General features: G+C 43.2%; 4 protein-coding genes and 1 long non-coding RNA gene across 8 annotated transcripts; 3 read left to right on the top strand and 2 right to left on the bottom strand.

Moving 5' to 3' along the window:
• Positions 1-195944: 195944 nt before the first annotated feature.
• WDR36 (WD repeat domain 36) lies at positions 195945-218046 on the top strand. The gene is made up of 23 exons (XM_063456729.1): positions 195945-196254; positions 197493-197520; positions 198229-198329; positions 199407-199524; positions 199752-199884; positions 201787-201841; positions 202217-202349; positions 203468-203643; positions 204816-204936; positions 205242-205307; positions 205870-205953; positions 206139-206293; positions 208376-208490; positions 209326-209491; positions 209939-210047; positions 210153-210232; positions 210864-210971; positions 211177-211277; positions 212897-213042; positions 213316-213432; positions 214311-214392; positions 215828-216015; positions 217597-218046. Exons 1-23 carry the CDS (start codon positions 196096-196098, stop codon positions 217744-217746), a joined length of 2691 nt encoding a protein of 896 aa, XP_063312799.1. The 5' UTR covers positions 195945-196095; the 3' UTR covers positions 217747-218046.
• Positions 218047-238458: 20412 nt separating this feature from the next.
• On the bottom strand, positions 238459-239421 carry LOC134610607 (uncharacterized). The gene is made up of 3 exons (XR_010090863.1): positions 239374-239421; positions 239297-239337; positions 238459-238631 (listed from the first exon to the last, which is right to left on the bottom strand). It is a non-coding gene; the product is annotated as an uncharacterized LOC134610607 (long non-coding RNA).
• On the top strand, positions 239272-442644 carry CAMK4 (calcium/calmodulin dependent protein kinase IV). Of its 4 annotated transcripts, XM_063453633.1 has the most exons (12): positions 239272-240069; positions 241793-241882; positions 370196-370274; positions 381414-381476; positions 398384-398466; positions 405636-405708; positions 416028-416118; positions 425097-425171; positions 431395-431470; positions 436986-437112; positions 439856-440008; positions 441712-442644. In XM_063453633.1, the coding sequence occupies exons 1-12, from the start codon at positions 240041-240043 to the stop codon at positions 441874-441876; spliced, it is 1104 nt and encodes a 367-aa protein (XP_063309703.1). In that variant the 5' UTR covers positions 239272-240040; the 3' UTR covers positions 441877-442644. The 4 variants fall into 4 exon arrangements, with proteins under 4 accessions (XP_063309703.1, XP_063309704.1, XP_063309702.1 ...); XM_063453634.1 differs by lacking the exon at positions 239272-240069 and having other exon boundaries at positions 241382-241882; positions 436986-437122; positions 439865-440008; positions 441712-441802; XM_063453632.1 differs by lacking the exon at positions 239272-240069 and having other exon boundaries at positions 241404-241882.
• A 16270-nt stretch (positions 442645-458914) lies between these two features.
• On the bottom strand, positions 458915-475128 carry STARD4 (StAR related lipid transfer domain containing 4). Its single transcript, XM_063456728.1, has 6 exons — positions 474693-475128; positions 471267-471379; positions 464543-464592; positions 463793-463919; positions 461801-461915; positions 458915-460081 (listed from the first exon to the last, which is right to left on the bottom strand). The coding sequence occupies exons 2-6, from the start codon at positions 471369-471371 to the stop codon at positions 459855-459857; spliced, it is 624 nt and encodes a 207-aa protein (XP_063312798.1). The 5' UTR covers positions 471372-471379; positions 474693-475128; the 3' UTR covers positions 458915-459854.
• A 69400-nt stretch (positions 475129-544528) lies between these two features.
• LOC134611992 (protein kinase C delta type-like) lies at positions 544529-552449 on the top strand. The gene is made up of 12 exons (XM_063456372.1): positions 544529-544655; positions 545889-545974; positions 546409-546579; positions 546696-546787; positions 547899-547961; positions 548106-548241; positions 550048-550206; positions 550530-550658; positions 550867-551268; positions 551502-551690; positions 551924-552112; positions 552345-552449. The coding sequence occupies exons 1-12, from the start codon at positions 544529-544531 to the stop codon at positions 552447-552449; spliced, it is 1848 nt and encodes a 615-aa protein (XP_063312442.1).
• Positions 552450-576716: the final 24267 nt, after the last annotated feature.

Below are 576716 nucleotides of genomic sequence, written 5' to 3'. Positions count from 1 at the left end.
ATATATATTGATTTATTAACAATCTGTGGCCCCCAAATTAAAAACTCTTACAAGAGATATATGTGGTTCTTGTCTCCAAGTCCCACACAACAGCTTGTCTGTTTTAGCCCAGCGTCTCTTTAAAACACGTTACCGATCCCAGTCGTCTTCAGTTGATGTTTAAAGTCCCGTGCACTCGGACAAGTTGTTTATCAATGCAGGTAAATGCTGGATCTCGGTTTAAATGTTCGGCTTACTGGTGTCTTTAGTAAGTTGATTTCATCAATTTCATCTACGCGTTACGCCTGCTAGAACCCAGGCTTTTTCAAGATGTAAAGTTGAATGAGACTTTCCTTCCTTATGAACCAGTTCAGTTAGCCACTCCCGGACAGTCAATTAAGGAAGGGAGTTTCTCTTAATTTATGAATACACAGTATACATTCCCAATAGTAGCAATTTAACATGTTATTTGTTGCTAAGTCGTTTTACAGATACAAATGTTGTACATACAGCGGGAATATTGGGTGGTATCCAGAAGATGATGAAAAAAAAACATTAAAAATGGTGATGTAAAATAAAATACAAAATGTATAAAAATTGCATAAAACAATAATAAAAATACACGACACTACATAAGTTTAAACATGCAACAATTCCAGTACATTTTTATATATACATTGCAACTAGAGTAACAGTTTATATACAATGTATATAGCTAAACATTTAGTAGAAAAACCATTATTAGATCTCGGAAATGTTACTGCAATATACGACTATATTCGTATGATTGTGTCTAGAACTGCCAAAATGTTTACCTACTTATAGAATAGGGGCCAATTCTAGTTCTGCATTTAAGCCTGAAGGGGCAAGTGTTTTCAAGTTAAAGATCCAAAACATTTCTCTATATGTTAAAATTTTGACTAAATCTCCCCCCTCCAAGGAATAGTGATTTTTTGAATACCACAACATTTTAATAAAGTCGGATCTCCCCCATGATGTAGCTTAAAATGATAGGATACTGAATGATTTTCGAATTGCCTCTTGATGTTATATACATGTTCCCTTAGTCTGGTTTTTAATAAACGTTTCGTTTGACCAATATATTGAAGTCCACATGGACAGGATAACATGTATATAACTTGCTTTGTATTGCATGTGATGCACTCTTTAATTTGAAAATCCTGCTTAGTTATGAAGGATTGAATAGAGCTAACTTTTCCGTGATTCATTTTAGTTGTTTTACATATATTACAATCACCACATCTAAAGAAGCCCGTCTCCTGATTAAGAAAATGATTTCTCTTTGAATTGTTTCTATAACTCTGCACCAATTTATTTTTAATAGTTGGAGCTCCTCGAAAGATGAATTTAGGAGTAGAAGGTAAGAAAGGAGCTAAAATAGGATCTTGTAGTAATAAGTGCCAATGGCGTTTGATACTTCTCTTTAAATTTGCTGTTTGGGCACTATAATTAAAAATTAGAGGTTGAGTAGATAATGCATTGGTGTTATCTTTGTTCTGTTTCAATTTTTCCACTAGGAGTGAGTTTCTGTCTACTTTTTTCGTTTTCTCTAATGCTTGTGATAATAACGAAGGGTCATATTCTTTATCCTTAAATTGCTGAATGACTTTATTCATCTGCTGGTGACATGTGGCTTCATCTGAACAGTTCTTTTTTACCCTTAAAAGTTGACCATAGTCACAAGCTGTTGGGGCGTGACAAGTTGTATGTAATTATCTGCACTTCAAAAATAAAGAATTAAAAAAAAAAAAAAAAAAAGTTGACCATAGGGTACATTCGTCAACCATGGTGAATGGTGACAACTTGACATCCAAATGAAGCTATTAACGTCCACGCTTTTAAAGAACGTTTTGGACTTTAGTGTATTCTGCTCCACATAAAATGTCAAATCCAAAAATTCTATATTTTCAGTACTGTACTGATAAGTAAATGATAGATTATAATCATTGGAATTGATGTATGCTAGAAACTTCAATAGCTCTTCCTCACTGCCCTTCCATACGAAGAAGCAGTCGTCGATAAAGCGTTTATAGAGGACCAGGTTTGCTCCCCAGGGATGACCTTGCCAAATATGGATATTTTCCCAATAGGTCATAAAGATATTAGCATAACTAGGAGCAAACCTGGTCCCCATGGCTGTTCCTGTGGTTTGGAGGTATATATGTTCTCCATACCAAAAAAAATTATTTACCAAAATGAAATGCATACATTCAATAAGGAATTCTATTTGTTCCATATGCATCTTAGAACTTTTATATAAAATACTCCGAACGGCCTGTAGGCCCTGATCATGCTTAATTACAGTGTACAGAGATGTAACGTCACATGTCACCAACAGGTAATTGTCATTCCATTCCAAATTCTCAAGCAATCTTAGTAAACTGGTGCTGTCTTTAAGGTATGATTTTGATTCTTTAACATAAGGTTGGAGGGTAACATCAATGTACTGAGATTAATAAGATATTAGTGTCTACTAGCCCCCAAAACAATTAGCGGTGAGTGTTGACATTTCTACTCCCCACAATTGATGTCACCCTCCCCCCCCACCCACACACACACTTACACACACTTACCCCGGTAGTTAGGTAGCCCCTAGTACCCTCCCAAATAAAAAAATAAAAACTGCATTGCACTAATAATAATAATGAGGGAGCCCATAAAATCTAAAACCTCCCTATTGTCACAGCTCTCTGATTGAACTTGTATAGCGTGGGAAAGACCTTATCCCCATCGGTGCCAGGGATTGAGCTCTGGGTTAGACATTAGGACAACTCAAATGTTGACGTGGAATGTTAGGCTGCTAGGCTTAAGTTGATGTTTATTATTAATGTTAGGCAATTCCTCTGACAAGTCTTTATATCTTTCTATTGTTCTCTGTATTGGTTCTGCGTTTGCATTAACCTGACAATAATCACATATTCGTAAGCTTTTTAAAATGCTCATTTAGAATTAATATGCAGGTTCGTTACTGTAGAATAAAATTTGTATTCACTAATTTTACAGTATATTGTAAATGTTACCCGTTCTTACACTTTCATTAGGACCACACACATTTGCAAATGCAAATTGAGCATTATGTAACATACCTCTAAGTCATTACCATTGTGTCAATTGAATATAATTTTTGCTCCATATAGTACGGTTTACCATTAAAAGGACACTATAGTCACCAGAACAACTACAGCTTATTGTATTTGTTCTGGTTAATAGAACCATTCCCTTCAGACTTTTTGCAGTAAACACTGTATTTTCAGAAAAAAATACTTCTACTGTCCACTCCTCAAATGGCTGCTACAGGTGCTTCCTGGGACAGTGTTGCACAGTGTGACTGACATTCAGTGTTTCCACCCTCTGCATGCAGACACTGAACTTTCCTCATAGAGATGCATTGATTCAATGTATTTCTATGAAGAGATGCTGATTGGCCAGGGCTGTGTTTGACTTGTGCTGGGTCTGCCCCTGATCCGCCTTATTGACAGTCCCAGCCAATCCTATGGGGAAGCATTGTGATTGGCTAAGACCACCACTTCTGATGATGTCAGCAGACAAGAGGCAAACAGGGGCAGAGGCAGCAGCTGCAGGCTTGAATAAAAGTAAGATTTTACTATATTTTGGGAGGCAAGCAGGGTCAGGGGGGCTAGAGGGTGATGTTAACATAATAGGGTCAGGAATACATGTTTGTTTTCCTGACCATATAGTATTTCTTTAACTAAATGGTCACTTCAGTCTGCTATTGTTAATACCTAGATATTATGAGAAATAAAAAGGAATCTAGAAAGTGATCTTACACTTCAGTTATGTTTGTCTACCTGGATTAATAGTAGACACAGCATTATTACATAAATAATAATGTTATAAAACTAAATAAAAACCTCTTAAATCTCAAGTTCTACTAAGCCACTCAGTAATTGGGTAGAGCTGTTCCTTATTCTATCCTATCCTCTGTATAAGGAAGGATTATGTTAAATATAAGCAGGGCAAGGATGATGCCCACTTGTTCCCCTATCTACACACATAACATATATATATATATATATATATATATATAATACACAAGATCCAGCACACTCACCTATCCAGTAAACAGCAACTTCACTGTTGACAGATTTTATTAGTTTTTTTAAAAACACCTAATCTAGGCAAAAATAATAGGGGTTTAGTTACAACATATGATCATACATTGCATAAGCCTGCCACAACGTCATTGTACCCCATCTTTGGCAGGTCCTACTCTAAAAGCCTAATGTCACAAGCAATTTACACCCTAAATGGTAGTGAACTAGGGATAACCACACATGAGAAGGATTTGGGAATTGTTATAGACAACAAATTAGGCAGCAATATGCAATGTCAATCTGCAGTTGCTAAGGCCAGTAAGATTTTGTCATCTATAAATAGGGGCATAAATTCTCGGGATGAAAATATAATTTTGCCTCTTTATAAATCGCTGGTAAGACCACACCTTGAATATTCTGTGCAATTGTGGGCACCTGTTCTAAAGAAAAATATCAAGGCACTAGAAAAAGTGCAGAGACGAGCTACAAAATTGATAAAAGGAATGGAGCATTTTAGTTATGAAGAAAGGTTAAACATTTTTAATCTGTTTAGTTTGGAAAAACGGCGCCTGAGAGGGGATATGATAACATTTTACAAATATATTCGGGGACAGTACAAACCTTTATCTGGAAATCTATGTATAAACAGTGCTATACATAGGACACAATGTCACACATTTACGCTGGAAGAAAGGAGATGTCATCTAAGGCAAAGAAAAGGTTTTTTTTTACAGTAAGAGCAATAAGGATATGGAATTCTCTGCCCGAAGAGGTGGTTTTGTCAGAGTCTATACAGATGTTTAAACTGCAGTTGGTTAAATACTTGCAAAAACAAAACATACAGGGATATAATTTCTAATTAGTGGGGTAATAGCTGCTTGATCCAAGGAGACATCTGACTACTATTTTGGGGTCAAGAAGGAATTTTTTCCTAGTTTGTTGCAAAATTGGAAGCGCTTCAGACTGGGGTTTTTGCCTTCTTTTGGATCAACAGCAAAAACATATGTGAGGAAGGCTTAACTTGATGGACACAAGTCTCTTTTCAGCTATGTAACTATGTAACTATGCTCTTATGAGATTAACCCACTCACTTGGGAAATCATTTCTCCTGGAACTCTCTGAGGTTAAAAGGGGCTCTGGAATGAGGAACCTGTGACAGAGAGGTCCCAAACATCAAGGTGTATTTAGTCCTTTCGTCCAAACTTCAATCATCGTAGAAGTCCATACTGCCATTTGGTCTCTTTAAAAGATAGGAGACGACACCTTTACAGTACCACAAGTGCTACACACTAGAGCCAAGTGTGTTTTCTGGCTCTTGAGTTTCCCTTAATTTTATCTGCGTCTGTTCTTCACTGTTACATACCTCTCTTTGTAATTCCATTATTCTTTCTTTCGATCACCCTTCATTATTCAATTTACCCCGCTGTCTCCTCACTCCTCATTTTCCTTCTCCAGTGAAATAAGAAATAGAAAATAGGAGTGTGACTTTGTCGCTACTTGTGACTGTGCACTGACAGCTAACAGTTTGCCAAGCTCCAAGACCAATAACACTGCTGCATGCTGTACGTGTTTAATACTGTTGACGTGGCAGTCTCCATGCTTTCGTGTGAGGCATGATGGTTATTAGTGGAAATTAAAATGGTGCCATTTTACTCACAGATTAGTTGAACTTAATTTATTTTTGCGACTGCTTCTATTTAAATGAACCAGTGTAAACATATCTAGTGACTTTTAAAGTCTTCTTGTGACCTTTAACCCCTTAACGCCTGTGGCGAAACCAGCTTCGCCACTGTGAACTGGAGAGGCCTGGCTGCTAGCCTCCTGCCTTTGGACTATGGCCCTGGGAGATTGGGCCCTTTACAAACAGTATTCGGCCCTAACAGAGTGCATGTCACTCATTCTGGCCCTTTAAATACAGTGGGGCCATTCGGTACTTGCCCTGTGTGAGCAGTGATACCCCCCAGATAGCTATGCCATGGAGCCTATTCATATAATGAAAGACTATGGGAAAGACTTTGGCTCCATGGCAATTAAACTGTATTTGTGTGGTCTGTGTGCCATTCACCTAATAATGTGCACGCAGACCTGAGCTATCTGGGGATATGTTAAATGTCTGTGTTTAATGTATAAAATGTGACTTTATGTATTTTAAAGAGTTTTATGTTGTTTTGCAACCATGTGGTTAATGGAGTCTGCCTCTAGTCCTGGATAATTAGATTTCTTCTCCAATTATCTCCAGGGCAGAAGGGAGGAAGCCAGGATGCATTGTGGGGATGTTTTACTTTTACTGTTTGAGCCAGGGGGAATAAAAGATAGTTTTACTAACTGTTGAACCCCTGGTCTGATTCATGCCATTTTTTAATATGTTGTTCCCCTGAATGGATTGATTGTGGATATGTATTTTTATGTGAATGTGATGTATGGTTTTAAAGTTATGAAAGTTGTGTAAAAGTATATTTTACTCTGTATGCATAATGGGATTATGTGTCACACTAAGGGGAGGGGATGTGTGGGAGGTAACATCTATGTCATTGGTTCTTTTATGCCTCCCCCTGGGTGTGGCCTGTATGTGTGAGTTGGAAATAAAAGCCAGACTGGGTGTCCCAGTCTTGAGTTCTGCTTAACCCTCAAAGCGATGTGTCGTCTCGGTCTTTGGGGGAATGGGATGGTATGCTGACTGCCAAGAGTGTAAGCCGATGTCTGCTTTTCTTGTTCAGCTGTTCCAGTGTTCGTGTGGTTCCAGTTCGGAGTGTTATTTCGTATCCAGATCGGGAGTGTGGTGTTCTGCAGTAGCTGTGCCTGTATCCAGAAAAGGGGATTATCGCCTAAACGGATTGTTCCCCTTTCATGCTGAAACGGTCCGTTACAATTGGTGGCAAGCGGCGGGATCGTTCCTACAACCAGAGGGACAGCTACAGACAACACCATTTCTGGATTACAAATTGAGGGCAACGCTAGTATCCGTACAGCGACCCTATCTACAAAGGAACTCAGAAAATGGAGGAGAAGTTGCAGGCTAGATTGTACGGTTCCATATTCCGGAGGTCTAGAGCAATGTCAGAAGAGGACAGGTTGATGTACAGAGAGACTGTCAGAGCCGAATTGTGGGACGAAGCCCTAGAGGAAGTACAGTATTCACGAGGGGATCAACGCCGCAGCAGAAGGCAGCGAATTCTGGCTAGAATGGCAGAGCGGATGCCCCTCCTGAGAAAACAGACCACAGAAAAGTGGGTGACTAGACTCGAGATTCTAGTATACGCAGAACTGGTGCTCGACGACGCATACCAGGCGCTACAGTGGTACGCGGCTCAGTGTGTCCCCAGGATGGCAGAGTATGAGTTCCCAGAAGGCGGAGATTACACTGGCCCCGGTCTATTTTGGAATAATAGTGGTGACGAGGACTTTGGGGAAGATACCGACTATCGTTTTTGGGACCTGTACGGCATCCGAGAGAACATGCTGGGTCTCTTTGGCGCTATTGACCTCGAGGCAGACCTACGATATTTAGTTACCCAGGAATGGAACCTGGAGGGGGATTACCGGCGACTCATCAATGAGGCCTGGGAAGAGACAACCGGTCCTCCCGCCCAACAGCAACCAGCAGTACCCGAGGTAGCAGAGTTCCTAGACTGGTCCTGTGAGCAACCCCAGGGAGATGAAGGTGTCGTCCTTCCTCCCCAGCGGCAGTGTGTAACCCAGGGAGCCGAAGGTGCAGTCCTTCCTCCCCAGCGGCAGGCTGTGTTACAGGGGGCAGAGGTTGTTGTTCCTGCCCCCCAGCAGCAAAGTGATGTGCCAAGAAGGCAGTGTGAAGTGAAGGGAGAGGAGAGCAGCGTCCTCCCTCCCCAGCGGCAATGTGTGCCCCAGGGAGCTGATGGTGTCGTCCATCCTCCCCAGCAGCCGTGTGTGTCCAAAGGAGCCGAAGGTGCAGTCCTTCCTCCCCAGCGGCAGGCTGAGTTACATGGGGCAGAGGTTGTTGTTCCTGCCCCCCAGCAGCAAAATGATATGCCAAGAAGGCAGTGTGAAGGGAAGGGAGAGGAGAGCAGCGTCCTCCCTCCCCAGCGGCAATGTGTGCCCCAGGGAGCTGATGGTGTCGTCCATCCTCCCCAGCAGCCGTGTGTGTCCAAGGGAGCCGAAGGTGCAGTCCTTCCTCCCCAGCGGCAGGCTGAGTTACAGGGGGCAGAGGTTGTTGTTCCTGCCCCCCAGCAGCAAAGTGAGATGCCAGGACGGCAGTGTGAAGCGAAGGGAGAGGAGAGCAGCGTCCTCCCTCCCCAGCGGCAGTGTGTGCCCCAGGGAGCTGATGGTGTCGTCCATCCTCCCCAGCGGCAGTGTGTCCTGCAGGGAGCAGAGACAATCAGTCTCGCACCCCAGCAGCCGGACAAGAGAATGAAAGGGGAGACAGCTGGTCCCCCTTTCCACCAGCAGAGAGAGTGGCAGGGAGAGGAGCCTGCTAACCCCCCTCCCCAGCGGCAGTTTACCGTCCAGAGAGAGGAGCTTGTTACACCCTCTCTCCAGCGGCAGCCTAACTCACCAAGGGGAGACGTTAAGCCCCACAACTGTGCAGATGGGACCGTAGTCTCTGCACTTACAGCACAAGGGATAGGGACGGTCGGTCCTGTTCCCCAGCCTCAGTGTGATGGATCCAAAGGGGAGACGGTCGGTCTCCCCCTCCGGCAGTCGAGCTGTGCACCTAAAGGGGAGACAGCCAGTCTCCAGCAACCAGGCGCCCACCAGACTACTCCCGTGGTAGTGCTGGCAACAGGACAGAGTACCGCTGGTCTCTGCCCCCTCAGCAACCCACCAAGGCAGCCTACCCGTCTCCCACCCAGCAGTGGTGAAACACCAGAACTTGGACAAAATCCTTCCTCACCCAGATGTAGTAACCGGTTAGTGTGGGTGGGCTGCTCTGTTATTTCTGTTTCGTGGGTGGGTTGCTGGACTAACCAGGGCACTGACCGGCAGAAAGTCAGGTACCCTGTTAGTCTAATTGGCAAAGGGGAGAAATGTGGCGAAACCAGCTTCGCCACTGTGAACTGGAGAGGCCTGGCTGCTAGCCTCCTGCCTTTGGACTATGGCCCTGGGAGATTGGGCCCTTTACAAACAGTATTCGGCCCTAACAGAGTGCATGTCACTCATTCTGGCACTTTAAATACAGTGGGGCCATTCGGTACTTGCCCTGTGTGAGCAGTGATACCCCCCAGATAGCTATGCCATGGAGCCTATTCATATAATGAAAGACTATGGGAAAGACTTTGGCTCCATGGCAATTAAACTGTATTTGTGTGGTCTGTGTGCCATTCACCTAATAATGTGCACGCAGACCTGAGCTATCTGGGGATATGTTAAATGTCTGTGTTTAATGTATAAAATGTGACTTTATGTGTTTTAAAGAGTTTTATGTTGTTTTGCAACCATGTGGTTAATGGAGTCTGCCTCTAGTCCTGGATAATTAGATTTCTTCTCCAATTATCTCCAGGGCAGAAGGGAGGAAGCCAGGATGCATTGTGGGGATGTTTTACTTTTACTGTTTGAGCCAGGGGGAATAAAAGATAGTTTTACTAACTGTTGAACCCCTGGTCTGATTCATGCCATTTTTTAATATGTTGTTCCCCTGAATGGATTGATTGTGGATATGTATTTTTATGTGAATGTGATGTATGGTTTTAAAGTTATGAAAGTTGTGTAAAAGTATATTTTACTCTGTATGCATAATGGGATTATGTGTCACACTAAGGGGAGGGGATGTGTGGGAGGTAACATCTATGTCATTGGTTCTTTTATGCCTCCCCCTGGGTGTGGCCTGTATGTGTGAGTTGGAAATAAAAGCCAGACTGGGTGTCCCAGTCTTGAGTTCTGCTTAACCCTCAAAGCGATGTGTCGTCTCGGTCTTTGGGGGAATGGGATGGTATGCTGACTGCCAAGAGTGTAAGCCGATGTCTGCTTTTCTTGTTCAGCTGTTCCAGTGTTCGTGTGGTTCCAGTTCGGAGTGTTATTTCGTATCCAGATCGGGAGTGTGGTGTTCTGCAGTAGCTGTGCCTGTATCCAGAAAAGGGGATTATCGCCTAAACGGATTGTTCCCCTTTCATGCTGAAACGGTCCGTTACAACGCCGTTACGGCGTTCTATGCCGCCGCGGCTTTAAAGGGCTTTAAAGCCGTTGCGGCGGCATAGAATGCCGTAACGGCTTGCAGCCCCTGGAGGTCCGGCGTACTCACCTCCGCCGCGATCCTCTTCTGGGGGGCTGCCTGAGAGCCCAGGCAGCCCCCCTCCGGCAAATGAGGCCACCAGGGGCCATGTGATTGCTCTCAAAGAGCGATCACATGGCCCCCTATAGCTGGCTATGGATTTGCCAGCAGGGGGGTGTCTAAAATATTAGACAGTCCCCCTGCTGGCAGGTAGTGTAAAAAAAAAAAATAACATGTTATAAAATAAATTAAATGCCTTTTTATATATATAATATATGTATATATATGTATATATATATAATATATATACATATTATATATGTACTGTCATACGTAATGTATTTTAATATTAATATTAGTATATATATTAGTATTAAAATACACTTAGAATGATGTTACATATATATAATATGTATATTTATTATATATATAATAGATCTACATATATATATTATATATATACGTATAATTACAATAATAAATAAATACAATAATTAAATAAATAAAATATTGAAACAAAATTTAAAATAAATTATATATTCATATGTAATTTCATTCTAACTGTATTTTGTTATTAATATATATATATTGGAAACAGAATACACTTAGAATGACATTCTATATATATCTATCTATATATAAAATACAAATAACCGCAAATATATATATAGAGATAAATACATATAATTACATAAAAGATTACATTAGTATACACGTAGAATTTATATACCTATAAATGCATATATATTAAAATTCTACGTGTATATTTAAGTAATTTTTTAACATAATTATGTCATTTGATTAATTAAAATTTGATTGACATGCCTGACAACACAGGGAGAAAGTGCAGAGAATTTAATTCGCAAGCACTATATTTGACCCTGTAACTCTCCAAGACACCATAAAACCTGTATATAGGGGGTACTGTTTTACTCGGGAGACTTCGCTGAACTCAAATATTAGTGTTTAAAACTGGTAAATTGTATTACAACGATGATATTTTCAGTAAAAGTGAAATTTTTTGCATTTTTTTACAAACAAACTGCACTTTTATGGACTATATTATTGTTGTTATATGTTTTACTGTTTTAAAACACTAATATTTGTGTTTAGTGAAATCTCCCGAGAATAACAGTACCCCCCATGTACAGGTTTTATGGTGTTTTGGAAAGTTAGAGAGTCACATATAAGGCTTGCATTTCATTTTTTTGACATTGAAATTTGCCAGATTAGTTATGTTGCCTTTGAGAGCGTATGGTAGCCCAGGAATAAGAAATACCCCCACGAAATCTCCGGAAGATTCATTAGTAGCACTAATGGAAGAAAATGATAATTTTTCTAATATCTCTAATTTCAAGTTAAATGTTTCAAAATCTACTGCTCTAACCATCAATTTATCTTCGACTCAGGTGGAAAGGCTATCCCAAAAGTATCAATTTATTTGGACTGATACAGAAATTAATTATCTGGGTCTCAGTTTCCCTGCTAATGCCTCCCACACCATAGAGAGGAATGTTATGCATTTAATGAAAGATATGAATCAAAACTTAAAAAAATGGAAAAACTTAGAAACTCTATGGACAGGTAGAATAAATATTATAAACTTGTATATTCTACCAAAATGGTTATATTTATTTTCAATGGTCCCTCTTAAAATCCCGAAGGAGTGGCTATTGATGATTCAATCTGCCATTAATAAATTTATATGGAAAAATAAAAAGCCTAGAATAAGTCAAAAAAATATCTCTAAAAAATTGTCCCAAGGAGGACTAAACTTTCCAAGTATTATCAACTTATATTATAATTCTATACGACATATATACACTCTACAAGAACCACAATTTTTTTCTGAACCTTGGTATAATTTGGAATCTGAAGCTTTACATGCTTCTAGTCTCTATTCTTATATATGGTCAGATCCTGGGAAGCTCCCGACGGACTTGCCGAATTGTTTAATATCGTTGGCTCAGTCTTTGGAAATTTGGGCCGAAATTAAGAAAATTCTGGGCATAACCAAACTAATTCCTAGAACATGTAAATTAAATATATTAGAAAATAACATAGAGGATTTATCATTGAGGCACTGGCCCAACAAAGATATACTAACTCTGTCGGATATCATGCAGGGTGATAATATTCTACCCTTTCAACAGATTGTGGATAGGTTACATATACCATCTAAAGAACTTTTTACTTACTTCCGTATCAAACATTATATTCAGAAACATGTTATCCAATCTTCTTTCCCTTGGGCTAAGGAGTTGCAAATATTATTCTCTTTTCAAACTGTACCCAAGGTGATTTCGGTTGCTAATTTGCTTTTTAAAGGCGTAGATACATTTCCTTATAAACTGGTCAAATTATGGGAAAATTAACTTAATTTAGTGATTTCCCCCAATGATTGGTTTTCCTCTATAATTCTTGTAAACAAATCTGTCCATGGTCTAAACTTGACTGAGTGCCACTTTAAGTTACTCCACAGATGGTACTACACTCCGACAAGATTGGCTAAAATGTATACTTCCCAAGATCCTACTTGCTGGAGATGCGGTACTTATTCTGGTACATGTATTCATACATGGTGGTCTTGTCCATCTCTTAAGCCACTATGGACCTGGACTTTTAATATTTTCTCTGAAATATCTCTGAATGAGGTATCATTTAAAGATACAAATAAAAATCCAGCCTTGGCCCTTCTCCACTTGAACTGGCCTTTTAAATCAAGTAAACATATCTGTTTAGCTATTCACTGCTTTATCGCAACTAAAATTATCATAGCGAGACAGTGGAAATCTTCTGATCCTTTTCAAAAAATCTCCTTAATCAATCAAATTAAATTCCAACTGACAATGGAAAATGACATCGTTAAAAATTGGTCAGTGGTCTCAAAAAAAAGAGATTGGTATTCAATTTGGTTAAAAAACTGTTCTATACTTTATGGTAATTCATAAATTACACTGGGGAAGGGGTTACGGAAGTTGTAATTTTATTTGGTTCCTGATATCTATCCCATGGACTACATGTATCTAAATTTGTGTTAACTTCCACTGAAATACACCCTATTATTTTCTTACAGATTTCTGTCCATGATATACTAATGACTTCCTGTTTTATGTTATCTTTCTTTTTTTTTTTTTTATATCCGGTTGACTGATTGTTATATTTCAATGAATTTATTCTTCTTATACAGAATTACTTATTTATATCAATCGGATGTATTGTGTATGATTGTATGCATGTATTCTCTGAATTGTTTTGTAATTTAAAAACAAAAATTTCTGAATAAAAAGTATTTAAAAAAAAAAAAAAAAAGAATTACCCCCATGATGGCATACCATTTGCAAAAGTAGACAACCCAAGGTATTGCAAATGGGGTATGTCCAGTCATTTTTAGTAGCCACTTAGTCACAAACACTGGCCAAATATTAGTTTTTTGCTTTTTTCACACAAAAACAAATATGAACGCTAACTTTGGCCAGTGTTTGTGACTAAGTGGCTACTAAAAAAGACAAAACATACCCCACGTTCAATACCTTGGGTTGTCTACTTTTTCAAATGGTATGCCATTATGGGGGTAATTCTCATTCCTGGGCTACCACACCGTCTCAAAGGTAACATTACTAATCTGGCAAATTTCAATTTGAAAATGGAACGTTCTATATTTGACCCTGTAACTGTCCAAAACACCATAAAACCTGTTAATGGGGGGGTACTGTTGTACTCGTGAGACATCGCTGATTACAAATATGTGCATTTTGTTGCAGTAAAACCTAGCAGTATTATGACATTTACAGCTAAAATATGAGGCGGAACTACAAATGTAAAAAAAAAAAAATTCTCACAGTTTTTTTATTTTATTCATAATAAATTATTTCATATATAAATATTTTATATGAAATGAAAGCCCTGTTTCTCCTGAACAAAATGATATATAATAAGTGTGGGTGCATTTAATATGAAAGAGGTGAATTACGGTTGAACAGACATATAGCGCAAATTCCAGTTTTTGTTTACGTTTTGTTTTGATCAGAACGTGTACTATTGACTCCGTCCTGAAGTGGTTAATACTGGGTCATGCTATTAATTTTGTATTTCCTATTCGGCATAGTTAAATGGATAAGTGATCACATAATACATTATTATTACAGAGAGCAGAAACAGGCCATTACATTCAGGTAGAATAAGATTAGATTTAAAAAATTGGCCTTTGATAACAGGGCAAGTGGGTGGCGGTTCAGCTGGCAAGGATCTCGCCACCTTCTCATTGTTCAATCATGCATTGCTTAATCAGTAAATGTTCTGTGATTCACTGATTGACCAGTGCTGTAATGTTAGATTGTAAGCTAATATACGTGGGTGGCAGGTTTACGGGAATAGAATCAACTGTGAAATGCAGCTTGTTAAATAAAGAGAGTAATATTCATTAAAATATTAGTGAAATGGGGGGATATGTAACTAGTTGGGCAGTCAGATAATGGGAATTTGCAATGGGATATAATGGGATATAATTGGCAGTCAGATAATGGGAATGGTTGCAATTTTACTACACTATACAGGACAATTATATTTACTATGCATAAAACATCAGAATAACAATGGAGAGAGCAAAAAAAACAAGGTAACAGCTCGAAGATGAGCTAAAACCAGCTGGAGATCTGAGCGGGGACCTACCGAAGCGCAAGCTTATTGAGCTGTTGTTCATTCTGAGTACTCTTTTTTTTCTCTTGTACCTTGTTTTCTTGCTCTCTCCATCATTATTCTAATGTTTTATAATGTAGTAAGCCTGCCACCCAGGTATTTTATTTTACTGTGGCGGAACCAACCTCGCCACTGAGAACTGGAGAAGCCTGGTTGCTAGCCTCCTACCCAGTGATTATGGTCCCTGGGAGATATTGCCCTTTAAGGGACTGCATTGGGGCTTATGGACTGCTACCATAATGTACTGACCCGTTAAGAACTACTTTTGGGCATGTGAATTGTATAATACTGTCCTAGCCCTTTAAATACTTTGGGGAAAGATTGGTACTTTTTTATATGGCACTTCGGACACAGTCGAAGTTGTCGAAGTGCCGAAGTTACCGAAGTTACCGAAGTTGTCGAAGTCGTCGAAGTGGCCGGCATCGGACAAAGGACCACGTGGCGGCGGCCATTTTAACTTCGAACACCGCCGACCCTTAACATCAACTCCACTTCGACACTTCGACTAAAGTCGAAGTACCGGCCACACTTCGAATGGGACTTAGCCGTTTTTATGCCAGTAATTGACCGACCGCACAGCCCAAATCCATGGAACTGTTTTGGGCAGGAAAATGTGCTTGCGGTCGGTCATAAAGGGACCTCCAGCTAACTATTGATCTACTGGAGGGATTGGGATGATTTTTGAGAGTGTTACTAATTGAAGTCTGCTGATTAAGAAAATGTATATTTTATGTTTGTGACACGAATATTGTAGAAGTTATAGATATTGTGTAAAAGTTATGTTTTAAACTGTATAATAAGTGGATTATCTCTCAGGCTAAGGGGAGGGGATGTGTGGGTTGTACCATATATCTGATTGGTTATTTTAGGCCTCCCCCTGGGTGTGGCCTGTATGTGTGAGATGGAAATAAAAGCCAGGCTGGATGTGCCAGTCCAGAGTTCCTGTTTAACCCTCAAAGTGAAGTGTTGTCTCATTATTGGGGGAGGATTTATTGCATGCTGTTCCAGTTTGACTGCTAGGAGTGCAAACCTATTCGTATGGTTCCTATTCAACTGTCTACAGCATTCAGAGGCTTGAGAGGATTCATATGCTTCTCTGATATGGTGATTGTGGTGTCTGCCAGAGTGCTTGGAATCCTCAGGAAACGCTAGGAGCATCCTTTAACGGAGGTACCCAGTCGGGGTGCCAGGCGATCCATTACATTTACAATCTAATCTTACAGCAGTGATCATTAAGTGAATCACAGAACATTTACTGGATAAGCTCTGCATGAACAATGAGAAGGTGGCGATATCCTTGCCAGCTGAACAGGTATATATTTCTAAAAACAGCTTTGCAAAAGCTGCAGATCATAGGCGTGCGCAGCCTGTTGCATTAGGGTGTGCACCCTAAAGCACAAACACACACGCCGCGTGTATATGTATTTTTATATACACATACATATACATACATACATACACACACACACACATATATATACATATATATATATATACAAATATAGGTGCAGTGTGTGTGTGATTGTGAGCAGTGCAGTGTGTGTGTGATTGTGAGCGGTGCAGCGTGTAAGGGGTGCAGTGTGTGTGATTGCGAGGGGTACAGTGTGGTGTAATTGTGAAGGGTGCAGTATGTGTGATTGTGAGGGGTACAGTGTATGTAATTGTAAGGGGTACAGTTTGAGTAATTGTGAGGGATTCAGTGTGTGTGGGGTACAGTGTAATGGTTGTGAGGGGTGCACTGTGTGGGCGACGGTTAGGAGGGTGGAGGGGCAGCGACAGGGGTTGGGGGGTAGAGGGACAGGAGGTAGGGGGGTGGAGGGGCAGTGACAGGGGTTAGGGGGTAGAGGGGTAGTAACGGGTTAGGGGGATAGAGGGGTAGTAACGGGTTAGGGGGATAGAGGGGTAGTGAGGGGTAGTGACAGGGGTTAGGGTGGTAGTGACAGGGGTTAGGGGGTAGTGATAGGGGTTAGAGGGGTAGTGACAGGGGTTAGGGGGGTTGTGACAGGGGTTAGGGGGGGTAGTGACAGTGTTAGGGTGGTAGAGGGGCAGTGACAGGAGGTGGGGGGAGTGGAGAGGCAGTGACAGGGGTTGGGGTGGGGAGGCAGTGACATGGGTTAGGGGGTAGAGGGGCAGTGACAGGGGTTGGGGTAGAGGGGTAGTGACAGGGGCTGGGGTAGTGACAGGGGTTAGGGGGGCAGTGATAGGAGTTAGGGGGTAGTGACAGGGGTTAGGGGTAGTGACAGGGGTTAGAGGGGTAGTGACAGGGGTTTGGGGGGGTAGAGGGGTAGTGACAGGGGTTAGGGGGTAGTGACAGGGGTAGGGGTTAGAGGGGTAGTGACAGGGGTTAGAGGGGTAGTGACAGGGGTTAGAGGGGTAGTGACAGGGGTTAGGGTGGTAGAGGGGTAGTGACAGGGGTTAGAGGGGTAGTGACAGGGGTTAGGGGGTAGTGACAGGGGTTAGGGGGTAGTGACAGGGGTTAGAGGGGTAGTGACAAGGGTTAGGGGGTTAGAGGGGTAGTGACAGGGGTTAGGGGGTTAGAGGGGTAGTGACAGGGGTTAGGGGGGTAGTGACAGGGGTTAGGGGGTAGTGACAGGGGTTAGAGGGGTAGTGACAGGGGTTAGGGGGGTAGTGACAGGGGTTAGAGGGGTAGTGACAGGGGTTACGGGGGTAGTGACAGGGGTTAGGGGGTAGATGGGTAGTGACACGGGTTAGAGGGCTAGGGACAGGGGTTAGGGGGGGTATGGGGGCAGAGGCAGGGTGGGGGGGCAGTGAGTGACAGGAGGCAGAGGGGGTTAAAATACCTGCCCTGGTGGTCCAGTGGGCGCCCTCTCTATTCAGTCTGCAGCTCCGCCGGGAGTGAGCTGCAGACCACATGGTGAGTCTCGCGATCTCCAGTCAGGGCGTTGCCGCGGCAACGCTCTGACAGGCTGGAGATTGCGAGACAACTCAGTCTGCAGCTCACTCCCGGCGGAGCTGCAGACTGAGGCTGGATCTCCATCAGGGCAGATGGACAGGAGGGGTCTTTAACCCGGCGGCATTGTGGGCAAGCCGCCGGGCCCCCTCCTGTGTCGGGTCCTCGGTCATAGACCGAGGACCCGACATGTCAGTCTGCCCAGAGGTAGTGCAGCACGGAGGTGTGATTAGGGTGTGCCCAGGCACACCCGGCACACCCCGTGCGCACGCCTATGCTGCAGATCTCTTGTCTGCCGTTTTTTAAACCCTCCCATTCTAACCCTGTCAGACTTTCTGTGGCCTTCGAATCACAGTTTTTCCAATCAAGTTCAATGAGAAGTCCTCACAAGGTAGGTGTTCTGGGCAATTTCCTTTCTCTTCACTTTAGCTCCAGTGAGCTAAACAAACAAGATAACAGTTAAAACTAAACTTTACCTCTGCTAGGAGGTAGTATGTGATACAGTAAAGTGCCTCAGTGATAAGCAGCTCAACATTCAATGTGGGATACCCTTTTATCCACAATAAATTAAACAGCCAAAATATGGTATAAAATACCTGTTAGTGGAGCGCTATAAAAGTCTGACCTGTGTAGGGGTTCCTTTAACTTACCTCACACATACAGTATTAAAATGTACTTAATACAACCAATTGTAGAACAAAAACTGGAACCACTCACATGTTCTGGAGCCTATATGATATTCGCTCCGTAAGGTAAACCTTTTTGCTCTAAGGGCAGCAACACACCACTTTTACGATAACATCTCCCCTGAAGGGGATATAAGAAGAGAAGCGACCAATGTGTAATATTATAAATTTATAAACTTAAAACCATATGGTAAATATTAAGCTCACCTTTTTTAGAGCCTCCAATTCCTGGCTCTAAGGGTAATAAGAAGAGTGCCAATATTCTGGAGATGGCACTACCCCAAGGAAAATTCTCTGAGGCTTCAAAGGACTTAATTGAAATAGCATATAAAAATGTATTGTTTACAATTAAAAACATATTGTCAGGATCCAAACCTTATTTTTGGTATTTCATTCCTTTCATTCAAGTAACTATGTTTTACCACTTGTGGCCTCCCTAACCACTAGGTCTAAACTTCTTTCTCTCATCCTCATCTGCCTGTACTAATTACTGAAGCTGTAAAAGGCCACACCCTGCTAAAGGAAGTTGCCTTTATGTTAGGCAGAAGATAGCCCAGCCTGCTATGCTGTCCTACGGTAGATGAGCTTAAACATTGTACATTCTCCACTTTTAGAACACAACCTCACTTTTCTTTCTTTCTTTCTTTTTTTTTTTTTTTTTTTTTTTTAGTGTTTTGTATTAAATTAAACATGGAAACAAAACAAAAAAAATGGGCAGACTAGATGGGCTGAATGGTTCTTATCTGCCATCGCATTCTATGTTTCTATGTTTCTATGATTGAGGTTGTGGTTCTGGATGTGACATGACTTCTGTTCCTGGCTCATACTGAGAAACCTGCTCAACTCCAAATACTTTTGGACCATCTTGATGTATTCAACCAACCTGCTTGTTTCCAGACTGCTCTTTTCTAAGAAGCTTGATAACAAATCCTGATTTCCAAATCCAACCTGCTTTATTTCATATTGAACTTTATTATCTTACCTTGTTTGCATACCAACTTTACAACTACTGGAGTCAGCTCAACCAACTTACTTTATTCATACTGGACTTTATTATCTTTTTACTTTGTTGCAAACTCCTTTTACTCCAACCGAATTCAACACAACATACCTGGATAGTGTTGTCGCAAACACAAAATTTTCGGTTCGCGAACAGCGAACGCGAACTTCCGCAAATGTTCGCGAACCGCGCGAACCGCCATTGACTTCAATGGGCAGGCGAATTTTAAAACCAACAGGGACTCTTTCTGGCCACAAAAGTGATGGAAAAGTTGTTTCAAGGGGACTAACACCTGGACTGTGGCATGCCGGAGGGGGATCCATGGCAAAACTCCCATGGAAAATTGCACAGTTGATGCAGAGTCTGCTTTTAATCCATAAAGGGCAGAAATCACCTAACATTGACACCTGACCTCAAAGCCCTGCCCTGATACACACTGACACAGAGCAGAATAGAGACTGTTCCCCGTCCTCAGAGACCATGATACACACTGACACAGAGCAGAATAGAGACTGTTACCCCTACATAGGGTCACTTGGCAGATATGGCGGGGTCGTGGGAGGGGGAGGATGACTTTCACCTCTTCCCCTGTTAGATTCCCGTTGTGCTGTGACATCACCCTTATACGCTGTGTAAAGCATACTATTTAATTTGATCAGCATGGCCACTTGAGTTTTTATAGTTTTCACGCTGCTTGTAGTTTATATATGGTTCACAAAAATCAAACAAACGATAAAGTAAACGTGTAAGGATTCAGAATATTCTTTCAAACCCTTACACATTGTGTGTACGTATTTTTTGTCTTAAGTTTGTGGCTTTAAAGAGGTTTACGCTGTTTCTATGATGTGCATAACATGTTCTTGTAAATGTTTGTTAAATTTTTCCTGGAATTGTAATTTTTAAATCTGAATAAAGATAGTCAAATCCCTGATACACACTGACACAGAGCAGAATAGGGACTGTTCCCCCTACATAGGGTCACTTGGCAGATATGGATTGACACCTATCCTAATGATCCCTGATACACACTGACACAGAGCAGAATAGAGACTGTTCCCCCTACATAGGGTCACTTGGCAGATATGGATTGACACCTGTCCTCAAAACCCCTGATACACACTGACACAGAGCAGAATAGAGACTGTTCCCTGTCCACAGAGACCATGATACACACTGACACAGAGCAGAATAGAGACTGTTCACCGTCCACAGAGACCATGATACACACTGACACAGAGCAGAATAGGGACTGTTCCCCCTACATAGGGTCACTTGGCAGATATGGATTGACACCTGTCCTCAAAATCCCTGATACACACTGACACAGAGCAGAATAGAGACTGTTCCCTGTCCACAGAGACCATGATACACACTGACACAGAGCAGAATAGGGACTGTTCCCCCTACATAGGGTCACTTGGCAGATATGGATTGACACCTGTCCTCAAAACCCCTGATACACACTGACACAGAGCAGAATAGGGACTGTTCCCCCTACATAGGGTCACTTGGCAGATATGGATTGACACCTGTCCTCAAAACCCCTGATACACACTGACACAGAGCAGAATAGAGACTGTTCCCTGTCCACAGAGACCATGATACACACTGACACAGAGCAGAATAGGGACTGTTCCCCCTACATAGGGTCACTTGGCAGATATGGATTGACACCTGTCCTCAAAACCCCGATACACACTGACACAGAGCAGAATAGAGACTGTTCCCTGTCCACAGAGACCATGATACACACTGACACAGAGCAGAATAGAGACTGTTCACCGTGCACAGAGACCATGATACACACTGACACAGAGCAGAATAGAGACTGTTCCCCGTTCACAGAGACCATGATACACACTGACACAGAGCAGAATAGAGACTGTCCCCCCTACATAGGGTCACTTGGCAGGTATGGATTGACACCTGTCCTCAAAGCCCCTGATACACACTGACACAGAGCAGAATAGGGACTGTTCCTCCTACATAGGGTCACTTGGCAGATATGGATTGACACCTGTCCTCAAAACCCCTGATACACACTGACACAGAGCAGAATAGGGACTGTTCCCCCTACATAGGGTCACTCGGCAGATATGGATTGACACCTGTCCTCAAAACCCCTGATACACACTGACACAGAGCAGAATAGAGACTGTTCCCTGTCCACAGAGACCATGATACACACTGACACAGAGCAGAATTGAGACTGTTCACCGTCCACAGAGACCATGATACACACTGACACAGAGCAGAATAGAGACTGTTCCCCGTCCACAGAGACCATGATACACACTGACACAGAGCAGAATAGAGACTGTCCCCCCTACATAGGGTCACTTGGCAGGTATGGATTGACACCTGTCCTCAAAGCCCCTGATACACACTGACACAGAGCAGAATAGGGACTGTTCCTCCTACATAGGGTCACTTGGCAGATATGGATTGACACCTGTCCTCAAAACCCCTGATACACACTGACACAGAGCAGAATAGGGACTGTTCCCCCTACATAGGGTCACTTGGCAGATATGGATTGACACCTGTCCTCAAAACCCCTGATACACACTGACACAGAGCAGAATAAGGACTGTTCCCCCTACATAGGGTCACTTGGCAGATATGGATTGACACCTGTCCTCAAAACCCTTGATACACACTGACACAGAGCAGAATAGAGACTGTTCCCCGTCCACAGAGACCATGATACACACTGACACAGAGCAGAATAGGGACTGTTACCCCTACATAGGGTCACTTGGCAGGTATGGATTGACACCTGTCCTCAAAGCCCATGATACACACTCTGGGGAGCTACTGTCCTCCCCAACCCCTGCGCGGTGGGTGGGGGCCATAAATCACAATGGGGGGACCTACTGTCCTCCCCCCCTCGGCCCCCACCCCTGCGCGGTGGGTGGGGGCCATAAATCACAATGGGGGGGCCTACTTTCCTCCCCCCCGCCCCCATCCCTGCGCGGTGGGTGGGGGGCATAAATCACAATGGGACGGACCTACTGATAGGAGTGGAGTATTGTTCATATCAGTTTAATACCTTCCGCGTCTACTATCAGTGGACGTGTAAATGGCAGAGATTTTTAATTGTTGAATCACCTCCCCTTTTTAGGCCAAGGTGGGAAGATGCATAGACCACTGGTATATTGGTGCCATCTTGGAGGATTGTTTTTTGGTTTGGTTTTTGAAGCCACAGTGCTGCACCAGTGGGCCTAAAAATTAGGCATGTACACATGCCTGAAAAATTTGGTATTGTTGCAGCCGCTGCTGTAGCAGCGGCCAGAAAAATTGATGTTTGTTTCACAGGCAGAAAGTGCCCTAAAACAGTGGTCGTTCTCCTTCAGCCTTTTTATACGAGGGTCCCACAACAGGCAGGACAGCATGAAAGACCCCATTTGCACAAGGTTGGATGCCGAGCTACTCATTTCCCGTTCCTCCTCCTCACTGATGTCATTGAAGGTATGTTCTTCCCCCCAGCCACGTACAACACCACGGGTACCAGATAGGTGACAACGAGCACCCTGGGATGCCTGTTGTGTTTGGTCTTGCTCCTCCTCCTCCTCCTCCTCAAAGCTACAATCCTCCTCTGACTCCTCTTCCTCACAATCCTCTTCCAGCGTTGCCGCAGGTCCAGCAAGCGATGCTGATAAGGCTGTTTCTGGTGGTGATGGTGACCACAACTCTTCCTCTTCCTCTTCACGCTCATCTACAGCCTGATCCAGCACTCTTCGCAGGGCACGCTCCAGGAAGAAAACAAATGGTATGATGTCGCTGATGGTGCCTTCGTTGCGACTGACTAGGTTTGTCACCTCCTCAAAAGGACGCATGAGCCTACAGGCATTGCGCATGAGCGTCCAGTAATGTGGCAAAAAAATTCCCAGCTCCCCAGAGGCTGTCCTAGCACCCCAGTCATACAAATATTCATTAACAGCTTTTTCTTGTTGGAGCAGGCGGTCGAACATTAGGAGTGTTGAATTCCAACGTGTAGGGCTGTCGCAAATCAAGCGCCTCACTGGCATGTTGTTTCGCCGCTGGATATCGGCAAAGTGAGCCATGGCCATGTAGGAACGCCTGAAATGGCCACACACCTTCCTGGCCTGCTTCAGGACGTCCTGTAAGCCTGTGTACTTATGCACAAAGCATTGTACGATCAGATTACACACATGTGCCATGCACGGCACATGTGTCAACTTGCCCAACTTCAATGCCGCTATCAAATTTTTTCCGTTGTCACACACCACTTTGCCGATATCCAGTTGCTGCGGAGTCAGCCACTTTTCCACCTGTGCGTTCAGGGCGGACAGGAGTGCTTGTCCGGTGTGACTCTCTGCTTTCAAGCAAGTCAAACCCAAGACGGCGTGACACTGCCGTATCCGGGATGTGGAATAGTACCTGGGGAGCTGGGGGGTGCCGTTGATGTGGAGCAAGAAGCAGCGGCACAAGAGGACTCAGCCGAGGAGGTTATGGAAGAGGATGGAGTAGGAGGAGTAGAGGAGGTGGCAGCAGGACTGCCTGCAATTCGTGGCGGTGTCACCAACTCCTCTGCAATGCCACGCATTCCTTGCTTGTCAGCCGTCAGCAGGTTTACCCAATGCGCAGTGTAGGTGATATACCTGCCCTGACCATGCTTTGCAGACCAGGTATCAGTGGTCAGATGGACCCTTGCCCCAACACTGTGTGCCAGACATGCCATGACTTCCTTTTGCACAATTGAGTACAAGTTGGGGATTGCCTTTTGTGAAAAGAAATTCCGGCCGGGTACCTTCCACTGCGGTGTCCCAATAGCTACAAATTTTTTGAACGCCTCAGACTCAACCAGATTGTATGGTAAAAGCTGGCGGGCTAATAGTTCGGACAAGCCAGCTGTCAGACGCTGGGCAAGGGGGTGACTTGGTGACATTGGCTTCTTACGCTCAAACATGTCCTTGACAGACACATGACTGTGGGCAGATGAGCGGGAACTGCTCAAGGCGGGAGACGGAGTGGCGGATGGTTGAGAGGGGGCAAGAAGGACAGCAGTGGTTGACGTGGCTGAAGATGCTGGACCAGGAGGAGGATGGCGGCTTAGAGTAGGCGTGCTGCTTGTACTCATGTGTTGATCCCATAGGCGTTTGTGATGTGAGATCATGTGCCTACGCAAAGCAGTTGTACCTAGGTGGGTGTTGGACCTCCCACGACTCAGTTTCCTTTGGCACAGGTTGCAAATGGCATCGCTGTTGTCAGAGGCAGACACACAAAAAAAATGCCACACTGCTGAGCTCTGCAATGACGGCATTCTGGTGGTGGACACAGCATGCGTTGATTGGCGTGCTGTCGGGCTGACCCCGGGTGCCGATGCATGCTGTCTGACTGTGCCACTAGCTCCTTGCGACGACCCCCCCCTGCTTCCAACTCGTCTCCTCCTCCTCTCTGTCTCCCCATCTGAACTTTCGCCCTGTTCTTCTTCTTGCCGAGCGGGCACCCACGTGACATCCATGGACGCATCGTCATCATCAACCGCTTCGCTTGTATCTGACAACTCAGAAAAGGAAGCAGCAGTGGGTACAACATCATCATCATCACACCGTACCTCCATGTGTTTAATGCTGCCTGCCTGAGACATATCCCTGTTATCTACATCCTCTAGCAATAATGGTTGCGCATCACTCATTTCTTCAAACGGGTTTGTGAATAACTCCTCTGACATACCAAGTAAAGCGGCTGTGGTGCTAGTTTTGGTGGTGGCGGCAGGCGGGTGAGTGGTATCTTGAGAGGTGCCTGAAGCTAAGCTGGAGGAGGATGGTGCGTCAAGGTTCCGAGCGGAGGCTGTACAAGATTGGATGTCCTGTGTTAGCCAGTCAACTATGTCCTCAGAACTTTTCAAGTTCAGGGTACGTGGCTTCTGAAAACTGGGCATTATTCTAGGGCAAAAGGGAATCACAGCACCACGACCACGACGGCCCCTGCGGGGTGGCCTGCCTCTGCCTGTCATTTTTTGGGGGATTAGTGGTACTATGCGTGCAAGCTACTGTGAGACCAGATATGATTGGCAATGTGAACTGTAACAGTTCTGCAGAGCACACACTGTAGGCCTGACACACCCGCTTGAAGACAAGTAACTGCTATTCAATCTATAACAGTGAAAAATAAATTTTGGTTTTAAAAGCACGCTATAGAGACACCAGAAATGATTGGCAATGTGCACTGGAACAGTTCTGCAGAGCACACGCTGAAGGAAGGACTGACACACCCGCTTGAAGACAAGTAACTGCTATTCAATCTATAACAGTGAAAAATAAATTTTGGTTTTAAAAGCACACTATAGAGACACCAGATATGATTGGCAATGTGCACTGGAACAGTTCTGCAGAGCACACACTGTAGGCCTGACAGAGCCGCTTGAAGACAAGTAACTGCTATTCAATCTATAACAGTGAAAAATAAATTTTGGTTTTAAAAGCACGCTATAGAGACACCAGATATGATTGGCAATGTGCACTGGAACAGTTCTGCAGAGCACACACTGTAGGCCTGACAGAGCCGCTTGAAGACAAGTAACTGCTATTCAATCTATAACAGTGAAAAATAAATTTTGGTTTTAAAAGCACGCTATAGAGACACCAGATATGATTGGCAATGTGCACTGGAACAGTTCTGCAGAGCACACGCTGAAGGAAGGCCTGACAGAGCCGCTTGAAGACAAGTAACTGCTATTCAATCTATAACAGTGAAAAATAAATGTTGGTTTTAAAAGCACGCTATAGAGACACCAGATAAGTGGCAACTGTCAAAGTATGCTGGCAGGGTTGTGCAGGGCACACGCTGAAGGAAGGCCTGACAGAGCCGCTTGAAGGACACTGACTGGCTGCTATTAGCTTACACTGGAAACCTTTTTTCTTTGTAAAAGCACGCTAAAGAGACACCAGATATGATTGGCAACTGTCAAAGCACGCTGGCACAGGTCTGCAGAGCACACGCTGAAGTAGGCCTGACACCCAGACGCTTGCAGACAACTAACTGATCTTCTATTACAGTGAAAAAAAATGATTTCTTTAAAATCTAAAGCTTAAGCTATTGTTAAAACAGATATGAGTGGTGGCACTGACTGTGCAAATGGGCAAGGTATCCAACCTGACACAGAAGCTGGCAGGCAGGCAACTGCTCTTCTATTACAGTGAAAAAAAATGATTTCTTTAAAATCTAAAGCTTATCTATTGTTAAAACAGATATGAGTGGTGGCACTGACTGTGCAAATGGGCAAGGCATCCAACCTGACACAGAAGCTGGCAGGCAGGCAACTGCTCTTCTATTACAGTGAAAAAAAATGATTTATTTAAAATCTAAAGCTTAAGCTATTGTTAAAACAGATATGAGTGGTGGCACTGGGCAAGTAGGCACAGTATCCAATGTGAACCTCACACAGAAGCTGGCAGGCAGGCAACTGCTCTTCTATTACAATGAAAAAAAATGATTTCTTTAAAATCTAAAGCTTATCTATTGTTAAAACAGATATGAGTGGTGGCACTGACTGTGCAAATGGGCAAGGCATCCAACCTGACACAGAAGCTGGCAGGCAGGCAACTGCTCTTCTATTACAGTGAAAAAAAATGATTTCTTTAAAATCTAATGCTTAAGCTATTGTTAAAACAGATATGAGTGGTGGCACTGACTGTGCAAATGGGCAAGGCATCCAAATTGACACAGAAGCTGGCAGGCAGGCAACTGCTCTTCTATTACAGTGAAAAAAATGATTTCTTTAAAATCTAAAGCTTAAGCTATTGTTAAAACAGATATGAGTGGTGGCACTGGGCAAGTAGGCACAGTATCCAATGTGAACCTCACACAGAAGCTGGCAGGCAGGCAACTGCTCTTCTATTACAATGAAAACAAATTATTTATTTAAAATCTAAAGCTTAACCAATTGTTAAAACAGATATGAGTGGTGGCACTGACTGTGCAAATGGGCAAGGCATCCAACCTGACACAGAAGCTGGCAGGCAGGCAACTGCTCTTCTATTACAGTGAAAAAAAATGATTTCTTTAAAATCTAAAGCTTAAGCTATTGTTAAAACAGATATGAGTGGTGGCACTGGGCAAGTAGGCACAGTATCCAATGTGAACCTCACACAGAAGCTGGCAGGCAGGCAACTGCTCTTCTATTACAGTGGAAACAAAATTTTGGTTGTAAAAGCACGCTATAGAGACACCAGATATGAGTGGCAACTGTCAAAGTACGCTGGCAGGGTTGTGCAGGGCACACGCTGAAGGAAGGCCTGACAGAGCCGCTTGAAGGACACTGACTGGCTGCTATTAGCTTACACTGGAAACCTTTTTTCTTTGTAAAAGCACGCTAAAGAGACACCAGATATGATTGGCAACTGTCAAAGCACGCTGGCACAGGTCTGCAGAGCACACGCTGAAGTAGGCCTGACACCCAGACGCTTGCAGACAACTAACTGGTCTTCTATTACAGTGAAAAAAAATGATTTCTTTAAAATCTAAAGCTTAAGCTATTGTTAAAACAGATATGAGTGGTGGCACTGGGCAAGTAGGCACAGTATCCAATGTGAACCTCACACAGAAGCTGGCAGGCAGGCAACTGCTCTTCTATTACAATGAAAACAAATTATTTATTTAAAATCTAAAGCTTAACCAATTGTTAAAACAGATATGAGTGGTGGCACTGACTGTGCAAATGGGCAAGGCATCCAACCTGACACAGAAGCTGGCAGGCAGGCAACTGCTCTTCTATTACAGTGAAAAAAAATGATTTCTTTAAAATCTAAAGCTTAAGCTATTGTTAAAACAGATATGAGTGGTGGCACTGGGCAAGTAGGCACAGTATCCAATGTGAACCTCACACAGAAGCTGGCAGGCAGGCAACTGCTCTTCTATTACAGTGGAAACAAAATTTTGGTTGTAAAAGCACGCTATAGAGACACCAGATATGAGTGGCAACTGTCAAAGTACGCTGGCAGGGTTGTGCAGGGCACACGCTGAAGGAAGGCCTGACAGAGCCGCTTGAAGGACACTGACTGGCTGCTATTAGCTTACACTGGAAACCTTTTTTCTTTGTAAAAGCACGCTAAAGAGACACCAGATATGATTGGCAACTGTCAAAGCACGCTGGCACAGGTCTGCAGAGCACACGCTGAAGTAGGCCTGACACCCAGACGCTTGCAGACAACTAACTGGTCTTCTATTACAGTGAAAAAAAATGATTTCTTTAAAATCTAAAGCTTAAGCTATTGTTAAAACAGATATGAGTGGTGGCACTGACTGTGCAAATGGGCAAGGCATCCAACCTGACATAGAAGCTGGCAGGCAGGCAACTGCTCTTCTATTACAGTGAAAACAAATTATTTATTTAAAATCTAAAGCTTAACCAATTGTTAAAACAGATATGAGTGGTGTCACTGACTGTGCAAATGGGCAAGGCATCCAACCTGACACAGAAGCTGGCAGGCAGGCAACTGCTCTTCTATTACAGTGAAAACAAATTATTTATTTTAAATGTAAAGCTTAACCAATTTTTAAAACAGATATGAGTGGTGGCACTGGGCAAGTGGGCACAGTATCCAATGTGAACCTCACACAGAAGCTGGCAGGCAGGCACCTGCAATTACATTACACAGGGGAAAAAAAAAAAAAAGCAGCCTGATGTTATAGCCCTAAAAATGGCTTTTTGGGGTGCTGTCCTTACAGCAGAGATCAGATGAGTCCTTCAGGATTGTAGTGGACACTGAATACCCTAGCCTAGCTATCAATTTCCCTATCTAATCAGCAGCAGCTAAACTTTCCCTCCTCTCACTAAGCATGCAGCTTCAGAATGAATCGAAAATGGATGCTGGGGGGGAGGTTGGAGGGTGTGGAAGGGAGGGAGTGCTGCTGATTGGCTGGAATGTGTCTGCTGACCGAGAGGCACAGGGTCAAAGTTTGCCCAATGATGACAAATAGGGGGCGGATCGAACTGCGCATGTGTCCGCCCGCCGCGGCGAACGCGAACACGCTAAGTTCGCCGGGAACTGTGGACAGTTCGGTACATCACTACCTCTGTGTCACTATACCCCACTCCCTCTAGAATGTAAGCTCATGGAGCAGGGCCCTACACCCCTCTGTTCCTGTACGTCCAGTTGTCTGGTTACAATTAAATGTATGTTAGTGCACCCATTGTACAGCGCTACGGAATTTGATGGCGCTATATAAATAATAAAATAATAATATTAATACCTACAGCTAGGTTCCTGAGTGGCTATTACGTAGTTCCCAGAGAGTAGGGAGACACATGTGTGTTTGGAAGGAAATAGCTAGAATTCCCCCAGCTTTAACACCGACCGCAACTGGATGACTAAAGAAACTCACATAGAATGTTTTTACCTGTGCCAGATGTAAACTGATTGAACATGTCCTGTGATGTTACCCATGAACTTTCCCTTTTTTCTTTCTGTACCTCCATTATCTTATGTTTTCCTAACACAATAAAAACACTTATATTAAAAAAAAAAAACTACTCAGATGAACAAAAACGACACGAAAATAGACCCATCAGTTTACTGCAAAATATATAGATAAATATATATAAAAACAAATCAACATTTACTGGCTGTCCCCTAACCATCAATCATCCCATTTTTTTTTGACACTACAGAGACGGAACTCTGATTTACAAAAAAAAAAAAAAAACAAGACTGTTCATCCATTGTCCCTTTAATTAGGTTGTTTTTGTGATTTATCCAAATAGTGTTTCAGAGTTACAATATTTGGAAGAACCGCCAATCGCCCAAAACTTGGACAGCTTGCAATTTGTTGGAACCGAAGTCTAACAATAACATTGATTGAAATAATTAATAATACAAAAATTAGGTCATTCTCCTCATTTGGACATAACATGGGTCCATTCATAAAGTATTTATAAAGAAACACATTTCACAAGAAAGAGGCACGTCATTTAATTTCTATGTAGCTTTCAGGAGATCTAATTGTTGTTCCATCCTTGCGATGTTCTCAGTAGTATTTAAACATGTGAGAACACGCAAAGAAACACAACATTTCAGATTTGTTTTATCTTTCAGATACCCTCTAGATATATCTGCAGTCTTACGCAAATTGATTTCCACATATAAATGATAGCCTACATAATTTAAGGAATTAGGAGTTAGGAATACAAAGAAGCAACATATTGCCCAACAGGAAATGTATTTAAATTTGCCAATGTAACCACAACCTTCACTGATTTATTATATAATAGCATAAATGGATTGTGGTCCTCTTTACTTCATTTTCTATTTCTACATTTAGAAACTGCGTTTTTGCATTGTGATCACTGTTTCAGCCTAGTAAATTCTAGTTTTTTTTTTTTTTTTTTTAAATCTTTACAATTCTGTTAGTTTCACTCACAAAAGAAGGGTAAACATCTTTATCTGCAGATGGTATTGTAAATGTATCTGTTTAAACCTGGACCACAAGAATACTATAATATCATTACAACATATGTATACATGTATGTAGAAAATAATTAAAGGAACACTATAGTCACCTAAATTACTTTAGCTAAATAAAGCAGTTTTAGTGTATAGATCATTCCCCTGCAGTTTCACTGCTCAATTCACTGTCATTTAGGAGTTAAATCACTTTGTTTCTGTTTATGCAGCCCTAGCCACACCTCCCCTGGCTATGATTGACAGAGCCTGCATGAAAAAAAAACTGGTTTCACTTTCAAACAGATGTAATTTACCTTAAATAATTGTATCTCAGTCTCTAAATTGAGCTTTAATCACATACAGGAGGCTCTTGCATGGTCTAGCAAGCTATTAACATAGCAGGGGATAAGAAAATCTTAATTAAACAGAACTTGCAATAAAGAAAGCCTAAATAGGGCTCTCTTTACAGGAAGTGTTTATGGAAGGCTGTGCAAGTCACATACAGGGAGGTGTGACTAGGGTTCATAAACAAAGGGATTTAACTCGTAAATGGCAGAGGAGAAAGCCCGGCTAAGCGGGCGAAACGCGTTGAAGTGCTATCGGATGCAGAGGTCTGATGTTTGCAGCCGGCTCAGAATCGACCACACGCTGATGCTCGTATCCTGCAGGCTAGAACCCACCGTATCAGCGCTGAGATCGGGCGGGAATTTTGAATACTGCTGAGCGGCGGACGGTAAACGGCTTCACAGCCTCTGACTATTCAAAGTGATTTTTGTGATATCTTGGAAACGAGTGTCACTACTTGCTAACGTATTATCCAGGGGGAAAAAGCTACAGTGTATTTCCTACTACAATACAAGATTAATCCCTTCAATACAAGATTAACCCCTCCAAGACTCTCTTATAAGACTGTATGGACTATATGGACTCTAGCTGCTGAAATTTATATCATCATATTCTTATTGTATTTTATTTTATCCACATTTATATTTACTAGTGCGCTCTCCTATTTGTAAATTTAGTCAAATTTTAAAACCCACAGGGACTCTTTCTGGCCACAATAGTGATGGAAAAGTTGTTTCAAGGGGACTAACACCTGGACTGTGGCATGCCAGAGGGGGATCCATGGCAAAACTCCCATGGAAAATCACATAGTTAAAGCAGAGTCTGGTTTTAATCCATAAAGGGCATAAATCACCTAACATTACTAAATTGTTTGGAATAACGTGCTTTAAAACATCAGGTATGATGTTGTATTGATCAGGTAGTGTAAGGGTTACGCCCGCTTCACAGTGACAGACCAGATAGGAGTGGTGTGTTAAGTAGTCCCCCTCATCAGGCCTTTTTTATTCAAATGTATCGCCCACTGTCAGTCCCTTTGGGATCCATCCCTCATTTATCTTAATAAAGGTGAGGTAATCTAGACTTTTTTGACCTAGGCGACTTCTCTTCTCAGTGACAATACCTCCTGCTGCACTGAAGATCCTTTCTGAAAGGACACTTGAAGCGGGGCAGGCCAGAAGTTCTATCACAAATTGGGATAGCTCAGGCCACAGGTCAAGCCTGCACACCCAGTAGTCAAGGGGTTCATCGCTCCTCAGAGTGTCGATATCTGCAGTTAAGGCGAGGTAGTCTGCTACCTATCGGTCGAGTCGTTCTCTGAGGGTGGATCCCAAAGGGCTGTGGCGATGCGTAGGACTTAAAAAGCTCTGCATGTCCTCCATCAACAACACGTCTGTAAAGCATCCTGTCCTTGCCGGCGTGGTCGTGGGAGGAGGTGGATTACTTTCACCTTTTCCCCTGTTAGATTCCCGTTGTGCTGTGACATCACCCTTATACGCTGTGTAAAGCATACTTTTTAATTTATTTTGGAACTGCTGCATCCTTTCCGACATGCCGTAATTCGGCTACATTTCAGGCACTTTCTGCTTATACCGGGGGTCTAGTAGCGTGGACACCCAGTACAGGTCGTTCTCCTTCAGCCTTTTTATACGAGGGTCCTTCAACAGGCACGACAGCATGATAGACCCCATTTGCACAAGGTTGGATGCCGAGCTACTCATGTCCTGTTCCTCGTCCTCAGTGATCTCTCTGAAGGTATGTTCTTCCCCCCAGCCACGTACAACACCACGGGTACCAGATAGGTGACAACAAGCACCCTGGGATGCCTGTTGTGGTTGGTCTTTCTCCTCCTCCTCAAAGCCACATTCCTCCTCTGACTCCTCTTCCTCACAATCCTCTTCCAGCATTGCCGCAGGTCCAGCAAGCGATGCTGATAAGGCTGTTTCTGGTGGTGATGGTGACCACAACTCTTCCTCTTCACGCTCATCTACGGCCTGATCCAGCACTCTTCGCAGGGCACGCTCCAGGAAGAAAACAAATGGTATGATGTCGCTGATGGTGCCTTCGGTGCGACTGACTAGCTTTGTCACCTCCTCAAAAGGACGCATGAGCCTACAGGCATTGCGCATGAGCGTCCAGTAACGTGGCAAAAAAATTCCGAGCTCCGCAGTGGCTATCCTAGCACCCCGGTCATACAAATACTCGTTAACGGCTTTTTCTTGTTGGAGCAGGCGGTCGAACATTAGGAGTGTTGAAATCCAACGTGTCGGGCTGTCGCAAATCAAGCGCCTCACTGGCATGTTGTTTCGCCGCTGGATATCGGAAAAGTGCGCCATGGCCGTGTAGGAACGCCTGAAATGGCCACACACCTTCCTGGCCTGCTTAAGGACATCCTGTAAGCCTGGGTACTTATGCACAAAGCGTTGTACGATCAGATTACACACATGTGCCATGCACAGCACATGTGTCAACTTGCCCAAATGCAATGCCGCCAACAAATTTCTTCCGTTGTCACAAACCACTTTGCCGATCTCCAGTTGGTGCGGAGTCAGCCACTGATCCACCTGTGCGTTCAGGGCGGACAGGAGTGCTGGTCCGGCGTGACTCTCTGCTTTCAGGCAAGTCAACCCCAAGACGGCGTGACACTGCCGTATCCGGGATGTGGAACAGTACCTGGGGAGAAGAGGGGGTGCCGTTGATGTGGAGCAAGACCCAGCAGCAGAAGAGGACTCAGCCGAGGAGAATGGAGTAGGAGGAGTAGAGGAGGTGGCAGCAGGCCTGCCTGCAAGTCGTGGCCGTGTCACCAACTCCTCTGCAGAGCCACACATTCCATGCTTGGCAGCCATCTGCAGGTTTACCAAATGCGCAGTGTAGGTGATATACCTGCCCTGACCATGCTTTGCAGACCAGGTATCAGTGGTCAGATGGACCCTTGCCCCAACACTGTGTGCCAGACATGCCATTACTTCCTTTTGCACAATTGAGTACAGGTTGGGGATTGCCTTTTATGCAAAGAAATTTTGGCCGGGTACCTTCCACTGTGGTGTCGCAATAGCTACAAATTTTTTGAACGCCTCAGACTCCACCAGCTTGTATGGTAAAAGCTGGCGGGCTAAGAGTTCAGTCAAGCCAGCTGTCAGACGCCGGGCAAGGGAGTGACTTTGTGACATTGGCTTCTTACGCTCAAACATGTCCTTGACAGACACCTGACTGAGGGCAGATGAGCAGAAACTGCTCAAAGCGAGAGACGGAGGGGCGGATGGTTGAGAGGGGGCAAGGAGGACAGCAGTGGTTAACGTGGCGGAAGATGCTGGACCAGGAGGAGGATGGCGGCTTTGAGTTTGTGTGCTGCTTGTACTCATGTGTTGATCCCATAGGCGTTTGTGATGTGTGATCATGTGCCTTCGCAAAGCAGTTGTACCTAGGTGGGTGTTGGACTTCCCACGACTCAGTTTCTTTTGGCACAGGTTGCAAATGCATCGCTGTTGTCAGAGGCAGACATACAAAAAAAATGCCACACTGCTGAGCTCTGCAATGACGGCATTCTGATGGTGGCAACAGCATGCGTTGATTGGCGTGCTCTCTGGCTGGCCCCGGGTGCCGATGCATGCGGTCTGACTGTGCCACTAGCTCCTTGCGACGACCTCCCCCTGCTTCCAACTCGTCTTCTCCTCCTCCTCCTCTCTGTCTCCCCATCTGAACTTTCCCACTGTTCTTCTTCTCTTCTAGCGGGCACCCACGTGACATCCACGGACGCATCGTCATCATCAACCGCTTCACTTGTATCTGACAAGTCAGCAAAGGAAGCAGCAGCGGGTACAACATCATCATCATCACACCGCACGTGTGTAATGCTGCCTGACTGAGACATATCCCTGTTATCTACATCCTCTGGCAATAATGGTTGCGCATCACTCATTTCTTCCAACTGATGTGTAAATAACTCCTCTGACAGATCAAGTGAAGCGGCTGTGGTGCTAGTGTTGGTGGTGGCGGCAGGCGGGCGAGTGGTAACTTGAGAGGTGCCCAAAGCTAAGCTGGAGGAGGATGGTGCGTCAAGGTTCCGAGCGGAAGCTGTAGAAGATTGGGTGTCCTGTGTTAGCCAGTCAACTATGTCCTCAGAACTTTTCAAGTTCAGGGTACGTGGCCTCTGAACACTGGGCATTATTCTAGGGCCAAAGGGAATCACAGCACCATGACCACGACGGCCCCTGCGGGGTGGCCTGCCTCTGCCTGTCATTTTTTTTTCGATTAGTGGTACTATGCGTGCAAGCTACTGTGAAAACAGATATGAGTGGCACTAGTGTGACACTGTGCCCTGGCAGGCCCTGAAACGCACACTCGTGAAGGAAACTGACTGCTATTATATTACAGTCCAAAAAGTTTAGTTTTTTTTAAATGCAAGCTATTGGGACACCAGATATGAGTGAGTGGTGGCACTGGGCAGGCCCTGAAATGCACACTAGTGAAGGAAACAGACTGCTATTATATTACAGTCCAAAAAGTTTAGTTTTTTTAAAATGCAAGCTATTGGGACACCAGTGAGTGAGTGGTGGCACTGGGCAAGTGGGCACAGTATATGTTGTGAGCCTGACACACAGGCTGGCAGGCAGGCAACTGCAATTACATTAAACAGAAAAAAAAAAGCAGACTGATGTTCTAGCCCTGAAAAGGGCTTTTTGGGGTGCTGTCCTTACAGCAGAGATCAGATGAGTCCTTCAGGACTGTAGTGGACACTGAATACACTGGCCTAGCTATCAATTTCCCTATCAAATCAGCAGCAGCTACACTGTCCCTACTCTCACTAAGAATGCAGCTTCACAATGAATGTAAAATGGATGCTGTGCAGGAGGTGGGAGGGTGGGTCTGCTGCTTATTGGCTGGAATGTGTCTGCTGACTGTGAGGTACAGGCAGGGTCAAAGTTTACTCAATGATGACGAATAGGGGGCGGACAGAACAGCGCATGTGTTCGCCATCCATGGCGAACGCGAACAAACGATGTTCGCCAGGAACTATTCGCCAGCGAACAGTTCGGGACATCACTATCCATCAAGCAATTATGTCTATATATCCCTCCCCATAAGCTAGAACTGTGGAATATGGTAATATAGCAGATTGGTTTATGAAAGATATTCAAGCATACAGTAAAGTTTCAAAATACAAAATAAATGTAGAATATGTGATTATTCTTTCCCTACAGATCAAGAACAAAAAAATCTTATTAAAGCATAATTTCACAATTTCACATATTTGGGTATTGAAATTACAAAGAATCTAAATTGATCAATGGAAGTGGAGTGGAGGAAAGTGGAGCTTTCCTGGTGTGACTGTGTTAATTTGACTAACTCCTACAATCTCACTAGATAGTCATATATGGTCCAAATGATACCTCTTTCAATCCCTAATTCATGGCTTACGATGATGTAATCGTGTTTTACACATTTTATTTGGAAAGAGAAAACTCTAAGAATAAGCCAGTGAATTTAAAAAATAAAAGATGTTTAGAATTTCCACATATAAGAAAAATATATAAATCTAGTATATTGACTCATGTCTATCGATTACAAATATACTCCCCTGAATTAGGAGGATGGCAAGAGATAGAAAAAATGCATTAGGACACAGAGACTAATCTTCAATTACATGGAACACAAGAGAAAAACAGTTGATCACTGTGACAAATGCTCTTTTCTACGGACGTTTGCCACCGGAGGAGTGTTGAAGCTGGCCTCCTGCCTATCGACTATAGTCCAGGTCGGAGACAGTGTTTGGGAGTTACTCTGCCCAGCCACTATTAGCAGCTTTCCCTCAGTGCCCCTATTTCGGCACTTTCCCTTCATTTGAATGGGACCGAATGCTAGCTTCCTGGCCGATGTTTGCATGAACAAATCCATGAACGGTTCTCAGCAGTACTTAGCCTCGACCGTTATGGAACTAATTTTGGCATTAGGACTTAGTGATTCCCAGTCACCTCAGCGGTACTTAGCCGCGAATGCTGAAGAACTGTTTTCAGCATGAGGAGACCTTGAGTTACCTGGACAACTTGGTTAAGGGTTTTGAACCACTTTGCAACCTACCAGGAGAGTGCTTTTTGGAGGGAAGGTATCTGAGGCTAAGGGGAACAAATGCTCCATGAGAGCCAGGTGGAGCACCCCATATTTCGGCTGCAGGAGCTCCTGAAAATTGACCAGCAAAAGCACCAAACCCTCTGGAACTATTTGGAGCTAGGACCTCGTGTTCGGCCGGTTAGACGTTTACCACGGTGGCGTTTCCCCTACACTGCAAGCATCTGAGCACTATTTGGACAACTTGAGCATTCACATCAGGGCTATTTATGGATGTAAGACATGTGGGGTAATTGTATGCTTTTATTATGTTTTGCGGTACTTTTATGTATTTATGATTTTCTGTTTGGCTCTCTGTTCCTGGGAGATGATTAACTTACCGGTCTCTAACTCAATTATCTCCCAGGCACAGAGATTCCTGGGAGGGGCTTGTATTGTATTGTTTGAAGACCCCCTGCTTGGGTCTGTGTATAAAAGGCAGAGTTTGGCTCATTAAAATCAGTTTTACTCCCAGAACTATGTGTCGTCTAGTTACAGGGAGGGGAAAGGGATATTCACTACTCAGCATCTGGATCCAACTTGTGGAGGATTCAGCGGGGAAAGTTCTTGTAAGGACTGCAATTCCCAGGACTGTGTGTCGTGCAGTCCCTGGGAGGAAATTGTCACGTATTCATCCGCACATAAAAATGTGGTTAATGGCATTTACTGTCCTGACAGGAAAAGTTGTGCTGAGCAACATTACTGTCCTGACAGGAAAAGTTGTGCAGAAAAGCAATCAAATCCACAGGAGGGTTTGTGCTGAGCAGCAATCATGCAAATGGAAACCTGGTAACTGCCTTTGGGGTCAAAGGCCGGTTACAGCCAATAAGATCCACAGGAGGGGTATTTAGGCCCAGTTCTCCTCTTGCTCAGTGCCCTGTCATTGTTTCATGCATATGGTTATCCGAGAGTGCGTTCCTGATCTTGATTTTCTGGTATTTGACTTTGGCTTTGTTTTGACTTCCCTGATATCTGGTATCCTTGACTTTTGGCTTTCCCTCATCTTTGTGTCTGATTCTGTGTCCCTGACCATGGCTAGTATTTTGACTATTCTTGGAGACGTTAAGTCCGACCATTCTAAGGTCTGGTTATACGTTATCCTTAGTCCTAGGTGTGACACAGTACTGCGTGCTGGATCAACTTGTAATCCTGACAGAAATAGAGCTAGTTCATTCCCTTCCCTATCCTGCTCCAGGATGGAGAAGCTCCAGGAGGACCCCAGTCAAGCCAAATTCGTCAAATCTGGGTGCATTTGGCAGCTCAACGCACTGCAAGGTGAGGTCTACATAACCTCAAAATAAGAGAGAAGAGGAAAGAATAATGCTCTCTGTATATTCAGACTAAAAAAGAACGCTTTACCAAAAATTACTCTCACTACATAGAGCATAAACAAATCTCCATGATATAGGCATAGGTGGCTCTTTCCTCACCAAGGATTCTTTACCTGGTCCACTTGCAGGGGTTCTGTTTCTTTTATCACTTTGTCCTCTGCTCCCTCGCATTCGCCCAGGCATGTAAAGGGTTAAAAACAACAAAGAAAAAGTAATAGGCGCTCACTGCAATATAATACAAAGTGAAAGTGGGCTGCAGTAACTAATACAAGGATTCCCAAACCTTGTGAGTAATAATACGTAGAAAAAAAGGAAGGAAAGAAACTGCGTGCAGAGAATATGTACAAAACCTAATACGTACACAGGTATTATGGAGTTTTATACGCATTTGACCTTAAAAAAAGAGCAGAGAAAACAATAATGGTGCAATACAGTATATGCAATCAGTGAGTGACGTGTGATCTTATGTGATTACACTCACATTTAATTGGGCTATCTAAGAGCTCAGCTGTTTCAACGCATGGACGGAACAATCCCCGTCTAAGGATATATGGTGATATAGGTATCCAAATGGCTCAGATCGAGTGCAGTGTGCAGTACATGTATAGGAGTAAATAACAGGAAAAAATGCTCCAATGGTGAAATAAATATTTGTGAATATGAAGTAAGATAAATAGTATAGCGCACTCACATTTACCAGAGCAGAACTTGCTCTGGCATATACAACGTTGGTGGTATAATCCCCACCCAGGAATATGATGGTACCAGGAAGTATAGAATGGAAAAATAAAAGTGTAAATATAAATATAAAATACACTATTTATTAACCAAACAAAAAGCAATAAGAACAATAAAAATATGCTCAAGGAGTCCCACTTAACGAATTTCGTCTCTTCAAAGGCTTCTTCAGAAGTGTGGTATCATCCTCATAAAGTTCTGTTTTTATAGACAGTCTGTAAGTGAAAATAACTTCATGGTGTGATAATTGGCATTTCCTGTAACCATGGTGGAACACACGCATCATACCAGTAGTGACGCTGCGTATATCCATCATGGAGATTTCCTGTGTTCCAGCTTGGAACGCATACATGCCGAAATGGCATTGTTGCAGTTCCATCTGTATAATAGTTATCCTTCCTGTGAAGGGAGAGTGAAGAGTGAAGTATAAGTAATAATCTTAACAGCATAAAAGCTGTTTGGACGTAAGGTGCATAGAGAAAAGTCCGAAATGGGTGCAACGTCATAGAGGAAGTGACATGACGTCCCATTCGTTGGGGCAACATGTGGGAAAGGAGAGAGAAGGGTATATCAGGCATACAATAGTATGAGAATAACAATGAAGTTGTATGTAGATATAGTAATATACAGTAATAGAATCTATAGTGCATACATATAATTAAAAAAAGAGATAAAAGTTAGCAGAATAGTTCCACATTCCACTTAAGTAATAGATTGAGCATAAAGGAAACTGGTAATTAGGAATAAGAATGGGTATAGTAGTGGTTATAATGTGTAACACAAAATATAAAATGTTACACAAAAATGCTTTAAAAATTATATAAATAATAAAAAGAATACTTTTTCTTTATAAAAAAATGAATAAATCAAATTCTAGGTTTAAACCATTTGGGTGTAATGTATTCATGTAGTAAACCCATTTCATTTCTTTTTTCCAAATTTCCTTAATAAAGTCTCCTCCTCTCGAATGGTTTCTTACAATGTTAATTCCAGTGAAAGTGAGATATTTAGAATTTCTTTCATGTAGGCAGAAATGTGCTGAGACAGAGTGATTTTTGTATCCCGTGTCTATGTTTCTGCAATGCTCTGCTATTCTTATTTTTAGTGGTCTAATCATACGTCCAATGTATTGGAGGCCACAAAGGCACTCCAATAAATAGATTACGTTTTTGCTGTTGCATGTAATAATATCCTTAATGTGATATGTTTTACCAGTAATATTCGATTTAAAGGTAGTTCTTAATTTATTTGTATTAGGGTTGGTTCTTTTACAAGCCAGGCACCAGTTGCATTTATAAAAGCCTTTTTTTTCAGTTATGATTTCAAATCCGCAATTTCATGAAATAAAAATGCTTTTATAAATGCAACTGCTGCCTGGCATAATAAGTTTCATTGGACGTACGATTACACCACTAAAAATAAAACAGGTATTGCAAATGGGGTATGTCCAGTCCTTTTTTATTAGCCACTTAGTCACAAACACTGGCCAAAGTTAGCGTTGATATTTGTTTGTGTGTGAAAAATGCAAAAAACGAATTTGAACGCCAATTTTAGCCAGTGTTTGTGACAAAGTGGCTACTAAAAAAGACTGGACCCATTTGCAATACCTTTGGTTGTCTACTATTGCAAATGGCATGCCACCATGGGGGTAATTCTCATTCCTGGGCTACCATACGGTCTCAAAGGCAACGTAACCATGACATGCATGCACCATGACATTCCGGCATATGCCGACCCAAAAACCGACCCAAAACCCAAGGATACTCAGACAACTTATGTTTTGGGAAAATTATCACAGCTTTATTAATAAATAAAATATATATAAATTATTAAGGGTCATTGTCAACATATTTTACATAACATCTGAGCCCCATTCTTTTAACAATTCAACCCTGACAATGACCCCCATAAGCAAACAATATTAATATATATTAACATAAATAACATCTAACCACTTAAACCATTGCCACCGAGAGCATGATTTACCATGTTCCACCTTGTAGGGGTATACCAAGATACATCCTACACACACCAGGTTCAGATCTACCGACGAGCTCGAACCAACCAAAATCTAACCATTCTTAGCGAACTAAACTTATGTTATATCTGGACAAACAACCTACACCCCAACTTGTTTATCCATGCCCCGCCACAGCTCAGAGCTCCACACCTCGAACTACCTGAGTGCCCCCACCAAAAACAATGCCCATTGCAGACCTTCCTGAAACTCCAACAACAAAAAGTCAACACCCACATCAGATAGGTGCTCTCCATCATGCTTATAATACCCTGCAAGCTGCTTCTTCAAGTCCCTATGCAAGATCACAACACCCCCGTCTAACAAATCGTCTAACATAAGCTGCCTTCAGCTTATTTACCTTCCCCCTACTCTTAGCCACTGCCCCGGGGTCCTTAACCGCGGCACCATCTTAGATCAAACGACAACTACGTCAGTGACCAACTGCCTAAACCTCTCCAAATCCATTTTCATCCCGCTAATTAAGTCTCTCTGAGATACTAACCGCAAATCATTCCCACCTGCATGAATTAAAATCACATTTGGCATCTGACCTTCACCAAGCAATCTGAACAGCTGAGAACAGAACCCCTGCCCACCAGCCCCCCTTAAACCAAACCACTTAAGTTGCACCATTGAGCGCGGAAAGCCCAGTTGCGCGCCGTGATGATCAACTGCAGCCCCCTGGTATGCCCAATACACTTAAGAGTGTCCCAGCAACCACGCGGTCCAACCTAGGGAAGAAAAACATGTTAAAAGGGAAGAAAACAACAACCCCCCTCCACCCAACCAAAATTTAAATTAAATGGTTGGGCCTCACATAAGACCTGAATCTTACATATTCCCATCTCCCGATCTTCTTGACCAAATCATTACCCAAACCCAGCCTAGAAGCCTCCATCGCAGCACCGATCCAGAAAGAGTGCGTACCAAACTGCGCCGGACTCAGCCCCAGGTGCCCCAACGCCAACTGAAAGACCCAGAGGAACTGATACTTTGATAGTAAAGAACCATCCGCATGTAACAACAAGGAACCGCTGACCCTGGCACGAACCGCCTTGAAGCTAAACCAACAAGCCACCGGGCATGCTGCCAACCCAGGCACTGTAAATAATGTAACAGCTGAGCCTTTCCCAAAAACGTAAGTCTTGGACCGACTTAGATGAATCACCACCCGATTGTCCTAGAGTTCCACCTCCAACCGTTGGAGACCTCCGGCACCCGAACAGTTGCTGCTGACCAACTCACCAATTCTGAATGCCCCAAAGAAAGCCCAGCTAAATGCCACCAAGAACAACAAAACCTCATAATCTGAGAAACAAAAGCCCGAGAGGGTACCCAACAATCCTTGCAGAATTTCGAATTAAGACAGCCGGCGCAAATCCCCTTGATAGCTTTCCTCACCAGAAAATGCTTAATTAAATCCTCCCAACCACTGAGTTTAAACAGGAAGGCCAACGCCGTCATATTGTGCCCCACCGCCGACAGGTATGCCCCCTCAGCAAACAACCAGCAGAGGAACCACAACAAAGTGTTGAAACGCTCCGCCCCCGATAGCTGACCCCCAGGACACCCCACAGCAGTGTCCCAGTCATTCCAAAACTTTACGTAGGCCGCCCCAGGTGGACGGTGCCAGCGACCCCTTTATGAGTGCCCCAAGCAAGAGGTCCCGAGCCATCACACATCCTCCAGACACCGCATACCTTCCTCCTCTGCACCCGGAGCTGCCTCCCGGAATATGTCCCACTGAAATCGAGAAAGCGAATCAGCCACCACATTCAGCGACCCCGGTACGTGCCTCGTGCGAAATACAGTATTAAACTGCCTGCAAACCAACACATAGGGGCGAAGCAGTTGAATGACAGGAATAGAGGAAGCCAACAACCCATTAACTGCCTCCACCACTGACATATTTTCAGTGAAGAAGATAACTTTTTTGTTGCTCAACAGGTGACCCCACAACGCTAACGCCACCACCAAGGGGATGGCCAGTTCCCGAAAGTACAAACTACCATTAAAATCACGAAGAAAAAATGGCCAGACATCCAAATAGGCCTTCATGGAGGCTGACAACCACACAAAATGATGGGGGGGAGCAACCCTGCTAGTAGCTTTAGACAGGGACCTGTTAAAGTAATACAGTGACTAGGTGAGACCAAACACATAAAATAGTAAGATACTATCACTGCAGGGTCTTGGACAGTAAATAATAGCTGCTAGATATCTGTAATAAAACATAAAATACAGATCATAGACGTAACGGCATTCCGTGGAGCGTCAGAATACAAATGACGGAAATGATGTCACATGACCCCGCAAACCCGGAAGTAAGATCAAAATACACACGGGAAAAATAATGAATCCAGATATAAAAAGAAGATTGGAACAAACTGAAATTACGCACTTGAAAAAGACTGAATAGTCGAAACGCATTGTGCTGATAATATTCTGATTTACTTTTAGTATATTTTATATTTGCTGTGATACCTCCTGCACTGTATGCCCAATAAATGTTTTGCACTTACCTAAGTCTGGAAGTTATATCCTTGAGAGAAAGCAGAACCAGGGATCAGTAATCCGGATGTTTCATACATTGAAGAGCCTTAAAAGTCTGAGCCTGCTAGTAATAGGCTCAGCACCATGTGAGTTTGACCAGTTTATTTTTTTAATTTTGAATTTCTAAATATATTGCACTATGATCTGTATTGTATGTTTTATTACAGATATCTAGCAGCTATTATTTACTGTTCAAGATCTTGCAGTGGTAGTATATTACGATTTTATGTGTTTGCTCTCACCTATTCACTTTATTATTTTGGTTATCTATGAGTGTTGTTGGGTGACATAACACTGGTGATAGTAGCAACACTGTATTACTTTATTCCGTTACTGTATTTTATTCTGTTTCTAGGAACCTGTTAAAAACATGCCCCACGGGCATAATGGGTGGGGTGGATGGGCAACAGCCGAAAGGCCGCCTCCAAGTCGGCCTTGGCCAGCAAAGCCCCTTTTCCTGAGTGCCGAACCAACTTGACTGCTTGGTCGAAGGATGCATACGACACTGAGCAAAGGGACTTGTCAATATCATCATTCACTGACGATTCATGCGGATACGATAGATGATGGATAAGCCGGTGCTTACCGGGTTTCTTCTTTAGATCACACAATGGGGGCTCCCGAAACAGCTCCGCCATCCTCCCCAACTACACTTCCTTAAGAAGCTTGTCCCGCACCACATCTGGAAATTCCCCCACCGACTTAAAGTTGCGGAGGTGACGAACGACCACCCGATCCCGGAATTGAATAACGAACCCCTGTGTGAATCCAACCCATAGAAGTGCCACATCCTCTCGATTACCGTAGTTGTTTAGCCACGGTAACATTGAGCCTACCTTCACCAGTGACGACCCCAGTGGTAGAGGATGACCCAGCTGCTCCCGGTGCACCCTCTGTGGCAGCCGCCTTACCTCGCTTGAAACAACGACTGAGTCCATGCGCGCCTCCGCACCCAGAACATTCATGCTTGTAATGGCATGCAGCCCCCCATTTGCACTGGCTATCGTTGAACAACCAGCAGTATCCCTTCTTGTGAACGACCGACGAGGGGGAAGCCGTACCCGCGCCCGCCGTGGACTGAAAGGGTGACGCCTTCTGCGCCATCATGAGCTTCATCCACAGCGGCAGGTCAATTTGGTCCCACCACATCCCTGGGTAAACCGACAACCGCTGCCTTAATTGCTGCCTTAATTGCTCGGTGTACCGCCACCATGCCAATCCTCGTATGTGCGATACGCTTCCCAAACCCCGTCCAGGTAACAAAGGAGTTGCAAGCATCAACCGGGGTGTTTTTCCCCATGACACTGGCCAGGATGCAAAACGCCCGCAACTAGGTTTTGGGAATTTTGAGGTAGTGCCGTCGCTTCTCCTCCACCTCTTTTTAACATCTTTCTAATCCTCCTCCTTCATATCTAGATACTCATCAAGAGGGAGAAGAGAAAAGATTTCGAGGAAGTCCCCCTTCCAAATCCGCTCCTTCACCTCAGCCTTGAGTTGACAACCCAGGGGCCCCGTGAAGAAAACATGAACATTTTTCCGGGCTGCATCCTGAATCCCCCCAACAAGCTCTTCCCTGTCATCCTCCAACACAGACGTCACCCCCACTGGCACCGCGGGATCCGTCACTTCCAGTCTGCCACCCGCCGGGGCCAACCCCGGACACGCACCCTCCTGCCCTTTGGCCCACACCTGACCAAAACTAACACTCCTGCCTGATCCCCCACTCCATGACTCCAGAAAATACTTTAGACCCTCCAAAAGATCCCCAGAATGAGTAACAGTCGACAACTCACCATCCAAACCTCTGGCCGTTGTAAGCCGCAAGGCTGCATCTCTTCGTCTGGTGTCCAAGCCCGGGCGCGACGGTGCCTCCAGCTGTAAGTCCCCTTCCCGATGTCTCACCTGCACCGGGGGCGACCGCCTTGGTGACCTGGAATGAGAAAGAACCATGGGTAGGCCGTGCGACAGCATCCTGATCTGTCTACTCCCATGCCGGGACCTTTTTGATCCTTCCCCAGCTCACCAGTCGTCCTGACCCATGGGGCCCGGGCCGCTTCTTTCTGCCTGCGGAGCACCCTCAAGAAATCCCGCAAGAGGAAACTGAGCAGCTCCGCCCACCTCCCGTCGTCCTAAAAGTGGACCGTCGCCGCCTATGAACCCTGGATGAGCCCCTGCTGTAACTGTGTCGCTGTGACCGCTCCTCTACTGGGACCTGTGCCTGCCAGCGCCTCGTGCCTGTCCTGAGTGCGGCACTGAGAGCCCACCCATGCGGGAGAGAAGCTCGACCGCCTGTCCTGCACCTTGGGGGGTGTGGACGCCCTCCTGCCCTCATCCTAGCTCTGGTCCCTCGTCCTCGCTGCCACCCGCTGGCTAATCCTACTCTGCCCCAGTGGCCCTGACCGTGACTTGGGAGGCGACTCTGGGGACATGCTCCGCTCCCGTGACCTGCCGAGGGGAAGGAAGTCCCGCCTAGCCGCAGCATGGAACCCGGGCCTGGGCAACTAACGCAAGGGCACCTTCTGCCCGCCAGCTGCCCCAAGACTTTGCACCGTCCGGTATGGGGGACGACTCACCAAGCCTGAGATCAGCAGCCGCTCCTCCGTGACCTACTGCCCTCCCAGCGCCTTTCCTGCCTGCTGCCATGCCAGTGGAACTCCTGTTCGCCCGAGACGTCCTGCATACATGGCCCTTCCTGACAGCCGTATGCGCCAACCTAGATTCGCTGGCCGAACCGGCACCCACATCCGTACCATCCAGTTTGCAGCCCGTGTGGTCCCTCCAAGCCTGCCCCGAACGTTCAACAGCTTTAAGTTGTACCTCTGAGCAGCCATCCCGTTCGTTGGAACCGGCATTCACCTGGTCATGGCCCGAATGTTCTGCACTTTCGTCATTCACCTGTTTGGGGCCTGACCGTTCACCACTTCCAGCTGACACCTGTTGGCGTCCCAAAGGGCCTCTTGCTCCCGAACATGGTCTTTTGCGGCATGAACGTTCGCTCGCTCCCAAACGTTCGCCAATTTCCCCAGGCTCCTGTTTACCACTGTCTGCCGATGCCTGTTCACGGCCCAAACATCCAGGTCCTTCGCGGCCCGAACAGCAACGCCGGCCATGAACTCCGGAACTCCCAGGCTCCCAGATGGGACCTGGGCCTCTCCTAAGCATCCCTGGAGCCATGTGACCCCCCCTCTGCTGGACCGCAGCTCGCACACCAACCAGCCAATCTTCCATTCTTCAAGACAGCAGCACCTGAAAGACAGAAAAACAAGACACCACACAGACCTGCCACAAAACAGATAAGTGAGGATTAATTAAGATGGTCCTTAATCTAAAATGGCTGTTATATATACTCCCATAATCTTAAAACTCCACCCCCACTTTCTATAGTCAACCCTCCCCCCCCCCCCCCCACATTAACACCTCCTATGCCTGTCTCCTAGCCATGTCAAGGCCCATTCCACTTAGGCTGTGCTGCTCCAAGGGCTACAATCTGGCGAATTTCAATGTAAAAAAATGAAAAATGTAAAATGCTATATTTGACCCTGTAACTTTCCAAAACACCATAAAACCTGTACATAGGGGGTACTGTTTTACACGTGAGATATCGCTAAATACAAATATGTGTATTTTATTGTAGTAAAAGCAAACAGTATTATGACTTTCACAGTTAAAATGGCATGCAGAACTAAAGAAAATAACAGAATTTCTTAATTTCTCACATTTCTTTTATATTTTATTCTTATTAAATTATGTTTCATAGCTAAATATTTGATGTTAAATGAAAGCCCTATTTCTCCTGATTAAAATTTATATAATAAGTGTGAGTGCACACTTGGTGAATTACGGTTGAACAGACATATAGTCAAATTCCAAGTTTTGTTTACGTTTTATTTTGATCAGAACATGTACATTTGGCTCAGTCCTTAAGGGGTTAAACACAGACTGTTTATCCCTGTAACTGCAGGCCGCCTGGCTTTGAATAACTCTTTCCTTCCTGGAGTACTCCATTTCATTCTGTAAGACGTTGCTGCTATCAATTAGGACCTATAAAGTTAAAAGGGGAGAGACAGAACTAACAGGAAACAATGTCAGTTTATTATTAATGGAGAGAAGGAAGTAGTGCGTGTTTATAACCTGGAGGTAATTTTAAGTGCGTGTTTATAACCTGGAGGTAATTTTAAGTGCGTGTTTATAACCTGGAGGTAATTTTAAGTGGAGTGGCCTGATCAAGATGGGGCAAGAGAGATCTGAATATACCTCTGACAACCAAGCCAATCTGTATGTTTATTTGTAAAATGCATATTTTATTATTTGCCACATATGCTAATATATTTTTCTGTTGGCTAGAGTTTGCATCCACTTAATGTCTCTAGCCGTCTCCTACCCACCCTGGACCTACGACAAGGCTCGAGGTTCCAGTGGGTGAACCCCTCTTCCTTCAGAGAGCGTAGCAGAAACAGCTCTTACAAGAGCTAGTGATTATCCAAGGGAGTATGATGATCATAGCAATCCCTTGTAGTGATATAGCAATCCCCCCCAATAAGAGACAAGACTCTAGATTGAGGGTGAAGTAGAACTGAAAGCTTAATGGTAAATGCTGGCTTTATATACAATTCCTCAGGCCAGAGGCACACCCCTGTGTGGACCTGATTGAGCACCGCATTACAAACTGTACAGACCAATAAAAACAATGTAACAATGAACGACACTCCCACATACAGTGAACAATCCCTCCCCTCTTCCTGTGATATAATTAAGGTAGTTAATGCATTAACTTAATTATCCCCAGGCAGAAAAAACACACATTTTTATAAAGTACCATAAGTACCACAAAACACAACATATCCCCATAAATGATCACAACATATCCAAAAATCACCCAGATCAGATCAGGGGTTGAGAAATGTTATGGAAGTCATATTTATGCCCAGGCGAACCCAGAATTTCATGCCCAAAACAGTTCCATAGATTCACGGCTAAGTGCCGTTGGAGGGCCGAGAAGGAACCGCGAGGTTTTCATGCCGAAAATAGTTCCAGGGCATTCGCGGCTAAGTCCCCCTGAAGTCTATTCGCGGCTAAGTCCCCCTGAAGTCTATTCGCGGTTTTAGTCCATGTGAACAGGATGGCTGCAACCACATGTTCGAATGGCGAGTGGCGGCCACTTCGACTGTTCGGGAGTTCGAAGAACCATTGTCTAAAGTCCCAATAGCCACAAATAGGATCTCTCAGCCAAAACAAATTAAAGGGGCCATAGTCACAGGGCAAAAGGTTGGCAAGAAGTCCTCTCCAAAAACCAGTGGCAAGGTCACTTTCGCCACAGTGTCCCTTTAAATACCCAGACTGGAAACAATGACAAAGTAAAAAATGTTGCCCTGTCCAACAGAAATTCCACGGCCTCCCTTCCCCCCTGGGGTGACTATGCCATGGACTCTCCTGGCTGGCAGTACATGTTTAGGCCTATAAGATATAGTTAATATTTAGAAAATAATGTCAAAAGAAAATTGTAAAAATGGAAAACAAATACTTGAAATCAAAGAATAAAAAAACCTCTATCCAGCATTAGTTTAATAAGTTGTTTTATCAAATTATAACTCCCAACATTTTGAGGTATTGGATTGTGACGGGCATAGGCGTGCGCAGCCTATTGCATTAGGGTGTGCACCCTAAAGCACAAACACACACGCCGTGTATATATGTGTGTGTATATATATATATACACACACACACACACACACACACATATAGCTATATATATATATATACACTGCTGTGTGTGTGTGAGGGTGCTGTTAGTGTGTGTGTCTGTGCTGCCATGCCTGATCCCTAGTGTGAGTGAACTCTAGTCTGCAGGCAACGCTCCGACCTCGCGAGAGGAACCCAGCGAAACTGCTGGCTAGAGGAGTTGCAAGGGGTGGCATTGTGTGTATGCCTTACGGTGTTGTGCACATGTGTGTATTGGTGTGGTAATAATAGGGGGTGTAGTGTGTGTTTAGGGGAGTTGTGTGTGCATAAGGGTACAGTTGGTGCACAGGTGTATATCGGCATAGTATGAATGCAGTGGTAGGGTGTTTATAGGGGTATAGAATGTGTAGTGCTTTTGTATGTGTGTATGTGGGGGGTGTAATACATGTGTTTATAGGGAATATAGATTGTGTGTAGTGATTGAGTGCAGTGTATAGGGGGTATAGAGTGTGTGTGAGTGCAGAGGGTGTAGTGTGTGTATATAGGGGTATAGTGTGTGGGTGCAGGGGGTATAGTGTGTGGGTGCAGGGGGTATAGTGTGTAGGTATAGGGGGTATAGTGTGTGGGTGCAGGGGGTATAGTGTGTGGGTGCAGGGGGGTATAGTGTGTGGGTGCAGGGGGTATAGTGTGTGGGTGCAGGGGGGGTATAGTGTGTGGGTGCAGGGGGGGTATAGTGTGTGGGTGCAGGGGGGGTATAGTGTGTGGGTGCAGGGGGGGTATAGTGTGTGGGTGCAGGGGGGGTATAGTGTGTGGGTGCAGGGGGTTATAGTGTGTGGGTGCAGGGGGGTATAGTGTGTGGGTGCAGGGGGGGTATAGTGTGTGGGTGCAGGGGGGTATAGTGTGTGGGTGCAGGGGGGTATAGTGTGTGTGGTGTGTAGGTGCAGGGTGTATATAGGGTATAGTTTATTAGTAAAGAAGGGCTGGATAGTGTTAAATCATACATTTTGATTGTTTCATTATTTAAATAAAATAACCCTACACATTTACTCCCCTTTCCCCTTGTTACCTTATTATTTTGCAGGGGGGATAGGGAGCATGCTGCTGATCATCCCTGGTGATCCAGTGGGATAGTGACGTGGTCTGCACCTCCGCAGGGTACAGACAATACCTTCCTCTCGCGAGAGCTGGAGTTTCAGAGCGTTGCCGTGGGTTACCACGGCAACGCTCTGAAAATATCTGAGATCGCGAGAGGGCTGCCCTGCGTGCAGCCTGGAGGCCGTTTGCTCCGAATCCAAACGGAACGGAGTTCTTCAGAGCCTCTCTCGGGGCTAATTGGTAAGCTTGAGCCGGCAGGGGAGATTTTTTGATCTTCCCTGCCGGCCTCGATACATGTGCGGCGCGCGGGGATTAGGGTGTGCCCAGGCACACCCGGCACACCCCGTGCGCACGCCTATGGTGACGGGATGCGTGGGGCGCTGTGGGGTGTCACTGATGGCACTCATAATAGGGAGGTTCATTCTATTTCCCCCTCCCTATCTTATTAAGCTTATTTATCTCTATTTTTTTTAAAACATAACCTCTGGTGCCCCTAACAGCATTGGTGCATTCAAATCTGGCAGGTTGAAGCCTTCCCTTTTTAAACCGGCAAATTAAATCTAAAAATGAAAAATCAGTCTGGACCTAATCAAATCCCAGCAATGCTGTTGAAGCTCAGTGCGCCGGCAATTGCTAAACCTGTCTCAGCCCTAATTAACGAATCCTTGGTGTCTGGATACATACCCAAACTTTGGAAGACTGTGAGAGTAGTGCCTACCCATAAAAGTGGTGACACTACTTTGGTTTCTAACTATCGCCCAATATCATTGCTCCTAGTATTGTCAAAAATCTTAGAAAAATATGTCCATACGCAACTATGTGACTATTACCAACAATCAAACTATCTGACCCCTAATCAATCAGGTTTTGCCAGAATCACTCCACTACAACTGCCCTCTTAAAAGTTTGCAATGACATCTAAACTGGCATGGAACAAGGAGACCTAACTGGAGCTATTTTCCTTGATTTTGCTAAGGCCTTTGACACAGTAGACCACGACATTATACTGCACAAACTCAAAAACTCAGGTATTGGTGATTGTCCGCTAACCTGGTTTCGATCATATGTATCGGATCGCTCGCAATATGTGTCCGTTTCTGACAGCAACTCCCTCCCTCTCACAGTCACGTGTGGTGTTCCCCAAGGTTCCATTCTCGGCCCCCTACTATTTACATTATTTATAAATGATCTGCCTAATGTCTGCAAATCCTCAAATGTACACATGTACGCTGACGACACAATAATTTATGCAAGCAAATCCGATTTACCGCAGCTTGAGGCTATGCTCCAAGACCAGTTTACAGAGGTAGAAAAGTGGATCACAAAAAACAAACTCTTCCTAAACACTGACAAAACGATCACAATGATCTTTGGAACAGTACCTAAATTACACAAATTACACAATTCCCACCTATGCGTCAAAACTAATTCAAATAGCACACTGACCGCAGTCCACTCTTTCAAGTACTGTGAGACCCCAATATATCTTTTGGCCTCCACATAGAAAAACTATAATTAAGGCAGATAATGCATTAACTTACTTAGCTCCAGGCAGAAAAAACACAAATTTTTACAAAGTCCAATAAGTACCCCAAAATATAACATATCCTCATAATACAGTCACATCACCTGATAGCCCTGATCTGGGTGAACAACATATCCAAAAATCACCCAGATCAGTTCAGGGGTTCAGGAATTTCCTGGAGGTCATAGTTTTGACCCACCGTGCACATGGTCTCATGCCCAAAACAGTTCCAGAGAATTAAGCCTAACGGTCGGTCTCTCTGTCTGTAGTACAAAAGTACATACTTCACATGAACAGAGCCTTTTAAAGTGCATTGGGCAAGGTATATTGCGGGGCCCTTAGTCCTGAGGCAAGAGGCTGGCCAGCAGGCCCCTTCAAAAACCAGTGCCGAGGTTACTTTCGTCACAGTCCCCAATCTCCTAGCCAACACGAGAAGAAAATATAATGAAAAATGTGCCGCAATAAACATTAATCCAACTGCACTCATGAAGTGCTCCCTGCAGACTAAACACTGAGAGCGGGACAAACATTATGTTTAAATCATTATATTTATAAGATTTCCCACACTATGCAATATAAGTAAGAGCACTCTGATTGCCTGGCTAGTAAGCCACTAGTAAGCTCACTTCTCTCGATGGCGGAGCTCAGTCTAGCTCAAATCTTGGCCAAATATAGTCTTGGTTTTGCCGTCTGAATGGCCCCATTCAGCAACGAATGGTTTTGCCCCTTTTGCTAGGAGACATTCAAACATTAATGAATTAACTTATTAATATCTAGAGAGAATGGATAAACACAGCACATTGCAGGTTAGATTGCTCTGCAGAAAATACAATCTCAGCATCAAAGATACCTAGAACCGGTATTTCAAGAAGAAAAACTACAACAACAAGAGGACTTAGTCTTAAATAGGGACAAAGGTTTAAAAATAATATCAGGAAGTATTATTTTACTGAGAGGGTAGTGAATGCATGGAATAGACTTCCAGCTGAAGTGGTAGAGGTTTACAAAGTGAAGGAGTTTAAGCATGCGTGGGATAGGCATAAGGCTATCCTAACTATAAGATAATGCCAGGGACTAATGAAAGTATTTAGAAAATTGGGCAGACTAGATGGGCCGAATGGTTCTTATCTGCCGTCACATTCTATGTTTCTATGTTCTGTCTAGACTCTACCTTTACATTTCTACACCACATTTTATTCTCTTCTTCATTCAGAGGAATGCTTCACTTCAGTCAAACCTCTAAAAATACCGGAGAGACATGAGATAATTGCTATTTTACTTGCTGATTTACAAGTCTTCTAGTGCACTATTCTACTATTGCATCAACCCCAGGGCTTGGAATAGAAAGGAATGTGATAAATATACTTAATTTCAGTGTCTTGGTATCACTCAGGAATGAACTGTCTGGGGATGTCTAGTCTTTTAATGGAATTCCTGAAAAGCTACCGGTAATCTCTTTAACTTTTCTGGGATGAAAATAATAATATATATTGTAGAAAGCAATTACGAATATCAAGCAAGAAATATATATATTTATTAACATGTGCATAGTTACTGGACTTGTGTACAGCAGGTTCGGCTGAATACATTTTCTCTGAAATTTAACTTTTTGTTTGGGATAGCCAACACTCGATCATGTGACAATTTAGTATGGCCAAATATTGTCTATGGAAAAATATGCAGGGAAAATAGGAAAAGGGGCAAAAATGGGCCAATCAATGTACTGCAAAATATATACCTAAGGGGGCGGGGCCTGACTGCCATGGTGAGAAGACGTGCCTTGTGGCGAAACCGACCTCGCCACGTGTCCTTGGAGGGGGCTGATTGCCCGCCTGCTGCCTTTGGACTATGGCCCTGGGAGATTGGGCCCTTTACAAACAGTATTCGGCCCTAACAGAGTGCATGTCACTCATTCTGGCCCTTTAAATACAGTGGGGCCATTCGGTACTTGCCCTGTGTGAGCAGTGATACCCCCCAGATAGCTATGCCATGGAGCCTATTCATATAATGAAAGACTATGGGAAAGACTTTGGCTCCATGGCAATTAAACTGTATTTGTGTGGTCTGCGTGCCATTCACCTAATAATGTGCACGCAGACCTGAGCTATCTGGGGATATGTTAAATGTCTGTGTTTAATGTATAAAATGTGACTTTATGTATTTTAAAGTGTTTTATGTCGTTTTGCAACCATGTGGTTAATGGAGTCTGCCTTTAGTCCTGGGTAATTGGATTACTTCTCCAATTAACTCCAGGGCAGAAGGGAGGAAACCAGGGTGCATTGTGGGGATGTTTTTCTGCCAGCCAGAAAGGAACAAAAGATACTTTTAGTAACTTTTGAAGCCCTGGTCGGATTCATGCCATTTTTTAATATGTTGTTCCCCTGAATGGATTGATTGTGGATATGTATTTTTATGTGAATGTGATGTATGGTTTTAAAGTTATGAAAGTTGTGTAAAAGTATATTTTACACTGTATGCATAATGGGATTATGTGTCACACTAAGGGGAGGGGATGTGTGGGAGGTAACATCTATGTCATTGGTTCTTTTATGCCTCCCCCTGGGTGTGGCCTGTATGTGTGAGTTGGAAATAAAAGCCAGGCTGGATGAGCCAGTCCAGAGTTCCTGTTTTACCCTCAAAGTGATGTGTCGTCTCATTATTGGGGGAAGGATTTATTGCATGCTGTTCCAGTTGACTGCTAGGAGTACAAGCCTATTTGTATGGTTCCTATTCAATGGTCTACAGCATTCATATGCTTGGGAGAATTTAAAGGTTTCTCGGATTCGGTGATTTTGGTGTCTGCCAGAGTGCTTGGAGTCCTCAGGAAGCACTAGGAGCATCCATTAACGGAGGTACCAAGTCGGGGTGCCAGGCGATCCGTTACATGCCTAACTGAAGCTCCTGACTAAGATAAGAAAAGAAGGCTACGATGGCACCTCCAAACCACATGAAACGACATATAGTGACCTCAAGCGAAGTCCTGACATCCAGTCCACACGGTGAACCGGTGATGCGGACCGTATACGGACGACAGTCGACAGGCCATGCCCGCGGAGGCATGCGGCCGGGTGCGCAGTGGCGGGGAGCAGTGGCCGAGTTCCCAGCCTGGAGTGACCCGAGAGCTGAGTGCCACACGCGTGTAAACCGCAACCCGCCCCTAGGGACCAGGGGGTGATCCCGGTCCACTACTGGGAGTCCTCCCAGCCACAGCAGGCTCACAGAAACTTACCGATGGGCCGAGAGACTCACTAAAGATGGCGGCGACCACGCGACTTGTCAGCAACCAGGACGAACAGGGCTATGCGGCCAGGCTGGAGAGCATTTTTAAAGATTTTTGGCGTAAACTACAAGACAAGATGCTCCATCCAGCCCAGACCTACTCGGCTGCCGAACCGCCACGGAAGCGACTATCAGACCCACGACTCATGCACCCTAAGCCCGTTCAACACCAGGCTCCAATAAGGCGGCAAAGCACATCACACCTGCACGGACAAGCAGGAACGAGGGACACTAGTCGCACTTACCCGCGGCCTACCTCACAACCGCTAGCCACGGCAACAGGCATCATCCACAGGATCCCGGCAAGGCCCAGTGACCTACCTCCGGACCCAAAGGTGTCCCCACAGCGGCAGAAGTGTGGTACTCGCAAGCTACGACGGACCACCCAGAATCTCTACTACCTCACTGGGGTGAACATCATCGGCCGCACACATAACGCCTTCCCAGGCCGAAGACCACATGGAGTATACCTCCAAGGCACCGACCACATCGCCGGAGGAGCACCCGTCGCGGGCGGCGGCAGGACACCCGAGCTCCCCATGGCGCCCGACAAAGGGATGACCCGGCCTCACCGAGAAACCGAGTCAGTGGTACACAAGTGCAGGCCTTCCCACCGACCTGGGGCTGGAGAGTGACCGACACCCATCTGCACCTTGCTGCTCCCATGGGGAACCTCCAGAGAAGCGGTGCAAACACCCAGGCGACCAGAGGCAAACCCGGGGCAGACATGGATCTGCCAAGCCGAGGTATTGGCTGATCGTGCTACTTACCCTCGAGCAAGGTACCCATGTCCCCTTAAGGACGTGCAGTGCAACCCCAACCTGCCAGTACATAAATAGCGGCCAAAATAATCTATCGTATTGCTGTACATTACTTTAGTCCCTTAATCATACCGACCTAGCTTAACAATTTGCCTGATATCAATGTTTGTACATAAATCTGTTTCTGTTCCCCCACTGCATCATAATCACAGGCCTCCAGCCTTTATGTTAACCGCCCAGCGGACCTCTACTCCTAAAGGTGGCCAACCTATGTTATGCAGCCATGAGACATGTGTCCTAGAGTGTACTTAGGTGACTATATTAAGCGTCCATGACATGCCAATATCGATTCCTAACCAGCTTGCTGGTGCTTCTTGTTACACACAATTGCCTCACGGGAAAAAATAGCTTTTGTATATGACTAAGTTTGAGACATTTTCCCTTAGGCGACCTATAAAACATAAAAATGAGGCACCAGGAGGCTGGCAATGTACTTGACAATGCTATTACTGTGATAGCCTATGCTGCACCACTCATGCATTCCCCACACTTTCTCTTGTAATATATTTGAACAGGCATACCAGCTCGATGGTACAAACCTGATAACCTAATGCACCTCACCGCTTTAGACACAAAAACTCAGCCTGTATATCACCTAGTTGCTTAACACCTAGCTTAACTAAGCTGTTATATTGTGCACACGACAAATACTGTTTGAGCAATCATTAACTATTACTCGCAGACACACTGCATGACCCATGCGTGACTCCTTGAACTTCACTTCAACTTGTTAACAATCCGTTACTGTTCATCGACATAAAAATATAAAATGAGGCATTAATGTTCTGGAAATGTATACGACCACTGTTAGCACTGTTTTTACCCTACTATGTAAAACATATATGCATCTCCCACTCTTTATTCTGTACCCCTCAAATATGCCTCAATAAAAGAAAGATTGACAAAAAAAAAAAATATATACCTAAATATTACCTGAAATAACCAATAAAGTGTGGGAGAAGCAATATTCAAATAGTATATAAAGTGTCAAAACTGTCCTTTGGTTTGTCTGTCTGGGATCTGAACCACTGTCTTCTATAGTCTGCAACACAGGACAAAATCTAACTCTGTGTTTAAGTGTTTTATTTTCTTTAACATTTCAGCAAGTAAAAATAAACATAATCTAACTATACACAGAATTCTCTTTCTACAAAGTTGTTTTCCTGGCACTATAGCTTCCTATTTTGCCCATTATCTCAAGGCAACCCTCACCCTCCCATGTAGTGCAGAAGGAGTTAAAAAACCCTTATGACCTGAGTCAAGTCCCGATGTCCCTTGCTCAGGCTCTGCCTCTTTTCCTCCGCTGCCAACGTCAGCCAGCTTGGGGGACCTAATGCGCATGTGTGGCAATGTCCGCGCTCGCATTAATACTTACCCCTTATTACCACTTATTATACAATGCTCTCCTATAAGATTTCAGGTGATGCTGGATGCCTTGATGCATAGCGTGGAGATGTCCAGAGTTAAGCAACCAAAAATTGTCTAATGAGCCAGAAGTCCTTCTAGTGGATGTCTGGTAGACAACCACTAGAGGTGGAGTTAACCCTCAAAGGTTATTATTGCAGTTTATTAAACACTGCGATAATTACCTTTCCAGGGTTAGGGGACCTTGGACACTGCACCCAAACCACTTCAAAGAGCTGCAGTAGTCTGGGTGCCTATAGTGTCCCTTTCAAAATATAATATACAAATAAAGGTTTTTATATCGCTATTACTTTTTTCCCCGATTAGTAATTTCTCTCTCGATCTTTGAATAAAAGCAACATTCGGTGCCTGTCCCGTAACCATCAATAATCCTTTTTTCCATCAAGCATTTCTTTAAATTTGCACCATGAGTAGAATTCCAAATACCAGATCATTTAAACATGTAAAAATGTACGTGTTTAGTTTCCTTATTGTAACTTTAAGTCAGTCTACATAATAAATTTAGACCTATGCAGTTCCAAACCTTAGAACAGCCACCCCTATAATATCAGGAGATTTTGTAAGCCACACAGCAGGGCAGACAGGTGATGCTGGTTGCTAATCATCTTACGCTTATCAGAGACGTGCAAATCCCTTTTAGTCATGGGGAATCCTTGTGAAAATGTGTTTAAAGTGGAATTAGTCACAAATGCAGTCAGAAGGATTTTCCAAGTCGTGGGAGGAACAGTAACACTCTGGAGAAAACTGTCAGTCAGAGGAACAGATCGAATTTCCATACGCAAATGATGCAAAAATTTGTTTACTCAAATGATTTACATACCATTCATTTTTTGTAACACAAGGTCAGACTTGCTTCTAGCGAAAGATGGATGTGAGACCAGTCTATACAGTAATACAGCAATTGACAAAATAATGCACGGATAAAATACGTTAACCTATTAACAATCTATAACAGCCAAGAAGGTAACATTGTTAAAGGAACACTGACTCCACCCAGACCACTTTATCGCAATGTGTTGTGCGTGCAATGCCCCTTTTCTTTTAACCTTGTGATGTAAAACATTGCAGATTTTTGAAACTATAATGTTTACATTGCAGGGTTAATTCCACCTCTAATGGCTCTCATACTGACATCCACTAGGGATACTTCTGCGATACTTCTGCGACAATGGGCGAGCAAAACTCTTGGATGCATGCTGTGCAAGCTGTGCATCCGTATCGGGTCCCCTATGCTCCGCTGAGAGGACCAATGATAGGGAAGTAAAATTACATCACAGGAGGTAAGCAGTGCAGAAGGAGCCTTGGTGCTGAAAAAAGCTACGCCATTTATTGTAATATTTTTATCACACACAAATATAGTGCACAGGGATCTATATACATAGGAACAAAAACACCAAAGCATTAGCAAATTACATTTTTTTACTTGATATATTTAATTTTAAGTAAACTTGAAATGCGCATTTTGTATATGCTGGATCCTTACCTGTGTGCTTTTATTTTCTGTTAAAATTAACAGTGGGTCAGAAAGTATGCTATGTCATCTCTTGTTAATGTAGTAGGTCCCAGGCCGATCCTCAAGGCACCCGAAGATGGGGGCACCCACAGGAGCCATTTTACACGGAGGCCAGTAGGTGGCCTTCTGGCCACCTCAGGGCGCCCCCAAAGCTGTGCTAGGTTAGCAGAGCAGGCACCTGCTTACCTTGATGGCAGGTGCCTGCTCTGCCAACAAATGCCGGTGACCGGAGGAGAGGGGTAAGGAGAAGCCAGAAGTCAAGGGAGGCTGTTCTTGCAGCCTCTCACTTCCCACTCGCACGCCCTCTGTGATGCCAGGAGCCGGAATATGACGTCATTCCGGCCCCGGCATACTAAACTGCACGCTGGAGGAGTGAGGAGCTGCCCCACACTGTACCCAAGGGAGGTAGGGAAGCTGGATGGGCCTCAAAAAATAAAATTGTGTGAGTCTGTGTTTCAGTGAGTGTGTGAGTGTTTGACTGTCAGACACACACACACACACACAAACTCACTATCAAGTAAGTGTATATATGTCAGTGAGTGTCTACCTGTGTGTGTGTGTCTGTCAGTGTGTGTGTGTGTGTGTGTCTGTCTGTCAGTGAGTGAGTGTATTTGAGTGTGTGTGTGTGTGTGTGTGTGTGTGTGTGTGCGTGTGTTTGTCTGTCTGTCTGTCTGTCAGTGAGTGTGTTTGTGTGTGTGTGTGTGTATCAGTGAGTGAGTGTATATATGTCAGTGAGTGTCTCTGTGTGTGTGTTTGTCATTGAGTGTCTGCCTGTGTGTGTGTGTGTGTGTGTGTGTCTGTTAGAGAGTGAGTATGTGTGTTTGTCTGTCAGTGAGTGTTTGTGTGTGTTTGTCTGTCTGTCAGTGAGTGTCTGTGATGTGTGTGTGTGTTTGTCTCTGTCAGTGAGTGAGTTTATATCTATCAGTGAGTGTGTCTGTGTGAGTCTGTCAGTGAGTGAGTGTATATATGTCAGTGAGTGTCTTTGTGTGTGTGTGTGTGTCTGTCAGTGAGTGAGTGCATGTATGTCAGTGAGTGTCTGAGTGTGTGTGTGTGTGTCTGTCTGTTAGTGAGTGATTGAGTGTGTGTGTGTTTGTCTTTGAGTGAGTGTGTGTGTGTGTTGTCTGTCAGTGAGTGTTTGTGTGTGGTGTGTGTGTGTGTTTGTGTCTGTCAGTGAGTGAGTTAGTATCTATCAGTGAATGTGTGTGTGTGTGTGTCTGTCTGTCTGTCTATCAGTGAGTTTCTGTGTGTCTGTCAGTAAGTGTGGGTGTCTGCTAGTGTGTGTCTGTCAGCAAGTGAGTGATATGGGGGCAACAAAATGGATCTTGGCCTAGGGCGGCAGAAATCCTTGCACTGGCCCTGTGTATTACCCACAATTTTTGTCCAAAGCAATTTGATAGATTGGTATTAATACAGCTATTAATGAGTATGCTAATAAATATATATAACATTAAAATGGGATTGTTTTAATACAGCATGGAGATGAGAAGGAAATGGTAGCAAATGTTAGGGGATGATGTATGTATGAGCTATGAGTTTCGATGCGATAAGGAGAGGGGGTGGGAGGGTAATGGCAAGGGCTGAAATACTGTATCTCCATCATTCCTCCAAACTATCTGACCAGGGCCGGACTGGGGAAAAAATTCAGCCCGGGCATTTTTTATTCACAGCGGCCCACTGAAAAGGGGGCGGGGCCAGATAGCGTGTGTTTTGTCATCCCCAATGACAAGCACGCCCCATCTCAAAGTGAGCATGTTGGTTCAATGCTCTTCCAGGGCATGAGAAAAGGGCCCTGTATTTGTACTGCACAGCGCAAGCAAATTTAATAACATGCTTGCGTTGTGTTTGCTTGAAACTTGTCTCAGGGGTTTCCATAATTGGGATACTCACGGTATCCCATTTATGGAGACACTATGTGTTTCCTTAAATGGAATCTAGTGTGTGCATAGGGTATCCAGAGTGTGTATGTCAGAAATGTAGTTTGTGTGTAGGTGGTGCAGCGTCTGTGTGTAGGGGATCTAGTGTGTGTGTGAAGGAGTGCGTATAGGAGATCTAGTGAGTGTGCGTGTGAGTGGTGCAGCGTGTTTGGGGGCTGCTGTGTGTGTGAGGGGTGTAGTGTGCATTTGTGAGGAGTATAGTGTGTGTGGGAAGGTGCTGTGTGTGTGGGAGGGTGCAGTATGTGTGTGTGGGTGCTATGTGTTAGGGTGCTGTGCAAAGGTGATGTGTGTGTGTTAGGGTGCTGTGTGAGGGTTCTGTGTGTGTTAGGGTGCTATGTGAGTGAGGGTGCTGTGTGACTGTTAGGGTGCTGTTTGAGCTAGGGAGCTGTTTGAGCTAGGGTGAGTACGTTAGGGTGCTGGGTGAGTACGTTAGGGTGCTTGTGAGTACGTTAGGGTGCTGGTGAGTACGTTAGGGTGTGGGGTGAGTGTTAGGGTGCTGGGTGAGTATGTTAGGGTGCTGGGTGAGTATGTTAGGGTGCTGTGTGAGTATGTTAGGGTGATGGGTGAATGTTAGGGTGCTGTGTGAGTGTTAGGGTGCTGAGTGAGTATGTTAGGGTGCTGTGTGAGTATGTTAGGGTGATGGGTGAATGTTAGGGTGCTGTGTGAGTGTTAGGGTGCTGTGTGAGTATGTTAGGGTGCTGTGTGAGTATGTTAGGGTGCTGTGTGAGTATGTTAGGGTGATGGGTGAATGTTAGGGTGATGGGTGAATGTTAGGGTGCTGTGTGAGTATGCTAGGGTGCTGTGTGATTGCTAGGGTGCTGTGTGAGTGTTAGGGTGCTGTGTGAGTATGTTAGGGTGCTGTGTGAGTGTTAGGGTGCTGTTTGAGCTAGGGTGCTGTTTGAGCTAGGGTGAGTACGTTAGGGTGCTGGATGAGTACGTTAGGGTGCTGGTGAGTACGTTAGGGTGCTGGTGAGTACATTAGGGTGCTGGGTGAGTGTTAGGGTGCTGGGTGAGTACGTTAGGGTGCTGGGTGAGTGTTAGGGTGCTGGGTGAGTATGTTAGGGTGCTGTGTGAGTATGTTAGGGTGCTGTGTGAGTATGTTAGGGTGCTGTGTGAGTATGTTAGGGTGATGGGTGAATGTTAAGGTGCTGTGTAAATGTTAAGGTGCTGTGTGAGTATGTTAGGGTGCTGTGTGAGTATGTTAGGGTGCTGTGTGAGTATGTTAGGGTGATGGGTGAATGTTAGGGTGATGGGTGAATGTTAGGGTGCTGTGTGAGTATGTTAGGGTGCTGTGTGAGTATTTGCCCGGTTTGCCCGATGGCCAGTCCGGGCCTGCTGCTATGCCAGGCTGGTACTTTGCCATCCCATGTGTGGAAACAGAGATAGGTCCCATGTTATCCACTTTCCCAGCCCAGTACGCAGTGTATCCACTTTCCTATTCCAATTTCCTGGCATTGCTCTAAGTGTATACATTTTCCCAGCCTAGTTCTCAGCCTAGTTCTCAGTGATTCAACTTTCTCAGCCCAGTATCCGGTGTATCCACTATTCCAGCCCAGTTCTCATTGTATAAACTTTACAACTTCTCCTTTATTCTTGTCCTACAATGTCATTCCTTGATCTCATTCCCTCACACCTTTTTAATCTCTCTCATCTGCAAATGTTCCATCTGTGAATAAAATCTTCAAACTCTCTCTTTCCTCTGCCATTTCCCCTTGTCCTTTAATCATGCTGTGGTCATGCTCACACTCTTGAACCTGATGATTTGCCTAGCTACCGTCTTATCGCTTCCGTTCCTTTTGCCTCCAAGTTCTTTGAAAGACTTGCTCAAACTCGACTTTCAAACTATCTGAACTCCAATTCCTTACACAACCCACTACTGTCTGGTTTCCGTTCCCAACATTTCACTGAAACAGTCCTGAACAAAGTGACTAATAATTTCGTAACAGCCAAATGCAAATCCAGTTATTATTTAATAGTTATTGTTCTTGATTTTTCAGCCACTTTTGACACTGTTGACCACTAGTGATGTCGCGAACACGAAATTTTCGGTGAACCGCCATTGACTTCAATGGGCAGGCGAATTTTAAAACCCACAGGGACTCTTTCTGGCCACAAAAGTGATGGAAAAGTTGTTTCAAGGGGACCAACACCTGGACTGTGGCATGCCGGAGGGGGATCCATGGCAAAACTCCCATGGAAAATTACATAGTTGATGCAGAGTCTGGTTTTAATCCATAAAGGGCAGAAATCACCTAACATTCCTAAATCACAATGGATATGGATTGACACCTTGACATATGGATTGACACCTGTCCTCAGAGCCCCTGATACACACTGACACAGAGCAGAATAGGGACTGTTCCCCCTATATAGGGTCACTTGGCAGGTATGGTGTAACGGACCGTTTCACACACAAGAGGATAAAACCCAGTTTAGGCGATAATCCCCTTTCCAGATGCACAGGCAGCTACTGCAAACACCATTCTCCCGACTGGAACCACACGAACACTGGAACAGCTGAACAAGAAAAGCAGACATCGGCTTACACTCTTGGCAGTCAGCATACAGTCCCCTTCCCCCAAAGACCGAGACGACACATCGCTTTGAGGGTTAAGCAAGAACTCTGGACTGGGACACCCAGTCTGGCTTTTATTTCCAACTCACACATACAGGCCACACCCAGGGGGAGGCATAAAAGAACCAATGACATAGATGTTACCTCCCACACATCCCCTCCCCTTAGTGTGACACATAATCCCATTATGCATACAGAGTAAAATATACTTTTACACAACTTTCATAACTTTAAAACCATACATCACATTCACATAAAAATACATATCCACAATCAATCCATTCAGGGGAACAACATATTAAAAAATGGCATGAATCCGACCAGGGGTTTAAAAGTTACTAAAAGTATCTTTTGGGCCCTGGCTTGCAGCATGGCACAATCTGGCCCAAACAGAAGTAAAACATCCCCCACAATGCATCCCGGCTTCCTCCCTTCTGCCCTGGAGATAATTGGAGAAGTAATCCAATTATCTAGGACTAGAGTCAGACTCCATTAACCACATGGTTGCAAAAAGACAGTAAAAGACATAAAATTACATACTGATACATTTAACACATAAAACACACATTTCTACATATCCCCAGTTTAACTGAACACATAAATACCTACATAATATTTAAGACCGTATTACTGTGATATGTTACAAAGTCTTAAAGGGACATTAGTCCCAAAAGTCCCAATATGTCCATCGCTGATTTTAAAGGGCCAGTAGCAGCAATATAAATTATTACATGCCCAAATATAGTGTTTATAGAGCAATATGTCCATGGGCCGTAGTCGCAGGGCAGGAGGCTAGCAGCCAGGCCTCTCCAGTTCACAGTGGCGAAGCTGGTTTCACCACATTTCTCCCCTTTGCCAATTAGACTAACAGGGTACCTGACTTTCTGCCGGTCAGTGCCCTGGTTAGTCCAGCAACCCACCCACGAAACAGAAATAACAGAGCAGCCCACCCACACTAACCGGTTACTACATCTGGGTGAGGAAGGATTTTGTCCAAGTTCTGGTGTTTCACCACTGCTGGGTGGGAGACGGGTAGGCTGTCTTGGTGGGTTGCTGAGGGGGCAGAGACCAGCGGTACTCTGTCCTGTTGCCAGCACTACCACGGGAGTAGTCTGGTGGGCGCCTGGTTGCTGGAGACTGGCTGTCTCCCCTTTAGGTGCACAGCTCGACTGCCGGAGGGGGAGACCGACTGTCTCCCCTTTGGATACATCACACTGAGGCTGGGGAACAGGACCGACCGTCCCTATCCCTTGTGCTGTAAGTGCAGAGACTACGGTCCCATCTGCACAGCTGTGGGGCTTAACAGCTCCCCTTGGTGGGTTAGGTTGCCGTGGGAGAGAGGGTGTAACAAGCTCCTCTCTCTGGATGGCAAACTGCCGCTGGGGAGAAAGGATGGCACCTTCTGCTCCCTGGGGTACCCACTGCCGCTGGGGAGGAAGGATGACACCTTCATCTCCCTGGGGTACACACTGCCGCTGGGGAGGGAGGACGCTGCTCTCCTCTCCCTTCGCTTCACACTGCCTTCCTGGCACATCACTTTGCTGCAGGGGAGGAAGGACGAAACCTTCATCTACCTGGGGTACACACTGCCGCTGGGGAGGGAGGACGCTGCTCTCCTCTCCCTTCACTTCACACTGCCTTCCTGGCACATCACTTTGCTGCTGGGGGGCAGGAACAACAACCTCTGCCCCCTGTAACTCAGCCTGCCGCTGGGGAGGATGGACGACACCATCAGCTCCCGGAGACACACACTGCCGCTGGGGAGGGAGGACGCTGCTCTCCTCTCCCTTTACTTCACACTGCCTTCCTGGCATATCACTTTTCTGCTGGGGGGCAGGAACAACAACCTCTGCCCCCTGTAACTCAGCCTGCCGCTGGGGAGGAAGGACGACACCTTCATCTCCCTGGGACACACACTGCCGCTGGGGAGGAAGGACGGCACCTTCAGCTCCCTGAGATACAATCTGCCGCTGGGGAGGAAGGACGACACCTTCAGCTCCCTGTGATACAATCTGCCGCTGGGGAGGAAGGACGACACCTTTAGCTCCCTGGGACTTACTCTGCCGCTGGGGAGGATGGACGACACCATCAGCTCCCTGGGTTACACACTGCCGCTGGGGATCTGGGCCGACTGCCCAGCATCCCTGTAGGGCTGGTAGAGAGACCTCGGTCCCATCTCCACCTGCCTGTTGTGGTTCCTCACAGGACCAATCTATGAGGACCCCTACTTCGGGTTCTTCCTGCCGCCTCAGGGGGGGGCGGCTAACCTCCTCGGATGCAGCCTCTACTCTGCTGCTGTACCACTCTTCCTGCTCATCATACTCTTCGTCCATCTTTGAGTTTTGCTCAGCCATGACCTGGTTCCAGATCCCCTGGAATGTGTCCATGGATATATAACCCCCATACTGGGCCACTTGCTGCCTCACCTTGGCCATAAAATCATCTTCAGCGTCAGAGCCTTCCATACTTGTCTGCTCCAAGTCGCTGGATACCTCTGCTGCCAGGGGCGCTGCACGAATGCTAACGTTGCCCTCAATTTGTAACTCCAAGGAATTGGTGTTCTGTAGCTGTCCTTCTGGCTGTGGGAACAATCCCGCAGTTTGTTGGTTCCTCTGCGTCGTTCGCAGCATGAGGTACGCCTGTACATCGTTGTAGACCCGGTCTGCCATCCGCTCCGCTCGGGCTGGTGAGAATAGAGCCATCCTGCTCCTATATTCCCTGGCAAACTCGGATTCCTCCTCCTCCCTCGGAGGTGCTGCAGCAGCTGCGACTCTGTCTCCTTCCATTTTCCTGATTTCCTTTGTAGATAGGGTCGCTGTACGGATACTAGCGTTGCCCTCAATTTGTAATCCAGAAATGGTGTTGTCTGTAGCTGTCCCTCTGGTTGTAGGAACGATCCCGCCGCTTGCCACCAATTGTAACGGACCGTTTCACACACAAGAGGATAAAACCCAGTTTAGGCGATAATCCCCTTTCCAGATGCACAGGCAGCTACTGCAAACACCATTCTCCCGACTGGAACCACACGAACACTGGAACAGCTGAACAAGAAAAGCAGACATCGGCTTACACTCTTGGCAGTCAGCATACAGTCCCCTTCCCCCAAAGACCGAGACGACACATCGCTTTGAGGGTTAAGCAAGAACTCTGGACTGGGACACCCAGTCTGGCTTTTATTTCCAACTCACACATACAGGCCACACCCAGGGGGAGGCATAAAAGAACCAATGACATAGATGTTACCTCCCACACATCCCCTCCCCTTAGTGTGACACATAATCCCATTATGCATACAGAGTAAAATATACTTTTACACAACTTTCATAACTTTAAAACCATACATCACATTCACATAAAAATACATATCCACAATCAATCCATTCAGGGGAACAACATATTAAAAAATGGCATGAATCCGACCAGGGGTTTAAAAGTTACTAAAAGTATCTTTTGGGCCCTGGCTTGCAGCATGGCACAATCTGGCCCAAACAGAAGTAAAACATCCCCCACAATGCATCCCGGCTTCCTCCCTTCTGCCCTGGAGATAATTGGAGAAGTAATCCAATTATCTAGGACTAGAGTCAGACTCCATTAACCACATGGTTGCAAAAAGACAGTAAAAGACATAAAATTACATACTGATACATTTAACACATAAAACACACATTTCTACATATCCCCAGTTTAACTGAACACATAAATACCTACATAATATTTAAGACCGTATTACTGTGATATGTTACAAAGTCTTAAAGGGACATTAGTCCCAAAAGTCCCAATATGTCCATCGCTGATTTTAAAGGGCCAGTAGCAGTAATATAAATTATTACATGCCCAAATATAGTGTTTATAGAGCAATATGTCCATGGGCCGTAGTCGCAGGGCAGGAGGCTAGCAGCCAGGCCTCTCCAGTTCACAGTGGCGAAGCTGGTTTCGCCACATATGGATTGACACCTATCCTAAGGATCCATGATACACACTGACACAGAGCAGAATAGGGACTGTTCCCCCTACATAGGGTCACTTGGCAGATATGGATTGACACCTGTCCTCAGAGACCAGGATACACACTGACACAGAGCAGAATAGAGACTGTTCCCCCTACATAGGGTCACTTGGCAGATATGGATTGACTCCTGTCCTCAGAGACCATGATACACACTGACACAGAGCAAAATAGAGACTGTTCCCCCTACATAGGGTCACTTGGCAGATATGGATTGACACCTGTCCTCAGAGACCATGATACACACTGACACAGAGCATAATAGGGACTGTTCCCCCTACATAGGGTCACTTGGCAGATATGGATTGACACCTGTCCTCAGAGACCATGATACACACTGACACAGAGCAGAATAGAGACTGTTCCCCCTACATAGGGTCACTTGGCAGATATGGATTGACACCTGTCCTCAGAGACCATGATACACACTGACACAGAGCAGAATAGGGACTGTTCCCCCTACATAGGGTCACTTGGCAGATATGGATTGTCACCTGTCCTCAGAGACCATGATACACACTGACACAGAGCAGAATAGAGACTGTTCCCCCTACATAGGGTCGCTTGGCAGATATGGATTGACACCTGTCCTCAGAGACCATGATACACACTGACACAGAGCAGAATAGAGACTGTTCCCCCTACATAGGGTCACTTGGCAGATATGGCTTGACACCTGTCCTCAAAGACCATGATACACACTGACAAAGAGCAGAATAGAGACTGTTCCCCCTACATAGGGTCACTTGGCAGATATGGATTGGCACCTGTCCTCAGAGACCATGATACACACTGACACAGAGCAGAATAGAGACTGTTCCCCCTACATAGGGTCACTTGGCAGATATAGAATGACACCTGTCCTCAGAGCCCCTGATACACACTGACACAGAGCAGAATAGGGACTGTTCCCCCTACATAGGGTCACTTGGCAGATATGGATTGACACCTGTCCTCAGAGACCTAATTGTGTAATAATGGTAATACTATTACCTATTATATAATATTGTCAGGGGCAAGGAAATTCCCTCTAAATAGATGGGTATAGGCAGAGAGTATGGAGACCGGAGTGATAAAGTGTCAAAAAGGTGATCTAAAGTTAAATGTATCACAGACACACAGACACCCTTTCTCTTAGCTAGTTTCCAGAAATGCTGGATAGGTAGAAGGGCTATGAAGACTCAGATAGCTCTAAGAAGAATCCTCTAAACTAGCCCTAAACACCTTCAAGGGTGTTCTAAGCTAAAGCTCAATCTAAACATTTAGATGGCTGCCTGATTTCCCATCACAGATGCTGGCTAGGAATAAGAGTGTGCAAGACAAAGAGTGGGTCTAAGTGCCCATAGTGCAGTAAAGTGTCCCTAGTGAAGTGAAAAGAGAATAACGAGCTGGCGCCCAAGAGAATAACGAGCTGGCGCCCTATCAGGGGGACGTGTATATGACATCAATTTTAGGAACCGGGAGATGGAAAAAGATGCTTGGTCGGTCCTCCTACTTCAAATTTGGGGCACTGCACGTGCAATCTAATGTGCCACCAGATAGGAGTGGTGTGTTAAGTAGTACTATTCCTATCAGTTTAATCCCTGTTATGTGCCTTTTTTTGGTTTGGTTTTTGAAGCCACAGTGCAGCACCAGAGGGCCGAAAAATTAGGCATGTACACATGCCTGAAAAATTAGGTATTGTTGCAGCTGCTGCTGTAGCAGCGGCCATAAAAATTGATGTTTGTTTCCCAGGCAGAAAGTGCCCTAAAACATTGCGGCTTGAACCCTAGTTGGTGGCGGATAAGTCAGGCCTTTTTTAGTCGAATGTATCGCCCACTGTCAGTCCCTTCGGGATCCATCCCTCATTCATCTTAATAAAGGTGAGGTAATCTAGACTTTTTTGACCTAGGCGACTTCTCTTCTCAGTGACAATACCTCCTGCTGCACTGAAGGTCCTTTCTGACAGGCCACTTGAAGCGGGGCAGGCCAGAAGTTCTACCGCAAATTGGGATAGCTCAGGCCACAGGTCAAGCCTGCACACCCAGTAGTCAAGGGGTTCATCGCTCCTCAGAGTGTCGATATCTGCAGTTAAGGCGAGGTAGTCTGCTACCTGTCGGTCGAGTCGTTCTCTGAGGGTGGACCCCGAAGGGCTGTGGCAATGCGTAGGACTTAAAAAGCTCTGAATGTCCTCCATCAACAACACGTCTTTAAAGCGTCCTGTCCTTGCCGGCGTGGTCGTGGGAGGAGGAGGAGGATGACTTTCACCTATTCCCCTGTTAGATTCCCATTGTGCTGTGACATCACCCTTATACACTGTGTAAAGCATACTTTTTTATTTATTTGGCAAATGCTGCATCCTTTCTGACTTGTTGTAATTTGGTAACATTTCCGCCACTTTTTGCTTATACCGGGAGTCTAGTAGCATGGCCACCCAGTACAGGTCGTTCTCCTTCAGCCTTTTTATGCGAGGGTCCCTAAACAGGCACGACAGCATGAAAGACCCCATTTGCACAAGGTTGGATGCCGAGCTACTCATTTCCCGTTCCTCCTTCTCAGTGATCTCAATGAAGGTATGTTCTTCCCCCCCAGCCACGTACAACACCATGGGTACCAGATAGGTGACAACGAGCACCAAGGGATGCTTGTTGTGGTTGGTCTTCCTCCTCCTCATCAAAGCCATATTCCTCCTCTGACTCCTCTTCCTCACAATCCTCTTCCAGCGTTGCCGCAGGTCCAGCAAGCGATGTTGATAAGGCTGTTTCTGGTGGTGATGGTGACCACAACTCTTCCTCTTCCTCTTCATGCTCATCTACAGCCTGATCCAGCACTCTTCGCAGGGCACGCTCCAGGAAGAAAACAAATGGTATGATGTCGCTGATGGTGCCTTTGGTGCGACTGAGTAGGTTTGTCAACTCCTCAAAAGGACGCATGACCCTACAGGCATTGCGCATGAGCGTCCAGTAACGTGGCAAAAAAATTCCCAGCTCCCCAGAGGCTGTCCTAGCACCCCGGTCATACAAATATTCATTAACGGCTTTTTCTTGTTGGAGCAGGCGGTCGAACATTAGAAGTGTTGAATTCCAACGTGTCGGGCTGTCGCAAATCAAGCGCCTCACTGGCATGTTGTTTCGCCGCTGGATATCGGAAAAGTGTGCCATGGCCGTGTAGGAATGCCTGAAATGGCCACACACCTTCCTGGCTAGCTTCAGGACGTCCTGTAAGCCTGTGTACTTATGCACAAAGTGTTGTATGATCAGATTACACACATGTGCCATGCACGGCACATGTGTCAACTTGCCCAACTTCAATGCCGCCAACAAATTTGTTCCGTTGTCACAAACCACTTTGCCGATCTCCAGTTGGTGCGGAGTCAGCCACTTTTCAATCTGTGCGTTCAGGGCGGACAGGAGAGCTGGTCCGGTGGGACTCTCTGCTTTCAAGCAAGTCAAACCCAAGACGGCGTGACACTGCCGTATCCGGGATATGGAATAGTACCTGGGGAGCTGCCGTTGATGCGGAGCAAGACACAGCAGCAGAAGAAGACTCAGCTGAGGAGGTTATGGAAGAGGATGGAGTAGGAGGAGTAGAGGAGGTGGCAGCAGGCCTGCCTGCAATTCGTGTCGCGTGTCACCAACTCCTCTGCAGAGCCACGCATTCCATGCTTGTCAGCTGTCAGCAGGTTTACCCAATGCGCAGTGTAGGTGATATACCTGCCCTTACCATGCTTTGCAGACCAGGTATCAGTGGTCAGATGGACCCTTGCCCAAACACTGTGTGCCAGACATGCCATTACTTCCTTTTGCACAATCGAGTACAGGTTGGGGATTGCCTTTTGTGAAAATAAATTTCGTCCGGGTACCTTCCACTGCAGTATGGTAAAAGCTGGTGGGCTAATAGTTCAGACAAGCCAGCTGTCAGACGCCGGGCAAGGAGGTGACTTTCTGATATTGGCTTCTTACGCTCAAACATGTCCTTGACAGCCACCTCACTGTGGACAGATGAGCGGGAACTGCTCAAGGCGAGAGACGGAGTGGCGGATGGTTGAGAGGGGGCAGGGAGGACAGCAGTGGTTGACGTGGCTGAAGATGCTGGACCAGGATGAGGATGGCGGCTTTGATTTTTTTGTGCTGCTTGTACTCATGTGTTGCTCCCATAGGCGTTTGTGATGTGCGATCATGTGCCTACGCAAAGCAGTTGTACCTAGGTGGGTGTTGGACTTCCCACGACTCAGTTTCTTTTGGCACAGGTTGCAAATGGCAGAGGCAGACACAAAAAAAATGCCACACTGCTGAGCTCTGCAATGACGGCATTCTGGTGGTGGCAACAGCATGCGTTGATTGGCGTGCTGTCTGGCTGACCCCGGGTGCTGATGCATGCTGTCTGACTGTGCCACTAGCTCCTTGCGACGACCTCCCCCTGCTTCCAACTCGTCTCCTCCTCCTCCTCTCTGTCTCACCATCTGAACTTTCGCCCTGTTCTTCTTCTTGCCGAGCGGGCACCCACGTGACACTCAGGGACGCATCGTCATCATCAACCGCTTCACTTGTATCTGACAACTCAGCAAAGGAAGCAGCAGTGGGTACAACATCATCATCATCACACCGTATGTCCATGTGTGTAATGCTACCTGACTGAGACATATCCCTGTTATCTACATCCTCTGGCAATAATGGTTGCGCATTACTCATTTCTTCAAACGGATGTGTAAATAACTCCTCTGACAGATAAAGTGAAGCAGCTGTGGTGCTAGTGTTGGTGGTGGCGGCAGGCGGGTGAGTGGTAACTTGAGAGGTGCCCGAAGCTAAGCTGGAGGAGGATGGTGCATCAAGGTTCCGAGCGGAAGCTGTAGAAGATTGGGTGTCCTGTGCTAGCCAGTGAACTATGTCCTCAGAACTTTTCAAGTTCACGTGGCCTGTGAAAACTGGGCATTATTCTAGGGCAAAAGGGAATCACAGCACCACGACCACGACGGCCCCTGCGGGGTGGCCTGCCTCTGCCTGTCATTTTTGGGGGGATTAGTGGTACTATGCGTGCAAGCTACTGTGACACCAGATATGAGTGGCAAAGTGCAGTGGCAGAGGTTGGCAGAGTACACGCTGAAGGCCTGACACTCGCTTGAAGGACACTGACTGCTATTATCTTACAGTGAAAAACTTTTTTCTTTTTAACCCCTTAAGGACACATGACATGTGTGACATGTCATGATTCCCTTTTATTACAGGAGTTTGGTCCTTAAGGCGTTATAGGCACGCTATTGTGACACCAGATATGAGTGGCAAAGTGCACTTGCAGAGGTTGGCAGAGTACACGCTGAAGGCCTGACACCCGCTTTAAGGACACTGACTGCTATTAGCTTACAGTGAAAAACTTTTTTTCTTTTTAAAGGCACGCTATTGTGACACCAGATATGAGTGGCAAAGTGGACTGGCAGAGGTTGGCAGAGTACACGCTGAAGGCCTGACACTCGCTTGAAGGACACTGACTGCTATTAGCTTACAGTGAAAAACTGTTTTTCTTTTTAAAGGCACGCTATTGTCACACCAGATATGAGTGGCAAAGTGGACTGGCAGAAGTTGGCAGAGTACACGCTGAAGTCCTGACACCCAGACGCTTGCAGACAACTAACTGCTATTCAATCTATTACAGTGAAAACATTTTTTTTGTTTTTAAATGCAAGCTTAAGCTATTGTGACACCAGATATGAGCCTGACACAGAAGCTGGCAGGCAGGCAACTGCAATTACATTACACAGAAAAAAAAAAGAAAAAAAAAAGCAGACTGATGTTCTAGCCCTAAAAAGGGCTTTTTGGGGTGCTGTCTTTACAGCAGAAATCAGATGAGTCCTTCAGGACTGTAGTGGACACTGAATACCCTAGCCTAGCTATCAATTTCCCTATCAAATGAGCAGCAGCTACACTTTCCCTCCTCTGTCTAAGAATGCAGCTTCAGAATGAATCTAAAATGGATGCTGTACAGGAGGTGGGAGAGTCTGGAAGGGAGGGTCTGCTGCTAATTTGCTGGAATGTGTCTGCTGACCGTGAGGCACAGGGTCAAAGTTTACTCAATGATGACGAATAGGGGGCGGACGCGAACACGCTATGTTTGCCAGGAACTATTCGCCAGCGAACCGTTCGGTACATCACTATTGACCACTGTCCAATCATGGTCACCCTTGGCATCCTTGGTCTCAGGGACCCTGCTCTTCCCTGGTTTTCTTCCAACCTCTCTGAATGACTGGAAAGTCCCCACATTACCCCTCTGTAGTCTACAGTGAGCACCTTTTCCAGACACATCTACCTTACATCCAGCGACTCTCACACTTCTATCAGTTTCTACAATTGCTTCCTGTTTCCTTAAGGCTCCATGCCAACCTCTCCACTTCACCTGTTACTGCCCTGTTCTGGCAACAAAAATAAACAGACTCTCACTTGCAGGACTTCTCCTCAGTTGTCCGCTCCTAATAGAATGCCCTCCTGCTCAGGCACAGATCTGGGGGGCACATTATTGACACACAGGTATCAATAATGCCGTGAAAGATACCTGTATTATATTTATTTCACCCCTGTGGGAGAAAGCTCTATACTGGTCATTTCTTGATTGCTTCTGCTGAAGTGACATGTGATTTTGCAGAAACTACAACACGAGCCATTGGGGCATTGATGTCACCAAAGCACAACTACATGCAGTCGCCCTGACCTCCACGATTGCACCAAGAAAGCTCAGGAAAGCGAGACGGTATCTACTCTCCAGTAGATGGTAACATGCAGGAAATATTTAGGGGTCCTCCTCTGGCAAGAGAGTGCCGAAAAGATAGATGCCCATCTGTGCTACCCATACTTGCAGGGATGTTTTTATGAGCAGTGTTAGTGCATTTGACTGAAAGCATGTTTTTGTATAGAGTATGTGTGTGCATGTAGGGGTGTGTTTGTATGTACTGTTACCATTGGAATGGAGTAGTATACTTGTGTGTAGTGTATGAATGCAGGGGTGTGTTTGAATGTAGTGTTGGCTTTTAAATGCAGATGTATATTTGTGTGTAGTGTTGGTGTTTCAGTGAAGGTGTGTGTTTGCACATAATTGTGGAGTTTAAATTCAGGGGTGTGTTTGGATGTAATGCTTGTTTATGCTGGGGTGTGTTTGTATATTTTGTTGGTGTTTGATTGTTGGGATGTATGCACATACAAACAGTCTTACATAGATATATGTACATATTAACACACAGATACACACATATAAACACACTGACACATATAGACACGAGACATACCTTGACACATGCACACACCTGGATATACAGATACACACACTGCCACATACACACAATACACACACTGACACACTGATACACACATGTTGTCATTTTCATAATTGTTGCCACCCTCCTGTTAGCATACTTCCTTGGGTACTGCTGGCTGGGGCTGATGTGTATGGGGTCTGCAGCAGCTCAGTCCAGCAGCTGCTGCCTGCATCTCCTCCCTGCCACACGGGCTCTCTATTTGAGCTGGGAGGAAGTGACTGCCTCTCACTTCCTCCCGATAAAACAGAGGCCCAGTCGCACTGTTAAAGGACCACTATAGTGCCAGGAAAACATACTCGTTTTCCTGGCACTATAGTGCCCTGAGGGTGCCCCCACCCTCAAGGACCCCCTCCCACCGGGCTCTGGAGAGAGGAAAGGGGTTAAAACTTACCTTTCTCCAGCACTGGGCAGGGAGCTCTTCTCCTCCGATCCTCCTCCTCTCCTCCCATTCGTATGAATGCGCACGCGCGGCAAGAGCTGTGCGCGCATTCAGCCGGTCTCATAGGAAAGCATTTACAATGCTTTCCTATGGACGCTTGCGTGCTCTCACTGTGATTTTCACAGTGAGAATCACGCAAGCGCCCCTAGCGGCTGTCAGTGAGACAGCCACTAGAGGATTTGAGGGCTGGATTAACCCTATTATAAACATAGCAGTTTCTCTGAAACTGCTATGTTTATAAAAAAAAATGGGTTAACCCTAGCTGGACCTGGCACCCAGACCACTTCATTAAGCTGAAGTGGTCTGGGTGCCTAGAGTGGTCCTTTAAAGGTCTGTGGTGCCCGACCGTGCAATACCCAGTGTACCACACTGGCTGCACCGGTGGTACTTCTGCCACTGCTACTCTCCCAATGCACACTCCTGCCAAACTGGCTAATGTTGTCTCTTGGCCACCTTGAATTTCCTTCCTGCATGGTAAGAATCTTAATTGGCCACCTCGTTCCTATTTTCAGAACGGGTTGAGGTACATAACTTTACAAATGTATATGTGCTTGTCTGTATATAAATAACTATGTGTATGTCTAGCACAATATATCTATTCATTGTTTATGTAGCCTCTAAATGATGAAAACCCTACTAACCTTTTGGTTTATGCATCTGATTACTTTTTGCTATAGCATTTTCACTACGTCAACAGGAACATACGTAAAAATAAATGGTTGTTACTGAGTGACCGAACTTACAAAGTCTGGCTTGTTAACTGAGATTTAAAAGATGTGTAGAAAATAAAGTGTAAGATTGATTGAAGCCAGAAGTTTTAAGCTAAAATAATCCATACTTCTACCATGGTATTTTTTTGTTTAATTTGTTTTTTATTCAGGTCTCACAAATCACATAAATTTCAAAACGTTTCAGCGTAACAATTCAATGGGAAAGCGTATGTGGGTAATACATCTATCAATGCATGGAACATTTATAAGTACATTCAATAATGTTATTGAGTTGCCAACATACTGAATAAAAAACGAGCATTAGTGTAATCCATAGGGTAACAAACAGAAACGTAAATGACTACTTCGGCCACAATGCTCACAGTAACCTTTACAGGCCATAATCTATTAGTATCAGTGATGTTTGATATAGTAACAAATTGTAGCAACACATTGGGTTGGGTTTAAGGTATAATTTTAATCTGTTTGATTCAACATTGAACAGGTTACAGTAATGGCTGTCCATGATCCACCAGACCTTAGGAGATGGATCGTGCAGGGCCAATGATGGAGCAACCGTGCATCGGCATGTAAGTGGGGGAAATGGGCTATTCGTCTTTATATCTATGGGCTAGTATCAATGTCTCCTTATTGTCTAACTACTTCTACCATAGTATTATAATAGTCTTCGTTTATGAAAAATAGTGATGTAAGTTGACTCAGATCCTCACTGGTCTGCAGTTGCTCTTGAAGACAAAAAATATATAAATGTAGTCAAGTAAGTGACACTTCAGCAAATATATGCAAATGATGTTCAAATACAACATCTACATCCCACATAACATTTACTGAGCTAAAATGTTTATTTCCAAAATTCATTAAAAAAAAAAAAATTGCAGTGATTCATATTCAAAAATTAACTATCCCCCAAAGTTTGCAAACCTGCCTCAAGATTTCCATGAAACCCTTTAGGATTTTGATTCAGTCTCATAGCTGCCTCTTAATACTTATTAACAATACACATACCCATAGTAGTCGATATCCTACGTTTTAGGGCTTAACCTCCCATGCCCCTCTTCCCCGGCCATTGTTTGTGTGTGAGTGCAATCTACTTATCTTCTGTCCGTACTCCCACCTCTGATGATCGACTTCATGAAGCTGCTCACTTCACTCCTCCGTTAGATGCTCACCCAGTCTCCACTCCTTCAAAAAAAGCAACTTCTTCATAAAAGCTTATCAATTAAACTGTTAATAGCTCCCGACTGATTCCTCTCTTGCAACTGTCACTAGTCTAATACTACCCTTACCTTTTGTGTCATTTTACCTCACTCACTCTAGCATGTAAGCTCATTGAGCAGGGCCCTCAACCCCTCTGTTCCTGTGTGTCCAGCTTGTCTGGTTACAACTACATGTCTGTTCGTCCACCTACTGTAAAGCGCTGCAGAATTTGTTGGCGCTATATAAATAACATAATAATAATACTAAAATTATCTGTTAAAAAGAGTTCTTTGTAATAACACTGTGTGCAGTACGTATTAAATAATAGATATAGCAAATGATAAGTAACAATGTTCACCTTTCTTTTAATCAAATATTGTATTAATAAATGATCATATTACATTTTGCTAAGCTGTTATGGATCTATGAACTAGAAATTAACACATTGGTATAATTATTCTGTTGAGAAAACAAGTGAAAGCTCATCAATACAGGTTGCATAAGGTAAGCAGACCTCGAGCATTAAACTAGGCACACCGGGTTCAATCACGGTCATACAGAAGATTGGAGCAGACAACAATAAGGAAATGGCATTACTGACTGCCAGAGACAATAACTTGCTAAGAAACACAAAAGAAGGATGAAGTACAATATCTGTTACAGGACACTGTGTTAATCAGGTACGATCCTTCTCCCAGAACTTTCTGATCTCAACGAGTAAAGGACTATATTGATACTTTCTGAAGACCACTTGCTGATTAAATACTCATAGGGCTAGTGAGGGTACATACATCAGGTATATAGATGTATGAGATGTATGATCATAAGATCATTACGTTGGCCGGTGTGAATAACTACATATTTGCAGAGTCAATCTCCTTTAAACTCTGTGTCATTCCTATTATAGGAGAATTATACTGCATAAACAATTTATTACTGCCCCTTTTTATCTATTTTTCTATTTTCTTGCTTGTTCTGCAGTTTCATCTTGCAAACTCCAGCAAACCAAACCAAGTCTAACTACCCTATCCAGCAGACATAGCACTTTAACCCCTTAAGGACACATGACGTGTGTGACATGTCATGATTCCCTTTTATTCCAGAAGTTTGGTCCTTAAGGGGTTAAGCTCACGTTTTCACACATTTATCATATTTTACTCAACACTTATTCTTGAAACTATTATTTTGTATTTCGTATAATTCTTCCCAGAGGTATATTAATAATTATTTGTGGAGGCAGTTATGGCTGATGGCAGGGAATGGGACCATTCTATTGCAGATTATTGAAGATTCGGAACACCAGTAAGTTTGGAATGTTTAATACAACAAGCTAGCGATTTGTACCAATGGCAAATATCTGAAACTCTCCCTCTGCCTTCTATGTCCAGGGGGAATGAGGAGCATTTCACCAGGAACCCTGGGGCTTGGGGCTAAGTGTTAAAATTATACATTCTCAAGGCATTGGTGTTTTTCCCTCAGATCTCTTGAGAAACCCATATACAGGCACATATCTTTACCTGTCTCACCTCCATCTGTAATTCACCTTGACAAGCAGGGCCTTAAAACTCCACAATCTTGAAATGCATGTGTGTGCTATATATATATATATATATAGAAATCGAGGTAAAGCTCCCCTTCTCCTTTTAGGGATTTTAAGATGTCTGATAAAAAAAAAATATGTACAAGACAAATAGGACATTATCATACTGCCTTACTAATAGTTAATGTTTGCTAATGGATTAATCAGAGGCAAGACAAGGCGGTTAGAATTCTATGTAAATTGTTAAAAAGCAGACTCATTGTAATAGAACACACAATAACAAAAGCCATGTGTAATATTCTACGGAAATTCTTGGGCTCCGTAGGACATCATGCAAAGAAATGTTTACAGTAAAACAATATGCTGTACACCGTTAACACACATTTAAACAGAAGAGAAGAATAAAAAATATGTTGGGATATTTGTAAATATATATTTTTTTTTTTCATGATGTGAGTACATACACAGGGAAATACAGGGCTTCATAGTACCGAAATGGTAAATATTTGCTAAACATGGAATTATAGTAAATTAAAGATTAAATTGAAATATTTGGCAACAATCGCTGACTTGGAAAAAAAAGAAATCTTGATTCAGCTGTGTTTATGATTACAGCTGCAAATTTCGTCTTCGGTCGATGTGTCAATCAGGTTTACTGAACTTTGTTAAATCTGCATTGTCACCAACTAAAATCTAAGAATGATGTGCTAAGGAATGTAATAACATGTCAACTGCTTATAATATACCATTTACGTGTAATAAATATCTTCAAAAAAGGATTAAACACTTTTGTTGTCTCCATACATACGTCTAGTGGGTATATCAGGCGTATAGATTTATATTCCAATTTTTGATAAATGTTCTGTTATGTTTTTATTAAATAATAATATAAGATAATTTTATCTTTTTTTCAGTTTTCCTTTTGTTTTTTAAATGTTTCTAAAATAAAGATACTTCAATTTATCATGCTGAGAAAAATCAGGGGTAATTAAATGTTGCATAAGTACAACAACAAATCATATCTCCAATAGAGGGTTATAATTCAGCACAGTAAAACTACTAATTACATTTAACAATCACTGTTAGCAATTGGAAAGAATTAGTATTTTATTTGTATTTTACCTGTACCATTGGTAGTACGATGGCGTCAGTATGAACTAGATCCTGTCACTTAGTCAACATAAACTACCTTATTCTAAATATAGATTTTCATACCAAATCTGTGTCTGAGACTATTCATTCTGTTTTGAAAGATTATTATCTTACTTGCTTCATGTCAACACGTCACAGCTCCCTGGAGCAAAACACAACTCAAGCCTAGATGACTCTAACTGCTTTCTCCAATATTGATAAGAAAGAGTACAAGTAATAGTGATGGAAAAATAATCTATAACGGTGAACCATATATTATGGCAAAATAATGCCAGTAAGGGGTTCTAGAGTCATAATAACAAACGACTATCGAGTGGTTTATGAATTTCTCAAAATACCAGAGATGGCATTATTTTACAATACAAAATGCTTCATTGTAAACTTGTTCTACTGTCCAAACTGTTTAATTAGAAGTAAACTTATTGCTCAGGATAGAGTTAGGAATGTAATTAAGAAACACACGCACACCCGTGTCCACAAATTAAAGGACAATCGCACTTGGTTGTTTTTTTAGGACAGTAACAGGACATGCATTCTTGGCCTGCCCCAGACTGATGAACGCAGCCAGCAGGAATATATATTGACTCCTAAACATATGTAAGCTGATGTCATGTTTAAGAAAAAAAAAGAAAAAAAAAGGAAAAAGGCCTCGATTTAGATGCAGTTAGTGTTAACCTAATTCTTCATCCAAATCCTATTTTAATCTACAAGGGCCTGGATCACATGAGTCCGGTGACAATCAGAGCAGCTCAGTAATAAATAAATTATCCCTAGAGATCTCTCAGCCACATAGAAACACTCTACAAAAGGACTCGAGCTGTGCCTGCGTCTACCAAAATATAGCTGCAATAATTTGTATCAAAACAGCATTTAGAGAACTAAACTTTGTGACCCTGTATCTATGGTCCTAATGTGCTAATCTGCAATGATGATTGCTGTCTTTTATATTTCAATTGCTAACCTAGCTGAACCTCATGGGAGTTGTAGTCCACAACAGCTGAAGTACAGTAAGTTATTCATCACTGTCTCAAGCACCTCCAGAAATTGGGGCAAATCGAAAATCTGGTTATTTCAAACACAGGATGGATAGCCAACTTTTTGATTACAGATTACTGGTTGACATTTTGGAGATCTGTAGAAAGTATCCTCGATCTTGCAGTACTAAGTTCTGTCTGATTTAGAAGAATTAGAATAAGATAAATATCTATGTTCTCATAAAAGTAAATATAAGTACCAACCTTGCTGCCCACCTGGAAACATACCTACGGATGCTGGACGCCCCTGATTCCTGGAACATTTAAGATTCAATGAGAATTGTTATTAAAATGTACATTCTGCAAAACAGCCCATCAACATTTTCTGTAATTATTATTATTATTGGTATTTGTGGCAGGACCACTGACTATTTTCCCCTGTATTGTGTTGTATTTGTGTCTTTTACCTGCTCGCCGTTCGGGAGGGCTCAATGGACGGGTTCCGTTCACCTCCTGAACGGGGACCACCAAGAAACCTCGTTTAGAATGTTATCTTAGAACATTCACACCTCATAACGAGGTGTGAAAACCACAAACCGCAAGGGAAGCCTCAGTGCGTGCTGACCCTGGGTGGCAGCCTGTTCATTAGACAAATGCCATTTAGCAGGAGCATTCGTGGATTGCTCCCCACCCCATTTGGTTCCAGAATGGGGACCTCCCCAGTGCTCTTGGAGTGTTCACACCAATCAATTAAAATGTAGTCAACTTGCAACATAAGTTTGAAACCGCAAGGGAAGTAATTAATGAGTGCTTGACGGCGGCCAGGGGGAGCATTCGTGTCCCGAACGAAGACGCTTCCCTTGCCTAGTTTCACCCAGGGACCCCACGAATGGAGGCAGTTACCGTTCGGGGTGTCCCTGAGATTGGTGGGGACACTCTCTTGGGAACAATGGCAGTTTGGCTGACTTTCTGTGGCTGGGCGTCACAGAGACGGGAAGCTTTCCTGTGCTCGGACTCCTAAGTACAGAGGCTCATGGGATGAAGACCCTCTGGCCACCGGAGATTGGAAACCCTGAGAATAAGTGGTGGGAACAAGGGGACCACTGGGAGTTTTTGTCAGGGGACCCCTGGGAGTGCGAGGGCCCTGGGAGGGTACACTGAGTGGAGGGAACAGGGGACAAAGGGACTAAGGTTTGGGTTCTGTTATACGACCCCCGGGCGGGGGAGGACCCTAGGAGGGTACATTGTCTTCATGTGTGTTCCACCCCTTGCATGGGGAATGTTTAAAGCCGGATGTGGCCAATAAAGTTGTGGTTGCACATCTCGAACTGTGTGTCGTCCAGTTACTGGGAGGGAGATGGGCCAGTTCTTTCATTAATAGCGGCGGTAGCCAGCCTGGTTGCCCAGGGTCCACTACAGTATTTATATAGCGCCAGCAAATTCCGTAGAGCTCTACACTATTATAAGAGGGGGGATTTAACTATAAATAGGACAATTTAAAAAAACTTACAGGAACGATAGATTGATTGCTACAAACGAGATTACAGTCTATGGGAGGTGGGGTATAAAACACAATAGGACAGAAGATAGCAATCAAACAAGGTGGAGTGAAGCAGAGCTGGAGGAGAGAGTAGAGTGCTGCCCTTTAGGAGAGAGTAAGAGACAGGTATGTGTGGTAGAGTTTGCTCTGGGAGTCCATAAGCTTTCCTAAAGATATGGGTTTTAAGGCAAGACTAGGGGAGAGTCTGATGGCAGTAGGCAGGCTATTCCATAGGAAGGGAGCCACCCGCGAGACGTCCTGCGAGCATGAGTTGGCTATATGGTTGCGAGCAGCGGGTACAAGGAGGTCATGGGCAGAGCGGAGAGACCGAAAATCGGTATACCTACAGATCAGTAATCATCTATATTAAACAAACATCACAATATATCAACATTTTCTGTAATCATCTAATGATAAACATACATCTCCCAAAAGTTTGAGGTGGTTTAGTACATACATCAGGGGTGCCCAAAAGGTAGATTCCCGGATGTTGTAGAACTACAACTCCCATGATACTTTGCATACTTTTAGAATGTCTTTAGAATGGCAAAGCATAATGGAAGCTGTAGTTTTAAAACATCTGGGGATCTAACTATTGGGCACCCCTGAAATATATATTCACTGTCACAGAACACTTGATAAAAAAAAAAAAAAAAGCTCAGTTCACATCTCTATTATACAACTTGCAGAAGAGGTAAATAAAAATACAATATATAAAGTAAAGAAAAATTCTGTTATCATTCAATCTAAAAAGCTATAATCAATAATTCTGCACACAAAACCAAACCTCCCCATGTTCATCAGATCCCAGGCTATTGTTTGCAGGCAGTGGTTACTAAAGGTGTTTTGCAGAATTCCGTTTATTATATATTACACGACAGTTGAGGTATGGGCCGCTGAGATAATTGTCAAACTGATCAATGGTTAAAAATATATATATTTTACCATCACCACTGTACAACAGGGTTATATAGGCCGTACATACAAAAATAAAATAAAAATAAACTGTACAACCTTTTTTTGATGTTCATTAGCACAGGTCACTTTTTTTTTTCATTAAGATTTCATTAAAGGACCACTATAGCGCCAGGAAAACAAACTCGTTCTATAGTGGTCCTTTAATAAGGTACAAGGGAAATCAGTGGCGTGCCATGTCATTCAAGTCATATAAGTGCTTTGCTGAGCCTTGGATCAACAATCAAATTCTATTAAAATATTAAGAACATCTGAAAGACTATATTTCACAGGAATTTTTTAAGAAAACATGATGTGGTGGGTTTCTCAACCTTCTAGAATGCTTGAACATCTAAAATGTTTCAGCTCACTTGCCTGGTTATGAAAAGCATGTCTGCTTCTGTATTCTGGAATGCTAGGATACCTCTGGAATATTAGAATCCAACTGAAATATTGCAGTGCTTCTGGGTGGCCAGATTTTTTTTTACAGGATTCTGCATTCATTAGAGAATTCTAGGTTTCATCTCGAATGTTAGAATTCCTCTTGAAACCATCTTTAGAAATGTAAAGCTTCTGTAGAAGGTCATTGTGCCTTTCGAGTGCTATGTCCACCTTGGAATGTTTGTTATCTTCTAAAAGGTGAGACCCCGTGAGAAATTCTAGAATCTTATTTGAATGTTTAAGGAACTCTCTGAATGTGTATGTTTTTAATTATAGCTCTGCTTAGCAAGTGGCAGTCCACATCAGAATTGGTGCCAGACAATAATCTCTAAAGTTTATTACATGGTGCAGGGTAAAAAAAAATCAGTTTGTCTGAACCAGAATCAAATTAGGTTTTGGGGGATTAGGGTTCGTCCGTGTGGCAGTTTGGACAAATTTCATCCATGCAATAATTTTCTGAAAAAAAGACGATGATCACTGGTCACTTAATCTGTGAATAAAATAAACATTTAGTGACTGTCCCCTAATCATCAATCAACTTTTCCAGTTGGCTTTTGTTTGGCACCATGGATGGAAGTGCAAATAATAAAGCAAAGAAGACGGCGCATTCATTCCTCCATCATTTATTTCGTGATTCGGTCATTTGGCAATTTGGAGTTACAGAATTGGGACAAATTGCCGATCTCTCAAAATTTAGACAAATTACAATTTGTCTGGAACCAAATGCACAAGTCTACTGTTTATAATTATAATAAATCACTTCGCCACTTTAAGCAATACTAAATGAAAAAATATATGTATAAAAAAAAAAACGTCACTTCGTCACATCTTCTTTCTGTAGAATGCGAGCAATATTCCCAAGAATGCGAGCAATTTCATCACAAATAAATGTAGGGAGAATATCAGCACTTTTAACTTCTTTTGCACATAATGTATACGATCTTATACGCTTTTTTTATATATAAAGTATCACCAGTCAAAGGATGCCATGTAAGCCTTTAGCACATATTACACCCTTCTCCTTCCCACTGACATTGTGCACTCTGTGGGTTAGCTGTAAGTGTGGTAAGGTGTGTGGGTGGATTAAACTGCTCCCAGGAAGAAATGCATAAATAAAAAATATTCTATGTATTAAAAAGTAATGCAATTGTTTTATTAAAAAAGTTACAATGTATAACAGTTACAGCTCTGACTGCATACAGGAAAGAAGTCTCTAAACTGTGCTTTACAAGCCAAGTGGTGAAGTAACTGGTGATGTAACTGAATCAGCGCTTCTCAGTGCTATGAAGTAATAGCTTCACCTTCACAACCGAAAGAATGATCCAATTCTAGCAGGGCTTACCCCAGTGACATACATTGCAGATTTGCAGAGTAAGGCTCTGGGTAGCTCTGTCTGACGCGGTCACTGCTCCCTCTAGAGGATATTCTTGTTAGCTACACTGTTCGCAGTGCACGACTCAATAAGTGTATTAAATCATATTTTTGTTGAATATAATGTGCCTTATATAATATATATTTTGCAAACAGTATATTTTGTATACACTATATTATATATTAAACATAGTTGCTATATTGAACATTGTATGTACATTACATAAAAGTTGATTTTGCATATAGTATAATTTGTGCACAGTCTTATTGTGTATAGTATATTTTGCATATAGAATATGATATCTATAGCATGTTTTGAAAATATTTCTATATGGTATATTATGTGTATAGTATAATGTGTACATATAATATTTTATATATATAGTATATTTTGTATATAGAATATTCTATAAATAGCATATTTTGTGCATAAATATATTATAAAATAAACTATTATATATATATTGAAACATGGCCCTCATTCACTGAGCTGGAAACCTGCACTATTGTGAAAATATAATATATATATATATATATATATATATACAATGTAACAAAATATTCTATATATAAAACATTCTGTATACAAGATATACTAGATATATTCTCTATACAAGATATACTATATGCCGTATATCTAGTATATCTTGTCTTATCTACAGAACATGTGTATATATATATATATATATATATATATATAATATTTTGTTACATTGTGTATATATATATATATATATAATATTTTGTTACATTGTATATATATATATATATATATATATATATATATATATATATATATTTATATATATATATATATATATATATATACACACATACAGGATATTTTGTTACATTGTATATATATATATATACAACATTTTGTTACATTATATATATATATATATATATATATATATATATATATATATATATATATATATATATATTTATATATATACACAATGTAACAAAATATCATATATATATATATATATATACAATGTAAAAATATATATATATATGGAATATTTTCTCAGTAGTGCAGGTTTCCAGCTCAGTGAATGAGGACCATGTTTCGATGCAGTTTGACATAGTTTTGATAAATGTGTAGTCATCAATTCTCGAGAAGTTAAGTACTGCTCATCACCTGTAAATGTCAAGCTAAGAATGTGCTGTAATTTGGAGCTAACTCATCGAGGTGGCTAGCCAAGCTTTGTAAGACTAGCTGTTATAAAGTGTACTGTTCACCTGGGTGTGCTTGCACAAATAGTGATAAGTGATGGTGTACTGCACTCCTACTAGTGATTCCCCATTAGCAGAACTTGCTCATATCACCCTAATAGCAATTCCACGTTTATCTAATTCAATGAAATTAAGAAAGAGATTTATCAAGACGAACTGGGCTTCTCTTGAGCAACATGCTGAGGGTTTAGTGACATTCTTCAGTTTCTATGGTGATTCCTCCTGTTGTACACTGTATCACAGCATTCCACCTACTTTCCCCATATTACATTATTGCAGAATCATTGCAATCATCGAAACTGATCTATATACTAGCCAGCAATTTGGGGGAGCAATGACAATCTGCCACAGTAGTGCAGGGGTGAATGGAAGTACATTACCCAAACTGAACAAGATCGACAAGTCACAAGATAAAGGCTAAACCTGCCTTCATGCTGGCTAAGACTCATAGGGGTTGCAGTTCTGCCACAGAATATGAATGAATCTAGCCCCAATCCCTGTGCTTGCGAAGAGAACTCAAAAATTATATTTAAAACAGGCAGAACTGGGAAAATGAAATACCAGCTCTGCACAATGTTAGATAATTCAATATTCCTACTTGACTCCCTTTGGCCTAATGTCTGCATGGCTTGTGAAACCTTCTCCCAGCTCTTTCTTAAGTGAATACACCCCTATTTATTTATTTTTAAATTGAGCCAACAAACTCACTCTCTTAAGGTGAACTGTCTGGTGAAAATGAACTTAGTTTGTGAACACTTTCATTAGCAATTCACCTGCTTCAAAACATCCTTATAATATCATTTGGTACCATTAACAACAGAAACCATCTTATTGTAGGTGTCTATATATTATAAAGTAATAATAATAATAATAATAATAATAATAATAATAATAATAATAATAATAATATTAATATTTACTTTATCTAAAGAATTTAGTTTTTGTGTTCTGGAAGATCAGTAAATTCTGAAAACATCAAATCCTTGCATGTTTGTTTTTTTTTTTTTTTTAAAAGATAAACACAATGTGCACAACTTTTTTTTTTAATTATTATTATTAATTATATTTCTCCACATATATGTGTATGTATAAAAATATATATTTCTGATGTCTAAGTGTAATTCTAGTGTATTCCCAAGTCAGTATTCCAGAGAAACATGTTTCAATAAACTAGCTGATATCAATTTATCGATGACACATTGCAATTATGATTAATGCTGAGACATATGCAGAATCTCTGTCCCGTAGGCGGACAGGTGTATAAATGTACCGTAGTTTAGGAGAATGGCATTAAGAATTACCTAGAGCACCTTAAACCATGGGTATGAGAAATTTGACTTTCTAACACAGTTAGTTTACCTGAGACTCCATCATGAGATACTAGCTAGCCCTCTGATCCCAATAACTCTGTGTCTTATCGTTTGTAGACTCTCTCATTGTCCTCATCTCATTCTTGGGATTCTCTACATTGACACTAGCAAGTGGGTTCCCTTACTCCAACTGCAACATTTACAGCATCAACAGGGAGCAAATGAAAATGAAGTATCATGATCTGGTTAATGACACAGTAAGTATCATTCTTAATGATGTTATCAGCAAGGCTGAGGTCTTAGTGATTAGTATTGGGAGGTGAGTTTAAATGTGTAACTGTATCTAGTTATGTGTATCTAACACATGGTCCACTTGTAACATGCTTGCTGTAGACTTGATATGTTGTCTTTATATGTGGTACCCTAAATGTGTGTATAAATATATGAAAAGCATAATTATGATGAAGTGTTGTTTGGTTTTAGATTCAAAGAAAATGTTCCAATTACAACTTCGATCATGTACAAATCAGACTTGGCAATGAGGTGGGTTCAAACTGAATTAATTGGATTTATTATTAATTTCTATTATTTATTAATCCTACAATATTATAATATTATTAATCTCTATTATTTATTAATCTTACAATATTATAATATTATGAATCTCTATTATTTATTAATCTTACAATATTATAATATTATGAATCTATATTAATTATCAATGTTACAATATTATAATATTATTAATCTCTATGTATTAATCTTACAATATTTTAATATGATTAATCTCTATTATTTATTAATCTTACAATATTATAATATTATGAATCTCTATTATTTACCAATCTTACAATATTATGATATGATTAATTTCTCTTATTTATTAATCTTGCAATATTATAATATTATTAATCTCTATTATTTATCAATCTTACAATATTATAATATGATTAATCTCTATGTATTAATCTTACAATATTATAATATTATTAATCTCTATTATTTACCAATCTTACAATATTATAATATGATTAATCTCTATTATTTATTAATCTTACAATATTATATTAGTATTTTTTAATAATATTATCTCTATTTGTATCAAAAACTGTATATTTATTTTGTACTATATATTAATATACATAATGTAAAGAACTAAACTACTAAGAAAATATAAATAAATCTGACTTTCCAATTTTGTAAATTGATCACACAAGCAATTCTATAAGGAATATGTAGTACAATATAATATAATATAATGTAATATAATAACATAATGTAATATAATATAGCATTATATGTTACACTTCAATTTAAAGGACTTTATGGCTACACTATATCTAACCACCTCTTCTCCTCTGCATTCTAGATTATGAATTATACCATAACCAGAAAGCCAAAATGCAATCATGCAAGTTGCACAGTAAGTATATTTCAATCGACTTATTATTGTTATTGAATGTTGTATAGTGCCATCCTATGCCCTAGGCTGCTACAATCCAATCTATCTGTAACGATATGTGTTTTTATTTATGTCAGTATATATCGATGTTTAAATAATTAAGGCTGCAAATGATCACATGGGCTGTTAGACCATCAGGAGTTATATTACAGTATCTATTTGGCTGTGATAAAACACAGACGATCAGTTAATGGGAAAAAAATCCACATTAAAATATGATAATGGGTGTATCAATCTCTCAATATAACTGATGACTGGGTTAACAAAGAAACTGTATAAAAATAGAATCCAGGTCAGCTCCCCTCTGGCATCACTCCCAAGTGAGGGAAAAAGGAAGTATTTATTTATTTATTTATTATAAAATATTTTACCAGGATGTATACATTAAGATTTCTCTCTTGTTTTCAAGTATGTCCTGGGTCTTTGTCCACAAAACATTGCATTGATACAATAGGATACAATATTACAAAAATACATATAATTATATAATATATATTTATATTTAATTTTTCTAATATATATATATATATATATATATATATATATTTAGGTTAATGAGCAATGATACATGGTACAAGCGAGTTTGAAAGGTAAGAGAATTCTAATTTATGTTTTATCTTTACAGAAACTGAATGTATTGTTGAGAATACACCAAACATCCAAGGTCGACTGTGGGCCTTTCCGGAATTTTACACGCATCGCATTCAAATTATCTTGCATAAGGCTCCACAATAGTGCATCCAAGAGTCATTCGGTAGGTTGCATTCGTTTTGGTGGTTTTCTGAAATATATTTAAATATAACTCGGTTATTTTACACGGTTTGAAGTCAGGTAGTCAGGATGTTTTAAGATGACATACATTATGATTTACAATGCAACGAATGACCTGTGATACCGTGGGGTTCTGAAATTTTTCCCCAATAATTATAGTTATTATCTCTCTGGTTTTAGGGTCAGTACAGTTGTCGAGGCTTGTGATGATATATGGAAATTATATACACGTCATCCTACTGGGTGCATCGATGTGTGTATTGCACATTATAGATCCAAAAAGACAAAATTAATAAAGTCTCAAGTTCAATACTTTCCAATTCAGCATTGTATGCCTGTAATATACAATTTCATTGTCCATTCTCCACAATGTGTAGTTTAGTAAACCATTGAATGTTATCTTAGTGAATAAATGATAAATTTATGCCATTAATTTATCCCATAAAATATCTCTTATCTTCATTTTTGGTCTAGAATTGTTTAGACAATTGAGAAATGAAATACTGAGCTAATATGTATTCTATTCACTTATAAAAACGCTATGCAAGGGGACTTAAAACTCTAGACACTCATCTCTTCTCCCAAAGAGTTAAAAAAAAATATATATATATATTCATAATTTCTAACAATCAGTAAGAGGGGTGGAATGAAAACCAATCAGAACACAGATTAATTTTTAGGTTTTGTAGCATACTATATGCATTTTTGTTTTTTTTAACGAGAAGTCTTTTTTCACAATTTCTAATAAAGTTGCATTGACACAAATGCCATTATGGATAACCAAAATTGGTTTTGGAATTCAAGTGTCTTTGAATTCATACAATTCCCACTTCAGTGATTACCCTGTAAGCCTTAAACTGTAGGCTATATTCTAGCCCTCGATAAGAGGTTACTTCAATAAACTGGGAAAAATAGAGAATTGACAAGCTAATTGCAAATTGTAGACTAAATGAGCTTGGAAAAGAGATTTTTTCTAATGGGCCAATTTTGGCCCAAACGTAGCCATTTAAATTGCAATAATGTTAACATCTGTGTTTCGTTTTTCTTTTAGCATGTTAAAGATGCTCCTGAATGTGACAATCTTGACGAAGAAACATGCAATCAGCTGGTAGAACACAGGGAACTGTGGAGAATGTTGAAGTTAAATTCTTTAGCTTAGAGTCGTTGCCATTCTAGTCTACTAATGTAGAATGGAAAATATTTATTTTACACTAGAATACATTTTATTTTTTTATTTTTATTTTTACTAAAGATTATATTATATGTACTGTACAATCACTAATTATTGTACTATCTTGTGTGTTACAAGTTTATTAATACTTTTTGTAGAAATTATGAAAAATTGCAAACTGCTGTGGCAGGGTAAATAAGTTTAAGCATGGGTGGCATAGGCATAAGGCTATCCTAGCTATAAGATAAGGCCAGGGACTAATGAGAAGATTTATAAAATTGGGAAGACTAGATGGGGCGAATGGTTCTTATCTGCCGTCACATTCGTTGTAAACCATTTGCGTTCGCTACAATTACAAATAGAGGGTAAACATTTCTTCTTCCAGTGACGCACATTTTGATACAATAATTTGGTGATGTTTTGTATTCTCTTATTTTGATTATTATATTGAATTAGATTTGATATATTCTATAATTAAATTAAGGTGGCGAAAATGATCATCTTATCAAGTCCCTGCTACCTATTCCATTTTATAAATGACGACTTTATTTATTAATGAAAAATTCAAATCATACATGAAATGATAATATATTGTTCGATTTTTGTATGTGGCCTGTCAGCAGTGTGAGGAAGGCTGTGGGGTTCATTCACTAAACACAGAACTACAGTGAATTGAAATCTGAATTGATTCAGCTATGATAAATAGGTGATTATGAAAAATCATCACTTTAGCTTTCTTATGTTATTTTTTTAAAATATTGCAATTAAATGTTAAGGACACTGTTTAGTGAATATTCCCCTAAATTGAATAACTAAACTGAAAATTATGGGGAATTGAAAAGGGAACATAAAATATGGGAACATAAAATATGTTTGCAATCTAGGGGAAAAGTATATGTGATTTAATTTATAGCAACTCCTAAAAATGTTTAAAGAGTTTTTTTTAATTCTTAAAGAACCCATACCAAACAATGTTGTCATCACAATTTTGTTCTTAAAACCCCCAGCCAGGTAGCATAAAATATCCTAAATATATACTATATACAGACCTGTTGGGGCTAAATAGGTACAATATTACCAGTCTAAGGTCCAGATTGTGTTGACAAGATCTGTCGTTGATAGGTAAAAGTTTAAAATTTAGGCTAAGTTACAAAAAAATAATGAAACATTTCTTACAGTATATAACAGTCCAAATACATGTGTGTGTGTGTGTGTGTAGGGGTGTGCGTGTGTGTGTGCATGTGTGTGTGTGTGTGCATGTGTTTGTGTATACTGTATATGACTGAGGCAGTATTTAAATATATATATATATTTTTTTTTTAGTAAGGAGGTCACTCCATTCTGATGTACTGACATTAAAGCCAGTATGTCAGTGTGATTGTCACAGGGGAGGTGTGAGCTGCTTAAAGCACAACACTCTAGCGTTAGGAATACGCTAATGCTATAGTGTTCTACTTACGATTTAGTCAATGCATACCTTAGAAAAGGTAGCATTTACACTGCTCCGCCTGTAGGGACAGGCCGTTTGCCCCAAAACCACTACATTAAGCTGCAGTGGTTCTGGTGCGTACAGTGTCTCTTTAAGCAAGTGTGCCTAAGCAGGGTCCATTGCATGGGGGGAGTAAAAGAGATTGGGGGATGAATGTTACAATGGTGAGCAGGAGATATTCCCAGATGGGGAATAGATGAAATCTGATTTTCTATAATTTATGGTTGAGTTATATTTCCATATTTCCTTTAATGATCTGTATCCAATCAGACACTTCTCACAGAGAAGCATTGAGAACACGTGGTAGTCGTCACGTTCCACCAATCCTGTGCTTCACTCTGAGAAGCATTGAATCCAGTGTGTTCTCGGGGAGAAGCATTGAGAACATGTGGTATGCAAGGCAGTTGCCACGTTCCACAAATCCTGTGCTTCACTCTGAGAAGCATTGAATCGAGTGTGTTCTCGGGGAGAAGCATTGGATTCACAGAGAATCTTACAACAGCGAACTTTGCACTTTGCATGCCAATACCACGCATCAAATAGATTGAATAATTAAATCTGTTTCAGTCTGGAGTTGGCGGCACCAGGGACGTGGGGGATTAAAAACGTTTTTCATTTTCAAGGCGTCTATGCCCCAAAATTACTTTATTAAGATGAAGTTTTTTTGGTGCTTAAACTGTCTAACTAAAGCTAACCCATCATAATGGGTTCACATCAACACCAGCATTTTTTTTTAGTAGTCAGTCGCCTACATATTATGGTTAGACACACTAGCCAGTGGGAGTAGTAAACAATTTTGTATTTCACAGAAGCAATAATGCAAACATAAACTTTTAGGATTGTTGTTGTTGTTGTTGTTGTTTTTAATTGATTGTGTTTGAATATGTGGCATTAAAGATTGCACTGAAAAGACGACATGAACTGTACTGAGTAAGCTATGTTTGTACTGTATTTGTGGATTGTTAGCTTTTAAGTTGTTTAGTTTTACTTTGTTAAACATAACTTTTTATCTTTTTGATAAAGAATAAATAAATTATTTTAAACATTTGGGCCTTTTTAAGTTGTCTTTATTTATATATTTTAAGTTGTCTTTATTTACATATTTTAAGTTTTCTTTATTTACTTAGCAGGTTAGTAATTCTTTAATTTATCCCTTAAGGAACACTCCAAGCACTAAAACCACTAAACATCTCACAAAGAACATATAAGGGTTATGCGGGGCCGAATGTACATGTCAGATGCAACTCCCCCCAAATTCCCCCCCCCCCCCCAAAAAAAAAGAGAGGGCAGATACATTTAGTGACTGGACATTACAGGTATAAAACCATCTTTGACACCATGTCACTTAAATCATGTATACAGTGCGCACTCCACTTGTGCTCCCATGCTATTGCTTCCGCAATATACTGCACTAGTGTTGTCGCGAACCCGGAATTTTCGGTTCGCGAACGGCGAACGCGAACTTCCGCAAATGTTCGCGAACCGGCGAACCGCGCGAACCGCCATTGACTTCAATGGGCAGGCGAATTTTAAAAACAACAGGGACTCTTTCTGGCCACAATAGTGATGGAAAAGTTGTTTCAAGGGGACTGTGGCATGCCAGAGGGGGATCCATGGCAAAACTCCCATGGAAAATTGCACAGTTGATGCAGAGTCTGCTTTTAATCCATAAAGGGCAGACATCACCTAACATTGACACCTGTCCCCAAAGCCCAGCCCTGATACACACTGACACAGAGCAGAATAGAGACTGTTCCCCCTACATAGGGTCACTTGGCAGATATGGATTGACACCTGTCCTCAAAACCCCTGATACACACTGACACAGAGCAGAATAGAGACTGTTCCCCCTACATAGGGTCACTTGGCAGATATGGATTGACACCTGTCCTCAAAACCCCTGATACACACTGACACAGAGCAGAATAGAGACTGTTCCTTGTCCACAGAGACCATGATACACACTGACACAGAGCAGAATATGGACTGTTCCCCCTACATAGGGTCACTTGGCAGATATGGATTGACACCTATCCTAATGATCCCTGATACACACTGACACAGAGCAGAATAGAGACTGTTCCCCCTACATAGGGTCACTTGGCAGATATGGATTGACACCTATCCTAATGATCCCTGATACACACTGACACAGAGCAGAATAGGGACTGTTCCTCCTACATAGGGTCACTTGGCAGATATGGATTGACACCTATCCTAATGATCCCTGATACACACTGACACAGAGCAGAATAGAGACTGTTCCCCCTACATAGGGTCACTTGGCAGATATGGATTGACACCTATCCTAATGATCCCTGATACACACTGACACAGAGCAGAATAGGGACTGTTCCTCCTACATAGGGTCACTTGGCAGATATGGATTGACACCTGTCCTAATGATCCCTGATACACACTGACACAGAGCAGAATAGAGACTGTTCCTCCTACATAGGGTCACTTGGCAGATATGGATTGACACCTGTCCTAATGATCCCTGATACACACTGACACAGAGCAGAATAGAGACTGTTCCTCCTACATAGGGTCACTTGGCAGATATGGATTGACACCTGTCCTAATGATCCCTGATACACACTGACACAGAGCAGAATAGAGACTGTTCCCCCTACATAGGGTCACTTGGCAGATATGGATTGACACCTGTCCTCAAAACCCCTGATACACACTGACACAGAGCAGAATAGAGACTGTCCCCCCTACATAGGGTCACTTGGCAGATATGGATTGACACCTGTCCTCAAAACCCCTGATACACACTGACACAGAGCAGAATAGAGACTGTTCCTTGTCCACAGAGACCATGATACACACTGACACAGAGCAGAATAGGGACTGTTCCCCCTACATAGGGTCACTTGGCAGATATGGATTGACACCTGTCCTAATGATCCCTGATACACACTGACACAGAGCAGAATAGGGACTGTTCCTCCTACATAGGGTCACTTGGCAGATATGGATTGACACCTGTCCGAATGATCCCTGATACACACTGACACAGAGCAGAATAGAGACTGTTCCTCCTACATAGGGTCACTTGGCAGATATGGATTGACACCTGTCCTAATGATCCCTGATACACACTGACACAGAGCAGAATAGAGACTGTTCCCCCTACATAGGGTCACTTGGCAGATATGGATTGACAAATCCCTGACAAACAGCTACCACATGCAAGGAAGGCAGCAGGGGCGCAAATGACCCACTCCCGACGCGGGAAGATAGTGACGACAAATAACAATACAGGACTCTTTAGAGGCCCTGTGATTGTAATCAGTCCACTTGAAATCCTTTAACTTTGATCAATTGGAGGGAAGTCTGGTGCAGAGCCACTGACCCATGCGCAGGGCCAGCCTTAGGCCTTTGGGCGCCCTGTGCAAGAAATCTTCCCGACGCGGGAAGGTAGTGACGACAAATAACAATGCAGGACTCTTTAGAGGCCCTGTGATTGTAATCAGTCCACTTGAAATCCTTTAACTTTGATCAATTGGAGGGAAGTCTGGTGCAGAGCCACTGACCCATGCGCAGGGCCAGCCTTAGGCCTTTGGGCGCCCTGTGCAAGAAATCTTCCCGACGCGGGAAGGTAGTGACGACAAATAACAATACAGGACTCTTTAGAGGCCCTGTGATTGTAATCAGTCCACTTGAAATCCTTTAACTTTGATCAATTGGAGGGAAGTCTGGTGCAGAGCCACTGACCCATGCGCAGGGCCAGCCTTAGGCCTTTGGGCGCCCTGTGCAAGAAATCTTCCCGACGCGGGAAGGTAGTGACGACAAATAACAATACAGGACTCTTTAGAGGCCCTGTGATTGTAATCAGTCCACTTGAAATCCTTTAACTTTGATCAATTGGAGGGAAGTCTGGTGCAGAGCCACTGACCCATGCACAGGGCCAGCCTTAGGCCTTTGGGCGCCCTGTGCAAGAAATCTTCCCGACGCGGGAAGGTAGTGACGACAAATAACAATACAGGACTCTTTAGATTTTCCAGACCCTGGGGTTGACATTAGTCCAGATTTACATCTTGTGACCCATGAGGATGTTCCAGGCACTACTTGTGAAATAAAGACAGATAATAAAGTGAATGATCCTTCTCCTTGGGACTTGCACCCTGTCGTTGAAGGTGGAGTAGGCAATGGCAAGAGCATGCTGTGGGTAGTCAGTGCAAACACTCTCTTCCCGGTGAATAATGAGGAGACTAACTATGATGACGTTATTTGCGTTGAAAGTAATGATGCCAGAGATCTTTTGAAACCATATGGAAGGAACGAATTGGTTAAAAGAAAGGCAAGAGACCACCTGCATATAGACAAGAATACGCATAAGAGAAAGAAGAGAACAGGTGAAAAAGAGAAGCTGCAGACTGCCTATCTGCAAATAGTTGAGTTATGTCCTGAAGATGTCCGTGTTACCACAGTGCAGACTCTGTTTGATACACTACTGAGGAGAGTCAGAGAAACCCCAAATCTTCACGTATTGGATGAGTCGGTGCGTGGAGTTGCAGAGAACGTAGAACAAGAAATATTTAAACTTTTCCTGTGTACTGACAGCAGATATACATAGGGTCACTTGGCAGATATGGATTGACACCTGTCCTCAAAACCCCTGATACACACTGACACAGAGCAGAATAGAGACTGTTCCTTGTCCACAGAGACCATGATACACACTGACACAGAGCAGAATAGGGACTGTTACCCCTACATAGGGTCACTTGGCAGATATGGATTGACAAATCCCTGACAAACAGCTACCACATACAAGGAAGGCAGCAGGGGCGCAAATGACCCACTACCGACGCGGGAAGGTAGTGACGACAAATAACAATACAGGACTCTTTAGAGGCCCTGTAATTGTAATCAGTCCACTTGCACCAGTGGGCCTAAAAATTAGGCATGTACACATGCCTGAAAAATTTGGTATTGTTGCAGCCGCTGCTGTAGCAGCGTCCAGAAAAATTGATGTTTTTTTCACAGGCAGAAAGTGCCCTAAAACATGGCGGCTTGAACCCTAGTTGGTGGCAGATAAGTCACGCAAGTCAAACGTCATTCAGAGCTAAAATACAGCAGCGTGTGGACCATTTTTAGCCCAAGGCAGCTCATCTCATCAGGCCTTTTTTAATCGAATGTATCGCCCAGTGTCAGTCCCTTCGGGATCCATCCCTCATTCATCTTAATAAAGGTGAGGTAATCTAGACTTTTTTGACCTAGGCGACTTCTCTTCTCAGTGACAATACCTCCTCAGAGTGTCGATATCTGCAGTTAAGGCGAGGTAGTCTGCTACCTGTCGGTCGAGTCGCTCTCTGAGGGTGGATCCCGAAGGGCTGTGGCGATGCATAGGACTTAAAAAGGTCCGCATGTCCTCCATCAACAACACGTCTTTAAAGCGTCCTGTCCTTGCCGGCGTGGTCGTGGGAGGAGGAGGAGGAGGAGGAGGATGACTTCCACCTCTCCCCCTGTTAGATTCCCGTTGTGCTGTGACATCACCCTTATACGCTGTGTAAAGCATACTTTTTAATTTATTTTGCAAATGCTGCATCCTTTCCGACCTGTTGTAATTGGGTAACATTTCCGCCACTTTCTGCTTATACCGGGGGTCTAGTAGCGTGGACACCCAGTACAGGTCGTTCTCCTTCAGCCTTTTTATACGAGGGTCCCTCAACAGGCAGGACAGCATGAAAGACCCCATTTGTACAAGGTTGGATGCCGAGCTACTCATTTCCCGTTCCTCCTCCTCACTGATGTCATTGAAGGTATGTTCTTCCCCCCAGCCACGTACAACACCACGGGTACCAGATAGGTGACAACGAGCACCCTGGGATGCCTGTTGTGTTTGGTCTTGCTCCTCCTCCTCCTCCTCAAAGCTACAATCCTCCTCTGACTCCTCTTCCTCACAATCCTCTTCCAGCGTTGCCGCAGGTCCAGCAAGCGATGCTGATAAGGCTGTTTCTGGTGGTGATGGTGACCACAACTCTTCCTCTTCCTCTTCACGCTCATCTACAGCCTGATCCAGCACTCTTCGCAGGGCACGCTCCATGAAGAAAACAAATGGTATGATGTCGCTGATGGTGCCTTCGGTGCGACTGACTAGGTTTGTCACCTCCTCAAAAGGACGCATGAGCCTACAGGCATTGCGCATGAGCGTCCAGTAACGTGGCAAAAAAATTCCCAGCTCCCCAGAGGCTGTCCTAGCACCCCGGTCATACAAATATTCATTAACAGCTTTTTCTTGTTGGAGCAGGCGGTCGAACATTAGGAGTGTTGAATTCCAACGTGTAGGGCTGTCGCAAATCAAGCGCCTCACTGGCATGTTGTTTCGCCGCTGGATATCGGCAAAGTGAGCCATGGCCGTGTAGGAACGCCTGAAATGGCCACACACCTTCCTGGCCTGCTTCAGGACGTCCTGTAAGCCTGTGTACTTATGCACAAAGTGTTGTACGATCAGATTACACACATGTGCCATGCACGGCACATGTGTCAACTTGCCCAACTTCAATGCCGCTATCAAATTTTTTCCGTTGTCACACACCACTTTGCCGATATCCAGTTGCTGCGGAGTCAGCCACTTTTCCACCTGTGCGTTCAGGGCGGACAGGAGTGCTTGTCCGGTGTGACTCTCTGCTTTCAAGCAAGTCAAACCCAAGACGGCGTGACACTGCCGTATCCAGGATGTGGAATAGTACCTGGGGAGCTGGGGGGGTGCCGTTGATGTGGAGCAAGAAGCAGCGGCACAAGAGGACTCAGCCGAGGAGGTTATGGAAGAGGATGGAGTAGGAGGAGTAGAGGAGGTGGCAGCAGGACTGCCTGCAATTTGTGGCGGTGTCACCAACTCCTCTGCAATGCCACGCATTCCTTGCTTGTCAGCCGTCAGCAGGTTTACCCAATGCGCAGTGTAGGTGATATACCTGCCCTGACCATGCTTTGCAGACCAGGTATCAGTGGTCAGATGGACCCTTGCCCCAACACTGTGTGCCAGACATGCCATGACTTCCTTTTGCACAATCGAGTACAAGTTGGGGATTGCCTTTTGTTAAAAGAAATTCCGGCCGGGTACCTTCCACTGCGGTGTCCCAATAGCTACAAATTTTTTGAACGCCTCAGACTCAACCAGATTGTATGGTAAAAGCTGGCGGGCTAATAGTTCGGACAAGCCAGCTGTCAGACGCTGGGCAAGGGGGTGACTTGGTGACATTGGCTTCTTACGCTCAAACATGTCCTTGACAGACACATGACTGTGGGCAGATGAACGGGAACTGCTCAAGGCGGGAGACGGAGTGGCGGATGGTTGAGAGGGGGCAAGAAGGACAGTAGTGGTTGACGTGGCTGAAGATGCTGGACCAGGAGGAGGATGGCGTCTTAGAGTAGGCGTGCTGCTTGTACTCATGTGTTGATCCCATAGGCGTTTGTGATGTGAGATCATGTGCCTACGCAAAGCAGTTGTACCTAGGTGGGTGTTGGACCTCCCACGACTCAGTTTCCTTTGGCACAGGTTGCAAATGACATCGCTGTTGTCAGAGGCAGACACACAAAAAAAATGCCACACTGCTGAGCTCTGCAATGACGGCATTCTGGTGGTGGACACAGCATGCGTTGATTGGCGTGCTGTCGGGCTGACCCCGGGTGCCGATGCATGCTGTCTGACTGTGCCACTAGCTCCTTGTGACGACCCCCCCCTGCTTCCAACTGGTCTCCTCCTCCTCCTCTCTGTCTCCCCATCTGAACTTTCGCCCTGTTCTTCTTCTCTTCTAGCGGGCACCCACGTGACATCCATGGACGCATCGTCATCATCAACCGCTTCGCTTGTATCTGACAATTCAGAAAAGGAAGCAGCAGCGGGTACAACATCATCATCATCACACCGTACCTCCATGTGTTTAATGCTGCCTGCCTGAGACATATCCCTGTTATCTACATCCTCTAGCAATAATGGTTGCGCATCACTCATTTCTTCAAACGGGTGTGTGAATAACTCCTCTGACATACCAAGTAAAGCGGCTGTGGTGCTAGTTTTGGTGGTGGCGGCAGGCGGGTGAGTGCTATCTTGAGAGGTGCCTGAAGCTAAGCTGGAGGAGGATGGTGCGTCAAGGTTCCGAGCGGAGGCTGTACAACATTGGGTGTCCTGTGTTAGCCAGTCAACTATGTCCTCAGAACTTTTCAAGTTCAGGGTACGTGGCTTCTGAAAACTGGGCATTATTCTAGGGCAAAAGGGAATCACAGCACCACGACCAGGACGGCCCCTGCGGGGTGGCCTGCCCCTGCCTGTCATTTTTTTGGGGATTAGTGGTACTATGCGTGCAAGCTACTGTGAGACCAGATATGATTGGCAATGTGAACTGTAACAGTTCTGCAGAGCACACACTGTAGGCCTGAGACACCCGCTTGAAGACAAGTAACTGCTATTCAATCTATAACAGTGAAAAACAAATTTTGGTTGTAAAAGCACGCTATAGAGACACAAGATATGAGTGGCAACTGTCAAAGCACGCTGGCACAGGTCTGCAGAGCACACGCTGAAGTAGGCCTGAGACACCCGCTTGAAGACAAGTAACTGCTATTCAATCTATAACAGTGAAAAACAAATTTTGTTTTTAAAAGTACGCTATAGAGACACCAGATATGATTGGCAATGTGCACTGGAACAGTGCTGCAGAGCACACGCTGAAGTAGGCCTGAGACACCCGCTTGAAGACAAGTAACTGCTATTCAATCGATAACAGTGAAAAACTAATTTTGGTTGTAAAAGCACGCTATAGAGACACAAGATATGAGTGGCAACTGTCAAAGCACACTGGCACAGGTCTGCAGAGCACACGCTGAAGTAGGCCTGACACCCAGACGCTTGCAGACAACTAACTGCTCTTCTATTACAGTGAAAAAAATTATTTATTTTAAATCTAAAGCTTAAGCTATTGTAAAAACAGATATGAGGGGTGGCACTGGGCAAGAGGGCACAGTATCCACTGTGAAACTCACACAGAAGCTGGCAGGCAGGCAACTGCTCTTCTATTACAGTGGAAACAAAGTTTTGGTTTTAAAAGCACGCTATAGAGACACCAGATATGAGTGGCAACTGTCAAAGTACGCTGGCAGGGTTGTGCAGGGCACACGCTGAAGGAAGGCCTGACAGAGCCGCTTGAAGGACACTGATTGGCTGCTATTAGCTTACACTGGAAACCTTTTTTCTTCGTAAAAGCACGCTATAGAGACACCAGATATGATTGGCAACTGTCAAAGCACGCTGGCAGGGTTGTGCAGGGCACACGCTGATGGAAGGCCTGACAGAGTCGCTTGAAGGACACTGACTGGCTGCTATTAGCTTACACTGGAAACCTTTTTTCTTTGTAAAAGCACGCTAAAGAGACACCAGATATGATTGGCAACTGTCAAAGCACGCTGGCAGGGTTGTGCAGGGCACACGCTGAAGGAAGGCCTGACAGAGCCGCTTGAAGGACACTGACTGGCTGCTATTAGCTTACACTGGAAACCTTTTTTCTTTGTAAAAGCACGCTAAAGAGACACCAGATATGATTGGCAACTGTCAAAGCACGCTGGCAGGGTTGTGCAGGGCACACGCTGAAGGAAGGCCTGACAGAGCCGCTTGAAGGACACTGACTGGCTGCTATTAGCTTACACTGGAAACCTTTTTTCTTTGTAAAAGCACGCTAAAGAGACACCAGATATGATTGGCAACTGTCAAAGCACGCTGGCAGGGTTGTGCAGGGCACACGCTGAAGGAAGGCCTGACAGAGCCGCTTGAAGGACACTGACTGGCTGCTATTAGCTTACACTGGAAACCTTTTTTCTTTGTAAAAGCACGCTATAGAGACACCAGATATGATTGGCAACTGTCAAAGCACGCTGGCAGGGTTGTGCAGGGCACACGCTGAAGGAAGGCCTGACAGAGCCGCTTGAAGGACACTGACTGGCTGCTATTAGCTTACACTGGAAACCTTTTTTCTTTGTAAAAGCACGCTAAAGAGACACCAGATATGATTGGCAACTGTCAAAGCACGCTGGCAGGGTTGTGCAGGGCACACGCTGATGGAAGGCCTGACAGAGCCGCTTGAAGGACACTGACTGGCTGCTATTAGCTTACACTGGAAACCTTTTTTCTTTGTAAAAGCACGCTAAAGAGACACCAGATATGATTGGCAACTGTCAAAGCACGCTGGCAGGGTTGTGCAGGGCACACACTGATGGAAGGCCTGACAGAGCCGCTTGAAGGACACTGACTGGCTGCTATTAGCTTACACTGGAAACCTTTTTTCTTTGTAAAAGCACGCTAAAGAGACACCAGATATGATTGGCAACTGTCAAAGCACGCTGGCAGTGTTGTGCAGGGCACACGCTGAAGGAAGGCCTGACAGAGCCGCTTGAAGGACACTGACTGGCTGCTATTAGCTTACACTGGAAACCTTTTTTCTTTGTAAAAGCACGCTATAGAGACACCAGATATGATTGGCAACTGTCAAAGTACGCTGGCAGGGTTGTGCAGGGCACACGCTGAAGGAAGGCCTGACAGAGCCGCTTGAAGGACACTGACTGGCTGCTATTAGCTTACACTGGAAACCTTTTTTCTTTGTAAAAGCACGCTAAAGAGACACCAGATATGATTGGCAACTGTCAAAGCACGCTGGCAGGGTTGTGCAGGGCACACGCTGATGGAAGGCCTGACAGAGCCGCTTGAAGGACACTGACTGGCTGCTATTAGCTTACACTGGAAACCTTTTTTCTTTGTAAAAGCACGCTAAAGAGACACCAGATATGATTGGCAACTGTCAAAGCACGCTGGCAGTGTTGTGCAGGGCACACGCTGAAGGAAGGCCTGACAGAGCCGCTTGAAGGACACTGACTGGCTGCTATTAGCTTACACTGGAAACCTTTTTTCTTTGTAAAAGCACGCTATAGAGACACCAGATATGATTGGCAACTGTCAAAGTACGCTGGCAGGGTTGTGCAGGGCACACGCTGAAGGAAGGCCTGACAGAGCCGCTTGAAGGACACTGACTGGCTGCTATTAGCTTACACTGGAAACCTTTTTCTTTGTAAAAGCACGCTAAAGAGACAGCAGATATGATTGGCAACTGTCAAAGCACGCTGGCAGGGTTGTGCAGGGCACACGCTGAAGGAAGGCCTGACAGAGCCGCTTGAAGGACACTGACTGGCTGCTATTAGCTTACACTGGAAACCTTTTTTCTTTGTAAAAGCACGCTAAAGAGACACCAGATATGATTGGCAACTGTCAAAGCACGCTGGCAGGGTTGTGCAGGGCACACGCTGATGGAAGGCCTGACAGAGCCGCTTGAAGGACACTGACTGGCTGTTATTAGCTTACACTGGAAACCTTTTTTCTTTGTAAAAGCACGCTAAAGAGACACCAGATATGATTGGCAACTGTCAAAGCACGCTGGCAGTGTTGTGCAGGGCACACGCTGAAGAAAGGCCTGACAGAGCCGCTTGAAGGACACTGACTGGCTGCTATTAGCTTACACTGGAAACCTTTTTTCTTTGTAAAAGCACGCTATAGAGACAGCAGATATGAATGGCAACTGTCAAAGTACGCTGGCAGGGTTGTGCAGGGCACACGCTGAAGGAAGGCCTGACAGAGCCGCTTGAAGGACACTGACTGGCTGCTATTAGCTTACACTGGAAACCTTTTTTCTTTGTAAAAGCACGCTAAAGAGACAGCAGATATGATTGGCAACTGTCAAAGCACGCTGGCAGGGTTGTGCAGGGCACACGCTGAAGGAAGGCCTGACAGAGCCGCTTGAAGGACACTGACTGGCTGCTATTAGCTTACACTGGAAACCTTTTTTCTTTGTAAAAGCACGCTAAAGAGACACCAGATATGATTGGCAACTGTCAAAGCACGCTGGCAGGGTTGTGCAGGGCACACGCTGAAGGAAGGCCTGACAGAGCCGCTTGAAGGACACTGACTGGCTGCTATTAGCTTACACTGGAAACCTTTTTTCTTTGTAAAAGCACGCTAAAGAGACACCAGATATGATTGGCAACTGTCAAAGCACGCTGGCAGGGTTGTGCAGGGCACACGCTGATGGAAGGCCTGACAGAGCCGCTTGAAGGACACTGACTGGCTGCTATTAGCTTACACTGGAAACCTTTTTTCTTTGTAAAAGCACGCTAAAGAGACACCAGATATGATTGGCAACTGTCAAAGCACGCTGGCAGTGTTGTGCAGGGCACACGCTGAAGGAAGGCCTGACAGAGCCGCTTGAAGGACACTGACTGGCTGCTATTAGCTTACACTGGAAACCTTTTTTCTTTGTAAAAGCACGCTATAGAGACACCAGATATGATTGGCAACTGTCAAAGTACGCTGGCAGGGTTGTGCAGGGCACACGCTGAAGGAAGGCCTGACAGAGCCGCTTGAAGGACACTGACTGGCTGCTATTAGCTTACACTGGAAACCTTTTTCTTTGTAAAAGCACGCTAAAGAGACAGCAGATATGATTGGCAACTGTCAAAGCACGCTGGCAGGGTTGTGCAGGGCACACGCTGAAGGAAGGCCTGACAGAGCCGCTTGAAGGACACTGACTGGCTGCTATTAGCTTACACTGGAAACCTTTTTTCTTTGTAAAAGCACGCTAAAGAGACACCAGATATGATTGGCAACTGTCAAAGCACGCTGGCAGGGTTGTGCAGGGCACACGCTGATGGAAGGCCTGACAGAGCCGCTTGAAGGACACTGACTGGCTGCTATTAGCTTACACTGGAAACCTTTTTTCTTTGTAAAAGCACGCTAAAGAGACACCAGATATGATTGGCAACTGTCAAAGCACGCTGGCAGGGTTGTGCAGGGCACACGCTGAAGGAAGGCCTGACAGAGCCGCTTGAAGGACACTGACTGGCTGCTATTAGCTTACACTGGAAACCTTTTTTCTTTGTAAAAGCACGCTATAGAGACACCAGATATGATTGGCAACTGTCAAAGTACGCTGGCAGGGTTGTGCAGGGCACACGCTGAAGGAAGGCCTGACAGAGCCGCTTGAAGGACACTGACTGGCTGCTATTAGCTTACACTGGAAACCTTTTTTCTTTGTAAAAGCACGCTAAAGAGACACCAGATATGATTGGCAACTGTCAAAGCACGCTGGCAGGGTTGTGCAGGGCACACGCTGAAGGAAGGCCTGACAGAGCCGCTTGAAGGACACTGACTGGCTGCTATTAGCTTACACTGGAAACCTTTTTTCTTTGTAAAAGCACGCTAAAGAGACACCAGATATGATTGGCAACTGTCAAAGCACGCTGGCAGGGTTGTGCAGGGCACACGCTGAAGGAAGGCCTGACAGAGCCGCTTGAAGGACACTGACTGGCTGCTATTAGCTTACACTGGAAACCTTTTTTCTTTGTAAAAGCACGCTAAAGAGACACCAGATATGATTGGCAACTGTCAAAGCACGCTGGCAGGGTTGTGCAGGGCACACGCTGAAGGAAGGCCTGACAGAGCCGCTTGAAGGACACTGACTGGCTGCTATTAGCTTACACTGGAAACCTTTTTTCTTTGTAAAAGCACGCTAAAGAGACACCAGATATGATTGGCAACTGTCAAAGCACGCTGGCAGGGTTGTGCAGGGCACACGCTGAAGGAAGGCCTGACAGAGCCGCTTGAAGGACACTGACTGGCTGCTATTAGCTTACACTGGAAACCTTTTTTATTTGTAAAAGCACGCTAAAGAGACACCAGATATGATTGGCAACTGTCAAAGCACGCTGGCAGGGTTGTGCAGGGCACACGCTGAAGGAAGGCCTGACAGAGCCGCTTGAAGGACACTGACTGGCTGCTATTAGCTTACACTGGAAACCTTTTTTCTTTGTAAAAGCACGCTAAAGAGACACCAGATATGATTGGCAACTGTCAAAGCACGCTGGCAGGGTTGTGCAGGGCACACGCTGAAGGAAGGCCTGACAGAGCCGCTTGAAGGACACTGACTGGCTGCTATTAGCTTACACTGGAAACCTTTTTTCTTTGTAAAAGCACGCTAAAAAGACACCAGATATGATTGGCAACTGTCAAAGCACGCTGGCAGTGTTGTGCAGGGCACACGCTGAAGGAAGGCCTGACAGAGCCGCTTGAAGGACACTGACTGGCTGCTATTAGCTTACACTGGAAACCTTTTTTCTTTGTAAAAGCACGCTATAGAGACACCAGATATGATTGGCAACTGTCAAAGTACGCTGGCAGGGTTGTGCAGGGCACACGCTGAAGGAAGGCCTGACAGAGCCGCTTGAAGGACACTGACTGGTTGCTATTAGCTTACACTGGAAACCTTTTTTCTTTGTAAAAGCACGCTAAAGAGACAGCAGATATGATTGGCAACTGTCAAAGCACGCTGGCAGGGTTGTGCAGGGCACACGCTGAAGTAGGCCTGACACCCAGCTGCTTGCAGACAACTAACTGCTCTTCTATTACAGTGAAAAAAAAATATTTATTTTAAATGTAAAGCTTAACCGATTGTTAAAACAGATATGAGTGGTGGCACTGGGCAAGTGGGCACAGTATATGCTGTGAGCCTGACACACAGGCTGGCAGGCAGGCACCTGCAATTACATTACACAGGGAAAAAAAAAAAAAAAAAAGCAGCCTGATGTTCTAGCCCTAAAAAGGGCTTTTTGGGGTGCTGTCCTTACAGCAGAGATCAGATGAGTCCTTCAGGATTGTAGTGGACACTGAATACCCTAGCCTAGCTATCAATTTCCCTATGTAATCAGCAGCAGCTAAACTTTCCCTCCTCTCACTAAGCATGCATCTTCCGAATGAATCGAAAATGGATGCTGGGAGGGAGGTTGGAGGGTGTGGAAGGGAGGGAGTGCTGCTGATTGGCTGTAATGTGTCTGCTGACCGAGAGGCACAGGGTCAAAGTTTGCCCAATGATGACGAATAGGGGGCGGATCGAACTGCGCATGTGTCCGCCCGCCGCGGCGAACGCGAACAAGCTAATTTCGCCGGGAACTGTCCGCCGGCGGACAGTTCGGTACATCACTATTAGTGAGAGTGTTAGTGAGAGTGTTAGTGTGTGTGTTAGTGAGTGTGTTAGTGAGAGTGTTAGTGTGTGTGTGTTAGTGAGTGTGTGTTAGTGAGTGTGTTAGTGAGTGTGTTAGTGAGAGTGTTAGTGAGAGTGTTAGTGAGTGTGTTAGTGAGTGTGTTAGTGAGTGAGTGTGTTAGTGTGAGTGTGTTAGTGTGAGTGTGTTAGTGAGTGTGTGAGTGTGTTAGTGAGTGTGTTAGTGTGAGTGATTGTGTTAGTGAGTGTGTTAGTGTGAGTGAGTGTGTTAGTGAGTGTGTTAGTGTTAGTGAGTGTGTTAGTGAGTGTGTTAGTGTTAGTGAGTGTGTTAGTGAGTGTGTTAGTGTTGGTGAGTGTGTTAGTGTTAGTGAGTGTTAGTGTGTGTTAGTGAGTGTGTTAGTGTGTGTTAGTGTTAGTGTTAGTGGGTGTGTGTGTGTTAGTGAGTGTGTGTGTGTGAGTGTGTGTGTGTTAGTGAGTGTGTTAGTGTTAGAGTGTGTTAGTGTTAGTGTGTGTGTTAGTGTGTGTGTCTGTTACTGAGTATGTTTGTGTGCGTCTGTCACTGAGTGTGTGTCTGTCAGTAAATGTGTGCGTCTGTTCATGAGAGAGTGTGTGTGTGTGTCTAAAGCACTTACCTTTCTCCAGCGCCGGGCTCCCTTGGCGCTGGGGATCTCTCCGTCCTGATCCGCCTCTCAGCTCCGAATGCACATGCGTGACAAGAGCCACGCGCGCATTCAAACCGTCCATAGGAAAGCATTACTCAATGCTTTCCTATGGACGTTCAGCGTCTTCTCACTGTGATTTTCACTGTGAGAATCGCAGAAAATCCTCTAGCGGCTGTCAATGAGACAGCCACTAGAGGCTGGATTAACCCTCAGTGAAACATAGCAGTTTCTCTGAAACTGCTATGTTTTCAGCTGCAGGGTTAAAACTAGAGAGACCTGGCACCCAGACCACTTCATTGAGCTGATTTGATCTGGGTGTCTGCAGTGGTCCTTTAAGTGTATGTGTTTATGCATGCACTGGCGTACATACCGCGGTTGCACGGGTCGCAGCCCTGCGACCAGGTGCCCGCCGCCATCTTTGCGGCCCCAGCCCGCGCAGAGTAAGCGCGGGGGGGGGGCCCACAGATCAGTTTTCGCACTGGGGCCCCATGGGTTGTGTGTACGCCACTGGGGGAGAGCCATTTTTCTGTTAAGGCTAGTAAATCTAGGGAACGAGAGATGAAGAGGTTGTGGACAGCAGTGGATTTTTTGATATTCAAACAGAGCGTGCATTCCAGATGGCAGTATTGAAGGAGGATTTAGAGGAAGAGTAACATGAGATGGGTATGAGATTGGTGTGGTTCCTTGAGTTAGTACTTGGGGAGTTTGCCGAGATGGGACCGGGGTTTGGAGAGACATCACCAGCAGCTAGGAGCAAAAGGATAGAAAGGAAGTGAAGGTGGGAGTAGGATTTGAAAGTTTTGTAGGAAGGTATGTATATAGAGGATTTGGGAGGAGTTGGCGGAAATAGGCTTGAAAGGTATGTGTAGAGTGCATGGGATGAATAGAGAGGGGAGGGGAGTAAAGTGGAAGTAATGAAGATGGTGTTGCCAGGGACAGGTGAGCAGAAGGATAGAGATATTTTCGTAATAGAAGTCAATGTGAAAGTGGAAAATAGAAGGGAGAACATTATTAAGAGGAAATGTGTTTTATTATATAGATATGAAAATTATACATATGCACGTATATAATCATAGACATATATATACATATACCTATGAGTGTTTAAACCATGGTTAAGGATGCAGTTTGTTAATAGAGGGATTCAGGTGAGGAGAGGTTTAGTGACTTGATTGGTGTGTTTTGAAAACCTGTTGATCTGCATTATCTATAAGTAAGGTAATGACCATAGGGTGGGATGGCGGGCAGCTTTCCAGACAGGGCCGGACTGGGGATACAAAGCAGCCCTGGAAAAAATATATATGCCAGCCCCATAAGTCAATGCGCCATATATTGTCGCATGTAATATGTAAGGCTATGTCTTGCCACCCCAGATGATTGAGTAAAAAAAAAAAAAAAAATATATATATATATATATATATATATAGCTTTTTCTAATATAAAATATTGGTCCTTTCATAGTAAAACGTTTAATTATACAGTAAGCATACTCACATGCAGACACAGACAATGTCACTGACACACACAAGTTCATTGATACACAGCCTCATAGACAAACAATCTCACTGATATACATAAGCTCATTGACATAAAAACACAAGCTCACTCAGTAGCAGACACACACACACATGCAAGCAAGCAAGCTCACTAGCAGGTGCGCGCACACACACACACACACACACACACACACACACACAGCTTAATGTAGTGGTTCTGGTGTCTATAGCCTGTTCCTGCAGGCTTTTCAATGTAAACACTGACTTTTCAGAGAAAAGGCAGTGTTTACATTGCTTCCAAGTGACACCTCCTAGTGACATCATGACACACAGACACACACCCACCCACCATGACACAGACACATACCATGACACACACACACCATGACACAGACAGACACATACCATGACACACACACACACTGACAGCATAACACATATTACCTGTGGGTGACCGGCCAGGGGGGTCATGCAGGGCAGAGAGCTGGGTGAGATGGCGGCCACTGGAGGAGCAGGGATGCAGTGGCGGATCCAGAGCCTGACCTCGGGAGGGGCACTTGCAGATTATTTAGAGAAATAATCCAGACACAATACCCACTACAGCTCAGTGTAGTGGTTATGGTGCCAGTACCCCCTCCCAGAGTAAGTAGTCAAACCTTTTAAGAACAGTTTGACAACTTACCTGAGGTCTGCTTGGAAATGGGGCTGTAGTAGGGCATAGGAGCAGGGGTGCAGTGTGTGTGTGTGTTTTGTAAGAAGGACTGTGTGAGCAGTGTGTGTGTGTGTGTGTGAAAGTTGCAGTGTGTACGTGAGGACGGCAGTGTGTGTTAGGGGGGGCAGTGTGTGTGTGTGCGTGGCAGTGTGAGTGGGGGGCAATGTGTGTATGGGGGGGAAGCTTGTGTGTATGGGGGGAAGTTTGTGTGTATGAAGCAGTGTATGTGTGTGGGGGGCCAATGTGTGTGTAGGGTGTGTGTGTGTGTATTGGGGGCAGTGTATGTGGGCAATGTGTGTGTATGGGGGAAGTGTATATGTGTGGGATCAGTAGTATGTGTGTATGGGGGCAGTGTATGTATGTGGGGCAATGTGTGTGTATGGGGGCAGTCTATGTAGTTGGGGGACAATGTGTGTGAGTGGGGGCAGTGTATGTGTGTGTTTGTAGGGTATGTGTGTGATAAGGATGTGGGGCTTTTTTTCAATGTTTTTTTTTTTTATTTGATAAAATGTGTGTTTTTTTTTTAAATATAAATAATGTCCCCCCTCCCTTCTTACCTTTGTTTAGGGAGGAGGGGGGACATTTCTCAATCCCTGGTGGTCCGGTGGGGAATCCCTGGTGGTCCATGTGGTGAGAGTGAACTCTAGCCCCGGTCTCCAGGGCTAGAGTTCACTCTCGCGAGATCCAAAGCGTTGCCGTGGCAACGCTCCGTGCTCGCGAGAGAAGGACCTGGAGGAGCTGCAGACTGAGCTCCCCCGGGTCCTCTCTCTCTCCCTCCCCTGCCGGCGGCCAGCAAACAGTGCCCGCGGACCGGAGAGGGAGATCTCTGATCTCCCCTCCGGTCCATGAAGGCACATTGCAGGGCTGGCACTTGGACAGGCCAGCCCTGCATTAGCCGACAGGGGAGAGGGAGAACTTCGGATTCTCGGGGGGGCACTTGCCCACCCTCCCCCCCCCCTGGATCCGCCAGTGCAGGGATGGCGGCCGCAGAAGAAACTGTGCTGGCGGCCGCTGGAGGAACTTCTCTGGCGGCCGCAGGGGAAGCTATGCTGTGTCTGCTCCCCCGCCCTCACGCGCTACTGAATGAGACCGGGGCCGGAATATGATGTCATATTCCGGCCCCGGTCTCATTCAGTAGCGTGCTGGAGAGCAGACACAGCACAGCTTCCCCTGCGGCCGCCAGAAAAGTTCCTCCAGCGGCCGCCAGCAGACCCACATGTCTGCCCGGCCCCAGGTGCCGACGGCCCACCGGGAAATTTCCCGGTATCCCGGTGGGCCAGTCCGGCCCTGTTTCCAGAGATTATACCTCTGCTTAGGCGATTCTACAGGGCTCGGTTTCTTGTGGGTACTGGGTGTTGATAATCAATGCTGTTATTAGGGGCCCAGTCTCTGCTTAGGCGATTCTGCAGGGCTCGGTTTCTTGTGAGTACTGGGTGTTGATAATCAATGCTGTTATTAGGGGCCCAGTCTCTGCTTAGGCTTTCATGCAGGGCTTGGTTGCTTGTGAGTACTGGGTGTTGCTAATCAATGCTGTTATTAGGGGCCCAGTCTCTGCTTAGGCGATTCTGCAGGGCTCGGTTTCTTGTGAGTACTGGGTGTTGATAATCAATGCTGTTATTAGGGGCCCAGTCTCTGCTTAGGCTTTCATGCAGGGCTTGGTTGCTTGTGAGTACTGGGTGTTGCTAATCAATGCTGTTATTAGGGGCCCAGTCTCTGCTTAGGCGATTCTGCAGGGCTCGGTTTCTTGTGAGTACTGGGTGTTGATAATCAATGCTGTTATTAGGGGCCCAGTCTCTGCTTAGGCTTTCATGCAGGGCTTGGTTGCTTGTGGGTACTGGGTGTTGCTAATCAATGCTGTTATTAGGGGCCCAGTCTCTGCTTAGACTTTCATGCAGGGCTCGGTTTCTTGTGGGTACTGGGTGTTGATAATCAATGCTGTTATTAGGGGCCCAGTCTCTGCTTAGGCTTTCATGCAGGGCTCGGTTTCTTGTGAGTACTGGGTGTTGATAATCAATGCTGTTATTAGGGGCCCAGTCTCTGCTTAGGCTTTCATGCAGGGCTTGGTTGCTTGTGGGTACTGGGTGTTGCTAATCAATGCTGTTATTAGGGGCCCAGTCTCTGCTTAGACTTTCATGCAGGGCTCGGTTTCTTGTGGGTACTGGGTGTTGATAATCAATGCTGTTATTAGGGGCCCAGTCTCTGCTTAGGCTTTCATGCAGGGCTTGGTTGCTTGTGAGTACTGGGTGTTGCTAATCAATGCTGTTATTAGGGGCCCAGTCTCTGCTTAGGCTTTCATGCAGAGCTTGGTTGCTTGTGGGTACTGGGTGTTGATAATCAATGCTGTTATTAGGGGCCCAGTAAATGAGGTCTATGTAGTAGAAGACTTACAGTATGTTCACCAAGAACATTTAAAGACGCCTTAATACATGCAACGACCCACACATACCTGACGGTTTATTCCCTTTTTTATTCCACTTGGCCTACTATTTCACACTTAGCATTGGACTATTTATGGTTAGAATACTGTCTGACTCTGCCTATAATATAAACTTACTGACCACATGTAAAAATACAGAAAATCTATCTAAAATTAAATTATTGTGAATATAGTGAATAGAAATGTCCATGATAAAATCATAAAATAGCATATTAACAAAATATATTACCATCATATCTAATGAGATCAGACAATGTACTAAAATTTATATTTTTGTATTTTTATTTTTGCAGTGTGACAGTGGAGCTAAGTGTCCTCTAGTCACTAAACTTAGAATTTTAGAGAATTAAGTGAACTGCAAATTTTAGGTCAACGTGATTTGATTCCTGGTTTGCTATTTTAGCCTTACATTTGCGTAAGTCTATTATCCGTTTCAGGGAATACAATTCATTACTCCCAGTCTATTAAATAATATATTTAATTATGATCACCTCACAGACTGTCATTCTGGGTGGAATATAACTCAATGCACTAACTTGTCGGAAAACACTACAGATATTCAAAGCAGCGGCAGGTATGCATGATATTTCCCCCCTCTGCACAATGCTTTGGATTCTTTCCACGAATGCTAATAATTCGACAGCAGAAGATCACACAAGTAACAATGAGGTTGTTGTCTCTCCTATCAGTGAAATCAGTAATGTTGTTCAGGGAAACCCTTTAATAGCAAGTATTTACAAGTGCTATGGAGATGATGTAAACACTCGGCGATTGCATTAAATTATAATTTTTTTCTTGTGATGATAACCATTGTAAACATTAGAAATATGGAAATTAACGTGAGTAACCGTGGCTCTCCATACAGTTTACAAATACTAAGTTTACAAAGGGTTTCCCTGATTATAATAATAGCTTTTACAATATTGATTCGAAAAACCAACAGAACCATTGTAGTTTGCTGGCGAATAGTTCCTGGCGAACATAGCGTGTTCGCGGTCGCCACGGCGGGCGAACACATGCGCGGTTCGATCCGCCCCCTATTCGTCATCATTGACTAAACTTTGACCCTGTGCCTCACAGTCAGCAGACACATTCCAGCCAATCAGCAGCAGACCCTCCCTTCCAGACCCTCCCACCTCCTGTACAGCATCCATTTTAGATTCATTCTGAAGCTGCACTCTTAGATAGAGGAGGGAAAGTGTAGCTGCTGCTCATTAGATAGGGAAATTGATAGCTAGGCTAGGGTATTCAGTGTCCACTACAGTCCTGAAGGACTCATCTGATCTCTGCTGTAAGAACAGCACCCCAAAAAGCCCTTTTTAGGGCTAGAACATCAGTCTGCTTTTTTTTTTTTTGTGTAATCTAATTGCAGTTGCCTGCCTGCCTGCCAGCTTCTGTGTCAGGCTCACAGTGGGTACTGTGCCCACTTGCCCAGTGCCATATCTGGTGTCACAATAGCTTGCATTTAAAAACAAAACTTTTTTTTCACTGTAATAGATTAATTAGCAGTTAGTTGTCTGCAAGCGTTTGTGTGTCAGGCCAACAGCGTGTACTCTGCCAGTGTGCACAGTGCCACTCATATCTGATGGCACAATAGCGTGCATTTAAAAACCCACAAACATTTTTTTCACTGTAATAGATTGAATAGCAGTTAGTTGTCTGCAAGCGTCTGTGTGTCAAGCTCACAGTGGATACTGTGCCCACTTGTCCAGTGCCACCACTCATATCTGGTGTCACAATAGCTTGCATTTAAAAAATGTTTTTTCACTGCACTAGATTAATTAGCAGTTAGTTGTCTGCAAGCGTCTGTGTGTCAGGCCAACAGCGTGTACTCTGCCAGTGCACAGTGCCACTTATATCTGGTGTCAAAATAGCGTGCATTTAAAAACAAAACACTTTTTCCACTGTTATAGATTGAATCGCAGTTAGTTGTCTTCAAGCGGGTTTGTCAGGCCTATAGCGTGTACTCTGCCAACCTCTGCCACTGCACAGTGCCACTCATACCTGGTCTCACAGTAGCTTGCACGCATAGTACCACTAATACCAAAAAAAATGACAGGCAGAGGCAGGCCACCCCGCAGGGGCCATCGTGGTCGTGGTGCTGTGATTCCCTTTTGCCCTAGAATAATGCCCAGTTTTCAGAGGCCACGTACCCTGAACTTAAAAGGTTCTGAGGACATAGTTGACTGGCTAACACAGGACACCCAATCTTCTACAGCTTCCGCTCGGTACCTTGACGCACCATCCTCCATCAGCTTAGCTTCGGGCACCTCTCAAGATACCACTCACCTGCCTGCCGCCACCACCAACACTAGCACCATAGCCGCTTCACTTGGTATGTCAGAGGAGTTATTTACACATCCGTTTGAAGAAATGAGTGATGCGCAACCATTATTGCCAGAGGATGTAGATAACAGGGATATGTCTCAGGCAGGCAGCATTACACATATGGACGTACGGTGTGATGATGATGATGATGATGTTGTACCCGCTGCTGCTTCCTTTGCTGAGTTGTCAGATACAAGTGAAGCGGTTGATGATGACGATGCGTCCATGGATGTCGCGTGGGTGCCCGCTCGGCAAGAAGAAGAACAGGGCAAAAGTTCAGATGGGGAGACAGAGAGGAGGAGGAGGAGACGAGTTGGAAGCAGGGGGAGGTCATCGCAAGGAGCTAGTGGCACAGTCAGACAGCATGCATCGGCACCCGGGGTCAGCCGACAGCACGCCAATCAACGCATGCTGTGTCTACCACCAGAATGCCGTCATTGCAGAACTCAGCAGTGTGGCTTTTTTTTTTTGTGTGTCTGCCTCTGACAACAGCGATGCCATTTGCAACCTGTGCCAAAAGAAACTGAGTCGTGGGAAGTCCAACACCCACCTAGGTACAACTGCTTTGCGTAGGCACATGATCGCACATCACAAACGCCTATGGGATCAACACATGAGTACAAGCAGCACACAAACTCAAATCCGCCATCCTCCTCCTGGTCCAGCATCTTCAGCCACGTCAACCACTGCTGTCCTCCATGTCCTCCCCTCTCAACCATCCGACACTCCGTCTCTCGCTTTGAGCAGTTCCCGCTCATCTGCCCACAGTCAGGTGTCTGTCAAGGACATGTTTGAGCATAAGAAGCCAATGTCAGAAAGTCACCCCCTTGCCCAGCATCTGACAGCTGGCTTGTCCGAACTATTAGCCCGACAGCTTTTTTTTTTTTTTTTTTTTAATTCTTTATTTTTGCAGTGCAAAAAATCATAACTGCCGACGTGTTGTGCCCCAATAGCATTCCTCACACTGATCATCAACATTTTTAACAATGGGGTTTTCATAAATCCGTGCACATTTTTTAGTTAATTATGTCGAGATTGTCCACGTTTACACATTACACTGAGTATACAATTAAAATGTGGTCCTAGTTTAGCTGAGCAGGTCTAACGAAACCTTGGCGGCACAATGCGTTATAAACTTTATGGAGCATTCAATCTAGGCACTGGCTTATCTAACTGATCTAGGACACTTGAATACAAATGTAACATCGCTAACTATAGTATAAAATAGTCAAAGATCTTGTTACCCTGACTAGGCACAAGAAAAGCATTGAAAAGTAGTTAGTTAACAGCTGACTGATGATTAGTATAGTAGTACCGGTACCTAGTTGGAATAATACTTATAAAAGTTAAACTATGTGTACACAGCTAGGGGGAGTCATACAGCAGTTAGCATTGCTAATTGTGCATAGGGAAATCACAGCTGGCTTTCAATACCATAACAGCTAGGAAAAGCATTTTTCGTTGATATGCATTTTTATTTCTTCTTAGATAACAAAAAAATTCTGAGACTACATTGGCAGGGCTATTCACTTGTGTGATCTGTCATGAATTGTAATTTGAACTGTGGGGCACAAGAACTTGAATAGAAAACATCTTTAAGCCAACTATGTTTTCACTAAGCTTAGTGAATAACTAACATTAACGAGTCGGATTAAACGCACTCTGCACTCGAGGTATGATCTGTTTAAATGACCCCACTCTGGGCCCTAAATGGTAAAACGTTTCACATGGGCATACGAAAGGTACACATGGCAATTAAAATCAGAAAATATGTAAAACATTTTTAGATATACTGGAAATTAGTACACCAATACGATTAAGCACGTTGATTAATAAAATAAAGAAATGTTAATCTATCAAAGCGGCTTGAGAAAATAAATGTTTCAAAAGATACAAAAATATCAAAATCTGCTTATAAAAAAGAAATACTGCCTTAAAATTCAAAATGCAAGTATGAATATTAGCACACACAAGCTATATACCAAATGTGAAAACTATTATTTAGCTTTTCTGGCAACTAAAAGTAACATACTACAGAGGTTACTATATTCAGTGCAATATCTAAAGGAAGTACTGGCTAAAAAATTCAACGCAAAACTAGCAAAGTTGTAAAAAAAACTGTAAGTTTGTCGGTTGTTTTCTTTTTATCTGGTGAATAAAATGTTTCTACAATATATCACAAAGCTATTTGTCGTCTTCAAAAAATTCTTCTTGTGGTTTTGTCTTTCTGTACTTTCAGGGTTCATGTTTGCACGTTTTTCTTCAGAATTGCCAGGAATCTATTTTTGAAGTTGTTCCCCTCCTCTTGACACGATCAATGACCTGAGAGTCTCCGTAAGCAGGGTTGACCTGTTAGTCCTGTTTTCCATTCAAGTTGCGGATGATGTCCCGGCTAGGTTTCTAGGGACAAATGTTGGAGCCTCGGCGTTGCCCCAATATGAAGGGAGCGTGGAGTTTGTTGGAGGCTTCGATGTGAGTAGCGAGTCCGGGGGAAGACCCAGTTGCCCCAGGATTCCCTCTGCCTCCTGCATGTTGCGTACGGTATGCCTGGCGTCATCCTTGGTAACCTGCAGAGTATGCGCTGGGCCCCAGCGGTACCTGATTTTCTGCATGCGCAGGAGGGAGGTGAACTGTTGCCAGGTTAACATACATGGGTTAACATACAAGCTGGTGGAGTCTGAGGCGTTCAAAAAATTTGTGGCTATTGGTATACCGCAGTGGAAGGTACCCGGACGAAATTTCTTTGCACAAAAGGCAATCCCCAACCTGTACTCGATTGTGCAAAAGGAAGTAATGGCATGTCTGGCACACAGTGTTGGGGCAAGGGTCCACCTGACCACTGATACCTGGTCTGCAAAGCATGGTCAGGGCAGGTATATCACCTACACTGCGCATTGGCTAAACCTGCTGACGGCTGCCAAGCATGGAATGCGTGGCTCTGCAGAGGAGTTGGTGACACCGCCACGACTTGCAGGCAGGCCTGCTGCCACCTCCTCTACTCCTCCTACTCCATCCTCTTCCATAACCTCCTCGGCTGAGTCCTCTTCTGCTGCTGCGATTTGCTCCACATCAACGGCACCCCCCCCCCCAGCTCCCCAGGTACTATTCCACATCCCGGATACAGCAGTGTCACGCCGTCTTGGGTTTGACTTGCTTGAAAGCAGAAAGTCACACCGGACAAGCACTCCTGTCCGCCCTGAACGCACAGGTGGAAAAGTGGCTGACTCCGCAGCAACTGGATATCGGCAAAGGGGTTTGTGACAACGGAAGAAATTTGTTGGCGGCATTGAAGTTGGGCAAGTTGACACATGTGCCATGCATGGCACATGTGTGTAATCTGATCGTACAATGCTTTGTGCATAAGTACACAGGCTTACAGGACATCCTGAAGCAGGCCAGGAAGGTGTGTGGCCATTTCAGGCGTTCCTACACGGCCATGGCGCACTTTGCAGATATCCAGCGGTGAAACAACATGCCAGTGAGGCGCTTGATTTGCGACAGCCCGACACGTTGGAATTCAACACTCCTAATGTTCGACCGCCTGCTCCAACAAGAAAAAGCCGTTAATGAATATTTGTATGACCGGGGTGCTAGGACAGACTCTGGGGAGCTGGGAATTTTTTTGCCACGTTACTGGACGCTCATGCACAATGCCTGTAGGCTCATGCGTCCTTTTGAGGAGGTGACAAACCTAGTCAGTCGCACCGAAGGCACCATCCGTGACATCATACCATTTGTTTTCTTCCTAGAGCGTGCCCTGCGAAGAGTGCTGCATCAGGCCGTAGATGAGCGTGAAAAGGAAGAGTTGTGGTCACCATCACCACCAGAAACAGCCTTATCAGCATCGCTTGCTGGACCTGCGGCAATGCTGGAAGAGGATTGTGAGGAAGAGGAGTCAGAGGAGGAATGTGGCTTTGAGGAGGAGGAGGAGGAAGACCAACCACAACAGGCATCCCAGGGTGCTCGTTGTCACCTATCTGGTACCTGTGGTGTTGTACGTGGCTGGGGGGAAGAACATACCTTCATTGACATTACTGAGGAGGAGGAACGGGAAATGAGTACCTCGGCATCCAACCTTGTGCAAATGGGGTCTTTCATGCTGTCGTGCCTGTTGAGGGACCCTCGTATAAAAAGGCTGAAGGAGAACGACCTGTACTGGGTGTCCACGCTACTAGACCCCCGGTATAAGCAGAAAGTGCCTGAAATGTTACCGAATTACAACAAGTCGGAAAAGATGCAGCATTTGCAAAATAAATTAAAAGGTATGCTTTATATCACCTTATTGACACTTTATCACTCCGGTCTCTATACTCTCTGCCTATACCCATCTATTTAGAGGGAATTTCTTTGCCCCTGCCAATATTATATAATCCATATCTGCCAAGTGGATGGATTATATCAATCCATATCTGCCAAGTGACCCTATGTAGGGGGAACGGTCTCTATTCTGCTCTGTGTCAGTGTGTATCAGGGTCTCTGAGGACAGGTGTCAATCCATATCTGCTAAGTGACCCTATGTAGGGGGAACAGTCCCTATTCTGCTCTGTGTCAGTGTGTATCAGGGATCCTTAGGACAGGTGTCAATCCATATCTGCCAAGTGACCCTATGTAGGGGGAACAGTCTCTATTCTGCTCTGTGTCAGTGTGTATCATGGTCTCTGAGGACAGGTGTCAATCCATATCTGCCAAGTGACCCTATGTAGGGGGAACAGTCCCTATTCTGCTCTGTGTCAGTGTGTATCAGGGATCATTAGGATAGGTGTCATTCCGTGTAACGGATCGCCTGGCACCCCGACTTGGTACCTCCGTTAATGGATGCTCCTAGTGCTTCCTGAGGACTCCAAGCACTCTGGCAGGCACCACAATCACCGAATCAGAGAAGCCTTTAAATTCTCCCAAGCATATGAATGCTGTAGACCATTGAATAGGAACCATACGAATAGGTTTGCACTCCTAGCAGTCAACTGGAACAGCATGCAATAAATCCTTCCCCCAATAATGAGACGACACATCACTTTGAGGGTAAAACAGGAACTGAGGACTGGCTCATCCAGCCTGGCTTTTATTTCCAACTCACACATACAGGCCACACCCAGGGGGAGGCATACAAGAACCAATGACATAGATGTTACCTCCCACACATCCCCTCCCCTTAGTGTGACACATAATCCCATTATGCATACCGTTTAAAATATACTTTTACACAACTTTCCTAACTCTAAAACCATACATCACATTCACATAAAAATACATATCCACAATCAATCCATTCAGGGGAACAACATATTAAAAAATGGCATGGATCAGACCAGGGGTTCAAAAGTTAGTAAAGTATCTTTTAAAAACCCTAGCTTCCCAGCTCAGACTGTTTTTTACAGAGCCTTCTCTGTGCTGGAGAAGTAATCTAATTAGACATAAAACACTTTAAAATACAGAAAGTTACTTTTTAACCATAACACACAGACATTTCACATATCCCCAGATAGCTGGGATCTGAGCGCACAAAACTACCGAATAGCGCGCAGATCCTATTCACACAGTACAATTGCCATGGAGCTAAAGTCTTTCCCATAGTCTTTCATTATGAATAGGCTCCATGGTATAGCTATCTGGGGTATCACATTCCCATAAAGTCTGGTCCATAGTCCAAAGGCAAGAGGCGGGCAATCGGCCCCCTCCAAGGACACGTGGCGAGGTCGGTTTCGCCACAATCCCAAAAAGTCCCAATATGTCCATCAATGATTTTAAAAGGGCCAGTTGCAGCAATATAAAGTACAATATGCCCCAAATAACCCAGGGGCCATAGTCAGCAGGTAGGAGGCTAGCAAACAGGCTTCTCCAGGGCCCAGTGGCGAGGTTGGTTTTGCCACATTTCTCCCCTTTTCCAAACACACTAACAGGGTACCTGACCTCTTGCCGGTCAGTGCCCTTGTTAGTCCAGCAGCCCACCCACAAGACAGAAACAGCAGTACAGCCCACCCGCAATAAATGGATACTACACCTGGGTAAGGGAGAATCTTGTCCATGTCCAGGTGCCTTACCACGGCTGTGTGGGGGACTGGTAGGCTGCCTTGGTGGGTTCCTGAGGGGGCAGAGACCAGCGGTACTCTGTCCTGGTGCCAGCACTACCACGGGAGTAGTCTGGTTGGAGCCTGGTTGCTGGAGACTGACTGTCTCCTCTTTAGCTGCACAGCTCTGCTGCTGGAGACCGACTGTCTCCCCTTTGGATACATAGCTCCGCTGTTGGAGGGGGAGACCGACTGTCTCCCCTTTGGCTAAGCAGCCGTGTTGCTGGGGGACAGGACTGACTGTCCTTACCCCCTGTGCTGTAGGTGCAGAGACCACAGTCCCATCTGCACAGTTGTGGGGCTTACAGTCTCCCCCTGGTACATTAAGCTGCCACTGGGGAGAGGTGGTAACCAGCTCCTCTCCCATTAGAACACTCTGCCACTGGGGAGAGGTGGTAACAATCTCCTCTCCCATGCATACTTTCAGTCTTTGTGGAGGGAGACCGACTGTCTCTCCTCCCAATGCAGTTTCCTGCTGCTGGAGAAAAGAGACTGGGCTCTCTATTCCCTGCTGGACACTCTGCAGCTGGGGAAAGGAGACTGGGCTCCCAATTCCCAACAAATCACACTGCCGCTGGGGAGGGAGGACGGCCCCTTCAGCTCCCTTTAACTTGGGCGCAGAGACCACGGTCCCATCTGCGCTGGTGTGGGGCTTACTGTCTCCCCTTGGTGCGCTAAGCTGCCGCTGGGGAGAGGGGGTAACAAACTCCACTCCCTTACACACTTTCAGCCGCTGGGGAGCAGGGCTGACCCTCTGTACTCCCTGTAGGCAGGGCGCAGAGACCACGGTCCCATCTGCGCTGGTGAGGGGCTTACTGTCTCCCCTTGGTGAGCTGCGCTGCCGCTGGGGAGAGGGAATAACAAACTCCTCTCCCTTACACACCTTCAGCCGCTGGGGAGAGGGGATAACAGGCTCCTCTCCCTGCACCGTAGACTGCCGCTGGGGAGCAAGAACGGCACCTTCAGCTCCCTGTAACGCACACTGCCGCTGGGGATCTGGGCCGACTGCCCAGCATCCCTGTAGGGCCGGTAGAGAGACCGCAGTCCCATCTCCACCTGCCATCTGTGGGTCTTCCCAGGACCAATCCGTGAGGCCCCTCAACATTTGTGAGTAAGGGCCACCTGCTTCCCCACATGGCAACTCTGGCTGCTGCTGGGGATCTGGGCCGGCTGCCCAGCATCCCGGTGGGCCCGGTGGAGAGACCTTGGTCCCATCTCTACCTGCCAGTTGTGGTTCCTCACAGGACCAGTCTATGAGGACCCCCACTTCGGGTTCCTCCCGCCGCCTCAGGGAAAGACGGCTAACCTCCTCGGATGCAGCCTCTACTCGGCTGCTGTAACGCTCCTGCTGCTGAGCATACTTCCTCTCTTTTGCCAACCGGAATTCTCGGTCCAGCCTTGTGTTTCGCTCGGCCATGACCTGGTTCCAGATCACCCGGCGTGTCTCCATGGGTATATCATCCCCATACTCGGCCACTCGCTGCCTCACCTCGGCCAGCCAATCATCTCCAGAGCCAGAACCTTCCATACTTGTCTGCTCCCAGGGGCGCTGCACGACTGCTAGCGTTGCCCTCAATTTGTAAATCCAAACAGTGTCTCTGAGCTGCTTTACCTCACACTAGGACGCCATCCCACCGCTTGCCACCAATGTAACGGATCGCCTGGCACCCCGACTTGGTACCTCCGTTAATGGATGCTCCTAGTGCTTCCTGAGGACTCCAAGCACTCTGGCAGGCACCACAATCACCGAATCAGAGAAGCCTTTAAATTCTCCCAAGCATATGAATGCTGTGTAGACCATTGAATAGGAACCATACGAATAGGCTTGTACTCCTAGCAGTCAACTGGAACAGCATGCAATAAATCCTTCCCCCAATAATGAGACGACACATCACTTTGAGGGTAAAACAGGAACTGAGGACTGGCTCATCCAGCCTGGCTTTTATTTCCAACTCACACATACAGGCCACACGCAGGGGGAGGCATAAAAGAACCAATGACATAGATGTTACCTCCCACACATCCCCTCCCCTTAGTGTGACACATAATCCCATTATGCATACCGTTTAAAATATACTTTTACACAACTTTCCTAACTCTAAAACCATACATCACATTCACATAAAATACATATCCACAATCAATCCATTCAGGGGAACAACATATTAAAAAATGGCATGGATCAGACCAGGGATTCAAAAGTTAGTAAAGTATCTTTTAAAACCCCTAGCTTCCCAGCTCAGACTGTTTTTTACAGAGCCTTCTCTGTGCTGGAGAAGTAATCTAATTAGACATAAAACACTTTAAAATACAGAAAGTTACTTTTTAACCATAACACACAGACATTTCACATATCCCCAGATAGCTGGGATCTGAGCGCACAAAACTACTGAATAGCGCGCAGATCCTATTCACACAGTACAATTGCCATGGAGCTAAAGTCTTTCCCATAGTCTTTCATTATGAATAGGCTCCATGGTATAGCTATCTGGGGTATCACATTCCCATAAAGTCTGGTCCATAGTCCAAAGGCAAGAGGCGGGCAATTGGCCCCCTCCAAGGACACGTGGCGAGGTCGGTTTCGCCACAATCCCAAAAAGTCCCAATATGTCCATCAATGATTTTAAAAGGGCCAGTTGCAGCAATATAAAGTACAATATGCCCCAAATAACCCAGGGGCCATAGTCAGCAGGTAGAAGGCTAGCAAACAGGCTTCACCAGGGCCCAGTGGCGAGGTTGGTTTCGCCACAATCCATATCTGCCAAGTGACCCTATGTAGGGGGAACAGCCCTATTCTGCTCTGTGTCAGTGTGTATCAGGGATCCTTAGGATAGGTGTCAATCCATATCTGCCAAGTGACCCTATGTAGGGGGAACAGTCCCTATTCTGCTCTGTGTCAGTGTGTATCAGGGTCTCTGAGGACAGGTGTCAATCCATATGTCAAGGTGTCAATATGTCATATGTCAGGTGTCAATCCATATCCATTGTGATTTAGGAATGTTAGGTGATTTATGCCCTTTATGGATTAAAACCAGACTCTGCATCAACTGTGTAATTTTCCATGGGAGTTTTGCCATGGATCCCCCTCCAGCATGCCCCAGTCCATGTGTTAGTCCCCTTGAAACAACTTTTCCATCACTTTTGTGGCCAGAAAGAGTCCCTGTGGGTTTTAAAATTCGTCTTGCCATTGAAGTCAATGGCGGTTTGCCGGTTCGCGAACGTTTGCGGAAGTTCCCGTTCGCCGTTCGCGAACCGAAAATTTCATGTTCGCGGCATCACTACAGGTAAGTAGTGTGACGGTACAATCCGTTCCTCCGTCAAGTATTCCCTTCTTCCCATAAAAGAAAATCACCCAATATTCCACGAGTAGAAATATCCCTGGAATCGCCGAATAATCCACACATGAGCCAAAGCTTAATGCTGGAACAAGACTGATTTACTGGCACACAGAACTCACAATTTATGCAACATAAAACTCCTCCTCTGGACCAGGCTAGAATACATAAAGGGAATCAACACAGTAAAGGAGGAGACTATATTTAAAAGAAGAAAAACTACCACAACAAGAGGACATAGTCTTAAATTAGAGGGGCAAAGGTTTAAAAATAATATCAGGAAGTATTACTTTACTGAGAGGGTAGTGGATGCATGGAATAGCCTTCCAGCTGAAGTGGTAGAGGTTAACACAGTAAAGGAGTTTAAGCATGCGTGGGATAGGCATAAGGCTATCCTAGCTATAAGATAAGGCCAGGGACTAATGAAAGTATTTAGAAAACTGGGCAGACTAGATGGGCCGAATGGTTCTTATCTGCCGTCACATTCTATAATTGAGTTCTTACAATACACACAGCTCAATTATCTGCTGGCCAGAACATTTACAGTTTTTTAACAATTTCAGAAAAGTACTTTTTATACAACATACAAACATAACATCCCTGGGTAGCTGAGGATACTGGTGGCCATATATCCAAGTTTCACGAATTTCCGTTTGGTAGTTTCTGTGTCGCATCTTGTGGAAGTTTGACCGGCTTGCCATGTGGAGGTATCCGATCTAGAGTTCCATAGAATCAGTAGCAAGAGCCGGTCTCCGTTCGCATCTAACTACACGAAAACCACAGTTCGTATGGTGTAGCTGGTTACATGTGAATGTTCCCCTCATTCGGTAGATTTTATCTACCGAACGCCAGTTTGATTCGTGGAGGGGAACGTATTCATCCAGGACTTCCGTGGGGACCGGGCATTTGCATGGTTGCCGTACCGAAATTAGTTCCAGGCAATCCCTGCATAAGTCCCGCTGACCGCGTTTGTGAGTTCTAAGATGGCCGCCATCCTTTGTTCTCGCCACGTGTTCGTATGCTGAATGGCGACCACCTAGTAGCAGTTAAGTTGCGGTTTCTCTGTTCTAATGTTGATTGTTACCGAACAGAGACCACACACCCTGGGTAAACGAATACATTTCTTTCATACATTTTAAACCGAACAGATACAGGTATTAAAACAGCAGGGAGAGGGTTTAACTGAGGGCCCACAGGTAAGTACATGGAAAATCCTTCACAAGTAGATTCCAGTATAATGTAATACAGGTTGCTTACAGGATCATGCAGTGTTGCAGCAGTTTAAGCAGTTAAGTATCTTCAATATGATACTGACTTCAATGTAAAGGCCATGTGAAGAGTTGGGTGTGGCCTTTTATGGCAGACTTGGAAGATCATATGAGGCAGGTGAGAGCAACTGAGGATTGACTAGTGGCTAGGGAAGCCACTAGAGGCGAGAAACAGGTATTGCAGCAATAAAATAAAACAATATCTTGGTTGTCAGGATAGGATCCTGACAGGGGGACTCTCTGGGCTCAGTCCAGAGATTCCCCTCTAAGAAGCAGACTGATCACCGGCGGGGGAAAAGCTGCAATCGGTAAGTACATTGGGGGGAGAGGGAGGGAGGGGGTAGGGGTTAATTTTTTTTTTTTTTTTTTTATTTACATTTTATTATTTCTGAGTGCCTCAACCCCTTGAGGCATTCAGTAAGGTAAGAGCATCAGAAGCCTGCTAAAGGCTTCCGATGCTCTTACCTAAACTACCGGGCGCCACGTGCGGCAAACCCGGAAGTGATCGCTACGGGGGGAGCGATCACAAGGGTGCCTGGCAGTGTAGGGGGGTATTCCACTCTGCCTCGATGCCTTGATGCCTTAGGACCCACGATCGCTTCTAGCGCTCATTTTGGCCGCGGACGTACAGGGAACATCAGGGGTCACTAACGACTGGTTTTTTTTTTGCTTACGTACCCTGTACGTCCGAGGTCACTAAGGGGTTGAATAGATGCCCTACCTGTCTGTCCAAATGTAGAATGTGCCAGTTTTTGTGTATAATGTCATGTATTTGAGGAGAAAAAGTAAAATGGGTACTTACGAAAGCTATTCTGTCTTACGCCTGTTTGGAAAGTAAATCCTTTCATTTCATAGAGTGTGCTTTGTGTCTGGCAGCTCGTAGTGTACGACAATCATAACCCTTCTCAATGAATTTCTGAGACATTTGAGATAAACGAGTATCAACCAATGTGTCATCGCTCACGATACGCCTTGAGGAATTGGCTGTATGGAATGGAACAGATTTGGTTAGCAGGATGAAAACTGCAAATCAGTGTTAAGGCAATAGTCCCCTTTCTTCATCAATACATCCAGGAAGCTGACCTCTTTTGTCTCAATATTACAAGTAAATTTAATATCAGGGTGACAATGGTTCAAAGAGTCTACAAAGACATCCAGGTCTCCCTTGGTGCCTCTCCAGACCATGAAGCAGTCATCTATGTAGCAAAACCAGGTGCACACGTGAGTAAGGAATGTCTCATGGGTGTATAGGAAGTTGTCCTCAAAGTCCATCATAAACAGGTTGGCATACGAGGGTGCCATATTTGCGCCCATCGCATTGCCTTTGACCTGCTCATAAAATATGGATTGATACCCCCAAAAATTGTTCTTTTTGAGTACATCCTCCAATAAAGTGACCACTAAAACACACAGTTTCTTATCATGGAGTACAGTGGATAGTCTCCTTTGTGCCACCAAAATGCCATCTTGATGTGGAATAGAAGTGTACAAACTGGAGACATCCTGTGTGACCAGGAGATCAGTTTACTCAATATGTATACTGTTGATCTTATTAAGAAAGTCCTTTGTGTCCATCACATATGGCCATATCCCTAGAGACTGCAGGAACTGATCCACAAACACAGCTAAAGGCTGGAAAATGGAATCAGTTCCCGCAACCATAGGGCAGCCTGGGGAATGTGTAGAATCTTTATGCACCTTCCTGCAAGGTATGCAGGGCAGTGTGTGAATGTGTGGTGAGGGTAAGAGGGCTTTTTTAAAAAAAAAAAGTTTTTAATAAAAATAAATAAATGTCCCTTTTTACCTTGAAATATATGGGGGGAGAACTATAGCGTAGACCAGGAAAGGGAATATGCTATCACCAAGAGTGTACCTCACTCACTCAAATACAGGCATATCTCCACTACTGGGTGGAACAGGTGGTAAATGACGTCTATTGCAGTAGAAGGAAAAATCTGACTGATGATAGATTTTGACAGATGACAGATTTTTCCTTCTACTGCAATAGACGTCATTTACCACCTGTTCCACCCAGTAGTGGAGATATGCCTGCTGATTGTGACTTTGATGTAAGTGCAATCTGTGCAATAAATTTGTATTTCTTTTAACAATATTACTCTATGTATGATTTTCTCTTTTTATCCTTTTGAGGATCTCAATTTTGAGAAGATTTTGCCTATCTACATAAGGAGACCCCCACAGGGGTGATATACGCAGGCCATCATATACCTCTTGTAAGTTCTCTACCTCCTGGATGCATTTCTCCAGTTTTTTTTCGTACTTCATTATGTATATTTTTATTGTCATTTAGATTCACCTGAGATTACGTTATATGCTACAGGCTGTATCTTGTGACCTTATATCCTCTATTGTGTGTGCTATCCCATCTTTTAGCTTTTGATTCTTTTTGTAAGTTTCATTAGCTTATCTGGTTTCTACTCCCTTTTTACCTTTACTGGGGGAGGAGGAGGGACACTTTTAATCCCTGGTGGTCGCAGTGGTGAGAGTGAACTTTTGTCCACAGCTCCAGGGCTAAAGTTCACTCTTGCGAGATCCGGAGCGTTGCTGTGGTAACCGCGGCAAAGCTACGTGCTCGCGAGAGAAGGACTCGGAGGAGCTGCAGGCTGAGCTCCCAGGACCTCTCTCTCTCTCTCCTGCTTGCTGCCAGCACGGTGCCTGCAGACTGGGGAGGGAGATCTCTGAAGGCACATTGCAGGACTGGCGCTTGGACAGTGCCAGCCCTGCATTAGCCGGCAGGGGAGAGCCACGTGGGGGGGGGGGCAATTGCCCCCCCGGATCCGCCATTTCACTTTCCGATGGACCAACACTTTCAAAGGATAACACAATAACATATTGGGCAAATAGAATTTTGGGCAAATATAAATAAGGCAATCAGATGGCATAATAGTGTATATTAAGGTTAATACAAATGAAGAAAAATAATAATTGCAAGGTAGAATTTTATAAGGAGTTTCCTAAGCTTTTACTATTTTGAGAATGTAAGGGCTATAATGGGCAGACCTGAGATATAAGCAATTATCTTTATTATTTAGTTTAATTCTGTAGTGCTCACTAGTGTTGTCGCGAACCCGAAATTTTCGGTTTCCCGAACGGCGAACGCGAACTTCCGCAAATGTTCGCGAACGGGCGAACCGGGCGAACCGGGCGAACCGCCATAGACTTCAATGGACAGGCGAATTTTAAAACACACAGGGACTCTTTCTGGCCACAATAGTGATGGAAAAGTTGTTTCAAGGGGACTAACACCTGGACTGTGGCATGCCGGAGGGGGATCCATGGCAAAACTCCCATGGAAAATTACATAGTTTATGCAGAGTCTGGTTTTAATCCATAAAGGGCATAAATCACCTAACATTCCTAAATTGTTTGGAATAACGTGCTTTAAAACATCAGGTATGATGTTGTATCGATCAGGTAGTGTAAGGGTTACGCCCGCTTCACAGTGACAGACCAAACTCCCCGTTTAACGCACCGCAAACAGTCCTCTATATACAGAGTAAACATGGCTCCCTCTATATACAGAGTAACATGGCTCCCTCTGTATACTGTGTAAACATGGCTCCCCTCTATATACAGTGTAAACATGGCTCCCTCTATATACAGAGTAACATGGCTCCCTCTATATACAGTGTAAACATGGCTCCCTCTATATACAGAGTAACATGGCTCCCTCTATATACAGTGTAACATGGCTCCCCTCTATATACAGAGTAACATGGCTCCCCTCTATATACAGTGTAAACATGGCTCCCCTCTATATACAGAGTAACATGGCTCCCCTCTATATACAGTGTAAACATGGCTCCTCTCTATATACAGAGTAACATTGCTCCCCTCTATAAACAGTGTAAACATGGCTCCTCTCTATATACAGAGTAACATGGCTCCCCTCTATATACAGAGTAACATGGCTCCCCTCTATATACAGTGTAAACATGGTTCCCTCTATATACAGTGTAAACATGGCTCCTCTCTATATACAGAGTAACATGGCTTCCCTCTATATACCGTGTAAACATGGCTCCCTCTATATACAGAATAACATGGCTTCCCTCTATATACCGTGTAAACATGGCTCCCCTCTGTATATAGAGGGAGCCATGTTACTCTGTATATAGAGGGAGCCATGTTTCCACTGTATATAGTGTAACATGGCTCCCCTCTATATACAGAGTAACATGGCTCCCCTCTATATACAGTGTAAACATGGCTCCTCTCTATATACAGAGTAACATGGCTCCCCTCTATACAGGGGCGTACCTGGAGCATTTGGCACCCGGGGCGGATCCTTTATTTGGCACCCCCCTCCCCAACTTTGAAATGTAAAAAACAGCTGCAATTTTTTTTTAAATGTATGTTTATGCAGTGTGTGTATAGTGTGTAAAGTGTGTGTATATTGTGTGTATAGTGAGTGTGTATAGTGTGTACAGTGTGTGTATATTGTGTGTATAGTGAGTGTGTATAGTGTGTGCAGTGTGTGTATAGAGTGTGTATAGTGTGTGTATGCAGTGTGTGCAGTGTGTGCATAGTGTGTACAGTGTGTGTGTATATTGTGTGTAGTGTGTATAGTGTGTGCATAGTGTGTGTAGTGTGTGTATATTGTGTGTAGTGTGTATGCAGTGTGTGTATAGTGTGTATGCAGTGTGTGTATAGTGTATGCAGTGTGTGTAGAGTGTGTATAGTGTATGCAGTGTGTGTAGAGTGTGTGCAGTGTGTATGCAGTGTGTGTAGTGTGTGTATGCAGTGTGTGTAGTGTGTGTGTGCATAGTGTGTACAGTGTGTGTATAGTGTGTACAGTGTGTGTGTGTATATTGTGTGTATAGTGTGTGTATATTGTGTATAGTGTGTGTATAGTGTGTATGCAGTGTGTGTCCCCAAGCCCCTAGTCACACAACCAAATAAAAAAGCCCCTACCTACCCCCCTCACCCTAAAAAATAGTGAAGGGGGAATAAAATTACTACCCTGTAAAGTAAAATTCAACTTACTATTCAACGTCTTCTTCTTCTAAAATCTTCATTTTTTTAGCCCCAAAAAAGGCCAAAAAAAAGCCATCATACCCGTCGAACTTAAAAATAAAATAAAAAACCCGAGCACAAAAAAAAATTAATCCATCTTCACCCATGGAGGGCTCCGTGTCAGTGTTTATCAGGGATCCTTAGGATAGGTGTCAATCCATATCTGCCAAGTGACCCTATGTAGGGGGAACAGTCCCTATTCTGCTCTGTGTCAGTGTCTGGAGGGAGTATCTGCAGTAACACAGAGTGTCTGGAGGGAGTATCTGCAGTAACACAGAGTGTCTGGGGGGAGTATCTGCAGTAACACAGGGTGTCTGGAGGGAGTATCTGCAGTAACACAGAGTGTCTGGGGGTAGTATCTACTTGTAACATTTATATGCACTAAAAAAAAAAAATAATAAATTGAAAAAAAAATAAAAAATGGTTGCAGCTTCCGAATTAATCTAAAATGGATGCTGTCCAGTAGGTGGGAGGGTCTGCTAGGGAGGGTGTGCTGCTGATTGGCTGTAATGTGTCTGCTGACTGTGAGGTACAGGGTCAAAGTTTACTCAATGATGACGAATAGGGGGTGGACCGAACACCGCATGTGTTCGCCCGCGGTGGCGGACGCGAACATGCTATGTTCGCCGGGAACTATTCGCCGGCGAACAGTTCGGTACATCACTAGTGCTCACCTAGCTAGAGGAGAAACAGTTGAAGGCAGTGGAAAAAGATAAAGAATTATCAGAGATTAGTGCTCTTTGGATGGTGATGAAATCATTGGTCGGTATGTTAGAGAAGTTTTAATAGAGGATTGAAGGAAAATTGACCATCTAGTTTACACTAGTTATTCAATACACATACAGGAGAAAGGTAGAAGAGAGATGCAAATGCAGTTGGATTGGGAGTTTACACCAGGTATAGGCTTTTTTTTAAAGCTAAGAGTAGGAAATAAACCAGAAGAAAGAGTGAGACTGAAAAGTTTAAGAAGTAAAAACAATTTGCGTCCTCCATCTTGCTCCACCGCTTCCTAAAATATTCACTATCACTAAGATTCTAAGGGAAATGCATAGTGAGATTGAAGATGTGCGGAGATTTTTTTCCAGGTGAAAATGAGGTTGACTAGGGCCAGTTTAGCTACCAGGGCATAGCTTAGCTATGGTGGTGTAAACATCAAGCACAGGCAGTCAGAGACTTCCTACAGTGATGTTCAGCTATACTAGTGTGCATTTAGAAACACGAGATTGATTTGGTTTCCAAAGGCTGGCTGGCGTATTAGCCATCAGAAGGAAGAAATTGTTATTGGCATTATGGCATTACCTGCCTTCTCTGCTTGTTCAAAGGATGGAGTTACATGGGAAGGTTGCTGAGTTGGGACAAGGGATTTGTGAGTTTGGAGAGAGGAGGGACTGGGGATCACTATAGAGTTGTTGTGCTATTTGGTACAGTATAATTTATAATATTCAGAGAACAATATGGATGCTGGTAGACTTGCCTGGACATTACTTAACACTGCTTTAGCTACACTGAACAAACATCAAACTGGCCTTTTGTTTACTGACTCTGAGAAGTAAACAGGAGAAATTCTCATCTGCAGTTTCATTCCTGAGGGATATTTGTAGAGACTCAGAACAAGAGTAAATGATAATCTAAATCTCCAGCTGGACTTTACAATCTGAGTTCCTCAAACCCACAGACTTCAAAATGGACTGAACAATGCAGTTGTTTGGATGTAGACATTCAGGCTAACGTTTCGCAGCCTGCAAAGGACTAAAGTCTAAGGTATCACAGAAAACTTACTTCCATTGTAAAATAGTTAGATAAGAACAAAATATCAAGGAATTAAACTGGATTCAAATATACTGAAACCATGCATGATCTACATATGCACCCTTAAATGTGTGATTGCTATTGTAATATGTAAACGTAATCACATATATATATGTGATTATATATACTTATTCTAATCTTATTCTAAAAGTCCTGACTGCTAACGGTCACTGAGCATTCCAAAATGATCCACTATCTATGTGACCATACAAGAAGTAGAGGAACATGGAAGGTTAGCTAGTTAGTTCACGTTAGTTAGAAGCTAGACCCAGATACAGTTTGTGTGTGAAGTGTCACACCTCATATGGTTGGATGCCAGAGTTTCACATTTTTCAAACAGCAGTCCCATGGGCCTCCATGTCCTTGAAATCCACAGGGACAGAGTCCAGTAAAACAATAAATATATGTAAACAATAAATACCCTACGCTTTTTGTCTGATATGTACAGACATCATCAGTGGACAAAATACCAGAAAAAAACAGACAACAATGACTAAATAAGCATATGTAATACTTCCACCACCCCCATCCTCCTTATAAATTCTCTCATTTGCATCGATATTTTCAATTCTCCAATCCAAGCTTTGGTATCTCTATGTATGTTTGGCTTGTTTTATGTCTGAAGGACACTTTATTTTTTGATAAAATGCACAGAGAGCTTTTATTTTTACTTACATACTCCTCCTTATCGCACTTTAACACTCATTGAACCAACTAACCCCTAGAGTGAGCTACGTTTAAATACGATCTTGGTGTTCTGAGCTTTGCACACCGTTAAGAAACGTATCTCTTTAATCCTATAATTGGTCAGACCCAGCATGCATTGTATCTAAGACAAGTTGTCCAGACGGTTGGGATATCCCTTTAACAGATTCAATCCAGATCTGGCTGATGAGGTAACATTTGTTTGCTTTTAACGAATACAAACTATTTAAATTGGAACATATCCAATCACAGGATTGGAATTCGGAAGCAAAACATCAGAAAATGAAAATAGTATTGTGTACAGTGCTTTCCATCCTAGCATAGCCTTTAAATAACTATGATGTTGAGCTGTGGAGAAAACCCTTAGGTAACGTTGTGAAGTGAGATTCTATTCGACCTATTGTGGAATTACAAGAATCTAGGCAGCTGTTGACTCATCTCTTTATTCTATCACACCTGTGAAGGCTTCTTGTGCCCTCTAGTGGCATGAAGAATAAACTCAACTGAAAAACATCACAGGCTTGTCGATTTTAATCTGAATAAAATGGAAATGGAATCATGGGCGTAGGAACCCCAAAAAATCTGGGGGGATAGCATTTTTACTCGCCGGGTATATTCTTATTCCGTAAACTAGGAGTTGTTTATCCCATTGTACAGCGCTACGGAATTTGCAGTCGCTATATAAATGATTAAATAATAACATTAAAGGGTCACTACAGACACATACCACAGTGCAAGAAACCATTTTGCTTTTGTGTCCAACTTGTTAGAACATTATTAGGGATCTCTCTGTCTAAAAAACGTTTAAAATCTTTTTCACCCAAAAACTCTTTGATTTCATCTTCTTGTTTCAAAATGTGCCAATTTTTGTTTACAATCTTCTTAATAATACCCGCATTGCTTGAATAATTAAAAATGAATGGGATTTGAAAAAAAGAAAAAAAAAAAGGGTCACTACAGGGAAGGGGTTTAACTTACCCGGATACAGCGCCGGGATCCTCCTGATGCCGCGCCCCCTATTTCGTCAAAATGACAAAATAGGAGGGTGCAAGCAGGGGGCAATAAAACACTTCTATTCAGAAGCGTTATTGCTCTCTGGTGCGCATGCGCAGCTTTGCCGCACATGCGCAGATACTTCATAGGGCGGCATTCATGTCTCGACTAGGAAGCACCTCTAGTGGCCATCTGTGTGTCCACTAGAGGTATTCCTCAGCAGTAATGTAAATACTGCCTTTTTACGAACCGGCAGTGCTTACATTAAAAAGCCTGCAAAGACATGCTATAGACACCAGAACTACTACGTTTAGCTGTTGTGGTTCTGGTGACTATAGTGTCCCTTGAATATAGAGAGGAAAAAAGAATCATCACAAATGTAAGAAATAAAATGTCTATCATTATTCTAAAAATTATTTTAACAAAATTAAAAAATATGCACATTCCTAGCTTAATTTTTAGCACGACATATGACACAAACATTTTGTACTTTGCAGATTGTTTTTTATATTTTTTTATACATATACAGATTGTGTAATACTGCCCCTGACTTAGGGTGACCACATTTCCTAACTGCCATTCAGTGACACTGTCAGAAATGCATTCCATCATTTTACTAACCGTCTCTACCCCTTCCATTTATATTAGAACCCCACCTACCCCATCCATGAATATTAGAACCACCCCTACCCCTCCCATGAATATTAGAGCCACCCCTACCCCTTCCATGCACAAAAGAACCCCACCTACCCCTTCCACGCATATTAACACCCCTACCCCTTCCATTCATATTAGTACTCCCCTAACCCCTTCCAATAATTTTTCTACCTCCCCCTCCTCCCATCCATATTAGTAGCCCCCCTAACCCCTTCCAATAATTTTTCTACCTCCCCCCTCCTCCCATCCATATTAGTAGCCCCCCCCAAAGCTGCGCATGCGCACCAGAGAGCAATAACGCTTCTGAATAGAAGCGTTTTATTGCCCCCTGCTCGCACCCTCCTATTTCGTCATTTTGACGAAATAGGGGGCGCGGCATCAGGAGGCTCCCGGCGCTGTATCCGGGTAAGTAAAACCCCTTCCCTGTAGTGACCCTTTAATGTTATTATTTAATCATTTATATAGCGACAGCAAATTCCGTAGCGCTGTACAATGGGATAAACAACTCCTAGTTTACGGAATAAGAATATACCCGGCGAGTAAAAATGCTATCCCCCCAGATTTTTGGGGGTCTCTACGCCCATGCCCAGGCGGTGTGCCCTCATGGACGCACCAGCCCGGGCAAAGCTGCAGCCGCCTGAGGCTCTCTACAGAGCGCTCGGGCGGCTGCAGCATGAAGGGAGCCGGCGGAGCTGGGGGGGATTTCTCCATAACCTGCCCCCCCCGCATGATTTGCTGGGGGGGATGCGTCCTCCCCATCCCCCCCCCCCCCCCCGGTTCCTACACCCATGAATGGAATGGATTTTTAACCTAGACACAATAACCCCCAATGGATTAAATATAGAGTTTGAAATTATCCCTCTTATATGATATATATTTTTTATATAATATATATATAGTGTTTTTACATAATATTCATTTTATTTAATTTATAAGAATTCTCCACCATAATTGATTCTCTATTAATTCCTGACATTTCCTTTATATTCTTAATCTAAAACTGTTCAAAACTTAATTTCTATGTATGTAATTTTTATACTGTATCTAATCATTGTTTTTAGTTTTCCTTATTAACTTATATGGACCTATGTACTAAATGAACATTAATTAAGGACATTAAGAACAAAACTCAGAGATATTCCCAATCTAAACATGGAGCTGTCTCCGCCATGGACACAAGTGCGTCATCGTATGATGACGTCAGACGCTGCGGCATTCCGCCGAGTGTCGTAATACAGATGGTTGAAGAATACAGTTGAAGAAAAACACGCGTGATGGAAAGAAGAAAACGGCGAGAAAAGAGATATATATAAGTGAAATGAACATATTTTATGCACTTGATAAAGACTGACCTAACAGTCGAAACGCATTGTGCTATACCTCCATGCTGATAAAATCAATATGCTTTTTATTTTTTAACCTCTGTTAAATTACCAATAAATAGTTTAGAAGTCTGGACCAGTATCTTTGAGATGAAGCAGAATCTGGGAGCAGTAATCTGGAGGTTAATCTTGCTGAAATGTGCTAAAAGTCTGAGCCTGCTACTAATAGACTCAGCAGCATGTGAGTGTGACCAGTTGGCTTACATTTTATTAATATTGTTTTAATATACGACACCAGGGGTCAGCAACCTACGGCACGTGTGCCAAGCATGGTACTCGAAGTGCCTCTGAACGGCACTCAAGGCTTGGTGGGACTTCAGATATCTGCTAGTGCAAAAAAATTGTGATAATCCTCAATTTAATAATCCTCAATTTACCATTCCAGCACTTGTGAACAGGAATCCATACTGGAGTACAGAAGCCCCCACCAACTATCGCAGCTCCTGCCTTGTACCTGGCCAACCTGGTCCCCACTGAATCCCAAGGAAGTCACACACTAGATATACACAGAACTACAGAATGAGCCTCCACGTCATACAAATAATACTGACCACCCACAAACACACACACAGTCCCCAGAAACCTCACATGTAATACCACAAGCAGCCCCACATATACACACACCAACAAACACATCGTGACATTTCATCCACACATACACACACAATTAGTGTTGAATCAATGCATCTCTATAAGAAAAGTTCAGTGCGTGGAAACGATGAAAGTCAGCAGCACTGCCACAGGAAGCACCTACAGTGGCCATCTGAGGATTGACCACTGGAGGTGTCCCTAGGCTTTTAATGTAAACACTAACTTTTCTCTAAAAATACAGTGTTTGCATGAAAATGCCTGCAGGATACACGACCACACTGCTTTGATTTGATTTTGGGGTAGTCAACTAAATTGTATTTATGTATTTATGTATTTAAGTCTTAACTTTTTTGCAATTCTATACTTTCAGATATAGAAAATATATGTTGCTACAATTAGGGCAACTCCCTCAACTCAAACTCTGGTGTTCTTCCTGATTAGCTAGTTTAGACTTACATTTGCAATGTCCTTGTTAGTTATACATTTCAGGGAACACACTTCAATAGTTCCAGTATATTAATGTATTGTATTGATTTATGATCACATCACGGACTGTCATTCTTGGTGGAATAAAACTCAATGCACTAACCTGTTGGAAAACACTACAGATATTCAAAGCAGCGGCAGGTATGCATGATATTTCCCACCTCTGCACAATGCTTTGGATTCTTTCCACGAATGCTGATAGTTCGACAGCAGACGATCACACAAGTGACAATGAGGCTGTTGTCTCTCCTATCAGTGAAATCAGTAATGTTGTTCAGGGAAACCCTTTACTCGCAAGTATTTACAAGTGCTATGGAGATGATATCAACATTTGGCGATTGAATGAAAAACATTTTTTTTCTTGTGATGATAACCATAGTAAACAGTAGAAATATGCAAATTAACGTGAGTAACCGTGGCTCTCCGTACAGTTTCCAAATACCTTGTGTACAAAAGGTTTCCCTGATTATAATGATAGCTTTTACAATATTGATTAGAAAAACCAACAGAACCATTATTGTGCTCTTGTATTATCTGTTTGACACAGTACCATTAACAGGTGAGATGATATAATTCTCTTCGGTTTAGCTCAGCAGTGCAAATAAAGTTTGTATTCGAAGCAGAAAGGAAAGACCACAAGCAGATTGATATCCTACATAAATCATCTTCCTTTCCATTATTGAATCTATCTATGACTTAAAGGGATAACGTCACTTTCCATAACCTTTAATATCATTTTTTATTTATCCATGTATTTAATAAATATTTGTTCGTAATGTCTACGCGTAGAAGTTAAAACTTCTTTATTCTGCAACTCAGCAACTCCATCTTTGCCCTCTGTCTGTCTGTCATGTTTCTCTTTGTTCTGACCCTGTATATATTTGTAAAATGCTATCATATCACTTCTAAAGGTGCTTCTGGTACAATTCTCGGAAGAAAAAGAATCTTGAAACATTAAAAACAGTGGTATGTGTCACAGTTCTCACTGTGACATCTAGACGTGGTAACCAGGGCCGGATTAACATAGGGGCTGATGGAGCTGCAGCTCCAGGCCCAGGCCCATGGAATAGGCCCATTTAAAAAAAAAAAAACTTTTTTTTTTTTTTTTTTTTTACACACTACTCTTAGGTTTGCCACCTGACTGGTATTTTACTGGCACAGCCGGTATTTGAGTGTGCCTGTCCGTGCCGGTATTGCAGTAATACCGGCAATACAAATGCAGGTATTTTTCTCAGAATAAATGGAGATTACTCTGCAATACCAGCACTGGCCAGTAGGGGTCACTGTGTGTGGAGAGAGGCAGGGATAGGAAGTTACAGCATATCCCTGCCTCTCTCTACTACTCACTGATCCATGGGGGAGCAGCAACACGGCACAGAGTCCAGACAGCAGCTCTACAGTAAGTGAGGGATGAGGGGGGGGGGGGAAAGGCAGCAGGGACACTGAGACACTAGGGGACACTGAGACACTAGGGGACACTGAGACACTAGGGGACACAGACATATGGGGACACAGACATATGGGGACACAGACACTAGGGGACACAGACACTAGGGGACACTGAGACACTAGGACACATTGGGACACAGACACTGGGAGACCTGGGAACACAGACACTTGGGGACACTGGAAAACATGGGGACGCTGAGACACATGGGGACGCTGAGACACATGGAGACACTGTGAGACATAGGGACATTGGGAGACACTGAGACATTGGGACATGGAGACACTATGTCCCCATTTCTCCCAGTGTTCCCATGTCCCCCAGCCAGTGTCCCTAGTGTCTCAGTGTCCCCAAGTCTCCCAGTGTCTGTGTCCCCATGTCTCCCAGTGTCCCTATATGTCCCAGTGTCCCCATGTCTATGTCCACAACTGTCCCCATGTCTTCCAGTGTCCCCAAGTGTCTGTCTCCCAGCCAGTGTCCCCTAGACTCCAAGTGTCCCTAGTGTCTTAGTGTCCCCAAATGTTTCAGTGTCCCCATGTCTCTCAGTGTCTGTGTCCCTAGTGTCTCAGTGTCCCCATTTCTCCCAGTTTCCCTAAATGTCTGTGTCCCCATGTCTCCCAGTGTCCCCATGTCTGTGTGTTCCCGGGTCTCTCAGTGTCCCCATGTCTCTGTGTCCCCGGGTCTCACTGTGTCCCCAGTATCCTAGTGACATGGGGACACACTGAGACATTGGGACACTCGGCAACATGGGGACACTGAGGGACTGGGCGACATGGGGACACTGACACTGTGATACATAGGGACACTGAGACACTGGGTGACTTGCGAGACTGAGACACTGGGAGACATTGGGAGCAATCCATCTATACAGCAGAACCAAACTGTGAGTAGTTTGTTGGTGATTTTACAGAATTTTCTCTGATGTCACTCCTTGTGATTATACAAATGATTAAGGCTGGTATTTTTTCCCAAGAAAGGTGGGAACCCTAACTACTCTTCACATACTCTTGCTTAAAGGAGCACTATAGGGTCAGGAACACAATCATGTATTTCTGACCCTATTATGTTAAAACCACCACCCTGGCCCCTTCTTGCCTCCCTAAGTATAGTAAAATATAACTTGTATTCAAGTCTGCAGCTGCTGGCTCTGCCTCTGAACTGACTGTCTGCTAGCATCATCAGAAGTGGTGGTCTGAGCAAATTACAATACTTGCCCATAGGATTGGCTGAGACTGTCAACTAGGCAGATCAGGGGCAGAGCCATCACAAGTCCAACATAGCCCTGGCCAATCCGCATCTCCTCATAAAGATAAATTGAATCAATGCATCTCTATGAGGAAAGTTCAGTGTCTGCATGCAGAGGGTGGAGACACTGAATAGCAGTGGTGCACAATAGGCAGTACTGTCGCAGGAAGCACCTCTAGCAGCCATCTAAGGAGCGGCCAGTGGAGTTATTTTCTCTGAAAAGACAGTGTTTACTGCAAAAGGCCTGAATGGAATGATTCCACTTACCAGAACAAATACAATAAGCTGTAGTTGTTCTGGTGACTATAGTGTCCCTTTAAGTTTGGAAGCTTAAGAGGGATGTATGGGAACAAAACTTGTGTGGACTGGCTGACAATAAATTAGTTTAGGTAATCCAGACATTGGTCTCTCTAACACTGTGGCATGTCCCCTTTCTTCTACACTTACTACATACACCTTTTCTCTGTCTCAGACTATATACCAGGAACTTCTGCCTGCTAGTAAGAAGGTAAGGAGACAAGTGGACCAGCGAGTGCTATGGGACAGTCCTTAGAAAGCATGGAGTGAGCGCAGCATTAGATGCATTTATGTCAAGCTCAGGGTGCTGTCTGCATAGTATGCCCTTAGTTGGACAGCCTGCATGATTGGCAGGCAGCCTGACATGCATTCATGCCAGGCTGACCTTCCAATTCTTTAGACGCATTTATGTCAAGCTCAGGGTGCTGCCTGCGTAGTATGCCTGCATGATTGGCGGGCAGCCTGACATGCATTCATGCCAGGCTGTCCTTCAAATTCTTTGGACAGGCATGCCCCCTTTTTGGGCATGTTCTCCCCTTTTGGCAGGTCTGGTCACGTGATTCGCAAGGGTGTCCCACCCTTTTACCCTGCCCATTGACTTCCTGCTTCACTGGACACTGCTGTTAGGGGTTATGGATTTACTTGAAAGATGAAAGCATAAATTAGAGAGAGATTAGCATAGAGTTTGTGTTTTCTTATAGCTGCATCCTATGAGTTTCCCTCCAGCACCATCTCCATCAGATACATGACGCTTGGGAGGTATGACTGTTTTAGTGTTTTTGGTCGATAAGATTCCGTAATTAGGCCCATCATAATTGTCAGCACCAGGCCCACTGTGCTCTTAATCCGGCCCTGGTGGTCACCATAGAAGTGCCCAACAGGGGATTTGAACTGTGGACTCTTTCTGCCTTAGTTCTGTTGTCTTGACTCTGGGCCACACTTCATTTCTTGTTTCACCCTAATGTTTACCCTTGTCTTGTCTCCAGCACTGGGGGCTGGACTTTACCTGTGGCTGCTCCTGTATATCTAGCCCACCTGAAGCAGATCATTTATTAGCTGGTATATAAGCACTGCCTCACCCTGGGAACGTTGTCAGTTCATTGACTCTGGTTCCTGTATTTATGTTCTTGATCCAGTGTTCTCTAGACGGCTCCTGACCTTGGTTTATCCTCGTTAATCCTGACCTCTGGCATCCTCTGGCCTAGGCTTACCCTTGTTCATCCTGACCTCTGGCATCCTCTGACTTTGGCTTATCCTCGACAATCCTCCTGCTTGTGTCCTTGCCTGTACTGTGACTTGGAGCTATATCCAGCACAGCACCAGTGCACAGACTCACAGCCCAGGTGGCTTCTTATCTTGTCACCTTGGTCTGTGTTTATCTGCAAGGGTGAGCACACATCTCTGCCTACTGGACTCCCACCTCAGGTAAGACCCTGACATAATGAACTGACCATCATGGAGTCCGCAGAGATATGCAAACTGCTTACCCAGCAAGTGTCCAGCCTGGCCCAGACTGTTTCGGAGCTGCAGCGAGAAGTTAAATTTCTTAAAGGCACAGTACGCCCAGCCCCGGAACCTGTTTATTCTGAACCATATGTTGTGATGCCTGAGAGATTTGATGGTAGCTGCATGTCCTTCCAGTCCTTTTTTTTTTAAAAAAAAAAGAAGAATGGGGGAAAAAAACAAGAGAGAGCAAAAGGTGTGGACATTGGTACATCTTAATTTTGCTACATGAGATAATTGAGTGTCCACTCAAAGTCTGTACAACAACGTACAATAGAAATGATCGATATTTGAGAGGAATTGTCTAAATAGGCCAAATTGTGTGTTCTCGACCAAGCAAGTATCAGGTTAGAGAGAAAAAAACATATATGGAGAATTGGAGTCAAAGGAAGGAATAAGGAAAAAAGTTGGTTCTGTGAATTATGGTAAGCATAGGAGAGCTGATTTTTATAAGGAGTTTCCTAAGCACCTTCAAATAAGAAGAGTGTTTTGAGTGTAAAGGCTATATTGGGCAGAGCTAAGATAAAAACTATCATTATTATTTTTGTTTAATTCTACAACATTCACAGCATTAAAGGCAGTAGAAAAAGATCAAGAATCAACAGATAAGAGGGCAATTGTTTCAACTGCCACGGGGCGCCAGCGGGTCCAGGCCGGGAGATAGCTGCTTTTTCCCTTCCGAGGTCCACAATCGGTTTGTAGGTCATGGAGTGAAGTCGAACTGCAAATAATTAAGCGGTGCTCCAAACTCACCATAGAATCTCGACTATAGTCAAGAATAAGTATATATGCACTGGGATGGTTTCAGTGGGCATAATCCCACTGCAAGATTAAAATTTTAAGAATTTGTGTGAGGAACACATAATCTGCATGTCGGGCAGCCATGTTGGTCAGGCCCCTCCCCCAGTTGTTGTTTTTTTAACCTGTGTAATTAGGGCTAGTACATTGTCCCAATAATACTAAAAGTAACATATGTGACTCTTCCTGCAAATTAGATAAACCTGACAAAACGATGAAACACAGTAAGTGCTAATAAATAGTGATGTCGCGAACATAAAATTTTCGGTTCGCAAACGGCGAACGCAAACTACCGCAAACGTTCGCGAACCGGTGAACAGGGCGGACCGCCATAGACTTAAATGGGCAGGCAAATTTTAAAACCCACAGGGACTCTTTCTGGCCACAATAGTGATGGAAAAGTTGCTTCAAGGGGACTAACACCTGGACTGTGGCATGCTGGAGGGGGATCCATGGCAAAACTCCCATGGAAAATTACAAAGTTGATGCAGAGTCTGGTTTTAATCCATAAAGGGCATAAATCACCTAACATTCCTAAATCACAATGGATATGGATTGACACCTGACATATTACATATTGACACCTTGACATATGGATTGACACCTGTCCTCAGAGACCCTGATACACACTGACACAGAGCAGAATAGGGACTATTCCCCCTACATAAGGTCACTTGGCAGATATGGATTGACACCTATCCTAAGGATCCCTGATACACACTGACAGAGAGCAGAATAGGGACTGTTCCACCTACATAGGGTCACTTGGCAGATATGGATTGACACCTGTCCTCAGGGACCCTGATACATACTGACACAGAGCAGAATAGGGACTGTTCCCCCTACATAGGGTCACTTGGCAGATATGGATTGACACCTGTCCTCAGGGACCCTGATACACACTGACACAGAGCAGAACAGGGACTGTTCCTCCTACATAGGGTCACTTGGCAGATATGGATTGACACCTGTCCTCAGAGACCCTGACTGCTCAAGGCGAGAGACGGAGTGGCGGATGGTTGAGAGGGGGCAAGGAGGACAGCAGTGGTTTACGTGGCTGAAGATGCTGGACCAGGAGGAGGATGGCGGCTTTCAGTTTGTGTGCTGCTTGTACTCATGTGTTGATCCCATAGGCGTTTGTGATGTGCGATCATGTGCCTACGCAAAGCAGTTCTACCTAGGTGGGTGTTGGACTTACCACGACTCAATTTCTTTTGGCACAGGTAGCAAATGGCATCGCTGTTGTCAGAGGCAGACACACAAAAAAAATGCCACATTGTTGAGCTCTGCTGTCTGACTGCATGCTGTCTGACTGTGCCACTAGCTCCTTGCGACGACCTCCCCCTGCTTCCAACTCGTCTCCTCCTCCTCTCTGTCTCCCCATCTGAACTTTCGCCCTGTTCTTCTTCTTGCCGAGCGGGCACCCACGTGACATCCATGGACGCATCGTCATCATCAACCGCTTCACTTGTATCTGACAACTCAGCAAAGGAAGCAGCAGCGGGTACAACATCATCATCATCACACCGTACGTCCATGTGTGTAATGCTGCCTGACTGAGACATATCCCTGTTATCTACATCCTCTGGCAATAATGGTTGTCCATCACTCATTTCTTCAAACGGATGTGTAAATAACTCCTCTGACAGATAAAGTGAAGCGGCTGGGGTGCTAGTGTTGGTGGTGGCGGCAGGCGGGTGAGTGGTATCTTGAGAGGTGCCCAAAGCTAAGTTGGAGGAGGATGGTGCGTCAAGGTTCCGAGCGGAAGCTGTAGAAGATTGGGTGTCCTGTGTTAGCCAGTCAACTATGTCCTCAGAACTTTTCAAGTTCAGGGTACATGGCCTCTGAAAATTGGGCATTATTCCAGGGCAAAAGGGAATCACAGCACCACGACTACGACGGCCCCTGCGGGGTGGCCTGCCTCTGCCTGTCATTTTTTTTGTTGATTAGTGGTAATATGCGTGCAAGCTACTGTGAGACCAGATATTGGTTGGCAGAGTACACGCTGTAGGCCTGACACCCGCTTGAAGACAACTAACTGCTATTCAATCTATAACAGTAAAAAAAGTTTTTTGTTTTTTAAATACAATCTATTGCGACACCAGATATGAGTGGCAATGTGCACTGGCAGAGGTTGGCAGAGTACACGCTGTAGGCCTGACACCCGCTTGAAGACAACTAACTGCTATTCAATCTATAACAGTGAAAAAAGTTTTTGGGTTTTAAATGCATGCTATTGTGACACCAGATATGAGTGGCAATGTGCACTGGCAGAGGTTGGCAGAGTACACGCTGTAGGCCTGACACCCGCTTGAAGACAACTGCTATTCAATCTATAACAGTGAAAAAAGTTTTTTGGTTTTAAATGCACGCTATTGTAACACCAGATATGAGTGGCAATGTGCACTGGCAGAGGTTGACAGAGTACACGCTGTTGGCCTGACACCCGCTTGAAGACAACTAACTGCTATTCAATCTATAACAGTGAAAAAAATGTTTTTGGGTTTTTAAATGCACGCTATTGTGACACCAGATATGAGTGGCACTATGCACTGGCAGAGGTTCGCAGAGTACACGCTGTAGGCCTGACACCCGCTTGCAGACAACTAACTGCTATTCAATCTATTACAGTGAAAAAAATTTTTTTGTTTTTAAATGCAAGCTATTGTGAAACCAGATATGAGTGGTGGCACTGGGCAAGTTTGCACAGTATCCACTGTGAGCCTGACACAGAAGCTGGCAGGCAGGCAACTGCAATTAGATTACACAGGAAAAAAAGCAGACTGATGTTCTAGCCCTAAAAAGGGCTTTTTGGGGTGCTGTCCTTACAGCAGAGATCAGATTAGTCCTTCAGGACTGTAGTGGACACTGAATACACTAGCTATACATTTCCCTATCAAATGAGCAGCAGCTACACTTTCCCTCCTCTATCTAAGAATGCAGCTTCAGAATGAATCTAAAATGGATGCTGTACAGGAGGTGGGAGGGTCTGGAAGGGAGGGTCTGCTGCTGATTGGCTGGAATGTGTCTGCTGACTGTGAGGTACAGGGTCAAAGTTTACTCAATGATGACGAATAGGGGGCGGATCAAACCGCGCATGTGTTCGCCCGCCGTGGCGAACGCGAACACGCTATGTTCGCCGGGAACTAGTCGCCAGCGAACAGTTCGGTACATCACTACTAATAAATACTTGGAAAATACTTCACACCACTTAATGACCACATTACACCCTATGCCTCTGCCTTTACACAAAAACAGTTAAATATAAAAAGGACAAATTAACAGAAATCCTAATTACTGACTTAGAAGTTAAAGTAACAGTCTTTTGTCTGAGGAGGGTGTCCGGCATAGAAGATGGCGTCTTACTCAAAATTAGTAATCACATTAGTCATTTGCATCGCATCAGATTTATATGTACTGCATTCATGTCAAGTTTCCAAGACAACCCAACCCAGAGGTGGTCTAGGTGGAGGGAAGGCGTAGCAGTAGGAACCGTAACTGACCTCCCTTTATCTTTTATTTTCTGTTCTGTGCCTGCTACAGCAATAATTCTTACATCTAGGACTTTGTTGCAATTGACCAAATACATGGACCTGTCCGTATGACCAAATTTCACCAAAAGGCTCCGTACATTACTTCTAGATTCCCAGAAGGCTATTCAGAGAGCTCGCAGCATTATACAAAACATTCAGGATTCTCCAAATACTTGTGTGCACAGTTTATGTCCTCATAAACATCTCAACATCCTTGGCCGGCATGGGGTTTGGCCAAACAAGCACAATTTCAACTTCATTTAGAGTTACCCGGAAGAGATTGGAGATAACCAGCTCCCGAGGATCAGGAAGCACAAACATTCTTGGTCGGTAACTACAACACACAAACAGAAGCCTCAGTACCACAAAAATTATTTCTACAATGATATGTTTACCAATATTAATTAACACATTACTAGGTTAAAAGCCCAGTCAAAACCCAATTTAGACCCCTAGATAGTGTATCATGGACTTATTTCAGCTTGGTTTTTTACTGCATGCAATTTGTTTATTGCAACATTTTACATCCCTAAGTGTGCTTTCTTACAGATGAGAGAAGCGTTCACTCTACATAAATGTTTGAATAGACAAGATTAGGCAGGTGGTAATATAATGCACATTATAATGGTAATAATAAGTTAAAATCAAGCAAATATCTTATATCTTAAGTTGCATGCAGATATTAATGAATTATGTAATTGTGTTATGATGTTATTCTGTTATTCATTCATTTGTTATTGAAATAAAATGCCTACTTAAGAGAGTTAACTAACAGACTAAATCTTTAAATAATGTAACACATTGATATAGGGATAATTCTCAATAAAACTCTGTTCCCAGAATCAGACCTTGATTTGATAATCCCAAATAATGCATGACATAGGCACTGTCGTTATTCGTCAGGTGTTAGTTTGAATTACCTTCAATAAGACTCGGACACCAGTTATTCTGTTGGAGTATAACGTCCACAGCTTTTATTAAATCTTAAACAAATTAACAAATTTAGGGTCATTGTCATTTCTGACATTTCGTTACTATCCCCCCATACAATACCCCTGACAATGACCCTAGCACTTAAACAATAAATAACATTTCAATAACATTTAACTTATAACACACGGCCTACCAAAGAGGCCCCAACCAAACGTTACTGTAGGGGTGTACCCAGACACCCCTACCCCCTAGGTTCGTAGCCACCGAAGAGCTTGAACCTACCAACACTCTTATCCACCTGGCCTACTCCGGCCTAGGCCTTGGCCTATCCACTTCCAATTCCAGCCAACTTCCGACTTTACCATGCCCTGTTCCGCCATAGCACATGTCTTGACCCCTTAAGGACATGCGCGACCCCCACTACACAAAAACAGGGCCCTATCAATACCTTCTTGAAAGCCCAGGTTCAGTATGTCAATCCCTACATCTGACAAATGAACCCCGTCCCTCCTGAAATAACCGGGCAACATGCCCTCCAACTCCTTGTGCCGGACAACTACACCCCCCAAACGCCTAATAAATGATGACATCGCCCTATTCACCTCGCCCCTGCAGCGGGCTACCGCAGCCAGGTCCCTAGCGTGCCTCCACGCAAATGGGGGAACCATCTCCGACCACACCACTACAATGCCAGGGACCAGCCCCACCAGCCGATCCATGTCCCTCTTCATCCGCCTCACTAACTCCCTCTGAGGGACGAGCCCTAAATCGTTCCCCCCGCCATGCAACACTACCACATCAGGCTTTGCTCCCCCATACAATTTCCTGAACAAAACACTGCTCAAACCTTGCCAGTTAAATCCCCTAAAACCAAACCATGAGATCACCACCCGCTCCCGAGGAAAGCCCAGCTGTGTTCCGCTCCTTCTAGCTGCAGCTCTCTTCTGTGCCCAATACACAAACGAATGGCCGATCACCCACACTGTCCAACCTGAAACGAAACAAAAGTTAGTACCTCGTCCTCCAACTCACAGTCCCGTTACCAACCCCTCACCACTCAGTTTATTTTCATGCACTTTTTTCTTTTTTTTTTTCTTTTTTCTTTTTTAAGTTTCATTTCACACCAACCTGTCGGGTCTCACATACGATCGGAAACGCAAGGATTCCCATCTACCAATCCTTTTAATCCTATCGTCACCCAAACCCAACCTCGCCGCCTCCGTTGCGGCCCCAATACGAAACGAATGAGTACCGAACTGCATGGGCTCCAGGCCCAACCTCCCCAGACCTATCCGGAAGACCCTGGTAAACTGGAAACGTGACAACGCCGACCCGTCAGCGTGTATGAAAAAACAGCCCTTACCCTCTGGTCGGAGCGCCAAATAACTCGCTCCCCGTAGCACCGGGCACACCTTGGACCCTGGCAACCCATACAGGACCACCGTGCAACCCTTTCCAAAAACGTCCGTTTTTGACCTGCACAGTCTGATACTCACCCTGTCAGTGTAGATCACCACGTCTTCTTGTTGCAGACCCCCAACCCCTGCCTTGTTCCCACTCACCAGTTCACTGACCCGAAAAGCCCCCAAAAAGGCCCACACAAATGCACCTGCGAATAATCCAACCTCAAATGGCGAGCGGCATATCGAGGGCAGCAGCTCCACCAAACCTTGAAGTATCCCAAAGGACACCGGCCGCCTCGAGTCAGCCGTTTTCTTCCCTCTCCTGAAGCCCTTGATAGCCTGCCGAACCAAGAAATGTTTAGTAACATCTTCCCATCCATTGAACTTAAATAAAAACGCCAGGGCCGACATGTGTCTGTCGACCATGGCCGGAGAGGCCTGCTTAACGAATAACTGGCAAAGAATCCACAACAAAACATCCAGTCTCCGCTCCACAGAAAGCTCCCCCCCTACCTGATTCACCGTCTCCTCCCACACCTTCCAGACCTTAACATACGCCGACCAGGTGCTTGGCGCCAGCGACTTCCTTATGCACTCCCCAAGCAGGCCATCCCGAGTTGCCACATTTCGACTGGGCACGCCCGCCCCACCTTCGTTGCACCAGGAGCCGCTTCCCAAAAACGTTCCCACTGCAAACGAGATAGAGCGTCAGCCACCACATTCTTACACCCTGGAATGTGCCTAGCCTTGAACACAATGTTAGATGACATACAAAGCAAAACCAACCGCCGCAACAAACGCACCACCGGTGGCGAGCTAGCAGACAGGCTATTAATCGCCTGCACTACTGACATGTTGTCTGAATGAAAGGTGACCCTTTTGTTGGCCAGTTCCCCTCCCCAGAGCGATACCGCGACCACCACGGGAAACAGTTCCAGAAACGCCAGGTTTCTGATAAGTGGGGATGACAACCACACGTCTGGCCACCCCTCCGCGCACCATTCCCCGGCCAAATAAGCACCAAAACCAATACTGCCCGACGCGTCAGTAAACAACCCTATAGCCTCAGACGACACAGACGGCTCCCTAAAAAACACTGTCCCATTAAAGTTGCACAAGAAATGTTCCCACACCTCTAGGTCCTCTCTCATGTCGGCAGACACCCTAATATAGTGAGACGGCCGCCGCGCCCCACTTGTTGCCTGAGCTAACCTCCTACAGAATATCCTCCCCATAGGAATGACCCTGCATGCAAAGTTAAGGCTCCCTAGAAGTGATTGCAGACCCCGCAACGTAACCTTCCTTGCCCCTGCGGCCGTGCCTACCACGTGTCGCAAAGTCTGCAGCTTATCTACCGGCAACCTGCACTCCCCGGCACACGAATTTCCAGACCCAAAAAACAAATGCACGTAGTGGGGCCCACTGTCTTATCCGCAGCTAAAGGCACCCCGAAGGAGTGCGCCACCCACTGCAGAATCCCCAACAGCTGACCGCACCTACCCGAATTTCGAGGGCCGACACACAAAAAATCATCAAGATAGTGCACCACTGATCCCCCCGCCGACTCTTTGCGCACCACCCATTCCAAGAACGTGCTAAACTTCTCGAAATAGGCACATGACACAGAGCAACCCATAGGCAAGCACAAATCTACAAAGAACTCGCCCTCGAAATGACAACCTAAGAGGTGATGACACTCCGGATGAATGGGGAGCAGCCGAAACGCTGCCTCGACATCCACCTTCGCCATTAACGCCCCCCGACCTGCTCTCCGTACCAGCTCGACGGCTTTGTCGAATGATGTATAGGAGACCGAGCACAGGTCCTCGTCAATGTCATCATTTACCGAGCCCCCTTTTGGGTGCGACAAATGATGAATCATACGGAATTTACCCGGTTCTTTCTTGGGAACCACACCCAAAGGGGATATCCGCAGATCCGCCAATGGCGGGGCCGCAAACGGACCCGCCATCCTTCCCAAGGAGACTTCCTTCAACAACTTTTCCACCACCACCCCCGGGTGTTCCTGTACTGACTTAAGATTTGCGCTTACCCCACTCGGACCTTTAGCTTTGAAGGGGATCCTGAAGCCCTCGGTGAAACCGTTCCACAAAAACTCTGCATCGTGCTGACTATCGTATTGCCTTAGCCATGGCAACATCGCGCCGACTTTCACTGGGGACCGCCCCAGCGGTAGTCGCTGTAGCAGCTGATCCTGACGTACCTCCACCTGTGCTACTCTTTCCTTTCTTAAAGCATCGATTGACCCCGTGGCTCCCGACGCAACCCGAACACTCGTGTCTAAACCTACACGAAGCCCCCCACTTACACTGGCCTTCGTTATACGCCCAGCAAAAACCTTTTTTCGGACCCGCCGACACAGCGCTTCCAGAGGCCGTGCCGGCTGTCCCTGGAAAGGGAGCAGATTTCTGCGCCATCATCAGCCGCATCCATAGCGGCAAGTCCATCTGGTCCCACCGCATGGAAGCATTCGCTGCCAGCCTCTGACGAAACTGCTCGTCGTACTTCCACCACGCCAGCCCCCCATAAGTCCGGTACGCATCCCCTATCCCATCGAGATATCAAAATAGCTGAGAGCAGCGATCCGGACGCTTTTGCCTATAACGCTGGCCAAAATGCAAAATGCCCTCAGCCAATTCCCAAAAGTTTTTGGGATCTTCCTATACTTACGCCTCTTTTCTTCCTCCTCCTTCTTGGCGTCTTTTTTGTCCTCTTCCTTGAGGTCTAAGAACTCCTCCAGGGGGAGCAGGGAAAAGATTTCTACGAACTCACCCTTCCATATCTTTTCTTTCACCTCCACTTTCAAATGACAACCCAGGGGCCCCGTGAAGGACACGTGCACGTTTTGCCGTGCCGCCTCCGAAATGTCCCCGAACCCCGCTGCCTGCTCCGACACCCCTTCGGTCGATTCTATAAGCGGAGGCGCGTCACCCGCGTCACCACTAACAACCCCTCCCGATATCGAACCCCTACTAGCAATTACCTTACCTTGGTCCCCGTCTGCAGCCCATACTCTACCAAACTGCTGAGACTCCCTACCTTCTTCCCACGTGTCCAATAAAGATTTCAAACAGCCTATGAGTGTTCCTGGGTGTAATGCAGAGTTCAACTCACCGCTGTTGCCCCCGGCCGCCTCAGGCCCAGGGGATGCCGTCCTTCCTCCAGCCTTGTCAGGCCCTGGAGCTTCCGTGAATCGCTGACTCCTGATCTCCTGGTCTCTCCTCGGAACCGCAGGCGTGTGACTCCGCGACCTGTAAGGAGAAGACAACCTGGGCAGTCTGCTCGATCGGTCCCCTGCCCGCCTATTCTCCCTACGCCCTTCTCCATTGTCCCAATCCCGGCTCTTCCTCGCCGCCCTACTGTCCCCGCTGACAGATCTCCGCCTCCGTTCCCGGCCACTCCTGTCAGAAGAACCGGATGCACTCAGCCGACTACTCCCCCTCCAATTCTTGGAAACTGACCTCCGCTGCCTAACTCCGCAACCGGACCTGGAGTCGCTACGCCTGTCCCGCGACGGGCTCCTCCCTCTGCTCATCCGACCTCTGTCCATACACCTGCTCCTGCTGTGCCTGGCGCTAACGCTGCGCCGCTCTTCACTCCTTCCCCTCCAAGCGCTAGCCCTTCTATTCGCACCCCCCTGGGAGCTGCCTGACAGGCCCTCCCGCTCCTCTCCGCCTTGCCTGCTTCCGCCCGCCGCCGTGGTCCCTCGCCCTTCCCCGCCCGGCCGGCCACTACACGTCGTCTCCTGTCCTCTGCTGACCACCACCGACTGACTACCAGTAGCATCCCTGGCTGTTGCCGCATTTTTCAAATTATGGCTGACCGCGCTGCGCCCCTTCTCTCCTCCCTCCGCCATGCTCCCCGACCTGGCCCTCGGTAAGGCCGCCCTCTGTATACCGCTGTCCAGATCCCCCTGGTCCTGTGGCGGGACCGCTAGATAAGAGCCAGCAGCAAGACTCTCGCCCTGACTCCCCGAGCCCCCCCTGGTGCTCGACTCACCGAATCCAGACAATCCGGCCTCCCTGGCCTCCTGGCCGCTTCCCGACCAAATCATTTGCACCGCTGTCCTGGACATCGGCTCCGCTCCCGCCTTCCTGCCAGCCGCAGATCCGCGGGGCGCCATCTTCCCACGTGCTCCTTTACTTGCGGCCTTCCTCGCCTGGCCAGCCATCCCAGTGACCGGCGCCGCCCTCCCCGACAAACCGCTGCCGGAACCAGTCGCCCTCACCCTGTCATCGACCGATGGGCTCCTCCTCCGACGAGTTGCGGGTGCCAAACCCGGGCTTAGGCGCTGAGGCGGCCTTGTCCTCCGTGTAGGCCTCCGCTCCGACTCCTGGGATGTTGCAGCAGCGCCGAGCTGCTGATGAAGCAACGCCATGCCTCGGTCTCTGACAGCCGCTCGGACTCCCTCCAGGATCTCTTCCAACGACGCCATACCTGCAGAAACGAGAAAAAAGAAGAATCCCACAGACCTGACAAAGAACAGGTGAGTGAAATTCTGTTAAAATGGCTCCTCTCTAAGATGGCCGCTATTTAACTTGCTCCTAGACCACCCCCACGCTGCATTACCCTAAGCCCACCCCCAAATCTTTACCCTGCCCACCCTCTGGCCCTGTCAAGGCCCACTCCCCCTCTGCGTTGCTCCGTGGGCTTCAACACTCTTGGATAAACTTCCAAAATTATTTCTTCTCAAAACATTCATAAAAATCACCTTAAACGTTCATAAAAAAAATTACCAAATTAGGCCTTAATTGCTAGAACCATCAGTGCTGGGTTCTGCACCTATTAACAAGTTCCTACTACAAAAGCCTACACTATAGCACTTGCTCATGAATGGACATTGATAGGGCGATATTGCCTAAATAGCACAAATCCCTCCTTGTTAATTGAATTTATTTTTATTTAATTCTACCCCGTTTTGGATCATTTTGCTGAAATATCTTCAAATAAGGTCTTCCAGCAAAAAGCTTTTAATTAAACAGTACAAGTATAAGGATGTTATTTGATCATGATCAATAGGGTACGCTAAATGAACCTTTGTTGGCTCTGCAGGCCAAGGCATTATATTGTGGATAACACTGCTCATCAATCACCACCCCACCCCTTTTTTTAAATTTATTTTTTTAAACAATTCCAATGATTATGTCACTTCCAGAAAGAGTATTAATCATTCATGGAATTTGGAACATAACCAAAGACCCAACAGCGATTGCTCTTATTAGACAGTTTATACAAATCTGTGGCTGAATAATAAAATCATTATCTATCTCCCAAAAGATTAAAGCTGTAAAGTAATCAGTTCTTTGTGCCACAAATTATAGAGGCAATTAGATAAATAAAAATCACAGAATTTGCAAAAACTATTGGGATAATTAATGAGATCATCATGATATCCAGTATTAGCAATTCAGCACTAAGAATTATAAACAATGAACAGTCTTGTGCAAAACTAATACTCCCCTTATAAGAATCTTGCACAAAGGTAGGTTACTTTCTAGGCCATTCGCTCAGATTCCAGTATAAGGTCACTTTCAGGACCAGTCACTTTGCGATGAGAAACTTAGATCCATGATTTGATTTTAGCAATAGGAACAGGTATGTTGGTAATTAACAGTATTCAGAGGGGCCCCTTCCACCAAGGTTTTAATAAGTGCTTTTCTTGCATAGTCTCTTATCATTATATCATTCCAGAAGCGGTGGCATGCAATAGGTGGTTCTCTCTTGCCGGCTGTACAGCTCTTGACCTGTTTAGAAAATACTAAAGGCTTTTCGTTAGCGACATGCAAATTGTCTTTTCTTTGTCATAGAACATATTCATAGGAATCACTAGATGTCTAACTACACACTAGGGCACAAATCCAAGTATCTAGAAATTACCATTAAAGGGACACTATAGTCACCAGAACAACTACAGCTTATTGAATTTTATCTGGTGAGTAGAATCATTCCCTTCAGTCTTTTTGCTGTAAACACTGTCTTTTCAGAGAAAATGCAGTGTTTACATTACAGCCTAGGGATAACTTCACTGGCCACTCCTCAGATGGCTGCTAGAGATCCTTCCTGGGTCATGGCTGCCTAAAATGCATCCAAACATTCAGTATCTCCTCCCTCTGCATGCAGACACTGAACTTTCCTCATAGAGATTCATTGATTCAATTCATCTCTATGAGGAGATGCTGATTGGCCAGGGCTGTGTTTGAATTGAGCTGGCTCTGCCCCTGATCTGCCTTTATGTCACTCTCAGTCAATCCTATGGGGATGCATTGTGATTGGATCAGGCTTCCACTTCTGATGATGTCAGCAGACTGCTTGTTTTTCTGAGGCAAACAGCATGCAGATCTACAGATTCAGGCTTGAATACAGTAAGATTTTGCTATATTTATGGAGGCATGAGGGGCCCAGGGGGGCTAGATGGTGGTTTTAACACTATAGGGTCAGGAATACATGTTTGTGTTGCTGACCCTATAATGATCCTTTAAGGATCAAAAAATACCACTCGACTTATTTCCTTTTATATCAATATGTAAACAAATATCCAGGAGCTTTTCAAAGGAAGTGGATGTGGTCATAAAACTTAGTTTGAAAATACACACTAAAGTTTAGTGGATATAAAATACGAAATACACACAGATCTCTTAGGTGTTCGATATGAGAAATTATATGTATGGCATAAGAATCCTTAAACCTGGAAGGAAGGAATATCCCAGGGCACATTTGACCCCTTGCCAAATGTTCTACTTTTATAAATATAAAGGAAGTAGCAAAAATAAATAAAATTATTATATCTATACCAATTAACAGGAAACAAATCAATGTATGTTATAATCTTAGCAGATTCAATGTATGTTATAATCTATTAATTTTAAAATACAGTGGCCCAGGGGGGCCGAAGAGGAAGGAGGGTGACTCCCTGGGCTCCCAGGTGAGTCTCCACACCGCGATCGCCAGCGACCAGGTAAGTACATAGGACGGCTTGGGCTGTTAGCCCCTTCCTTGCCAGTTGGGCACTCAAACCCATACTGACGTATCTGAGAGAGGTTTTAACCATGGTAGTTGAGGGACTTTAACCCACACTGGCCACCAGGGTGACCTGAATCACATCTTAAAATCTGCTATTTACCTTAAAGGGACACTCCAGGCACCCAGACCACTTCTGCCCATTGGAGTGGTCTGGCTGCCAACTCCCACTACCCTTAACCCTGCAAGTGTAATTATTGCAGTTTTTTTATAAACTGCAATAATTACATTGCAGGGTTAACTCCACCTCTAGTGGCTGTCTACTAGACAGCCAATAGAGGGCACCTCCTGGTTTATAGCACAGGAAACCTGTGCTAGAGCGTCGCTGGACGTCCTCACGCTGTGTGAGGACCTCCAGCGTCGCTCATTTCCCCATAGGAAATGCCCATGCTAAAAACACATTGGATAGCCTCGTCAGCTGAAACACACTCCAATTAAAAATTCCTCTGATGGAATTAAAGCCCCACCTGATGGATTTACAACAACCACAACAGATTGGATTCCAACCTGAGAGAAGTTAATTAGCCTTGAGGAAAAAATGTTTTGCTCTTATTTGAAAGTAAAAACCCTTCCTGAAGACATAGGAGGTATATGGCATAATATCTACTTCTTCCTATCATTTTAGAGAAAAAAAGAAAATTAAATGGGCAACTGCCTGATGGTATAACAGGTTGTTTTTTTTGTCATTTTTTTTTTAAATAAAGCAATGCACAGCCTAATTTTTTGTGTTTCAAAGTTGGTTACATAAACGCGTCAGGTTACAGGTTACATAAACACGTCTAAAATACAGAGTGCGATCGGTTAAAAGCAACGTAGAATGATAATATATTATACAGATAATATACTGATTGCAAGTAACTAGTAAAGATGGCTCTCTGATCATGGGTATATTCAATCAAATATTTAACAAGCCAATACTTTGACAGGCTTAGAAACTAGAATAGTACCCCTGGGTACTATATACATGAAAAGGAAAAAAAAATACTGGTCAAGACCCTCTGCACTACTGCATGGTAGGAGCTAGGGACGTGTGAAGTGTCCACCAGTCTTTGGTAAGTTGATGCCACACTCGCCTTCCCCAAGCTCTGTAGAGGAAGCCAGTGTACATACATGTTGGGACCATTGCCCAATAGCTTTCCTCCACCTCTGGTCTAGGCTATGATGAGGGATGATGTCCTTCGCCCAGGGAACTGCTTACTCAAGGTGGAGGTATCTCAGGCCCGCAGGAGCTCACTGATATGGTGAGACCGCTGAGTAGGTGGAAGGTGGGAGGGACTCCTAGTGGGCCCCCAGTCAACAAGAGGTAGGTTGGGCTGGTACAATATCTGGAGCTTGCGGTGTATCTAAAAGGGTAAAGGCATGAGGTCGTCTGCTTATTTGGCTCCAGAACTTTTGGCATACCGCATTGAATTTTGGCTCAAAACATCTCCTCCAGCCCCAGCTTCCTGAGCCTGGTGGATCCAGCATAGGGTATTTAAGATACACCACACGGTCTCTGGGTCATCAAGCTGCAAGACCTGTACTGCTTGAAGGTACGTTTCCCCAGCAGGAACCAGGATATCCCCCACCGGTCCAATGTGGGATGGGGAGGTCAATTCTTTCAACTGCCACTGGCGCCAGTGGGTCCAGTCCAGGCCAGGAAATAGCTGCTTCTCCCTTCCGAGTGCCACAACCAGTTTGTAGGCCATAGAGTGAAGTTGAGCTGCAAATAATGAAACGGTGCTCCAGACTCACCTAAAGAGTGTCGACTATAGTCAAGAATAGGTATATAGGCACTGGGGTAGTTTCTGTGGGTATAACCCAATGCAAGATTAAAATTCACAGGATTTGTGAGAGGAGCACATACTCTGCATGTCGGGCAGCCATGCTGGTCAGGCCTGGCTTCATTTTTTATTTCTTTTTTACCTGTGTAATTAGGGCTAGGATACCTTCCCATATGTATTAAAAGTAACCTATGCGCCTCTTTCTGCAAATTAAATAAATCTGACCAAAACATGAAACATTGTAAATGCTAATAAATACTTGGTAAATACTTTAACCCCTTAATGAACACATGACACCCGTTACACCAAAATAGTTAAAAATAAAAATGAGAAATTAACAGAAATCCTAATTACTCATTTAGATGTTAAAGTAACAGTTCTTCTGTCTAAGGAGGGGTTCGGCAAGGAAAGATGGTGTCTTACTCAAACTTACTCTAGCATCTCATCAGATTTAAATGTGCTGCAGTCATCTCACATTTCCAACCCAGAGGTGGTCTCGGCGGAGAGAAGGTGTACCAATAGAACCTCTAAGTGACCTCCACCGTGTGTTTGAGGCAAACGCCAATCTAGGTGGACAATTTATCTTTTATTTTCTGTTCTGTGCCTGCTACAACAATAATTCTTACATCTAGGAATTTGTTGCAATTGATCAAATACATGGACCTGTGACTACATCTGACCAAATACAACATACTTCACCGCTTCTTCAAAACAGCTTATGTTGCTGTAGAATATTACATATTCTATGTTCATATTCATATTAGGTATGGAAGTCTAATGGATTAAAAAGAGCAGATGGTAATTTACTATTCGGTACCATGAGAAGTCTGAAATGTATGTGTATAATAAGAGGTTTTAGGGTCTTCACATGTGTCCTTATACTGCTAGAGTTTTAGCTAAAAATTCTGATGTCATTTTTGTCAGGTGTATAGTAGAACACTAACACTGGTCTTGAAAAAGTCTCAGTTAAGAGACGAAACGCGTAGGTTTAAGGTCTCTTAATTTTAATTCCCACATTTGCTACACATTTTTATTGTGCTATCTCTTTTTGATAACCGCAGCCTTTTTTGAAGTTACCTGGTTATATACAGGATCCCAGATTGGTGAGCTCCCCTTTTGCCTTGTGGCATCTGCACCTCTTGCTCATGCGGATACACAAGTTATTTCAGCTGGTCTCTGGTGCTCACTACCGCCGACAAGGGTTGATTTCTCTGGACGGACCTGGATTTGGTCCAGCACAGCATCAGCGTGTGAGCATCTTTACAGCCTACTCCTTTCATCATCAGAATTCGTGGTGGAGCCCCCCACAGTCAGGTACATTAGGTTGGATTGATATCGCTTATGTAGATTAATGGACAATTTTATATACATTTTTCTGCTAGTTTATTCATGTACTTTTCAGAATCTGCTTTATGTTTATAGTGGTCTTTCAAACTTGAATCTGTTTAGTTTTTATATCTTATATTAAGTCGCTCGTTATATATTGTGACGCAGCCCAATTTGTTGTTCCTACCCTGTGAGGGATAATTTTTACCACACCCATGAATTACAATGGAATTTTTCTATAGTAGAACACTAGACAAAGTACCACGTTCTGATCCACTGACTTTCTGGACTAGGGTGCTTACGTTCCAGCAATGTTAATCTGTACCATCTGTTAAGGAACACTATAGTCACCTAAATTACTTTAGCTAAATAAAGCAGTTTTAGTGTACAGATCATTCCCCTGCAATTTCACTGCTCAATTCACTGACATTTAGGAGTTAAATCACTTTGTTTCTGTTTATGCAGCCCTAGCCACACCTCCCCTGGCTATGATTGACAGAGCCTGCATGAAAAAAAAAAACTGGTTTCACTTTCAAACAGATGTAATTTACCTTAGAGGACCACTCTAGGCACCCAGACCACTTCAGCTTAATGAGGTGGTCTGGGTGCCAGGTCCTTCTAGGGTTAACCCATTTTTTCATAAACATAGCAGTTTCAGAGAAACTGCTATGTTTATGAATGGGTTAAGCCTTCCCCCTATGTCCTCTAGTGGCTCTCATTGACAGCCGCTAGAGGCGCTTGCGTGCTTCTCACTGTGATTTTCACAGTGAGAGCACGCCAGCGTCCATAGGAAAGCATTATGAATGCTTTCCTATGTGACCGGCTGAATGCGCGCGCAGCTCTTGCCGCGTGTGCGCATTCAGCCGACGGGGAGGAGAAGAGGCGGATCGGAGGAGGAGAGCTCTCCGCCCAGCGCTGGAAAAAGGTAAGATTTAACCCCTTTCCCCTTTCCAGAGCCGGGCGGGAGGGGGTCCCTGAGGGTGGGGGCACCCTCAGGGCACTCTAGTGCCAGGAAAACGAGTATGTTTTCCTGGCACTAGAGTGGTCCTTTAAATAATTGTATCTCAATCTCTAAATTGAACTTTAATCACATACAGGAGGCTCTTGCAGGGTCTAGCAAGCTATTAACATAGCAGGGGATAAGAAAATCTTAATTAAACAGAACTTGCAATAAAGAAAGCCTAAATAGGGCTCTGTTTACAGGAAGTGTTTATGGAAGGCTGTGCAAGTCACATGCAGGGAGGTGTGACTAGGGTTCATAAACAACGGGATTTAAAGGACCACTCTAGGCACCCAGACCACTTCAGCTTAATGAAGTGGTCTGGGTGCCAGGTCCAGCTAGGGTTAACTAATTGTTTTATAAACATAGCAGTTTCAGAGAAACTGCTATGTTTATCAATTAGTTAAGCCTTCCCCTATTTCCTCTAGTGGCTGTCTCACTGACAGCCGCTAGAGGCGCTTGCGTGATTCTCACTGTGAAAATCACAGTGAGAGCACGCAAGCGTCCATAGGAAAGCATTATGAATGCTTTCCTATGTGACCGGCTGAATGCGCGCGCAGCTCTTGCCGCGCGTGCGCATTCAGCCGACGGGGAGGAGGAGGAGAGCTCCCCGCCCAGCGCTGGAAAAAGGTAAGTTTTACCCCTTTTCCCCTTTCCAGAGCCGGGCGGGAGGGGGACCCTGAGGGTGGGGGCACCCTCAGGGCACTATAGTGCCAGGAAAACGAGTATGTTTTCCTGGCACTAGAGTGGTCCTTTAACTCCTAAATGGCAGAGGATTGAGCAGTAAGGCTGCAGGGGCATGTTCTATACACCAAAACTGCTTCATTAAGCTAAAGTTGTTCAGGTGACTATAGTGTCCCTTTAAGTATTTTTACATATGTACTGCTGTTTACATTATAAGTAGAATACTTGGATATATTTTATAAAGAATATCAGAATGTATATTAATATTTTTGGAGATATAGAAGGATATTATGGTAAGCCATTTATATAAGAAAATATATACATAAAAAGACTTATCCCAATCATCCTCAACGTATACATATCTATTACAGTTGCACTAGCCATATTTAGACTCTTTTTGCTTTCACCATTCTGAATATGTACAAGAATAGACATGGTTATTGATCTCTAGAATATTACTAATGTTTTTTTGCATATGAATCAGTGGCAGACAAGACTCGGTCACTGAGCATTTCACAATGATCCACTCCACTTTCTATGAGGAAATACAGGAAATGAAGGCAAATAGAAGGCTAGCCAGTTAGTTTATATAGAAGCTAGACCCAGGGGAAGTTTGTGTTTGAAGTTTCACACCTCGCAGAGAAGTATCAGAGTTTCCAAGGTTTCATGATGCAACTCTTCTGACATCTAGAACATTCTGACACAACCAAATGAACCCTTATCATACTGCAATCAGCCATGCCATGTCTACTAGGTGATAGATTCATGTATCTGTGGTGGAATCTCGGTAAAAATAAATTTAGTAGGCCAAGATTACCACGTGGCATGTGTACGTGCATATGCTGACGTATCGATCAGTTAGTTGCACGTGGCAAGATACGATCAGTAGTGTACAGAGCATGTGCGAGAATACAGGATGTAGTATTCCCCTCCTCCATTGTGCTGGACAAGCCATGCGGTCAAGCAGGAAGTTAATTCTTATTTGTATTGATTGGTCAAGAGAATGTGCGGGTGGAGCTTAATATGGGAGGAGTTATATGCCTATATAAGGAGCCTGCACTATTGTCCGGGGCTCAGAACTTGCTGTATTTTGGTGACATTAGTCCCTCTGAGTCCCGATCGGTGAACCGAATAAAGAATCTCTTCCTTCCTGAAGAAACCTGTGTCCATCTCTCTGTGCTTGGCTTCCGTCAGTTTCTCCGGTATCATTTGGTGCATTGGCCGGGAAGCTCATCGTTCAACGGTAGCTGAGAAGCAGAGGCGTGAGACGGTCTATCTTTGCCCACGTTCTCTACGGCTGCACCCCTGAACTTCTGCGTGGACCTCCCTTCGTCTCGGCGCCACTGGTCTGTTGTCCAGGAGATCATCGGCCTCTACGTAGTAAGTGCTGGGGTGTCCCCGTCGATGAGTGTGAACTCAGGTTCAGGAACGAGGAGGTAAGACGACCGCTGTTTTAGACGGCGGACCCACTAGGGGTATACCGATTGTGCGGTAGGCCCATAAGGGGTTAAATCTGTGTATGGAATCTGCCCCCTCTGTCGGAGGGAAGGAGCGAAGGCGCACCGCTCAATCGAACGCTCTTTAGTAAGACCGTTTGATTTGGTTTGGAGTCAGGCGGGGTTCTGTGTAAATAGCCCTAGCCGGACACCGGTGTCTTGTCTAGACTAGCGTTCTAGGGTGTACAATATTGTTCGCTAGGTCGGAGGGACCGGGAGACTAAGCGGCGTCTGTGTAAATTCGGTCCGCTAGCTCTCAACCTATCTTGGCTAAGTGGGAAGGCGTGTAAATTTGGAACCCACTAGACTATTGATAGAGTAGAAAGACTAAAAGGGTTCTGTTGTAAATTCCGCCCTCTAGTTCGCTATATGTGGTGCTTGGGCAGTGTGGCTAACCAAAACGGATGTAGATAGTTTTAGGTAGTCCATCAAGGTACTGGCCAATAGTTTAGTTGGGATTGTATATGTGTTAAAGATTGTTAGTAACGTGTATATCTTGTTAGATAGCGCAAGCTCAGCCGTCTAGCGAGAGTGTTAATAGTGTGTTGCTGTATTATAGTGCACGGTACCATAACCCTGTATATTTACTGACACTGTATATAAGTACTAATAATTGTCGTCTATTGCATGTTTAACACCATAACCACTAATAATTGTATTGTGACCTTAAATTGTACTTTGACCTGTGCTAACCGTACTGTTATTTGTTATAACTGCTATTTGTAAAAGACGATGTTACTGGGGTGTGTTATAGACGGGTAATTCATATATAGAGAATTATAGCGTGGGTGACGGTATAGTTTCGCCAAAGGGCATAATTTCGATTACTCAGTGACTGGTGTAACAGCTGTGTGTGTATGGGAATTCCCTGAGTGTTTTTATTGTGTTACTGTGTACGTTTCACTTGGTAACTGTACCACGTGGTGCTGTTGCCGAAGGAAACGGGTGTGACTGTTGCATAGAGTGTGTGTATAGCATTCGTTGTCAACTACGCTCCATTAATAAGTATGGGCGCGTCGGAGTCGACGATTTTGGATCCCTTAGGTTGTATGGTAAAGAATTTTAAAAAGGGATTTAAAGTATGTGATTTTGGGGTTAAAATGTCTCCTGCACGTTTGGTCACTTTGTGCACTAGGGAGTGGCCTACTTTGGTTGCGGCATGGCCGCCACGTGGCAGTTTGGATCCAAATCTGGTACAGCGTGTACACGTGGCTGTATCAGGTAGGCCTGAACTTTACGGACAGTTTCCATACATTGATTGTTGGAGGCAGGCCGTAAACGACTCGCCAAGATGGATCCGAATATGCCACGAGGAGCAATGTCGCCTCATGGTGGCCAGGACTTGTTTGTCCACTAGGACCATGGTTAGGCCCATTTTGGACACGCCCCCTGAGTCCGAGATCCCTATGCCGCCCCCTTATTTCCCTGTAGGGGGAGGTGATACAAGTATAGGAAGTTCCACACCCACTCGCCCGTTGTCCCCATCCTCCTCCAGTTCAGAATCCACCCCTCGTCATAAGCAACCTCCCCTTCCGGCACCAGTTCAGTCCATCTATCCTGATGTGGCGCCACTTCAAGCTTCCGGTCAGGCTTCCTCTAGCCCGGCTCGGAACATTCTATTCACCGGCCTTCCCCACAATAAAGCCTCTACATCCCCACGACTTACTACCCCCCGACCGGAACCTCTAACCGACGCCCCTCCACGTAGCCCTATACTAACCCGACAACTGACCGGTACTAAACAACCCAAACATTATCAGATGCCTCTTCGCTTGAATCCTGGGTCAGCCTACCTTGATGCTTTAGGTCAGATGGTGTATGCTGACCCAGTCTTCGTATATGTCCCGTTCACGACTACCGATCTCTTGAATTGGAAGACCCACAATTCCTCGTATACTGAGAAACCACAAGCCATGACCGACCTGTTCACCTCGATAGTCCAGACACATAATCCCACTTGGGCTGACTGCCAGCAATTATTAATGACATTATTTAACAATGAGGAGAGGACTAGGATAAATCAAGCGGCTATTAAAGCACTGGAGGAAGAAGCCCGTACTTTAAATCAAGCAAATCCAGCAGCATGGGCCGCAACTCATTATCCTAATACTGATCCCGACTGGGATGTTAATGGTGCAGATATGGTTCATCTAAAAGCCTACAGAGACGCTATAATTGCTGGCATGAAAGCCGGAGGGAAGAAAGCCATAAATATGTCAAAGACAGTTGAGGTGATTCAGAAAAGTGATGAAGCGCCCAGTGTCTTTTATGACCGATTATTGGAGGCATACCGCCTGTATACCCCCTTTAATCCGGAAGACACAGAGAATTCTCGAATGGTAAACTCTGCCTTTGTCAGCCAAGCCTACGGAGATATTAAGCGCAAGCTACAGAAGTTAGAAGGGTTTGCAGGAATGTCTATCACCCAACTAATGGAGGTAGCAAATAAGGTATATATGAATAGGGAATCAGAAAGTAAGAAAGAGGAAGAGCGCAAGATGCGTAAAAAGGCGGATATGCTAACGGTAGCGATCGCAGGCGTACATAGACGGGGCCCAGATAGAGGCGATAGTAGGTGGAATAGGGAGCCCCTGAGTAGGAATCAGTGCGCGTATTGCAGAGAAGAAGGGCATTGGAGAAGCGAGTGTCCGAAAAGAGAGCAGTACGAGAGAGACCCACCCAGGGCAGGTTATGGAAACTTTAGAGGCAGGGCGAGAGGTAGAGGAGGTCCCGGAGGGAGTAATGGTAATAGAGGAAGTGTAAGAGAGGATAGATACTATCCCACAGCGCAAAGGTCCCGCGATAGAGAAGGTAGGGACTTTGTAGGATTGGCTGACACGGTCATGGATGACTATTGATACCGACCGGGCTCCATCCCCCTTGGTCGAGCGGAGCCTATGGTCGATGTATCAATAGGTGGAAAAAGGAGTGCATTCATGATCGACACTGGTGCTGAACATTCGGTGGTGACTAACCTAGTTGCTCCTCCTTCTGGAAGAACTATTACCGTAATAGGAGCAACTGGAAGAAGTGCTGCAAAACCGGTTCTTAAAAGTCGACTCTGTACATTGGGAGGCCACGTAGTAAAACATCAATTCCTTTACATGCCTGAATGTCCAGTCCAATTGTTGGGACGTGATTTGCTATCCAAATTACAAGCGCAGATTACGTTCCTACCAAACGGAACAACATCCTTAAAGTTTAATGGACCTTCAGGTATTATGACATTATCCGTACCAAAGGAAGAAGAGTGGCGACTTTATACAGCGTTGACTAGCCAAAACCCTAGGAGTGATGAATCCTTATTCAACATACCAGGAGTTTGGGCAGAGAACAACCCACCAGGACTGGCCCGCAATATTCCACCTATTAAAATCGAACTAAAACTTGGGGTTTATCCAGTGAGCCTACGACAATATCATATCCCGCAGAAGGCTAAGAAAAACATTCAATCTTATCTGGATAAGTTCATACTGTATGGTATCTTAAAATTCTGTACTTCCCCCTGGAACACCCCATTGCTGCCTGTTCAAAAGCCCGGTACAGATGAGTATCGCCCTGTGCAGGACTTGAGAGCAGTCAATGATGCGGTTGTTAGTATACATCCAGTTGTGCCCAATCCGTATAACCTGCTTGCTTTAATTCCGGGCGGGGCTACCTATTTTACAGTCTTAGACCTCAAAGATGCCTTCTTTTGCCTCCGAATTGCCGCAGAAAGCCAATGTATCTTTGCTTTTCAATGGGAAAATGCTGTAACGGGCTCAAAACGCCAAATGACTTGGACAAGACTGCCCCAAGGGTTTAAAAATTCACCTACCCTGTTTGGTTCAGCTCTAAGTCAAGATCTACTGGATTTCGAGTCCATCCCAGGAGAGTGTGTATTATTACAATATGTAGATGACTTGTTGATAGCCGCAGTCACAAGGGAAATATGTCAGCAAGCAACGCACGATCTACTACACATTCTCTGGAAGGCAGGATACAAGGTGTCTAGGAAGAAGGCTCAGTTGTGTCTGCCAACTGTCAAATATCTGGGATTCCATATCTCTGAAGGTCAAAGGATAATGGGGCCAGAGAGGAAAGAAGCTGTGTGCCAAATACAAACACCCAAGAATAGAAGACAAGTGCGAGAGTTCTTGGGGGCAGCAGGCTTCTGTAGGATATGCCTCTGTATGCAGCTATTAAGGGTACAGAACACGACCCCTTCTTATGGACTCAAGAACAGCAAACGGCATTTGAAGATGTGAAGAAGGCTTTGATGAGTGCCCCAGCATTAGGTCTACCTGATCACACACGACCATTCTACCTGTATGTACACGAGCAAAGAAGAATGGCTGTGGGAGTATTGACACAGTACTTGGGATCATGGCAAAGACCTGTTGCCTATATGTCTAAGCAATTGGATGCAGTGGCCAGCGGACTTCCAGCTTGTCTAAGAGCCGTAGCTGCAGCCGCCCTGCTGGTAGCTGAAGCCGATAAACTCACTCTGGGTCAAGAACTTTATGTACGAGTCCCACATGCAGTACAGACGTTGTTGGATTACAAAGGAAATCATTGGTTTAGTGACAGCCGTATGACCAAGTATCAAGCAATGTTGTGTGAAAACCCAAGAGTGCATTTAGAGACTGTAAATACCTTAAACCCAGCGACCCTTCTGCCACAACCTACTGAAAGTCAACATGATTGTTTGGAGGTAATGGATGAAGTATTCTCAAGTAGACCAGATCTTCGTGATTTTCCCATCCAGAACCCTGACGTTCAATATTACACAGACGGCAGTAGTTATGTGAAAGAAGGGATCCGCTATGCAGGATATGCAGTAACAACGATAGACAAGGTGATAGAAGCTCGGCCACTGGCAAAAGGAACATCAGCACAAAAGGCAGAATTGATAGCACTGACACGAGCATTACAATTGGCTGAAGGTTTAAGGGTGAACATCTATCCGGACTCTAAGTATGCGTTTTTAACCACTCATGCCCAAGGAGCTTTGTATAAAGAAAGAGGACTATTGAATTCAGAGGGCAAAGAAATCAAGTACGCAGCTGAAATATTACAACTATTGGAAGCAGTGTGGGAACCGAAAGAAGTCGGTATTATACATTGTCGAGCGCATCTGAGAGGAGATGGTGATGTAACCAAAGGAAACCCGATGGCAGATAATGCAGCTAAGCGTGCCGCTGAATCAGGAAGACAGGAATATGTGGAACATATAGCTGCTCTTATACCAACCCCACTGTCTCAATGGACTCCAGTTTATACAGCTCAAGAAGAAGAGTGGTTAAAGACTGAACCTGGAAAGTATTTGGAGAACAAATGGTATCAGTTAGAAGATGGGAGAATAGTTATTCCAGCATCACTAGCGGTAGAAATTGTCCAAAACTATCATAACGGGACACATTCTGGGAGAGATAGTACAGAAGAATCTCTCAGAAAACATTTCTACATACCAAGATTGTCCAACCTAACTCAAGCCATTGTACAAAGATGTGTGACGTGTGCTAAAAATAATGCAAGGCAAGGACCAGTAAAGCCACCAGGAGTTCAGTTTATGGGGGGACTCCCTATGTCCGATCTACAAATTGACTATACAGTAATGCCTAAATCTGGTGGACATCGCTACCTACTAGTAGTTGTGTGCACCTATTCAGGCTGGGTAGAAGCATGTCCTACTCGTACAGAGAAAGCAGGAGAAGTTGTGAGATTTCTGCTATGAGAAATAATACCCCTATATGGACTACCATGCTATATAGGATCGGACAATGGTCCAGCTTTTGTTCATCAATGCCTACAACAACTGACTCATATGCTTGGTATAAAGTGGAGACTTCATACGGCATACAGACCTCAGAGTTCTGGTAAGGTAGAGAGAATGAATAGAACTATTAAGAACCAGTTGGCAAAAATGTGTCAGGAAACCCAACTTAAGTGGAACGTTCTTTTGCCCATAGCTCTGTTACGAATCCGCAGTACACCTACCAGAAGGATGGGTCTCTCTCCTTTTGAAATCATGTATGGGCGACCACCTCCCGTACTTGGTAACTTAAGGGGGGATTTGAGTCAGTTGGGAGAAGGAATTACTCGGCAGCAGGTTGTAGAGTTGGGTAAGACTATGGAGGAGGTACAGAAATGGGTACAAGATAGATTACCTGTGAATATTTATCCCCCTGTTCATAGTTACCACCCAGGAGACCAAGTGTGGATTAAAGAGTGGAATAATGTACCGTTAGGGCCCAAGTGGAGAGGTCCTTATGTTGTTCTTTTGTCTACCCCTACAGCGATAAAAGTGGCCGAAGTGACTCCGTGGATACATCACTCCAGGGTTAAACCAGCAGCGGTAGATTCTTGGCAAGCTACAATAGATCCAGAGAATCCCTGCAAGATCCGGTTAAAGCGCACGACTCAGTCGGAGTGACGAGGAACCTTGTGGATTACAAATTTTATTGTTTCAGAGATTGATAAGTGAGTGAGAAGGCCATAATAAAGCCTGTCCGCTCACCGACGTGTAGTTTAAAAGTCAGGGAAGTCTCAAAGGGACCCCTGTGAAGACGAGCAGAACTCCATTCCCTGCAGCCCTTACATCCTGGAAGCTGAGGTGCCATTGCACGGACGAAGACTGAGGATGCCGACGAAAGATGTGCTTATGATAATGTTTATTTATATGTATTTTTATATTCAGGAAGGTAGAGGTACCGACACTCCTAGCTGTGAGGTATGCATTAAGACTACAAGAACAGGTAATCATATTTCCCAGACCCTAATTTGGCATTCGCAATATGAGTGTAAAGGTGATGTGTCTAGGTGTAGATACTTAAATGTAGAGTATAGTGTATGCCATTTAGGAGTAGGAGAACCTAAGTGCTTCAATCCAGAGTATCAACCCCGTACAATTTGGTTGACTCTCAGGAATGGAGATCCTCAGGGGACCCTAATAAATAAAACGATATTAGAATCCGTACATTCTTCGGGTGTTCTGCTATTTGATGCATGTAAAGCAAATTCAAGTGGTAGAAAGCCGTGGAATGTATGTGGGGATCTTAGATGGGAGAGAACGTATGGGTCTAATGATAAATATATTTGTCCCAGTAGTAAAAATAAGTATGTGAGTCCTAGATGCCCAAATAAAGAATATAATTTTTGCCCATATTGGTCTTGTGTGGGGTGGGCAACTTGGGGACAGACAGCAGACAAGGATATGATTGTGACTAAGTTGCCTACCTATCCATACTGTAAGTCTATGGAATGCAATCCAGTCCATATTCTTATAAACAATCCTGACCAGTTATTAGATAGATATGGTAATTTATTTGGGTTTCAAATATACGGGACGGGTTTAGACCCTGGGACAGTATTGTTTATAGGGATAGAGACCGATACGGTAACCTCCCAAACTCATCAGGTATACCATTCCTTTTATGAAGAGATGAGTATAGATAATAAGATCCCCCATAACGCTAAAAACCTGTTCATTGATTTAGCTGAAAGTATTGCCGGTAGTCTTAATGTTACCAACTGCTATGTGTGTGGAGGTACTAACATGGGAGACCAATGGCCTTGGGAAGCAAAGGAGGTAATGTCCGGTTCTGAGGCAGTTGAACAATTAATATCTTCACAAGCCGATTATCAGATGAGTGTTAGAGGTAAATCTGAGTGGAGATTAAAGACCTCCATCATAGGTTACGTTTGCATAGCAAGGAAAGGAATGATGTATAATACTTCTGTAGGAGAGTTAACTTGTCTAGGGCAAAAAGCTTATGATGATGATACAAAGAATACAACTTGGTGGTCGGCTTCAAATGTCTCAGAACCATCTAACCCGTTTGCAAGATATGCCGATTTAAAGGACGTGTGGTTTGATTTATCCATCACATCTAGTTGGAGAGCCCCAGCAAATTTGTACTGGATCTGTGGTAAGAAGGCCTATTCGGAGTTGCCACAGGACTGGGAAGGGGCATGTGTGTTGGGTATGCTCAAACCATCCTTCTTCTTGTTACCTATTGAAACAGGTGAGACTTTGGGTGTTAAAGTGTATGATGTGAATCATAGGAAGAAAAGGGGACCCATAGAGATAGGCGCTTGGGAAGATGATGAATGGCCTCCCCAGCGTATTATAGATTATTATGGGCCTGCCACATGGGCAGAGGATGGTACGTTTGGTTATAGAACCCCAATTTATATGCTCAACCGTATTATAAGGTTACAGGCAGTGGTTGAGATTATTACTAATGAGCCCTCACAAGCGCTCAATCTTCTAGCGAAGCATAATACCAGGATGAGGAAAGCAGTATACCAAAATAGATTAGCCTTGGATTACCTATTGGCAGTAGAGGGAGGTGTATGTGGGAAGTTTAACCTGAGCAATTGCTGTCTTCAAATAGATGACGAAGGGCAAGCAATAGCTGAGCTTACTAGCCATATGGTTAAACTAGCGCATGTGCCTACTCAGGTATGGAAAGGGTACAATCCAAGTAGTTGGTTTGGTAGCTGGAATGAGCAGTTTGGAGGGCTTCAGGCTTTGGTAGGCGGAGTCCTACTGATTTTAATGTTGTGTCTACTCCTGCCATGTCTTATCCCCTTAGTAGTTAGGTCTGTGCAAAGCCTGATAGAAAATATAGCAGAAAGGAAGGCTGCAGCACAGATAATGGCTATATATAAATATGAGGCTCTAGATCAGGGAGAACCAATGCAGGAAGAGGAGTGTTGAGGGATTCACATCATAGGAAAAGTCTGGTCTGGTTCATGATAGCCTGAGGTATATGCAAACTAAGGTTAAGTGATGCCTCAAGTAATTGTGAAATATCAAGAGGCATCAAAGGGGGGAATGTGGTGGAATCTCGGTAAAAATAAATTTAGTAGGCCGAGATTACCACGTGGCATGTGTACGTGCATATGCTGACGTATCGATCAGTTAGTTGCACGTGGCAAGATACGATCAGTAGTGTACGGAGCATGTGCGAGAATACAGGATGTAGTATTCCCCTCCTCCATTGTGCTGGACAAGCCATGCAGTCAAGCAGGAAGTTAATTCTTATTTGTATTGATTGGTCAAGAGAATGTGCGGGTGGAGCTTAATATGGGAGGAGTTATATGCCTATATAAGGAGCCTGCACTATTGTCCGGGGCTCAGAACTTGCTGTATTTTGGTGACATTAGTCCCTCTGAGTCCCGATCGGTGAACCGAATAAAGAATCTCTTCCTTCCTGAAGAAACCTGTGTCCATCTCTCTGTGCTTGGCTTCCGTCAGTTTCTCCGGTATCATATCCTCTTTCCACATCACATTTAATAGTAATGTTTCTATAGAGGGACAATGAATTATCTGTGTCCTTCACATCTTACAGAATGTATAACATCAAATCATTGTATCGCCGTCACTGACAAACAGCCGTCTCATGTTCCTCCATGTTCTTTAAATCCACAGGGACAGAGTCCAGTAAAACAAAAAATGGTCAGTAAACCATAAAAACCCTATGCTTTTTGTCTGTTATGCACAGACCTCGTCAGTGGACAAAATACAAGAAAGAAGACAACAATAATTAAATAAGCAAATGCAATACTTCCCCCCACCCCCATCATCCTCAGAAATTCCCTCTTTTGCACCTACATTTTCAATTCTCCAACCCAAGCCCTGCTCTCTGGTATCTCTACATGAGATAGGATTCCATGTTTGAAGGCCAATTTATTTTTTGATAAAATGCAGCTTTTATTTTTACTTACATACCCCCTCCTTATCACACTTTAACACTCTGTGGACAAATATGAGAAGCTTCGGATTAAACCAACTACTCTCTAGATTCAGCTAATCTCAAATCTGATCTTGGTGTGTTAAGTTTTGCACACAATTAAGAAACGTATCTCTTTAATCTTATAATTGGTCAGATCAAGCATGCATTGTATCTAAGACAAGTTGTCCAGACGGTTGGGATATCCCTTTAACAGATTCAATCCAGACCTGGCTGATGAGGTAACATTTGTTTGCTTTTAACGAATACAAACTATTTAAATTGGAACATATCCAATCACAGGATTGGAATTCGGAAGCAAAACACCAGAAAATGAAAATAGTATTGTGTACAGTGCTTGCATCCTAGAATAGCCTCTAAACTATGATGTTGAGCTGTAGAGAAAACCGTTAGGTAAAGTTGTGAAGTGAGATTCTGTTCTACCTATTGTGGAATTAGAAGAATCTAGGCAGCTGTTGACTCATCTCTTTATTATATCACACCTGTGAAGGCTTCCTGTGCCCTCTAGTGGCATAAAGAATACACTCAATTGAAAAACATCACATTTTTTACTTAAAGGAGAACTGTTATTTTGGATTGACAAGGAAATACTCATAGTGGGAGCAACATTCTCGAAATGTTTGCTAATGGAAATCAGGGTGTGTATATGAGTTTGTGTGAGTATTGTTTTTCCAAATTCTGAAGTCTCCACTTGCCCTTTCTATTAATAACTAGATATAAGGATGAGAGTGAAGAGTAGAAAAGAATCTTCATTAAAAAAAAAAAAAAATGGTTTTCATTGGTTACTTGGGCTTGCTATATATCCCCTTAATATGAATATTTAGTATTGATCGTGGCTCATGGTGTAAGTACCACTAAATGTTTCACTAGTTTTCTGTTTGTTGCTGATCTGTCGCACAGAGTAGCACAATTATTTCCGATCCAGAAAGGCACTAGCGGCCTGTAACCATATCCCAACTAAAAGCTCACTCTCTCAGTGTAATATTTGACACTGCCCACTCTTTGATGGACTTTATTGTGTCCTTATTGCTACACTACAATCTATAACAGGGGCAGCCAAACTTCAACACCTCGGATGTTGGCGACTAAAATTAGGACAGGGACATTGCACTCAGACCACTTCATTGAGATGAAGGGGTCTTGGTGACTATAGTGTCCCTTTAATTCAATCCTTATAATGGAATTCTGCATTCACTAATTATATTAATCTCCTACATAGCTCTCGATAACTGTATAACAAGCGATATATTGTATCTAATTAGTACGTTCACCTTTTCTTGGTAACTCTAATCTGCCAGTGATCTTTTATCTCTGTTGAAACCTCCAATTCAAACTAAATTTATTTAAGCCTGCACCATTCATTTGGAATAATTAACCCATCACACCGTACAGTCTCCAGTACTTTAAAATAATCTCTTTGAGAAATGTATATCAACTTATCATTTGAGTTTTTACAGATTTTTTTGTGTCTCAGTTTTATCATTGGGAAATAATTCACAAAGGTTTTAAGTTTTTAAAACTTTGGCAAGATACACTGAACAAATTTATTTATTTTTTGCCCCCATTTTTCATGACCTGAACTCAAAGATCTAAGACTTATTCTAGGTACACAAAAGGCCTATTTCTCTCAAATATTGTTCACAAATCTAACTAAATCTGTGTTAGTGAGCACTTCTCCTTTGCCGAGATAATCCATCCACCTCACAAGTGTGGCCTATCATGATGCTGATTAGACAGCCTGATTATTGCACAGGTGTGCCTTAGGCTGACCACAATAAAAGGACACTCTAAAATGTGCAGTTTTACTGTATTGGCAGGGTCTGGGGGGGGGGGGGGGGCTGAAAACCAGTCAGTATCTGGTGTGACCACTATCTGCCCAACACAGCTCCTTCGCATAGAGTTGATCAGGTTGTTGATTGTGGCCTGTGAAATGTTGGTCAAACAGATGTAATTTACCTTAAATAATTGTATCTCAATCTCTAAATTGAACTCTAATCACATACAGGAGGCTCTTGCAGGGTCTAGCAAACTATTAACATAGCAGGGGATAAGAAAATCTTAATTAAACAGAACTTGCAATAAAGAAAGCCTAAATAGGGCTCTCTTTACAGGAAGTGTTTATGGAAGACTGTGCAAGTCACATGCAGGGAGGTGTGACTAGGGTTTATAAACAAAGGGATTTAACTCCTAAATGGCAGAGGATTGAGCAGTTGTTGCGGTTACCGGCCCGCCGAGCCTCACGGCCGTGCCCGACCGGCACGGCCACGCCGACAACACGAGCTTACCTGCTCGTCGGCGAGCCGGGAACCGCTCCTTCCGTTCTTCCGGGCATCACGCCCGAATCAAACATGGCGCCGACCACATGGTCGCGCCTAAGAGTAGCTCCGCCCCCGAAAATTATACTAACGTGTGCGTGACGTCACGACGTCAACGCACACGCACGTTTTGGGGTCAGAGGTCGCCCTCTGACCAATCATAGCCTAGAGAGGGGTATTTAAACCCCTAGCTTTCTCCATTACTTTGCCATGTCGTGGTTTCAGTTTCCTGGTTTCCTGAAAGTGCTTATTCTGTGTTTCTGATTTCCTGGTATCCTGATCCTTGGCGTTTCCCTGGTTATTCTGATCTCTGGTTTCCCTGACTTGGCTTGTTTAATCGGTATTGAGTATTTTCTGGCTTCCTTGACCTCGGCTTTCCCTTTGACCATTCTCTGTCTCTAGCGTATTAGTCCGGCCATTCTAAGGTCCGGTTTACGCTCTATCCTATTATTTTCCTTTTCTTACTTATGTATATGTTTACATAGTTTCTGCGTGCTGGACCACATTACTAGTCGTGACATTACGACATGGCCATGGATCCTGCAGAACTATGCAAGCATATGATCGCATGTGAGAGTAGGGTGGAGGATATGGACCACAGGTTAGACCAATTTGCCCAGGCATTTCAGACCTTGCTCCAGAGGACTGCCTATTTAGAGGTCCCTCCGGTACCACCTGTGGTTCCGCCACCTGTAGTGGTTCCCGTACCACATAAACCACCGTCCATAACCTTGTCACCGCCCCCTCGCTATGGAGGTGATTCTAAGGAATTCAGAGGTTTTTTAAACCAAATTGAATACCACTTTGAGGCCTCCCCAGGTTCATTCCCAACAGATAGATCAAAAATAGGCTATCTGATGAACCAATTAACTGGAAAAGCTTTGACCTGGGCTAACCCCTTATGGGAAAGTGGTGACGCAGTAGCCCGTGATTACAATACTTTTCTTACGGCCTTTAAGGCTACGTTTGAACCTAAAGGCAGGGAGAAGAACGCTGCCAAAGCCCTTATGAGAATCAAGCAAGGCAGTCGTTCTGTAGCCGATTATGCAATAGAGTTCAGGACATTAGCGTCTGAGGTTGATTGGACCAATAGTGGTCTGGTGGCTGCTTTCTCTGAGGGTCTAGCTGAGAGTATACAAGATGAGACTGCAGCTAGAGACCTTCCGGTTAATCTTAATGAGTTTATTGCATACATGATAGACATTGATAACCGGCTCAGAGAGAGAGAGAAAAACAAACAACGTAACAGACGTTCTAATTTGTCCATAGCCCCTCGTTTCTCTAACCCAGTGGTGAGTAGCCAAACGCCTCTTCCAGAACCTGAACCCATGCAATTGGGTAGCGCTAAACTCACTGAGGCAAAGAGACAACACAGACGTAACGAGGGGTTATGTATGTATTGTGGCAAGAAGGGACATCTAAGATCGTCATGCCCGGTTCGGCCGGAAAACTTGCACACCTAAGGCACGTACGGGGACCGACCTTAGGTGTGATGTATATGTCCCCTAAATTGACTAAGAACCGTTTCCTTGTCAAAGTAACCTTATCTTTCAAGAACACTACTGTTCAGTGTGAGGCTATGATTGACTCTGGGGCAGCGGAGAATTTCCTAGACAAAGAATTCTCTGCAAAACATCTCCTGCCCTTAAGACATAAAGAGAAACCGATAGCAGTCGAGGCCATTGATGGAAGGCCTCTTACCCAGCCTTTCATCACACACGAAACTCTGCCAATCACTGTTTCAGTGGATATTCTCCACTCTGAAGAAATGACCTTTCAAATCATATCTTCACCTACAGTTCCGATAATACTCGGTTTCCCTTGGCTCCTGAAACACAATCCACGTTTGGATTGGATTGAAGGAGAGATTGTGAGTTGGGGTGAGAGATGCAAAGGTGTTTGCTTTAAGCAAATCCCACAACCTATTGGTACCATTAATGTTCCTGTTGCACCTCCCTTGACCACACAAATTCCACCGCAGTATATGGATTTGAAAGAGGTATTTAACAAGGTCCAGTCAGAAGGATTACCTCCTCATAGACCTTATGACTGCACCATAAACTTATTACCAGGGACTATGCCTCCCAAGGGAGGAGTCTATGCCTTGTCCCCCCAGGAAAATCTTTGTTTGGAGGAATATATTAAAGATGCTCTCAGAAAGGGTCATATCCGTAGGTCCTCCTCACCAGCCGGGGCTGGATTCTTCTTTGTCTCTAAAAAAGAAGGAGACCTACGCCCTTGTATTGATTTTAGGGGTTTGAATAGGATTACCATAAAAAATGCCTACCCTATTCCCCTTATATCAGAGCTGTTTGACAGATTGAGGGGAGCTCGAGTCTTTACCAAGCTCGATCTCCGAAGCGCATACAATCTAGTCAGGATTAAGGACGGTCACGAATGGATGACCGCATTTAACACCAGAATGGGACATTACGAATACCTGGTTATGCCGTTTGGATTATGTAACGCTCCAGCGGTATTCCAGGATTTTATTAACGATGTCCTAAGAGAGTACCTTCACATGTTCGTTCTAGTGTACTTGGACGACATTCTCATCTATTCCCCAGACCTAGAGACACATCACGAACATGTGAGAATTGTACTGAAAACCCTGTTACAGAACGGCCTTTACTGTAAACTGGAAAAATGCCAGTTTGACCAAACGGAGATACAATTCCTTGGATACGTTATATCTCCGTCTGGTTTCCAGATGGATCCCCGTAAACTGGAGGCAGTCTTACAGTGGCCATTACCCAAGGGCCTTAAAGCCACTCAACGCTTTATAGGTTTTGCGAATTACTACCGCAAATTCATAAAGGGTTTTTCCTCCGTGATTTCCCCTATAACCAATTTAACCAAAAAAGGAGCAAATTGTACATCTTGGCCCAAAGAAGCAAGAGAGGCATTTGAATTGTTAAAATCTTTATTTTCCTCAGCACCTGTCCTGACCCATCCTGATCCAACCAAACCATTTATCCTAGAGGTGGATGCATCAGAGACAGGAGTTGGAGCCATTCTGTCTCAAAGAGAAAGTCCTGATACACCTTTACATCCTTGTGGATTTTACTCTCGCAAACTCACACCTGCAGAGAAGAATTATGACATAGGGAATAGGGAACTTTTGGCCATTGTACTTGCCCTTAAGGAATGGAGGCATCTCTTGGAAGGTTCCAAAGAGCCACTTTTGATCTTTACGGATCATAAGAATTTGGCTTATATCGGGGACGCTAAGAGACTGTCCTCTCGTCAGGCTAGATGGTCATTGTTCCTCTCCCGATTCAATTTCATAATTACGTACAGGCCTGGTACTAAAAACACCAAGGCAGATGCACTTTCTAGGCAGTTTGAGACAGATGAAGCTCCGGAACAGGTGATATATCCTATTGTACCTCCTGAATGCCTCATTGCCACTACAGTTACCGAAGTGTCTTCTCCACTCTTCTGTGCCATAATAGCGGATCAAACTCAGGCACCTGTGGGAAAACCTCCGGACAAACTGTATGTGTCACCTCAGTTTAGAAAGAAGGTACTAGATTTGTTCCATGACAACCTCACAGCAGGCCATCCTGGAGTTCACAAGACCCTCTCTGCCATCTCCCGGAGGTTTTGGTGGCCTGCTCTTAGAAATGATATCAAAGAATATGTTGGGGCATGTCAAATATGTGCCGTTTCTAAAGTTCCTCCTAGATCGCCTCCTGGACTCTTACAACCACTGCCCATACCCAGTGCTCCTTGGAACCACTTAGCCATGGATTTCATTGTGGATCTACCCAGTTCAAACGGGTTTAATACAGTCCTTATGATTATCGATAGGTTCACAAAGATGGCACATTTTGTCCCCCTTAAAAAATTACCATCTGCTCAAGATCTAGTTCAAATATTCTTGAGAGAGATCTTTCGGTTGCACGGTGTACCTAAAAGCATAGTATCTGACAGAGGTACCCAGTTTGTTTCTAGGTTTTGGCGTTCCTTTTGTAAGCAATTAGGCATTGAACTCTCCTTTTCGTCGGCATATCACCCTCAAACTAATGGAGCAGCAGAGAGGGCGAATCAGTCTCTAGAAGCCTATTTACGTTGCTTTATAAATGCCAATCAATCTAACTGGTATGAGCTCTTACCCATGGCTGAGTTCGCCAGGAACAACGCCACTCATGAATCTTCTAATCACAGTCCATTCTTTGTAAATCAGAGTTATCACCCCGCTGTTTTTCCTTCTGAATTCTCAGACACGGAAATTCCTGCCTTGAACACCCGTTTGGAATCTATTCATGACACCTGGGATTCCGTCCATTCAGCTCTGCAGAAAGCTTCATTACGAGCAAAGGCCCAAGCTGACAAAAAACGGGGCGCTAATCCTGTATATCTTCCAGGTGACAGGGTGTGGCTCTCCACAAAACATATCAAGCTTAAGGTCCCGTCCATGAAATTTGCCCCTCGGTACATAGGTCCCTTTCGAGTTACCCAACGTATTAATCCAGTGACCTATTCTTTGGCACTTCCGGCTCATATGAGAATTGCAAATACTTTCCATGTGTCTCTGCTCAAGCCTCTTACTTGCAATCGCTACACCAGGTTAGCCACTCCTCCTCCGCCCTTGGTGGTGGGTGATCAAGAAGAATACGAAGTCCATTCTATCATGGACTCCAAATTATCCAGAGGTGTCTTGTCCTATCTCGTTGACTGGAAGGGTTATGGTCCAGAGGAACGTTGTTGGGTTCCTGCTGACCGGGTCCATGCGCCCCGTCTTATCCGGTCGTTTCACAACCGCTTTCCTCTTAAGCCGGGTGTTGCGGTCACCGGCCCGCCGAGCCTCACGGTCGTGCCCGACCGGCACGACCGCTCCGACTACACGAGCTTACCTGCTCGTCGGCGAGCCGGGAACCGCTCCTTCCGTTCTTCCGGGCATCGCGCCCGAATCAAACATGGCGCCGACCACGTGGTCGCGCCTAAGAGTAGCTCCGCCCCCGAAAATTATACTAACGTGTGCGTGACGTCACGACGTCAACGCACACGCACGTTTTGGGGTCAGAGGTCGCCCTCTGACCAATCATAGCCTAGAGAGGGGTATTTAAACCCCTAGCTTTCCCCATTACTTTGCCATGTCGTGGTTTCAGTTTCCTGGTTTCCTGAAAGTGCTAGTTTCGTGTTTCTGATTTCCTGGTATCCTGATCCTTGGCGTTTCCCTGGTTATTCTGATCTCTGGTTTCCCTGACTTGGCTTGTCTTATCGGTATTGAGTATTTTCTGGCTTCCTTGACCTCGGCTTTCCCTTTGACCATTCTCTGTCTCTAGCGTATTAGTCCGGCCATTCTAAGGTCCGGTTTACGCTCTGTCCTGTTATTTTTCCTTTTCTGACTTATGTATATGTTTACATAGATTCTGCGTGCTGGACCACATTACTAGTCGTGACATTACGACATGGCCATGGATCCTGCAGAACTATGCAAACATATGATCGCCTGTGAAAATAGGGTGGAGGATATGGACCACAGGTTAGACCAATTTGCCCAGGCATTTCAGACCTTGCTCCAGAGGACTGCCTATTTAGAGGTCCCTCCTGTACCACCTGTGGTTCCGCCACCTGTAGTGGTTCCCGTACCACATAAACCACCGTCCATAACCTTGTCACCGCCCCCTCGTTATGGAGGTGATTTTAAGGAATTCAGAGGTTTTTTAAACCAAATAGAATACCACTTTGAGGCCTCCCCAGGTTCATTCCCAACAGATAGATCTAAAATAGGCTATCTGATGAACCAATTAACTGGAAAAGCCTTGACTTGGGCTAACCCCTTATGGGAAAGTGGTGACGCAGTAGCCCGTGATTACAGTACCTTTCTTACGGCCTTTAAAGCTACATTTGAACCTAAAGGCAGGGAGAAGAACGCTGCCAAAGCCCTTATGCGAATCAAGCAAGGCAGTCGTTCTGTAGCCGATTATGCAATAGAGTTCAGGACATTAGCGTCTGAGGTTGATTGGACCAATAGCGGTCTGGTGGCTGCTTTCTCTGAAGGTTTAGCTGAGAATATACAAGATGAGACTGCAGCTAGAGACCTTCCGGTTAATCTTAACGAGTTTATTGCCTACATGATAGACATTGATAACCGGCTCAGAGAGAGAGAGAAAAACAAACAACGTAACAGACGTTCTGATTTGTCCATAGCTCCTCGTTTCTCTAACCCAGTCGTGAGTAGCCAAACACCTCTTCCAGAACCTGAACCCATGCAATTGGGTAGTGCTAAACTCACTAAGGCAGAGAGACAACACAGACGTAACGAGGGGTTATGTATGTATTGTGGCAAAAAGGGACATCTAAGATCATCATGCCCGGTTCGGCCGGAAAACTTGCACACCTAAGGCACGTACGGGGACCGACCTTAGGTGTGATGTATATGTCCCCTAAATTGACCACGAACCGTTTCCTTATCAAAGTATCCTTATCCTTCGAGAACACTGCTGTTCAATGTGAGGCTATGATTGACTCTGGGGCAGCGGAGAGTTTCCTAGACAAAGAATTCTCTGCAAAACATCTCCTGCCCTTAAGACATAAAGAGAAACCTATAGCAGTCGAGGCCATTGATGGAAGGCCTCTTACCCAACCTTTCATCACACACGAAACTCTGCCAATCACTGTTTCAGTGGGTATTCTCCACTCTGAAGAAATGACCTTTCAAATTATATCTTCACCTACAGTGCCGATAATACTCGGTTTTCCTTGGCTCCTGAAACACAATCCACGTTTGGATTGGATTGAAGGAGAGATTGTGAGTTGGGGTGAGAGATGCAAAGGTGTGTGCTTGAAGCAAATCCCACAACCTATTGGCACCATTAATGTCCCTGTTACACCTCCCTTGACCACACAAATTCCACAGCAGTATATGGATTTGAAAGAGGTATTTAACAAGATCCAGTCAGAAGGGTTACCTCCTCATAGACCTTATGACTGTACTATAAACTTATTACCAGGGACTATGCCTCCCAAGGGAGGAATCTATGCCTTGTCCCCCCAGGAAAATCTTTGTTTGGAGGAATATATTAAGGATGCTCTCAGAAAGGGTCATATCCGTAGGTCCTCCTCACCAGCCGGGGCTGGATTCTTCTTTGTCTCTAAAAAAGAAGGAGACCTACGCCCTTGTATTGATTATAGGGGTTTGAATAGGATTACCATTAAAAACGCCTACCCTATTCCCCTTATATCAGAGCTATTTGACAGATTGAAGGGAGCTCGAGTCTTTACCAAGCTCGATCTCCGAAGTGCATACAATCTAGTCAGGATTAAGGACGGTCACGAATGGAAGACCGCATTTAACACCAGAATGGGACATTACGAATACCTGGTTATGCCCTTTGGATTATGTAACGCTCCAGCGGTATTCCAGGATTTTATTAACGATGTCCTAAGAGAGTACCTTCACATGTTCGTTCTAGTGTATTTGGACGACATCCTCATCTATTCCCCAGACCTAGAGACACATCACGATCATGTGAGGATTGTACTGAAAACCCTGTTACAGAACGGCCTTTACTGTAAACTGGAGAAATGCCAGTTTGACCAAACGGAGATACAATTCCTTGGATACGTTATATCTCCGTCTGGTTTCCAGATGGATCCTCGCAAACTGGAGGCAGTCTTACAGTGGCCATTACCCAAGGGCCTTAAAGCTACTCAACGCTTTATAGGTTTTGCAAATTACTACCGCAAATTCATAAGGGGATTTTCCTCCGTGATTTCCCCTATAACCAATTTAACAAAAAAAGGAGCGAATTGTATATCTTGGCCCAAAGAAGCAAAAGAGGCATTTGAACAATTAAAATTTTTATTCTCCTCAGCACCTGTCCTGACCCATCCTGATCCATCCAAACCATTTATCCTAGAGGTGGATGCATCAGAGACAGGAGTTGGAGCCATTCTGTCTCAAAGAGAAAGTCCTGATACGCCTTTACATCCCTGTGGATTTTACTCTCGCAAACTCACACCTGCAGAGAGGAATTACGACATAGGGAATAGGGAACTTTTGGCCATTGTACTTGCCCTTAAGGAATGGAGGCATCTCTTGGAAGGTTCCAAAGAGCCACTTTTGATCTTTACTGATCATAAGAATTTGGCTTATATTGGGGACGCTAAGAGACTGTCCTCTCGTCAGGCTAGGTGGTCATTGTTCCTCTCCCGATTCAATTTCGTAATTACGTACAGGCCTGGTACTAAAAACACCAAGGCAGATGCACTTTCTCGGCAGTTTGAGACAGATGAAGTTCCAGAACAGGTGATATATCCTATTGTACCTCCTGAATGCCTCATTGCCACTACTGTTTCCGAAGTGTCTTCTCCACTCTTCTGTGCCATAATAGCAGTTCAAACTCAGGCACCTGTGGGAAAACCTCCGGACAAACTGTATGTGCCACCTCAGTTTCGAAAGAAGGTACTAGAATTGTTCCATGACAACCTTACAGCGGGCCATCCTGGAGTCCATAAAACTCTCTCAGCCGTCTCCAGGAGATTTTGGTGGCCTGCTCTTAGAAACGATATCAAAGATTATGTTGGGGCATGTCAAATATGTGCCGTTGCTAAAGTACCTCCTAGGTCGCCTCCTGGACTGTTACAACCACTGCCCATACCTAGTGCTCCATGGACCCACTTGGCCATGGATTTCATTGTGGATCTACCCAGTTCAAACGGGTTTAATACAGTCCTTATGGTTATTGATAGATTCACGAAGATGGCACATTTCGTCCCACTTAAAAAATTACCATCTGCTCAAGATCTAGTTCAAATATTCTTGAGAGAGATCTTTCGGTTGCACGGTGTACCCAAAAACATAGTATCTGACAGAGGTACCCAGTTTGTTTCTAGGTTTTGGCGTTCCTTTTGCAAACAATTGGGCGTCGAACTCTCCTTTTCGTCAGCATATCACCCTCAAACAAATGGAGCAGCAGAGAGGGCGAATCAGTCTTTAGAAGCCTATTTACGTTGCTTTGTAAATGCCAATCAATCTAACTGGTATGAGCTCTTACCCATGGCTGAGTTCGCCAGAAACAACGCCACTCATGAATCTTCTAATCACAGTCCATTCTTTGTTAATCAGGGTTATCACCCCACTGTTTTACCTTCTGCATTCTCAGACACAGAAATCCCCGCTTTGAACACCCGTTTAGAATCGATTCATGATACCTGGGATTCCGTCCATTCAGCTCTGCAAAAAGCCTCATTACGAGCAAAGGTCCAAGCTGACAAGAAACGGGGCGCTAATCCTGTCTATCTTCCAGGTGACAGGGTGTGGCTCTCCACAAGACATATCAAGCTTAAGGTCCCGTCCATGAAATTTGCCCCTCGGTACATTGGTCCCTTTCGAGTTACCCAGCGTATTAATCCAGTGACCTATACTTTAGCACTACCGGCTCATATGAGAATAGCGAATACTTTCCATGTATCTCTGCTCAAGCCCCTTACTTGCAATCGCTACACCAGGGTATCCACTCCTCCTCCGCCCTTGGTAGTGGGTGATCAAGAAGAATACGAAGTCCATTCTATCATGGACTCCAAATTATCCAGAGGTGTCTTGTCCTATCTCGTTGACTGGAAGGGTTATGGTCCCGAGGAACGTTGTTGGGTTCCTGCTGACCGGGTCCATGCGCCCCGTCTTATCCGGTCATTTCACAACCGCTTTCCTCTTAAGCCGGGTCCTTCCCGCCCGGTGCGCGGTCTTCGAGTGGGGGGTACTGTTGCGGTCACCGGCCCGCCGAGCCTCACGGTCGTGCCCGACCGGCACGACCGCTCCGACTACACGAGCTTACCTGCTCGTCGGCGAGCCGGGAACGGCTCCTTCCGTTCTTCCGGGCATCGCGCCCGAATCAAACATGGCGCCGACCACGTGGTCGCGCCTAAGAGTAGCTCCGCCCCCGAAAATTATACTAACGTGTGCGTGACGTCACGACGTCAACGCACACGCACGTTTTGGGGTCAGAGGTCGCCCTCTGACCAATCATAGCCTAGAGAGGGGTATTTAAACCCCTAGCTTTCCCCATTACTTTGCCATGTCGTGGTTTCAGTTTCCTGGTTTCCTGAAAGTGCTAGTTTCGTGTTTCTGATTTCCTGGTATCCTGATCCTTGGCGTTTCCCTGGTTATTCTGATCTCTGGTTTCCCTGACTTGGCTTGTCTTATCGGTATTGAGTATTTTCTGGCTTCCTTGACCTCGGCTTTCCCTTTGACCATTCTCTGTCTCTAGCGTATTAGTCCGGCCATTCTAAGGTCCGGTTTACGCTCTGTCCTGTTATTTTTCCTTTTCTGACTTATGTATATGTTTACATAGATTCTGCGTGCTGGACCACATTACTAGTCGTGACACCGGGTCCTTCCCGCCCGGTGCGCGGTCTTCGAGTGGGGGGTACTGTTGCGGTTACCGGCCCGCCGAGCCTCACGGCCGTGCCCGACCGGCACAGCCACGCCGACAACACGAGCTTACCTGCTCGTCGGCGAGCCGGGAAACGCTCCTTCCGTTCTTCCGGGCATCACGCCCGAATCAAACATGGCGCCGACCACATGGTCGCGCCTAAGAGTAGCTCCGCCCCCGAAAATTATACTAACGTGTGCGTGACGTCACGACGTCAACGCACACGCACGTTTTGGGGTCAGAGGTCGCCCTCTGACCAATCATAGCCTAGAGAGGGGTATTTAAACCCCTAGCTTTCTCCATTACTTTGCCATGTCGTGGTTTCAGTTTCCTGGTTTCCTGAAAGTGCTAATTCTGTGTTTCTGATTTCCTGGTATCCTGATCCTTGGCGTTTCCCTGGTTATTCTGATCTCTGGTTTCCCTGACTTGGCTTGTTTAATCGGTATTGAGTATTTTCTGGCTTCCTTGACCTCGGCTTTCCCTTTGACCATTCTCTGTCTCTAGCGTATTAGTCCGGCCATTCTAAGGTCCGGTTTACGCTCTATCCTATTATTTTCCTTTTCTTACTTATGTATATGTTTACATAGTTTCTGCGTGCTGGACCACATTACTAGTCGTGACAGCAGTGAGGCTGCAGGGGCATGTTCTATACACCAAAACTGCTTCATTAAGCTAAAGTTGTTCAGGTGACTATAGTGTCCCTTTAAGTATTTTTACATATGTACTGCTGTTTACATTATAAGTAGAATACTTGGATATATTTTATAAAGAATATCAGAATGTATATTAATATTTTTAGAGATATAGAAGGATATTATGGCGAGCCATTTATATAAGAAAATATATACATAAAAAGACTTATCCCAATCATCCTCAACGTATACATATCTATGACAGTTGCACTAGCCATATTTAGACTCTTTTTGCTTTCACCATTCTGAATATGTACAAGAATAGACATGGTTATTAATCTCTAGATTATTACTAATGTTTTTTTGCATATGAATCAGTGGCAGACAAGACTCGGTCACTGAGCATTTCACAATGATCCACTCCACTTTCTATGAGGAAATACAGGAAATGAAGGCAAATAGAAGGCTAGCCAGTTAGTTTATATAGAAGCTAGACCCAGGGGAAGTTTGTGTGTGAAGTTTCACACCTCGCAGAGAAGTATCAGAGTTTCCCAGGTTTCATGATGCAACTCTTCTGACATCTAGAACATTCTGACACAACCAAATGAACCCTTATCATACTGCAATCAGCCATGCCATGTCTACTAGGTGATAGATTCATGTATCCTCTTTGCACATCACATTTAATAGTAATGTTTCTATAGAGGGACAATGAATTATCTGTGTCCTTCACATCTTACAGAATGTATAACATCAAATCATTGTATCTCCGTTACTGACAAACAGCCGTCTCATGTTCTTTAAATCCACAGGGACAGAGTCCAGTAAAACAAAAAATGGTAGTAAACCATAAAAACCCTATGCTTTTTGTCTGTTATGCACAGACCTCGTCAGTGGACAAAATACAGGAAAGAAGACAACAATAATTAAATAAGCAAAAGCAATACTTCCTCCCACCCCCATCATCCTCAGAAATTCCCTCTTTTGCACCTACATTTTCAATTCTCCAACCCAAGCCCTGCTCTCTGGTATCTCTACATGAGATAGGATTCCATGTTTGAAGGCCACTTTAGTTTTTTAAAAATGCAGCTTTTATTTTTACTTACATACCCCCTCCTTATCGCACTTTAACACTCTGTGGACAAATATGAGAAGCTTCGGATTAAACCAACTACTCTCTAGATTCAGTTAATCTCAAATCTGATCTTGGTGTGTTAAGTTTTGCACACAATTAAGAAACATATCTCTTTAATCCTATAATTGGTCAGACCCAGCATGCATTGTATCTAAGACAAGTTGTCCAGACGGTTGGGATATCCCTTTAACAGATTCAATCCAGATCTGGCTGATGAGGTAACATTTGTTTGCTTTTAACGAATACAAACTATTTAAATTGGAACATATCCAATCACAATCTAGGTACACAAAAGGCCTATTTCTCTCAAATATTGTTCACAAATCTGTCTAAATCTGTGTTAGTGAGCATTTCTCCTTTGCCGAGATAATCCATCCACCTCACAGGTGTGGCATATCAAGATGCTGATTAGACAGCATGATTATTGCACAGGTGTGCCTTAGGCTGGCCACAATAAAAGGACACTCTAAAATGTGCAGTTTTACTGTATTGGCAGGGTCTGGGGGGGGGGGGTCTGAAAACCAGTCAGTATCTGGTGTGACCACCATCTGCCCAACACAGCTCCTTCGCATAGAGTTGATCAGGTTGTTGATTGTGGCCTGTGAAATGTTGGTCCACTTCTCTTTAATGGCTGTGCGAAGTTGCTGGATATTGGCAGGACCTGGAACACACTGTCATATACGCCGATCCAGAGCATCCCAAACATGCTTAATGGGTGACATGTCCCGTGAGTATGTTGGCCATGCAAGAACTGGGATGTTTTCAGCTTTCAGGAATTGTGTACAGATCCTTACAATACGGGGCCGTGCATTACCATGCTGTAACATGAGGAGACGGTCGTGGATGAATGGCACAACAATGGGCCTCAGGATCTCATCACAGTATCTCTTTGCATTCAAAATGTCATTAATAAAATGCACCTGTGTTCATTGTCCAAAAGATACGAGTGACCATATCATAACCCCACCTCCACCATGGGCCACTCGATCCACAATGTTGACATCAGAAAACCGCTCACTCACACAACGCCATACATGCTGTCTGCCACCTGCCCTGTACAGTGAAAACTGGGATTCATCCGTGAAAAGAACACCTCTCCAAAATGCCAAATGCCATCAAATGTAAGCATTTGCCCACTCAAGTCGGTTACGACGAACTGCAGTCAGGTCGAGACCCCAATGAGGACGACAAGCATGCAGATGAGCTTCCCTGAGACGGTTTCTGACAGTTTGTGCAGAAATTATTTGGTTATGCAAACCGATTGTTGCAGCGGCTGTCCAGGTGGCTGGTCTCAGACGATCTTGGAGGTGAAGATGCTGGATGTGGAGGTCCTGGGCTGATGTGGTTACACATGGTCTGCTTTTGTGAGGCCAGTTGGATGTACTGCCAAATTCTCTGAAACACCTTTGGAGATGGCTTATGGTAGAGAAATGAACATTCAATTCACGGGCAATAGCTCTGGTGGACATTCCTGCAGTCAGCATGCCAATTACATGGTCCCTTAAAACTTGCAATATCTGTGGCTTTGTGCTGTGTGATAAAACTGCACATTTTAGAGTGGCCTTTTATTGTGGCCAGCCTAAGGCACAACTGTGCAATAATCATGCAGTGTAATCAGCATCTTGATATACCACACCTGTGAGGTGGATGGATTATCTCGGCAAAGGAGAAGTGCTCACTAACACAGATTTAGACAGATTTGTGAACAATATTTGAGAGAAATGGGCCTTTTGTGTGCATAGAAAAAGCTTTAGATCTTTGAGTTCAGCTCATGAAAAATGGGGGCAAAAATAAAAATGTTGTGTTTATAATTCTGTTCAGTGTCTTAAGGACAATCCTCTTTACCTTCACCAGGTCTCCTCAAAAGTCCTACAACAGGCATTAAGCCAATGGAAAACTATTCAAAAAGATTTCAGATTTACAAATAAAGTTTATAGTGGCGCACATATCATTTTGGAGACAGTAATTCCTGACCTTAGCCTTTCCAATTGGACGGGCTCAAGCTTTTGCTATAGGTGACTTGTGCAGTAACAATATTTGACCATTTAGTTCGTTATCCTCAAAACTAGATATATCTAAATCGAGAAATGTTTTGTTACGTACGAATTAAAAGTTTTCTGAAAGTTCATTTGTTAAATTAAATGATATTGTGAAAGGTATTATTGGAAACGTTTTTAGCGGCAGGACTGTAAAAAAAGGTTTATTCTTGCACTAAGTCACTTCTGACTACGAAGATTTCACTCATCCCATCCCCCACCCCCAAAAAAACGGGAGACTGATTTAAACATAACAAGTCCTTTTACAGAATGGTGTGCCTATCTGATTAAAATTAAAATGGTTACTCATTGGTTTTTTTTTTGTAAATATCATTTTTATTGATTGTTGTTTTTTTTTTTTAGGTTACTTATTGTTTAAACAATCTTGAAACAAGTGTTAAGATCTTACAAAGATGGTACATATTCCCCAAGAAATTATCAAAAATGTTGCCACTAAATTCTCCACCATGTTGGGGCTGTGAGAAATCGAAGGGTTCCTTAGTAAGTATCTGGTGGAGTTGCCCCAATTTTGAAAAGAGGTATACTATACTATAAGGTTGTTGGGGGTATCACTCTACCTAGTAAACTGGAGGTTGCCATATTACACCAGAATTGGGGTGATAAAAGCTTGAAAACCAAAACTGTGATTATGCATTGCTTAATGGCCACCAACGTGGTGATTGCCAGACATTGGAGGATGAGTTTGGTCCCTCAGTATCTTTATTTTAAAATAAATTATCTTACCAACTAGAAATGGAAAAAGGCGCTAACTATAACATTGATAATGATAAAGAAGTTAGATTATGTTAACACCCTAGGACACTAAATATAATATTTAAATGGTTTCTACAATGGATGGTCCATATGTAAGTGTGTCAATAGTATGTGATTAACTTTATAAAATGTAAACAGACATTCTTATTTATTCAATGTCTGTGTATTGGTTTGTTTGTCGTACTAAACTTTTCTGTGAAAAATGTTTACAATAAAGATTATTTAAATGAAAAAAGAAAAATACATATTCTGTCAACTAGATACTCTCATAATTGTGCACAAAATGTTCCTCTTTCTAAAAGTTAGAGTGCTACAATGCTATACTAATCAACAATTGTCACGGTCCCTAGCGCCGATACTGTCTCTGCGCACAAGTCCCTGGTCGGCAGAGCAGAGTGGTTGCGCCGTAAAGGGGAATAATTTACCTAGATGGCGGCGGATACCCGCTCGATCCTCGTCCCTGACGGTTCCCAGTTGGTGCGGTGTTCTTAGGGTCACCGCCCGCTGTGGTCCCGATATTCATACTGAATGTCTTACTGCCCTTAACAAAAATGGCGCCTTCGTGCACGTGACATCACATCATCGACACACACGCATGTTTTGGGGTCAAAAGTCAAGTTTTAACCAATTAAAACACAGAGAGGCATATTTAAACCCTGAATAGCCTTTTCCTAGTGCCCTGTCGTGGTTTCCACTTGTTGGTTGTCTGAGAGTGCGTTCCCATTGATTTGACTTTTCTGGTATTTGCCTTTGGCTTATTCGACTTTCTCTACTTCTGGCATCCTGACTTTTGGTTAGTTCTACGTTTATTGTCTATTTCTGTATCCTTGACTTTGGATTGTTTATTGACTATTCTCTTGCGTTAAGTCTGGCCATTCTAAGGCTCGGTAAACGTATTTTGTGTTTACATAGTTCTGCGTGTTGGGTCATATAGCAGTCGTGACAACAATGCTATGTAAAGCAATACTTCTCTTACAAAAACAATACTATGAGTAAACAAGCTAACAATATTATATCTCGGGACCTGGAAAGCAATCTAGTCACTAAAGCTATTGTACAGGAAGAATACATAACAGAAATATTGTTTTCTATGTCCTCAGCCTCACAATCTTTGATTTATTTATTTTATTTGGCATACTGAAAGGGCCTCCCATGCAAAATGTAGGTCCATAGCTACTGCATTTACAAAGTTAACGTAACGGAACTCAGAGCTCCAACAGCTGATCCAATGCCACCTGCAAAAGCCCGAGTTAAAAGTTATCGAGCCTCCGAACTGATCAGAACTCATACTTTTGATGATGCAGCATTTAGAATACCTGGCGAATAATTGAATTTGTGGACTCCCTAACAAATTGAAAATACAGTTTGCTTACATGTTTCATGGGTGTTTTAACTGTTACTGAGCTTAACTCTGTTTTCATTATCTATTTATGTGAATAATATGATTTTAAAAATCGCTACTATGAGGGGGGGTTCAATGTACCCCCACATCTAGATTGCATAATCAATATCCCTTTGATACATTATCGAACTTAGTAAGTATATCAATATAAATTCCTACATACTAAGCCAGTACTGAAAAATCCAGGAGAACATACAAGGATTTCACCATTTATTAATATTTATTTTATTTATTTATTATTGCCATTTATATAGCGCCAACAGATTCCGTAGCGCTTTACAATATTATGAGAGGGGGATTTAACTATAAATAGGACAATTACAAATAAACTTACAGGAACAATAGGTTGAAGAGGACCCTGCTCAAACGAGCTTACATTCTATAGGAGGTGGGGTGTAAAACACATTAGGACAGGAATTAATAGAAATACTAAGATATTTGTTTCCCTTATAATATGGACGCATCAAATCCTCACATCCTTTGGAAGCTTTTCTTTATACATCGTTGGGCTTTTTAGATCCCTCTTGTTGATACCTTCAACCAGGATCTTGTTAGCTCAATATTTCGGTGCTCTTGTTCGCAAAGGATCAGTTGCTTTTTTTTAGCTGCAATAGTAATACAGCTTAAGGACTTTAGAGTTAGTGTTAGATTTGTCACTGCGTACCCCGGTCTATATGGCAGCCATATTTTTTTTTATGTACAGCATGTATTGTGGAATCAGTATTTGTGGTTTATACAACTTAGTATAGCAACCATGCAAAATATGGCAGCTACATGGGGTGTTTGTGGTGATTAATTTTTCATGTTAGTGGCATTGTAATTCAGAAATCGCTTTGGACCCGGTGGGTATATGGTAACTGTACCTGATGTGCACTTGACATATGGGCCTGGAGGCTTGCAGCCTTACTATGGTCACTAGATTGTACAATCACCCACTCTCCTACCAAAGAACTATACACATGGTAATAAACTAAAGAGATTTCCAGTGCAAGCAGTGAATAACTTAAAAAACACGTTTCAATGCCACATTGTGCACCTTTTTCAGGGCAAAAGAGATTGGCATGTGCCTTAATCAGTAGCAGGGTTTGAAGGTCCCCAAATAGATCCTATTGTTCAGGCAGCCAATTGGGTAACGCGGTTGTTCAAACCAATTGGAATAACAAGGTAGTATGAAGAAAAACTGTGGAGATGGCCAGAGAAATAAACTTGGAGCAACATTGGTATTATAAGACATGATTGGCTAGGAGTAGGCAGAAAGAGCTCCGCTGCAATCACCCACTTATTAGAGAATAGTATGACATATAGGACTAGATTTTTAAAGCTGTACTGTCATGCCGAACTTACCTTGCCTCAATCTCTTCATCTTCTCCCCCTCTCTCAGGATCTGTTCTTCTTTTCTTCCTGTCTTCTTTAGTTTTCTTTAAAATCATAAGACAAAGACAAAGCTTGACCAGCTTTGACCAGCGGAGGAGCAAAGTGTGCTTCATTTCTGCTGGTCAGAGCAATTTTCCCATAATTCTTACCTTTCCTCTGTGATCTCGCGATGTTTCCTGTCATTTTAGACTAAAATGCCGAATTGCGTTCTAACTGAATGAGAACAGTATGTTCGTTTCTTTTAGAACTCAATTCGGCACTTTGTTCGTATCGGAATTTCATTCGAATGAATGAAACTCCGATTCAATTTGTGCCGCGGCTGCATCTTGCAGCCGATTAGTAGATGACGCCCTAATTCCCACGGTATTAGGGCGCTATCTTCCAAAAGGCTGAAAGACCTAAATTGGTCACCTAAATTGATCTTTCAGCCACAGGCACTTCATCTACCCACACAAAGAAAACACATAACTTTTATAATTTGAGATTTTTTTTTCCTCCTTCATCTATCAAATTTAAGTTGATACTACCACCTAGAGGTCAGTCTATTCAGTTACAATTGCTACTTTGTATAAAATATTGGAAGTAAGATTGTATCTTTCCAATATAAACATGAGTGTAGCAATTTATCAAAAGCATTTGAAATAGACTCATTGTATAGATTTACATCAAATGCCTCCGTTATAAGTGTTTAGAATGTATTGACACATTCTCTATTTTTTTTGAGTGTTGATTTTTTGGGGGATTTGACTTATCAACAGGGGACTCTGTAATCAATTGACATTGTAACCCAATTTTAAGTTATGTCACAATATAAGCCTGCACTTACCTTCCCTGCTGCGCCTGCAAAGTCCTTGGGGGTCTCTGGCACTGGCGGCTATGTCACGCTGCACTCCTACTGCTGCTTATCTGGCTCTCCTCTCTGCTGCCCACTGCCAGGTTCCGCATGGGTACTGCCGCTATGGTAAGATCGGGGGTCACACTGATGCTAGTGCAGCATGCAGGAGGTATCAGAGATGGCTGGTGGGAGGGCGGTGTGGACAGGCAGAGGACAGGGACTTGGGAATAGCCAAATTGGTACACAGTCGCTTCCCCTTCTTTATTTGCACTTAGGCTAAGCCTACAGGGAGGTCACGGCTGGTCACATGATCAGGTCTTCCTATAAATAGGCAAACACTGAACTTAGTCTGTGCTTGATTGTTCTGCTACTTGCTCCCAGTCTTACTTACATACATACTTCTCGGCTTCTAAACCTTGGCTTTGACCCTGACCACATCTCTTGTCTACAACCCTTGGTTTTTGACATCCTGCTCTCTAATCGTGGATCTCCTGACCTTTGACTCTCTTGACTTCGCTTGTTTGCTGCCAGCCCTGATCATCGGACCGCCTGACTCTGCTTCCTGCCTCCTCCTTTCTGGCTTCTTTGCTTCCTCTGTAAATAAAGGCACCCATGCTCTCATAGATCTCCCAGGTTCCCATTTGCAAGGGGTTGCCATTCTGTTCCTCTCCAAAAAAGACAACCAAACTCCGCACAACGCCATATTGTCTCGATTGACGTATAACCTTATCCCTCTCCCCTCCCCCCTCTTGTTTTCCCTCTTGATATTCCACCTACTTCTTATATACTCTTTTCTACTTTCTGACTCCTTTCTCATTCTACAACAATATAAGCCAGATTAGACTAAATGAAGAAATACACCAACTGCTATCGTATGGTGAGCTGACTGTTAACAACAAACTAGCGAATTGAATAATGGAAATTAGAACTCATCCTCTTAAACGGGGGTGCAGAATACAGGGAACATACGGAGACAAAGGTATCCCGCCACGAAACACACCCCTACTGCACCATAAAAAGAGAGTAAGTATGAAGGACGAAATGAGCTCTCAGAACGTATGCTATGTTTATGATTTTAAGTTACAAAAATCCTTGACAAGTAGCCGAATAAGCCTAATGTGCTTGTTTTGATATATATTGTATAGGCAACTGTATAACTATATTCAAATATGTTGTAAAATAGTGGGCTTTTGCACACAAATTCTTATATTTTACATGCTACTCTTGTCAAGTAAAAAGAAAAAAAAAAAAGACAACCGGTAGGGTTGTTCACTCACCTACCTGACCTACCTGAATGATTATGTTAAAGTATGCACTGCAATCGCCTTACTATCAGGTCAACTGCAAACATGGGCTCACCAACTACTTAGTATCAACAGTCCTCAACTGGCTTAATTGAAAGCCTTAATCTCTACTCTGTTTATCCCTTTAGAGCTTTGACTTTATACACAACCATGCGGTTCCTGCGACAAGGACTAGACTAGGCATACCGCCCTCTCTGAAATAATTGATCCTGCTTGTTACCCAAGTTAGACAAACTCTTCCGCAAAAGAAGGCCTGAAAGATTATAAGTGCATGCTTCACCCCAACTTCCTGCTGCAACCACTACTTCTTTCCTCTTACAGATCCCTGAGGACCCTATGCAACTAGGGGTAAATTGCCACCCTATTTCATGAGGAACGTACAAAATGCCGTTCACAAGGAATTTGTCTCTACTGTGGAAAAGCGGACCATTTATTAGGAAACTGCCCTGTTTGTCCAAGGTATGGCTGTCCACACAGAATCTACATTTGTCCTATCCCTCAAAGAAACTAGGACCTACATTACATAGGGTCATTTAAGATAACTAAGGTTACAGTACATTTGGACCTTCCAGCCTAGTATCAGGTCCATCCGGTGTTCTATGTATCGCTTCTCAAGCATTGGAAAACTTTCCATCGTAGACAACCCAAGTTCTTACCCTGAGGTCACGCCTTCAGGGGGGGCTCAGATACAATATAAGCCTGCACTAACCTTCCCCGTGGCACCCACGAAGTCCTTGGGCGTCTCAGATGATGGCGGCTCTATCCCACTACTGTTCCTCCGGCTCTCCTGCCGAGAATATGTTTTTAATAGACCAGCTCCCTTTCTTTTGAAACCAATTAGTATTCTTGGTGATTCTCCTCACTTTTTCAGATTATATTTAAGGGTCAACCCCTTGGTACAGTAGGGAGAATTTGGAATTCGAACCCTAATCAACCGTACTCTGCTGGGGACAGACTCTGTATTTTTTTTTTCTGGTTTTGCCTCTGAACAGGATACACTTTTTACTGTATATGCTAAAAAAGACAACATTTTAATTTGATCTTTAAAAAGGTAGACATGAACAGCAATATGAAAAGGCTCTGAAAACTCCGAATGACAGAATTTAGGCTAAATTCAACAGCCATTAGGCAGTCATTAGCCAATATTTTTAATATGGAAATCAATTTCTCTACAAATCGTCAGCCAAATTGCTAAATTTACAGGGTTATTCCCTAACGTGAGACTTCAAAGAGAAGTTCAAATTTAAGGTAAAAAAAAAAGTCAGCTACACTTCCAGTTCTGCAATGTTGGCCTAAAAATGTTATTTATTAATATTTTTATCTATTATTCATTTTGATTTGATTTATTATATTTGAGTTGGAGAGTTAGTTTTTCTGGTACAGCATTTTGACATTTCTATTATTTATAATTCACTCCAATTTGGAGTTCAGTTAATGAACCCCAATGTTTTCCTTATTTTTTATGGTATTCCCAACGTTTCACCAATCATTGAAGCTGGCTGTGGGCTTTATTTCACTCTATGGAGCAGTGAGGAAGGTAAACATTGGGATTACACACACACTCTCTCTCTCTCGTAGAGGGCAGATGCGGAACGGAAGTGCTGAGGTCGAGGTTCCCGGCGGACAGATTCAGGCGCTGCACGTTCGCGCATGCGCAGTGTCGCGGTGAGGCTGCCTGCTGGTACCCACGTGGTTGCAGTTGCACCGGGCTCGTTGCTGCGGTTACCGGAGTTCTATCGGTATGGCGGCAGAGAAGGGGCGCAGGGGCAGCGCGTTGTTCAGCGGGTACCGGTCCCTGGGGGTGTACAGCAATCACATCCCCCATGTGGTGAGATATCACATGAGACACAAGGAGTTCAACCTGGTCACCTCGGTGGGCAACAGCTTCCTCACCTACAACGTGAGTATATACTGCCAGAGAGAGACACTCAATAACATCAATAATAACATCAATAACACTCAATGACATCAATAATATCACCTCGGTGGGCAACAGCTTCCTCACCTACAACGTGAGTATATACTGCCAGAGAGAGACACTCAGTGACATCAATAATAACATCAATGAAATCAATAATAACATCAATAACACCAATAATATCACCTCGGTGGGGAGCAGCTTCCTCACCTACAACGTGAGTATTTACTGACCGAGAGAGAGACTGAGACACTCAGTGACATCAATAATAACATCAATAATAACACTCAATGACACCAATAATATCACCTCGGTGGGCAACAGCTTCCTCACCTACAACGTGAGTATATACTGCCAGAGAGAGACACTCAGTGACATCAATAATAACATCAATGAAATCAATAATAACATCAATAACACCAATAATATCACCTCGGTGGGGAGCAGCTTCCTCACCTACAACGTGAGTATTTACTGACCGAGAGAGAGACTGAGACACTCAGTGACATCAATAATAACATCAATAATAACACTCAATGACACCAATAATATCACCTCGGTGGGGAGCAGCTTCCTCGCCTACAACGTGAGTATTTACTGAGAGAGACAGAGACACTCAGTGACATCAATAATATCAATAATACCAATGATATCACCTCGGTGGGCAGCAGCTTCCTCACCTACAACGTGAGTATTTATTGACAGACAGAGACACTCGGTGACACCAATAACACGCTGGGATCAATAATAACACTCAATGACTTTAATAACACCAATAATATCACCTCTGTGGGGAGCATCTTCCTCACCTACAATGTGAGTATTTACTGAGAAAGAGACTCAATAACATCACTGGACCAGCCAGCCTGAATAGACTGCAGCTCGCTGAAGTGGTTATGGTGCCAGTGCCGAATAGGCTGCTTTTCAACGCTTGCATAAATTCTAGCATTTTACAATTCGGATTCCAACTCGCTGCTGTTCTGACTTAAGTACAATCACAGGATACTCCATAGACATCCGTTTAGTTCTCTTGCGCATGCAGGAGATTGCAGCCCAGTTGAAGTGCCAGGAGCTGAAGCTAGAATGGCACCTTTAGCAAGGCACGCGGTTTTCAATTTGTTTATTCTTGTGTCTGTTGTTGGCATATAATTCATTATTTCTTTTCTTAAAGAGGTGGAACCTAATTTTTTTCCTTTTTTTTTTTTTTTTTAAATTTACAGGTGAATAAGCTTGGACAGATTGCTGTCAGTAAGTACTTGGGGAAAAATTATTTACAATTGTGAAAAGTAAGAAATCTGTGTTTTTAAGGAGATGTAGCCTGTAAATATAAGTTATAAATAAACAAAATATACTAGCTGTAAGAGGAAGAAAAGTATTAAAATGAAAATATATCTAAATATTGAATATCACTCTCAATAAAGTGGGCTGCTTCACAACAAGTATGAGCAACTAGAGGAATGAAATATCAAAGATGTAAAGTAGTGTAAGCGCTCCAATCACATAGATAACATAATAAAACCAACTGCTCCAGCAATGAAAGGGTTAATTAGATGTATGTAGTAAACCTGATACCTTCAATCTAATGGAAAATATTTGTAAATCAAGCCCCTGCTAGAAGGTGCCACAATACATATACCAACACAATCCGTTGAACTGAATAAGGCAACTCATAAGATGCCTTTTATTAAAAAGAAAACCTGAAACAATGTATAACACTTTATAAAAAGTAGCTAAAAATGAACCTGCACGCTACAATATCATAAAGTAGCCTCCTAAGCAGAGACATCAATAGCCAAAAAATGAATAACAACAGTAATACATCAAATAATATAAACAATAATTCAATATTATGTCTGCTTGAGTTGAAGTTGGCAGACACCAAACTGCCAGAGTTTGTGCTAGGACCTTCCCACCTCTAAATATATTAATGTACTCTGCATTTCTTACTGTTTGTAGGCAATGCACTTCCAGAAAGTATCAACTGCCTGGCAGCAGACAGAATGCTTGTGTTTGCATCATATGGGAACATTCTCACAGCATTTGCAAGGAACAAAGAGGTCTGTATATACCTATCTGTTTAGAAAAACACTTTTGATTATATGAAATACCTCAAAACATCTCAGCATTTACCTTCAGAAAAATAATGAAAATGTCACCTGTTTTTGTTTGTTTCTGTTCTTCTCACTCATATTATCCCTGATTTATATAAAAAGTGGTTGTTTTTTATTTTTCCTCATTTATCAATTTATTATTCACCATGACATTTTAGTGTAACTCTTGTAGTTAGTTTAAAGGAACACTATAGTCCCCTAAATTACTTTAGCTAAATAAAGCAGTTTTAGTGTATAGATCATTCCCCTGCAATTTCACTGCTCAATTCACTGTCATTTAGGAGTTAAATCACTTTGTTTCTGTTTATGCAGCCCTAGCCACACCTCCCCTGGCTATGATTGACAGAGCCTGCATGAAAAAAAACTGGTTTCACTTTCAAACAGATGTAATTTACCTTAAATAATTGTATAAAAAATATCTCTAAATTGAACTTTAATCACATACAGGAGGCTCTTGTAGGGTCTAGCAAGCTATTAATATAGCAGGGGATAAGAAAATCTTAATTAAACAGAACTTGCAATAAAGAAAGCCTAAATAGGGCTCTCTTTACAGGAAGTGTTTATGGAAGGCTGTGCAAGTCACATGCAGGGAGGTGTGACTAGGGTTCATAAACAAAGGGATTTAACTCCTAAATGGCAGAGGATTGAGCAGTGAGGCTGCTGGGGCATGTTCTATACACCAAAACTGCTTCATTAAGCTAAAGTTGTTCAGGTGACTATAGTGTCCCTTTAAGTTTACACCAATAATGTATATGTACAGATCATAGGCTTCAAGGGACTATTAGCATTCTCTAATCCACTTTATTTTAACATCATCACCACGGATTCTGTTAAAGTAACACAGCATGCATTTAAGGTTTTTATTTTACTTGTAATCCATGTGTAATCCCCAAGAGCTGTCTGGCAATCCAATATCCCTCCATCTATTTCTGGCTGATTCAAATGCAATTATATTAACAGAAAATACTGTTCCATTTGTTAGCACGTATGGGTTTTTATTTATTTTAACAATGCTTCTTTCAGGTGGTTCACACCTACAAGGGCCATGAAGCTGAAATTCACCTGGTGCAGCCCTTCGGCGATCATGTGATCTCGATTGACGCAAATAATGTTATAATAATCTGGGACGTCAAAACAGAAGGTATGGAACACACACTGTATGACTGTTTTGTGTTTTAAGGACCCTCAATACCACAAACATCTTATATTTTTATTCTGTTTAGTTTTCCTTTCTTCTAACTTTCTCCGTCCCCCTGTATTTTCAGACTAGCCTGTGTAGTGGCGGTATGCTCTGCTTATGCTGATTCAGTATTCTATTTATTCCGTTCTATCATGAGTGACAAGTATTTATATGTTTTATTCTGATAGAGGAATATCTCCAGTTGTCCTTCGATAAGAGTAATTTTACCGTTTCTGCGATAATGCATCCAAGCACATACTTGAATAAAATTCTTCTCGGCAGCCAGCAAGGGAGTCTTCAGCTGTGGAACGTCAAAACCAAGTAAGCAAAATGCAGAGTTGTAACAGATTGAATTTTAAATATGTATCACAGATGCAAAGCTTGCAGAATATTTAAAAATGTATTTTTTCATTTATTAACAATTGCTGTTGTGTAGAATGAACAGAGTTACATTGCAGAAGACTGTGGTCATTGCGGTGGTGGTGATGTCTTGGCTATAGTTCTTCATTTATATTCCCGTTAGGATAGAGCGAATTAAGTCAATAATTGAACCCCGGGATTTAAATTTCATCCATTTTTATGCACAGTTGTAATTTACAGTCTGTTGTAATAGTCTATATTAGTCATTCTTTAATGTTTTCGCCAAATAGGTAAAACAGCACTGTTAATCTCCCCCCCACTGACTATTTCAGAACGATAACATTTTTATGAAATACTCACATTGACGGTGTTTGGATTTTACTGAAATTCCAACGTAGTTAAAAGATATGCGAAGATGAACTAGGGAATACCTTTTCTTAGTATTTTTTCTTATGCTTGATGAAAGGTACTATTGACAAGTCTTGTCCTTTTGTCACTAGTGATGATTGTAGGGAAAATGACTCTTTCTATGGAGAATCCTGCAGTCTTGTGGGATCCTCCATAGACCTCGGTGTTTCATTCTTGCACATGAACGAGTTTACAACACTGACGTGGGCTCCTGGCAGATGGCGTCAGGACTAAAGAGGACTGTCAGGAAGAGGGACAAGTTCAGGTTAGTATAACTCCCCTTCCCCTGCGGCCAACTGACACCCAGCAGAGCAGTGACTGTCGGTGTTCTTTGCGTATTATGCATGGACCCATGACTGTGACAGACCCACTTTAAAGGCACACTCTAACCACTAAAACCACTACATTTCATGAGTTGGTTGTGGTACACAGATGATGTCCTTTTTCTCCTTCAGTGTAAAACATTGCCAAATCTGACAAACAGCAATGTTTACATTTGGCTGAGAACATGCTTCTAGGAACTGTCAGAGAGCCAATGCCTCCCTAAGTCCTTTATTTATTTTTTTTGAAGGTCTTCACAGCTGAACTTGGCTAATGATTCTCCTAGAGAAACATTGCATCTGCAGGATGTAGTAATTGCCCCATAGTTTTTTCAGAGATCATCATGATTGATCTCATCGTATGCAGCACACTTCCTTGATGTTGGCTAACCGGTATAACTGCTTTTATTTATCCCCTTTTCACTTTCTTCCTTTCCTCCTCCTCTCCCCACTAAAGTTCTAAGTGTCTCTGTCCATTTAATCCAGGTGGTGTATCCGAAAGTAAAAAAATGCTGTGATGTATACACAAATGTATCCAATAGGCGCCAGTGCTTGGCCATGTATCTTTGTATTTTCCTCCATATACTTTAATTTACAGATTAAATAAGTTCTAAGCAAATCATGAAATAATAATCTGTAAGTATCTGTTGTTTTTGCTTTGTTAATTGAGATTTAATCACCCATGGGGTGTTGCTGGCAATTAACAGCGCAAGGGATAAAAAAAAAATCAAAATTAAACACTCTGCAGTAAGGGATGCAAAAAGTTACACTCCTTTTCAGTGAGGTGCGGTGTGATTAGGGCTGCATAAACGAAGTGGTTTAATGCCTAAAAGGCAGAGAATTAAGAAGTGGGGACTGCAGGGGTGTGATGTACACACCAACACCATCTCCTTCAGCTAAAGTTCTTTTGGTGCTAAGTCAACCTTTTAAAGAAAGATGTAATTTTCTTAAATGTACATAGACCTGATAAATAGATGTTGGGTGAAGATGTTGTTTGTTTTTCTTTTTCAAGATACTGAAAAACTCACATGGGAACTACTGTCCTAGAAATGATCTGCTTTAACCATGTAATCAGAATGTTTAGTTGCCACGTTCTCTTCAGACGACCAATGCTTATTTATTTTGTTTCTTGTAGCAAACTCCTGTTTTCATTTCCAGGATGGGAGTCTGGTGTTACCGTCCTTCAACAAGTACGTAAATCACATAATTTCTTCGTTTTAATGGAAGTCACTTTTTTTTTGTATGAAAAAACAAATCTAAAATTAATCCGTGAATTTAACATTTGAAATATATTTCCTATTTTTATAATTCCAACTAAATTACATTTTAATTACCGGTAATTGCAAAATGAATGAAGTTGCTTCTGTTTAATATACACATCATTTTGTTAAAGATTATTTAGCAGGAGGAGGATAGGGAGGGAGCTAGTTTTGGAGCATAGAATATGACATAAGCACACAATGTATATCCAATTAATGTACCTTTATATACAGTTACTAGGCTTATGATATGGGGGGGAAAAAAGTCATATAGTAATTACAAGCTTTTCTTCTGTGATTTGATAGGCACCAGCGCTGGATGTGGTGGCAATCGGTCTAACGTCTGGAAAAATCTTTTTACATAACATAAAATTTGATGAAACATTAATGACATTTCAGCAAGACTGGGGTCCAATCACATCTATATCGTTTCGCACAGGTGAGATTTCTTTTTTTTCTTTCCTTGAAATATATATATATAATTTTATTTTTTATTTTTTTTAAGGGTTGAAACATTTTTTTTATTTCCTTTACACTGGTCCTTTCCAGAAAATGAATTAAGAACTGCACTCAATCACATCATTCTGTGCCAGGGTGCAACTAAACCTGGACCCAGCACCAGGTCCCAGATACCATATACAGAAAACAGAGGTTCAGGCACTCCAAGGTTCAAGTAAGCAATTTATTCAAACCCAATGTCACACCCCAACTTTTCGACCTACAAGTTCTTTGTCAAAGTTCGAAACGTTGCGGTGTGACATAGAGTTTGAATAAAGTGCCTTCTTGAACCTTGGAAGGCCTGGACCTCTCTGTGTATTAGTTCCTTTTTCCAGCAGTAAATATGTTCAGAGTGGTCTCTCTGCATGCCACTTTACATATCGCAACTCTGTTCTTGACGCTGCTCGACTGTTTTCCTGTTGACGTGAACTGAAGATAGTGGTGTTTGCACCTGGACTAGCCTTTCCCTTATGTCTGACTCCACATCTACTTAGCAAACATTCTAGATGATATTTATAGTATCATTTGGGAACAATAAAGGAGCACTCCAATAACTATAACCACTACAGCCTACTGTAATGCTTATGGTACTGGGAATGCCCTGGAGCCCACCCACTATAAATAGTCAAATTGTGAACAGTGTGACAACTTACCAGTCACAGCCTCTTCAGCAGAATAAAGCTTCTGCTAGGAGCTTCCATTACATCCACTGAGCCAATCCCTGCCATGTTTAGGCTTGGTAAAGTGCTGTAGCTTCCGGCTGCATAAGTGGCTGTGATCAACAGTGCCTGACGGACACCGGGTAAATTGTCAACTTTTTCATGAACCGTTTGATTGCTTATCCTGGGAGAGAGTCAGGCCATTCCTCAATCCATAGCCACCACAGTGGGGTCAAGGTATCATTTTATCTACACCACATTCAGGGTGCTATCATTTTAATTAGGGAAAACGTAGCCATAGCACACAAATTCAAAGTTGTTTGGATACACTAGTGCTTTATATATTAGATAAAACAAAATCTCGTTTTTTAAATCTTTATTTCCATTTACTGTTCTTTAGACGGACATCCGATCATGGCAGCTGGAAGCCCTGTTGGCCACATAGGACTGTGGGATCTCGAAGAAAAAAAGCTGATGAATCAAATGAGAGATGCTCATGCAACAGCCATTGCTGGCCTGACCTTTGTACATGGAGAACCTCTACTCGTAACCAACGGAGCTGATAATGCTATCCGGGTAATAACTTTACACTCTGCATATTATTTAAATAGTTACATTTTCTTTTTGTTGCATTTGACATGAATTGGTTGTATGTGGCTTATTTTGCAACACTTTCTAACTGAGTGACATAGGAAGATAGAAACATGTGTAGACCAAATCTGAGACCCCCCAAGAGAGCAGTACTTTTAGTGTATAATATGCTGTGTGTACATACACACACACACACACTACCTGTTGTCCTAGTGAATCCAAGTATATGATGTGTTTGATATGACTGCCCTGACCAGTGGATACTCTGCAGTCATTGTCAGGTAATGCTCTGAGCTGCAAGTGACGTGTTCACTGCGATCACACACACACACACACACACTGGGTTAAACTTTTTCTTTAGTCCATTTTACATGAAGAGAAAGTCCACTTTCACGTTCTGTTTTGTGTAGTGTTCCTCCATATCTATAACTTGTTTTATCGTGCTGTATCTGGGTTCTTCATATAAGTCAGGTAAGGCAACCATCGGCACTCCAGATGTTGTAGACTACATCTCCCATAATGCTCTTACAGCCATAATACTGGCTAATCATCAAGGGAGTTGCAGTCCACAACATTTGGAGCGTTAAAGCTTTGCCTACCCCTGATGCAAGTTATCGTGTGACCTAGATCACGGGGAGCATGTATTCTCTATTTTTTTTGGAAGAAAACTGCTTTGTACATTCCTTTTAGTAACCATATAGTTACATTGTTATCTAAGATGTATCAGTCATTGAAGGGACTGTTCTGGCTCCAACTCATTCGCTGCAATTTGTAAGTCAGATTGTTGGTGAGTTGTTAAAAAAACAAATCCTCTTGTTCAGTTATTCCTCCTTTCCTTCCATCTTGCTGTGTATTCTTTGTTTTAAAAAAAAAACTGCTATTCATTATTTCTGGGAGGTGCAGAAAGCTTTAGTTTTTATTTTTTCTTAGTTTGTGTTATTTATTATTCTTGCATATATTTCTTAATGCATTATGTAGTGCTTTAAAAATGGGTCAAATCCAGTTTATTTGAACAGAATAGTATGTGTTCCAACAGATTCTCAAGGGCTATTTTCTTTGAACCATAACTGAATAATCAATGAATCTTTGCCATGTCCGGGATGGCCTTAGCTTACAATGATCAGTTCTATAATAATGCTTTATTTAATATTCCATAGGTTTGGATATTTGATGGCCCTGGGGGACAAGGGCGGCTGCTGCGGTTCCGCCTGGGTCACAGCGCTCCACCAACATTCATTAGACACCATGGCCAAGACGGGAAGCAGATCCTGAGCGCAGGTAACCGATTGTGAAGTGTTTTTGCAATATTATTTTCACTTGAATGAGAAAAATTATATTGTTGTTTATTCGCCAAAATTGCAATTGTGGAGGATTGGCAAAAGTTAGATCAAAAGAGCCAAGCAGGAATAATAATAATATCCTCCTCACACACACATCTTATACCTTGGCCTGAAGTATCCAGTCCTTTTGTCAAATCTCAACATCTGCTGGTTTAGTGAGTGAATCCCTTTCTGCTTTATAGGAAAAAGATCACATAAGCGTACCGAGGATTGTCCACCATTGTCATTTTCTTCATTTTGCAGGGCAAGACGGCACATTGCATTCTTTTTCCACTGTTCATGACCGCCTCAGTAAGAGCTTAGGACATGGTGAGTAATTATTGTGTGTATCCCCAGATTTTACTCTCAGCTTTGGAGAGAACTCTTTCATTAAAGGGACTCTAGACATCAGGACCACTTTAGCTCAATGAAGTGTTGTGGGTGCCAAGTCCACCCCTTCCCTCCCCCCTGTTCTAGCCATTGCAGGGTTATCCTGTCTCTAGTGGCTGTCATACCGTTATATCACCCAGGGAAGGCTCTCACTTCACTGCTGGAAAATTAAACTGAAACTGTTTCTCAGATATTTGAACATTAGGCTTTCCTTGAACTATTGCTTGCACTAGTCTTGCTGATACCGTTTTTTTTTCTTTCTACACAATTACATTAATAGTCCAGCGGTATTTCTAAAACAATTAGTGAAAGACTGTGTTTAAACCCGCTAGGTGTAGTTGTAGGGTGTGATTTTCTTATTTATTGATTTTATTTAATGTAGTGTAATCATTATTAAAGTAGTTAATTCAGTAAAGCATTCCAGATCATTTAGCAGTTTTTTTGTTTTTTTATTGTGCTGTAATTCTCCCTTGTAACATGTCACGTGGTTAATTGTTCCCAGGATCTATAAATAAAGCTAAAGCCAAAAAGATGGGGCTTCGTTGTCTGTCCCTGAGATTGCCTCCGATTGTATCATTTGCATCCGGTATGTATAGAACTCCTGGGTAGGTTTATTAAATTCAGATTTCGGGGCGTTTTTCCTACATATAATTTTTCCTTTATATTTATTTCATTACTTTTGTAAGGTTCAATAATTGTTAAACTATTGAAATGTCTGACGGCACCCTAGCTTTAGGACATTTGATCTGATCAGTTTATGTATTTTCACAGAGTTGGCACGGCAGAATGAATGGGACGGCATCATTGCTTGCCATCAAAATTACCTTTCGTGCACAACCTGGAATTATGTCAGGACCACTATGGGAGCTCACAAGCTGAAGCCACCAGGCCTCAAAAATAGTACTGCACTTGGAATCCATGCAACTGTAAGTGTACTGGGTACTGTCTAATAGAATTGTATAGTTAATATACAAGCTGTGTATAAAACTCCAAAATGACTGCCAGTTTTATGAAAGATCCCATGTGGATAACAGTAACCCTGCCAGCAGCTCTAAATAAAGCAGAAAGTTATATGTAAGATTTGAGCTTATATTTTTAATATATCTTTATCATATACAGTTTGAGTTTCTATATAGTTTTAAAATTGTACATTTTGAGCAGCTAGCTATTATTTAAAGGATCACTATAGGGTCAGGAACACAAACATGTATTCCTGACCCTATAGTGTTAAAACCACCATCTGGCCCCTCATGCCTCCATAAATAAATCAAAATCTTACTGTATTCAAGCCAGAAGCTGTAGATCTGCATGCTGTTTGCCTCAAAAAAAAAAAACAAGCAGTCTGCTGACATCATCAGAAGTGGGTAGCCTGATCCAATCACAATGCTTCCCCATAGGATTGGCTGAGACTGACAAAGAGTCAGATCAGGGGCAGAGCCAGCATGATTCAAACACAGCCCTGGCCAATCAGCATCTCCTCATAGAGATGAATTGAATCAATGAATCTCTATGAGGAAAGTTCAGTGTCTGCATGCAGCGGGAGGAGATACTGAATGTTTGGATGCATTTTAGGCAGCCATGACCCAGGAAGGATCTCTAGCAGCCATCTGAGGAGTGGCAAGTGAAGTTATCACTAGGCAGTAATGTAAACACTGCATTTTCTCTGAAAATACAGTGTTTACAGCAAAAAGCCTGAAGGGAATGATTCTACTCACCAGAACAAATTCAATAAGCTGTAGTTGTTCTGGTGATTATAGGGTCCCTTTAACATTACAAATTGTTCAATGCAAACATCAACCAACATAACTGTAAGCTAATCCCACATATTGCAGCTAACTTGTGAAAGCTTGGAGTGTGATAATATATTCTAATGACCCTCCATTTTAACCAAATTTCTTTTTCATTATTATATTAACTTTTTTTTTTTTACATTATTTTCTTAAAGGGACACTGTAAGCACCAAGGACACTACATCTTAATGTAAATGTTTTGGAGCAGAGTCTCTGTCTCTGCAGCCTCCTAAATGTGAACATGGCTGTTTATGAGAAATGAGTTTTTACATTTCTCAGTCAATATGCCTCTAGTGGCTGCTGGTCAGTGAGCAATTAGTCATTCAAACAGCCGTCGAGGCACCTTCCCAGTAAAGGCTTTCAATAAGTCTTCATATTTCTCATAGAAGCATCTAATGGGAATGTACAGCAATCACTACATCCAGCCAAATAGGTCTCTAATGCAACTGACAGACAGATGATATCACTGAGGGAGGAGCAATTGAATGGCCAGCGTTGTGTGCCTAAAGTACATCAGTGTGCTGGCATGCTTTAAGTGTGAGGAGTGTGTCCTTTGTCAATAGAAATTGAAACGGTGTGCAGATTTCAATATAAATGAACCTTGTTTCATCCCTTAACTGTCAATCAGACAACTAACTGGTCCTGTTACTTCCTGGTTGTTTAGCTTAGTTGAACTAAACTCATGAAGCAGCAATTGCTCAGAGCACCTGTCTTGCAAAGACTTCTCATTGAGCTGCATTGGGAAGCATGTGATTGGACAGCCACAGAAAGTCTGGGCGGGGTTAGAAGGGGAGGGCTTGCAAAGACTGCAGACAAGATTTGCAGGTTTTGCAAACTGTTTTCAGAAATAACTCCTATGGGAAAATGCATAATTATCGCCTAAACAGCGGTTTTCAATGAATTTGGGCTGTGAAGTGTCCCTTTATTATTATTTATTCACAGTGCAGGGAGGGCCATGTATCCGAAGTAAGGAACACTCCACTCTAATACTGTATAAATATAAAACATATTTAAGTTCCAATTCATTATCTTTTCTTTGTACATTTATTTTGTCGTGCTCTATTTACTGATGATTGCAAGTTGGTGACACAGCACCATTTTAGGGAAGAACCATTATAGCCGTATTAATATGTTGCTCACTTTATGGAATAATTCTAATACTTTCATTCGGATAAAAGCAAACAGCAGGCTGCTCACCTCTTTCCTTTTTGATTGCAGGCTGTTGCATTGACCAGTTGTGGTAATTTTGCCTTGGTCGGTCTTTCGCGTGGTGAAGTTGATATGTATAATATTCAGTCTGGGATTCACAGAGGGCACTATGGCAAAGAAAGAGGTATGCATTTTTAAACATCTTAATTGTCAGGTTTTTTTTGTGTGTTTTTTTTTTTTTAAAGGGTCACTAAGAACTGAAACATGTGCGTGATTGCTAAGGTTAGGATGCACAGAATAGCCTGCTTCCTTCTTTCTCCCCAGAGTGACTTATACCTGCAGCAATGTGTAGAACTGTAAGACTACCACTCGAAATAGTGACTTCAAAGCAGGAAATATACTTCCTCTTTTGCCGTCCAACTTTTCTCCAACGTGCGCTGGTAGCACTTAGTTAAATGTTGTTGGTGTCTGGAAGCATTGCTGACTTGGAGAATTTTTCCTGTTGGTCTATTTTGACCTTAAATTTGAAATTCTATTTGAAATCACTGAGAATTCCTGTGATTCCTAGTTTAGTGAATAACCCTGTTTTTTTTTTTTTTGTTTTTTTTTTACGTTAAAGTGATCATGGGATAAAAGGCAGTTTGCTCAAGAGGGAAAGATACGTTTTGCTTACGTGCAACATACTTAGAATGAATTACTTAAAGGTTTTCATTAGTGCATTAAATTAGCGCTCCTGTCATACAGGTTTTGGATCTCCTAATTTTAGTTTACATTTATAAACTATTTAATTTATATTACTTTCCCTTTATTATCGGAGCTGAAAATGCCATTAGTTTGTGAATAATTAAACAAGAACATGTAAGAGTAAATTATTGCAGCTTCTTTGAGCGGACTTACTCTTTCCCTCCTTTACTGATAACTTTCTGTTTTATTCTTTATTCTGATTTAACCCGTTGACCCTGAATAACCAAATTGAATTCTTCTTTTTTTTTTTTTCCACTTCATGCCTGTGGTTATAGCACATGAAGGCTCAGTCAGGGGAGTTGTTGTGGATGGGATAAATCAAATGACCATCACCGCTGGCAGTGACAAACTAATAAAGTTTTGGAAGTTTAAGACAAAAGAACTAATTCAGACTGTAACCCTCAGCGCCCCACCGACTGGTATCCTGCTCCACAGAGAAAGGTAAGAAACAGAACATTACAATGGCTTTATCTAACCAGCAGGCAGGTATTTAATCTGTTTACCTTCCAAAGAAAAGGTTATCGCATTATTTAGCCATTTTCATTCATTTCAGCGTATCATAAAGCGTGCAGTTACGTGGGCATCCTATGCTGACCAATAATTTACAAAGTTTACCTTTTGTGTGGTTTTAACCCACTTCATTTTGAACGTAAGATTGGTTAAGCAATGCTATTACAAACCGTAGGTGATGGGGAGAATTTTCTGACCACCTTAGAAGAAGACATGGTCCCTGAAATCACGTTGTAATGACCCCAAATTCTACTTTGTTGCGGTTCTCTGAGGTTTTTCCTGGGTTCTAGCAATTTGAAAGCTGATATCACCGCCGTTTGCTCATTTAACTTGTTTGTTTCCACAAATTAAACAGTTTATCCTTTTCCGTTTCCACAGTGGTATGCTGGCCGTCGGGCTGGACGATTTTGGTCTAAATGTTTTAGATATTGAAACAAGAAGAATTGTAAGAAAGTTTTCTGGCCACAATGGAAAGATAAATGACATGGTAATTTTCTTGATTTTTAAAGTTTCATGACTGGTAAACCATTGCACATACACTGATGGCTGAACTTAATATCTGCATTTTTACAATTTTTATTTTTTTTAAAAGACCTTTAGCCCTGATGGCCGGTGGTTGTTAACCGCATCAATGGACTGTACTGTTAAAGTGTGGGACCTTCCATCCGGATGGTAAGTTCGCCTGGTAAATCACAAAACAGGCTACCTGTCCATTTACAGCAATGCGAAAACAAAGTAACTAGAATCTGATGCAGTTAGATTATGGAGTGAGCAGACAATTGGTTTATTGCTACCATTGATTACTAGTACTCTATTTATGGTTCATTATAGCAAAAATAATAACTGCCTTTTGTGTAAAAAAAAAAAAAATGGCAAGCTCCCATTCTTTTACTGCCTGAATGTTGTATTTTGACATTTTGTTTAGCATCGTACCTATTTTCTTTAAAAAGCCGAGTCACATTGTGGGACTTTTTAAAGTCACCATAACTATTTATTCTAGCTCACTGTAGTGTTTGTGGTGCTATGTAAAATCTTGGGTTATTTTTGTGTAGACTGAGAGTCCTGGGGCTGTGTTACTGTAATAATCTGAAGTGGTTATGGTAGAGTAATCATGATGAGATGGTTAACCCCTTAAGGACACAACTTCTGAAATAAAAGGGAATCATGACGGAATATTTCCGTTATGTGTCCTTTAAGGGGTTAAAGTTGCATATCAATAGCAGCTGAAGGGTTTAGGAGGATTCCTGACACGGGGCAAGAGCACAAAGGTAGTTGTTGCTTACTTTATGTTTATATTCCACAGCCTCATAGACTGTTTTCTGTTGGATTCTGCGGTGGTGAGTCTCTCCATGTCCCCTACAGGAGATTTCCTGTCCACGGCTCATGTAGATGACTTGGGAATTTATCTCTGGTAAGTGGAACGATTGTGAAAGGAAGTGGTGTGTGTTCCTGCAGCGCTGATAGTGTTAAATATGTGCTGCTGGACACGTATTCCAATTAAGGTTAACATCTTGTATTGTCTACACTGTGTGAGGCTGGTAAATGATATTGGTAACCCAACAACGAACCATTTGTACTTTTCAGAATGTTAAATATTGTATATGTTTCAATTTCAGGTCAAATAAATCTTTGTTCTCTATGATATCCTTGCGTCCACTTCCTGCCAACTATGAGCCTGCTGTAGTTATGCTCCCTGGTATGACCGATGAAGTGGAAGGTAAGCTGTGTGAAAAATGCTACCTGGGCCATCATCAAGACATTAACCCCTTCACTACCAATCGGTTTGCAGAAAAACCATCCCCAGAATCAAAGTATTTTGGGTGTCCCGGAAGTAATATCGTGAACGGGTTAAAGCCCACACTGGACCTGGGGATTTATGGAGCACCAGATCCTGCTTGGATCTTTTTAAAAGATAAAAAACCGAACCAAGTCCCTCAATATAATAGAGCAGTTTTACTGCTATCTTGTGCAACAGCTGTAGAACTGGGAGAATGTGGTTATGTATCACTTCATCTCCGCACTCAACAGAGACATGTCGGAAGAGGGAGTTATCTCCCATTGGATCCCAGGGAAGCCACCCCCAGAACACACAATTCATGTGTGCCTGGCAGTGTGCGGCTGTGTGCCTGGCAGTGTGCGGCTGTGTGCCTGGCAGTGTGCGGCTGTGTGCCTGGCAGTGTGCGGCTGTGTGCCTGGCAGTGTGCGGCTGTGTGCCTGGCAGTGTACGGCTGTGTGCCTGGCAGTGTACGGCTGTGTGCCTGGCAGTGTACGGCTGTGTGCCTGGCCGTGTACGGCTGTGTGCCTGGCCGTGTACGGCCGTGTGCCTGGCCGTGTGTACGGCCGTGTGCCTGGCCGTGAGTACGGCCGTGTGCCTGGCCGTGTGTACGGCCGTGTGCCTGGCCGTGTGTACGGCCGTGTGCCTGGCCGTGTGTACGGCCGTGTGCCTGGCCGTGTGTACGGCCGTGTGCCTGGCCGTGTGTACGGCCGTGTGCCTGGCCGTGTGTACGGCCGTGTGCCTGGCCGTGTGTACGGCCGTGTGCCTGGCCGTGTGTACGGCCGTGTGCCTGGCCGTGTGTACGGCCGTGTGCCTGGCCGTGTGTACGGCCGTGTGCCTGGCCGTGTGCCTGGCCGTGTGCCTGGCCGTGTGTACGGCCGTGTGCCTGGCCGTGTGTACGGCCGTGTGCCTGGCCGTGTGTACGGCCGTGTGCCTGGCCGTGTGTATGGCCGTGTGTACGGCCGTGTGCCTGGCCGTGTGTACGGCCGTGTGCCTGGCAGTCCTTCTTTACCTCTAATATTTGGCCTTGGGGGTACTTCTTTACCTGTACATATGATTATAATAAAGTTGCAGTTTTCTCACACTTACGTTATTTGCTGTTGTCACTTGAGTAACTTTAAAACCATCATTTTTTTTCTTCTCAAATAACTTTAAAAGAAGTAACACAAATTGTTTGCTTTTCATGTGATTCTATTAATCCCTAAATCAAGATTTCTTCTTTCTCCACATCAGAAATTTCACTTTATTGATTTTGACACAATATTTTTTACGTGCATTATTTGGTGCGTCCTCCAACTAATTTAGTTCTTCTTTGAAATGTTCATATCTGCAATTTTAGATTTTTCCAACACTTTTTTTTTTTCCCCTTCTATCGTTATCTACAAATGCTGAGTTCTGTGAATTATTAGCTCAAATTAGAGTTCTTAGAGAATTCCCAGCAGTCTCCCGCTGTGGCCTTTTTTTTTGTTTTTGTTTTTTCTCTTGTTGATGCCTAGAAGATCACATTGATAAAATCCATTGGCGTTATTTTCATGTAACTCGGCAGAATATTTTGTTTACAGATGAGGACACAACGGCCGACCTGGAAGATGGTCAAGATGACGTAATGGAGTATGAGTCTCCCGAACAGCTGGGAGAACGGCTTGTGACATTATCACTGTTGCCAGAGTCCAGGTGGAAGAATCTCTTAAATCTTGATGTTATCAAGGTATTAAATCCACCTTAATAGAAATGGTCATGTAGTCTATCAACAGAAGAATAAAACGCCTGAAAATTGGACTAATTTTAGAGGGGAAAAAACTTGTAATCACTGTCCATTTAAAAGAAAACTCTTGCGGTTTGTGCATTTGATTTTTAATCTTGCTTGTTGGTCACTTAAAATTATTCAAGGCATATTTTCATTTCAAAGCGTGCACATCATAGACATGTAAAAGTACATTAAAATTTAACATATACATTGCTTTTCTTTTTTCACCTTCAGAGACGAAACAAGCCAAAAGAGCCTCCAAAATTGCCCAAATCTGCTCCCTTTTTCATCCCTACTCTACCTGGGCTTGTTCCTCGCTTTGCAGTGACTGGACAGGAAGAAGCAGCACCGGTACGTGGCCATCTCTGTAATTCACAGTTCCTTGTTATATAACAGTTATTTCCTCAATAGGCAACAGAGGTGACATATCAAAAATAACTATATATATAATATATATGTACAATATTCCTATATATAGCTCTAGTTTTAGAACCTTGCCCTTCATATAAACCTCGTAGAATGTTTCTACCGATTGTTCTAGTTTTAGAACCTTGCCCTTTGTATAGAACCGGTATAATGTTCCTACAGATCACTCCAATTTTTAGAACCTAACAATTCATATATTACCAGTCATATATGAATGATAAGGTTCTAAAAACTGGACCATTGTGTAGGAACATTCTACCCCTTTATGTAAAGATTCCTTTATTTGTTAACATTGCCCTTTATATATAACTAGGTGAATGTTCCTATGGATTACTCCAGTTTTAGAACCTTGCCCTTTATCTTTAACTGATTGAAAATAAAATGATGAATACTCGGCTCTGATACTGTAGCCTTTATCCGCTTAAAGGGCTTTCCCAACATCATAACTACTAGAGCCCGCTGTAGTAGTAATGATGCCTGGCGCCATTCTCCGTTAACCTGTGTCCTGGCTTGGTGCCAAGCTTCCTGAATTGTCCAATTATGCACATCCGACTTCGTGTCATTTGGGCTCTCTCAGCCAATTAATGACTCTCTGTGAATAACATTTGCACAGAATTAACATTAGCCAGCACAGAACACTTGTGACGCAGCCAGGGTGGAGTTACAGCAGCATTATTAAGTATCCCTGTATGTGCAGCGTTTCATACTGAAATGCTGTACAAACAAACTCCAAGCACCGTAACATCCTCAGATTACTTAAGTGCACCAAGTCTCTAACCTGTCTGTCATGTTTTGCATTTTAGTCTAAAATCGTAAATCTTGGAGTTCTCGAACAGAAATCTGCATTTTACATCCAGCTGGGAAAAGCTTTTGAAAGTCAAAACTGTAAGTTAAATTTTAGATTTCTAGTGCCTATTCTTAACCCATAAATATACAAAGTCAGCCAATAAATTGAAGTGAAATGTGTGGGCGGGGGGGGAATTTGCGTCTTCCAGCTTCCTGATTTTGGTATTTCTTCAGCCTTCCTCTATCATTGAAATTACTTAGAATTTGTCTCCTGAAATAAACTTTCTACATCAGAATTGGCCATCACTTATTTAAACATTTCACAACTAATCATTTGTATTTCTATATGAGGAGCCTACATGAAGCTACTTTCTGTTAATCAGCAAACACCTTTTTAGACATTTTTGTAGTGAGGATTAAAACCCTAAAAGTAAATAATTCGGGCATCAAAACATCCAATTAAACCTGGGAGTTCACTAGAGTTGTTCACTAATGCATTTCAGCGGGTAAGAATGATTCAAATTCTTTTGAATCTATGTCCAAATAAATCAATCACGGAATAAGACTCCTCCGGTAAAACCCAGACGGATTGATTTATTTGGGTGTAGATTAAAAGGAATTTGACTCGTTTGTTCCAACTTCCAACTGAAACAAATGTTTGCTCAAGTCTAGAGTTCAATCACAGTGTGCAAACGTTTCCTTTTCTGACTAATATTTTTGGATGGCCTGTTTGCTGAATATCAGCTTAACAGATTTATAAAAGAATGCGCAAGTTTCATAAAGCCAGAATGTAGATAAGTTCACACTGTCAAATGACCTCTGATTGCTTGCTCCACTCCAAGTGCCTACATAACTAATATAATGTGTACATTTGGTTATTCCTTAGTTGTTTTGGGTTTGTTCTAAAAATTTAGTAATGCTTTCTGTAAATTCGTCCTTCTGTGCCTCACACCAAATGGCCATTCCCACCATGTGCTGATCAAAACACAACTTGCATTTTATTACGTCTCTCAATTGATACAATATTGGTGCATTAGCATTTCAGTATATTTTTGCTTGAAAACATGTTTTTTGTTTTTTTCTTCAGTATTATCTGCAATTTTTGTTTCTGTATTAAAGAATTTCTATACACAGATACTATTTATTATACGTGTATTTGTATGTGCTGGTAATCAATGTGATCATGTATAAGTGGGGAAAAAAAAACATCTGAATCCTAAGTGCTTTTTTTAGTGTAAGAAACAAAACAAAACACCAAAACTGTTACACACTCTCTTAGAACACTGGGATAAGTATACATTATTTTTTGGTTTTGCTTTTGGTTTTATTTATATTTTACTTTGAATCGTTGCTAGTTAACCTCTTTAGTGTCTAATTGCAAAACTATGAAATAATATGGAGAAACTGTTAGGTAGAAGGACCACATATGGTAAGGTGATAGAAGAATGGCTTGCAAATTAATTTCTCAGAAATCCTGTGGGGAGAATATATTAACATTGTGCTGTGTGTAAATTGAATATTTTCTTTATTGCAGACAACATTCCGATAGGGACAATAAAAGAAATGGGACCTTCAGCTGTGGATATAGAGTTAAGAAATCTGGCCCCAGAGGGTGGAGGGTCTGTAGAGGTGATGCAGAGCTTCCTAAAAATGATTGGAAGCATGTTGGATACCAGAAGAGATTTTGATCTGGCTCAAGCATACCTTGCTTTGTTCTTAAAGGTAAAATATTATTACGTATTTATTTTTTACTACAGATGTTGTTGTTTTTTTGTATATGCACACATATCTAGCTGTAAATATGGAATACAATAGCAATTTGGCGTATAGATTAATGTCCTGGAATATGCAAAGTTGCAAAATGTTAATTGGCATTTTATACATAAATCTTGGGGATAAAATGTTTGCGATTGCATGACCAGGTTTATAATAGTCACGGTTATTGGCATAATTACTGAAAAATTATACAAAATTGAATGATGCTTTTTGTCGTAGTAGTGAGATCAAATACAGGTTAAGTAACAGCGCTCACAAAAAATAAAATTTTCAATTTTCCAAAGCTCATTAAAATCACCGATCTTGGCACACAAATATGAGCATTCAGTTTCACCATTTAGCCATACCACTACGTCACAGTACCTCAATATCGGTGGGTCCTACGCTCATTTTAATGTGATACACATTAAAAAAAATGCTAAGGCAAATGACCTAAAGGGTATTGAATTACTCGGTTGTAGGAGCATTGTGAATATATATATATATATATATATATATATATATATATATATATATATATATATATATATATATATATATAATGCAAAATGAATGTGGTAAAAATACATTGTCAAAACTAAACCTTTAGTAAGTGATAGTGCTTTCATGTATATACTCAGAGTGCAGACCATATATCTGCTCTAAGATATGCATTGTGAGTATAAACCTCAAAGCACTGTCGGTTTGATTGTCATTTAACAGGTTGATATAGTTTTTATTAGCACAGGTCAGTGTATGAACACATATACAAATGTCTCTTACTAAAGGCTCACCACTAATAGTAATGAATAGTAGGTAAATCACTTGTAAAATGTGTTAATTGTAAAATGCTAATTGTTTAAGATGCATTCATCTCAAATGCAAAGTTAAAGGGAAGTATCAAAACAACTTTAGCTTAATGAAGCTGTTTTGTGTTTAAATCATGCCACTGTGGTCTCACTGCTCAATCCTCTGCCTTATCTTGGAGTTAAATCATTTTTGTTTGTTTTTGCAGTCCTAGCCGCACCTCCTCTGTCTGTGATTTACACAGCCTGCATGAAAAAAATGGTATCACTTTTAATCAGATGGTAACTTGCTTTAGACATTTTTATCTTGTGCTATTTTTATCCTATATTACACAGGAGGCTCCTGCAAGGTGTTAGAATGCTATTAACAGGGCAGGAGATAAGAAATTCTAAATTAAACAGAATGTGCAATAAAGGAAATATAAATATTTGATCTCTCTTTACAGGAAGTGTTTGGGAAGGCTTTGCTTATACAGCCTTAGCCAGACCTTCCATGGCACTCAGACAGGGGAGGTGTGGTTATGGCTGTAGAAAGTCAGCGATATAACTGTTAAATGGCAAAGAATTGAGCAGTGAGACTGCAGGAGCATGATCTATACAGCAAAGTTGCTTTATTGAGCTATAGTTGCTTTGTTGCCTATAGTGTCCTGTTAACCACTAGAATAAACCAGGACACAATTATTTCAAACATACACACTGTGTATTGATTTCCATATATTAATACCTCTCCCTTGCCTTCCAGCTGCATCTGAGGTTTATTTCTTCTGAACCAAAGCTACTTGAAGAAATCTCCTCTTTGTCAGGACGTCTTGATGAATCCTGGCTTGATCTGCAATCCCTTTTTAATCAGAGCTTGTGTGTGTTAAATTATATGAAAAGTGCTTTATTATAAAACCTTTCCATTTCATTTTCTACAACTTTTTTTTTTATTATTCTCCCTGTGCTTGGTTTACCATACAGACAGTCTTCTTAATTAGTGTTGTTTGAGTCCCTTCTTCACAATTAAGTTGACTTTTTAAAAAACGCAGATCCACTTGTATTCTTTAATCTTAAGACACTCTGGACAGAACAGCAATTCCTGGTCATTTGCTGCACACAAATATTGGAATTGGCCAAGTACAGGGAATCATGGGACATCTGAAATTTGCATTGACTGCCAGTCTGTGCCAGAGTAGCCTCACGTTTAACTGCCAATTTAAAAACAAACAAACAAACAAAAAAAACAGCTATTTGAATGTTTCATTATTTTAGAAGTGGTCTGCCAAATTTCCTTTTATCATAAAATCATACCATGTCCTCTCATTATACCATTCCATACATGGTATTATATTATATTATTCATTGAGCTTGGATGTAAATAAACCATGTGTCTAGCGATACAGATATTCTATCAGATCGTTTGATCAATGTTTGGATTAAGATTCTTGAATCAATATTTGATTCTCTGTAGAGACCAGAAGTGGAAACGGATTAAAAATGTAAAAAAAAAGCAACATTTTCATTTAAAAATTGTTTATGTATATAATATAATTTTTTTTTTTTATGTTTTAAGAATTTACCAAGTTAGATTTCATAATACAGTTTTGAGAATGTTTAACAAACATGGTCGTGTCAGTTTCCTAAAATCTTCCCCTATTTTTATTTTTTTCCATTGTTTTGTATTGTTAATGTTAATAATTGACGGGGGGAAAAATACCAAGTTTGGTAAAAGGTACTTTGATACCACAGTTCTGCAATGGTGACAGTGGAAATAGTAAAGATTGTTCCCAGCTATGTCCGTTGATGAATTTGTCTATTTAGGAAGACTGAAGGAGGAGGTCATAGAGAGGAGTAAGTAGGGATTTGAGCTGTTAGAATGTTGATTGTTTTACTAAAGCCTCCAAGGATAACAAGAACGGCTAGACCAGTGGTAGTCAACCTTTTTCTACCTACCGCCCACTAATGCATCTTTTTGGTTGAAAAAATGTCCTTACTGCCCACCAGTTTTCGCGCAAATGCGGAATATTTTTAAGAAAGGAGGGTGTTTTAAAAAAATAAAAATGTACGTACATTTATCTTTGTATTTCTACTTAATGCAGGTTTATAAGGTTTTTAACTTTATAAAGTTTAATGAGAAAACAAAGTAAATTGAAATTACCTTTACTAGTGATTAATGAGATCCTTGAGGTTGATGCTGCGAGACTAAATATTTGATATCTGGTTCGATTTTCGTAAGGAACAAACAAAGGTCTCTTTCAGTGATATTCAGACGACTTCTCTGTTTGCGCATAATATGATTTCTCATTTGTGCGTCAGCTCATCTCCTCTCCCTCCTCAATTCCCCTCCCCACCTTTTTTTCCCCTTTTTTCTATTTTTTAACCTTCTTTATAGCAATGCCCAGTAGGAAGGCTGAGCTAGGTAGCCCACTTACTACAGTCCACTATAACAGACAGGCACACATACAAGACACACATACACACACACGACACACGACACACACACGACACATATGACACACACACATACAAGACACACACACACATACAAGACACACACACACATACAAGACACACACACACACATACAAGACACACACACACACACACATACAAGACACACACACACACACACATACATGACACACACACACAAGACACACGTACAGACACATACAGACACACATACACACACAAAGACACAGACAGGCACACATACACACACACACACACAAGACACATACATACAAACAGACACACACAGACATGCGCACACACACAAGACACACACATACACACATATGACACACACACATACAAGACACACACACACACAAGACACACATAGGACACATACAGACACAGACAGGCACATATACACACATACAGACACACAAGACACACATACATACACACACACACACACGAAGACACAGACAGGCACACATACACACACACAAGGCACATACATACAAACAGACAGGCACACATACAAAACACAGACATGCACACACACATGCAGACACACATATAAGACATACATAGACACACACACATGCAGACACACAAGACACACATACAATGACACATACATACAAAGACAAGACACACATATATACAGACAGACACATACACACACACAAGACATACATACAAAGACACATACAGACAGACACACACACAAGACATACAAAGACACACACACAAGACATACCTACAAAGACACACACACACACAAACAAACACACATTATATTTAAGTCACCCTCCTGTTTCCTACCTTTAAGGTGCAGGAGGGTGACTTTTCCTGGGGTCCAGTGGTGGCTCAGGTTGATGGGAGTCAGAGTTCCCACTCTGACTCCCTCTGCTTCCTCCCGCGCGGCTCTCAGTTTTAGCTGGGAGGAGTGACCGGGGAATCACTTCCTCCCAGCTCTGTGATGTCATCACAGGGGGCCCGGTCACGCTGTTAAAGCGCCCAGCGCTGACCGGGCCCCCTTACAATCCGCATCCATCGGGTGGCCCTGACAGCATGGGCCACCCGATGGACACTTTGGAAGGCGGCCCCGGCGGTTTACCGCGCGGGCCGGAGCCGCAAATGGTCACAGCGGTACCCAGTCGCACGGGTACCGCCGGCTCGCACCCGCCCGCACTATCAACCTGGAAATCCCTACCGCCCACCTGGAATCCTGAAACGCCCACTAGTGGGCGGTAGGGACCAGGTTGACGAACCATGGGCTAGACGAAAGAAAGGGAGGCAGGATTAAAAAGTCTTTAAGGAACAGGCTAGGATGACCAAGTGGGCGATAAACCCACTTCTTAAAGGCCTAGGCTTCGTGGGTAGTGTGAACTTCAACAGAAGGAAACAATGGGGTTGGTGGAAAGTAGGGTGCCTATTGACCTCCTTTATGGGGGTGTGTGGAAGAACTGCAGCCCCAGCAAACAGAGGAGGAGTATAGCCACGGGGGACAGCCAAATCTCACGAGAATCATAGGGTAAGAGTTTGAAATGAAGGGGTCGTGTGGCTGTAGATTTCAGTTTGCTGAAGAATGATCTGGCGCTCCACAATGACCACTGGACATGGGGTAGTTGACGAATTTCAGGGTATTTGGATGAAGTTGCTGGGATTTCTAGGTGGATTAGTGGGGAATAGGAGTGGAAGGATCCTGGTTTGGAAAAATTATCCTCAGATGCTAGGACCAGAAGTAAAGACAATGTTACAAGTGTATTTAATAAAAAAAAATGAATACAATCAGAAATACCCGGGGTCAAAAATGTTCCTCTCCATGACTACTGCAATAGGAAGAATCTTAGGAAGCATGATCCAGAATGCATTCGGTTCTCTCTGCCTCAGGTAATTTACTAGTAATCTACGCATCATGCTTTTAAAATATCGGTATTGTTTGATAAATTAAAGATATGCACACCCTTTCTCTCTGTTGGCTGTCTCAAAAAATCCAGCAGCTCTGCCACAAAAATGTTTGCATCCCATAATTACTAGCATGGTGGCATTTGGAGTTAATCAGCCGCAATAAGGCGAAGGTTGAATTAAAGAGGGAGGAATAACACTAGGTCATCTTTCATGACAGGTGCACAATGTATTCCCCTACCTAACTAGGAGTCCATTGCCCCCTTGCATGGGTTACATGGGAAGGTATGACCTGCCTTTCATCGTGCAGCGCTAAAGCTTCGAGACACTAGTGCAAATGCTGCACTTTGAGAAGCTCTAAATGAGTGATCTGATCTGTTGTGTTTCGGAAGTGCCTGAAGACAGCCACTAGACGTGTGGTAACCCTGCAATGTTCCTTAACCGGAGCCTAAGTCTAATGGCAGCCTTGCTTCACTGCTTCCTGGTATTTGGGATCAGCTACAGAGTTGTAAGAGTAAGTGGGCAGAGGGAGCGATTCCTGACTGTGATGACGGAATGGGCAAAGGGAGCTATTCCTGCCTCAGTGGAAGGAATGGGACGGCTCAATTTCTCCTTGAAAGATGGTTGGGGTCCCTGATGCCAAAGAAAAATAGACGGACAATATGGAGGGGCAGGTCACCCATCCTGTTCCCGTTACACGAATATATAGTTTTTGTATCTTTAATCCTGCTTTTGAGTTTGAAGTTTATGTATAAATCAATGTCCGTGTATTTTATTGGTCTTTCCCAAAATAGCAGTTTTTTTTGTTTTTGTTTTTTTTAAATCAACCTCACGAACCCCCCTCCTTCCCCCCAAAATGTACTTTATAAATGTCTTGCCTATTCCTGTTCTGCATTATTGTTGGGGTTTTTTTATTTGATGGGATATGCAGATGTCCTTAGGGGGAATAATTAAGCTAAAAATTATATTATTACAAATAATGAAATCCACTATTAATTACGTTTGCAACATGATGCTTTTCTTCCATAAGTCAGTATGACCTATTTATTTGATATAAGGGACATCTGGTATGTAAACGAAAAATACATTTGGGTTCCGTGTAAGGTAAAATTGACTTGTCAGTAACTCTCTTAAGACTAATGCTGACAAATCCTATCACTTTCTGGGTGTGATTGTTTTCAGAGGTGACAGATTCATGTATTCTCGAAACAAGGTCATAGAATGGTTTGAGAGATCTCCCCGCCAAGTAGTCAGAATTGAATGATAACGATTCAGTATTTCCTGCTAGAATAAATTGTGAAAACGCAAGGTCAAGGCATCAAATTTATTCATTCACTGGCAATACTATGTCATCTGAAAAGCAAGCACATCACCTGTGTTAATAAGGAAGGTTCTACAGGAATCAGGACAAATTAGTCTCTCGCCACATTCGTCCTTGCCTTCTTTACAAATGTCCTTGTTATGTGAATTTAGTCCCAGTTTTTCATGTTACATGCTGTCCTCTGGAGAGAAAATGTGACTACATCCACATGTTCAGGAACTATTCGATCAGGTTTTAATATTCCCAACAGCTCCAAAGGTAACGGGAGCAAGTGATGTATCAAAGTGAGAGCAAGGGGAATTCTGAAAATTTGCAATAACACTTTACCCTCATCCAAATGCACCAAAACTCATTGAAAGGTGCGGATTAGCTCGTAGGATGATAATGATTTCAAGTTCACTGCGATATCAATCGCAAAGGGTTAGTCACTAAAGGGAAAAGCATCATATTTGTTCTGGTGAGTAGAATCATTCCCATCAGGCTTTTTGCAGTAAACACTGTCTATTCAGAGAAAATGCAGTGTTTACATTACAGCCTAGGGATACCTCCACTGGCCGCTCCTCAGATGGCTGCTAAAGATGCTTCCTGGGGCAGTGCTGCACAGTGTGACTGACATTCGGTGTCTCCTCTTTCTGCATGCAGACACTGAACTTTCCTCATAGAGATGCATTGATTCAATTCATCTCTATGAGGAGATGCTGATTGGCCAGGGCTGTGTTTGGCTTGTGCTGGCTCTGCCTCTGATCTGCCCCCCCGCCCCGAGAATCCGAGGTTCTCCCTCTCCCCAGCCCTGCAATGTGCCTTCATGGACCGGAGGGGAGATCAGAGATCTCCCTCTCCGGTTTGCTGGCCGACGGCAGAGGAAGGAGAGAGAGAGGACCCGGGGGAGCTCAGTCTGCAGCTCCTCCAGGTCCTTCTCTTGCGAGCATGGAGCGTTGCCATGGCAACGTTCCGGATCTTGCGAGAGTGAACTCTAGCCCTGGAGACCGGGGCTAGAGTTCACTCTCACCACATGGACCACCAGGGATCGAGAAATGTCCCCTCTCCTCCCTAAACAAAGGTAAGAAGGGAGGGGGGACATTATCTATATTTTAAATTTAAAAAAAAATAATTTTATAAAAAAAAAACATTAAAAAAAGCCCCCCATCCTTATAACACACACACATACACTGCCCCCACACACACACACACACATTGCCCCCACATACATAGACTGCCCACATACACACACACACTGCACCCATACACACACATTGCCCCCACATACATACACTGCCCCCACACACACACACACACACACACTGCCCCCACACACATACACTGCCCCATACACATACACTGCCCGCACACCAGGGCCGTCTTTAACGCGGGGCAAACGGGGCAGCTGCCCGGGCCCAGTTGCTCCTGGGGGGCCCAGAGCAGCTGCTCCGTGGGTCCCGCGATTTGTGCAGCCCCTATGGACGTCACTTCCTCCCACCGGAGATAATAGCCGCGCGGGAGGAGAAAGGCAGGGAGGGGAGTTCCAGAGGAGAACTCCCATCTGCCTCAGCCAGCCACTGGACCAGGGAAACCACCCTCTAGGAAAAGGTAAGAACCTGGAGGGTGGCTAAATGTATGTCAGTAGGTCTGTCTGTGTGTGTGTGTGTGTGTGTGTCAGTATGTCTATGTGTGTGTGTGTCAGTACATCTGTCAGTGTGTGTGTATGTGTTTGTTAGTAGGCCTGTGTGTGTCAGTATGTCTGTGTTTATGTATGTCTGTGTGTGTGTCAGTATGCCTGCCAGGATATATTTGTGTGTCAGTATGTATCTGTGAATGTTTTAATGTCTGTCTGTGTGTATGTCAGTATGCCTGTGTGTGTGTGTGTGTGTGTGTCAGTGTATCTGTCAGCGTATGTATGTGTGTGTGTCAGTATGTCTGCCAGTATATATTTGTGTGTCAGTGACTGTGTGTATCAGTATGTATCTGTGAATATTTTAATGTCTGTGTGTGTATATGCCAGTACGTCTGTCAGTGTGATTGCAGGTTGGGGGATGAGGTGGTGGGAGGGGCAGGGCCCTGGGGGCCCAAGAAAATGCATAGCCCAGGGTCCTAATCATATTATAGACGGCCCTGTCCATACTAGGGGGTGGTGCCGCACGAGAGAAGTCCTGCAGTCTAGTGGGAAGACTTGATAATAGTAGATTCAAGGAACAGGACATTGTTAGATCTTATGCGATGGGCTGGAGTATATTTGTTGATTAATGAGAATTTAGAATTTAGTAATACTTTGAATAGAAAGCCAGTGAATAGACTCACAGAAAGGGGCAGCAGATACAGAGTGACGAGGAAGGTGGATTAGCCTGTCAGTGGCATTCAGGATGGACTGAAGGGGGAGCTGGGAGAGAAGGAGCTTAGTTAGTAGGTTTTTACAGTAGTCAATATCAGAAAAATGAATACATTATCAATGGAGGTTCATTTGTCATTCTTTCAGGGACATTTCAACGTTAAAATAAGAAAATACACAGTAAAATGTCTCTACATCACCAGGGAAGCCACAGAAATAGTTCTGTAGCTGTAATAAGTTCATAGAGGACAATGTATTGATTGACATGGTGTGCGTCTATGTGTGTCGCTCGTTGTAGAAAGGCAAACCACAAGAGATGGACATCAAGCCAGAGACAAAAGGAGTGAATGTCCCCTTATAAAACAGTCTCAATATAGAATACAAGGGGAACGCAGCTGATTATATCTACAAAAAATACATAATAACATAGTGTAATTCAGTTAAAATAAACTAGAAATGCAGTCACAAAATTGGTGGTCGTTAAATCGCCTCTGGGTGCCTCACATTAAATCTGGGGGAGCAATCTAAGGATCTCCTCCTCCTTCTGTTCCCTTTTAATGTTTCCACATCAGGGATAGTTTTCTCAAACTTTAGTTAGGTATTCAAAAATGTTTTACTTTATTTAATCAAATCAATTATAAACTGGAAAAGCTACAATTTCTGGGGAAATTGTGTGAAGTGTTCTTGCCTCCACCAGTAGTCTGCAACTGGAGTGGGCGGAGTAACTGGGTGGAGTGGCTTGAGTAACTGTTGTGTGGTTGGAGTGGCTGGAGTAACTGTGGAAAGGTTGGAGTGTGGTTCACTCACTCTACAGCAAGGGCAGAGAAGAGCTTTCAAATCTTTCAAATCCCTCAAACATTCCACCAACTGCCAACAGGAACTAATAGATTTCAAACAGGGCAGAGAAGAGCTTTCAAATCTTTCAAATCCCTCAAACATTCCACCAACTGCCATCAGGAACTAATAGATTTCAAACAGGGCAGAGAAGAGCTTTCAAATCCCTCGAACATTCCACCAACTGCCAACAGGAACTAATAGATTTCAAACAGGGCAGAGAAGAGCTTTCAAATCCCTCGAACATTCCAAATGTTCAGGTATCCCTGCTGCCACGGTGATGTTTTGTACAAATCAGTCAATAATTCCTGTATAACAAAGTACTCACTTTATTAATACATATATAACAGCATCTTCATATTGCAGCCTTGTTACATAGGGTTTCAAATCCCTCGAACATTCCACCAACTGCCAACAGGAACTAATGGATTTCAAATAGGGCAGAGAAGAGCGGTTAAAAACAAACTGCTCCAAATTGCTCACTTCACTGGCAGTTGCCATCTTCAAACGGTCGTATTTTAAAAACTATATATCCTACAGCGAACAGCTTTAGATTGTGAATCACAAGACCCAGACCTACATTTTGATGTACAGTATTCTCTGAAATATCAAACATTAAGGCACAGTCGCAGTTTAGATATTGCCCTTCAAATTTGAGGTGGCTAGAGTGGAGTTTCAATGAATGTCAATGGATGTTTAATGACAGCAGTGATAGCTGAACGTTTTGATATAAGATTTGTGTAGGTGGGCCTGAAAATGAGGGAGTGGTGTCAGTTTAGAAATCATGTCCTGATTTTTCAGCTTTTGCCAGCTCCCACTCTAGTTTTGAACATTTCGCCATTCATTTCTATGGGACCAATTTCACCACAAAATTGACGATATTCCGTGAACCATTCGGCGAAACGTTCCACAAAGTAATAGCACACCAATCGGGAACAATCCGCACGTTTTGGTAGATTACTGTCTATGTAGTGTAAAAACTGTGGGAGGAGTTAGGGTGGTAAATTTGGCTATAATAATAATAATAATAAAATATATGTGAGATAATATTAAGTGGTCTTGCTATGCAAGAAAACTTAAATAAATGTGAAGAAACAGGTCCAACATGTTTCGTCCCAACATGGGACTTCCTCATGGACCAAAAATAAAACAGGATAAATCACAAAACAAAATACAATAAAAATATATAAAAAAAGATAAAATACAATATAAAGATTCCCTAACGGAATAGCAGCATATCTTTTCTCCCCCAAAGTCCAACTATATATAAGGTCAATTCCCAATTCATTTGTGGTTCCACGGGTTTAGCCCGATTCGGAGCTGATTATAATTCTTTTTTCTATTCCCAGGCGACTTCCAAGCAGCTGAGGTCCATTTACGTTAGTCTGTAACGTCACTACAAAAGGAGTGAAGGCTGATCTACAAATCTGTCCACAACGGTGTGAGAACGTGGAACGCTGAGTGTTTTTTTTTTAAGGGTTATTATTTAATCTTACTAATGAAAAGCCTTTAGATATATATTTTACTCTACAAGATAAGTTCGAAACTTCAGCAATACCTATAAGTATAAACTATTTCTAAGTCCCAAAAACAACAATGACCAGAGATGACAAAAAATGCAAAAAGCATTTTGACTTGTGAAAACTATTTCACTTGTGATTTCCAAGTTTTCATTTAGTTTTGCAGCACCCCTTTTCTCCTAGATTGTGTCCCTCTGATTGGAACCTAAGAGCATTATTAGATTATATTCTAATAATTATTTATAGACATATTCTGGAGTATTGTATAATGATCTGATGATTGCACTCAGTCTCTCCAGATCCGTATCAATGATCATTTTCTTTGAGTGACACAGTAACGATTGCGTTATCATTGAATTTTTGATGAAGAAGCTCATTTTAACTAGAGATTAAATGATGGAACTCAGGGTATCCCTTTCTTCTAACTTTCCAGATAACGGTTTATTTCAGAAAGCCAAGGCATTTTAAAAATGATCATTTAGAACTTTGGCTTAAAAACTTTCAATCAAAGGGATAAATAATAAAAATTTGTTCTCATCACATTGGCGGATCCAGGGGGGGGGGGGCAACGGGGCAATTGCCCCCCCCCGAGATTCTCCCCTGCCGGCTGGTGCAGGGCTGACATTGTCCGCAGGCACATTACTGACAGCCGACCGGCAGGGGAGGGAGAGAGGACCCGGGAGCTGTTACCTGCAGCTCCTCCGGGTCCTCCTCTCGCGAGATTTGGAGCGTTGCCGCGGTTACCACGGCAACGCTCCAAATCTCGCGAGAGTGAACTCTAGCCCTGGAGCGCGGGCTAGAGTTCACTGGAACCACTGGACCACCAGGGATCCAGAAATGTCCCCCCTCCTCCTCAATAAAGGTAAGAAGGGAGGGGGGACATAATATATTTTATTAAATACATTTTTTTTTTTTTAATTAAAAAGCCTCCCTTCCCTCCTCCCCTCCCCCATACACACTGCCCCCATACACACTGCCCAACATACACTGCCCCCATACACACTGCCCCCATACACACACTGACCCCATACACACACTACACACACTGACCCCATACACACACTACACACACTGTCCCCATACACACACTACACACACTGTCCCCATACACACACTGTCCCCATACACACACTGTCCCCATATAAACACTGACCCCATACACACACTACACACACTACACACACTGACCCCATACACACACTACACACACTGACCCCATACACACACTGACCCCATACACACACCATACACACACTACACACACTGACCCCATACACACACTACACACACTGACCCCATACATACACACACTGCCCCCATACACACAAACACTGCCCCCATACACACAAACACTGCCCCCATACACACAAACACTGCCCCCATACACACAAACACTGCCCCCATACACACAAACACTGCCCCATACACACAAACACTGCCCCCATACACACAAACACTGCCCCCATACACACACTGTCCCCATACACACACTGTCCCCATACACACACTGTCCCCATACACACACTGTCCCTATATACACACTGTCCCCATATACACACTGTCCCCATACACACTACACACACTGACCCCATACACACACTGACCCCATACACACACTACACACATTGACCCCATACACACACTGACCCCATACACACACTGACGCCATACACACACTGACCCCATACACACACTGACCCCATACACACACTACACACACTGACCCCATACACACACTACACACACTGACCCCACACACACTGCCCCCATACACACACACACTGCCCCCATACACACACACACACTGCCCCCATACACACAAACACTGCCCCCATACACACAAACACTGCCCCCATACACACAAACACTGCCCCACAAACACTGCCCCATACACACACTTCCCCCTTACACACACTGACCCCATACACACACTGACCCACAAACACTACACACACTGACCCCATACACACACTGCCCCCACAAACACTGCCTCCATACACACACTGCCCCACAAACACTGTCCCCATACAACACTGTCCCACAAACACTGTCCCCATACACACTGCCCCACAAACACTGCCCCATACACATACTGCCCCGCACACACTGCACACCTATACACACACAGTGCCCTACACACCCTGCTGCCCCCCATACACACATTGCCCCAAACACACACACACGACCCCCCCATACACACAGTGCCCCCCATACACACACTGCCCCACACAGACATACAGTGCCCCCCCATACACACACTGCCCCACACAGACATACAGTGCCCCCATACACACACTGCCCCCTAACACACACACTGCCACCCTTACGCACTCACACTCACTTCACCGCTCACACACACACTGCACCTTTCACACACACTTCACCCCTAACACACACCACTTCTCCTATGCCCTATATCCCAGCAGACCCCAGGTAAGTTGTCAAACTGTTCTTAAACGGTATGACTACTTACTCCGGGGTGGGATCCTGGCACTACTGGCACCATAACTACTACACTGAGCTGTAGTGGTTATTGTGCTAGGATTATTTTTTTTAAATAATCTACAAGTGCCCCTCCCGAGATCAGGCTCTGGATCCGCCACTGTCTCATCAGCCACATTTAGCTGCCAAAAACCTTGTGCAAGACAATGCGAAAGCTGCTGTAGATTCGGTTGCACAGTAAAATATTGAGATTATTTATGAAGAGCATTTCCTGGGAATGGGATGTTCATTGAAGGAAATCTAACATAGCAGATCCATCAGTTCAAGGATCTCGGAAGGTTCCATTAACTGCTCTCATTTTAATGCGGAGACTATATATAAAATATTGGAATTAGCTACACCAGCTCAGGTGGGCGAACATTGCAGAACTAGCTATTACTGACTGTGAATAGGAGCTCTGCTCCCCCTCTCCCCATCCTTCTTTAATGTAGTTGTTAATTATCTTTCCTTTTTACCTGCAAAACTGTTTAGTGCTGTTTTCACCAACTTTTGCAATGTTTTGTTTGGACCATTGAAGTATAGACCTATAGTGGAAGTTGATAAACTCACTTTAAAGTTGATATTGTAGTTTGAAAGATGTTTTCCTCAATGTAAAAAGTCAAAGCCTTCATGCGATTTCTTACCTTTATTATTAAAAATCAATAACATCCAAACTGAAAAAATAAGAGAAAAAAAAAAAAAGAGTATTTCTGAGATACGTTCCAAAGGAGCAGAACTCAAGTGGAACCTTCAATTGGTGTCCTAGGTGATTTCGTCACAGTTTGACCATATACCGTATATACTCGAGTATAAGCCGAGTTTTTCAGCCCATGTTTTGGGCTGAAAAACCCCAACTCGGCTTATACTCGAGTCAGAGTCTGTATTATGGCAATTTGCATTGCCATAATACAGACTGGGGGGAGAGGGGGGCTGGCAGAGCTGTACTTACCTTTCCTGCAGCTCCTGTCAGCTCTCTCCTCCTCTGCGCCGTCCGTTCAGCACCTCGGTCAGCTCCCAGTGTAAGTCTCGCGAGAGCCGCGGCTCTCGCGAGACTTACACTGTGAGCTGACAGAGTGAGCTGCACAGACCGCGCGGAGGAGGAGAGAGCTGACAGGAGCTGCAGGAAAGGTAAGTACAGCTCTGCCAGCACCCCTCTCCCCCCCACTGAACTGCCACTGGACCACCAGGGAAGGAGAGCCCCCCTCCCTGCCATATATCAAGCAGGGAGGGGGGACGAAAAAAAAAAATATAAAAAAAAAAATAAATAAATTAATAATAATAAAAAAAGGGGTATAAGGACCACTATGGGAGGGGGGGGGTGTATAAGGACCACTATGGGAGGGAGGGGGGTATAAGGACCGCTATGGGAGGGAGGGGGGGGTAAGGACCACTATGGGAGGGAGGGGGGGGGGTATAAGGACCACTATGGGAGGGAGGGGGGGATAAGGACCACTATGGGAGGGAGGGGGGGGTAAGGACCACTATGGGAGGGAGGGGGGGTATAAGGACCACTATGGGAGGGAGGGGGGGATAAGGACCACTATGGGAGGGAGGGGGGGTATAAGGACCACTATGGGAGGGAGGGGGGTATAAGGACCACTATGGGAGGGAGGGGGGTATAAGGACCACTATGGGAGGGAGGGGGGGATAAGGACCACTATGGGAGGGAGGGGGGTATAAGGACCACTATGGGAGGGAGGGGGGGATAAGGACCACTATGGGAGGGAGGGGGGGATAAGGACCACTATTGGAGGGAGGGGGGTATAAGGACCACTATGGGAGGGAGGGGGGTTTAAGGACCACTATGGGAGGGGGTGGGATAAGGACCACTATGGGAGGGAGGGGGGGTATAAGGACCATTATGGGAGGGAGGGGGGGGGGTATATGGACCACTATGGGAGGGATGGGGGGGGATAAGGAACACTATGGGAGGGAGAAGGGGGATAAGGACCACTATGAGAGGGAGGGGGTGGGATAAGGACCACTATGGGAGGGGAGGGGGAAGTAAGGACCACTAGGGGAGGGGAGGGTAAGGACCACTAGGGGAGGGGTGAGTCAGGACCACTGGGGGGGGGGAGTGAAGGAACACGGGGGTGGGGAGGTAAGGACCACTGAGGGAGGAGGAGGGGAAGTCAAGACATATGGGGGGGGGGAGGGGGCGGCAAAAATTTTTTTGCCTACGGCGGCAAATATCCTTGCACCGGCCCTGCACACACTGCATTCACACACTGCATTCATGCACACACACACTGCATTCATGCACACACACACTGCACTCATACACACACGCTGCACTCATACACACACACATACGCACACACTGCATTCATTATACACACACTGTAAATAAATATTCAATTAATATATTTTTTTTAGGATCTAATTTTATTTAGAAATTTACCAGTAGCTGCTGCATTTCCCACCCTAGTCTTATACTCGAGTCAATAAGTTTTCCCAGTTTTTTGGGATAAAATTAGGGGCCTCGGCTTATATTCGGGTCGGCTTATACTCGAGTATATACGGTAATTATTATTTTTAGAATGCGCCCCGTATTTGTCCCAACAGGTATTGTGTTCTTGTCATTTAATGAGAATGAAACCAGATGCAAAAACACTGGAATAAAGGACCAACGCTCATTGCAGTGTTTGTGGCTGCATATATTATGTCAAAATGGCAGATCTGATTTCAGATGAACAAACTGAAAAATGACCTAATGAATAAATCATTAAGGACCATTTACTAAATTGTGAAGTCATCAAAAAAAAATCACATTTCAGGTGAAATGAGTGAAAATCTAAATTCTCCAACAGCTGCTTTGCTTGCCGGTCAGCTTTTGGCTGAATGTCCATTTATCTGGTGAATCCTCCCCCCCTCCCCCCCCCCAATTCCTTATTTGGTGAATAAACCTGGAGTTACTGATTTTAAAACCAAATTGAACGATTTGACAAAAGCATCAGCAATATCTCCACCTCTTCTATTTGAGCCTAAACTTTGCAATTTAGTTTTCAATTAATTTCAAATCCTAACTCTGATTTCAGATCAGCTGAAATGTTTCCACTATCAAAAATGTTTCAAATAGAAATAATTTCTGTTCTGTAAGTACTGTAAAAATCAAAGTCACTTCCATGCGCTTAGAAGCTGACACTTATATCTTGGATCTCTAGACTGACGAATGTCTAGTAAAACGTATTCTAATATATGGAAGTATTTTACAGTCCAGTTCTTGAAGGTTGTTATTGTCTTGGTTAATGTGTTCCTTTTGCTGTTTACAGAGAGCACTGTCACTTCTGAGAATATTTCATACTGTATGTTCTCATTCCTTATATTTAACAAACGTGTGTGGAGTCTGCAAGAATAATATTAAATGTAGAAGTCCACATTACTGCATTTAACTGAGTGCCTCCATTTTGTATCCCTCTTAATCCTCTCATTGAAGTAGTTATAATTTCTGAAGTCCCCTGTTGCTGTCCTGCCACTCAATGCTAAACTGGTTTTAATGGTTTAATACCAAACGAAAGTCCAGAGCAGCCTGTCTAAGCTGCTTGGGATAATGATAAAGCAATGGTTGGCTGTGATTGGCTGAAAGTGTTTGCTGACTGCTTTCAGCCTATCACAGTGCCTGTTGCTGGCATGTACTAGTAAAAGTAGGAAGTGTGTAATCTCAGCACTAGTCACACCTCCAGTGGGGGCGGTGCTATGGGAAGTCTGGGACGTTCATCTAGTGTTAAACTGCTCAAAAAGGGACTAACACTAAATGTAGGGACAGAGACAGGGGACTCTAGGCACTATAATCAATTCAATGAGATTAAATGGTTATAGTGCCTAAAGCATCCCTTCAACATACACTGGGGGAAAAAAAGAAATAAAATTGAAAAAACAGAGTCTCACATAAAAAAGTTAACATAAATCATAGATGGTGGGTTGGTTTTTGTATTTTTTATTTAATGCTGGAATTGCAATAAAAACGATGGTTTGCCCCATTATAATATGTAGGTGTTTGCTGTACATCAAGGATAGCTACTCAGCTCTCCGCCTGTTCTGGAACAAGAACTCAGATCACCCAGAAGCTCTGCGATAGTGAATTAATGATGAAGTAAATGCCCCATTTGTGGCATTGCTTGGGAGCTAGTCTGGAAGCAGTCAGTTTGTGCTTTTATAGGGTCAAATTTGATGAATCTATTGTTTTTGTTTGTAAGCACATATTAATATACTAGAGTGTGTCCCCAGTTATGTATGATCCTTACGTTTTACAGTTTGGGGACCAATGATGGACTTATTATGTCTCAAAAACTCAACCTTTAAATATCCTGTGTCAAGATGGAATGCCCCATTCAGTAAACATTGTACCAAGATGGAATGTCCCATTTATTAAACATTGTATCGGGATGGAATGTCACATTCATTAAACAGTGTATCGAGATGGAATGTCACATTTATTAAATATTGTATCAAGATGGAATGTCCCGTTCATTAAACAGTGTATCGAGATGGAATGTCCCGTTCATTAAACAGTGTATCCTGATGGAATGTCCCGTTCATTAAACAGCATATCGATATGGAATGTCCCATTTTATTAAATATTGTATTGAGATGGAATTTCCCATTCATTAAACAGTGTATCGATATGGAATTTCCCATTCATTAAACAGTGTATCGAGATGGAATGTCCCGTTCATTAAATCGTGCATCGAGATGGAATGTCCCGTTCATTAAATAGCGTATCGAGATGGAATGTCCCATTCATTAAACAGTGTATCCTGATGGAATGTCCCATTCATTAAACAGTGTATCGAGATGGAATGTCCCGTTCATTAAATCGTGTATCGAGATGGAATGTCCCGTTCATTAAATAGCGTATCGAGATGGAATGTCCCGTTCATTAAACAGTGTATCGAGATGGAATGTCCCGTTCATTAAACAGTGTACGAGATGGAATGTCCCATCCATTAAACAGTGTATCGAGATGGAATGTCCCATTCATTACACAGTGTATCGAGATAGAATGTCGCGTTCATTAAACAGTGTATCGAGATGGAATGTCCCATCCATTAAACAGTGTATCGAGATGGAATACCCCATTTATTAAACAGTGTATCGAGATGGAATGTCCCATTCATTAAACAGTGTATCGAGATGGAATGTCCCATTCATTAAACAGTGTATCGAGATGGAATGTCCCGTTCATTAAACAGTGTATCGAGATGGAATGTCCCGTTCATTAAACAGTATATCGAGATGGAATGTCCTGTTCATTAAACAGTGTATCGAGATGGAATGTCCCATTCATTAAACAGTGTATCGAGATGGAATGTCCCATTCATGAAACCGTGTATCAATATGAAATGCCCCATTTATTAAACAGCGTATTGAGATGGAATGTCCCGTTCATTAAACAGTGTATCGAGATGGAATGTCCCATTCATGAAACCGTGTATCAATATGAAATGCCCCATTCATTACACAGTGTATCGAGATGGAATGTCCCGTTCATTAAACAGTGTACGAAATGGAATGTCCCGTTCATTAAACAGTGTATCGAGATGGAATACCCCATTTATTAAACAGTGTATCGAGATGGAATGTCCCATTCATTAAACAGTGTATCGAGATGGAATGTCCCATTCATGAAACCATGTATCAATATGAAATGCTGCATTCATTACACAGTGTATCGAGATGGAATGTCCCATTCATTAAACAGTGTATCAAGATGGAATGTCCCATTCATAAAACAGTGTATTGAGATTAAATGTCCCATTCATTAAACATTGTATCGAGAAGAAATGTCCCGTTCATTAAACAATGTACGAGATGGAGTGTCCCATTCATTAACCATTACTGAATTCACTAAGTAAGCAGAACTTTTCCTCTGTGCACTGAGTGTGACAACGTAATAAAATTATAACTTGTCCATAAAGCAGATCTGACACCTTCCTGGGTCTTTGCACCACCATCTTCATTCAGAATTTCCTCTTTAGCTATTGGCCAGGAGCTGACATGAACACTTTATGTTTTTGAACTTGCAAGAGTACAACACTGATCCTATGGAGGATCCTGTGAGATGGCTTTTTCCCGTTCAGTGTTCATTTTGGCACCACATTTCAATTTAGTTTTAGTCATAGTCTTCTGACTAAAAATACCATTTTAGTTTTAGTCATATTTTAGTAATTTGAGTCTAGTCTTAGTCAACTAAATCTAAAAAAATTTAGTTGACTTAAATTTTACTAAAATTATTAGTCGACAAAATTAACACTGTTCCCGTCACTAGTGACAGGCGAGGGATTGGCAAAGCTTGACAAAGAGTAACTCTGCCTGTTGTCAAACTTCTCAAGCATCGAAAAAAAAAAAGAAGATAAAATAGTCCCTACTTTGGGTTATATTTTGTGACTGGGTTTAAATTTCAGTGATATTCCAATATAGTCTTCATGATTATTTTATAACGATTGTATCTTTATGAAATGGAATTTTTTTGAGGAGGCGATGGTGTGTGACAGAGAGATTGTCTGTGGGATGGGGCACGGGGGGAACTATTTTACATCCCCAGTGCCCCTGGTGGTGGGTTACATTTTGCAGGACTAGTTCCTGCAATGCTGTTAGACATAGGAAGCAACGCAGTTAACTCACTGGATAGTAAATACAGCACAGAAAACAATACAGAATAATAATCTACACGTGAAAAAGCACCTTATACTTACAGGATCCTGCCTTAAGTTTCCATTGTACATTAACCACATTCTATATCTAAGTTCACATTGTAGGGGCTAGACATTCCAAATGTAACCCTTCAGCCATGGCTTCAGGTGATGGGCACAGGGAACCCAAACTGGGCACCCCATGTTAAACTAATCCCCCATCTCACCTCAACTAATATTTGAGGGGCATAAAAGGAAACCTGTACACCCAATTTGGGGAAAGATTTGGGGGGAAAGGGACTCTGCTCCCGACACTGGTATTATTATAGAAAGATGAACCGTTATAATTAGATAAATCCATGAATGAACAAATTGCATGGACTAATTCTCGTCCAACAAGCGATTCATTTTCCGCTTATTCCGTTATAATGCAATTCATTCATTTTGGATTTCTATGAAAGAATGAATTGCCCGAAATTCTGACGAATTCGCACTTGTCCGAAAACGAATGCACAAGCCTAGTTGACACTAGAAATGCTAAATGTGATCACTCTCTTTTTGCAGTTAAAGGGAAACTCCAGTGCCAGAAAAATGATCAGTTTTTCTGGCACTGGAGGGTCCCTCTCCCTCCCACCGCCCAATCCCCGGTTACTGAAGGGGACTTATTAAGTCACTTCACACCTGTCTCTGTCAGTGAGTAATGCTGACAGTCTCAGATCCAAACCTTGTAGTTGATATCTGTTTTGCATCTCACTCGTTTGTCCTGTATACCCTGTCCTATGTCACACGGAATCTTTCTACGACGCCGACTTTAGAGTGGTAAAATGGCCGACGTTGCCATTGCAGTGCTGGTTAAGATGTCACTGTTACCCGCCAGGAACAGGCGCTGTTTGTAGGCGATTCAGTTATGGACCAGGGTTGGGGCTCACTGGTTGGATTGGGCAATTCAGATGCTGTGGACTACAGCTCCCATACTCTGTATTCAAACCACTGAGCTGGAAAAGTGCTCAAAGTCCATATTTTCCAGGTTCTATTATTTAGATTTAAATTTTGTAATTCCCTACTCAATCCTCCAGTTTAGCAGATTATCCCCATCACCAGCAGATATTATTTTACTAACGGTATTAATTAAGGGTGGTCAAATTGTAGAACCCCAGCTGTTGCAGGACCACAAATCCTATGAGGCTAATCCTGTCAAAGCATCATGGGAGTTGTAGATCTACAATAGCTGGGGGTGTACCTCCTGGCCACCCCTGTAGTAAAACATTGCGCATGCACTCACTCAGTAGCAGATTACTGTTTTTTCACTCAGTCCCATGCTCTGATTCTACTTCTTACAGCCACTAGCTGTGTGACCCACTGTCTATGTCAGTCTCTGGCTGTGTGTTCTGCTGTCTATGTCAGTGACTGACTGTGTGACCTGCTGTCTATGTCAGTCTTTGGCTTTATGACCTGCTGTCTATGTCAGTCTCTGGCTGTGTGACCCACTGTCTATGTCAGTCTCTGGATGTGTGTTCTGCTGTCTATGTCAGTGACTGACTGTGTGACCTGCTGTCTATGTCAGTCTCTGGCTGTGTGACATGCTGTCTATGTGAGTCTCTGGCTCTGTGACCCACTGTCTATGTCAGTCTCTGGCTGTGTGTTCAGCTGTCTATGTGAGTGACTGACTGTGTGACCTGCTGTCTATGTCAGTCTCTGGCTGTGTGACCTGCTGTGTATGTCAGTCTCTGGCTGTGTGACCCACTGTCTATGTTAGTCTCTGGCTATGTGACCCGTTGTCTATGTCAGTCTCTGGTTTTGTGACCTGCTGTCAATGTTAGTCTCTGGCTGTGTGACCTGCTGTCTATGTCAGTGGCTGGCTATGTGACATGCTGTCTATGTCAGTGTCTGGCTGTGTGACCTGCTGTCTATGTCAGTCTTTGGCTGTGTGACCTGCTGTCTATGTCAGTGGCTGGCTGTGTGACCTGCTGTCTATGTCAGTCTCTGGCTGTGTGACCTGCTGTCTATGTCAGTCTCTGGCTGTGTGACCTGCTGTCTGTCAGTGATAGCCTTGATTTTATACAATATAAGAGTGCTGAGGGTTCCAATCATAGGACATATTCCTGCACTTGGTCTGTCTCATGGGTTCACAGCAGCTGATCACCATCTCAAGTCTCTCTTTCTGCCTCATGTCTCTCATTCCCATAGAGCTCCACCAGAGTCCAATGCACTCACACAGTCAGAGATCTCTCCCACACAGGCAGAAGGCAGGAGCTGTAATAATATCAGAGCTCTGACCGACCCATTACTCACAGCAACAGCACCAACAGCAACAGCAGCAGTACCCTCTACCTACAGCAGGACCCTCTACTACAGCAGAACCTCTACCTACAGCAGCACCCTCTACTACAGCAGCACCTCTACTACAGCAGCACCCTCTACCTACAGCAGCACCCTCTACTACAGCAGCACCTCTATAAAAGCAGCACCTCTACTACAGCAGAACCCTCTACCTACAGCAGAACCTCTACCTACAGCAGCACCCTCTACTACAGCAGCACCTCTATAAAAGCAGCACCTCTACTACAGCAGCACCCTCTACCTACAGCAGGACCCTCTACTACAGCAGCACCTTCTCCTACAGCAGCACCCTCTATTACAGCAGCACATTTACTACAGTAGCACCCTCTACTACAGCAGCACCCTCTAATACTGCAGCACCCTCTCCTACAGCAGCACCATCTACTACAGCAGCACCCTCTCCTACAGCAACACCCTCTATAACAGCAGCACCCTCTACCTACAGCAGCACCTCTACTACAGCAGCACCCTCTCCTACAGCAGCACCCTCTACCTACAGCAGCGCCCTCTACTACAGCAGCACCCTCTCCTACAGCAACACCCTCTATAACAGCAGCACCCTCTACCTACAGCAGCACCTCTACTACAGCAGCACCCTCTCCTACAGCAGCACCCTCTACCTACAGCAGCGCCCTCTACTACAGAAGCACCTCTATAACAGCAGCACCTCTACTACAGCAGCACCCTCTACCTACAGCAACACCCTCTCCTACAGCAGCACCTCTACTACAGCAGCACCCTCTACTACAGCAGCACCCTCTCCTACAGCAGCACCCACTACCTACAGCAGCACCCTCTCCTACAGCAGCACCCTCTACTACAGCACCAACAGCATCACCCTCTTCAACAACAGCACCCACACTAGCAGCACTATCCACAGAACGGAGTATACAGCAGGCAGTGGCACCATACAGCACTGAGTATACAGCAGGCAGTGGCACCATACAGCACTGAGTATACAGCAGGCAGCATACAGCACTGAGTATACAGCAGGCATCATACAGCACTGAGTATACAGCAGGCAGCATACAGCACTGAGTATACAGCAGGCAGCATACAGCACTGAGTATACAGCAGGCAGCATACAGCACGGAGTATACAGCAGGCAGTGGCACCATACAGCACTGAGTATACAGCAGGCAGTGGCACCATACAGCACTGAGTATACAGCAGGCAGCATACAGCACTGAGTATACAGCAGGCAGCATACAGCACTGAGTATACAGCAGGCAGCATACAGCACTGAGTATACAGCAGGCATCATACAGCACAGGGTTGCGATGGCAGCACATGAACTAAACAAACTCCAAGTCTGCCTATAAATACCCGCTTTCCTGCTGCCCAGCTGCACAACGTGAACCCTCCAAGCTGAGCTGAGAGAGAGATTGCTGGGGATGGACAGATCATCTGTGATTTCCTTTATGTAAGCAGTTTCTCTAAAGCTGCCCCTGTGCCCCTTCTCTGAGACTGCCCCTGTGCCCCTTGTCTGAGACTGCTCCTGTGCCCCCTTCTCTGAGACTGCCCCTGTGCTCCTTCTCTGAGACTGCTCCTGTGCCCCCTTCTCTGAGACTGCCCCTGTGCCCCTTGTCTGAGACTGTTCCTGTGCCCCTTCTCTGAGACTGCCCCTGTGCCCCTTCTCTGAGACTGCTCCTGTGCCACCCTTCTCTGAGACTGCCCCTGTGCCCCTTGTCTGAGACTGCTCCTGTGCCCCCTTCTCTGAGACTGCTCCTGTGCCCCTTCTCTGAGACTGCCCCTTCTCTGAGACTGCCCCTGTGCCCCTTCTCTGAGACTGCCCGTGTGCCCCCTTTTCTGAGACTGCCCCTGTTCCCCCTTCTCTGAGACTGCCCATGTGCCCCATTCTCTGAGACTGCCCCTGTGCCCCCTTCTCTTAGACTGCTCCTGTGCCCCTTCTCTGAGACTGCCCCTATGCCCCCTTCTCTAAGACTGCTCCTGTGCCCCTTCTCTGAGGCTGCCCCTGTGCCCCCTTCTCTGAGACTACCTCTGTGCCCCATTCTCTGAGACTGCCCCTGTGCCCCCTTCTCTGAGACTGCTCCTGTGCCCCCTTCTCTGAGACAGCTCCTGTGCCCCTTCTCTGAGACTGCCCCTTTCTCTGAGACTGCCCCTGTGCCCCCTTCTCTTAGACTGCTCCTGTGCCCCTTCTCTGAGACTGCTCCTGTGCCCCTTTCTCTGAGACTGCTCCTGTGCCTCCTTCTCCGAGACTGTCCCTGTGCCCCCTTCTCTGAGACTGCCCCTCTGCCCCCTTCTCTGACTGTCCCTGTGCTAGATTTTCTGAGACTGCCCCTGTGCCCCCTTCTCTGAGACTGCGCTTGTGCCCCATTCTCTGAGATTGCTCCTGTGCCCCATTCTCTGAGACTGCCCCTGTGCCCTCTTCTCTGAGACTGCTCCTGTGCCCATTTCTCTGAGACTGCTCCTGTGCCCCATTCTCTGAGACTGCTCCTGTGCCCCCTTCTCTGAGACTGCTCCTGTGCCCCATTCTCTGAGACTGCCCCTGTGCCCCATTCTCTGAGACTGCCCCTGTGCCCTCTTCTCTGAGCGTGCTCCTGTGCCCCATTCTCTGAGACTGCCCCTGTGCCCCTTCTCCGAGACTGCTCCTGTGCCCTCTCCCTGAGGCTCCCCCTGTGCCCCTTCTCCGAGACTGCTCCTGTGCCCTCTCCCTGAGGCTCCCCCTGTGCCCCTTCTCTGAGACTGCTCCTGTGCCTCCTTCTCCGAGACTGCTCCTGTGCCCCATTCTCTGAGACTGCTCCTGTGCCCCCTTCTTTGAGACTGCTCCTGTGCCCTCTCCCTGAGGCTCCCCCTGTGCCCCTTCTCTGAGACTGCCCCTGTGCCCCTTCTGTGAATGGAGTAGGGGCAGGCTTGCCATTCTCTGGGCTCTGCGCTCTCTCCAGCTGGGTTTTGGAGGGACCCTGGCAGCCTCACACACAGCCAGCCTCCTCCCATCCGGGCTGCTCTATTGGCTGGATCTGGGCTCTACCGACTGAGGGACCTGTGCCTCCTGCCATTCCTGCTGCTGGCAGCCCAGCACTGCACTACCTCCCCGACATGCTGAAAGTCACTCTGCCCAAATCCACCTCTTCTTCCTCCTCTTCTTCCACCGCATCTTCCTCCACCTCCTCCTCTTCCTCCAGGTCTGGGAGCTCAGCGCCGGATTACTGGATCGATGGCTCCAACAAGGACACCTTGGCCCGTCACTACGATCTGGAGTCTGAGCTGGGACGGTAAGATGAGCTTTGCCCCCCTCAAGCTATCAGCTGTGGCTGGGGGCCCTCTGCAGAATGCACCCCTCCCTCTCCCCTTGCCCCCAGCAATGTAGTGCCATTTCATTGTAAAACTTACTCCCTGCTCCCTTACCCCCTGCTAGCTTAGGGACCACATCACGTGCAATGCCCCCCCACCCAGCCTCTGCAATAACCCTCCATTCTGTGCAATGCCCCCCCCCCCCCCCCCCACCATGTGCAATACCCCCCATCCTGTGCAATAACCCTCCATTCTGTGCAATGTCCCCCCCCCCACCATGTGCAATACCCCCATCCTGTGCAATAACCCTCCATTCTGTGCAATGCCTCCCACCCTGTGCAATAACCCTCCATTCTGTGCAATGCCCCCCACCCTGTGCAATAACCCTCCATTCTGTACAATGCCCCCCATCCTGTGCAATAACCCTCCATTCTGTGCAATGCCCCCCATCCAGTGCAATATCCCCCCCCCCCACCATGTGCAATGCCCCCATCCTGTGCAATAACACCCCCCCCATCCTGTGCAGTGCCCCCCCATGTGCAATACATCCCCCCCACCTGTGCAATGCCCCCCATCCTGTGCAATATCCCCCCCCCACCCTGTGCAATGCCCCCCATGCTGTGCAATATCCCCCCCACCCTGTGCAATGCCCCCCCCCCCCATCCAGTGCAATGTTCTCTCCCCCATCCTATGCAGTGTCCCCCCCATCCACCCACACAGCTAGGAAGGGAGAGAAGGCTCTGATCATCGTGTGTAACACTGTATCTGATCTCCAGCATTCTTTAACCCTTTCATGGCCAGGGAGGGGTGTATCACTGTAGCCCAAGTCAAGCTGCTCCATGATATGCTAAGCCCTCCATTCACATTCATGGCACATCCCACGTCCAGGGCTGTAATATACCTGTTAGGATGCCTTTGGAAGGAGAAGATGTTACAATGTATCACATTATGGAATGATCTGATTCTCCCCCCCAGGGGTCCCTGCTGCTCTCCTCCTGTCACTGTATCCCATTGCTGACCTAATATCACTCAGTATGGAGGTGGATCACACACGTTTAGGCTTGTTGCCCCTTGTGGAAATCAGATTAGATGTGTCCCCACCCCCAAGTATGTATTTACACTTTACCTGCTGTTAAACAATAGATGCCTCTTAGTTGTGGATGTATTCTATTCTTTCTTTTGTTACAATAATAATAACAGTTGTATTTCTCTCTTGTATAAACCCACCTTGAAATCACAATTGGGAGATGTACAGCTGGCTGATTCTTGCTTGTGATAATGGCTTCTCTCAGTTTATTAGATGATTCTTGTGATTAATTAAAAATAGACCAAATTAATGTTCTTGCATGACACCTACCTTCAGCTATGTCTACATCTGGGATAATGAGATTTTATTTGAAGATAATAATCGTGTAGATCAGGTGAAGCTGCCATGATGTCTCTGATCTATCACAGTGTTTGGAGAGAGAGAAAGGTCTGACTAATAAATGCATTGTTCCTGGAAAGAGTAAGGTGTCCTTAGAACTTGGAAATAGAAATGTGTTCAGGGTTTGAGATTGAAGCTGTATTTGCATTTATCAGCTCAGATTCCCAGCACATTGCAGTGGGTAAGACTGGGTCACATGATTTCGTGTGCTGGATATTCCTAAACCCAGCAGTGTGACAATGTGGGACGTATTCACTAAACAGCGAATTATAGTGCGTTGGGCAATGAATGGCAAATTATGGACCAAAAATATATGATATGGTAACATTTCCCAGAATTCTGTGTTTCATGAATAAACCCCAGGTTTTTTTTATTTATATATTTATTTTTTTAATATAAAATATTTGGCTATGAACACAAATCCACCATTCTAATAGGATGGTTCTGGGGTTGGCATAAACAAGGCATGTGAAGGGGATGGATTGCAAGCAGAATTGCCTTGACAATCATTTTTTTATGGATGTTTACATTTTTATCTGTGGAGAATTTAGTTTTTAAAATATTTCTATTATTATTAATTGCTTAATAATGAGCATAAAAACCTGCTGAATGGAACGCTTCAAACACACTAAAAACTGAAACCCGCTGTAGCAGTTATGGTGCCAGGATTTTCTGATACCCTCCCACAGTAAGCAGTTAAACCATTTAGGACTGATTTAACAATTTAACTTGGGACCAAAGGGCACCCACTGCAGCCTCCTTTGCCCCAGAATATCTTGTGGTCCACGAAGGCACACATTGGCTGAGGTCACTCAGTTGACGCACTCCGCCAATGAGCCGTGCCTGCGCGGCCTGGCTTCGCTCAGTGGAGCTGAACATCTGAGGAGGTGGCATGGGCGTTTTACATACCCCAGGTCATTTGTCAAGCCTTTCTTAAATGGGCTGTAGAAGTTATGGTGCTTGGAGTGTTCCTTTATGTCTAGACGTTAACATTTATGAAAACATTACATTAAAACTAATACAAATATTGGAACGGAGAGGAAAGAGGGATCGGAGGCAGATAAATGTTAATACCTTCACAAGACTAGAAAGCAACCCAAAGATAAGTAATTAATAAAACATAACCTTTAATAAATATAACGTAACATTAATTATAGAGTATACATCTCGTAATTAATCATAGAATGCTGGCCTACACCAGGCTAATTAAACCATCAAATAATGCGAGAAAAAAACGAAAATAGAAACCAAATAATAAATCAAAATAAATGAAATAAAAAACGACCAAGCAAGCCGAAGCAGAAATTAAGAGTGTACTGCTTCGGTAGGTAAGAAACACTAACAGCTAGTGGAAACAAATGTAACAGATGTAGAAACAAATAAATAAATAAGTATCTATCAGGATGGGACTCCTAAGAAATAGAGCATATCGAGGGGAGAGAGGTAAACCGTAACGTAGGGAAAGGATAACCTACAGCTCTAAGTAGTTCCCTAACGTGACTTCATGGGCAGCTCTTATTTTCTAAACCGTACCCGCTCCACAGCTAAGGACTTTGTGGGCACCCCTTAAGAAATACTAAACCCTACCCGCTCCCCAGCTAAGGACTTCATGGGCACCCCTTAAGAAATACTAAACCCTACCCGCTCCCCAGCTAAGGACTTTGTGGGCATCCCTTAAGAAATACTAAACCCTACCCGCTCCCCAGCTAAGGACTTCGTGGGCACCCCTTAAGAAATACTAAAACCTACCCGCTCCCCAGCTAAGGACTTCGTGGGCACCCCTTAAGAAATACTAAAACCTACCCGCTCCCCAGCTAAGGACTTCGTGGGCACCCCTTAAGAAATACTAAACCCTAACCGCTCCCCAGCTAAGGACTTCGTGGGCACCCCTTAAGAAATACTAAACCCTACCCGCTCCCCAGCTAAGGACTTCATGGGCACCCCTTAAGAAATACTAAACCCTAACCGCTCCCCAGCTAAGGACTTTGTGGGCATCCCTTAAGAAATACTAAACCCTACCCGCTCCCCAGCTAAGGACTTCGTGGGCACCCCTTAAGAAATACTAAACCCTACCCGCTCCCCAGCTAAGGACTTCGTGGGCACCCCTTAAGAAATACTAAACCCTAACCGCTCCCCAGCTAAGGACTTCGTGGGCACCCCTTAAGAAATACTAAACCCTACCCGCTCCACAGCTAAGGACTTCGTGGGCACCCCTTAAGAAATACTAAACCCTACCCACTCCCCAGCTAAGGACTTCATGGGCACCCCTTAAGAAATACTAAACCCTACCCGCTCCCCAGCTAAAGACTTTGTGGGCATCCCTTAAGAAATACTAAACCCTACCTGCTCCCCAGCTAAGGACTTTGTGGGCACCCCTTAAGAAATACTAAACCCTACCCGCTCCCCAGCTAAGGACTTCGTGGGCACCCCTTAAGAAATACTAAACCCTACCCGCTCCCCAGCTAAGGACTTTGTGGGCACCCCTTAAGAAATACTAAACCCTAACCGCTCCCCAGCTAAGGACTTCGTGGGCACCCGTTAAGAAATACTGAACCCTACCCGCTCCACAGCTAAGGACTTCGTGGGCACCCCTTAAGAAATACTAAACCCTACCCGCTCCCCAGCTAAGGACTTCGTGGGCACCCCTTAAGAAATACTAAACCCTACCCGCTCCCCAGCTAAGGACTTGGTGGGCACCCCTTAAGAAATACTAAACCCTACCCGCTCCCCAGCTAAGGACTTCATGGGCACCCCTTAAGAAATACTAAACCCTACCCGCTCCCCAGCTAAGGACTTCGTGGGCACCCCTTAAGAAATACTAAACCCTACCCGCTCCACAGCTAAGGACTAGAAGCGCCTTTAATTACGAAGTAAGAGTACTCTCGCCATATACACATAAAGTAAATAAATTGCAGGTATAGTAAAACCATAGAGTGGTGGCTTATTTATAGAGTCATAATATGCTGCAGCATTATCCCTAATCTAGCCGCCAACCACTACACTTAGCTGTCCCAGTGTGGGACTTCTAAGAAATAAGCTGAAGTAGTCTCGGTGCCTATAGTGTCCCTTTAACGGGCACGGCAAGGGTTAATGGTTGTACTTTAACTGTCAACTTTGTACTGTAAAACGCTGACAGCTAGCTATAACTCTCGGAAACTTTTATCGCAAATCTTCGGCAAAAAGGGAGACTGCAGGTTAAGAAGGAAGGACAGAAATGGTGGTCTTATGGAAAAAAATATTATAAGAAAAAAAGAATTTTATTAGAAAAATGCAGCAGAATTAATGTAACCTAAATGACTCTACACATTACACCTAACACACATACTCATTAATACCTGTTATGTCACTAAACAGGTGTGTTCTGCCACTAACTTCACATATTATTTCCAAGCTGTAGAATCCTTCGAGTTAAACGTTCGTGCATTCTGCCAGAACATTGGACATGACACTAAATAACAGGATGCTTGTTACATTCCTTCATTAAACAGTGAGAGCAATTTAATGGCTGGAATGACGTGGATGCCATTCATTCCCTAACATTGGCCAAGAATGGCCACGCTTTTCATCGGAAGTATTTTCATTATCTTCCAAACACCCATTCTTTCGCTCTCGGTGTCTGGACTGTTACCTTATTTATGGCTTTCCTTTTAATAGAGACACTGAAAGGAGGGATGTAGTAAAACCATTAGGACCTTGTTCTAAGTTCTGATGAATCAATAGACATCTTCCTAATTGACTAGGAAATACCATTAAGGTTACTATGGATAAGCTACATGTGTTGGTCATAAGGAGAAAATATAAAAAAATTATACCTTTTCCCATTGGGAGAGCACTTCCAATAAAAAATATTTTTTTTGGAGGCTTGTTGCAGAGATTGTGTATACGTCCATGGCAGCCAGTTGGTACGAGATTTCAATGCTTATTTCTGTAAATACTCATTTGAGGTTATCCTCTAAACTGCGATTTTTTAAGAATTGACAAGAATTTGTAAGTATTAGTTTAAAATAACAATACTCGAAAAATAATCCAATTTATTCAAATGTACCTATTTTGACCTAAACCTTGCAATTCTCTGGTTAAATCTTCACGATTTCCAGCTAAACCCATAACTATCTAGTAATTTTGGACACAGTGAAGTTGCTGTAAGTAGCCAATAAGGGTATTAACCGTTTCTGTTCTGGAGTCAGCCATTGCATTTTCTGGGTTAATATACCGACAGATTTAGAGTCATCTAATGTTTGTAAATTTCTCCTTTCAGCTGACCTCACATATAACAAAGTATTAATGCAGACAGTGTGTGCTTCTGACATTAGACAATGTTACAGCTTTAAATGTTGCTCGAGTTTAATAGAGTCGGGTCATTGTGTATATGGCAATGTTTGCCAACAGATTGATGATGGGTACACAGTTTGATTCTTGTGTTAACAGTAACAGCACACAGAGTATGTGTCCATTCATCAGCACTGTGTTAACACAAACCAATCTAGTATGAACTAAGGTCTAAGTAAGCTCTGTCACGCAGTCACTACAATGTTTGGGAAACGGTATGTGACTATATGTAGTAACCTCTTTGTAGTACAAGTTTGCTCAGTTAAGTGTTTGTTCTGGGCAGGTTATGGGTCTTGTTTCTTTTTTGTTTTGTTTTTCATTGAATAGCTTCTACAAACGACTTGTTTAAGTTCTGTGTTGTGAATCGTATCAGTCATATCATATCTCATTTCACATACTGATAGATATAGGACAACTGACGGTTTTTGTAGATGGCTACATACGGTTGCTAATAGCATTATTACTTATAGGCGTATGTTGAGCATTATCTCTCGTGGTTAATGATAACACTGCATTACTCGGCAGCTTTGCAAATTCCACACCCAGAGCTCAACTGCCATTTATCTCTCAGATATAAATATTATTTCACACCTTCTAAATGTACCTATTTAGGAGGAACAGCCCCTGATTTGGACCCAAATCCATCTGTCTCTCTTTTCTATCCAATGTCCCTCCTTTCTAGAAGCTTTATATTGTTCGTGTGTCTGAGTGTACAGTGAGGGAAAAAAGTATTTGATCCCCTGCTGATTTTAAACGGTTTCCCACTGACAAAGAAATGATCAGTCTATAATGTTAATGGTAAGTGTATTTTAACAGTAAGAGACAAAATAACAAAACAAAATCAATAAAAACACATGTCAACAATGTTATAAATTGATTTGCATGTCAATGAGTGAAATAAGTATTTGACCCCTTCGACTTGGTGGCAAATCCCTTGTTGGCAGTCACAGAGGTCAGACGTTTCTTGTAGTTGCACACATCTCAGGAGGCATTTTGTCCCACTCCTCTTTTCAGATCCTCTCCAAGTCATTAAGGTTTCGAGGCTGACGTTTGGCACCTCGAACCTTCAGTTCCCTCCACAGATTTTCTATGGGCTAGGCCACTCCAGGACCTTAATGTGCTTCTTCTCAAGTCACTCCTTTGTTGCCTTGGCTGTGTGTTTTAGGTCATTGTCATGCTGGAATACCCATCCATGACCCCTTTTCAATGTCCTGGCTGAGGGAAGGAGGTTCTCACCCAAGATTTGACGGTACATGGCCCCGTCCATCGTCCCTTTGATGCAGTGCAGTTGTCCTGTCTCCTTATCAGAATAACACCCCCAAAGCATAATGTTTCCACCTCCATGTTTGATGGTGGGGATGGTGTTTTTGGGGTCATAGTCAGCATTCCTCCTCCTCCAAACACGGCGAGTTGATGTCAAAGAGCTCGATTTTGGTCTCATCTGACCACAACACTTTCACCCAGTTCTCCTCTGAATCATTCAGATGTTCATCGGCAAACTTCAGAAGGACTTGTACATGTGCTTTCTTGAGCAGGGGGACCTTGCGGATTCTGCAGGATTTCAGTCCTCCACGGCGTAGTGTGTTACTCATTGTTTTCTTGGTGACTATGGTTCCAGCTGCCTTGAGATCATTATCAAGATCCTCTTGTGTAGTTCTGGGCTGATTTCTCACCATTCTCATGATCATTGAAACTGCACAAGGTGAGATATTGCATGGAGCACCAGACCGAGGGAGACTGACAGTTATTTTGTGTTTCTTCCATTTGCGAGTAATCTCACCAACTGTTGTCACTTTCTCACCAAGCTGCTTAGCAATGGTCTTGTAGCCCATTCCAGCCTTATGTAGGTCTACAATCTTGACCCTGACATCCTTGGCCAGCTCTTTGGTCTTGACCATGGTGGAGAGTTTGACATTTTATTGATTGCTTCTGTGGACAGGTGTCTTTTATACAGGTAACAAGCTGAGAGTGAGTTCTCCTAATTTGAGCTTGTTACCTGTATAAAAGGCACGTGGGAGTCAGAAATCTTGCTGATTGATAGGGGATCAAATACTTATTTCACTCATTAACATGCAAATCAATGTATAGCTTTTTTGACATGTGTTTTTCGATATTCTGTCTCTCACTGTTAAAATGCACCTACCATTAAAATTATAGACTGATCATTTCTTTGTCAGTGGACAAACGTTCAAAATCAGCAGAGGATCAAATACTTTTCCCCTCGTTGTATAACAGAGCTCCACAGCAATAATACTCTCAGTAATGTATTTAATACAAATGTGTTTAGGAATCAGTTTGAGTAAAACTTATACAATGTTTTTGTTCTTAATTACATTCTAGTTGCATGAATTGTTCTTAATAAATCACTTAAAAATTTTCAAAACAGCCCTGCCCCTGTCCACACTCCCCCCCACTCGCACCCCTAACATTGAAGTGTCCCTCTTTGCCCATTGTAATGTTCAAAGGTATGCTATTCTGTGTTTTAAATATTTAACATCTGACTCTGATATGTTATATCATGCGTAGAAATTGACTACTGGGTTGTCGTCTCTTGGAGATATTCTCTGAAGGGGCAAATACTAATCAGCCACAACTAAAAAATTATAATTGTGTGTGACAGGGTATGAAAAAAAAAACTAAAAAAAATTATATTCTGTTGAATTTTCCTTGTCTGCACTTTGAGTTGGAAAATCTATATAGTGGATAAAATTGCACTACTGTGATAAACAGTGAATACAATGTGCCCATAAATCGTGTATTTAAAGTGCATTCTGCTAACATGCTAAAATAATTCGAACTTACTGTTTGAGTAGTAAACAGGTGTTACACTGAAGAGTGCTATATACAGTGATTGTTTAAGCCATTTTCTTGCAATTTATTGGTACACGTCTCTCTAATGTGGTAGTTGTACATGAGATACATAATATATTACATGATGTAAAATATTGAGTTACACTGACCTTAGCTCCGTTCCATTTCCTGAGCTTTGTAGGAGCAAGGGGCGGACCGGAGGGTGGATGTTACACAAAAAGTAACACCCACCCTCCGGTCCGCCCCTTGCTCCTACTGATCTTGTCTTTAATTCACCCTGCTTGGGGACGTTTCCTTAGGCAGGACAAACCTCCACTGTGATGACAGCATTCCGAAGTCCGACAACATTCTGTCCCGATACTCCCTAGCCAGCGCAAGCAGCATCAGCCAGGGAGTTACCATAGCAACTGCAGCGCATCCGCTATGGCTGCACCCTGTGGAGAGCAGAAGTACTGCCTGTGAGCCATTTCTTCTCTCCCAGTTACTCAGTTCTTTAGCACAGAGTCTATGTTGAAGACCAGATTGACAAATGGAAGAAATGGACCATTTTTAAATAGGTTTCTCTCCCAGTCCAAACATTTGCTAGCAATGCATTCATGTAATTTTATACTCTTTAAAAAGAGTACAAGTTGTACGGAGGATGTCGGGTACCCTATAATAAGTTACGTTCATCCAATAGGTTAGCATTATTTTTGAATGCATGCTGGAGCATACTTGCTCGTTTGACCAGGGCCCTCTTCACCACTTGTATCACCACTTGTCAGCTTTATATTGTACATCAATACTTGTATTATATCCTTAATAAATAATTGCAATGAGCTGCAGAATATGTTGGAACTTTATAAGTACTAATAATAATACATTTGCCGTAGTGAAATGTAATATATGGTCTAGCACATTTTAATACTAAATACAAAAATAATAATAATCGATGTTTAGTAGCTATACCCCATATGAAAACATGCATGCATTTAATTCTGCATTTTTAATTGGGTGGATCTATAAACTTGCAAAAGCTGCAGATCTCTTGTCTGCAGCTTTCGCAAACCCTCCCCTTCTAACTCCACCCATAGTTCCTGTGGCTGTCCAATCACAGACTTCCCAATGCAGCTCAATGAGAAGTCTTTGCAAAGCAGGTGCTTTGAGCAGTTGCTGCCTCTTGAGTTAAACTCCACTGAGCTAAACAACCAGGAAGTAACAGGACCGTCTGATTGACAGCCAATGAGGGTGTAGCTAGGTTATTTACTTTGTTTTAATAAAACAAATCGATTTACTCCAGTGCCTGTTCTGCAATTATGAAACTATGCAAAATAGCATTATTATGTTTACCTTTTATTCATGGCAAGCATATTTCATCGTGCTTTACAGTTTCCAATAGGTTTATAAAACAGGAAATAGGTGATACATTTATGTTAAAAGAAATAAAAGTAGGCAAAAAAATCATAATGCAAAATTTAGGCAAAAAAAAGCCAAGATGTGGCTATTAAACTGAAATTGATTTCCAAATACCACTTTAGTAGTAGTTACTTGGAGTATCAGTGTACAATGTATTGTCTATTTTGTCTAGATTGCCAAATTGCCATATTGTTATATTCTTTACATTTAAGTGCACAGCAATTTATAAATATTTTGCCACTATGTTGTATTTGTTGCCATTTTTGTAGTAGAGTATGCCATGTATTAAAGAGAGACTTTAGGTACTACAACCATTTTACATCATTGAACTGATTATAGTGCCTGGAGTCCACTTGTACTGTCTATGAATTGATTAGTAAACAGTTTTTATGCAATTTACCGTCCCTGGCCCTCCACAGCCCAGCCTCTTCTGAAGGTGCAGCTTAGGCAGAGATTATACATTTCCTTATAGCTGAGCTCAATAATACATGCAGTGAGTGCTGTGATAGGCTGAAAGAGGTCAGTTGAGACTTTCAGCCAATCACAGCCAGCCATTGCCACTTGGGCTAATGTTTCCTCATTAGTTCCTGATTGATAGCACAGTGGAATTTCACATTTAAAATTCTGTCCATAGGATTGTGTTTTGAGACCAAAAAAAACAAAACAGCGATCTTTAAAACCTTTATAAGACTCCTGACATTAAAATAATCATCAGGAAAAATGAACAATTCGAACACTCAATATATTCCTGACATTTCAATACAAACTGCAGACACGATCATCTCTTTTATGGAGATTCGGATCAATATTAGTTCTTGTTAACTACATTTTCTCCATGCGAAATAGGACTATAAATTGCTCTCTTTGTGCTAAAGTATATAATATGGGCAACAAAGACAATTACTTAAATAATGAATATCAGTAATATATGTAATATAATAAGTAATATATAACTTATATACAAAGTAATATATGTTTTTGACTATTTATCAGAGGGTGTTTGCTAAGATGAGGGTTTATAATTAATATATGGACTTGTGCATTCATTTTTGACTGAATATAAAGTTACCCGAATTTCGATCGATCGGCGGGTCACCCCAATTCTGTAACTCTGAAGTGCCATATGGATGTAAAACCGAACAAAACACTTGTGCAATGGACCAGCATGTTCGTTTGTTTTGTGATGGTCCTTGGTGCCAAAACCAGAGTTGATTGATGGAAAAAACAAGATGACTTATGGCTAGGGGACAGCCACTATAAGTTCATTTTATTCACAAATCAAGTGAGATGCGACCAATAGAGGAAAAAGGATTATCAGTAAAAAAAATAAAATCTTCATTGATATAATTAATAAATAGAAGATATATCAATATATATATATACATATTTTTCTGCTACTCCTCTTTTTCCCTTTATTGGTTTCTTTTTCTCAAATTGATCTGTGAATCGAATGAAAGGGAAAGTGTGCCTATCAGTGTACTGCAAAATATACACCGAATATTTATTAGGTATATATTTTGCGGTACACTGATAATATACACAGAATATTTATTAGGTATATATTTTGCGGTACACTGATAATATACACAGAATATTTATTGGGTATATATTTTGCGGTACACTGATAATATACACAGAATATTTATTGGGTATATATTTTGCGGTACACTGATAATATACACAGACTATTTATTAGGTATATATTTTGCGGTACACTGATCATATACACAGAATATTTATTGGGTATATATTTTGCGGTACACTGATAATATACACCGAATATTTATTAGGTATATATTTTGCGGTACACTGATCATATACACAGAATATTTATTAGGTATATATTTTGCGGTACACTGATAATATACACCGAATATTTATTGGGTATATATTTTGCGGTACACTGATAATATACACAGAATATTTATTGGGTATATATTTTGCTGTACACTGATTGGCCTACCTTAGCAACTTTTTGGTTTGTCCGAATCGTTTCCCTAAATATTTGAATGGATGATATTCGGATGAGCCAAACCACCACAAGTGAAAAAGTAGAGAAAGGAAGTTCCCTACTGGCCTAATAGAGGAATAATAAAACTTAACTTTTATCACAAAATAATATACTAAAATTAGGTGATATTTATCAAAGTGTAGGCTACTAAAAAATCCTTTATTTTTAATAGAATAGAGTTAAATAGCCACAAATATCAGCCCAAAAATATGCAAATGAAACATAATCATATAAACATTGTATCCACCATGAACAAGGCAAACAGCGGATTGTGACAGTAACGCTAATGGAGATTAGCAAACCATTCAACGGATACCGAGTAGCCTCTCTGATGTATCAAATTTTAGATATTGTAGGTCTACAAAATCAATAGACTTTGTGAGTCAGGTAGAATGGTAAATCTATTTAGAGGGCAGTGTAATAATAAGGACAGTACTTGGATATTATAACAGCTGTTATGTGGTCAAACAGATGATGCTAGGTGGCATATGAATGTTAATACGGACAGAAATTTCTGACTACTAAACTAATTCCCAGCACATCCCAGGAGGCACCAATTTATGGTACAGTAGATTCCTGAAAGCTCTCCATTACAATAACAGGAGGCGGATGCAAGTAAAATAGCGCGATAATCCAATTAGATGCAGAGCAAGAGGGAATCGATCTATTTGGGGACTAAGTGATTTGGTTGCACCGAATGTTTCCACAGTGAACTAGTCTTTTAGAATATTGTCAGTTTGTTTCTATTTTTTATACTCTGCCTGATGTCAGTGGTGTTGGTGTTTTGGTGGAGCCAGTCTCCGTATTAAAGTGTTACTCCAATCACTAGGATCACTTTGTGGTCATTGTGGTAGGAATCTGAATGTGTTTCTAGTAGCACCCTCAGCACATGTGACTTAGCAGCCCAGAACTCTGGCTGCTTAAATATAGCCTATAGTCATCAAAACAACTTCATCTTATTGAAACAGTTTTGGTGTATAGATCAAGACACTGCAGTGTTACTGCTCAATTCACTGCCATTTAGGAGTTAAACCACTTTTTTTCTGTTTTTTCAGCCCAAGCCACACATCCTCTAGCTGTGACTCACACAGTCTGCATGAAAAAAACAAACTGGATTAATTTTCAATCTGATGTTACCTTACTTTAGGTATTTTATCTCCTGCTCTGTAAACTGAACTTTAATCATACACATGAGGCTCCCTGCAAGGTCTAGCAAACTATTAACAGAGCCAGAGATCAGAAAGTAAAAAAAAAACCATAATGTGCAATAAAGGAAGTGTAAACATTAGATCTCACTTTACAGGAAGTGTTTAGGAAGGCTGTGTAAGTCACATACAGGAAGGTGTGACTAGGGCTGTATAAAAAAAGTTATTGAACAGCGCGACTGCAGGGGCATGATCTATACACAAAAAAATGATTCATTAAGATAAAGTCATTTTGGTGACTATAGTGTTGCTTTAATGTCAATTCTGTATAAAAATTGTGCCTGGCATCTGTGATATATTTTATAATCGACTTCAACCTTTGAAGCAGCCCTGGGAGTGTGCCTGCAAGGGGAAGCATCAATGTCCCCTCTCTGCCTTCCTTATTTCAGCCCTCCTTACCTACCCCACCTTCCTGGTTTGTCCATTTTTCCATTTCTTCTCTCATTCCTCTCCCCAGCTTAGAACACAGGCATGTGCTCTGACCCAGTGGGAACCGTCCAATCAAATGCTTCACTGTCAGGTTCATTTACTAAGCTCAGAATTATCAGGAATTCAAAGTGAATTCAAAATTTATTTCAAACTTAAAGAAACACTATAGGGTCAGGAACACAAACATGTATTCCTGATCCTATAGTGTTAAAACCCCCATCTAGCCCCCCTGAACCCATTTGCCCCCATAAATATAGTAAAATCTTACTTATATTCAAATCTGCAGCTACTGCCCCTGACCTGCCGGCCTGGCTGACATCATCAGGAGTGAGCCAATCACAAAGCTTCCCCATAGGATTGACTGAGGCAGTCAAGGAGGCAGATCATGGGCAAAGCTAACACAAGTCAAACACAGCCAATCAGCATCTCCTCATAGAGAAACATTGAATCAATGCAACTCTATGAGGAAAGTTCAGTGTCTCCATGCAGAGGGTGGAGACACTGCATGGCAATGCTGCTCACTGTGCAGCACTGCCCCAGGAAGCACCTCTAGTGGCCAGTGAAGGTATCCCTAGGCTGTAATGTAAATACTGCATTTTGAAAACACAGTGTTTATAGCAAAAAGCCTGAAGGGACTGCTGATCCACTTCAACCACCTTTGCCTTAAATTTGAAAGCCACTTTGGATTCATTTTGAATTAGCAACAATTCTTATTTTAGTGAATGACCTTGCATGAGAAGCATTTGATTGGACCTCCACAGGGAAGCAGTGTTGTCGGACAGGGGTGGAAACCAGCGAGGGGAGCTTCACCCTGTGGTTGATCCAAGATGAGTTTAAAGCTTAATTTATAGGTTTATAGCATGGGAAGAGCGAGGAGAACTAATTATTAACAGGGCATTCTAATTGTTTTGTTTTTTTAACTTCATAAAAAAGGTTGAAGGAATCCTTTAACTCCTTCATTACCGAACACTTTGCAAAAATGGACCATCATTGGGGTGTAAAGTTACTAGGGTCAATCAATTAAACATATGGAATAGAAACACTGCACATGAAATAAAATAAAAAACATAATTTTGTGGTTAAATTAAGACACATTAAAGACAAGGTTGTCTGAATGCAGTTTCTTGGGGAAACACGTTTAATTACCAGCACGGTAGGTTGGGCAGTTATTTGAATACAGTTGGGTAATAATAAAAACCTTTTACCCCAAGATATTCTTTAAAAATATAAATGTATCTTTGCTGGTTGAACCAGAATTAAATATGTTTAAAGTATCCACTGATTCAAGAAATGCAACTGTTGATCATATGATGTCATTGTCTCAAAATCTGAAACCAGATTGCTAACAGCTTAAAAACATCAGCAGCAGGTTCATTAGCATAAATAACTACCATCAGCACTTTTTGGTCGGACGGCAGATAGTGTCATCTCACCTTGTGAATTTCGACGGTAATGCTATTGCTGAACACCTAATGAAGATGAAATATTGTGGTGTAATATTAAAGTAACATAGGTCTCACAATATACTGTTTGATAGTCACTGACGTGTTATCAAGCTCCAAGGAGACATTAATGATGTTATAAAATCACATTTACACCTTTCTCATAATTTTAGAAACACTTTTGCCACCATAAGTTCGTCAAAAAAATTGTACATACCTTGTGTTGCGCAGTCAAGCTTTAAGGACAACTCGGCAAAATTTCACTTCTCATTTTTTTATTAGTTCGTTACATTTAATGAAACTTTATTGTATATTGATTTTAATGATGTATATTTATTTTCTGAATCAGTTTCACTTTTTTTTTTTCTGGTTGAGCGGCCATGTTGGGCCAGACTGTACTGTTATCTGACCAACTGCTCCCCTGCTGCTGTGATAGCTCTGTGTTAACCTGCTGCAGCAGGCAAGTTAGGGTGAGCAGCAGTTGGTCAGAAAACAGTAGAATACTTTAATAAAACCATTTATCAAATTCAACAGTCGCCAAAAGGGCTTGATAAATCACTCATAACACTTTTACATAGTGTAGTGGAGCTCCCTTTACCCCGGCTGGGTACCTCCGCCAAAGGACTGCTTCCTAGCTGGAACAGGGGACAAACCGCAGCACTTTCGCCCACAGTCGCTGTGGCTTGACTGGGGCCCTGGAACCGCTCCTTCCTGGAGCCAAATGGGGAATTAGCTCTAGTCCTTACAAGGACTTTTCCCGTTGAATCCCCTGCAAGCTGGAACAGCAGACACAGGAGCAAATCTTCTTTCCCTCCAATAACTGGACAACACACAGTTTTGGAGTGTAAGCAGGAATTTCAGCTTTAATGGTTCAGGTTGGCTTTTATACAATTCCTCAGGTATGGGGAACACCCCCAGGACCTGATGGAGCACCGAATTACAAGATGTACAAACCAATAAAAACAATGTACAGTGTCTGACATTCCCACATACAGCAAACAATCCATCCCCTCTACCTGTGATATAATTAAAGCAGTTAATACAATAACCTAATTATCCACAGGCAGAAAAACACACATTTTCCCCAAAGTACAGAAAACACCCCAAAACATAACATATCCCCATAAATATTACATCCCCTAATAGCCCTGATCTGGGTGAACAACATGTCCAAAAATTAAATCACCCAGATCAGAGCAGGGGTTCAGGAAATTCCTGGAAGTCTCTTTTGACCGACCGCACGCATGATTTCATGCCCAAAACAGTTCCAAACAAACAAACAAACTACCGAACGGAGTCAATAGTCTTACCCTGGAGCTTGTTCCCTTCATCCAGACGAATGTTCTCACCGAACAGTGCCCTTCTAAGCTGAATAGAAATGAATGCAGGCGATGATGGAAGTTCAGCGGTGTTCGTGAGTTACTGTATCTGATTTCAGTTCCATGAGATTCATGCCCAAACACCGGTGCCTGCATTCATACGAACAAGATGGCCGCCACCTCGTGGTTGTTCATAGGAATCACGGCCACCCAGACGAATAATTAGAACACTGTGGTGAGAAACGTTCCAAGTTGTTAACAGGTGTTAACAAGCTCCAGGGTGGTCTCTGTTCGTACGGTTGTTCGGTAAACGAACCATATAGTCCCAATTGCACAAACAGAGCCTGTATAACCCCTTAAGGACCAAACTTCTGAAATCAAATGGAATCATGACATCATCACAAATGTCATGTGTCCTTAAGGGGTTAAAGTATATTAACCAATTCTGGTGCAGGGGCCATAGTCACAGGGTAAAAGGCTGGCAAGTAGTCCCCTCCAAAAACTTGTTGCCAAATTCAGCTAAAAGGGGGAGTTTGCCACACATAGCTATTTTTAAATACTGATACCATTACAATGAACAAATAGATTTGCTCATGATAAGGATAAACACTGCAAACCCGTCCCTTGAACTGGTGACATCACCAAAATTATACCACGGTTTCCAAGTTGATGAGTTAATACAAATAAAGTCAAATTAAAAAGTGTTACTATTAGCTACAATAATCTTTAAAAGGGTCAATCTAGGATCAATCTATGCACCATCACACTTTGGATATTTGTCACCTTTGACTCCAAGGAGAGAGAGCAGAGATGTGGACTGCACATGGATAGGCAAACTGTAGCAGTACCAGTTGGTGTACGTAGGCTAGGTGTAAACTTACTGACACCATGTTACAAAGCCTTCTAGTATAAGGTCAGCTTACTCTCAACAGCATAGTATTCCGGTGGCCAGAGTCCCAGTGGCCAGAGTCCCGCTCATGATGCCTCAATTAAGTCGGAGCGGTTTTTTTTCCAGAAAGAAAAGAGGTAGTCAATTTAGAAACTTTAACCCATCATCCACCTATTGGGGATTTTAATGTCTTCTTAAATACTAACTTCTATCCTTGCCACCACTCCTAAAGGAATGAATTCTAGACAATAGCAATCTCTCAACACCTCTATCCAGAAACAATGATGGTAATCTCATGAGTCACAATGAAATTTGTCAAACATTAAATCCTGTTTGAGATTATTTCTTCAGTCACCAATTCTTGTTGTAGGCTAGACAGGTCTTTAATAAAGCACACAAGTGGGACAGTTTACTACAATCTTAGGGGCAAAGGGAGGGATAAAGGAACTGTAACTGCATCTTCTTCCATGCCACCAAGTTTAACTTCTAACCAGTGGTGTATCCTGGTTTTGTGCTGCCCTAGGCATGACAAAACTCAGGCGCCCCCTACCCCCGCGCCACCCCAGCCTGCCCCGCCTTCTAAATACACACACACATTCACCGACAGACATGCACAGACTAGCTAACAGACATACACACTCACTAACAGACACATACAGTCATTAGCAGACACACACATTCACTAACAGACACACATACACTCTCACTAACAGACACACACATAGTAACACACTCCCTAACAGACACACTCACTAACAGACACACACTCACACACTAACAGACACACACACTAACACATACACACACTAACACACTAACAGACACACACTCACACACTAACAGACACACACACACCAACACATACACACACTAACACACTAACAGACACACACTAACAAACACTCACTGACACACACACTAACACACACACACTCACTAATAGACACACACTAACACACTAACACACACACTAACACACACTCACATTAACACAATCACTTTTTTTTTTAATTCAACCCCCCAACCTCCTTACCTTTGGGAATGCTAGGGGGGGGGGGGGAAGGTTCCCTTTCCCTGGGGTCCAGTGGTTGCTGGGCTGCTGTGCGGGCGGCGCTGGCTAGGAAGCACTGATTAGTGAACTCTCTGCTCAGCTCCCTCGCGCGCCGTAGAGTGATGCCGGGAGCCGGCATATGATGTCATATTCCGGCTCCCGGCATTACTATGTGGCGCGCGAGGGAGCTGAGCAGAGAGCTCAGGGGAAAGTGCTCCCTCGCCAGCGCCGCCCACCCAGCAGCCCATCCGGATTTTTAGTCAGCCGCAAGGCTAACAAGACATTTGCCCTGGGCCACCGCCCCCTGGAAAATGCCTTGTTTGCCTCGCAGCTAATACGTCCCTGCTTCTAACCCCTATTCTAATGAAGACATGAAGCCTGTGCCTGGTTTGGTGCCTTCCTTATCTACATCTACATTGTGTAATAATAATATCAAAGTATGTAACCAGGAAAGGTACATTCAGATTACTCTGGTTTTCAAGTACGTCCTGAGGATGTTAGCATAGCCCAACATCCAGGGGTTGTTACTCCCTCCTTATTTATAATTCCAGTTATTGGATGCACACAAATAGATGCTTTGTAGCTTCTAATGAACGCTGTACAGCCAAGCCTCAACTATTTTATTCCAAATTTGACCATAGACCCTAGGAGGTGGCTGGAGTGCCAAAGGTTGCCTATCCCTGGTATAGTTGATAGACTATATCTTCCTTTGAGAAAACAAGTGCAATACCAATGATCTCAAGCAGATATTCAGAATGACCAATTTTATTGTGCATTATAACATAGTATAAAACATACATTCTAACTTTAAAAATAAATCAATTATACGTTTAATGTGTTCCTTAGTAGGTTTAAATTATTGGCCTCCCCTTTGTTAAAAAAAAACAATCAAATAAATATTGAATTAATCCATTGTCGAGACGGAGTGCTGCCCGATACGTCTTCTGTGAGATCGTCGTCAAATATGATGACTTCTGTCCAATCAGAGGGGAGAACACAGGACGTATGGTGCACTGCAACTGCTGTGATCCACATGTCCAATGCTTCTTTTATGGAAGTCTTTAGCCGAATTTTGACATCATCATAAAATTACAGAACGGGATATGTCTATTGAAACAACAGGAAGATACGGTAATATTTATGCTGAAGGTTCTGATTATAAGTATTTTATAAACAAACATAGTTCTATAATGCATTATAAGCCAATATCTATATTTTATTAAAATGGGACTCGGCTTTATTCTGTAGTGTCCCTTTAAATGGTTGCTTTAATGATTACAATACAAAGGCTGTTTATTTTCTATGCTGACTTCAGGCTATTTCGCGTTAGGAATCCATTAAACACAATTCCTCTTGGTATACAGTGGGAGTTAGGATTGCAGTAGGTAATAAACGTTTGCCAAAACAAAATATATCACACTCGTATTTTAAACACACATTTTGCATTTAGTTATGCATAGTATATAAGCAAAGCAATTCATTTACACGTGTGCATTAAATTTTCATTTAATGAAAAAAGCAAAGAGTTTTAGTTAACAATTGATGAGCATTCATAATGCAGAGCAGCTCGGGGATGTAAAATGGTCCCAAATGTTGGCTCAGTTTGCTAGTTTTATCAACTCAGCACTCTATGACTGATCCCCCCAAACATTCTCGCTGATTAAAATTCCAAACTAATCATGAAATGTGACAGCTTTGGGACCAAAAGCAATTTTACACAATAAACGCAAGATCAACAGCTATGATATAAACATTTGTCAGTTTGTTCTAAAAGGTAGTTTGAAGCAATTTAGATCACATAAAACAATTTTCACTAATATATTTAATGAACAAGAACACACTTCACTCCTGTCTTGACCACAACACTCCTGAGTAACATGAGGGCCTGCGCTCAAACTCCCGTTACTCCTGGGTGGCGGCATTAAATATAGTACTCACCAGCCCCAAAATATATATAAAAAAACAAAACAAGTTATTTTCGCACTATCCCAAATCCACTGTAATGTAAGAACCCAACAATAGCTAATAGCCTTTTTATTTAATTTTTATTTAATGGAGAATTTGCTACTTTATAGTATGTGTCTGTTAAAGAATTCCTGAAAGTTGAAGCAGCAGCATCAGTACTTAATAGAATCCAGAAGGTGGAGCTGTACCAACTGTATAGAGTTGAATATAATACACAGCGCAATTTTTTTTCTGATTAATATTCTTACAATAAGTGAACAGTTAGTGTCAGGACTGCCCCACCTAAATAGTAATACTTGGGAGGTATGTTGTTTTACTCTACACATGATGTTGTGAAGGGGTTGGGAGCAACTTCAGTATGTGTTACAACAAATCGTGAGTGTGTTTGCTCACTTTGACAGTAGATATAGGTGCAGCATCATGAATAGATAGCTGAATAGATTGAATAATTTATCATGCTAGATTTTGATGTCTGTTCACATAATTTTTCAATCATTATCATTTTAGAACACACTATAAAAAAATAAAATAAAAGAGCTATCTTACAAGCAGAAAAATCTCATAATAGGAATTCTTTTCTATGTTCTCAAAATAAATTTCTCCACAACGTCCTATGGAGTAAATAAACATCACTGTGCAATATCGGCATTAACGTTGCCGAACTACATATCTGAAGAGCAATCTGTTGGTTGACATTGAGTTAACATTAAGAAAATAAAAATAAAATAAAAAAAACCTTTAAAAAAGAGAAAGAAAATTCCATAGGAACATCTAAAAATTGTGATCCAATAAAAGCACATTTTGTTCTTGTCTTCTCACTTTGCATGCTTACTAATCATGGACCCAATGTGTACATTTTCTCTATCTATAACCCACGATTTGATCTCATTATATAGTTTTGCTTCTGCTCAGCTTTCAAAAACTAGGTCACCAAGGAAGACGCACTGCTAATGTCTCTATGAAGGATCACTGATTAGAGCTAAATCCTTGTATTGTTTACAGCAGTGAAGTTATGCTCAATTTTGATAACATTTCTCAGCAATACGAAACAGCAGAATAGATCTAAGCAGAATAAAAATACATTCCTGAGTTATACTTTATATATGAGTTATGTTTTATAATCTGATACATTTGATGTTTTATAACACTCTCAAGTCAGTGTCCTCGTATCATCTGATCTCTACATTCTCTATGTGCATTCACATCCGGTTATCACAGGAAAATCCCCCCCCCCAAAAACTAAATTAAGAAAAAACATGTTCTTCTACTTTGTACTAAGCTTGAGATTTAGGTTTGTACCTCTGACAGTCGTTGTCCATGGATTTTGTGAGTAAAGGTAACACATAACGTTTATGGGTCATTTAATTGGAGTGCGTCACCTCAACAATGAGATGAGTTATGTTATGTGCTACATCTCTTCCTCACGTTTTGTTTAATAATTTTGAACAGTTGTAGTTGACCAGGGTTGGCCACAGTTCCCTTGCAATGTAGAACCCTTGATGTTCTACAATGAAGGTCTATCATATGGATGGTCGACCTAGGTGGTCCATGTGTGACCTAGTTATGGCCAAGATACATAAATTAGACCAACGACACTATCAAACTGAAAGACGATAGACAGGCAGAACCCACTATCAGAGTTCTGGAACAAAACATGAAAGCACGTGCTGTACTGCGTACATGTTTACAGAACATCTTCTACATTTCAGCTGGAGAAATAAATTACACTCCGCACTCCTGACATTTGCAAAGTTTGTCTGACATTATTAAAGTATGAAAACTATAAGGGTGCGTTAACACGTTAAAGCAGTAACAATGGATTCTTACACATATGTTAAATATTTAATCAGAATATGCATATATATAGCATAATTATAAACAAGCGTATATAACAATTATACATGTGCTTTTCAGAAGACATATTGTTACATTTAATTATCTATGTACTTAAATAGAAACTATACTTGAAATAAAGAATTAGTCTTGAAGATCATGTTCTTTTGACTTATAAAAGTTGTTTTTTATCTAAAGATGTGCTAGAAATTCGAGATTGTATTAAAGGACCTCTATAGCGTTAGGAATACAAACCTGTATTCCAAGTACTATAATATTGTCCTCTTTATTTAGATTAAAGGTATTTCTCCTAATTCTAAATAAAAATTGGGAGAAAAATTGTATTGCTTACCTTTCTCCCAGTGCTGAGATCCAGTCCCTGAAGCCACTTGTCCTGCCTCCCATGCCGTCACACTGTCAGATTGTCACACCCACTTGGGGTCTTTACGGTGGTTAATCAACCCAATTACAGCGGAACAGCACTCCCTTACAATCACAACCCTCAGGAGCACCTGGAAGTGGGTACAGGGTCCTGAAGGGTCTATGGTGGCACGGAGGCCTTTAATGGGTAGAAGCCAGTCGAGGTATCCAGGAAGGGAGGAAACAGGAGGCACAGTCAAACAATCCAGACTTGGGTCAGGCAGCAGGCAAGAGTAGCCGATATGGGCAAATCTTTCTTTTGCCTAGGGCGTCAAAAATCCTTGCACGGGCCCTGGGAACCAGGAAGTCAATCAGGAATACAAGATAGTCAGCTAGGATAAGGGAGCAAGGAAAATAACCAAGCACTGACTGAGGGGCGTGCAGGGTTTACCTCCCAGTAGGCGGAGAAAGCAGGGTCCATAAAAGGAGGTTGGGGACTCAGCGCCATTTTGATCTTCATCGCAGTCCCTGACCTGCCTCCCCCCATCAAATCCCCAACTTCTCTACCCTCCTCTGTCAAGAATGAAGAGTCCGCGAGGCGGCCACCATCTTGCCGCAATGGCACGCTCGCTGCGGACTTCGGCGGCAAGAGGGAGAGAGGGAGCCGCTGCAGACCTGGGAGAGGAGGCCTGGAGAGAGTCGACTGCTGCTTCTCCGCCACGAGGACGCCACGGGTGCCCAAGAGCGGGTGAGTAACCGGCTATGCCATGACACACATCTAACAGTCCAATACAATGGTCTTCTAAAAGGAGCATTAGAGACTAAATGAGCGTGCGCTACAATGCAGCATTCCTACGGGGGCTAGCTGTGATAACCGATTTCGATTCAGTTCTCATAGTGGAAGTGCTTCTAGTGACAATCAGATAGACAGCCAGTAGGATGCATTTAACCCTGCAATCTAAGCTTTGCTGTATTTACTTAACGCCAATACTTTACATCGCAGGGTTAAATCTTAAGGACTACTTAGTGGCCCTTTAAACATTAGTATATGCTTGAGTAAACTATGTTACGTTACAGAGGAATTTTCACTCAAGAGTTTTTAATAAAGATACATCCTTTATGTGATATTACCATTTAGTTGTGCCATAAACCTCACTTGGACCGATAGCCCCTTATTTTATTGTGTGCTTGTTGAATCATTATGAATAGAGTCATTCCTATTGTCTTCTATTTCTTTCCTTCTCTTATCTCTAACTAGTCTTTATTCTTTGTATGCCCCTCGATTTAATCTGGTTTTCTCAATGTGATATTTTTGGCTATGATTTAATGTATTTTCTTTGTACCCAAGTTTAATATTAAAGTTTATTAAAAGAAGCAAAAATGATTTAATTATGTTTCACATGCTTAATACCAAGCAGAGACTATTTTGTGCTACGTATAAACCTTTTATCTTAGACACTGGCTGAGTTAATATTGCTTACAAGCCCTCCTAATTGTCAGCTGTCAATCATTGAATTTTGACATCACACATTGCACAGTGAAATGATCATGAAAATTCAGTGAGGATATGTTATGTAACGGAATGCAGTATAATAAGGCACGATATCCGTTGGTATCTTCAGGAAATCCACAGTCGGAGTAGAAAGCAAGGCAATATCCCCAATCCTCCCAATAACCGGACGAAACACAGTTTGGGAGTCAACTAACTCGGTTTATTCACAAGCAGCATATTTAAGCAGTTCCCCATGCAAGGGGTTTCCACACAGATAATCCAGGGGATTTCTCCCAACATGCATTGTGACTTTCCCAACAGGCATTGCTGCACGAGAAGGATACTCCCACTAAAATGGACGATTAAGTGGATTATCCCCTCGTGCAGCAAAACCGACAATTGACTTTAAAATACATAATTCACACAATATTCGGTACTTTGGAATAACCGAACGTTCGGTAGATAGCTGGGGTCGGAGCGCACACTTTGAGAGAATACCGCTCTGATCCCAGCTGAATTGACCGAACGCCGCACAGAATACAGTTAAACATGGAAGTTGGTCTAAAAGTACCGAATAAGTACGGGACACATAATGTACCGAACGCGGAACTCCCGAACGCTCTGGAAGTCCAGCGGTGTTCGGATCATTGAGTAGCCGTTTTCAGTTCCAGGCTCTCGACGACCGAACACCGCTGCAGAGACAAAGGATCCAAGATGGCCGACCGCCGCATGGTCGGTAGCCGAACGACGGCCACCTAGGAGAGCCCTTAATTACCGATTGCAACAATGTTGCAATCGGTTAATTGGTGCCACACGACTGGTGAGTGGGTGGTCTACCTGGGGAGCCCCTCATTCGTATGGCGAACGGCCTGGATAGCCGGGTTTCGTCAACCGAGAGGGATGTGTATGCTGGCAGCGTACGGCTGCCAGCATGCGAACGGCCACAATACGGTACATACACAGGTTAACATACACAGTACATATTCAGCCTACAGACAACCTTTAATAACTACAGTCCAGAAGTGGCTAGGTTTGCCACAATGCTCCCCCAGAACCAAGCCGGCATACACAGTCTGATCCCAACGGATCGGCTTGGGGATGTCCGGGAGAGTACTCACAGATCACTTCTCGAGTTCAGTCTGTCTGGATAACCCGTCAGCGTTACCGTTTTGCTTTCCGGGCCGATAATGAATGGTAAAGTCAAAGGGCTGCAGCGCCAAACTCCAGCGCAGTAGCCGGGCATTGTCTCCAGATACACGGTTTAGCCACACCAACGGGTTGTGATCTGTGAGTAAGGAAAAAGGTTGTCCGTACAAATATGGCTGTAACTTTTTGAGGGCCCACACCACGGCCAGGCATTCTTTCTCAATGGCAGCGTAGCTCACTTCACGCGGCAGCAACTTGCGGCTTAAGTAGGCTACGGGGTGTTCTCCGCCATCGGCTCCCACTTGGCTCAGTACTGCCCCCAATCCAAACATTGAAGCGTCTGTGTGAACAAGAAATCTTTTAGTTGGATCAGGAGCAGTTAACACAGGAGCATTGGTTAGAGCCGTTTTGAGTTGCTGGAATGCCTGCTCACACTCTGGGGCCCAGACAACCTGTCGGGGTAGGTTCTTTTTAGTCAAGTCCGTTAGGGGTTTGGCTAGGGTGCTATAGTCTGGAACAAACTTCCGGTAGTAGCCGGCCGTCCCTAAAAACGCCAGCACCTGAGTCTTAGTCCTGGGGGTAGGCCACTTTGCTACGGCCTCAATCTTGGCTGGCTCGGGTCTCTGCTGCCCACACCCTACTCGGTGTCCCAGATACTGCACCTCAGCCATACCTATGTGGCACTTGCTAGGCTTTAACGTTAACCCAGCCTCCCCAATACGATCTAGGATCGCCCCTATATGGTGTAGGTGTTCTTCCCAGGTCTGGCTAAAGATGGCTATGTAATCTAGATAGGCACAGGCATACTCCTGGAAACCGTCCAGTAGCCGATCTACCATCCGCTGAAAGGTAGCCGGAGCGTTTTTCATTCCGAAAGGCATGACCTTGAACTGGTACAGGCCAAACGGAGTGACAAACGCCGACTTGGGGATGGCGTCATCGGCTAGCGGAATTTGCCAGTACCCCTTACACAAGTCAATGGTAGTGAGATACTGGCCCCGTGCCATCTTATCTAACAGCTCGTCTATCCGGGGCATCGGGTAGGCATCAGACACCGTTTTGTCATTTAGCCTCCGGTAGTCGACACAGAACCTGGTGGTGCCATCCTTTTTAGGTACCAGGACTACCGGCGATGCCCAGGGGCTATCGGAGGGTTCGATAACCCCTAGCTGTAACATTTCATCTAGCTCGGCTTTCATATGGGTACGGACTGATTCCGGAACCCTATATGGAGCCTGCCTCATAGGCAGCTGTCCCAGGGTGTCTACCCGGTGGGTGGCTAGCGGAGTGTAACCAGGTAAATTGGAGAAGGTAGCTCCTTTGGCTTCAATCAGCGCTTGTACCTGGGCACGCTCCTGGGGGCTGAGCCGCTCCCCCAGCTGAACTCCCCGGGAGGGCTCTATCGGTGCCTCGGGTTCTAGTAGGTCAGGTAAGGGTAGGTTCTCCTGATCCTCTAAGGGGGAGGCACATATTGCCGTCACATCCTCGATCCTCTCATGGTAGGGTTTGAGCATGTTCACGTGGAGCATGCGTCTCTTCCCTACCCCTGAGCAGGGGCCGATCACATAGGTAGTGTCGCATCGCTGCTCCACTACCTGGTATGGGCCTTGCCAGATGGCCTGCAGCTTGTCTGTGCGGACGGGTTTTAAAATTAAAACCTTCTGTCCCACCTGAAAGCTGCGGTCTCGGGCTCCTCTATCGTACCAGCGTCGCTGTCGTTGCTGGGCCGCCTGGAGGTTGGTGTGTACAGCCTGAGTGAGCGCCTCCAGACGGTCCCTGAACTCCAGTACGTAGGATATGATAGGGGTTTCGTTGGTAGTACTCTCTCCCTCCCAATGTTCCCTAATCAAGTTCAAGGGTCCCCGCACCCTTCTCCCAAATAGTAACTCAAACGGGGAGAACCCTGTCGACTCCTGGGGAACCTCTCTATAAGCAAAGAGCAGGTGAGGCAGAAACCTCTCCCAGTCTTTGTGGGTCTCCCCGAACGTCCGAAGCATCTGCTTCAGCGTCCCGTTGAACCTCTCACATAGCCCATTGGACTGGGGGTCGTAGGCGGAATTAACTATTGGCTTAATGCCACATACCTTCCACATATGTTGGGTAACTTCGGCCGTAAATTGGGTACCTCGGTCCGAGATTATCTCTTGGGGAAACCCTACCCGGGAAAACACTTTCATTAACGCTTCCGCTACGGTCTCAGCATGGATATTAGTGAGGGCCACAGCTTCGGGGTACCTGGTGGCGTAATCCACTACAGTTAAAATATATCTTTTTCCAGAGGGACTGGGTTTTGGCAGGGGCCCTACGATATCCACCGCTACTCTGCTGAAGGGTTCTGCGATAATGGGTAGGGGACATAGCTTGGCCTTGTGGCGATCCCCTCGTTTACCTACTCGCTGGCAGACGTCGCAAGAGGTGCAATACTGGCGCACATCCTGAGAGATCCCGGGCCAGAAGAAGGCATGTGTTAAGCGGTATCGGGTACGGGTCATCCCTAGGTGTCCTGACAAGGGGATATCATGAGCAATTCTAAGCAGCTCCTGCCTATACTTTTGCGGTACCACTAGCTGTTTGTTAGTCAAGGTGACAGACCCCCCCACATCTTTCGTCGTGACACGGTATAACAACTCTTTCTCCCAGATGTACCGCTCCCCCTCTAGCCCTGCTTGGTCTGTTTGTGCCCGGTCCCTATATACTTGGAGGGTGGGATCGGTCTGGACTTCGGTCGAAAAGGTAGTCGGGGTATCCCAGGGTATGGGGGTCGGTTGGGGAACATGGTCTCTTACCTGAGCCTCAGAGTGTATCGGTGTAGCCGTGGTGCGAGCCTGTTGCCGGGTGGTTACGGGGTGTGCCTCCTGGTATGGAGCCTGGGGAATAAAAGCGGAAGTCATCTGGCCTAAGTCATTCCCCAGCACAACATCTGCAGGTAAATTCTGCATAAGCCCCACTTCCACAGTCCCCTCTCCCACACCCCAATCCAAGTGTACTTTGGCAGTAGGTAGCCGGTATACTGCTCCCCCGGCCACCCGTACTGCCACTGAGCCGCCAGTGTGGGTTGCGCCTGGTACCAAATGTGGTGCGACCAAAGTTAAAGTGGCTCCCGAATCCCGGAGCCCTTGTACCTCCTTCCCCTCTAGGGTTACTAGCTGCCGATGATGTTGTCGGTTGTCGGTGGCTCGGACCGACATTACTTCGTGGAGCACCCCTATAGGCTCCTCAATTTGAGCGCTCAGCAATTCTTGGGTGGCGGGTGCTACCTGGTAATGGTGCGCAGCAGCCCTTGGTGCCAAATTTTGTCGCACCTGATTCCAAGCTTGCCGGCTCCGGTTTTGGGTGCACTCTCGAGAAATGTGCCCCCACTGCTTGCAGGTGTGACACTGAATGTTAGCTCGGCCGTTGTATCGGGAGGGGGGTGGTGGAGTATTCAGTGCTGGCCTGTGCAGGGGTACGGTGGGGCCGGTAAGAGTAAAATTATTGGGTGGCCCTGTAATCCGAGGGAGAGTCTTATTCTGTGATCCGTGATGCCTCCTGGCATCAAAATGCTGATCCGCCAATCTAGCGGCTTCGGGTAGGGTGAGTGGTTTACGATCTCTCACCCATTCTTGTGCTTCTGGGGACAAACCATTAAAAAATTGTTCCAGCAGCATTAGCTGTCGCAACTCCTCCATATTAGTAGCATTGCTGGCCTGTATCCAGCCTAGTGATGCTTGATCCAGCTTGTGCGCCCACTCTGCATGAGAATCTTTCTCAGGTTTGCGCAAGCCCCGGAATTTGCGCCGGTACGCCTCTGGGGTAATAGCATACCTCTCCAAGATCGCCCTCTTTACTTTAGGGTAATCCTTGCTGTCCTCTCGGGGTACAGCACGGTAGGCTTCAGCTGCCCTACCCGATAACTTGCCTGCCAGCAGCGGCACCCATACTGCGGGTTCCAAATCGTGCAAATCGCACAGCCGCTCAAAATCCTGTAAATACCCATCAATTTCGTCCTTTTCTTCACAAAACGCTTTAAATGCGTGATGTGGGACTTTGGGCTTTACCTGTCCGTAGGTGGAGGCAGTAACAGACTCTGCCCTAGGCGGTGTCGCTGGTGGGTTGGTTGCCATCAGATAATCCTGTACATCCGATACCATCACGGTCAATATTTCCAACGGTACTGGTTGCGGCAGAAACGCCAACCTGGTTCGTAGCTCTTTCTGGAATGGGGTCTCTTCCATGGCTGGTGGAGGTGTAGCGCTGCGGGCTCCGTCTCCCTCCATCAGTTCTGCGATCAGCACAGCCTTAGATTTGTTGCTGGCTATCTTACCCCTGGCTTCCAGTAGCTCCTTTAAAGTCTGTCGTTTCAGTATGGTATAATCAATCTCCATACGAATTGCCCTTGCTTTCCTTGTTCGGTAGTTCCAGTTTACACGAACGCTGCTTTCGGCTGTAAGGTTCGGATCCCGTCGCTTGCCACCAATTGTAACGGAATGCAGTATAATAAGGCACGATATCCGTTGGTATCTTCAGGAAATCCACAGTCGGAGTAGAAAGCAAGGCAATATCCCCAATCCTCCCAATAACCGGACGAAACACAGTTTGGGAGTCAACTAACTCGGTTTATTCACAAGCAGCATATTTAAGCAGTTCCCCATGCAAGGGGTTTCCACACAGATAATCCAGGGGATTTCTCCCAACATGCATTGTGACTTTCCCAACAGGCATTGCTGCACGAGAAGGATACTCCCACTAAAATGGACGATTAAGTGGATTATCCCCTCGTGCAGCAAAACCGACAATTGACTTTAGAATACATAATTCACACAATATTCGGTACTTTGGAATAACCGAACGTTCGGTAGATAGCTGGGGTCGGAGCGCACACTTTGAGAGAATACCGCTCTGATCCCAGTTGAATTGACCGAACGCCGCACAGAATACAGTTAAACATGGAAGTTGGTCTAAAAGTACCGAATAAGTACGGGACACATAATGTACCGAACGCGGAACTCCCGAACGCTCTGGAAGTCCAGCGGTGTTCGGATCATTGAGTAGCCGTTTTCAGTTCCAGGCTCTCGACGACCGAACACCGCTGCAGAGACAAAGGATCCAAGATGGCCGACCGCCGCATGGTCGGTAGCCGAACGACGGCCACCTAGGAGAGCCCTTAATTACCGATTGCAACAATGTTGCAATCGGTTAATTGGTGCCACACGACTGGTGAGTGGGTGGTCTACCTGGGGAGCCCCTCATTCGTATGGCGAACGGCCTGGATAGCCGGGTTTCGTCAACCGAGAGGGATGTGTATGCTGGCAGCGTACGGCTGTCAGCATGCGAACGGCCACAATACGGTACATACACAGGTTAACATACACAGTACATATTCAGCCTACAGACAACCTTTAATAACTACAGTCCAGAAGTGGCTAGGTTTGCCACATGTTAGCCCATTCATGTGTTCTTTTTTGGATAGAGCCACCTGGTGCACACAACATGCAGAGACCTGAACCTCTGTCATAGAGCCTCCCTAGGTTGTTTATGAAGTGGAGGATTAAATACAAAATACTTGTAATTAAGAAAGTTGAATCATTTGAAGTGCCTTTTTTACTGTCTGTGGTATTTGCATATATTGCATATTTTTGCGGTGGCCACACGGTGAGTAAAGGTGAGTTTTACTTACCTGAACATGTCCCTAGTGGCTGCCACCATTTTATTCGGTCAGGCCTCTTTGGCTCCTGGTGCTTCATCTATCGGAGCCCATGTCAGTGCTGTAACTCTTTAGACTGCATCGGAATGTAAGTGGAATTCAAACACAGTCAGCATGAGCATTTTATTATTATGAAATACTTATTGAAGGAGGAAGGGGGGTGACGTGGCTGTTTTTAGGGATTTCATTCTAACACACAAAACATCTTTTAATATGTTTTGGTTTACCCAGCTACGTTTCCATAATGATTCAAAAGAACCCATATCCGTATTGTGCGAACGTGACATTATGTGATAAACATTGCTCTTGCCGGAATTTTAACCTTTCTCCAAATGCAGGAAACATAAAGAATATTGGCCATTATGTTTCTATGTTTCTTTGTTTCTATTATGATATTGTCTACATTACACCAATTCATTTTAGTAAATAAACTCAATCAATTACGGTAGTTTAGAAGACAAAAACAGGGTTATTCAAAGTGAATTTCAAATTTAAGGTCCAAATAGCTGAAAGTGAAAAATTCAAATTTCTTTCAAATTGGCTATTCTGACCTTTATTGTGAGATTGTCTTCGAATTCACTTTGAAATCTCACTTTCGTAAATAAAACTGTTCCGTGTTAGTACGGTTAGCTGTGTTCCAAGATACTGCCCTATATATGTATAATAAACTCATTTAATAGTTATTGTTAGATTGTTCTATATTTCGTAACGCTGGAGTCTGTGTTATACGATGTAAAATCTGAATGGCAAAATGACAGCGGGTAGCAGGTATCCTGCCTTGCCTGGCAATTGAAATCAAATTATCCATAATGCTCCTGATTTGATTGTGCTATATATTTATTTTTTCCAAGCAGGTAGCGTTTATGATAGAACAGTTTTTTTTTATTAAAATATAAATGAGGTCTGAATTCTAATAACGGAGTTTCTTTTAATGAGTAGGTTTTTAATATGCTTACTTATCCCCTACATTTAAAGGGACACTATAGTCACCTGAACAACTTTAGCTTAATGAAGCAGTTTTGGTGTAAGAAACATGCCCCCTGCAGCCTCACTGCTCAATCCTCTGCCATTTAGGAGTTAAATCCCTTTGTTTATGAACCCTAGTCACACCTCCCTGCATGTGACTTGCACAGCCTTCCATAAACACTTCCTGTAAAGAGAGCCCTATTTAGGCTTTCTTTATTGCAAGTTCTGTTTAATTAAGATTTTCTTATCCCCTGCTATGTTAATAGCTTGCTAGACCCTGCAAGAGCCTCCTGTATGTGATTAAAGTTCAATTTAGAGATTGAGATACAATTATTTAAGGTTAATTACATCTGTTTGAAAGTGAAACCAGTTTTTTTTTCATGCAGGTTCTGTCAATCATAGCCAGGGGAGGTGTGGCTAGGGCTGCATAAACAGAAACAAAGTGATTTAACTCCTAAATGACAGTGAATTGAGCAGTGAAATTGCAAGGGAATGATCTATACACTAAAACTGCTTTATTTAGCTAAAGTAATTTAGGTGACTATAGTGTTCCTTTAACATTTGTGTGTTTTTAAGGTCTGAAAAACAAAAGTATATGTAGAAATCCGCTCCTCTGTATTCACCTCTATCTTGGAGCAGAGCACCTACATCTTCAGTCATTGTTATCAGTTGCCACCCTTTCTATTGTTGAGCATCGTACAATGTGTCTCTTTCTCCTCTAATTTAAAGGGAAACTATAGTGCCAGGAAAAAAAGTTTTTTTTCTTGGCACTTAAGATCCCTATAGTTCGCCCTATGATTTTCAATGTTTAATTAGATCGTATAGTTTCCACACAAAAAAAAGAGACAGTTCCCCTTTAAATCTTCCATTGAGCAGAAGTTTTAGAATTCTTGGCAAATATTTATTTATTTATTTTTTTAAACTTTTTTTATGTTACATAAAAACATAAAAAAAACATGCCGGGTGTTGGGGTTACATAACTGAATACCCTAGCAAATATTTGCATGGAGAAAAGAATAAGAAATAAAATGAATCGACAAACTAAACAATATTTATATTAATGAGGCAAGGTTTGTTTCAAATACAATCAGTTAGATTAAACTGAAAGTCTCCCACAATAATTTGCAAAGAATACCAATTAGAATATTGGAATTTTTTGCAAATATGAGCCTTAAGAAAATGGATGCAAGGCTCTCATTTCTCTACATTGGGGAACTCAAACCAGTCCAGCTTAAAAGAACACTTCACTGCATAGATAAAAAAAATAAAAATCACTATTTATTATATATACCCTCTCCCCTCCCCCATGAAAACATGGAATCATTTTTTTGGGGTATATTTTAAAAACAGATTGCAATAGCTGCAGATCTCTTCTCTTCAGCATTTACAAGCCCTCCCCTTCTAGCCCCTCCCAAACTTTATGTAGTTGTCCAATCACAAACCCCAATGCAGCTCAATGAGAAGTCTTTGCAAGGCAGGTGCTCTGGGCAGTTGCTGCCTCTTGAGTTTAGCTCCACTGAGCTAAACAACCAGGAAGTAACAAAATGCACTTTTTGTACAATAAAAAAAGTCACACTCTTCACACATGAATCCCTTTAGCAAGTTAAAGTAATCTAGGTGTCTGAAGTAAAAACATAAAAAAAAAAACCAATATAGATTGACAAAATGCTAAGACAGGTTTATCAGGAGAAATTAAGCTATGATGGATGTTTTTCTGGTAGCTTGCAAAACCATTTGTATAGATATTGATTGTTTGGGAGTAAAATGACATAAAATGAACAGCTCCCTGGATCGTGGTACTGTAAAATGTAAAAGGGACTCAACTTTCTTTTTCTGCCCATGATGAACCTATCTTCCATTCCTTTTGTCTAATTTTATCATGTGGTCTTCCAGTAATCAATATGTGCATTTCAAAACTGGGAGTAAATGAACTTGGTTTTCTCCACTATGCCATCTGTTTTATCGATCTAGATTTAAATGGGATTCATTGATCTTCAGCTGGTTGTGCAGGTCTGGAAACTCTGGGACGATTGAGATGAATGCTCTATATATCCATTTAAACTTGAACAGGCTGTTAAATGTCCTGTGTGCCAAGGACACAGCCGTCTGCAAACATACATTTGTGTTCATTTGGAAAGTAAATTGATTTTTTTTAGGATATAATGAGCTGGATGATAGACCCCTGAGAAGTCCGTTACCAAATTAGACACATGCATCGTCCTGCAGATATGTATGTATGTATATGTGTTTGTTTTATTGTTTTGTGATGTGTGTGATGTGTGAGCATATTGCTACTTTGTATGGTATGACTAGTTTTATGTGTGTGTGTGTGTGTGCATGTGCGTGCATGTATTTAATTAGGTCTGTGTGCGGGAGGGTAAGTGGTGTGAAAGTATGGCTAATTTAAAATGCGTGTATTACATGCAAATAGATAATGGGCATAAATTATATTCCACATTTCATACACACATTTACACATCTACATGTGTATTTTTTCATCTCATTGTACATATCTGAAGATATTGTGGATTTGTGAGGGTGAGATGCAGTGATTATCATGGAGTACATATAGAACATAGAAACATAGAAACATAGAATGTGACGGCAGATAAGAACCATTCGGCCCATCTAGTCTGCCCAGTTTTCTAAATACTTTCATTAGTCCCTGACCTTATGCATATCCCACGCATGGGAACGTACCTGTACTGCCCAGTTCTGTGGAGTGCAGAGTAAATGGCAACTGGATGATAATGTTTCTGTACAAATTAATGATCAGATTTCTTATAGTGATGGATGAGTACCTGTAGACATAGGAGGTGTTGTAACGTACTTGCCTGCTCCTGGCACCCGCGCAGCTCCGCTCGTTTAGCCGCACAAGTCGAAAGCTTCATGCGGCTGCACTCTTCTCCTCCTCAGGATGCGTGGCCCGAACACTTCACATGGCCGCTCTGCCTGAACAGGGAATACTTACCATTCGGCCTGTCGAACAGCTCACTCTGTTGGTTCGCTTTTGCCAAAATCCTCTTAAAGTTTTTCTTACCTGCACAATATAAGAATCTACTTGTTTCAATGGGGCGTATTTTATAAATTCTAATTTTGTGACATCACACCCACCCTTAAAGTAACCACGTCATCCAGGCGACCCCATTATCAAACATTTTGGAGTTGCAGAACTGACGTGGACCAATCAGAAACATTGTTAGCCTATATAATGCTAATTTGGACCCTTATTGTGGTTTTTGTCTTGATAAGTGCTTATAGCAGACACTGATACAAGTGCTTATAGCAGACTCTCTTGATATTGTGATATTGACCTCGACTTGTATTTGAATTTGTGTATTTCTGGTGTCCCGGCTTGTTATTCTGTTAATCAGTATTTCTATATCCCTGACCTTGGCTATTCCTAACCTTGTCTCTATCTTTATTAACGTTAAATCCGGCAACTCAAAGGCCCTGTAATACGTCTATCTCATACAGGGGTGCCCAAAACGTAGATCGCCAGGTGTTGTAGAACCATGATGCTTTGTCATTCTAAAGCATTCTAAAGGCAATCAACGCATCATGGGAGTTGTATTTGTACACCATATGGGGAGTTACCTTTTGGGCACCCCTGATCTAGTACCTCACTGTTTGTGGGGTTCACCATTCCTGTAAGTTGGGGTATGACCCCTATGACTGATGTATACTCCCAAAGGTGTTGGCTTACTGGAGGTGTAATCCAATAAAGCCTACAAGACCAATGTGATCAGTTATCTAGTATGATAGAAAGTTATGTTTCATAAAAGCTTTAATAAAATTATAGCCTCCCTGCATGGTGCAGTTTAGACGCGTGCATTTGTATTCACGTGAATTGCAATTCACCCAAATTTAGACCGCTTGGTGGATTGTCCAAATTTCAAAACTTTGTAGCAGCGTATGGATGCTTAACTGAGCAAACAACTCGTACTATGGACAAGCATGTATGTTTCATCCGTGATTCACAGTTTTGTCCAGGGTTCCAAAAAAAGAGATGATTGATGGGGAAAACAAGGTGACTGATGGCTAGAGGGACCGTCACTAAATGTTGATTTTATTTACAGATCAATTGGGGATAAAAGGAAGAGCATAAAAAAAACTAATCAATATTTAAATATACATTTATTAAATATATAAATATAGATATTTTACTGCTCCCACTCTTTTCCCCTCTCTTGGTGTATTCTTTTCACTTGATCTGTGAATAAAATGGTGAGAGAATGCATAATATTTATATTATCTCTACATTTTGCTGTAGACTGATTGACCATTTTTCACACCCCAGGAATACTTTTGCATAAACAGTATTGAGAGAAGGCGATCCGCCGCAAGAGTGACTATTGGGCTACCTGAACTAAATGTTATTTTCAGACAAATCAGATTTTGCAGCTGGGCACTAGTGCTATGCATTTTTTTATTAGAGGAAAACCGAGCGACCTTAAAAGGTTGTTCAACTGGGTAAATATGTTATATTTATATATGTCAAAGTGTTTTTTATTGCATAATTTTGACAGCATTCCTTTATGTCTTCCTGCTATGAAGATCTCAATAATAATGTTTTCCCATCTTCTATTTACTGCTCCATTGAGACCTAAGAAAAGGAGGGGGTCATGCAGTATATGACCGGATACTAAAAGCAAACGTCTTTTCATTTAACAAAGTCATCCTTAGTCTTCTAATTATAAGATAATTGGTAAGGACTTTAAAAGAGAACTCAAAACATCATAAGCTCTACAGTCTGCTGCCGTGACTATGGTGCCGCAACTGCCCTGGTGGCGTAGTATCAATGCAATTTATCAAACCACTTTAAAACCGCTAGACAACTTACCTGGGTCGCACTGTGCACCTGTAACCACATACCTTGCTACTAGGCTGTGAGCATCAGGTGAGCATTGTCAGTCACTAAGCACGGCCCTGTATCCTATTTGTTATGGGAATAGCGCCATCTAGTTTCTGCAGAAGACCAGATGGGGAGCAGGTACCCAGAGGACCCAGGTAAGTTGTCAAACCATTCTGAAATGGTTTGTCAAATTGGACGGAAATGATGACATTGCAATCCGGGCACAATAACCAGTACAACAGGCTGCCGCAGTTATTGTGTTTGACCAGTACAACAGGCTCCTGCAGTTATTGTGATTGACCAGTACAACAGGCTGCCACAGTTATTGTGTTTGTCCAGTACAACAGGCTGCCGCAGTTATTGTGTTTGACCAGTATTACAGGCTGCCACAGTTATTGTGTTTGACCAGTACAACAGGCTGCCGCAGTTATTGTGATTGACCAGTACAACAGGCTGCCGCAGTTATTGTGTTTGACCAGTACAACAGGCTGCCGCAGTTATTGTGATTGACCAGTACAACAGGCTGCCGCAGTTATTGCGATTGACCAGTACAACAGGCTGCCACAGTTATTGTGTTTGACCAGTACAACAGGCTGCCGCAGTTATTATGATTGACCAGTACAACAGGCTGCCGCAGTTATTGTGTTTGACCAGTACAACAGGCTGCCGCAGTTATTGTGTTTAACCAGTACAACAGGCTGCCGCAGTTATTGCGATTGACCAGTACAACAGGCTGCCGCAGTTATTGTGTTTGACCAGTACAACAGGCTGCCGCAGTTATTGTGTTTGACCAGTACAACAGGCTGCCGCAGTTATTGTGATTGACCAGTACAACAGGCTGCCGCAGTTATTGTGTTTGAAGTTTTCCTGTAATACCTGCCAAAAGCTATTGATTTTTCAATATGATGCTTAGTGAGTGAACCCCACAGCGTGTTCTTAATGGCCTGCCTTCGTTTTCACAAAGGGTGTTATATTGAACTATATTTGTGTAACCGCTAATGAAGGTCCTATTTTCTCAGCAGACAATGAGCGTTTAACAGATACAGAATAACTATACCAGCGTTCCAAATTCTTATCTGTGTTCCCATTTTCTGATAGCAGCCGTCTAAATATAGCTTTCTTCACTCGCCACTGCCATTAGTTAACTTTCATTCCAGAATGTTATTTCAAACATTTCAGTCTTTCAGTTTTGAAATGTATTTTTTCTTAAATATTTTAATACTTTGTCAATACTTAACAATACATAACACTGGTGTTTGTGCAGCATACAATCATGTTAACCTTTCCAGAAACAGCTACTTCCTTAATAAATATCAGTGTCTTGTTTAATTAAAGCAGACTCTTGGTGATACTCATTAAATATTTATTCTAGCTTATCGTTTTTATTTTATTAATCTATTTTACTTTTATGTGGTTTTGTAAAATGCGTTTCCTTTGGCTTCAAGACCTAATTACATGTTTCATCGATCAATGAGGCTTTGAGCATTTTAGAATGAAAAGCTTTCACCCATCTGGACAGTTCCCCAGTTTGGGGTGTGTGTGTGTTCATTCTGCCAATTATTATTAGTGGCACTGTGTTAGAGAAAGATTTGCTGATTGCCCATCAAGCAAAGTGACCAGTTTAGTTTAGAGGGATTAACTCTCCCAAAAGTTGGGTCACTAACCTAACTATAATAGTTGTGGTTCTCTATAAAGTGCCTGTCTTGAACCAAGGAGTGCCTGGGCCCCTATTATTTTACTAATGTTTGGAAATCTGGTGTTTCATTCCGGCTCAGCAAACACCCTGGCTCAGATTTGTGGGAGTGAGTGCAGTTCCACATATACTATTCAACATTAACCTTACTATGACACCAAAAGGACAACAGATTGCTTAAATGCTAGGGGGCACATCATTTTTTTGTTTTTTAAACTTCACTTTTCATACATTATATATATTTTTTATTATCTTTTTTTTTTTTTTTACTTTGTATTATCACAAGTGCGATTTAATTCCTATATCCAATTTATAATGTAAACGTGCAGCGTTGGATGGATATGGTATGGATGCATTGACGCTGTAATAATTGGTTTAATGGAATCTATCATCCTGAAATCATGGACTGGGATTCACCTTTACTTTGGTATAGAGTCAATGTATAAATTGTGTTGGCACAGCCACCAGCAGGTGTATACATTGCAATCATTTCTTGCCTATGGATCGATTTCTTATTCTACTGCCTGTTAGGAGCTGTAGGTTAGTTTGATGACACATAAAGGATACGTTGCGAGCTGAGTGCGTTGGCCAGTGGATTCCATAGCGACAGTCTTTACTGCTGTATCAATAGCGTATTGGTAAAAATTAATGTGCAATAGTTTCGAGAAATCGACTGAATTCAGGTTTGAATTTGCAACAATTTTGTAATTTTTAAAAAATATGCAGAACTAACTCAGACAGTTCTTCAAGTTTTGCATTACATTTTAGTGTTGCTGATGTCCATATACTTAAAGAAATTCACTTTACAAATGTCCACTTAAAGACCATAAATTGATTTTGACCTGGCATACAGACAGAGTTCCTCCTATTCCAATGCTTCTTGAATGAATTCTCCAGGCACGATTACCTGCTGAAAGTGGTTATGGTGCCAGGAGGTCCCTAGCACCTTTCCAAAGTAGGCAGTCAAGCCATTTAAGAATTGTTTTGCAACTTACCTTGGTCCTACAGGGTAACCACCACCATCTCTATTAATGCTGGAGCTCCTGCAAGCAGCTCCCAGTTAGCTCCACCGAGCTAAGCCCTGACATGCAGTGCAGTGTGACCCGTGCTGTCTCAGCAAAGAGCGCGGCCCTGCACAGCCTGACTTAGCTCAGTGACAGGATTTCTGACTACAAGGAGGCCGCGGCGGGGGGATCCAGCTCATTTTTCAAACCATTCTTAAACAGTTAAACTACTTGCTCTGGGAGAATGCCTGGGGGCTCCTGGCACCATAAACACTACCGCGGGCTTAAGCGGTTATGGTGCTTGGAGTATTCCTTTATGGTTAATAATAAGGAGAAGGTTGCTGCACGGACGCTCCATTACCCACCCATGTCATATCCAACTTTTCATATGATACTACAGTCTACTTCTTGTTGCATATGTTGAAATAAAGAATAAACTGTTCCCTAATCAGGATACAGTGTAGCAGTATAGCTTGAGGCAAAGTAAAGGAAACGTGGATCTTATTCCTGAAGAGGGAAACATCCGAAGAGCCAAACATTTATTGAAGGCGATGATTCATTTTTGTTCACTTCTTGTTGGTGTTCTTAGTCCTGTAAAACATCTAATGGACTGCTGTATCCTGGGACCTGACTGATAATCCACTTGGAGTTTAACCAGCATCCCGGCTGATATTTTCAGCTTACAATGAACCTATCATTCCTGAATCGTATGGATGGTAAGTTACCTCCAGATAGGTACTCACTGAGTCACCATATAGGCAACGCTCTCTACATTTACAGAATAGCGAAGTATTAAGGTTTATGTCAGCACGATATAATTTTAATTAGAGATTTCCTGAATCTTATATTTATTTTTGTTGTTTTAAGGAGATTATCTCCTGCAGAAGAAAAGAAACATGACTGTGTAAGCCTGGATTTAAAAAAAAAAAAAAAGAGTCTACAGATTAAAGACGAGTTAAATATAAGGACGCAATATGCCATCGATGTGAAGGAAATACTTTTTTATGGTGGCTGGTTAGCCATGACCTATTTTATGGCATAATGTCTGGGATTGTCTGTGGCAGTGTACATTTTCAGTATTCAATTAGGAAACGTATATCTGGTTTTGTGCATTTATCTAATGATCAGCATAGTCAAGAAAAAGTATTTTGTTTTTTGTTTTTTTATATTATGCTATTATTTTTATTGCTTTGTTACCCTCAACCTGTGCCCCTATAACTATTGGGACCCCAGCCTTCATTAGTTTATTGCCCTCCACCTCATTGTAGAAAGCCAGTTATGTTAATACCCTACACCCCACTGCATACAGGATGGAAGAAATGGTCAGAGGTGTGTGCCCCATTAAGTCTCCCTTCCATTGCCTGGATGAAGGAAGAAGGTAGACCTCCCCTAAACTATTTTCTTCTTTATTTCTCTCTCTCTGTCTTTTTCAATAAAGCAGAACAATTTGACATTTCAGCGTTACAGAAGAGAGCAAGCATCACGCTGTTGTCTGCTGTCACATTTAAAGAGTTAATTTCATTTTAGCACGCCTGCTCCATCACACAATACAGGGCACGGCATAAAACAGGCTTTTTCCACACGCAAAATTGCATCAGCACCTATAAAATATGAAACAGTATTGCCGTTTCGATTGTTTCCTGTGGAGCATATTCACCGCAGTCGGAAGCCACCAGTGTCATGATCTGCTGTGCTCTGTGGAGATGTCTGGCCTTGGCTTCTAGTATCCAGTACTCTTGTTACAATTCATGTTTAGTTTTTCTTGGTTTTTGGTTTTCTATTCTATGTCTGGTTTTCTTTATGCTGGGATTTCTGGGTTCATTCCTGTAATCCATCCCTGGGATTCCCAGTCTCCAGGTTTCCTTTAAATGTTTGTTTTATGTTGCCACACCCGTTTGTTTTCCATCATTCCTTTCTGTTTCAGTGTTCCTGCAGGCAGCTCCTCAAGGCTTCTGCCCTTTCTTGCAGGTAAGTGCTATATATGTCTACTTAGGATGTTTTAGCATACATTAGGCAGTGTAGGACCTGCCAGATATGGGGTACATTGGCGTTGTTGGCAGGCTTATGCAATGTATGATCATATAGTGTGACTAAATCCCCATGATTTCCATATGTAGTACTTAGTTATTTCTCCTCTTGTTTTGCCTATGTTATCTTGTCGTGTTTTAGTTTGTATCCCCAGTCCATGTATAGTCCTGTCCAATCATGCCCATGTTATGTTCATGTTTTCCTCATGTCTTGTGTATATGTTCTGGGTTTAGCTTACTATCTTTCTCTGGTTCTGGGTTCTATTAGTTCTGTCTTGTTTTCATGTTTGGTGCCTATCTCTAGTCTATCCTTGTTTCTAGTACTGGATACAATCTTGCTGCAAAGCCTCCCTATTCAGCTCCTGGGAGGTCTGCTTAATTTCCAAGCTCCTAGTTCCTGGTATCCGCTGAAGCTGATTCAGGGTCTTGGTATGTGGCTGCACAAACGCTGGTGCTCAACACCAGGGGGCGTGCGGTTACCCTGCACCAGACCCTGCTAATCCACCTCCACGCTGAAGACTCCCACTTAACATCAGGCATATTGGGTCCCGGTCCACGCACCGCCGCCTCGACACTGTGTCTGGGTTCCGGGCACCAGACTACCACCCTGACAACCAGATAGCATATTATAATTTGCCATAGCTTTACACAACGTAAAATAAATAAAATAAATAAAAAGACAATCAAAGAAGCTGATTGCAACTGAAAAATAAATATATAACAATAGTATTTCACAAGACAACCGTTTTTTTAACTGTTTTACACGACAGATGACATGAAAAACATTAAAACAGATACATCACAGGCTACACTTGCTTCAAAGGAAGCAACGCCGGGGGCAGGGGTGAACCTCCATCTGTTCTTATTTCATTGCGGTGCCTGCTCTGTGCAGTCCTGGTGCCAACATACTTCTGATTCTTAAGCTTCCATCATCCCAAAGGATTACAAGTCCGAATACTGACCCGAATGCCTGCTTGTCTCTGTGTGAATCCAGCTGTGCACTTAATATCGTTCCCATATTCCTACGGGTCAGTTCTCTAAACAGTGAATAGTGCTGAATTGAAAACTGAATTTGCAAATAAATGTATTCCAAATAGCGACATTGAGAATAAAGCTGGCGTGGAGATTTCATTTTGCACCTCTGTAGTTTGGGCCTTAATGTTTCAATTCCAGGTTTCAGTTCAGTGTTTTGGAAGATTCTAAGTAATAGGACACAGATTACATTTATTGGCTCTGGTGAGATACTGTTTATATATTTATTATCTCCTTAAAGATTCCTAGATACAGATATAATAATACAATATTAAATATTATTTTTAAGGAAAGTCTGCAGCAGATGGTGGCACATTCAGAATACTTCTCTAAGTAAATGGGAGTCTGAAAAGCAGAAAAACACTGTGAAAAAAAGGCTCTTATTATATGTGTACCAAATGTATCTTTAATTATACTGTATATGTCTCTTATTATACGTGTAATAAGGTATCTATAATTATACTGTATATGTCTCTTATTATACGTGTAATAATGTATCTATAATTATACTGTATATATATATCTTATTGTATGTGTGACAATGTATCTATAATGATACTGTGTGTGTCTCTCTTATTATGTGTATCAATATATCTATAATTATTCTTTATGTCTCTTATTATCTGAGTAACAATGTATCTATAATAGTGTATGTGTGTCTCTTATTACATGTGTGACAATGTATCTATAATTATACTTTATCTGTCTCTTATTATATGGGTAACAATGTGTCTATAATTATACCGTATATGTCTCTTATTACATGTGTAACAATGTATCTATAATTATACTGTATATGTCTCTTGTTATATGTGTAACAATGTATCTATAATTATACTGTATATGTCTCTTGTTATATGTGTAACAATGTATCTATAATTATACTGTATATGTCTCTTGTTATATGTGTAACAATGTATCTATAATTATACTGTATATGTCTCTTATTACATGTGTAACAATGTATCTATAATTATACTGTATATGTCTCTTGTTATATGTGTAACAATGTATCTATAATTATACTGTATATGTCTCTTATTACATGTGTAACAATGTATCTATAATTATACTGTATATGTCTCTTGTTATATGTGTAACAATGTATCTATAATTATACTGTATATGTCTCTTGTTACATGTGTAACAATGTATCTATAATTATACTGCATATGTCTCTTATTGCATGTGTAACAATGTATCTATAATTATACTGTATATGTCTCTTGTTATATGTGTAACAATGTATCTATAATTATACTGTATATGTCTCTTATTACATGTGTAACAATGTATCTATAATTATACTGTATATGTCTCTTATTATACATGTGTAACAATGTATCTATAATTATACTGCATATGTCTCTTATTACATGTGTAACAATGTATATATAATTATACTTTATCTGTCTCTTATTATATGGGTAACAATGTGTCTATAATTATACTGTATATGTCTCTTATTGTATGTGTAATAATGTATCTATAATTATACTGTATATGTCTCTTGTTATATGTGTAACAATGTATCTATAATTATACTGTATAGGTCTCTTGTTATATGTGTAACAATGTATCTATAATTATACTGTAAATGTCTCCAATTACATGTGTAACAATGTATCTATAATTATACTGTATCTCTTATTACATGTGTAACAATGTATCTATAATTATAATGTATATGTCTCTTATTACATGTGTAACAATGTATCTATAATTATACCGTAAATGTCTCCAATTACATGTGTAACAATGTATCTATAATTATACTGTATATGTCTCTTATTACATGTGTAACAATGTATCTATAATTATACTGTATATGTCTCTTATTATACATGTGTAACAATGTATCTATAATTATACTGTATATGTCTCTTATTACATGTGTAACAATGTATCTATAATTATACTGTATATGTCTCTTATTACATGTGTAACAATGTATATATAATTATACTTTATCTGTCTCTTATTATATGGGTAACAATGTGTCTATAATTATACTGTATATGTCTCTTATTGTATGTGTAATGATGTATCTATAATTATACTGTATATGTCTCTTGTTATATGTGTAACAATGTATCTATAATTATACTGTATAGGTCTCTTGTTATATGTGTAACAATGTATCTATAATTATACTGTATATGTATCTTATTACATGTGTAACAATGTATCTATGATTATACTGTATATGTCTCTTATTACATGTGTAATAATGTATCTATAATTATACTGTATATGTCTCTTATTACATGTGTAACAATGTATCTATAATTATAATGTATATGTCTCTTATTACATGTGTAACAATGTATCTATAATTATACCGTAAATGTCTCCAATTACATGTGTAACAATGTATCTATAATTATACTGTATATGTCTCTTGTTATATGTGTAACAATGTGTCTATAATTATACTGTATATGTCTCTTATTGTATGTGTAACAATGTATCTATAATTATACTGTATATGTCTCTTATTATATGTGTAATAATGTATCTATAATTATACTGTATATGTCTCTTATTACATGTGTAACAATGTATCTATAATTATACTGTATATATCTCTTATTACATGTGTAACAATGTAGTATAATTATACTGTATATGTCTCTTATTATACGTGTAAGACTGCATTATTGATTTTTATTTATAATGCGCCATAATAGAGCTGGACAATAGATGGACTAACAGACAAGTATTTGCAGCAAGACAAGCTGGACGCACAGGAACAGAGGGTGTTAAGGGCCCTGCTCAAACTAGCTTTCATTCTTGAGGGAGTCGGGTACAGTGACACGAGGTAAGGGAAAGATGTTTTTCGTGTATGGGAAAAAGTAGGTTACTAGAATAGCTTACAATGAAGGGTTGGTTTATTGAATGACATGGTTGCAGGAGAGGAAGCAGGGTCACTTACCAAGGTGAGTGAAGGGAGAGATATTAACAATTTAAAGATATTCTTTCCTAAAGAAGTGAGTTTGGAATGATATTTTGAAGGAACTTGGAATGGGTGAGAGTCTAACGGAGTAGGGAAGGGAATTCCATAGTAACGGCGCAGCCCTAGAGAAGTCTTGAAGGCAGGCGTCACAGGTGCGAGTACGGACAGATAACAGAAGCAGATTTTCGGCACAGTGTAGGGCCTTGGATGGGACATACTTGTGTATCAGTGAGGATAGGTAGGTAGGTTGGAGCAGGGATTTGAAAGCAAGAAACAGAATTTTAAATTGAGCCCTATATCTTACAGGAAGCCAGTGTAAGGACTGACAGAGGGCGGAGGCATGGTACGTGCGGGACAGGAAGATGAGCCTCGCTGCCATATTAATTATTGACTTAATGGGGCCAGCTGCGAATTCACAAGACCACTGAGAAGCAGATTTCAGTAGTTAAGGTGAGAGAGGACAGCGGCATCGACCAGCACCTTGGCCATATCTGGTGATGGATAGGGGTGGATTCATGCTATGTTTTTGAGACAGCAGTGGATTTGGCAAAGTGACTGGACATGAGGGGTGGAGGAGAGGTCATAGTCATAGAGAACACCTAGGAAATGAGCCTTCAATGTAGTGCTGATGGTAGTGACATTGACTTGGAGGGAGACAGACATGGGAGTGTCAACACTTGAGGGAGAAAAATGAGAAGCTCTGTTTTGGACAAGTTAAGTTTAAGAAAATGAGCAGACATCTAGTTATAAATAGCAGAAATGCTGTCAGAGAAACGAGTCAAAAGGGGTGGTGATAGATCAGATGAGAACAGAAAGATCTGCTTGTCATCCACATAGAAATGACATTGGAAGCCAAAATATCTCATGAGTTGACCAAAGGAGGCAGTAAAGATCGAGTGTTAACAAATGGAGATTTGGTATCAGATATTACTGTAGGTGAAAGTTTAGGATCCAGTGATCATCAGTCAGTGTGGTTTAACATAAGAACAGTGACTGAGTCACACCACACAAAAACAAAAGTTTTAGACTTTAGAAAAACAGACTTTTCTAAAATTAGAATATGTGTAAAGGAGTCATTATCAGACTGGAGCAATTTAAATGGAGTCCAAAAGAAATGGGATTATTTAAAAGTTGCACTACTGAAGGCAACAGAAAATTGCATTAGGCTTGTCAGTAAAAGCAAAAAAATCAAGAAACCACTGTGGTACTCCGCAGATGTGGCCAAAATAGTAAAAAACTAAAAGTTAGCATTTAGTAATTATAAAAAAACCCAGAGTGAGGAAGACAGAATGACCTATAAGATTAGGCAGAAAGAGGCTAAGCAAGTTATAAGAGCTTCCAAATCACACACAGAAGAGAAAATAGCACAGTCAGTAAAAAAGGGGGAAAAAACTTTTTTTAGATACATAAATGAGAAAAGAAAAGTAAAACAAGGATTAGTTAGATTAAAAACAAAAGAAGGAAGGTATGTAGATGAGGATAAAGGTCTAGCTGACTGCCTCAATTACTATTTTTGTTCGGTATTTCCAGATGAAAATGAAGGAAAGGGACTTCTGTTAAGAAAAAGGATAAATGAGTAATTTATTACACGTGAGTTTACAGAGGAAGAGGTTCTATTTCAACTGTCAAAAGTAAAGACAAATAGGTCAATGGGACCTGATGGAATACACCCAAAGCTATTAAAAGAGCTTAATGGTGTACTAGCAAAACCACTAACAGATTTATTTAACCAATCATTGATAACAGGAGTAGTCCCAGAAGATTGGAAGTTAGCGAATGTTGTGCCCATTCACAAGAAAGGTAATAGGGAGGAGTCGGGCAACTATAGGCCAGTAAGCCTTACTTCAGTAGTGGGGAAAGTGATGGAAACCATGTTAAAGGATAGGATTGTTGAACATCTAAAACCACATGGATTTCAAGATCATAGACAACATGGGTTTACTTCAGGGAGATCATGCCAAACTAATCTTATTGATTTTTTTGATTGGGTAACTAAAATTATAGATCAGGGTGGTGCAGTAGACATTGATTACCTAGATTTCAGTAAGGCTTTTGACACTGTTGCACATAGAAGGCTTATCAATAAACTACAATCTTTGAGTTTGGATTCCAATATTGTTGAATGGGTAAGGCAGTGGCTGAGTGACAGGCAACAGAGGGTTGTAGTCAATGGAGTATATTCGAAGCTTGGGCTTCCTCAGGGATCTGTACTTGGACCCATTCTCTTTAATATTTTTATTAGTGATATTGCAGAAGGTCTTGATGGTAAGGTGTGTCTTTTTGCGGATGATACTAAGATATGTAACAGGGTTGATGTTCCAGGAGGGATAAGCCAAATGGAAAATGATTTAGGTAAACTAGAAAAATGGTCAGAGTTGTGGCAACTGACATTTAATGTGGATAAGTGCAAGATAATGCATCTTGGACGTAAAAACCCAAGGGCAGAGTACAGAATATTTGATAGAGTCCTAACCTCAACATCTGAGGAAAGGGATTTAGGGGTGATTATTTCTGATGACTTAAAGGTAGGCAGACAATGTAATAGAGCAGCAGGAAATGCTAGCAGAATGCTTGGTTGTATAGGGAGAGGTATTAGCAGTAGAAAGAGGGAAGTGCTCATGCCATTGTACAGAACACTGGTGAGACCTCACTTGGAGTACTGTACACAGTACTGGAGACCCTATCTTCAGAAGGATATTGATACCTTAGAGAGAGTTCAAAGAAGGGCTACTAAACTGGTTCATGGATTGCAGGATAAAACTTACCAGGAAAGGTTAAAGGATCTTAACATGTATAGCTTGGAGGAAAGACGAGACAGGGGGATATGATAGAAATATTTAAATACATAAAGGGAATCAACACAGTAAAGGAGGAGGCTATATTTAAAAGAAGAAAAACTACCACAACAAGAGGACATTAGAGGACATTAAATTAAATTAGAGGGACAAAGGTTTAAAAATAATATCAGGAAGTATTACTTTACTGAGAGGGTAGTGGATGCATGGAATAGCCTTCCAGCTGAAGTGGTAGAGGTTAACACAGTAAAGGAGTTTAAGCATGCGTGGGATTGGCATAAGGCTATCCTAACTATAAGATAAGGCCAGGGACTAATGAAAGTATTTAGAAAACTGGGCAGACTAGATGGGCCGAATGGTTCTTATCTGCCGTCACATTCTATGTTTCTATGAGAGCAGTAGTACAGCAGGGGTAGAACCTTTGGGAACACTGACAGAGAGGGGTTGTGGAGAAGATGAAGAGCCAGAAAGAGAAACACAGAGTCTGTAAGGGTGGTAGGAGGAGAACCAGGAAAGAGCAGAGTCTTGTAGACCGAGATTATGGAGAATAAGAAGAAGTCGTTGATGACCAACATTGTCGAAAGCAGCAGAAAGGTCAGAATTAGAAAAGAGTAGCGACCACTGAATTTAGCAGCAATTAGGTAGTTGGATATTTGGTCAAGGACGTTTCGAAATATATATAATTGCGTAGTATATGTCTCCTATTATATGTGTAACAATGTACGTAAAATTGTACTGTAGATGTGTATTATATGTGTAACAATGTATCTATAATTCACTGTATTTTTCTCTTATTATAAGTGTAACAATGTACATATAATTGTTCTACATTTGTCTGTTATTATATATGTATCAATGAATGTATCCATAATTGTGCTAGATGTCTCTTATTATATATGTAACAATGTATCTATAGTTGTGCTATATGTCTCTTATTATATATGTAACAATGTATTTATAGTTGTGCTATATGTCTCTTATTATATATGTAACAATGTATATATAATTGTGCTATATGTCTCTTATTATATATGTAACAATATATCTAGAATTGTGCCTTATGTCTCTTATTATATATGTAACAATGTATTTATAGTTGTGCTATATGTCTCTTATTATATTTGTAACAATGTATTTATAGTTGTGCTATATGTCTCTTATTATATATGTAACAATGTATTTATAGTTGTGCTATATGTCTCTTATTATATTTGTAACAATGTATTTATAGTTGTGCTATATGTCTCTTATTATATTTGTAACAATGTATCTATAGTTGTGCTATATGTCTCTTATTATATATGTAACAATGTATTTATAGTTGTGCTATATGTCTCTTATTATATATGTAACAATGTATTTATAGTTGTGCTATATGTCTCTTATTATATATGTAACAATGTATTTATAGTTGTGCTATATGTCTCTTATTATATATGTAACAATGTATCTAGAATTGTGCTATATGTCTCTTATTGTATATGTAACATTGTATCTATAACAGCCTCCTATTATATGAATATACTTTCAAATGAGAGAAATCTCAATGAACCATTCTTGGTAGAATATTTCCTAAATAATCGAATAGTATTGTAGAACGGAAGAATCTGGTTAATGGCAAGTAACTCAATTTGCTCCCTTTACTCCCTCTCTCATTCCCTGCATAGCCCTTTACCTGCCTACGGATGTTTTGTGCACCGTTGTGAGGCTTTCTGAGACTTGATCCTACAGTTTTCTATTTTCATAGATCAGTAAATCTTAATAAACATTCAGTTTTCCCAGCAGTTCATAACGTCTGATTTTCACTTGATTGTTCACTGATGCATTCAGTATAATAAGCTGCTGTGTGCCATAAAATGATAATTCTTGTAAAAATGGTGAATAGCGTATCTGACTGCATCCTGCAAGGAGGGGAGGGCTAAGCACAGAGTTACATTAATTGGTTACATCAGGATTTCAATTGTTTTTGCTGTATTCTATGGCAATGTATACTTGTTTGTTCTATTTATAATTTGTATGTAGTGGATGTGGGTTGTTGATCGTGAATTCTTCCTACACAGTGTCAGCCATCCAAAGCTTGGATCTCTTTTATCCTGTTACATTAAATAAGCAGCGAAATACAGCTACAGGGTCTAATCACTAAATAGTGAACTGGGGTGATGTGGAAACTAGTTTCCAAAATTAAAGGGACACTATAGTCACCGGAACAACTACAGCTTATTGTATGTGTTACGGTGCGTACATTCCCTTAAGGCTTTTTGTAGCAAGCACTGTTTTTTCAGAGAAAATGTAAAGTTTACATTACAGTCAGGGCCGGATTAAGAGCACACTGGGCCTGGTGCTGACAATTATGATGGGCCTAATTACGGAATCTTATCGACCAAAAACATTAAAACAGTCATACCTCCCAAGCGTCATGTATCTGATGGAGATGGTGCTGGAGGGAAACTCATAGGATGCAGCTATAAGAAAACACAAACTCTATGCTAATCTCTCTCTAATTTATATCTTTCATCTTTCAATTAAATCCATAACCCTTAACAGCAGTGTCCAGTGAAGCAGGCAGTCAATGGGCGGGGTAAAAGGGTGGCCACTGGTGCGAATCACGTGACCAGACCTGCCAAAAGGGGAGAACATGCCCAGAAAGGGGGCATGTCTGTCCAAAGAATTTGAAGGACAGCCTGGCATGAATGCATGTCAAGCTGCCCGCCATTCATGCAGGCTGTCCAACTAAGGACATATTATGCAGGCAGCACCCTGAGCTTAACATAAATGCGTCTAATGATGCGCTCACTCAATGCTTTCTAAGGACTGTCCCCTAGCACTCGCTGGTCCACTTGTCTCCTTACCTTCTTAATAGCAGGCAGAAGTTCCTGGTATATAGTCTGAGACAGATAAAAGGTGTATATAGTGAGTGTAGATGAATGGGGACATGCCACAGTGTTAGAGAGACCAACGTCTGCATTACCTAAACTAATTTTATTGTCAGCCAGTCCACACAAGTTTTGTTCCCATACATCCCTCTTAAGCTTCCAAACCGAAAGGGACACTATAGTCACCAGAACAACTACAACTTATTGTATTTGTTCTGGTTAGTAGAATCATTCCATTCAGGCCTTTTGCAGTAAACACTGTCTTTTCAGAGAAAATAACTCCACTGGCCACTCCTTAGATGGCTGCTAGAGGTGCTTCCTGGGGCAGTACTGCCTAGTGTTCAGCACTGCCATTCAGTGTCTCCACCCTCGGCATGCAGACACTGAACTTTCCTCATATATATGCATTGATTCAATTGATCTTTATGTGGAGATGCTGATTGGCCAGGGCTATGACTTGTGCTGTCTCTGCACCTGATCTGCCTAGTTGACAGTCTCAGACAATCCTATGGGTAAGTATTGTAATTTGCTCAGACCACCACTTCTGATGATGTCAGCAGACAGTTCAGAGGCAGAGCCAGCAGCTGCAGACTTGAATACAAGTTATATTTTACTATACTTAGGGAGGCAAGAAGGGGGCAGGGTGGTGGTTTTAACATAATAGGGTCAGAAATACATGATTGTGTTCCTGACCCAATAGTGCTACTTTAACCCCTTAAGGACCAAACTTCTGGAATAAAAGGGAATCATGACATGTCACACATGTCATGTGTCCTTAAGGGGTTAAGCAAGAGTATGTGAAGAGTAGTTAAGGTTGCCACCTTTCTTGGAACAAAATACCAGCCTTAATCCTTTGTATAATCACAAGGAGTGACATCAGAGAAAATTCTGTAAAATCACCAACAAACTACTCACAGTTTGATTCTGCTGTATAGATGGATTTCTCCCAGTGTCTGTCTCGCAAGTCACCCAGTGTCTCAGTGTCCCTATGTATCACAGTGTCAGTGTCCCCATGTCGCCCAGTCCCCTAGTCTCCCAGTGTCTCAGTGTGTCTCCATGTCACTAGGACACTGAGAGACCTGGGGACACTGAGACCTGGGGACACTGAGAGACCCGGGGACACTGGGAGACATGGGGACACAGACATTTAGGGAAACTGGGAGAAATGGGGACACAGACACTAAGGACATTGACACTGGGAGACATGGGGACATTGAAACATTTGGGGACACTAAGACACTAGGGACACAGAGACATGGGAACACAGACACTGGGAGACTATGGGACACTGGCTGGGAGACAGACACTTGGGGACACTGGGAGACATGGGGACAGTTGTGGACATAGACATGGTGACACTAGGCACACAGAGACATGGGACACAGACACTGGGAGACTTGGGGACACTGAGACACTAGCGACACTGGATGGGGGACACTGGGAGAAACAGCGTCCCCATGTGTCTCAGCATCCCCATGTGTCTCAGCATCCCCATGTGTCTCAGTGTCCCCAAGTGTCTCAGTGTCCCCAAGTGTCTCAGTGTCCCCAAGTGTCTCAGTGTTCCCAGGTCTTCCAGTGTCTGTGTCCCCATGTGTCCTAGTGTCTGTGTCCCCATGTGTCTCCTAGTGTTTCAGTGTCCCCATATGTTCCCTAGTGTCTCAGTGTCCCCTAGTGTCTCAGTGTCCACATGTGTCCCCTAGTGTCTCAGTGTTCCCATGTGTCCCTGCTGCCTTTCTCCCCATCCCTCACTTATCTGAGCTGTAGAGCTGCTGTCTGGACTCTGTGCTGTGTTGCTGGTCCCCACGGATCAGTGAGTAGTACAGAGAGGCAGGGATATGCATAGACATAAAATACAAAACGCTGCATTGACTGCTACTTCCTATTGGCGCTGATTAGCCGCGGGGCCGCCATCTTGGATCGGTCACAGTGTGATCGGCAGCATAGACATATATAGAATATATATGTCTATGATCTGCACAGCAAGGTCCACCCGGAGGGTGTATAGATCCAGTAGCATGATGTTTAATCCTGGGATATTAAATAAAATTAACTGACATTTGCTGCTTTAAGATCTCTGTGGTTATTTACGTTATCGACTAAGTTTACTCAATACATTGAAATTATTTGAATTTCCAGATTGAAACTATGCATTGCATTTGGATTTAGGTTTGCTAAAATTATAAGTTTAGTGAACTAACCCCACAATCTATCATCTTAATATACATGTTTTAAAGTGGGACTGGATCTTTGCCTGATTTGTAATGTATTTACTTTTCACCTATTTTTAACTAATATGGATTTTGGAACTGTGCAAAATAAAATGTAGATATCTACAACTCTTTATTATTGTGAGCTCTGTCTTTTGCACTTTGAAGTCCGCATGGAGATAGCATAAAGAGAATAGGAGAAATCACATCAGTATTTACTAAAGTGAGATTTGTCACCAAGTCAAAGTAAATTAAAATAAATTAGGGACAGAAGTCCTAATATATGGACATATAATACCACACCGGGTGACCGGCCCAAAATGGCGCCCGCATTTCATGGCCCCCCGAGGTCAATGAGGCGTCTAGTTATATATGTCTATGGGGATATGCTGTAACTTCCTATCCCTGCCTCTCTCCACACACAGTGACCCCTACTGGCCGGTGCTGGTATTGCAGAGTAATCACCACTTATTCTGAGAAAAATACCTGCATTTCTATTGCCAGTATTACTGCAATACCGGCACAGCCAGGCAGTCTCAAATACCGGCTGTGCCAGTAAAATACCAGTCAGGTGGCAAACCTAAGAGTAGTGTGTGTGTTTAAAAAAAAAAAATGTAAAAAAAAAAATTGTTTTTTTTTTTTTTTTTTTCAATGGGCCTATTCCATGGGCCTGGGCCTGGAGCTGCAGCTCCATCAGCCCCTATGTTAATCCGGCCCTGATTACAGTGTAGGGATGCCTCCACTGGCCACTTCTCAGATGGCTGCTAGAGGTGCTTCCTGGGGCAGTGCTGCAAAGTGTGACTGACATTCAGTGTCTCCACCCTCTGCATGGAGAAGCTGAACTTTACTCATAGATTTGCATTGATTCAATTAATCTCTATGAGGAAATGCTGATTGGTCTGTGTTTGGCTAGTTCTGGTTTTGCCCCTGTTCTGCTTCCTATGGGAAAACATTGTGATTGGCTCAGATCACCACTTCTGATGATGTAATTCACTTCTGATAATGTAGATTCAAAAACAATTTCCAACTGGAGTCAAAGATGTAAAACCATGCTGACAATTGTATCCTAAGTTTTGCAAATCTGTTGTTCGAACAACACAGCTCACTGGTTAGAAAATAGACCCGGAAATTATAGTGATGACTTTAATATCGTTTATCAAGCTATTTAAGATATAACAATGAATGGTGGTTAAGTAATGTTTATGTATTTACCAGCTTTTGGGTTAAAATGTCGTGTTTTTATCTTTAACTTTTCCTTTCCTTACCCTCCTTATATTTTAATGATTACACTCTGCACTTTATTTAGAATCTATGTTTTCTTTCTTACATTGGATCTTGATGGCTGGGTGCCACCATTTTGTTTTCCTCTGTCCATTGTGTTTGCGGTTTGCCCTCCTGTGGTATTCTTTTGACTGATGGATTGTGGGTATGTTAGCTTAGCATCTGAAATGGAACCTCATCTGAATTAGGGATGTGCATGGGCAAAATATTTGGTTTGGCTCAGTTCGAAAATTCGGGTAAGTAAATAACTGTCTGCTTCGGCAATTTGGACCAATGGCATTCGGTTCCGCGCTGTAGAATTGCCCAATGGCATTCGGTTCAGACATTTGGCATTTAGGCACGTGGCATTTGGGCATTCATTTCGGGAATTCAGCAGTTTATCATGTCATTCGTTTTAGGCATTCTGCAGTTCAGAATGTCGTTCGTTTTGAAAAATAAACATTTGTGTTTTTTTTCTTAAACAGCAATGTTTTACATTGCATAGTGGCCCACAGCAGCACCCATACCATTTAATCTTAAAGAAGTTGTTTGGGTTTAGTTAATAATTAGTAGTGTTAGTTAAGTATATATACAATTTACAAAATATTTTCACTGCACAGATAGTGCAGCCAATCAGGGAGCACTACCAGCATGCACATGAATACAAGCCAACACCCTGACTGATTTATATACTATCCCACCTCAATGACTCTGTGTGCCTTCATTGGCCAAGTGTCATTGACAAAATCACCATCAATTGGCTGTCCTCTACGTGTGCGTTACTGTAGAGTCTGGGTCCAGGGCGGGTGGTATTGAGCGTCCCCTGTTCCAGATCAACAGGATCAGGGATGGGTGTCTTTGTCCAGTGTTACCCACTGTTTGTGTCTCGGGTGGGTGTGCCCAGTGGCGTACACACAACCCATGGGGCCCCGGTGCGAAAACTGATCCGGGCCTCCCCCCGCGCGAGCGCTTACTCTGCGCAGGCTGGGGCAGCAACACATGGCGGCGGGCACCTGGTCGCAGGGCTGCGACCCGTGCGACCGCGGTATGTATGCCACTGCATGCATAAACACATACACTTAAAGGACCACTACAGACACCCAGATCACATCAGCTCAATGAAGTGGTCTGGGTGCCAGGTCTCTCTAGTTTTAACCCTGCAGCTGAAAACATAGCAGTTTCAGAGAAACTGCTATGTTTCCCTGAGGGTTAATCCAGCCTCTAGTGGCTGTCTCATTGACAGCCGCTAGAGGATTTTCTGCGATTCTCACTGTGAAAATCACAGTGAGAAGACGCTGAACGTCCATAGGAAAGCATTGAGTAATGCTTTCCTATGGGCGGTTTGAATGCGCGCGTGGCTCTTGCCACGCATGTGCATTCGGAGCTGAGAGGCAGATGGGGACGGAGAGATCCCCAGCGTTAAGGGAGTCCGGCGCTGGAGAAAGGTAAGTGCTTAAGACACACACACACTCTCATGAACAGACGCACACATTTACTGACAGACACACACTCAGTGACAGACGCACACAAACATACTCAGTAACAGACACACTCTAACACACACACACACTCTAACACACACACTCACTAACACTCTAACACTAACACACACTCTAACACTAACACACACTCTAACACTAACACACACACTCACTAACACTAACACACACTCACACACACACTCACTAACACTAACACACTCACTAACACTAACACACTAACACTAACACACTCACTAACACTAACACACACACACTCACTAACACTAACACACTCACTAACACTAACACATTCACTAACACACTCACTAACACTAACACACACTCACTAACACAAACACACACACTCACTAACACTAACACACACACACACACACTCACTAACACTAACACACTCAGACGTTTTTTTTGGGTTTTTTTTAATCCCCCCAGCCTCCTTACCTGTGGGAGAGCTGGGGGGATTCCCTGGGGTCCAGTGGTGTTGCTGGCCCTGCTGTCACCCGGCTGGCTGGCTGGCGGGCGCGCGAGGGAGCACTGTCCCCTGGGTGCTCCCTCTTCAGCTCCCTCGCGCGCCGCGTACTGATGCCGGAGCCGGAAGATGACGTCATCTTCCGGCTCCGGTTTCAGTGCGGTGCGCGAGGGAGCTGAACAGGGAGCACCCAGGGGACAGTGCTCCCTCGCGCGCCCGCCAGCCAGCCAGCCAGCCGGGTGACAGCAGGGCCAGCCTCGGGGGGCCCGGAGGTGGCCGGCTCCTGGGCCCCCCAGCAGAAGAGGCTGGCCCAGTGACCTACATACCTGGGTCGCAGGGCGGCCGGGCCCCCTGGTGGGCCGGGCCCGGTCGCAGCCGCGACCCCTGCGACCCTGGTATGTACGCCACTGGGTGTGCCAGTCTAGTATTCTCTGCAGGATGGATGCTTGGTGGTACTTGCGCATGTCGGGGAGTGCCAAACCCCCCCAGGACCTCGGCAGGCACAGTAGGTAATGTCGGAGGCGTGCCTGGTTCCCATTCCAAACAAAGCGGATCATTGCAGTGCGTAGTGACGAGAAAAAGGTCGCTGGCAGACACTGAACTTTCCTCATAGATATTCATTGATTCAATTCATCTCTATGAGGAGATGCTGATTGGCCAGGGCTGTGTTTGAATCATACTGGCTCTGCCCCTGATCTGCCTCCTTGTCAGTCTCAGCCAATCCTATGGGGAAGCACTGTGATTGGATCAGGCTTCCACTTCTGAAGATGTCAGCAGGCAGTGGGCAGATCCAAAGGAAACAGGCACAAAAAAGCAGCTGCAGGAATACAAGTATGATTTCTATATTTAGGGAGGTGTGAGGGTGTCAGGGGGGCTAGATGGTGGTTTTAACCCTATTGGGTCAGGAATACATGGTTGTGTTCCTGACCCTATAGTGCTCCTTTAATCTATGCATTTGCAATAACAATGAGATCTCAATAAGAAATTATAGTAAGGCAGACAATCTAGTTCAGGGAAGCATATACAGTGTTTAAAGAGAACACGAGTTTAATTTGCATCACAATTAGATTACCCCAGTCAATACAGTGCAATTGTACTGTTTGATGAACAAAAGTAATGATTATCAAGTATTCAAGATGTGAGGCTCCGGGACCTATTGAATCTTTGCAAACTGTAATACATTTGTTTATTTGTAGTAAAATGTAGTCATTTGATCCTTTGTAACCCTCAATTTATAGGGACACTACAGTCACCCGGACCACTTCATCAGAGTGAAGTAGTCTGGGTGCAGTGCCCTGTTCATTTCGCTCTGTAATTAAAGCAGACAGGTAAGCAGTGCTATTGGAGCCTCAGCGCTCGAAAAAGGTTGGATTTAATACAAATATGTATCTTAACGGGCCATCACACCTATGTAGACCCAGGCGCAGGTTTGTATTCCTGCAGCTATAGTTTTCCTTTAAGTACCTTATTTTAACCCAAAATGTTAAATCCTGGCTATATATTTTTTACATATACTTTATATCCATGTGCTTGCCATCTAAATGAAGTTGTTATGGTGCCAGAAGGCTCCCGGGCACACTCTTACCTCAATGTGTTAAACTGTTCTCGAATGGTTCAACCCCAAAGTTGCCTCCAGGGCCGATCTCAACTACCTCCAGGCAGCATCCGGCTTCTGAAAGGGACAATAAACATAGTTAACTAAATGTTTTTTCCTGTTTTTTTCCCAGTTAATCTTTCACTGCTTTATGGTGCAGGTAACGTTAGGAAGTTTAAATTGTGCAATCAGTGGTACTTACATGCACCTTGTTATCTAATTACACTAGATGTGTTCACGGTCGGATTTCTGTGTAAAGGACACTGGGAGCTTTAACGTTCCCCAGATCTCACATTTCTACCTGTGAAGAACATTTATCTGCATTAAAATCATACATTATCTTCTCATTCAATGAAAAAAGGGCATGTCACACTGTGATTTCTAATGCAGGAATTTTGTAACACACCAATACAGAGTCACAGAGATTATAACGTACTGTCAAAGGAAAGTTTCAATATAAAACAGACTGCTGAAAAGGGCCCAGAGGGGATATATATATATAATCTACAGTAAGAACAAACTGACTCTAATATGCTAAAGGCACGAAAGCAAATTAGTGTTCCTTTAATTACTAAAAATAATAGCTTAGACCCCAAGACAAGCGCCAAATCTGTGTTTAGAGGCATAACTAGAAACCACTGAGCCCCGGTGCGAAAATTGAAATTTTTGCATTTTAAATGTACAAACACTTCCTACTCTATATCACAGTGAGGGCTGGGGAGCCCAATGTGTTGTTGATTTCTACAGCAACAAGTTTTTTCAGAGATATACAGAATCCATCAGATTTCTTCATTTGTTAAATACTTTATGAGCTCTTCCCCTGCCCCATTGTAAAGATTTAATGCCCACTCGGAGGACATTAATGGTACTAACCACTATTAACATCTGCAGCATTCCCGTTAATAGTCAGTATGGTGTTTTTGCAGTCCCATAAAAACGAAGTTTATCATCAGGTTAAATCTTCCAATCTTGGTTTGGGTTTAACTGTGTTCAAGAAGGATACTCTATTTTAGCAGCTACGTAACTGACTATTAGCACACTCATAAAACAAGGATCAAACTTACTTAAACCCCCATAGAATCATAAAGTACAGACTCAGAAGAATCTACCGTACTTTAAAACAAACCAAGAAAGAATATTTATACTGTCGATAACTTCAAAAATATGCAATTTATATTATTTTACTTAATTATTATAAATCAGTTGTTTTATTCAGTAAAATAATAACTCAGTTTTTATAATTCCATTTTATCAGAAAGCTTTACCAGCTACCGGAGACTTCAATTTATTAACTCACAGATACAGAGGCAAAGAAGACACAATCAATACGAGCCGTTCTGGGGCAATGCTTTAAATGTAAAGCAATTTCCATTAAAATCCAGGAATCAATGATTGTTCCACTTTTAGCAATTAGCCCCAGAAGTGCTGTCCATACAGAATGTCCCAAATTGGGAAACAAATGTACAGAAAAAGTCTAGTGACACGAAAGGCTCACTGCACGTACATTGTAATCTGTGATATTGGGAGAATCTGTTTCATCACCTTAAACATTCTTTTAGATTAATCGCTTCCATTTGCCAAGACAATGTGTACACTGAGTTGTAAGTGTTATTTAAGGTAAGTATACCTTCCTAACATATGCCGCTGTGTCACTTTAAAAATACATACTAAACGTCATGTTTAGGTTTCTTGTATTGTTTATGGGGCATAGAGGTCCTATGTCCCAGCGCACAGCGTCTTATACCAGTGTATCTATCGGAAGCCATTATCCCCCTTCTTAATTATATAGAGCTATGTTTCTCTTTGACTTTCACATTATTTAACTATTTTGAATGGTTGTACAGCAGGGATTTCTGCCGTCGGCCCCTGGTCTAAGAGGGGTATAATATAGAGCGTCAGTGCATGGGGATTTACCGTAAATACAAGAACCCCAAACATGGAAATCTTCTTTACTTTCTATCATATTTCATTCATTGTTTGGCCCATATGTTAATGCATTACCTACATGCCCCATCCTGCAATGTCTCTTTAATAATGTGCTTTCTAAACATTTGAGCATCAAGTACCTTGAACAACTCCTAATGCTAATTTGAGTTTGCAACATCACTGCCAGATGATGTATCTTCGTAAAAATATTAATACATTCCATATGCCTCCCTTCTTGTACTTGCTTGATAATTACAGCTAATTATCTCCAGGGATTTAAATTGGATCTCGTGGTTGACAACTTGGCAGTTGGGAACTGCATTCTGTCTTTAATGTGAATGGATTCTGAAGTTCTTTATAATTCTTTGGGGGGGGGGGGGGGGGGGAGGGGGGAGGAGATCCAATGTATTTTTTTAAATTTTATAATCTTTATTCGGAGATCAACTCCTTTTACCTTTTTTTTTCCTTTCTCTTTTTTCCTTTTTTTTTTTACAAGATAAACATTGTTCACAGGAATAATAAAAAACATCACTTAGTAAACAGTGGGCCAAACTAACAATCGAGTTCTTGTTGCATATAGTAGACAAAATAACAATGTTGTTCTAAACACATCCAAATTTATCTGAAATTCCCACTGTAAACACCCCCACAGACAAAAAACATACAAAAACAAAACATAAATTGGTCATATGAGGTCCTACTTAAAGAAAATATCGATCATCATGAGCCGAAGGTATTTCAGGAGAGTATCTATAAATCACCCGCAGGCATCTAGCTTCCCAAGCCAGGAGTTATATCGCTCTTGATATTTTCTATTTAACCCAGCTTCCATTTTTAATTGGTATTTGATTTGTTCTTTAACTATCGACCAGGATGGCACTAACGCCATTTTCCAATACCTTGCGATAGATAATTTAGCCGCTAAAAGAATATGTAAAATGAGCGGAAGTGAATTGTGACTAACCTGGCGGATATCTAATTGTAAAAGACACAGTTGTGGTACGGGGGCTAATTGAATCGTTGTGATATGTTTTATCTTAGCCAGGATCATTTTCCAGAACTTCTGTATATAGCCACAATTCCACCATATATGTAAATAGTTGCCACATACCAGATTACATCTCCAGCATATGGAGTCACCTGAAGTATTAAACTTCTTAATTTTGCTAGGTACCATATACCATCTGTTTACAACTTTGAATTGACATTCTACCAGGTTAAGACAATGAATATATTTATAAACCAAGTTTAGAGCTTCTCTCCATTGTTTACAAGTAATCTGAATATCCAAATCTTTTTGCCATGAGTTTATTATGGGTTCCAAAGGTTTATCTAGGTCTTTTTGCATTAGGCTTAATCCCATGGATAATAATTTTTTGGGAGAATCTCTCTTGAGGATGTTGCTTAAATCTTTCAATCGATTAGAGTTTTCTAAATTAACATATTGATTGCAAAAACCTTTTAACCTAAGGTAATTAAAGATCTCCTTATTATCTACCGTATATACTCGAGTATAAGCTGAGTTTTTCAGCACATTTTTTGATGATTTTTGATGTTTAAGAATGGGGATTATATTAGCCTTTAGCATCTCCGGGGGAATATTACCCTTTATCATAAACTCATTAAAAGTATCCGTTAAGCTATTTACTAAGTGTTCCTTCAAGGACTTATAGAATTTGTTACTGAAGCCATCCGGGCCTGGGGTCTTAGATGTTTTTAATTTATCTATAGCTTGGATGACTTCTTCTGAGTTAATAGGTTCATTCAATTTTTGCAGTTGGGAATTCAATATTTTGGGCAGCTTTAAATTCTCTAAGTATTCTGTTAAATTTACTGAGACTTGTCTATCCGGGAGATTATATAGTTTGGTGTAAAATGATTGGAAAGCTTGGCCTATTTTTGATGGATCTAAGAGAACCTTATCCTCTTGGATGATCTTAGTTACCCTCATCTTGATTGAGTCCTTCTTCAACCTATTCGAGAGTAGTTTATCCGCTCTACTACCCTTGTAATACCATGATCTTCTTAGTTTTTCTAATGAGTAATTTGCTTTCTGAATCAGTAAGTCATTGATGTTATCCTTGATAGTCGTCAGTTTTTTAATAATGTCTATAGAAGGGTTATTCTTATTTATATACTCTAGTTTTTAAGAAGTGCCTTAAAACCCATCTCTTTAGGAAAGCTTATGGCCTCCAAGACTAACCAATACCTCACATACCTGTCTCTTGCCCTCTCCTAAAGGGCAGCCCACCTTATTTGATTGCAAATTCCTGTCCTAATGTGTTTTACACCCCACCTCCTATAGAATGTAAGCTCGATTGAGCAGGGTCCTGTTCAACCTATTGTTTCCTGTAAGTTTATTTGTAATTGTCCTATTTATAGTTAAATCCCCTCTCATAATATTGTAAAGCTCTACGGAATCTGTTGGCGCTATATAAATTGCTATAATAATAATAATAATAATAGTTTATCTAATTCTATGTAGAGGTGCGCGAGATTATGGGAGTTCTTTTTTTTTTCCAGAGACCCCAGCTTAATAAGGTGACCTCGAATTGTACATTTATAAGCACACCAGATAGTGGAAAAAGATAGATCATCCTTAGTATTATCTTCAAAAAATAAATCAGTAGTTAACTTAATTTGACTTAGGTAATCCGGGATATTTAGAAGATGGTCGTTCAGTCTCCAATTAGATCTGTTTTCCTTCAAACCATCGTCTAAAATCATTATTAACGCATTATGATCTGACCATGCGATGTTTTTAATAAAGACTTTCTTCAACATTTTTGAGATGCTTGGATTTGAAACTATCAAGTCAATCCTAGAGTATACCTGGTGTGCCTGTGAGAAACACGTAAAATCGTGTTCCATAGGGTGAAGGGTACGCCAGAGATCCAAAAGGCCCCTGTTCTTTAACAAGTTACTGAAGGATTTTGCTGAATTTTTTAGCTGTTTATTGTGATGGTCCCTGATCAAACTTTTCCTATCTAATTCTGGATTAAGAATGCAGTTAAAATCCCCCAGATAGATTACCATGCCTTGACTAATTCTGTCAACTTTATCCAACACTTTCCGGATGAACCTTATTGGGGCTTGATTTCGGGCATAGAGGTTCACAATAGTATACACCTTATTATTTATTTCACAGATTAATATGTGGTACCTGCCTTCTGGGTCCTGTATTTGGTGAATAAGTTTGAACGCTACTCTAGAAGAAATAAGGGTAGCAACTCCTCTTTTTTTTTTTGTCATATAAGGAGGAGGAGAAAATAAGCGGATAATCTTTAGAGTTTAAACCTGACCTTCCTCTCTGTTCCCAATGTGTTTCCTGCAGCCCACAGATGGAAATGGACTCATCTTTCAGAAATTTTAAGAGGATATTACGCTTTTGTGGTGAAGTCAAACCCCTAAGATTTAATGTTAATACTTTTATCATTGGAATACCGGTTGAAATTTAGACCATCTCCCGTGGAGCCCTCATGAAGAAAAAGACCGTATATGACCAGAACATAACAAAACAGCATACACGTACATAAAACATTAAATCCCCAATGGCTCCCTGCCCTTCCTTCCTTAGGAGCCATCCTTACCCAATATTGACCGTAACCTACCCAGGTGCAGGTCAATTAGACTCAACCGCGTAGCGGTTGGGGGGAACAGAAGAAGATAATATGTAGTTATCAACCCGTAAGCTTCATTTATAAACAGTATGAAATCTATCAGCGAAAGAGGATAGTAGAAATGTCCCCTATTCACCCAAGAGCAAAAAAAAAAAAAGTCTTGGCCTTAATTTATACCGTTACGGTAAAATCAACAACAATCATCCCCTAAACCTTTATCAAATGTGTCTTTTTAGCAAACTCAGTAACATTACTTGACAGTGCCTTACTGAACGGTGCCTGTCCCCCTTAAACAAGTGAACTTGTAACTATATGTAATAGGTGTATATTATTTGTGATATGCACTATATCGTGGAATCACCTAAGATATCTAATAAAGTTTTAGCAATTCTATATTATCGAGTATAATCCTTATAATAATAATGAATGTACGTGTGATTGAGTTTAAACCCACTGCAATATTTTATCAATTCGTGTTTCCAAAGGGGCCATTATCTTAGCCTTACATTAACCCGTGCTGTTTCGTGTTTAGAAAATAAAATTGTGAAAAAACCACTTAAGAGGTTTATCTGTCTGTGCTTCCCAAACAAAAAAAAAAAAGAAAAAAAAAAAAAAAGTAATTAAGCTTACTAGCCCCTCCATTAGTTAAATGCTTAGTCTGGTACTCTGATGATCAAATCTAGATGTTTAGTGATAACCATTGGTGGAGTTTTTCTACTTCCTTGAAGACTTCCAAATTATCTTTGTGATAGAACTTTAGTCCTTTAGGCAATAACCACGTATAACCTATGTTATTTTCTCTAAGCTTTTGTGTACAAGTTAGGAATTTCTTCCTTACAGTTCTTGTGGCCAGGGATAAATCATTAAAACATTTTAGATCTTCAAATTTTGAGTCCTTTAGGGATTTCATCCTTAGGGCCAGATTGAATTTCGTCTTTAAGGAGAGGGAATGAAAACTTGCTATAACTTCTCTTGGGATATGTGCTGGCAAGCTGCTTGGTTTTGGCAGTCTATGTACATTCTCAAAAATAATTGGAATATTCTGCAGCTGGATGTCTAGAAAGATTAGAAATTCAATCACATAGGTAGAATGCATTTGGTTAGATATATTCTCCGGGATTCCTCTAATCCTGATATTTTTTCTCCGGGACCTGTCTTCCCAATCTACCAATTTTGTTTCCAAGAGATTTATTTTCTGCTCCAAGAAGTTTATCTTATCTTCCATCATATTATTTTTAAGCACCGAGCATTCCAGCTTCTCTTCAATGGAGGTAATCTTAGTATTCAATTTCTTTATTTCTTCTTTGAAAGTAGTTGTGATAAGGTGCATCTCACCTTTTATCTTTTCCATTTGAGCATCGAAGCAGTTATTCAAAGTGTCTCTATCGATATTAAGGAGATCAGCTGGGGGAGAAATAGAGTTCAAGTTATGACCACTTATATCCACAAGGCTTGAATTCGCCATATCTTCTTCGGTGGGCTTGAGAGAGCTCGCTTGACTTAATCTCCTTTCTTTCTCTTGTGAAAAGAAATAATTTGACAAATGTTTATCAGCTTTTGGTTCGGCTTTAGCTTCGGATCTGAATTCAGCTTTTTTATCTCTGTCTTTCCTAGTGTTAGGCTTGTTCTCACCTTTTTTTGCCGCCATCTTTTCCCTTGACGCGTACAACGTATAAGAAAAAAAAAAAAAAAGAAAAAACAGAATGCCCTCAAAGTGACCTCAGTTTTGCATTCAGTTTTAGATGGCACATTAGAAAAGGACGGATATTTATATATATAGATTGGGTAAGTTCTAAACCCTCTGCCGCAAATAGTAAAGGCTTTAAAAAATAAGTTTTAGGTATATTAATTGTCTGTCCCAAAAAAGAAAAAGGGAAAAAAAATGCATCCTAATATACGTTCTCTGGGTTTTATATATTTTTTTAATCTTTTTTTTCAAAGGCTTTACGAGTGCACATAAGCTTTACGAAGCTTCTCAGGCTTCTGGCTTCTGGCCTTCTGGCCTTCTATAGCCTTAGGACACCAAATCGCCTTAGATCGCCTTAATCACCAATCGCTTCCCTGCCTCCATGTTCACAGTTCACCATAATAAGTAAGAGGTAGAGACAAGCAGAATTCGAGGAGCAGTGAGTAAGAAGGATATAAAGGGAAATTATAGCGTTTATCATTTAACGTTTATCATTTAGCGTTTAGCCTTTGACCACAGTTTATGAAGGCTAACGCAAGATATCACCTGGTTCCCAAGTTATGGGTACATTCTTCGTAATGGATTAGGTTAGCTATATTGGTGCTTGTTCTAAATACACTTGCTGGTTCATGCAAAAAAACGTTATCATGCGGTACCTCAGCAGTACCTCAGCGTACTATGTTCTTGTTGTACCTTCCCAGCTTCCAGGGCGGGAACTAGGAGCAGAGAGAGCCCACCTCTCAAAACTTCATCCGAGATTGCTGCGTCTCCCTTAATCTCCCGTTGTCTTACTCCGGCTTGTTCCGCCTCACCTACCACCGTACTGCACCGTGCTGCGTCGTGTTGCTCCGTCTCCCCCCTTCTCACTCCTCAAAGCTCCTCCGGCAGTCGTCAGCTGTCTGCAGCAGTTTGCGAAGGCAATTACGTGTTGCTCCGTCTCCCCCCTTCTCACTCCTCAAAGCTCCTCCGGCAGTCGTCAGCTGTCTGCAGCAGTTTGCGAAGGCAATTACGGTAGAAGTTTAGCAGTTATGCAGGCGACACACAGCGTCCGCCATCAGACGGCCTCGGTTGCCGCTTCCTTCCTTGCCGCTTCCTCTCCCCTCCGCTCCCCTCGTCCGCGCGACGTCACCACGTGCACGTCACGTCATCGCTCCTCCCGAGGAGATCCAATGTAACTCATCTAAAAATGTTTGTCGGTATAACCATTTCCCACAATGTTAACCCCTTCAGTAGTTCTTCCTAATTAATTATGTGAATGGTTTCATTAAAATACATTAAAATGTAAAAATGTCTTTAAGTTGGCATAAAGTCCACATACAGTGAGTGTATTAGCAATAGATATCTGAGTTACTCAGAGCATTGCAAGCCGCTGTACAATATGTGCTAAAAGTTTACCCCAATTTAAAGTGTAGCTATGACGTTTGACATGATAGGGTTACTGTAGAGCTTACCTCCCATCTGTTTGGTTGGTAACTCTTAATTCTGTCCAGTTCAAGGTTTGGCAGAACGGTCCTGTATTCAGGGTTGTATCCCGCCTTCCTCGACTATTTATCTGGTGTCCATTCTACCAGAGAATGTGTCCAGTCATTGCAGAGCAAGGTATTTGCTTTTCTGGGTAAACTCTCAGCTCATGTACAGAGCTCTTCACCAGTGCATTAAGCAGGAGCTGCCCTGACGTGGTCCAACCAATGAACACCAGTTTGACATGACCCCTTTTAATGGGTCTACACCTTGCCTCTACCTCATGGTGGCCTACCCACCCTTCTATCCCTGCATCCCATGCATTCCATGTTGGGAAGTGTTGTAGAAAGTGGGAGAAAGGGCTAGGAATTACAATTTCTAGATAATTGTGGCTTTATGGGCTACATTCCATGCACCTTTACAAACTTGAAAAAAATAAATCCAGCGCGTTACTGAAAGAGATGATGAATGTTTGCAATTTGAAATGTGTGAAGCGCCATGGCAGATAATTCCATATAAATATTTCTATTAACGAATGCAACGCCACCAATCCAAGACACAGGCCAACACTAACTCAGTATCGGACAGTTCAGTGACCACCGGCTGGAAGTAAAGGACCATAAAATTCTAATGGCAGCCAGAGAGGGCATGTACAGTACTGTGCTACATACAATGATTTCATGGATGAATACTTCCCCAAAACACAGCAAACGATCAAGTACTTTCCAAAATGAACGACAAGGAAGAACTGTGCACTTTGCTGGGAGAAAGAGAAGTTCCCATAAACATTATTTATTTATAAAATATTTTACCAGGAAAGATACGTTGAGATTTTTCTCGTTTTCAGATCGTCACAGAGCAGAATCCACGAATAGCGAGTGAAGTCTTCATCCGTTCCATTGTGCTTAACACATCATCCTGTGCCCCACTCTGCCTCACCCCTTTCTTATACTCCTGCTTCCTTCATTATTCTAGTGCCATAGTTATATTCACGAGCGACCATTAGGAATCTTTCTCTGAGTCTGCTATGGTTTCTGTTCAGCTACTATTACCTTAAATTTTAAATTCACTTTTTTTAATTTTCACTTTAGTACATGACCCTGTGTGTGTAATTAGGGGTACGTAGAGATAAAACCAGAAATTAAATAAGAATTATTAATTTTTTGGGGGGTGGGACTTGCAGAAGTTTGATACAATAGATATATATATATATATATATATATATATATATATGTAAAAAATACAATCTACATACATATATATATACAGTTGCAAGAAAAAGTATGTGAACCCTTTGGAATGATATGGATTTCTGCACAAATTGGTCATAAAATGTGATGTAAGTCACAATAGACAATCACAGTCTGCTTAAACTAATAACACACAAATAATGAAATGTTGCCATGTTTTTATTGAACACACCATGTAAACATTCACAGTGCAGGTGGAAAAAGTATGTGAACCCCTAGACTAATGACATCTCCAAGAGCTAATTTGAGTGAGATGTCAGCCAACTGGAGTCCAATCAATGAGATGAGATTGGAGGTGTTGGTTACAGCTGCGCTGCCCTATAAAAAAACACACACCAGTTCTGGGTTTGCTTTTCACAAGAAGCATTGCCTGATGTGAATGATGCCTCGCACAAAAGAGCTCTCAGAAGACCTACGATTAAGAATTGATTTGCTTAAAGCTGGAAAGGGTTATAAAAGTATCTCCAAAAGCCTTGCTGTTCATCAGTCCATGGTAAGACAAATTGTCTATAAATAGAGAAAGTTCAGCACTGCTGCTACTCTCCCTAGGAGTGGCCGTCCTGTAAAGATGACTGCAAGAGCACAGCGCAGACTGCTCAATGAGTTGAGGAAGAATCCTAGAGTGTCAGCTAAAGACTTACAAAAGTCACTGGCAAATGCTAACATCCCTGTTAGCGAATCTACAATACGTAAAACACTAAACAAGAATGGATTTCATGGGAGGATACCACAGAGGAAGCCACTGCTGTCCAAACAAAACATTGCTGCACGTTTACAGTTTGCACAAGAGCACCTGGATGTTCCACAGCAGTACTGGCAAAATATTCTGTGGACAGATGAAACCAAAGTTGAGTTGTTTGGAAGAAACACACAACACTATGTGTGGCGAAAAAGAGGCACAGCACACCAGCATCAAAACCTCATCCTAACTGTGAAGTATGGTGATGGGGGCTGCTTTGCTGCCTCAGGGCCTGGACGGAGTGCTATCATCGAAGGAAAAATGAATTCCCAAGTTTATCAAGACATTTTGCAGGAGAACTTAAGGCCATCTGTCTACCAGCTGAAGCTCAACAGAAGATGGGTGTTGCAACAGGACAATGACCTAAAGCATAGAAGTAAATCAACAACAGAATGGCTTAAACAGAAGAAAATACGCCTTCTGAAGTGGCCCAGTCAGAGTTCTGACCTCAACCCGATTGAGATGCTGTGGCATGACCTCAAGAAAGCGATTCACACCAGACATCCCAAGAATATTGCTGAACTGAAACAGTTCTGTAAAGAGGAATGGTCAAGAATTACTCCTGACCGTTGTGCACGTCTGATCTGCAACTACAGGAAAAGTTTGGTTGAAGTTATTGCTGCCAAATGAGGTTCAACCAGTTATTAAATCCAAGGTTTCACATAATTTTTCCACCTGCACTGTGAATGTTTACATGGTGTGTTCAATAAAAACATGGCAAGATTTCATTCTTTGTGTGTTATTAGTTTAAGCAGACTGTGATTGTCTATTGTTGTGACTTAGATGATGATCAGATCACATTTTATGACCAATTTGTGCAGAAATCCATATCATTCCAAAGGGTTCACATACTTTTTCTTGCAACTGTATATAAACATATGAGTGAAATATTATCTTTAACAAGTTACACCAAGCACCATCACCATTTCATGACTTGGAGGTCACTCCACCTCTATCAGCGGCATTAGTCAGTGTGGAACTAATGTCAATTCTGTGCAAAATTGGCACAAAGCATGCTGGCTCCAGACAGCCAATGGCAGTATAGCACCTCTCTATGTTGTTTCCTTACCCTATCCTCCATGACCTCCTTCCACCTCTGACGAGGTACAGCAGGTACAGAGTTAGTATAGCATGGTGTGGGGTTAATACAGGTGGTACGGAGTTAATATAGCATGGTGTGGGGTTAATACAGTGGGTGCAGAGTTAGTATAGCATGGTGTGGGGTTAATACAGAGGGTACGGAGTTAGTAAAGCATGGTGTGGGGTTAATACAGCGGGTGCAGAGTTAGTATAGCATGGTGTGGGGTTAATACAGTGGGAATGGAGTTAATATAGCATGGTGTGGGGTTAGTACAGCGGGTACAGAGTTAGTATAGCATGGTGTGGGGTTAATACAGCTGGTACGGAGTTAGTAAAGCATGGTGTGGGGTTAATACAGCGGGTATGGAGTTAATATAGCATGGTGTGGGGTTAATACAGCGGGTGCAGAGTTAGTATAGCATGGTGTGGGGTTAATACAGCTGGTACGGAGTTAGTATAGCATTGTGTGGGGTTAATACAAAGGGTATGGAGTTAATATAGCATGGTGGTGGTTAATACAGTGGGTACAGAGTTAGTATAGCATTGTGTGGGGTTAATACAGCGGGTATGGAGTTAATATAGCATGGTGTGGGGTTAATACAGCGGGTACGGAGTTAGTATAGCATGGTGTGGGGTTAATACAGCGGGTGTGGAGTTAGTAAAGCATGGTGTGGGGTTAATACAGAGGATACAGAGTTAGTATAGCATGGTGTGGGGTTAATACAGCGGGTACAGAGTTAGTATAGCATGGTGTGGGGTTAATACAGCGGGTACAGAGTTAGTATAGCATGGTGGAGGTTAATACAGGGGGTACGGAGTTAGTAAAGCATGGTGTGGGGTTAATACAGCGGGTATGGAGTTAATATAGCATGGTGTGGGGTTAATACAGCGGGTGCAGAGTTAGTATAGCATGGTGTGGGGTTAATACAGCGGGTACAGAGTTAGTATAGCATTGTGTGGGGTTAATACAGCGGGTACAGAGTTAGTATAGCATGGTGTGGGGTTAATACAGAGGGTATGGAGTTAGTATAGCATGGTGTGGGGTTAATACAGCGGGTACAGAGTTAGTATAGCATTGTGTGGGGTTAATACAGAGGGTATGGAGTTAATATAGCATGGTGTGTGGTTAATACAGTGGGTACAGAGTTAGTATAGCATGGTGTGGGGTTAATACAGCGGGTACAGAGTTAGTATAGCATGGTGGGGTTTAATACAGAGGATACAGAGTTAGTAAAGCATGGTGTGGGGTTAATACAGCAGGTGCAGAGTTAGTATAGCATGGTGGAGGTTAATACAGCGAGTGCAGAGTTAGTATAGCATGGTGTGGGGTTAATACAGCGGGTACAGAGTTAGTATAGCATGGTGTGGGGTTAATACAGCGGGTACAGAGTTAGTATAGCATGGTGGGGTTTAATACAGAGGATACAGAGTTAGTATAGCATGGTGGAGGTTAATACAGGGGGTACGGAGTTAGTAAAGCATGGTGTGGGGTTAATACAGCGGGTATGGAGTTAATATAGCATGGTGTGGGGTTAATACAGCGGGTGCAGAGTTAGTATAGCATGGTGTGGGGTTAATACAGCGGGTACAGAGTTAGTATAGCATTGTGTGGGGTTAATACAGCGGGTACAGAGTTAGTATAGCATGGTGTGGGGTTAATACAGAGGGTATGGAGTTAGTATAGCATGGTGTGGGGTTAATACAGCGGGTACAGAGTTAGTATAGCATTGTGTGGGGTTAATACAGAGGGTATGGAGTTAATATAGCATGGTGTGTGGTTAATACAGTGGGTACAGAGTTAGTATAGCATGGTGTGGGGTTAATACAGCAGGTGCAGAGTTAGTATAGCATGGTGGAGGTTAATACAGCGAGTGCAGAGTTAGTATAGCATGGTGTGGGGTTAATACAGCGGGTACAGAGTTAGTATAGCATGGTGTGGGGTTAATACAGCGGGTACAGAGTTAGTATAGCATGGTGGGGTTTAATACAGCGGGTACAGAGTTAGTATAGCATGGTGGAGGTTAATACAGGGGGTACGGAGTTAGTAAAGCATGGTGTGGGGTTAATACAGCGGGTATGGAGTTAATATAGCATGGTGTGGGGTTAATACAGCGGGTGCAGAGTTAGTATAGCATGGTGTGGGGTTAATACAGCGGGTACAGAGTTAGTATAGCATTGTGTGGGGTTAATACAGCGGGTACAGAGTTAGTATAGCATGGTGTGGGGTTAATACAGAGGGTATGGAGTTAGTATAGCATGGTGTGGGGTTAATACAGCGGGTACAGAGTTAGTATAGCATTGTGTGGGGTTAATACAGAGGGTATGGAGTTAATATAGCATGGTGTGTGGTTAATACAGTGGGTACAGAGTTAGTATAGCATGGTGTGGGGTTAATACAGCGGGTACAGAGTTAGTATAGCATGGTGGGGTTTAATACAGAGGATACAGAGTTAGTAAAGCATGGTGTGGGGTTAATACAGCAGGTGCAGAGTTAGTATAGCATGGTGGAGGTTAATACAGCGAGTGCAGAGTTAGTATAGCATGGTGTGGGGTTAATACAGCGGGTACAGAGTTAGTATAGCATGGTGTGGGGTTAATACAGCGGGTACAGAGTTAGTATAGCATGGTGGGGTTTAATACAGAGGATACAGAGTTAGTATAGCATGGTGGAGGTTAATACAGGGGGTACGGAGTTAGTAAAGCATGGTGTGGGGTTAATACAGCGGGTATGGAGTTAATATAGCATGGTGTGGGGTTAATACAGCGGGTGCAGAGTTAGTATAGCATGGTGTGGGGTTAATACAGCGGGTACAGAGTTAGTATAGCATTGTGTGGGGTTAATACAGCGGGTACAGAGTTAGTATAGCATGGTGTGGGGTTAATACAGAGGGTATGGAGTTAGTATAGCATGGTGTGGGGTTAATACAGCGGGTACAGAGTTAGTATAGCATTGTGTGGGGTTAATACAGAGGGTATGGAGTTAATATAGCATGGTGTGTGGTTAATACAGTGGGTACAGAGTTAGTATAGCATGGTGTGGGGTTAATACAGCAGGTGCAGAGTTAGTATAGCATGGTGGAGGTTAATACAGCGAGTGCAGAGTTAGTATAGCATGGTGTGGGGTTAATACAGCGGGTACAGAGTTAGTATAGCATGGTGTGGGGTTAATACAGCGGGTACAGAGTTAGTATAGCATGGTGGGGTTTAATACAGAGGATACAGAGTTAGTATAGCATGGTGGAGGTTAATACAGGGGGTACGGAGTTAGTAAAGCATGGTGTGGGGTTAATACAGCGGGTATGGAGTTAATATAGCATGGTGGAGGTTAATACAGGGGGTACGGAGTTAGTAAAGCATGGTGTGGGGTTAATACAGCGGGTATGGAGTTAATATAGCATGGTGTGGGGTTAATACAGCGGGTGCAGAGTTAGTATAGCATGGTGTGGGGTTAATACAGAGGGTATGGAGTTAATATAGCATTGTGTGGGGTTAATACAGCGGGTGCAGAGTTAGTATAGCATGGTGTGGGGTTAATACAGTGGGTACAGAGTTAGTATAGCATGGTGTGGGGTTAATACAGAGGGTACGGAGTTAGTAAAGCATGGTGTGGGGTTAATACAGTGGGTACAGAGTTAGTATAGCATGGTGGGGTTTAATACAGAGGATACAGAGTTAGTATAGCATGGTGTGGGGTTAATACAGCAGGTACAGAGTTAGTATAGCATGGTGTGGGGTTAATACAGCGGGTACAGAGTTAGTATAGCATGGTGGGGTTTAATACAGAGGATACAGAGTTAGTAAAGCATGGTGTGGGGTTAATACAGCGGGTGCAGAGTTAGTATAGCATGGTGTGGGGTTAATACAGCGGGTATGGAGTTAATATAGCATGGTGTGGGGTTAATACAGCGGGTGCAGAGTTAGTATAGCATGGTGTGGGGTTAATACAGCGGGTACAGAGTTAGTATAGCATGGTGTGGGGTTAATACAGCGGGTACAGAGTTAGTATAGCATGGTGGGGTTTAATACAGAGGATACAGAGTTAGTATAGCATGGTGGAGGTTAATACAGGGGGTACGGAGTTAGTAAAGCATGGTGTGGGGTTAATACAGCGGGTATGGAGTTAATATAGCATGGTGTGGGGTTAATACAGCGGGTGCAGAGTTAGTATATGTGGCGAAACCAGCTTCGCCACTGTGAACTGGAGAGGCCTGGCTGCTAGCCTCCTGCCCGCTGACTATGGCCCCTGGACATATTGCACTTTAAAGACTATATTTGGGCATGTACTAATTTACATTGCTGCTACTGGCCCTTTTAACAGCATCTATGGACATATTGGGACTTTTGGGACTACTGTCCCTTTAAGATTGTGAAGCATATTCAAGTGTAATGCCTGTAATATTATATATGTATTTATAGATGTGTTAAGTTTATCCTGGGTGATTTGTATGCAGCATTCTGATTGTTCGGTAGAATCACTCCATTCAGTATATTGAGTGAAACTACCGAACAACCAGACCACCCAGGAATGAGTGTGCCTCCAATTACCGTTTGCAACAATGTTGCAAACAGGTAATTGGCAATCAGTGCAGTGTGGTCTTTGTCCTCTGGGTGGCCGCCATTCGGGAAACAAACACGTGGCGGCGGCCATCTTAAACTACCGAACAGCGGTGTTTTGCCGTCGAGTGTCTGGAACTAAAATCGGACACTTGACTAGGCAAACACCGCTGAGACCTCCATACTTCCAGAAATTCGTATGGAAACTACCGAATGACCCGCCGTTCGGTAGAAAGAGCCCCATAAACAAGGGAATTCATTCAAACCCTCTCCAGGCTCTATAACACAGGCAATTCGCCTGTTTTCATTCCCTTGTTTGTGACCGACCGCAGGGCCAAAATGCATGGAACTGTTTTCGGATACTTTACCCATGCGGTCGGTCAAATCTTTGGAACCCCATATCTCACGAACCATTCATCCGAATTACTTGAATTTTGAATATGTTGTCCCCCTGAATAAGGGCTATCCAGCGATGCTGGATTTAAAGGTGTACCCCCGGGTTTTGGGGTACATCCAGAACTTGGCTGAAAAAGTGTACCGGATAATTGGGTTTAATGTTATCTGAGGGGAGGGGATGTGTGGGCTGAACCATGTATGTGATTGGTTATTTTATGCCTCCCCCTGGGTGTGGCCTGTATGTGGATTAGTGTAATAAAAGCCAGGCTGGATGAGCCAGTCCAGAGTTCCTGCTTAACCCTCAAAATGAAGTGTCGTCTCGTTCTTGGGGGGGATTGGATTGTAAGCTGACTGCCAAGAGTGTAAGCCGATTGTATGCTTTTCTTGTTCAGCTGTTCCAGTTCGGAGTGTAATTCGTATCCAGCACGTGAGTTCTGATGTTCTGCAGTAGCTGTGCCTGTCTATGGAAAAGGGGATTATCGCCTAAACGCATTTTTCCCCTTGTATGCTGAAACGGTCCGTTACAATTGGTGGCAGCGGTGGGATCGTTCCTACAACCAGAGGGACAGCTACAGACAACACCATTCCTGGATTACAAAGTGAGGGCAACGCCAGTACCCGTACAGCGACCCTATCTACGAAGGATTTTGGGAAAATGGGCAACACGCACACCTGGGCAACACACACACCTGAGGAAGAGAGTGAATTAGAATGGAGAGATAATGCCCGGATAGAATTATGGGATGATGCCCTGGAAGAAGTCCAGTATCAACGGCAGCAGCGCTTTCCTGGTGCCGCATACCAGTTGGAGGAACAAATGGCCTGGCGGATGCCGCTTCTGGGGGACCAACCCGGAGGGGAGCGGGTAAGACAACTTGAGTACCTCGTGGAAAGGGAACTGAGCCTGGACGTCTCATACCGGGCACTGTGGTGGTGCACTGTCCAGCCAGAGACGTGGAGGGCAGAGGGCATCCAGCCGGAGGGGGATCACTACACTAGCCCTGGCCTGTTGTGGAAGGCCCTAACAGAAGACGTCGACTTCGGCAGTCCAGCAGAGTCACGGTACTGGGCTATCGTGCATTACCGGAGTGAGATGTTACAGGGCCCGAGATCTATTGGACTGGGACAAGACCTCCGCCGTTTCGCTGGCATGGAACAAGGGCTGGAGATGGACTATGTAGAACTATTAAATTCCGGCCAGCCGCAGAGAGGGGACGCAGACCGGGAAAACTGGGTGGCAGACCCAGACCTGCTAGCCTACAGCTGGGAAAACGGGGCCGAGGTACCTCCTGCTTCACTACCAGCTGCAGAAGTGGGGGACCTCATGGACTGGCCCTGGAGAGACCCACAGATGGCCGGGGGAGATGGGACCGAGATCTCTCTACCGGCCCTACAGGGATGCTGGGCAGTCGGCCCAGATCCCCAGCGGCAGTGTGTGTCCCAGGGAGCAGAAGGTGCAGTCCTTCCTCCCCAGCGGCAGTGTGTACCCCAGGGAGCTGATGGTGTCGTCCATCCTCCCCAGCGGCAGTGTGTGTCCCAGGGAGCAGAAGGTGCAGTCCTTCCTCCCCAGCGGCAGTGTGTACCCCAGGGAGCTGATGGTGTCGTCCATCCTCCCCAGCGGCAGTGTGTAACCCAGGGAGCGGATGGTGTCGTCCTCCCTCCCCAGCGGCAGGCTGAGTTACAGGGGGCAGAGGTTGTTGTTCCTGCCCCCCAGCAGCAAAGTGAGATGCCAAGAAGGCAGTGTGAAGTGAAGGGAGAGGAGAGCAGCGTCCTCCCTCCCCAGCGGCAATGTGTGCCCCAGGGAGCTGATGGTGTCGTCCATCCTCCCCAGCAGCCGTGTGGGTCCAAAGGAGCCGAAGGTGCAGTCCTTCCTCCCCAGCGGCAGGCTGAGTTACAGGGGGCAGAGGTTGTTGTTCCTGCCCCCCAGCAGCAAAGTGAGATGCCAAGACGGCAGTGTGAAGCGAAGGGAGAGGAGAGCAGCGTCCTCCCTCCCCAGCGGCAGTTTACCGTCCAGAGAGAGGAGCTTGTTACACCCTCTCTCCAGCGGCAGCCTAACTCACCAAGGGGAGATGTTAAGCCCCACAACTGTGCAGATGGGACCGTAGTCTCTGCACTTACAGCACAAGGGATAGGGACGGTCGGTCCTGTTCCCCAGCCTCAGTGTGATGGATCCAAAGGGGAGACAGTCGGTCTCCCCCTCCGGCAGTCGAGCTGCGCACCTAAAGGGGAGACAGCCAGTCTCCAGCAACCAGACGCCCACCAGACTACTCCCGTGGTAGTGCTGGCAACAGGACAGAGTACCGCTGGTCTCTGCCCCCTCAGCAACCCACCAAGGCAGCCTACCCGTCTCCCACCCAGCAGTGGTGAAACACCAGAACTTGGACAAAATCCTTCCTCACCCAGATGTAGTAACCGGTTAGTGTGGGTGGGCTGCTCTGTTATTTCTGTTTTGTGGGTGGGTTGCTGGACTAACCAGGGCACTGACCGGCAGAAAGTCAGGTACCCTGTTAGTCTAATTGGCCAAGGGGAGAAATGTGGCGAAACCAGCTTCGCCACTGTGAACTGGAGAGGCCTGGCTGCTAGCCTCCTGCCCGCTGACTATGGCCCCTGGACATATTGCACTTTAAAGACTATATTTGGGCATGTACTAATTTACATTGCTGCTACTGGCCCTTTTAACAGCATCTATGGACATATTGGGACTTTTGGGACTACTGTCCCTTTAAGATTGTGAAGCATATTCAAGTGTAATGCCTGTAATATTATATATGTATTTATAGATGTTGTGGCAAATCTAGCCACTTCTGGACTATATGCAGTATAGGTTGTCCGTAGGCTGACTGTATGATGTGTTCCGTTAAATGTGTATGTATTGTGCTATGGCCGTTCGCACGCTGGCAGCCGTACGCTGCCAGCGTACCAGCATTCATACGACGAAAACACGGCTATCCTGGCCATTCGCCGTACGAATACGGGCTCCCCAGGTCGACCACACACTCCCAAGTCGTGTGGTACCAAGTAACCGATTGCAACATTGTTGCAATCGGTAATTAAGGGCTCTCCTAGGTGGCCGTCGATCCACTACCGACCATGCGGCGGTCGGCCATCTTGGATCCTTTGTCTCTGCAGCGGTGTTCGGTCGTCGAGAGCCTGGACTTGAAAACGGCTACTCGATGATCCGAGCCCCGCTGGGTTTCCAGAGCGTTCGGGAGTTCCGCGTTCGGTACATTATATGTCCCGTATTTATTCGGTACTTTTAAACCAACTTTCATGTTTAAATGTATTATGTGCGGCGTTCGGTCAATTCAGCTGGGATCAGAGCGGTATTCTCACAAAGTGTGCGCTCCGACCCCAGCTATCTACCGAACGTTCGATTATTCCAAAGTACCGAATATTATGTGAATTATGGATTTTAGAGTCAATTGTCGGTTTTGCTACACGAGGGGATAATCCACTTAATCGTCCATTTTAGTGGGAGTATCCCTCTCGTGTCGCAATGCCTGTTGGGAAAGTCACAATGCATGTTGGGAGAAATCCCCTGGATGATCTGTGTGGAAACCCCTTGCATGGGGAACTGTATAAATACACTGCTTGTGAATAAACCGAGTTAGTTGACTCCCAAACTGTGTTTCGTCCGGTTATTGGGAGGATTGGGAATATTGCCTTGCTTTTCTACTCTGACTGTGGATTTCCTGAAGATACCAACGGATGTCGTGGACGGTTATACCGCATACCGTTACAATTGGTGGCAGCGGTGGGATCCGAACCTTACAGCCGAAAAAGCAGCGTTCGTGTAAACTGGAACTACCGAACAAGGAAAGCAAGGGCAATTCGTATGGAGATTGACTACACCATACTGAAACGACAGACTTTAAAAGAGCTACTGGAAGCCAGGGGCAAGATAGCCAGCAACAAATCTAAGGCTGTGCTGATCGCTGAACTAATGGAGGGAGACAGAGCCCGCAGCACTACACCTCCACCAGCCAAGGAAGAGACCCCATTCCAAAAAGAGCTACGAACCAGGTTGGAGTTTCTGCCGCAACCAGTATCGTTGGAAATGTTGACCGTGATGATATCGGATGTACAGGACTATCTGCTGGCAACCAACCCACCAGCAACCCCACCTAGGGCAGAGTCTGTTACTGCCTCCACCTATGGGCAAATAAAGCCCAAAGTCCCACATCACGCCTTTAAAGCGTTTTGTGAAGAAAAGGACGAAATCGATGGGTACTTACAGGATTTTGAGCGGCTGTGCGATTTGCACGATCTGGAACCCGCAGTATGGGTACCGCTGCTGGCCGGTAAATTATCGGGTAGGGCAGCTGAAGCCTACCGTGCTGTACCTCGAGAGGACAGCAAAGATTACCCTAAAGTAAAGAGGGCGATCTTGGAGAGGTATGCTATTACCCCAGAAGCATACCGGCGCAAGTTCAGGGGCTTGCGCAAACCGGAGAAAGATTCTCACGCAGAGTGGGCACACAAGCTGGATCAAGCATCGCAAGGATGGATACAGGCCAGCAACGCCACTAATATGGAGGAGTTACGACAGCTTATGCTACTGGAGCAGTTTTTTAATGGCTTGTCCCCAGACGCACAAGAATGGGTGAGAGACCGTAAACCCCTCACCCTACCCGAAGCCGCTAGATTGGCGGATCAGCATTTTGATGCCCGGAGGCATCACGGATCACAGAATAAGGCCCTCCCTCGGATTACCGGGCCACCTCATAATTTTACTCCTACCGGCCCCACCGTACCCCTGCACAGGCCAGCACTGAATACTCCACCACCCCCCTCCCGATACAACGGCCGGGCTAACATTCAGTGTCACACCTGCAAGCAGTGGGGACACATTTCTCGGGAGTGCACCCAAAACCGGAGCCGGCAGGCTTGGAATCAGGTGCGACAAAATTTGGCACCAAGGGCTGCTGCACACCATTACCAGGTAGCCCCCGTCACCCAAGAATTGCTGAGCGCTCAAGTTGAGGAGCCGCTAGGGGTGCTCCACGAAGTAATGTCGGTCCGAGCCACCGACAACCGACAACATCATCGGCAGCTAGTAACCCTAGAGGGCAAGGAGGTACAAGGGCTCAGGGATTCGGGAGCCACTTTGACTTTGGTTGCACCACATTTGGTCCCGGGCGCAACCCACACTGGCGGGTCAGTGGCAGTACGGGTGGCCGGGGGAGCAGTATACCGGCTACCGACTGCCAAAGTACACTTGGATTGGGGTGTGGGAGAGGGGACTGTGGAAGTAGGGCTTATGCAAAATTTACCTGCAGATGTTGTGCTGGGGAATGACTTAGGCCAAATGACTTCCGCTTTTATTCCCCAGACTCCCTATCAGGAGGCACACCCCGTAACCACCCGGCAACAGGCTCGCACCACGGCTACACCGATGCACTCTGAGGCTCAGGTAAGAGACCATGCTCCCCAACCGACCCCCATGTCCTGGGATACCCCGACTACCTTTGCGACCGAAGTCCAGACCGATCCCACCCTCCAAGTATATAGGGACCGGGCACAAACAGACCAAACCGGGCTAGAGGGGGAGCGGTACATCTGGGAGAAGGAGTTGTTATACCGTGTCACGACTAAAGATGTGGGGGGGTCTGTCACCCTGACTAACAAGCAGCTAGTGGTACCGCAAAAGTATAGACAGGAGCTGCTTAGAATTGCTCATGACATTCCCTTGTCAGGACACCTAGGGATGACCCGTACCCGGTACCGCTTAACGCATGCCTTCTTCTGGCCCGGCATCTCGCAGGATGTGCGCCAGTATTGCACCTCTTGCGACGTATGTCAGAGAGTAGGTAAACGAGGGGATCGCCACAAGGCCAAGCTATGTCCCCTACCCATTATCGCAGAGCCCTTCAGCCGCGTAGCGGTAGATATCGTAGGGCCCCTGCCAAAACCCAGTCCCTCTGGCAAAAGGTACATTCTGACTGTAGTGGATTACGCCACCAGGTACCCCGAAGCTGTGGCCCTCACTAATATACATGCCGAGACCGTAGCGGAGGCATTAATGAAAGTGTTTTCCCGGGTAGGGTTCCCCCAAGAGATAATCTCGGACCGAGGTACCCAGTTTACGGCCGAAGTTACTCAACATATGTGGAAGGTATGTGGCATTAAGCCAATAGTTAATTCCGCCTACCACCCCCAGTCCAATGGGTTATGTGAGAGGTTCAACGGGACACTGAAGCAGATGCTTCGGACGTTCGGGGAGACCCACAAAGACTGGGAGAGGTTTCTACCTCACCTACTCTTTGCTTATAGAGAGGTTCCCCAGGAGTCGACCGGATTCTCCCCGTTTGAATTACTATTTGGGAGGAGGGTGCGGGGACCCTTGAACTTAATTAGGGAACATTGGGAGGGAGAGAGTACTACCAACGAGACCCCTATCATATCATACGTCCTGGAATTCAGGGACCGTCTGGAGGCGCTCACTCAGGCTGTACACACCAACCTCCAGGCGGCCCAGCAACGACAGCGACGCTGGTACGATAGAGGAGCCCGAGACCGCAGCTTTCAGGTGGGACAGAAGGTTTTAATTTTAAAACCTGTCCGCACAGACAAGCTGCAGGCCATCTGGCAAGGCCCCTACCAGGTAGTGGAGCAGCGATGCGACACTACCTATGTGATCGGCCCCTGCTCAGGGGTAGGGAAGAGACGCATGCTCCACGTGAACCTGCTCAAACCCTATCATGAGAGGATCGAGGATGTGACGGCCATCTGCGCCTCCTCCTTAGAGGATCAGGAGAACCTACCCTTACCTGACCTACTAGAACCCGAGGCACCGATAGAGCCCTCCCAGGGAGTTCAGCTGGGGGAGCGGCTAAGCGCCCATGAGCGTGCCCAGGTACAAGCGCTGATCGAAGCCAAAGGGGCTACCTTCTCCAATTTACCTGGTTACACTCCGCTAGCCACTCACCGAGTAGACACCCTGGGACAGCTACCTATGAGACAGGCTCCATATAGGGTTCCGGAATCCGTCCGTACCCATATGAAAGCCGAGCTAGATGAGATGTTACAGCTAGGGGTTATCGAACCCTCCGATAGCCCCTGGGCATCGCCGGTAGTCCTAGTACCGAAAAAGGATGGCACCACTCGGTTCTGTGTCGACTACCGGAGGCTAAATGACAAAACGGTGTCGGATGCCTACCCGATGCCCCGGATAGACGAGCTGTTAGATAAGATGGCACGGGGCCAGTATCTCACTACCATTGATTTGTGTAAGGGATACTGGCAAATTCCACTAGCCGATGACGCCGTCCCCAAGTCGGCGTTTGTCACTCCGTTTGGCCTGTACCATTTCAAGGTCATGCCCTTCGGAATGAAAAACGCTCCGGCTACCTTTCAGCGGATGGTAGATCGGCTACTGGACGGGTTCCAAGAGTATGCCTGTGCCTATCTAGATGACATAGCCATCTTTAGCCAGACCTGGGAGGATCACCTACACCACATAGGGGCGATCCTAGATCGTATTGGGGAGGCTGGGTTAACGTTAAAGCCTAGCAAGTGCCACATAGGTATGGCTGAGGTGCAGTATCTGGGACACCGAGTAGGGTGTGGGCAGCAGAGACCCGAGCCAGCCAAGATTGAGGCCGTAGCAAAGTGGCCTACCCCCAGGACTAAGACTCAGGTGCTGGCGTTTTTAGGGACGGCCGGCTACTACCGGAAGTTTGTTCCAGACTATAGCACCCTGGCCAAACCCCTGACGGACTTGACTAAAAAGAACCTTCCCCGACAGGTTGTCTGGGCCCCAGAGTGTGAGCAGGCATTCCAGCAACTCAAAACGGCTCTAACTAATGCTCCTGTGTTGACTGCTCCTGATCCAACTAAAAGATTTCTTGTTCACACAGACGCTTCAATGTTTGGATTGGGAGCAGTACTGAGCCAAGTGGGAGCCGATGGCGGAGAACACCCCGTAGCTTACCTAAGCCGCAAGTTATTACCGCGTGAAGTGAGCTACGCTGCCATCGAGAAAGAATGCCTGGCCGTGGTGTGGGCCCTCAAAAAGTTACAGCCATATTTGTACGGACAACCTTTTTCCTTACTCACAGATCACAACCCGTTGGTGTGGCTGAACCGTGTATCTGGGGACAATGCCCGGATGCTGCGCTGGAGTTTGGCGCTGCAGCCCTTTGACTTTACCATTCACTATCGGCCCGGAAAACAAAACGGTAACGCTGACGGGTTATCCAGACAGACTGAACTCGAAAAGTGATCTGTGAGTACTCTCCCGGACATCCCCAAGCCGATCCGTTGGGATCAGACTGTGTATGCCGGCTTGGTTCTGGGGGAGCATTGTGGCAAATCTAGCCACTTCTGGACTATATGCAGTATAGGTTGTCCGTAGGCTGACTGTATGATGTGTTCCGTTAAATGTGTATGTATTGTGCTATGGCCGTTCGCACGCTGGCAGCCGTACGCTGCCAGCGTACCAGCATTCATACGACGAAAACACGGCTATCCTGGCCATTCGCCGTACGAATACGGGCTCCCCAGGTCGACCACACACTCCCAAGTCGTGTGGTACCAAGTAACCGATTGCAACATTGTTGCAATCGGTAATTAAGGGCTCTCCTAGGTGGCCGTCGATCCACTACCGACCATGCGGCGGTCGGCCATCTTGGATCCTTTGTCTCTGCAGCGGTGTTCGGTCGTCGAGAGCCTGGACTTGAAAACGGCTACTCGATGATCCGAGCCCCGCTGGGTTTCCAGAGCGTTCGGGAGTTCCGCGTTCGGTACATTATATGTCCCGTATTTATTCGGTACTTTTAAACCAACTTTCATGTTTAAATGTATTATGTGCGGCGTTCGGTCAATTCAGCTGGGATCAGAGCGGTATTCTCACAAAGTGTGCGCTCCGACCCCAGCTATCTACCGAACGTTCGATTATTCCAAAGTACCGAATATTATGTGAATTATGGATTTTAGAGTCAATTGTCGGTTTTGCTACACGAGGGGATAATCCACTTAATCGTCCATTTTAGTGGGAGTATCCCTCTCGTGTCGCAATGCCTGTTGGGAAAGTCACAATGCATGTTGGGAGAAATCCCCTGGATGATCTGTGTGGAAACCCCTTGCATGGGGAACTGTATAAATACACTGCTTGTGAATAAACCGAGTTAGTTGACTCCCAAACTGTGTTTCGTCCGGTTATTGGGAGGATTGGGAATATTGCCTTGCTTTTCTACTCTGACTGTGGATTTCCTGAAGATACCAACGGATGTCGTGGACGGTTATACCGCATACCGTTACAGATGTGTTAAGTTTATCCTGGGTGATTTGTATGCAGCATTCTGATTGTTCGGTAGAATCACTCCATTCAGTATATTGAGTGAAACTACCGAACAACCAGACCACCCAGGAATGAGTGTGCCTCCAATTACCGTTTGCAACAATGTTGCAAACAGGTAATTGGCAATCAGTGCAGTGTGGTCTTTGTCCTCTGGGTGGCCGCCATTCGGGAAACAAACACGTGGCGGCGGCCATCTTAAACTACCGAACAGCGGTGTTTTGCCGTCGAGTGTCTGGAACTAAAATCGGACACTTGACTAGGCAAACACCGCTGAGACCTCCATACTTCCAGAAATTCGTATGGAAACTACCGAATGACCCGCCGTTCGGTAGAAAGAGCCCCATAAACAAGGGAATTCATTCAAACCCTCTCCAGGCTCTATAACACAGGCAATTCGCCTGTTTTCATTCCCTTGTTTGTGACCGACCGCAGGGCCAAAATGCATGGAACTGTTTTCGGATACTTTACCCATGCGGTCGGTCAAATCTTTGGAACCCCATATCTCACGAACCATTCATCCGAATTACTTGAATTTTGAATATGTTGTCCCCCTGAATAAGGGCTATCCAGCGATGCTGGATTTAAAGGTGTACCCCCGGGTTTTGGGGTACATCCAGAACTTGGCTGAAAAAGTGTACCGGATAATTGGGTTTAATGTTATCTGAGGGGAGGGGATGTGTGGGCTGAACCATGTATGTGATTGGTTATTTTATGCCTCCCCCTGGGTGTGGCCTGTATGTGGATTAGTGTAATAAAAGCCAGGCTGGATGAGCCAGTCCAGAGTTCCTGCTTAACCCTCAAAATGAAGTGTCGTCTCGTTCTTGGGGGGGATTGGATTGTAAGCTGACTGCCAAGAGTGTAAGCCGATTGTATGCTTTTCTTGTTCAGCTGTTCCAGTTCGGAGTGTAATTCGTATCCAGCACGTGAGTTCTGATGTTCTGCAGTAGCTGTGCCTGTCTATGGAAAAGGGGATTATCGCCTAAACGCATTTTTCCCCTTGTATGCTGAAACGGTCCGTTACAGTATAGCATGGTGTGGGGTTAATACAGCGGGTACAGAGTTAGTATAGCATTGTGTGGGGTTAATACAGCGGGTACAGAGTTAGTATAGCATGGTGTGGGGTTAATACAGAGGGTATGGAGTTAGTATAGCATGGTGTGGGGTTAATACAGCGGGTACAGAGTTAGTATAGCATTGTGTGGGGTTAATACAGAGGGTATGGAGTTAATATAGCATGGTGTGTGGTTAATACAGTGGGTACAGAGTTAGTATAGCATGGTGTGGGGTTAATACAGCAGGTGCAGAGTTAGTATAGCATGGTGGAGGTTAATACAGCGAGTGCAGAGTTAGTATAGCATGGTGTGGGGTTAATACAGCGGGTACAGAGTTAGTATAGCATGGTGTGGGGTTAATACAGCGGGTACAGAGTTAGTATAGCATGGTGGGGTTTAATACAGAGGATACAGAGTTAGTATAGCATGGTGGAGGTTAATACAGGGGGTACGGAGTTAGTAAAGCATGGTGTGGGGTTAATACAGCGGGTATGGAGTTAATATAGCATGGTGGAGGTTAATACAGGGGGTACAGAGTTAGTAAAGCATGGTGTGGGGTTAATACAGAGGGTATGGAGTTAATATAGCATTGTGTGGGGTTAATACAGCGGGTGCAGAGTTAGTATAGCATGGTGTGGGGTTAATACAGTGGGTACAGAGTTAGTATAGCATGGTGTGGGGTTAATACAGAGGGTACGGAGTTAGTAAAGCATGGTGTGGGGTTAATACAGTGGGTACAGAGTTAGTATAGCATGGTGGGGTTTAATACAGAGGATACAGAGTTAGTATAGCATGGTGTGGGGTTAATACAGCAGGTACAGAGTTAGTATAGCATGGTGTGGGGTTAATACAGCGGGTACAGAGTTAGTATAGCATGGTGGGGTTTAATACAGAGGATACAGAGTTAGTAAAGCATGGTGTGGGGTTAATACAGCGGGTGCAGAGTTAGTATAGCATGGTGTGGGGTTAATACAGCGGGTATGGAGTTAATATAGCATGGTGTGGGGTTAATACAGCGGGTGCAGAGTTAGTATAGCATGGTGTGGGGTTAATACAGCGGGTACAGAGTTAGTATAGCATTGTGTGGGGTTAATACAGCGGGTATGGAGTTAATATAGCATGGTGTGGGGTTAATACAGCGGGTACAGAGTTAGTATAGCATTGTGTGGGGTTAATACAGCGGGTACAGAGTTAGTATAGCATGGTGGGGTTTAATACAGAGGATACAGAGTTAGTATAGCATGGTGGAGGTTAATACGGGGGGTACGGAGTTAGTAAAGCATGGTGTGGGGTTAATACAGCGGGTATGGAGTTAATATAGCATGGTGTGGGGTTAATACAGCGGGTGCAGAGTTAGTAAAGCATGGTGGAGGTTAATACGGGGGGTACGGAGTTAGTAAAGCATGGTGTGGGGTTAATACAGCGGGTATGGAGTTAATATAGCATGGTGTGGGGTTAATACAGCGGGTGCAGAGTTAGTATAGCATGGTGTGGGGTTAATACAGCGGGTACAGAGTTAGTATAGCATTGTGTGGGGTTAATACAGCGGGTACAGAGTTAGTATAGCATGGTGTGGGGTTAATACAGCGGGTATGGAGTTAATATAGCATGGTGTGGGGTTAATACAGCGGGTGCAGAGTTAGTATAGCATGGTGTGGGGTTAATACAGCGGGTACAGAGTTAGTATAGCATTGTGTGGGGTTAATACAGCGGGTACAGAGTTAGTATAGCATTGTGTGGGGTTAATACAGCGGGTACAGAGTTAGTATAGCATGGTGGGGTTTAATACAGAGGATACAGAGTTAGTAAAGCATGGTGGAGGTTAATACGGGGGGTACGGAGTTAGTAAAGCATGGTGTGGGGTTAATACAGCGGGTATGGAGTTAATATAGCATGGTGTGGGGTTAATACAGTGGGTACAGAGTTAGTATAGCATGGTGTGGGGTTAATACAGCGGGTGCAGAGTTAGTATAGCATGGTGTGGGGTTAATACAGCGGGTACAGAGTTAGTATAGCATTGTGTGGGGTTAATACAGTGGGTACAGAGTTAGTATAGCATGGTGTGGGGTTAATACAGCGGGTGCAGAGTTAGTATAGCATGGTGGAGGTTAATACGGGGGGTACGGAGTTAGTAAAGCATGGTGTGGGGTTAATACAGCGGGTATGGAGTTAATATAGCATGGTGTGGGGTTAATACAGCGGGTGCAGAGTTAGTATAGCATTGTGTGGGGTTAATACAGCGGGTACAGAGTTAGTATAGCATTGTGTGGGGTTAATACAGCGGGTACAGAGTTAGTATAGCATTGTGTGGGGTTAATACAGTGGGTACAGAGTTAGTATAGCATGGTGTGGGGTTAATACAGCGGGTACAGAGTTAATATAGTATGGTGGGGGTTAATACAGCGGGTACGGAGTTAGTATAGCATGGTGTGGGGTTAATACAGCGGGTATGGAGTTAATATAGTATGGTGTGGGGTTAATACAGAGGATACAGAGTTAATATAGCATTGTGTGGGGTTAATACAGCGGGTAGGGAGTTAATATAGCAATGTGTGGGGTTAATACAGCGGGTATGGAGTTAATATAGCATGGTGTGTGGTTAATACAGCGGGTATGGAGTTAATATAGCATGGTGTGTGGTTAATACAGCGGGTGCAGAGTTAGTATAGCATGGTGTGGGGTTACTACAGCGGGTACAGAGTTAATATAGCATGGTGTGGGGTTAATACAGCGGGTATGGAGTTAATATAGCATGGTGTGTGGTTAATACAGTGGGTACAGAGTTAGTATAGCATGGTGTGGGGTTACTACAGTGGGTACAGATTTAGTATAGCATGGTGTGGGGTTAATACAGGGGGTACAGAGTTAGTATAGCATGGTGTGGGGTTAATACAGCGGGTGCAGAGTTAGTGTAGCATGGTGTGAGGTTAATACAGTAGGTGTGGGGTTAATACAGAATAGTGTGGAGTTAATATAGCATTGTGTGGGGTTAATACAAAGGGTATGGAGTTAATATAGCATGGTGGTGGTTAATACAGTGGGTACAGAGTTAGTATAGCATTGTGTGGGGTTAATACAGCGGGTATGGAGTTAATATAGCATGGTGTGGGGTTAATACAGCGGGTACGGAGTTAGTATAGCATGGTGTGGGGTTAATACAGCGGGTGTGGAGTTAGTAAAGCATGGTGTGGGGTTAATACAGAGGATACAGAGTTAGTATAGCATGGTGTGGGGTTAATACAGCGGGTACAGAGTTAGTATAGCATGGTGGAGGTTAATACGGGGGGTACGGAGTTAGTAAAGCATGGTGTGGGGTTAATACAGCGGGTATGGAGTTAATATAGCATGGTGTGGGGTTAATACAGCGGGTGCAGAGTTAGTATAGCATGGTGTGGGGTTAATACAGCGGGTACAGAGTTAGTATAGCATTGTGTGGGGTTAATACAGTGGGTACAGAGTTAGTATAGCATGGTGTGGGGTTAATACAGCGGGTGCAGAGTTAGTATAGCATGGTGGAGGTTAATACGGGGGGTACGGAGTTAGTAAAGCATGGTGTGGGGTTAATACAGCGGGTATGGAGTTAATATAGCATGGTGTGGGGTTAATACAGCGGGTGCAGAGTTAGTATAGCATGGTGTGGGGTTAATACAGCGGGTACAGAGTTAGTATAGCATTGTGTGGGGTTAATACAGTGGGTACAGAGTTAGTATAGCATGGTGTGGGGTTAATACAGCGGGTACAGAGTTAATATAGTATGGTGGGGGTTAATACAGCGGGTACGGAGTTAGTATAGCATGGTGTGGGGTTAATACAGCGGGTATGGAGTTAATATAGTATGGTGTGGGGTTAATACAGAGGATACAGAGTTAATATAGCATTGTGTGGGGTTAATACAGCGGGTAGGGAGTTAATATAGCATGGTGTGGGGTTAATACAGCGGGTATGGAGTTAATATAGCATGGTGTGTGGTTAATACAGCGGGTATGGAGTTAATATAGCATGGTGTGTGGTTAATACAGCGGGTGCAGAGTTAGTATAGCATGGTGTGGGGTTACTACAGCGGGTACAGAGTTAATATAGCATGGTGTGGGGTTAATACAGCGGGTATGGAGTTAATATAGCATGGTGTGTGGTTAATACAGTGGGTACAGAGTTAGTATAGCATGGTGTGGGGTTACTACAGTGGGTACAGATTTAGTATAGCATGGTGTGGGGTTAATACAGGGGGTACGGAGTTAGTATAGCATGGTGTGGGGTTAATACAGCGGGTGCAGAGTTAGTGTAGCATGGTGTGAGGTTAATACAGTAGGTGTGGGGTTAATACAGAATAGTGAGGAGTTAATATAGCATTGTGTGGGGTTAATACAGAATAGTGTGGAGTTAATATAGCATGGTGGGAGTAACACAGCATAGTGTGGGCTTAATACAGCTGAGTTTATACATAAAGGTTTATATAATAATCTTAAATAATTAAACAATGTGGTGTTATAATGTAATACATACAACATGTCACGATTTAACGTGTAACATGTTGGGCATAGTGCATGCTATAGGATGGGGTTCTCTGAGTGACTGTAAAATGTACCCTTGGGCTGAACCATCTAGTTTTTTTGTCCCGCACAGTGCCCCTGTTTAATACAAAACCCATAATGATTATTTGATGGAGATTGAACCAATCTGTAGCCAATTAATAGTAAACAATAAGATAAACTGGACCTCTAAAGCAGGGTTTCAACAAATCCCAGGCATCAAGCCGCAATGGTGGCTAGGAAATTTGTCCTGGTGCCTGGGATTTGTGAACCCCGTAAGCAACCAAGGTGACCGGCTGTCTGGAATGGGAGGCGGGCAGGCGGCTCGTGGAGGGCGAGGGCGGCCGGGCTGACAGGCGGCTCATGGAGCATGAAGAATGGAGAGAGGGAGGCGGGAGGCTAACTGAGTGCAGAAGCGGCAAGGGAGCTCTATTCTTTCTGCTCTGCTCCCCCGTGATGCCTTGAGCTGGAATATGACGGTATTCAGGCCCCAGCTCATTAAACAGTGCGCAAGGGCTGAGCAGGCAGATGATCAATGATCAGCACCGCCCCACTAGAACCCCAGTATCCATTCCAGCTCGCCAGCTGGGTGGGCAAATTTATATTAAATAAATTATAACTTGTGAATGTATGTGAAAATGTGTGCATGTGTGTGTGATTGTTGCAGTATCAGTTTGTGGGTCTGTCAGTGAGAGTGTATGTGTGTCTGTCAGTGAGAGTGTGTGCGTGTCTCTGTCAGTGTGTGTGTCTGTCAGTGAGTTTGTGTGTGTGTGTGTGTGTGTCTGTCAGTGAGAGTGAGTGTGTCTGTCTGTCAGTGAGAGTATGTTTTTGTCTGTCTTTCAGTGACAGTATGTGTATATGTGTTGGTCTTTCAGTGAGTGTGTGTGTGTGTATCAGTGTGCATATTTAGGTGATCTACCTCCCTCCAACCACGTGGGAAAGGTGTTTTTACTGACCTTTTTTCCCACGCGGTGCTGGTCTCGCCACAGCTGGCTCCACCACCATGGCTGAGTACATCATTCTTGACAATCTCAGACAATCCAATACTTCCCCCTTATAGGAAAGCATGGAGAGACTATTGTGCATGCATCCCTATGAGGAGAATTCAGCATGGAGACACTGAAAGTGCCTCTAAAAGCTGTCTAAGTGACTGCCACTAGATGTAAGTCTTTTGTCTGAATTGACAAACGTGCACAGACAGGCTATAGTATTAAGAACCACTGCATTAAATTGTAGTGGTTCTGGTGCTATAGTGTCCCTTTAAGAATTGTATTTTTGATGTTGAAAAATCTGGCTCCTAACTTTTTTAACTGGTTCCTAGATTCTATGCAAATTTGTCAAGCCCTTCTCTAAAGCATAAACATAACTTTTTCTCAAAGTTTTATCTTGATACAAGATAATGCACCTAGATGTATGAGGGTATTCTGTAAACGAAGACATTTCGCGTGGTTCATTAGATTGTAAGCTCTTTGGCTACTTCGGTTCTTTAGGCCTAACATTTGCAATTCTTCACTAAACTCTGCGCAATCCCTAGTTTACTGAATAAATTCTTTAGCAAATCCACTTAATAATAGGAGAACAGCTAAAGTCTTCCAACCCGAAAGGTTTTGTCAGGGTGTTCAACATGATGTTCTGCTGCCATACAGCCTGTTATTTTAAAAGCATATCAATGGAGCCAACATTTACTGGTTTTAGGTTGGTTACATATGGGTTAACAATAAAGCCTCCCCACCCACTCCAAAAAAAAAAAAAATTCTAACTTAGTCAAGTTATGGACATGGAAACTATGTCATCAAAATAGAAACTCTCAATATGCAACTCCAGGTGTATTAATACATTTTGGCTTCTCCGTAAAGCAGATCTTTTTTTGTGTCCATGGCATTTACCAATAAACAAACAAATGCAAAAATGGTTGCTCACAAGAGAAGACAAATTGCACAAAAAATATGCGATGTTGAAAAAGCATCTTCCACTCGATCTTTTTGTGCACGTGTAAGACTCCATAGACTGCTAATGTGCATTAAAGGAAAAAGTGACAATTGGATTACCATCCATCATCTTAAGTGATGGCTACTGGGCGATAGCAAAATAAGACGATTAAAACTCCATATTTTGCCACATTATATTCATAGTATCTACTTTGTCTTATATCTTTTGATATTGCTGGAATTCCAATGAAAGTCCATTGCAAAAAAAAAAAAATTCCCCATAAAGTGCATATTTAAACCATCCAACCTGACGTCTATGGACAGAATTATCTTTTAAGTTACAGCTTTTAAAGAATCTTGCTAGCGGTAATGCCAAGCTGCTTGCTCATCCAGGGTCAAAATAGTGATTCGGCTCTTATTCCACGGAAAATGCATTATTGGAAAGGGTAATATAAACATTTATAATATTCATACTGTTCCCTTAATTATTTGTCAGCAATAAAATTAGCTACATGCATCAAGACTTTATTGTGTTTAGAAGAAATATACTTTCTTTTTTTTTTTAACTCATGGCTAATTACTTTCTATAATTCCAGGGCTATTTACAACCACATATATTCAGTTATATAGAGCCCCAGCACACTTGCCTTCGGGTTTAATTAAAAAACAATTCAATCTTTTTTATTAACCATTAGGGAAATTCACAAACAGTATCAATTATGCATTCATTGTAATTAAGATGTTTTTACTTCTGGTAATTGTTTTTCTTTCTTTGTTTCATTTTTTTCTGAAGAGAAACATCAGAGATGTTAATAAATGGTAATAATTCAACTGTCACAGGACTACAATTCCCACAATGTTCAATTTGTGTTTTATAATTTTGTACAATTGGAAAATGCGTTTGCCGATGTTATTGACTGTGCCATGTAAATAAGGGGATAGCACTCTATAGCAAGTAGCAAATATCCCTCCAAATGCACAAAACAAGTAACACACCACAACAAGTAACCGGAAGAGGTTTATTCTACCAATGTGGACTTGGCCACATCTATATTGGTGGAATAAGGATCTTCCAGTTACTTAATCAATTGTTACCAGTTCGTTACTTGTTTAGATGTTTTAGATTCAATTATTAATTCTTCTTTAATCAGCTCCTTTGATGGGCTGGTACAGCTAATGGTTACCAGTGGTAACATCTATCGGTAATTCTTGTACTAGAGACCTTTGCTTGCCAGACCTTGTGTTGCAGTGAATTGCTCGCAGGCAGTGAAGGCTAGGGGGACCTTACCCGCAACGCAAAATTATACTTAATAACAGTTCTAAAAAAAGAAAGTTGCATATGGAATGTAACGTTTATTTTCTATAAATTTAAACATTTGGACAGCTGACAAGGGCATTGCAAATTTTAACCTTAAAAAGAACTGGAAAAAAAATTCCAATCCATTTATTTTTTCAACCTTTTTTGCTAAAAAGTGCAGCAGTAGCTCTGAATTTTGCTCAAGCTTCTATGCCTTGTCCCTTGATGCTTCTATGATGTTTATCCTCAACAACCTTACTTTTGTCCTTGTTATCTCTGTGACTGCTCGTTGCTCTTTTATTTTTTAGTGTCCCTTTTATTCAATGCCCTCCTCTCTGTGTCCTCATTTTACCTAATTGCGGTTTTTATAGTAATAGGCACTATTTGTTCCAAACTATGCCCCAATCCTTGTCTTGTACTCTTGTTGCTTACGATGTCTTTCTCGCAGTTGTCTCTCCTTCCCATAGACTCATCTGTCCTCTAAACTATTGTTTCTCTTTTATGTCTGCGAGAAGCAAAAAAATTAGATTATTGAGTACTTTATATGTGGAAAGGTGTCGCAATATAGTTTTAAAAAAAATATATGGCAGTTTTTGGATGCATTTGCTTCTACTTACTCAGGAGTATAATTGTCTCCTTATAAATGTGTTTAGTTAGCATTAATTATTTTATTTTAATATAGTATTGGGATGTACTTTAAATAATTAGCAAATTATTTTACATCTAAAGGACCTGTGGCTTAATATATAACTTTTTTTGTATAATAGTTAACATAAGTTGATGACACATCTTTCAATAACATTGGATTTAATTATGAAGAATCCCCATGCTATTTGTTGTTCATTAAATATAATGCATTCAAAAGCTGGGAATATTTTACTTACCCGATCCACTGGAGAGATCCGTGTGGTTCGTGAGGAACTCAGTGTTCGGGACTCTGCTAGACAGGGCAGAGAGAGAGGGCCAGCTGGCACGTTGGGAGGAACTCCAGCGGCAGGTACAGTTACGGGAAGAGGAGAGCAGAGTCCCCATTCCCCAGCAGCAGAGTGAAGTGCAGGGAATTGGGAGCCGAGTCTCCATTCCCCAGTGGCAGGCTGAGTTACAGGGGGCAGAGACAGTCGGTCCTGTCCCCCAGCGGCAGCGTGTGTTACAGGGAATTGGGAGCCCAGACTCCATTCCCCAGCGGCAGTCTGAGTTACAGGGGGCAGAGACAGTCGGTCCTGTCCCCCAGCGTCAGAGTGTTTTATTGGGAATAGAGAGCCCAGTCTCCTTTCCCCAGTGGCGGAGTGTCCTATAGTGAGCAGAGACAGCCGGTCTCTCTCCCCAGCAGCAGGACACTGTATTGGGAGTGGAGAAAGTCGGCCTCCCTCCTGAGTGGCTGGAAGTATGTATGGGAGAGGAGCTTGTTACCCCCTCTCCGCAGCGGCAGCTTAGCCCACCAAGGGGAGACAGTAAGCCCCACAAACATGCAGACGGGACCGTGGTCTCTGCACTTACAGCACAGGGGGTAGGGACAGTCGGTCCTGTCCCCCAGCAACAGGGCTGTTTCAGCCAAAGGGGAGACAGTCGGTCTCCCCCCACAGCAGCATGGTGCTTTGTCAAAAGGGGAGACAGTCGGTCTCCTCCTTCAGCAGCAGAGCTGGGTATCCAAAGGGGAGACAGTCGGTCTCCCCCTCCAGCAACCAGGCTCCCACCAGGCTACTTCCATGATAGTTCTGGCACCAGGGCAGAGTACAGCTGGTCTCTGCCCACCTCGCAACCCACCAATTCAGCGGACTAGTCACCCACACAGCTGTGGTGAGGCACTTGGACAAGAACAAGTTTTCCCTGTACTCAGGTGTAGTAACCATTTATTGTGGGTGGGCTGTACTATTAATTGTGTTTTATGGGTGGGTTGCTGGACTAACCAGGGCACTGACCGGCAGGAGGTCAGATACCCTGTTAATCTGTTTGGAAAAGGGGAGAGATGTGACGAGACCAATCTCGCCACTGTGCATTGGAGGATCCTGGTTGCCCACCTGCTGCCTTTAGACTATAGCCCCATGTTGAAACGCTTGATTTTCCCCTGCAAAGACACGAAATCCGGGTCATTCGGGACTTGCCCTATTTGAACAGTGATACCCCAGATAGCTATGCCATGGAGCCCATTCGTATAACAAAAGACTATGTGAAAGACTTTGGCTCCATGGCAATTGAACTGTATGTATGTAATCTGAGCGCCATTCAGTAATAATGTGCGCTCAGATCTAAGCTATCTGGGGATATGTTGAATGTACCTGTTTTATGCAATAGCTGCACAGTTATATATTTTTATGTATTTTATTGTCTTTTGCTACCATGTGGCTAATGGAGTTTTGCCTCTGTCCTTGGAGATAATTGGATTACTTCCCAATTATCTCCAGGATAGAAGACTCTGTGGAACTGGTTTTGGGCAGAAAAGCCATGCTTCATTTGGTCACAAAGGACTTCGAACTAACTTTTGACCCACTGGACCAATTTGTTTGATTTTGACGTATGTTTGTATTTGGAGTATGCTGATTCTGAAAATGTAAGGCAATCGTATCACAGACAGAGGGGAAGATTTTGTGTGGGAGTGTCTGAGTGTATTGTACGTGTTTATTGGTTGTTTTACAAAACCCTGTGGGTGGTACTAATGTGTAAGAATGTGTATATAAGAACAATAAACCCACAGTCTGATCACTGCTTGACCCTCAACATGGAGCCTTGTCTCGTTCTTGGGGGAATTTATTGTATGATGTTCCAGTTCGACTGCTAGGAGTGTAAACCTATTCGTATGGTATTTCCTATTCGACTGTTTACAGCATTCGTATGTTTGAGAGCATTTGTATGCTTCTACGGTTCGGTGGATTGGTGTCTACAGTAGCTGTGCCTGTGTCTTTGGAAGGGGAAGATCTACTAAACGGTGGTTTAACCCTTTTATGCCTGGGGGTGCCGTTACACTCTGTATGTGCAGTTTCACAAAGCAAAGAATGATGCACACACAGACTCCAGACACTACGACCACTTCAAAGCACTGAAGTGGATATGGTGCTTGGAGTAAGCCTTTAACTATATTTTCATTTCAACCACAAAAACGTTTACATGGACATATAGATATAGACATAAATAAAGATCTAGATATATGTTGCTATCTGAATGGGCTGCTGAAATAAATATTATAGTCAGTCCATTCACAAAGAATAACATTTACATGATATTATAAAGCCAGCACATTTTAATGTTTTAACTTTGGAGAGCCTTATGATTTAGGACCCTGTTATATCTATTGCATTTGGCCTCCCTGTCTGTCTAATGTTTGAAGCATAATTAAATCATTGGGTAATAATTAAAGCGTGAGGCTTTTAGTTAATGCCAATTTAGGAAAAAGTCATGCTGCAGGGTTTGTAACTGACATGTCACCTCCTTGCCAACTTCACCCAGTGTGAAAGAGATGGCCAGTTGCAATGGCAGATATAAATTGTCTTTTACTGAGACTTTGAACTATGTTATCTGAGCTTAAAGCTAAATTAACCTCTGGTGCTGTGAAGGCCTGTGTATTAGGTGATCACAATATTATTACCGAACGCCAATTCATCATTAGTAAGAAGGGATCTGAAAGTGATTTTTGGACACTCTCTCCTTTCTGAATGATTGTCATGTATTTTCAATATTATGCAAAGCTTGATGGTTTAACTGTGGACTCATCATCAAAGATAAATGTCTCTCCATATTGACTTTTATTCAGTACAGATTTACATATATAATCTAAAGCAACCATTTCAATGTTAGGTTTGTGTTTGTAGTTCCAGCAGAGAGAAGTAGCAGCAATGGGTCTCACAGTAATTTTAAAATGTCACTCTTGGCAAAATATTGATTAGAGTGCCCTGGCATTGCCCACCTGGGTTACTTTCAAACCATTTTACAACAAATTGAAAAAATAAACAGGCCTCTTCCTAGTGCCCAGATACCTCCCTAGCCTCAATTATTGATGTTAATTTTGTCCCACCTGGGTGGGATTAACTGAGTAACTTGTAATCTCAACCAATTGCAGTTTATGCAGATAACCTATTGCTCTCCGTTAATGTTGCATTGAGTGTGGATCTTGAAGGGACACTTAAGGTCCATCAGTAGACTTTTAAGAAACAGCTTCACTAAGGGACAGGTTCACTGCAACACTGAAGTCTATCGACGCAACTGCAACATTACAAACCAGTAATAGTTAGTTTCTCCTTCAGTCAGTCAGTCGGTATATTCCAGCTCTTTTCAGGGTTTCTCACTATTCCTGCGTTGGCCTCTGTTTCTGTGAGGGCCCTTATTTTACCCTTCTCCCTGCTCCCGTGCTGACCACAGACAATTGCCCAGTCGCAACGTACCAGTAAGATCCAAGGTGTTGCCTCCCTGAGTCACCTGTCCTCCATGGCCTGCTCCCAACCTGGGTCTGGGGAAGCATCTAGACAGATCCTGGACCTTGCATTAGGGCACAGCCAGTTCCTGCATTTGGATTGGCTGCATGGCAGTGGTTCAATGAGGTAGCTAATCCAAAGCATTATACAAGTTAAGAGGCAGTGTAGGAGGGCCAGCAGGGTGTGTGGCCTGTCAGGAACTGCATGACAATCTCAAAACAGACTAAGCAGGTTTTCCTAGAGTTTTACATTTGCCAATTGAATTATTGGAAACATACATCTCTGAATTGTGACTATTGTATTGCCCCTGTGTACTGTGCTCAAACTGTTGTCTCTCTAGACTCTGACCCCTGGCCTGACCTGACTCTGCTATTTGATTGCCCATGTGTACCTTGCTTGGAGTGTGGTTTCTCTGGGGTCCACATACTGGTCTCCTATCTCCCCAACCTGAGGATCACTTTGTAGCCATATCCCAATGATGTATAATGGCCACACTGGATGAGGCCACGTGTTGGTTTGGTGCATGCACACAACCGTCATAGTGACAACTATAGCCCAACTGAATGGCACACTTAAAATCCCATGGTTTGCTATATAATAACTTCTAATCCATGTTGTTTATTTATTGCAGTGCATACTTTGTTGAGTTTGAACACTCCAAGGCTTTGTTATACACTATCTCATTTTCATATCGTTCCGTCTATATGTGATCTTAACTTAGATTGTTGGATTTAGCTCTCAACTTTAATCCCACCAGTTTTTTATAACCTCTGTTGGTCCTCAGTCTCTCTTCTCCAATTTTCCATCTTGCAGTCTCTTTTTTTCCTCTCCCTTACCGCTAACTAAATAGAGCTCTTGATGTGGAACTCTAATTGAAGTCTACATAACCGCAACAATATGTTAAGATAAATCAGCCAAATAACTTCAGCAGCCCGCCAAACCTACTGATTTTCTAGTTGAAAGAGTCAGAATGTCTCACCAGCCTCACGCTGAACACAGCAGCACCAGCAATGACTAATTGGAAGAATAAGCGGTTTTGTCAGACTGGACGCTGGCCCCCTGGCATTTTGATACAACCGTTAATGACATGCGCATTTCTTAAAATGCTAAAGCTGTGTTCCTGGCTGTTTTTTTAAATGAACACCATTAATCTTCCTAGCTGTCATTGATATTTTATGTGTCATTTTACAGGGGGAAAAAAATTGTGAAAAAATAATCAGCAACACTTGCTTCAAAAGCTATAAAGACCAAAGTAATTTAGGCTTGTACCATTCATATTACATTGCCAATGAGATCGGAATGCCCCCCTTTCAATTAAAGAATGGTTTATTTTGTATAATGGTGAACTTTGACGATTTAAAAAAAATAATAAGCTAGATAAAAGCTAAACAGCTGACTCAGAAATCCTCCCCATAACTCACGTATATTCACAGTTCGATTATTTTGACCTACATTAAGCTCAGTATTAATTTCACCACAATTCACTCTTTTAGTTAACAAAAACAAACAAAAGAAAAAGACTTTAGCATTTCAGTTTAGTGTTTTAGTGGAAAATAAAATTAGATTAGTGTTTTAGTGGAAAATAACATCCTTTTACAGTGATTTTTTTTAATCGTTAGTCATTATATCGGTTTCTATTTAAATGGACACATTACCCACTACGTACAGCTTCGAAAGTGGTGATTGTAGATGTCTGGAAATAGCTGAAAGTGAAACCTTTTATCCAATTCTGATCCTTTTAAAGATATAATCCCATAAATCCCTGCTGACTGATGTGTATAGCAGCACGCAGTGCTTATCGACCTGCTGTTTCATATTTATGGGGAAATTAATATATATCGCTTTAAAATATATATATATATTTTTTTTTAATGAATAAGATGATGAACCATTATTTAGTGCTTTTTTTTTTATTCTTTTATATCTTCCCTTAAATCCTTGTTTGGAAGATTTTCTTGTGAGGCAAGAGGAGAGAGTTTATGGTACACGTTATTTATGCAAAAAAACATGCTGTGGACATGATGTGAAATTATTATTATTATTATTGCCATTTATATAGTGTCAACAGATTCCTTAGCGCTTTACAATATTATGAGAGGGGGGATGTAACTATAAATAGGACAATTACAAGAAAACTTACAGGAACGATAGGTTGAAGAGGACCCTGCTCAAACGAACTTACGGTCCATAGGAGGTGGGGTGTAAAACACATTAGGACAGGAAATAGCAATCAAATAAGGTGGGAGTGAAGCAGGGCTGGATGAGAGAGTAGACTGCTGCCCTTTAGGAGAGAGCAAAAGACAGGTATGTGAGGTAGAGGTTAGTCTGGGAGGCCATAAGCTTTCATAAAGAGATGGGTTTTAAGGCACTTCTTAAAAGATGCAAGACATGGGGAGAGTCTGATGGCGGTAGGCAGGCAATTCCATAACAAGGGAGCCACCCTCGAGAAGTCCTGCAAGCGTGAGTTGGCCGTACGGGTGCGAGTAGGGGACAGGAGAAGGTCACAGGCAGAGCAAAGAGATATATGAAGAATTTTATTGCACAATGTTTTATAACATGTATTCCTAAAACTTAGATGCCTGGAATATCCCCATATTGGGATCACATTATTGTTATTTTTCAGATAAAAGTATAAGAATTGTAAAACTAACATATTTTCTTATTTTTAAAAAATAAAATGTATTCAGAATCGCATTCTTGGAAGATATAATGTGATCAGAAGCACACTGATATCTTTCAACTGGGAATATTTTAGCCCAGGAATACAGCAGTTTAATACGGGTTCGAGCAGTTCCACTATTGTTTTCTTTTTAAAAAGAGTTTCTGAGCCCCGTCCAAAATTGTGTGTCTGTTTCCAACACCATCACAATTCAAAAAATAAACCACGCAAAATTTTGCCAATCATATCTTTAATGGGTGTCGTTAATCACACAATCTTCAGATTGATATTCTGAAACTGGGAAGATATAATGAAACGTTTTGATTTGTCCGACTTTGTGATATTGAAAGTCAGTCCTATCACCTGGGATCATGTGCACAAACAGCGACAAATAAAGAAAACGTGGACCAAAGTCTTCATGTTTTCAAGGGAATTCTATCCCAGTCATTCATCTGACAAGAGATATTAATGAGTCATCCTTGGGCCATTCGATGATAACGCAAGCAATGGACTGACCTTTCAGTTTACACTTTGACGTTTTGTGGTTTCCAGTGGCAATTTTGTGTTTTATTAGAAGTCCCTGTGTGACACGTGTTATACAGTATATATTGAGTCATCTTTCAAAGCACTTTGTATAAAAGTACTGAAATTTCTATATTGTAAGCTCACTGTTAGCGTCCGCTGTATATGTTTGTGTATATTGTTTGCCTATATTCCCCAGTTGTGTAGAACTGCAGAATATTTTTTTTTAGCTATATAAATAGAAAATAAAAATATATGAAATGGTGTAAAAATTAACCAGCATAGCAATTTGTATTTTTTTAATGAAGCTGATGCAAGGAACATGGAAAGAGAACCTGTAGTATACCAAGTGTACTCCGAGCCACTCCCAGGTGTTGAGAATGCAGCCTTAAAATTTGACCTACAAAGGTTGCTGTATAATGTTGCAGGAGGGGGTTAAAGATTGGTATTACAGTATGGTGGCAGAGATGCAGATAGACTCAATGGAGTCATGCCAGAGGAATTAATTAATCTGTGAAAACCAGTGCTGGAGCAAAGGGGAAATAAATTGTGCTTTAAGTTTTACATTTAGATTTTGATTGATTCAGGGAAGTAAGGGGTTGGTTGGTTAATTAATTAATTAACAGACAGCTGGCTGATTGGGATTACGAAACCCTGTATTAAAAGATCAAAGTTGTATCATCTATCATGTTACAATACTTAATGTATTATCTAAAAGTGGTATCTTTATACTTTTATCATATAAATGTATAAATTATTGCAATTTGGCAATTTTGCTCTTATATTTCTTTATCGTACGCAAGCCCAAGCAAGCTATGCAGCAATTAGTACAATAAGCGAGAATGATTATTTAAAAATATTCAAATATTTAAATTAATTCAAAATTTATATCAACTTTTTAATCAATGCATTTATTTGCTGGAAAAATTCTGAATATTTTAACATGTTTCCCGGGTTCATAAAGTACTAATGTAGAAATCAACGTGTAAATGGTTTCCTTGCTTACATCCCATTTTTAAGTCATTATTAACAGCTTTGATGTTGAAAAATATCCAGGGCCGTCTTTAACACGGGGCAAACGGGGCAGCTGCCCCGGGCCCAATTACTCCTGGGGGGCCCAAGGCATCTGTCCCGTGGGCCCCGCTGCCCTGAAAAAAAAAATGTTTCCCGGCCACTTTAGGCGGGCCCCACCCTGTAAGGAGTCCCACTGGGTGGCCCATGCACTTAGGGCCACCCAGTGGGCTTGTACCAGCAGGGGCCCGGTCGGGCGCTGTGGCCCTTTAACAGCGCGACCGGGCCCCTTGCTTTTCGGCAGCACTGGGAGGAAGTGAGTGCCGAGCGTCACTTCCTCCCATAAAGAGCTGCTGCGCGGGAGAAGAAGGACCTGCACGGTAGGGAGGAGGAGGAGCCAGTGAGGATGGGGGCTCCTCACTCACGTCATCCTCAGGCAGCACACTGGATCCCAGGGATGCCACCCTCCAGCAAAAGGTAGGAAACTGGAGGCTGGGCTTAAAATGTAAATTTTATATGTTTGTCAGTTTGTCTGACAGTGTATGTGTCTGTGTGTGTCAGTATGATATACATACTGACACAGGCACACTGATAGACACAATGACACACACAGGCACATACAATGACAAACATACTGACACACAGATACATACCCTGACAGACATTCTGACACACACACATAGGCACATACACTGATAGACATACTGACACACACACACGCACATATACAGACATACTGACACACACACACACACACACACACAGGCACTTATACTGATAGATATACTGACACACACAGGCACATATACAGACATACTGACACACACATAGCCACCTATGCTGATAGAGATACTGTGTGTGTTAGTATGTCTGTATATGTGCCTGTGTGTGTGTGTGTGTGTGTCAGTATGTCTATTAGTGTTTGTGCCTGTGTTTGTGTCAGTATATGTATCTGTGTGTCAGTATGTTTGTCATCGTATGTGCCTGTGTGACAGTTTGTGTCAGTGTGTGTGTCAGTATGTCTATCATTGTATGTTTTATGTGTGTCAGTATGTCTCAGTTTATCTCTGTGTGTGTGTGTGTTTATCTGTGTGCGTATCTGTATGTAGTCAGTGTGTATCTGCTTGTGTGTCAGCGTGTTTACCTGTGTGAGAGCACCAACAATAAATACAAATACACCCCTCCATTCAAACTTCAACATTACATACAAACACACTCCTGCATTGAAAGTCAACACTTTATACAAACACACCTCAGTTAAACACCAAAATTATATATAAACAAACCCCTACATTAAAAACCCAGCACAACACTTAAATGTACACTTGCATTCAAACTCTAATACTACATACAAACACATTCACACAAACATACTCCATACAAAAAAATATTTACATACAAACACAGTGCTAAATACAACCCTGCAAGCATGGGAAATTGGTAGAGCCCCAGCTGTCAATGCATTGTTGGAGTTGCACGACAGATAGGGTTCTACCTTCTTTCCAAACTTGCAATTGGGGGTCCAAATGAAATTCTTGCACCAGGACTCTTTCTACTTTAGTTTGCTCACTGCGTTGGGGTGGAGGCATGATTGCATGCCAGGGAGTGGGTCCAGGGGGCCCAAGCAAATGCTTGCCCAGGGCCCAATCAATATTAAAGATGGCCCTGAAAATATCAGTAACAAAAGGTTACGCCCCTAAAGGAACATTATAGCACCAGAACAGCTTTGATTTCATAAAGTAGTTTTGATGTATAGATCATGTCCATGCGCTCTCACTGCTAAATTCTCTGCCATTTGGGAGTTAAATCACAATCAATGCATCTCTATGAGGAAAATTCAGCGTCCCCATGCAGAGCGTGGAGACGCTGAATGGCAGTTCTGCCCCAGGAAGCACCTCCTGTGGACATCTGAGGAGAGGCCACTTGGAGGTGTCCCTAGGGGCAATGTAAACTCTGTTTGCATTAAAATGCCTGAAGGCAATGATTATACTCACCAGAACAAATACATAAAGCTGTAGTTGTTCTGGTGACTATAGTGTCCCTTTCACTATAGCACAGTTGGCAACATTGTAGGAGTAAGCCTGGCCACCCTGTGTTGGAGCAAGCCTGGCCACCCTGTGTAGGAGCAAGCCTGGCCACCCTTTGTAGGAGTAAGCCTGGCCACCCTGTGTAGGAGCAAGCCTGGCTACCCTGTGTAGGAGCAAGCCTGGCTACCCTGTGTAGGAGCAAGCCTGGCCACCCTGTGTAGGAGCAAGCCTGGCCACCCTGTGTAGGAGCAAGCCTGGCCACCCTTTGTAGGAGTAAACTTGGTCACCCTGTGTAAAAGTAAGCCTGGCCACCCTGTGTAGGAGTAAGCCTGGTCACCCTGTGTAGTAGCAAGCCCGACCTTTTGATGGGCAGGCACCAGGGGCGGACTGACCGGTCGGGCACTTCGGACATGGTCCGAGGGCCCGGCCGGGAGGGGGGCCCGCCATCAGGGGGCGCGGTCGCCCCTTTAAATGCTGCAGCCGCCTGAGCGCTCTCTTAAGAGCCTCAGGCGGCTGCAGCTTCTCACCTCCCCTCCCCTGTAGCTGTGCGGTCCGCGGTGCCCGGCCGGAGTGATAGGAAGGTGCTCAGTGTGCACCTTCCTGTCAGTCCGAACGGGTACAGGAAACAGAAACTTCTGTTCCGCGCGGAACAGGAGTTTCTGTTTCCTGTACCCGGCCGGACTGACAGGAAGGTGCACACTCAGTGTGTACCTTCCTATCACTCCGGCCGGGCACCGCGGACCGCACAGCAGCTCGGCCACGCTACAGGGGAGGGGGTAAAAAGAGAGGGGGGGGTGTTAAAAAGAGAGTGGGAGGGGGGGAGGGGTGTTAAAAAGAGAGTGGGAGGGGGGGTTAAAAATAGAGTGGGAGGGGGGGTTTAAAAAGAGAGTGGGAGGGGGGGTTTAAAAAGAGAGTGGGGGGTTAAAAGAGAGTGGGGTGGGGGGGTTAAAAAGAGAGTGGGAGGGGGGTTAAAAATAGAGTGGGAGGGGGATTAAAAAGAGAGTGGGAGGGGGATTAAAAAGAGAGTGGGGTGGGGGGGTTAAAAAGAGAGTGGGAGGGGGGGTTAAAAAGAGAGTGGGGGGTTAAAAGAGAGTGGGGTGGGGGGGTTAAAAAGAGAGTGGGAGGGGGGGTTAAAAAGAGAGTGGGAGGGGGATTAAAAAGAGAGTGGGAGGGGGATTAAAAAGAGAGTGGGGTGGGGGGGTTAAAAAGAGAGTGGGAGGGGGGGGTTTAAAAAGAGAGTGGGGGGTTAAAAGAGAGTGGGGTGGGGGGGTTAAAAAGAGAGTGGGAGGGGGGGTTAAAAAGAGAGTGGGAGGGGGATTAAAAAGAGAGTGGGAGGGGGATTAAAAAGAGAGTGGGAGGGGGATTAAAAAGAGAGTGGGGTGGGGGGGTTAAAAAGAGAGTGGGAGGGGGGTTAAAAAGAGAGTGGGGTGGGAGGGGGGGTTAAAAAGAGAGTGGGGGGTGTTAAAAAGAGAGTGGGAGGGGGGGTTAAAAAGAGAGTGAGGGGTTAAAAAGAGAGTGGGGTGGGGGGGTTAAAAAGAGAGTGGGAGGGGGGGTTAAAAAGAGAGTGGGGTGGGGGGTTAAAAAGAGAGTGGGGGGGGTAAAAAGAGAGTGGGGGTGTTAAAAAGAGAGTGGGAGGGGGGGTTTAAAAAGAGAGTGGGAGGGGGGTTAAAAAGAGAGTGGGGGTTAAAAAGAGAGTGGGAGGGGGGTAAAAAGAGAGTGGGAGGGGGGTAAAAAGAGAGAGGGAAGGGGGTAAAGAGGGAAGGGGGTAAAAAGAGAGAGGGGGTAAAAAGAGAGAGGGAGGGAGGTAAAGAGGGAGGGGGGTAAAAAGAGAGAGGGAGGGGGGGTAAAAAGAGAGAGGGGGTAAAAATAGAGAGGGAGGGGGGGTAAGAAGAGAGGGAGGATGGGTAAGAAGAGAGGGAGGGGGAGTAAGAAGAGAGGGAGGGGGAGTAAGAAGAGAGGGAGGGGGAGTAAGAAGAGAGGGAGGGGGAGTAAGAAGAGTGGGGAGGGGGGTAAGAAGAGAGGGGGGAGTAAGAAGGGGGTAAGAAGAGGGGGAGGGGGGATTAGGGGGAAGGGGGAGTAAAAAGAGGAAGGGGGGAGTAAGAAGAGGGGTAAGAAGAGGGGGAGGGGGGGTAAGAAGAGGTGGGTAAGAAGAGGGGGAGGGAGAGTAAGAAGAGGGAGGAGTAAGAAGAGGGGGGAGTAAGAAGAGGGGTTGAGTAAGAAGGGGGGTAAGAAGAGAGTGAGTAAGAAGGGGGGTAAGAAGAGGGGGAGGGGGGGTAAGAAGAGGGGGAGGGGGGAGTAAGAGGAGGGCAATTGCCCCCTCCCCTGTCCGCAGGCACCGTGCGGGCAGCCGGCAGGGGAGGGAGGAAGAGAGGACCCGGGAGCTCAGCCTGCAGCTCCTCTGGGTCCTTCTTGCGCGAGCACAGATCGTTGCCGCCGTTACCACGGCAACGTTACGGCTCTTGCGAGAGTAAACTCTAGCCCTGGAGCTACGGGCTAGAGTTCACTCTCAACACTTTGACCACCAGGGATTCCTGGTGGTCGCAGTGGTGAGAGTGAACTCTAGCCCCATAAACACACTGCCCCCACACACCATACACATTCACACACTGCCCCCCATACACACGCACACTGCCCCCACACACACCATACACATTTACACACATTGCCTCACACACACATACACTGCCCACCCATACACACAGCCCCCCATACTAACATTGCCACACACATACACAGCCCCCTCATACACACATTGCCCCACACACCCTACACATTCACACACTACACCCACTCACACACACTGAACCTTTCACACACACTGCACCCCTTACACATTGCACCACTGCTCCTATACCCTACTACAGCCTCATATCCCAGCAGACCCCAGGTAAGTTGTCAAACTGTTCTTAAACGGTTTGACTACTTACTCTGGGAGGGGGCCCGGCCCTCCTGGCACCATAACGACTACACAGAGCAGTAGTGGTTATTGTGCATGGATTATTTCTTTAAATAATCTACAAGTGCCCCAGTAGCCAGCAAGCCAGCCAGCCCACAGGCCGGCCAGCCAGCCAGCCAGCCAACCCACAGGCTGGCCAGTAGCCAGCCAGCCAGCCCACAGGCCACCAGTTAGGCTTACAGCCAGCAAGCCCACAGCCTGCCAGCCAGCAAGCCACAGCCAGCAAGCCACAGCCTGCCAGCCGCAGCCAGCAAGCCCACAGCCTGCCAGTCGCAGCCAGCAAGCCCACAGCCTGCCGGCAGTAGCCAGCAAGCCCACAGCCTGCCAGCCGCAGCCAGTAAGCCCACAGCCTTCCAGCAAGCCCACAGACTGCCAGCCAGCAACAGTAATTAAGGTAAGAGGAGCCAGCTTGGCCTAGGTATCAGCGAGCTATGTTGTGTTGCTATATTGTGAATAGGAACCAGAGTGTTGGAGACCCCCCTCCAGGCCCCATTAGACTCCATTGTAGTCTCTAATGGGACCTGGAGGAAATTCTTTCTAACACACTCTCTAAAGGACACTGAGATAGCCTCTGCTAGAATGCTCCCCCCCCTCCATGGCCCATTAGCCCTCAATTGTAGTCTCTACTGGGGCCTGGAGGCGACTGTTTCCAGCAGGGACACTGAGATGGCCTCTGTTAGAAAGACCCCCTTCCAAGCCTATTAGACTCCATTGTAGTCTCTAATAGGGCCTGGAGGGGATTCTTTCTAACACACTCTCTAAAGGACACTGAGATAGCCTCTGCTAGAAAGACCCCCCTCCATGGCCCATTAGCCCTCAATTGTAGTCTCTACTGGGGCCTTGAAGGGATTATTGCACTTTTGTTCCTTGTGTCTAAAGATTGTGTAGGGTGTGGCTGGAGGCGGTGCATGGAGGCGGGACATGGGTGGCGCTTGCTGCGGAGTATAGGTGGGGCCTGTAAGAGGGCCCTTGATTTATTTTGCCCGGGGGCCCTGAGGGTTCTCAGTCCGCCCCTGCCAGGCACACCACCTTTGATAAACTGATTCACCCTTTTAATGGGTGGGCAAGCCCCCTTTGGGAGTGGGGGTACTTAATTTTATGTGGCAACCAGTTCAACACCTGCATAAAAACTCTCTTTCCTGACCATCTCCGTCACGGAATCTGGCAGGTATGCTATCTGCAGTTAGACAGTGCATTCAAAATTGCTCTTTCATAAACCAAGGGGTGAGACGACCCTACTGTAACTTCTGAAGTATACCCGTTTATCAAGACATGGGAGTATTGGTAGTCATTTTTCATATGATCATTAGCATTTTTAAAGCAAAAATGAAAATATATTTAGTAGAATTTGTTTCAGGGTTAACTTACTAATTCTGAAACACTCTTTACAACCTCTTCAGTGAATACATTGAAATTACAACGTTCCTGGTTGTTATCCTTTTCTGAAATAGCTGGTAAAGAGAAACCAGCCTTATCGTTCTCTGAGTGTTTTCTGAGCTGTACTTTGCTCCACATTGCTGATGGATGGGATAATTAGAGAACAGGTGTCTTTCTAGGTCTCTGTCTCAGAGAAATACCTTGTACGCTTCGAATATTGGCTTTTCATTCTCAGTACTCAACGCATTTGTGACAATTTCCCCTGGGCATTTATTCACTTACAAGCTGTAAAAAATGATAATGATCAAACAAAACACCCACTAAAATTACAAATCATCCAGTCTGAGTGATTCAAGGAAAGTCAGAGACACGTCGAAGCCCATCACTAGAAATGGCAACTTACCGTTCAGACAAAACCAAGGTAATTTCGTAACTCTGAGAAGTAGAGAATTGAAAGTTCGAAGCTAGCATAGACCGCTATAGAGAAATACGCACAGCACTAGTTGTTGCCAAATGAAATAAAACTAACTTAACAGGCTCAAAATGTCTTCACTCAGGATATTATGAAATTAAAAGCACTAACTGGAAAATAAAATTGTATTAAATAGTTTTTTTAAAAAGATCAGATTTTCAAATGTTTTCAAATATTTCCAATTATAACTCCACACTGTTAGTTAACAAATTATGACACATGCTAAAAGCAAAGAAATGATATTTATATATATGTGTATGTGTGTGTGTGTGTGTGTGTGTGTGTGTGTGTGTATATATATATATATTTATATATAAAAGGGACACTCTAAGCAATATAATCACTACAGCTCATTGCAGTGTTTTTGGTGCGAAGACTCTCTTTCCCCTGGTGTCAAGCTGTTTAGAAGGAGGTTGGCAAACAAAACAGGCCTTCAGCGGACTTTAAAATTACGCCCCATCCTGGACAGCAGTGGAAGGCTGCTCAAAGAACGTTAGCCCATAAAAACGTAGTCTGACCACTAATTCAAAAACAAGCAAACACATTCAATAAAAAAAAAAAAAAAATAGATAGAGCCGAAGCGTGTGGAAATATATAATTTCAATAGTGTTATGAACAAGTGAACACATTATAATGTAGTCAAATATATACAATAAAAAGTTTCAGCATGCCAGCTGCCTAGTCATGAATATATTTAAGTATTATAGTAAGCATCTGTCCTCTTACCTTCATTGTAATATTTATTGTGGCAAACCTAGCCACTTCTGAACTACATTCAGTACAGGTTGTCCGTAGGCTGAAGATATAATGTGTAACGTTAAATGTATATGTATTGTCCTATGGCCGTTCGCATGCTGGCAGCCGTATGCTACCAGCATACAAAGCATTCATACGACGAAACACGGCTATCCTGGCCGTTCGCCGTACGAATGTGGACTCCCCAGGTAGACCACACATTCACAGGTCGTGTGGCACCAATTAACCGGTTGCAACATTGTTGCAATCGGTAATTAAGGGCTCTCCTAGGTGGCCGTCGTTCGACTACCGACCATGCGGCGGTCGGCCATCTTGGATCCTTTGTCTCTGCAGCGGTGTTCGGTCGTCGAGAGCCTGGAACTGAAAACGGCTACTCAATGATCCGAACACCGCTGGATTTCCAGAGCGTTCGGGAGTTCCGCGTTCGGTACATTATATGTCCCGTACTTATTCGGTACTTTTTAACCCACTTTAATGTTTAACTGTATTATGTGCGGCGTTCGGTCAATTCAGCTGGGATCAGAGCGGTATTCTCACAGAGTGTGCGCTCCGACCCCAGCTATCTACCGAACGTTCAGTTATCCCAAAGTACCGAATATTGTGTGAATTATATATTTTAATGTCAATTGTCGGTGTGGCAGAAGCAGCCACCAAAACCCGCATTTACAATGTTATTTGTCCCTGTCAATGTATCTTACATATTATACCAGCATGTTAAAGAAGAATCCGTGTGTACATACCGTTATTGGGTCCGTGGGTGGCCGCCGTTCGCCTAATCTCCACGTGGCGGCGGCCATCTTAACTGCCGAACAGCGGTGTTTGGTCGTCGAGCGTCTGGAACTAAAATCGGACGCTCGACTACCCAGACACCGCTCAGACCTCCAGGATCCCCAAATCGTGTGATCCAAACTGCCGAACGGCCCGCCGTTCGGTAGTTTGCATTCCCCAGTTTAGGGGATTCATCCGAACCAAAGATTGGGGTCGGATGGCTGAGCTATTCGGCACTTTCTAGGCAGAGAAGTAGACCGACTACAGGGCCAGAATCTATGGAGCCGTTTTCGGCTACTGTGTCCCTGCAGTCGGTCAAATCTTTAAATACCTGTAACTCCCGAACCCCTGGTCTGATCTGGGTGAAATTTGAATATGTTACTCACCCAGAGCAGACCTACCAGGGGACCCCTCGTGTATCCCCGTACCCCCCGTATTTAGGGGTCATTCAGAAACTGGGGAAAACTCGGTTCCCTCTAATTAATCTACCTGTTAATCTAAGGGGAGGAGAGGGAGGGGAGGTGATTGTGAGGTGATTGGTTGTTTTGAGTTACCTCCCTTGCATGGGAAAAAGCCATAAAAGAAATTGTGTGAATAAAGCTGACAGTTGACCTCCAAGCTATGTGTCGTCTAGTTCTTGGAGGGAAGGGATTGTAACCACGCTACCCGTTTGATACCCGTATTGGATTGCTGTTCCTGTCTACCAGCGGAGCTACCTTGGATCGTACCTCTACTCCGCTACAATTGGTGGCAAGCGACGGGATCGTACTACACAGCAAGAGGCATTCAGCAGGAATTAAAAAGGACTGAATGGAAACAGATTATACCCTCTTGAAACGGGACACGCTAAAAGAGTTACTGGAAGCGAGAGGGAGGATAGCAAGCAACAAAACAAAGGCTATCCTAATCGCAGAACTCATGGAAGGAGACAGAGCCGCAGCTGCTGCAGCACCTCCAAGGGAGGGGGAAGAAACTGAGTTTACCAGAGAATATAGGGCCAGGATGGCTCTATTCTCACCAGCCATGGCAGCACAGAAAGCAGACCAGGTGTACAACGATGTACAGGCTCTCTTTATGCAGCGATCAGCGCAGGGAAGCGCAACAGCGGCCCCCACCCCACCAGCGAAAGCTAAAATACCGTACCAGGTATTCAAAGCATTTAATGATACCGAGGGGGACATTGATGGCTATTTACAGAACTTTGAACTTTTGTGCCAGCTACATGCCATTAGCACTGAAGAACAAGTACGAGTGCTAGCGGGTAACCTATCCGGCCGCGCAGCAGATGCCTACCGAGCTATGCCGGCAGAGGATATCAGGGACTATCAAAAGGTAAAACAAACCTTGCTCGCACGGTATGCCCTTACACCTGAAGCATACCGAACACAGTTCCGGGAATTACCCAAATCAGAAAAAGACTCACATGCAGAATTTGCACACCGCCTACAACGGGCAGCTGACGGGTGGCTTGAGGCAGCCAAAGCCGTCACGGCCCAAGAGATCAAGCAATTGATGATGCTGGAGCAGTTCTACCGACGTTTGTCTCCACAGTTACAGATCTGGGTAAGAGAACGTAAGCCCCATACTCTGCATGAGGCCGCTCAACTAGCAGATGAGCATCAGGACTCCCGACGGGAACAGCATGTATCCAGTAGAGTGCAATCTACGCCAGCTGTTCCCCAGCTTACCCCAGTAAATCCGCCCCGACCAGGGGGGACCTACCAGTCTCAAACCCCCCGGTACAACAACCGGGCATCTGTCCGGTGCCATGCATGCAACCAGCTGGGTCACATGCAACGAGACTGTCCCCAAAACCGGGCCAGACCAGCCTGGACCCCTCAACGACCACCAACCACCCCCCGAGCCGCGGTACACTGCTATCAGGGCAGGCCCTGGGCTCAACCTTTCACCTCTACCCAAATAGCAGAACCCTTGGGCACCCTCCATGAGGTAAACCCGGTCCAGGCGGCCTCAGACAACCGCCAGGGCCACCGACAAGTGGTCCATGTGGAGGGCAAGCGGCTGGAGGGGTTAAGAGATTCTGGGGCCACCATCACTCTGGTACGCAACCATTTAGTGGCCCCGAACCATCTCACTGGGGAGTGCATTGCAGTTCGAGTGGCAGGGGGAGCTATATACAAGGTACCCACTGCTAAACTACATTTGGACTGGGGAGCGGGGGCAGGACAAATTGAAGTGGGGATGATGCAGGACCTACCTGCCGATGTGATTTTGGGGAACGATTTGGGGGAGCTAACTTCCGCGTTTGTTACCCGGCCTCCTCCACAGGAAGCTTACCCGGTCGTCACCCGCCAACAGGCTCGCACCACGGCACCCCACCTTGACTCTGAGGCTCAGGTAAGCACAAACCCCCCTGATCACACTGTATTACCCTGGGCTGCCCCATTAGAATTTGGTAGCGAGGTCGCCCTGGACCCGTCCCTACAGGTTTACAAGGACAGAATAGATAAAGACCAGACTGGCAGAGAGGGGGAGAGATATGCTTGGGATAAGGGGTTATTATACCGGTATGCAGAAAAGGTAGTAGCCGGGTCGATTCCTGTACCCATTAAACAGTTAATTGTGCCTCGAAAGTATCGACAAGAGTTAATGCGAATCGCCCACGACATTCCCCTGTCTGGACACCTAGGGATCAGCCGAACCAAACATCGGCTGCTACAGAACTTCTTCTGGCCAGGGATATCACAGGATATTAAGCAATACTGTAATACTTGCGATACCTGTCAGAGAGTGGGAAAGCGGGGGGACCGATACAAGGCCAAACTACACACCCTGCCCATTATTGAAGAACCCTTTAGCCGAGTAGCGGTAGACATTATCGGACCACTGAAACAAAAAAGCCCGTCTGGTAAGAAATACATATTGACCGTGGTAGATTATGCCACTAGATATCCCGAAGCAGTAGCCCTAACGAATGTACATGCAGAGACCATAGTAGACGCCCTCATGCGTATCTTTACCCGTATGGGGATCCCCCGGGAGATCATTTCAGATCAGGGTACCCAATTCACGGCCGAGGTCACGCAACAGCTTTGGAAAGTATGCGGGGTCCGACCTATCCTTAATTCCCCATACCACCCCCAGTCCAATGGCCTCTGCGAACGGTTTAATGGGACCTTAAAACAAATGATCCGCACGTTCGTAGCCACTCAGAAGAACTGGGAGCGGTTCTTACCCCATCTCCTGTTCGCCTACCGAGAGGTGCCCCAAGAGTCCACTGGGTTCTCTCCCTTCGAACTGTTGTTCGGAAGGAGGGTAAGGGGACCCCTAGACCTAATAAGGGAACACTGGGAGGGGGGGACGACCATTGACGGCACCCCTATCGTACCCTATGTGTTGGAGTTTCGGAACCGCCTGGAGGAATTGACCCGAGCTGTGCGCAACAACCTCCAGGCGGCCCAGACACGCCAGCGCCACTGGTATGATAAGGGAGCTAGGGACCGCAGCTTTCAGGTCGGCCAGAAAGTACTAGTCTTACGCCCCGTCCCTACTGACAAGCTGCAGGCTTCCTGGCGGGGCCCATTCAAGGTGGTAGAGCAGGTCTGCGATACCACCTATATAATCGGCCCCTGCGCCGGGACCGGGGACCGACGCATGTTCCATGTGAACATGCTGAAGCCCTACCACGAGCGCACAGAGGAAGTATCTGCCATCTGCGCCTCGGCTGCAGAGGACACAGATAACCTACCCCTCCCTGACATGCTGGCCCGAGAAACGCTACAAGAGGATCTCGCAGCCGTACAGCTAGGAGACCGCTTGAATCCCCAGGAAAAAGCTCAGGCCCAAAGTTTAATTAGGGAAAAAGGAGCCACTTTTTCCAACCTCCCGGGATATACCCCGTTAGCTACCCATCGGGTAGAAACCCTAGATCCGGTCCCACTCCGTCAACCGCCCTACCGCATTCCCGAAGCAGTGAGGGGGAACATGTACAAGGAACTGAAGGAAATGTTGCAGTTAGGGGTAATTGAGCATTCAGATAGCCCCTGGGCATCCCCCGTAGTACTCGTGCCAAAGCGGGATGGAACTACCCGCTTCTGTGTAGATTACCGGAGGCTCAATGATAAAACCATATCCGATGCCTATCCCATGCCCCGGATAGACGAGCTATTAGACAAAATGGCTAGGGGGAAATACTTAACCACCATTGATCTTTGTAAAGGATATTGGCAAATTCCTCTAGCCGAGGACGCCATTCCCAAGTCGGCCTTCGTCACCCCATTTGGCCTGTACCAATTCCGGGTCATGCCATTTGGGATGAAGAACGCCCCAGCCACCTTCCAGAGGATGGTGGACCGACTATTGGACGGGTTTCAGGAGTACGCTTGCGCCTATCTAGACGACATAGCCATCTTTAGTTACTCCTGGGCCGATCATTTAGACCATATCGGAGCAGTACTAGACCGCATCCGGGAAGCCGGACTGACCCTCAAGCCCAGTAAATGCCATATAGGGATGGCCGAGGTCCAATACCTCGGACACCGAGTAGGCAGCGGCCACCAAAAACCCGAACCAGCCAAAATAGAGGCCGTAGCTAAATGGCCAACCCCCCGCACTAAAACCCAGGTACTAGCCTTTTTGGGGACGGCAGGATATTACCGAAAGTTTGTACCTAACTACAGCGCCCTAGCCAAGCCCCTTACCGACTTAACTCGCAAAAACCTTCCCAAATTAGTAGTATGGGCCCCAGAGTGTGAACAGGCCTTCCAACTCCTAAAAAATGCCCTTGTTAATGCCCCTGTGTTGGCTGCTCCCGATCCGACTAAACGCTTTCTCGTCCATACAGACGCTTCAATGTTCGGATTGGGAGCAGTACTGAGCCAGATCGGAGCCGATGGCGGTGAACACCCCGTAGCTTACCTCAGCCGAAAACTTTTACCCAGAGAAGTAAGCTACGCCGCCATCGAAAAGGAATGCCTTGCCGTGGTGTGGGCCCTCAAGAAACTACAGCCCTATTTGTATGGACAAACATTTTCCCTGCTCACAGATCACAACCCGTTGGTCTGGCTGAACCGGGTGTCCGGAGACAATGCCAGACTGCTGCGCTGGAGCTTAGCGCTTCAGCCCTTTGATTTCAATATCCAATATCGCCCGGGGAAGCTCAATGGAAATGCTGACGGGTTATCCCGACAGACGGAACTAGACCAGTGATCTGTGGGTACTCCTCCAGACATCCCCAAGCCGATCCGTTGGGATCAGACTGTGTATGCTGGCTTGGTTCTGGGGGAGCATTGTGGCAGAAGCAGCCACCAAAACCCGCATTTACAATGTTATTTGTCCCTGTCAATGTATCTTACATATTATACCAGCATGTTAAAGAAGAATCCGTGTGTACATACCGTTATTGGGTCCGTGGGTGGCCGCCGTTCGCCTAATCTCCACGTGGCGGCGGCCATCTTAACTGCCGAACAGCGGTGTTTGGTCGTCGAGCGTCTGGAACTAAAATCGGACGCTCGACTACCCAGACACCGCTCAGACCTCAAGGATCCCCAAATCGTGTGATCCAAACTGCCGAACGGCCCGCCGTTCGGTAGTTTGCATTCCCCAGTTTAGGGGATTCATCCGAACCAAAGATTGGGGTCGGATGGCTGAGCTATTCGGCACTTTCTAGGCAGAGAAGTAGACCGACTACAGGGCCAGAATCTATGGAGCCGTTTTCGGCTACTGTGTCCCTGCAGTCGGTCAAATCTTTAAATACCTGTAACTCCCGAACCCCTGGTCTGATCTGGGTGAAATTTGAATATGTTACTCACCCAGAGCAGACCTACCAGGGGACCCCTCGTGTATCCCCGTACCCCCCGCATTTAGGGGTCATTCAGAAACTGGGGAAAACTCGGTTCCCTCTAATTAATCTACCTGTTAATCTAAGGGGAGGAGAGGGAGGGGAGGTGATTGTGAGGTGATTGGTTGTTTTGAGTTACCTCCCTTGCATGGGAAAAAGCCATAAAAGAAATTGTGTGAATAAAGCTGACAGTTGACCTCCAAGCTATGTGTCGTCTAGTTCTTGGAGGGAAGGGATTGTAACCACGCTACCCGTTTGATACCCGTATTGGATTGCTGTTCCTGTCTACCAGCGGAGCTACCTTGGATCGTACCTCTACTCCGCTACAGTCGGTTTTGCTGCACGAGGGGATAATCCACTTAATCGTCCATTTTAGTGGGAGTATCCTTCTCGTGCAGCAATGCCTGTTGGGAAAGTCACAGTGCATGTTGGGAGAAATCCCCTGGAATTACTGTCTGGAAACCCCTTGCATGGGGAACTGTATAAATATGCTGCTTGTGAATAAACCGAGTTAGTTGACTCCCAAACTGTGTTTCGTCCGGTTATTGGGAGGATTGGGAACATTGCCTTGCTTTCTATTCTGACTGTGGATTTCCTGAATGTACCAACGGATATCGTATGCTATTACACTGCATTCCGTTACATTTATGAAAACGCAAATTTCATACACTTTGTACATTTTGAAGGACGGGCAGGAAGGGTGCATTAGCAGAAATTATAATGTCGTTTTTGTTTCTAAAACATCGAGAGCATCGAGATCATGTTGGAACATATGTTGTAATAATCGCGCTCCTTTAAAAAAAATTTATGGCTCTGATACAACTACATAATTTTGAGTTTCTCTGGAAACACTAAAGTGAGGGCAATTTAGGGGAAAAAAGCAATAAGATACTTTAACCGAGATAAATTCATAATGAGGCAGCCGGATCATTATTTTTTGACAGATCTGTTTGGTGAGTGAGAATCTTTAACACTAGAATTCTAAATATAAATGTGATAGATGCACATTGAGCTTGGTTTTATAGCTCAACTAATAGGACATTTTATACTGCATGAAATTATAACAGTCAGTTGTAATATTCAAGGCGAGAATTCTGACAATTTGTTTTCTCTTATCCAGATATCTCTTTTGTGAGTGTCACTGACTCGGGTCAAGTGAACATTATAACGTTTATTGATATAATTTGGATTTAAATCAAACGCCTTGAGATGGATTGCATTGGGTGTGAATTCATTTTACTACTCAGCAAGTTCCTGTTAATGTGGGAAGTTGTTCCCCCAGTCCAAATCCACCAGGACGTGTGTTCCCCCGCATGTTGAATTGTATCCAGTAGCTGTGCAAGTCAGCTGCCGAACGGACGTTTTTGATAACGCTTCGCGCTAAAATGCAAGGCATTAATAGAAATTAGGAAGAAACACGCAAAAGGAAAAAAAGAGTGCAAGAAAGGACATGGAATGGAGATATATAGAAAGAGAACAGGAATATAAAAATAATCGGAAGAAGGATGCACATTGAAAAACCAGGAGCCAAATAAGGCTGTTCACTAAACTGTTCAAAAATAATTAAATTTGCATTCAAACTTTTAGTCTACAATATCTAAACTGAACAACTAGCTGAAAGTGCTTCCAAATGAGCTATTTGGGCCTAAAATTTGAGAAGCACTTTAATTTCACCTTGTATTGCCAACAATTCTCCTGTAAAACACTGAAAAATAGAAATCACTGCTTAATGCATTGTGCTCAATGGAAGTCAACCAATATTCCTCCAATTAAGCCTATGGTTTCATCCCCCCTAGCATTGGCATCTGGAGAAACGGGACCAAGCAAGTGACATGATCGTGTCCCTGATTCTACCCAAAGGTTAGCGTTCCCATGCAGAAAGGGAGCGGATCCTAACAGATTACTGGAAGGTCAACCTGACCTGAATCCCTAAAACCAGAAAACCAAGTCAGTATGGCAGAACAGACCCAATAATCAGGACTGTCCAAAGAAATTAGGATTGTTGGGAGGCATGTGGTTGGGGGAGAACATGCAGCCTGCCATCCATCTGATCTAAAAGAAAGCCAGGCAACCTTCTTCCATTGCTCCATGGTCCGGTTCTGGTGCTCACGTCTCCATTGAAGGCACTTTTGGTGGTGGACAGGTGTCATCATAGGGACTCTGACTTGTCACAGCCCCATATGCAGCTAACTGTGATGCACTGTGTGTTCTAACACCTCTCTACTATGGCCAGCATTAGTTGTTTCAGCAATTTGAGCTACAGTAGCTTTTCTGTGTGATTAGACCATCAATGAGCCTCGGGCACCCATGAGGCTGGTTCACTTTTGGTAGGTACAAGACTTGCCATTTTGGAGATGCTCTGAGCCAGTTGTCTAGCCCATCACTATTTGTCAAAGTCACTCAGATCTTTCCACATGAAATTCAAGAACAGACTGTTCACTTGCTGTCTAACATATCCCACCACTTAACGGTACCATTGTAACAATGTAATCAATCTTGTTTACTTCACTTGTCAGCGGTTTTAATGTTGTGGCTGATCAGTGTATGTTCTTGTTGCCAAAACTAAAACAGTTTCTTTATTTGGTGCTATTTTCTGAATATCATGACATATTTGGATGGTGTTGATTGTATATAATTATCTGCACGCCTGCCTCTGGGAAAGTTATTGAATAGGTGACAATGACAATCTTTGCAATCCAAATCATATGGCGGGATTGAGAAAAGCTGTCAAAAGCATAGAATCCCTAACAATGGCAAAGATTTATGGCATTTATCCAGAGCAGGTGAAAGTTTGACTGCTGTGACAGTGTGTCTCGGCAAATAAAAACCAACCTTAGGAAGGTAGAAAAACATACTAATTGGAATGACATTTTTCTTTCTTTCTTTCTTTTTTTTTTTTTAAACCATTGAATTCTTTTATTGCTAGTGTTGTCATCGAATTATTTGACATATCTGGCAGGACTGTTGGATCACGATAACATGGTAATGTAAAAGGGCCTTCAGAATGGGAGGGGAGATCTAATGAGATCAGTTATTTCTCATAGCTAGTTGCCTCTCAAATTTAGATTGTTATGTCTTCTAATTTGTAGTGTCAAGAGGAGCTGCCTCTTTTAGTGTTCAAATAAACTGCTTATTTCTGGAGCAGCATATTAATACTTTGAAACATGGCAATTCTCACGCTACTGAAAAGGTGTCTGAGGCTGTCACAATTTTTGTTATTTTTTTTTTAGATGAGTTGTTTTATGTTCGAAACCCAACATTGATCACATGATTTTATGCCACCTGGCAATTATGTGTTTCGTTTGATAGAATATTTTAACCTCTGCTGTGCAAAAAGCATAAACTACGTATGAAGCGGTTCCTTTGAAGCATAGACCTGCTGGGCAATTCAGAACATTTAGAACAACTATTCAGAAAAGTTACACATGCAATAAAATCAGCTTGTAACTACACATCAGCTAGTAAGATCATAATGAAGGTGGTTTAGTAGAATAGATATTATTTGTATTTTCTTTCACTTCGGGGACTTTTGTTGGAGGGTGGGTGCTGGTTACTGTTAAGGAAGGGGAGAGGAGAGATTATAAAAGAAAAAAAGGTGAGGAGGAGGACGGGGGTCGTGCGTCTCATAGTCTGTGAGTTGCCTAGGGTGCATCTTCCTCCCTGATGGCGGAAATGCATCCAGTCGAGCAAGGGAAAGAATTTAGTGTTGTGCTAGGGTTGTCAGGTATCTAGAAATCTACCCAGGGGTCCCACACTTTGTGAAACGCTCTGTGAGAATCTTGGATTTGTGCAGTCTGTCTAGTTTGTATGTTTAGTTAATTTTGCGTATTGCCGTAGCTATGGTGGGAACGCGTTGATCTGCCCATAGCCCATAGAGGTTCTGAAAGGCCAGAGGAATCCTCACTTACCTGGGCATCAAATAACTTGCAGAACTCTCCCAATTGATTTAATTCAATTATGGCCCCATCTCTGCGATACAATTCTCAAGACTTTCAACAATGAGAGACTTTCAACAATGAAATAATTTCTTGAACTGAAAGACATCAATTACTAAAGATGATGACTCTTAACTAAACTATTGTATTTATTTCCTTCCTTACCTCTTACCCCTATACCCAGCTTTCTTTTCCACTCTCTATATTCTGTTGTGTCCCGTATTGTGTAGGCCAGTAGGAGACCCTCGATGAAATTTAAAATACTCATCAGACCCGTTAAAGATGTGATTCCTGTGATTCCGGTCAGGGGAGTGTCACCCCAGAAATTGACACTAGGCCTACATACTTAGAGCCAGTTTCCTAAAGGCTCTGTATAAGGTGAACATTTCTATGCCTTATTCCCTTTCACATTAATCATTGAAGATACTGCACTTAGATTATCACTCTTTCTCTGCATCTATTCACTATATATGACGTGGAGAGGAACATACCTATCGTTGAACTAAAAGAAGGTTGTGTGATGTACCTTAAAGATACAGATACCTGGAAGTTTAGAGCCTTAAATCTGTAAAAGGCTCTAAAATATGTGAGTTTATCCATATTTATAACTCACACACCAATTTTGATATAACATACTGTGGCGAAACCAGCTTCGCCACTGTGAACTGGAGAGGCCTGGTTGCTAGCCTCCTGCCCTGCGACTACGGCCCCTGGACATATTGCTCTATAAAAACTCTATTTGGGCATGTAATAATTTATATTGCTGCTACCGGCCCTTTAAAATCATCTATGAACAGATTGGGACTTTTGGGTCTACTGTCCCTTTAAGACTGTGAAGCATATTCTAGTGTACTGCCTGTAATATTGTATATGTATTCATGTGTTAAGTTTAACCTGGGTGATATGTATGCAGCATTCATCTCATTGTTCAGTAGAATCACTCCATTCATTATATTGAGTGAAACTACCGAACAACCAGACCACCCAGGAATAAGTGTGCCTCCAATTACCGTTTGCAACAATGTTGCAAACCGGTAATTGGCAATCCATGTAATGTATTCTTTGTCCTCTGGGTGGCCGCCATTCGGGAAACAAACACGTGGCGGCGGCCATCTTAAACTACCGAACAGCGGTGTTTTGCCGTCGAGTGTCTGGAACTGAAATCGGGCACTCGACTAGGCAAACACCGCTGAGACCTCCAGACTTCCAGGATTTCGTGGGGAAACTACCGAACGGGCCGCCGTTCGGTAGAAAGAAACGTACGAACTAGGGGATTCATGTGAATTCCCCTTAGTCTCTATAACACCAGTAATTCGTCTGTTTCATTCACTTGTTTGTGACCGACCGCAGGGCCAAAATGCATGGAACTGTTTTCGGATACTTTACCCATGCGGTCGGTCAAATCTTTGGAACCTCATATCTCCCGAACCATTCATCCGAATGACCTGATTCTTGAATATGTTGTCCCCCTGAATAAGGGCTATCAGGGGATACCTGTTTTGGAGGTGTAGCATATGTATTTGGGGTACATCCAGGAATTGGGGAAAAGGGTGTACGGTATAATTATGTTAAGTGCTAATCTAAGGGGAGGAAATGTGTGGGAGGTACATCCATGTGATTGGTTAATTTCATCCTCCCCCTGGGAGTGTCTTGTATGTACCTGTTTGTAATAAAAGCCAGGCTGGGTGTCCCAATCCAGAGTTCCTGTTTTACCCTCAAAGTGATGTGTCGTCTCATTATTGGGGGGAAGGATTTATTGCATGCTGTTCCAGTTGACTGCTAGGAGTACAAGCCTATTCGTATGGTTCCTATTCAATGGTCTACAGCATTCATATGCTTGGGAGAATTTAAAAGGTTTCTCGGATCCAGTGTTCGTGTGTCTCCAGTCGGGAGAATGGTGTTTGCAGTAGCTGCCTGTGCATCTGTAAAGGGGATTATCGCCTAAACTGGGTTTTATCCTCTTGTAAGTGAAACGGTCCGTTACACATACGATATTACACTATTATTTGTATCTTGTCTTTCTATGTACTTATCACAAAGTGCTATATAAGTGTATTTTCATACACCCCATAAAGAAATATTTATCTCAAATATAAATACAGCGCTGCACTCAAACTAACAGCCTCAAGGGTAGAAATACCAATCAGACTGAAAGCAGCTACATAGATACGTTCTTTTTAATAGTTAACTTTTGTTGTATTTTGCCTTTGTAAAATAAACATTGTCTGAATGTAATCTCATTTAGTGATTAGCTGCTTTTGGAATATTCTGTAAAACCCGAAGAATTGTGTGATAATTATTATTTATTTATTTATTTATTTATATTTACAGATCATTTTTTAGAAGAGTTCTCTGGGAAATATAAAATGTACCTAGAATTCCATATTTGACTTTGCTTATGCAAAGCATCCATATTATTTTGACTCTTAAAGGAAATCAAAGAAAGAATTTCATTGTATGCAAACCCTACATTGTTTCCAAATGGCAAAACAATAAATGTCATGCAACAATGCCACATATTTCTGCGTATCAACACCCACACGCATGCAAGAAGACACCTTAACTCCTTCACTTCCTAAATCAGGTATACACGTTCCTTCTTTCATTTCCTTTGCAAAATGATATTAAGTCCATATTGCCTCACTCAACCACATTTGTAATCAGAAAATGATTGCCAGCCTGCAGAAGAATGAGTTTCTCTGCCAGGAACCAATAATGTCTGCAAAAGGGCTAAAAATTAAAGTCTCCCTACCACTTTTAAACAGTAAAGTGAGTTTACATGGGTCATATCAGTTGTACAGTCAGGGAGGGGGGAAGAGTTTTCTATAGCACTTTTTAAATCTCTTTATTTTGGAAATATCATTTTTAGCTGAATTTATTATATGGGGGCATTTGCATTCTTTTGCCATTTTAGTAAGCTGCACTGTTTTTAATTTCTTCAGGGTTCTTACAAACAACATTGGTTTCATATTTCAAATCATTTAATCTTTTTGGATAAACTTTTAAAATATATTTTTTCAAATATTAAATTATAAAAAAAAATCATATATAAAAATATGTATAAATATATCAAAAAATATTAAAATCTTTTTCAAAATATTTAAACATTTTTAGAGTTAAGCTATGGTTTTAAAATAAAAAGCATTTAAAACAACTCAGTGTGTATTATAATAGCATATCTAATGTCTATGGTATAACATGCAGAAATGGGGGCCAATGCAGTGTTTATCATTATGGCTGTGCAAGGAATGAGCTTAGTACGGGAAAAAAATGAATTGATTGTTCTTATGCAGTGTGAGCACATTTATGCCTAATCTTGACAAAGAACCAGACAAAGACGAGGTGCGCTTTCAATGCTTCTTTGCTGTCCCCATGTCCAGACAGCAAAGGACAGGGGGACAGCAAAGAAGCATTGGATGAAATTCACCCTCCCCCAAGGAGGAGAAGGTTATTAGAGGGTGGCTAAGGCTGAAAAAGCATTTAGAAGAGCTGGCTGAGGGCAACAGGCAGCAAGCACACCCTTCCTTGCTCCTTATTACTTGAAGTTACACTACACATCATAATGAAGCAGTGAAGCATCATGGTGGCTGCTGTCAGGAGTTACAGCACACTATCACCACTACGCCACCATGGTAACTGTGTGGTGTGCTTTTTTTAACAGTGTATCTGTCTGCATGTATATGTGTCTGACAGTGTGTTACTTGCAGTGTATGTTTGTAACAGTCTGTGTGTTTTTGTGTATCTGTCAGCATGTGTATGTGCCTGGCAATGCTTGTGTGTGTGTGTGGCAGTGTCTATGTCTGTCAGCATGTGCACGTGTCTGACAGTGCATTTTGGTGTCTGTGTGAGTGTATACATGTCTCAGACATTGTGTATATGAGTCTGTCTGCCAACATATGTAAGTGTGGCAGGAGTGAATATATATATATGTGTGTTTGCCTTTCTTGCAGTTGTAGCAGCAATTCACTGATACACGTGTGCACATGAACATGTGTATATGTGTCCATGTATCAGAGTGCGTATATACATGAATAATTTAGTGTACATATTTATGTGCATACATTAGTATATATGTCCAAAGAAACAACATTGCTGTAATAAGGCTAACATGGTATGGGCAACACCATGGGAATGTGACAATATATATTATAATTATACAATATGGATATGTTTATTTACATATGTTTATAACACTGTTTCCTTCCCTGTTACTTCATTATTTAGTAAATTATTTTTTTTAAGTTTTTATGTCTAACAAAAATATCCATTAATGTTTCTATTTAATAATATGCTATCTGTGCATATTGATATTAAAATATATTTAAACATTACTTCCCAGGAAACCCAAATTTCTCTGATTACACAGGCGCTTTTTTTTATTTTTTTTTGCAAACCGCTTGACGTGAAGGGATTAATGGTGGTGGAATAAATCTTGCCAATATATTTTGAGTTCTTAACTTCTTATTCATATATGTTAAGTAGTTGCTCCATCCTGTGTGGGAGGAAACTATCTACCATGGATTTATATAATATATGTCTAATGTTTCATATTATATTTACAAAAAGTTAGAAATTCTTGTTTTAGTATGTATAAAAGAATCCATAGAAACCAAATTGATATTTGTAACAAAGAAGGCATGGTCTGCCTATGATATTTCATTTTATGCTAGAGCATAATTAGCGGTACCCCTTTTATAAGCTAGCAACAGGCTGTGGGGGCGACTTGCCTATCGACGGCACGAACGCATGCTGACTACAATCATAAATGCATTAAGAACATTGACGAACGCCTTTCAATTACTGCCTAAAGATAGCCTACTTTTAAAACTGTATTGTAACTGCAACACAATCAAATCTCTTAATGTATAATCATTTTTAAGCTTTTTAATCCTTAATTTATAATTTCATTGCAAGGTTTTATATGTATTTGCTGTGTGGGAGAAGAGTGTTTACATCAAATTCTTTAAACTGTTGAAAACAAACTTATAATATATGCAGGAATTATTAAAGGAATAATGTAGGGTGTGAGAGCTCTTAACAGTCAATAGGTAGAGGAAGATACCATATGAGTGCAATGTGATATTTTGCTGCAGAGCAAAAGTTAATACTTAATGTATTAATATATATAGTAGTGCCTCTTATTTCGTAAACATGGACCCAAAATGGAGTGTTTATGCAATTTTATTGGCCTCCCTCTGGGTGGAACAGGAGTTTGTAATTAGTCTCCAGGTAAGCTTTCACCAGTGCAATGGAAGGCCCTCTGATGCAAGAAATAGTCTAATAAAAGTGTTATTTATACTAATAATGTCACTGAGCTTTTCGTGCGAACAAAATTATGTCAGACAGCCCGATAGCTAAGATTCCAGGTGCCAGCAAAATGAATAGGGATGTACTCGTCTTTCTCGCTAAGCTCATCCCATTTTCACTGGCGGAGATTAGAAATCCTGATGATCTCAGTCAATCCAATGCTTGAGAGGCTAGTGTGCATGCATATCTGTACAGCACCAATCAGCATCTTCTCATAGAGATGCATTGGTTCAATATGGGGAGCATTCAGCCCCTCCATGCAGAGCGAACTCAGGACGTCCGTCTAGTGGCTGTCACAGTGATGTGGTATATAGGTGGCATTAGGCAGCAGTGTAAACACTGCCCTTTCTCAGAAAAGGCGGTGTTTACACTGCTCACCCATCTGGGTCAAGCTGTTTGCCCCAGAACCACTACATTAAGCTATAGTGGTTCTAGTACATGTAGTGTCTCTTTAATATCCCATGTTGAACAAACTAAAACAAACACTCAGAGCTTTTCACGGCGTGTGCTGCAAGCTTGACTTGTCCTGACAGAATCTGCCATTAAGTTGTGCCAGGCAAAGTAAAATTAAAAAAATAACCGGTGGGGAGCCTTCATCTGTGTTAGACAACTCAAAAGTAAGTGTCCTTGGGTAAGACTCCTAATGATATATATACACCTACCTCAAATCCTTATGGATTGTCGATCTTTTGAGCAGGATAATGTTTATCGTTAGGAAGCTTTAGACTAATGGTGGCTATTAGCTTGAGGAGATTTAATCCTAAATCCATTCATATAAGCTGATTTCTCTTGAAATGGGCCCTTGTATGAACTGAGGGAAAGGAGACCCTTTGTTAAAGGACACAAGAGACACTCAGACCACACAAGCTCATTGAAGTGGTCTGGATGCAGTGTCCCAGGTCCCTTAACCCTGCAATGGTAATTATTGCAGTTTTTAATAAATTTAAATAATTACCTTTTGAGGGTTAACAACACCTCTAGTGGCTTTCTTCCAGATTTATGGGTGGTTAGGCAACTTTTAGGTCACCTAACTGATGCCGAACGTCCTCAAGCTATGAATAAGGACATCGAGCATCACCCAAAACCCCATAAGAAAACATTACACATGCTTTCCTACGGAGGAAGTCCGAATTCTGTCGCCACACATGCGCATTAGGTACCCCCAGCCGGCTGACATTTGTGGAGGAGCCTGACCCAGCACCATGGGACATCATGGGAGGGAACTTTGTTTTCCCCGCACTATAGTTTCCTTTTAAACTGTAAAGCACTGGACTGCAAACTGAATTGCTTTTGGGGTCTAGAGTGCCCCTTCAATGTATTTATTCCAGGTAATGCGAAAATGTCCACGCATTTAATAAACTCTGTGAATTCTAATGTTGGTTACACATGGGGTTTTGTTCACAATCTTGGTGTCGAACACTTCATACTGAAATTAGAATCGAGAGGCCAGTTCGCTGTTTGTGAAAAGTCATTGTCTTTGAATAATTAAAAATAAAAAACCTATAATGGTAACTGACACCCATTCTGATACTGGAAATTCTTCAATTGCTAAAGGCAAGGATTTCTATAATTGGAAATAGGGCTGGAAATAAAGGTCTTCCTTTTTAATGCCTCGGAAAAAAGAGAAAATTATTAAGAAGGTTACACAAGCAGTCATTTTTCTTGTCTTTAAGATTTTTTGATAATAGTATAATGCAAATAAAATACCTTCATTGAAGTGCTTTCATGTCAATGTTAAAGATAATGCCATACGTTGAGATGTAAATTAACCTGCTCTTATTATAAGAAGAGAATGAATCTTTCTGTAGTTCAAACTTTGATTTGCGATGCGGTATTGTTACGTTTAGAAAAGGTCCCTTTATCATTACGAAGACTCTCGATGATTAACAAAGGTCAAGCGTAGGACGCTGCGTCCATATCGAGCATTGACAGCAATGTGGAATGTTGTGTCTGAATCTGCAAAGATCTTCTTACAATGAAATCTAATTCCTCTGCCATGAAATTGTCGTTGTCCATGAATTGTAGTTGAGAGATTTAATTAAGAAAATAAACTGGAAATAAAGAGGGAAATGTATCACGTCAAAACAAGTGCTAATCTTTGGGCAAAGTGTAAAAATGTTGAGATACATCTATTAGTTTCCAAAGTGATGGGACCCTATTTAGCAGTGCGCCCCGGAATTTGCCCTTGTTTTTGCTTTGTTGAAAAAATGCCTGTACTATTAAATATAGCCAGATATCGACAAATTCCCAGCTTCATATTTGTCATGGTTTATAAACAAATATGTCATAGTGTGTTGGATGAATTTAGTCTTAACCGCATCATTAAATGGATGAAATTCAATTTGGATGAACCACAATTAATTTTAGCCCAAATCTATTCAAACAAACCAATTTTTCCCGACGTGCACAACTCTACTTTATTATTTATTGTGTGATTTGATCCATTTAATATTCTTAATTTAATATGTGTGGAAATATAGAGATCCAGGAAAATAACCAAACTGGCTGAATGGGTTTCCACATAATATTAATCTGTAATCAACATAATGGCGTTTATTCACTAAACTTCAAATTGTATTCAATGGAAATCCAGAAATCTAAGCAAAAATAGCTGTTTCGGAAATTTCATATATTGGATATTGTAATGAATGTTGAAATTTGAGTTTAAATTCACTAATTCGTGAAAAAAATAAAATAGATTTTCAATAACAAAACTCTGAATTGTTATGAAATTAAAGCCAGATTGCAAGACCTAGGTTAAAATAGCCAAGCTATCACTGCAACTGAGTTGAATCAGGTATTTTCCCCACAAATTTTGCCATTTGGTGTTCAATTCACTACAAATTACTGTTTAGTGAATAAAAGGGACACTATAAGCACTGAAACAACTTTATCTTAATGAAGCAATTTCGGTCTATAGATCATGTCCCTGCAGTCTCACTGCTCAATTCTCTGTCATTTATGAGTTTAATTACTTTGTTTATGAAGCCCTAGCCACACCTCCCTTCATGTGACCTACAAAGTCTCCCTAAACATTTCCTGTAAAGAGATCTAATTTTCAAACTTTCTTATTGTACAGTCTGTTTAATTTAGAATTTCTCCTACTCTGTTAATAGCCTAAAAGAGCCTCCAGTATGTGATTCAAGTTAAATTACCAGAGCAAGAGATACGCACTTCTAAAGGAAACACGCTAGACACTAAATTGTACTGCCTTGACAACAAACAAGGAAAGAATATCCATATTAAACAAAAACTCATCTTTAACTCAAATCATATACAGATGTTTGTGAGTTTGTCTATTGACCTAAAATTTGCAAACCTTGTGCCAATTCATTGTTTGATGGATATGATCTCACTGTTTTACTGATGGGTTGGCTTTGCTGTTGTTTAGAATGTGTTAGAATACAACACAATAATGTGTTAATACAATACGATACTTCAGCTCATTGCCTCTCTTTCCTTCAGGGGAGCAACTTCCGTTGTATACAGATGTCGACAAAAAGGAACACAGAAGCCATTTGCTGTCAAAATGCTGAAGAAAACTGTAAGTTGACATTTTGTTTCATTATTATTTTTTTTTTCCATTTCTCGCCATTTAAGAGGACTTTTGTTTTTGCATGTAGTAGCAGTATTTGACTGCTTGTGGTTATAAAAGTATGGAATAAAATATACAAGGAAAGCTGATAATACTTGTAAAACTACTGCTGTGGCCAAACATTGAACCACTACTATATGGAACTACACCTTGACACACTAAACACCAAATCTACTACATCTTAACCTAGTGGTTTTACTATGTAAATATTGTAGACATGTGCAATTCGTTTCATTCCGAATGTACATTCGGACAAATTTCATGCAATTCAGACATTCGGATACTTACAAATGTCCGAAGTTCAAATTGCCAAATTGACAAATTTCCAAATTGCCGAAGTGCCGAACCTCACTAAATTGCCGAAGTCCCGAATTGATGAAGTTTCAAAATGCCAAAGTGGGTTAGGCGTAGGGTTTAGGGGTTAGGGATAGGGGTTAGGAGTTAGAGGTAGGGTTAGGGTTAGGGTCCCAATTTAACGAAGTTCCGAATTGCCAAAGTGGCGAATTGCCGAAGTCCCAAAATTTCAGAAGTGCCGAACCAAATGCCATTGGTCCGAATTGCCAAAGTGTGAAGGAATGCACCTTTATTCCAAGACTATGGGGAAGCAGCAGTATCCTGTGAAGGAGGGGTAAGCGGGGGCCTTGCTGCTGCATTCTGACTGTAAACTACTTTCACAAGACATTCCACCAGAACATATTTAAAGAAACATACCCTACGCTATCTGTAAAGGATCCTGCTATCCGTGCAGCGCTGATCCTTGTAGCGTCTCCCTGTCACGTTCACATAGAGTTTGATGGAGCTCAACTGCAGATTTCAGATTAATTAGATCTGAATGTGATAAATTGAGGAAATAAAGAGAAGACAGTTCACCAGAGAATTCACTGATACTGTGTCTTTAGTATCTTGATTGAAGAAACATAGGTACTGTATCTTTAAATACTTCAGGATTGCTGAGTGGATTCTTAGACAATCTTACACAATTGGATTGCAGCAATAAAATGAAGAAAGGTAATGCAGATTAACTTGCAGAGATTTGATTTAGCTCAATTGATAGAAAACATCTCAGATGGAGACTGAAGGGTTAATGTATATGCATTACTCCTATAACGATAGGAGGATGTGCGAGCAGGCTAACGCTTGAGAGCTCAGTAGTCAGGGAAAAGTTCATATAACACAGAGAGGTAACTTAGCTTCCAGTGGATTGAAGTTGGTCCCAGAGTCCCCTCCGGGGAAGTTCCGTTGGAGAGAGGTCGAGAGGAGTCAAAGTTCTAGCCGTGGTCGAGGGAAGGAGAAGGAGGTTAGTCGAGTACGAGTCCGGTTCGGTACACCGGTAAATTGTAGAGAAGAGTTGCAGCCGGTTTAATTCCGCGGTACGCTGTTCATTAATCCAGCGTCTGTTGTCTGGCGCGGTCGCATTATGTAGCGCACTGAGACCGCGTCAGAGAGGGGGAGTGGTTACAGTCCGTCAACCCGGAAGAGACAGGAATAACTGGTAACGGCCATGACACTCCCGAAATCCAAGCTGGAAAGAGTGAAGTAGGGATTTATAGCTCCCAATTCCCCAAACATGAGTCGAGACTTCATGAAGGGGTAAAACGAATGTGTTTATTGATGGCCAAACTCAGCCCTTTTATGATGGTCTCCCAGCAAGGGAACTCTCACATGGGACCTTGTGGAAGACTGTAACAAAATATGCAGAACCAATCAGTATACAGTACAATTCTTATACACACCCACAGGAAGACTGTAACCCCTCCTCTCTATCCTGGAGATAATTAACTTACCCCTCCTCTCTATCCTGGAGATAATTAACTTAAGTGGTTGCAGAGAACCTAATTATCTCCGGGCAGAGAGAAACATGTGCTTTTTACCTTTTAACAAAACTGTATTAAAATCAATAACTCATGTTTCGCTGAACGAAGTCCCCATGTTCCACACACCCCCAGATAGCTTGGATCTGAGCGCATATTATAGGCGAATAGCGCTCAGATCCCACGAACACAGTTCTCAATAACGCCGAGTAAAGTTTAAGTTCACCAGCTGTAATGGAAGTTAAACTGCACGAACCCACATACAAGTGTAACAGGGGAAATGTACAATCCAAGCAAGTAAGGCGAATGATGTGATCCAGAGACAGAGGGCTCTGTCCCAAGTGCCTTAAGACCCCATGGCTTAACGGGCCAGCATCCTCAGTATGTATGTGATTGGGCTGAATGGGTTAGAATGCTGTTAATGTCATGCGGGGTATAAATGTTGACGGGGTCTAGAACAATATCAGTGGCTTTGTATACAACACAATAATGTGTTAACACAATACAATAAGACAAAAAAAATCTTACCCTAATTTCCAATTCAGAATTTTTCTATTTTCAAATGTAAATTGAAAAAGTAACACTTTTAGAAATGTATTTGTTTTAACTTTTGACTAATGGGTAGTGTAGTCCAACAACATACAGAGATTGAGCGTTGGCCGCCCTGATCTACATAAAACCAGCTTTGCTTGCATTCAGGAGAAGGGGCAGACATCTTTACCAAATTACCAAATGAAAAGTTAAAGCTGCCTATCTTTGGTTGCTGTGCTTAAAGGAACACCCCAGGCACCATAAACGCTATTGTGCACTGTAGGCTTACAATTTTTGGCTGTTCATTAACCCCCTCGCATGCCAGTTGCCCTGACACTCTCAGCCAACAGACAAGCCCTGCACTGAAGGGTCTAGCTCAGGGGAACTAATGGAAGCTCTTAAGCTCCTGGCTGCCTGAATTCTAAACCAGTTTATCTACTAGCTGGGAAAGGGGTGTTAGAGTAATCCTGATATCATTACTATTATAGAGTGCTTTAGTGGTGGTTACAGGATATATAGGATATGTGGTGGACCGCCTGGCACCCCGACTGGGTACCTTCACCAATCGCTGCTTCCTAGTGCTCACTGAGTACTCCAAGCACTCCACCAGACACTATCAGCACTGTAGGCCCTTAGCCGCCGCAGCTTTTGCTGGGGTCTCGCCTTTCCTTCCCACCCTGGAAGACCTAGTGGCTGGCCTGTATAGCCTGTATAACCTTCTCCCACAGACATGAGACAAGGCACTATGCTGGGGATGAACTGGAACTGGTTTAATGGGAGCCACATGCGGCCTTTCATGCAACTCCCCATGTATGGGGTTTTCTTAATCACATTCCAGGGGCATTCCCCACTGGACCTGAGAGGAGAGTAATTACAAGCAAATATTCCACACACTCCTCCCATCTGTCAGGTACAAAAACATACAATTTAACAAACCCCAAAAGCACCCCCAAAACACATGAAAACCCCACAAAAGCCACATCCCCTGATAACCCCGATCTGGGTGACCAACATATCCAAAAATCACCAAATTTGGTTCAGGAATTTGGGATTTTCATAGAAGTCACTTATTTGACCGACCATGCACGTGCTCTTATGCCCAAAATAGTTCCAGGGAATCAGGGCTAATGGTTGGTCTCTTTTCAGGAGCACAAAAGTACATAAAACAACGAATGGAATACTTAAATTACTTGTGTAGCCTGTTCCCCTTGTTCGTGGGAACAAGAACAGTGCCTTTCTAAGTGGGGTAGAACCGAACGCCGGCGATGATGGAAGTCGAGCGGTGTTCAGGAGTTTCTGTGTCCGATTCTAGTTCCATGAGATTCATACCCAAACACCGCTGCTTGCGTTCGCAGGAACAAGATGGCCCCCACCTCGTGGTTGTTCATATGAAATGCGGCCACACAGACAAACACTTAGAACACTGCGGTGGAAATTGCTACAAAGTATCAATTGGGCTTAACAAGCTCCCGGGTGGTCTCTGGTTCGTGCGGCTGTTCGGTTCCCGAACCATATAATCCCAATTGTACGAACAGAGCCTTTTAAAAGTATATTACCCAAAGTCTATAGCAGGGGCCATAGTCCTAAGGCAGGAGGCTGGCAAGCAGGCTCCTCCAGGAACCCGTGGCGAGGTTCTGTTAGCCACAGGATATATTCAGCAAACATGAATCTGAGATAAATTTAAATTTGCTCAGATATTTGGTCACTAAGAATAATCTCAATACAGATGGGGTTTTATTCACTAATCAGCGAATACTAGTTAATTTTAAATAGAACTGCGTTATCTAGGGGAAAACTGCTGATTTGAGAAGATTCTATAACCCAGCTATAATGACAGTTTGGCTGTTTTTGCAATTCAGTTTTCAGTTTGTTAAAATGGTGTGTTTAGTGAATTAATCCCAGATGAGTTAGTGGCTATTTAGTTTCAGATTATGTGAGGTTTTTTTTTTTTTTTTTGGTTTTTTTTTTGTGATCATGTTGTCACATTGTTGCAGTTCATGGTTCATGGATTTATTATCATTGGCAATAAAATGAATTCTGGCAAACCAAATTTGCAAGGTTACCTACCACATAGCAGCGATCTGTCATTACAAACTTGGCTTACATTTATAGCTGATATAACTTTGATGCAAACTATAAATTAATACATCAAATTGAGTTCATATTATTGCACAAATCCTTTATCTAGACAGATATTAATTCTTGAGAAACAATGATCCAGCAATTTTTCTTAGTGATGAAAGAAACCCCAGTTATTACAACTTCAATACAAGGTCTTTATTAAAGGGACACTATAGTCACCAGAACAACTACAGCTTATTGAATGTGTTCTGGTGAGTAGAATCATTCCCTTCAGGCTTTTTGCTGTAAACACTGTATTTTCAGAGAAAATGCAGTGTTTACATTACAGCCTAGTGATAACTTCACTGGCCACTCCTCAGATGGCTGTTTGAGATCCTTCCTGGGTCATGGCTGCCTAAAATGCATCCAAACATTCAGTATCTCCTCCCTCTGCATGCAGACACTGAACTTTCCTCATAGACATTCATTGATTCAATTCATCTCTATGAGGAGATGCTGATTGGCCAGGGATGTGTTTGAATTGTGCTGGCTCTGCCCCTGATCTGCCTCCTTGTCAGTCTCAGCCAATCCTATGGGGAAGCACTGTGATTGGATCAGGCCACCACTTCTGATGATGTCAAAGGTCAGAGGAAGTTCACAGTTCCAAATCCGTGCAAATCTTTATGTATTTGGAATCGCATTTAATTCTCTTAGCCAATGATGGTGATGGTCGTGGCTTCAGCTACTCTACTGAAGCTGGATGAACTTCACCAGACCTCCAGGGATCGAAAAAAATGAAGAGGAGGTATACATCTAGGCTATTTCTTGAGGTGTCCAATGAGTTTATTCCAGGAATGCATTATTAATTAGCTCTACGCTCTAATTGGACAAATTATTAATGTATTGTTTATCCTATGATACACATCTCAAGCATTATGCTCCATGAGGGCTGGTGAACCAATGAACATACGGGGATCAAACACTCTCTAGGATACTACAGAAGCAGAGTTTTACTTCAGATGTCACCAGTTATGATTGGACAACATAATAGTCTTAGCTGTTCATGTTACTACCAAGGATGGTGAACAGAAAAATAGCCTAGATGGAGTTAATTAATCCTCAATAAATGAGCCCACCACACTAGCTTTTAAATTGTATGATTCTAACATGATGGTGAAATAAAAGATTAAATGGATGCTTCGTGAATAATCAACAAACAAGCTGTATGAATCCACCAAGTTCAGGAAGAGGTCCAGATCAATATCTTCCAAAATCTTTGATGACAGCCATATTTATGTTCATTCCTAATATGAGACATTTCCACTTGAGTCTTGGAACCACAGGCACATATGTCTCTGTTCATTAATTGGTGGCCACCCATTCTCATGCTGCATTTAATTGTCTCAATCAAGAATGCAAATAATACTGTTAGTTTATTTGGTTTTTTTTATCCTCCCTTAAGAAAGGCTCATAGCTGAACCGTTAGGGGGCTTCTTTGTTGGTGTTCGTTCACTTTTCACTATTCCTTGTTTTGCCAGTATTTTCTGGTATGTTGTCTATTTTTCTTCTTCTGCTTCATGAATTTATATATCACTTTATTTTGGTTGTTTAACTTTATGTAAGAGGTAGGACAGGCTTCTGCTTGAATGTTTTGTCTCACAGATTGTTTGTACTATATTTTTTGCATGTCTTTTATATATTTTGTGTGTATTTTCATATGATATATTTTAGCATGAATTAAATACAATAGATTTTTCATTTAGTGTGCTCCTCTTCGTTTTGTATGTACTATTAATGTGTTAACTCCATGGGGAATGGAGTTATAATAGATCACCTAGTTTGTAGGTAGCACTTTTTCTCTTTAGCTAGCTTTTTATGTTTTTGACCTTGATTTACACTGTGTTCCTTACATGGTAATTGTTTATATCTACATATTTGCCTGGAAGAAAACGATTAATCAGAGAACCATACAATCCCATCCTTCATTGTATTTTTATGAAATTATTAGATGAAGAAAAGACAGCTTTCCTTATTCCACTGGACTTGTACTTTTTATCCAGAATGGATTATGTTATCACCAGAAAAAAGTTTGATAGAAAATAATTGATTGAAGTTTTTGACTAACCTGTTGAGATTTCTTTTGACATATCACAACACTTAAAGGAACACAATGTTTCCTCTGCTAAATATAGTGAAGGGTTAAGTGTGGTAAATATGTTGTATCATCAGCTTGAGAGACCAGGTATATGGCTAGTAGTATTAGAAGACGACGTATAGTTGTGGTCTACATATCAGATGTCTATTAAAGTAATATTGTAATATTATGTTCTGCTCAATACTATTTAAATTATTAATGGTTATATTCTTATTTAATTGTGTTTTGCTTCCTAGACCTCAATTTAGTATTGTTGGGTACACTTTTCAAATGATTTGATATTTTTGGATACAATTGTAAAATAATTTTTTCAAAGTAGGAAAACAACAAAAATATATAATATATATGGAATGATATGAAAACCTTAGAACTTAATTTTTTTTTATAATATTAAATCATTAAAAAAAACATGTATACAGGTCTCAGATCAATATTGTGTTTTCCATTTTATAATTTTACTCTAGCACAGTGTGTTTTATATGCACTTTGATTGTAGGCCTCAAGGTCAGATAAAACGTTTTTGTTTCTGTTCATAATGAATAACCAATAGATATATGATACGTTTGCTGAGAATGTAGTACAATTGGTCAGCCTCCTCCAGTGTTGAAAAAAGTTAAAACACCCTTTAAACACTTACCTTTTTAAAGCTTACCACTGACATCATTTCCGCCTTCTCCGATGACACGGCGATGGGGAAACCAAATGCGCATGCGCGGCAAGCATTAGACATTTTCCATAGGAGAGCATTGAATCAATGCTTTCCTGTAAGGGATTTAAAGAAACTGTAAGCCCTCATTCAGACAGCCACTAGAGGAGGAGTTAAAGGACCACACACTATAGTGCCCTGAGGGTGCCCCCACCTCAGGGTCCCCCCCCCCCCCCCCCCCCCTGCCGGGCTGAAGGGGGAGGAAGGGGGTAAATACTCACCTTTCTCCAGCATCGGGCTCCCTCAGCTCTGGGGACTCTCCTCCTCCTTCGGTCGTCATCGGCTGAATGCGCAAGAGCCGTGCGCGCATTCAGCCAGTCCATAGGAAAGCATTCTCAATGCTTTCTTATGGACGCTGGCGTCTTCTCACTGTGAAAATCACAGTGAGAAGCGCGGAAGCGCCTCTAGCCGCTGTCAATGAGACAGCCACAAGAGGCTGGATTAACCCATATGTAAACATAGTAGTTTCTCTGAAACTGCTATGTTTACAGCAGGCAGGGTTAATCCTAGATGGACCTGGCACCCAGACCACCTCATTAAGCTGAAGTGGTCTGCGTGCCTATAGTGGTCCTTTAATCCTGCAATATACCGTATTTATCGGCGTATAACACGCACTTTTTCCCCCTGAAAATAGGGGGAAAATCGTGGGTGCGTGTTATACGCCGATATCCCATAATTACTTACCTGTCCTGAAGCGTGGGCCGGCTTCACAGCTTGCACCGCGGTACAGGAACTTTAATTTCATGTTCCGGTTTCCGGCGGGACTGAAAGGAAGTGTGCACAATAGTGTGCACACTTCCTTTCAGTCCCGCCGGAAACCGGAACATGAAATTAAAGTTCCTGTGCCGCGGTGCAAGCTGTGAAGCCGGCCCACGCTTCAGGACAGGTAAGTAATTATGGGAGGGGAAGTACACTATGGGAGGGGAGGGGGGGGGGGGAAGTACACTATGGGAGGGGAGGGGGGAAGTACACTATGGGAGGGGAGGGGAAGGGGGGGGGAAGTACACTATGGGAAGGGAGGGGAGAAGTACACTATGGGAGGGGAGGGGAGGGGGGGAAGTACACTATGGGAGGGGAGGGGGGAGAATACTATGGGAGGGGAGGGGGGATAATACTATGGGAGGGGAGGGGGGAGAATACTATGGGAGGGGAGGGGGAGAATACTATGGGAGGGGAGGGGGAGAATACTATGGGAGGGGGAGAATACTATGGGAGGGGAGGGGGGGAGAATACTATGGGAGGGGAGGGGGGAGAATACTATGGGAGGGGAGGGGGGAGAGTACTATGGGAGGGGAGGGGGAGAGTACTATGGGAGGGGAGGGGGGAGAGTACTATGGGAGGGGAGGGGGGAGAGTACTATGGGAGGGGAGGGGGGAGAATACTATGGGAGGGGAGGGGGAGAGTACTATGGGAGGGGAGGGGGAGAATACTATAGGAGAGGAGGGGAGAGAATACTATGGGAGGGGAGGGGGAGAATACTATGGGAGGGGAGGGGGGAGAATACTATGGGAGGGGAGGGGGGAGAATACTATGGAGGGGAGGGGGGGGAGAATACTATGGGGGGGAGGGGGAGAATACAATGGGAGGGGAGGGGGAGAATACTATGGGAGGGGAGGGGGAGAATACAATGGGAGGGGAGGGGGAGAATACTATGGGAGGGGAGGGGGAGAATACTATGGGAGAGGAGGGGGGGAGAATACTATGGGAGAGGAGGGGGGGAGAATACTATGGGAGGGGAGGGGGAGAATACTATGGGAGGGGAGGGGGGGAGAATACTATGGGAGGGGAGGGGGGAGAATACTATGGGAGGGGAGGGGGAGAATACTATGGGAGGGGAGGGGGGAATACTATGGGAGAGGGGGAATACTATGGAAAGGGGGGAACACTATGGGATGAGGGGGGAATACTATGGGATGAGGGGGGGGGAATACTATGGGAGGGGGGGAAATTTCCTGGAATTTCTTTCTAAAAATGAGGTGCGTGTTATACGCCGGTGCGTGTTATACGCCGATAAATACGGTAACTATTGCATTTTAAATATTGCAGTTTCTCTTAAACGGCAGTGTTTTACATTGCAGGGTTAAGGGGGCAGGGACACTGCACCCAGACCAATTCATTGAGATAAAGTAATTCAAGTACCTATAGTGTCCATTTAATTTAGAAATGTCAAGTCTAAAATGCATACATAAAGATTTTTTTTAATGATTTTTATTTACTGTGTTACTCTATATCACATTTTGAGTTTGACAAGAACAACAGTAGATGGATTAAATCCGTGAACAGTTTTTATTGTAAGAACACCTGTAAGGTGTGTTTGCTGAGAGACACCTAACACGTTACTTTGGATAACATATGTTGGGTTGTCAGCTTTCTAAATTCAGCCTTTTCATGTATTTCTGATAACGTTGATGAAATTCAGAGATGCAAATTGATCATATATAATGAAGAAAATAGAGTGATATAAAAAACAAAAATGGAAGAGCAGCTGGTAGTGTAATAATCATAGCACAAATGAAGAAAACTATTGCTTAGAAAACTCAAACTATTTTTGTTCAAGCGTGATTGCTTTGGTTTTGCAATATCAGTGAAATTGTAATTCTGCACTCACAGCGGGTTTGAATGAGCTCGTATACATAAAATTCATCTCCTCACAAGTACTAATCAGAAAATTCAAGGGCTGTTTTCAACTTGCATCAAAAGGTTTGTAATGTTTGCGATTTGAAACCACAGATCATTGTATTCATTTATTTATTTTTGTTAAGTATATTGAATCCATTTGCATTCTTATCTTAAATCTTAGGCATTTAGATCTGAAATGGGTATGCCGGCTAGCAAGGATCAGGAGGTTTTAATATTACTTTTCTGTTGTGTGTTAAGGTAGAACTGATGGCCGTAGATTGTACAAATGAATGTTACAAAAACCTTGCAGTAAATGTGTTTGGCTGATAAATTGCTTCAGCAATTTGATAACATTAAAGCCCCAGGGCTAAATGAGATAAACCCATGTATACTTAGGGAGCTTAGTCTAGTTATAGTAAGACTATCATTTTTACTCTTCCACAATTCTTTCTTTTTAATCTATCAATAATTAGCAGTGCTTTACAATTATTAAGTACTGTAGATATTTGAGAGGTGAAGAAGGTCCTGCTCAAACTGGCTTACAATTTATGAAGCTGAACTATTAGGATCCAAAATTACTAGGTTACATAATCACTTGGCTTTAACCAAAAGCAGAATGCAATGTCCCCTGTGTCACGGCTGAAGCCAAGATCAATCTCCAATACCATCCTCTAACTCTACTTATCCTCATCTCTCTGTATTATGTCTCTGCCCATCCATAAACATAAAGAGTGCTGCTAGTGCATGTCAGTACAGACTTAGGAGGAAAAGGTACTTAGTGGTGCTTCAGCCATGTCCCCTGGACTATCTACCAGAGTAAAGGAAAAGATCAGCTTTGCTCCCATCATCTATAGCCCATCACCTTGGGAAGAACTTGCTCCCTTTCCTCTTCTAGCTCCAAAGTCCAAATACTAGTGCTTATCATTTCAGATGGACAGCTACATTGATAGGAATCTACCCTATATAAAAATATTAAATAACTAATGTTCTCACTACAAGAATAATCTGGGGCTAAAGATCCCTACATCCCAAGCTATATCCATTAAAGTCGACCCTTATTGACACTGATGGTCAGAGGCAAAATATGGTACATTTTATCATTATGTTGGGTTTATGTGTAATAAGAAATAGTACTGATGGAAGAGATTTTTATGATACTGACAAAAATAATTTACGAGTTTTGTTGGTCTTTCCCATTCAACCAGGTAGACAAGAAAATTGTAAGAACAGAAATTGGAGTTCTACTGAGACTTTCTCATCCAAATATTGTAAGTCACACATTTTATTGTAATCATTTTAATAAATCTGATGTCTAATTTACTTTAATGACATTTTGTGTAACTGTATCCTTACTTTAGTTGGACTCAATTCACCGGCTCCCTGCTCACGCTCAGTTACGATACATCTCAACTTAAAGGGGCTTATTCAATAAACACCTAATTGTAGTGTAATACCAGATTGCAAAATGTTTGTGGCTATGGCTGAGTTGGAAAATTTTTGCGATTCATTTTTCAATTCACTGCGATTATATATTGAGCGAAATCCAATTCACATAATGCAACCATACAAAAACAGATTTGAAGAGGAATCGTCACTTCTAAGGAAATTATACAATATCTTTGAAGAAAACATTGAAAAAAATCTATATCTCATGCTAACCATGTTTTCATGGGATGCTCCATTTCCCATGTGTTTTAAAGATTAAATGACCACTCCACACTTCCAAACCCCCCACCAAAGAAAACACAGTTTAGTAGATATACCCTAATGTTCTTATGACAGCAGCCTTTGTTAGCCCCTCCCCTTTTTGTCTTGAGAAGCCTCTGACTTGGTCCCCACATGTAAGCGCGCGCCGGCCCGTGCACGCACATGCACAATGTTGTGTGAATGTATAATGGAAAGTGCACGCGCAGCTGTTCATGCACGCTTGGCTTTTCATGCACATGCTTGCACCTGGTCGCATGTGCAGGAATTAAGCTGTCGAGCTGGTCTGAGGTCTGTAAGGGAGGGAGCGTGCCTGCCACTTCCTTTAGCTCAAGGGAGCTAACGGAAGTAGGAAGGAATCCTCCCTGGCTGTTTGACAGCCAGGGGGAGTTCATTAGTTAATTTATAAAAATGCTAATTTCGCATAGAAATCATCACTTTTATAAACTGGGGTTAAATGAGGATACTCTTTACCTATACTCTTTATCCATAAGGCACTTCAGCAAGCTGAAGTGCTTTTGGGGTGTGAAGTGGTCCTTTAAGCAAATTACACAATCCAGTTCAGTCCTGGCACAGCCAAGGCACACATTAAATTGGAGGGGGAGAATATGTTACACTGTTTCCGTTTCTCCCCCAATCTCTATGCTGTTTGGCAGGTGCAAAGGGGAGAACTTATAACAATTATTAACATGGAGCCAAGATGGAAGCCATCAGTTCTAGGATAGAGATAAATGCCGCAGTGTGGATTTCTCCATTTTATTTTTCAGATTTCGCTAACACATAGGCCTTGATTTGATAAGCTTTTCAAACGATTCAATGCTAGAAAAACTTACCAAATGATTTCTCTACAAAAACTCCCATAGATTTTAATGGTGACTTCTGTTGATAAATAATTTGGAAAGTCTTTTTTTGACAGTATTGAACTATACCGAGTGTGATAAAGCGAAGGCAGAGAGGCTATTTAACCCCAGGGGGAGTATATGTAGTTTGTGTGTTGCACAACACAAAGCTAGGTTTAGTTATGGGCCCCTGGGGTGGAGCATTTGGAGAGAAGGGTGGGCCAATGCTCCACTCCACATTTTAGTGGTTTTCCTGGGAGACATAGATCCAGGCCAGGGTTTTTTGGACTGTCTCCGACCCACTGCTCAGCTGCAGATAATCAGCTGTAGCAGTGGGAATAAACCCCTCCCTGCTAGGCAGGTAAAGGGGGGATTTGCTGGCTTCCTCCCAGGAAGCAGGTAGGAGGGAGGCTGTTCTCTACAGAGATAGAGTCAAGGAGACTAGGCACTGGGAGTGCAGAAAGGGAAGCAGTTAAGGCTGGCTTGGAGCACTGGGAGTGCAAAAGCAAAGCAGTCAAGGCTGGTTTGGAGCACTGTGTAGCGTTACTTACCTTGTCCGGGGGCCGGCCGAGGTCCTCTGTTCCCGGCGCGCTCAGAGCGCCGATGACGGCAGGCGCTGACCGCGGAATGCGGTCACGTGTCCCGTCTAGCTTTGAGAGCGCGCCGCGCGTCACGAGCGCGCTCTTAAAGGGGAAGTGGGAGCCGAAAATCAAAACGGTCTCCCATTGGCCCCTGTCACCCCACACTCCCCATACTCTCACATATTGGGGGCGTGGATATGACAGGGGCCAATCAAGAATAAGTTGAAGGTATTTAAACTTACCTCTCCCTTTACTCCCTGCCCTATCATGGTTTCTGTTTCAGTTCCCTTTAGCGCTTGTTGTGTTCAGTTGTGTTCCTTCGTATTGACCTTGGCTTTCTGACTACGTTATCTCTTTATCCTTATCTGTTCTGTTTGCCGGCTTGCTGTTTACTGTGTACCAGACCCCGGCTAGTCCTAGTTTACGCTGTCTCTCTGTGCCCTTGACCTCGGATCGTTCCTGACTCTGTCTCCTCTCATATACGTCGAGTCCGGCCATTCTAAGGTCCGGTTCCCCTCATCCCCCAATTCCCTAAGCTGTAGGCTGTCTCTGCAGGCTGTGAGCTGCTGTCTGAACTCTCTGTGCTGTGTAGCTGCTCCCCCGCGGATCAGTGAGTAGAGAAAGGGCAGGGGGGGATATGCTGTAAATTCCTATATCTGCCTCTCTCCACACACACTGACCCCTACTGGCCGGCGCTGGTATTGCAAAGTAATCTCTGTTTATACTGAGAAAAATATCTGCATTTGGATTGCGATATTACTGCAATACTGGCAAGGCCAGGCAGCCTCAAATACCATCTATGCCAGTAAAATACCAGTCAGGGTATAGAGAAGGGTGTAAAAAAAAAAAAAAATGCTAAAAAAAAAAAAATTTTTTTTTTTTTTTTTAAATGGGCCTGGGCCTGGAGCTGCAGCTCCATCAGCCCCTATGTTAATCCGGCCCTGATAACCACACACGAGAAGGATTTGGGAATTGTTATAGACAACAATATGCAATGTCAATCTGCAGTTGCTAAGGCCAGTAAGGTTTTGTCATGTATAAATGGGCATAAATTCTCAGGATGAAAATATAATTTTGCCTCTTTATAAATCGCTAGTAAGACCACACCTTGAACACATTGAATATGCTGTGCAATTTTGGGCACCTGTTCTAAAGAAGGATATCATGGCACTAGAAAAAGTGCAGAAAAGAGCTACAAAATTGATAAAAGGAATGGAGCATTTTAGTAACAAAGAAAGGTTAAAAAATTTAAATCTCTTTAGTTTGGAAAAATGGCGCCTCTGAGGGGATATGATAACATTATACAAATATATTCAAACCATTATCTGGAAATCTATTCATAAACGGGGCTATACATAGGACACGAGATCATGCATTTAGGCAGGAAGAAAGGAGATTTCATCTAAGGCAAAGAAAATGTTTTTTTACAGTAAGAGCAATAAGGATATGGAATTCTCTGCCTAAAGAGGTGGTTTTATCAGAGTCCATACAGATGTTTAAACTGCAATTGAATAAATTCTTGCAAAAACATAACATACAGGGATATAATTTCTAATTAGTGATGTAACGGTATGCGGTATAACCGTCCACGACATCCGTTGGTATCTTCAGGAAATCCACAGTCAGAGTAGAAAAGCAAGGCAATATTCCCAATCCTCCCAATAACCGGACGAAACACAGTTTGGGAGTCAACTAACTCGTTTTATTCACAAGCAGCGTATTTATACAGTTCCCCATGCAAGGGGTTTCCACACAGATCATCCAGGGGATTTCTCCCAACATGCATTGTGACTTTCCCAACAGGCATTGCGACACGAGAGGGATACTCCCACTAAAATGGACGATTAAGTGGATTATCCCCTCGTGTAGCAAAACCGACAATTGACTCTAAAATCCATAATTCACATAATATTCGGTACTTTGGAATAATCGAACGTTCGGTAGATAGCTGGGGTCGGAGCGCACACCTTGTGAGAATACCGCTCCGATCCCAGCTGAATTGACCGAACGCCGCACATAATACATTTAAACATGAAAGTTGGTTTAAAAGTACCGAATAAATACGGGACATATAATGTACCGAACGCGGAACTCCCGAACGCTCTGGAAACCCAGCGGGGCTCGGATCATCGAGTAGCCGTTTTCAAGTCCAGGCTCTCGACGACCGAACACCGCTGCAGAGACAAAGGATCCAAGATGGCCGACCGCCGCATGGTCGGTAGTGGATCGACGGCCACCTAGGAGAGCCCTTAATTACCGATTGCAACAATGTTGCAATCGGTTACTTGGTACCACACGACTTGGGAGTGTGTGGTCGACCTGGGGAGCCCGTATTCGTACGGCGAATGGCCAGGATAGCCGTGTTTTCGTCGTATGAATGCTGGTACGCTGGCAGCGTACGGCTGCCAGCGTGCGAACGGCCATAGCACAATACATACACATTTAACGGAACACATCATACAGTCAGCCTACGGACAACCTATACTGCATATAGTCCAGAAGTGGCTAGATTTGCCACAAGTGAGGTAATAGCTGCTTGATCCAAGGATTAATCTGACTGCCATTCTGGGGTCAAGAAGGATTTTTTTTCCTAGTTTGTTGCAAACTTGGAAGCGCTTCAGATTGGGTTTTCTGCTTTATTTTCGATCAACAGCAAATACATATGTGAGGAAGACTGAACTTGATGGACGCAAGTCTCTTTTCAACTATGTAGCTATGTGACTTTCACCACTATAAATTTATGCTGCGCTCTTACAGCTTGGCTCTTTCCTCTGCAAAAGTAAATTACTTCAATACCCTCATAACCACTCTTTCCCGCGAACCCAAGCGACTATTCCACACTTTTAACACTCTTTCTCGCCCTGTTGCTCCTCTACCTCCTACCGACTTACCTGCCACAAACTTTGCAGCTCACTTCACTGACAAGATCTCTACAATCAGGGAAGAGATCTCTCATCTCTCTCTCCCCTTACAATACTTCCCTCTGCTGTTCTATGTTCATTCACACCCGCTACAGTGAGAGGTTTCTTCTCTGCTCCATTCAGGGCCGGCGCGTCCATAAGGCGGCACAGGCGGCCGCCTTAGGGCGCACCGGCTCCGGGGGCGCAAGATTTCAGTGACCGGCAGGAGGGAAGCTCTCCCTCCTGCCGGCCACCATCTCCGCCCCCGGCGCGGCAGTCCTGCGATCAGGCGCGGCGAGGGAGCTCTAACCTCTCTGCTCTGCTCCCTCGCGCGCTGTCTAGTGATGCCGCGGGAGCCGGAATATGACGTCATATTCCGGCTCCCGCGGTATCAGCAGACAGGCAGCGCGCGAGGGAGCAGAGCAGAGAGGTTAGAGCTCCCTTGCCGCGCCTGATCGCAGGACTGCCGCACGCCGCCCAGCAGCCCCACTGGACCCCAGGGAATGATCCACACCAGCTCTCCAGGTAGGGAGGCTGGGTGGATATTATTTATTTATTAAAATAATTTGTGAATGTATGTGATGTGTCTGTGTGTGAGAGTGTCTGTCTGTGTGTGTGAGTGTCTGTGTTAGAGTGTGTGTGTGTGTGTGTGAGTGTCTGTGTTAGAGTGTGTGTGTGTGTGTGTGAGTGTCTGTGAGTGAGTGTGTGAGTGTCTGTGTGAGTGTGTGTGAGTGAGTGTCTGTGTGTATGTGTCTGTGAGTGAGTATGTGTCTCTGTGTGAGAGTGTCTGTGTGTCTGTGAGTGAGTGTGTCTGTGTGTCTGTGAGTGTGTCTGTGTGTGTGAGTGTCTGTGTGTGTGAGTGAGTGTGTGAGTGTCTGTGTGTCTGTGAGTGTGTATGTGTCTCTGTGTGAGTGAGTGTCTGTGTGTCTGTGTGTGAGTGTCTGTGTGTGAGTGTCTGTGTATGAGTGAGTGTGTGTGTGTCTGTGAGTATGTATGTGTCTGTGAGTATGTGTCTCTGTGTGAGTGAGTGTATGTGTGTCTGTGAGTGACTGTGTGTCTGTGAGTGACTGTGTGAGTGAGTGTATGTGTGTCTGTGAGTGACTGTGAGTGTGTGCGTGAGTGAGTGTATGTGTGTCTGTGAGTGACTGTGAGTGTGTGCGTGAGTGAGTGTATGTGTGTCTGTGAGTGATTGTATGAGTGTTGCATGTGAGTTTGTCAGTGTATGTGTGTGTCTGTCAGTGTGTGTTTGTGAGTGTCTGTCAAATCAGTGGGAGTATCTTTGTCATTGAGTCTGTGTGTGACTATCAGTGTGTCTGTCAATGAGTGTCAATCAGTGTGTGTGTGTGTCAGATCAGTGAGTCTCTGTGTTTGTCATTGAGTGTGTGTGACTGTCAGAAGAACACTAAGGGACAGGGAAGGGAGGGGACCAATAATGGACGGGGAGAAGGGCTGGTTAAGAGGCACATAGGTGAAGATGTTATTTTTGAATGGGGGGGGGGGGGGCGGAAAAATACATCTTCGCCTATGTACCCAAAAATCCTTGCACCGGCCCTGGCTCCATTCCTCATGCCCCACCACCTGATCCTTTGATCCTATTCCCTCACATCTCATCCCTACTCTGTCTCCTTCTTTTCTTTGCCTCTCATTAAAATTCTCAATCTCTCCCTCTCATCTAGCATGTTTCCATTACCCTTCAAACACGCGACTGTAACAGCAATTCTAAAAAAGCCCAACCTTGACCCTAACTCCCTATCCAACTACCGCCCTATCTCGCTACTGCCTTTTGCGTCCAAGATCCTTGAAAGACTTGTGTATGTGAGATTGACAAACTTCCTCGAATCCAATTCTCTGCTCGACCCACTTCAGTCTGGTTTCCACGCTAAGCACTCTGTGGAAATGGCACTGACCACAGTATCAAACGATCTACTCGCTGCACAATCTCATGGTCACTACTCTATCCTAGTTGTCCTTGACCTTTCTGCGGCTTTTTATACTGTTGATCATCAACAGCTTCTTCTCATCCTCCATAATATTGGTCTAAAAGGTATTGCTCTTTCCTGGTGCTCCTCCTACCTCACCCAGTGCTATTTTAGTGTTTCTTTCTCTGGCTCTGCCTCTACCTCCCAACCTCTCTCTCAGTGTCCTGCGAGGTTCAGTCCTTGGTCCCCTACTGTTTTTGTTCTATACTGACTTCCTTGGTAAACTCATCAGCTCCTTTGGCTTCTAATATCACTTCTATGCAGATGACACACAAATCTATCTGTTCTTCCCTGATCTCTCCCCCACCCTCTTGACTAGTGTCTCAGACTGCATCTCTGCTATTTCTAACTGAATGGCTGCCCACTTTCTTAACTTGTCCAGAACAGAAATTCTGGTCTTTCCTCCCTCAAGTGTTGCTACTCACATTTCTGTCTCTCTCCTCGTTAATGGTGCTATCATTATCTCCACCACGCAGGCTGACTGCCTAGGTGTTCTCTTTGACTCCGGCCTGTCCTTCACGCCTCATGTTCAGTCTATTGCCAAATCCTGCCACTTCCATCTCAAAAAACATTGCGCACATCCGACCCTACTTAACGCCAGATGCGACTAAGGTGCTGGTCCATTCCACTATCCTCTCTCGCCTTGACTACTGTAATCCGCTTCTCAGTGGTCTTTCATGCTCCCAACTTGCGCCATTACAGTCCATAATGAATGCGGCGGCGAGGCTCATCTTCCTGTCCGCCCACACCTCCCAACCCTCTCCCTTCTGTCAGTCCCTATATTGGCTTCATGTAAGATATAAGGCTCAATTTAAAATTCTGGTTCTTGCTTTCAAATTTCTACATAATGCTTCTCCCACCTATCTATCCTCCCTTATACACAAGTATGTCCTGTCTAGGCCTTTACGCTCTGCTGAAGACTTACGTCTATCTTCTGTCCGTACTCCCACCTCTGATGCTCAGCTTCAAGACTTTTCGAGAGCTGCACCGTTCCTGTGGAACTCACTTCCCTCCTCTGTTAGATGCTCACCCAGTCTCCACTCCTTCAAAAAATCGTTAAAAAAAAAATTCTTCATAAAAGCGTATCAATTAAACTATTAATAGCTCGGGACTGATTACTCTCTTGCAACTGTCACTAGTCTAATACTATCCTTACCTTTTGTGTCATTTTACCCCACTCCTTTTAGCATGTAAGCTCATTGAGCAGGCCCTCAACCCCTCTGTTGCTGTGTGTCTAACTTGTCTGGTTACAACTACATGTCTGTTTGTCCACCCATTGTAAAGCGCTGCGGAATTTGTTGGCGCTATATAAATAATAACATAATAAAAATAATAAACAAGCTTACAGTGACAGTATATATGTGTATTTTTCTGTATCAATACTCTTTTATGGCCTTTAATATTTTTGGATAAACTTTTAAAGTGATTTATTTATATATACAGAAATATACATTAAATGATTTGAAAAACATATCCAGAAATATTACATGGAGGCCTATGCTAGCTCATTGACGGTTTACCTTGTTTTTATGCTTTGTATTTTTTTTTTTTATTCTTTATTTTATTTGTGCATAGCATGAACAATCGCGTTTTCCCTGCCACAATAGCAGTTGCAATCAGTTATGTAAAACATGTTTTAACAATTACATGGCATTGAATAACATTGCACAATTTTTATATATAAGTCAGTATAGGAGGCATGTTAAAGGTTAGTCTTTCTTATATGATTAAACAGTGTGATGAAGCTTGTCACGTATTATATGTAGTGTGTATTAGTAAGTAGTATGCTAGCGCCCTCAGTAACTCGATGGGAGCGGTACTATCAGGTATGTTGCGGATCACAACAATACAGGAAAGTGTGCAGCGCTTGTGATAGGTACACAGGAATATGTATTAGTGGTATATCCACCTTAAATATATGTATAGAACAAGGATAAATACCTTAATAAAATAAGTATCTAAAGAGAATAAATCCTATACATAAAAAACTGAAAAAAATCATAGCATAATTATGCAAGAGAAAGTGGATTTAATATAGCAGTCTATATGGTCCCACTCACATGAGTTGGAGCCTGTTAATAGATAAACTGGCTCAGGTAGAATCACTTAGGGATGAATTTACAATGAAGTCCAAAAGGCTGGAGCTTGATCCTCAGACAATGAGAGGGATAGGATAGGCAAAACACCAATTTAAAAATATAACGAGTATCATTTATTTAAAAAGCATATAAAATCTTACATTCAAAATTCTGTAATGCCAACAACGAGCACAACGCGTTTTGACATCACAATACGTCTTCCTCAGGTGCAATATCGTATACAAGCTCCATACACATTTAAATAGGCAATTTGGCGTGGAAAACTGGTACGTGGAACCCGCCCCCTTTGCCCATAAACCAATCGCATCAGTCCGTTTCACCTGTCACTCCGGACTCTGACGCTGTTACAATCACTTCCGCGTTTATGCGTTCCACCGCTGGTACTTCCGGGTTCGTGTGCATTCCACTTACGGCATTGTGCGTTCCATCTCTTTCAAGTCTGTTTTTCCTTACTATCATTTGTATTTATTATCAACAGTGTCCAAAGCATAATCCTTACATATAAATGATCAAAATAGCTCAAGGAAAGAGGAAAGGGAGGAAAGCATAAAACAATATAATCGATATAAAATACCCAAAGATGGGAACAGTATGTAAATATATATATATATATACTTCCAAAAATTACTAATAACGTGAAATAAAAAAGATATAAAAAAATTATTAAATATAATTGTACATTTTAAAATCTATATTCAAGCCATTAGGAGAGAGGGTTTTCAATTCAAGGATCCATTTCATCTCAGTTTTATTTAAGATCTTTATATGGTTACTCCCTCTCCATGGCTTCAATACCCTCTGTATCCCCATAAAGTGCAATTTTTTTATATCACCATTATGGATTTGATTAATATGTGCTGATACAGAGTGATTAAGAACTCCCTTTTGTCCGTTCCTAAGGTGTTTGCAAATTCTAACTTTCAAAGGTCTGGTCGTACGTCCCACATATTGTAGTCCGCAAACGCATGTCAATAAATAAATTACATTATTTGAGTTACATGTGATGAATTCTTTCACTGTATATTCCTTTTTAGTTTTACTAGAATAACATTTTTCATTTTTTTTATTTATAATTTTACTAGTGTTGCATGCTTTGCAGTTTCCAAAATTGTAGAATCCCTTTAAATCATTACCCTGTACATCTTTGTTTTTTTGAGTTTTTTTTTAAATAAAACTACTAGTTAAGACATTTTTAATATTACTGGCTCCTCTATACACTATTCGTGGTTTCTCTCCCACAAAAGTGAGGAGATCTTCATTTTGTCTCAAAATATGCCAGTGTTTTTTTAAGAATTTTATGAAACCGATGGCTTTGGGAGTTAAAATCTCATATAAAGGAAACTTCTCTTGTACAGTATTCTCTTGTACAGTATTCTCCTTTTGTTTATATCTTAAAAGATCCCCTCTTGGTTTTGTGCAACTTTCTTTAAATTGAGTTTCTACGTGTTCCCTTTCATATCCTTTCTGGTAAAATTGTTTCTTGAGGAAATCAATTGTTCTATAAAAATATTGTCATCAGTACAATTCCGCTTCAACAGCATGAACTGTCCTTTTGGGATATTAGCCATGATTTAAAATGCCAACTGTCATTGTCAATAAAACTATTGACATCGACAGTTTTGAAAAAGGTTTTGGTCTTAATTGTCCCATTCTCTATGAAAATTCTCAAATCCAAAAAATGCACTTCCTGGCAGCTAATCTCTGAGGTAAGTTTAATGCCCCATGTATTATTGTTTAGGAAAAGCAAAAAATCATCCAATGAGGCTCTACTTCCTTTCCATATGAAGAATATGTCATCTATGTGCCGCCTGTATAGGACCAAGTTTGCCTCCCAGTCATGCTGAGCATATATAAAAGATTCTTCCCAATATGTCATAAAAAAATTAGCATAACTGGGGGCGAACTTGGTCCCCATGGCGTACCTCTTCTCTGAATATAGAACTCATTCTCGAACCAAAAAAAGTTATTCTGTAATATGATCTTAATACCATCAACAATAAACTTAATCTGTACATCCTTAAAAGAAATGGCTGCTCTCAAAAAATATTCAACTGCCTCGCAACCCATATGATACTCGATAACCGTATATAGGCTACCTACATCACTGGTTACGAGAATATATCCCTCTAACCAAACAAAATTGTGTAATGTTTGGAGAAGGTTGATGGAATCCTTTTAGTGAGCTCTAGTTTTCAAGACCAGGGATTGATGTCAATGTATTGCGACAAGGGTGACAATAAAGAATCCACCCCTGCCACAATAGGTCTGCCTGGAGGTTGTACTGGGTCCTTATGAATCTTAGGAAGGACATAAATCACCGGAATCATAGCACATTCCTTATTAAGAAATCTGTACTCATCTCTATTCAAAATGCCCAGTTCTGAACCTTGGTCTAAAAACTTGACCAGTTCTTTTTTAATATTTGGTTCAGGGTTGGCCTTTAATTTACCATATGTTTTTTCGTCTTTCAATTGTTTATAGATTTCATCAATATAAAATTCCTTATTCATAATTTTCTGTTTGATAGAAAGTGTGTCTTTTTCAATTCTATCTAGATTCTTACTGATTTTAGCAGACAACTCGTTAAAATCTTTAGTACCAGACAGGGGTTCTAATTTCTCTTTAATATTTTTTATGGCCACATCTAGTTTTTTCAAAGTTAAAGTTCTTTGTTCAACTATAATTCTAATCATGGTGACCGAAAAATTATTCAAGGGCATTATTCCATATGCCAATAAATCTATTATCATCCCTGTCGATAGTTGGAGTTTTATAAAATCTAAGCCCTCTAGGGGTGATTTCTTCCTTCAGATATTTTTCTAGGGTGAAGACCTCCCATTTGATCTTTAATTCCCTACTTAATAATTTCTTTAACTCTTCTCCCATAATATCTAAATCATCACTCTCTTTAACTATAAAGTTGTCATCTGCTAGGATCTGGTTAAATTTATTATTAATTTTCTCAATCCACCCTTTTCTTCTTTCAAATATATCCATAATAATAAAATAATTTTGAGTGAGAACCACATTAAAGTTTTAACAAAGGGGTTTAAATTCGCCCCTTGTTGCAACATCAATAAATGTGATACTTTCCTAGATCTGAATAGATTTATGAGGAAACTGTGTGTTTAAAAATTTCTCTCAAAAGATATCAGAGATCAAAGGATAGAAGAGATATCGGAATTTAATCATACTACCCTCAAACCAAGTTCTACCTTTTTCCCTTACCATCTAAAAAGTCCAAGCATGAAGGCCTTTGAGAAGGCATGCATGATTGACCTCAAAGAGATCAAACCCCTTTCAAAATTCCAACAAAACCTAACATGGGGGGAGAAAAAAGCCCTGGAAGATCTGGCCAAAGATGATAGCATTATCATTAAACCGGCAGACAAGGGGGGAGGGGGGATTGTCATTATGAATAAGGAATTTTATATTGATGAAATCTATAAACAATTGAAAGACAAAAAAACATGTGGTAAATTAAAGGCCAACCCTGAACCAAATATTAAAAAAGAACTGGTCAAGATTTTAGACCAGGGTTCAGAACTGGGCATTTTGAATAGAGATGAGTACAGATTTCTTAATAAGGAATGTGCTATGATTCTGGTGATTTATGTCCTTCCTAAGATTCATAAGGACCCAGTACAACCTCCAGGCAGACCTATTGTGGCAGGGGTGGATTCTTTATTGTCACCCTTGTCGCAATACATTGACACTCTCCTGCAACCCCTGGTCTTGAAAACTAGAGCTCACTTAAAGGATTCCATCAACCTTCTCCAAACATTACACAATTTTGTTTGGTTAGAGGGATATATTCTCGTAACCAGTGATGTAGGTAGCCTATATACGGTTATCAAGCATCATATGGGTTGCGAGGCAGTTGACATTTTTTTGAGAGCAGCCAATTCTTTTAAGGATGGACAGATTAAGTTTATTGTTGATGGTATTAAGATCATATTACAGAATAACTTTTTTTGGTTCGAGAATGAGTTCTATATTCAGAGAAGAGGTACCGCCATGGGGACGAAGTTCGCCCCCAGATATGCTTATTTATTTATGGCATATTGGGAAGAATCTTTTATATATGCTCAGCATGACTGGTAGACAAACTTGGTCCTATACAGGCGATACATAGATGACATATTCTTCATATGGAAAGGAAGTAGAGCCTCATTGGATGATTTTTTTGCTTTTCCTAAACAATAATACATGGGGCATTTAACTTACTTCAGAGATTAGCTCCCAGGAAGTGCAGTTTTTGGATTTGAGAATTTTCATAGAGAATGAGACAATTAAGACCAAAACCTTTTTCAAAACTGTCGATGTTAATAGTTTTATTGACAATGACAGTTGCCATTTTAAATCATGGCTTTCTAATATCCCAAAAGGACAGTTCATGCAGTTGAAGCGGAATTGTACTGATGACAATATTTTTATAGAACAATCTGATATCCTCAAGAAACAATTTTACCTTTCTGGAAACTCAATTTAAAGAAATTTGCACAAAACCAAGAGGGGATCTTTTAAGATATAAACAAAAGGAGAATACTGTACAAGAGAATCAAGTTTCCTTTATATGTGATTTTAACTCCCAAAGCCATCGGTTTCATAAAATTCTTTAAAAAACACTGGCATATTTTGAGACAAAATGAAGATCTCCTCACTTTTGTGGGAGAGAAACCACGAATAGTGTATAGAGGAGCCAGTAATCTTAAAAATGTCTTAACTAGTAGTTTTATTTAAAAAAAACTCTCAAAAAAACAAAGATGTACAGGGTAATGATTTAAATGGATTCTACAATTGTGGAAACTGCAAAGCATGCAACACTAGTAAAATTATAAATAAAAAAACTGAAAAATTTTATTCTAATAAAACTAAAAAGGAATATACAGTGAAATAATTCATCACATGTAACTCAAATAATGTCATTTATTTATTGACATGCATTTGCGGACTACAATATGTGGGACGTACGACCAGACCTTTGAAAGTTAGAATTTGCGAACACCTTAGGAACGCACAAAAGGGAGTTCTTAATCACTCTGTATCAGCACATATTAATCAAATCCATAATGGTGATATTAAAAATTTGCACTTTATGGGGATACAGAGGGTATTGAAGCCATGGAGAGGGGGTGACCATATAAAGATCTTAAATAAAACTGTGATGAAATGGATCCTTGAATTGAAAACCCTCTCTCCTAATGGCTTGAATATAGATTTTAAAATGTACAATTATATTTAATATTTTTTTTATATCTTTTTTTATATCACGTTATTAGTAATTTTTGGAAGTTTAATATGTTTATATTCTTTTTATATATATATTTTTTTTACATACTGTTCCCATCTTTGGGTATTTTATATAGATTTTTTTATGCTTTCCTCCCTTTCCTCTTTCCTTGAGCTATTTTGATCATTTATATGTAAGGATTATGCTTTGAACACTGTTGATAATAAATACAAATGATAGTAAGGAAAAACGGACTTGAAAGAGATGGAACGCATCAATGCTGTAAGTGGAATGCACACGAACCCGGAAGTACCAGCGGTGGAACGCATAAACGCGGAAGTGACTGTAACAGCGTCAGAGTCCGGAGTGACAGATGAAACAGACTGACGCAATTGGTTTATGGGCAAAGGGGGCGGGTTCCACGTACCCGTTTTCCGCGCCAAATTGCCTATTTAAATGTGTATGGAGCTTGTATACGATATTGCACCTGAGGAAGACGTATTGTGATGTCGAAACGCGTTGTGCTCGTTGTTGGCATTACAGAATTTTGAATGTAAGATTTTATATGCTTTTTAAATAAATGATACTCTTGTTATATTTCTAAATTGGTGTTCTGCCTATCCTATCCCTCTCATAATCTGAGGATCAAGCTCCAGCCTTTTGGACCTCATTGGAAATTCATCCCTAAGTGATTCTACCTGAGCCAATTTATCTATTAACAGGCTCCAAATCATGTGAGTGGGACCATATAGACTGCTATATTAAATCCACTTTCTATTGCAGAATTATGCTATGATTTTTTCAGTTTTTTATGTATAGGATTTATTCTCATAGATACTTATTTTATTACGGTATTTATCCTTATTCTATACATATATTTAAGGTGGATATACCACTTATACATATTCCTGTGTACCTATCACAAGCGCTGCACACTTTCCTGTATTGTTGTGTTATGTCATTTGTGGGACTTTGGTGATTAAATCCCACTAGTGAGTTTCAGCAGCTGTTTTTTAGCGCCACAAACTACACCTTCTGTTTGTTTTTTATGTTGCGGATCACACCCGAGAGAAGAGAGTGGAGCCCAAGGCAGAGGGCAACACCCCATCAGGTTGTAGTATGTCACTGATCAGGCTGCTTTACTGCAATTCACAGTAGCATGAGTAAGGTGCTAAATGCTTGGCCCGGAACATTAAAACAGTGTGAGATTAATTATATGGGAACAGCAGATCAGCATGCATTGACCGTCGGGAGGGTTGTGTTGTAGCTCAGGAATACCTTTGTGAGCTGCTAAAACGTGCCAGGCCAAGTGTGCACCGATCAAAGTTGCTTGTGCTACAAGCACGTATTTGTTTTTAATATTATAGATGTACATTTTCTATTAACTTCACTCAATAAATAATATTTAACCCCTTAAGGACACATGACATGTGTGACATGTCATGATTCCCTTTTATTCCAGAAGTTTGGTCTTTAAGGGGTTAATATAGAGGATAAGTAAACATAATATTACAAATTGTGAAGTTATGGTAGAATTGTTACATTTCATACAGGGAATCTAGGAAAATCAAACAAAAAGTGCATTGTAGCAAACAAAGAAAAAATGTTGTTATAATAATTCAGAAAAAGTAGCTAAATTGATTTTTCCTGCCTCATGCACATTCCAGCAGATTTATGTTTCCTTGAAGGGAAAATGAAATTGAACAATATTTTATTCCTATAACTGTGTATGTGTGTACCACTGACTAGTTCTCTTTGCTAGGAGCTATCCGCATGTAATTGGGTTTATACAGTTGATAAAATAATCCACGTGACATGTGTTTTTGAAGTTATGAGTTTGTTTATATCACACTGGATGAATTATTTAAGAACATGTTAAGTCTGCTGACATCTGAAACCATACCCAGACATTGGCAAGGGATTTATTTATATTTCATAAGTAATGCCGCTTTAGCTGTAATCACATTTTTAAAAAAAAATATGTTCCATACTGATCTACACTTATTTTGCATGTGAAATAAAACCATGAATATTAATATGGATTTAATTTTGCATAAACAATATTTTATTTATTTAAAACATGATGAAAATGTATTGCCTGATTTGATCTGTGTTTGTCAAAACCTTTTGAATTAAAATCTCAAATTTATTAAAAAATAAAAATGACAATAATATTCACCCCAATCTGCCAGAAAGCAGTTTCATTCACATTTTATGAGAACATAAAAATAAATATATGTGACTGTCTCTGTTCATCTACCGTAAAGGTTTTATTCGAAGGATCCAACTATTATTGTTTAAAAATATCCATGCAATATTGTACAGCATTGTTTGAAAATGTTGGGCCTTGGATGGTACTATTTATTAACCAATAGCAGCCAACAGTCCTGATTTCAGCAGGACTGCTCTACTTCATGATGCACTGTAATTCAGTTTTAGATTGGCACCAGTAAATAGGATTGATCTAAAATTGAACAAGTTGGCTCATTTCTCCTATTTAGTAAGACAGTGCCGTGGGTATGTTAAGGCATGGCACAATTTATGTCACTGACATACCCCCCAAATTAGACCTGCATCCTTACCTGACACCACCTAACTCACTATGCTGCTTCATAGATGACAGGTATGCTAATAATGCTATTAACCATCTAAAGTAGTTCAAGATTGGGGTAAAAATGTACAAAAGAAAATGCCGGCATGGTTAATAAATACATGGGTCAAGTGCACAAGTTAAATTAAACATTTAAAGTAATTAGTCTATACATTTCTTTAAGCACATAGAGATGCTCTCTTAGTCAAATGAATACTTCTACAGCAGACGGTTTTCTTTTCATTTGCAGATCAAATTGAAGGAAATATTTGAAACTCCGACAGAAATTAGCCTCGTCCTCGAACTTGTGACTGGAGGCGAACTGTTTGACAGGTGAGAGATGTGTAAATTATACAGGGAGTGCAGAATTATTAGGCAAATGAGTATTTTGACCACATCATCCTCTTTATGCATGTTGTCTTACTCCAAGCTGTATAGGCTCGAAAGCCTACTACCAATTAAGCATATTAGGTGATGTGCATCTCTGTAATGAGAAGGGGTGTGGTCTAATGACATCAACACCCTATATCAGGTGTGCATAATTATTAGGCAACTTCCTTTCCTTTGGCAAAATGGGTCAAAAGAAGGACTTGACAGGCTCAGAAAAGTGAGATATCTTGCAGAGGGATGCAGCACTATTAAAATTGCAAAGCTTCTGAAGCGTGATCATCGAACAATCAAGCGTTTCATTCAAAATAGTCAACAGGGTCGCAAGAAGCGTGTGGAAAAACCAAGGCGCAAAATAACTGCCCATGAACTGAGAAAAGTCAAGCGTGCAGCTGCCAAGATGCCACTTGCCACTAGTTTGGCCATATTTCAGAGCTGCAACATCACTGGAGTGCCCAAAAGCACAAGGTGTGCGATACTCAGAGACATGGCCAAGGTAAGAAAGGCTGAAAGACGACCACCCCTGAACAAGACACACAAGCTGAAACGTCAAGACTGGGCCAAGAAATATCTCAAGACTGATTTTTCTAAGGTTTTATGGACTGATGAAATGAGAGTGAGTCTTGATGGGCCAGATGGATGGGCCCGTGGCTGGATTGGTAAAGGGCAGAGAGCTCCAGTCCGACTCAGACGCCAGCAAGGTGGAGGTGGAGTACTGGTTTGGGCTGGTATCATCAAAGATGAGCTTGTGGGGCCTTTTCGGGTTGAGGATGGAGTCAAGCTCACTCCCAGTCCTACTGCCAGTTTCTGGAAGACACCTTCTTCAGGCAGTGGTACAGGAAGAAGTCTGCATCCTTCAAGAAAAACATGATTTTCATGCAGGACAATGTTCCATCACACGCGTCCAAGTACTCCACAGCGTGGCTGGCAAGAAAGGGTATAAAAGAAGAAAATCTAATGACATGGCCTCCTTGTTCACCTGATCTGAACCCCATTGAGAACCTGTGGTCCATCATCAAATGTGAGATTTACAAGGAGGGAAAACAGTACACCTCTCTGAACAGTGTCTGGGAGGCTGTGGTTGCTTCTGCACGCAATGTTGATGGTGAACAGATCAAAACACTGACAGAATCCATGGATGGCAGGCTTTTGAGTGTCCTTGCAAAGAAAGGTGGCTATATTGGTCACTGATTTGTTTTTGTTTTGTTTTTGAATGTCAGAAATGTATATTTGTGAAAGTTGAGATGTTATATTGGTTTCACTGGTAAAAATAAATAATTGAAATGGGTATATATTTGGTTTTTGTTAAGTTGCCTAATAATTATGCACAGTAATAGTCACCTGCACACACAGATATCCCCCTAAAATAGCTAAAACTAAAAACAAACTAAAAAACTACTTCCAAAAATATTCAGCTTTGATATTAAGTTTTTTGGGTTCATTGAGAACATGGTTGTTGTTCAATAATAAAATTAATCCTCAAAAATACAACTTGCCTAATAATTCTGCACTCCCTGTAGAACATAGCTTACCACCTATGACATCCCCTATGGTACACTGAGTATCGAGTTTTATATGATATATATTATCCTTGTATAGAAAAAATAGATTTGGTCATTTTCTTTCTCTGATAAATGTAGATTTTCTGGAATTCATTATTTAGTGTCACCTCTCCCTGCCATGTGAGGGGTAAGTGTAGGTAGAGGAGGAGGAGGAGGGGGAAGGTTGAAGATGAAGTCATCGAAGTGGGAGTTATAAAGTCAAAGAAAGGGACAGGAGATGGGGGGGAGGGGAGGCTGAGGGAAAAGGTTGAGTATATTAGAAAGTGACGTGAGGGAAGGTTTGAGAGCTAGTCCGCCTGCCTAGAGCGTGTGGCTTCCCCCCCGTTGGGGTCAGGTTATGTAGCGGCGGGGCCATTTAGCATGGATTAGTTGCCTAGGAGCGGTATTGGAGTAGTCTACTCCCCGTATGAGTTTCTTAAAGGAGTTTAGGCTTTCTTTTTGTGAGGTAGACTAAATAAAGTGCTGGTACTGGATCGGAGGTTATAGGAGGTGGGAACAGCTGGGGAGAACATTCTGCTCAGGTAGGGTGGGAGCTTTCCAGAAAAGCTCTTAAACACAAGGCTGGAAAGATGAAGGATGCTTCTGGATTCCAACATCAGCCCGTTTAGCTCTTTTAGCATGTCACAATGGTGGGTCCTGTAATTACAATGTAGCACAAATCAGCAGAACGAGTTATACAATGCATTGAGTTTATTAAGGTGGGTTTGCGGTGCAGGTGCATATACAACATCCCCATAATCAATGATTAGCATCAGCATTTGCTGTACAATCTTTTCCTGTACTGTAGGGCTTAGGCAGGATTTGTCTCTGTACAGGGCACCTAGTTTTGGATAAAGTTTAGATGCAAGCTTTTCTATGTGCAGGCCAAAAGATCAAGCCGAGAATGGAACCTTGGAGAACACCACACGTGCCTGGGAGAGGGAGGGAGTCGCTGTCAGAACGGGACACATATTGTGAGCGATCCGATACATATGATCGAAACCATGTTAGCGTACGATCACCAATACCTGAGTTTTTTAGTTTGTGCAGTAGAATATTGTGGTTTACTGTGTCAAAGGCCTTTGCAGAAGACTTTAAAGAAAACACATTTTTAAAATTATTTACAATAATCCATTCATTCCAAACTCATTGTATACGTGTGTTGGTGTAATTTTGCAATGGTTTAAAATGGTTTACAAATGAAATGTTAAAAAAAAGACACCCTCACTTACCAACCCCTCTACTCCAGTGACAGAATTTTCACCCAGTGCAGAAATAGTATTGTGTGTAACTCCAGTCAGTCCTTCTCTCTGACAGCCACAAGAGGCAGTCTTAACCCTGCAAGGTAATTATGATCATGGGACATGGGCACGTAGACCACTTCAATGAGATGACATGTTCTATGTGACTATATGTTAGTTTAATAGATCTGAGGATATTGATTCCTGTCTGAGTACATGCACTGTATGTTTCCATTTTATATTGGGGGCTAATATCCATTGTCAGATGTAATTGGTACCATTGAACATCTTTGCACACAGTGCGATCAATGCACATTTGCTGCCTCTGTAATATATCTCCGGCTCGGGTGGTAATACAGAAGCTTTGTAGCTGGATAGGAAAACATTCTGAATATGAGCTACGGTGACATTAGTATTCAGTATTCCATCCTGCTTGAATCATTTATTATTATTATTATTATTATGTATTATTTATTTAGCGCCAGCACATTCTGTAGCGCTGTACACTGTTTTATAGAATTATACTTTGATATTTACTATAAACATTTAATATAGAATGCAATATATTGATGGTATTTTTAGGACCGCTATCAGTTGATGCATACAGTGCGTGTCTTACCATTAGGATGTATAGGGCAGATGCTGTGTACACTGTGCTCTGTGTTAAAGCCACACTGTCATGGCTGAATCCATTTTTTTTAACCCCTGTCCAAACTCAACTACATTTATTTGCCCCCTAGTCACCCCCAAATGCCCCTAACACCCCATATTACCTATTTTTAATCTTCATTTTGTGCCCAAACCTTGGTCCTGGGTGCTGCCATCTTTGGGTGTGGGTGTAGGTAGATGAAATCTCTGTGGGACACATCATCTGCCCACACTAGTTAGCGCTGTGAAAAAAAACAGTTAAACACTTGGGCATTCGCTATTGTCTGAAAATCAGGCGGGAATTTCGTCTATTCAGTTATCCGTCAGATAGACAAAGGAATGAATACTGTAGAAATTTAAGACAAACAAACAAATACCATCAGTGTTCGTTTGTTCGTTCAGTTTATTACAAGGAGGGAGCTTCCGGCTCGCAGCTCCCTCCTGTAAAATGTAAAGATAGAAATGGCAGGGAGCAGTGCTCTTCGCCAGTTCCTAAGCCCACCATGTCCTTCCTCACTCTATGACCCCCGTATTAGCATAAGGGAGATTGAAATCTCTCATATGCCCTTACTCGCTATACCGCGAGTAGGGGCATGTCTACTAAACAGTGAGCAGCCTGTGGCTGCTTACTGTTGTAAAAAAAAAAAAGCCCCCCTCCCACCTCCAACACATGGCCCCATGGTGGGGCATCTATTAACTAGGGGGACTAGGGGGACTAGGGGGACATAGTGTCCTGACAGGTAAGTCTCTACATTTACCTGTCACAGCACTCTAATTGGTTGGTTTGAAATCCACCAATCAGAGTGCTCTGTGTCATTTTACACAGCGTGGGAAAGTTCTTTGGAATTTTCCTACACCCCCACCCCTGAGCGGCGGGTGGGGGCCCTAAATACCAATGGGGGGGACCTATTGTCCTCCTCCCGGCCCCCACCCCTGAGCGATGGGTGGGGGCCCTAAATACCAATAGGGCGGGTCTATTGTCCTCCCCCCCGGCCCCCACCCCTGAGCGGCGGGTGGGGGCCCTAAATACCAATAGGGGGGGACCTATTGTCCTCCACCCCGGCCCCCACCCCTGAGCGGCGGGTAGGGCCCTAAACAAAATGTTTCCCCCCCAGGTGACAAACCCCTAGTCACCCTCTCCCCCCCTAAAAAAATTATCCCCCTACCTACCCCCCTCACCCTAAAAATAATGAGGGGGGACATTTAACTAAGCTGTAAAAAAATAAATAACTTACCATTCAATGTTTTTTTTCTTCTAAAATCTTCTTTTTTCCGCCCCAAAAAAGGTCAAATAAATATCCATAATAACCGACGCAATAAAAAAAAAAAAACGAGCACTAAAAAAAAATAATCCATCTTCACCCGGTGATGGCTCCGCGCAGACTGAGCTCTGCAGGGTGGGGGAAGACTTATAAAGCCTTGCCCTGCCCTGCAATTAGGCTCAGAGCACTCTGGTGGGTTTAAGCCATCCAATCAGAATGCTCTGACAGGTAAATGAAGAGACTGACAGGTAAGTCTCTACATTTACCTGTCACAGCACTCTGATTGGTTGGTTTGAAATCCACCAATCAGAGTGCTCTGTGCCATTTTACACAGCGTGGGAACGTTCTTTGGAATTTTCCCACGCTGTGTAATTTGACTCAGAACTCTCTGATTGGTTACTTAATCCACCAATCAGAGTGTTGGATTTCAAACCAACCAATCAGAGTGCTGTGACAGGTAAATGTAGAGACTTACCTGTCAGTCTCTTCATTTACTTGTCAGAGAATTCTGATTGGATGGCTTAAACCCATAATAAGGTTGAAAGTCTAATAATAATAAGGTTGAAAGTCTACAGGATTAGATTCCAAGTATAGCCTTCCTATTAGTTTGGGATTTAATATTATCTTCCATATAAACGGGATAAGCTCTAAGGCAAATCAGCGGCTATTGCTGAAACTACAGAGCATGACTTAGAAAACCTCCACAGAAATGAAAACATGATATAAAGTAACACCAGGGCTCGGAGGAACAACACAGAAGACAGAATTCTGGATCATTGTCTTTGGAATTCATTCAGCTTAATCATCTGTGTTCCATTTACAAATCCTTTCTAATTCCTACAATCCTGCCGTGTATAACATAAATACAGTTTAATATTCTAGTAATACCAGCTGTATTTAAACCATGGTGTTAATTCTCCCCGTGACAATTTCATATTTATATACTAAATGTCAGTCCTTCTGAATAATATACACAAAACTACATAAATCTCTCAAAAATGTCAGGTGCACATTATAATTTATAAATCGCCAGCATGTACTCTAGTAGTTTGCAATTTTATCACGGGTATAAAAAGGAAAAGATTTGGGTTATAAAAACTAGGCTTGGAAATCTGTTTTGGTCGAACTGCAATTCGGCAGAATTTTTTGAACAGCTTTTCTATGTGTACGTATAATTGGGCGATGAAGGGTATGCTTCTGCATAGTTGAAAACAGGATGTCAGGTCTATTTATTTGTATCTAGTTCAGGTGCCTGGTCTTACCTGTTTTTGTGGATCTCTGACGGCGCCCTTTTAATTTCATTTATTGACAGCTGTGAGCTTTTTCGGACGGCTATGTCCGTGCAGCACCGCATATCGTAGTTACATGGTCTTGAAAAAGTGCTATGTTTGCACAAAATGCGTAGACTAGTGGCAGCTACACTATGGGAGCATTTATTGCATTGCAATTGTATGGAATTTTCATAACAAATTTATTGAATAAAGATTGGAATAGTTTTAAAATACACAGCATTGGGTACAATTTTGTACGGAGAGGCCGAATGTTCTTCTTGTTTTTCTTCTTTTGCAAGAAGCCTTTGTAAAATGGATAGTGTGCCCTGACCCCTTCCCTAAAATTTTAAATCTGTCTGCAGAGACGCAGGGTTTCTCAAAGTAAAAAAGGGTTCAAGGGGTACTATAGTCACAAGAACAACTACAATTTATTGGTGAGTATAGCCTGTCACTGCAAACATCTTCATGTAAACACTGGCTTTTCAGAGAAAAGGCAGTGTTTACATTGCTACCTAGGGAAACCTCCAGTGGCAGCCACTCAGACAGCCAAGAGAAGTGCTTCCTGGGTCAGTGCTGCACAATGTTGGAGTTGCTGACCTTTCCCCATTGAGATACATTGATCATCCTATGGAAAATCATTGGAGATCATTGATTCTGATAATGTCAGCCAAGGAGGCGGACTGGGGGCAGGGCCAGCACCGGCAGATCCGCGCACAAATGGAATAAAGGAGAGTTTTAACATTTTTTTAAGGGGTGCAAGAGGGGGGACAACCTAAATCGTTTTTTTTTTTTAACATTTGTATTCCTGACCTTATAGTATTTCTTTAAAGAACCAAGAACTGATAGATTATATATGATACAGATTTCTATGGGGGAGATATATGGCAATATCAAAATATTCACCAACTTTGCAGTTTAATCTATTTTCATTGTAACAACGCATTTTGTAACCAATCAGGATTTTTTATCAATTAACGGACTCTCTGGTTCAGTTCATCTGATGCTAAGTCTGTATGAATAAAGTAAACACCATACTGATACATCCAGTTTAGCTCATTGGTTTCCTTTAGGTTTTAAATTAAAATGTTGTTCTAACGGTGTCAACGAGTTGTTTTGTTAATTATGTGATAATGTTTGGGCTTTGTTTTGCAGGATTGTGGAGAAAGGTTATTACAGCGAGCGAGATGCAGCTGACGCAGTGAAACAGGTCCTGGAGGCAGTTTCAGTGAGTATTTCAATATCAGATACCGTACTTTGTTACATTAAGTGTGTGTAAACTTTAATCATCAATTTGCTAAAAACTAAAAAAAAAATTATCTTCTGCCAAGGTTAAAGGAACACTCCATTGATGATGATGTGTTTTTTTTTTTTTTTTTTTTTTTAATAATAATCTAGCAGAAATACCCCCTCAAAAAATATTCCTGTATTTCTTTCTGCAGGGTTTCTTTAGGGGTATATGAAAAAAAAAAACTGCTTGCAAAAGCTGCAGATCCGCTGTCTGCAGCCCAGGGCTATATTTGACGCAAAGCTAACAAGACATTTGCCTTGGACGGCACTTTCCAATTTGCCCCTAAATGCCCAGGCAAATGGCTTGTTAGCCTCGTTTTAAGGGGGCCCTGAGCTGGCTGGCCGACCGGCCAGCTTTGGGTCCCCCTGGGGAGGGCGGCGAGGGAGCTCTGGTCTGTGAGTGCTCCCTGCTCAGCTCCGCACCAATGCAAACAGGCAGGCTAGCAAAGCAGGAAGTGAGGGAGCTGAGCTCTCACTGCTCAACTCCCTCGCACGCAGCAGAGTAATCCCGGGAGCTGGAGTGACGTCATATTCCAGCTCCCGGGATTACTCTGCCGCGCGTGAGGGAGCTGAGCAGGGAGAATGCGTAAGACCAGTGAGAAGCAGATTGCAGTAGTCCAGGCAGGAGGTGATGGCAGCATGGATCAGCACCTTAGCGGCCGAGGACCAGCTGCTCCACCACTATAGTGTCAGGAGTAGATGTTCGTATTCCTCAACTATAGTATTTCTTTAAGGATTTTTGTGACCAATGGAAGATTGTTCTTTTATGAAATGATCATGTACAGATATAGTGCAATGATATCATTGAAAATATACTCGAACACGTTGAAAAATGCTGGTTTCACTTTGATCTCACCGCAGGTTTATTAATGCTTTGCTACAAAGTGTTCCGAAGTTAAAAGAAAAACTGACTTTTCAGATGATTCTTTACTTGAAAAATTAAGCATAGAAATGTTTTTTTAGGTTTTTTTTTCAGGAGATGAGATTTTCTTCCCCTAGAGATAAATCTAGCATTATTAAGTTTTCAGTAAAGACTAGAATTATTTATTGGTCTATGTCTCAAAAGGATTTACAAGCAAGATGTCTATTTACTAGACAGAGACCAAATGCCATTTTTTATCTAAAAATCCTCTACAGCTTCTCAGTGAGACGAGTTACAGTCAATTCAATTTCACTGTGGATATGTGTTGTCAAAAAAAGCCATTACAATGTGTTTTGTCGCTTAGTGAGGAGAAATTGCTATTACATTGCTGCTTTGCTCACAACATTTATTCACAGTAACATAATCTGGATGCCACAATGTAATTATGCTTCATGCCAACTTACATTGACACCACCATCCTGTTTTTTTTAAGTTTAACTTATTTTATGTCAGCTGTGCCTGTAAAAGTTCAGAATAAATAATAATGTTTTGCAGAGTTACAAAAACAGTTGGAGGGACACGCTATACATCCTGTGGGCATTTAAATGTCATTTTAGAATAATAAATAACCGTTACCTTTAAACGATTCTTCCCTTAAGGGCACATGACGGAAATATTCCATCATGATTCTCTTTTATTTCTGAAGTTGTAAATAAACAATGTAACGGACAGCTTGGGTACCGTGCTGAGGTGTCTGAGTCACAGCTCTGTATTGACCAGTAAATGTTGTATATAGCATAAAATAAAGTATCAAATAGTATACCGGTGGTGGAGGGGGAAGGGTAGCTAAGGGAGGGCTAAGACTAAAATCAGTAAATGTGTATCTAATCAGGCTTTATTAAGTTGTGCCTCAGATACACTAACTGAAATAGACAAGAAATAGCAGATAAGGGGGAAGGAATCTAAGAGAACAATGGTACCCCCCATACACTATTTAATACTTTATTCTATGCTGTATACAACATTTACCAGTTTTTAGAACCTAGCGTTCCGCCATTTTGTAGTTGTCTAATCTATAAGGTTCATGCCCAGGATAGACTGCCACTATCCTCTCTGATTCTTTTTCACCGGACCAGCTGATCGAGTGAAAAAGCTGTTTGGTTTACTCTGTTACTGTTCCTGTGCACCAGTCAATACACAATACATGCAGCGCGGACTGGGACAGCAGCGGTATTGACAGAAGCAGTGTCGTTAGTCGCGGCATTATTGTTTACCATTCAAAAGGAAACATGGTGGACAGTTAGATGATATTTACCGTATGTGTGTTCCTATATTGATGTACACGATGATGCATGCAAGGCATGACTATCAACATTCTTGTTCTGTCTAAATGGATCTGGGCATGACCTACAATTAGTAAATTATTGACAGAATATTTTCAAGTTGATGAACACAGTTGTATGATGGATACATAAGAGCATTTCGTTTTCATTTTGTTTTGCTGAATGGTTTCACGGGTTGATGTCCAATATGACACTTCCATTAAAACTATTGCTGCTGGGGTTGGTTCCCATGGCTTTTCCTGCTCTGAGTAGTATATTTGTGCCTGAAATGTACCTGCTCTGGGCCCAAATCCCACTTTCCCTCTTTCCTATCCTAATGTCCCTCTTTTCTAGGAGCTCCATAATGTTGCTGTGTCTGTATATCTAACAGAGCTCCCCAGCAATAATACTCCAAGTAATGTGTCTTTAAACTACGATAAATGTGTTTATAAATTAGTCTGTGTGAATAAGACACATTGTCCTTGTTCTAAATTACGTTGAATAAACCTGTTATTAGTAAGTCCCCTATAATTTCTTAGACCAACGCTGCCCGTGGCCTCACCCCCACTCACCCCTAAACTTAGACTGATTCTCGTTGCTCATATGGAATGTTGGGAGGTACTTTATAAGTCTGCTTTGTCTGATGGTAATAGTGCTGGAGCTATTGTTGCGGCTTTAGAAACGATCTGAAGGGCGTTGAAGAAAAAGCTATTATTGGTCACACATCGTTCATCCAGATATTATAAGATTTAATTAAAGCAAACCTTCTCCTCTCGAGAATGTAATATAAAGTTATGATACACCTGATCTTATATTCGTCTGTATTGGACTCAGAACAAGTTACACTGTATATGCTCTCAGATCGAGATTGTAGATCTCATCAGCTCAGTAACACGTACACAAACCTGGCGTCCTGTTTATTTTATCCTTTTTTAAATGTTAAATGTTTGAGATTTTGTAGAACTGGGGCATTGTAAATGCATGTCTTGCAGCAGAATAATATCTTATATAACAGAGCCTTGTATAATCTGTACAAATGTTTCCAGTGATTGCAGACATGTTTGTAGTAGTTATTCAATGCACCACTTAGCCCGCTGCCTCCCAGTATGAAGCTTCAGCTCACTGTTTGTTCTCTCGGGGATTTATATAGCCGTGCTTTGTATTTCTTACATTAAGACTGAAAACATAAATTCTAACTGTATGCCCAAGGGGTGTTTTTGTTGTTTTTTTTTAATTTGTAATTTTTCTGTTAATAAAAATGCAATTTTCTGTACATGGTGGAGTTTTATGGTGGAGTCTTAACTAGAATACAATAATCATCTTTGTGTAAAAGGTTCCCATGGAGTAATAAAATATAACTTTGTCCTTGGGCGTCTATCCATTATTTTCTAAACTTTAGGTAAATATACATTAGATCAGGTGAATGATTCTATGAACCGAGTTCAAATTTACTGGGGATAAACTATGTTGGCAGTGTATTTGCCCTTTAAACATTGTGTATTAATATTATTTTTCCAAAGACAGTTTGATTTTATTACTTTACAAACTATTGTTTGGTAAGCAAGTCAAGGAGACATTTGGCATTATGTCAGACACTGTTACATAGTTACATATATACAGGGCCGGACTGGGAGAAAAATTCGGCCCGGCATTTTTTTAGCACAGCGGCCCACTAAGGGGGCGGGGCAGAGAGGAAGTGTTTTGTCATCACCAATGACAAACACGCCCCCTCTCAAAGTGAGCGTTGGGTCAATGCTCTTCCAGGGCAGAGCTCTGCTAAAGAGCTCTAGCATGAGAAAAAATGCCCTGTATTTGTTCTGCACAGTGCAAGCAAATTTAATAACATGCTTGCACTGTGTTTCCTTGCAACTTGTCTCTGGTGTCTCTATAAATGGATACCAGGAGACAAAAGGGCCAGGAAAGAGTATTGTGCGTGTGTTTGGACCCTGCTTGTGGTATTGCGTGTGTGTAGAGTGAGCTGATTGCGGTGTGGTATTGTGTAATAAGGTCGGTTTTAGTCGTGTTGTGTTTGTGGTGTAATGTAATGCATATGTGGCTAGGGGCTGTAGAGAATGTGTGTGTATAGGGGATGTAGTAAGTGTGTGCATACAGGCTATAGTGTGTGTGTGTGTGTGTATATAGGTGATGTAGTGTTTGTAGGGGTTGTAGAGAGTGTGTGTTTAGGGGTGTAGCATGTGTTTGTTTACAATTAATCTAGTGTATGTATAAGGGATCCAGAGTGTGTATGTTAGGAATGTAGTGTGTGTGTGTATACAGGAGTCTAGTGTGTATATATAGGGATCTAGTGTGTGTATATGATCCAGATTTGGGTAAGGGATCTAGTGTGTGTCTGGAATGTAATGTGCTTAGGGGTGCAGTATGTGTGTGAGGGGTGCTGTAGTGTGTGTGTATATATATATATATATATATATATATATATATATAGAAAACACAACAATTTCTGGCACTCATCCCAAACAAAAATAATTTCAATAGCAACTACCAGGTGCTTCTCTGAGCAGTAATATAAACAGAACAAATTGAGAGCACTCAATGGATTTGGTAAATCAAAAAATATATATATTAAATAACACGCATATAAATCAACGTTTCGACCGTCTAGCGGTCTTTATCTTTGATAGTATCTTTGATAAAGACCGCTAGACGGTCGAAACGTTGATTTATATGCGTGTTATTTAATATATATATATTTTTTATTTACCAAATCCATTGAGTGCTCTCAATTTGTTCTGTGTATATATATATATATATATATACCTATATAATATAAATATGTTTGGAAGTATTGTGTGTGTGTGTGTTGGGGTTCTGTGTGTATGTGTGAGGGGTGCAGGGGGTGTAGTGTGGATGTGAAGAGTGCAGTATGTGTGTGTGATGGATGCTGTGTTTGAGTGGTGATGTGTGTGAGGGTGCTGTGTGTGAGGGTGCTGTGCGTGAGGATGCTGTGTATGTGTGTGAGGGTGCTGTGTGTGATGTGTTTAAGGGTGCTGGGTGTGTGATTTGTGTGTGTGGGTGCTGAGTGTGATGTGTGTGAGAGTGCTGAGTGTGAGAGTGCTGAGTGTGATGTGTGTGAGTGCTGTGTGTGATGTGTGTGAGAGTGCTGTGTGTGCTGTGTGTGAGAGTGCTGTGTGTGAGTGCTGTGTGTATATATATATATATATATATATATATATATATATATAAAATATAAATATGTTTGGAGGTATTGTGTGTGTGTGTTGGGGATCTGTGTGTATGTGTGAGGGGTGCAGTGGGTGTCTGTGAGGGGTGTAGTGTGTATGTGAAGGGTGCAGTATGTGTGTGTGATGGATGCTGTGTTTGAGTGGTGCTGTGTGTGAGGGTGCTGTGTGTGATGTGTGTGCTGTGTGTAAGAGTGCTGTGTGTGCTGTGTGTGATGTGTGTGCTGTGTGTAAGAGTGCTGTGTGTGCTGTGTGTAAGAGTGCTGTGTGTGATGTGTGTGTGTGCTGTGTGTGATGTGTGCTGTGTGTAAGAGTGCTGTGTGTGATGTGTGTGTGTGATGTGTGTGAGAGTGCTGTGTGTGCTGTGTGTGAGAGTGCTGTGTGTGCTGTGTGTGAGAGTGCTGTGTGTGAGAGTGCTGTGTGTGCATGTTAAAAGGGATTTTGTGTTGGGGTAGTAAAAAAAAAAAAAAACTAATAATAAGGCATTATGTCCCCCCCTCCCTTCTTACCTTTACCCTGGGAGGGGGGGACCGGCATGGTGGTACCATGGAGAGGTGGGGGGTGGGGGGGACCGGCACTCTGCAGTGGGTGAGTGAACTCTAGCCTGCGGGCTAGAGTTCAATCTCGCGAGATCCGGTCGTTGCCATGGCAACGATCCGGATCTCGCGAGAAGAACCCGGCGGAGCTGCAAGATAGAGCTCCGCCGGGTCCTCTCCCTCCCTCCCCAGCCGCAGGTCTATTAAAGTGGGCCGGTGAGGGAGATCTTTGATCTCCTCACCGGCCCTTCATGGCAAACAGGGGGGCCGGCGCTCGGATAGTGCCGGCCCTGCATAGACTGGCAGGGGAGATCCTGGGACCTCCCCTGCCGGCCTCGGCCCATGGCCACCGCGGCCCACCGGGCATTTGCCCGGTGTGCCCGATGGCCAGTCCGGGCCTGCATATATATGATCCCCATAAAATATAGGGCTCAATTTCAAATTCTGGTATATGCTTACAAATTTCTACATAATACTGCTCCAACTTACCTATCCTCACTGATACACAAGTATGTCCTGTCTAAGTTTCCACACTCTGTCGAAGACCTACGTCTAACCTCTGTTCGTACTCCCACTTCTGACGCCCACATTCAAGACTTCTGTAGGGCTGCACCGTTCCTGTGGAACTCCCTTCACTGCTCTGTTAGAGTCTCATCCAGTTCCAGTTCCTTCAAAAGATCATTAAAAACTCACTTCTTTAGGAAAACATATCAATTAAACTGTTACCAGTCTCCCTCCCTGCACCTTGGTAACCCACCCTGCTTCCCGTCCTGTAACTGTGTCATCCAATAAACTAACCCTTCACTATAAACTATTCTAGTAACCTCCTTTTTCCTCTACATAAAACACATCCTTCCCTTATCTCTTGTGTCACTTTAGCCCACTCCCTCTAGAATGTATGCGTGTTTGTACCAGGGCCCTCAGCACCCTCTGTACCTGTGCGTCCAACTCGTCTTGTCTTGGCTGTATAAAGTTAAAAATTATAATCATATAGGCTGCAAAAAAAGTCTTGCGTCCATCAAGTTCGCCTGTCCTCACATCTGGTTTTGACTGTTGCTCTTTTGAATTTTGATTGGAAAAAAAAATAACCAACTGAAGCAGCACCCTAAATAATCATGGTACCGTATACTTAGTATTGCTTAAGCTTTTTATCTAGAGTAGCTAAATACCAGTTTTATGTGTCACATGTTCATCCTCACCTTGTGATGTCAGTAATGGCAAATGCCTTTCTGGCATTAACAGAGGTGCAACTCAGCAGCCCTGTGCCGGTGTATCTGACTCCATGTTGAAAGACACTGGCCACTGTGGATCCATTCCAATTTGTAACTCCACGTCCGCCCACGTTATTGATGAAGTCGGCATGCATGTGACGTCACGCAAAGGACACGCATGCACATTCTGGGGTCAAAGGTCGGGTACGGCCAATCGGATCTGAAGGAGACTTCTTTAAACTCCTCTTTCCTTTTCCTCATTGCTCTGTCATGGTTTCCCTTATTGGTTGTCCGAGAGTGTGTTCCTGAGCTTTTATTTCTGATTATTGACTTTGGCTTTGTTTGACTTCCCTGTATTCTGGTATCCTTGACTTTTGGCTTACCCTCTTCATTGTGTCTCATGTGTCCTCGACCTTGGCAAGTTTTCTGACTATTCTCTGGTACGTTGAGTCCGGCCATTCTAATGCTGGAAGGACATTACCTTTAGTCCTAGGTGTGATACAGTTCTGCGTGCTGGATCAACTAGTGTAAGGGTTCTCACCTGTGAGACAGACGGCCAGACGTGGTCGCTCCTGGAATTCCCAACAGGGGACTTGAACCGGGGAACTTATCAATCCTAGTCCTGCTTTCTGCCTCTGAGCCACAGCAGCTTTACACAGAGACTACTGATTCCGGTCTTGTTCATCCTGGCATGGCTACTACACCGGGGGCTGTACCTTGACTTGTCTGTGCCTCACCTGACTCTGATCGATCATCAGCAGGGTATTTAAACCCAGCCTCGCCCTGTGCTCAGTGTCAAGTCTTTGATCTTGTGATCCTGTTTCGTACCAGTGTTCCTGCTTCATCTGCTTCGTGTTATTGACCCCGGCTTCTGACTCGTTTATTCTGACCTCTGGCATCCCTTGACTTCGGCTACTCCCCGTTGTTCCTGACCTCTGGCATCCTTTGACCTCGGCTATCCCTCGACTATCCTGCTGCTTCAGTCCTTGCCTGTCCTGCGTGTTTGGCACTGCATCCTGCACAGCCCCCGTGCACAGACCCACAGGCCAGGTGAATTCTTACCTGACCACCTCGGCCTGTGGCTATCTGCAAGGGTGAGCATATCTGCGCTACAGACTCCCAACTCAGGTAAGACCCTGACAACTAGTAATCCTGACATTATGTTAGTTGTAGACATGCTCCTTTATTGGTTGGAAAAAATAATCATTTTAGCTAAATGCATCAAAATGGAGATTATATTTCAAATAATTTTGCAACGGAAGTTGGGAAGAAGAGCTTTGTGAAGTTTGGCTCGTTGTGTCTATTAATGAATTGAATGTATCTTTAAAAAAAAAAAACACCTCTAGCCTCCACTCTGAAAGGCTGTTTTTTTTCCTCATTCTTAAAGCAGTGTGATCGCGCCAGCTAAATGTATTTTGTACGATCTGCCATCACAAGACTCCATAATCATTGTTATTTGACACACATTTTACTGGCCTGTCTGAAATGTCACCATCGGTGCACACGGAATACACATCTGATGGAGCCCCTACTGGCTCAGCAGTGATTGAGAATAAAATGGACTTTTCAAAGCATTTCTCTACTGCATTTTCTAAATCTAAAAGTTTATTGTAATTATTATAATCTGTCTGCATTATTGTATGAAGAAGGAAAATACAAAGGACACGATGCAGGAGTATTCATTTGATAATTAAATGTTAACTTCTGGGACTTTTCTGCTAAGACACAGTCACTATAGAACTTAAAGCAAAAACACACTATTGTAAAAAAAATATTATGCTATACTACAAAATCCATAAAGATTGAAAAAATGATATCTGTACTAATACAGATGTGAATTTACCTGACTGATGATGCTGTGTTTACTATAAATGTTTTCTTTATGATCCATTATGCTTTTTGTCATCACTAAACCCAATCCGAATGATATACAGGGTACCTGTGCAGAGTATCGGATTCAGCACAAGTACTTCGACATTTTATATAAAAAGACACCAGGGGTAGAGACATATATTTTAATTCTGGAAAACTATTGGCTCTGGCTGAAGAAGTGGTCCTATCAGAGTCCGTACAGATGTTTAAACAACAACTCAATGCATACTTGTAAAAACATAATAGTTAAAGATTGAATTTTTCAATTATAGGGAAATAGCTTCTTGATCCAAGGAGATATCTGACTGCCATTCTGGGGTCAAGAAGGATGTTTTTTCTTGGTTTGTTGCAAAATTGGAAGTGCTTCAAACTAGGCTTTTTGTCTTCGTTTGGATCGACAGCAAAAAACAGATATGAGGAAGGCTGAACTCGAGGGACACATGTCTCTTTTCAGCCTATGTAACTATGTAACTAGATGTGTTTTTTTATCACTGGAATTGTCAAAATACATATCTGCACTAATCAGTTGTATATTCAAGTTAATACAGTAATATGCACATTTACATAATAGGGTCTGATTTTCTGAATTCCTGTCATCCCTACGACAACTAGGTTGGGAGTTTTGTATAAACGAAAACCAAACATGGTGGGTCAGTCTTGAATGGTCCAAATACAGGATAGGACATGTGCAGCAGTTACTGAAACTCCTGGTTATTTGGTCTTCTAATGATCAATTGAAACTGTTGATTTATAAAACATAAATATGAATGTGTTGACTTTTTCACTCAATGCTTTGAGGCCATCTACAATGTATGTTTTAGATGAGGTTACTCAGTGGGATTCCAAAAAGTTTTTTGACAAAGATATTATGGTCAGTTCAAAATCATATACTGCAGGGTCATAGTTGCCATTAAATGTGTCATAATATGCAATAACAATATAGCTGGATTATGGAGTATCACATTGTTAAAAACACAATACTTTGTGCAATTTCTTTCTATGTCATATGGTTCAATCAAGACTACGTTAAGAGGCTGTAGAACTTTATTCCGACCAATAAGAAACTTGCATATTGCTGCTATTATCGTAAGATAAGTTCGAATGGGACCATAATGTCTCCATGATAATGGTATCTGGAATAACTTGTGTTTGAATTTAAACTCTATTGATCCAAACCTAAGCCAGATATTAATTTGTTTTAGAAAACATCTGAAAACAAGAGTAACTAATAGAATGTGTGATATCTGATTCTAGTATCTGCATGAGAATGGGATTGTCCACCGAGATCTGAAGCCAGAAAATCTTCTTTATGCTACTCCTGCACCGGATGCTTGTCTCAAAATCGGTATGTACTAAGCCATAAGATTTCAGTTAAAGTCTTAGTCCAGTTAATAAATCTGACACATTTCCCAGCAGTATAGGCCTCGATTTACTATTTCTTAATATGCTTTTAAAACGATTTATCCTTTTTATATATTTTTTTATATATTGAGATTTAATATTTTTGGATGAGCATTTTAAATTATTTAATATTCTAGGATGCATTTTTAAATGTAAAAAAACAAACAAACAAACAAACAATAAAATATAAAGAAAATATCCTATATGTAAAAATGTATCCAAAAATATTAAATAACTTGAAAAGCGTATCCAAAAATATTAAATCAAGGCCATGATGAGGTAGCAGGGGCTCCATGCCAAAAACATTGCCCTCCCCCCCCCCCCCCAGTTTTGCATCCTGTGCAGGTAGGTCTAGTACCACACTGTATGAGAGGTATGTCCCATGCCTGCACTCCAATGATTTTTATTATTGTAAGACTGCTGTGGAAATTATTGTAAAATAGATCCACTCCTCCAAAATAAATTATTCATAGGCCCCAAACACTCTGAGGTTCCAAAAGTATCCTAGTAACAGGTTTGATCATTTGATGTCTCAAAAACTCTCTTGCCTATGGGAAAATGGGTACCACTAAAACATTACCAGGGCTAATACTGAGAGTGTACTCCAGAACAAACCCAAACGGAGAGACACAGAGTATTCAAAGAGGCAATGTGCTAGCACTCCACAAAAATAAATACAGTCTAATACTGAAAATGTATTTTGCTGAATTTAGAACAGTGTACACTAATTACTTTAGCACTGAACAGGAAAGAAATGTTCCCTAATTGTAGAAGCCTGCACTTGGAGAGAATTTCATATCTCATGACAGATGAGTGATGGCAGTAAATAATGGAAGCAGATGTAGGGATAATGCTCATTTCTATGAACGTGGATTGGTATTTTTTTTTTCTCTTCATTTCTATGAGAACTTAGAACCACACGTACAATCACAAATGACTAAATGTCTATCAAAGCCTCCAGAACACAATTATTACAGCATCCTGCGTTCATGAGATGGGGAACTCAATCTATAGAGAATGAAGGACTTCAACAACAGATAAATTATTGTTTTATTTCTAAGCTTACACGGTTCTTATTTATGAAATTATTGAAAAGATTTTGTTTATTTTAAAGGCAGATCATTTGGGTTTCAACTAATATATATTTATTTAGTGTATGACTTGGGTTATATTTATTATGGAGTTTAATCACTGAACATCAAATTGTATTGCATTATTAAACAAATTTCAGAATTTTGGTAAAAATAAACTGATTTTGGAAAAAAATCAACCAACTCAATAGTAGTAGCAATTATCTTACCCTAAATTTAGCAATTTTGTGTTTACTTCACTTATATTCAATGTTCAGCAGCTAAACTTCTCAGCTAATAAATAATAGAATATTGTGACGAAATGCCTTTTGTCACTGGATTGTTAGGTGACAAGCTGCCCTTTGCCCCCGGCTGTTGGAGGAGCCTGATTGCCAGCCTCCTTCCTCATGACTATGGCCCTGGGGTGTATTGCCATTTAAAAATACTATTTGGGTCTTATTGGCTTCTAAAGACTATTTTTGCCCCGTTTCCTGTCTATTGTTCTCCAGCAGGGCGTTGTCCCAGGCACACTGACAAACCAGTTGGAACTGACTGCTTTTGTCCCTCCTTGGTTTCTCAACAGCCTTTGCTATGCTTTACCCTATGGCATGGGCGTAGGAACCGGGGGGGGATGGGGGGACGCATCCCCCCCCAGCAAATCATGCGGGGGGGACAGGTAATGGGGAAATCCCCCCCGGCTCCGCCGGCCCCCCTTTTGCTGCAGCCGCCCGAGCGCTCTGCAGAGAGCCTCAGGCGGCTGCAGCTCTGCCCGGGCTGGTGTGTCCAGGAGGGCGCACCGCCCGGGCGCAGCCAGAGGAGAGGGGCTGACAGGAGGGAAGCGCTCAGCGCTCCCTCCTGTCACTCCCTCAATGTAGCGTGGCGAGCCCTGTATAGTCCGCCAGTACAGGGAGCATCTGTCTCCTGTACCCGACCGGACTAAAAGGAAGTGAACACTGAGTGTGCACTTCCTGTTAGTCCGCCGGGTACAGGAAACAAAAGCTCCCTGTACCCGCGGACAGTACAGAGCTCGGCCACGCTACAACACAGGTAGGGGAGGGGGGAAGAAAGAAACAGGGGGGGAGAAACGGGGGAGAAAGAAACAGGGAGGAAGGGGGTCAGAAAGAAACAGGGAGGGGGGGATAAAGAAACAGGGAGGGAGGGGGGGTGATAAAGAAACAGGGAGGGGGGTAAAGAAACAGGGAGGGAGGGGGGTAAAGAAACAGGGAGGGAGGGGGTAAAGAAACAGGGAGGGAAGGGGGTAAAGAAACAGGGAGGGAGGGGGGTAAAGAAACAGGGAGGGAGGGGGGTAAAGAAACAGGGAGGGAGGGGGGTAAAGAAACAGGGAGGGAGGGGGGAGAAACGGGGGAGAAAGAAACAGGGAGGAAGGGGGTCAGAAAGAAACAGGGAGGGGGGGATAAAGAAACAGGGAGGGAGGGGGGGTGATAAAGAAACAGGGAGGGGGGTAAAGAAACAGGGAGGGGGGTAAAGAAACAGGGAGGGGGGTAAAGAAACAGGGAGGGGGGTAAAGAAACAGGGAGGGAGGGGGGTAAAGAAACAGGGAGGGAGGGGGGTTAAAGAAACAGGGAGGGAGGGGGGTTAAAGAAACAGGGAGGGAGGGGGGATAAAGAAACAGGGAGGGGAGGAGAAACAGGGAGGGGAGGGAGAAAGAAACAGGGAGGGAGGGGGGAAAGAAACAGGGAGGGGGGAGAAAGAGTGACAAGGGAGGGAGGGGGAGAAAGAGAGTGACGAGGGAGAGAGATTGACATCCATCACACACACACACAATCACACAATCATGCCACCCTTACACACACAGAAACACACAATTCATCCTTACACACACTCAATGCACCCCGTGCACACACACACACAATCACACAGTTATGCAATCCTTACACACTCAGAAACACACAATGCCTTCCTTACACACACTCAATGCACCCCGTACACATACTCAATGCACCCCTTACAGACGCACACACTGCATCCCGTACATACACAGAATCACACCTTGCAGCCCTTACACATACAAACACAGATTCCCACAATGCCTTCCTTACACACATATCAGGACATCCCCTACACACTCCACCCCCTGTGAACAAACTCATTGGTGGAACGTGAAGGTGGACCCTGGGACCCAGACCTTGAGCTGTGTAAAGGGCCGCCAAAAAATGGAGCTGCTTCCCGTTCTCACAGAACATTGATTTTTGGAACCACAGTTACAAACAGCCTCCAGAGAGCCTGTTCTACACCAGACCAGTGGAGCCAGACTGCAGCTAGAGTCCATCATCATCCTCATCTGGTTGTAAGTAGGCAATCTAGCATATTATTCGTGGCACTAATCTCTAATTTACCTCACATTAAAGAAACACTATAGTCCCCAGAAGCACTGCAGCTTAATGTAGTGGTTCTGGTGTCTATAGCCTGTCCCTGCAGGCCTTTTAATGTAAACACGGCGGCACTCCAGCACTGGCGTTAGTTAACATGGCAGAAAAATAATTGGAAAGGGTTAGGGGGGCTACTAATAAGGATAGGGGGAGAGGGGTAGGTAGAAAAATAATTGGAAGGGTTTAGGGGGGCTACTAATATGGATGGGAGGAGGGGGGAGGTAGAAAAATTATTGGAAGGGGTTAGGGGAGTACTAATATGAATGGAAGGGGTAAGGTGGGTTCTAATATGCATGGAATGGGTTAGGGGGTACTAATATGCATGGAAGTGGTTAGGGGGTACTAATATGCATGGAAGGGGTAGGGGGTACTAATATGCATGGAAGGGGTAGGGGGTTAATATGCGTGGAAGGGGTAGGCGGGGTTCTTTTGTGCATGGAAGGGGTAGGGGTGGTTCTAATATTCATGGGAAGGGTAGGGGTGGTTCTAATCAGGAGGATCCTGGCGCTGTATCTGGGTAAGTAAAACCCCTTCCCTGTAGTGACCCTTTAATGGTATTATTTAATCATTTATATAGCGACTGCAAATTCCGTAGCGCTGTACAATGGGATAAACAACTCCTAGTTTACGGAATAAGAATATACCCGGCGAGTAAAAATGCTATCCCCCCCCCAGATTTTTTTTGGTTCCTACGCCCATGCCCTATGGCAAATTTACTCTGTTCATGGGATCTGAGCGCTGTTCGCCTATATTGGGCGCTCAGATCCGAGCTATCTGGGGATAGGTTAAATGTGGGGGTTCTGTGTAATATAATAAGAATTATGTAATTTTATGTACTTTTACGTATTTTTGCTGTTAGTGTAAAATGTAGATATTTTCTGTACCTGGAGATAATTGAGTTTACTGCAGTGCCTTAAGCCAATTATCTCCAGGATGGAGAGGAGGGATTTCATTGTGTATGTGGGAGTCAGGGGAGGGCTGGCAGCCTTAGGCCTGGGGGGCAAAACCAGTCAAGTGGCCCATTGCACCACCAAATCAGTGCAATGGTGCCCACCTTTTCCTGGTTTTATAACGGATATTGATGTTATGCTAATCAGTAGCTCTTTGCCATACCTGCTCCTTCACGGCTCTGACTTTCAATGTTGTCAGAGCGCAGGCGTAGAATCTCTGAGCCTGTGCTCCGACTCACTAACTGAGCGCCAGAACCACGAGGGAGAGGATATGATCTGACTGCACCTACTGCTGGTGCGCACCAGTGGACCACCAGCGAATCGTTTTAATTGAATATGCTGGTGTACCCAACTTGTGAGCTGTGTTGTCTGCCGGGCGCCTCTGTTGTCATGGCACCCTGCGTGACTGCACAGCTTGCACACCCCAATGGCTGGCCCTGCTGACACACACTGACGTTACTACTTAGACATCACTCAATATTAATACAGACATCAGAGTAAATTTATAAAGATTTGCTTAGTGGATTTGTTGTAAGATTAAATCATGCCTCCTCCTCTCTCTCTCTCTCCCATGCGCTGCTCTGTAGGCTGGGAGGAAGTGAAGAGTAATCACACAGCGGCACCTGTGGCTGCATGGGGAACAGCTGAATTTTCCACCCCCCATGTGACATCACAATGCCCCACCCATATGATCTGCCATATGAACTAACGCCAGTGCTGCACACAGTGTGTGTTTACATTAAAAAGCCTGCAGGGACCGGCTATAGACACCACAACCACTTCATTAAGCTGCAGTCGTTCTGGGGACTATAGTGTCCCTTTAATGTGAGGTAAATTATAGATTAGTGTCACTAATAATATAATAGATTGGCTACTTACAACCAGATGAGGATGATGATGGGCTGCAGTTTGACTCCACTGGTCCGGTGTAGAACAGGATTTATGGAGCTGTTTGCAACTGTGTTCACAAAATGCAATGTTCTGGGAGAATTGGAAACAGCTCCATTTTTTGGCGGCCCTTACACAGCTCAAGGTCTGGGACCCAGGGCCTGACTGTGATTATGCCCAAAAGGCCCACTCATAAGTCCACTTATATGTTCCACCCACCCATGAGTTCGCTCACAGGGAGTGGAGTGTGTGGGGGATGTGTTATGAGTTATTGTAGAGGATCTAATATGTGTGCTTATGGTATGTAGTGTGCAGGTGATGCAGTGTGTTTGTGTGTAGTGGAAGTAGTGTGTATTTGTGTATAAGGGATGTATTGTGTGTTTCTGGTTGTGTGTAAGGGATGCATTGCATGAATCTGTGTTTGTATGCTTAAGGGATGCAAGGTGTGTGTCTGTAAGTGTGTGCATTGAGTGTGTGTAAGAGATGCATTGCGTTTCTGTGTGTATGTAAGAAAAGCAGTGTGTGTGTTTCCATGTGTGTGTGTAAGGGTTTGCATTGTGTTTTTCTGTGTATGTGTGCAAAGGATGCATTGTCTTTGTGTGTAAGGGTTGTATTGTGTGTGTGTGTGTAATGGATGCATTGTGTGTTTCTCTGTGTGTAAGGAAAGCATGTTGTGTTTCTGTGTGTGTAGGGATGCATTGTGTGTTTCTGTGTATGTATAGGAATGCATTGTGTGTGTGTGTGTGTGCACGTAGTGTGAAAGAGCTCCCTGTCTTGCCCCCTGTCCTATAGAGCCGTCCCTTCGGTCCCTTAGAGTTCTCCCCTGCCCCTTAGTGGTCTCTCCTCTCCCCCACCCTCCCCTAGCGGTCTCTTCTCACTCTCACCCACCCTCCATGTGTTCTTCTCACCTCCCCCCTCCCTGTGTTCTCCTCACCTTCCCCCTCCCTGTGTTCTTCTTACCCCCTCTTCTTCCTGTGTCCTCCTCACCTCCCCTCCCTGTGTTCTTCTTACCCCCTCTCCTCCCTGTGTCCTCCTCACCTCCCCCTCCCTGTGTTCTCCTCACCTCCTCCCTCCTTGTGTTCTCCTCACCTCCTCCCTCCCTGTGTTCTCCTCACCACCCACCCTCCCTGTGTTCTTCTTACTCCCCTCTTGTTCTTCTTACTCCCCCTTGTTCTTCTTACCCGCTTCTTCTTCTTACTCCCCCTCCTCCTGTTACTCCCCCTCCTCCTGTTACTCCCCCCTCCTTCACTTACTCTCCCCCTTCACTTACTCTCCCCCTTCACTTACTCTCCCCCCTTCACTTACTCCCTCCCCCTCCACTTACTCTCTCCCCCTTCACTCGCTCTCCCCATCTTCACTTACTCCCCCATCTTCACTTACTCCCCCCCTCCTTCACTTACTCTCTCCCCCTCCCCCTCCTTCACTTACTCTCTCCCCCTCCTTCATTTACTCTCCCCTCCCCCTCCTTCATTTACTCTCCCTCCCTTAACTTACTCTCTCCCCCTCCTTCACTTACTCTCTCCCCCCTCCTTCACTTACTCTCCCCCCTCCCCCTCCTTCACTTACTCTCCTTCCTCCCACTCCTTCACTTACTCTCCCCCCTCCCCTTCCTTCACTTACTCTCCCCCCTTCACTTACTCTCTCTCCCCCTCCTTCACTTACTCTCTCCCCCTCCTTCACTTACTCTCCCCCCCTCCTTCACTTACTCTCCCCCTCCCCCTCCTTCACTTACTCTCCCCCCCTCCTTCACTTAGTCTCCCCCCTCCCTCACTCCTTCACTTAGTCTCCCCCCTCCTTCACTTAGTCCCCCCCTCCTTCACTTACTCTCCCCCCCTCCTTCACTTAGTCTCCCCCCTCCTTCACTTAGTCCTCCCCCCTTCACTTAGTCTCCCCCCTCCTTCACTTAGTCTCCCCCACTCCTTCACTTAGTCCTCCACCCCTCCTTCACTTAGTCCTCCACCCCTCCTTCACTTAGTCCTCCCCCTCCTTCACTTAGTCCCCTCCTTCACTTAGTCTCCCCCCTCCTTCACTTAGTCCTCCCCCCTCCTTCACTTAGTCCTCCCCCCCTCCTTCACTTAGTCCCCCCCTCCTTCACTTAGTCCCCCCCCTCCTTCACTTAGTCTCCCCCCTTCACTTAGTCCTCCCCCCTCCATCACTTACTCTCCTCTCCTCCCCTGTAGCGTGGCCGAGCTGCTCTCCAGTCCGCGGTGCCCGGCCAGAGTGATAGGAAGGTGCACGCTCAGTGTGCACTTTCCTGTCAGTCCGGCCGGTTACAGGAAACAGAAACTCCTGTTCCACGTGGAGTTTCTGTTTCCTGTAACCGGACGGACTGACAGGAAGTGCACACTGAGCGTGCACCTTCCTATCACTCCGGCCAGGCACCGCGGACCGGAGAGCAGCTCGGTCACGCTACAGGGAAGGGGAGGGAAGAAGCTGTGCTGCAGCCGCCTGAGGCTCTTTACAGAGCGCTCAGGCGGCTGCAGTATTTAAAGGGCCGGCCCTGCAGCGGCCGGTCTTAAAATTATTTAGGGCGGCCTGGGGGGCAATTGCCTCCCTGCCGCCCAGCCCGCCCCTGGTGGGAGTGTTATTATGTTAATTAGTGTTCCCATTGGTTTGTGTCCCTTTTGTCACAGTTTACCACCAGGTCCAGGGGGTGTGCCTCTGGCCTGAAAACTTGTATATAAGGAGTAATAAACGCTCATTGGAGTCAGATCATCTTGTACCTTCATGAAGTTTCGGCTCATGTTTGGGGGATTGGAGAACTACACTCTGGGGATTACTATAATCACTATACTCCCCAGGGTATAATCACTAAGCTCTGCTAAGAGCTTGTTCCTGTTCCTGCTCTCTGGAATTCGGAGAGGTTGACCTACTGGAAGCTGGCCCCTTGTCTTGGGTCCAGAGTGGGTGGAGACGGCGAGACCCCAACCAAGCTGCGGCAGTTTTTGGGAGTCTACAGTGGTTATGGTGTCTGGCGGAGTGCTTGGAGTCCTCGGAAAGCACTAGGATATCCATCAACGGAAGGTACCTGGTCGGGGTGCCAGTGGTTCCGTTACAAATATCATGACCATAAATTGCAAAAGTTCTCCAGATCAGTCACCTCAAATATTTGTCTACCTGGTATTATCTACCCTCCCCCATCTTTGATAATAGCAGACGTCTCTGGAGAGCTGTACTGACGGAACCCTTGATACTTCAATTTATCGCTCCCCTTTCCTATTATTATATATTTTTCTCTCCCTTTTCTTTCCTGCACTCTCCCTTTTTCATCTTTTTTTTTTTAACTTCCCCTCAACTCTCAACCTATTTTATGTTTATAAACTTTTTCAGAGACAATGTGTTTTCAATTTCAATATTTTACTGCTTGTTTTTGTTATTTATTATTTTTTTTTTATGGAAAAAAAAGTAATAAACAAAGTTAAAAAAAAAGAAATGAAAAAAATTTCCGAAACTCGCTATCTGTGAATACTTTTTATTTTTTTGTTGCTCTTAGTATTTTATACAAGTCGCCCATTCAAGTAATAGCTATTGAATAATTATTGTCGGATGTCATGTTTCCATGAAATATCGAACAATTACAGCAAAATATAATCTTATTTATTTATTTTTGTTCATGTTTTTCAGCTGATTTCGGTTTGTCTAAGATTGTCGATGATCAAGTGACAATGAAGACTGTATGTGGTACTCCAGGGTATTGTGGTAAGAGTCAGCAATGTTTGCAGTAAACGAAAAACATTGTATAAATATTTTATTTTTTCTTTAAAGTGTGACTTTCTTATTTTATGCTATATGGCTTAATAATTAATTCCCTCCGGAATATTAAGGCTTTCAGATTTTCATATAAAATTATTTATAAAGCATGATTTAAGCTTACAGACCTTTTGCCTTGCAATTTCTTTTGGATTAATATATAAAAGATTGTGTGTGATGGCGGTGAAATAGATGAATTTAATTGGATAGATCAGGATTTAGCATTCAATACTTTAAATTATTTTTCAGCATGATAATTGTTAAGTCTGGCTTTCGATATTGAAATATTTCGTTTCTTTTGAATTTTTTGTTCTATGACACTTTTTCCTTGGAGATTTGATCAATAAACTAAAAAAGGTGGAAAATTGAGAAAATTAAAATCATGTTTTTGCTTTCTGTTTTTTTTGTTTGTTCCATTTTTTTTTATCACCTAACATTTCACAAAAAAATGTGTGGAATAATCTAAACATTCTCTAGATTCCATTGTGATCAATGGGTAGATAAATCTGTAACCAACAGAGTGCTTCATTGCAAGACAGACAATTCTACGAGATATATTACTTTGAACTTTTATTGCTTTTGTAGTTTTGATACGCTTTTGTGATGACGGACATTAGAGTAGAAAAGACAGAAAGAGGTTTTTGGTCCAGAAGAGGGAATGACTCATACAAGGGAATCACTCCACACTTGTAAGCAAAAATATATCCTGTGATCCCAACATGTATAAAACAGTGGCTAACTTTAGCACCTCGGCTGTTTCCAAACTAAATTTGCCAGGATGCTCAGCCTGTCTTAAGAGGATAGCTCACCTCTTATCTGATGGTGAAATGATTGCCCAATAAATATTGGAAATGAGGGGGCTCTTTTTTCATGAACCTCTCTGAGTAACGATTTTGGCATCCACCATTGTCGATGTCCTCAGGTCCCAAGTCGCTGATTGAGTGGTGTTTCTATTTTCTACAAAATGAGTGGTGTTTCTAATTCTACACAATTATGACACATCAAGTTTTCACAATTTTTGCCATAGTCTGTATTTGCCTAATAATGCCTTTTGGATTCTGACGGATCTCTTGGTTATGATTTGTTTGATATACCCTTGGCTACTGTTCTTTAGTGTCCTTACTTGGCTTAGGTATATAATTAGCAGCCATTTTTAGGTTTTGATCTCAGCTTTTTCATAATTATCGGACTGACTGTGCTTTTCACTCCTCTGGGGTACCCACGTTACCTCCAACCTCTCTAATGATTCTTAATACCTATCGATCTTTTATTTGTTTTTCTTGGTTTGACTTAGTCTCTGTAAGACACCATTGTGACTTTCCAAACTCCCGACGCATTTCAAAAAGGCTTATGAATTAAAAGGAAGAAAAATGTCATGATGACCTGAAAGTCTTCTCACAAAATATCTTCAAAGTAAGGTTCTGCAAGAACCACCTTATTCTGACCACCTTATAGAATACCGTGCCCTTGCCATTTATTACGTACTGTGATTTTCACAAGGAACCAACCATTAACATTGCAATGTCCCTCTAAATATCATGTAAGTATCTCACCCTGTATTATTTATTACTTTGGGTGGGTGTGCCAGCCATTAAATGCATATCGATTAGGAGCCCCTGATTTTGTCTGGTCTGGTATGTTGGAATTGATTATACTTTCCTCCTACTTATATCACCTGTAGTTGTTAATTCTCAAGCATGCCAGTGTTAGAAGGATCTACAATCTACAAGAAGAACCAGACTGGTCATCTGTCTACTGAAATGGATCTCATGTTCTCTTCTTCTCCTGTATGTGTTTCGATCCTATAAAGCCATTCAAACCCAAAATATAACATGTTTTGTGTTCACTACTGAAAGATTTACTCTGTCTTCCAATAGAAATTTTCTGTCTGCACTCTTCTTGTTTGCATTCTCTAAGGTCTTCATTGTCAGTGCGTCCTGGAGAAATTGCAGCTTGTTGCATATATGGTGGCCTTGCACTGTTTCCTCTGTGGTCATAATGCAGTCACACCAATCAACCATCTGGTACCTTCAGAGTTGGCCTCTTTGGCACATTATCCTCATCTATTGCCTACTGTCTTGACTGGTTCCTTCACTTGGTATGGTTATAGCTTTCATAAATTGGATTACATTTTGGGAAATAATGTCTCAGAAAATTGGATATAAACTCAAAACATGTGGCAAATCCTGCTCTGATTTTTTTAAAAAGCTTTTCTCTATTTTATACCACATACCCTTGATGCAAAAAACTTAAAAAAAAAAATACTCTACAGAAACTAGTGCAAGAATTAGAGGGAAATTTAAGTAAAACCATCAGCACATGCTTTGAGTCAGTTAGACTTGATTGGCATCACAGGAGATGAGAAGGAGACCTAGATTTTACATACAACCTACTGCTCATAAACTAACCTCTAGCAGCCTGATGAGGAAGCCAAGATCTTCAGTTGACGCTAGAAGATAACATTGATCGACCTGAGCTGGAAACATGCTGAGTAGAAGCTGAAGCTGCAGACCGTGTACCAAATGAGACTTTTCATTGCAGATTCTAACGGAAAAGGGCAGACAATGAAAGGAGCAAGTCAACGGATAGGAAAATGACCAAGAAGACACAACCAGGGCCTATTGTCCCAGGTGGGCTCCTGCACAAAATAGAACAAATTGCATGTGTCATCTTTTACAGCTAGACGAGAAATCCTGGGAACAGTTTTGCTTCTCTTTTACATTTGAAATTGAAAATAAATTGGTTTAGGTTTCTATAAAAGCATCACATTAGCTGCTGGGCTTAAATTGCTATTTTTTTGTTTGTACATATGAAGATGCCCCTGTAAATGTTTTTTGATACGTACGTTATGGGGTTGATTTACTAACAACTGAATTCTAGTGAGCGTAAAACCAAAATACAAAATTTAGGCCCAAAAAAATTGTTCATTTTGAAAATGTCCCCAGCTCAGCTACAGGCACAGCAATTTACAACAATTTGCTATTTAGCGAATAAAGTCCTTTCTGTAAATGATGTCCAAATAGACTGTTTTTTTTTTTCCTTTCTTTTTTTTTCCAATCACCAATGAGTTAGTGACTTCACTTGTTTCTGTTTCCTGGTTTGTATTATTTATCCCCGTCAGAGAAAATGCTGATATAATTTTGTTAAGCCCACGATAATTTAATATTTTATTCTCTTTGTTAAATAGAACAGATCATACAGTATTATCCCGAGAAGTGGATTTTATAATGAGTGCATTGCTCAGTCACAGCAATTGTTAGCGTGACTTATATTAGAGTTTTAAATCACTGAGAGATTACAAGTACATGCAGAGGACAAATACAGTCTGGTTTGACAGTGCTCGGTTTATAAAACTCTCTTCGAATATCCTGCCATATCAGGCTCGTCTACTGCTGGGGAAAATGCACTGACAGGATTATTTACTAAAGTGAAATTTGAAAGTCATTTTTTAAGGTCAGACAGCTAAACTGAAAAAAATCCCAGAGTCAGTTGTGCTACTAGTACGACTACCTTGGCCTTAAATGTGAAATTTACTTTGAATTCTCAATTTAGTGAATAATAAATAGCCTGGTTATAACTTGTCTCATGGTCAGGTCACTCACTAAAGTGTCTAGTTTCAGGAATTCAAAGTAAGCTACATAGTTACATAGTTACATAGTTACATAGCTGAAAAGAGACTTGCGTCCATCAAGTTCAGCCTTCCTCACATTTGTTTTTTGCTGTGGATCCAAAAGAAGGCAAAAAAAACTCCAGTTTGAACCACTTCCAATTTTGCAACAAACTAGGAAAAAAATTCCTTTTTGACCCCAGAATGGAAGTCAGATTTATCCTTGGATCAAGAAGCTAATACCCTACATTGAAAAATGATATCCTTGAATATTCTGTTTTTGCAAGTATGCGTCTAGTTTCTGTTTGAACATATGTATGGACTTTGATAAAACCACTTCTTCAGGCAGAGAATTCCACATCCTGATTGTTCTTACAGTAAAAAAACCTTTCCTTTGCCTTAGACGAAATCTTCTTTCTTCCAGTCTAAACGCATGGCCTCGTGTCCTATGTAAAGTCCGGTTTGTGAATTGATTTCCACACAATGGTTTGTGTTGGCCCCGAATATATTTGTATAATGTTATCATATCCCCTCTCAGGCGACGTTTTTCTAAACTAAAGAGGTTTAAATTTGTTAACCTTTCTTCATAGCTGATATGTTCCATTCCGTTTAAAATTAAAGTTGCAAATTTCAGTCAAAAGTATCTAAACCTAAGAACATAGCTGACTTGGAAAGTTTGTCCAAGTCCTCCATTCTAGGCTGAAATGTGAAATTCACTTCAAATTCTCTTTGCATTCCTAACAGTTTCAACTATAGTAAATACTCCTCATGGATTCTAACGTTTACTAAAGCAGGAACTGACAAGAAAATTACATCTTTTAGGTTAAAACTGTTAAAATGGGAAAATTATCAAATTTGGGGTTGAGCTCAATCAATCATTTCTGCACAAGTCTAGCCATTATGGTGGCTCTGTCACATCAAACTTGCCTTTCCTCAATTGATTCTTCTTTCCTTCTATCTGTCAGTCTGTTCTTTGTTTATTCTTATCTCTTCCATTTTTCTTAAAAAAAAAAAACACGAAGCAATGTAGGGACTGCTTCACTTTATGTACTTTCCTCCACTTGACAAAACCTGACCCTAGATAGAGCTTAAGGCAAGCTTCACTTCCTTTATCAAGTAATATTTACCCATAATGCTCACCTGTCTTCCACGTCCCAAAGCGTCAAACATTGCGGGTCTGCGCATGCTCATCTTGCGACTATTTGATGTGCAGAGTGGAGCATGTGCGTGAACTGAGAAATGGCAGACAATGGTCCAAAATCACTCCCAGATGGTGAAAAACGGCTGCATCTGGAATAAAGACCCAACAGAGAAGAATATTCATATTGCCAGGATGTAGGGGACGGTATATTGCCGGGATAGTGTAGAGGTGGATAAAATAAAAGTCACGGCCTGTGATAAAGCCGCTTTATTGATGCTGATGTGATTACAATACCATCATTCTAATTATTTTCCACTGCACGAGAATTGTGATATCTTATTTGACCACGACCACTTTAGAGCAGTTTGATATAATTTAGAATCCTCAATATAATATTCACATTGATAACTTGACATTTATTTTCCTTAATTTAAATAAAGCGAAAGTGCAATTTACATTATTATTTAAGGTTTAAGCCCAGTCTTGATTGTAACAGATATGTAACTAGGTGCCTTTCTCGATATGATAAATAACGCTCTTAAGAACAATGGAGACAGACGTTTATCAAAGTGAGCTTATTAGTTCAAAGCCATTACTTGCTGTTGCAATCTTAATCACACACATATTTTTTATCCCATTAGGTTCCATCTTGATCTTTGATCTTAATGTATCTTTAATCGCCTACCCATAATTATCAAAGCAACTCACACAACTTGTATCCTTCGAATACTGAAGCTGCAGTTTCTAAAACCCCTTATTTAATGCTAACGGTGCCATATGTGCAGGCCCGGTGTTTTATTTACAATAATGACAATGTATGACAGTTATTCACAAGTAGTTGTTAAATACATTATAAGTCAGGCCTTTTGAAGTCAGAGGAACCCATCTGCCAACTTTGTTTCTTTGTTTCATTGTTTTTTTTCTGTTTTTTTTTACGTTTATTTCTTTACATATAGTTGACCTAATATTTTTTTTTTTTTTTACCAAAGGAGCCTATTAAGAAACCTAACTAGTAAACTCTCTGTGTATTTTTACAGCTCAGGGTAATGGTTATGGTGTCAAAAGTCCCCCAGTTTTTTGTCAAACCATGAGAGTGGCACCTGGAGACTGCTCCTCCTTCTACATTGTCAGTACCATTCCTGTCCATCCTGAACGTCAGTGATAAGCTGAGATCACTGGGGTAGGATGCACCAAATTTTTAGGGAAGTTATTTTCTGTAGCAATATAAATATATTCAAACATTGTGTAACTAGTTGTCTTGACTCCTGCTGCACACCTAACAGCACAAAGTAACCAGTTACTAATGGCTGACTCCCACCTTGACCAGCTAACACATGGTAAAACTATACTGATCTTGATATGGTTTTTTTTCTTTTTAGTTATAGATATTTTTATCTTTTTTTTTTCTTCTTCTTGTATTCCAGCTCCTGAAATTCTCAGAGGCTGCGCTTATGGACCTGAGGTGGACATGTGGTCTGTGGGCATAATAACCTATATATTGTAAGTATAAATCCATTTTTAAAAAAAAGACATTTATGTAGTGGGTTTTTCAATAATTCTTTCAAGGAAAGAAGAAAGCAGAACTGGCAAAGATGAAACGGGGTCACTTCTGCCATGGATTAAAATAGCAGTAGGTGCATTGCTGTTGGGATGTCTGTTGGCACAGTACTACAGGAGTAAGACAGCTGGCTGGAATTGGGCATGGGGTGTGTTGCTATGTGTATGGGCTGGAGGCCCACAATCTCAATGCACTCGAGGCCAGGCCCAGTTGTATATTCATGGTGGACTGCAATATCTGAGGTTGTTGGCACAAGCTTCTAGAACATGATGTCAGGCTTCGAGAGCATGATGTCAGGCTTTGAGAACATGATGTCAGGCTTTGAGAACATGATGTCAGGCTTCTAGAACATGATGTCAGGCTTCTAGAACATGATGTCAGGCTTCTAGAACATGATGTCAGGCTTCTAGAACATGATGTCAGGCTTCTAGAACATGATGTGTATGTTCTAGAAGGTGTTACCAGGGGCAGGTAACACAGTGCTCATAGTACTGTTATTGGTGGCATTAGAATCGGCCTCTCATAGACGTGCACAGATCTCTATGAATACGCTGTCATGCTGTACAGGTCATTCTGATTATGGTTACAGGGATAGATGATGTCACACCGTCCAATTCACAAAGAAATGTAATGGCTAAGAGACATAAATGTTATTAGTACTGTCTAGTTCCATCCAGGGATCACTTGTAATGATCTCCTGCATACCATATGGGCCTGCTTAGGGAGTGGGTGGGGCCACCAGAATAATGGAATAATGGAGTGGTGTGTGAATGCACACCAGGTCGACCCCATTAATGACTGAGCAAGCGGAAATTGCTGTTACGGAAATCTGAGCAAAAAGCAGGGTTAGGCAACCTTTGGCACTGTTGAGAACTTCATCTCCCATGATGCACTTACAGCCATAATGCTGGCAAAGCATTAGGGGAGATGTAGTCCACAACTAATGTTGGTGGGATAGTGATTTTAATGTTCAAATGAGGCTACAGACCACAACCACTGTATGCCAGTAGCCCAGAGGGCAGTCACCTCCCTGCGCCCTTTCAGTCTTCCCATGCATATCACCCAACTCATAAATGGATCCATGATAATAATCATCTTAAATAATTATTTGTTTTTAAGTGCTGAAAGGAGTATTAATCGCTCTTTAGAATTGTTACTTCTTTTCTTCAGATTCCATTACCAACATGAGGCAACTAAGATAAATAAGGAATATCTTAAAGGAACACTTCAGACACATAATGCAGTTAAACTTTCTGCCATGTTTGTGTCAGTTTATAAAAGTGACAATTTCAATAGAAATCAGCACCTTTATAAATTGGGGGCAGAAACACCCCTCTGGCTGTCACTGAGGAGTGGAGGAGGAAGAGGTTCCTTTAGCTCCACAGAACTAACGAAAGCAGCAGATACATTAGGACAGAGCGCTCGTGGCTCCAGCACAGAGGGTTCTCAGTGTGAAGGCTCTGATTGGACAGAAAGTGAGTGCTTGCCGTGGCTGCAGACGACAAGCTATTATTTTTTTTTTATATACATTTACTAAACTGTTGAGAAAAATTAAACTAAATTCAGTAGTAAGTTCCTTTAAATAACGTGGGTGATGCTAGATTCAGAATTTAAAAAAAAACTAAAAAAAAAATGGGTAATATAATTACTTACCTTTTCAGATCTGACCTCATCTCCAGAAAATATAAATTTTTTACCGTTTTACTGTTTTTACTATTAGCTAGTTTCAAAGCATCTCTGGAACCATCTGTTTGATTAATTTTATCTACTTCCAGATATCGTTTGCTTCCTTTTTATTCTTAATCCCATTCAGTAATTGTATTCATTGGCTAAAAGCTTCCTTTCCCCATAAAATATGATAACGATATGCAGCAATAAATCAAACAGTGAGAAATTGTAATGTTTGTCTCAAACACCTGCCATGCAACAAACTAACAGGAGGATTGCAGTACGCAGATACCTTTTAATGGAATATCAATACATATTAAAAGACACGTTTCAGAAACTTTCTTCTACTCTTCAAGTAAGGATGTAAACTAACCAGGTTATTCACTTAACACCGGAATTTGTGACGATGGACAAATCCTGGCGAAAGATGACCGAATTCCAACCACTGTAGCAATTCTCAAATTTACTGCAGCAATCATCTGGTTGCATTCGGTGTCCAGATTAAATTCGGTGCTTTCCAACCCGAATCCTATACAAAGTATAGGATTCAGAATATTCACAAAGCTCCGGTTTTAAACGAAAGAGGGACCGAATGCATCCAGTGCGGGGCCTAATAAAAAATATTCATGCGCTTTGTCCTCCCCATGCCCCCACCCATTTGCGGCAGGTAGGGAACATAATATTAATATTTGGGGGGAGTACCTACAGTCCCGCCAGCCCCTACCCTTGGGTAGTGGGTAGGGGTTCTAATTAATTAACAATGGGTTGGGGGTGCACAATAGAATGTCCACCCCTACATTGTAATTAATTAGTGATCCCACTCGCTGGGGGCTCGGGGGAGGGGGGGGGACACTAGGCCCTCTCCCCTAATATTAATAATGCCCCAACCCACCATCAATAGTGCCCCAACACACCATCAATGGGTGAGACTCAGGGATGGGACACTAGATTCCCCCCTTATTATGTAATAGTCCTTGGTCACTGTTGGGGGGCACATTAGGTGGGTGGACAGTGTCCCTCTCTGTAATTTCACAGGCTGCCCAGTCGCTAGTTTTAGACATTTAGTAAATATGCCCTCACCTGCCACATGGCACATAGCAGGTGAGGCAATAGGAAGGTTTTAAGCCTTACTTATAGTAATATAGGGGTCTTATTGACCACCAAAGGCTTATTTCTTTCTTTCTTTCTTTTTTTTTAACTATTTGAGATGGCTGGTAAGCAGCCAGTGGGCACATTTAAAAATAAAAATGTTTAAATCCGAACTCAGATTTGAAGTCTCTGTGCCCAGATTTGATGCATGCTGTCCTCCGACCAAACTCTGGCCGCATTTGGGGCCTGATTTGCAAAATCTGTACATTATTAAATAGCCTGAACAATGTCCGAAATTTGCAGTTCAAATTGCTCCGTATGCAGCCAGATGGTTTTGCCCCATTCAATACAGGCCCATTTGGACATGAGTGAATAACCCTGGATATAATATACTGTAAAACTCGTATGCATCTAATTTCAGCACACAGGAGGTGAGTCTTCTCCACACTGTATCGTTCACACTAACACTTTGTGTTAGAAGGAAGCATGCAGAAACCCTGTGTCAAAGTGCATTGGGGAGACTCCACCGATATTTTTACATCGTTGACCACTGACTACAATATTGGGGCAAGAGTATAAAATATCCATCCATGATCATTTAACAAGGATAACCGGGTGTGAAAATAGGATGTGTCATTTTCCAGATATCCCTATTTAATACCAGGTTTGGGGAATCCCTACATATATGTCTTTAATTCAATAATTGATACTGCACTCAAAAAACAATTTACCTAAAGTAGTATTTAATGTCTAATTGATCTGATATAAAGTTGTAGATAATAAATAGCTAGTTAATTTCATAAATATGCATACAAATATATACAAAAATTATAAACAATAATCTTAAGTGATTAAATCCCATAGTAGCCAGTGTGATTTCATGTGCAAAAAAAGATCATGACAAGAGCTGACTCATAGATATGCATTAGGTATGTAGTTCTGTAGTATCATGAGAAAATTCCATATATAGAGTATTTGACAAGATGTTGGCAGGGAATATATACCGTAATGAAACAATGTGTACACATGAGAAAATTGAAAAAAAAATGAAAAATAGGAAAAAATAGGAAAAATAGAAAAAAAACTGAAAAAAGAAAAAAAGGAAGAAAAAATGAATGAAGAAAAAATGTATATACAGTCCAGTGTGCACACTTTGTATACTGGGTAGATCTCACCAGTGTATCCTGTAGAGGAAATATTCAATTCCCAATGAAGCATCCATGTTGTAGCTGTCAATATATGGTCTAAATAGTTCCTTCCTAAATTGAGGGAAACTCCACCTCCTTGCCAAGTGTATGGAAAGAGTGCTGGCTCTTGAAATGTCAGACGGCTGCACGCTCGGAACCTTCCTGTTCCTTCGATGGCCCTGTGCAATTAAAATAGCGTTATGTATCTGTATTTATTTGGTGTTCGGGCCGACCGCTTGTTCATGCGGATCGCACCCGAATGACGTCATGCCGCTCCCAACGTCATTGGCGTGCTGCTCTAATATGCGCATGCGTAATTCGTCCCACAATGTGCGCATGCACTTCAATGTCTTCTGTGCGCATGCGTGACCCATTGCGCTCTATTGCATACCCATATGGCAACATTTTTATGCAAATAAAAAAGACACAAAAGCTCGGTGTAGTGGTTATAGTGGTAGGAGTACCTTGGTGCGGTTTCAGAGTAAGTTGTCAAACTGTTTAAGAAAGGTTTGACAACTTACCTGGGTCTTGCCAGGTACTTACCACTACTTCCCCAGTATAAACAGTTTTGGCAAATCTTAATGAGACAAGTTTTTATTGTTTTATTTTTTTTTGGGGGGAGGGGGGGAGGGGGTTATTGATTTATATTGATCGGTTCATTCACTAAACTGTCATTTGAGATGAAATCACTGCAAAATATGGATCAAAATCATCTAGTTAGCAAAAAAGTAAATTTTAGATGAGTTAATATATCACTCAAATCACTTCTGAACTAAAAACATCTCGCTGTATGATGTGACGAGAATGGTTTCACTGTTTAGTAAACAGACTCTTGTTTAAAGCCCCCAAATGAGAGCTTAAACGCTGGTCTTGGGTAGATGGAGCACACACTGTGTAGTCCTCAGCTATTGTGGTTTTTCAGCAGTAGAAGTTTAATTAAAGCTAAGATGTCAGGGGAACGTTACATCAAAACAGTTCACGCATACAGCAACACAAAATTAAATCTTACTTACTGTAACCCTCTAGACCCTGAGGTTAAAGGTCCACAGAACAGACAGCAGGAAGAGATATATTAACAGTTATATCAATTTAATGAGAATTAAACAGAGTATTTCTCTATATCAATATTTCCAGATAAAGAAACAAGTAATATAACTGGGTTCAGGGTTACAACATTTTATATCTGTTTTCAAGTCACACCGCAATAAATATTGTAACTTTTATTAAAAAATGGATTAGAAAATGAGACATAACTTGAGATCATGTTTGGGGACTTGGACTCAGTTTTGTATTTTTATCTCATAAAATAAAATAGTTAAATTAATGATTTCTTATAAAGACGGGTTTCATTTATATCCCCAATTGTCATTAATGGTCCCTACGGTCATATCCATGAGACAGCCAGTGTTGACTCCTTTACGAGCTGGACACTAAGTATCACTGCTATACGTCAGTATTTTATCGTAAACTGTCAGTATTTTATCGTAAACTGTGTCAATCTGTTTCCATGCAGGCTTTGTGGCTTTGAACCTTTCTATGATGAGCGGGGGGATCAATACATGTTTAAAAGAATTCTTAACTGTCATTATGACTTTGTCTCCCCCTGGTGGGACGATGTATCTTTGAACGCCAAGGACTTGGTGAGTAGATGTTTCTTTCATGAAATCACTTTTCTTGTCATTGGGGAAAAATGTAAACAGCACTGATCACTGTAAGGTGACTTTAGGTGACTTTATATTGACTAAGATAGCCATAGAAAAAATAAACACCCAATCTTACTTCCACTATAGCTCTATTTCTTATACAATACAAGTCATAGTATATTGCAAAACATTATTAAATTATTTCTAAAGACTAGTCTCTAATAATCCAATTTAATTAAGGAAAAATTTAATTAAAAAAGAAACACAAACTACTATAGTGAGAAAAAAAACATCTGAATCGGTGAGAAAAACACACTTTTAAAATGAAAGTGAAGTGTATTAGAATGCAGGGGAATTAAATCTGTAATGGAACAGTATGTAGGCTCCTAAGAATAACATATTGTTTACTTAATGTAGGTATTATTAAAGGAACACTATAGTGTCAGGAATGCGAACATGTTTTTCCGACACTATACTCCTGGTGTGGCATTTTAGATGACCTCCGATCGCGCTGAATAGGTCATTTTTCTCCCATGCCAGGCCGGTCATGGCACAGCTTTTTCATAAGAAATCATTGAGAGGCTAATTGTACATGCGTGTCAAAATGCTGTGCCAATCAGTAATATATACATATATTAATAAATATAAATGTATGGCTAGATCATACCATCACTATAATAGTTTGTGCTTAGTTTTGCGTCTGTTTGTCCTTAACTAAATTGGATTATTGATGGCTAGTTTTATAAAAGTTTTGTAATATATTCAATGACTAGCATTGCATTTGAAATAACTGCATGTAGGAAATAAGATTGGGTGTGTATCTTAGTCTGTATATCTGTTAATTGCTTAGGGTTATGCTCTGCATACACGTCCAATATTTTTAGTTGCACAGATCACTTAAGTGTTTAGTGAAACCTATTACTTAGACTGTATTATACACTCTGTCTTATGACTTTAGGTGACTGGCTAGGGCCCAGGGGTAAAATAGAGGCCCCCGAATCATGAATTTGCTTACCCTCATTCACCATCCGTATCTGAAGAATGGAAGGAGGGCAATATGCTAACCCGCAAAAGGGAAAACAGAGAAAAGACCCTCAACACCAGTTAGCCTTTTTAAATTTTTTAAAGATTATTCAAACTAACATAACATTTAGTGCACTAACTAATTCACTAGACAGCAACATCAAAGAGTTCTCAAATTAACACGAAGCAATTAAGAAAATACTTCATATAGTGTATGTCAGAATGTCAGGTGCAGCGATCATTAAACTAATAGAGTTTAATGTGAGGAACTGTCTCTAAAGTAATGACGGCATATGTCTCACATAGACCATCTTTATTGACATTGAAGAACATTTGTCACGTTACAGTTATTTTATACAAAATGTAATCAGGCCCCCAGTATCAATATAAAACCAGAGCGGTACATTGTGCCATTTACAAAGCTGACATGATATATGACATGACAGGAACACACAACTTGGATCTCTAAGCAATATGATCAGTTGTTGGCCGCTTTAGTTATATTCCATTAAATCCTCTCGCTGGCTTATTTTATCAATGTTCTTTCAGTCGGCAATTACATAGGGAATTTGTTTTATTTGTACTGCTTGAATATATATTTCACATTATGTGGTTTCTTGGATGGAAGGCAAACTCTTTAACACAAAAAAATGTGTATTTTATTTATTTATAAAATATTTTACCAGGAAAGATACATTGAGATTGTTCTCGTTTTCAAGTATGTCCTGGGTCCACAAAACATTGCAATGATACATTATGGTACAATACAATACAAAAACAATATTAATACACGATATATACAAAATGTAACATAGAACAGGTAGGAAATATATAATCAACCATGACACGTGCATTATGATTAGAGGTATATAAAGAGGGATCTATTAAAAGACTTTAGGCTTGGGGAAGATTTGAAAGTGTGCGGAAGGTCATTCCATAATTGAAGAATACAATAATAATCTCAAATTCATAGGTTCGTGCAGATTGCATTAATATATCTCAATGCTGTAATCTCGCGCATGCATATACATGTATTTCATGCATGCGTATAGATCTATCTCGCGCACTTAGCTGTGATGTTGGCTGAGGAGCAGCACGACCGAGATAGTGGCCATCTCGAAAGACCAGCGGTAATGTCACCATTGGGGGATTTTGCGAATTCAGCAAAGTCCCCGAACAGTGACAGTGTCGTTCATTCATTTCTCTTTACTTATATCCTTTAACCCCTTAAGGACCAAACTTCTGGAATAAAAGGGAATCATGACGTGTCAGACATGTCATGTGTCCTTAAGGGGTTAAAAGTGGATAGTCATCCTTCCTTTTCATTGCTTATCTACCAAAAGAGCAATGAAAATAAAACTGCTGTCATTATATGATCATATGACTAGGTACCAAAACTGAAATCTCCTATTATTAAATTAGAATTGTCATGCGTGAGATTTTTTTCACAAAATGATAGCCAGCTGAAACTTAGCTCTGGGTTGTGCTGTTTATTTAAAAAAAAAAAAAAGAAAAAAAAAAAAAGAACTATCTTTTACTTGTTCTTTTGGGTACACCAGGTGTGGCTTGTAAATAAAATTTACTTCACCCGTGTTTGTACGGCATTTCTGTGTAGATACCCAATCTGGCGTGAGCTACTGTATGAAAACGTTTTCGAACTATCTTAAAATCAGGTGTAATTTGTATTTTTTTTTTTACTGTATTTCCTTAATAACAGGTTAAAAAGTTAATAGTGTTCGATCCGAAAAAGCGTCTCACCACTCAGCAAGCGTTACAGCACCCGTGGGTAACAGGAAAAGCGGCAAACTTTGCTCATATGGACACAGCTCAAAAGAAACTTCAAGAGTTCAATGCTCGACGCAAGCTCAAAGTACGTCAAAATCAAAGATGTTGCCTTTGTATTAGTAGATACTTTAAAAATTAAGTATTTAACTCTTTAGCTTTGCTTAGGTTATTAGCAGTCTACAGAGAGGCAACAGTCGAGAAATAGAATTTAATGGGAATATACGCTCCTTATGATAAAACAGTGTATAACTGATCATAACAGGGTTTTGGTGCATCAAGTTGAGGTGGTGTTCTGACGACATCGGTGGGATGTCAATGGAATATGTCCACATGACACTGACCTTATAGGCAGCATGATGAGGTACCCACCTGATTAATATCTATAAACAGGAAATACATTATCAAAGATGAGTTACTTGACTTCGCACATTTTTCATTTCATTCTTATTTATCATTCCGACACATGGCGCCAGTGGTGTACTTTGGTTTTGTGCTGCCCTAGGCACAACTAAATTCGGACACCCACAAAATCTAAATTTGCCCCCCCAATTCGTGTCAAGGCCACGAATTGCCCTCATTGATACATGCACTGATATATACTCACTGACAGATACACAGTCATTGGCACACACATACAGTCATTGGCACACACTGTTTAACCAACACACACTTTCACTGACAGACACACACTCTAAGATACACATAAAATGACAAGAGCAAAAAACAAGTCGCAAGAGTACACTGAGGATGGACAGCAGCTGAAATAGCCTGCCCTTCGGTGGGTCCCCGCTCAGAACTCAAGCTGGTTTTAGCTCATCTTGTGCCATTACAGAGAGAACATCTCTGAAGCATATCAGACTGGTCCCACCCATACGGGCAGTCCAGATCCGAAATGCCAGCAAGTTCCCTCTGCACGAGAAATACAGCAACCCTAGACGATCGTTTCATCCTTGTTAGGCATCATCAGTGAGGCATAGCTGATACCTTTCTAGGCACTGTGAGCAAGGGGTCCACGTCTGGATTACCCTTTAAAATTGTGGAGAGCAAAAAACAAGTCGCAAGAGTGCACTGAGGACGGACAGCAGCTGAAATAGCCTGCCCTTCGGTGGCTCCCCGCTCAGAACTCAAGCTGGTTTTAGCTCATCTTGTGCCATTACAGAGAGAACATCTCTGAAGCATATCAGACTGGTCCCACCCATACGGGCAGTCCAGATCTGAAATGCCAGCAAGTTCCCTCTGCACGAGAAATACAGCAACCCCAGACGATCCTTTCAACCTTGTTAGGCATCATCAGTGAGGCATAGCTGATATCTCTCTAGGCACCGTGAGCAATGGGTACACATAAAATGACATACACACACTGACACACACTCACAGGCACACCCATTCTCACTCACAGACACACACTAACAGCTACACTCACTCACTCACAATAAGGTGGACCTCCCCAGAACACGAGGCAAACAAGGCATTTGTCTGGGAGCTTGGGGTGGCATTTGTATCACTCCAGAGCTAGACCTTCTGTCTATCTGAGTTCATATTTTCATGAGCATAATAATATGCCTGTTAAGAATTAACAAAATATTTCATAACATCAATTCTTTCCTATAACTGAACATTTCTTCCATGTTGTCATCAAGCATCCATACTCAACTGATTTTTCTATTAGAACAGTTATTTTAATCATTGAATTACCACATTATAACCACTAGTGTTGTATCGATGGTGTGTTTGATGTTTTGGTTGAGGACAACCTTCCACGTTGTGAACTGTTTCTTCTCTCCGCAGGCAGCAGTTAAAGCAGTAGTGGCTTCGACCCGCCTAGGAAGTGCTGGCAGCCATAGCAGTCACGATAGCAATAAGACCAGTCGAAATCAATCTCCAGTACAGGAGAGTGGTCATGAAGAAGTTCCCACTCAGGAATCTAAACAGGATGCGGATGGTGGGTCATGAATATACCATCTCCATGTTTCGGTCAAGGTCTATGCCATTTCACGCACCAGCAACATCAACTCGTCTCCCAGAAAAAAAAAAAGATTCTTTAGCATGGCCTTGGGGCATTTTTTCTTTATTTTACTTGAGGAGGTGCAACGAAGTGTGCAAGATGGCTATACTACAGATTATCCAGTGCATGTGACTTCTTCTAGAAAATGGCCGACCTCAAACATGGATGATACAACTCTCAATAATCTACCGACATGTGAACTATGACATGAGTAAACATTATTTTAATTATAACATTGATATGCATAGAATCTACATGATAGATAACATATGAAGTGTGAAGTCTTTTTATTTCGAAAATTTTATAAAGCTCTGGAACTTAATAGGGATTAAGCTAAATAGTTTGAGTTTTCATTTCATATTATTACGATGTCGTTTTGGATTGACACTGATGCTCAAGATGTGTACCACTTTTGAGTTTTATCACTTATATCTAACAACTGTTTACATGAAAATAGTATGTGCATTTATGCAAAAAAAAAACCCCACAAAAACAAAATCAAAAAACATTCCACAGATACGATGGTTCCGTGTATAGTGTTGCGACTCTTGACTGCACTCAAAGGTTTAAGAATGCCTTACGGTAACACTTTATATACAGTATTTTATTAACCAAAAGAGCACTTTCATAGATTTTTTCTGCCATTGCATTATATAGAATTGGAAATATGTAACATGTATACCTAAGCAAAATAATACATTATAGCTTGCACGCTGTGTGTAGTTGTGATTTGGTATTTTTTATTTATTTTATTTTTATTGTACAAACTAATAGATTGAATGAAAAGATGTCTGAGGGAAGATTGGGTTTGGAAAACATTTATGTCACAAACAAATATGATGACACAACTTACAACAAACAAATAGTTTGTCCCAAGGTGACCCATTGGGATTGTCCACTAGAATATTCATTCAAAGTAAATAATTGTAATACCGTAATTCATCAAATATGTAAGCTAATATTTTTGACATTACAATTTTTTTCCCCAACATGGTTTAGTTTAGATCCCTAAAGAGAGAATTGTGGTTAAGTGACAACCATCATTCCAAAATTTAGGCCACATCGCACCTTTGTAATTCACAAACAATAAACTAGGGTTCAAATGACCTTCTGTCCTACATGGGAATAGGACAAAAACAAAAGACTTAGGATATGGAAGACAGGAGTAGGTGTTTATAGTTTCTTAATCAATGTTCTTGACAATTTCAGGAAACTGCAGGAGCTAACCTTTCATTGCTCTGCCCTAGACATGGTCAAGAAAGAAATGTTAATAATGCCATTGCAAGTGCTCAAAGTCAACAGGAGGTTTAATAGACTCCTAGGAGACCTATGTCTAAGGACCTGCAGGTTCAAAACGCATTAGGTGTTTAATGTAACCTTTCCCTCTGTTTGTTACCTTTTGTTTTGTGAAGATTAAACCTCCAGTAGACTTTGAGCGCTATTTATTCTTTCTGTTTCATTACTGAATTTGGGGTTCCTGTGTTTGGCAACCTGTCTTCCACTCGGGTAAGTAAGTTTAACATATCCGGTCCATACAATTTTACATTTGCTAAATCAGTTGCGAGTTGGGTAGCTGTACAGTTCTAGTGTTTAATGTGAGTGAAATACAAAATAATTGAATACTTCCTCCATGCGAAAAAAAAAAAGAAACCATATGATAATTGTATTTGTTAATTCTTTAAAGATATCAAATTAGTCACAAACTAAATACCAATATTGATATGGTTTACTTTAGGGATATATTAAATATTAAAATACAAACGTAAAGGAATTTAAGTAAAATCAATCAAATGGTTTATGTTTTAAATATCAGGCTAATAAACTTAAAACATGTGCAAATATTAATATATCCTAACCTGTGGGTTGCAAAGAAAAAAATAGAAGACAAAAAATATCTGGAGCAATTGAATACAAAAAAAAAAAAATTCAAGAAAATATGTAATTTAAAGGAACACTCCTTCCACTCGTTTTAGTTGTTATGGGGGCTCATTCGGGGATTTATGCATTTGGTAATGCCCCTGAGGTTTGGGCACCCGCTGAGACTGAGAGCTTGTATTTTTCAGCAGTACAAATACATCATCAGATGTGTGAAATTGAACACAACATTGCAATTGTGGATTAAATTATTTTAAAGGGAATTATTGCTGCTCAATTCTAAAGCTGGTGATGCATCCTCAAAGTAAGCCATTTGAAATATCCCAGGTTATCTCCGTGTGATTGACAATACAATTTCTGACAGCAGGTAAAGGCAATATATCCCATCCTGTCTATATATAGACATTGTGCATGTGTTACCTGCTGAGGACCATAGTGCGCCTATCCGCCTATCTGAAGGACATTATATTTGTGGGATATCATCAAATAGATGTGCTATTTCTCAAAGATTCTCATTAAAGTTTGATTTTTCAAACAAAATGACCAAATCAAGAGACTGCCAAATTAAAGTGAAAATCAATCTGTTGCCTGCCCTATTGTACCACTAAAGGTAAGTGACAGCGTAATGTTTACTTTATTAAATATCTCCTGTCATACACAAACCAACTTTAAAGGGACACTATAGTCACCAAAACAACTTTAGTTTAATGATCGTGCCCCTGTACTCTCGCTGATCAAATCTCTGTCATTTGGGAGTTAAATCAATTTGTTTATACAGCCCTAGTCACACCTCCCTGCATGTGACTTGCACAGCCTTCCTAAACACTTCCTGCAAAGAGTCATGTAATGTTTACTACACTTCTTTTATTGCAAATTCTGTTTAATTTTGAATTTCTTATCTCCTGCTCTGTTAATGGCTTGCTAGACCCTGCAGGGTCATACTATGCGCAATTAAAGATTAATTGACAGAGCAGGAGATGATAACAGTGATTTGATTTGATTGAAAATTAAACCATTTTAATTTTTCATGCAGGCTGTGTCAGTCACAGCCAGGGGAGGTGCGGCTAGAGCTACATAAACAGAATCAAAAGTGACTTAACTTCTAAATGGCAGAGAATTAAGCAGTGAGACTTCAGAAGAATGATCTATACACACAACTGCTTCATTAAGCTAAAGTTGTTTTGGTGACTATAGTGTAAAAATAAATTTGAACTATGCACTGTGATAGCAGTTTTGCAATTATAGATTGAGAGAAAAAGGTATTTATAAAGAGGTTTTTGTTACACCTGTCAATCAATTCTTCAGCATTGACTCTTTGCCAAAGAATTGATTGATAAAGGAGAGCAGAACAGTCCTCTTGCCTTTGCATGGACTCCTGGGCAGTCAGTAAGACAGTTTAGATCAGTATTGTAAGTAGAAATTTGTGGCTGCTACAAGGTAATAGAGCAACTCCGTGATCAGATCTGATTAGTGAAACTCTAGTTGGGGACTAAGTACTAAGATGTCCTTTAACCCCTTAAGGACACATGACATGTGTGACATGTCATGATTCCCTTTTATTCCAGAAGTTTGGTCCTTAAGGGGTTAAACACCTACTGGCATAGACATGCGCAAAGAGTGTGCTCAGACACACCTTAATGCAAGGCCACATGTCCCCTCCCTCTACTCCATTTATGAGATCCAGATTAGATCGTTATCTGGTGAAGATATAGTAAACATTGATATAAAATTAAAATTGCAAACGCCCTGTTATTTGTACAGAAAAACAAGATTTACATTTTGTGCATTAAATGTCACATTTATACTTTTTACAAACTAAAAAAATTCTAAAATCCAGTAACATTTTACTTTGATGAATAAATATAAATGTCCTTTATACCTTGGTACTCAGTAATTTTTTTCGATTGCAAGCCTATGAAAAGGCGGCCAATAGGTGACATCACTCACCGCACAGGTTTGATATTGAGTATAAAATAATGATTAAAAATATCATCATACTTTACATGCATTTTTGTTTGTGTTTAATTGTGTTTACAACTTACTGTTCAGTGCTCACATAATCTGAGAGATATCCAGCTCTCTTCTCCCAAATTCTACCGCAAACTTTTTAACTTCATGACTGTATTCTGGTACCATGACTGGGAGGGCTCTGAGCACCCTGAGAGCATTACAGCATTAACAGACTGCAAGTCCCTGTTTCATACTAATATTTGTAGTGTCATTCAATGTGAATGGAATGGAACTTCAAGTGGATGTAAAATTTAAATCAAAACAGCTAAGCTGCACAGGGATCCGCACGCTGATAGGGCCCATTGGGTGTCCCACGCACTTAGGGCCACCCAATGGGCCCTATATCTTCAGGGGCCTGGTCAGCGCTGTGGCCCCTTTAAAAAAAATGCTGGGCTGGTCACTTCCTCCCGGCTCACTCCGTGTGGGAGGAGAGAAAGCGTGGAGGCATTGAAGAGGGAGAGCCACGTTGACTCCCATCAGCCCCAGCCACTCTCCTGTAGGAAAAGGTAAGAAACAAGAGGGTGGCTGAAAAATGAGTGTGTGTCAGTGTGTATGTCTGTCAGTGTGTATGTATGTCTGTATGTGAGTATGCATGTATGTCTGTCAGTGTGTATGTGTGTCTGTCAGTATGTATGTCTGTATGTCATTATGCATGTATGTCTGTCAGTGTGTATGTGTGTCTTTCAGTATGTATGTATGTATGTAGGTCTGTATGTCAGTATGCATGTATGTCTGTCAGTGTGTATGTGTGTCTGTCAGTATGTATGTCTGTATGTCAGTATGCATGTATGTATGTCTGTATATTTGTATGTATGTATGTCTGTCAGTATTATTGTACGTATGTCAGTATTTCGGTATATATGTATGTATGTCAGTATGTATGTCTGTCACTATTATTGTATGTATGTCAGTAATTCTGTATATATGTATGTATGTCAGTATGAATGTATGTATGTGTGTGTCTGTATGTCCTTATGTATGTATGTGTTTGTATGTCCTTATGCGTGTGTGTGTCTGTCTGTATGTATGTTAGTATGTGTCTCCAATGCAATGCTTAGTGAATATTCCCCTAGACATACAGAGCTATAAATAAATATATACAGTAACCTATAGGTGTATTGCATACTGAGAGGTGGATTTTATAACATATATTATCCTGTATCTACAAATACCTGGACAAGCATCCCTTGATGCTCTTTTGATGAGAAATGGCGAAGATATCGAGGTGAAGAATTAATAAAAGGCCCACAGGTGTAATTAGTACATCTGGAGATACCTTGCCAAACTCTCACCTGCAGTACCAGAGAAAAGGGGACTTGTCATAGATACAGGTAAATAAAGGTTAAAAAGCCTTTTTGTCTTAGTTAAGTCTTTACACGCCTGCAAGGGTTAAAAGCAAGAATTCTATTCTCTGTCTGCTATCTTGCAAGCACACATACTCCCTCTTTTCTCCAACAAGATAGCCTTCTTCAGATAGTTTAGATAAGACATAATAGACATGTGCAGTAGATTTCCTGTAATATGTAATGTTATGTAATGTTATATGAATAATACAAAAAATTGCACTAAATGTTTATGATTGGTTGATTTTGTCTTCTGTTGTCTTCTATGGAAACGGTGTTTGTTTCATGTACACACTGTACCCGCATTAAGAAAGGCCATTACTATTTTTCTGGAACTTCATCATGACTGTTGTACATTAATTGTTCTCTGCAGTGAACATACATAAAGAGATTAAGGAAAGCAGGATGTGTTAACAGCATAAGTCCATGGCAGCTTAAGGGTTTCCAGACCCTGTATAAATTTTGCAGCCTAACAGTGTCCCCCGGGGCCCAGACCCTGAGCTGAGTTAGGGGCCCAACATTTCTGATGGCGGCCCTGGGTATAATACCTTGTCTTGTGCAAATATGTGGCGTAGCAGTGCTCACTGCATTAAACCTACATACTTTGTTTCCTAGAAAATAAGCCCTAGTCGTTTGCTAATTTATGTTCAGGGAATGTACCCTGAGCATAGATTTGCAGGATTCCATTCACGAGTAAGTAAGTCTATCTATGTTTGGGAAAGTTTCCCTGAACATAGATTTGCAGGATTCCATGCCCTAATGAACTGGTCTATGTTCAGGGAAATCCCACGAATGTAGACCTGCTTTTTAGCACAAATGTTTCCCCGAAATAAGACCTCCTCTGAAAATAAGCCCTTGTGCGTTTTTCGGGAGAACAATTAATAATAAGTCAATGGGACCTGATGGAATACACCCAAAGCTATTAAAAGAGCTTAGTGGTGTACTAGCAAAACCATTAACAGATTTATTTAACCAATCATTGTTAACAGGAGTAGTCCCAGAAGATTGGAAGTTAGCGAATGTTGTGCAAATTCACAATAAAGATAATAGGGAGGAGTCGGGCAACTATAGGCCAGTAAGCCTTACTTCAGTAGTGGGGAAAGTGATGGAAACCATGTTAAAGGATAGGATTGTTGAACATCTAAAAACACATGGATTTCAAGATCAGAGACAACATGGGTTTACTTCAGGGAGATCATGCCAAACTAATCTTATTGATTTTTTTGATTTGGTAACTAAAATTATAGATCAGGGTGGTGCAGTAGACATTGCTTACCTAGATTTCAGTAAGGCTTTTGACACTGTTGCACATAGAAGGCTTATCAATAAACTACAATCTTTGAGTTTGGATTCCAATATTGTTGAATGGGTAAGGCAGTGGCTGAGTGACAGGCAACAGAGGGTTGTAGCCAATGGAGTATATTCGAAGCTTGGGCTTGTCACCAGTGGGGTACCTCAGGGATCTGTACTTGGACCCATCCTCTTTAATATTTTTATTAGTGATATTGCAGAAGGTCTTGATGGTAAGGTGTGTCTTTTTGCGGATGATACTAAGATATGTAACAGGGTTGATGTTCCAGGAGGGATAAGCCAAATGGCAAGTGATTTAGGTAAACTAGAAAAATGGTCAGAGTTGTGGCAACTGACATTTAATGTGGATAAGTGCAAGATAATGCATCTTGGACGTAAAAACCCAAGGGCAGAGTACAGAATATCTGATAGTCCTAACCTCAACATCTGAGGAAAGGGATTTAGGGGTGATAATTTCTGATGACTTAAAGGTAGGCAGATAATGTAATAGAGCAGCGGAAATGCTAGCAGAATGCTTGGTTGTATAGGGAGAGGTATTAGCAGTAGAAAGAGGGAAGTGCTCATGCCATTGTACAGAACACTGGTGAGACCTCACTTGGAGTACTGTACACAGTACTGGAGACCATATCTTCAGAAGGATATTGATACCTTAGAGAGAGTTCAGAGAAGGGCTACTAAACTGGTTCAGGGATTGCAGGATAAAACTTACCAGGAAAGGTTAAAGGATCTTAACATGTATAGCTTGGAGGAAAGACGAGACAGGGGGGATATGATAGAAACATTTAAATACATAAAGGGAATCAACACAGTAAAGGAGGAGAAGAAGAAAAACTACCACAACAAGAGGACATAGTCTTAAATTAGAGGGACAAAGGTTTAAAAATAATATCAGGAAGTATTACTTTACTGAGAGGGTAGTGGATGCATGGAATAGCCTTCCAGCTGAAGTGGTAGAGGTTAACACAGTAAAGGAGTTTAAGCATGCATGGGATAGGCATAAGGCTATCCTAACTATAAGATAAGGCCAGGGACTAATGAAAGTATTTAGAAAACTGGGCAGACTAGATGGGCCGAATGGTTCTTATCTGCCGTCACATTCTATGCTTCTATGTTTCTACGTCACATTCTAATATGAGACCCGGTCTTATTTCCGAGGAAAGACATAGACGGTATGTATGTATTATTTGTACAATACAGTGGGTTTGCAAGAAGCTGCATTCTTAAAAACCCCAGTAAGATCTTTATAAATGCCCCAGAAATGCGACAAAACAGTTCATTGTTTGTTTTTAATCAAGGCACATAGTAGTTAGAGGTGTAATAATACAGACAGCAAAATCCTGCTACCCCTTGCTGTGCTCAATAGACATTGAGAAAGTCACCTCTAAAGGTGTTTTCTGTATTTGTCTGTGAGACATGATTCTCTAACAGAAACCTGATTATGTGTCCAAAGACCTAATGTTTTAAAGGAAATCTAGACTCAAGCTGAAGGATTCTCACTTTCACAGGTCTATATTAAACACTACATTTTTGTCCAGATGGGCAGAATTTTGTGGAAATGGCTGAACTCCTACCTGGTTGGCGTTTGTCATATCTCTTAAAGCTAATTCCGTTCAGAATTCAGGCGACCTGACTAAATCTGCATCATTCGGCCAGATGCATTCGGTGTCAGCTTTAAAACCAGTGCTTTCTGCATTTTAATTGCTTTTGGCAAGTAAACAATCATGTTAAGTACTATTTCCCTGCTGTCAGCACTATCAACCTGCGAGCAAATTGTTAAAAACCCTTGACAGCAGGAGGGCTAAGTGATGTTGCAGCTGGTCAGCGCTTGCTAGCCAGACGCAACAGTAAAATGTTGAAAATCGATTTTTAAAAAGCCTACTAACCCCATATTACTATAGGGAGATTTCTAACCCTATAAACCCAGCAGCTGCTCGCTGGAACTAAAACTATCGATCCTATTCTGTGGTTTTACTAATGTAGAGATGGCCCTGTTAAAATAATTATTTCGGGACCCCTATCGCAAGGGTGGCCAAAAGGTAGATCCCCATCTGTTGTACAACTCTCACAAAGCTTTGCCAGCTGGAGACCTACTATTTGCCTTGGCGTGGCAGGTGGGCTTATACTCAATGGCATTTGGAGTGAAACAAAACCCCTCTATTTATTTAAATATGCGCAGGGATTTCGCATAGAGCGCAGGTAACTCATTTCTTTATTGTATGTATCGGGGCTGAGCTGTACTATGGTCATTGCTGCCACACAGGAGTAGTGGGAGTCTGAGCACAGGACTTATTTTTGTGTATTTAGAGATACCATTTCCCTATCCATACAGTGTTGTATTTAGCACTGAGCAGTGTTTGTATGTTTGAATAGAAGCATGTTTTTGCAGGGCCGGCCTTAGGCATTTAGACGCCCTGTGCGAAAAATCTTCACAGCGCCCCCCCCCCCCCCCCGTCATCCATGTATGCTGTTATGTTTGTGTTGTCTGTGTATGTAATAGTACGTGTGATGACTGTGTGTGATATGTATGCTATGTGTGATATTTGTAATGGGTATAACAGTGTGTGTTATGCGTGTTTTGCGTGTATATGCGTGTATTGGTTGTATGTGACACACACACACACAGAGTCAGTATTTGCGTGCATTGGTTGTATGTGACACACACACACACAGAGTCAGACATCCACACACACACAAGCAGACAGTCATACACACACACACACAGGCAGACAGTCATATACACACACACACACAGACACACAAAGGCAGACAGTCATACACACAGACACACACAGGCAGACAGTCAGTCATACACACAGACACACACAGACAGTAATACACACAGACACACACAGAGGCAGACAGTCATACACACACACACACACACACAGGCAGACAGTCATACACACACACACACACACAGGCAGACAGTCATACACACACACACACACAGGCAGACAGTCATACACACACACACACACAGGCAGACAGTCATACACACATACACACAGAGGCAGACAGTCATACACACAGAGGCAGACAGTCATACACACAGAGGCAGACAGTCATACACACAGAGGCAGACAGTCATACACACAGAGGCAGACAGTCATACACACAGAGGCAGACAGTCATACACACAGAGGCAGACAGTCATACACACAGAGGCAGACAGTCATACACACAGAGGAAGTCATACACAGTCACACACACAGAGGCAGACAGTCATACACACAGACACACACACAGAGGCAGACAGTCATACACACAGACACACAGAGGCAGACAGTCATACACACACACACAGAGGCAGACAGTCATACACACACACACACACAGAGGCAGACAGTCTCACACACACACACAGACAGTCTCACACACACACACAGACAGTAACACACACACACACACACACACACACACACAGAGGCAGACAGTCATACACATAGGCAGAGAGTCACACTCACCTGACAATCACACAGTTACCTGTGGAGTTCATTGTGGAGGCAGTGCAGCTCCTGGTGACTGTTTGGTGGGGAAGCAGGGACTCCTTCCTGCTTCCCCTGCAGCAGTTTTCCGGCGCTTTTAGCTCCGCCCCCGCCGCACGGTAAGCTCCGCCCCCGCTGCAAATTTAAAAAAAAAAAAATAATTGTTTTTTTTTTTTTTTTTTTTTTTTTAAACGGCTGTGCGGCCGCACGGCGCCCCCTGCTACATGGCGCCCTGTGCGGCCGCACAGCTCGCACACCCCTAAGGCCGGCCCTGTGTTTTTGTATGGAGTATGTGTGAGTGAATGTAGGGGTGTGTTTGTATGTATTGTTGGCATTTAAGGGGAAGCATTCATGTGTGTGCTTTTTACATACAAGGGTGTGTTTATATATAATGTTGGTCTTTTAATACAGAATTGTGTATGTAGTGTTAACGCTTGAATGCAGGTGTGTATTTGTATGTAGTGAATTGTGTATGTAGTGTTGACGCTTGAATGGAGGTGTTTATTTGTATGTAGTGTTGGCATTTGAATGGTGAGATGTATGCACAATTACACATATACTGCCACACACACACATTGATACAAATACACACACAGATACACACACTGACACACACGCAGATACACATACATATACATACAGATACATACATTGACACACATACAGATCTAGAGACACACCGATAAACACTGACACACATGCAGATATATAGACACACAGATACACACACTGACACAAATACAGACACACATACACACACTGAGTCACATACAGATACACAGTGACACACATATATATACACACAATGACAAACTTACAGACACACACCGATACATGCACTGACACACATACCAACACACAGATACACACACACATACACACATTGATACACATACACACACAGATACACTCACTGACACACATGCAGAGACACAGACACACAGATACATACACTGACACACGTGCAGATATAGAGACACACCGATAAACACTGACACACATGCAGATATATAGACACACAGATACACACACAGACACAAATACAGATACACTTTGACACGCATAAACATACACACACTGACACACATATAGACACACCGATACACACACTGACATAAATACAAACATACAGATACACACATCGATACACATACAGATACACACCAGCATACAGACACACATGCTGGTCAAAATTTACACTTTTTTTTTTGCCACCCACCAGTTTCCTACCTTTGGTCAGGAGGGTGGCTTTTTCTGGGGTCCACTCTACAGGCTGAAGCTGTTGGTAATAAGAGACTGGCTCCCTGGTGCTGTCACACTGGCTGTACTGGTGCTAGTTCCATCGCTGATGCTAGTTCTGCCTATTGATCCATCATTGCTGACTGACGTGACAAGTCGGGTGGTTAAGCGATTGGGGTCCCCTAGTCACTCGGGGGGATAGTCACTTTTTCATGGGGTGGACAATAACATGTCTACCCCTATTGTTTAATTAATTAGAGTCCCTTCGGGTGGGACTGGGAGGGACATTAGGTCCTCACCCAAATACTAGTATCAGGGTCCCTAACCACTATCAGTGGTTAGTGTGCAGGCATTAGGTCCTTCCAGCCTGAATATTAATATTAGGGCCCCACAAGTCACAAATGGGTGGAGCTGGGGGTGATACAAGGTCCACCCCCCATTATTATAGTCCCACAGCAGTCCACAGGTGGGGGGAACATAAAGATGCCCCCTCCCTGTTTATTTTACTAAATAGCCCCCATCTGCTGACCATGGGTGGGGTCAGCTGGCTGGACAGTGATCTGTCCAAACCCACAGCTATCCAGTGGCTAATTTTAGTCATTTAGTACACAAGCCATGGCAGGTGAGGGCATTGGGAGGAGAAATACATCCTTTATAATAATCTGGGGATTTTACTTACCCCATAGGCTTTTTATTTATTTATTGGCCAGCCAGTACTTAATTAATCCTCGCATTGCAAAGGGTTCAACTGCATTTATAATAATTTTTCACTTGCATAAAAGGAAGCCGTTATTCAGTTTAAATTCTGTGCTTTGTTGTAATAAACATTTTAAGGGTGATTGGAATATAGCTTTTTATGTATATACTCTCTTTAACTGGCTTGCCGTAATATACTTCTAGATCACCCAATAATATTAATACACAATCTGACGTTTATTATAAAAAACATACATTGAATCTACTCCCAAAGCAAATAGCAATACACACATAAAAAATCTTTACAGATGGTACAGCTTAACAATGTTACAGAGAGAGAGATCTTCGATGGAGTGTAAGAGTCTTTGTCCAGAAAGTCAGGAGAACAGAACATGGTTCTATTGTAGACCTGACTATTATGACGACCACATTCCAACCATATTTGGCTTTAGTAAGTTGACATTATGGTTGGAATTCAATCATTTTTAAAAGATTGTGTTCATCATCTTAGTGATTATGGTGCAAGACGTCTATGGGTACAATCCCTCCTGTTTTTGACAAACAAATTACACAAGGAATCTTTCGCAATCCAGTGGTACTGAAGGGGTTAACAGCAACTCGGCACAGACCTTGTTAATCCCTACAAATATTCTGACCACTTAATGAGGAAGTTAAACTTCCTCATTGACACCTCGAAGTCAGAGAGGGGGAAGATTTGTGTGCAATGAAGACTGTGGTTTTGCGAAAAATTCTTAAACACTGCACCCATTGTCCACTTGCACAATAACAACTTCAGTAAACCGCTGTGGTTATGGTACTCGGGAGAGATTATATAATGTTAACTAGTTGCATCATAATAGTTGTCTTTACTACTCACAAACACACACATACATACAAATAATAAGAGTTGTAAAAAAAAATATATAAAGTAGCGATGATATCCAAATTAAAAAGTTTTAATGATGATGTAAAAAACATGAACATGTTAATAAATGCGTATGCATAAATAATACATTGTTTTACTAAACATATATAATGGCGTGTACTTTAAAACTAATAGAATCTATACTTTTATAATGAGTAAATCCATACATTATGCATTTCATACATCAGACCATTTTATAATTAAATACAAATATTCCTTATGTTTGTTTATGCAGTGAACACAAACATTTTCCATTGCTGTGTTTAAACTTCCATAAAATGCACCGTGCCATCTGAGGCATAAAAATACGGAATAATTATAAATATAATTAATACATTCATAAATACATTCGATATTCAAAGTCATAACATATAATGATATTTCTACAATTAAATGGCTGACATTTTATCAGAAATAAAAGATGCATTTTTTTTTTTTTTTAGCTATAACAGATGAATAAAACATTAACAATATAGAGGACTATATACATTTATATGTTCTACTTCTGGAGGTAGATTCAACAGCTGTATGGGAGCTGTATGCACATCGTCTTAACCCATTCAATTCCAGATGGGCTGCATGTAATATCAGTCCTCCCGGAGTTAAGGACAGACACTAATAAACAAAATCTGGTCATTAATATCAATCCTCCCAGAGTTAAGGACGGCCACTAATAAACAAAATCTGGTGATCGATATCAGTCCTCCCGGAGTTAAGGACAGCCACTAATAAACAAAATCTGGTGATCGATATCAGTCCTCCCGGAGTTAAGGACAGCTACTAATAAACAAAATCTGGTCATCGATATCAGTCCTCCAGGAGTTAAGGACCACACTAATAAACAAATTCTGGTAATCGATATCAGTCCATCCAGAGTTAAGGACCACACTAATAAACAAAATCTGGTAATTGATATCAGTCCTTCTGGAGTTAAGGATCACACTAATAAACAAAATTTGGTCATCGATATCAGTCCTCCCGGAGTTAAGGACGGCCACTAATAAACAAATTCTGGTAATCGATATCAGTCCATCCGGAGTTAAGGACCACACTAATAAACAAAATCTGGTAATTGATATCAGTCCTCCCGGAGTTAAGGACCACACTAATAAACAAAATCTGGTCATGGATATCAGTCCTCCCGGAGTTAAGGACAGCTACTAATAAACAAAATCTGGTCATCGATATCAGTCCTCCAGGAGTTAAGGACCACACTAATAAACAAATTCTGGTAATCGATATCAGTCCATCCGGAGTTAAGGACCACACTAATAAACAAAATCTGGTAATTGATATCAGTCCTCTCGGAGTTAAGGACCACACTAATAAACAAAATCTGTTCATGGATATCAGTCCTCCCGGAGTTAAGGAAAGCCACCAATAAACAAAATCTGGTCATTGATATCAGTCCTCCCGGAGTTAGGGACCACACTAATAAACAAAATCTGGTCATCGATATCAGTCCTCCCGGAGTTAAGGACAGCCACCAATAAACAAAATCTGCTCATCGATATCAGTCCTCCCGGAGTTAATGACCACACTAATAAAAAAATTCTGGTAATCAATATCAGTCCATCCGGAGTTAAGGACCACACTAATAAACAAAATCTGGTAATTGATATCAGTCCTCCCGGAGTTAAGGACTACACTAATAAACAAAATCTGGTCATCGATATCAGTCCTCCCAGAGTTAAGGATAGCCACCAATAAACAAAATCTGGTCATTGATATCAGTCCTCCCGGAGTTAAGGACCACACTTATAAACAAAATCTGGTCATCGATATCAGTCCTCCCGGAGTTAAGGACGGCCACTAATAAACAAAATCTGGTCATCAATATCAGTCCTCCCGGAGTTAAGGACAGCCACCAATAAACAAAATCTGGTAATTGATATCAGTCCTCCCGGAGTTAAGGACCACACTAATAAACAAAATCTGGTCATGGATATCAGTCCTCCCAGAGTTAAGGACAGCCACTAATAAACAAAATCTGGTAATCAATATCAGTCCTCCCGGAGTTAAGGACCACACTAATAAACAAAATCTGGTAATCGATATCAGTCCTCCCGGAGTTAAGGACCACACTAATAAACAAAATCTGGTAATCGATATCAGTCCTCCCGGAGTTAAGGACAGCCACTAATAAATAAAATCTGGTAATCGATATCAGTCCTCAAGGACAGCCACTAATAAACACAATACAGTAATCCAGAAATCCTGTGGGGTTTGAGTAGTCTTTCATGGATCATTTTGGGACTTAGTTTTACTGAACTATGGCAAACACACACGATTATTAAAAAATAGATTTTTAATGTAAAAATTATTTTTGTTCAAGTCATACAGCTTTGTAGGAGGTAGTGATTTGGAAATATGGAGTGAATTTTACAAACGTTCACAGCAATTATATGATAGTTCTCACACTTTCAGTCAAAATCTACAGAAAATGTATTTAATAATAACCAATGGTTAGCAGCAGATCTAGTAAGCTGCCATTCCTTCATCCGTAGATAATGTAGGAAAGGGCAGCCAAAGGCACACAGCCTGGCAGGCAATCATTACAGGTCATACAGCCTGGACGCAAGAAGGTCCATCTGTGAATATGGCAGTGAAAGGCACGCAACGCTCCTCTTACCACTGAAGGAAAAGCAGACTACAAACAGACCGCAATATTCACCAAAGTGAGAATTTACAGCAACTTTCAAGTTGAAGGCCAAAGTAACCAGATTGGAGAAGTTATTGAAGTCAGCTGTGTTGCTAATGTCCATGAGGCAAATGTGCTGGATCTTTCATTTAAGAAAGAAACAATATCCATATTGTATTCAGCTAGCGATTTAGTAAACGTACACTTACAGGATATGTGGTAAGTATTAGGCATTCCAGCTCCATATAGCAGTTGGCGTTATTGACCCCTTAGTAGATGGGCTTGGAGCTGTGAAACCGCATTTCTATTTAAATAGAACCATATGCTCTGTTAGAACTGTCTTGGAAAAGTTGTTTGGCTACTTTGGCCTATTCACTTTGAATACTAACTTTAGTGAATAAATATGTAAGACTCCAACAGAGTTATTCACGTGCCGTCTCATTCTATGTTTCTATGTTTCAGTCCCACCGGATCTGGGTCTTTTGGGAGGCATGAAAACACGTGTAAATGCTTTGGGTATGCACTGCAAGCATTATTTATTAAACTAGGCAATGCTGAGAACTAATTCTGGAATTACACATTTAGATGACAATAGAGAAAAATATGGATGTTAGACATCCAAAAACATTTCTACAGTCTGGGACAGAGGAAAAGGTAAATAAACAGAATAAAACGATGTTAAAACCCATAAATTAGGACCTATACACGTAATTTCAATAAACATTGGCAAGCAATAGCTTTTAAACTGAAATGCTTACACAGTGACACAGATAAAATGTTTGCACACAGGGGAGCTGCCAAACTGGCGATTACCTGGCAAGATAGGTTAATCCCTTCCTAAGAAATGATGTTCCAGGGTTGTCATGATGTAAAGGTGTTTGCTTAATCATGTCCTGAATTTATTCATGTTAAATGAACAACGCACTTCAAGTGTTATAAATGAGGATCAAATCCATTTCCAGCAAATGATAAATAATATAGGTAGAGAGTATTCTGCAACAGAGCTAGACAAATGCCAACTACCAGGTGGCTTTCTTGGCAGAATACTTGATAAACTGAGGTTATGTAAGGACAGTTTTGCTGCAATCACCATGGGAACCAATGGTATGTCCCTGCTGATTGTTCCAGAATTAGAACACTGCTCTAAAACTCTGTTTAAAATGCACCAGCTAGGGAGCTCTGTCTGTGATATTGTTTTTACGGCCATTCTGAGTGTGTGAAAACGTGTAAACAAATAAACTGAATTAAGAAGCATTGCAATGTGCATGCACAATATCAAACATGTCTAAAATAAATGAATTACAAATCCCTCCCACCCCCAATTCTGTGTCCTCCTATTCTGTATTTTTTAGTTAGAATGTGCAATGCAATCACAAGAATACAATGCTTCTATAGTTCTACAGTTACATTTTCAGATGAAATACATATTTCTTATTTAATAATAACATATTGGATTGGAATCCATAATATAATTAATATATCCCTTATTATGTTAAAGGGGCACTAAACGTACCCAGACCGCTACATCTCAGTAAAATGGTCTGGGTGCCGAGTCCCTGTCGTTAACCCTGCAATGTAAAACAATCTACCTCTGGTGACTGTCTTCGTAAAACTTGCTCATGGAAGCCCATAGAAAAGCAATGAGCACAATGCTTTCCTATGTGGGAGCTTGGATGCATGTGCTGAACTCACTGTGAATGCGCATCACATCCCTTGTGCTCCTCTATGGCAAGCATTGGATTGGACCATTGGCTTCCGCGTGATGCTTCCATGAAGACATGTCACAGGAGGTGGAGAGGTGAGTAGCACCGAGGAAGCCTCAGTGCTGGAAAAAGGTAAGTAATACTTATTGTACAAGACGAGGAGCTGTATCTACCTAGGGACAGTGCCACTATAGTGTTAGGAATACAGATTTCATTCCTAACACTATAACGTTCCTTTAAACCTAAAATATCGACAGAACCAAATAACCTAATAACTAAGGCTTAGGCAACAAATGAGTCTGATTTCAATGGTCTAGTGCAATGTTTCCCAACGCATTCCTTATAGCGCACCAACAGTTTAGGATGTAGGCATTTCCCAATATTTTTTTCTGTAGGGATACTGACCAAACCTGGACCACTGGTGTGCTACAAGGACCAGGCTGTGAACCACTAGATTAGTAAAGCTCTTTCAGACGTCTAATCTACTTCCATGTTAACTAGTAAAAATATTAGCTTTTTTCTTCTTCATACAATCTAATAAGGATAAACATGGCATTAAAAAGATTTTTTTCACTGAAAAAAACAAGAAACCTTGGGTCATAGCCCATTAGATGTATTTGGATACGTATTTCCATGGCTAGTAAAGTACAGCTAAAATGTATTGTTTGTCCCATATAATGGTGACTCTGAAAGAAGAGTCACTCTTTAAGCGCCTTTCTGAGGTCAGTATAAAAATTAACAAGTGAACCTGCCATCGCAAGGTCAACAGTCTTATGAGGAAGCATCCCTCGTAGATCTGTCTGAATGTAGCCAGTCAGCAAGCTGCTTTCAGGATTGTCCGGAAGAGGCACACAAAACCAGCCACATGGGTGATTAAATCCACGGACGCAATTAGGTCGAACAATTTCGTGTTCAGTGCTAACACCTGTTAACAGAGCAGCAGAGCATAAAGTTAAGTTGAGAATAATATTGATGGGGTTTATTAAGTAAACACTAATTTGCCATAAACTAGAAGCCAATTATATATTAAATTACAGGTTAAAATACCCAATCTACGACTATAGCCAAGACGGAGAATTTTTGATTTAAGCTATTTTTGCCTACAATTTCCAATTTGGTTTTCAATACACCCCAGCTTGATGTTTATCAAATAAACACAGATATAATATTTAACAAATTAAATAACGATTTAACAGAAAATAGTAATGACCCAAAAATAGAATTTCGTGATTAAGCCAAAATAGCTAAATTTGGAAAGTTTTCTTCCCAGCAATACACCAAATTAGAAGGTTTACTCATGCATTCCTGCAAAATTCCCAGGGTCATTCACTATGTTATGCTGATCGGAACCAAGATCTATAAAATTCAGCCGAAATGTCTTGGGAAAAGTAAAATTTTAAAAACATTAAAATAAAATGAAGAGACTGCACAATTATTATTTTTTTCAAAATAGATCCATCAAGCACATACGCCTTAAGGCCAGCATGTCTCTACTGTGATCTTGGGCTAATTGAGATGAGCTCAGTATCGGAACATATCCTGATCAAATTGGAGGGAGAGAATTATATAAACGATATCAACATAACAGGCTGGTGTTGTTTCTCATTGTAAATACACTTAACCAATTAGGAGGCAGTTTAGTAACGTACAGAGGTTAGTAATTACAAGCTATAATGTCCTCTTATCTTCACAGTGTAATCCTGGGTGTTAGTGAGTAATTACAGCTTCTGGCTGGCTGCAAACATCACATACTCCAGCAATTTCTATTTCTCAACCACTGACACTGAAAACCTGACAGATCTGCCAGTGGTAACTACAGTAAATATTAATATAGCTTGGGTAGCTTAAATAAAACAAAATAAACTAAGTTTAAAGAGCGCTAAACTGTTTGGAAACTTGTTTTAAATGTATTTATGTTAATTCAAAAATTTTAACAAATTGAAAAAGCATCCAATACAAGCCTTGCTTGTGATAAATGACACGCTGTTAAAGCTCACAAAACTGTGACATAACATAAACTCACAATTGCAAAAATTAGTTCAATCAGATCATTTGGAAATTTGTGAGGAGCCTGGGGACATTTCTGGCAATGTAGTTTTCTGAAACAAATGTCATCGACATGGAGAGAAAATGTGTGTGTGCATAATACCTCCATATAATAAGTACAGTTACAGTAAGCATCTGCATTATACAGGTCATTGCAGGATGGTACGGCTGTCCTCAAATTATCTCTATAGTGTATTTACTGTGCTCAGAATCATCTTTGATTCTAGAATCCAAGCATGACTTGCTATTCAAATGTGTATATAGATTTCAAGACGAAGGAGGTAGTGACACAGTTTAAAGTTCCTCTGCAGAAATGCAGAGTTTCTAAATGGAGTCATGGCAGAAAATTGTATTGATCTACAGGTTTAATGCTATGTTAACTGGGGCTTTATGGGGTACATTTAGTTTGCACATGAACGTTAGCACATGTATAGATCTTTGGGAAGGAAGAAATAATATATTGAGTCAAAGACTCCAGCAATCTTTATCATGCTTTATGAAAGGTTAAGGTGCACTGATTGCAGGGGTTTTGTTATGTAGAGTACTCTCCATATAATAACACAGTGTCTACACAGGAAAAAAAACATACAAAACATACCGCAAGTTAAAAGTCCGTCCTCATACGGTGTGGTGTAGGAAAAGTCAACAAATTCCCTGGGAGAGATGATGTTCAAAAGTTGACCGGCAGTTGTGTAGCGCATCACACAGCGATGCTATCATGTCAACGAACAAATATATATATGTTATTAAAGTGACAATAGGTCCTGCTTAATCTACTAAATTCATGCTGCCCATTGCAAACTAATAACAAAAATAGAAAAACAATTAGCATTCAGAAACTCTTTTTTTCGGCATAGACAGACTGTACAGGGGAGTATTTTGTAGATTCTGTGGATTCATTGCAAATGCTATATTCTGTTTTTGGCTGCATTCTTGAAACAAAACCAGATAAAAAATTAAATTGAGTAATTACTTAAAAGAGAAACTTGGTCCTCAAGAGCCAGTATTATCCTAGGAAAGCTGGGCACTTTCCCAATGCAAATAATGAAAGGAGGGTCTTGTGGACCCTCATTTAACATGGCTATAACATGAAGGGGACATTGAAAACTGTTAAGATACCACTGAATGCCCCTCGTACTTCCCATCATCGGACCAGTAGTATGTGAGGATAATATCTCTAGTGGGTTATGGAGACCTAAAACACTGATATAAAAACAATTAGTTCCATATATACTTGGCCAAAGTGTCCCACAGCCCACTGTCAATACAGCACTCAGTAATATATTTTCAGCCAGTATTACATTGCTTCTATATGGGTTGTGAAGTCCACTGTCTCTCCAGTAAAAGAGCTGGAGTTTATCCAAAAATATGGTATCCTATATGCTAGACTCTAGAGCAAGCTGTTCAGTGGCCCCAGCCTTCTCTTACAGGGCCAGAGGATGCCCAAACAGGGGATGCTTAAACAGAGGAGTCTAAAATAATAAGCATACTAGATAAAATGTATGCATGAAACATGCAACACAATTACTGAAACCTTCACAAATCCTCACCTTGTGTCCGTGAAAATATTTCTCTAAAATTATTGTGTAGCATCCACAGGGGAAACGTAATGTTTTTTGTTTCGTAAATATCTCTTTATTGAGAAAAAAATGTTGTCAAAATTTCAACAGGAATACAGATTATAAGGATGAGGTAACACGCAGGTTTTGAATAGAGGTGGAAGCATCTGGCAAAATGGGATATGCAGATCCCCATCTGAACAAGGATAGCTGAGACATGCAGGTCTCACACAGAGAGTAGGCTCACAGCATATAGGTGTAGAGGCGTGTGCAGTGTTGGTGCGGGTGCGTACCAGTCGCTATGTGCGAGTGTATGATGGGGTCGTAAGTCCCCCAGTGCTAACTCTGAGTCAGTGGATATCAAAGTCTGGCGTGTAGGTGCCTTGGTCCCCTCTTGTTGTCTTGAGTGCCGTCTGGGTCCCCCTGGCTCAGGGTGTGTGTATTGATTCAGTTGCTGCTCCCCCCCACCTGCCCTGTGCATTTCGCCAGCTTTGGTCAAGAGGAGTGATGACCCCCCCTCACCCTGTCAGGCTCTGTGACATGTCCCTCCAGTGTAGGGGTAACGCACCATGGTATTGTCATGGGGGACCCTGTGTGTAAGGCACTCTCTGTTAGGCTGTGAACCGTGATTTGTGGGAAATGTACATTTTAGCCAATTTGGAAATCTTCATCCACGTAGCTATTTTTCCAGCTTAGTTCTTTGGCTAAAACTCACAATTCCCTTATTGCTTCCCATAATTTCCAGTTTACTGAATAAACCGCTCAGAGAGAGAGAAGCGTCAAGTCCTTAAGAAGCTTACAGAGTATGTTCTAAATCTAGCTTAATTGTCTATAGTCTATAATATGGAAACTACAGCATCAGTGTACTAAACCATATATCTTACTGATGGTGACGCACACCTACCTTTTTAAGTCTAGTATACAGACATATTGAAGTAATAACAAAACATGCATGTAAACCCTGTAGAAAATATTGATTCCATTGTCAAATGAGAAGATAAACCACCCAATAAACCCAATAAACCACCTACCTGATCGATCTCCTTGATTATATCCATCTCTGTCATTAAGCTATCCCACTGCAGTCTGTAAGGTCCGGGGCGGATGTAATCCACAATTCGGCTATAAACATCTTTAACTACGCCTTCACATTTGTAGCTGTAATACACAGAAAACTAGTTAAAACACATGACACATACCCGGGAAACACCATAGTTTATTTAGTTTTTTAATATATTGTATTGTTACAGCTCATCATACAATTACTGCTCATTCTCTCCTTATAATTTATTGCATTATTTTACAGAGAGAGAGAAAGACAGAGAAAAAGACTGGGGGATACAGTGAACCCTGTATCTTGGGAAAATAATGGGCTCAATGGTTTCTGGAGACATTATAAAAAATTCCTAGACTGATGTTTAGGTTTTGCCCAAGATTAGGGTCCTCATTCATTACGGTGTACAATTAATTAGATGACCTCTCCAAACACTATGAAATTTTAAAACATGATTGGTTACCAAGTAGAGCATATGACTTTGGGGTCAATACACCAAAACGTGAGTTGTGGTTAACTAAGAGACGACTTGTTGTAAAATGTGTGGGAAAGAGTTAAGTCGTGGTGTTAATTTTGCCATGACAATTTGTCAGCACACCACAACTCATTGTTTAGTGAATGTCAGTCTGTCCTTCCGTCCACCTGTTTGTCTATCACAGCTCAAACGATTTTGTTTGTTAATAACATATGTAACGTTGTGCCGTGGTTAACACTTACAAATACTTACAGTGAACCGCCAAATTCCTCCGAGGGTCTCCGCCACACTGTTACATCACTCTGGAAAAAGCAAAAACAAGAGTATCAATCACTCTGCTTACAATTCATTAGTACGTCATTTATATTTTAAGAGCTTTAATGAAATCATTTATAAGAAAACCATTGAAATAATATTATACAGACTTTGAAAAATATTCAGTAGGAATAACTACTATAATGTCTTAATTATGTGTCTGTTAGTCCACCCATTGTACAGCGCTACGGAATTTGTTGGCGCTATATAAATAATAAAATAATAATAATAATAATGAACTGAGATGCTTCTCTTCTTATTCAATATTATAAGGAAACGTGTATATATATATATATTTTTCTCATTTGTTCAATTTATTTAGAAGGATACATAGATAACAATTCATAGGCTCATTTTCAGCTCTGTCAGCAGGTTTACCAACCAGTTATTAATCACTAAAGTGGGTAGTGACTGTTACCAAATGGAAATCTTAAATATATAATAGAATAAAATAGGAGTGAGCTCCGGTAAGGGCTGTGCCTTCAAACAATGAAACTAAAAATAGTAATTGATCCCTGTCTCAGCTCCTTTCTATTTCAGAATCACTACCTCTGGCTCAGCTCCTTTTCCCTGTCTCAGTTTCTTTTTTCCTAATTTGGCTCTTCTTCCCTGATCTGCTAATTTTACCTGTCTCAGCTAATCGTACCTGTCTGAGCACATCTGTTTCAGCTTATCTCACCTGTTTCAGCTCATCTTACCTGTCTGAGCACATCTGTTTCAGCTCATCTTACCTGTCTCAGCTCATCTTACCTGTCTCAGCACATCTGTTTCAGCTTATCTCACCTGTCTCGGCTCATCTTACCTGTCTCGGCTCATTTCCTCTACCTCAGCTCCTTTTCCTCTACTTCAGCTCTTCTTCCCTCTACCTCAGCTCTTCTTCCCTAAGTTAACTTTTTCTTGCACTCTTTTTTGCCCATCACAGTTCTACCTCGTTGATCATTTTATTGCTTTTCATCTCCTCTATCAGACAAAGTTACCCATTTACTTAACACCCTCCATAATCTTAAAACAGAACCAGAATGTGTTCAAGAGAAATAATATGATTTCACTTTCTGTACTTTAGCATGTTTAACCTTCCAGCAAAACTCGTGAAATTGAACTTGCTGACTATACTTTTGTATTTGACAATAAATGACATTGCAAAGCTTCTATCACCAGTTTCTAAGAGACAGCCATCATTTCTACATACAGGTCAAGATAATATTACATGTTTTCCCTGCCTGAGCTATTTTAAATCAAGATACATTTGTGAAGGATTTTTCATGTATTTGCCTGTGGGCCCTCAGTTAAACCTTCTCCCTGCTGTTTAAATGCCTGTATCTGTTCAGTTCAATATGTATGTACCACTTTAAGAACATTTTTCAAAAGTTGACAGTTGGCAGTTAACTCCTTGAGCCATTATTAAATTGGCAGTTGTCTCCCTGAATGGTGTTTCTTCTGGTTACTGGGGGATTTGGGATATTACCACCTTCTATACCAGCGGAGATCTGGGGATTTAATATTGCAGTCCCGTTACAACTGGTTGGCAGCGGCGGGATTTTCCCTTCTACTTCTGTTACAACAAGCTTTCCAAGCAGACACTGGGAACAGTGAATGGACGGCTGGTACACCCTGCTTAAAAGAGATACACTGAAAGAGCTACTGGAAGCTCGTGGAAGGATTGCTAGCAACAAAACCAAGCAGGTCATTATAGCAGAGTTAATGGAGCTAGACCGAGAGAACTTGGTTGCAGCAATGCCAGCTGTACAAGAGATGGAGACACCAGTGATTCAGGAGGAGGAATCACCAGCCAACAAAGAAATGAGGGAGAAACTAGCATGGTTCGGTCCGAACCCAACGGCTGACATTATTCTGAAAGTAATGAGCCTTTTAGCGGAGGAGGCTAAACAAAAAAGAGACGCAGAGCTACAATTAAAACTGGCAGCAGTCCAGCAGGAAGCAGCACACTCCCCAAACAGTGAGTACAACACAGCGGATACAAAGAAAATTCCGTTCAGCGCTTTTAAAGCTTTTGACGAAAAAGACTGTGAGATTGATAACTATTTAGCAGATTTTGAGCGGCAATGTAACCTGCACCGGATAGCTAAGGAAGAATGGGTTTCAATATTGTCAGGAAAGCTGTCAGGCAAAGCCTCTGATGCTTTCCGGGCTGTACCAGAACAGGAGATCCATAGCTACGCCAGGGTTAAAGAAGCACTCCTGGCCCATTATGCAGTAACCCCAGAGTCCTACCGACAGAAGTTCAGGGACTCACGCAAAACCGCTAAAGATTCCTACGTGGAATGGGCATGCCAGTTATCCCTGTCGGCCTCGAACTGGGTTAACAGTAGCCAGGCCGCCACCGCGGAGGAGATTTTGCAACTGATACTCCTGGAACAGTTTTACAACCATATCCAGGCGGATGTCAAAGACTGGGTGAGAGACCGCAGGCCCCTGTCTCTACCAGAGGCCCCTGTCTCTAACCAAGTCGCACCACGGGTACAACCTCCAAAACCTTCAGTGCCATCACACCCACCAGCAGCCCGATACCAACCCCCTAACCGACCGGTGACTTCTAACTCTCGCTACCCACGACAGGATGTCAGCGAGCTACGTTGCTTCCGGTGCCGACAGCTGGGTCACATCCGACAGAATTGCCCCATGGTCAACCACACCAGGTCAAATTGGTCTCGACCTGGGTACCAGCAACCACCAGCAGCAGCCCATTGTGTAGATTCGACTTGGGGTCCCAAGGAGCTGGGTCAGGAAGAACCATTGGGCACCCTTTACGAAGCCCTCATGGTGCAATCCACCGTCACAGACAATCGGAAACACCATTGCCAACTGGTCATGGTTAACGGCAAGACAGCACGGGGATTAAGAGACAGTGGTGCGACCATCACGCTAGTACAACGACATCTCATTAACGCATCGGAGAAGCCGGGGAAATCAATTGCTGTGAGAGTGGCAGGGGGGGGAGTGTATCGCATTCCTACCGCACAAGTACACCTGGACTGGGGTGCGGGAGCTGGCAAAGTTCAAGTGGGCGTAATGAAAGACTTACCCTCTGAAGTCGTGTTGGGCAATGACATTGGGCCCCTGACTTCGGCATTCGCCTCAACCACCGCTCAAGAGGCCCACGCAGTAACCACCAGAGCACAAAGTCGCGCTGCCGAGAGCCACCCGCTTCCTACTGAGACCCAGGTAAGCCAACCCGACCTACCCCTGACTATAGAACCCCTTCCCTGGGACACCCCAGAAGACTTTGGGCGGGAAGTGACCGGAGACCCTTCCCTCAGAAAGTATCGAGAGAAGGCCAGGCGGGGAATGGGGGGGTTAGAGAAGGAACAGTTTATCTGGGAAAAAGGCCGCTTGTACAGGCTCACTGAGACACGGGTTAACACACCTGGGCCTAGGCAAAAACGCCAGCTGGTAGTTCCACGGAAATACCGGCGGGAGTTATTGAGAATTGGGCACGACGTTCCTCTGGCAGGACACTTGGGAATACGCAGGACGGGATATCGGGTAACCCAGAACTTTTTCTGGCCTGGGGTATCCGATGACGTCCGGGCGTATTGCCAGACGTGCGAGATATGTCAACGCATAGGTAAGAAGGGAGACCACCCAAAGGCTAAACTGGTCTCCATGCCCATAATTGAAGAACCGTTCACGAGGGTAGCCGTGGACATCATAGGACCCTTGGCCCAACCTAGCCGCCCCGGCAAACGTTATATCCTCACAGTGGTAGATTACGCCACCCGTTACCCCGAAGCGGTGGCCCTTTCTAACATACAGGCTGAGACGGTGGCAGATGCGCTAGTCCGGATATTCTCCCGAGTGGGCTTTCCCAAGGAGGTACTGTCCGACCAAGGTACACAGTTCACGGCCGAGGTAACCCAGCAGATATGGAAAGTCTGTGGAGTTAAATCCCTGACTAGTTCCCCATACCACCCCCAGACTAATGGCCTGTGTGAACGCTTCAACGGGACGCTAAAGCAAATGTTGAAGTCGTTCACGGGGGCGTACAAGGATTGGGAGCGGTTCCTTCCACACCTTCTCTTTGCCTACCGAGAGGTGCCGCAGGAATCAACCGGATTCTCACCCTTCGAACTCCTATATGGGAGGCGGGTGAGGGGGCCTTTAGATCTTATCAAGGACCACTGGGAGGGTCAGACGGAGATTGAGGGGACCCCGGTTGTACCTTATGTGCTGGAACTGCGGGACCGCATGGAGGAACTCGCCCAGGCGGTGCAGGGAAACCTCCGGGCGGCCCAGCAGCGTCAGAGGGTATGGTATGACCGACGGGCTAGGCACCGGAGCTTTCAGATCGGCCAAAAAGTCATGGTGCTAAGACCGGTCCGAACAGACAAGCTCCAGGCCGCCTGGCAGGGCCCCTACAAAGTTATAGGGCAGATATGCGACACCACCTACACCATAGCTAGCTGCGAGGATGAGGATGTGAAGCAAACCTTTCACATCAACATGCTTAAGGCCTATCAGGAACGGGCAGAGGAAGTGACCGCTATCTGTGCACCAGCAGGGGAAGACACAGAGACACTACCTCTTCCCGACCTATTGGGCAGCAACGAAGGGAGGACCCAGATAGAGAAAGTCCAACTAGGCGAACAGCTGGGACCACAAGAGAGGGCTCAAGCTGTCCGCTTGCTAGAAACCAAACAGGCCACATTCTCTCAGGAGCCTGGGTACACACTCCTAGCCGTCCACAAGGTGGAGACTCCAGGGCAAGCACCCCTGAGGCAGCCCCCTTACCGTATTCCGGAAGCAGTCCGAGAAGGGATGCGGAAGGAAATCGATGAGATGCTTCGGCTAGGGGTAATAGAACACTCGGAAAGTCCTTGGGCCTCGCCGGTAGTCCTAGTACCAAAGAAGGACGGGACAACCCGCTTCTGTGTGGATTACCGGCGACTCAACGACAAAACAGTTTCTGACGCCTATCCAATGCCGCGGATGGACGAACTGCTTGACCGTATCTCTGCAGGGAAGTATCTGACCACAATTGACCTATGTAAGGGATATTGGCAGATTCCCCTAGCAGAAGATGCCATACCCAAGTCTGCCTTCATCACCCCGTTCGGCCTATACCAATTCCGGGTTATGCCATTCGGGATGAAGAACGCCCCGGCCACCTTCCAACGGATGGTGGACCAATTACTGGGAGGTCTCCAGGACTACGCATGCGCCTACCTGGATGACATCGCCATCCATAGCGATACCTGGGAAGCGCACCTAGAACATGTAGGGGTAGTATTAGATAGGATAAAGGGGGCCGGGCTGACCTTGAAACCAGACAAATGTCATTTGGGTATGGCGGAGGTACTATATTTGGGCCACCGAGTAGGATGTGGTAAGCAACGGCCGGAGCCGGCTAAGATCGAGGCCGTTGCCAATTGGCCCACTCCCCAAACCAAGACACAAGTCATGGCTTTCTTGGGCACAGCCGGCTATTACAGACGCTTTGTACCAGACTATAGCGCCCTAGCCAAACCCCTGACCGACCTGACCAAAAAGAAGTTACCCCGACAAGTCCTGTGGTCCCCGGAATGCGAGGTGGCTTTCCAAGCACTAAAGAATGCTCTTGTTAATGCTCCAGTGTTGGTTACCCCAGATCCTAACAAAAGGTTTATTGTCCACACAGACGCTTCAATGTTTGGACTGGGGGCAGTACTAAGCCAGATCGGAGAGGATGGGGGAGAGCACCCGGTGGCATACCTGAGTCGGAAGTTGTTGCCAAGGGAGGTCAGTTATGCCACCATTGAGAAGGAGTGTTTGGCCTTGGTATGGGCACTCAAAAAAACTCACACCCTATCTCTATGGCCGGGCCTTCACCCTCATCACGGATCACAATCCCCTAGTTTGGCTCAACCGGGTCTCAGGGGATAACGCCCGTTTGCTGCGCTGGAGCCTGGCGTTACAGCCCTATGACTTTACTATTCATTATCGCCCAGGCAAGCAAAACGAGAATGCTGATGGACTGTCGCGCCAAACGAACTTGGCCTCAGATTAAAAACTTTGGAAAGACCCGTCAACCCTATTGGACCAGGAAAGGTCCAACCGAGTTGCCGGAGCAGGGAGAAAAAGGGGGGCCATTGTGAAGGATTTTTCATGTATTTGCCTGTGGGCCCTCAGTTAAACCTTCTCCCTGCTGTTTAAATGCCTGTATCTGTTCAGTTCAATATGTATGTACCACTTTAAGAACATTTTTCAAAAGTTGACAGTTGGCAGTTAACTCCTTGAGCCATTATTAAATTGGCAGTTGTCTCCCTGAATGGTGTTTCTTCTGGTTACTGGGGGATTTGGGATATTACCACCTTCTATACCAGCGGAGATCTGGGGATTTAATATTGCAGTCCCGTTACAACATTATCTGACGTTCTAATGATAAGTGCCTGGGTGAAATTCTTACGGCAGAGATAACAGCTGGGCCAAGTACAGGTATGATTGTTACAGAAGGCGCACATGGGAGTCTTTGCACTTTGACGTCTACACTGACTGTTAACACTGACCTTCGGCAGATTTAAGATCCTTGATAACTACGATAAGAAGGAGCAAAGCTTAGTCGTGGCATGGGGCGCGAGGTTGGTTATTCATCAGTGGTATCTCTATATTAAAACAAAGTACCCAATAGAATTGGGGAAAACAGTCCAAAAACACGCATGCTCACCGTTTTCTTGGCTAAGTGCCACTCGTCTTCTGGAAAGCAGTGATATTGAATCAGGGTGTTTTGCAACGTTGTCGACATTGTAGATGTTTCCATCTGATCTTCCATGGTTTGTCCTGCAAATTAAAGAGCACCAATGTTACTAAATAAACAGATTATGCTAATGAAATAGTCATTCCTGACCTTTAAGGGATTTCTTTTCACTAAACCCTGAGAGTAAGTAACAACAGCTGATTGTTTAAATGATGGGGGGCAATAGAATAGGGCAGTTGGGAGTTTTCGCTGAATGTTCTCCAATGGGGCCAAAGCCAGTGCTGGATGTTCGAATAACTTTAATAATCAATTATAAAATGGTTACATGTTGTGGCTTATGTCATAGAGAGACGTCACTTACAGTTCTAACCAAGACATGGCCGATTCAGATGGTTCACAGACTCCAAGTAATGTACTGCAGTGGCTCTGCTTAATGTATCTATCTTAATGTCCCAGAGTCCATCAAACATGCACTGATCACTCGGTCCCTAAAAGTATTATTTCTTAAACATATGTTTAATCACAGTCTTATTTTCTTACTCAATTCCGCACACAAGCTTTTAGAACGAAAAATGTCAAAAATCTATTGTAACTCTCTCTTAGACTCTCTTCAATCAGACAGCCTGGAACTTTCCTTCTTGAACTCAGCTCACCAAAGTGATTAAAGGGACTGTAGGCACCCAGACCACTTCAGCTCATTGAAGTGGTCTGGGTGCTGTCTCCCTATTGTAAAACATTGCAGTTCCAGAGAATGTTTACATTGCAGCTCTAAGTCTGCCCTCTGTGGCTGTCTACCAGACAGCCACTGGAGGCGCTTCCGGAATCCAAACGGACTTTTGGTCCGTTATCTGACGCTGGACGTCCTCATGGACCTCCAGCGTCAGATTTTCCCCATAGGAAAGCATTGAAAAATGCTTTCCTATGGGGAGCTCTAATTCCCATCGCCGCGCATGCGCATTAGGTCTCCTCACCAGCAGACGTTGGCGGAGGAGGAACGTGGGCGGAGCCTGACCCAGCGCCGAGGGACATCGGCGCTGGATTCAGTTAAGCAGCTGAAGGGGTAGCTGAAGGGGTTGGAAACATAGAAAAGCAGTGGGTTGGATAGTGGACTATAATTATCACAACTGATGATCTCTCAGAAGAATGTTCCAGTGCTGGATTACAGCTAAATTTAATCTGTTTGTTTTTTGTCATTATTCTATTTAACCCCTTAAGGACACATGACATGTGTGACATGTCATGATTCCCTTTTATTCCAGAAGTTTGGCCGTAAGGGGTTAAAAAGGGGTTAGTAACCATAACAGAGCAATGACCTCTATAATGTTAAAAAGAAATGTATTCCATTTTAATGTTTGCAATGTTCCTTTAAGATGGTTTTATCTGTCAATCTATCCATCTATCTATCTATTACAGACATACAGATAGAGGTTTCTTCCTCTCTTGAAATCACACGGTTCTCACGATGCAAACAAAGCTAACTGGTGAGAGTTAATATGGTTATCATTTAATATAAAAGGAAAACATACAGGAACAAATAATGCTAAACAAGGATACAAATTCATTAGTTTCTCTGTTTTGCAATGCAATAGTCCAGTAACGAGTCAGAAAAAAACAAACAGAAACAGAAACAAAAAAGCTATAATTAAATGTGTGGGTTTTCACAGCCTTTGGCTAAAAACAGACTTTATCTGCTGACAAACATCAGGGAACTGACAGCCCATTCATACAACTGTCTAATGCTGACGTCACGTGGCCAGCCAGAGCTCACCCACAGCTCACGTATAGTGGGAAGGAACATGTGAAGGGGGTTGTGGAGGGGATTCTGTAATGGGACAGTGGGAGGGATTGTTTAGGGATGGGGGATCTGAGGCTGTAACCTCTGGAGGGATGGGGGGAAGGGGCTGTGAATGGATGCAAAATAAATGTATTGTTCTTGGAGGGATGTAAGCTTACAGGTGCAACTCTTAAAATGTACGGTATCATATTGTTTCTGTGTGTTCTGATTTTTTATTAGGCTCTTTACTCAAAGTGGAATTCCATGATGCGGTATAGTAAAATATTAATAATAATGTGACAAAGGTCTGGGCTGTATGTGCTTGCTTTAGATTGTAAGCTCATGGGCTATCTAGCGTAGTACTCCGTATAAAATATAGATTTACGGGATAGATCTCTGCTTTGCCTTTTGTATAGGTCTGTTTATATTGTACCGTCTTTTTTCCAATTGTACAGCGCTGCGGAATATGCTGGCACTTTATAAATGTCATTATGTCAGTAATAAATATGCTAGCTCTGCGATGAATCATGGGAACTCTGCCCGTCTTTAGTTATTAATGCAATGAAGTAATTAATAAAGCAAAATATAAATCATCCACAGTGAGTAATTTATCGAGGACTAGTGTAAGTGTAGCATGCATCATTCTTATTATTAAGGGAGCGGTAGTAGCACTCATAGTTCACAGAGATACTAGTTAAGAATAGTTGTGATCTATTTACTGAGCTCCCATTCTATCACTGAGCTCCCCTGGCATTTACAGAGCTCCCATCTTCTTTCCTGAGCTACCCTGGTATTTATTGGGCTCCCATCCTTTTTCCTGAGCTCCCCTTGGTATTTACATTGCTCCTCTGGTATTTAAAGAGCTCCAATCTTATTATCCGAGCTCCTCTGGTATTTATAGAGCTCCAATATTATCTGAACTCCCCTGGTATTTACAGAGTTGATCTAGTATTTACAGAGCTCTCCTGGCATTTATAGAGCTCCAATCTTATTATCTGAGCTCCCCTAGTATTTATACAGCTCCCCTGGTATTTACAGAGCTCTAATCTTATCTGAGCCCCCCTGGTATTTACAAAGCTCCAATCTTATCTCAGCTCCCCTGAAATTTACAGAGCTCCCCTGGTATTAACAGAGCCCCCCTGGTATTTACAGAGGACCCCATGTATTTATAGAGCTCTAATCTTATTTGAGCTCCCCTGGTATTTACAGAGCTCCCCTGGTATTTACAGAGCACCCCATGTATTTATAGAGCTCTAATCCTATTTGAGCTCCCCTGGTATTTACAGAGCTCCCCTGGTATTTACAAAGCTCCAATCTTATCTCAGCTCCCCTGAAATTTACAGAGCTCCCCTGGTATATACAGAGCTCCCCTGGTATTTACAGAGCACCCCATGTATTTATAGAGCTCTAATCCTATTTGAGCTCCCCTGGTATTTACAGAGCTCCCCTGGTATATACAGAGCTCCGCTGGTATTTACAGAGCTCCCCAACACTTTATGGTCTCCCCACCACCATGTCAGACCCTTCATGTTACAGACAATACAAGTGACATCCTGCCAGCTGTGAGATGTCTCCCTTCCTGAGATGTGACTGTCTCCTTCCTCCCCCACCACATGCATTACCTGTAACCACTGGGGCCGCAATATGGGACTGCTTTATCCCCTGGTGATGTTGCTGTTACCCCTGGTGATGCTCTGGTGCTGTTGCCCCTGGTGATGTTCTGGTTGCCCCTGGTGATGCTGTAGTTGCCCCTGGTGGTGTTCTGGTTGCCCCTGGTGATGCTGTAGTTGCCCCTGGTGATGTTCTGGTTGCCCCTGGTGCTGTTGCCCCTAGTGATGCTCTGGTTGCCCCTGGTGATGCTGTAGTTGCCCCTGGTGATGTTCTGGTTGCCCCTGGTGATGCTGTAGTTGCCCCTGGTGATGTTCTGGTTGCCCCTGGTGCTGTTGCCCCTGGTGATGCTCTGGTTGCCCCTGGTGATGCTGTAGTTGCCCCTGTTGATGGTGTAGTTGCCCCTGGAGATGTTCTGGTTGCCCCTGATGATGTTCTGGTGGCCCCTGGTGATGCTGTAGTTGCCCCTGGTGATGTTGCCCCTGGTGATGTTCTGGTTGCCCCTGGTGATGTTCTGGTTGCCCCTGGTGATGCCCTGGTTGCCCCTGGTGATGTTCTGGTTGCCCCTGGTGATGCTCTGGTTGCCCCGGTAACGCAGACCCTGCTCCTCGGTCGGTCTCTCCGCCGCTCTGCTATCAGTACTGCAGGCTCCAAGCTGAAGAATCTGCAGTTCCAGCACCAGCCAATCACCACGCAGCTACTCGTGACGTCAAGGGAGGCGTGGCTACAAGAAAGCAGCAGGCCACGCCCCCACGAGTATCAGCTGAATGAATGGCAGTCAGACTCCACGTGCTGAGTCCACTGAGAGCAAAGCATGGCTGTACTGTGAGTGCACTGAGAGCAAAGCATGGCTGTACTGTGAGTCTACTGAGAGCCATACTGTGAGTGCACTGAGAGCAAAGCATGGCTGTACTGTGAGTCTACTGAGAGCCATACTGTGAGTGCACTGAGAGCAAAGCATGGCTGTACTGTGAGTCCACTGAGAGCCATACTGTGAGTGCACTGAGAGCCATACTGTGAGTGTACTGAGAGCCATACTGTGAGTGCACTGAGAGCCATACTGTGAGTGCACTGAGAGCCATACTGTGAGTGCACTGAGAGCCATACTGTGAGTGCACTGAGAGCCATACTGTGAGTGCACTGAGAGCCATACTGTGAGTGCACTGAGAGCAGGGCTGTCCTGGGAGTACACCGAGAGGAGGGCTGCCCTGGGAGTACACCGAGAGGAGGGCTGCCCTGGGAGTACACCGAGAGGAGGGCTGCCCTGGGAGTACACCGAGAGGAGGGCTGCCCTGGGAGTACACCGAGAGGAGGGCTGCCCTGGGAGTACACCGAGAGCAGGGCTGCCCTGGGAGTACACCGAGAGGAGGGCTGCCCTGGGAGTACACCGAGAGGAGGGCTGCCCTGGGAGTACACCGAGAGGAGGGCTGCCCTGGGAGTACACCGAGAGGAGGGCTGCCCTGGGAGTACACCGAGAGGAGGGCTGCCCTGGGAGTACACCGAGAGGAGGGCTGCCCTGGGAGTACACCGAGAGGAGGGCTGCCCTGGGAGTACACCGAGAGGAGGGCTGCCCTGGGAGTACACCGAGAGGAGGGCTGCCCTGGGAGTACACCGAGAGGAGGGCTGCCCTGGGAGTACACCGAGAGGAGGGCTGCCCTGGGAGTACACCGAGAGGAGGGCTGCCCTGGGAGTACACCGAGAGGAGGGCTGCCCTGGGAGTACACCGAGAGGAGGGCTGCCCTGGGAGTACACCGAGAGGAGGGCTGCCCTGGGAGTACACCGAGAGGAGGGCTGCCCTGGGAGTACACCGAGAGGAGGGCTGCCCTGGGAGTACACCGAGAGGAGGGCTGCCCTGGGAGTACACCGAGAGGAGGGCTGCCCTGGGAGTACACGGAGAGGAGGGCTGCCCTGGGAGTACACGGAGAGGAGGGCTGCCCTGGGAGTACACGGAGAGGAGGGCTGCCCTGGGAGTACACGGAGAGGAGGGCTGCCCTGGGAGTAAGAAATGAAGGATATGACCACCCTGTTAGAAACAGGCTAATCACCTTCAGGCCACCCCAAAATGGCGTCTCACACAAAATAATAAACAACTTTATTGGAAAAATAAGGGTAAAAACTCAAGCGGCAAAAAAATGCCTAAAAGAAAATAAGTAGCAGGGCTAGGTTTCTGATAAGTGGCTACAGCTATACATCCTAATATCAATCTCAAGTGTTTGTAACAAACTGTAACAATAGTGAAAAGTATGGATGCAATTAGCAATGTAGCTTAAATGTAGCAGGCACCAAGCCCCACAGGATTAACACTTAAAATTCAGAAATCGAAAGGATAGAGGAGGGCATAACATAAGAGTGAAAATAAAGTGGAGATAACCAAGTAAACCTGATAGAAGTAATATATACAGGTAATATCAAACCACAGTTAAACCAAAAAGTGTAGCCCAACCTCCCTTTAATAGATTTCCAGAGTCGCAAAACGGCTCCTAAATAGAAAAGTATAGTATCCTGCTAATAGGTTAGGTCAGTTCAAAAGTGTAAATCACCATGGCAACCCATGGGTAGCCCAACGCGCGTTTCGGCGGTCCAAACCGCCTTTCTCAAGGGCACAAAGTAATTATGAGTAGAGTGAAAATAAACCGCACTTAGGTTCCCCCCCAGCAGTCAATTTAAATGTCCCCTCGTACCTCCCATCCAACACGATTGGTCGCTGACGGCCAATTGACTAGTTCCTCTCAGTGGGAGGACTGCGCATGTCATCCGTGCTGCGCGCATATCCGGCAAACCAGTGTCGTTCGTGCTCATGTCAGAAAAAGAGATTCAAATGCGCATGTCTGTATATTGGCGGTCGCACATGCGCAAGAACTTAGTTATTTGAACCAGATTAGTATTAAGGGCGCATGTCCAGAGGCGCCTTGTTAATAAGCACGTCTATCGGCCACTGGATGACAGCCGAAAAGGTTTGGCCGGTGTGCAACAAACCAATGGCTAAGACTCTAGAGCCATATAAGAAGAGAGTCACACTGTAGAGCAAGGGAGAGGGGGGGGGGGGGGATTAAAAATAATAAATCAATAGTCCAATCCAAGTACAAATGTGTGGTATATAGAGACTAAAAAGAATGGTTTCATGATAAATTATCTAAAAAAAAAGGCTGGATCAAAAGAAAAAAGGAGAAAATAAACGATGCTAGTAAACCATAAGAAAATAAATAAAGTGAATTAAATTAAATCAAAAAGGGGACATAATAATGCAACCCCAAGAAATGTGTGTGTATATATATATATACATATATTAGAGTATATGTATAAGTGGTGAGTGTATATACATAGCTGTGACAAAATTTATTTACAGATCCATATATGTGACAAGGGAATGTATACACACATATATATACATGCATGAAGGGAGTGTGTAGGCAGGGTGGATGTGTGTATATATATATATATATATATATATATATATATATATATATATATAGGCAAGGTGTATGTATACATACATATATACACACACCTAGTGTGTAGGTGTACACGGAGCAGAGGATCGACCTGAAGGTTGTTAAATAAACGGGGCAAAAGAAAACCCCTCATTCAAACCTGCAGGTTGAAGTGTCTTTAGTTCATAGATCCATCTGGACTCTCTCTGCCTTAGAATTTTGTCAAAATCTCCCCGTCTAGGGGTCCTTTTGACCAACTCTAGACCACAGAACCTCAAGTTATTAGAATCCCCCTGGTGATGTTCCTTCAGGTGTCTCGAGATAGGAGTCTCGAGGCGATTTCTTGGAGACCTGACATGCTCCATGATCCTGTCTTTAAATGCCCTAAAGGTTTTCCCTACATATTTCTGTCCATACGTACAGGACAGTAGGTATACAAGGCCCTTTGTATTGCAGTTAAAGAAGCTTTTAATTTTAAAGGAGCCATGTCCCTTGCTGTCATTAACGGTTTTGGAGCCTTTCTGAATAAACTTACAGGCTACACATCTACCGCAGCCATAGGAACCTACAGGAGGGGTACCCAACCAAGTGGCACGTGGTTGTGGCTTAATTGAAAAGTTACTAGGGACCAGAAGGTCACGAATATTCCGTCCACGTCTAGCCGTAATATTGACATGTGGACTTAGGGAATCCTTAAGATGTGCATCATTCAAAAGGATGGGCCAGAATCTCTCAAGGGACTTCCGTACTTCTGGCCACCCCAAATCAAACGTTGCAACCATACGGATAATGCCAGCATCCTGATTAGTATTCCTCTTTGGATTGTCACACAACAAATCACTCCTGTCTGTTTGGAGTGCTCTTTTTAGACAACGATTCGGGTAACCCTTCTCTTTAAAATATTGTCGAAGTTGTTTTGCTCGTAATATAAAATCCTGGATGTCACTACAGTTTCTCCGAAGGCGGAGGTACTGACCTACCGGTATACCCTCTTTAAGTGGTCGGGGGTGGTAGCTAGTCCAGTGTAGGAGAGAATTTGTTGCTGTGGGTTTCCTAAACAGCGTAGAATGAAAGGTACCATTTTCACTGATACTAATAGTGACATCGAGGAAGTTTATAGAGCGTCCTCCAAATTCGGACGTGAAGCGAAGGTTTTCATTATTTTGGTTAAGAAGTGTAACCATATCTGAGAATTCCTTGGGGGTGCCTTGCCAGACAATCAAGATGTCGTCGATATATCGACCCCACCATAGGACCTTGGATAGGTATTCACTTAGTGAGTCTGAATGACGAACCTGTTGTTCCCACCAACCCAGGTGAAGGTTTGCGTATGAGGGGGCACAAGCCGTCCCCATCGCATTTCCCCTCACCTGGTGGTAAATACGATTGTTAAAAAGAAAATAATTGTGTGACAAAATGAACTTCAGAAGGCGTAGAAGAAATGCCGTATGTAAATCATCCCTAGGGATTCTTTGGTCCAAGAAAAAGCCCACATGATCAATTCCTCTATCATGAGGTATAGAGGAATATAAAGATTCAACGTCCAGACTGCAGAGTTGGACAGTGGGAGAGAATTTCAGGTTGGCTAATTTGTTCAGTGCCTGCTTGGTATCCCTGATATATGAGGGTAAGGTTTCCACAAAAGGTCTTAGGACTCTGTCAATATACAGGCTGCCATTTTGTGTAAGGTTATCAACCCCAGACACTATAGGGCGTCCAGGCGGTGTCTCCAAACTTTTATGGACTTTTGGTAGGCAGTAGAAGGTTGCTATCGTAGGGTGACGAGTGAAGATAAAATCCAACTCGTCACCCGATAGCAACCCCCCACTGCGACCCTCATCCAGGATCTCCTTGTATATAGATAGAAAAGCGTCAGTGGGATCCTGTTTGAGGATTGTGTAAGTCTCAGTGTCTCTAAGGACCTGTTCAGCCATTTCAAGATATTTATCCACATCCATCACTACGATGTTGCCCCCCTTATCAGCGGGTTTGATGATAATGTCATTATCATCCTGTAGGGTTTTCAAGGCCCGTTGTTCCCGTCTTAGGAGGTTATCACGTGAATGGATGCGGAGAGATTTAAGGTTAATTTTTTCAATCTCAGTTCTGGCTGCCTCTAAAAAGAGCTCAATGTTCCTATAGCCTGAAAAGTTGGGTGTAAAGCGACTCTTGGATTTCAAACCCGTACGATTTGGTATAGTATTAGAGTCATTTTCATCCAACAAGGCCAGTAGGTTAGTGAGACACTGAAAATCCTTCAAAGTAAGTCCTAAGTCTTTAGCTTTACGTTCATTCTGAATAGAGTGGAATTTATGTAAAGCCAGTTTTCTGACAAAGAGGTGGAGATCCCTAGTCCAACCAAACTTATCAAAGGGTGGTGTGGATACAAATGATAAACCCTTCCCCAAAACAGCTTCTTGATCCAGTGTTAGTGTATGGGTGGACAAATTAATAATCTGGGACTTATGTTTTAGTGTCCGAGTGTCGACTAAAACCTCTTCCTCCTCCCCCCTCCTCCCCGTGGATTGCGAGTCTGATATCTTGTTCGTAGGCTCGGGAACTCCTCCTGATAGCCTGGGGCTAAAAAATTAACCCCTTTTTTCAGGATCCCTTTAGGGTTAGGATTGGTTGTGGATGAGGTGGACTGTAGCTGAGATTCTACTGGGTTACTAGAGGTCTGACTTCCAGAGTCTGTGTCCGAAGAGTCACACTCCGAAGTCAGACCATTGTCGGAAGTACGTCGTACCCTGCGATTAAAGAATTTATAGACGTTTCCAGACTGGTAATCATGAGAGTCTCTGAGAAATTTGTCATGTTTCCGAAATTTCACTGACTCCTGGTATTTGTCCAGATTTTGTTTCAATCTGGATTCCAGTAAAGGGAAATTCGGATAATTTTGGAATTGTTTAATTTCCTTGATCTCTTCATCCAAGTCTACATTGACCGTTTGAAGTTGTTCCGTTTCAAACTTGCAGATAATCTGCATAAAAGTTTTGGAGCAAGATCCAGCTGCTGACTCCCATTCCCTCATCAGCTCTGCATTATCAGAATATGATGAGGGAAAGTTCCGTACTCTAAGGCCCCTTGGTATCATTTCCTTACTCATGTACTTCTCGAGGGATGAGATTTCCCAGCAAGTTCGGATCTGTTTCTTATATAAATTGTGAAGTTTGTTAAATGATTTGTTAATGTCAGGGGTGGTTGCATTAGAGTCCAATTTAGTATTAGAAAATACACTTTCTGCATCTTTGCACCAGATGCTACTTTCTACCTTTTCGGATAAAAAAACAACATAATAGAAAGAAGAGAAAAAATATAATACCAAACTATAAACCCAGGTATTGAAACCTAATGACTAAATATAGAAAGAGAGGTGCTTCCTAGGTATAAAACCTAATAGGGAGCCCCAGAGAAAAAGGGTTATTGGGGTAGAGAAAAGGGCATAACCCTGCATACAGCACAAATAGGAAAAAGAAATGAAGGATATGACCACCCTGTTAGAAACTGCCCTGGGAGTACACCGAGAGCAGGGCACACAGGACAGCCATACTGTGAGTACACTGAGAGCAGGGCTGTCCTGTGAGTACACTGAGAGCAGGGCTGCCCTGCGAGTACACTGAGAGCACGTCACTTATCCTCTCTGCTCGAATCAATAGCCAAAACAACAAAAAGCCCCTCAATGTAAAACTTAAATATTCTTCATTACAGTATTTAAAAATAAAGATTACATCTAATATAACCTTGAGATTTCTTTAATTGTCTTATACATGACAGAAATGATGTGCATATTTCAATGTAAAGCATATATTGTGGCAGGAACATAGCTGTACACTTTATCTTGTGAAGATGTAACATGTCAATCTAACTATGGAGAAATAACAAACCACAACTTTCTAAGAATAGTCATCGGCTTCGCCTGTAGTTGTCAATAAAGCATATGATCAGTCGGCGCCTACATTAGCCTGAAAAATATAGAGCTCGCCCCCAGCCAATAAAACAATTGCTGGCAAATCAGCTGCTAAACTTGTATTTTTTTGTTAAAGTAGTCTCAGGAGGATACAGGCACTGGATGATATGTCCAATAGGAAAGACAAAATGGCGGTACTGCAATGTGTCCATAGTCACAGGAATTTGAACATTCCTCTCCATGTTAAAGCCGTACAAATATAACGTGATGACCTGGTTTTAGAGCAACCCCTAGACTGCTATTGTTGGTAGGTCATCCTGCAGACTCCATGCTAGAGTTGCAACCTTTGTATTGCAATTTGCAAATTTTGTAAGTCACATTGTAATGCACATCTGAATGTGCAAGTGGCTGTAGAAGGGGGGGGGGGGAGCAGTGACACCCCTCGTCCTGGGTGGCTGTTTCTCTCGTGCAGAGAGAGCATCCTCCCCTTGATCAATGTTTCTCAACCTTTTACAGAGAAGTACCCCTGAAGGTCTAAAACATTCCTAAATACCCCTGCCTTGTGAAAGTCATTTCTATTGATTTAATTTCAAAATGAAACGTGTAAACACGGATATTTAATTTAATCTAATTATGGAGAACAAGCCCGAGTAAAGGTAGTAAATAATATTTGTAAAATAAATATGACGTAATGTGAATATTGTGTATGTAAGGAGGAATGTATAAACTATTAATCTGAAGTATAAAAGTCACAAAATGAAAATATAATAAACACATAATATTTACACATAGAGAACACACTCACTGATAGATGTACTCTCACTGATTTGATTCACACAGTTAGATACATGGAACACTGACACACACATATATTGAAAAACACACTTGGTTTGACGCCACTGACAGACACAAAGAGACACACACACATTTACTGACAGAAACACAAACTTACTGTCAGACACACAATTACACACACATTTACGCACAGGAGTCTCTGACACACTTACTAAAAGACACGCTCTTTTGTTTTTTTGTAAATACGTTTTTATTCATTTGCAAAATAATGAACCTTACGGTTTACACAATAGGTGTAGAACAACAGGATAAGAAGCAAGCATCACAATTGGAAACATATATAAATTATGAAAGTATGAAATTTAGGTTTCTCATCTCGCAAGCCTGTTTAGGGGTAGAACTCGCTGGTCTGGTTCCGTTACCATGAGCATGTATAGACATGTAGTTTCCCTCTATGCTAGTGGCCATACATAAAAGAGTGTCCCTTCATGACTTTGATTCCACCCCACTAACGCTACATTCCATAATCTACGGGAATTCGTCTATGGGGAGTTGGGAGGTGCCATGGCGCTGCAAACATATTCGTACGTGACCTTGAGTCAGAGGTTCCTGCACCCCTACGTATTAGAGAAAATAGTACTAGGTCGATGTATAATTTGGCGGGTTTAATTTCTAAAACAGCGGTGATGTTGCATGAAAGCGTGAATAGTTAAGACTCCCGCTTTCCAGTGTGGGGTCACCTCTGCGGAGTACGAGCTGATGGTGATTGCCCAGGGCAAGTTCCCTTACCGTGCTTATCGACTGAGAGTCGATGGCCTCTATCAGTGACTCTATCTCGTGGGAGTCAGCAGTTTGCTCCTCTTTATGACTAATTGAGCGGAATCATTGTTGGAGTTACTTATAACGGAGCTCGAGCGTTGCTTAGGTCTCAGTTCGCCTCCCCAAAGCGTGCTGTCCTTTATTATCAGTTACTATGTGTGAGATCTGTGCGAGCAATCTAAGGTGGTTGTTTCACACGGTGTGTGAGCTTGTTCAGAGGTACTTTTATCTTCAGTTTGTGTGTTTGTGTGTGTTTTCGTAATTTCGAGGTGCCCGACCGCCGGGTCCCGGGACGCCCCGGGGTCCGTGGCATCTTGCGGGCATTCCTGTCTTTTGTCAACTCCCATTCTCTGTTCGCAGTGTGTTTATGTATGTCCTCCCCATTCGTTTTATATCGAGTGTTTATCCTGGGGTTGACCTGACAGAGTCCGGTATCCGGCTCCCCAGATCTCGGGGACACAGCAAGAGGGGGTAAGGGACAAAGTAAAGGCAGGAGAAAATTAGCAGTAAAGGGGTAGGGATTATGATTTAAGTTAAGTGGGATCCATGTCCCCTGCTGTCCCCGTCCCGGCGACAGGTGCGTCCCCGTCCCGCCGGTAACGGGTGATGTATAAGAACCACGGCGTCCACATCTCGGCGTGTCTGGTTCCTCGTCCCAACAGAGATGCATGTGTTTCCTCCGCTCCCTGAATATCTTCTACTCTGCAAATCCATTCCTTTTTGGTGGGTGTTTCACTTGTTTTCCAGAGAGCTGGTATGTTGGCTTTGGCCGCGTTAAGCAGGTGTCGTACTATCGATTTCTTATACGACGGTATGGGCTGTGTCAAGATGTGTAGTAGTACCAATTCCGCGTTCCACTCTGGTATGTCTCCCATGATACGTGTCACCGGGTCCCTGATCATTTCCCAGTACGGGATGATGTCTCTGCACTCCCACCATATGTGTAGCACCGTGCCGCGTTCTGCCTGGCACCTCCAACATACTGGGGAGATCGATGGGAAGATACGGTGCAATAGGGATGGTGTCCTGTACCATAGAGAGAGCAATTTGTAATTCATTTCCTGATAAGAGGAGCACATGGAACTCTTATGGTGCCATATCATTGCTTTGTCCCATTGCTGAGTTGTAAGTTGTCTTCCAAGTTGGTCCTCCCATTGACGTTTGAATGTGGCGGCTGTAGGTATACCGCTGATCATCAGATGTTGATAGAGAGCTGAAATAGCGTGTTCAATTGGCGTGTCTTGCTCGCAGAGGGTTTCAAACCATGTGAGGTCTCTATGTAAGCGATCTTTGTGTAACAAGGTGTCATAGAAATGTTTCAGTTGTAGGTATCTGAGCAGTGAGAGAGGAGTTCGTGGTCTCTCTCCCATTAATGAGGTAAAATCTCGCAGTCTCCCATCCGCCAGGGCTTTATGTATGGGAATATATGTTCCGGTACTCGGAATGGGCCACGCACCAGAGGGGAGTCCACCCCCTATGGCCTCATTATGCGTGATCGGCATCATCTGGCTGGGCGTGGGTGATACATGTGTTTGCAGCCTGAGTACCTTCCAGCTGTGTAGGGTCTGTAGGACCAACCCCTCATCGTCGCTACGGTTCGTTCGTCCTCCAGATTTACCCCAGACCTGTGCATCTAGTGTTGGTCCGATGAGGTCCCTGTCGAGTTTCACCTATTGTTTGGCCGTCGGTTCCAGGTGCCAGTCTAGTATGCATTGCATAACCGTGGCTTGGTGATATTTCTGAAAGTCCGGCAGCGCCAGCCCTCCGTAATTTTTTGGACGGCACAGTATGTCATGTCAGATCCTGGCTCGTTCTCCTCGCCATACAAATCTAGTTACTGCCGTTTTCAGGGCGGAAAAAAAGGTCGCTGGTACAGCGAGTGGTATGGTCTGCATGAGATACAGAATCCGCGGGAGGATATTCATTTTAATCACAGCGATTCTTCCGTGCCAGGTCACATGTGGGTACAACCATTTGGTTAAGTCTGCGAGGACAGTCTTCAATAGGGGTGTAAAATTATGTCGCAATATATCCTTTGGGTTCGTGGTCACCCATACGCCCAGGTATTTCATCTTGCCGTGGCACCAGTGGAACGCGAATTGTGATTCTAGTGATAGGAATTCCTCTGCGGGAAGTGTGATGTTCAGGACCTCGCATTTTGAGATGTTAAGTTTAAATCCAGATATCCATCCAAATTTATCAAATTCCGAGAGGAGGCATAGCAACGTGGTCCTGGGGTTACGAAGAAAGAAGAGGAGGTCATCTGCGTAAGCAGCCACTTTATGTTGTTCTCCTTGGTCTCCGTATCCCTGGGTCATTGTGAACAGCAACGGCGAGAGGGGGCAGCCCTGTCGGGTTCCATTGCTAATCGCAAAATCAGAGGTCGTGGCCCCGTTGACCCTCACGGTTGCACGTGGGCTATTATACAGAGAAGATATCCATTTGAGGAGTCTTTGACCGCATCCCAGATGTTTCAAATTGCTATCATATATGCCCAGTTGACCCGGTCAAATGCTTTTTCCGCGTTTGTGGATAGCAGTAGTAACCAGGTTCCAGATTTCCTTGCATGGTGTTGGATGGAGAAGAGCCGTAGGGTGCTGTCCCTGGCCTCTCAACCTGGGGTAAATCCCGTCTGGTCCACGTAGATCAAGTCGGGGAGAAGGTGATTAAGTCTGGTTGATAGGACTTTCGTGAATAATTTGGCAAAAACGTTCAGCAGCGAGATCGGCCTGTAGCTTCCGCACTGCAACGGATCCTTCCCCGGCTTAAGTAGGACCGTAATGGTAGCTGCTAGTGATTCTGGTCCCAGGGTTCCGTCCTCCCCCACGGCGTTGAGGGCCTTGGTCAGCCACGGCAGCAAGACTCCTGAGAAGTTTTTGTAGTATCCAGCGGAAAAGCCATCTGGGCCGGGCGCCATGCCAGTTTTCGCTGCTTAAAGGGCCGCTGCTAGTTCCTCTGTACTGATAGGTGTGTCCAGGTTTGAGGCGGAGTCCAGGTGGATTTTACGTGTACCGTGTCGGACAGGTGGTTCTGTATCCTAGTATGGACGTTTGTGGTCTCAGTGTTCCCGACTTGTGTGTGGAGATTGTAGAGGTTCTCGTAGAAAGTCCTAAACTCATCCGCGATCTTCTGCGGGAAGGGGGTCACCTCCCCCGAAGCCAGACGTATTTTACGTATTTGTTTGCGGGGCACGGGGCCTTTCAACAATCTCGCTAGGTATTTTTTTTTTTTTTTATAATTCTTTATTTTATTTGTGCATAGGTTAGATATACAAGGATGCACTGCCACAACAGCTGGTGCATGCACAACATCAAACAGAGTATAGTAATTGTGTGACATAAGGAACGATGCACATTTTGTAATGTTGAAAAAGAAAAAGGTAAGGTTACCAGAAAAGCCATTGTCTCAGCGGTCAGTAGCATTATACTTGGCTAGTCCTATAACTCTTAAGTTTAACATGCTTTGTGAATATATTTAAGTTATGCTTATTATGTAGAGTATCATCGCAGTAATAGCTAGGCATTAATATGATTATGCTTAAAGGACCACTCTAGGCACCCAGACCACTTCAGCTTAATGAAGTGGTCTGGGTGCCAGGTCCTTCTAGGGTTAACCCATTTTTTCATAAACAGCAGTTTCAGAGAAACTGCTATGTTTGTGAATGGGTTAAGCCTTCCCCTATTTCCTCTAGTGGCTGTCTCACTGACAGCCGCTAGAGGCGCTTGCGTGATTCTCACTGTGAAAATCACAGTGAGAGCACGCAAGCGTCCATAGGAAAACATTATGAATGCTTTCCCATGTGACCGGCTGAATGCGCACGCAGCTTTTGCCGCGCGTGCGCATTCAGCCGACGGGGAGGATCGGAGGAGGAGAGCTCCCCACCCACCGCTGGAAAAAGGTAAGTTTTTACCCCTTTCCCCTTTCCAGAGCCGGGCAGGAGAGGGTCCCTGAGGGTGAGGGCACCCTCAGGGCACTCTAGTGCCAGGAAAACGAGTATGTTTTCCTGGCACTAGAGTGGTCCTTTAATTGTGCATAAGGGAGTGACCTACGTTTTTGTGTAATAACGGCAGGTCTGAGTAGTAAGACATTAATGTTCAAGACATGTTAGAACAGTTACAGTGCTGGATTTGCATATATGATAAACAGCACAATTGTAGTGATTTATGACATGAGAAACTTAATGCTGAGCTAAATTAATAGGAGAGTAGGTGATGAAAAAAGCTTAAGCTATGCAAGTAGTTTTAATTGCTTATAGTGTAGAGAGAGTGATACCGGAGAAACTGACGGAAGCCAAGCACAGAGAGATGGACACAGGTTTCTTCAGGATGGAAGAGATTCTTTATTGGATCACCGATCGGGACTCAGAGGGACTAATGTCACCAAAATACAGCAAGTTCTGAGCCCCGGACAATAGTGCAGGCTCCTTATATAGGCACATAACTCCTCCCATATTAAGCTCCACCCGCACATTCTCTTGACCAATCAATACAAATAAGAATTAACTTCCTGCTTGACCGCATGGCTTGTCCAGCACAATGGAGGAGGGGAATACTACATCCTGTATTCTTGCACATGCTCCGTACACTACTGATCGTATCTTGCCTCATGCAACCAACTGATCGATACGTCAGCATATGCACGTACACATGCCACGTGGTAATCTCGGCCTACTAAATTTATTTTTACCGAGATTCCACCACATTCCCCCCTTTGATGCCTCTTGATATTTCACAATTACTTGAGGCATCACTTAACCTTAGTTTGCATACACCGCAAGTTACCTTGAACCAGACCAGACTTATCTTATGATGTGAATCTTCAACACTCATCTTCCTGCATTGGTTCTCCCTGATCTAGAGCCTTATATTTATAAATTGCCATTATCTGTGCAGCAGCCTTCCTTTCTGCTATATTTTCTATCAGGCTTTGCACAGACCTAACTACTAAGGGTATAAGACACGGCAGGAGTAGACACAACATTAAAATCAGTAGGACTCCACCTACCACTGCCTTAAGCCCTCCAAACCACTCATACCAGCTACCAAACCAACTACTTGGATTATACCCTTTCCATACCTGAGTAGGCACACGCGCTAGTTTAACCATATGGCTAGTAAGCTCAGCTATTGCTTGTCCTTCGTCATCTATTTGAAGACAGCAATTGCTCAGGTTAAACTTCCCACATACACCTCCCTCTACTGCCAATAGGTAATCCAAGGCTAATCTATTTTGGTATACTGCTGTCCTCATCCTGGTATTATGCTTCGCTAGAAGATTGAGCGCTTGTGATGTCTCGTTAGTAATGATCTCAACCACCGCCTGTAATCTTATAATACGGTTGAGCATATAAATTGGGGTTCTATAACCAAAGGTACCGTCCTCTGCCCACGTGGCTGGCCCATAGTAATCTATAATACGCTGGGGAGGCCATTCATTATCTTCCCAGGTGCCTATCTCTATGGGTCCCCTTTTCTTCCTATGATTCACATCATACACTTTAACACCTAAAGTCTCACCTGTTTCAATAGGTAACAAGAAGAAGGATGGTTTGAGCATACCCAACACACATGCCCCTTCCCAGTCCTGTGGCAACTCCGAATAGGCTTTCTTACCACAGATCCAGTACAAATTTGCTGGGGCTCTCCAGGTAGATGTGATGGATAGGTCAAACCACACATCCTTTAAATTGGCGTATCTAGCAAACGGGTTAGATGGTTCTGAGACATTTGAAGCCGACCACCAAGTTGTATTCTTTGTATCATCATCATAAGCTTTTTGCCCTAGACAAGTTAATTCTCCTACAGAAGTATTATACATCATTCCTTTCCTCGCTATGCAAACATAACCTATGATGGAGGTCTTTAATCTCCACTCAGATTTACCTCTAACACTCATATGATAATCGGCTTGTGTAGATATTAATTGGTCAACTGCCTCAGAACCGGACATTACCTCCTTTGCTTCCCAAGGCCATTGGTCTCCCATGTTAGTACCTCCACACACATAGCAGTTGGTAACATTAAGACTACCGGCAATACTCTCGGCTAAATCAATAAACAGGTTTTTAGCATTATGGGGGATCTTATTATCTATGCTCATCTCTTCATAAAAGGAATGGTATACTTGATGAGTCTGGGAGGATACCGTATCAGTCTCTATCCCTATAAACAATACTGTCCCAGGGTCTAAACCCGTCCCATATATTTGAAACCCAAATAAATTACCATATTTATCTAAGAACTTGTCGGGGTTATTGATAAGTATATGGATGGGATTGCATTCCATAGACTTACAATATGGGCTGGTAGGCAACTTAGTCACAATCATGTCCTTGTCTACTGTCTGTCCCCAAGTTGCCCACCCCACACAAGACTAATATGGGCAAAAGTTATAATCTCTATTTGGGCATCTAGGACTCACATATTTATTTTTACTACTGGGACAAATATATTTATCGTTAGACCCATACGTCCTCTCCCATCTAAGATCCCCACATACATTCCACGGCTTTCTACCACTTGATATCGCCTTACACGCATAAAATAGCAGAACACCCGAAGAATGTACGGATTCTAATACCGTCTTATTAATTAGGGTCCCCTGAGAATCTCCATTCCTGAGAGTCAACCAAATTGTACGAGGTTGATACTCTGGACTGAAGCACTTAGGTTCTCCTACTCCTAAATGGCACACACTATATTCTATATTTAGGTATCTACATCTTGATACATCTCCTTTACACTCGTATTGTGAATGCCAAATTAGGGTTTGGGAAATATGGTTACCTGTTCTTGTAGTCTTAATGCATACCTCACAGCTAGGAGTGTCGGTACCTCTACCTTCCTGAATATAAAAATACACATAAATAAACATTATCATAAACACATCTTTCATCGTCATCCTCAGTCTTCGTCCGTGCGAAGGCACCTCAGCTTCCAGGATGTAAGGGCTGCAGGGAATGGAGTTCTGCTCGTCTTCACAGGGGTCCCTTCGGGACTTTTCCTGGCTTATACACTATACGTCGGTGAGCGGACAGGCTTTATTATGGCCTTCTCACTCACTTACCAAATCTCTGAAACAATAAAATTTGTAATCCACAAAGTTCCTCGTCACTCCGACTGAGTCGTGCGCTTTAACCGGATCTTGCAGGGATTCTCTGGATCTGCTGTAACTTGCCAAGAATCGACTGCTGCTGGTTTAACCCTGGAGTGATGTATCCACGGAGTCACTTCGGCTACTTTTATCGCTGTAGGGGTAGACAAAAGAACAACATAAGGACCTCTCCACTTGGGCCCTAACGGTACATTATTCCACTCTTTAATCCACACTTGGTCTCCTGGGTGGTAACTATGAACTGGGGGATAAATATTCACAGGTAATCTATCTTGTACCCATTTCTGTACCTCCTCCATAGTCTTACCCAACTCTACAACCTGCTGCCGGGTAATTCCTTCTCCCAACTGACTCAAATCCCCCCTTAAGTTACCAAGTACGGGAGGTGGTCGCCCATACATGATTTCAAAAGGAGAGAGGCCCATCCTTCTGGTAGGTGTACTGCGGATTCGCAATAGAGCTATGGGTAAGAGAACGTTCCACTTAAGTTGGGTTTCCTGACACATTTTAGCCAACTGATTCTTAATAGTTCTATTCATTCTCTCTACCTTACCAGAACTCTGGGGTCTATATGCCGTATGAAGCCTCCACTTTATACCAAGCATATGAGTCAGTTGTTGTAGGCACTGATGAACAAAAGCTGGACCCTTGTCCGATCCTATAGAGCAGGGTAGTCCATATCGGGGTATTATTTCTCGTAACAGGAATCTCACAACTTCTCCTGCTTTCTCCGTACGAGTAGGACATGCTTCTACCCAGCCTGAATAGGTACACACAACTACCAGCAGGTAGCGATGTCCACCAGATTTAGGCATCACTGTATAGTCAATTTGTAAATCGGACATGGGGAGTCCCCCCATAAACTGGACTCCTGGTGGCTTTACTGGTCCTTGCCTTGCATTATTTTTAGCACACGTTACACATCTTCGTACAATGGCCTGAGTCAAGTTGGACAATCTTGGTATGTAGAAATGTTTTCTGAGAGATTCTTCTGCTGTCTCTCTCATACTGTTCCCTTCGTGGACACTCATTTCTCCAATGCCCTTCTTCCCTACAGTATGCGCACTGATTTCTACTCAGAGGTTCCTCATTCCACTTACTATCGCCTCTATCTGGGCCCCGTCTATCTACGCCTGCGATCGCTACCGCTAGCATATCAGCCTTTTTACGCATCTTGCGCTCTTCCTCTTTCTTAGTCTCTGTTTCCCTGTTCATATATACTTTATTTGCTACCTCCATTAGTTGGGTGATAGACATTCCTGCAAACCCTTCTAACTTTTGTTTTAAGTTGGACCATATCTGCGCCATTAACATTCCAATCGGGATCGGTATTAGGGTAATGTGTTGCGGCCCATGCTGCTGGATTGGCTTGATTCAAAGCACGGGCTCTATCCTCTAGCGCTTTAATGGCCGCTTGATTAATCCTTGTCCTTTCCTCATTATTGAACAATGTCATTAATAACTGCTGGCAATCAGCCCATGTCGGGTTATGTGTCTGAACTATCGAGGTGAACAGATCGGTCATAGCTTGTGGTTTCTCAGTGTACGAGGAATTGTGGGTCTTCCAATTCAAGAGATCGGTAGTCGTGAACGGGACATATACGAAGACTGGGTCAGCATGTGCCATTTGACCTGCGGCATCGATATAGGCTGACCCAGGATTCAGACGAAGAGGCATCTGATAATGTTTTAATTGTTGGGTACAGGTCAGTTGTCGGGTTAGTATGGGGCTACGTGGAGGGGCGTCAGTTAGAGGTTCCAGTCGGGGGGAAATAGGGCATGAGGATGTGGGAGCTTGATTTTGGGAAAAGTTAGTAAATAGAATACTCCCAGTCGAGCTAGAAGAAGCTTGACCGGAAGTTTGAAGTGGCGCCAAATCAGGATATTTAGATCTAACGGGGGTTGGTTCTGGTTCCGGAAGGCGAGGTTTAATACGGGAGGGGGCGTGTCCAAAATGGGCCTAACCACAGTCCTAGTGGACAAACAAGTCCTGGCCACCATGAGGCGACATTGCTCCTCGTGGCATATCTGAATCCATTTTGGCGAGTCGTTTACGGCCTGTCTCCAACAATCAATATATGGAAACTGTCCGTAAAGTTCAGGCCTACCTGACACAGCCACGTGTACACGCTGTATCAGGGTTGGATCCAAACTACCACGTGGCGGCCATGCCGCAACCAAAGTAGGCCACTCCCTAGTGCACAAAGTGACCAAACGTACAGGAGACATTTAACCCCAAAATCACATGTTTTGAATCCCTTTTTAAAATTCTTTACCATACAACCTAAGGGATCCGGAATCGTTGACTCCGACGCGCCCATACTTATCAATGGAACGTCGTTGACAACGAATACTATGCATGCGTACTATTCAACAGTCACACCCGTTTCCTCTGGCAACAGCACCACGTGGTACGGTTACCAAGTGAAACATACACAATAACACAATAAACACTCAGGGAATTCCCGTACACACACAGCTGTTACACCAGTCACTAGATAATCAATATTATGCCCTTTGGCGAAACTATACAGTCACCCACGCTATAATTCTCTATATACGAATTACCCGTCTATAACACACCCCAGTAACATCGTCTTTTACAAATAGCGGTTACAATACGGTTAGCATAGGTCAAAGCACAATTTAAGGTCACAATACAATTATTAGTGGTTATGGTGTTAAACATGCAATAGACGACAATGATTAGTACTTATATACAGTGTCAGTAAATATACAGGGTTATGGTACCGTGCACTATGATACAGCAACACACTATTAACACTCTCGCTAGACGGCTGAGCTCGCGCTATCTAACAAGATATACACTTTACTAACAATCTTTAACACATTTACAATCCCAACTAAACTATTGGCCAGTACCTTGAATGGACTACCTAAAACTATGTACACCCGTTTTGGTTAGCCACACTGCCCAAGCACCACATATAGCGAACTAGAGGACCGAATTTACACAGACGCCTCTTAGTCGATTACTCTATCAAAAATCTAGTGGGTTCCAAATTTACACGCCTTCCCACTTAGCCAAGATAGGTTGAGAGCTAGCGAACCGAATTTACACAGACGCCGCTTAGTCTCCCGGTCCCTCCGACCTAGCGAACAAAATATACACCCTAGAACGCTAGTCTAGACAAGACACCGGTGTCCGGCTAGGGCTATTTACACCAGAACCCCGCCTGACTAACCAAATCAAACGGTCTTACTAAAGAGCGTTCGATTGAGCGGTGCGCCTTCGCTCCTTCCCTCCGACAGAGGGGGCAGATTCCATACACAATTCAAACCCCTTATGGGCCTACCGCACAATCGGTATACCCCTAGTGGGTCTGCCGTCTAAAACAGCAGTTGTCTTACCTTCTCGTTCCTGAACCTGAGTTCACACTCATCGACGGGGACACCCCAGCACTTCTTACGTAGAGGCCGATGATCTCCTGGACAACAGACCAGTGGCACCGAGACGAAGGGAGGTCCACGCAGAAGTTCAGGGGTGCAGCCGTAGAGAACGTGGGCAAAGATAGACCGTCTCACGCCTCTGCCTCTCAGCTACCGTTGAACGATGAGCTTCCCGGCCAATGCACCAAATGATACCGGAGAAACTGACGGAAGCCAAGCACAGAGAGATGGACAGAGGTTTCTTCAGGAAGGAAGAGATTCTTTATTGGATCACCGATCGGGACTCAGAGGGACTAATGTCACCAAAATACAGCAAGTTCTGAGCCCCGGACAATAGTGCAGGCTCCTTATATAGGCACATAACTCCTCCCATATTAAGCTCCACCCGCACATTCTCTTGACCAATCAATACAAATAAGAATTAACTTCCTGCTTGACCGCATGGCTTGTCCAGCACAATGGAGGAGGGGAATACTACATCCTGTATTCTTGCACATGCTCCGTACACTACTGATCGTATCTTGCCTCGTGCAACCAACTGATCGATACGTCAGCATATGCACGTACACATGCCACGTGGTAATCTCGGCCTACTAAATTTATTTTTACCGAGATTCCACCACATTAGTACATCAGGTTGCATAGATGGCAGGGCTGTCTGGAGCCATCTCCTCTGAATGCATCCCAGACTTTGAGAGAGACCTACAGACAGTGCAGGCTTATCCAACCCCCGATCTGCAAAACCTTTGGCATGTCAGGAGTGAGTCCAGCATGATGTGTGCTGAGAGGGGTGAGTGCACTCCCAGTGTATGATGTCTTGCTTCTGCCCAATCCTCCCTGGGAGGCAGCTGGAACGCAGGAGTGTCATGCAGGTCAGCAGGGTTATCAGCGTTGCGTGGTGAGGGACCCGGTAGCAGGTCTCGACTGTACATTGCCGCAGGAGCCTGGAATCCCACATGTTCGTAGGTCAGTTAGTGGTGATTAAGCTGTGTTAATGAGCCCTTCTGCTTTTCAACGATCAGTATAGCCTCGAGACTTCTGATCTGCTGTGACATGGTGGTCTCTGGCTTTGCCGCCATTTCAGGTCTGCCTGCCACTTCTGCCATTTTGGTTATGGGGGCCCTTTGTGACTTAGGTGCTGCGGGTCGCGGGGACAGTCTCCTGGGACCGGGATAACCCCCACCGGTCCAAAGGGGGGGGGGGGAAACAAGGCCTGTACTGCGTGGCGTCAGAGTTCCAAAGGGAAACCACAGGGCAGGATAGTGAGGCATCAGCCGTCCACCTCACTCACCACCCGGGTAGGCCTCAGATGCAGCTATGCCGATGTGCCCTTTCAGGGGTCAGAACGCTTGTGGTCAGAGTGACCTCAGCACCAGTGCCTCTTTGCCCGCAGGACCTCTGCTTCTCGACTGCAGATGGTTATATTATTTGCTTTTTGACCGGCATTAATGTCGCTTTTCTGCAGGAGCTCGTCTTGTATGCGACCTCTCAGCATGGCGGTCCGGCCCCGCCCCCCCCACAATCTTGCTAGGTATTTACCTCCCTTGTTAGCGTGTATATAATAAAAGCCTTTCGTGCGTTGTAGGGTTCGGAGATGTCGTCTCGTAATGAGGTCTCTGAGTTGTCTTCTCTGTTCCATTTGTTCCCCGTAGACTTCATTTAGCTGGGAACGTTTGTCGCTGCTCAAGGGTCGAGATTGAGTAACAGACACACTCTGACACACATTCACTGAAACACACATTCATTGATTTGAAACACACTGACTTACAGAGACACACTCACCGATTTGATACTCACTGACACATACATTTACTGACAGACACACACTCTCACAGATTTGACACACATTCACTGATATGACACACTAACAGATACATTTACTGGCACATACATTTACTGAAAGACACAAACTCACTTATTTGACACATGTTGACAGACATACACACACAAATTATTAATTTTTGTTCCCTTACCTTTGGGAGAGCTGGGTTCTTTCCCCGGGGTCCAATTTGGGGTTTGTGTAATCTTCGTATTCTTTCGGCATTGCTCTCTCTTGCGATGTTTAGCAACCCTCGGGGTATGTGTACCACAGTTTAGAAACTAGGCTCTAAACCGCATTTTTAAATGGGACCGTTTAGATGGGTCCTCTCTGTAGTTGCACAAAATGAGGTAAAACCAGCTTGAGATCTAAATGAGGACCCACCAAAACGCACCCTATTTGAGTTGTTGTCCGTTCTCAGTATCCTCTCGCGTTCTGTTCTGGTGTGTTTGCACATTGCCTAGTGTCTCAATGAGGTAAAATGGTAAGCCTGATGTGGATCCCTTGCTCAATCTGCATAATGGAGTTAAATGTACTATAAAAAAAATCAAAGGCATTATAGTGTGGGTAGACTGTATTTAACATACTATCGTGTCACCACACCTACTCGCCCCATACATTGTCAACCCCTTACTCACCCCCCATCGTTGTCACACTCATCACTCCTCTGATCCTGCCACACTAACCCTGTAACATTCACCCTCAACCCTGGCATGCACCAGGATATTCAGGCACATACGCAGGTACACAATTGCAGAGACACACAAATGCATACACTCTCAGGCACATACACAGGTACACAATGCCAGAGACACGGACACACAATCTCAGGCACATGCGCAGGTACACAATGTCAGAGACACAGACACACAAATGCACATACACAGGTACACAATGCCAGAGACACGGACACACAAATACACACAATCTCAGGCACATACACAGGTGCATAATGCTAGACTCTCTCAGCCTCCCACACACACACAATATTTACAGAAACTGGGCACCCTGCCTAGGCCCCTAGGCAATCTGAATTTGGCTCTGATCATGTCATAGTAAACAATGCTGTGTTAACTAATTCATACAATCTATTATTCTTCTGATAGCCCTGTAATACCACACATCTTAGTTGTACACACCATATGCACTGGTACAAAACACACAAGATTGCTTTTACTTGCTGTTAATTTGTTACGTTTTGTTCCAAAACATACCCAACATTTAAAGAAAACTTTTAAATAATCTAACTCGGGTTTACTTGAGAAGTCACACCCTTATGGCACGTCATGTATTGCACAATGCAAGAATACTTGAAATGTATTTGAAATTCCTGGTCAATCAAAAGATATACCTAGGAACTACATTGTCTCATGTAATTAACTATCTTTGACAATCGTTTTTTTTCCACCTCCGTGACGGAGCTCCTATACTCCCACTGAGTATCTCTGCCAAGTAATCCTGTTTTCTGGTGCAGGAAAGCTGGAGTGATTATAGTGTTATTTACAATCATGGATGTCCTGTTGGGTGATGGTACAGGAGGGGAGAGCGAGCAGAATGATTTTCGCTCTTTTGGGGAGGAATGAGCTTGGAGTACTGCACCAGTTATCCTGGAAACCAGACCAGTTTGTCACAACCATCATTGAAGACCCAGAGCTCCACTGTCAATTTATGTCCAACCCCAGCAGCCATCGCAAATGACAGCTTTGATATTCAAGCATCGTCTTGCTTATAACAAGATGCGATCTCTACGTGGCCTCCAGCAGCCTCGCAGGCATTCCTTAGACCTTCGTGTTGCACTTTCGCGCATGCATGAATGTACTTCACTGATGTGGCTTATGGCAGATGAGACACCAGGAGCTGAAGAGGGTCCCCTGGAAGTAGATGGTGAAGGCCATCAGGCACAACTTCACAAAAATGTGTCATGTTAAGTTCAAAACTGTTGAGTGTCATTTATTGAATACCTGAGTCAGGAAATAGCTGACAGATTTTCATATTTTAAACAATCTATTTATGTTAAAGGTTCTTGTTTTCTATAATGTAATTACATTATTTCAAAAGGTGAAATGGTTGCTCTGGTTCAGCTTTGTAGCAGATGGTACCAGGGCTGTCCTAAAAGACTGTATTAATATTGCAATTCGTGTGTTGTTTCTGTTTTTATAGTTAAAGGGAAACTCCAGTGCCAGAAAAACAATCCGTTTTTCTGGCACTGGAGGGTCCCTCTCCCTCCCACCCACCAATCCCCGGTTACTGAAGGGGTGAAAACCCCTTCAGTCACTTACCTGGGACAGCGGCGATGTCCCTCGCCGCTGTCTCCGCCTCCGCGACGCTCCTCCTAGTGATTACGTCGGCCGGTGGGCGAGACTAATCTCGCTCACCGGCCGAGGAGACCTAATGCGCATGCGCGGAAATGCTGCGCATGCGCATTACGTCTCCCCATAGGAAAGCATTGAAAAATCATTTCAATGCTTTCCTATGGGGTTTTGAGCGACGCTGGAGGTCCTCACACAGCGTGAGGACGTCCAGCGACGCTCTAGCACAGGAAACCTGTGCTAGAACCCAGGAAGTGACCTCTAGTGGCTGTCTAATAGACAGCCACTAGAGGTGGAGTTAACCCTGCAATGTAAATATTGCAGTTTATGAAAAACTGCAATAATTACACATGCAGGGTTAAGGGTAGTGGGAGTTGGCACCCAGACCACTCCAATGGGCAGAAGTGGTCTGGGTGCCTGGAGTGTCCCTTTAAAATGTATGTGGGATTCGTATGATTGTTCGGTAGTTTCCATCCGTACTCCATACGAATGTAAACTACCGAACCAATAGACCACCCCAGAGAGAAGTGTGTACCTTATTAAGCGTTCACACTTCTCTAACCGCAGGTTAATCGGTACTTTAGTGCTGTATATGGGTGGCCGCCGTTCGGTATACGAACACGTGGCGGCGGCCATCTTACGCACGAAAATCTCAGCGGTGTTTGGTCATCGAGTGTCTGGAACTCAAATCGGACACTCGATTACCCGAACACCGCTGAGACCTCCATGGCTCTGTCGGGAAGGCTAATCAGCCTCCCGTTCGGTAGGTTCAAAGTACCGAACAAGGGGATTAATACGAATCCAAGATTAATCGTGGATGGCAGTATTTGATATGTGTTTTACCTCCCGAACGAAGACCGACCACAGGGCCAAAACCCATGGAACTCTTTTCGGATACCACCTTGTGTGCGGTCGGTCAAATTACACCCTCCACCTAACTCCCGAACCCCTGGTCTGATCTGGGTGATTTTTGGATATGTTAGTTACCCAGATCAGGGCTACCAGGGGGTACCCCCAGTATTATTGGAACTGCTTGTTTTGGTGTACATTCAGAACTCGGGGAAAACTACAGTATGTGTAATGGGATTAAGTGTCAAACTGAGGGGAGGAGATGTGTGGGAGGTAACGGTTACACTATTGGATACTGTACTGATTAAGGTGAATCCCTCCCTTGGCATGGGAGAATGCTTTATAAGGAGACTGTGTGGATTAAAAGTCAGTTCTGCTCCTGATGCTGTGTGTCGTCCAGTCATTGGGATCTGTATGGGGATATTCGTGGATTACTTTATTTGCTGGAATTACTGCTTCATGGTGTTTTTACTACTTGTTCCTGAGACTCACTGGGATCTATAGTGGAGTTAACCTCTGGAATATCAGGCCTCCGCTACAAGCTTTCTAGTTAATTTATCAACACATCACATTACAGATGTACAAAGTGCAATATGTTCCAAGACCATAAACTTCAAGGATAAATAACTCAATAATAGAAATAAAGACTCGATCACATCTCCAACACACTTTGGACTGTACATTTTTTAAAACAATATTACCTTAGTCAGCTAATTGTTTAATTTAACATATTTAAATAGATCCTGTAAATAAGTCATTTTTGTTAAAATATGACAAATATAGCAAAATTAGTTCATAATTAATGTATCTAGAACCCCAGAAAAATACTAGTTCAGTTTACAAATTGCTGCAAAATTCAGAGTGTTGGAAAAAATGAGTTCCATTCGGAAATCAGATATTAGATTAGGTGATATCTACTGTTGCAAAATGGGGAGTCAGACTCCAGAATTTTACTCTATCCTCTTTGGAAACCCCAATTCCCAATCTATTGGATCCATAAGAAATATTAAAATACCTGTGAAAATAAAATTATTGCACAAGACAACGATGGGACTGTACCTAGAAACCTGGGATAGTCTGGCAGCATGTTTCATCCGACATACACAGAGCCGGGACTGGGGGAACATTTCCAGAACGCACACAGTCCCGGAACTGGGGGAACATTTCCAGAAAGCACACAGTGCCAGGACTGGGGAAGCATTTCCAGAATGCACACAGTGCTGGGACTGGGGGACATTTCCAGAAAGCCCACACTGCCGGGACTCGGGGAACATTTCCAGAAGGCACACAGTGCCGGGACTAGGGAACATTTCCAGAACGCACACAGTGCCGGGACTGGGGAAACATTTCCAGAACGCACACAGTGCCGGGACTGGGGGAACATTTCCAGAAAGCACACAGAGCCGGGACTGGGGGAACATTTCCAGAAAGCTCACAGTGAAGGGACTGGGGTAACATTTCCAGAAGGCACACGGTGCCAGGACTCGGGGAACATTTCCAGAAGGCACACAGTGCTGGGACTGGGGGAACATTTCCAGAAAGCACACAGTGCCAGGATTGGGGGGAACATTTCCAGAAAGCACACAGTGTCGGGACTGGGGGAACATTTCCAGAAAGCACACAGTGCCGGGACTGGGGGAACATTTCCAGAAAGCACACAGTGCCGGGACTGGGGGAACATTTCCAGAAAGCTCACAGTGAAGGGACTGGGGTAACATTTCCAGAAGGCACACGGTGCCAGGACTCGGGGAACATTTCCAGAAGGCACACAGTGCCGGGACTGGGGGCACATTTCCAGAAGGCACCCAGTTTTGGGACTGAGTGAACATTTCCAGAAAGCACACAGTGTCGGGACTGGGGGAACATTTCCAGAAAGCACACAGTGCCGGGACTGGGGGAACATTTCCAGAAAGCACACAGTGCCGGGACTGGGGGAACATTTCCAGAAAGCACACAGTGCCGGGACTGGGGGAACATTTCCAGAAAGCACACAGTGCCGGGACTGGGGGAACATTTCCAGAAAGCACACAGTGCCGGGACTGGGGGAACATTTCCAGAAGGCACACAGTCCTGGGACTGGGAAAACATTTCCAGAAGGCACACAGTGCTAGGACTGGGGGAACATTTCCAGAAGAGACAGCTCTGTGTATATCTAGCAGTGCGGGCGTCTTCCTTGGGGACCAGGCTGACCAGGTATAGTTTAGGGGCCAGGTCTGCGATAGCTGCTGTGAGCTGCTCTATTACAGTGCGGATTCCCATTCACAAGTGCTGGGGTGAAGAGAGTTTACTTCCTCCAAGTGCTGCGATGCATAAATTGAGGATTGTCCCTCACCGCCTGCAATCACTGTGCAGTTTACACCAGCAGATATCTGAAGACCCACTGGGACTTGGCTCTGGCAGCCTTGAGTGCTGTGCATGACACACGTGACATAGGTAGCTGACCCCTGCGTTAGTGAAAACCCTGTTAGCGCTGAATTTAAAAATGACCCTAAGTAGTTTGTGTACCTCACTATAGCCTAAATGTTAAAAGCCTTGGATTTCAGTCTACCAGCTGGGTTCAATTTTTGAATTGGCAGAAAATATTTTTTAAAAATGAGGATTTTGCTCAATTAGACAAATATCAACATAATTTGCAATGTCACATAATATAATCCTTTACATGGACCAAACCCATTAGTAAGTATTTATTAACTAATGCATATTCATTCTACAGAATCTCAATAAGTGAAATTAATATAGCGTGTCCCAGTTTCAATAAGGGCAGTTACTAAGTACTGTATAATTATATGGCATTGGAGAGGGAATTTGATAACTACATTAAATGACTCTGTTAGCAATTAACTTGCAACCTTTGCATTAAATCTCCATTCTCTTCCACAAAGTAGTAACTTTGAAATAAAGACATTTGAACTATTATACAGATGAGTTGCCCCTATGGACTGAGCCACCACTGGTGGGATGGACCTTAATATATTATGTATATATAGGTGTATATATATATGTAGCAGATACAAAGGAATATCCTTCTTTGCACGTGAAATTCACAGATAGCAGGAATCGCCAGCCCAAGCACATTAAGGGCTTTTCACAATTCCTGCCAACAGGCATTTCAACACACCTCCTACTGCTTTTAACCAGTAGCATGGTGTGGTCAGACTACAGCCCACAACAACTGGGAGTTAGTGGTCGGAGGACAATTGCTGATAGTACAGAGGTTGGAGAAGATGAGGTCCAAAGTGCTGCCGGCTTGATATATAGTAGGGGAATTGGACCACTGGAGGCGGTCATAGAGAGGTATTTAGATGCATCAGAGGTAAGTTGTACATTTATAGAGATGTTAAAATGGAGGGAGTGCCAGTGGACAGAAAGTGAGGCAGCCAGGCAGAGAAATGTTCCAACAAAGGGCCAGGGTGGCCCGGAAGGCAATAGATAACCACAATGCGTAAAAAAGTTCTTGTGCTGATGTTGCTTCCAGAAATAGTTAGAAGCTTCAACTAAGTGATGTGGCTCTTACACAATACACACTACACTCTTCCATACTCTGTGCGTATGAGTGGTCTACCTGTTCGTAGCAGGGCTGTTGTTGTTTCTACACACTTTCAATGCATAATAATGTCCATGGGCCAGTGCTTCACTGGTGCATGACTGCAGCTGACCAGTGCAGATCCAGCTGTCACGTATTCATCCGCTTATAAAAATGTGGTTAATGGCATTTACTGTCCACACAGGAAAAGTTGTGCCGAGCAGCAACCAAATCCACAGAAGGGTTAATGCTGAGCAGCAATTATGCAAATGGAACCTGGTAAATGCCTTTGGGGTCAAAGGCTGGTTACAGCCTATCAGATCTAGAGGAGGGGTATTCAGGCCCAGTTCTCATCTTGCTCTGTGCCCTGTTGTGGTTTCCCTTGTGGTTGTCCGAGAGCGCGTTATTGATTCTGGTTATTCTGGTTATTTGACTTTGGCATTGTTTTTGACTTCCCTGTTTTCTGGCATCCCTGACTCCTGACTTTTCCTTATCGTTGTGTCTCTTTCTGTATCCCTTGACCTCGGCTATTCCTGACTATTCTTTGGTACGTTAGTCCGGCCATTCTAAGATCCAGTATACGTTACCTATCAGTCCTCTGTGTTACACAATTCTACATGCTGGATCATTCTGTAATCCTGACACCAGCTCCATGGTAACCTGGTGTCCATTCATCACATACCACATCATGACCTTGAGGCTCTCCCCATCCTTAGTTCTTGCTGTATTTTACTGTACATGCCATTGTCCATCTGTCCACAAGCCCCTAGCCTCACCTCCAATTAAAAAATCCCTATCTACCAACATAATAATTCTGAGGGAGAGACCAATTAATGTAATACCTTTAAAAACTACCTTTAGAATAATTTTTTCTTCTAAGATTTTCTTCACTTTGGACACTCCTCCCCCTCCTTCAAAAGCCCATAATAAACACAATTATCAGAGGTAAAAAAAAAAAAATATTCAAATCCCCCCAAAATGTGAAAAAAATGTAAATGCAACACCAAAAAAACTCATCCACGTTGGACAATGGACGGTGCCACACCAACTGATATTTTAAGGTAGCAAAAGCCTTTATAATGGTCTTCCTACGCTTTGATATGAGACTCTTGGGAGGCTTGCCTGGGAGTAGCTGCCCAGTTGCTAGTTTTACTAACGATGTGCAGCCACTGGCTGCTCACTGGTCAGCAGACGTCCCCACCTACGGCGTGGCATGTGGATGTACATAGGCTTTAATCTGCCCTAATTATTTGCTATCTCTGCAATCGGAAAATAGCCCTGATAATTATAGTTCGCTTGTAAAATCGGTGCTTTGTAAATGTTCCTGATATCTTACCTTGTATAGGATTCGAATACGAAAAGCAATGATTTTAAACCCCAGAATGCATCAAGCTAAATTGTTTAGGTAGATTTGGTTGGGTTGATCCATTTTCAGCTGGATTTGCTTTTAGTAAACATGAGTATTGCCATTACAGTAGGTAGTCATTTTCACCCGATTTTGTCCATCAGGTCAACATCCAGTGTTGTATATAGTAAATAGTGTCAGAACTGGATTCATTGTTGCCCAGGACCCTGGGCATTGTGCAAACTGGGCCCCCTTCTAGAACCTTGGGCTTTCTTTTTGTGAGTGGAGTGTGTGTGTTCACTGAGTGTTGTGTATGTGAGAGAGTGTGAAGTGACTGAGTATTGTGTGTGTGGAAGAGGCTGAGAGCTGTATTGGGAGGCTGAATGTTTCAGTGTGTGCTGGCAAGTGTTGTGTATGTTTTGCCCCCCTCCCCCTTGCTTAACTTCCCTGGTGATATAGTGAAGGGTGAGCTGGATCCCTGGTGGCCCAGTGGAGAGTAAATTGGATCTCTGGTGGTCCTGTGGATGTTGGGCTGGTTCCTTGGTGGTATGGTGGAGTGTGAGCTGGATCCCTGATGGTCCAGGGAAGGGTGAGCAGGATCCCTGATGGTCCGGTGGAGGGTTAACTGGATTCCTGGTGGTGCAGTGGAGGATGAGTTGGATCCCCGGTGCTCTGGTGGGGATGCTCCATTTTCTGTACCTCTTTAAGAGCAACCTCGCGGTTCCAGTGCTCAATTATTACTCAGAGAGCTGGCTTTGCCGATTTGAGTCATTGAGAAGGGCCAGGGGGCCTGCGAGGACACTCTTAAAGTGGTCTGTACCTGATACTGGTACACAATGCTTCCACAATGAAGTAGAGGATAGCAGGACTGTGCAGGTAGGTCCCTTGATCTTCTCGCCAGCTCGAGGAGGGTGCAGGCTGGACCGAACCTCCAGGCCCAGGCAGGCTTTCATGGCCGCATAATGGATAAGCCGTCTCTGAATTTGGTTTAGTAAATAGACCCGATAGTGTACTGACTCTCTTATTAATCATTATGTGTAATATGCTATTATAGCCACCAGATGTCAGGAACATACCAGACTAAGCAATTTACTATGCCTTTCAAAAGTGAATAAGATGTTTTATAAAGGTTCTTTGCTTTAGGCCAAATTGGTCAGACCCAATAAACATGATTCCATTGGTGCTGCTTAAATAAAAAAAAAATAATAATAATAATACCAACATTTTTGCGCAAAACATACAAAAATAAGTTTGACCTCATTGTTTTATTCCATGTAAGAGGGACAGCATAAATGTATGAACCTACTCGACTTTCAAGTGTACAAATTATATTATAATATCCGATTGATATTATATTATTTTTATATATGTGTTAAACGAAGAGTATGCTGCACTCCAGACACCAGCTACATTGAATAACATACTTTTCTGAGTACACAAGTTGCTGTATATACAAGGTCGACAAAGGTTTGTACATTTGAAATACTTAGTTCATGGATTTATTGGATATTCAAGGATATAAACATTGTCTATAAAAAGTAATAAAAATGTTTTTATAATTATGCTTCTGACATGACATTAGATTTTAGTCACTTAAGTAAGTCGACCATTGACAGTGTAATAAAGGCTCCTCAGGTTGTCAGACGTTAAAGGGACACTATAGTCACCTGAACAACTACAGCTTAATGTAGTTGTTTAGGTATGATCTATAGCTCCCTGCAGGCAATCTAATGTAAACACTGTTTTTTCAGAGAAAATACATTGTTTACATTGATTGATAGGAATACCTCCAGTGGCCGTCACTCAGACGGCCACCAGAGGGACTTCCTATTATGCAGGACCCTAAAAAGGCCCTGTACACATCAGACGTATTAAAATACGTCTGACGTGTGCAGGCGAGAGAAGGCACTGTGTGCGCGCCTTCTCTCTCCAGCCTGTCGGCAGAGGAGGGGGGCGGGCAAAGACCGCGAGCTGAGCTGTCAGTCAGCTCAGCTCGCGGCCGCGCGCATGCGCGGTAGTGCGCTCAGGACTTCAGAGGGCGGCATGAATGCCGCCCTCTGAAGTATGTGCGCATGTGTTGCGAAGCCGCGCATGCGCACAATGGAGCAATGACGCTTCCAAATGGAAGCGTCTGATTGCTCCCTGCTCGCGCCCGCCTATTTTGTCATTTTGATGAAATAGGGGGCGCGGCTTCACGAGGCTCCCGGCGCTGGAACCAGGTAAGTAAAATCGTCTGCCTGGAGAGTCCCTTTAATAAAACACATTGGATACATTGTACCCTCTAGAAGATATCTAGATTCATTTTTATTTTAGTAATGTTGCATCATTTATGAAGGTTTTTTTATTTTTTTTTTGCCCATGTTTTACGGCTAAAAAATAAAAGGCAGAAGAAATAAAATGCTAGTAAGGCATTAAATGTAAGGTTTTTTTAGCGTTTGCTTATTTTTACAAGTTTATATCGGAGTGGAGATGAGGCGTGGGGTCTCCAAACTACATTGTGGGGAGTCTTTAACCTTTCACCATTTCATGCTAGGGAACTGGAGATCCCTTGGTCTTTTTATGGGGGGGGGATTTGAGGATCTTCTGGGGCCTGGGGAATTAAGCACCCTTTGGGCCTAGAGCTATTTGGATCAAGTTACTGGGCATCCTGACTTTTATTATATTACCTTCTTCACCCCGAGCCCAGTTAATTTTTTTCCCTTCTGCTCTCACCAAACACAAAGTGGAGGAAGAGATATCAACCGTCTGTCAGATAAGGGTCTCATTATGTCTTCTCTCTACCCCTCCTGCCCATGGGGTGGAGGCACGCTGCATAGTAGTGTTCTCTAGAGTACGCCACACTAAAAAAAAAAACACTCAGTCTCAATATTTATTTATTGATGCGTTTTAGTAGAATGTTTGAGAGAGCCAGAGTGAGAATCATCCAGGTCTCTCTGACATTGGAGTCTCACCGCTTCGTTTGGGAGTGACCAAATAATAGACTGGTGTAAAATGCAATTCTATTGGGTTACCCCTACTAAAAAACTGTGTTTTAATACATGAACTTTAACTGAACCATTCATTGCCCCATTTAGGGCAAAACTAGAAGAATTTTAATTGTTCCATATTTATTCCGTAACCTTAGAATTGATCCAGTTTAATATGATGGTAAATATGAGTCTAAACGGGAAACCCAGGGCATGTTTAACATATGGGCAGCGATTATGCACAGACCTGATAGTATTGCTCGGTTATAATGATTCTTCTGCTTGATTTCTATTTTATAATGAAGGTTAAACAGAATTTGTACGTTTTCATAAGTGGGCTGTGAAAAGGGTAATCAGATTTGAACTGTACATTATGTGCTCGGTATTTCCATAAGAAAATAACCAGCAGAAGCTCGCTTTCTTGTTTCCTCGTACTAATTATTACTCTGTTTCCTGACAATGCAAGTTACAATTTTCAGGTGCAAAACTAATTATAGTCATTTGCTTATCCCCGAGTGACACGGCTTACTGGTGGGATTTACACTCGAGCAGTTTAGCTCCCGCTTTCTGTTTCTCTGCTCCCTGACTGCTACTGGTGTGGGCAGAACTGGACTGCAGATAACATGAGGGGACATTGCTAGGGTGGAAAACTACCTGGGGCTCACTTAGAGTCCACCGTAATTCCGGTTTTGCTCTGTGTCTTTTTATGCACTCTTTATTTCCATTTTTTTCGACACTCTCTTTCGTCACCAGTTATTTAGTCCATGTTCTCCCCATCCCTCTCACATGCTGTCTCTTCCCTTGTTTAATTCCCTTTCTCATTTCACTCTTTACTGATGACAAGACAGGCCAGAGCACAAGGAGAGCAATGCCACCCCAGATGTCCTCCCCGGCCCTCTAAAACAACAATGTGTCATCATGCGTCAAGCCAAACTCTATGATGTTGACTGTGTAATACGGTGATAGCATCATGCAACATTCGGCAATTCCGCAACACTGCCCCCTATATATTGTGCCACCTGTCTGCTTCAGTCCTCCATCCCTCATATCCCCCCTACATTCCCCAATATCCAATGCCAAATATCCCCCATAGAACTCACATTCAGAACTATATGTCCCCAACACCCCCAAAATCCAATGCCGCATGTCTTCAATGGGTCCTCATATCCAATACCGCAATCCTTAACGCTGCCGTTTTTATCCAGTGAATCAATGCATCTCTATAAGAAAAGTTCAGTGTCTCCATACAGAGGACACTGAATGGCCCCAGGAAGCACCTCTAGTAGCCATCTAAGTAGCCATCTTTTATCTCTGAAAAGGCAGTGTCTGCATGAAAATGCCTGCAAGGAATGAGTATTACTACTACATTAGTGTTCTGGTGAATATAGTATCCCTTTAATATGGTCGTAAGTACCACTCACTTACATAACCTCATATGGACCCAACTGTTTTCAGACTGTATGCCAAACCAGTGGTGTGTTGTCTTTGACAAGTATAATTGTGAGCCACAAGCAATAAATGATTAGATCCAAATTCTCATATAGAAACGTAACAAAAAAAAGCATCTCTCCCAGAATGATAATTTTGGACCACAATATAGTGTGACAATTCTCACTTTAATTTGGACTGGACTTTCCTTAAAGGCACAGCAGGAAAACAGAGTGAGATTCTTTATATGTGTCTAAAGGAATAACTTACGTCTTTTCCAGACAGTAGTATACGGTGGCCATTGTTTGAGAACCAACTTGGTAATGTATTTTTTTATTATATCCGATTTAAGGTTAAAGGGGCACTATAGTCACCAGAACAACTACAGCTTATCGAATTTGTTCTGGTGAGTAGAATCATTACCTTCAGGCTTTTTGCTGTAAACACTGTCTTTTCAGAGAAAAGGCAGTGTTTACATTACAGCCTAGTGATAACTTCACTGGCCACTCCTCAGATAGCTATTAGAGATCCTTCCTGGGTTATGGCTGCCTAAAATGAATCCATTCATTCAGTATCTCCTCCCTCTGCATGCAGACACTGAACTTTCCTCATAGAGATTCATTGAATCAATTAATCTCTATGAGGAGATGCTGATTGGCCAGCGCTGTGTTTGAATTGTGCTGGCTCTGGCCCTGATCTGCCTCTTTGTCAGTCTGAGCCAATCCTATGGGGAAGCACTGTGATTGGATCAGGCCACCACTTCTGATGATGTGAGCAGACAGGTTGCTATTCTGGGTCTAACAGCATGCAGAGTTACAGCTCCAGACTTGAATACAGGTACGATTTTGCTATTTTTAGGGAGGCCAGGGGGGCAAGATGGTGGTTTTAACCCTATAGGGTCAGGAATACATGTTTGTGTTCCTGAACCTATAGTGCTCCTTTAGGGTATTATCTCACACACAGAATCAGTATTTAGGCATCCTATGCAAAAGCAATATTTTATTACAAATAAATATAATATATATCATTAAAAGAAAGTATAATAAGAAACGCTCTCATCTAATTACTATGTGTAATCTTACCTACCTAGAATATTTCTATATATAGTAAATAGTCATTAAGTGAATTTTAGGAGTTATAAAGTTACTCAATAATAGTGATGTCCCGAACTGTTCGCTGGCGAATAGTTCCTGGCGAACATCGCTTGTTCGCCATGGATGGCGAACACATGCGCTGTTCGGTCCGCCCCCCTATTCGTCATCATTGAGTAAACTTTGACCCTGGCCTGTACCTCACAGTCAGCAGACACATTCCAGCCATTCAGCAGCAGACCCTCCCTCCCAGACCCTCCCACCTCCTGGACAGCATCCATTTTACATTCATTGTGAAGCTACATTCTTAGTGAGAGTATGGACAGTGTAGCTGCTGCTGATTTGATAGGGAAATTGATAGCTAGGCTAGTGTATTCAGTGTCCACTACAGTCCTGAAGGACTCATCTGATCTCTGCTGTAAGGACAGCACCCCAAAAAGCCCTTTTTAGGGCTAGAACATCAGTCTGCTTTTTTTTTTTCTGTGTAATGTAATTGCAGTTGCCTGCCTGCCAGCCAGCCTGTGTGTCAGGCTCACAGAATATACTGTGCCCACTTGCCCAGTGCCACCACTCACTCACTGGTGTCACAATAGCTTGCATTTAACAAAAAAAAACCTTTTTGGACTGTAATATAATAGCAGTCAGTTTCCTTCACTAGTGTGCATTTCAGGGCCTGCCCAGTGCCACCACTCACTCATATCTGGTGTCCCAATAGCTTGCATTTAATAAAAACTAAACTTTTTTTTTACTGTAATATAGTAGCAGTCAGTTTCCTTCACTAGTGTGCGTTTCAGGGCCTGCCCAGTGCCACCACTCACTCACTGGTGTCACAATAGCTTGCATTTAAAAAAAATCTAAACTTTTTGGACTGTAATATAATAGCAGTCAGTTTCCTTCACGAGTGTGCGTTTCAGGGCCTGCCAGGCAGAGGCGGCTCTAGACTTTATGAGGCCTTAGGCGAAACGCAAACATGAGGCCCCACTAACAAAAAAGTGTCACATATACACATTGATGCACTGTCTACCTGTGTATGTGCCTGAGAGTGTGTCTGACAGAGAGTATCCTTGTGTGTGTGCGATTGTATGTCTCTGTGAGCATGTTTGCGTTTTTGTCTGAGACCCTATGTGTATGGGGTAGCTGATGGTGAGAGGGAGCGGGGGGTGTGATGGTGAGAGGGAGCGGGGGGGTTGATGGTAATGTGAGAGGGAGCGGGGGGTGATGGTAATGTGAGAGGGAGCGGGGGTGATGGTAATGTGAGAGGGAGCGGGGGTGATGGTAATGTGAGAGGGAGCGGGGGGTGATGGTAATGTGAGAGGGAGCGGGGGTTGATGGTAATGTGAGAGGGAGCGGGGGTGATGGTAATGTGAGAGGGAGCGGGGGTGATGGTAATGTGAGAGGGAGCGGGGGGTGATGGTAATGTGAGAGGGAGCGGGGGGTGATGGTAATGTGAGAGAGAGCGGGGGGTGATAGTAATGTGAGAGTGAGAGGGGGTAATGTGAGAGTGAGGGGGTAATGTGAGAGTGAGGGGGGTAATGTGAGAGTGAGAGGGGGTAATGTGAGAGTGAGAGGGGGTAATGTGAGAGTGAGAGGGGGTAATGTGAGAGTGAGAGGGGGGTGATGTGAGAAGGAGGGGGTGATGGTGAGTGGGGAGAGGCTGAGGGTGGTGACGGAGGGTTATGCTGAGGGTGGTGATGCTGAGGGTGGTGGGGGGTGATGCTGAGGGTGGTGGGGGGTAATGCTGAGGGTGGTGAGGGGTGATGCTGAGGGTGGTGGGGGTGGGGGTGAGGGGGGTGATGCTGAGGGTGGTGGGGGAGTGATGCTGAGGGTGGTGGGGGGAGTGATGCTGAGGGTGGTGATGTTGAGGGTGGTGGAGGGTGGTGAAGCTGAGGGTGGTGAGGGGTGATGCTGAGGGTGGTGGGGGGGTTATGGGGGATGGTGAGGCTGAGGGTGGTGGGGGGTGAGGCTGAGGGTGAAGGGGTAATGGTGAGGGCGGTGGGGGTGAGGCTAAGGGTGGGGAGGGGTGATGGTGAGGGTGGTGGGGGGTGATGGTGACGGTGGTTGGGGTGATGGTGACGGTGGTGGTGGGTGTAGCTGAGGGTGGTGGGGGTGAGGCTGAGGGTGGTGGGGGTGATGGTGGGGAGGGGTGATGGTGAGGGTGGTGAGGGGTGATGGTGGTGGGGGTGATGCTGAGGGTGGTGGGGGGTGAGGCTGAGGGTGGTGATGGTGGGTGATGGGGGATAAGGCTGAGGGTGGTGGGGGGGTGATGGTGACGGTGGTGGTGGGTGTAGCTGAGGGTGGTGGGGGGTGAGGCTGAGGGTGGTGATGGTGGGTGATGGGGGATAAGGCTGAGGGTGGTGGGGGGTGATGGTGACGGTGGTGGTGGGTGTAGCTGAGGGTGGTGGGGGGTGAGGCTGAGGGTGGTGATGGTGGGTGATGGGGGATATGGCTGAGGGTGGTGGGGGGTGATGGTGACGGTGGTGGTGGGTGATGGTGACGGTGGTGGTGGGTGTAGCTGAGGGTGGTGGGGGTGAGGCTGAGGGTGGTGGGGGGTGATGGTGGTGGGTGGTAAAGCTGAGGGTGGTGATGGTGGGTGATGGTGGTGGGGGGTGAGGCTGAGGGGATGGGGGGTAATGGTGAGGGTGGGGAGGGGTGATGCTGGTGGGGGTGAGGGTGAGGCTGAGGAGGGGTGATGGTGGTGGGGGTGAGGCTGAGGGTGGTGGGGGTGAAGCTTAGGGTGGTGGGGGGGTGATGGTGGTAGTGGGGGGTGAGGCTGAGGGTGGTGGGGGTGATGGTGGTGGGGGGTGAAGCTGAGGGTGGTGGGGGGTGATGGTGGAGGTGGGGGTGAGGCTGAGGGTGGTGGGGGTGATGGTGGTGGGGGTGAATCTGAGGGTGGTGGGGGTGATGGTGGTGGTGGGGGTGATGGTGGTGGGGAGTGAAGCTGAGGGTGGTGGGGGTGATGGTGGTGGGGGTGAAGCTGAGGGGGGTGGGGGGTGATGGTGGTGGTGAGGCTGAGGGTGGTGGGGGTGGTGGGGGGTGAAGCTGAGGGTGGTGGGGGTGATGGTGGTGGTGGGGGGTGAGGTTGAGGGTGCTGGGGGGTGATGGTTGTGGTGGGGGGTGAGGCTGAGGCTGAGGGTGGTGGGGGTGATGGTGGTGGGGGTGAAGCTGAGGGTGGTGGGGGTGATGGTGGTGGTGGGGGGTGAGGCTGAGGGTGGTGGGGGTGATGGTGGTGGTGGGGGGTGAAGCTGAGGGTGGTGGGGGTGATGGTGGTGGTGGGGGGTGAGGCTGAGGGTGGTGGGGGTGATGGTGGTGGGGGGGTGATGGTGGTGGTAGGGGTGAGGCTGAGGGTGGTGGGGTGAGGCTGAGGGTGGTGGGGGGTGATGGTGGTGGTGGGGAGTGAGGCTGAGAGTGGTGGGGGGTGATGGTGGTGGTGGGGAGTGAGGCTGAGGGTGGTGGGGGGTGAGGCTGAGGGTGGTGGGTGGTGAAGCTGGGGGTGAACCTGAGTGTGGTGAGGGGTGATGGGGAGGGAGAGCCTACCTTTCCCTGGTGGTCCAGTGGGCTCCCTGGTGGTCCGGTGGCCACTGCTCCTGGTCTGCAGCTCCGCAGAGCTGCAGACCGTGTAATCTCGCGAGATTTCAGAGCATTGCCGTGGTAACCCGCGGCAACGCTCTGATTGGCCAATTCTCGCGAGTCACATGGTCTGCAGCTCTGCACACTGCGGAGCTGCAGACCAGTGTCTGCGGTGGCTGGCCGGGCAGCTAGGAGGGGCCTCGCACCCGGCGGCATACCGGGCAAGCCGCCGGGCCCCCTCCTGGTGTCAGGTCCTCGGTCAGTGACCGAGGACCTGACACACTCTGCCAACAGGCGGTTTAGGCGGCCGCGAGGCCCCAGCCAGCGCGAGGCCTTAGGCGGCCGCCTAAACCGCCTAATTAGAGAGCCGCCTCTGCTGCCAGGGCACAGTGTCACGCCAGTGCAACTCATATCTGGTGTAACAGTAGTGTACATTTAAAAAAAAAAATAGAATTTTGACTGTAATAGATTGAATAGCAGTTAGTTGTCTGCCAGCGTGTGTGTAAGGCTCACAGCGTATACTGTGCCCACTTGCACAGTGCCACCACTCACTCATATCTGGTGTCCCAATAGCTTGCATTTAACAAAAAAAACTTTTTGGACTGTAATATAATAGCAGTCAGTTTCCTTCACTAATGTGCGTTTCAGGGCCTGCCAGGGCACAGTGTCACACCAGTGCAACTCATATCTGGTGTAACAGTAGTGTACATTTAAAATAAAAAAAAACATTTTTTGACTGTAATTGAATAGCAGTTAGTTGTCTGCCAGCGTGTGTGTCAGGCTCACAGCGTATACTGTGCCCACTTGCCCAGTGCCACCACTCACTCACTGGTGTCACAATAGCTTGCATTTTAAAAAAACTAAACTTTTTTGACTGTAATATACTAGCAGTCAGTTTCCTTCACTAGTGTGAATTTCAGGGCCTGCCCGGTGCCACCACTCACTTATATCTGGTGTCCCAATAGCTTGCATTTAATAAAAACTAAACTTTTTTTACTGTAATATAATAGCAGTCAGTTTCCTTCACTAGTGTGCGTTTCAGGGCCTGCCCAGTGCCACCACTCACTCACTGGTGTCACAATAGCTTGCATTTAAAAAAAATCTAAACTTTTTGGACTGTAATATAATAGCAGTCAGTTTCCTTCACGAGTGTGCGTTTCAGGGCCTGCCAGGGCACAGTGTCACGCCAGTGCAACTCATATCTGGTGTAACAGTAGTGTACATTTTAAAAAAAAAATAGAATTTTGACTGTAATAGATTGAATAGCAGTTAGTTGTCTGCCAGCGTGTGTGTCAGGCTCACAGCGTATACTGTGCCCACTTGCACAGTGCCACCACTCACTCATATTTGGTGTCCCAATAGCTTGCATTTAACAAAAAAAACTTTTTGGACTGTAATATAATAGCAGTCAGTTTCCTTCACTAATGTGCGTTTCACGGCCTGCCAGGGCACAGTGTCACACCAGTGCAACTCATATCTGGTGTAACAGTAGTGTACATTTAAAATAAAAAAAAACATTTTTTGACTGTAATTGAATAGCAGTTAGTTGTCTGCCAGCGTGTGTGTCAGGCTCACAGCGTATACTGTGCCCACTTGCCCAGTGCCACCACTCACTCACTGGTGTCACAATAGCTTGCATTTTAAAAAAACTAAACTTTTTTGACTGTAATATACTAGCAGTCAGTTTCCTTCACTAGTGTGAATTTCAGGGCCTGCCCGGTGCCACCACTCACTTATATCTGGTGTCCCAATAGCTTGCATTTAATAAAAACTAAACTTTTTTTACTGTAATATAATAGCAGTCAGTTTCCTTCACTAGTGTGCGTTTCAGGGCCTGCCCAGTGCCACCACTCACTCACTGGTGTCACAATAGCTTGCATTTAAAAAAAATCTAAACTTTTTGGACTGTAATATAATAGCAGTCAGTTTCCTTCACGAGTGTGCGTTTCAGGGCCTGCCAGGGCACAGTGTCACGCCAGTGCAACTCATATCTGGTGTAACAGTAGTGTACATTTTAAAAAAAAAATAGAATTTTGACTGTAATAGATTGAATAGCAGTTAGTTGTCTGCCAGCGTGTGTGTCAGGCTCACAGCGTATACTGTGCCCACTTGCCCAGTGCCACCACTCACTCACTGGTGTCCCAATAGCTTGCATTTAAAAAAAAACTAAACTTTTTGGACTGTAATATAATAGCAGTCAGTTTCCTTCACTAGTGTGCGTTCCAGGGCCTGCCAGGGCACAGTGTCACACCAGTGCCACTCATATCTGTTGTCACAGTAGCTTGCACACATAGTACCACTGATCGAAAAAAAAATGACAGGCAGAGGTAGGCCACCCCGCAGGGGCCGTCATGGTCGTGGTTCTGTGATTCCCTTTGGCCCTAGAATAATGCCCAGTGTTCAGAGGCCACGTACCCTGACCTTGAAAAGTTCTGAGGACATAGTTCACTGGCTAACACAGGACACCCAATCTTCTACAGCTTCGGCTCGGAACCTCGACGCACCATCCTCCTCCAGCTTAGCTTCGGGCACCTCTCAAGTTACCACTCGCCCACCTGCCGCAACCACCAACACTAGCACCACAGCCACTTCACTTGGTATGTCAGAGGAGTTATTTGGAAGAAATGAGTGATGCGCAACCATTATTGCCACAGGATGTAGATAACAGGGATATGTCTCAGTCAGGCAGCATTACACACGTACGGTGTGATGATGATGATGATGGTGTACCCACTGCTGCTTCCTTTGCTGAGTTGTCAGATACAAGTGAAGCGGTTGATGATGACGATGCGTCCGTGGATGTCACGTTTGTGCCCGCTAGAAGAGAATAAGAACAGGGGGAAAGTTCAGATTGGGAGACAGAGAGGAGGAGGAGGAGATGAGTTGGAAGCAGGGGGAGGTCGTCGCAAGGAGCTAGTGGCGCAGTCAGACAGCATGCATCGGCACCCGGGGTCAGCCAGACAGCACGCCAATCAATGCATGCTGTTGCCACCACCAGAATGCAGTGTGGCATTTTTTTTGTGTGTCTGCCTCTGACAACAGCGATGCCATTTGCAACCTGTGCCAAAAGAAACTGAGTCGTGGGAAGTCCAACACCTACCTAGGTACATCTGCTTTGCGAAGGCACATGATCGCACATCACAAACGCCTATGGGATCAACACATGAGTACAAGCAGCCCACAAACTCAAAGCCACCATCCTCCTCCTGGTCCAGCATCTTCAGCCACGTTAACCACTGCTGTACTCCTTGCCCCCTCTCAACCATCCGCCCCTCCGTCTCTCACCTTGAGCAGTTCCTGCTCATCTGCCCAAAGTCAGGTGTCTGTCAAGGACATGTTTGAGCGTAAGAAGCCAATGTCACAAAGTCACCCCCTTGCCCGGCGTCTGACAGCTGGCTTGACTGAACTCTTAGCCCGCCAGCTTTTACCATACAAGCTGGTCGAGTCTGAGGCGTTCAAATTTCTTTGCACAAAAGGCAATCCACAACCTGTACTCGATTGTGCAAAAGGTAGTAATGGCATGTCTGGCACACAGTGTTGGGGCAAGGGTCCATCTGACAACTGATACCTGGTCTGCAAAGCATGGTCAGGGCAGGTATATCACCTACACTGCGCATTGGGTAAACCTGCTGACGGCTGCCAAGCATGGAATGCGTGGCTCTGCAGAGGAGTTGGTGACACCGCCACGACTTGCAGGCAGGCCTGCTGCCACCTCCTCTACTCCTCCTACTCCATCCTCTTCCATAACCTCCTCGGCTGAGTCCTCTTCTGCTGCTGTGTCCTGCTCCACATCAAAGGCACCCCCCCAGCTCCCCAGGTACTGTTCCACATCCCGGATACGGCAGTTTCACGCCGTCTTGGGATTGACTTGCCTGAAAGCAGATAGTCACACCAGACCAGCACTCCTGTCCGCCCTGAACGCACAGGTGGGTCAGTGGCTGACTCCACACCAACTGGAGATCGGCAAAGTGGTTTGTGACAACGGAATAAATTTTTTGGCGGCATTACATTTGGGCAAGTTGACGCATGTGCCGTGCATGGCACATGTGTGTAATCTGATCGTACAATGCTTTGTGCATAAGTACCCAGGCTTACAGGACGTTCTGAAGCAGGCCAGGAAGGTGTGTGGCCATTTCAGGCGTTTCTACACGGCCATGGCGCACTTTTCCGATATCCAGCGGCGAAACAACATGCCAGTGAGGCGCTTGATTTGCGACAGCCCGACACGTTGGAATTCAACACTCCTAATGTTCGACCATCTGCTCCAACAAGAAAAAGCCGTTAACGAGTATTTGTATGACCGGGGTGCTAGGACAGCCTCTGCGGAGCTGGGAATTTTTTTGCCACGTTACTGGACGCTCATGCGCAACGCTCATGCGTCCTTTTGAGGAGGTGACAAACCTAGTCAGTCGCACCGAAGGCACCATCAGCGACATCATACCATTTGTTTTCTTCCTGGAGCGTGCCCTGCGAAGAGTGCTGGATCAGGCCGTAGATGAGCGTGAAGAGGAAGAGTTGTGGTCACCATCACCACCAGAAACAGCCTTATCAGCATCGCTTGCTGGACCTGCGGCAATGCTGGAAGAGGATTGTGGGTAAGAGGAGTCAGAGGAGGAATGTGGCTTTGAGGAGGAGGAGGAGGAGGAAGACCAACCACAACAGGCATCCCAGAGTGCTCGTTGTCACCTATCTGGTACCCGTGGTGTTGTACGTGGCTGGGGGGAAGAACATACCTTCAGAGAGATCACTGAGGATGAGGAACAGGCCATAAGTAGCTCGGCATCCAACCTTGTGCAAATGGGGTCTTTCATGCTGTCGTGCCTGTTGAGGGACCCTCGTATAAAAAGGCTGAAGGAGAACGACCTGTACTGGGTGTCCACGCTACTAGACCCCCGGTATAAGCAGAAAGTGCCTGAAATGTTACCGAATTACGGCAAGTCGGAAAGGATGCAGCAGTTCCAAATTCAATTAAAAAGTATGCTTTACACAGCGTATAAGGGTGATGTCACAGCACAACGGGAATCTAACAGGGGAAGAGGTGAAAGTAATCCTCCTCCTCCCACGACCACGCCGGCAAGGACAGGATGCTTTACAGACGTGTTGTTGATGGAGGACATGCAGAGCTTTTTAAGTCCTACGCATCGCCACAGCCCTTCGGGATCCACCCTCAGAGAACGACTCAACCGACAGGTAGCAGACTACCTCACCTTAACTGCAGATATCGACACTCTGAGGAGCGATGAACCCCTTGACTACCGGATGTGCAGGCTTGACCTGTGGCCTGAGCTATCCCAATTTGCGATAGAACTTCTGGCCTGCCCCGCTTCAAGTGTCCTGTCAGAAAGGACCTTCAGTGCAGCAGGAGGTATTGTCACTGAGAAGAGAAGTCGCCTAGGTCAAAAAAGTCTAGATTACCTCACCTTTTTTAAAATGAATGAGGGATGGATCCCGAAGTGACTGACATTGGGCGATACATTCGACTAAAAAATGCCTGATTCGGGGGACTACTTAACACACCAGTCCTATCTGGTGGCACATTAGATTGCACGCGCAGTGCCCCAAATTTGAAGTAGGAGGACCGACCAAGCATCTTTTTCCATCTCCCGCTTCCTAAAATCGATGCCTTATATACACGTCCCCTGATAGGGGACGTAACAGGGATTAAACTGATAGGAATAGTACTACTTAACACACCACTCCTATCTGGTGGCACATTAGATTGCACGCGCAGTACACCAAATTTGAAGTAGGAGGACCGACCGAGCATCTTTTTCCATCTCCCGCTTCCTAAAATCGATGCCTTATATACACGCCCGCTGATAGGGGACGTAACAGGGATTAAACTGATAAGAAGAGTACTACTTAACACACCACTCCTATCTGGTGGTACATTCGATTGCACGCGCCGTGCCCCAAATTTGAAGTAGGAGGGCCGACCAAGCATGTTTTTTCCATCTCCCGCTTCCTAAAATCGATGCCTTATATACACGTCCCCTGATAGGGGAAGTAACAAGGATTAATCTGATAGGAATAGTACTACTTAACACACCACTGCTATCTGGTGGCACATTAGATTGCACGCGCAGTGCCCCAAATTTGAAGTAGGAGGACCGACCAAGCATCTTTTTCCATCTCCCGCTTCCTAAAATCGATGCCTTATATACATGTCCCCTGATAGGGGACGTAACAGGGATTAAACTGATAGGAATAGTACTACTTAACACACCTTATAATAACGCAGAGAGAGGAGTCTGAAGAAGAGGAGTCAGAGGAGGAAGGTGGCTTTGAGGAGGTGGAAGACCAAACACAGCAGGCGTCCCAGGGGGCTTGTTGTCACCTTTCGGGGACCCTTGTGTTGTACGTGGCTGGGTGGAGGAAGAGACCTTCAATGACATCAGTGAGGACAAGGAACGGGACATGGCTAGCTTAGTATCCGACCTTGTGCAAATGGGGAGTTTGCGGTTGTGCAAATGGACTGTTTGCGGTTGTTTGCGGTGCGTTAAATGGGGAGTTTGGTCTGTCACTGTGAAGCGGGCGTAACCCTTACACTACCTGATAGATACAACATCATACCTGATGTTTTAAAGCAGGTTATTCCAAACAATTTAGGAATGTTAGGTGATTTATGCCCTTTATGGATTAAAACCAGACTCTGCATCAACTATGTAATTTTCCATGGGAGTTTTGCCATGGATCCCCCTCCGGCATGCCACAGTCCAGGTGTTAGTCCCCTTGAAACAACTTTTCCATCACTTTTGTGGCCAGAAAGAGTCCCTGTGGGTTTTAAAATTTGCCTGCCCATTGAAGTCTATGGCGGTTCACACGTTCGCGAACATTTGCGGAAGTTCGCGTTCGCCGTTCGCGAACCAAAAATTTTATGTTCGCGACATCACTACTCGTTAATAATTCATGGCAGCATTACATGACGTTGAGTACTTAGACATTAGATATGTATGAGCTGTAAGTTGGTTTTGTTTTTATATCATGTACATTACACACATACGTCTGATACAAGATATTCTAACGGTATTATCTAGTATATAAAAATGCTCATTTGTGGAAGAACACTCAAGAACTTTATAAAATCTTCGATGTTTTACATGTCCTATCTTTGTGTTTGTTTTTGTATTTTTATACAATGTTTTATGAACATGTAGCTAAAAGGTCACATACGTGTTCATTTAGTCAAATACATGAATGCAGGCATTTGTTGATGAATTAAGAGAGATTTTATTGAAACTGTTAGCTCATTCAAGAGCGCCTCTCTTGGGAAAGCTTATAAAATCTGGGTGACATGAATGAACGATGTACAGCGTTTAATGATACCCTGATGAAAGGTTTAAAATCCATTGTTTTAGATAAAAACAAGTGTATTAATAAAAAGGTGCTCTAACAGGTTCTCAACAAAAGGGCCATGGAAATAGTAGCCTGAAACCTATCTCCCCCATTTAATGTTCCTTGACGCGGGGTTGGGCTCCTCCTCCGTTGATGTTAGCCAATGGAAGACAACCCTATGGGTTTGAGCGCCTTGTACACATTAGGCCTTCCCCATACCTGTTGAGTTTTTCAACACTCTGGATGCCCTCATGCAAAGTATGAGGATGCCCAGTGTCGTTTCACAGAGTTAACTCTACAAAACTGCAGGAAGCACCAACAGTGACTGTCTGGCCACTAGAGGCAGTCTTAGTCCTGCAATGTAAACCTTAGAGTTTCTCTAAAACTGCAATGTGAAGGGAACAATAAAATTAAGTGGTCAGGGTGCACATAGTGTCCCATTTTATTAGGGGTAGGATAAATGTAGAATACCATTTATTTATATTATGTTTCCTCTTTCATTGGGTGCCCACAATAAACATGTAATGCTTTGACCCTGTAAAATACATTAGGCTTGATAAAGGTCTTTCACTGCACTCAAATGTTACGTGATTGTTGTAGGCACCCAATAAAAGAGAAACACTCATTAAAGGCTAGATTTTCCTATTTCTAATTGCTTCTATAGCAGTAAGTCAGTTACTTACTTTCAACCTGTTCCTCTTCTCTTCCTCACTCCTAGTCTGTACTTCCTTTCTTCTTTTGACCTATTTTTTTTTACTTCTTTGCCTTATATATATTTCCTCTGCTTGACAAAAGGCAGAGCTACCTCTGTCACGTTTTGTCACTTCCCAAGGCTCCCGGATCCTCCATAGACAATAGTGTTGTGTTCTTGCACATGCATGAGAGAACAGCACTGGTTTGTGCTCCTGGTGAATGAAGTACCAGGAACTTAAGAAAGAAGATTGTTCCACCCCCCAGAGGATATGTACCCTCTGCTGCACCCCCCAGGTCACCGTACACCAATCTATGATGTCACAAAGTATGCGAAGACCCAGAAGATGGCAGAGCCTCTTTAAGTAATCCTCATATATTAACATTACCTTTTTAAATTGCTATTGGGCATTCATTCTAGTGTATATATCTGAGACAATCATTTTTTTTCTCAGGAATACATAATTAAATTTTATTATTGTTATTCTGTATTACTGAATTGGCCTACGCTGCTTGCTTGGGGAATTTTAGTATATTTGTGACTCTGTTGTAATGGTCAACTTTCTGGTTACGTAATCTCTTGGTGTTTGACATTACTTTATAGGGATAATTCTCTTGATAGCAAATTGCCTCAGTGTTAATTGATTCTTGACAAATGTCATCAAGTGAGAAGACCAGAACCACAGCAACAAGAAGTATGTCGGTGAAGTTTTCAAATTTTTATGAGTCACCCTCATGGACAGTGGACAGTAGAACCCAGCATCTAAAGATGGGTTCGTCTAAATTCTGAGGGGAAAGCCTGCTAGCAATGTCCCTTGTTATAAATGCAGTATAGATAAAGATCCAGATAGAATTGTTTTAAAATCAACAAACACAACATATCAAATACCTCATCAGTAAGAAAAAAAAATCGATCAACAACAACTGAGCCACTAAGCCTGGTCTCTATTTGCGTATACTGAATTTGTGTATACTCAGGGTAGGCGCTACTGCTAGGCAAACTAGGCAGCCACTTTGGGCGCAGCCAGTGCCAGACCTGCAGGGGTTGCTTAGGTTGTGAGTGAGATGTTCCACCTGTCAGAGGGGCTCATGAGCGGGCCGGCTGGCCACCTTAGGGCATACCAAGAGATGGCCGGCTGTTCACCAAGGCATGATAGGTACCTGCTTACCTGAACGGCAGGTGCTTATTCTGCCAAAATGAAGTGTGTCTGGGGAGGGCTGAGCATGGGTGCCGAGGGAGCACTGATGCTCCTGCTCTTCCTCACTGCTCCCTTGCGCACCCTCTGGTGATGCCGGGAGACGGAATATCACGTCACTCTGGCCACATCAACTAAATGGCGCGTGATGGAGCAGTGAGGAAGATTCAAGCAACCCCACACTAAACTCCAGGGAGAGGGCCTTTTTGCCCCCATGGAGAGGACCCACACCATCTCTCTGAAAGGTAGGAAAGGGTTGGGCCTTAGAAAAAATACATTTGCGAGTATGTCAAATCAGTGAGTGTATGTCTGTCAGTGAGTTTGTCATTAAGTGTGTCTGTCAGTGAGTGTGTATGTTTTTGTCAGTGAGTGTATCAGTCGGCGAGAGTATGTGTTTCTTTCAGTGAGTGTGTTTGTGTCTGTCTGTCAGTGAGTGTGTCTGTTGGCAAGCATATGTGTGTCTGTCAGTGAGTGCGTGTGTCAGTAAGTATGTCTGTGTTTATCAGTGACTGTGTGTGTGTCTGTCAGTGAGTGTGTCTGTTGGCAAGCGTATATGTGTCTGTCACTGAGTGCGTGTATCAGTAAGTAGGTCTGGCTTTGTCAGTGACTGTGTGTGTGTCTGGCAGTGAGTGTGTGTCTGTCAGTGAGTGTGTGTGTCAGTGAGAGTGTATGTGTGTCTGTCAGTATGTATATGTCAGTGTATAGGTATCTGAGAGTGTGTGTCTGTCAGTGAGCGTGAGAGTGTATGCCAGTGAGTGTGTGTGTATGTCTGTCAGTGAGTATGTGTCTGTCAGTGTATGTGTGTTTGAGTGTATGTGTCTGTCATTGAGTGTGTGTGCCTGTCAGTGAGTGTGTGTGTCTTTCAGTGTATGTGTATTTGAGAGTGTGTGTCTGTCAGTGAGTGTATGTGTGTCTGTCAGTGAAAATGTGTTGGTCAAACAGTGTGCCAATGACTTTCTGACATACACTCATTGACACAAAACAATGTATGTATATCAGTGAGAGTTTGTGTCTGTAATTGAAAGTGTGTGTGTGTGCCAATGATTGCGTGACTGTCAGTGAGTGTATGTCAGTGTATGTGTTCTTGCATCGGGGTCCTGTGATTCCTAGTTACATCTCTTGGCGCAGACTCACCGCCACTTGGAAATGATTATGAGTTTATAACTTGTAACGGTGTTTGTGTCTCCCAAAGTGTAGATGTCATGGAAAAAAAAGTTTGTTTTTTTTTTCTTTTTTTTTTTATTATTCCGACAAAGTGTAGGAATAATAAAAAAGTGCCATTATATGAAAAAAAAAAACACTGTAACAAGTCACCATTCCCTTACTTTTTCCCAACACTCCCCCCTTTTTCCTCAGCGCTGAGTGAAGGGATTTTATGCCAGGAAATGTACTAGTTTTAAGCTTTATGCTTGTTATTCTTTTTATTCTTTCTACAAATCTGGCTTTAAAAATCGAAGTGGGCAATGTTTTTTTTTTGGGGGGGGGGGTTGGGGATGCACTTAGCTGGTCTTGCCTAGGGCACAAAATAGTCTAGCACTAACCCTATGTATACTGATTGACCACACACTCAGTGTGTGACTATAGTAACTTTGTTCTTCACCAGCAATCACAGTTCAAGTGTCTGGTCTGCAACTCCTTCAGTTAGTCTCACGTTTTACTGTTGATTATCAATGAGCAATCAGAGACGTGAAAAGAATTGATTTGATTGTATCTAAGTAATCAATTACTAAAACTACTGTCAACATTTATTCCCGTGTACTGGCTGCATCAACAGATTTTTTGTTTCTTAAACAGCGCTAAAACCAAAGCCGTTCTTTATGTAATTTTCCCCTATTTAGTATAATATGCTAACTGTTTTTGGCAGGCAGTTGAACGGAGACAGCATTGCAACCTGAAATGAATCATATTTTGGATTTAAGTATTACATTTAATCCAAGGCTCCGCGTGTGTAATTCACTGATCACTTATATTAGCAGATTGATGTTTGTGAGTAATTAACAAATGCTCCAAAAATAGTTGTAAAGTGGTGAGATTTAACCTAATTATCTCTTTAGATATTAAAATTTCTAAAACATCTTATTTTTTTGTATTTTCCCTGTCTCCTCGTAAACGTACATGTTGCTCATTAATTAAAAGTCTCTAACAGTCATAAGGAGAAATAATCTTATCCATCAACATAAAAAAAAAAAAAGCAAACAAACTTAAAGGATCACTATAGGGTCAGGAACACAAACATGTATTCCTGACCCTATAGTGTTAAAACCACCATCTAGCCTCCCTGGGCCCCTCATGCCTCCATAAATATAGTAAAAATCTTACTGTATTCAAGCCTGAAGCTGTAGATGTGCATGCTGTTTGCTTCAGAAAAACAAGCAGTCTGCTGACATCATCAGAAGTGGTAGCCTGATCCAATTACAATGCTTCCCCATAGGATTGGCTGAGACTGTCAAGGAGGCAGATCAGGGGCAGAGCCAGCATCATTCAAACACAGCCCTGGCCAATCAGCATCTCCTCATAGAGATGAATTGAATTAATGCATCTCTATGAGGAAAATCCAGTGCCTGCATGCAGAGGGAGGAGATACTGAATGTTTGGATGCATTTTAGGCAGCCATGACCCAGGAAGGATCTCTAACAGCTATCTGAGCAGTGGCCAGTGAAGTTATGCCTAGGCTGTAATGTAAACACTGCATTTTCTCTGAAAAGACAGTGTTTACAGCAAAAAGCCTGAACAGTGGCGTACATACCGGGGTCGCAGGGGTCGCGGCTGCGACCGGGCCCGGCCCACCAGGGGGCCCGGCCGCCCTGCGACCCAGGTATGTACCCACAGGGCCAGCCTCTTCTGCTGGGGGGCCCAGGAGCCGGCCACCTCCGGGCCCCCCGAGGCTGGCCCTGCTGTCACCCGGCTGGCTGGCGGGCGCGCGAGGGAGCACTGTCCCCTGGGTGCTCCCTCTTCAGCTCCCTCGCGCACCGCACTGAAACCGGAGCCGGAAGATGACGTCATCTTCCGGCTCCGGCATCAGTACGCGGCGCGCGAGGGAGCTGAAGAGGGAGCACCCAGGGACAGTGCTCCCTCGCGCGCCCGCCAGCCAGCCGGGTGACAGTCTGGCCAGCAACACCACTGGACCCCAGGGAATCCCCCCCAGCTCTCCCACAGGTAAGGAGGCTGGGGGGATTAAAAAAAAAAAACAACAACAAAAAAGTTTGAGTGTGTTAGTGTTAGTGAGTGTGTGTGTTAGTGTTAGTGAGTGTGTGTGTTAGTGAGTGTGTGTGTGTGTGTGTTAGTGAGTGTGTGTGTAGTGTTAGTGAGTGTGTGTGTAGTGTTAGTGAGTGTGTGTGTGTTAGTGAGTGTGTTAGTGTGAGTGTGTGTGCTAGTGAGTGTGTTAGTGTTAGTGAGTGTGTTAGTGTTAGTGAGTGTGTTTGTTAGTGTTAGTGAGTGTGTTTGTTAGTGTTAGTGAGTGTGTTAGTGTTAGTGAGTGTGTGTTAGTGAGTGTGTGTTAGTGAGTGTGTGTGTTAGTGAGTGTGTGTTAGTGAGTGTGTGTGTTAGTGAGTGTGTGTGTTAGTGAGTGTGTTAGTGTTAGTGAGTGTGTGTGTTAGTGAGTGTGTTAGTGTTAGTGAGTGTGTGTGTTAGTGTTAGAGTGTGTGTGTTAGTGTGTGTGTTAGAGTGTGTGTGTCTGTTCATGAGAGTGTGTGTGTGTGTGTCTTAAGCACTTACCTTTCTCCAGCGCCGGACTCCCTTAACGCTGGGGATCTCTCCGTCCCCATCCGCCTCTCAGCTCCGAATGCACATGCGTGGCAAGAGCCACGCGCGCATTCAAACCGCCCATAGGAAAGCATTACTCAATGCTTTCCTATGGACGTTCAGCGTCTTCTCACTGTGATTTTCACAGTGAGAATCGCAGAAAATCCTCTAGCGGCTGTCAATGAGACAGCCACTAGAGGCTGGATTAACCCTCAGTGAAACATAGCAGTTTCTCTGAACTGCTATGTTTTCAGCTGCAGGGTTAAAACTAGAGAGACCTGGCACCCAGACCACTTCATTGAGCTGATATGATCTGGGTGTCTGTAGTGGCCCTTTAAGTGTATGTGTTTATGCATGCACTGGCATACATACCACGGTCGCACGGGTCGCAGCCCTGCGACCAGGTGCCCGCCGCCATGTGTTGCGGCCCCAGCCTGCGCAGAGTAAGCGCTCGCGCGGGGGGAGGGAGGGGCCCCGGATCAGTTTTCGCACCGGGGCCCCATGGGTTGTGTGTACGCCACTGAGCCTGAAGGTAGTTATTCTATTCACCAGAACAAATTCAATAAGCTGTAGTTGTTCTGGTGACTATAGTGTCCCTTTAATATTGAGGCAGCATGCATACATAGCAAAGATTTGACAACCTCTTCTCTACAATTTCAGTTTGCATTTATAAGCGGCCAATCACAATGTAACAAAGGTTTTTTGTTTTTTTAATTCTTTATTTTGTCTTGACACGACATGTTACATACATAAACTTGCACGGATTACACATGAGTTAGCAGTTGCATATATGGGTTAACAGAGGGTGACATGAACTTAGTGTGGGCCTGCCCCTGACAAGCCGCAGGCTCTCTAGGCTTACTTTATGAGCACGTTTTCGTTGCGTATAGTATTCTGGGGTTGCTCCCTGATCTGGCCTACAGTACTACATCTCTGGTCATTGCGGCCCATCTATTATCATTTTAGTGTTGGGTGAGTTGTGCGCCTTGCCCATGGCAGGTCATAATGAGTTGTGGCAGCCTAAACCGTCGCTTCCCTCTTCCAAGTCATCAAGTTGCCATATGTTCTATGTGTCTGTTCCTGTGAGTGCCTTACATTGGTCAATTGTGTTAAAGTAGCCAAATAGGCTTGGAGAAAAGGAAAGAGATAGAAAAACAGATAGAAAAGGGGAGGGGGGGGGGGGACCCAGATCTTTTGAAACGTTTTTTGGGTGCCCCTTATTCTAGCTGTCAGGTCGTCCATTAGGTGGACTTCTTTTATTCTGTTGATGACCCCTACCATGGGCGGTGTGCCTGGTTTAAGCCAGTCTGAGGCCACGGCCCTCCTTGCTGCTAAGGTTATCTTATGGAGTAGTTTTTGTTCCTGCCTGGTCCAGCCGTCCAGCGTCCTGCTTAAAAGGAATAGCCAAGGGTCTAGGTCTGGTGCTCTGCCAAAGACCTGTGCTAATAGTGTCTGTATCTCTTTCCAGAATGTGATCATCAGAGGGCATTCCCACCACATATGGACATATGTCCCCCTCAGGCCACACCCCCTCCAGCATTCGTCTTTGGGGCTCTTGTGCATTTGGTATAATTTGACTCGTGTAGTGTACCATCGGAGCATCGTTTTTATCGATTTCTCCTGGAGAGTAACACACCGTAACAAAGGTTTTGAAGACAACACGGGTTTATAACACCCCTTGCCATGGGTGTCCTCAGGGGGGGCAACCTTCCTGGATTTTTCAGCTTGTACTGCTATTTTTCATGTGAGATTGAAAATGCACTGCAACACCAGCGCCGGCCAGTAGGTGTGTGGAGAGAGACAGGGATAGGAAGCTACCTATTATCCCAGCTTCTCTCTCCTGACTGAATCTGCAGAGGAATAGCACATGCAGCCAGAGACAGCCTACAGATTAGGTAAGTGAGGCATGGGAGGGGCAAACAAATCAGTTTTCCTGGCACTATAGGCTCCTGCAGTGCCCCCCTCCAGCGGGGTTGAAGAAGTTAAAAGTCCTTCAGCCACTTACCTGAACCCAGCACCGATGTCCCTCGGCGCTGGGTCAGGCTCCGCCCACACTCCTCCCCCACCAACATCAGCCGGCAGGGGAGACCTAATACTCATGCCACGCGCGCAATAAAACTCCCCATAGGAAAGCATTATTCAAATCTGATGCTTGAGGCCTGTGAGAACGTCCAGCGTCAGATAACGGACCAAAAGTCCGTTTGGATTTCGGAAGCCATCTAGTGGCTATCTGATAGACATCCACTGAGGGACGACTTAGAGCTGCAATGTAAACATTTCAGTTCTCTGAAAAAAAAAGGGACACAGCACCCAGACTACTTCAATTAGCTAAAGTGGTCTGGGTGCCTACAGTGTCCCTTTAAGTAATTATTGGCCACAACTTTCTCAGTAACTGTAACGGTTGTATTTCTTATTTTATCGCATTACGACTATTCCTTTTATTTTGTAAACAATGTATTATCTAGATTGGATCGGTGGTTGGACTTGTTACAAAACTCTTTGCTGGTGTTGAATAAAAGATACTATTAAATGTTGTTTTCCAACGATCTTTTGTTACTGAATGCAAGCATACATTTTATCATTTCACATTCTAGATAATATAAGCTTTCCCTCTGTGTAAGTGCAAGAAATCAGTTTCTGGTGATCAATATATATCGATATATATTGACACTGTGATGCTATAATTGTGAAAATGATTACAGGTTATTAACAAGTGCAGCTGGTAGGTTTCCATCTCATTTCCATAATTACAAAGACAGAGATAATTATTTTCATAGCCTGACTAATTATCAGTACAATAGTGATTTACTTGCATTTAAAAATTGCATTTGAATAAGAAAAATTAAAAAAAAATCATAGAACATAAAAATGTGCAGTTATCCCAAAAGATGTGCTAAGGTCTGTAGTTATAATGTATGTCACCGCTGTTGAGGCAGTTCAGGCTTGATTGTTTTCTTTACTTTTATTTAAAAATGAGGCTCAGCCATTGTATATACTGACTATATATGTGACCTACGTAAATCTGCTGAGACTCTATTTCTTCTCTCTCTGTACTGTATGCTTCATTGCCTCAATAAAATAAAGAGTGAGAAAAAAAATCATAGAACATAAACGAATTTATATATGCTGTAATAAACATTGTGAGTTTTGTCCTCGTGTCCTTGTCATTAATTGATGTTTTAATTCCATCCAAACAATGCTCTTTATTCACTAAACTCTGACTAAATTCAGACCTAAATGGTAAACCTGGTAAAATCTCCAACTCCGCTATATTCCCAGTTTTGCTGTTTTGTTAAATCATTTTTATTGAAAGGAGTTATACATTACAAACCAAATGGCACTTTGGTGATATCACCATAGCAAGCAAAAAAATAATAAGCAAAAAAAGCAAAACAATTGGATCTATAAAACACATCTTAATGTTGCATAAAATACGCCAAACTCTATGTAGTGGAGCTCCCTGTACTAATGCTGGGTACCTCTGCCAAGGACTGCTTCCTAGCTGGAACTGGGGAAAACATCAGGGCTTCTGCCCCAGTTGCCATGGCTTGACTGGGGTCCTCCTGGAGCCTCTCCATCCTGGAATAGGGTATGGGACTAGCTCTATTCCCTCCCAGGGACTGGACGACACAAAATCCTGGGAACTGTAGTCCTTACAAGGACTTTCTCTGCTGAATCCTCCACGAGCTGGAACAAGGTGCTGAACAGTGATTAGCCCTTTCCCCTCCCAGTAACTAGATGACATAGTTCTGGGAGTACATCTGGTTTTAAGGAGCAAAACTCTGCCTTTTATGCACAGACCACAGCAGGGAGTTTCTAACAATACAATACAAGTTCCATCCAGGAATCTTCAGGAGCTTCCGAAATACAGGGTGATCCGCCTGGCTCTCAGGGAGTGTTTGTTCCCCTTAGTCTCAGGCACCTTCCCTCCAAAAAGGGGTTCAAAACCCCTGACCAAGTTGTCTGGGAACCGTCAGGTCACCTAGCCGAGAACAGTTCCATAACATTTGTACCGCTGATGTGACCAGGGACCACAAAGTTCTCATACCGGAATTAGTTCCATTGCGGTTGCGGTTAAGTACTGCTTAGGACCGTTCGTGGGTTTGTTCATGCGAACGGCTGGCAGGGAGCCAGCATTCGGTTCCATTCATGAGAAGAAAGTGCCAAACCAGGGCCACCGAGGGAATGCTGCTAATGGTGGCTGGGCAGGGTAACTCCCAAACAGGATATTAGACCTGGACCATAGTCGGTGGGCAGGAGGCCAGCTTCCCCACTCCTCCAAGAGTTTGTGGCAAATGTTCATGGAAAGGAGCGTTTGTCCCACTCTGAATATCCACTGTCCTATTGTTTTTACAAATCCATTAATAACCATTGTAAAATTTTTGAAAACGACAGAAACAATAATAAAAGTGAACTAAAAACTTAAAGAAGAGAAAAGTAATGTTAAAAAAGACCAAACAGAAACAATCGAAACGACACAAGCAGACATATGGCGGACAGACGATTTTCCGTATAAAGTATGGACACACAAATTCAAAAGAAATGCGAAGATTAGATCTGTAGAGAAATTAAACATTATAGTGTTATTTAGAGTGTATGTAGAAAGGGATATTCTGTAGGGAAAAATTATAAACGTAAAAAAGGGAAGGTTGGATAAGGGCCATACATATAAAACCATTCAGCCAAAGAATTCGAACTTCTGGGAGTGTAATTCACAAATCATATGTTGAATCCCTGTATTCCTTCTAGGGAAGCTAAGTTTTATTAAAACCAAATTACCTTCAAGCCTAGCGGACTTGTCTTCCATCTCATGTAAAAATCGCACTATTAATATAAGCATTTCTAAAGAATGGGACGTATCTTTCAACTACTTTGCTATGTAGCCGTGCATGTGAAACAGCGATTAGTGGGACAAGTGGATGGATGAGTTAGTGCCTATTAATAATGCCAATATAGGACCAGCTTTGATCATTTTGCCCGTTTATTGCAGATCAGATTTTAATTTACCACCATTCAGAGTTTAGTTAATAAATCTCATTGAGTGCAAAGCATTGCAAAATTAAATATAGCTCATAAGACATAACTTACAGTATTCGTTGCTGTGCTCTTTTTTTACACTGCGGAGAAACACATTTATCTAACATGGCTTCTTCTATTCCTCTGTATCTTTGCAGAGGGACTGTAATTAGCTACCACTTACATGCAGGGTATTTGACCATTATAACATCTACTTCATTTGACAAATTTGTATTTCATCTGCCTTGCAAATATTTAAGATCCTGTCTGAGTACATTGTTATATTAATATATAGAACATTATATATTATTATATTGATATATAGAACACTATAACTTGATAATATTTCTGTAAAGTATAAACAAATTAAATATTAAATTGTGTTAATATATATAGTTTATTATTTTTAGGTATCCTTGAACATCAGTTTCTACCTGAAAATTGACTTGTGCACTTTTGAGAAATTTTGACTTGTCCTAACCATTTTTCCCGTAAATATAAACATTTTCAGCACACCCGAATTTTTGCCAATTTCGGTTTGGCTAGGCAAAATTTCAGAATGGAGATTCTTACTTTGGGAGCCTAATCAAAAAACCCAAAAATGTAAAAAAAATGGGACAATCAGTGTGCTGCAAAATATATACATTATATAATATTATGAATATATTTACACCGATAAGAGTATTTTCCAGCAATTTAGTTCAAAGAGTATATGAGAAAAAGTTACAAATAGAGTGAAAAACAAGAGGAGCAGTTTAAAAAATCTATATTTATATATTCATTAAATATAAAATATATACATACATAACTATACATTTTTTTACTTCTCCTACATTTTCCCCATGTTACCGACTTCTCACCTGTTCTGTAAATAAAATAAATATTTTTTTATTAATCAACCCTCTAATTTCTTGAGTTGAATTCAGAATCATGATCCGAAACGGACATGCACAGACACTGCGTGTTTCAGTTGGTTCGTGAATCGAGTGTCAGATTTAAAGATTCTGCCGATCACCCAACCAGCACAAATTTGGCTGAATTCAGTTTGACCCAAAGCGAATCTCCAAGTTATCCCGGGAGAGGTTTTTAATAAATTCAAAAGGAATTTAAAATGTATTATAGCTAGATTGAATTACTAAATTCTTCAGCACTATGTACAATAAGAAAGGGTTAATACGAGTCTAACATATCATGTTGTTTATTGTGTGCAGTAATTCTTGCAATATTACAGTTTTATTCTCATTTTTGATACTTCGTAAGTACAAAGCTGAATAATAAAAAATGTTTTATTTCAAGAAAAAAAAATATTGACCCTGTGTAACATTTGGAAACTGTTTTAATGGCACATGATGTTTACGCAGTAACTGTGAGAGCCAGATGTATTTAATAGGTTGCACATGATAAAGAAAAGCAGTCATGTGTTCTTAAATTAGCTAAGATCTGTTAATAAATCATGCCAACCTTATTACAGGATTTGTCCTACAATATATCAGTCTAATCTTGTATCCTGACATTTTATTATTATAATAAACCAGCACAGAGTTAACAGAAAACTGCTTACGTGACAAAAAAAATGAAGTTCTTAAATTCTTTAATTCTCCTCCATGGTGATTCCTTCAACCCATGTCTCTTCCCACTACTGTGTAAGAATAGACGGAGGAGGCATAGATGCTGTCTGGAACATGTTGAGTTTTGACATCTGCTTGAGTGACAAAAGGGAAAATGCAAAATAGAATGTAGAGTAACTTTCTTTAATTCTCTTTGAACAGTAGCAGATCTCAGTAAAGCATTTCGGGACAATAATGATAGACTGGGTGTTCTCACATAAATGCTGCCATCTAGATTGGTCAGCATCTAACTTGCAAGCTTATTCAATAAATACAATTCTAAGTTAATTTAAAATTCAAGGCAAACCGGTAAAATAGGCAAACCGGAAAAATTCTGGAAAAAGTCAGAGATCATATACTCGTACTACAACTTTGGCCTTACATTTGAAATTCACTTTGAAAGCTCAGTTTATTAACCCCTTAATACCGCAGGGTGTTCTATGCCGTCCCTATTTTGGTGGCTCTAAACGCCGCAGGGCGGCATAGAACGCCCTGCGATCTTTTGTATTACCCGGACGCCGGCAATCCCACACCGGCGATCGCGGTATGGGGACTTATCTGGGAGCCCAGGGAGTCCCCCTCCTTCCTCTTCGGCCCCCCTGGGCCATGTGATCACGAGGTCCAGCCGTCCATGTCAATGCCAGCAGGGGGAGTGTTGCTGCCTGAAAATAAAATAAAAAACATTAAAACAGTGTAAAAATAAATAATATATACTTAGATCTTATATATATGTTTATTATATATATGATCTAAGTATATACACACACATACACATAAATATACATACACTGTCTAGGTGTATTTTAATATTATTATATACATAAATATATATGTATATTAATATCAAAATACACGTACAATGATATTGATTAAATATATATATAATTTTAATTATATATATATATATTTATATATAATAAAAATAAATAAATATATAAATACGTTAAAAAATAAAATTAAAAAATAATAAAAAATAAATAGATAAAAATATATATATACATGCGTAATTTTGTTCTAACTGTATTTTAAAATTAATATATATATATTGATATCAAAATACATGTAGAACAAAATAATATATATATATATCTATATACATAAGTATATACGTATATATCACTATATATATACCTATATTAAAATTAAAATAATTTTTAAAAATTATATACATATATATATATATACACAAAAAGTAAAAAGGTATAGCTGCACTCACGGTTGAGAATTAAAATCTTCAATATTTTATTCAGTCATTTAAAACAGAGATCAGGATCAGGATTAGGATCTCTGTTTTAAATGACTGAATCAAATATTGAAGATTTTAATTCTCAACCGTGAGTGCAGCTATACCTTTTTACTTTTTGGATACTTTTGAGCCCTGACTGGCACCCGGCATGTTTTCTGGAATATTATAGCTTGAGTGCAAGGACATCCTTTACACTATATATATACACACACATATATATAATCATAATTCTACGTGTATATATTTATGTAATAATTTTACATAATTAGGTCATTTTATTAATTACAATTTGCCGGACCTGCCTGACAACCAAGGCCGAAAGTTCAGGGAATTTAATTTTCTAGCACTATATTTAAACCTGTACATGGGGGGTACTGTTGTACTCGGGAGACTTCGCTGAACACAAATATTAGTGTTTCAAAACAGTAAAATGTATTACAACGATGATATCGTCAGTGACATTTTTTGCATTTTTCACACACAAATGGCACTTACACTGCCGATATAATTGTTGTGATACGTTCGACTGTTTTGAAACACTAATATTTGTATAACAGTACCCCTCATGTACAGGTTTTATGGTGTTTTCAAAAGTTACAGCGTCAAATATAAGGCTTGTGTTTCAGATTTTTCACATTAAAATTCGCCAGGTTGCCTTTGAGACTGTACGGTAGCCCAGGAATGAAAATTACCCCCATGATGGCATACCATTTGCAATAGTAGACAACCCAGGGTATTGCAAATAGGGTATGTTCAGTTTTTTTTAGTAGCCACTTAGTCACACTGGCCAAAATTTGTGTTCAACTTAGTTTTTCGCATTTTCAAATATTAATACTAACTTTGGCCAGTGTTTGTGACCAAGTGGCTACTAAAAAAGACTGGACATACTCCATTTGCAATACCTTGGGTTGTCTACGTTTGCAAATGGTATGCCATCAAGGGGGTAATTCTTATTCCTGGGCTACCATATGGTCTCAAAGGCAACGTAACCAATCTGGCGAATTTCAATGTGAAAAAACTGAAATATGTAACACGCTATATTTGACCCTGTAACTGCCCAATACACCATAAAACCTGTACATAGGGGCTACTGTTTTACACGTGAGACATCGCTGAATACAAATATGTGTATGTTACTGCAGTAAAAGCAAACCGTATTTTGACATTCGCAGTTAAAATGTCACGTAGAACAAAATTTTCTTTAAAAATTCTTATTTTCTCCCATTTTTAAATATTTTTTTCATATTAAATTATGTTCCATACCTAAATATTTGATGTTAAACGAAAGCCCTGTTTCCCCTGAATAAAATGATATATAATAAGTGTGGGTGCATTTAATATGAAAGAGGTGAATTACGGTAGGACAGACATATAGCGCAAATGCCAGGTTTTGTTTACGTTTTGATCACAACTTGTACATTTGGCTGCGGTCTTAAGGGGTTAAATAACCCTGTTGGTAACATGGGAGTGTAGTTTCTACATTATCATTTTGGCTGAAGAGGGGCAGTCTATAAAGATAGGGGATGTATTGCACCAGAACCGCTACAATGAGCTGCAGTGCTGTATTGTGATATACATATATACATACGGATCAATCTCACTATCAAAACCACTGAGAGGTGACCTGAATAACACTGTTATTATATCGTTACAATGGCCCCTGTCAAGGGGTGGGATATATTAGGCAACAAGTGAACGGTCAGATTTTTGAATTTCATGCATTGCAATCAGGAAAAACAGGCAAGCCAAAAGATCTAAGTGACTTTGACAAGGGTCAAACAGTGATGGCCAAACAACTGGGTCAGGGGCAAGTCTTGTGTGATGTTCCCAGTATGCAGAGGTTAGTGCTTACCAATAGTGTGCAAGATAGGACAACTGGTTATCAGGCGTTATGGTCATGGGTGCCCAAGATGCATTGCTGTGCGGGCAATGTAGGTTAGCCCGCCTGGCGCGATCATAAAGAAGAGATGCTGTAGCTTAAATTGTTGAAAAACTTCACGCTGGCCTTAATAGAATAAGTCAAACAACAATATACAGGTAGCGCCAAGAAGAATGCTCCAAACACAATAGTATATAATAATTAGAGCAATAAAAGCAATAAGAGCAATAAAAACCCACAGGATGTAAAAAGATTCCACAATAAAACTTAATAGAAAATACCAAATGGTACAGCACAGTCTCAAAGGTGGCAATAGATCTTCTAGTCCTGGTATGAGACTTTCTTGGTAGCTTCGCTTAATAGCAGAATATGAAAAGGAAGTAAAAACAGAGGCAAACCAATAGTGCAATATGGTATTACGTGGTAGGACAAACGACACTTAGATAAGATGTCACATATGGTAGAGCTATAACCAGCTCTAGGTAAAACAGCATGCAGTGGTGGAAGTGAAAAGTAATCACAATCTCCCAGCACAGCGGCACCTGTGGCTGCATGGGGAACAGCTGAATTTGCCGCCCCCCATGTGACATCACAATGCCCAACCCATATGATCTGCCATATGAACTAACGCCAGTGCTGCACACAGTGTGTGTTTACATTAAAAAGCCTGCAGGGACCAGCTATAGACACCACAACCACTTCATTAAGCTGCAGTCGTTCTGGGGACTATAGTGTCCCTTTAATGTGAGTTAAATTATAGATTAGTGTCACTAATAATATAATAGATTGCCTACTTACAATCAGATGAGGATGATGATGGGCTGCAGTTTGGCTCCACTGGTCTGGTGTAGAACAGGATCTCTGGAGGCTGTTTGCAACTGTGGTCACAAAATGCAATGTTCTGGGAGAATTGGAAACAGCTCCATTTTTTGGGGGCCCCTTACACAGCTCAAGGTCTGGGACCCAGGGCCTGACGGTGAGTATGCCCACAAGGCCCACTCATAAGTCCACTTATATGTTCCATCCACCCATGAGTTCGCTCACAGGGATTGGAGTGTGTAGGGGATGTGTTATGTGTTATTGTAGAGGATCTAATATGTGTGCTTATGGTATGCAGTGTGTTTGTATGTAGTGGAAGCAGTGTGTATTTGTGTATAAGGGATGTATTGTGTGTTTCTGGTTGTGTGTAAGGGATGCATTGCGTGAATCTGTGTTTGTATGCTTAAGGGATGCAAGGTGTGTGTCTGTGTGTGCATTGAGTGTGTGTAAGAGATGCATTGTGTTTCTGTGTGTATGTAAGAAAAGCAGTGTGTGTGTTTCCATGTGTGTGTAAGGGTTTGCATTGTGTGTTTCAGTGTATGTGTGCAAAGGATGCATTGTCTGTGTGTAAGGGTTGAATTGTGTGTGTGTAATGGATGCAGTGTGTTTATCTGTGTGTAAGGGAAGCATGTTGTGTTTCTGTGTGTGTATAGGGATGCATTGTGTGTTTCTGTGTATGTATAGGGATGCATTGTGTGTGTGTGTGCACGTAGTGTGAAAGAGCTCCCTGTCTTGCCCCCTGTCCTATAGAGCCGTCCCTTCTGTCCCTTAGAGCTCTCCCCTGCCCCTTAGTGGTCTCTCCTCTCCCCCACCCTCCCCTAGCGGTCTCTTCTCACTCTCACCCACCCTCCATGTGTTCTCCTCACCTCCCCCTTCCTGTGTTCTCCTCACCACCCACCCTCCCTGTGTTCTTCTTACTCCCCCTGTTCTTCTTACCCCCTTCCTCTTCTTACTCCCCCCTCCTCCTGTTACTCCCCCCTCCTTCACTTACTCTCCCCCTTCACTTACTCTCTCCCCCCTCCACTTACTCTCTCCCCCCTTTACTTGCTCTCCCCATCTTCACTTACTCCCCCCTCCTTCACTTACTCTCTCCCCCTCCCCCTCCTTCACTTACTCTCTCCCCCTCCTTAATTTACTCTCCCCCTCCACTTACTCTCCCCCCTCCTTCACTTACTCTCCCCCTCCTTCTTCCCTTACTCTCCCTCCCTTCACTTACTCTCCCCCTTCACTTACTCTCCCCCTTCACTTACTCTCTCCCCATCTTAACTTACTCTCCCCCTCCTTCACTTACTCTCCCCCTCCCCCTCCTTCACTTACTCTCCCCCCTCCCTCCTTCACTTAGTCTCCCCCCTCCCTCACTTACTCTCCCCCCTCCTTCACTTAGTCTCCCCCCCTCCTTCACTTACTCCCCCCCTCCTTCACTTAGTCTCCCCCCCTCCTTCACTTAGTCTCCCCCCCTCCTTCACGTAGTCCTCCCCCGTCCTTCACTTAGTCCTCCCCCACTCCTTCACTTAGTCCTCCCCCACTCCTTCACTTAGTCCCCCCTCCTTCACTTAATCCTCCCCCCCTCCTTCACTTACTCTCCCCCCCTCCTTCACTTACTCTCCCCCCCTCCTTCACTTAGTCCCCCCTCCCTCCTTCACTTAGTCTCCCCCCTCCTTCACTTAGTCCCCCCCTTCACGTAGTCCTCCCACCCTCCTTCACTTAGTCCTCCCCCCTCCTTCACTTAGTCCTCCTCCCCCTCCTTCACTTAGTCCCCCCTTCACTTAGTCCTCCCCCCCTTCACTGAGTCCCCCCCTCCTTCACTTAGTCCTCCCCCCTCCTTCACTTACTCTCCCCCCCTCCTTCACTTACTCTCCTCTCCTCCCCTGTAGCGTGGCCGAGCTGCTCTCCGGTCCGCGGTGCCCGGCCGGAGTGATAGGAAGGTGCACGCTCAGTGTGCACTTCCTGTCAGTCCGGCCGGTTACAGGAAACAGAAACTCCTGTTCCGCGCGGAGTTTCTGTTTCCTGTAACCGGCCGGACTGACAGGAAGTACACACTGAGCGTGCACCTTCCTATCACTCCGGCCGGGCACCGCGGACCGGAGAGCAGCTCGGCCACGATACAGGGGAGGGGTGGGGAGGGAAGAAGCTGTGCTGCACATTTTGTACTATATATTTACTTGCACAAATCTTTCACATTTTACCCAAAAATGTGAAATACAAATGTGTGACATGTGTGACACTGAAATATAGAAATGTGGACTTCCCATATACGTTTGTTTTATTAATTATTATAAAATATATTATTTCGTGTTGTTATAGTTTCGCTTTCATAGTTTATGTACTTGACAATGGCATGTGACAGACTGAAGGAAAACCGAGAAAACTCAAATATGTATTCCTAACACCATAGTGACCTAGTCAACATTTAGGTGACCTGGTCAGCGCTGCCAGGGTTAATAAAAGGTGATTTAATTACCTCCGTACTCCTCCGTGTAGTTCTGCCTCTGACTGAGATCATCAATGTTGAGATGAAGTGGTCTGGGTGCCTGTAGTGTTTCTTTAAGCCACAGTAATTAAAGCTTCAGGACAGGAGAGGTTCACATGAGCTTGTGTACATAACATAAATGACTGGGATATCAGAGTAATTGGAGGACAGCTGGGAATGAATCTGCAGCACCTCTCATTTCTGTATGTATTTCCTAAACGCTCACCATCTAAATAGAAATTACAGACTTGCTATAAACCAACCTTTTTCATATGTAACTTTCTCTAATTTCTGATTTTTTTGAATGCTTCGGAGGATATTAAGTACCTCTCTCCCTTACATGACCCAAAAAACAAAGCATTTTGGAAGAGAAGTAAGGGAGGTCTTTTCTCTAGGGACAAGTAAGTAGAATGGTAATCCCCCAAAAGATATTATTTAACAGTCTATATACATTTATTCTTTCTTTAACACACTGGAGAAATTGATCAAAGTGTTCTGTTCTAAAACATAGTGGAAAAAAACAGAGGAGTCTCCAATAGATTGGCCGGTGGGTTCCTTTGGTTTATGTGGTGTTTGCTTCCTTGTTAGTACTTTAGGATACTTTTTAGCACTGAACTCATTGATAAATCTTCCCAAATAGACATTTGAATCAGACTTACCTCGATCAGACTTAGCCGTAATCTATAATTATTTAGGATGTCCTAAAAAAAACCACCTCTTCAAAACAGCTTGTGGCAACCCAGGGTAACTGCCTTTCCTCAAACCTGTATCTTACTCTCTCTTAACTTAATTAGTCGGTCCATTCTCCACTTCATTTTCATCTTCAAATTCTGCCATTTTACGCCGTCACTTGGTTCCCATCCCCCACACTGTCCTTCCTATTTTGTTTTTAAACCCCACTTCCTCTAATTGTAAGCTCATTTGAACAGAGTCCTATTTTCCCCGTCAACATGTGTAATAGACCATCGCATTTGTTGTTAAATTCCCACTTCATAATACTGCAAAGCGATGAGGAATATGTTGCCACTATATAAATGCAAATAATAATAATAATACCACTGTGTGATACAGGGTGACAGTTTTTAAAATCTCTTTTCATGAGACTGGGTGCTTAGTCAAAGTTCTGACAGAGAAATATCTTTGTCATCCAGATATGGAGAAAATCAAGAGAACAGGGGATGTTTATTGAGGACATTTCCCAGGGCCTCTATATGCAGAGTCGGTTAATTTCTAATGTTGTCAGTTCACAGATGAATTAAGATAGCCCAGGGCCCATGGCAGGATGCCAGATTGTTGCCCCCCCATAGAGCCATAGGTTCTGGTCTCTGAATTGGGGTGTGTAGGTGGTTGAGTGTGTGAGACTATGTAGTGTTGTGTGTTCAGTGTTGTGAGGAAGTTATGTGTGCTTGTATGTGCTGTTTGAGTGATGTGTGCACAGGCTGTATTTTGTATGTTGAGTAGTCTAATGTGGAGGAGTGTTTTGTGGTGTGTGAGGGTGTTGGGGAAGAAAGTTGAGTGTGTGAGAGTAAGTTTTCCTCTCTTTCAGTCTCTTTATCAGTTCCAACCTTTCTTTATCTTAGCCCCTACATGTGTCTCTGTATGTCTCTTTAACGGTCCCAAGTTGTGTCTCACTTGCCTCAGCCCTGCTACTCTATCAGTCCAGTTGTGTCTCTCCCTTTCTCAGACCCCATCTGTGTCTTTCTGTTTCTTTATCATCCCAGTATTGATCACCCTTAGAAAGTCCATCTCCCAAAAGGTAAGTGAAGAACTTGGGGCACTTAATACCCCTACCCCTTAATACCCCTACCCCTAGCCCTTAATACCCCTACCCCTTAATACCCCTAGTCCTACCCCTTAATACCCCTACCACATGTCATTAATACCCCTACCCCTACAGGGTTAATACCCCTACCCCAGCCTATCCCAACACACATAGTCATTAATACCCCTACCCCAGCACACTATTAATGACTATGTGTGCTGGGATAGGCTGGGGTAGGGGTATTAACACTGTAGGGGTAGGGGTATTAATGACGTGGGGTAGGGGTATTAAGGGGTAGGACTAGGGGTATTGAGGGGTAGGGGTATTGAGGCCTAGGGGTAGGGGTATTAATGACATGGGGTAGGAGTATTAAGGGGTAGGGGTATTGAGCACCAGGGGTAGTGGTATTAAGGGGTAGGGGTATTAAGTGCCCCAAGTCCTTCACTTACCTTTTGGGAGATGGACTTTCTAAGGGTTCTTCAATAGCTGCAGTAGAGCGGCGACCGGTCCAAGATGGCTGCCGCATTCCCCGCCGCTCACCACACAATGAGGTGTCTATGTGTTCTATGTCTATGGTATCACATTTAGCCTTTGCCAGACAGTATTACCAGACAGGATGGTGCTCCTGCCTCTCCTCCTTTTCCTGTCCTCACAGCATACTCTTCATTAGTTCCCATGTGGTGCAGCTTCTCATTGAACCACACAGATCTCTTGCATAGGAACTAATTTTCAGCTGTTCTGCAATGGGGAAAATAATTGCTGGCGCTCCTCATCCAGCTTAATTATACAGGTAATTAGCTGTTAAAAACGATTGTGGGTCTAGTTAGAGAGATCTTCTGATTCCCAAACCAGCTGGGTCCCTGTCTGCCCTAGGCCCTCTGTCACAGAGCTGGCGCACCAGGCACATTATTATTATTATTATTTTATTATTTATATAGCGCCATCACATTCCATAGCGCTGTACATTGGGTGTACTAACAGACATGTAATTTTAACCAGAAAATTGGACGTACAGGAACAGAGAGGTGGAGGGCCCTGCTCAAGGAGCTTACATTCTAGAGGGAGTGGGGTATAGTGACACAAAGGGGAAAAGTAGGGGTACAAAGTAGGTTGTTAGAAAAGTATTCATTGAGGGCTTAGTAGGTAATTTTTGACAGTTGCAGGAGAGGAGTCATGGGGGTGGGGGATAAAAACCTGCTTACAGTTTAACTGATATGCTTTTTTGAAGAAGTGAGTTTCCAATGATTTTTTGAATGAGTGGAGACTGGGTGAAAGTCTTACGGAGAAGGGAATGGAGTTCCACAGAAGAGGTGCAGTCCTGGGGAAATCTTGGAGGCGAGCATTAGAGGTGGGAGTATGGACAGAGGATATACGTAGGTCTTTGGCAGAGCGTAGGGGCCTTGACGGGACATACTTGTGTATTAGGGAGGATAGGTAGGTTGGAGCAGCATTATGTAGGGACTTGCACCAGAATTTTAAATCGAGCGCTATATTTAACTGGAAGCCAGTGCAGGGACTGACAGACCGGGGAGGTGTGGGAGGTGCGAGCGGACAGGAAAATGAGCCTCGTTGCCGCATTCATTATAGATTGCAGCAGTGCAATCTGGGAACAAGTAAGACCACTGAGAAGGGTATTGCAGAAGTCAAGGTGAGAGAGAACAAGAGCATGGACCAGCACCTTAGCCGCATGTTTGAAGGGAGAGGGAAATCTGCCAGAGGAAAGGGAGAGATTGAAGATTTTAGTGAGAGGAAGAGCAAGAGAGGGAGACAAAGTGCGGATGAGATGCGAGGGAATAGGATCAAAGGAGCAGGTGGTGGGGCGGGAGGACTGGAGCAGAGCACGAACCTCTTCTGCTGTAGCAGGTGCTAATGAGTGTAGAATGGTGGAGGGAGTGGGGTTGGGTGATGTATTGGTAGGGGAAGGAGAAAGATTAGTGATCTCTTCTCTTATAGTAGAGATCTTCTCAGTGAAGTGAGATGCAAAGTTTGTGGCGGACAAGGTGGTAGAAGGAGGGGGAGTAAAAGGGCGAAGAAGAGCATCAAAAGTGTGAAATAGGTGTTTGGGTTGATGGAACAGTGTACTTATGAGGGTGTTAAAGCGCCTCTGTTTGAGCATGGGCCCTAGGCAGCCACCTAAGCCGCCTTATGGGTACTCTGACACTGTGGGCGTCACTAGTGACACAGCTCTCTCACTGCTGCCGCCCTCTCAGAATTCCGCCAATGCGTCACGAGTTGCCAAGAGCTGAAGTTGGGAGGTATGCAACAAGCCGCTACTCATTTAAATGGCTGCTGATAACATTAACGAGTTGCAGCAATTTCCAAACTGCTTAATCCTACTATTAGCAACTCATATCATACTGACAAGACTTTCGTAAGAGATGTTAAGTGTTAGTTATCAACGTTTTACCAGCAGCAGAAATTAAAAATTTCCTCAGCTATGTGTAAAGAGACAAGGTCAAGAAAAAAATTGCAAACTCTCAATACATCCAACAGGAAAAACAAAACAAATTTAAAAAGTAGTTATCTGTTTACATTTAAATACTATCAGGGTGATTCACTAATCCAAATAGCCCTGTACTAAAGAGGAAAAATCCACCCCGAGCTGCACCGCGCCATTCACAATGCAAAATATGGACGTTGTTCGTGCTTTTTAATAATTTATGGATTTTGCACTGTAGGCTTCGAATGAGCCTGAATTTGGTCTGGATTTCAGCCAGACATACTGTTGGTCAACTGAAATTCAGACCCATATTGTTAAAATGCTTCAAATCTGGTCCCGGATTTGAAAAATCCAAACTGTTTGTCACCTGGCAGTGCTAGCAGCCAGCAAACAAATAGTTTAAATAATTAACTGATGTGAGGGCTAATTAATGTCTGGTTAGCAAAAATATTAAATAATTTAAATGGCCTATATAATCCCCATATAACCATAAGGGGTATTATAAACCTCCCTCATGCCCCGACATTCTAGGCCACGAGTGGAGATATATCTACTAAATATTGAGCAGCCAGTGGCTGCTCGCTGTAATAAACTAGTAACTAGGCAGCCATTGCTGCACAGTCCCTAGAAATCCCAAATTCCATGGGGACAGGGATGTAGGGATCGGTTCATCCCCCCAGCATTAGGTGGGGAACTTTAGATTAAATAATGGGAAATGGACAGAGCAGTGTCCAACCCTTTGCCCTATTAAATTAAATAAACGGGAGTACATACTAATTTCCATTTCTGTGGTCAGTGGGTACCGAACCCCTTGGTGTCAGGCGGGGGCTATTACTATTTAACAGAGGGGACCTAATGTCCCCACTTAGCCCCTACATATGGGCGGTGGCTGGCGTTCTAAGTTGGGCGACGTAGTGTCCCTAGCAGGCGGAATGCAGTTCCTAGTATCTACCACCATTTCTCTGTCACTATCAGCCTTTACGGCCCCCTCTAGACTCAGACAACAGATTAAAATAAATTCAAGATTTGGAGCTGCCACTATAAATTATTTATATATATATATATATATAAACACACACCGATAAATGTCTTGTCAACCTACAGCATAGCACTTTGATTGTTCATTGACATCACAAGTCATGTCTGGCTGACATCATGCAAAGCTGCAGTGATCTGACATTTCTCTCTAGTGCCTCTGAGTGTTAAGGAGGAAATTTTCTTGCTGAGCTATTTTGCCTATTTGTCTTGGTTTTGGTGTATTGCTTGAGAACCAATAATGACTAAGGGCAAGAACAAAAAGAGAAAGGGAAAGACTGATAATCCAAAGAAACAGCAAACTAGAGGAAAACAACCATGCAGAAATGCAAAGCGTAGGAAGCAAATGGAAAGTAAGAACCCCAAAGGTGAGAATCAATATATTGGAAGAAGAGGCCAAATAGATGTAGGTGTCTCTTTTTAGTGATATGAAGGGAAAGTGGAGATTGGATTTTAAGAAAGAAAAATGAATCATATTACATTTGATATAGTGATTACTGTCATATAAAGCAATGTAACAAAGTATTGGTACCTACCTCCCAATGTAAACCACATCGAGTTATATAAAGCTATAACCATATAATGCCATATACTGTCTTCAGTGACACATTCCAGCAGAATGTAAGCTCTTAGGATTAGGGTCTTACTGTCCTGTAGATTCAGTGTCTGTTACTAATTACTTTTATCTGATATCAGCACATTTGACAGTATCACTGGGTGCATTAGAAGAAAGAGCAATAAATAGTGTAGTTACAATGTACTGCAAGTGCAATAAATAAACATATCACCCACTGACACTATCTATAAGCTATACATCCCGGTGTAAAATACAGCAATCTAGCAGATAGCAATAGTTTAATATTACATACATGCTGCCTTTGCTCAGTATCAGCTGATAGCTGCAATAAACACCCCATTTCACACTCTGCCTCTATCGTGGAGGGCTCTCTCTACCATAGGCTTGGCATATTCACAATGCCACAATCACTGGCTGATTGCCCTGATCTCCAGATAGTTAAGATGAATATATAATATTACTGATTTACAATCTTTAGTCATTTTTGGTATTGAATTGGTATCGAAGCACTGGGACACTCACATGAAATGTCCTAGTTTATTTTTTATTTATAAAGCGCTAAAGTTGTACATCGTGCACACTACACACAGTTCAGGCAGTGGATTTGGCTAACACTTCCGTTCAATAGTGTGAAACGTGCACATTTCATGGTCCTTGGGGAGAGGTTTATCAAAGAGCTATGTTCTAAAACTGGTTCAAAATTTTAAAATGGGAAAAGCCACCAGTGGCATGTGCCTGGTTGTTGCTCTGGTTTCCATGGTGACTGCCCAACTTTAACACTTTAGGCCACTTTTTGGAGCAAAACACTTAAATATCCCCAAGGGTGGGGTAGGAGTAGGGGAACTACTGAATAAACTTTGCGTAGCCAGTGACTATGTATAATACAGCATGTTGAATACAATTAGTACAACATTATGTGCTAAAATGATCATATATACTGAGCACAAATACATTATTTCAGGATATATCAAAGAATATTTATATGTGTTTGTTAAGAATGTCTTTTATTTCTCGCCCTCTCCAGTAGATGGAAATAATGAACAACTACCTGCCATTTCATTAGACAGGTTTACCTTCCATCACCTCCTTGGTGAAGGCAATTACGGAAAGGTATGTAATATTTAAACTGAAAATACAATTTATTGCTCTCTACAGATCCCCAAACTCCAACCTGTAACATATTGAAACTTCAATTGAGTTACTTTGTCCCTGTTTAGTGTAAACTTTTTCTTTTAGCTTTACTCCTACTCTTAAAGGAATATTTCAGAATGCTTTCAGGCAGTAGCGGAGTGGGCCCTGGTGCAGAATTTGGGGAAACAACTTGAAGCATTTGTTGTGTTGAGCTATTTCCTTTGCTTTTCTTTGATTTGTTCATTTCAAACAACTGAAAGTCTGTAAATTTTGACAAAAACCTGATTTTCAGTGGGGGTTGAATAATTTTGATTACAACTGTATAAGGTATTGTATTTTGTAAATAAATTATTTACCTCTCATCATAAATATCCAGTAATCTTCAGCCCTAAGATCCTCTGTGTCTTCTCCAGGTGATGTTGACATCAGATAACGTCACTAAGCAAAGTGTGGCAGTAAAGATTCTTAAAAAGCAGATGCTGCTAGATGATGATATGGACAAGACTCTACTAGAACGCAGAGTGCTGGAAGTTGCAACTGGATGCCACTTCCTGACCAACCTATATGCCAGTTTTCAGACAGAGGTAAGAAAATAACATCAAATGTCTATCCATCCACTCTTTAATTACAAGAAAGATAAAACACGCATGATTTTATGTAGACTCTTCTTTTGACTAGTTTTATCTCTCTTTGTAAACAGAACCGTGTCTTCTTTGTCATGGAATATGTGAATGGAGGCAATCTGGAACAATTCATGAATAGGCATGGGAAACTGGACCGCGACGCAGTGAGGTAATGCTTGAAAGGGGATATTTAAAAATAAAAGAGGTCAATAGGAGAGTGTCCTGGGAATGAAATAGTGTTGAGGAGACATAGTGATTTGTATAGATAGGTGTAAGAACAGTTTGTGAAAGATAGGAAGGAATAAGAAAAAGGTAAGTTTCTGAATACAATTCAGGCAGGTTCCTTGGTACCCAACTCTACAGGTAAAAGGTTACTCCAACATCCATGATCACTTCTGCTTTTTAAAGTTGTAATGGAGGAAGGAATCTGGCTGTGAGGTGTTTTAGCTAGAAACACTGCACATCCAGAGATATTTGGATTTTGCGCCAGGGGCTATATAAACCCTGGACACACATATGATTTTGTGCATATTTTACAACTGTTGTCATCGCGCTATGCATTCAAGGTAACCCTTCCCCCCGCTCCATCCCCAAAAAACAGTTAAGCAGAGATTTTTGGTGGCATTAGTGACAACCTTTACTGAAGACATAGAGTAGAGTACCCAAGTAGTGTCCCAATGTCTGGTCTTGGTTGTGGTGGTGAGGTATATGATGATATCGCTCTTTCCCCCACCATTCCAGACATTTGCTTAGCTTTGCTTGGCAGACAACACTGTATCTAAGTCTCTCTGTATATTTATGCTGAATCGCCTACCAATGCAAGAAGTAGCTCACCCAGTGATAATACTATTTATACCATCTCCTCCCTTCCCATTACATTAGTCAACCAGGTGCTTGTGTAATTGCTAGATTTGTGATAGCTTCCACTGTCACCAATACAAAGCAACCACTTTTTCATTAGTCACAAGGCAAAAGGCTGGGGCAAGTATATCTCACCAAAGCAAAGTTTGACATTACTTTGACAGCTTCCCAGGAGGGTGACTTACAAAGTGTAAATTTTGCAGCAAGGAAGTGAGCAGGGGGAGAGTGAGGGATTGTGATAACATTGTTTCTAAGGAACCCAATAAGAGAAACAAGAGATGTGTTAAAAATTACCGTAAGAGGGAAAAGGAGATATCAGGGCAAATGTGCTAAATCCAGAAAATGTATTACAGCATAACATACTTTGAGTTTTTAAAATGAAATGTGGCTAATAAAAGATTCACTTTTCTTTCTATCAGGTTTATTGCTGCTGAACTTGTATGTGGGCTGCAATACCTACACAGGCATGGAATAATCCACAGGTAATCTATAGTATTTATTCAATATCTATTACATGTTCTTTGTTATATGGAATGTAACATTTTCACATTTCTAATTAATGTTGTGTAATTATATCACAATCTTGAAGCTTCATCACTCATTTATAAGGACTGCCTTCTTTACAGAGACATTAAGCCGGAGAACATTTTATTAGACAGATCGGGTCACCTCAAAATAGCTGATTTTGGTCTGTCAATAGAAAACGTATTCGACTACACAGACTCATTCGGTGCCGGCACACAAGGGTACATGGCTCCAGAGGTAAGGAATAAACTGTAAATGATAGGGAATGTTCAAGCCAGTAGACTGAAAAAATAAAAAGTTTTTAGTGTAGTGGGTGACTTTGCAGCTACTCTTGGCACCGTTAGATGTCATCTTTACTGCTATGCCACCGGCTCAGATCAGAAAGGTCAAAATAATGCGACACTAATTGGGTATTCATCTAAACAAATGTTAAGTATTTGGCTAGCAAGACATACTTGCAAATAGGACAATCTTAAAGTGACCACAAAGTTATTGGCTACAATATCATCAAGTGTAAGCAAAAATGTAAACGTGTGAAAACATGTATTATAAAATGCATTATATAGATATAAAATATGGTAAATATGCACAATGAATTAATCCATAAACTAATTCATGTGGGGATATAGCTTTATGAATTAATATCTTGAATACATTTTATATTCTATTCTATATTGTACTGTATATATATTGTTGCACTTTTCATATTTTAGCTTACACATTATTATATGTATTATATTATTATGGTCATTAAACATGTGGTCTCTTTAAAGCTGTTACCTAACTACTGTGAACATTCAGGGCTATTGTACATACTCCACATATTTATTGCACTATTGCATTGATTCACCTATGGCTTGAAAAAGACGCTACATGGTTCAAATTGTTGTACTTATTGTATGCAGTTATCCAGTAGGTTGGCATGCTGTTCACTGAAAAGAAGAATAAAGTGACAGCAAGTCAGGTATCCTTTTACCAACCAGGAATAAACTACATACTAGGAATTATCTATAGATAGAGTAGAAAAATCTCCAATAAATTATAGGAACGTGAGAATGTCATTGAACTTCATGCCTTTTCCTATAAGGGCATCACTCAAGAACTCTCGAGTCTCTGAGGAAAATGTGGTCAGTTTAACTCTTTTTCAAGTTTTCAAAGGAGAAGAATAATATTAGAAAGCAATGTGTTATATAATATTTCAGTTCTTTTAAAAATACTATATCTATTTATCATCTCCAACACTGTATTCTACAATATCTTAATGTATTTGTTACTATGAAAGGTTTTCTTTGTATTTAGTTAAGTGTTCCTCCCACAGTTGTTACGCTACATAGACAGTAATATACCGAAACGTGCGGATTCTTTCCGATTGGTGTGCTATTCCTACACTGCGACTGTGCCTTAATTTTTAATAGAAATAGGGGAAGGAGGTGGAAGCTATAAGGGAACACTCATAATGGGGTTTACCCATACGAACTACCAAGGTAGTGAAAAAATGTAGTTAATAATGAGTTAATTTTTAATACTTCAGAGACATACTATGCATCAAAATTTAGGTCTGGGTCTTGTGATTCTCACAATATAAAGCTCTTAAAATACGACCGTTTGAAGATGGCAACCGCTAAAATACTCTGACCTTTGCCAGACTGGAGCAGCAAGTGATGTCATAGACAGGGCCTTTTGTACACCTGCTAATGTTTTTATAAATGTATGTTTTAATATAACTGTGAAGCACTTTGGGCAACAACGTTGCAATTAAATGTGCTATATAAATAAATGAACGTTGAAATGCATTTCTCACTCTATCAATATCGGCAATATTGGTATCTTTAGTGGCCGATACCGATATTGCCGAAAATACCGAATATCGGATGATAATATCGGTAAAACCGATAATCGCTCAATCCCTAGTTGTAGACTACTGGTGGAGGCAAGAACACTTGTATGTGTTAGCAATAGCTGCTCTAAACCTTCACACAATTTCCCCAGAAATTGTAGCTGTTCTAGTTTGTCAATTATTCTTCTCTCTATATTTTCTGACAGGTGCTGAGGTTAGAAAGGTACGATGCTGGGGCTGACTGGTGGTCCTTTGGAGTCATCTTGTACAAGATGATTACAGGGTATAATGTCTTTCAATGCGGCCATGCAGATGAAGACACACCAGCAGATGTCAGCCTTGAGGAACGCGATATCTTAGAACGGGTAGGTTTGATTGTACGTTATAGGATAATACCATGAAAAAAGAAGATATGAATTATTCAATTTATAATATCTTAAAAAGCATAATGATATTATCTCTAACTTTATTTAATAAAGTGCATCAATAACAAATCAAGTGATTTTGGGTAATAGAAACAAGAATAATAATCTAAAATGTTATCAAAGTGCTATTGAATGTATAATTCATCTAAAAATACTACTTATATTCAGTGATTTTGAACTTTAACTGCTTATATGTAAATTATGTATGTGCTGGATATGTGTAAGGGCAGAAGTGATTTTACTGTATTTTGTTGTCATTACAGCTTCTGTGCAAGATACCATCTGACCGCCTGGGGAAAAATGGCAATATTCGAGACCATCCCTTTTTCCAGTCAATTGATTGGAAGGAACTAGAGGCCAGAAGAACTACCCCCCCTTCTATTCTCCGCACAGTAAGTGCATGAATACAGATCTGAACCTTTAAGGCTGAAATGTCACTTCTGGGCCCCACATTTTGTGAAAAGACCTCCCTCAGTAACATATCTGCTTGAATAGTGGTACTCTGAGCTTCCCAACTGTGTTGATTTAACGTTAGTGGGGGCATAGCAAGATATTTATCTAACATATACGAACACCATTGTTTATATATTTTCTATCTAGACATCATCAGAGAGTTTAGAAGAATCTGGGAGCATGGATCTCAAATTATCATCCAAAGACTCTTCAGAGGAATCTCTTGATTCAGAAGATCAAAGGCTATTTGATGGGTTCAGTTACATCAACCCCAAATGGATCAATTTTGCCAAGTCTTCTGCAGCCCACTCCACGGAACCATCAACAGTAGAAGGATCATCCGCTGGACCTGCACCTTCTCCCCTGCAACTGGAGGCAACAACTGCAGGATCATCTGCAGTGAGAGCACAAAAAAGGAAAAGAGAGAGCCAGAGTGAGTCAGAATTCACTCCAAAAAAGAAAAAAGAATCTGAACTGGCCGAGTCAACACCAGGACCTTGTCAGGAGATATCTGGAATAGGAACAACATCCGAAATTGCAACGCAAAAGGTACGAAAATAAGCTGCTAATTAGAATTGACAATAAATTTTAATCCTGGGCTCTCTAATATTAATAACTACATTTATTTTAAAACTCAACCCTGAAATATTGGATGTTTGTCCTGATGTGTAATCAAGATAGTGTCCAATAAAGACCCAAATGTCCAATCTGAAATTGGTGTTTTTTTGTTTTTTATTGTGGACGGTTTGCAGTATAAATCATCCCCTTCTATCCTGTAACAGGAGACAACAATCCCAAGCATGTCACCTGCAGTGAGAGGCAAGAAAAGGAAGAGAAAGCAGAAAGAGGACCATAGTGAGTCAGAATTAACTCCAAAAAAGAAAAGAGAAGATGAACAGGATGATCCAACACCAGGACCTTCTCAGGAGACATCTGGCGTAGGAACAACATCCAATAGTGCCACACAAAAGGTACACAAATCAGGTGTTATTGGCATAGACTCAATAAATTTGAATCCTGGGCTTTCTAATATGAATCACTACATTTATTTTAAAACTTGACCAGAAATCTTAGACGTTTGTCCTGATGTGTAATCAGGACATTGTTCAATAAAGACCCAAATGACCAATCTGAAATTGGCGTTTTTTTGTTTTTTATTGTGGACGGTTTGCAGTATAAATCATCCCCTTCTATCCTGTAACAGGAGACAACAATCCCAAGCATGTCACCTGCAGTGAGAGGCAAGAAAAGGAAGAGAAAGCAGAAAGAGGACCAGAGTGAGTCAGAATTAACTCCAAAAAAGAAAAGAGAAGATGAACAGGATGATCCAACACCAGGACCTTCTCAGGAGACATCTGGCGTAGGAACAACATCCAATAGTGCCACACAAAAGGTACACAAATCAGGTGTTATTGGCATAGACTCAATAAATTTGAATCCTGGGCTTTCTAATATGAATCACTACATTTATTTTAAAACTTGACCAGAAATCTTAGACGTTTGTCCTGATGTGTAATCAGGATATTGTTCAATAAAGACCCAAATGACCAATCTGACATTGACGATTTCTGGGTTTTATTGTGGACGGTTTACAGTAAAACTTATCCCCTTTTTCCCTGCAACAGGAGAAAATAATCCCAGATGCAGTGCGAGCCAATAAAAGGAAGAGGACACAGAAAGAGGACCAGAGTGAGTCAGAATTCACTCAAAAAAAGATTCGGAAAATCTAAACTCACCGGGCTGAGCAAGACCTTCTCAGAAGACATCAGGCGTAGGAACAACATTCAATATTGCCACACAAAAGGTATGAAAATCAGGTGTAATCAGCATTGACTCAATACATTTTATGAATACCTAAACATGTTTTAAAACTTGACAATGAGATCTTTTCTTGATGGGTTATCAGGATAGTGTCCAATAATGACAAATGACAAATCTGAAATTGACAAGTTTTTTAATGTGGATGGCTTGCAGAAAAAACTCATCCTCTTCTCCCCTTTAACAGGAGACAGCAATTCCCGGTTTACCATCAGCAGTAAAAGGAAGAGAAGGCTCAAAGAGAACCAGAGTGAGTCAGAATCCACTCCTAAAAAAAAAGGAAAATCTGAACTGGATGAGCCAAGCAGGACCTTCTCAGGAGACATCAGGTATAGAAAGAGCAGTCAATATTGCCATGCAAAATGTATGAAAATAAGGTGTTATTAACGTTGCTCCAGTAAATTAGAAAATTTAGCTTTCTAATATTAATAACGGAAAATATTTGAAAACATGGCCCTGAGATCCTGGACGTTTGTCCTGATATGTTATCAGGATAGTGTCCAATAAAGATCAAAATGACCAATCTGAAGTGGATGTCTTATTTATTTTTTATTATGGATAGTTTGCAGCAAAACACAGGAGGGAGATTTACTCCATCAGATATTTATCTTAATCTAGTATTTCCATTTTAGAGGCATTTAATGTCTTTACAACCAGGAGAGTTTGTGAGCAATAGATACATAAATGCATGATTAAGTTTGCTATGTATGTTTCATTGTGATGATTGTTCTGGTGTTCTCTAAACACTGCACGGCAGAACTAACATAAAAAAATAACTAAATCAAATATTCTGAAAGGCAAAACCTCACAAGTTCAACAAACTACAAGAAAATATGGTAAATATAGGTCTTAAATATAATCAGGATACTATTGGATTTCTTGCTGAGGTCTGACTGTTGAATTAATTAATTTATTTTATTTTAGTGAAATCAGTCTGCAGTTGAAACTTCCCATCACCATCAACCTTGGAGTTGCGTGATTTTTTGATCTTGAATAGATGCAGATACAACTGACTCGCACAATTGGTGCATCATTTTGAACGTGGAAGAAGCACAAACAGGTTTGTTGGTATCATTAAGTGGGGGCTAGTGGGAGAAGGGTGGGCATATAAAAGGGGCACTGTAAAAACAATAACTACTACAGCTCATTGTAATGGTTATGTGCTATGATCATATGGGTACAGTCTTCATGGTTTTGTCTAGTATGGAGATTCTTCCCAGCATCTATATCTACCCTTTCAGCAGTTGTACTGGGAATACAGAAACAAAACTTTTGCTTTATCAAGTGATAGTTTGCCCATCCTTAAATTTTATTTATAAGTTGAGAGAGCCGGAGCAAAAAGTGGGAGTGGGTACATTATACAATCGTGGAGAAATAAAATACACAGAATGTGGATGTGTGTGTTAGCAATAGCTGCTCTAAACCTCCTTAGTGGAAACCCCTTATACCACTCTAAAAAATACTAGGCAAATACATACAGTAGGTAGAACACACATCTGATGGTTTGAGCACGCGGAGGCTCCGGTGGCCGATCAATCTGCACAGTGCAGGCGCAGATCCGGATACAACCCGTTCCCACCAGCCGCCTTCTTTCTTCCTTGGTCGCTGCGAGACCCGCAATCCTTCCCAGCAGACTGTTCGGCCGCCTGAGCCCCTGCGCGCTCAAACCATCAGATGTGTGTTCCACCTACTGTATGTATTTACAAAGTGAGAGTGGGCTGGTATAGAGTAGGCAATAATTTGCATAAATACCTTAGACCACACAATAAACACAGACACCGTTTATTTTATTTCAACGGGCTTGGCCGTGTTTTTTTATTAAAACTTGCACATTGGGGCACACACCAACACTTGATAACGGTAACATGTTAGGTAACTTTTCACTTCACTTCACCAATAATCATCACTTTATTTCCATCACTTAGTGCCAGTCAGTCATATCTAACCTGACCGCCTTTAACCACCAACACTCAACAATATCCATCCTCAGAACTTGAGCCTGAGGATGACTTTGCCCCCATGCTTCTAAAACACCACAACATAATTATTATTTTTTTTTACAACTTTAACAAATAGGGAAGGGTGGGCGGGGTCCGGAGAGCTTCTCCCGTCCTGTCACGAACAGCTGGCAGTGAATCCCTTACTTACCTCCTTTTATTCTTACCTGGCTTCCCGCTCTTTTGCTGGTTTGCTGCCAGCAGCAAATCCTCATTCAGCTTCAGTCCCCAGCAACAGCTGTGTCACTAAAACTGCCCAGATACCTGTCCCCATGCTGCCCAATCACTGATCTTGGGGTCATGTACTTTATCTCATCTTCTTTTAACCTTGACTGGACTTCATTAACCCTCTATTGCCACCCAACATATATGCCACAGTGCTTAGTGCCTGTGGCATCTTTTTCCACTTCTTATTTTATTCTCATTTATTATATTGATTAGTTGTACATAGTATTTAATGTCAGTTATTATACTTTTTAATGATGGTAAAGTTCTGGTGACTTAACATTAGGGAGTCTAGTAGACCATAATTTAAAAGGTCATGCATAGCTATTATATGTGCTATGTAATACAAAGTTAGGAATGACATTCACTCATTTATTTCTATTAATTGTCTTTCAGGAGAATATACAGAACATACAACTCCTCCCATTCACCTAAATTTCTAAAATTTTATCTACATTGAGTCCAGACAAAAGGAGAAAAAGAAATGAAAGTGCGAGAGTAAAATAGAATTTATTATTAATATCATTATTATGATTCTAAAAACAAAACAAAAAAAAAACAATCTAGGGGGACGCATCGCATGTGACCTCTGGGCATTTTGCTATCTTTCCACCCTCTATGGAGACCAGAGGTACCACTGGTAGACCCAATGTACTTACCTGAAGCACAGGCATTACCATGGGTCGAAAAAAAATAAAAATTAAAGCCATAGCTGCCCAGGCACCTCACAGGTAGAACCCGGCCACGGCAAAACCCTTCATTCCTCAACAGTCCACTTTGGACTTTTCTGCAGTCAACACCACTTGACTCACCTCGCAGGGAGTGTGGCTCTACTTTAATGATGCTTTAATGTTGCTTACTTTTATTTTTATTTTAGTTTATCCTTAGTTAATTACACTATGAAAGGTATCACAGATTCAAAACTACCACTCTCAGCTCGAATCGCTCAACTAACCAACTAATATCCCCACGGCCTCTCAGAAAAACCGGTGTAAAAATTATGTGACCGAGCCATACACCCTATCACTCACTATAGGTTAAATTTATCTTGCACAAGATTGACACCAAGGTGACGGGTAACGCACATATTAGCCAGGATGTATCTAGCCCCCAAGCGTTGAATCCACACATTACTTCTTAAAACCCTCAATCCACTGTGCAATGTTTAGCTTGTAATACTATGCCTGATAGCCATGTGTAACCTTGCTTTCAAATGTTGTATTCTATGATGTGTCATGACAGTGGTTTGAAAACAAATAGAATTTAAAAAAAAATATGAATAAAACTTTAAAAAAATAAAAAAATATTATTGGTCTTGTTTTTTTAAGAGGATTGGCTACTTAAAAATGTACAGTATATTGCTAACATATTATCTAGAGATTGTGCATTAAAAATTTTGCGAGAAATTTTTCCAAATTTGAAATAAAAAAAAAAAAAAAAAAATATTACCTTTTAAAATGTCACTTGGTGTTGCAAATGTCACTGGTATTCAATCGTCTCTCCTGGAAGAAGAGAGCCTTCTTTATTCCGTGTTTGGTGCTTACACCTCCCACACAATATGACACTGGCAACATTGAATTAAGTAAGTGTTCCGTACTGCCTGATTGACAGCCATAGTAGGCTGTATCATAGTGCTGTTAATTACAAGTCACTACTACTACAAGTCATTCTCAGATGTGAGAGTGTGCTCAGGGTGCTCTAAGCAGCAAAGATAACCCTAGACTGGCCAGATAATGCTTTTAAAGTTTGAGATGAATATTGAAGGGTAGTGATGTCCCGAACGGTTCGCTGGCGAATAGTTCCTGGCGAACATAGCTTGTTCGCGTTCGCCACGGATGGCGAACATATGCGATGTTCGGTCCATCCCCTATTCGTCATCATTGAGTAAACTTTGACCCTGTACCTCACAGTAAGCAGACACATTCCAGTCAATCAGCAGCAGACCCTCCCTCCCAGACCCTCCCACCTCCTAGACAGCATACAATTTAGATTAATTCTGAAGCTGCATTCTTTTTTTTGTATTATTTTTTATTTTATTTTTATTTTTTTGTGTTTGTGTTTATTATACATTATCCCCCCCATAGTCAGTAACATGTGTTTATTATACATTATCCCCCCATAGCCAGTAACCTGTGTTTATTATACATTATCCCCCCATAGCCAGTAACCTGTGTTTATTATACATTATCCCCATAGCCAGTAACCTGTGTTTATTATACATTAATCTCCGCTAGCCAGTAACCTGTGTTTATTATACATTATCCTCCCCATAGCCAGTAACCTGTGTTTGTTTATTATACATTATCCTCCCATAGCCAGTAACCTGTGTTTATTATACATTATCCTCCCATAGCCAGTAACATGTGTTTATTATACATTATCCCCCCATAGCCAGTAACCTGTGCTTATTATACATTATCTCCCCCATAGCCAGTAACCTGTGTTTATTATACATTATCCCCCCACAACCAGTAACCTGTGTTTATTATACATTATCCCCCCATAGCCAGTAACCTGTGTTTATTATACATTATCCTCCCATAGCCAGTAACCTGTGTTTATTGTACATTATCCTCCCATAGCCAGTAACTTGTGTTTATTATACATTATCCCCCCCCCCCATAGCCAGTAACATGTGTTTATTATATATTATCCCTCCCATAGCCAGTAACCTGTGTTTAATAAACATTATCCCCCCCCACCCACCCACCCCCCCACCCCCACCGCCATAGCCAGTAACCTGTGTTTATTATACATTATCCCCTATAGTCATTTATCGTTGGACCTAGGCAGCATGATGTCTTAGGCCGGCCCAGAGAGTGAGTGAGTGAATAATATAATATATATGTTCAGAAACATATTAGTAATATATGTAAATCGGGTTCATGCAAAGAGGGTGAAAAGGTATTAAAGAAAAACACACTTATTGCATCAAATTTACAAAGCCAAACTTTTTTTACGTTGTAGACTGAGGATTTCCATCTGCCCAATCTTTTAATAATATGCAATGGAGTGTCAGTGTTGAAGGAGACCGAAGCTGCCCCTATTCTAAATGAAAGACCCGAGACATGGATACAACCCAGGGGAGGGCTGGCAGCCTTTGGCCTGGGGGGCAATCCAGTCAAGTGGCCCATTGCACCAAGAGGAGAGTAAAAACCTTTCCCATGTGATTGAAAGGGGGGGCAGGGGGAGCAGTCACCTAAACAGACACTCAATGACAAGCACACACACACTTGCTGATTTGGCGCACACTAAAAAACACAAACTCACTGATAGGCACACGCACACACTCACTGACAGGCACACAGACACACACAGAAAGACACACTGTTACAGGCATACTGACTCAGACAGACAGACATACTGACACACACACACACACACAGGCATACTGGCTGACATACACACACACAAACTGGCACACACAGAGACATACTTGCACGCACACACAGACATACTGGCGCACACACACACACACACACACATACTGACACACACATACCCAAACTTTACACTTTTAAAACCAGTAGACAGTGGCTGAGTAAAGGGACAGGGCTGTAGTGCGGGGACAGGGGCTGTAGTGGAGGGTATAAACTGTAATTGGGGGGTTTAGGAAAGAGGAGCTGTAGTGGGGATGTTATGGGGCTGTAGTGGGAGGCATGGGGCTGAGAAAGGGGGCAGGAGCTGAGAGGGGGAAAAAATGAGCAGGGAAAGGGTGGGACAGAGCCTTACTAAAGGACCAGAGCATGACTAAGGGACTGGGGATGGCTGAGGAGGGGGACAGGGATTGAGGAGGGGGGAAAGGGGCTGAGGAGGGAGACAGGGGCTGAGGAGGGAGACAGGGGCTGAGGAGGGGGACAGGGGTGAGGAGGGGACAGGGGCTGAGGAGGGGGGGCAGGGCTGAGGAGGGGACAGGGGCTGAGGAGGGGGGGCAGGGCTGAGGAGGGGGGCAAGGCTGAGGAGGGGGGAAGAGAGGGGCAGGGCTGAGGAGGGGACAGTGGCTGAGAAGGGGGGGCAGGGCTGAGGGGGGAGAGAGGGGGCAGGGCTGAGGAGGGGGCAGGGGCTGAGGAGGGGGGCAGGGCTGAGGAGGGGGCAGGGCTGAGGAGGGGGGAGGAGGGGGGGCAGGGCTGAGGAGGGGACAGGGGCTGAGGAGGGGGGGCAGGGCTGAGGAGGGGGGGGAAGAGAGGGGGCAGGGCTGAGGAGGGGACAGTGGCTGAGAAGGGGGGGCAGGGCTGTGGAGGGGGGGGAGAGGGGGCAGGGCTGAGGAGGGGGCAGGGGCTGAGGAGGGGGGCAGGGCTGAGGAGGGGGGAAGAGAGGGGGCAGGGCTGAGGAGGGGGGAAGAGAGGGGGCAGGGCTGAGGAGGGGGGCAGGGCTGAGGAGGGGGGCAGGGCTGAGGAGGGGGGAAGAGAGGGGGCAGGGCTGAGGAGGGTACAGGGGCTGAGGAGGGGGGGCAGGGCTGAGGAGGGGGGGGAAGAGAGGGGGCAGGGCTGAGGAGGGGACAGTGGCTGAGAAGGGGGGGCAGGGCTGTGGAGGGGGGGGGAGAGGGGGCAGGGCTGAGGAGGGGGCAGGGGCTGAGGAGGGGGGCAGGGCTGAGGAGGGGGGAAGAGAGGGGGCAGGGCTGAGGAGGGGGGAAGAGAGGGGGCAGGGCTGAGGAGGGGGGCAGGGCTGAGGAGGGGGGCAGGGCTGAGGAGGGGGGAAGAGAGGGGGCAGGGCTGAGGAGGGTACAGGGGCTGAGGAGGGGGGGCAGGGCTGAGGAGGGGGGGAAGAGAGGGGGCAGGGCTGAGGAGGGGGCAGGGGCTGAAGAGGGGGGGCAGGGCTGAGGAGGCGGACTGAGGAGGGGACACGGGCTGAGGAGGGGGGCGGGGCTGAGGAGGGGACAGGGGCTAAAGGGGGGAGGTAGGGCTGAGGAGGGGGGAGGGGGAGGTAGGGCTGAGGAGGGGGGAGGGGGAGGTAGGGCTGAGGAGGGGGGAAGAGGGGGGGCAGGGCTGAGGAGGGGAATAGAAAAAAAAAACTAAAGTGTATTTCCCCCTCCCTGAGTCTTACCTTAAGCCAGGGAGGGGTGGGCAGCAGCCAGCATACAGCAACAGTCAGTGATGTCTGGAGCCTGCAGTCAGTGATGATGTCAGGAGGAGGGGGCGTGGCTTCCTCTGCTCTTCTCCCAGACTCCCCAGCGGTCCTGGGAGAAGAGCAGTGAAAGTCACGCCCCCTCCTCCTGACATCATCAGGAGAGGCCGGCCGACTCCACTGACTGCAGGCTACAGGGAGAGAGGTGAGTTGAAAAATCTGAGTCCTCAGCCAGGGGCAGGGCCGGAGCCAGAGGCAGGGGATTCAGATTTTCCTTTTTTTGCTGGATGTGGGCAGACCTGGCCCCTGGGTTTAGGGCGGCCTGGGGGGCAATTGCCTCCCTGCCCCCCTTCCCAGCCCGCCCCTGGTTGTTACTAAATGTATACGTAAACTTTGCAAATAAATCCTACTCAGTGTAGCTTAATAAAGTCCTATAAACATATTTGCAACAACAAAAAAATGAAACTAGCGGTTTTGTGTGTATTATGACATTTGTGGCATAATCGTGACGAGCCTGTTGCCAACGTGAGTTATTTTTGATCTGCAGGTTAAATTATAGCTCACATTCAGACAGTTTCAATGTGTTCAGCCGCAATGGATGGCTCATTTTTATTTCTTATAAATAAATATATATATTTATCTTTTATTATAATAATAAATGGTTTTTTTTTTTTTTTTTTTGCATGTGATGCGGCGAAAGGCCAGAAACAGTAAAAAGGAAAAATAGTTTTAACTGCCAATTTGATTCTTAGTTTTTTTTCTCTCCAATGCAGAGGAGTGAGCCAACTGCTTTCCTAGAGATATTTATACGCTGTTACTTTGGGTTTGGGTTTTAAAATTATAGCATTTGTAAGTGGGCTCTCCTCTCCCCTCCTGCACTTAGAGTAGATAAGACATCCTTAGCATTCTTTACTTCCCAGAGATTTAACCATTTCATGGCTAGAGTTTGGACAAATTGCTTATCTTGACACCCCGGCTGCAAGTCTCACGTTCTGATGCAGGTAAAAAGGGCTGGTTTTGGTGAGAGGGGGTTTAGATTAAAAAAAAAAGTGTAGAAACTACAAAAAAGAGAAATTCAAACACATGTGGATGTACTGTATATATATATATATATGTGGCAAAACTAGCCACTTCTGAACTACATACAGTACCGGTTGTCCGTAGGCTGAAAATATAATGTATAACGTTAAATGTATGTGTATTGCTCTATGGCCGTTCGCATGCTGGCAGCCGTATGCTGCCAGCATACAAAGCATTCATACGACGAATCACGGCTATCCTGGCCGTTCGCCGTACGAATGTGGACTCCCCAGGTAGACCACACATTCACAGGTCGTGTGGCACCAATTAACCGATTGCAACATTGTTGCAATCGGTAATTAAGGGCTCTCCTAGGTGGCCGTCGTTCGACTACCGACCATGCGGCGGTCGGCCATCTTGGATCCCTTGTCTCTGCAGCGGTGTTCGGTCGTCGAGAGCCTGGAATGGAAAACGGCTACTCAATGATTTGAACACCGCTGGACTTCCAGGGCGTTCGGGAGTCCCGCGTTCGGTACATTATATGTCCCGTACTTATTCGGTACTTTTAAACCCTCTTTAATGTTTTACTGTATTATGTGCGGCGTTCGGTCAATTCAGCTGGGATCAGAGCGGTATTCTCCCAAAGTGTGCGCTCCGACCCCAGCTATCTACCGAACGTTCAATTATTATAAAGTACCGAATATTGTGTGAATTGTGTATTTTAATGTCAATTGTCGGTTTTGCTGCACGAGGAGATAATCCACTTAAGCGTCCATTTTAGTGGGAGTATCTTTCTCGTGCAGCAAGGCCTGTTGGGAAAGTCACAGTGCATGTTGGGAGAAATCCCCTGGAATTACTGTCTGGAAACCCCTTGCATGGGGAACTGTATAAATATGCTGCCTGTGAATAAACCGAGTTAGTTGACTCCCAAACTGTGTTTCGTCCGGTTATTGGGAGGATTGGGAACATTGCCTTGCTTTCTACTCTGACTGTGGATTTCCTAGATGTACCAACGGATATCGTATGCTGTTACACTGCATTCCGTTGCAATTGGTGGCAAGCGACGGGATCCGAACCTTACAGCCGAAAAAGCAGCGTTCGTGTAAACTGGAACTACCGAACAAGGAAAGCAAGGGCAATTCGTATGGAGATTGATTATACCATACTAAAACGACAAACTTTAAAAGAGCTACTGGAAGCCAGGGGTAAGATAGCCAGCAACAAATCTAAGGCTGTGCTGATCGCTGAACTGATGGAGGGAGACAGAGCCCGCAGCGCTACACCCCCACCAGCCAAGGAAGAGACCCCATTCCAAAAAGAGCTACGACCCAGGTTGGAGTTCTTACCGCAACCAGTACCGCTGGAAATACTGACCGTGATGGTATCGGATGTACAGGATTATCTGATGGCGACCAGCACACCAGCGACCCCGCCGGGGCAGAGTCTGTTACTGCCTCCACCTACGGACAGGTAAAGCCCAAAGTCCCACATCACGCATTTAAAGCGTTTTGTGAAGAAAAGGACGAAATCGATGGGTATTTGCAGGACTTTGAGCGGCTGTGCGATTTGCACGATTTGGAACCCGCCACATGGGTGCCGCTGCTGGCAGGCAAATTATCGGGTAGGGCGGCTGAAGCCTACCGTGCTGTACCCCGAGAGGACAGTAAGGATTACCCTAAAGTAAAGAGGGCGATCTTAGAGAGGTATGCTATTACCCCAGAGGCATACCGGCGGAAATTCCGGGGCCTGCGCAAGCCTGAGAAAGATTCTCATGCAGAATGGGCGCACAAGCTGGACCAAGCATCACTAGGCTGGATACAGGCCAGCAACGCTACTAACATGGAGGAGTTGAGGCAGTTAATGCTGCTGGAACAGTTTTTTAATGGTTTGTCCCCAGAAGCACAAGAATGGGTGAGAGACCGGAAACCACTCACCCTACCCGAAGCCGCTAAATTGGCGGATCAGCATTTTGATGCCAGGAGGCATCACGGTGCCCAAAATAAGACTCTCCCTCGGATTACCGGGCCACCCAATAATTTTATCCCTACCGGCCCCACCGCACCCCTGCACAGGCCGGCACTGAATACTCCACCAACCCCCTCCCGATACAACGGCCGGGCTAACATTCAGTGTCACACCTGCAAGCAGTGGGGGCACATTTCTCGAGAGTGCACCCAAAACCGGAGCCGACAAGCTTGGAACCAGGTGCGACAAAATTTGGCACCCAGGGCTGCTGCGCACCATTACCAGGTAGCACCCGCCACCCAAGAATTGCTGAGCGCTCAAATTGAGGAGCCTCTTGGGGTGCTGCACGAAGTAATGTCCGTCCGAGCCACCGACAACATCAACCGACAACATCATCGGCAGCTAGTGACCCTGGAGGGGAAGGAGGTGCAAGGGCTCCGGGATTCGGGAGCCACTTTAACTTTGGTTGCACCCCATTTGGTACCAGGCGCAACCCACACTGGCGGCTCCGTGGCAGTACGGGTGGCCGGGGGAGCAGTATACCGGTTACCTACTGCCAAAGTTCATTTGGATTGGGGTGTGGGAGAGGGGACCGTAGAAGTGGGGCTGATGCAGAATTTACCTGCCGATGTTGTACTGGGGAATGACTTGGGCCAAATGACTTCCGCTTTTATTCCCCAGGCCCCGTACCAGGAAGCCCTTCCCGTAACCACCCGGCAACAGGCTCGCACCACGGCTACACCGATGCACTCTGAGGCTCAGGTAAGAGACCATGTTCCCCAACTGACCCCCATGTCCTGGGATACCCCGACTACCTTTGCGACCGAAGTCCAGACCGATCCCACTCTCCAAGTATATAGGGACCGGGCACAAACCGACCAAGCAGGGTTAGAGGGGGAGCGGTTCATCTGGGAAAGAGAGTTGCTATACCGTGTCACGGCAAAAGATGTGGGGGGGTCTGTCACCTTAACTAATAAACAGCTAGTGGTACCCCAGAAGTATAGACAGGAGCTGCTGCGAATTTCTCATGACATCCCCTTGTCAGGACACCTAGGGATGACCCGTACCCGATACCGTTTGACCCATGCCTTCTTCTGGCCCGGGATCTCTCAGGATGTGCGCCAATATTGCACCTCCTGCGACGTCTGCCAGCGTGTAGGTAAACGAGGGGATCGCCACAAAGCCAGGCTATGCCCCCTGCCCATCATAGCAGAACCCTTCAGCCGAGTAGCAGTGGATATCGTAGGTCCCCTGCCAAAACCCAGTCCCTCTGGCAAAAGATATATCCTAACTATAGTGGACTACGCCACCCGGTACCCCGAAGCCGTGGCCCTCTCTAATATCCACGCGGAGACCGTAGCAGAAGCCTTAATGAAGGTATTTTCCCGAGTAGGTTTTCCCCAAGAGATAATCTCGGATCGAGGTACCCAATTTACGGCCGAAGTTACCCAACATATGTGGAAGGTGTGTGGCATTAAGCCAATAGTTAATTCCGCCTACCACCCCCAGTCCAACGGGCTATGTGAGAGGTTCAACGGGACGCTGAAGCAGATGCTTCGGACGTTCGGGGAGACCCACAAAGACTGGGAGAGGTTTCTACCTCACCTACTCTTTGCCTATAGAGAGGTCCCCCAGGAGTCGACAGGATTCTCCCCGTTTGAGCTACTGTTTGGGAGGAGGGTGCGAGGACCCTTGAACTTGATTAGGGAACACTGGGAAGGGGAGAGTACCACTAACGAAACCCCTATCGTGTCATACGTCCTGGAGTTTAGGGACCGTCTGGAGGCGCTGACTCAAGCTGTACACACCAACCTCCAGGCGGCCCAGCAACGCCAACGTCGCTGGTACGATAGAGGAGCCAGGGACCGCAGCTTTCAGGTGGGACAGAAGGTTTTGATCTTAAAGCCCGTCCGCACAGATAAGCTGCAGGCCATCTGGCAAGGCCCATACCAGGTAGTGGAGCAACGATGCGACACTACCTATGTGATCGGCCCCTGCTCAGGGGTAGGGAAGAGACGCATGCTCCACGTGAACATGCTCAAGCCCTACCATGAGAGGATAGAGGATGTGACGGCAATATGTGCCTCCTCCGTAGAGGATCAGGAAAATCTACCCTTACCCGACCTACTAGAACCCGAGGAACAGATAGAGCCCTCCCAGGGAGTTCAGCTGGGGGAGCGGCTAAGCCCCCAGGAGCGTGCCCAGGTACAGGCGCTGATTGTAGCAAAGGGGACTACCTTCTCCAATTTACCTGGGTACACTCCGCTAGCCACCCACCGAGTGGAGACCCCGGGACAGCTACCTATGCGTCAGGCTCCATATAGGGTTCCGGAATCCGTCCGTACCCATATGAAAGCCGAACTAGACGAAATGTTGCAGCTAGGGGTTATCGAACCCTCCGATAGCCCCTGGGCATCGCCGGTAGTCCTGGTACCTAAAAAGGATGGCACCACCCGATTCTGTGTTGACTACCGGAGGCTAAATGACAAAACGGTGTCTGATGCCTACCCGATGCCCCGGATAGACGAGCTGTTGGATAAGATGGCACGGGGCCAGTATCTCACTACCATTGATTTGTGTAAGGGGTACTGGCAGATCCCTCTAGCCGATGACGCCATCCCCAAGTCGGCGTTTGTCACCCCGTTTGGCCTGTACCAGTTCAAGGTCATGCCTTTCGGGATGAAAAACGCTCCGGCTACCTTTCAGCGGATGGTAGATCGACTACTGGACGGTTTTCAGGAGTATGCCTGTGCCTATCTAGACGATATAGCCGTTTTTAGCCAGACCTGGGAAGACCACCTACACCACATAGGGGCGATACTAGATCGCATTGGGGAGGCCGGGTTAACGCTAAAACCTAGCAAGTGCCACATAGGTATGGCCGAGGTGCAGTATCTGGGCCACCGTGTAGGGTGTGGGCAGCAGAGGCCCGAGCCAGCCAAGATTGAGGCCGTAGCCAAGTGGCCTACCCCCAGGACTAAGACCCAGGTGTTGGCGTTCTTAGGAACAGCCGGCTATTACAGAAAGTTTGTCCCTGACTATAGCACCCTGGCCAAACCCCTAACCGACCTGACGAAGAAGAACCTTCCCCGACTGGTTGTCTGGGCCCCAGAGTGTGAGCAGGCATTCCAACAACTCAAGACTGCTCTCACTAATGCTCCTGTGTTAACTGCTCCTGATCCAACTAAAAGATTTCTTGTTCACACAGACGCTTCAATGTTTGGATTGGGGGCAGTACTGAGCCAAGTGGGAGCCGATGGCGGAGAACACCCCGTAGCCTATTTAAGCCGCAAGTTGCTGCCTCGTGAAGTGAGCTACGCCGCCATCGAGAAAGAATGCCTGGCCGTGGTGTGGGCCCTTAAAAAGTTACAGCCATATTTGTACGGACAACCTTTTTCCTTACTCACAGATCACAACCCGTTAGTGTGGCTAAACCGTGTGTCTGGAGACAATGCCAGGCTGCTGCGCTGGAGCTTGGCGCTGCAGCCCTTTGACTTTACTATCCATTACCGGCCAGGAAAACAAAACGGTAACGCTGACGGGTTATCCAGACAGACTGAACTCGAGAAGTGATCTGTGAGTACTCTCCCGGACATCCCCAAGCCGATCCGTTGGGATCAGACTGTGTATGCCGGCTTGGTTCTGGGGGAGCATTGTGGCAAAACTAGCCACTTCTGAACTACATACAGTACCGGTTGTCCGTAGGCTGAAAATATAATGTATAACGTTAAATGTATGTGTATTGCTCTATGGCCGTTCGCATGCTGGCAGCCGTATGCTGCCAGCATACAAAGCATTCATACGACGAATCACGGCTATCCTGGCCGTTCGCCGTACGAATGTGGACTCCCCAGGTAGACCACACATTCACAGGTCGTGTGGCACCAATTAAGCGATTGCAACATTGTTGCAATCGGTAATTAAGGGCTCTCCTAGGTGGCCGTCGTTCGACTACCGACCATGCGGCGGTCGGCCATCTTGGATCCCTTGTCTCTGCAGCGGTGTTCGGTCGTCGAGAGCCTGGAATGGAAAACGGCTACTCAATGATTTGAACACCGCTGGACTTCCAGGGCGTTCGGGAGTCCCGCGTTCGGTACATTATATGTCCCGTACTTATTCGGTACTTTTAAACCCTCTTTAATGTTTTACTGTATTATGTGCGGCGTTCGGTCAATTCAGCTGGGATCAGAGCGGTATTCTCCCAAAGTGTGCGCTCCGACCCCAGCTATCTACCGAACGTTCAATTATTATAAAGTACCGAATATTGTGTGAATTGTGTATTTTAATGTCAATTGTCGGTTTTGCTGCACGAGGAGATAATCCACTTAAGCGTCCATTTTAGTGGGAGTATCTTTCTCGTGCAGCAAGGCCTGTTGGGAAAGTCACAGTGCATGTTGGGAGAAATCCCCTGGAATTACTGTCTGGAAACCCCTTGCATGGGGAACTGTATAAATATGCTGCCTGTGAATAAACCGAGTTAGTTGACTCCCAAACTGTGTTTCGTCCGGTTATTGGGAGGATTGGGAACATTGCCTTGCTTTCTACTCTGACTGTGGATTTCCTAGATGTACCAACGGATATCGTATGCTGTTACACTGCATTCCGTTACAATATATATATATATATATATATATTATAATACAGAGTGTTCACATTTCTTACTGAACATAGAACAGTGATACCGGAGACCAGAACTTGCAGGCCAGCCTCTCAGAATGGGTACATGTGAATTGCACAGCTTATTGTGGTGGGTGGGTATATTGCCATGCATCTATATATGAGACCCTTCCCTCTCCCACATTTAACTTAAATTGCTAGACATTTAATGAGTATATTTTCTTTAGAGGGGCTAGAGAATACTTTTTTTGTGTCCAACAAGTCTGGCTCTCCTTATACCCCCTGGCTTTGTTGATTTATTTTATCAGATTGTGAAAAAAATGCTGTAAATCCCTAAATGGATATACTTCCTTGAAATGTGATTGGAAGGATTAATTTATTCTTTGGTTGCCAAGTATCCACTACTCCGTCTTCTCCCAGTGACATATGTTTATTGTTAAGCAAAAAATATAAGTGGAGCTTCAATTTACCTTTTCAGACAATAATATTGTACAACTGGACAAGATGCTATTATAATAATAAACGTGGAGCCAATAAAACACTTGGCTCTGGTGGAAAGCGCCTCTGGATCTTTTAAGGGAGATCCCACACCTTCTTTCAATCTCCTCCTGGTCTCCTCCACTTTGAACCAATATAATAGGAATAGAGAAGGGCAGCTCCAAGGAAGGTTTTAACAAAATTTATTTGTATATATAAAAAATAATAATGAATATAAAATGATGCAAAGATCAATAAAATTAATATCTATGAGTCCAAAACGCGTTTCGCCAGTAACTGGCTTCCTCAGTTGGTCTGGTGTACCTTGTGTCCTCGTGTTCTTTTATATGTGGTTTGATTCCAAATTGCCGGCATCTGTTAAACCGGAAGTTCGTTGTGTGGAACGCATATGGGGTCTGTTGGAACGCACGTTCAATCGTGCGTGCGTCCATCACGTGATATGGATGTCTTCTTTCGTGGAACGCTAAACTTGCGTTTCACAATCAGAGATTGCTGGGATCGGCTGTTATACTTCCCTTTTGCTTCGTGGAACGCATGGCATGCGTTCCACCATTGGATATAATAAATACTCGACGAAAGTTCTTTGAATGCATAGTCCATTGGGTCTCAACGGACCCATATATAAACAAAGGATAGGAAAAAGGGACATCATAAGATTGTTAAAAAATATTATATTATTAAGAATATTACATATTGTTACATTATATATGAATAAGAAATACACATAAACTTGCTGTGGACTGTGAGGAATGTTCATGATAAAGAATATATGAAAGTGTCTGTATGGCATACTGTTACAATCATATAAGAGAATTCGGGTAAAAATGGGTAAAGAATCCAAACTGGTAGATCAAAGGTGTTACTATAAAATTTTTTAATTTTTTTTTATTAAATTATGATGGAAAAAGGGGGGAAAAAACTTTCTAAAGGATGAGGGATATTTATAAAAAATGGCATAATTCGAAGTCTAAATTTAGACCATGGGGGACCATGGTGTTAAAATTATAAATAAAAGACATTTCTTCTTTACCAATTTTTTTAATAAAATCTCCACCCCTCCAATTGTTTTTAACCCATTTAAGTGCACAAAACATAAGACCTTGTGGGTTTTGAAGGTGGTGGTGCTTAAAATGTTGAGAAACACTATGTGTTTCAACTCCTTTTTTGATATTTCTCACATGTTCGGAGATTCTAACGTGGAGACACCTAATTGTCCTTCCTATGTACATTTTATTACATGGGCAAATTAATAAATAAATAATATTCTTAGAAAAACAGGTCAATATGTCTTTTATTATGAAATCTTTGTTAGTAATTTCATTTATGTTCTTTATATGTCTCTTATTATTTGATGTTTCTCTACATGCAAGGCACGTTCCGCACCCAAAAAAGCCTTTGCTCTTCGTCAGAAAGTTATCGTTCCTATTCTGTTTGTGTTTTAAATTACTATTTACTAAAAAATTCTTAATGTTCTTACATCCCCTATGTACTATTTTGGGTCTCTCTGGTAGTATCTCTTTGAGAATTGGATCATCTTGCAGAAGATGCCAATACTTGTTAATAGCATACCGCACCTTTTTATTGTTAGCAGAGAAGTTACAAATAAAAGGAATGTTCAATGTATTATCTTTCCTCCTTGTTTCTTTCTTTTTATAAGTTAATAAATCTTTTCGTTCTAATTCTTTTACTTCATCTATACTCTTTTGGAGGTTATCCTCTTTGTACCCTTTTTCTAAAAACTGCTTCTTAATTATCTGTGTTTGTCCTAAAAAGTCATAGTCTTTTGTGCAATTCCTTTTCAACCTCATAAACTGGCTCTTAGGTGCATTTGTGAGCCATGGAGCATGATGGCAGCTGGTCAGGTCAATATACCCGTTACAGTCTACTTCCTTGAAATAGTTTTTTGTAAAGATATTTCCTTCTTCTATAAAAACAGTGAGGTCCAAAAAATTGATTTCTTTTTTACTTTGGGTAGAGGTGAGGCTAATTCCCCAGTCATTACAATTTAAAAAACTTAAAAAATTGACTAGACTCAAATCGTCCCCCTTCCAAATAAAAAATATATCGTCACTATAACGGCGATAGGTGACCAAGTTCGCAAAAAACTCGCTATGTAAAATAAATACCTCTTCCCAGTACGCCATGAAGAGGTTTGCGTAACTGGGTGCGAACTTGGTCCCCATCGCCGTTCCATTGATTTGTAAATAAAAATTATCCTTGAACCAAAAAAAATTATTGGTCAGAATTAAAAAAATACCTTCTTTTATAAAATTAATTTGCTCTTGTTTAAAATTGGATTTTTCTAAAAAATATTGCACTGCCTCTATTCCCTTTGTATGTGGAATTATACTATAGAGGGAACTTACATCGCAAGTAACTAATGTGTAATTCTCTTCCCATTTGACGGTGCCTAAAATCTGCAAAATATGTATTGTATCTTTTAAATATGTGGGGTTCTTGACCACCACCGGTTGTAGTAGAACATCTATGTATTCCGATACTCTCGATGATACACTCTCTACCCCAGAAATTATGGGTCTGCCTGGGGGGTTGGTTAAATGTTTGTGCATCTTTGGCAGACAATAAAAAACTGGGATCTGGGGATGTGAAATAGTAAGATATTTTGCTTCTGCATCTGTTAGAATATTTTTATCTAACCCTTCATTTATGTAGTCCTCAAACTTAGTTTTAATTTCCTGACTAGGGTTAAATGTTAATTTCTTATATGTTTTTACATCTGACAGAAGTCTCTCGGCTTCCCCCACATATTTCTCTTTCGATAAAACTACGACTCCTCCCCCCTTGTCTGCAGGTTTTATGATTACATTTTCATTCTCTTGTAACTTCTTTAGAGTTTTAGCCTCTGCATGTGTGAGATTTTTCTGATATTTGTTTGTATTTTTAATTTTTTTAACCTCTTTCATAACCATAGTTTCAAAGGTTTTGATCTCACTTGAGATCATATGTTTTGGAAAGAATTTTGATTTGTCTTTGAGGTTACTATGAATGTACGGGGAGATGGTGTTGATTTCTACCGAGTCTTTCTTATGAAAAAAAATTTTCAGACATAATTGCCTAGTAAAGCGGTTGAGGTCTATAAAGAATTCAAATGGTTTAAAATCAGCAGTCGGAGCAAACTTCAACCCTTTTTTTAGAATCCTAAGTTCATCTGGATGTAATTCTTTGTCTGAAAGATTGAATATACCCTTATTTTCTATATCCGTCCTCGTTTCTCTCTGTTGAGGTTTCTTTCGTCTTCTAATTCTCCCTCTTCCCATGATCTCCTCCTTTTGCCCGGTGAGTCCCACTCTCGTGATTCTTGTAGTTGTTTGCATCTGGGTTGGGCTGGGCTCTTGCGAAAAGGAGAAGATTTGGGGGAGATATTGCTATGTTCTAGAACTTGGAAGCGGTTATAGCTTATGATGTTGTGGTCCCTATCTATGGACGGCTTACGTCTCTCCATGCGGAATCCCTGTTTGTTTCGTAGTGGATCTCTATTCTGAAAATTTCTCGATGGGCTTGCAACCGCTCTACTGTAACTTCTAACATTATCATCTTTTCTTCCCTCTTGTCTAAATGTGTTAGTTTTTTGGATAGTGGTCCAAGCATTGTGGTTTTCGACTCTGCTTTCTTGTTTATCATTTTCTCTACTATCGTAGGATCTCTGATTGGGTATATAATTTCTCTTCCCTCCTTTTTCCCTATTTGCGTAGTGGTTTTGGTTATATCTCTGATGTTGGTATCTTTGTGGGTAACTTGTGTCTCTTTGTTGGTATGTTTTTGATTTGTAATATCTCTGTTGGCTTGGGGATCGTAATCTCATATGTTTTCTCTGGCGGCTATGTGTCCTCCCTCTATTAAAATTATTGGGTTTACTCCAATTGTCTGATTTTTTGTTGTTTCTCACATTCCCTGTTTTGTAGTCTTCTAGATCTCTTAAATATTTACGTTTCTTAGTTTCTATTACCTCTCTCTCTGTTTTATCTATTTTTCTTTTCATTTCTGATATCATTTCATTGAATACTTCTGGGCTGGTGGTCTCACTCAAACCTTTTCTAAAATTTTTTATATCCTCATCCAATTTGATGAGGTTCTCTTCCACCAGCCCAGAGATCCTACGATAGTAGAGAAAATGATAAACAAGAAAGCAGAGTCGAAAACCACAATGCTTGGACCACTATCCAAAAAACTAACACATTTAGACAAGAGGGAAGAAAAGATGATAATGTTAGAAGTTACAGTAGAGCGGTTGCAAGCCCATCGAGAAATTTTCAGAATAGAGATCCACTACGAAACAAACAGGGATTCCGCATGGAGAGACGTAAGCCATCCATAGATAGGGACCACAACATCATAAGCTATAACCGCTTCCAAGTTCTAGAACATAGCAATATCTCCCCCAAATCTTCTCCTTTTCGCAAGAGCCCAGCCCAACCCAGATGCAAACAACTACAAGAATCACGAGAGTGGGACTCACCGGGCAAAAGGAGGAGATCATGGGAAGAGGGAGAATTAGAAGACGAAAGAAACCTCAACAGAGAGAAACGAGGACGGATATAGAAAATAAGGGTATATTCAATCTTTCAGACAAATAATTACATCCAGATGAACTTAGGATTCTAAAAAAAGGGTTGAAGTTTGCTCCGACTGCTGATTTTAAACCATTTGAATTCTTTATAGACCTCAACCGCTTTACTAGGCAATTATGTCTGAAAAATTTTTTTCATAAGAAAGACTCGGTAGAAATCAACACCATCTCCCCGTACATTCATAGTAACCTCAAAGACAAATCAAAATTCTTTCCAAAACATATGATCTCAAGTGAGATCAAAACCTTTGAAACTATGGTTATGAAAGAGGTTAAAAAAATTAAAAATACAAACAAATATCAGAAAAATCTCACACATGCAGAGGCTAAAACTCTAAAGAAGTTACAAGAGAATGAAAATGTAATCATAAAACCTGCAGACAAGGGGGGAGGAGTCGTAGTTTTATCGAAAGAGAAATATGTGGGGGAAGCCGAGAGACTTCTGTCAGATGTAAAAACATATAAGAAATTAACATTTAACCCTAGTCAGGAAATTAAAACTAAGTTTGAGGACTACATAAATGAAGGGTTAGATAAAAATATTCTAACAGATGCAGAAGCAAAATATCTTAATATTTCACATCCCCAGATCCCAGTTTTTTATTGTCTGCCAAAGATGCACAAACATTTAACCAACCCCCCAGGCAGACCCATAATTTCTGGGGTAGAGAGTGTATCATCGAGAGTATCGGAATACATAGATGTTCTACTACAACCGGTGGTGGTCAAGAACCCCACATATTTAAAAGATACAATACATATTTTGCAGATTTTAGGCACCGTCAAATGGGAAGAGAATTACACATTAGTTACTTGCGATGTAAGTTCCCTCTATAGTATAATTCCACATACAAAGGGAATAGAGGCAGTGCAATATTTTTTAGAAAAATCCAATTTTAAACAAGAGCAAATTAATTTTATAAAAGAAGGTATTTTTTTAATTCTGACCAATAATTTTTTTTGGTTCAAGGATAATTTTTATTTACAAATCAATGGAACGGCGATGGGGACCAAGTTCGCACCCAGTTACGCAAACCTCTTCATGGCGTACTGGGAAGAGGTATTTATTTTACATAGCGAGTTTTTTGCGAACTTGGTCACCTATCGCCGTTATATTGACGATATATTTTTTATTTGGAAGGGGGACGATTTGAGTCTAGTCAATTTTTTAAGTTTTTTAAATTGTAATGACTGGGGAATTAGCCTCACCTCTACCCAAAGTAAAAAAGAAATCAATTTTTTGGACCTCACTGTTTTTATAGAAGAAGGAAATATCTTTACAAAAAACTATTTCAAGGAAGTAGACTGTAACGGGTATATTGACCTGACCAGCTGCCATCATGCTCCATGGCTCACAAATGCACCTAAGAGCCAGTTTATGAGGTTGAAAAGGAATTGCACAAAAGACTATGACTTTTTAGGACAAACACAGATAATTAAGAAGCAGTTTTTAGAAAAAGGGTACAAAGAGGATAACCTCCAAAAGAGTATAGATGAAGTAAAAGAATTAGAACGAAAAGATTTATTAACTTATAAAAAGAAAGAAACAAGGAGGAAAGATAATACATTGAACATTCCTTTTATTTGTAACTTCTCTGCTAACAATAAAAAGGTGCGGTATGCTATTAACAAGTATTGGCATCTTCTGCAAGATGATCCAATTCTCAAAGAGATACTACCAGAGAGACCCAAAATAGTACATAGGGGATGTAAGAACATTAAGAATTTTTTAGTAAATAGTAATTTAAAACACAAACAGAATAGGAACGATAACTTTCTGACGAAGAGCAAAGGCTTTTTTGGGTGCGGAACGTGCCTTGCATGTAGAGAAACATCAAATAATAAGAGACATATAAAGAACATAAATTAAATTACTAACAAAGATTTCATAATAAAAGACATATTGACCTGTTTTTCTAAGAATATTATTTATTTATTAATTTGCCCATGTAATAAAATGTACATAGGAAGGACAATTAGGTGTCTCCACGTTAGAATCTCCGAACATGTGAGAAATATCAAAAAAGGAGTTGAAACACATAGTGTTTCTCAACATTTTAAGCACCACCACCTTCAAAACCCACAAGGTCTTATGTTTTGTGCACTTAAATGGGTTAAAAACAATTGGAGGGGTGGAGATTTTATTAAAAAAATTGGTAAAGAAGAAATGTCTTTTATTTATAATTTTAACACCATGGTCCCCCATGGTCTAAATTTAGACTTCGAATTATGCCATTTTTTATAAATATCCCTCATCCTTTAGAAAGTTTTTTCCCCCCTTTTTCCATCATAATTTAATAAAAAAAATTTAAAAAATTTTATAGTAACACCTTTGATCTACCAGTTTGGATTCTTTACCCATTTTTACCCGAATTCTCTTATATGATTGTAACAGTATGCCATACAGACCCTTTTTTATATATTCTTTATCATGAACATTCCTCACAGTCCACAGCAAGTTTATGTGTATTTCTTATTCATATATAATGTAACAATATGTAATATTCTTAATAATATAATATATTTTTTTTTTTTTTTAAATTCTTTATTTTTATTCGTGCATGGAGTAACAGTAAAGCGTACAGCGCCACAACAGCTGCTGCAAGCGGTTTGTCATCATTTCAACATGTGGCTTGTTATACAGCACGATTTTTATATTATAGAACATGAAAATAACAAGATGTAGGCAGTTGCATAAAAATACAAAACGTGGTAAACATGCGATTTAAATTATGCAACACTCTGAATTATTATGTCTAAGGCAGTAAGACACGATAGGGTTACAGGCTTGTTTCGGTAGACACATATGCCCCTTCCAAACATGTGAACGTACGCTGTCTCACCTATGAGGCAGAAAAATATACAGGTAGCTTGACATTTTAAGCGAGTTACAAGCGTGGGTTAATGGTGCTAATTAAACCTGCTGGGTGTGCATTGCTTGAGGTGCAGGAACAGGTATGTTAAAAAGGATGTATGCACAATTTTGACAACAATACTGTCAATATTAACAAGCTGAACAGAGCTTATTGTGTGCGTTAGGGTGTGCTTGACAACGATTTTTAGAGTATGTCATCTATCATTCCAGGCCTTACGCGTATAGAACATTGATAGCTGGGCTTAGGTTTAGGCAGGGCTAGCTAGTAACAAAGTACGGTCACATTATACATATGTAGGCCATGACGTGAAATGCTTAAAGCAAGGTAGCGCCTAGCCTGGCAGAAGTTCTCAGTAGAGTCAAAATATGAATACAACCTATAGCTCGCCTACTATATAAAGCATGTCTAAACATCGCTATTCTCCCTAGGTGCCAGTCCTGCATATAAGTACAGGCCGAGCAGGGAGGCCAGCGCTGCCGGAGCATTAAAACATCATATGAGGGTAACAGTATTTTAGTCGCTATTTATGCTAGCGCCTAAACAGCGGTGTAAAATGGCACGCAATTAAATGTTGAAGCTAAACAATTATGTAATGTATGTTGAACTTTATGCTCTTATTTAAAATAAATGAGACTTCTGGCATTAATAAAAAAAAAATAGCAATAAAAGGATAATAACAGCAGTCCCAATGATGGTGTCTGGTCAACCCTTGCCTGTTCGGGGTATGTTAGCGTTTATCTCAAAGTCGTGGTGCTCGAGAGGTGATCTCTGTCGTGGCAGGGTGTTGTCGTTGGTCTGGTTTAGTATTGCCACCATTTTTGGTCTCGCTTCCCGCCTTCTCCCTTGTCGGTCGAGTGTTGTTTTATTCCTGCCGGTTCTATTGCTGGTCGCGGCTTGCCGGTGTTCAGGGCTTGGGTGTTCCGTTCTGGACATTCTCTTGGCTCCGTGGGTCAGTGTCAGGCCGTCCCTGTAGGTAGTAGGTCTCCCGGTGTGCTTTTTCAAGATGGCGCTCCTGCGACGCCGGCCTTTCGGGCGCCTGGAGCCTGTGAGAGTGCTGGAGTTCCGCCGTGTGGTCACCCGGACTGGGCTTGGTACCTTGCCCTTTGTCTTGGTCGTCAGGTGGGGTGGTCGCATGTAGGCTGCCAATTTCTCCCAGAAGGAGTTGAAGATTGCGGCCAGTCGGAGCTCCGTGACCGCTGCGATGTGGCAAGCTTCCCCAGTCACCGCCATCTTGAGGGCCTCGTGTGTCGAGTTGCCCCTTTCTGGTATAGGCTTGGTTTCAGTCTTGCGGTGGGGCTGTGCTGGGTTACCCCTGTTGCCCAGGGGAGA

Source organism: Pelobates fuscus, chromosome 5, assembly GCF_036172605.1.
Source record: "Pelobates fuscus isolate aPelFus1 chromosome 5, aPelFus1.pri, whole genome shotgun sequence".
Classification (NCBI taxonomy): domain Eukaryota; kingdom Metazoa; phylum Chordata; class Amphibia; order Anura; family Pelobatidae; genus Pelobates; species Pelobates fuscus.
The sequence above is the reverse complement of the archived record's forward strand: the minus strand, read 5'-3'. Positions and strand labels throughout refer to the sequence as shown.

Bases quoted from the DNA above. Each gene is read 5' to 3' on its own strand.
- CAMK4 (XM_063453632.1), top strand. From the start codon at position 241,707: ATGCTGAAAGTCACTCTGCCCAAATCCACCTCTTCTTCCTCCTCTTCT. The intron at 398,467-405,635 runs GTGAGAGATGTG...TTTGTTTTGCAG, and splicing joins GGAGGCGAACTGTTTGACAG to GATTGTGGAGAAAGGTTATT. The intron at 405,709-416,027 runs GTGAGTATTTCA...ATCTGATTCTAG, and splicing joins AGGTCCTGGAGGCAGTTTCA to TATCTGCATGAGAATGGGAT.
- LOC134611992 (XM_063456372.1), top strand. From the start codon at position 544,529: ATGACTAAGGGCAAGAACAAAAAGAGAAAGGGAAAGACTGATAATCCA. The intron at 545,975-546,408 runs GTATGTAATATT...TGTCTTCTCCAG, and splicing joins GTGAAGGCAATTACGGAAAG to GTGATGTTGACATCAGATAA. The intron at 550,659-550,866 runs GTAAGTGCATGA...TTTTCTATCTAG, and splicing joins CCCCTTCTATTCTCCGCACA to ACATCATCAGAGAGTTTAGA.
- WDR36 (XM_063456729.1), top strand. From the start codon at position 196,096: ATGGCGGCAGAGAAGGGGCGCAGGGGCAGCGCGTTGTTCAGCGGGTAC. The intron at 196,255-197,492 runs GTGAGTATATAC...TTAAATTTACAG, and splicing joins ACAGCTTCCTCACCTACAAC to GTGAATAAGCTTGGACAGAT. The intron at 205,954-206,138 runs GTATGTATAGAA...GTATTTTCACAG, and splicing joins GATTGTATCATTTGCATCCG to AGTTGGCACGGCAGAATGAA.
- STARD4 (XM_063456728.1), bottom strand. From the start codon at position 471,371: ATGGAAGATCAGATGGAAACATCTACAATGTCGACAACGTTGCAAAAC. The intron at 464,593-471,266 runs GTGAGCATGCGT...TGCTTTTTCCAG, and splicing joins GGCACTTAGCCAAGAAAACG to AGTGATGTAACAGTGTGGCG. The intron at 463,920-464,542 runs GTAAGTATTTGT...TGTGTATTACAG, and splicing joins GAGGAATTTGGCGGTTCACT to CTACAAATGTGAAGGCGTAG.